This window comes from Xenia sp. Carnegie-2017, unplaced genomic scaffold, assembly GCF_021976095.1.
Source record: "Xenia sp. Carnegie-2017 unplaced genomic scaffold, XeniaSp_v1 HiC_scaffold_16, whole genome shotgun sequence".
In the NCBI taxonomy this organism is placed as follows: Eukaryota; Metazoa; Cnidaria; class Anthozoa; order Malacalcyonacea; family Xeniidae; genus Xenia; species Xenia sp. Carnegie-2017.
Window position 1 is genome coordinate 390,256 of NW_025813469.1, and position 525,827 is coordinate 916,082.

The window sequence follows — 525,827 nt, forward strand, 5'->3', positions numbered from 1 at the left end:
TGGAGGGCGTTAAGTAAAAATATGTTTCAAAACTTGCAACTCTTTGAATAAAATTTTTTTAAAATAATTATTCAAACGCCTATGCTATCCTGCTTATATAAACTGCATCACGTCTGTTTTAAATTACTTGCTTTTGTAAGGAAAACCACGCCAAGTAACTTGTGGCAACGAGACAAAAAGGATACAGTACATATATAGAGATCAGTGCTTTCACGATCTCTTTAATATTAGTTAATGTGTCCGGTCACGATTACCAAAACAAAGAAAAATGTTTAAGTGGAAATCATCCACTTGCAAGAAACTTGTTTTGGTAAAATAGACTTTCAAAAACAAAAAAAAATTAGCAGAAGAGATTTATTTATTCCGCGGTATTGCTTTTCGTTATTGTTGTAAAACCCCGTTGTCTTTTCTTTAAGATGTTCCAAATGTGAATGAGAAAACCTTATTCGCCTGACTTAAAATAGTTACACAACTTCCTCCATGTATAATATCCATTACAAAATTCCAATGTCGACAAATAAAATGGGCATTTCCATTTCAAGAAATTTGATATTTTATAAGGAGAACTTCTAGTGCATTTTTCTCACGATACTTTTCCAGTCCACTTCATTATATTGGATTCAATAGTACGACCGTATATTACTAGCTTAAGTAATCACGGAATGAAATTGTTTTCCATCAAAACTAAGTTTTCTAAAGTAATGAGGTGCAGCAGCTATAAGCCATAGAGGATCAACAACACTTACATTTTTCATGTAACATTTCGAGGTTTGAACAAGTTCGGTGAAAATAACATAAGCTGGTTTGCATTTAAATAAAGATGACGATGGATGAATGTTTGAAAAAATCTTATGTCCAAGACATTTGTAGCTTCCATTTAGCTGTAACTCAGCAGCATTTAGAAAAAACCCTGCAGAAAGACATTGACGAACTTTGCTTGTGTCTTGTCCACACGATTCAAGAGAAATATCAAGTTTTCGACACAATTCTCGTAGTTGACAACGAACATCCAAAACTGTCTTCATTGCTTTAACATTGATGTAGTTACTCGCGCACCAATCTTTATTTCCTAAATAAAATAAAACATTTACGATATAGATTTAATAAACAAACAACAAACAACTTACGTACTCTTACCGCGCACTGATTTGAATGCTCGATATACGTTCAATAAAGTTATAAGATCTCCTTGTGAAGAGCGATACTTTTCTAATACAGCAGAGGCAATATCACGACGATTTCTTGGAGTATAAAATATTGTATCTACTGACAGCAAGGCTGTGATCGTCAACATCTCCTCTCCACAACCAAAATCACGAGACATGAGTAGAGTTTTTGAAAAACGTGGCTCCAAAGGAAAATGGGACATTTTGTGTCCAAGATCGGAAAGCTAAAATAAACATACATCATAAAACTTAAAATTTGTATGCTATTTAAGAAATAAAAGATGTTTACTGTGTTTGCGCCATTGAACAAAACTACACGGAACGCCACTTGAAACAATAAATTGAACCCAAATCTTACACCCAGACAGGCGTGTTTAGTGTTTCGAGATTCTCTCGCGGAATGAGAATTGATTGACTACACACGCGTGTCTGGGTGTAATCTCGCGTGTCTGGGTGGAAGATTTGGCTTCAAAAAATTATTAGGGTTTTCTATTATCAGGTAGCGTTCCATTTATTTTACATCAATGGTTTACACAGGCTTATGCAAACTGAGGAGACCTTTGGTAGAACTCGAGAGCAGATCAGTTGCATATGCTCGAGAGTTCTCACAAACGTCTCCTCAGTTTGCATAAGCCAGTGCAAACCTGAAAAACATCTTTTACTTCTTTTATAAAATAACAAGAATGCGAAACAGACAAACATTTTAATTTTTCCTCTAAAATGTATTCTTGATCGATTCGCAGATTCTTTTGACTTATTGATTGTAATGATTCATTTGATTGGTTGAGCTTGGATGTGTTTTGCACTGGCTAATGCAAACACAGCTCTAAACCAATCAGCGCACGCATTTCATTGTGTTTATTATGTAAATATCCTTCTTATGATAGGAACACATAACTACCTTTCCAGTATCATCATCTAAAGCCTTCAATAGTTTTAACTGTTCAATAGCATTGATAATTGTTTGTTTTAATGGTGCATCCAAGAAATCAAATGATAAAACATCATTTATCCCTAATGCCATAAGTTGCAAAACAACATTGGAAAGGTTACAACGTTGTATTTCTGGTTGTGTTGTTGGTTGAAGGTTATAAAACTGTTCCTCAGTATAAAGTCTATAACACTCTCCAGGACACTGTCTTCCAGCTCTACCAAGACGTTGGCGAGCCTGTGCCATTGATATTGGTTGAACTTTTAACACATCAAAACCTGTGTTTGGGTTGTACTCTAAAAATTGAAAAATAATTCAACAAATGAGAAGAACTTCATTTATTTTACTACATACCTTGATAACAACAAATTTATATAACAATGATTAATTTCACACCTTTTGCTTTGACAAAACCAGTGTCAATTACATATTTTACACCTATAATTGTAAGCGATGTCTCTGCAATATTAGTTGATAAAACTATTTTTCTCATGCCACTCTGTGTTGGTCTTAAAGCATTCAATTGTAACACGGAGGGTAATCCTGCATATAAAGGACAAATTTCCACTGTTGGATCTGAAACAAAAAATAAGTAGAGTTTAAAAATGTTTATAAAATGAACAGTTGTCAGATACTACTCTTACCATTCAAACAATCTTTCAAAAGATTTGCAAGCAATTCAATCTCTTCTTGACCAGTAAGAAAAATTAAAATATCACCTCTGAAATAACACAACGGAAGATGGTTACTTTTATTGTTGTTCATAGGAATATACACGTCAACATACCCCAATGGTTTCTCTTTGTGAAGTTGCACAGCACTAACAAGAGCGGCATGTAGATAATCTGTTTGCATATCAACAGAATATAACGTTTTAATAGGATATTGTCGTCCTTCAATATACAATATTCTAGCATCATCAAAGAATTTCGAAAATGGTTCTGCAGCTAGTGTTGCCGACATGACAATCACCTTTAATGTTTGGTCACGTGACTTTCCTCTACTTCTCTGTGCTGACTTTACTATACCAAACAACACATCAGTATGTATTGTCCTTTCATGAGCCTCATCAAGTATAATTATTGCATAACGTTTCAGTAAAGGATCTTGTATTGCTTCTCTTAGAAGCATGCCATCAGTCATGTATTTTATCCTTGTATTACCGGAGGTCATATCCTCAAACCTTACAGTGTATCCTACTCTATCCCCCAATTCCACTTTCATTTCGTATGCTACACGTTCAGCTAGACTTATAGCAGCAACTCGACGTGGTTGTGTACAAGCAATGATGCCAAACCTCATGAAACCACTACGATATAAAAATTGAGGAAGTTGTGTTGATTTTCCCGATGCTGTTTCGCCAATAATAATACATGTATCATTTATTCTGATTTCCTTCAACAGAGCTTTTCTTGCAGAAAAAATTGGCAGCCTTCTTCACTTTGCACAAAATCACATTCTTGTTCGCCCACTGATACAGTAACTCCGTTACCTCCGTTCTTATGAGACATTATCTCAAAAAAAATTCAACAGAATTTAGTAAAGAAATGTTTCAGAAACATGCTTCGTCCTTAGCCATGTTGTGAGAATCGCCATCCGAATTATCTGATTTTCCATTACGTTATGTAATATAAAATATAAACATCAACAAGATGGACGGGTAATTACCATGTATAATTACTAAGATATAAGGTATGTATATATATATTTAATAATACAAACGTATGTGTTATATTAATACATAAGATATCACAATAATACACAAAGATATCATTACAAAGGTAGTAAAGGAACAACACCTACAAGCTTGGCTAAGTATATTGAAAGTACTTGAAATGTTAGTGTGTCGACTTCTTTGTCTTTGTTTTAAATTATTTGAACAAAAAAGACAAGGAAAATGTTAAAATATAGAGAGGAAAAGTCATAATCCTTGGACAACCGTTTATCATTTCAACAACATAGGCTGTTGATTCATATTCAATAACACTGCAGTTAAATATGTCGTGCTTTAGGCTGCGGTTCTTCACATTGGATTCATTCAGCATAACGACGCTTTCGTTAAACCAAATTCGCATTTTTATATTAGTCACGTAATCTTCGACTGCCTTATCAGAAATGCTAAAGTTTTTTGCCCCCATCGTAGAGTAATTTTGAGATGGAAGATCCCTGACGTCATTACTGGTCTTGTTGTAAGAAATTTCCGTATAGACACGCTTGACATAATCTGGGCCAAGTTGAAGGAGGCTTCCGTTGATGGGACAAAGATGACCTTCGGTAGTCAAAACACGATATTTCTCTTGTTGAATTCTTAGTGCTCGTCGTCTTGGTATAAAAATGTTAGATCCTCCATTGTATGGTCGATAATAATCCCTGTAAATTGGAGAACGAGAAACAGAATAAAAGAGAAAACCTGTCGTTGCCACTAATGCAAAACGTTTATAAAAAGGTGTTCGAGATGATCGTGTTTCACGAAAGGACACACTGGAACGATAGTTTGTTTGCCGTCTTCTGGTAACACTTTGTTTTGGAGGTGATTTTTTTCGTCTATACGAACTACGAGTTTTGGACGAACCGCGAGTTCTAAACGAACGACGAGTTTTAGACGAACCACGAGTTCTAGACGAACCACGAGTTCTAGACGAACCACGAGTTCTTGACGAACCACGAGTTCTAAACGATCTTCGTGCTTTAGCTTCTGTTTCGTTTACATAATGAAGAAAATACAGAAGCACCAGGATTAATAAAAGGAGTTTATATGAAGAAGCCATTTTATTTCTCAACGTAACACTTGTGCTATCTCAACTTTAAATGACGTTTGTTTGGATAATGAAAGTTTACACCAAGCACATATTAAAAATTTATTACGTAATATAGACGTCCCTTACGAAAGGAAATACGTTTTCTTCACTTTCAATTGTTTACACATTTCCGCTAAAAACTTTGCGGTTGACACAAACATTAGGTGCAGCATCACAACATCGCGATGCATTGCATCACTTGATTTCAAAAGCGTAATCGTTAATTAACATTGCTGATGATGAAAAAAACTGTGTAGTCGTGTTGACGATATTAGAAATAGTCATAAGACTAAATCAAAAATGCAACAGTAAACGACAAGTAATTATTTATGAAGATACAACAGCTGCCAAAAACACGCTTTAAATATATACATGGATTTACAATCAACGCTTCTTAAATCCAAACACTGACTTCATTCACCCAACCTAATGAAAACAGATTTAAAAACATTTGATTTTGAAGATATCAAAAACAATGAAACTAGATCGCATTATTTAGAACCCAAGCTCACCGTTCAAATGACGTGTCTGTTTAGGCCTCGTAAAAAGATCAGTTATCACTTCACTCGATTGATAACGTGGAGTAGGGAGGGTATTAGGATCAATGATTGATAGAGGTGGTGGTGCAGAGATATGCACAGTTGAACGTGATCCTGGAGAAATTCCATTAAAAAGACAATGCTCAAATGTAAAAGGTCTATTTTGTTGGTAATGTCGACAAAATTGCGCAACAAATTCTGACAACTGAGATTGTTCATCATCGTCTGTAATGGAAACTCTAAGTTTTCTTCTAGTGTGCTCCTCTTGTCGAATATGGGGACACATTTTTTTCTCATCATCATTACTAACCTAAAAACAGCATATCATCTTTGTAAAACAAATGTTGCTAAGATAAATCACAAAATTAAACTCCAACCTCTTCATCTTTGCTGTTGCTGTATCGTCGAGATTGTCGTCCAATGGGAATTTTTGTGTAACGAAAGACGCACAAGCCAGCAAAAGCACACTAAATTTTAGAAAAAACTTCCATTGGAGAAAAATGAGATTAAAAAAACCCAGGGAGGAAAGAACAAACAATGAGTTTGCGGTGAGCAGAATTAATAAAAAAAAAATGTAACTTACTTCAACTTGTTGATAATTTAACACACGTAATTCACCCAAACTCTCACAGTGCTTTCCCAAAGTTTTATCTAATTTATACAACCGATCAGCTATAACACGAAGTTGTTGCTCACGAAAACTACACCGCTGACCACTGTACTCCAGTTCCTCGATCTTGGCATGAAGCCAATTGAGATGATCAGCGAAGTAATTTCTATCAATGTCGCGTAGGCTGTCTTTGATTTCTTGTGCTTCCTTCGTGATGAAATGCTGTTGTTGAACCCTTTCTATCTCCTGGAGACGTTCCTCGTATAACTGTAAAGTTTTTTTGAAATTTTTCAAAGCATTTTTTTGCCATTTTGCACGACTTTTCTCTTCCAATTTCTTGGCTCGCTCACTACAACTTGGCGAAGGCTAACAAATATGTAGAAATATTTATTGAAAAAATTCTAGGAAAAAATGCGAAGTATATCAATCTTTACCTTAGGACTTGCAGCATCGTTTACTTGCAAAATAATGGCATCAACGATCTCATCTTTCTTCATGGCAAAAAGAACATCGAGCAACTTCTTTAACGTGGCGTCGCTACCATGTTGTCGAGACCACTTCAACAGCATTTGATAAGCTTTTTCTCTTTCATCCTCATTACAATGTTCTTCTTCAATGTTTGTCAAAATGCTCTCATTATTGAATAAAACACGACCAATCGGCCTCCAAATATCACACAAGTACGAGCTAATATTCCACATCACACCTACTTTCTTTGATAATATCACATTTTCACAGTTCACATAGTTCGCCAATGGCGAGTTATCATTGGAGACTTCATCATCGTCACTACAAACATCATTGCAACATTCGCCAGACAAATTTACTCTCATCATAATCCTTTAAAGATCAAAACAAAAATTTATAATCATAAATGTGTGAAAGCGTCTCACAGGGAACAATGCATCTTATCGAAAGATTAAAGCATGATTAAACACTTACACGACAAGAGATCTCTTTATTCAGCTATCTTTTTCGTCAACAAGACATTAGTGAAGTTTCAACGATCGTGAAAGTTCGTTGACAGCAGCTCACGAATGAAAAGTCAAATATCAAGAGAATCTGATAAAAGTGAAAGTTATTGTAATCATATTAATTGCTAAATTGAACAATTGACTCGCGCGTTGCAGCGCCATTTCTATCTGGTAGTGATAAAGTTGATGTAAATATGTAATAAAATAATACATAAGCTATACACTACGATTATCTCTCATAAAAAATGCAATAATCTCTTGAAATAATGAGAAAATTGCGCATACTGGAAGCATTAAAACGATGCAGCCATTTATAAAATTGAACAAATAAATTTCAACACATTTTGTGTGGATCTACAATGTAAGTACAGTATATACTTGTCATTTTGAATAAATATTACCTATAAGCTTCACAAACCTTAAGTTCCACATGTTGGAAAGTGTATTGCAAAGGCATATACATTAGTACAATAATCCTTCTCAAAGAGGAAGTCTAATCGACAAAGATTACGAAATGTACATAACTTCCAAATATAACAAAACGTCAGCAACGTCACATGACCTAAACACGACGTCACGTGTCAATGAAATTCGCAAAGCACAGCAAATTCCGCTTTCTCTGCTTATAGCAATAAAAAAATTCTTTGGTCATTTTTATTCTACAAACTTATCTTATAATCTTTTATAGCTAAGACTTCTAGATGTACCGCATTCTGTTTTAATTATTTTTTAGAAGGCAAAAGAAAATATTTTGGAAAGTTACAAAGGGCAAATTATGTGGTCATATAAATGATATTATTTACCTGATCATCGGCATCATCCATTGCTGTAATATTCCATCTTGATACAAGCAAAAACTAAGAAAAACTTTAATGGTGAAATAACGTTTCCTATACGTTATTTCTATTAGTGATAACATTCTTGTTCAAAATTTTACGAAAACATTTAGTATGTATACATTTAGTTCTCTTCTAGGAAGATGCGTAGCCTCTCTTGTCAGCTTTTTAAATTTTGTTAATGAAAAAAGGATGTTTTAAAAGCTTATGATTAAAAACTGACAAATCTTCAATTGTCTTCAGAAAAAGTTGTCTTCATAAAAATCAGCTGATAAGAAAAGACGACCAACTAGAAAACACCTTCAGTTCATGAAAATATTTCCGATTTAAAGAATATCGTAACAAAATTTTGTTCTTTTAAAGAAATCGAATAACAAAACATAACTTAAAAAAACTTCACTATTTTGTAAAATTAGCGATGTCATTTTTCCAAGCAATGGCGTCCTTTTCTGAGTTCGTTTTTAAAACATACGTTCGTTCTTCTGTTATAATTTCAACCTTCAATTTATCAAGTTTACTTATAACTACTTCAGCTTCCGTAAATAAATCTTTCCTTTCAATTTACCGCCAGCTTTTTCAAAATAACACAAATATCCATATTCGTCAAGTTCAAAATGGCGGACATCCCACTTCGGTTGGCGATGCTCACCACCACTTAACTTTTGTAAAGTTCCTTGGCGTTTTAACGAAGTTGATTTGCAATTTTCTTCAACAGCATTTCCTTTTGGTAGTGTTTGCTGTTTTTCCAATAGGGGTTTACTTGTTTTCTGTAATGAACAAAAAAACAGAAGGAAAAAGTTACCATATGCAAGAGGGAGCCTACAATCACATACAGAACTCCATTTCAGTAAGGTATTACTTCATGTAGGCTATATTATTTTGCGCATGCAGTTAAGTTTCAAAATCATACAACACAAAAAAACACAAGATAGTTTCTGAAATAAAGTGGAGATGAACGACAAGTAAGAGGAGTGTGTCCTCCTTTCCTCTAACGCACTCAAATATATTTTTCTCCACTGACGAGCACACTTTGTTGTATAAGGTCAATGAGCGCCAAATGACGTTTCTTTTAAAATTATTTTTTCTCCAGCTAACCTTCTTATTTTTTATCTCATCAATCAATTGTTTGTGTTGCTCAAGATTCTACACAAAATATAAGATACAGAGATATTCAGACTTCAGAATTGAGAATACTCCATCTTTGTTGAGATTTTGATACCTTAAGGCCATCTTTTCCAGAAATATCATGACTACAGAACAAAATATACATACTTTAACATAGACAAAAGTGTTCAAAGTGGCAAGATTAAATATTATAGAACCAAAAAATTGCTAATTGCCACTCTATTGTTTAAAATGTCAAATCTTTGTGTATTAATGACAAAGATTTGTCGATTCAAACACTTACTCTTTCCTTTTGTTCTTCTCTTCAACAACAGAAGAAAATTTCGTAAGAAATTTATGCAAGTCAGAGAAAACGTCTTCAGAATTTTTCCCAGAAGGTTCGCCAAAAAATGTCTAGAAAATAACGAGAAAAAATGTTTATGAATCCATAGATAGAAAGAAAACCAAACTACACGTCGTCAACTTACCAACAATGACGAATAGCTTTCTTTCATTTTATCACATCTGTCGTTTAAATCTCTGAGTGTGAATTCGTAATCACTAACAAATTTCTACGACATCGTGAAGGGAAAGGCTTGTGTTATTAGCCATGAAATTATTCAAGCTGTTTACGTCATACAGAGAAGACAAAGGATACATTTACATCGTTGTGGATCACACAGGGAAGACAAAGGATACATTTACATCATACAGGGAAGACAAAGTATACATTTACATCGTTGTGGATCATACAGGGAAGACAAAAGATACATTTACATCGTTGTGGATCATACAGGGAAGACAAAGGATACATTTACATGGTTGTGGATCATACAGGGAAGACAAAGGATACATTTACATCGTTTTGGATCATACAGGGAAGACAAAGGATACATTTACATCGTTGTGGATCATACAGGGAAGACAAAGGATACATTTACATCGTTGTGGATCATACAGGGAAGACAAAGGATAAATTTACATCGTTGTGGATCATACAGGGAAGACAAAGGATACATTTACCTCGTTGTGGATCATACAGGGAAGACAAAGGATACATTTACGTCGTTGTGGATCATACAGGGAAGACAAAGGATACATTTACATCGTTTTGGATCATACAGGGAAGACAAAGGATACATTCACATCGTTGTGGATCATACAGGGAAGACAAAGGATACATTTACATCGTTGTGGATCATACAGGGAAGACAAAGGATACATTTACATCGTTGTGGATCATACAGGGAAGACAAAGGATACATTTACATCGTTGTACATCATACAGGGAAGACAAAGGATACATTTACATCGTTTTGGATCATACAGGGAAGACAAAGGATACATTTACGTCGTTGTGGATCATACAGGGAAGACAAAGGATACATTTACATCGTTGTGGATCATACAGGGAAGACAAAGGATACATTTACATCGTTGTGGATCATACAGGGAAGACAAAGGATACATTTACATCGTTGTGGATCATACAGGGAAGACAAAGGATACATTTACATCGTTGTGGATCATACAGGGAAGACAAAGGATACATTTACATCGTTGTGGATCATACAGGGAAGACAAAGGATACATTTACGTCGTTGTGGATCATACAGGGAAGACAAAGGATACATTTACATCATACAGGGAAGACAAAGGATACATTTACGTCGTTGTGGAAATTTTCATCCGTCGCGTCAAAATTCTTCCGTTTTGAATGAAGATCACTATTTAACTTCGTGATCTTTGCCAAACTTTTACACAAAACTTCATTAAAGCAAAAAAAGTTATTAAGAAATCAATAAGAGATAAAATGACAGTTGAAATACATTATTTGATAATTTACCTTCAACCTCGGCTGTAAGTCCTTTTACTGAAGCTAAAACCAAAATAGTAAACAGACAATAAAACTGATCTATATACATGTATGTGGATACACATTAATCACTAAAAGTCTACAAGTAAAAGAAGTTAAGAAACACTAGCTGTACTATAATATAAGGACAATATAACGCATTTTGTTGTCTTTCTGACAATTGTAGGATGACAGTTAAAACAAATGTATTTTATCAAGCTTTACCTTCAATGGCGTCCTTTATACTTGACAAATCTTCAGATAAAGACAAAGCGTCCTCCTTTTTATCACTCAATACATCAACAAGCAGATGCAACAGAGTGTAACTTTTATCAGAGCCTCGTGTGTCCGATAACTGTGAAAGAAGAGAAAAATATAACTATCTTATTTTGAAAAAAAAGGACAGCTCAGCTGATTACTATATTTTCTAATGATTCAAGCGATTTAAGATTAAACGACATGTAGTTTTATAAACCTTTGGAAGAGAGGATATTTGAAAGCCATGTGCAGCACCCTGCCAGTTCCACCATTAAGAAAGTTTCCAATGGCAAGAATATATTCCATGACTATTTGTAAACTTTTGCTACGAATGATGTCATCACAACATTTCAAAACTGATGATACCATCTGTATAAAGGAGACATTACACAACTTAAGATGTTCTGTATGAACATAAATAAGCACGTGAACTTCATTTAAGATAAATGAAATACTCACAGGAGAATAAATAAACACGTGAACTTCATTTAAGATAAATGAAATACTCACACGAGAATAAATAATCACGTGAACTTCATTTAAGATAAATGAAATACTCACAGGAGAATAAATAAACACGTGAACTTCATTTAAGATAAATGAAATACTCACAGGAGAATAAATAATCACGTGAACTTCATTTAAGATAAATGAAATACTCACAGGAGAATAAATAAACACGTGAACTTCATTTAAGATAAATGAAATACTCACGGGCGAAAGTTCTTCATATTGAAGAGGAAATTCCAGAATAAACAGAAGGAGATCAAGGCGTGCATTTAGATCAGAAATTTCACACAGCTAAAAATAAAATATTCATTCTGAACACTAATAATTTTGTATGAAATCATTTTTCATTTTACCTTCATCATAAAATGATCAGTTTTTGGAAGGTCTTCTTTTGCACCTTTGTAATTTTTATACATCTCCATTTCCTCAGTACTAGGTTGAAACCTTAGGTAAAAAAACATGAAATTAAGCAGTCAGTCGAATGCTACAACTAGCTTTGATAAGAATTGAAACTACTTTACAATACCTTTTCAAGGAAATAATAATTTCTAGAGGCAAACCGCCGTCATTTTCATCAAGGAATTTCAATCGTCTATCAATATCTTTAGGGTTTAATCGAACACCAGTTAAGAAGATTTCTAAAGAAAAAACAACCAGGCCATGTTGATTGGTTAGAGACACAGCCAATGATGTACGTTGTTTTTTCCAATTCGTTACCAGGTTTCTTACCTAAATTCTGCGCACGTTTATTATTCAAAAGACTTTTCTTTTTCACTGCTTGCGCTATGGCAATAAAAAGTTGACAACATAATTAAAAAGCATTAAATTTGAAAAAACAATAAAGGACTAATCCAACCATTTTTAAAAAAAATATCAACATTACTAGTCGGCTTCTTATTGGTTGTATTAATCATAGAAGATAAATGCAACCAATGACGATAGTTCTAGAGGATATTTCAACTTCCCAGCTCAATATTTACATACATATTTCTGTAGAATTGGGTTTTTCTTCCACTTGAAATCGATGTTCGATCATCTTAAAATCAAGTTCGTTCATTCTATCTTCGGCTTTCTTCCACATTGATGATAAAAGCTGCATAAAAAAGAAAAGAAACAAGTTCGAGAGAATTGAAAGATGAGTTTCATAACGTGTGATATTTCCGTATTTATTGAGAGCAATAAAATTTTATTAAAGATATTTTCTAACCAGATTATTGGGAACTTTCGTCCAAAAGAATGGTCGAACCTTGGTACTTGGTTTTACAACAGGTTTGGGTGGGAGGGCTGATTTTGAGCCCATACCAAATGGTGGTGGTGGGGGAGGAGGTGCTACCCCTCCAGGTAAAGGTGGGGGAGGAGGAACAATTGAAGAACTGGACAAAGATGGAGTGGTGATGGGGGATGGCAATGAATGAACTGAAGTTCTTGAAGCAGAACCTTCGGATGAATTGGGTGTCGAATTGTATGACGAATGTTGCGAATTATTTTCCTGAGAAGAATCAAGAGACGATGTTGTGGATTCAGTTTTAACTCCAGCTGTTAGATGTTGATTGTCTGAAACAAAAGGAAAATAAAAGTTAATGAGAGATTCAGCTGTTGATTTCAAATTTATCTTAATTACCATTGCCATTTTTTGATTCAGGAATGTGATTTGAGTTAGAAATATTACGTGGACTAATTCCTTTAACATCCCCAAAAGTCTCTGTACATACACCATCATCCCCCATCTTTGTTGGCAACAATGACTCGTTGCTATTACCGCCACTGTCGTCAGCTGGAACGCCATTAACTTCACGAATTGAATTTAATGGATGTCTTCTGGATATTGTGAGAGGACGAGGGCTCGTAGGAGGACTTGAGAAATTGTACATAGCTGCCATGGACTTCCTGTATAAAGTAACGTGTGCAGTTTATTATAGTGGTAAGTAAAATCTTTGAACTAAGGATTATCCTTACTTACATAGTCCAAGCTAATAAGCCGGTCTTTATTTGAGTATTCAATTTTTGCACAATCTCGTTAACTTTTTTCATCTATACATCAAATTATTTTTTTAATTATTTTTTTTCTTTTTCTTTGAAGTAAACAAGTGATGTAAGTATTTACAAGCAAACCTGAGAAGTGGCGTGAACTGGTGCATCTAAAACATTCATAATGGACATTAATTGTTCTAATTCCTATCAAAACAAAAAAAATTGCATCATTTAAAGTCACATCATTCGAAAATTTAGTTCCAAAATACAGTTTTCGCGTGATTAACCTGTTGTAGACTCTCGACAATTTGTTTGAGAAATTCCTCTTGTTCCAAGGCAGAGTTGAGAATATCTGAAGAAAGGAAATGGAAATGAACCCAACTGTTCGTGAGGTGAGTCTTAAAACGCTCAAGCTGTCGGTGGTTCTAATATTTTCTGTCATGATTCTAATATTCTCTATCATCGTTCTAATATTTTCTGTCATTGTTCTAAAAATTTTTGCCATTGTTCTAATGTTTTTGTTGCTGTGGTGCTAGATAATACTCTCTACTTTATAACACAACAAAAACGTTCAGTTTAGTATAAAATGGCAAAAAACAAACCTTGTTTTTGTACTGTAGGAGATGAAAGAGGAGACATGTCGGCTACATAAGGACTGGAAGGCTGTAGAGCATGTGATAGTGCCTACATAAAAACAATAAAACTTCATATAAGCAACGTTAATAAATTTATGTACTTTCATAGAGAAGCACTTACTTCAAACCATTCATCACGTTCTTTTTTTATGGCGTTTACATCTTTCGTGTTGTTTGGATTCATAATACGAAAACTTTTATTAAAGAAAAAACAACAAACATTAGGGTATAAATGCAGATGTTTCGATGTTACTTTTGGTTTTTCAAAGCAAAGACTTGTTTTGACTTAACATCAGTCATCTTCGCTGCAAAATCCATTGTTTTTGCGCAAAAACTTTGTTATACTGAGAAATGACAATAGTTAAAGTGACACAATAATTTTTTCAATAAACAACGTACCTATACTCCTTCTTTTGTGTCGATACAATAAATACATTATGTTCATATTTCTTTATAAAGGAATGCCCGGGACCAAGTTTGACAATATTTAACGCAGTCTGAAACATCAAAAAAGTAAATACAAAGTTTGTACAGTACGTGCTACATACAAAACTCGTAAAAACATCAAACTGCGAAAGGTCATACCGAATTTTCTTCACCGATTTTGTAATAAGCCAACTCTCCTTCTTTTATCCTTATGAACCTCCTATAACATCATTTATAAATGATGAAGACACTCCCTCCTTCCCTGGAGGTATAATAGTTTGATATTAAAGTTCAAATACTTTGCCCAAGTAAGAAACGCTGCATTATGTCCGCGCTTTTCGATTTGTCCTTCTTTTATAACTTTATTTGGTGACAATGTTGAAAATCTTGATCGTGATAAGGAGCCCAGTCCACCTATAGAAAATTACAAATGTCAGCAAATCAAAAATTCATCGTCTTCTTTAAGTCCAATTTCAAAAACCCACCAGACAGAAGTGCGCTTTTATTCTCGACAACAATACCGTCTAATAGAGCACAAATCTGTAAATATCCGAGAAAATGTCAGCACTAACAAATGAAGCATAAAGAAAAAGTAAATTGAACCTTATTTTTCTCTTCGGCGGAATCAGCGTCGTACTCCATTTCGCCCTCGTCACAATAGATGAAAAACCTCAAATCATCCTGGAAAGTTTTAAAAAGAGTAATCCACAAACATATTCTTGTAGAAGTAGGAACTTTGTGAACAGAAATTCCCCAAAATATTTTAAAACAGACGTTTTTAACATTGGTAAATATTCAAAGTATTTGTTAACAAAGTACCGTACCAGGAACCGAACTTGTGTCTCAGGATCAGAAATAAAACAACGTTGTGTTATTATGTGCAATTTTACTGGTACAATAGCTTTTTTATAAGATAGTAGTTGAAAATTTCCTCAATAATAATGTTTAATGATTGAATATCCAAAAAAACTCAGTTCCTTCAAAGTTCTTTCTTGACCAACAAGTTTATAAGTTTTATCAAACTAAAGAACAAAATTTTTTTTTGGGGGGGGGAGGGCGAGGTGGTTGGGTGGGGAACGCCCTCAAATTCTTAGTAGCCCAATAAAAACTATTGAAATTACTGTAGAATAGAACAGCCCCCAAAAAAGTGTCATCCCATGTAAGAATCAAATAATAACACAGTTTATGCTCATCAAAAAAGAAAAATACGAGGTCAGTAGAGTTGGCGAATGCAATTAAAACGCTTTTACCTCACTGTCGTAGTCACGAATTTCATTAAAAGCTATCTTCTTGCCGAATTTTCCTTTTTGAATCGTTGATATAGTTTGTTCATTAAAGTCAAACTGCAAGATGTGACGTTCTGTCCGCGATTTATCTTTGGTATACTTGTACACACCAAAGTTGAATGTAGTTTTTACCACCTGTGTAACATTACTCCCAGTTAAACCTGTCGACTCGGCGAATGACATTGCTTCGTCTACACTCAACCGGCCGCTCTAAAAACACGGGAAAACAGAGAGTTTTCACTGCAAGATTTCAATATGACAATAGTTTAATGTTCTTTCCTACAAAGTTTTAAACATTAACAACTAAATGATGTCAGTTTTTCCCTTTATGATTTTTGATATTTATGACATTTTAATCCAAACACAAAAAGGAACAAAGTTTAAATTGATTTGTTGCTAACCATTCCACAATATATTTTGGAAATTTTGAAATAGACCCACAAAATATTATTATTGTTTAAGTTATCAAAAAAATTTTTAGTATTGAATACGTAACTAGTTTAACAAAGGGTAATTCCCTTTCAAAAAAAGAACGCCTCTTTTGGCCAAGACAAATCATTTCTGCACATTTCATCATGCAATTTTCCAAGAATAAATATATTGAGTTAAAGATAACCACAACATCCGCCTTTTGTAGCTTTATTTAATACCAACAGCATGATTAACTAAATTCGTATTTGTGTACGGCAAGGTGTTTCAAAAACATAGGGGAAATTTGTCATTTCGATCGATATGATTGTTTTCGTATTCAGTTCCGCTTTCAGTAATTTACGAATTTAGCAATTTACATTATTCGCACTAAGATGGCGCGAGATAATATATTAATCTTCGTGAGTTAACTCACATTCAGACTAACTTTGTGTTAAACTGTGGTCTTACTAAGTCCGTATTAAAGATAAAAAAACCATGGTCTTTATTACAATTTTGGTCAATATTTTTCTTGTACTTTGTACAAATTTTGATGAAGGAATGGGCGACATTAGCACGTTGTCGGAAGTTAATGTGGCTTGTGTATCAAAATGGCAAAACATCAAACTCATCTTGTTTATGGACGTCAAAAATACGGCCAATTATAGTAAGTTATGGAGTGATGATGAAAAGAAACTCAAAGCTTTGACCGTACAAAGACTTTCGCAAACAGTTGTATATCCCACGAACTTGTCGAAAACATTTACATGTGATGGAAATTTAACTATCAACAAATCTAATTTAATTAATATATCTTACGATGCAGTGATACCATACATTGGAATAAAGCTTACAACTATCAGGTTCATCGCAGTATCGAGAGTTGAACGACACTTGGAATTCTACTTAGAAGCCAACACAGCATTGACTATGAAGAACATCAACTACGAACTTCATTATTGCGAGGAATACATGTTCGTTGACTCTGAATATATTTGTCCTAATTATAGAAACGTAAAGTTTGACTGCGTAGATTTAACCTGCAAAGCTTCAACTCTTGACGAAGATATTATCGCTGAATATACAAACTATCAGTTCTACATTAACACTACGAATAATGCAGATGAAAGTCGAACTATTAGCCACGTGTTTCATTTGTATACCAAAGGCAGCGCAGATAGAATAAAATCAGAAGGGCCTGGTCATTTCAATGTTATCATTATGGGAAAGAAACCCTCGCGACTGGAGGTTATAACCTTAGATATGGTAAGACTAACGCATGCAATTAAAACACGACAGTCTCGTAGGTAACAAAATGATCCTGAAAATTTTTTCATGTTTTATTGCAGGGAGTTACATTGAAATGGAGAAATGAAAAAAATTCTGAATATGTTGACAACAAAATACGTGTCTTTTGTAAAAATGGCTTTAACATTACTAAGTATACTAAAAAAGAATGGCAAACCACAATAAGAAACAAAAATTGGTTTACACCCAACACGTTCTGCAGCTTTTGCTTCTCATATCAAGCAACTCATGGCGCTCTTTGGTCTGATGAAATATGTAACAGTACTATATTTCCAGAAAAAAATCCCCAAAATCCTCCAGAAATCATGTGTAATGCCAAAACATGTGAAAGCAATACATTTCTGAACAAAACACGTGATATCACAGTCATTTGCAAATTTCCCGAAAAGAAAACACAAAATGGTGTGCTGAAGACCTTAATGATAAATTACTGGGATGAAGCAGGCAATGGCAAGCAACTTAATACAACGAACTTGACTTCATGCAAAATAAAACTGTCCAATCTGAGTCCACACCATATCTATAGTGCACGTATGGCCGTGTGTAATACAAAAGGATGCAGTCCATTTAGTGATAGTGTTGTTATTTCCGAAGCTAAGTTTGGACAAAGAGGATCATCAAAATGGTTAATTTGGGGAGTTCCTGTTATTATCTTATCATTTATCGTTTTAGTTGGAACTGTTGTCATTCTGAGGTGTAAAGAAAAATCAAAGCCTAACCTATCTTTGCCTGATATTCAAGAACCAAATGTTTATGAAAATATAGGTGCAAGCATTGATGTAGATATGAAAATTATTGATTATAATGAGCTAGAGAAAGATGAAAAGTTTAAAGACACAACTAGCTAGATATGAACTAAATATGACACAAAACTCTTTTCTATTATTCATATGGAAATACATGCATATATTTATTGTAAAAACAACTTTTAAATTTAATTATGTTTTCTGTTTTAATAATTTCTTCCATTAAAAACAAATCAGCGTATTTGAAAATAATTCACAATTGAAAATTTATATCAAACAAATGATATTATGAAATAAATTTTTATTCTCAAATGCAAAGATGGCCAACGAGAGAAATCACAAAACAATACCAGTCATACATAGTACAAAAATAAAAGAAACTGATCATTTTATTACCTTGACAAGATTACCAATTAAAATTCTTTGTTGTTCTGCTTCCTATAAAGAAATTTAACATCATTTTTAATAATTTTGAAGTGTGTGTTTCAATCATGTTTTAATAGTTCTATTGCTGCATAAACAAATAGAAGTAGAATAAGTGTTAAGGAAGAATTTCTAGTTATTCACCTCAGAATTAAATAACTATACAAAACATAGGCATAGGAACAAATTTAAATCGAGGGAAGGGTCTGAGGTTGACAAGTAGTTATAGCCAATGAGAATGTGTTGGTTTTTTCATTTAAATTTCATTTTGACTTTGTTTCACTTTAAATCATTTTAATCAGTTTTTTTCTTCCACTTCAATATTTTTTGTTCAAATTGATAAATTATGGTTTTTAAAATGAAAAAAAAACAGTTGGCAGTTCTCAGCCACCATACCCCTGCTTCCTACACCCACAATTATTCATTTTATTGCAATAATGATACACCCACGATTATTCATTTTATTGCAATGATACACCCACGATTATTCATTTTATTGCAATAATGAGGCCAAACTTAATGTATCACTTAAAATAGATAAGAAATTGACTTGATCTAATGATGGTAAAGAAAATAGTAAAATTATAGAACTTGGTGGTTCTTCATGTCATGTGATGTTTCTCTACGTAAGTGATTCCATTAAAGTCTTAATTCCATAGACATTAAACTACACAATGGTTAACATTTTTCATCGTATATTGGAATTTAAAATATTTAGGAGAATATAAACAAAACAAATAATCAATAAATAAATTTCATTTGACGTATCAACGTTGATATACCTCGTGTTGTGTATTGCTTACAGTATTTGATTCTTCATTCTCAACACTTTTCCAACGTCTGCTTAACCTGCCAGGAACGCGACGAAATGAATTACCAAAATTACTAACACTTCCCATAATACCTGTTCTTCTCGACATTTTCTTGAAGTGATGTTACAAAACAACCGATAACTTAGACATTCTCTCTCAAAAGTGAAAAGTCAATAAAAGCAGAACGCACGGAACAATTAAACCACTCAACATTGTACAAAGCGCAAGAGCCCATATTGAAAATGAAAACCGTTTCCTCGTCGTCTGCTCGAAGAACAAACAGCAAAAAATTTGATAGTAATAAACAGGAAAGGTTCACCACGTTCAAGAGTATTGTATTATTTACTTGTATTGGCTTTCACTCTTCAGCAAACAATCACAGAGAAACACTTTACCGGAAGTATTGAACCATACCTTGGAATCACACCAGAACAGGCGCCACTGGACGCCACCGAACTAGAGCTTAAAAAACACTTGTCAATTTCACACGAAGGATCCTAATTTTGTACATTACAAAACTAAATCTATATAACTTCAAATTTACAATAAAACTTGATCCTTTTTCTCTAAATTAGATAGTTCTAGGAAATCGAATCAGACGGCATTCTTATTGTTACAATACATCTGTTTAAAACCTAAAGAATTTCACTTTCAAGTAGATATACATTCATTAACTCCAACAAACTATAAGAACGAATTTGATTGTGAGAAAATAGTAAAAATTAGTACTTAAGTCAGAGCTCAAGTCGAGGTAACATTCACCTCGGCCCAGTCTGCAAAAGCGTGTTTAAAATTGTACGAAACCAAAAAAGTGGATGTAGAAAGTCACTTGACTATTTATGTTTTGCTACATATTTCATGGTTGATCTGCGACGTTGAATTTGCGCCAAAAAACTAGATGGCTCAAAGTTATCTTCGTTGACTTTATAACTTTCGTCCAAGAATTCGTTGTCAAAACCTCGTCTCGGATTCTCCATTTGCTTGTCGTCTTTTCTTTGAAAATGTGCAGCTACTACGGCAGCATTCTCAGCAATTAAAGCACTTAAATCTGTTTTGAAATCCACCATTTTTGCATGTGGATCCTGACGAGTAATTCGTCGTATATGTTGGATAGTTTTATCATTCGGTTCTAATCTTTCGTTTTCATTTACACTAATGCTACGTTTTGAATGGAAGCTGGGGTGTCGGGAGCCCTTGATTATCTCACTGTTACTCCTTTTTATCTTCATATTTGGCATGATGTACTGGGGACTCTCGTAATATCCCTCCATATCCCCAAGGTTACCAGGTTCATAGGGTACAACAGCTTCATAATGACCGCTATCATTGTCATCATATTGAACATGAGCCAATGATGCAGATGATGTCCTATCCAACGATGATGACATACTTGCATAGAATCCAGAATCCATGGGCGCCCATGAAATTTTACGAGTTCTGTCTAAAGATGGCGAGAATGAGGTTGAAAGGATGTCAGCATTTGAATATACGATCAACAGAAAATAAATGGAATCAATATGTAGCAGGAAACGTTATAATTTACCTCTCATTAGTTGTTCCATTGGTGGTGGTGGAGGAAAACTCATTTCACTAGGGTTAGGACTGGGGGGTGCACGTGGTAAAATTGGAGGGGCAGGAGGTGGAGGAGGACAGTCAACTGATTGTGAGTCTAACGATGAGTAAGACGAGTAAAATGACTGGTTCGTTGAAGAATCTAGCGACGTTAACGAAATACGAGACGTTGGAAAATTTTTTTTAAAATAGTTTCCACGTTGAGTAGTGACGACGCTATTTCGCCTTTCCGGGGGCGCAGGTTTACTGTTCACCACTGCGGATGACAAGCTCATACTACGTGTAAGCGTACCCTTCTCTGGAGAACCATCGCAAGATGTAGGAGAACTGGAACGAGAGGAAGTTTCCGAAGATAAACTGAATGAACTCTTACGATGCCGACCTGTGGGACTGTTAGGAGGAGTACCCTTGATAAAAGATGAAATTTTTGAAATGACAAAAAGAGGTAAAATACCATTGTTTTGCTTTTGGTATTATTATTATCGAAATTATATAAACCTGTTCATCATAAAAGCCACGTTCAGAAATTTTGAATTCTTCAATCATATGCTCTCCTGCTTGAGAAAGTTCGTATGGTTTTTCACATTGGCGAGCAGCTTCTTGTAACAAAACCGATAAATTCTGTGCATCATCAATAAGGGAGACTTCTTGCTCCTTTTGAAAAATAAACCAATCATGAATTGCTTTCAATAATAAACGTCGGTAGTCTGCACCAAAATCTTACCACGATCGGTTGAAACAAATTCAAAACTGCAATAACGCGAGCGTTCCTCAATCAAAACTTTCCTTAAAGCTCGTTTCTGATGTTCTTCAAACACACCAAACTGTGCATTGCGCATCTAAGGAAAACAAAACATCTGTATAATAACGACGTCATAATATTTAGAAGCTATGACATCATCATATCTGAAAGCTATGACATCATCATATCTGAAAGCTATGACATCATCATATCTGAAAGCTATGACATCATAAACTGCAATCACAACAAAACATTTCATGGCATCCAACCCTCATAAGTGCCTCCAGTTCTTGTTTATGACCAAACTTTCCTAAAATTAACGACAGGAATTTAAATGTAAAGAAGTAATTTCACGAATCATCTTGTTGACAAAAACATTTCTCCTTTCTCCTTTTTCAATAGAATACCTTTTTTATTGACTTTCTTCTGCATACGAACGGTCTCCAGTGTGACCTTTTTCAAATCTTGCTTTGCTTTTTTGTATTCTGTAACACGAGAATGATTAAAACATGAAAATACTTTACAGACAGCAAAGTTAAGTTAAAAAACAACTCTCACCTTTCGAGTTTTCCTTATCAAAAATGTTAACTGACTTTTTCCATTCGTCAATCTTCTCTTGAAGAGGTATGAGAAAATTATCTCCAAATAGCCTGGTTAAAAACGAAAATTAACTTAAAGCAACGGAAGCACAATATTCCAATCCTCATTGAAAGTACGCACCATTGAGTTCTATAATAACTTATAAGGTCTTATAGAGCTCAATGGTACGCACCCGGAAAGAACTTTCAATTTCTGCATGATATTACGATGCTTGTAAACCATTTTGGTCAAAGTCCCTCCAACATCTTTGGCAGCCCCTAGAACATATGAGTAAACATTTTTTAACAATCCAAACCCCACATGATAACGATAAGTTAATAGTTTCTTTCACAAATACAATTTACATCCGACGTTGAAATTTCACACGAAATATGACGCACTAATGACGTCAAAAATTCTGTCCTAGACTTAAAACTTATTTGTACATTCAAGACTAGATTTCGTTCATTCAGATCGAAAACTACTTGAAAAATCGCAAAACCTATTGCGAGAGAAAAATACAATTTCAAGCTGGCAATTTCATAAAACAACAACAAAAATATTTATGAGTGATACGATATTCTACAAGTGGGGTCTGTACTTTCAATTCATCCTTTTGAAATACTACACCTCTTCCAACTCTGCTTTTGTAAATATCATACTGTTTAATTTCTATTGCTTACTTCTGTTTACGTAATTCATGCGTTGTAAATATATATTTGTATGTATGGTTTTAAATATCATTCTGTCTGAGGATGACTTTGAAATAAAGTCGAAAGTTTACAGTTCACTTCTCGTCTTGTTTTGATGCATATTTTGCAATCTGAAGATCTCTTGCTTTTTCGGAGTTTGCTTTATACTATATTTACGAGTGAAGTTCAATAATCAGCAGGACAACAAACCATCCATAATGAAATTAAAGATAAGGACATAAGGCGTGGAAAAGATAGGAAATATCTACATATTATGTCAGTTTGAACACAACCAATGACCTTGTATGACTGAAGATTTTGTAACACCGCATGACGTAAGATAATTTTGGAAATGTCAACTTTTCACAAACTAACCCACATTATTGTTTTAGCTTGTAGACAAAAGAAAAACACCATTAAAACATGGATAGTCATCGCTTTCAAACGGGAAAAATTCACAAACGATTTAAAATCGCGGTAACGTGCTACGAATGAGTTTTATTTTGAATTTACAGAAGAAAATTTTGGCACGAAAATGAAAAATGAATATTTTTATCAAACATGTGGCAATATTAGCTACTTGAAAAAATAAATGTGCAGCAGTTTTCTGTCAAACTTCTCCAGACAACGCTCTCTTCAATATTTGATCAGGAAATGCTAATTTAATTGAAACAGGACAAAATGCGATAAGATAAAACAAATTTATATTTTATTTCAGAATCAGCAACGGACACCGCGTCAGTCAAAATAAATTATAGCTGCTCAATTTTTTAACACAAAAACCTTCAAAACGCCAACACTATTTGGTTTTGAATTTTACCGTTTAAAACCTTACCGTTGGAGTTGCCTCTAAGGTATTTGGAAATGTAAAGATAACCACAAAATAAGCTACGGTAATTTATTTTGAAGTACCTTAGATACACCACACACGGGGAGGATAAAAAAAACATATTATAGATGAAATATATATGTACCAAGCACAATGTAGGACGTCAATCAAACGTTGTTACGTAAATTGAAGGGACAATTATTCTGTTATACCAAGTGAAATGTTTTCCTAAGAAATTAACCAGGCACAGTAAATATATGAATAAGATCCTCCTTGACACCACCACACATACTAGGTACCATGCACTGCGTACCATACACTATAGTTCGCCCTACACACACGTTTTCCTTCTATATACTGTGTAATGTGTATTATGCACGGATTAGCTGACGATGACACATTACAAGACCAATATGTAGAGATAACACATCATATGGCTTAAAATCGTCTGGCTTATAAAAACTATACACATACAACGTTATCGCGGCAATCTAAGATAGAATAAATAATTTACTACGTTTCCATTTATAAATTATTTAGTGATATAAAAATCTTTCACAGCAATAGAATGCCCTCCTTTTGTTGAATACTATAGAGGTATTTCACTCTTATGGCTAAATAGACGAACTATAGCGTCGCAGCAAGTCACAACGTCATACAACCATACATAGCTCTAAATTCTTTCTAAAATTAACCGTTGTATTGAAATGCTTACAACATTAATTAAAATTCAACAAGTCCGTGTCATAAACCGCAACATCCCAAAGATAAAATGTGAATAGGCAGTCGATATTAATAGTAGAGTAGAAACATTGGTATGACAGTACATTTCATCATAAATTAGAAAATTGACAAAGCATTGTTTGAATTAAAGTGTCACATTTATCGTCATAACGTTTTATAGTGCTAATGGACTCAAAGGATTTCATCAAACACACGAGCTGGGTCAACAATGTTTTTAATAAATATATTATTGAAAATACAGATTTTCCTACTGAACTTAAATGTTGACAGACATGTGAATGTACATGATACAAATCAAAGATTGGGTTAACGACCAAACTTTATCGCGAAACACACATGGTAATGTGTCTTAACTATAGCCAATATTTGCTGTATCGTTCCACGTGGATTCACCAATATCACAATATTATAATGACGATGATCTTAAAATGTAAATATCGCCTGTTATATCAATTTCATTTATCAAACCAGTATTGTTTGGTAATCCGAAGTATCGCGTTCACGTATTATTCATTTACACAGCAATTTAACATAATTGATTGGTAATGTTAATGATAAATGAATAATATTCAGTAATAAAATTGAATTTTACGGTTGATAAATTCAATGCCTTTTCAAAAATAAACGGTTTTTATGTTTCGCGGTCGTCAGTAGAGTGAAAAAATGCTACAACATTTCAGAGTTTCCTAGGTTGAACTAAAAGTTATATGTTTTTAAATAAACTCGTGCGAATCAATTTCATCTGATAGACGCAAATTAAAAATATTTACTTAAAACATATAAAATACACAGAACACAGCAAGTGTTTTGTCATTCAAAAACGACATCATCGGAAATATACTCTTACCAAAAAAATACCACTATTTCCTATTGAGACCTAACACGATTCCCATCCTACCTTTAGAAAACGTTGCCGCATCAGCTATTTTCGTCATAGAATCAAGAAATGCCTCGAAAGTAACTACTGCCGAACTACAATTCAAAAAAATAATTTAAAAATACAACAAGATTGAACACATTAGCGACCAGAGATGAATGACAACAAAATGTTTTCATGGAACTACCTACCGTAGAGCAACATGAAATTTCGAGCCTTTGCATACAAAATCTTCCCAAAGCGGCGAAGTGCCCTAAAAATCATACAAAAAATCCGTTATACACCAAACAACAAGCACGCGGTGCCATAACAAAAGCTGTTCCAAAATGAAATAACATACGAAACCTTAAGATCGTCAATGATCGACTGAATTAAGCTTGAATCTTCCGCCATCTCAACTTCTATCATTGCTCAATGATGCTCACATAGACACATGTCATGTAAACAAAGATTTTCGAAACAATATCATCGATATCACGCAAGAAAAATGAAAATACACGAAACCTACTCCCGCCGTAAATAATGAGAAACCTCTTCCCTTTGTTGTACATACGTACACTTCAAAGGTCAAAATTTATAGGTGCTTCCACATTATTGAATCACAAAATTCACATTGTTTCATCCAATACCAAATGCTTTGATTCTAATTGACAGGAAATCAAGCGAATAGGTTGGGGTCCATTGTCGGGATTAAATTCCATGAACATATTTACGTTTAAGCTATAAGTTAATAGTTCGAATGGTTTATATTGCTGTTTTTCATCAAACGTAAAAATACTTGCTTTGTCGATAATAATGATTATAGAGGATAAGACTTGGGCAAGATCCTTTATTTTAGTCTAGATATTTCTATACTCATTCACTCATAAAAATAAATATCTTAATGTTCGGAAATATACGTGGCACATCGAGAGAACTTGAGCGTTGTCTACTCTACACCATAGTAAATAAGTATTTCATAAAACTCATATTTGCTCAAATCATCCTTTACTTTTATAAACCTACAATGAAGAGACGTAAACCACACTATAAGAACTGTGCTCAATGTCTGAAGTTATTAACAAATCATTGGAATCATTGTTAACTGTTTCAGAAGATTTCCAATGAACCACCCACAACGAATCAAATATAAGTATCACAACATGCATTAATGTAATAGGTAAACTCATAACACCAGCATTGCCAACGTTTGATGGTAAAAAACTAATCACTGATAAGGTGATAGCCAAAGTCTTTGTACTTGCTAAGATAACTATTGCTTTCCTCACAGGAACACTGACTTGTATCAGACGTGCACCAATATAGTTTATCACAAGAATAAGTATATGCAGTGCCAGACCCCACAACACAACAATAAACAGATTTAAAAAAGTAACTGTTTTAAATGATCCAGAAAGTTTTGCCTGACTTATCTTCATCCAAGGTATAAAAACCAGAAATACAATACTTATTAACTTTAGAATCTTTGTGTTATCTTGTACAAATGTGTTTACTCTCTTGATCTGTGCCATTATTTTTCCAACCTTTCACAAACAAATATCAATGGCAATCAATGTTTGAAATTCACAATGTACATTATAAAAATAAAACAAGATTGTAAACTCACAATAAGTGGGACTAGAACTGTACAAAGGAGCTTAACAAGCAATGAAACTTCATCAATTTTAACATTTTTTACAGAAACCAGCCATGTTGCCATTAAAGGAACTGTCACAACTCCTAAAGTATTTGTGGTCACTGTAAGTAGCAATGCAACAGTCACATCACCTCCGGCTAAAGATGTCTGAAAAAATAGACAAGTCATAATCAGTATGTAATTTCTGACATTAAAATCAACAACTAACTTTTCTCACACACCAAAACTACTCCAGTAGCAATTGCAGAAGGAGATATGTAATAAAACTTTAAACCAAGAAGGAATTCATGCGGACCAACAATACTTTCCCTAGATGTGTGGTTAGCAGTATTCTCTGTGCCAACACTTTCTCCAAACGGTAAAAGTTGGGAAAGTTTAGTTCCAATTAATGTTGATATAAGCAAAATACTTGTAATACCAAATAAAAAGCTTTCCATTGCTTTATTGCACTTTTTAATGCATCCGTTTTCAATTTCAAGCCAGAATGAAGAAATACAACAATAACACAAATATATGATGATCCTTTAAAACTGCCAACCCAATTTCCAGGCTCAGGTAAAATGAATCCAACAGCAACAAAGACAACAATGGTTATCGTCATAAATTGTTTGTATAAAAATGGCAGAAGTTTTTCACGTAGGAACAATTTGTACTGTCCTGTCTTCACATTTTTATCTAACTCCTCGTTCTCATTCGACGACATGCTTTACTTATTTAAAAAGCTTACTAGAGAGCCTAAAAATAAAATTAATTTCGTAATTTGTCCATTCGTTTGTTTTCGTGGGTTTTCAACCTTCAAAGGTCACGAGTTCACGCACGAAAGGTCACATGGTCAAGTGTTCATGTGAACCAGTGCACACGCTGTCACACGCGAGTTTTGTTTGTATGCGTGAATCCCACGCGTCATTGTCACAATTTTCAAACTAATAATGATCATTTTGTGTTAGCAACAATTTGAAACAGCTGTTATTCAAAAACCTTTAACGATGACCGAATTTCTTAAAAGCTCTGATCTTAAGGAAGTGCTTTTAGCAATTTTGTCCACTGTTGGTGCGCTATTTATTGTTGTATTGCTGATTTTATTTGGTAAGAATTTGAAACATAATTTGACCGTTATTCAACAAATCTGAACAATTCATAAATTACGTTACTAGGTCGATGTAATTTTTATTTTTGTAAAAGGGGATTGAAACCATAACAATGACTATTTAATAAACCATTTCAAAATTATTTCCTAACATAAATTCAACTGCACTTTTTGAATCAATGCCACAATTGACAGCAAAATCTTCATCAACTTCAGGTTGGTTCATGGTTTGGAAATTATTCTTGGTACGTTTTTCCTTTATTCGTGAGTTGGTGTATGGCAATGATGAACCAGCTGAGAAGAAAGATATGACACAAATTTATTCAAAATCAAATCACCCGTTACGAAGAAGTTCAAGACTTCGAGAAAGGCAGAATAAAAATCAACATGGTCAAATATAACTAAATATTGAGGGGATTACTGGGGGGTAGCCACAAAATGTGATCAGTGTACAAAAAATGTTGGTATTAGTATAAAAAATTGTTTGCATTCATGTAAATATTCACTTGATAATTTATTTTCACATTTATTTATGAAAAAATCATATTACATCGTCAAGACAATTTTATATTTTAAAAAATTTAATAAAACTCTAACAGAGACTATACCTGAGTAATGGTGAAGAAAAAGCATAACTTTTGCTATTTCGATGTCAAATGTTGTATACCATTTGGATATTTAACTTTAAATCTTTCAACAACATCGGACTCCATCAAACGAACTCCGTCTAGTTGATTGCCAAGTGTTAACCTTGATACACAAAAATTTATTTAGACTTCATAGAATGCAAACAAATAATATTTTAAATTATACATAGGATATAAAAACTTGAAACTCAAACATTCACCAATTTGGTTGCACATTATGAGGTCGACCAAACAGCTCTAAAGAAACAAAATACCAAGAAATCTAATTGACACATTTCTTTATTATCAGTTACAAAATATGTTCGACATCATTCTTACCAACTTTTCTTGTGCCAGGAGAAAGTCTTTCAATAAGACCATAAATTTCATCCGGCTTATGGCTAGTAGACCGTACCTTTAGATAAAAGATTGATAACTATCATTCCATGATACATATAAAATCTGTGGTTCAATGAATTTTCCATGTATTTACAATTTGATAGAATAAATGAAATGTACACTATACATCATATTTATTATCTACGTACAAATAACAACTTACTTCAGCAACAAGAACATCACAATCTAGACCTTTGTTCATCTTGTTGCATTTCCCTTTAACCCCTATCTACCAAAATACTCAAGATTTAACTTGATTGATAACAATAGAAGACTAATGAATACCCAGTGTAACTAACAATGACGCACTAACCAAGCAATGTTCTTTGCCATGATTTAGCCAATGTCCCGTACGTCCAGTCCTAATGAGACGTTGAAGTTGATTGGTTTTCACCCAGATAAGTTCATCACAACGCTCATATCCCCACAATTTTAAACATTCTCGACCAAGTTCCATTGCCCTACAAAGCATTGGTCAAGATGAAACCCCAATCTTTACAGATTTTCTCAATGTTCAAGCTCAAATATTTTACCTTCCAGTTACCCAGAGAAAAATATAACCTTCATCTTGTAATTTTGGAACAGAAAGTTTTCTCATTTCATCATCAGACATTGTCCCATAAGGCAACTAAATACAAATTATTATAATTCATTATCAAGAAATGATCAATGTAATCCACATTTCTTTATGAAAAACCACAAACCTCCATATGAATATCCCAGGGGGGGTCAGCCATAACAACACTGAATTTACCAATTACAGCAAAGTCTAAATATCTTAAATCACATTGAATCCACTACATAAAAAGAAATTATTTAAAATTAATTAAACATAGTCGAACCACTTATGCACACAATTGGGAGGCATTGGGCAATATTCATATATTCATTATATGCAGATTGTGATCCCAAGCTTGCAGAAGGTTTAAAGAAGACAGTTTATAACATCTTACATAAAGACAGAAAACAATAGTGATGTCCAGTATAAAAACATCTACCTGTGGTGGTATAAGTGTTATATTGCCACTTGCAGAAATGGTTGTTTCATTTTGCTACAAGTATAAAATTAATGAAAAAATAAAATTTCCTTCCTGCACTTTACTTTAAAGCTTCACACATGAACAACCTTATCTTTTTCATCAGTTTTTCTGTCCTTGTCTTTTAAAACTCCTGTATAATCCACTTCATAATGCACATACTAAATTGATGGGAAACAAGTAACTTTTAAACTAGATGTTGAAATTTTTGAAAGCTGACTACTTCATTTACCTTACAAGTATCCATATGAAACACTACATTTACCTTACAAGTATCCATATGAAAACACTACATTTACCTTACAAGTATCCATATGAAAATACTTCATTTACCTTACAAGTATCCATGTGAAAATACTTCATTTACCTTACAAGTATCCATATGAAAATACTTCATTTACCTTACAAGTATCCATATGAAAACAGGTGTTAAGAAATGAACAGTCACCCAAGGACTCTAGAAAATGAAACACTTTTTACTTTAAATTGTAAGGGGGAGGAAAAAGGATTAAAGCAAGTGCTACCATCTGTATGTTTTTGTATAATTTTCCTAAAATGAACCTGAAAAAGGAGAAATTTTGAGTATTTATGATGGAAAGTCATTATTTTTATGTGAAGATGAATTTTTATTTTTCAACCTTTTTACAAACACCATTTCTATTTTTTTTACAGTCATCTCGAGTGCCATGTTCACAAAATTCCTGAACATTTGCTCCCCCCTGACTCTTGAATTTTTCAACTGTTAACTGCTCCTGATTATAATTTAAGAAAAAAATCTATTTTTTACACAGTTAGAAACTCAACCAAATAGTAACCAATACTTACCTTAGCTGATTTTATATTTAACAAATCTAGTACATCTTCCCCAAGCTTTTTTGTCTATGCAAAGTAAATTAATTCTTTTTGTTATGTAGCATGATTATAACAAAAGTTTTCACCAGTAAGAACAATGCAAAGTGCAAACCTCTGTTTCAATAGATGTCATTGTCGATAACATAGATTGTATGTCATCATTGTCAAGTTTTTTCTTTTTAGATTTTTGTGAAACATCTTGTGATCTCGAACCTTCCCTTGAAGATCCTCTGCATAAAATAAAATTTAATGATGAACATCTTTGTAGAAAATGAAGTAAAATAAAATGACATTAATGGCAAACCTTTCTTGTTTCCTTTTTTTTAAGACTGGTCCCATTGAAGAAGAGTTTGCTAAAGTAAAGCAGCAGATCATTAATTAATAGCATTTACAAAAAGTGCTAAAAGATAAGAAAATACCAGATACAGCTTTTATTTCTTGAACAACTGCTTTCAACTGAAATCATAAAGAATTTAACATAAATAACACCACTGTCTATCAGACTGAAAACTTTGTATTGCACAGTAAAGATCTGTTCAGTCTCTTGACTGTTCACAAGTGCAACTTCTAATATTGTCAAACCTTGGATAAGTCAACTTCTGTGATAAGAATGCATGTCTTTCCTTCAGACGATTGGCTGGATTTAATCCTAAACCATTTTACATAGCTCATATTTAAAGTGTTTTGATAACCACCAATATTACAAATATATATTTGACATACTGGATGTAATTTTGTATGGCCAACTTTTCAATAAGATCAGTAACATCATCATGTGTTATTGAAGATGGTGAAGCATTTGATGACTTAAAAATAATAACTCTAACTTTGTTATACAGGTATAAATAAATGTGCATTTGTGCAAATATAAAGTCTTTGCATGGACTCACCTCACACCATTTGGATGCAAGATGTAAAGAACTGACTGGTATTGATAGATTTTTATCTGACAAATATTCTAAAATCCATTTCTCAAGTACAGAATTGCTTTTTTTCAGATTACTCGGTTCAGTTTTAGCTTCAACAACAATTTCATTTTTCAATACAATAGTCTGTTTTCCATCCAAAGTTGAAGTGACTGGTTTCTCATTTGTCTTTGACACACCATCTTAAAGATATTTAAAGTTTTTAAAACTCATCACTTTGCACTTAAAGCCCAGTGGCCATTTTATGTCGTACCATTGGAAGCTGCTGTAAGAATTCCATGTCTCTCTTTCTTTCGTCTTTGAATTCTCTCTCTTAAACTATCTTGTCTCTTTTTATGTGCTTGTAGCTCTGACCACGTATCTCCTTCAGACATAATCTTTTGAAACTATGTACTAGCTCAATTCAAAACAGAAAAGACATGTTTTCGTAAGTGAATTTGCTTTTTCTTAAAAATTGTTAAGCCAAAAATTGCCGCCATCGTGTTTTACTGCTACTCTTTTCCATCCTCGAAAATACGCTATCTATTATTAACAATATAAAACCTGTGTCCTCCGCCAACTTCATGATTAAATTATAACTACTTTAATAAATGCAGACAGTACATTTTCATTATACTTTACAAAAATAATTCATGAACTTGTATAAATATAAATAGTCAGTTAATATCAAATCAACTTTTCAAACAGAAGACGTCATACTGTATCATACAAAGATGAAAGCACAGTGACGAACTCTCACCCCCCTTCACATAATAACAGGAAAATATAATCAGGGGGGAAAGAAAACTATTGTCAAGGATTTATGTTATTGACAACGCACATTTGCACAAGTCTTGATAAAATCATTTTTGATATTGACAGCTGTTCATGAATGTTGTTGTTTTCGTTTTCCTACCTCTTCATTGCAAAAAAATATGGAAGAATTAATCAAGGAGTTTTTAAATGCTATATCTACAAAAGAGAAGAGCGCTGTAAAAGAATCCAAACTCATTTGTTTCTGTGAGGAAAATGTAACTACCTTCTCGTTTCAAAATATAAATCAACTTTTAAGGCAGGAGTTTATTCTTTGCTTGATAAACGAGTTGAGCAGTGAGGAAGGGAAAGCTTTTGATGGTTATACAGCACGATGCTTACAAGCCCTACGAATCTTAAGTAGGGACAAATCCAACTTAGACGAAATGGTAACGGAGAATTCTTGTCAAACTTTCCTTCAACTTGCTGGCCTTTATTCTGGAAATTGTCCAATGAAATTAGAAGGAGTTATAGCTAGATCAGAAGAAGTCATTGAAGCTTTGAAATGTGTTTGTAATTTAGTGTATCAAAGTATGCAGTTTAAGGATTATGTTGTTAAATACAACTGTACTTCTTCATTGTGTAAACGCTTAGCTTGGTTTGATCAATCAGATCTTCCAAGAGATGTGAAATTTTTTGATCTAAGATTATTGTTTGTTGTGACTGCTCTTGAGGCAAATCAACGAATGGAAGCATTACGATGTAATGCTGTTGAGCTGTTGACTAAAGCTTTAAATCAAGTTATTCCTGGTCATGATGACAGACAAGAATTTCTTACTAAAGAACAAGAAATGATAGAGACTGATTCAGATTCATCTTTATCATCCAGGTAGTTAAATTATTTTTTTTGAATCTCAGAATCGTTGATATGGATAAGTCTCATTTTCTTTTGACTGTAGGCCTTGTTTGCCTGAGATTTCACTCAGTAAAGAAGACATAGAGATATTTGGAGAAATGCTTAAAGTTCTCTTCAATATTACCATCAACATCAGCCAAGAAAATCCAGAAAATAACCTAAAAATACTGAGTGCTCAATTGATTTTCATACTTTGCCATCTGCTTATCAAATGCAAGCAACTTGATGATGAACCAAAGAATCTTCAAAATCATATTATAAATATGTTGATCAATCTTCCTTATGATTCCTATCGTTTTTTGCATTGGAGAATTGATAAACTCGTTGCAGAAGAATTAATGAATGCTTTTAATTCCAAGGAAAATACAAAAAAATACCCCGTAATCTTTGAGGTAGACGGAAATTACTTATGCCGTTTTTTTCATTGAAATTATTAATTTTAAATTATTCATCTCATCTTTTTTTCAGTGCTATAATGTGGAGGCAATTTGTGTATTACTACAGATTCTTGACCAAAGGTTGATTGAAAACAAAAATCTAAAAGAATATGTAACTCCTCTTCTCTCTGTTATGACAACTGTTTCCAAGCACAACAGAATCATTCGTAAATATTTACGTCAACAAGTGTTACCATCATTAGGTCATGTTGGTAAAGAGAAACCTGAAGATATTGAAAACATCCGAGGAAGACTAGCTAGGCTTCTTACCTCTGCTATTCCCGAAATAAAGGTTTCTAAATTGTTCACCTTCTATTGACAAAAAACATAGTCAAAAACTTTTTATCACAATTCAGAAATCAACTCAAACCCTTCATTGTTCTAGGAATCTGTTGGCGAATTTTTGTTTGTATTATGCAAAGAAAACGTTGCACGTCTCACAAAGTACGTGGGCTATGGAAATGCTGCAGGTTTCCTGGCAGATCATGGTCTAATGGCTGGAAATGATGACGATAACATGGGAAACTATTCCAATGATGATGAGGACTCCGACACGGAAGAGTATATGAAAGTAAAAGATAAAATTGACCCAATGACAGGTAGTTTCTTGTTAATACTTCATTAAAAGCAAAATATGTTTGTTGTAAAACCTGAATGCTTGCTTTCCCATTATTAGGGGCGCAAACAGACGTCGAAGTTGACAATCCATTGAATAAAATGAGCGAAGAAGAAAAAGAAGCAGAGGCAGAGGAACTAGCAAAATTGTTGAGCAAGTTAAACAAAAATGGTTTAGTGAAATCTGCTGCCATTGGTCCTGATGGAAAACCAGTTGAATTAAACATTGAAGAAGACTGAGAGCAAAGATTCCTAGACGTTCTCTTTTATACATTGGTGTAGTTTTTAGTTGTGTCTTTACAATATTTAAAGATTAGTGTTGGTTTTGTGAGACGATGAGAGATCTTTTTAGCCTGACGTCATTAAATTTGACTTCAACGTCCAATGATTGATCGTCATAAACAAAAAAAAAAGCAACTCTAACCATTTTGGTAAATTTATCATTTAAGTACCTACTTCTTTGATATAACATTGTCATTGTTAACTACATCTGTCTATTTAATTAATACATTATCGACTAAAAATTATTGAAAATTTGTTCATGTAGTTTGCATGGTTCAAATTTTGGTCATCCACATTATTGAATCAACTGAACAATTTACTATAGAACTGAACGATTTTGGAATTGTGGTTCAAAATAACACAATTCAATGTTAGTGATATGAGCAAACCTCGTTAGATATACTCCTATATTTACCTAAATACATCAACATTAACGTTGGAGTAGTTCCATTCATTTTACTTATGGACATCAGTTATTTCTAGTTAGACGTTTTATCGAACTATACAAGCCCAATGCTTTCTCTGTGACATTTGTCGCATTTTTTATCATATTATTCATCGCATTCTCCTCTGGATAATGTTGTGCTGCTATTTTAATACTCTCCACAAACGCGTTGATTACTTCACAAAGAGTATTAGTCAGAGAAGAGATTACTCGACCATCGTCAACTTGCAAACATAGAGACACACCATCGCCAATAAACACCAACTTGTGTGCACTGAGAACAATAAACTTGCTGTGTGCAACAAAATCTTTTGGTTTATGATGATCGCGAACGCTATCACCAAAACCCCTTATCGCTTCTTTCAAAACGATCAATTCACAGTTCATTTTTTCAACTGAGGACTCGAGAGTTTGTAAACGATTCTCGTCTGAAATTCTCGAGTGTGTGAAACTCGGATCTGACATCGTTCCCGTAAGCGATAATCGTTTGTTGTCAAAGTTGGTGGGAGTTACAGGAGAACTATTTTGTCGGGATGGTTTAGGAGGAATTGAAGCGTTGTTTTCAAATATTCTATCACCAATTTTATCATCATCTTTCAAGGTTATCGAACATAATCTACGCACAGTTTTCGGACTAAGTCTTTTGCTTCCTTTTCTCGTAAAACCGTGCGTGGAAGGTTTGACAGTGTCAATTTGATTAAGCAAATTATTGGTAAGTTCTGACACCTGCTGCGATAGGGCTTCCGTGCTTGCATCGTTTGAAGTACTAGGATTTTGACAAGATACAGAAGAAGCAACTAAAGTATTTGAACCACTGTCCGATCTATTTTTGTCTCTTTTTGGCTTCGATTGAACAGGCGTTGGAATTTTGATGGACTGTAAAACAAGTTGTGTTTCTATTCCATCTCCAACATGCTCTGAGCTGGTTTTATTCATCGCAACCTTTAACACATTTTCATTGTGAGTGCTACTAGAAAAAGCGCCTGCACCATTAAGGGAATGCGTGGTGTTTGAGTTCTTGACCTCTGTTTTTGAGCTTGTGTCTTTAGTTGCAACAATGAATGTTGCATCAGGGTGTACAATACTCATCTCGGGACTGTTGGATACAGTTTTTTGCTTGACAATATTTTGTATCATTTCTTTCTTGACAATACCATCTGATGTTTTCTCCGTAAACAATCTAGATGCTACATTGGAAACAATTGCCCCAAGGTAATAAGCACCACTGGGTATACATCGTGCAAGGTTTACTATAGTATTCAAATTATCATCAGACGTCTCCTGATACGCTGATCTCCAATTACTTTCATCCAATTGCTGTATAGCATTTTTGATAGAATAATATGACTCTAATAATGGCGTCAGGCTTCCTTCGATCTTCTTTGATGTTTCTTCGTCACCTAGATTTTGAGAATTCTTCAAAGAATTTAATCCAAACTCCGTCAATAGTCTTAAAGCGACTTTCACTTTGCCAGAAATATCACGGATACCATTCATGTTCAAAGCATAAACTTCAGGACGTCTCCAGTCATCTGTAACAAAACTCAAAAGTTTCGTAACTGCAACATCCACAGCTTGTTGCAATTTATGAAGTTTTTGAAGAGCTGAACCATGTGATATTTGTAGCTCGCGTACTTTTGCCATGTTAATTTTTCCAAGAACAGACTCTTTCATTTGACCTTGATTATTCTAAATTAATTACACAAAAAAATCGTTAAAATTCTTCTTAAAATGACAATATTGTTGCATATTGTTTAGGACTGTGCAAACTACGGTTTTTCAGTCTCGGCCTCTTGTCAAATCTGAACTCCGGTTTCAAACTCCGGCTCTGGTTATTTTATAATTCGAATCACTGGTTGTGGTTGGTTAATTTTGCAAGTCCCTGTTCAACAGTTTAAGGTATATTATTAGTAAAATTTTCATATGTAAAGTTCAATTTCCACACTCCGACCTTGAATCATAAATTAGCATGTGTGAACGCAATCTAGCGTCATGTTGTGCCATGCACAAAATGTTTTATTTTCATGCAAGTTTTTCAATTTTAGACGATAGTTATCGTTCGTTGATACAAAAATGTTGTGATCAGACACGTTTACTAAAGTGAGAGTTTTTTGCAGCACAAACAACAGCTGCAGGAGTTTTGCCGGAGATGAACAAACTCCGGCTCCAGCAGTCAAAAATAGCCGTTGCTGCGCCCTAACTCTGGCACTCCGGTGCACAGTACTAATATTGTTTACCTTCGATATTTCACTGTTATCGCCCATTCCATAAATTTCCTGATAATCAATATAATCGTCACTATCATAGTTCTTGTTTGACTTTAGGCTTCCTGATTTTTTCTCGCCAGTAGAACTGTTGTACGATTCTGTTTTCTCGTGTATCTCTCTATAAATTCCATTTTTGTCGTCTGTAGGATTATTGTTGCCATCCGCCAACCGTTGCGCCGAACGCCTGTCGGGGAATGAATCAACTTCATCGTGAGCCGCCGGTAGTACATCGTAAATATCTTGAGTTGGATTGAAAGTAGGACTGGACATGTTAACATAATCTTGACTGCTAACTGAAATAGTTCGTTTTGTGTTCTCTAACTGCTGACGTTTTTCAGGAAATGTATAATCCTCTCCATATGTGGATGGTAGTACATCGTAAAGATCTTTAGTTGAATTGAAGGAAGAACTTGACATGTTAACATAATCTTGACTGCTGACGGAAACAGTTCGGTTTGTGTCATCATTGTACGTTTCATGATTAGGTAATTTATCATACAGCATGTCGTTGCCAGGCAACCGATCATATAAATCGTTGCCAGGCAACCGATCATATAACTCGTTGCCAGGCAACCGATCATATAACTCGTGGGCAGGCAACCGATCATATAACTCGTGGCTGTTTAATGAGCTGTACGGACTATCTGACTGGTTGGAGTATCTTGAACTTGATGGAGAATTATATGAAGTATTTGTTGATTTGGGTGGTAGATTGGGTTGCTGACCATCATCTGACTCAAGGGAATTACGAGACTGTACATCATACATTTCATCAGAACCACTTCCGTGGGACATTTCACTGGACAATCGAAACTCGTCACTAGACCTCTCAGAGCTATAGCGCAAAGACGGTGCAGCATAAGTTTCATTTGTCGCCAATCCATCGGATGTGTTACTATTTCGCTCAGCATTAACAGCCTGAGGACTGGGTAAGAGTAATCCATGTCTTTGAGAGTCGGATTTAGGTGTCGCATAATCTTCAGGTTCAGATTGGGAATAAGATTTAGGTATATCATAGTCAACGTCACCATACGACTCTTTCCACGCATTTCCATGAGCATCATAAGGTCCCATTGCATCATCGTCAATGGATATTAATTGTAGTCTATTACCAGGAGCTACACCCTGTTTGTCCCCAAGTGAACACAACCACCACCCCAACATTCCTTCGAAATCAGTTTCAATAACATGCACGATATCTCCTTTCTTGAAAGACAATTCGTCGTCTGCCTCCGAATCATTGTTGTACAAAGCTTTAGCGCGAACTACCTAACATAAAAAGAAATTTCAAATTTTAAATAAAACTTTACAGAGTTCACCAATGTAATGTAGAATCAAAGCATAAATGTTTATGTTTACTTTGAAGAAATAAGTTTGTAAAAACTGAACACGTTCGTTTAACGTGGTTTGTAATTAATATTAATTTAACAAATAGAAATTTCTAGGCTGAGGTTTCTTTATAATCTCGTTAAAAATATCCCTGACTGACTTCATGGGTCAACTCACACAAACATCTAGTTAAGTACTTAAACTCAAGTGTTGTTTTGTTCGTTTGTCTGGAGATACTGATCTCGATGTCTTTAGAGCATCAAATAAATCACGCCATAAAAAGATATATGTTTTTCGTTTGCATAAAGAAAAGATACAACCAAAGAGTTTCCTTTGAAAGATCTTTAACTAGTGAAAGATCTTTAACTAGTTCATCATTTTAGTATGAATTAAATAGAAAACTTAAAACGCATAGAATAACAACACAGGCTATTTCCATCTGCTGTCTTTTTTAAAGATAACAGTCTGAAGTTGTTATTGCTTTCGTGTTTATTAAGAAAAAGTTAAATATAACCCAGTCATTCAAAATTACCTGTCGTATGAATACATTGAGAACAAATTAAACTCAACACAATATAAGAGAAATACTTATGACTGTAGTGGCATGCAAATATGTTATAAATATCGAGGTATTTATTTATGAAGGAATGTTAACCGCAAAGTTAAGATAAACTACAAAAGCACAAGTTTAAGGCAATATAAAAAAGTGTTAAGTTTTATAGATATTGCCAAATGATATTGAACAAACAAACCTTACCATACGTCCGATCATTTTACAGTGCATATTAAAGAGGACAGTATATTTGCTTCAAAAAACTGTCTTTATTTACAATCACGAAGACGCAAGCACATCATCAAATGAGCAGAGAGTATACACCCTTGACTTTATATAGCGTGATTTCCTCAGCGTGATTTCCTTAGCTTGCGTGCGTGAGGAGTGAATTACATGGACTGTAGCCAACTCGATAAATACTCGAAATTTGATTTGTATTTTCGTTGCGGATAAGAGTGTTAATAGTTTACATTTTTCTAATACGATATAGCGTGATTGAAATGAATCCAACATTTATCTATGAGCAATGTATTGGCAAAACATAAGTGCATATTTCAAATTATTCCAAGGGAGATATTTCCTAAAATGTTGACTTAACATGGTCAAAGGTTACGTGACGTCATATAGAAATTGTAATAAGGTTTTATAGCACAGTAACTTTATGTTGTCTGCTTGGATTGAATGTTTGGTCCCACGTTAAAATTGGATTAAACAGATGATTAGTACACAGGAGTTTTATTGAGCGAATATTTTCTTACAGTTTGACAACATGCCATGTAGAGCAACAGCTGTTGTCCTCGATAAACCAATTAAATCTTAACTGCAATAACAGCATTCAAAGAAAAACACTGTGGTCCGAAGAATGAAGACGTTACAACATTAACGAACATGTCCCACGATACATTAATACACAAAGAAAGCGTTAAGACCATTGTTATATTGATGTGTTCTGAGGAAAAAATTAGTCAAGATGATTAAGTGGAATAACCACCTTCGTTGAAAATATTAAAATCACATTTCCTTATTGATAATAATGACACATCAAACATCAAATCCAGGTTTTCGCTCTTAATTAAGACCGTGAGAAACAGCTAATACGCATGCGTCATCAAAGAAAGATGTTAGCGCATGCGCTGTGACGTCCACGTATTTATTGAAAATTATGAATGTTTGTGAAAAACGGTTATGAATTAACTAACACTGTGTTTTTTTTTATCTGCACCAATACAAATAAAGACCTTACACATCAATCTTATCTACTGACACTATTATGATTTCATATCGTGTTTCACAATAAATGTCGTTTCATACCAGAGTAGGGTTACAAAAAAACATAACGGACTTTTTTTATCTAATTGTACGTGACACCCACGCCATGTTTGTTCAGTGGAGACGATATTTTAGTGAAATGAAGTCCACATGTTGGAGATTTCCTCTAGTTTGAGCAAACAATTTTATAACAATCATGACGATAATGAACGTGGGCGCAGAAGAAACAAACATGTAAATTTTTCGCACAATCGTTAACACAATGGGCGCAACATCAATATAAGACAGCCCACATAGGTAGGAAATGACTAAAAGAAGTGACTGGACATCCGATTGCTTCATAACTTTGGTATTCATGCTTATGCTGGTACACCCTACTCCTAATGACACTGTCTACCAGGCTTCTGTTAACTCCTCAATAAAGAAGCGGTAAAAAGATTAATGTATACATAAGAAGTCCTTGTTAAAATCTTCTTGCCAAACCATTTATCACCTTGGCAGTTACATCTTTATATTTACCTAGCATGAATCCTTAGTCGTTAATGGCAACATGACCAAGTGTAATTTAAATCTTAAGCACATGATAATAAAGTTCTTTTTATCAAAATCACACATTAAGGACACGATGCGCAGAAAGCATCATACATCAGTCATATATTCGTTTTCTGATTGATATTATTAAAAGATTGACTTCATCAAAGTTTTAAGAAGGATTACGTTGTTACAACCAACAATTACGTACAATTTACCATTGTTAGCATTAAATTTTAACAATGATGACAACAACTAATAGACACAGGTAGCTTAATTCAATGAACGGTTTGCTTATAAGATTTTTGAAATTCCGTTGCATCCGCAAAGAAGGTCGAAATTTGTCTCTGAAATACAACATGTGAACTGATAATGTTCAAATAAAAAATTAAAAATGTAAGTTTATTTTAACTGGTTTGATAACACAACAGCAAAACACCTCACTTTAGACATTTTACTATTTGTTTTATAAAACATGCTGTATGAAAACGACTTACGGTAGTTAAACATAAACTATTGAATTATGCATGTCTTGACAAGACGGGGACAGTCCTTCGTTGCTACCTTTACAAACAAAGCCCTAGCTTAAATACAAACATTTTGATGAAATAACTAAAAATATAATAAGCATTTTCAACAGGAGCTTTAGTTGGAAAAATGATGATTAACGTTTAATATGAAAAACATTTCATCAACGCCGAAGCAGAAATTATCAGAACATATTTAGCTACTTCTAATATCAACAATGATAATATAATCCCCAAAATGCAGTAGTTATCACCTATAATGATATTCCTTATACAAACAGAAACCGCTTCTTTGAATAAAGACGAAATGAGACTTAATCTAAAAGAAACTTTCATAAGTTTTTGTTCAATAGTCGTCATGAAATATTAAATAAATGTTATAGTCAATATATAGGATGTATCGAGGTTCATTTTAATAAAAAAACTCGACCGGTTAATAAAAGATATTTCTATTCATTAATGAACGCAAGAATTAAATAAATATAATAGCAAAAAATGGCACATCGTTTACTTCCGAAATACAGATGTATGCGACGCATATATATATTTCCTAAATATTTATTTATAAAGGCAAAACGGAAAGGTTGGGTATGATGACTACTGTGTTCGTACAAAATCTAAAACTATATTAATAAACTTACCGAACTCATTCTGAATAAGAACCTTTCCTGCGGCTTTTGATTGCTGTTTAACCAAAAGTAATTCCCACTCAATATATTTGTTGACCAACAGCAACAGGCAATAACTTGCAGTTAATGTTACATTTGATAATAATCCTCCACAAAGATACACGATTCAACCCAGATAGGCAAGGCGATAAAGCTTCGTATAAATGCTAACAAGAAACCGTTCCGTTGGTCCAAAACACACCTTAAAAAGAATATATTTTAAACACTTTTAAGCAAAGCAACAACAGTCATCGTTTGGTTAATGTCACAGTCATATTATATTACCTGACCATATACGTTGGACTAAAGCATGTGTCGCTCAAAGTAGCTCTTATTTGAACTTTATACTTGTGATATCTCCGCCCTCAACCCGCCTTGAATGCAATGAATGTTTTAAGGACAAGCTTTGTCTTCGTTTAAATAAACACAAAAAATATTAGACCATTGAGTTTGTGATAGTTATGCTGGCTGACGCGATCGTCAAGCTTTGTCTTCTTCTGAATGAATACATTAAAGGCAAAGGATAAAATTGTACTTAATGACGTAGTAAGGTCTTATCCTGTTCCGATAATAAGCAGCCCACGCTTTAGACCAAAATTATAAGTTAATAACCACATTTATCACATGCAATCCAACGAATGTTTATTTTCAAAGCACATTGGCTTTAAAGCATAATATACTGCTGAAACTCGATTAATTTAATTTCCTTGCAAGAAATGAACTGGACACATGGAATTGTAAATTTTTTGTAGATATATATCATAATTTGTGTGGCGAATTTTTAAGTGACTGCACGGAAGAGCTTTGTCGATATTTCAATATCTGGTTGGTTTTCGCGTCATACTCTTTAATAGAGCCCTTGTTAAAAGAAAAAGAGTCACGCGAAAACTGCCAAACGATTTCTTTTTAGACAAGGAATAGTTTGGCATTAGGGAAAGAAAACGTTTTATTATGCAATGTTTGAAATCTAAAGCGTACATGTTGTGATTTGTACGCTGAAAAAAACCCTGTAAAACATAGAATTTATAGAAACGTCCCATTTTTCTCAAACGGAGTCATAACGAAAAAGAACCCACAAAAATTAGTTGGAAATCTTTGATGTAGAATGTAACGAAAGCTGTAAGCAGATGATAGAAAAGCTGGATGACGTCAAAGAAAAAATATACTCAAGTTGAAAAACTTACATGAGATATGAATTCAAAGAACTATATACTTCAAATTTACAAACAGACGGTTCAGAAAACAAACATTTTCTTCCATTTAATACGAGCAACAAATTAACTATGAAAGGTTTCATTAAGACGAAATGACCAATTTGTTCAAAAGACAGCGATGCATTCATATACTAGGCTAGAGGCATTAAAATCTTTGATGCTACCAATGTCAGGTGGTGAACAGGTAAATAACTAGATGTGTTGAAACATGAGTCATTCTTACAGAAATATATTGGATATGATTGGTTGGAGTAAGGCGAGTTTAATTCATATTATTTGTCATAATTCCGTCGTATTTTATATAAAAAAAAAGGATTAATATGCGTCCCGACAGTGTAAGGCGTTAAGCAGATAATAGAAAATGTATTTTTTAAAGTCAGTCGTCATTCAAAGACTGTTTTACGACATACTTAATGTTTTCACGTATTTTCGAATATTTTTTTTTAAAAAAGAAAAATACTTTAATAAAAATTCCTCAGTAATTGTAGATGTGTTTTTATAAATGGGAAAGCAATACGGAAGATTCAGGAGCGAATTTTTCAATAAATCTTCCGTATTGCCCATCCTAGAATAACGATTAACTGACGTGGGCAACATCTCAAGTCCTTCTTATTGTTAAATTAATAATTAAAAAGATTTGCACCGTAACTTCATGCGAAAAATAAACATGTATAAACGAACAAAAAAAATAATTCCTTTATATTTTCCTCATCATCAATTTCATTTTGGATAAATTAAATAAAAATTTCACGGTGAAAAGTTTATAGTTTATCAAAGTCAACAAATAGCAGCATGGGTTGCCCAGTCAATATTTTTAAGGGGGCGGTCTGTACATCTTCAATATTGAAAGCCTAAAGAGTTCACCTTTTCACCCCACTTTCCAGGGAGTGTTGCTGAACTATCCTTGTTCACTTAACAGTCTGAGGACTACCGCCCATTGACCATTTTCACTTAATATGCTAATGATTAGCAATAGTTCCCGTATCAACAATTCTACTTTGTTCAATAGTTGTAAAACTTTGTGTTTGACAAATGCTTTCAACGTTAATGATCCTAACAATGACTGAGTTAAATACCATAAATTGCTTTTTACAGTTTGCAAAGAACAATGCAAAAATAAGTTATGTGCAGATAAATCTTTGGGGTCGAATTAAAGCTAAGTATACCTTCCACAGGCTACACACAATAATAGATTGATCATATGTAGACAGATGTAAGCATACCTTTGCTGAAATCAGGGTTATAAAGTAGCCATGATTCTTATCCATGAGATAAAAAATAATATTAAAGCTTGGCCAGCACCCCAAAACAAAGCAATGACATTGGTCATACCAAGTTGAGCTTTGTCATATACCAATGAAATTAATGCACCTAAAAGATGTAGAAATAGAAATACAACAACTCTTTAAATAAAAAAAAACAAACACAACAAACACTATAGCTAAAAGTTTATTCTATAGTATAAAACATATGGATTTTAAATTTTTTGTTCATATGTTTTCAATATGTAATACAAAATGTGTTGACTTCACAATTTATTAATTGATTTCTACTAAATAGCTAGTCCCAGTCCTTTTCTAAGTGACACATAACAAGAACAAATAAGCAATGAACACTAATGTACACTCTCAAGGGAAATAGTGAATTTTGTTTTACAAGACTCTCAATGTTTGCATGGGACTTGAGGGAAAACAAAACTCACAATTTCACAAAGGAGTGTATATTAAAGCATTTTGTTTCATTCAAGATTCATTCATTGCAAAATTCTATAAGGGTGACCACAAGATTTTTGGTCAAACACTGAATGTTTTCTGATTCCTTTTTTCTATTAATAGTTGTCACTTCACAAGCTCGAAAAATATTTTCTTTAGTTTTTGGCTCCATAACTATTTTATTTGTTCTGATATTGAAATGAGTGAGCAACAATTTTTCACTTTGATTTTACATCATGTGACATGAACCAATAACATTTTACATTTAACAGCACCTGTATAACATGTAATTTTTATCTTGGGAGAAATTATTTTTCCAGTAAGGTTTACATGATTGTACCTCAGTCATAAATATCATTTTTAACACCCTTTCCAAACAGATTTGATGATATCCATTCAAATGTACTATTTCAATGCCTTATATAAATCATATTATATGTTCTGTCTATGTTATACTTTTTCATCTTGAGCCTGTGGACTGTTACAGCAACTGAAAAGCTATGTCCGTATAACATTCAAAATTAATGCGTGACTTACTAGTAATAACGCCACCAGATACAGGATATAAGAAGCCAACAATAAAAATGACTATCGAAAATAATCTTCCGTATTTATGTCGACGAAGACTGCAAAACGACAGCAAGGCGACAATACAATGGATTAATACCGAAGTTGCTAGATTATACAGGAAAATTTTATACCACATTCCTACATAATACAACAAAATTGTACTTAATCAACTTGTCTGAATATTTCCTTTCACCAACATAAAATGAAATAGCTTATCCATCGATACAATGAAGTGCCATTGTGTACTGGCAAACTGCAAGCATAAAAATAGCCTACTTTTACATCATTACATCTGACTATAACGTACCGGCAAACGTTTTTTCGTATTGAAGAACCATTTTATTGAATCCATCACTCAAAAAAATACAAATATCATCAAATACTACAAAAGTTTCCACATATTTTTTCTCGACTCTTATGTTTTACTCTAATGAAGTATAGGCCGCTCCACTCAGCCCACAGTAGAGCTCCCCCCCTGATTACTGGGGTAGATTTGGCCAGGAACAGACCTCAAATTTTTCAATATTTCAGGGGGAAGAAGAGTTAAGTATCTACAATTTAGTTAGTTCTTCTAATGAAATAGTTCATTTATCGACCCAAGTTTAAATGTCTGGGATAAAAACCAGGGGGTTGGGTCCTATATATTTCAACCATGACTAAAAACATGTTGAATGTGTCTTACCTGAGATACTATAAGAGGTTATTCGCGATTCTTTCAAATACCCCACAAGAATTTGCTTTTTGTTCCTGCAACAATGTTATTTTCTCCAGCTTTAAGCTAAGATTTCATAACTTTTGCCAAAGTGAGTTTCATACTTCAAATAACACATGTGGAAAATATGACTAAGTTGGAGTAAAAGCTAAAACAGTTCAAAATACGGAAGGAATTAAAAGTGTAATTTAATTGTCAAATATTACCCATAAATAAAGTCAATAGAATAAGAACTACACTATACTCATTCGCACAAATAGTTACATCGCATGTTGAAATTAAACTTAAAATAACTTTCATATATGACGAAAAATCCACACTTGTTATGAATAACAAATGTGCAGCATATTCCATGCATCCATATCCTAAAATGCAGTTAAAACTCTTCCATACTCTATATACATTTGATGAAGAAGAAAAAGCAAAATGATGTCTTAACCAACAATTTCATTTGCTGATTCTGGGTAAGAGATGTCGCCAAATTTCTGAACCCAAAATGTGAAACGATCTGAACAAAAACAAAACAGTGAAAAGTTATACAAGAGACACGAAATGCTTAAATCGATTATAAGAGACTCTTACCAAGACAATGATTAATCCATTTTGGACAAAGCTGGTAATATATAAAGATGAAAAAGATGGGAATACCAGCAGCAATGAAAAGAAGACAAAAGAACGATTGTAACGGGTTTTGAGAAAATGGTGCGGCAATCAAGTATATGGCAGCAAGTACGATGACTATCGGGAAAAATATGAACACCTACAAAAAGAATATGTTTTGTACTAAAATGAAGCACAAAAGTACTTTTCAATCCAAAATGCAAATATACTTTAAAAGGTCTGTAAACATCAGCTTTGGTAAATCTCATTGTCAAAAGACCAGAAATGGTGGCACCATAAAACACCCAGGATGCAAATGTAAAGTAGTCAATCAAAACACTGAAACTACTTGACTCAGGAATCAACATCACCCATGCGATGAAACTCTAAATAAATTAGAATCAAACACAAGTTTACAATGTTTTAGAAACACCATATCATGGTGGTTTTAAGCTTCCAAAACAATAAGAAGTTGTTTAATTTTACTTGAGCAAGAAGAGCAGGAATCGGAGTTAATCGAGTGTTATGAATCATTGCCATAAATTTTGGAAGTTCTCCATTTTTCGATGCAGCATAAAAGATACTAAATGGATTGTTAAAATAAGTTACACAAAAAAGTTAAAACAAAATGATTACATCATATTAATAGTACACATACCGGCCACTAGATAAAGCAGAACCATTAGCTGCACCAAATGTTGAACAAGCAACAAACATAGGTATTATCCATGCCATCACACCAAACATCTTATCAGCAAATAACTAAATGGAAGACTGCTATTTGAAAAAAATATGTCGCATATCAAGGATTGAAAGTATGTCTTCCTTACCACTGCTACAGCTCCCCCCTTAATGATCTCATTTTTCGACAAAACAGTTAAATATGCAATGTTTGTTAACAAATAAACAACGGTTACAAGAGGAATACCAATCATGATAGCTCTAGGAATGTTTCTAAAGATAATAATAACAAAATAAGATTATAATAAAGAAAATGGTTTGAACCTGGGAGTATCGTTACATGTTTGTAAATGTAGATCGTCCAGGTTGGTATAGTCCTGAGAAGGACTGTTTTTGTTGTTGTTGACTGAGGTTGTGGAAAATGTCAGTCAACAACAAAAACAGTCCTTCTCAGGACTATATCAACCTGGACGATCTACATTTACAAACATGTAAAATAAGATTAACAAGGCAAATCAATGAATTTAAACATAAGACCCATACTTGTTTGGATTGTGCACTTCCTCTGAAATGTAATTGAGATTATTCCATCCATCGTAAGCCCAAAGACCATTGTAAAATGCTATACCAATTGATCCAATTTCACTGACAGTTGCAGTGCCCTCAAATGAGTTGGCAGCATTTAGTTCGGTGTTGTAGCCTGAATAATAGATTTTGGATGAAATTACACTGTGCATTAAAAAACCAAAAGAGAAAGATATGGTAATGGCATTTACCTTGACCAAGTCTGACAAAACCTGTCAAAATAATTATACCCAAAGCAAGAAGTTTGGCCGCCATAAAGAAAACTTGCACTCGAGCTGCCAGTTTTACACTGAAGCAATTCACCAAAGTGATAATGGCTAAAAAATAATTAATGTGTTAAAATATATGAATTACATGGTGGTATAGATTTTGGGTTACAGAGTATATTTTACAAGTCTAAATAGCAAATGAGCATCAACTATTACAGATATTTTATGTAATCTCTTTATAATTCAAGCTACTTAGAACTGAGTGAATAAAAATAACCACATTAAATACTGTAAGACTTAAATTAAGGTTTTGAGTTTTCTAATTATGAAATTACTCGGACATGTCAAGACATGATGGGATACTGATGATGGAATATCACATTTCATAGCTGTTTTATTTCATTAAATGATAAAATCACATGCTAGCTTTAACTAGATTTTTACAATATAGCCAACTCAGTTTTGTGCTAAAAACAGTCTCAATTAAAAAGAGGAAACGTTTTAAGTGGTACAGTTCATTGTACAAGGATACAAGGTGTTTGCTTTGATCAATGTGCAACAGAAAACTTAAAAAAACAAACAATACAATAACAAAGTTAAGAGACAATTTACTTGTCAGACCATAAAACAATGTACATATAATAGAGTCATTGTTATGAGAATGTTAAGCCTAACAAGTAAAGAGTTATTTATTGCTGTAAATAGGAAAACTTTCAAGTCATTCATAACATTGTAAAATATTGATCAATTAAATTTGCAAGATACTGTAATAAATCTTTAGCAGAAGACAAGAAGTTTAAACGAAAGTACACTGTTATCATTTTAATGATTACTGAGTAGAACTAGTAGTAATAAAGCCAGGTGGAATTTTCAATATGAATAAAATTAATTCTTTGTTTACGATATCATTTTTATCATGGAGGAATGAATCAACGCCACGTTAGTAATAAATAATTTGGCTATATTTTTTGATTACCTAACCATACAAGAGAAAATATTAAGTTTCACCAACATAAAATTAAATGTTTCCATTCGCAGTAACTACTTTCTCCACATAACTTATTCTTGCGAAATATAATGTATAAAGTAAAATGAAAAACACATGACTCACCACGCGCCTAAACTACGTTGAATAAATAATGTGACTTAGTAATATTACAATCATATTGCGCAAAACTAAATTCTTCTCCCTAAATGTGTAGGGTTTAGTCAGAAGTTAAGAACAAATGTGTTTGTCGATTCACTCACCTATTGCCAACGCAGCAAGAAGCTTTATAATGTGTTGAATGTCAGAGCGATCAGTACATTCGGGAAAAAATGGGGTTACAATATATTCGCCAAATATTAGACAAATTATGGCAAGTTGTGAGGGTTTTATAACAAGACAAGCTGTCCAGGCGTACAAAAAAGAAGGAAGAGCACCGAATGCCTCGCGAATGTATGTGTATTCGCCTCCAGAAGTTGGGATCATTGTTCCCAACTCGGCGTAAGACATCGCCCCACAAACAGCCAGTACACCACAAATCGCCCAAACAATAAGCGCCATCCCTGAAGATCCCGATGCCGCTAATACCCCTTTTGGTGAAGCAAAGATACCACTACCTATCATAGTACCAACAATGATAGCTATTCCTCCAACTAAACCAACATCACGTCGTAAAGTAACGCCACCTTCCTGTTGACTATGACCATTTACTAACAACTCATCTTTGGATTTCTCCGGCGAGCTTGGAGGCCTTTCTTCGCTTTGAATTAATGCAGACATTTTCTTCAACTTCCTGTATTAGTTAACTTCTCTTTTGATCAAACAGCACGACACAGTGTAGTAGAGCAAAAAGACCTGTAGTACTAAAGTACACGTGTTGCTCAATCTATGTACGAAGCGCTTGATTCACATGAACTTGTTCTGTTGTCTCAACCAATCACAAGCCGCGTAAGAAATTATAGAACGTGTTCATGTGCCTTGTTTACCCGTAATACTTTTTTATGAAAATTGACAAATTTTGCAATAGAATCGCGTTAGTTTTAACGTTCTAAACACACATATTTGTGAGATCTAATCGAAGACAAAATTAAAGGGGCAAAAACAAAGTGTTTCGTGTCAGTTCTGAGCTCCGCTTCAACGCACGTGGTAAAAGCATGTAAATAAAAAAATCGTCTGCAATATTACATCAGCCAAAGAGCTTGGAGCTCGGTGAATTTATTCCAAAGTTCAACAACGTGTCAATTAAACTTTAATACTATTAAACTCAAGGCAATTACACCGACTTTGTTTTTTTTATTTCTAAATTTCTCCAGACTTTTCCGCTTTCGGTAAACTTTGATCAAAGTAAAGTCAAATAGAACCGCTCTGTGTTTTAATTGAACTTTGTAAGTCCTCCCAATGTCAGGTCAACCAACAACTTGCCTCGTGAAATATCACGAGAAGATCTCAAGACATGAGCAAAAAAAATTTTGCCGATTGATAAGCACGTATAAAGAATCATAATGGCGATTCTTTTGAAAGAACATTACAATAAATTAAGCTTTTAATCATTTTCACGTCAATATGCTTCACAAAAAGGCGATTCTTTTGAAAGAACATTACAATAAATTAAGCTTTTAATCATTTTCACGTCAATATGGTTCACAAAAAGGCGATTCTTTTAAAAGAACATTACAATAAATGAAGCTTTTAATCATTTTCACGTCAATATGGTTCACAAAAAGTACACAATAACCCAAATTATTCTTATTTCTAGACAGCCCGTTTTAGATGAATAATGAAGAGAAACCAGAAATGCATTTGGAAAAACATTATTTTGGCAATTTGGTGAGAAGGAACTTTAGATTTGGTGAGAAATTACGGTCATTCAAAGGAAAAGAATGGTGAACAAAAATAAACAAATAGTATAAAAATTAGTTGTTTGAACGAAAAAAGATTACCATCGGTGAAAATAGCAACAGTTTAACCAGCAATATCGTCTTCTGATAGTGGATACGACACATCAGCAAATTTTTGCACAAAATACGTGAACTTTTCTAAAGAAATGGAAAGCAGGAATAGCCGGCATGATAGCAAACGTTGTCAATTCAAGGAGAGAAACTTAAGTAAAGATGTTGTTACCTACCTAGACCGTTATTGAGAAAAGCTGGACTTCTGTTTTTATGGATAAATAAGAAATACACCGGTATACCGAACAAAATAAACAATAAACAAAAGAAAGCGGGTAGTGGATCCTTTGAAAACGGTGCAGCAACAAGATAAACAGCTGATAACAATACAATTATTGGAAACAACACGAAAACCTAAAAACAAAAATAACGATATCAACTGAAGAACATTTAAAGTCCCCCATTTTGTCGTGTTGCCTAACAAGTCTACAAACACGACTTGTGTGCCCCCCCCCCCTGTCGCCCTATTTCATGACCACTATTTTGCTACACTAACCAAAGCACGTTCTTGACAATCTTACCATTAATAGTAAATTACTAACATCGTTTCATTTAAACGAATACCTTGAAAGGCCTGCTTCTATCTTTCTGACTGATGAACTTCATGTAAAGAAGACCAGCTATTGTTGCACCATAAAAGACCCATGCAGCAAATGTGAAATAACCAATTAATGTACGAAAACTACTTGACTCCGGAATCAACATGGCCCACGAGATTAAACTCTAAAATACACGAGGCGATTATTAATGGATGTATTTTATAATGAGCAAATGACAAAAATGTTCAAATGACAAAAATGACCTGTAAAATAAGGCCAGGAATAGGTACTCCACGCGTATTGTGAATCATAGCAAGGAATTTAGGTAAATGACCATGTTTAGCTGCAGCATATAACAATCTACCACTTGCCAAAGCACCACCATTAGCAGCACCAAATGTTGAACATGCAACAAAAACAGGAATAATCCAATACATTACACCAAACATCCTACGAGCAAACACCTATAGAACGTTGACCACAATAATGTAGAAAGATAACGTAACAAGTAAGAAAGCGTTTATTATGAAAGATTAACGTTACCACTCCAACCGCAGAAGATTCCAACACTTCTTCCTTGGTCAACACAGTAAAATATGAAATATTTGTCATTAAATATATACCAGTCACCAATGGAATGCCAATTGCAATGGCTAACGGTAGATTTCTAATGCAAAAGCACAGGCAGAACTGTTAATGATAACGAATGGTTTCCATCATAATAAAATGAACGACTGGACAAGCAGGACTGACCTGTTTGGTTTTTTTATTTCTTCTGTAATATAATTGAGATTGTTCCTAGATATGAAAATAGTCAGTTTCCCCAAAAATGTCTTATCGTTGTGAAAACAAAACATGAGTTGATTGATAAATCTACATCACAAAAACTTACCATCCATCGTAGGCCCATAAACCGTTGTAGAATGCTTCGCCAATCATTCCAGCCGACATTACGGTACCATCAAACGAGCGACTAGTACTTACTTCATAATTAAAACCTGCAACAACATAAGACCAAACGGGGGGTATAAAAGAGGAAAATTCTTCAGAAAAAACTCCATAGAGAGCATGTAAGTTTTCTTGTTTAATCCACTAAAGTGTCAGTGATTACCCCACGTAGCTTCATATAAACAGTTGCATATTTTGTGAACCCCCCTACCTCCATTTATTAAAGTGTTCATAAGATGTAAAATAGAGCTTACCTTGTGCAAGTCGTACTAAACCAGTTATGATTATCATAACTAAAGCTAACAATTTGGCAGCAGTAAAAAACACCATAACTCTCGTTGCTAACTTTACACTCACACAATTCACGATCGTAATGACGGCTACAAAAAAAATAAACATTTATATTGAATATATGTCAGATCGTGACCGAATCATTTTAATACAATCACCAAGCGCACGAATATACAAGTAGGATTTTGAAAAATTGAAAGTTTTCGTTGCCACCGAAGGAAACATTTCATTTTATTATAAGTGATGTTTTTCGAGGTGACGCCCGGATGTATTTTACTTTGAGTGTAAACAAATGTTGCATTGCTAACTCTGAAATTTTGCTCAACTTTCATTTTTTCTCCTGTGACAAGCTCACCACTAAAGAAACAAGAAGAAAAATGGAATTTGGGGACAACTTTATTGCTAAGAAAAGATCGAAAAATCAATCATTCAAATGAAGAATTATTTGAAGAATAAAGGATCTTCACGATGCACGAGTGATTGATAATCTGTCACTGGCTGAAGTGGCAATGCTAGGTTTTTTCCATTTATCAAATAACGAGGAAAAATTCAAAGAAAATTAAATTTTGCCAATCTTCGGTGCATGTGATCAAGCGTTGAAACTAATGTAATTTTCTCTTTAGATATGTTCATTGTCTCAAAGAGTGATATTTTTCGGAAATTGTTTTTATAGAAGTACAAGTGATTTTAATTAATTTCTCCCATTACCGGCAGCGGTTTTATATTACAAAACAGATGAAATTAAACACCCGATCTCACGAGTATCGAGCATAAATCAAAATGAAAGAATGTGTTATGCAGTGCGGTGTTTGAAATTAAATGTAGATATGATCTTCGCACTTTGTTGGACAATTTAAGCAATTGTCTTTTTAACATAAATCAAAATGTTGCAAAGTAGCAAAAATTCACCAAATTTAAACCAATAACGCTTATTAGAACATCCTACGTAAAGAAATTTTGAAGCATTGTTCCAAGAAAACGTAGAATACGCAGCAGGAATTCAATGAAATTTTTTATTTGTTTGCTTAAGTTGTAAATAATACTCACCAATAGCGAACGCAGCAAGTAACTTTACGATAACTTGAATTTCAGGTTTTTCCGAGCAATCGGGAAAGAAAGGAGTTATTACGTACTCGCCAAACACAAGACAAATAATTGCAATTTGTGATGGTTTAATAACGATACATGCAGTCCATATATACATGAAGGAAGGCAGGCCTCCAAAAGCTTCCAGTAAATAAGTACTTTCACCACCTGATGTAGGTATCATGGTACCAAGTTCTGCATAGGACAATGCACCACACATGGCTAAAACACCACATACGCCCCAAACAACCAAAGCCATACCGACTGAACCGCTAAACATTAAAACATATTTTGGAGATGCAAAAATACCACTTCCTATCATCGTTCCAACTATAACAGCAACACCTCCGATTAATCCAACATCTCTTTTCATTTGGATTGTAGAGTCGTCAGTATGCGAAGCATCAGTCGCCATAAGCCGATCTGTTCTCCTTTCTTTGCCTTTGTCTGCCATTTCCAATATGTTCACAAGACGTTCGTGAACATTACAGCCCTCTGGGTTCGGTCTTTTAAATTTATACGTTTATACACGTGTTTTGAAATTTAATAAATTATTTGCATTATTAGCCCATGGGTGATACTTACATTTTATCTGCGCCAATCATAAGACGTTAAGAATAATTGCTAACACATGCCATTACCTGTTTGTAATGTCGCCTGTGTTCATACAGGAAAATTGAATAAAATTATAAAATAACAGATAAAGTTGTTTTTGTCAGGGGTAGAAATGTAATGTTTGATCGAGTTCACACACATAAAGTAACCCATATATTAACAAAAGCCGTGAAATTTGATAACTAAATACAATCATTGTATCCATGGAATGGATAGTTTACTTGCAATTTGTTACTCTTCATTCAATTTATCCTTCACGTTCAACGCTGTTTACTTACGTCAGAAAAACACGTGAAAATTGTTGAAGAAATACATTGAATTTACTGTAAAAAATTTACAACTTAATTTGAATTGTCTGATGATATCTTCAAAGTAAAGACAAATGTTTCGCTTCATAACGTTGTTTTGCAGAGCTCTTTACTCTCTTGGGTTTTGATATTTAAAATTAAAATTTCTTGTGGAATTAATTATAAAATAGGATTATCAACGGACATACGGTCTCTCAAAAATTTTATGTATTTGCATATGAATAGCACGCGTAACGAGATAGTGCAGCAGCTGTAGGTTGTTTGGTGTTTAAATCACACCTTTCTTAACCTATTGGTTAATAATTTATTTGTATTTTAACTAAAAGCACATTTTCTTTAGATTCTTAGCAATCTAATTGAAACAACGACAGTTTTCATAAACTAAAATAAAAGGTAGATAACATCAAAATTAAAATGATAAGACAGCGAAAACGTATTAAACGCAAAAGATCAGGAAAGATTGTCATTAGACACATGAGGATTTAGAGATTAGAAATATGAGTATGGAAGTATTTAGCTTTCCTTTGATGACGCAACACGAAGAATTGGTGTCAAGTTTAATTACGTGTTAACAAATAGTTAACACGTTTTAAAGCAAACCAGCTCTCTTCGCATACTTTGTCATTCATTATTCATGCTGAAATGGTTGTCGCGTCACTTGCGAAATGATGATTTGTGTTCTGCTGAAGAACATCAGTAAATCACGATTTTACTGACAGTATTTTTTCAGCTTACATTGAAAAGCATAAGTTATACACGAGCTGCACACGAGCATTGGCAACAACTCATATGATCACTCAACTCCAAGGTCAATTAAAATGAAATTTACGTTTGATTCCAGTAATTTCGAGGTACCAAAACATTAAAATGGCGGGGAGTTGGAGATATTATATTGACTAAAAACTTCAAGAAGGTTTGCAATAGCCGAATCTTAGACAGTATCTAGTCATGTATCATTATTACAGAGAATTTTCAAGACAAGTATATTGTATAGCCTATTTACAGCACACATTTTTTTGTATTTACGAATTCATTGAATGGTATAGGATTATTAAAGTAATAGAGAGGACTTAACGAAGGATCATTGTCCACGTTATATAAAACAGCTTATATTGAGAGCATAACTCAGAAATACGTTATCTTGATAGATGAAAAAACTGTTATATTTGACAGCAACTTTTGCGCTAACGGTTGTCAATAAAGCTTGGCTTCCGCATAAACCGAAAACGTTGATGGTATTAATAGTTCTAGTAATACACTTTAAGTCAAAAGTTTGATTAATCATTGTATGTATTTAGCAGTTGCTATATCACTCGCGTCGATCGCCGATTTCCCAGTGATGACGTAATACATGACGTAACACATGACGTCATCACTCGAACGCAACAATCATCGCCATGAAATGAAGTGAATAAATAAAAAACTACTTACTCTTTGTGGCAACAAGAGAGATTAATAAAACAACAATGATTACCGCAAGTAAAATAATAATAAGCATTTTTCTTGAGCTCTTCTGATATTTCTCCCCCTAAACGCAAGGAAATAATCATCTGAATACGGAAGAAAAAACTAATGTAGATCTTAATATGTATTTGCTATGATGTTCACACCTTTTTCAGCTGCTCAAGACCCTCTTCTACTTTAACTGACGCTTGTTCAACATTGTAATCTATTCTGTCCAATATAGTTCCCTGAAAGAGCAAACGAAACGATAAAGACGACACAAAAAACGACACATTCGTCATACGTTCCATAAAAATACATAAATTCATGCAACCTGTTCCACAATAAGAGAGGATAAGTCCTGAAATATTTGATTTAGATCTGCTATCGACGATACAATATGCTGAATTTCTTTTTCGCGCTGTTGAATGAGCGCCGTGTTGTCGTCTACCAATTTCACTTGTTGTGCGGAAAAACCCTAATGATTGTGAATGGAGGCAAAAAAATACACAATATTTTGGGAATTTCTGGTTGCAACAAGTTTTCAAAGAAGTTAGTAAAGATGTTGTAAAAATTTCTCCTACTTACAATAAACGATTACTTACTGTATCATACAGTTCACTGTTGTCATCTTCTAAAAGTGAAGAACCAACAGATCCAATATTTCTGTTGAAGTATTGACTTTCTCTTTCCTCACGATTTTTCATCTCTGAATTTTAACCAGAAGAATAGTCTTTAAAACCAACAGTAAAACCTGATTATAGGATAAACAAACGTACTTTTTAAATAAGTTGATTGACTCTTTCTAAAATTCCCAGAGAGTTCCTGTAGACTTGCTGCTAATGATGAGACAACGTTTTTGACAAGTCGTTTTTCTTCTGGATTACCAGACTTTGATTTTGCAATTATTTTGTGAATGGCAGCCTGACTTTGATGAAACATCTACGAAAATCAACAATTTGTGCAGCTCGTTTTGCTGACTTCAGAGTGCATCTCGCCTAAATATTTTTTTTTCAACGAATTTGATGAAATGTAGACGTAGCATAAAATTTGTGAAAGAATTTTATGAAGTCAATTTTTTTTTGTCTAAGCATTGCAAAACACAGTTCATACAGCTCTGAGGTAAATTACTGAAAATTGTTGCAATACTTTATCACAATATCCTAGTGCTAATGCAACCATACACCATGGATCCTGTTGGGCTTGCCTTCCAACTTGGTGTAAGAAGAAAAATAAAAGATGGATAGGATAGTAATTTTGCTATAAAGTTAACGTCACATTTTAGGTACCATACTCCAGATAAGACTTCATTTTAAGCCAAAATTGCTACAATTTTATGCCATTTATGGAATGTTTCACAGTGCTGAGCATCAAGATTTTGTGTCCAATTCAAACAACACTTCAATATTATTATTCCAAGTTTACGTTTCATCAAATTCATTAAAAAAATTGACAGCAAGGAGCACTTTAACGTAAATGGTTTGAACCCGGGAGTATCGTTACATGTTTGTAAATGTCGATCATCCAGGTTAGTATAGTCCTGAGAAGGACTGTTTTTGTTGTTGTTGACTGACATTTCGACAACCTTAGCGGTAGTCATCTTCAGAGTCAAATGAGGAGTAGTGAGCACTTTAACATTGTATATCTAATATAAACAAAATAATTATCATATTGTACAAAAGCTTTGATAAAAATGCCTCCTAAACCTGTGTTATTTCTTTGGTGGTTATTTCAATAGTTTGTTCTTCATCTGCTGAGTCATCCAAAGAAGGTCTGTTTAAATGTTTGTCATGCATAGTAGATAGTTGCTTCACTATATAAAAAGATTGAAAAGGTTAAATGCCATTCTCGATACAATAATAATCATCAACTATAGAAATTACTTTACTTTTTTGTTTGATCTTGGTGACTTCATATTGAATCTCCTCAACATTATCAACCCTAAAAAACAAGAGTCGTAAATTACACACATAAACTAAAATACTGCAATGAACTAAATCCTACGACAAACATACCTTTCAGGAGGGAGTGAATACAAATATGAACTAATATACTACATTGATCACATACCATTCAGGAGGGAGTGAACTTATAGCAGAAGTACCAGAAAATTCAACATCAGATGTTGCAACCAGTGCCACAGTATCATCATCCTTAAGGGAAAAGAAACACGGAACTTTCACAAATTGCTATGTTTCATAATTTCTTAGTATCAAACACAAGAATGTCAAAATAACATTCAGCACGAAAGCAAGTATTATATAAGTAAAATTTTGTTATAAAGTTTTCGTCGGGAAATTTTATCATTATTCAAATGAAAAGGGTGAAACAGCACTTAGGAGAATTTTGATAAAAATCATCACGACCAGTAACCTATGAACGTCACAAAGAATCTCTGACACACATCAATACTCACAGTCACAGCAAAGTCGTTCTGTCTCGCATAATTGTTGAAACGTTGTATTTCATTTCTAATACGAATGAAGTATTCTGTATGAGAGTTAGTTGCCATGAATTCATTGGAAGCGAGGATGAGATGATGTGGAAATATAAAAACATTAAATTTCAATTGCTGTCATTTTTTTCAAGAGGACTGCCATTCGAATTGAGCTATTTCCGCCGCCATATTGTCATGTAATTAGTGACCAGGCCTGCGCGAGCTGTGTGACCATCGTCATTGACATATGTAAAAGGACAAACAATAAGTTCAGTAAACACAATATCAAACACAATATCAGTAATTATTTTGGTAAATTTTCTGAAATAACTAAGAATAAAGTACGGGGTAAAAATAGAGCAAACACCGATAAAGGACTGTCTGACACTGGCAGATAGATCTACTATCACACCTGGAAATAAGTGCGTGCGAACCACTGGTGCTAACGCTGATAAAATAAAATACTGAATTGATATACAGGGCCACACATACGTTGTTTAAATTTCTCCGAAGTATGTTTTTATACAGCACTTATATAATGTATTGATGAAAAGATAATGTATATAAAACACACACTCCCTGACAGACGAATAGATATCAAGGTGCCTACATGTCGAAAGAAGTTTTTTGAAAGCTGATCGTGTAAAACGATCATGTTAAAAATGTGATATGAGTTATGGCGATAAAAGCCAATAGAAATGCTGTGTCATCACGCGATGAATATATAATTAGATACATAATTAAAATCATTTTTATATACGACACTCACACTGACAAAAAGCAAGTAGTCTAATCATGCTATTCAACGGCAAAATGTGGGCCTTGCTTGGCTTTATATTACATTCAATCGGTTTATATAGCGCAGCACCAACAGAACCACAAAATAAAATTGAAAGGACTGGACCTGATCAAGTTCATTTGTCATATGGAAAGAACGCTGAAGAAATGATTGTCGTGTGGTCCACAGAAAATATTCCCAAGTATTCTTCGTCTTCATACGTAACATATGGTCGTAAAGCTGGTTCGTTGGATATGTTGGTTAAAACAACCGAAGCTGTATTAAAGGATGGTAATCCGCGTGGTTTAGGCCTAATACACAGAGCCGTAATGAAAGTAAGAAATTGTGGCGAATTGAAATATATTATTGATAAATAATTAATAATATATTTCATCTCGACTTTTTCCTTTTTTCTCATCAAGTGCCTCAAACAAACCTTACCGCAATGTATATATATGTCTTTGAATAAAAAAAAACAATCATACAATAAAAGAAGAATAGGAGAAGATGAAACCACGAGGATATCTTCTTCTATTGAAGTTGAACTGCTCTTTAATAAACCTTGAGATTTCTCATGCTACCGTAAATCTTGATCTCATGAACAGTCAAAACACACTAACTATCAATTTGTCTCTCGCCTCGCTAAGCAAAGATCGTTGAAAATTTTTAATTATGACACGAGGGTGTCTGAGCTTGAATAAATCAAACCAGCATGGCCGCGAGAGTACCATTTCTACAATCTACACATTTAGAGATATCCATTTAGAAATGTGGCTATTCTTCAACACATGTGCAAGCTAAGCCACAACTCTTCGGTAATTTGACATTGGACCTCGTGAACGGCACGTGATTTCATGCTGTTAAGTGCGTGCTTTATCAATGCAGTCAAGGTCATGACTGCATGCTCTAAACATGGACGATCTGCTCTAATTGAAAAATAGGAATACAAGCTCAAATTAAATAAGGTGATGCGTGTGTACATTCAGAGTTTTTTAAATAAATTTCAACGTTGTTTTTCAGAATCTCAGTCCAGGTACAAACTATTACTACCAGGTTCACAGCGGAGGTGAATCTAGTCCACAATACCAGTTTGTTTCCATGACAGATGGCGAGGTAATTCCTCTTCTTAATGAGCACGTGCGCTTGAAATGATTTCACATACAGCGTATCATTTAGTAAATAATCGTCTTTTATAATGTAAATGCTGTAACTGGAGAATGGCAATTACATTTACGTCATTAGGAATCTTCCGTCAAACTTCTGGTATTTGGTGATATGGGTCGACATGGAGGTGCACCCAGTCTTAAAAGCTTGATAAAAGAAACTAAAACTGGGGCGTACAGCGCAGCTCTTCATGTTGGCGACTTTGCCTACGATCTTGATACAGATGGCGGAGAGGTAACATGATGACGTCATTTTTTGTAATTATTCACATGAACGATAGAAAAATGAATAAATTAAAGAATATTCTGGCATGGACAGTAATGGTCGTTTTACTTGATTAGAATGGAGATGAGTTCATGAGAAGAGTTGTACCCATAGCATCAACTATACCTTACATGACGTGTCCAGGGAATCATGGTAAGACATTGAACTAAAATACATCTGGAACGCTACCTGTAATAGAAAAGCCTAATAAATTCTTGAAGCCAAATTTTACACCCAGACACGTGTGTGTAGTCAATCAATTTTCAGAATTTTGAAACACTACACACGCGTGTCTGGGTGTAAGATCTGGCTTCAATTATTTGCTGCAGGTAGCGTTCCATGTATTTTAGTTCAATGTGGTAAGATCATCTCAAACTTTACGTTACATGACGTTTCTGAGGTATCATGGTAAGATCATCTCAAACTTTACGTTACATGACGTTTAAGAGGTATCATGGTATGATCATCTAAAACTTCATTTCTTGTTGTTTCATTCATCCTTAATTATATAAAAGAAAAAAATCATGACTGAACTAACGTGTTTGCAATCGCCTGTATGATTTGCTTTCATTGACTATTCACTTCTTTTCTTTCAGAGATTGCACACAACTTCAGTCATTATAGATATCGTTTCTCTATGCCTAACACAAACTGGCCAACACCTCTGGATGAGATGTGGTATAGTTTCAACTTAGGCAAAGCGCATTTTGTCAGGTGTGGGAGTACTTTAGTGACTTTGAAATTCTATGATTTTTTACATGATTCAATTGCAAAGCCTCATTGAATCTCTGCTTACTTAACTTTTAATCAACAGCTACTCGACTGAGGCATATTTCACCAACAATCAGTCCTACGTAAGTACACAAATGAAATGGCTCATAAATGATCTCCAAGAAGCGAACAAGATTGAGAACAGAAAAAAACGACCATGGATTATTGTGTTTGGTCACAGACCGATGTATTGTTCCAATATTGATACAGATGATTGCACCAGAAAGCATCCAATTTTAAGAGGAAGGTAAACATGACAGACACAAATGTATTGTGTTTAAACATATGTATGTAAGTGAGATTTAGATGCAATATTATTTGACGGAGGAAAATCAGCGAATACTTCAAATAGGAAAACTAACATGGACAACGAGTAATCTAACTGTTTCGGAAGAATTAAACGCTTATCATGAATAAAATAAACTCCTACATAGCGCAGTGACTGTAGGAGATAATTAGTATGACTCCACAAATGATACTAATGTTTGAGCAATCCAACGGCATCATCTGTCTTTTCTCAATAGTCTAGAACCAGTGTTTATGGAATATGGAGTGGATTTGATTATAGAAGCGCACGAGCATTCATACGAGAGATCATGGCCTGTGTATAAAAATGTAGTATACCAAAAAAACTACAATAATCCAAAAGCTCCAGTTCATATTGTATCAGGAATGGCGGGTTGTAACGAATTTTATGGCATATGTGTTAACCCGATGCTGGGACCACGAGGTAAGAAAGCATTAGTTACAGCAAACTTGCTTCACCATACTCCGCTATAGTTCACTCACTGACGCCATCAGCAATCGTACGTCAAAATAAATTATTCCCGCTGAAATATTTACGTTTCAAAATACTCGTGATTGGTTAAATTTTATTCTTTGGAAATTTACAACCAATAATATTGTTTTGGAGTGGTTTTGAATTTATAATTGAGCAGTAATAATATATATTTTAACTAATGCTGGATTCGCCAAGGCTGTAGTTGTAAACAAAGAAAATATTCTACTCATTTGTTTGACCATTTTTCATCCCATCTATCCAGGTCGGTGGTCAGCTTTTCGATCGTGGTTCCCCGGAACGTACTCGTATGCTCGACTCAATATTGCAAATGTCACTCACCTCTCGTGGACCCAAGTATACAGTTTAACAGGGGATGTTGAAGATCAAGTATGGATAGCACAAGATAAACATGGACCTTTTAATCCTGTCTTTGCGTAACAAGTACTCCTTGAGGCTTGAACTTTGTACAAAGGAAGAAACACAATGGATGTAGCGTTTTTAAATTGTTGTAATTTCAGGGAAATATTATTTTTAAGGTATTTTTAAAACATTTAATTATTTAATCAGCACAAAGCTTTTAAAACAAAATCACAACAGAAACATACAAAACGTTCAGAAAATAAAATATTCAGTTGAAGATGGATGTTTTATTCGTTTTATGCTTCGTTTTTTATGGATGCGCACAGAAAATAGCGCACGTTTTAGGAAGTCACATAAAAGATTATTATGCAAGATATGTGCATTACATCATTGAAAGTAGTGCGTGCTCAATAACACGTAATGTTCAATGGTGGGTTCAGATTACTGTGATGTTTATCCTAAGGGAGGGAGGGGAGGGTGTCAGCTGTTAACAAACATAAAAATAAATAGGGAAAACATAGAACGGAAATTATCTTAAGAAAATTAGTTTTGGTATTCCATGTCACAAAACCAAATACGATACATGGTTTACGATTATATTTATCTGTTGAATGAATGTCAGCGGTCATTGGTGGCCAATAAAAAGAACGACATGGAACACTAAACAAAAAATTTGGGCAATTAAATAATGACATCATGAGGGGATTCTTTTGAGCTGGAATGTTCTTCTTAAACAAATATTCCAGGTAAGAGGCATTATTCATTACAACATGTTTGGCTTTCGTGGGTGACCTGTCATATAAATATAAAGTCAGAATCTCACAATAATGAAAAGTCTTTTCAACTGCAATGTATAAAGGCTGATCTCTGAAGACGTTGTCAGTCGTATACAATTGCAAATCTAAGAGAATTTCAAATACATATTTGTTTACAGATCATCCGGTATCAAGGTAAGATTCATATGACTACAGTGGTAAAAATAACAGAATTAAGGGTTATATGTTAAATGTTATTTAAAGGATGTGTCCATTCAATATTATAAAGTGACTACAGCAACGTCAGTAACATGATACTGCTGCTTGATAAGAGAATATTCAGATTCAAGCAATCAATGTAGCGAAATACTGAGATACGCATAAATTGTTTTTGTCGTCTGTTCAAAAGTTTCTATAAAATTAAGTTTGTACATATTACTTATTTTAATAAAATTATTGTGTGATGGTTTTGTCAACATGAGAGCGAAAGTCTTGCAAATCTTACTGTATTTTTGAACAATATCAATACAACACGGAAATAAAAAATTGAATTTCCTTTTTAAAATTCCATAATTGTTCTTACTCATCGGCATTTGTTCAACTGTAATGACGCATTTCGAGTAATTTTACGAAATCAAATAACATTAACTGGATAATATAACATGCTTATATTAACATAGGAATAAAGGCAGAGCACCTGGGTGAAATATTTGGTTTTATTTTAACATTTAAGAATCCAAATGCCAGCAGGAGCGTTCCATTAATGGAGTTACGGAGTGTATGAAAATAGGAGAGGCAAATTTGAATTGAGTTCGAACGTTTTCAAAGACATTGCATTGGTACATCATTTCTTCTTTCGTAAATGGCGGAGGGTGGAGTTGTGAAAAACGACCAGGTATGCATGGAAAAAGTTCTCAACAAGATTGCTGAAGATATCGGAGTTGATTGGAAGATATTAGCAAGGAATTTGGAAGTCGAAGAAACTCACATAGAAAATATTGATAGTCAATATTCACAATTGTACGAGAAAGCATATCAAGTGCTTCTAAGATGGCATAAAAAACAGGGTTATTCCGGAGGAAAGGAAAAACTCATTGAAGCTTTACGGAAGAGTGGGAGAAACGATTTGGCAGTCAATATAGAAAGTTAGTTTTTTTTCCTTATTTCAGCGGAATTTTTTTCTTCCTGTTTATAATTACAGTGGGGGTTGAAGGGAGATAACCATGATCCTTTCATCCAAAGTAATGTTTTGAAATTCAACAACTTTGCTTTTATACAAGAACATTGTTTTACAAAGGATTAATCTTTTTTAATGCATTTCCATAATTCCATAAACAAAATTGTTACTGTTAGGAAAGTGTTATCGTTATCGCAATATTGTAATAATTTAATAAGTAGTCATCACGAAGGGATTATCGTGCTGGGAGGAAGACAAAATCATACAATGAGAACAGAAGGAAGTGCAAAAAAACGATAGAATTTAAATTCTTCCCACGCACGTCGGCTGGAAAAACGCGATGTAATCTTTTCTCGCTTTAAGCGCGCTGTCACGGAAAGAAACTGTCCTGAGAAATATAATTTTCCTTTAGGAATTCCGCAATCAAAGATTCCTTCAACAATTGAAATATTTCACTAAATATTTGTGATATTTGACTAATTCATATTCTCACTATTGTAAAGTTATGTTTTATTTTTACAGTACACCCAAGTACACCATCAATTGTATTTCCACCGATTGGTGGTGGTGATATATATGAAACAGCATTACAAGAGATGAGCAGAGCACTAAATGATACGTACAAGGACTGTGTGGGCAGCATTAAGAAAGATACACAACATGATCACCTGGTCTACGTACTCAAAGTCTTGCACAACATACAAGATATGAACAAGACATTGATGTTAATAGTAAATCCTAGACAAGCAAATTACGTCTATTCATATGAAGAATGCCGCACAAGGGAAGACAACATTGATCAGTTGATAAACCTGATCATTGATTCATTGTCTGGAAAGGTACGTATGGTCACTTCGAAGAAAAATATACCTTCTCATCAATCCATAAAATTTACTTATAGAAAAAGACTTGCATGAATTTGAAAGATAAATATAAGGAGAAATAATTAAGAAAACAATAAATTTTTTGTAGGAAAGAAGTCTGAACATACGATCGAGATCCGAAGTTGTTTCAAGATGTACATCTCTTATAATCATCGATCGCGATCGAAGTTTTACAATTCCACTAGACAAGAGATTCTTGCTTAGATATGAAAAGGCCATGGAAAAATTGAACAGAACTCTTACAAGTATATTCGAAGACAGCAAACGCAATATTACTGCGAACACAGGAAACGATTTACTCATTTTCTTATTCAGAGTAACAAAACATCTCAGGGACATGAATACAATATTAATGTTGACGGCTAACCCTCACCGTGGACAAGAGAACGAATTGTATAAAGAACGATGCAAGAGAGAGCAAAGTATCGAAGAGATGATTAATTTGATTATTGAAAGCTTGTCTTCCACGGTATGTATTGACTACGGTAGGTTAATTCTTTAAAACATTGCTTGACAGAGTATTGAATGAATAAAAAAAGCCATTGTAGATGGAATTTTATAACTTGGTGCGTCTATATTATTCTTTTTTGTCGGTTGTTGGTAAAGTCAGTATTTAGCCCAAAACACTACTGGTTGCATGACAGCAGTAAATGAACGTGATATAGAAAAAAAATTTAAAATAAACTTTCAATAAAAATAATCATTTTATATTATTGCTTAGCACGCCACAAGATACATTTCATATCTTTATTTTACAGCCTAGAAAGGAAGAAGCTCCAAGTTCCTCCACGATGTAAAATTGTCATCAATATATAGAGATGATTAATTTTACTACCAGTTAAAATGTAGGACGAATGAATAGCTATATAACTATGAATGTATATACACAAATATATAGACACTGTATTTACTTTAATATAGCAACATATGTAACATATTGTAAACAATGAACTATTTAAATCTGACTTATATTCATAGAATGTATTTATACAAATTCAACTTCTATATAATTATTTTACAAGAAGCTGAATAAATCTTACATAATTCAATATCTTCTATTTGTGTTCAATCCTTTTTAACACCAAAATCTTGCACTCTTCTTTATAAAACATTCTATGATTTCTATTCATTTCTACTTAACACCAAAATCTTGCATTCTTCATTATAAAACGCTGTATGATTTCTATTCATTCCTTTTTAACACCAAAATCTTGCATTCTTCATTATAAAACGTGCGTTGTTTCTTGATAAACAATGTTTGTCTTATATTTTGCCATTTTTCGCGCTGTTTATTGGAAAAAGGCGCTGGTTGAAGACTTGAAGTGAGCGACAAAAATCGATGAGTTACAACCCAATCGTTATGGCTCATTAATATTGTAAATAGCATGCATAAAAATCCTTTTCTAGATTTCTCCTTGTTTGCATAATTTCCAAATGTTTTACATACAATCCTGCAATTATAATGAACATCCTAGCAACAATGTTATAAACTGTTATGAAAAAATGTTTAAGCTAAACATTCCATTTGATTATTGATGATCAAGTAATATACTGTATTGTATTTTCTGGAGCATCAACCATAGCAAGTCACCATAGTATGGCACAAGTTTATAAACTCCTTAAACAATATTCAATAAGTGAAATATAAAAATGACGTTGTAAGGGGGTTCCCTTGTGAAGATTTTTTATTTTGTTAGGCTTAAATATTCACTGAACGCTTTCCTCGGGAACCATATGACGCTTAAAAATAATTAATTTGAAGAATATATACTAAATAATTATAGCGATATTCAATATTTTCCGCTTAAAACTCGACTTTCACATGGGCAATGAAATATGCGGAAATTTGGACACACATGAACAGTAGCCTTCCGGCAAACTATTTAGCAATTGTTTAAATCAAAACAGACCTTAGAGCGATAACGAGAAGAATGGCCCTAATGACAAAGCATCTGAAATAATCACAACTCTGAACAGTTCACGACATTGACATAAAATCAACATTTTAACTGCAATGTATAAAGGCTGATCTCTGAAGACGTTGTCAGTCGTATACAATTGCAAATCTAAGAGAATTTCAAATACATATTTGTTTACAGATCATCCAGTATCAAGGTAAGATTCATATGACTACAGTTGTAAAAATAACAGAATTAAAGGTTATATGTTAAATGTTATTTAAAGGATGTGTCCATTCAATATTATAAAGTGACTACAGCAACGTCAGTAACATGATACTGCTGCTTGATAAGAGAATATTGAGATTCAAGCAATTATTGTAGCGAAATACTGAGAAACGCATAAATTGTTTTTGTCGTCTGTTCAAAAGTTTCTATAAAATGAAGTTTGTAAATATTACTTATTTTAATAAAATTATTGTGTAATGGTTTTGTCAACATGAGAGCGAAAGTCTTGCAAGTCTTACTGTATTTTTGAACTGTATCAATACAACACGGAAATAAGAAATTTAATTTCCTTTTTAAAATTCCATAAATGGTCTTACTCATCGGCATTTGTTAAACTGTAATGACGTATTCCGAGTAATTTTGCGAAATCGAATAACATTAACTGGATAATATAACATATTTATAATAACATAGGAATAAAGGCAGAGCCCCTTGGTGAAATATTTGGTTTTATTTTAACATTTAAGAATCCAAATGCCAGCAGGAGCGTTCCATTAATGGAGTTACAGAGTGTATGAAAATAGGAGAGGCAAATTTGAATCGAGTTCGAACGTTTTCAAAGACATTGCGTTGGTACATCATTTCTTCTTTCGTAAATGGCGGAGGGTGGAGTTGTTAAAAACGACCAGGTATGCATGGAAGTTCTCAACAACACTGCTGAATATATCGGAAATGATTGGAAGAAATTAGCAAGAATGTTGGGCGTCGAAGAAACTGCCATAGTAAATATTGATAGTGAATACCCACAATTGTACGAGAAAGCATATCAAGTGCTTCAAAGATGGCATAAAAAACAGGGTTATTCTGGAGGAAAGGAAAAACTCATTGAAGCTTTACGGGAGATTGGGAGAAACGATTTGGCAGTCAAGATAGAAAGTTAGTTTTTTTTTCTTATTTCAGCGGAATTTTTTTCTTCCTGTTTATAATTGCAGTGGGGGTTAAGGGAGATAACCATGATCATTTCATCAAAAGTAATGTTTTAAAATTCAACAACTTTGCTGTTATACAAGAACATTGTTTTATAAAGGATTAAACTTTTCATGCATTTCCATTATTCCATAAACAAAATTGTTACTGTTAGGAAAGTGTTATCGTTATCGCGATACTGTAATAATTTAATACGTAGTCATCACGAAGGGATTATCGTGCTGGGAGGAAGACAAACCATACAATCAGAACAGAAGGAACTGTAAAAAACGATAGAATTTAAATTCTTCCCACGCACATCATCTGGAAAAACGCGATGTAATCTTTTCTCGTTTTAAGCGCACTGTCACGGAAAGAAACTGTCCTGAAAAATATAATTTTCCTTTAGGAATTCCGCAATCAAAGATTCCTTTAACAATTGAAATATTTAACTAAATATTGGTGATATTTGACTAATTCATATTCTCGCTATTGTAAAGTTATGTTTTATTTTTACAGTACACCCAACTACACCATCAACTGTATTTCCACCAATTGGTGGTGGTGATAGTTATGAAACAGCATTACAAGAGATGAGCAGAGCACTAAATGATACGTACAAGGACTGTATGGGCAGCATTAAGAAAGATACACAACATGATCACCTGGTCTACGTACTCAAAGTCTTGCATAACATACAAGATATGAACAAGACATTGATGTCAACAGTAAATCCTAGACAAGCAAATTACGTCTATTCATATGAAGAATGCCGCACAAGGGAAGTCAACATTGATCAGTTGATAAACCTTATCATTAATTCATTGTTTGGAAAGGTACGTATGGTCACGTCGAAGAAAAATATACCTTCTTATCAATCTACAAATTTTACTTATAGAAAAAGACTTGCATGAATTTTACAGATAATATTAAGGAGAAATAATTAAGAAAACAATAAATTTTTTGTAGGAAAGAAGCCTGAACATGCGATCGAGATGCGATATTCCTTTAAGATGTAAACCTGTCATAATCAGTTATGAAAAGGCCATGGAAAAATTGGGCCGAACTCTTGCAAGTATATTCGAAGACAGCAAACGCAATATTACTGCGAACACAGGAAATGATTTACTCATTTTCTTGTTCAAAGTAACGAAACATCTCAGAGATATGAATAAAATATTAATGTCGACTGCTAACCCTCACCGTGGACAAGAGAACGAATTGTATGAGGAACGATGCAAGAGAGAGCAAAGTATCGAAGAGATGATTAATTTGATTATTGAAAGCTTGTCTTTTACGGTATGTATTGACTACGGTAGGTTAATTCTTTAAAACATTGCTTGACAGAGTATTGAATGAATACAAAAAAGCCATTGTAGATGGAATTTCATAACTTGGTACCTCTATATTATTCTTTTTTGTCGGTTGTTGGTAAACTCAATATTTAGCCCAAAACACAACTGGTTGCATGACAGCAGTAAATGAACGTTATATAAAAAAATTTTTAAATAGACTTTCAATAAAAATAATCATTTTATATTATTGCTAAGCACGCCACAAGATACATTTAATATCTTTATTTTACAGCCTGGAAATGAAGAAGCTCCAAGTTCCTCCACGTTGTAAAATTGTCATCAAAAGATAGAGATGATTAATTTTACTACCAGTTAAAATGTAGGACGAATGAATAGCTATATAACTATGAATGTATATACACAAATATATAGACACTGTATTTACTTTAATATAGCAACATATGTAACATATTGTAAACAATGAACTATTTAAATCTGACTTGTATTCATAGAATGTATTTATACAAATTCAACTTCTATATAATTATTTTACAAGAAGCTGAATAAATCGTACATAATTCAATATCTTCTATTTGTGTTCGATCCTTTTTAACACCAAAATCTTGCACTCTTATTTATAAAACATTCTATGATTTCTGTTCATTTCTATTCAACACCAAAATTTTTCATTTTTCTTTATAAAACGCTGTATGATTTGTATTCATTCCTTTTTTAACACCAAAATTTTGCATTATTCATTATAAAACGTGCGTTGTTCGTTGATAAACAATGTTTACCTTATATTTTGCCATTTTTCGCGCTGTTTATTGGAAAAAGGCGCTGGTTGAAGACTTGAAGTGAGCGACAAAAATCGATGAATTACAAGCCAATCGTTATGGCTCATTAATATTGTAAATAGCATGCATAAAAATTCTTTTCTAGATTTCTCCTTATTTGGATAATTTCCAAATGTTTTATATACAATCCTGCAATTATAATGAAAAACCTAGCAACAATGTTATAAACTGTTATGGAAAAATGTTTAAGCTAAACATTCCATTTGATTATTGATAATCAAGTAATATACTGTATTGTATTTTCTGGAGCATCAACCATAGCAAGTCACCATAGTATGACACAAGTTTATAAACTCCTTAAACAATATTCAATAAGTGAAATATAAAAATGACGTTGTAAGGGGGTTCCCTTGTGAAGATTTTTTATTTTGTTAGGCTTAAATATTCACTGAACGCTTTCCTCGGGAACCATATGACGCTTAAAAATAATTAATTTGAAGAATATATACTAAATAATTATAGCGATATTCAATATTTTCCGCTTAAATCTCGACTTTCACATGGGCAATGAAATATGCGGAATTTTGGACACACATGAACAGTAGTCTTCCGGCAAACTATTTAGCAATTGTTTAAATCAAAACAGACCTTAGAGCGATAACGAGAAGAATGGCGCTAATGACAAAGCATCTGAAATAATCACAACTCTGAAAGGTTCACGACATTGACATAAAATCAACTTTTCAACTGCAATGTATAAAGGCTGATCTCAGACGACGTGTAAAAGCTGATCTCAGACGGCCCTAACAGTCTCATAAAATTGCAAAGTTTATCTCAATTATCTACGTGCACAGATTATCGGTCAGGTAAAGGACATAACACTACAGTGGCGAAAAAACTAAAGGTTATATGTTAATTGTAATTGAAAGGTTATGACCATTGTTATCAAATAACCATACCGCAAAACATACACAAAATTGAGAGACAAACGAATTCATGTCACGAAATACTGAGAATAGCGGAAGTAAAATTTGTGTCGACGTAAAGTTTTACCACTAAAAAAGATTTCAGATTATTTAAAAAATCTTGTTTAAACTGTTGGAGTGCGGCACATCAGTTCCTCTTTCGTAAATGGCAGAGGGCGGAGAAAGTAATATTCAGCGTGAATGTATGGAGAAAATTATAAACAAGATTGCTATAGACATTTCAGATGATTGGATGAAACTCGCTAGAGAGTTAAAAGTTAAAAATACTGTTATAAACAACATTGATAACGAATGGCGAAGTCTGTATGAGAAAGCATATCAAATGCTTCAAAAATGGTACAGTAAAGAAGGTTATTACTGTGGAATGGAAAAACTTATCGAGGCTTTACGGAATATTGGAAAAAACGATATAGCAGATGAGATAGAACGTAAGTTTGTTTTCCTAGGTCAGAAAAATTCTTTTTTTATTCATGAGATAATTAAGGTGGGAGTTTTAAGGTGATTAACATGATCATTTTATGTGCTGTAATGCTTTGGATTTTACTGTGTGTATTTGTCCATAAATGAAAATTGTTTGAGAAAGGATTGTCTAGCTAAATGTACAAATAATCGTTAAAACATCCCACAATCATCTTTCTTAGCGGAAAAGTGTTTCTTGCTTACAGTAATGGTATGTAAACTTTTCGTCATAGATATTTTGTATAATTAAATTTATATATGATGAATATAGGAACGAGTATCAATTTATAGATTACATACATTAAATAATAAAGATAACTTTGTAAAATTTAACATCAGAAATATAATTATATACATGCAACTATAATATAAAAATTTAGCAAATAAGAATTTTATGCGAATATATTTATAGCTCAACAGGTAACCTTATTCAAAAGTATTCTAAAACTCTGACACAAGCTACTATCATCTTAAGAAAATAACAAAAAAAACAAACAAAACACAGCAATGTACAAACAGTGCATGTGTATGAAAAGGGTCTTATCAAATATTGCTGTAAATTTAGTAGCAGAACATATGTGCTAACACAGTCGGTAATTGAACGTATTCTAATTAAATAATGTGTTCGAAGACATGAGACATATAACGCACATTGAAAATAGCAACAGATTTGCGGGTAAATAAATATTCTGCAGATCTAAGGCCGTAATATTTACGTCAGCATACACGGAATAAAATCTGCAATAAGTTCTTGCTTTAAGTGCGTAGTATCCTCCCTGTGTCGACTTACGAGTTACTTTATGACGTAAAAGAGTTACGTCATGAGCTAGGGAAATACCCAAAATAAAGGTTTCTAAGTAAATTTTTTATTCTCTCCAATGGCAATCTCTAGACATGCATCCAGGCACATCAGCTCCAACTCATGAAGGGTTTTTACAAGCGATGATAAAGGCGCATACTGCCATCTATGACGCTTGTATAGGCTGCATAGATATCAATATAGGAACCAACCAGCTTGTCGCCATACGCAAAATAGCGGATGAAATGGAAAATATGAACACGATTTTGATGTTGTTGGTAAACCCTTCGCACGGAAACTTTGCCAGTTTATACAATATATGCTGTGTACACGAAAAACAGATCGAGCAACTGATCAAATTGGTTCTTTCTAAATTGACAGGCACGGTATGAATATCTTATATTTGTTCACATAATATTTTATTGTTGATTTATACGACTATTTTCGTGTTAATTTAACAATGCTGAATTATTCATGATGAGCAATCAATATTAAGAGCGCTGTTTGACAACCCCATTCATGCAGTCAATAGAACTTTTACAGACATACAAAGGAAGAAAATTTTTAGAAATGTGTGTTTTATAATTTTGAAGAAAAAGCCAAGAGGATCTTCGGATACAACATTGCCCAGAACAAATGGGGAAACTCCAGAACCAAAAGTACCTTCATGTGGTCATCATAGCACGTTTCCAGGTGTTGTTAAGAGAATTGCACTTCTATCATTCAACGAGAGAGCCATGGAATATGTAAATAGAACTTTAACAGATATTTACAACTGCATCATAAAGATAATGAAAGATAACAACCACGGTTTATTTTCGTTTCTTTTTGATGTAACAACGCAGCTTAAAAAAATGAACATTGTTTTGATGATCACAGGAAGTCCTCAAAGACAAACAGACGACAAGATACATGAACAATGTCTCAGACGCGAACAAAACATCAAAGAACTGCTCGACTGGATTGTTAACAGAATGCATGAATCGTAACGTCTACTTTTACAGAGATATACTCTTACAATTCTTACTGTTTAATGTTAAAAATTTTGTATTGTCACAACTTAACTGGAGAAAGGATGAACGATTCTTCTTAAATTACAAGTTTAAACATTTTAATGATTCGAGGGAATGAGGGAAGAAGGAATCAAATATTTTTAAGGCTTGCGTATGCAATTTAGATTTGTACTTGTGATTTAAATATACTACGCAGTCTACGCTCTATAATGGGCATTTTTTAACTTTGTGTAAATTTTGGTATTTGTTATTGATATATATGCGTACATGTATAGATAGAAAATACATATATAGTATGCTGAAAATATCGAAATAAACAATAGACAATTCACTATAAGTTTAAAGATTGGTAATCCAGGCATTATAAAGTTTAAACAATTCACTATGTATACATTTATATATGAAAGTAATTTGTATTTTCACAAATTATAGCTTTTTTCACTAAATGTTGAAATAGCGAAGTGCGATTGAAAAGTTGCAATTTATTAGTAAATGTATCATAACGACAAAATTACGCAGGTGCATATGGTGTTTTTGTATTGAGGAATATAGATCGTTTTTCTTTATTAAATTATCAAAGAATATGTAAAATTCAACATTGACAGTCATTTTTATATATTTCCTTAGATTTTACTGGATGTTATTTGAATGAAATAGAAACCGATTTCTCAGAATCACGAATTTCATACTCACATTATCAAACGCATCAGACATAATTTAAACGCATCAGACAAATTTTGTCTGTTAGTCTGTAATTCATCCCACTCGGAGATTTATGCAGTGTGTCATTAACAGTAATTAGAAGAGTATTCAATCAAATTTGCATGCCTTTTAAGAGGCTTCCAAAGTTGTCAGCATGTAATTTTCACTTTAGATACGATACCGCAAAATTAAAGAAGAAAATAATTGTCGCGCATATTTAATAAGCACTAGATGTCCCTCCAAGCCTCCCCCTCCCCACTAAATAACGGCAACAATAAAACATGACAATGATTGAGAAATTCAACAAAGTAAGAAGTTTATATTTATTTGGCTGTTTAGATTATCTCAAAGATATTATGCATCACATACAGTAATGTTTTACTACATGTTAAACTCATCAAAAAATCGTTTATTCTTGATTGTCCAATTGAGGTTGATTAAGAAACGATAACGAAACGAGGTTTCGTAATCATGACACTAGTTCCATTTGTTAGAGACGATTCTTCACGAAATGAAACAATAGTTTCATGTTATTTGATTTAAGCAAACAATATACATAAAAGATTGCATTGAAAACCACTGAATTTCAACACCTCCCACTTAATTCTTCATGTCAGTGTTTAGTATATGAACACGATCTATAACTGAATGTCACTCAAAAGGAGTCTATGTCTGAGAAAAAAGCTGCTGTATACACATACTATAATGGGTGACATTTCTTAAATTTTTGACAACAGATATAGAAACGGTTTCATTTATGTGGCCAGTAGTCAAGATGAGCTTATATCAATGTGGAATTTTCGGTAAAGATGATAGATGTAAATGAAATAAGCAATTGACGGGCAATGCATATACACCAAGCGGGTATTAAGACGATTTAATGATTTCAAAAAGGAAACCGAGGATTATAGCTGGAAAGAACTCGTGATGGGTTTTTTCCTAAAGAGGAATAACAAAATAAATAAATGATGGTGCAAGAACATCGCAAAAGGGGCACGCTTCATATCGTTCAAAAAAAGAGAAGAGGAAAAAAACATTAGGCTTTTTCGGCTTCTTAGGTTTTTATCTTATGAGCACGTGGTAGGTAAGGCAAGACAAGGAGGCAAGGCAGTAATCACAGCTGCAGACAAAAGGATTAGCAGGAACGAAAAATAATTTAAACATCAAATATCTATAACACCACGGGTGACGACGATTATCACAACAACACTCACAACAATCTAATATTTTCATCGAAAGGATAAGTCGTAGGAAGCACAGCTGAATGAAAAGCGAAGAGTTTGCTTGGACGATATTCGTCCGATGAATGAAAACAGCACTTGAAGGAACACGTGTGCGTTAAGCGGTCTAAGTAATGACCACGAGCGGTACTCAGACACACATCAAACGACTTAAAGATCGCATGCCGACAATCGCCTTCGCTGATGATCGTTGGTCGAGAGCAACATAAATTATTCATCTAAAATAATTAACGCCTATTGTTTACATGCTTTATTGTTATGGAAATGTAATATTGGCATTAGCTACGGCATACGTCAACGGGACACGAGTGATTCCAATAATCACAGGTTTTAACACCAGCAAGCTGAAGAAGGTTCACACTATTTCACAGCAGGTTTTTTCAAAACGTCCAGGTCACAAGCATATCTAGCTTCAATATCAACCTATTGCTCCCATCAAAACAGCGAGATTCCTTGCACATCAAACGCTGACAAACAAAGAGAAATTATTAAGGAATCATCAACGCGGAACCTCCAAGAGGCACGCTACATCTTGCACAGACCATCGAAATCTTGACATGACATGTTCTTTGTCGTGTCAAGGAAATAGAAAATTGTATTTGGAAATTCTTGAACAAGTAGATAGGACCAGGACGTTAAGAGAGAATCTTTAATCATAAACATTGACGAAAGGCTGCACAGTAATTAAAAGAAGAACAAGCCAGAACAGCACACAAGAATAAACTGATTTTGAAAACACTAAGGGAATCAAAGCCACGATTTTTTTGAAGTATACATAAGAAGACAAAAGACAAACAGAAACAATTTGCATTGACAACTACTTGACGTGAACATTGTTATCCTAACTTGAGGCGTTCATTTGAATACCAAAGAAAACGTAAGTATATGTGTATAGTAGAATGTAGCAATGTAATCTTCTTCAATGATGATACCTTTGAAAGGATTGTCCACTTTTTATTTCTATCTTAAGCCGTGTTTATACTAACCATCTTAAATCTTCATGAAGAACATCGACGATGGACAGAATTTATAAAGCATATTTGGTTCTTTAAGTTGATGTCTTTATACAATCAATACATGTGTGCTGACATTAATTCTTTAAAAAGCAAATAGGAATACAGGAGTTTGGGAGGGAGTGCTGTTCATAGCCACATCACATACGTTTTTAACTATTTTGTTAAACATGAGAAGTAATACTCAACTCTGTAATCTTTAGAATCTTATTGTCTGAATAGAATGTTTACTTGAGGAGTCCTATCTACGAAGCACTAAATAATACACGAAGTTATAGCAAATGCGTCTATTACCCGTGAGCACACTCAACATAAAAACAGTTAAAGTGATTTACGAAGTTGTCAGTAAAACAATTTGATTCAATCATTTGCAGAGATGGCGCTTGGCCTGTATGCTTAAGGTTAAGAATAAGATAATGTTTTACATAATTATGGAAGCAGTATGCTTCGTAACACACAAAAGATAAAAATGGCATTCCCTTAAGGATGTGCACGAAAACTTTCAACAAACTCAGCCCCAATAAAAAAAAATTGAAAAAACAACCATATAAAATTTCCCTAAGTCATCTGCGTCTTCAAAGCGTGGCTAACAAAGCATACGAAAGCATTTGAATAAAGGCCTTTCTTTCAACTTTTAATTGTCGCAGACGAATATAAATGTGGAAAACACTGTCGATTAAACGATGTAATGCACTTGAATAAGAGAAGACAGGTCCGCCACAAACATTCAAGATGATAAATAACGACAAAAAAGTTCATTTTCTTTTTGTCAACGTTCTAGGAGATCAAATTAATAGTATAGCCGTAAGAAGCTGTGATCCATCGAAGCAGAACTGACATAGTGTCGCCATAATTCCAGGGGGTTGTAATTTACACATCAAGAAAGAAGGAACAAGGAAGCTTCGCGAGCTACATCCAACTGCTGTAACATCATCACAGCCACGTAGTAGAAAATTTCAAGATGGGAAAACAAGAAGAAGGCCATATAAAACGACCAATGAACGCATTTATGGTGTGGTCAAGAGGCAAGAGAAAACAGATTGCTCAGGTAAACCCTAAGATGCACAATTCGGACATCAGTAAGAAACTAGGAGAAGAATGGAAGACATTAACCTCGGAAGAAAAAGAGCCGTTCATAGCTGAGGCAAAGAGACTGCAAGCGTTGCATATACAGCAACATCCCGATTATAAATATAAACCAAAACGTCGTAAGCCGAGGACGTTAAAGAAAGATGTCTCGCCAGGTATTGGCATGTACAATCCGTACACATCACCAGCATTAATGAACATTCCCGATAAGTATCAAAATGCTGCATTACCAAGCAATATGCCGCAAGGTGCTATTGCATCGTTACAACCAAGCTATCCTACAGCAGAAACACTTGCCATGTACACTAAAATATCTAGCAATCCTTACCACCATGACTACCAAACACCTGCATACCCGTTTATGTATCCCACACAGTCTAACGTTTCCAATCCAAACAGCAACAATAATGGCAGTATAAATCCTGCTAGAGCTATGTACTCTGGGGGAATGACACAGTATTACCAAGGAAATGGGTTAACTGTACAAAATGGAAATCCCTACATGGCATCTAACATGGTGAGCCACATGGGAAATCGTATAGTGTCTTCACCGGTAGAAGATGGTCGAGTTAGTATGGTTAACTCGCCACCAGTAGCTTCGTCACCACACAACTCAGATAGAGCAAGTCCTGCCATTTCCCATCCAAAATCAATTACTGATTCAATGCCAGGACAACGTGTATGGCAGCCACATAATCAAAGTAAAGATATATCTGCTCTACGTACAGGTCTAGTTCTTAACAACTATTGTTAAATTATAGTGGCAGACTACATTAAATGCTTTAAAGTGCAATTTGATGAATGACTTTCGGTCTACTATAGATTTGTAAATAGAGTTTTTAAAATGTCTTTAAAACATCAAATGAAGTGATGCTCTCTACCTTTGATTTATGTTAGTTTTCTATAAAAATATATCCGTTATGACACGTCGTCGCAACGTGGTCAAACTACTCTCAACTTGGCTTTTCAATCAGTACATTATATTTGAAATTAGATCATTTTATGTGCTAAACTCCAAGAGCAAAACAGTAAATCAAAACTTTCTGGATGATCTAAAATCGATCCAAGACGCGAAACCCTTGAGCTAATAAGGATTTCAACGTCGTTACTATATATATATACGTATATATATATATAAAGCAAATAAATAAATGGGTCAAAAACAAAATTAAGGTTCGCCAGCAAATCCTTTCCATTCAGCGGCTTATTTTAGGATTAAGATAATTTTTCAATTAAGCGACAAGCTTAAGTATTTATTTCCGTATTTAGCCGCTCTTTGTTTGACCATGTGGCCATGCAGTGTCGAGATTAATCCTATAGGGACCTTACAGGATTTCTTAACCAAAGATCACGAAAACAAAACTACGGGAATGGAAGTTGATAAAATTCAATGGCTAAGCATGAAGACAAACAACAGTTCAATAATAGTAAAGCATCTAGATTTCGGTTATCAACGGTATATTCAAAACATATTTCACGTCCATTGTTATGTAAAGTTCGTAATTTAGTTAAAAGCATTGAAGGAGGAGGCAACATTCTTGAAAGAAAATAAAAGCAATTTGATTGTAAGGTCAACTATGCAACGATTTTCTCTACTCTTGTTAAAAACACAACCCTTTAAATCAGGAACAAAACTAAATATATTATAGTGTATATTCAAAACTAAACAAGAGCTAGACGAAAATTCCAGACGTCTTATCTACTGTTTCTTATCATGAAGAATGAATACATAGCTTGACCACCTTACGTTCGCTATAAATTCTCAAACGCAAACGTTTATATCGTGTGCAATGAAAAATGAAGACGTAATCATTTATTCACATGATGAATATCTTTAGGTAACACGTACACAATATATCTCTCACAGCAAGTAACAAAGTAATACGTCGAACAATCTTTGAGATGAAATAATTTTTAGCGATGATCTCAACACGTATGTGTATAAATAACGCAATATGAATATGAATATGTTATCATGATAAAGTCAACTTCCTCTTGGTTCAATCTATGTACATGCTTGAATAGTAAATATTACAAAGTTCAAGTTCAAATGAGAAGGCAGGCATAAGAACAAAAATTACTTAGAAAAGTGCTGAGCTTTTCAAATGTAAGCAGTAAGAACCGGATCTAATATTGGTCGATTATCTATATTGACGACGTCGGTATAATATACACAGGCCTATATACGCTAAATGAGCAAGGCCAGTCAGCACAAATTGGCGGCAAAAATCATCCTAAACCGCTAGGAAAAAGCATTAGCAAATTCAATTACGCTAAAATTATGTTTTTTACGCAACTTTAAATTAAAAGTGTATTCGACAAAAGCCTATTTTCATAATGCATATATCTTCATCATAGGCATTATGAAAATAGGAAGTTTCTATGCCATGTAAACCGATTTGCGTAACAAAAGCACAAGCTTATGAGTTTCATGCAAACAGCCATTATTTGTATATAACAGGGTTTCCGTCGTACTCTCAAAATCAATTCCTACTCAAATAATCTCTATTGTGAAAGCGTTTAACATTTGTTTGAGAAGTGATTGCGAAAACAAAGAAAAAATATTGTAATGCAGAAGAGACTATGTGTAGAGTGTTGTCTACATAGGAGTTTACATAATCATTGTTTTAATAGTAAGTTCAAATGCTGTTCGCAAGCTAATAAAATGTAAATATGCATTACTTAATGATGAAACAATGCAGAAAACATGTCAGGAAAATGTTCTGCTGAAATACAAAGGAATAAACACGATAAGAGTTGGCCATGGCAAAGAAGAATAAAAAGATTTCCAATTCAATATACTCCTCGATGTGGTCTAAGTATAAAACCATCCACTAAAGTGATACAAAATAAAGGAATATGAAGACTGGAAACATCACATTTTATGACTCTGGGTTGGGTATAAACCATCCACCAAAGTGATTGAAAATGAAGGAATATGAAGACTGGAAACATCACATTTTATGACTCTGGGTATAAACCATCCACTAAAGTGATACAAAATAAAGGAATATGAAGATTGGAAACATCACATTTTATGACTCTGGGTATAAACCATCCACTAAAGTGATTGAAAATGAAGAATTATGAAGATTGGGAACGTCATATATCATCGCCATGCCTAAAATAGAACGTAAGAGATACACCACCCAATGAAGTAAATATCAAAAGAATGAAGAACAAAAAAATACAACCCATGGATTTGAAAGTTACCAATATCGTGTCTCTGCAGGAAAACAACCGAAACAAACAAACAAGGTACCTCCCTTACGGTATACATAAAGAAGTTTTGTGTCAACGGTTGCACATTGGTTGGCAACCATAACGGCAGGTGATCATACATTCAACAACAGCCCACACATTTTTTTATTAAACGTGTTAAAAATAGCGTTAAAAACATGCGAATGCGACGACTTTTTGAATGTAAATAAGCAATTAGTGCAGCATTAAATACTTAAATTCTACGCGCATGCGGAAAAGACTAATACACAGACAGCGGTGTTGTTAGATGAAGTATTTCATTGAAATTCCACTAACCTTACATCATGGTCTCACAAGATCCAAGTGTTGATAAACTTTCGCGATCAAATCTTGTTTTTTTTCTTTACATTTACATTTTACTCCTTGCAATTTAAGCCATCTTACTAATGTAGGAACATTTACTTTGGATAACTACATAAAAAAAGAAACAAAATTTTAGCCATAACTTGAGTAGCTATTTGCTAAAACATATTTATTTATTTATTGTTGATTGTAAATCAAGCTATTACAGATTGCACAATACATTGAGGACGATTACAAATTAATATAAATTTATGATTCACAAAAAAGTTAACATTCATTACTAAAATTAATTCGGTTCAAAAACCATTTCTACAATATATTTACATATGAATAGCTGTTATTTCAATTCTCCTTACCTTATTCTCAGCCACGATCTTACGCACATCCAAATCTTCATTCATATTTTTCTTCTTTACCTAGGTGAAGCACGCAAACAGCATTATACATTAATCACATCTTTGTAAAAATTAGACAATAATACACCTACTTTAGCAGTTTTAACTTTACGTAACGGGGTTAGGGAGACGTCTTCAGACTTTTCATGTACTGTATTGGACGATACCAGAGGATTAAGTCTCATACTATCAAGGTCATTGGAATATAGAGGATCAAATTCTTTGGCATCTCTTGATTCATCGTTCACCATCTTTGCAGTAGGTCTGATGGCATTGATAGCAAAAATATCTTTCCCTTTATGTGAACTAGTATTGGTAAAACAAGGCACGATCGGTTTTGCCTTGGTTAAACAATTGTTGCCTTTGTTGCAGGCTTCCTTCCTTGAAATTATTCTTGACTTGCATTTTTGTCGGTTAAACACAGGTATAAATGGCTTTCTAACCTCTGTGTTGTTCGAGCTATGAACGTAGTTTGTGTTTACAGGGTGAAGTGAATTTGTCCACACACTAGATGCAGTCTGATTAATTTCTTCTGTTTTCTTGACGGTCGTGATTAGTCGAGCTTTCTGTTGAGATGAAACGATTACTTCTGCTTTGGTCCAACCTTCATAAGTGAACAAAATATAATCAAATTGGGGATATGACCTACCATGCTTAAAAATATCCATGTGTATACCTGATGATGAAGTACGTTTTTTAAAAATATCCATATGTGTACCTGATGTTGAAGTACGTTTTTTGCTATGGACAAGTGGTTTGTTAGCTATGTCCACTTTATGGACCTTTGTCAAATTGGTTTGTCGTGATACAGAAGCGTTATGTAGGATCATAGAGGGATAAAGAGAGGCGCATGTGAAGGATAAAGGAGATCCACACAGACTTGGCATTCTTGTCATTATGTCTTCAAGGAATGATTGATATATACATTTTTGTTCACATCTCGATGAAGCCTGAGGTAGCATATGTCTTACGCACCATTGTGGATATCTTGTATTATTTTGTATTAAAGAAATCATAATTCAAACTTATATATTTTATTTAAAAACACACAGAGACATGTTTTTCTAAGTTAACTCACAGCTAAAAATATATGATTGTCTTTATTCTCTACTCTTACATTATTTTATGATGTGTCCACGTACACAATTTTAACGTGGTCTTTGTCCTGTGAAGTACCTGTTTTCTATGGTCATTAGCTTGTGAAGAACCTGTTTGTAATGTTTTCTATCCACTGAAGTACCTGCTGATCATGCTCTATCCTGTGAATAACCGTTTTCAATGGTCTTTAGCAAATGAAATATTTGTTTGCAATGTTTTCTATCCATTGAAGTACCTGTTTGTCTAAGTTTATCCAGTGAAGTAGCTACTAAAGCTATCTAACTTGTTAAGCCTGTTTTCATTACATTTATCAAAATAGATACGAGAATATTTTCTCAAAAAATAGATACGAGAATATTTTCTCACTCGTAGGAAAACGTATATTATAAAATATCGCATTACTTTCGTTTGTTGCTGGTAATCTTATTCCATACTATAGAAGTAGAAAACAGCGTTTTTGTCACAATAAATAATAAAGCAACGACGAATTAGAAATTGTAAAACTTAGATATACTTATATTACCCACCACAACCTTCCAGTATTGTTTCAAATCAATCTCCCCGAATTGATGATGTGAGATACTGGTAATGTAAGCAGTTTTCAAACTGGAAATCAGAAAAAACCCTCAAAAATTTTTGATAATTTAGACTCACAAGAGAATATTAAGATTGAACAATGATTGATCAAAAGTTTGACTAATAAAACACGACTTTTCAACAAAACATTAATAAAATATGAATGAAAGAAAATTAACATGTAGAAAATCATGTTCAGCTAATGGAATGTGACTAATAGAAAATATTATTTGTAAAAAAATATGATCAATGAAATGATCAAATGAGAAAATTTTTGATTTGTAGAAGATTGTGATTAATATAATGTGATTTAAAGAATATTATGATAAAAGACAATTATAATGATCAAATCATTCATCGAAAATAGACCCAAAAGAAATGTTTATAAGTGTGCTTTTCCCCCCATATGAATTAAAATGTCATATCCTAAACGTTAGGACTTATCAGCTAGATGCATCACTTATCATTGAAATAAATGATGACTAAATGTCATGATAACTAAACGTCATGATGACTAAATGTCATGATGACTAAACGTCATGATGACTAAATGTCATGATGACTAAATGTCATGATAACTAAATGTCATGATAACTAAATGTCATGATGACTAAATGTCATGATGATTAAATGTCATGATAACTAAATGTCATGATGACTAAATGTCATGATGACTAAATGTCATGATAACTAAATGTCATGATGACTAAATGTCATGATAACTAAATGTCATGATAACTAAATGTCATGATAACTAAATGTCATGATAACTAAATGTCATGATAACTAAATGTCATGATGACTAAATGTCATGATGACTAAATGTCATGATAACTAAATGTCATGATGACTAAATGTCATGATGACTAAATGTCATGATAACTAAATGTCATGATGACTAAATGTCATGATAACTAAATGTCATGATGACTAAATGTCATGATGACTAAACGTCATGATGACTAAACGTCATGATGACTAAACGTCATGATGACTAAACGTCATGATGACTAAACGTCATGATAACTAAACGTCATGATGACTAAATGTCATGATGACTAAATGTCATGATGACTAAATGTCATGATGACTAAATGTCATGATGACTAAATGTCATGATAACTAAACGTCATGATGACTAAACGTCATGATGACTAAACGTCATGATGACTAAACGTCATGATGACTAAATGTCATGATGACTAAATGTCATGATGACTAAATGTCATGATGACTAAATGTCATGATGACTAAATGTCATGATGACTAAACGTCATGATGACTAAACGTCATGATGACTAAACGTCATGATGACTAAACGTCATGATGACTAAACGTCATGATGACTAAATGTCATGATGACTAAATGTCATGATGACTAAACGTCATGATGACTAAACGTCATGATGACTAAACGTCATGATGACTAAATGTCATGATGACTAAATGTCATGATGACTAAATGTCATGATGACTAAATGTCATGATGACTAAATGTCATGATGACTAAACGTCATGATAATATATATCATAACACGACTGTAGTTATACATCGTAAAGGAGCATGACTTAAGGGATGAAATCTTTTCCTCTATAGCTTACAAGTTGTAAGAACATGAAAGCATTCATCATCTTTTATTTACCTTGGTAACACGAAGCATCGATTATTTTCAAGAGAGTAACCTTGAATGACGTAGTTCTTACATTGATTAAATAATTGAAGCATATTGGGAGAAACGCCAAAATCATTCACCTGCAATTTTATAAGAATTGAGACATCACATGGATAAGATGTACGTACGTGCACAGGGGAACTTTCTGATGAGGAAATAGATAAGCATGCACAAATATATTTTTCATTGATAAAAGTACCTTCGTCACAGGAAGTTTTAAAAGATGTGCTTTTAGTGCTAACGTTATCTTGTCTGTCAAACTTATATCAGCTTCTGAAAGAAAAATCATGTCTCGTATTTAGTAATAATAAAGATCAAAATTTATTTGTTTCTTACAGAAGTTAAACAGCAAAGTTTCTTTCATAAATCCAATCCATGCATATGAAAGTTATATAAATGACATGCAATAGCTTTCTAGAAGGCTACGATCAATATAATTAAAATACATGCATATGAAAGTTATATAAATGACATGCAATAGCTTTCTATAAGGCTACGATCCAATATAATTAAAAAGAAACGCAAATGAAACTTATAAAATGTCTTCAACATAAATAACCTTTAGACAACGACTTGCTATGAAAAGAAATACGTACAAATGATATGTATGTTATTATAAAATGAAAAGACGATAAGATTTTATATCGTCACATTTACATCCTTTCCAGCTCCACTTACAGTGCATTATACTTTAAAGGGAATTTTCAAAAAAACAATGTAAAGATCTCGCGTCAGTCTTTAAAGTTGAAATGTATTCTAGTAAAAACAGATGTTTTAACAAAATGTAAACAATATATATGTATAAGGTGTGCGTAGAGCTATATTGGGGAGCATTGTTCTCCTCTTCAAGACATACGCACATAATAACAAAGCGTTAATTAAAAACGTTGAATGAAGTGCAACGTGAAAGATCATCTACTTCAAAAATCACCAAAATAATTAATAAAATCAATTTTTCCATAAAAAGAACGTTAAAACAAAAAAAGATCTACACCTACATAAAATGCACACAAAGAACAAGGATAGAAGATTATTACATAAATAGCACTGCATGCACAACATGATCTCTTCAAAATATTTCGTATTATGCTTCATAATTAATTTTTACTGCAAAAGTGGTAATTATAATGGAGAATTTTTTATAAAACTACTCTACAGTTATAATGAGCAATTTTTCAATAAATAGCATCTTCTGCATGAAAGCAATAATCATTAATTATTACGTAAGTTAATAAATGAAAAACAGAGAAAAAGAGAATCCTATATTGTTGTTGACATAGCTATATTAGTGTAGATATTGCACAGATGAACACGTTGCAGACGAAAGAAGACATTCAACAGAAAATATGGGCATGGAATTTCTTCAAAATGACGAGAAGATTGTGTTGACAAGTATCCTCCTAACTCTGACAATTCTTGGTGTTATTACCAATGTATTCGTCGTGTATGCTATAACATCATTTTCAAGACACAAAGATATACCGTCCAACTTGTTCATTCTTAATCAAGCGTTCGCACATTTAGGCAACGTTCTATCAACGATATGTTATGTAATTCATATGTTTTACTGGATTTGGGGTGTAGTTTATACAATTTTTACTTTCACCTTATTTTCATCGCTGGGTAGTTTATGCCTAATGACCGTCAACCGTCTTGTCTCCGTTGTATGGCCATTGAGATACCCGAGCAAAATAACAGCCCATCGAGCTAATGTAATGGTTGCATTTGTATGGTCTGTGGCTTTAACATTTACGCTGTTACATTTACTGGGTTATGCTGTGTACTCAGATCCGAACTTTTTCAACTATGGTCGTTATTATCTTATGCTATTAATAGTCGTTTTCATCGGGTCGAATTTCTACATGTTTTACTTGAGTAGAAAACAGTCGAAGCACATTTCAAACGTGTTACGAGCCGTTCAAACAGGACTGCAACAGAGTATAAGAGACGATCTGAAATGCATCAAAACTGTGGGAATGGTTGGAATTACTTTTGTCATGGGATGGTTTCCTCTTATTATACTATTTTTTCTTTATGGCGATAAGAAAGAAGAAAAAGACTTTCAGAGGTTTTCAGCATTTCTCTTGCCTTTGACAATCGTAAATGTTATTTCAGATCCATTCATATATTATGTGCGGAGTTCGGAATTCCGTAAATTTTATAAAGCGTGGAAAAGAAAACAAGGACTTGGTAGATTACATTCTACAGTTAAAATTGAGAATGCACACTCGCTTGAAGCCTTTTATGTGAAGTAACAAGACAAAATTTGACTGATTGATCTTTTATTGCAAAAAACAACAACATAGTCTTCATTTTTTGATAATAATCAGCCATATACGTAACATGCCTATCTAATTTTAGCTTGGACGTATAAAGATTACTTCTGTTTTTGCGCATTTCCGCTGTAAATGACATACGTGCAATATGTTTCCGTGTATTGACTTCATTATAGAGCCTGCTGTGATCTCTTATCTAATATATTAAATAAGCCACTTGACTCCACGCTTTTAATAAAAAAAATTATTAAATTACTTACCAATGGCGAACATTTTGTCTTGAACTACGAGAAAATCTCTTCCTTTTAAAAAGTGCGAATCAATTTTATTCCAAAGAGGAGCAAGACGATGAGTCAAAACAAACTGGAAGCAGTATAAAAAAAGACTTTTCGTCATAGGCATCACCAGTTCTGGCTAAAAAAAAACCCAGCGAAGATATGCTATCTAAGCCTATCTTGAACCAGTATTGTCTACTTGCATAATTACATTCATCAAATACATACATGCAGGGAAAATTTTTCAAAGATATGCTGCAGTTTTCCAGACTTGAATATTCCGCTCTAAAAATAACAAGTAAATTTCAAACTTATAATAAGAGAAGATAAAAAAACAACCAAGAAAATATTGCCTTTCACCTCGGCAATGACAATAGCTTTATGCGATGAAAATTCTTCGTCGCAGTCAGGAGCTATAAGCAATTCTGATTCTGTAAAAATGATCTCACTACATAGAAGTGATAAAAATATTTTCAAACAACATGCTTATTCAAAATATGTGGACATTCAACTCACCGAAAAACTTGGCGAAGACAAATATCGCCATTACCGAAGTCATCTTGGACAAGTAAAACCGCTCGCAACTGGTCAAAATTCTTGGGAAATTTCGCAAAAAATAGCCCCGTTTCCAAGCTCATTTCACAAGTATTTTACAAAAAACACGAATGTGTGAAATACAAAACACAAAAACTGTTAAATATCGTTGTTTTAGTTCTTTGAAAAAGTGTTTTCCTTTCTTTTGAACGTAATATTTTAAAGTCTATGTTATTTCCCGCCAAAAATAATTTCGTTACCAGGCTCTAGCTCACGTCAAACTCCAAAGTCCAAACTCCAAAGTATCAGTTATCTGAAGATTTTTTTGGCAATCCTTCTGCATTCAAAAGACAACATTCTTGATTTTTAACTATTCTTGGTCCATCTCCAACCTATATTGTAAATGAGGCAAAACTAGCAGTAAGAACACTTAGCTTCAGTAAGAACTGACACGAAAGATTACCTGAGTATGAATAATGTACTTGATTCCACCAGGAGTTAAAGGCAGTGCAATTTTTTCTTTGATGCCCTAAAAAGAAACATTAAATATTAACACGAAAAATACTTAACTATGATTTAATAATAAAAAACGATATATTACGTGAAACGTGTCACTATCCGGGCTAAGATTAACATAAAGTCCTCGAAGAAAACTAAATGAAAATATCAAAAACATTATCAAATTTCGCTGCATTTGTCATGAATTAAATTGACACAAAATACCTTTCCCCTTGTTCCTGCGTTGGAGGAAAAAAAGTTTTAATCAAGCTTAAGCATTCAGGAACGTCTTTTTCACGAAGAAAAAGAACGGCACTTGGGCCAGCATCAAAACTATAAGCAACCTACATGATAACAGAATATACCATAAGATGGTAAAAAATAGAAAGTTAATACTTTAACTTGTAGCTACCTTTGTTCCACATAGTTCATTGTACTTGGAGATAAGTTGTATAATACTGTGAGAAATGCTGTTCATATAAGGAGGTATTATGGGTGGAAATGTATCCAAGCAAATAGCATGAAATTGATTGCTATCCTAAAGGAAGAATCACGAATAATATTTGTTAGGATAGTTATGGATAAGTGAATAGCTTAAAACTTTTTCAAAAATCAACCTTCATTGTAAGATCAGCAAACTTTTCAAAATCTTTATTCAAAATGGCTTGCTTCATTTCATACATTCTTTGAGGTACAACATGCTCTGCTCTTAGCTACAAATAACACATAATTAAGTTGAAACTACATCTTAAACATGATAATTATCATCTACAGACTAAAACCTTTAAAAGTTCACTTGTCTCAACACTTCTTCGCATGCCTGAAGTGCTACTGGTTTCCTTTTTCTCTTCACTCACCTATATAAACAACACAATGAAATAAAAATGTTTGTGATGTAGATAAAGACCAGCAGAAACAATAACCATGACCAGCTGACAATTTGAAGAAAGTTTTCTTAACTTATAACACACTCATTCTACCGATCGGGTCAGCAGTTTCAATTCATACTTTTGAAATACTACACCTCTTCCAACTCTTCCTTTGTAAATATGACACTATTTAATTTCTATTGCTTACTTCTGTTTACTTATTTCATGCGTTGTAAATATATATGTGTATGTATGGCTTTAAATATCATTCTGTCTGAGGATGACTTTGAAATAAAGTCGAAAATTTACAGTTTACTTCTCGTCTTGTCTTGATTCATATTTTGCAATTTCAAGATGTCTTGCTTCTTCGGAATTTGTTTTACATTATAGTAGAAACAATGTCATTGAAGCAATTGCATTAAATATAAGGTAAAATAAAACTCACAACAAGAACAAGAATGTGCATTTCTGTCCAATGATTTTCTGGAGCAACCTTAAAATAGATGATATAAGTCAACATACAGCTACTGCAACATTGAAGTGTCTTATTGACAACCACTAATTACCTGAACAGCAATGCTATCTGTTCCATCTGACTTTTCACCTTTCTCCCAAGCAACAAATCCGCCATAGATACTGCGGCATGCACTTCCAGAACCTTGTCTATATAATTATAATATTTGTAACTGTAAGATCAACATTTTCTTTTCATGTATGATATAAGAGTAGTTCTAAAGTCATCAAAGAAAAGTACCACATAGGATGTAATGAAGGATAGATATGTACCACATAGGATAATAAAGGATAGATATGTACCACATAGGATGTAATAAAGGATAGATATGTACCACATAGGATGTAATAAAGGATAGATATGTACCACATAGGATAATAAAGGATAGATATGTACCACATAGGACAATAAAAGATATATATGTACCACAAATAAAGGATAGATGTGTACCACATTGGATACTAAAGGATAAATATGTACCACATAGGATGATAAAGGATAGATGTACCTTGCAATGACAGAAACATCACACTCTATCTTGAACAACTTTGTTAGCGCAAATGCTAGAAAAATATCATCATGATGAATCACGGTTCCCTTTTTAAATATATTTTTGTGTGTTTGTGCTTTACCAAGACAAGCAAAGCCAGCAGCTGATGAAGCAAGTCCAGCAGCAGTTGGAAAATTATTGACCGAGCATATGTGCACTTTTGAGTTCATCAATTCTGTCTTTCCAGTTTTCTTGTATTCTTCACGAACTGGAACAAGAATTTTACTAATTAAAAGTAATAAATATAAAGGTATTTTCTGAATATAACCTTGCCTATTTTCAATACATTCTGCAGCCTCGGATAATCTTTGATGAAATTTTCTCTGAAAGTAGAAAAGAAAATCAAAGTAAACTAAGCAATTTAACACTTTGCAATGTGTTTCATTAAAGTTTTCAATGAACCTTCCATTCAGCCAAATCCTATCTGTGGAAAATTTTGAGCTTATTGCCACACTTGTTGTTACACAGAGCTAAAAAGGATAAAATTATCCTTAAGAATTTGAGGTTAGATATTAGTGATGAATATGGTAGATAAGTACGGTGACTTTGAAAATGGGTAATTCACCTCTTCTTGAGATAACGTTGCACTAAGGGATGAATTGACAGGAAGAATAAGTTCTTCATCTCGCTTTCCCCCTGTCAAACACACATACATTCTCGCTTATAATAACTGTCATTACATAAGACATAATTTAATCTTCTCAAGCATATTGTTTTGAATTCTTGCACATATACATGTACGCTTACTTACAGTATTTAATGACAGCTAAATTTACAGGAGCCGTACAAGTAATGACTTCCATCTTATCCATATAAATTGTCCTAATTTATTTACTTCTAATCGTGACAGGTTGTACCACTGCACCATTGTCATTTCAATCCTAGGTATAATTCAACCTACTTATAACAAATTGGCTCATTTTAGCTCTAAAGCATCAACGACACGAGTTGGAAACTGCAGGCATACCTATGACATGTAATGTTTCATTTGCTGAGAGAAAAGTGGAAATTCCGCCATTGTAAAAGAAAATATGATATTGTCCATATTGTCCTTTAAATATGATTTCACCACGTGACCAGCAACTTTCGATTTTCATAATCTACGTTCATGAATCCTTTTATCTCTTGTTTGCATTTGAAATGTACGTGTTTTCCTGGCCCGATTTTATATTTGCATCTTCAATTTATCATCAAACAAAATATATTTTATTTTTTAGTTAGTTGCAATGAATCCCAACGAAAATAAACAGAGGTTTGTGCAGTCTAAATTCTTACGCATTAGGTCGTGTTTAATATATTTACGTTTATTGTGATTTAGCCCCATTCAGCCTCGATATTATAAAATAGCAACAATTGCCTTACTTTCATTGTCTTGCCCCCTTGTGGCGATAATAAACGTTGAGAAGACAATGTTTTGTTTGTTAAACACTAGTAACTTGACTTATGAAGAGTTGAAAATGATAGCTGAATACTTGCAGAAGAATACAAAGTATCGACCAGCCATTGGTGTAATATGTGGTACGGGTCTTGGTGATTTGATAAATGCTCTACAAGATCCAAACACATTTCCATATGAAACAATACCTAAGTTCCCTGTGAGCACAGGTTAGTTGTTTATTTCATGAAGCACAATTTCCTTACCAATATACATTCATTTCTTAACAAGCGCAATGAAACATCTTTTTATTTTATGATGTTTTTAGTTAAAGGTCATTCAGGAAATTTGGTGTTTGGTCTGCTTAGTGGACAACAGGTTGTTTGTATGCAGGGAAGATTTCATTACTACGAAGGTTATTCATTAAATATGGTAATAAAATAAATCACCACAATTGTCTACTTCAACAACCTTGATACATTTCATGCAAACATTGTCATATATCTGTAAGGTGACTACTCCAATTCGTGTTATGCATTTGCTTGGAGTTAAAACCTTGATTGTAACTAATGCTGCTGGTGGTATTAATTCATCCTTCAAAGTTGGTGATGTTATGATTCTCAAAGATCACATCAGCCTTTTGTCTTTGGCTGGAGAAAATCCACTCAGAGGATCAAATGAAGAAAGGTTGTTTAGATGAGTCATTTAAAATCAGTTTGAGTCATAAATTTCCTTGAAGTTCCATGATTTCAAATTTTTTTTAAGATTTGGTGAACGATTTCCGTCAATGAATAACTGTTACAACAAAGAGCTACGTCAGCTTGCCAAGAATACTTCAAATGAATTAAACTTTTCAAGCTTTGTCCAAGAAGGTGTTTATGCATGTGTTGGAGGACCATCATTTGAAACAACTGCAGAACTAAACTATCTACATAGAGTAAGATTAGAAACCTATAGCTTTTTTTCATATTCAAAAGTACATTTTCACTAACTACACCATATAAATATCAAATATTTCATGTTTGTAGATTGGAGCAGATGCAGTGGGAATGAGTACAGTACATGAAGTGATTGCTGCCATTCATTGTGGTATGAAATGTTTAGGAATATCTTTGATAACCAATGCTGCAATTATGTCCTATGATGATGACAATGTTGTCTGCCACAATGAAGTGTTAGAAGTTGGCAAAAAACGCTCAAAGGATATTGAAACATTGGTGACACATTTTGTACAAAAGTTGAAGTGAATATATGCAAGATGAAAGGAAAAAAGTTGTCGCCCAAGAGGAAACAGTAATTTCAACTTTACAGTTGATATACTATAATTTGATTCTTGTTTGATATAAACTTTGTTTTTAATTATTTACCAATCAAAAATAGCTTCATTCCAAATAAAGAATAATTTATATTAGTTACCTGTATAATTTACATTCATCAAAGATATTTCAATCCAATCTTTGGTGGTGTTTAAGTATCTCTTTAATAACGGGCAATCATTCTTATGATAATACTAATCCAAAGATGAATTGTTTAACATCTGCTCTCTTTCTTCTTCATCATACAACTGATTGTGTTCATCTTCATTATCATCAACTGAAACATTATAAAATCCATCACTGAAATTCACTACAGTAAAGCAATCAAAGACAAAACTTACATTTTGATGCTTTCAAGTAGACATGAAATGAAATACCAAGAAGACAAATGACAAGTCCTCCAAATTTCACTCCATTCATTTCATCTCCAACTAACTCCGTAGCTAGTACTATAGTACATAGTTCCTAAAAAACAACAAATACAAGATCAAATCAAATGAATATGAGACAGTTTCTCAGTATTAAACAACCTTAAATATTCCAGCTATTGCCAAAGTTATACCAGACGTATTTGCCAATAATAAATATTCAGACATTGTAAGCATGAAGGCCAAAAAAGAACCAAACAGTACAAAACAAGCCGTCTCAAACATTACATGAGTTGATGGAGCACGAAATGTTTGTAAGGACACGGCCAGTTGTAGACCTATGAAGTTAATACATTTAATCCATAAAAAATGAACTTTGATTATTATTAAGATGAAAAATAAAGATTTTACCTTCAATTCCAATGGCTAAGGGAAGAGTTGATAAAGTCATCAAAGGTTGGAGATGATAAACAGTATCAAATGGATTAGATAGACCTAGAAATCAAACTTAGTTATGAACAACAAGACAAAGCTTGAAAATCCTTTCAAGTCATAAAATTACCACATACCAAGACTTTCTTTTTGTAGCAACAGTTGCGTAGTTGCCCACCGAATCCCGCTCATTGAACTTGCTGTCATTACCTGAGAAATCATTAATGATGACTGTTAAATGTCAATTTTTTTATGTTGCAATCAATTTAATAAACAGAATTCCATACCAAGAGAAAACCTTTAAAATTGAATTGTGTTGATTCGTATGTAAACATGAATAGGCCTCCAGAAATCAGAAAAACAATAGCAAGTAATTGACAATGCTGAAAATATTCAAGAAACACAGTTAAATTTAATCCACACAATGTATTCACATGAACACCAGAGATACTTACAAATTTTTCTAACCCAAATAGAATGGAGAAAATTAATATGAATATAATTGCTGTAGTTTTGCACATTGTGTACCTGAGGAAGTAATCATTTAATGACATTTTGTTGCAACAATGTACTTGAATATAATAAATTATCTCATGTTATCAACACCTACATACAAGGAAACAGTTATGAACATCAAACTCCAGTTAGAAAAACCAATGTCTAATGCTGTAGCTATTGCTGCAAGAAATGGAAAAATGAATTAACATTGTTATGTAGGTACATATTAAGGCAACTTTTCACATCAATTTTCACATTCCTTAAAAAAAACAAGCTAAGTTATGTATGTATCCAATTTATATCTTAAAAATAATTTCTTTCATTATTTTTCATTCAAAATACCAACATTGAAGTATTTTCATCTTTCACACCTGTAGGAGTAACTCTTACAAGATAGACAGACCATTTTAACATAATACGTTTCTTGTTAGTTCGTATTTCCCAAATTTTTCTTATTAATGCGACAACCACGAACACAACACTGTAATGAACCATAGACAGCGTCAGAGGAAAATGAAGTTTCTATATCAAATAAGAAATTGAAAAAAATCAACCATGTAGCTTTTTGCACAGAGACAAAAAGTCACCATTATGAAATATATATAATTAAACTTTTCATTCATCATAAAAGTTGGTTGCAAACCTTCATAATCCATTTGTTGTAAAACGTTAAACTCATTGAAAATATATACATGAATACAATACATGATAATATTTTCAACGCTTTTCCAATTAAATTTCCTGTCTTCATAATTTCCATTCATATACATCTTTGCGAAAGAAATGAATAGCCCCAAGGATTCATGTCGCTTTCAAAAAGAGAAATTTGACCAAAATAATATCATAAATTGCAACGTATGAAGATATTTCACAAGAATCGAAAATACCATAAGACCAAAATATGAGCCTTTGATACTATGTACAGCGTATGTTTTGCAATTTGCACGACGTTGTGTAATTTGAACGAAATGTTTCCACAATTTGTTCTCATTACACATTCTGAGCACTGATAATGACCCATTGGAAATGAGTTTTTGTGGGGTGTGTTTTGATAAAGAAAATGTGATTCGTCGATTCCACCAAGTACCTCTGGTAATCCCATACATTTAAAGAGATCAGTGCTCCTGACTTCACAGTCTTTTTCAGACTGATCTGTCACCTTCTTCGAAGAAAAAACAAAATAGGGACAAAGTTGACTGCTAAATTACGGAACTCGTTAAGAAAAATTAATTTTCAATAGCACAAACACTTCAAACATTCAGAACGGTCATCGACTAAAGTTTCAATATGTCCTCATCTCTTTGTTGAAGGTTTAATATGAAATGATACAGTTCTCTACAAAATATCAATGAAAGACCTACATAATAATAATAATGGCCGTATTTATGCCTAAGACGGATTATACGTCTGGACGACTTAAGACGAATCTTTTTAATTCGTCTCTTAAATCGTCAAAGGATAAAGACGGCCATAAGACAAATTAACCGTCTAGACGACTTTTGCGTTTAATTCGTCTTGACAGACGAACTAAAGTTGTTAACTCCTCTCGATCAATTGATTTTGTCGTTTAGTTTTGAGTTAAGTCGACCCGTCTTTATGCTGGACGGTTTAAAGCTTAGACGTATAAATCGTCCAGACGTGTTATCCGTCTTAAGCATAAAAACGGCCATTGAGTTTGTCGATAGGGTGAACCAGACAATAACAACTAAGTTTAATGACTAACGACTCTCTGTTAAGATTTTTTATTTGTATAGGGTGATGTCCGTTTTTATTATACTTCAAACCAATGATAAACATATACCGACTTCGAAATTCATCGGCTCTACATGAGTGAATAGAAGTTTCTTCAACAATTATTGTTTATTTGTCATATCTAACAATGGAAACTGATATCTTATGACAGGATACTTTCTCTGCCTAATTACAAACGGTTTTCGCTGAAAATGGGAACAGGCGAAATATTGAATTGTCAATCTTAAAAATATATTTTCATAGGGGAAGTTTGAATTTTTGGCAAATTTTATAAATGAAACTGATATTGATTCAACATGCAAGATTTTTATAACACACATAAAACATTCCACTCATAGACAAGACAAATATTCTATATGTGAAAGATCACACAATCCTGACGAAACAAAATGCGTCCATTTTTGTTCAAAAGACGCGAAGTATTTACATAAAACCAACATTTCCTGCATGGTGAATCAAGACAAAGAAATATTACCTATTGAATATTAATATGTACCCGTAAGTGTATAAGATACGCAAAACGAGGTGTATAAAAATAGACAGTACAAACGGCAGAACCCCGCTCCTAGGATGACTTTCAAATCGAAGAGTTGTGCTCACCGCGTATTAGTGAAGGATTAAAGATGGGACAGTGCTGCTCGACACGACGCTACAGGTACAATAATATCTCAAAAGGACAGTTGTTACGATTGCTAATGTCGTTTGCTTCATAGTATGTTATTATGAAACCTAATGGATTGTAACAATTGTTGCCAGTAGTTCAAAGTTTATTTTATTGAAATTATATTTAAACATAGACTGCGTTATTTACTAAAACTTGACCGCCAAGCCCACCATATGAGAACGATATGCTGAACAAATTATCCTAAAAGTTGAGAGTTTTTAACATTTCTTAACAGGTAGTCGTGACGTCAGTTTATCAACTGTTTATAAGAAATTTCTTAACGTTTGATGAATATATTGAATTGTTGTTTCTCGGGTGGTTTTGTCAAATAAAAGCAAACAAAAGTGGTTTCATATGAGGATATTTGCATTTTCTTTTTGTTCAAATCATTCATTCATATCATTATTTAACACAAAATTGACAATGAGTCTCTAAGAACAGAATTAATCACAGTTTTTTTGCAACTCATTTATGACGACGCGACTTTGAGGGTTATAGCCGAGTCCTTGATAAAGAGACGACAAAGTCTCGATGCTTTAGCTAACATATATTTCAATAGGCGAGCAAATAGACCACAGCAGGGCAACAAAAAATACCGCTTGATTAACTGTGATATAAGGTCAAAAATGGTTATTTTATTTGAATCTCGTGATAGCAAGCACAATTGTTGCTGCAGTAACGGAAGTGGCATTGCTATTGAACGGAAAGAATAGAAAAAATAAACAAAAATTAGGAAACATCAAAGTATTTGAAAGCCAATATAGCAGATAATTTGTGCAGGCAGCAAAACTTAATTAAATATGTAGACTAAAAGTAGTAGCTACTTGGCATAATTTCTCTCGATTTTTCTCTAGAATGCTGCGGATCTTTCGACGTAACAAAGATAACCAAGGTAAGGCAGGTACAAGCCATAAACGTGGAGAACCAGACGGCAGCGAGGAAGCTGCAGCTATCAAGAAAACCAAGAAATCTGAAATTACAAAACACGATGTGGAAGCAGGCGTGACATATCACGATGATTATGATGATGATGAAGATGATGATGAATCGGATGTTGACGTCTATCCTGCCAAACAAAATGAAGAAGTGTATCCTTCAGGTATTTTACATATTTATTACCTTTTTATTAAACCTTAACTGATTACATTTGTAAAGAAGAAAATCGTTCACATTTCGTAACAGGAGAAGAAGATAACAAAAGAAATTCATACAAAGAATCTACTTTACACGAACATTTACGACAAGGTATACTTCGAGGTGACGTGAACACGTTAATACCAAAACTTGCAAAGATGGTGAAGATTGTAGTTGTCACACTCCAAGAAGGTAATACAGATCAGATTTGAAAGGAAAAAGTAACACAATATAACAGTGTTCAATCGTCGTGAATGTTTTTTCTTATTCAAATTCATTACTTGTTATATTTCAGATATGTCAGAAGAGAAGTTTATCTTAGAGGAAAGAATATTTCCTGACTTGAAAAGATTTTGTCGTGAATATAACCACGACGTTCATATAGTGGAGATTGACATTGAAGCTGAGCAGTTTTCGTATATGGATTGGAAAGAAGAAATTGAAACAGCTCACAAAGAATCTTCAGGAATTGGCTTTATTGTACGTAGTCCGTTCGTTATTTCCTGTAAAAACATTCTTGACAACATGTTGCGTTCTTGAAAAGTTCTTAAAAAGATTTCCTTCAACTTTTTTCGATATAAGGTTCTAGTTGGTCAGAACTTTGGCGAAAAATTTCTTCCTGAGAAGATCGATGTCAAAGACTATGAATTGCTCATGGAGATCATACCGAACAATCACGACGCAATACGAAGTCTCTACGAGTTAGATGCTAATCAAATACCGTGTTACGTTCTCAGAAATACATGCTTTGAGCAGCCAAACGAAAGAATTTCTGAAGCTTCACAATTTGTGTTGGACATGATAGAAGAAAAACAATTCAAACTGAAGTGTGAGCAACGTTATATTTTCAATGGTGAGTTTGTGTTATTACCATAACTCTTGTTAGTCAAAGGATGTATGGCAATGAAATTTATTTGTTATAACTTTGTTTCTGTCGTTTCATACAGCGTTATTACAAGCTGCGTCTCTTGGTGCCGAACTGTCTAACCAAGGCTCAAGAGCATTGTGGGTAGAGAAGAAAGTTTCCCAACAAAATGAAAGTTTTGAAGAGCAAAGCAACGACGATAAAGCAGAGTTACAACTGGTCCGCCAAAAGTATCGCCATCAAAATGGCAGTGTTGTAACTTATGACGAGTTTGCTAAACATGACATACTGAAACGAAATCACTTTCACCAAACTGTTCTCGACACCATCAAGGCAATGCTTGATAAGAATAACGAATTGTCACCCTGTTCTAACACCAACGATATTCATTACAAAGAAGTTGCACAACATTTATTAAAATGTCAAGAGAACATTAAAAATATTGACGAAGGATCTCACAGAACCATTCACATCCAAACACGTATCAATAAATATATTAAAGGGAACACAACAACTCCTTTGATTCTGCATGGATCACCCGGATGTGGAAAAAGTACAATGGTGTCTATGACGGCAAAGCTCTTGAGTGACAGCCCAGAACAAGACACAATACTCGTTACCAGGTTCCTCGGTTCTACACGTTTTTCGAGCCAGCTGAGACTTTTGTTAAGAAGTTTGTGCTTTCAATTGTCAAGAGTATTCGGTTATGAAGACAAAATTCCTGAGGTAAAATGAGAACGTCGAAATTGATGTACAAACTTGAAACTTGGTTAAATTATAAAAACGTTTCTCTTACTTTTGTAGAGTTTCCAAGCGATTGTAAAATGTTCAACAGTCAGCTTCACAACGCTACGCGAGGAAAACAAATCGTCATTATTCTTGATGGTCTTGACGAGTTACCAAAATCAAACCTAAAATGGCTACCGCATGAATTACCTGACAATGTAAAAATAATTCTAACAGCATTGACAAACGGTGGTTATTACAACGGCCTAAAGGTAACGTTATTATAGAGAATATACATCTGCTATAGGTTTATTACATAACATGCATTTAGCACTAACCAACTTTGCATCGTTCTTCAAATACAGGCCACATTTGAAGAAGCATCAGATCACTTCGTTGACGTGTCAGAGATGGAAAAAAGTGAAGCTAAATCATTGCTTTCATCAGGATTTCATAACATTGGCACAGAACCTGCAAAAGAATTGGAAATTCGGTTACTGAAAGCTGCAGAAAAATATCCCAACCCCCTCTACGTTCACCTTTTGTTGCATTACATTCGCCTGAAGAGGACGCTGACCGATTTTCCTGGAAGCAACGTAGACTCACACCTCCCAACGTCATTAAAACACGTGATTGAACTATACTTTAACACCGTGGAGAAGAAATATGGCAAGCCGACCATTCAAAGGATTATGGGATATTTATCAGCCGCTCGCTTTGGACTTAGCGAGCGCGAGTTAGATGAAATACTTACACGCGATCACATCTCTGGGAAGGCGCCAGGATTTAATGTGAGGCCCTTTCAGCTAGCAAGAATTCTTCATGATCTATCTCCAATATTGACGAAAGTTTATTTTGATGGAATGTTGATTCTGACCTGGCGTCATCTTATAATTCGTTACTTACTCTTTGATCGATATCTCTCCAGTCATGAACACAGTCTTAAGTTCGCCCATCGAAGTCTTGCCCAACATTATGCTGGGAAGCGTACAAAGGGTTCTTCCGAAGATCCACTCATCGTTAATCGTCGACTTCACGATCTGCCTCATTATCTATGCAAACTAGGCGACATTGAAGAGCTTAAAAACCAAGCTTTATGCAATTTTGTTTTCATCCAAGCGCAGCTGACTGCTACTAGTATTGATTATGTACTGAATGTTTTACTGGAAAACATTGTCCTATGGATCAAGATTTGAAGATGATCGTAGATGCGTTAAGAATGTCTTCTGATGCTTTGCAAATTGATCCCCATCAACTTTCAGCTCAACTAATAGGAAGATTGACAGATCTTGCTTCGTCAGACCATATTACCCGTCTCCTAAATGACGCTCGAAAATTTTCACAAGGTCTGGTACCTAATACAGGATGTCTAAATCCTCCTGGAACGAAACTTCTGCATACCTCCACAGAGTTGTACGGACCAACCGATCTAACCACGGATTCAACATTGGGTTTGTCGACATCGAGAAATACCGTTGCATTATGGGACGTCAGAAGTGGTGAGATCATCAGAACAATGTCAATTTCTCGCACTGTAAAACGGCTTCTTTTCTGTAGAAATAATCGTTTGTTCATTTTGGATACCGGTGAAAATCTTGATGTCTATGAAACGAGCACGTTCAAAAACGTGTGGAATTTTGAAAGTCCTTCACCTGCAACGTCCTTTGCAATTGCTGGTGACACCAAAGATATACTTGTTGCAGTATTTGGCCACGTGATAAGAATGTGGAACCTACGTACTGGTCACGTGATCAATGAGATCGAAAATGAAGTCTACATTAATAGGATTGCTGGCTGGAAAAAATACATTGCATATGCCAGTACAAATGACAAGTTTGTGAAAGTTTATGAAATATTTACTGATTTGTTGGTTCATCACATTGATATGTATGAGAAAGCGTCACCTGATAAAGTGGCTGAAGTTTTTCTAGCTCCGTTAGGCGATGGTCTTGTTCTAGCTACATCACATCAATCACATGACCTTCGTGTTTTCCGTTTGTCAAATGGTGAATGGCTTCGTAACATTGGAGGTGACATTGTAAATCCTCGATTATCCTCAGACGGTCATTTCGTGCTTTCTACAAACAGTCGCAACGATATTAGTGTATGGAGTCTTGAGACAGGCGTGAAGCTAACGAATGTCTTCCGGCATCCTCCGACAAGTATCATTACCGATATAATTGCTAACGATCTAACCGTCCTCGTGACATTGTCGGACAACGAGATATTACGAGTATGGGATCTGGAAAAGGAAGAGACAATTCAGCAAGGTTTGCTTCAGGAGAACAAAGACAACTGTATAAGAAATATAACGTTTGTTAAAAGTCGCGGTGAACAAAGACAGGCAGTAAGTCGATCGAAAGTTTCAGGAGATATTGTCGTATGGAATGTTTCTAATTGTACCCAGGTGAGAACATTGAAAGGAACACAAGCCGATGACGTTCTTGTTGTCGATGAAACAAGAGCAGTTCTCAGAAGTATGGGTAAACTTGCATTGATTGATTTAGAAGAAGGACGATTGATTAAAAAACTTCGCGTCTCATTTCCAAACATGAACAGTCGAAATCGGTTAGAAAGACGAGCGAGTTCTCTTTATAAACGAAGAAATCTTTCTCTTCGTCTCCTACAACGATCAGGCGTGAACATAAAACCTCGCTGTGGACAGTTCAGTGATGTTGCAATCGTTGGTCAAGAATACGTTTTGATGCTTTCCAGTAAGCGAGATGTCGTAAATTTGATCTCTTTAGACCACGGAGGATTGGTTGCTCAGCTGAAGAGTGGCCACAAGGAATGCATTGAGACTGTTATTGTGAGTAAGAATGGCAAAACTCTCGTCTGTTCTTACAAGAATAGCGCAGCAGCAGTGTGGGACCTGGACACGAAACGTTTGATTGGTTGGCTTCGTGTAGAGAATTGTTTTCCTAAACTGTGTCAAGCAACTATTACACAAGATGGACGATATCTTGTGGATGAAGTGAAGATAAATGATTGTACACATTTAGTTGTTTGGGACGTCAATATTTCTGAAGTACAATGTAAAATTCCCATCAAAGGAGCTAAAATTCATGCCGTTACTGCATCCTCGATCAGTGGTATCATTATTTGTTCATTCAAAAAGGAATATCGCAATACAGTTATGAGCTATCTTTTGCGATCAGGAGCACCTCTTTTCCCGTTGCCTTGTGGCATACGACATCAGATAAACGGCATTCAGATGAGCGCCGACGGACGACGAGCAATGACGTTTGCTTCCGGAGATCGCACAATAAGATTGTGGGATACTTCACGAGGAATACAGATAGGATCATTTACCGCTGACCATGCTGTGTCGGACTGCGCCTTGTCCGAAGATGGCAACAACATCGTATTGGCCATCAGTCAAGCTTCTTCAATAACAAGTCTTACTTTCATGGGTCATAAACAAGATAAAGAAGTCAGTATTGATTTGAAAAATCCTTATTACAATCCTAAGAACTACGGTGCAGTATTTGAATTCCTACATATTCTTGATTGGGATGATGATACAGATAACATGGACAATACTCTAGCTGAGAAAAAATGAACCACATTTTAAATGAAGTTCATCCATAAAATATAAATATTTCTTCCCCAAAGGAAGACGATATACGTATTTAATCATACAAATGTTTCATAAGAATGTTTAGACAGTGACAAATTACGGAATTTCAAGTATAATTTTTGACAATTAAAATTTATAAATATATTAATTGAAGATAATGAGTATGAAATCATCAAATTAATAAATTTGTTTTAACTTCCTTTGACGAGTAGGATCGGAATGGGTGTGACTGAGGTTTTGGTGTTATAAGCCACAGAGAAATTTAAAAAGTTAAAAACCATATATTATGACCTGCATTTGTGGTGTTTTAAATGTTTATTTTCAAGAAGCAAAGTTTTGAAATTTTGACGAAAAAGAAAGACGGAATGGATGTAGATCTGAGCTAAACAACAAAGACCATCCCACTTATTGGGAATACAACGTCCTTTAGCCACGAAGGAATTTTTCTTCACTACGTTTGAAGCCATCCATTTAGTTTCACTTTAAAGTTTTATAGCAACCATAACGCAAAACAAAGAGACGATTTCTTGAAATTATTTCCACGGTGTTATTGCATTGATATATTATATGTATATATATTTCACATTGAGTATTTTACATGTAGTAATTGATTTTTAATTAGTATAAATATCTTTGTCTTTGAGATATATTAGAAATAAATATCCTCTTCTTAGGGTTAGGTCATCTCCCACATACGGTCTTAGAGAACCGCGCAAGCAATCACGTATTTGCTATCATCCCACATTAAAAGTTATTCCACCGAACACTTTTGACAATAGTGGATTACGCAACTATATACAAAACGAATGTTGAGTACTTATCCATAAATCTTTCTCTGCTTTACTTGTCAAAAAGTCAAACGTCATTTCATTAAAGCAGAAAGACTTCTCACGCGAGATAATCCCTTCTCTCGTTTCGTTTTTAACGTTGATTTCATTAAACTACTCCTTCTCTCAAGCTTTTCATCTTGAAATAATAATTCAAAAATTCTATTCACATTCCAACGGTACTTCGCCGACGTTAGTAAAAACTTACAACCGTTCTCGTGAGCCCGTTGTATTTGTGAGCGCAAAATCTGAACAACGCTGAGACTGTTAATGTCCAAGGTTTCATTCGTTCCGCTGGGTAATCTTGAACAGTTTAAAGTACATTCGCCAGCATCTAAACGCATTTGAATGTTTCTAAGAGCAACAATATTTGCTAAGTCTGCTTTATTGCATACAATGACAACAGGAAGCTTGCTAATATCTTTCAAATCTTTTAGTCGTCTTAGAGCAGCTTCGACGCGCTCAAAACTTTGTTCGTCATGTAAAGAATATACAAAAACGTATCCATTTGCTTTCTTCATAGTCAAACGCTCCATAACAGGAAATTCAAAACTACCCGAAGTATCAACGATTTCAAGATGACACAGAGTATCACCGACGTAAAATTTTCCAGCATGATGATCCTCTACTGTAGGTGAATGATTTTCATCGAAAGGTTTGCCTAAAAATCTAGAAATAAGCGATGTCTTGCCAGTTTTTGAACCGCCAATAACTGCAATAGTTTTCACTAACGTATCCTTTCCCTCTTGTCTGGGATTTTTCATTTTCTCAAAACTTCTCTGGTATCCACTAGCCATATATATGTCAACTGACTACCGTCTTGGTTGTGTTAGCCATGAGCTAAAGGATGTTGAATCACGAGATTTATATATATATATATAACCATAATTTGTTTCCATGACAACTTTAGTAGCCACTTGACAAACACACGCCAGTAAAGTGTGGAAATTTTGATGAAATAAGCATTTGTTTAAACAACTTGCACGCAATAATTAGCGGAACTCAACACGTGAGTCAACAATAGCACTTCAAGCTACAGTAGTCTCATACAATCCATTATTACATCACAAGTTAGGCTCGAGAAAGGGGATTAAAATGATGTCATTTTAGAGGACCTCCATCAGACTTTTTCCTTTTAACCAATTAATAAGATGTTATTTCTTTGAAATGTATAATTTCATAAACTAACCAAACCGTCTTTTTAATGCGACACGTCCATAAAGCAATATAACCTCTCGGTTACAGTAAAAATATATATTCATTGCTTAGAGTTACAAAGACGAACTGTGAAATATGCCGTATTGTCAAGGTCATATGTAAATTGTTTTTCATAGAAGGAGAAGGAGAACTGAGATTCATTGAAGAAATACATTAATCCAAATGATGTCGTATTCGTCTAAAAATAGTGCGCTGACAGTCGTGTGATATTTTATTAGTATAAAACTATAATGCTACGATGGCCAGAGATTTTCCTTCTCACTGATACTGCAGCTTAAGATACATTCTTATTAAAACACATTCTTATTAAAACACAACCTAATCCCCTCTCAGTCATATATTGATTTCCTTCCATGGATATACTTCACAAGGAAATGTGGGCGATAATAACTAAGGAAATTTAATTGTTTCTAAGACCAAAGAATTTATTACAAAGACTAGAAAATGCCTAGACATCAAAAGCTACAGAGCTAGATTCTTCGGTCATTAGGTAAAATACTTTAAAGCAATTAACATTTCGGAATTTTCCAACTGAGATGAACTTTCAAAAGAAAATAACAATTTTGTCAAACACCGTTTAATAGTCAACCACGACAAAACTTAAGTGAAAAATTATTTATGTTTCGATCTTCTAAGCAATCCACTTGGAAATTCATGAAAAGGTGCAAAATAATACGTTTAAAAAGGAAAAAAATTGTAATGCACTCACTGATCAATAAATATATGTACAGTACAAAGAGGAACTATTAAAAACTCAAATGATTTATGTTCACACATGAATTTAACACATCGTTCTTGTAAAGTCAGAAGAACATTTTTCCTCGCACCAAGCGTCGTAAAACTGATGCCAAAACAGCAACAGTGACCATGAAGAAGCCAAGATACACACAACATCAAAGGAAGATGAAAAATGTGCGTATTTGATACATTGTCTTTTAGTTGCATCTGCCAGTATTTTCTCATCTAAACTAAGCAGATAAAGATCTTGTGCGGACCATATGTTTGGCTGCTCGTTGTGACCGATTACTTGGACATACAATATGATACCATAAACTTGAACGTCTCCTTCGATTCACCATTTTATCTTTGCTTTTATTGTCAAGATCCTCTTCTTCAATGTTCACAAGTTCAAAAAATACTTTATTGATGTTCCAGCGCACCTTTGCAGATGTAAACATCAATTTACATTTCCAATCGTCGACTATTTTCACCTGTGAACGTAGATCATTGAGGAATGGCAAAGCAACATTGTTAGAAGAATCTTTTAGGATTCCTTCTAAATTGTTAATGTCAGTAAGGTCTGTTTTATTACATACGATCAACATAGGAACGTTTGAATGACTTTTGTATTTTAGTATTTCTTGACGATGCCATTTAATTTTCTCAAATGATTTTGGATCGTCAAATGAATAAACCAAGATAAACGCTTGAGCCTTGGATATTGCCAACTGCCTCATAACTGGAAAATCGTACGATCCGGTCGTGTCGAGAATCTTCAATTGGCGGCATTTGTGTGTTCCACGGATTACTTCCTCTTCATAATAATCCTCGACTGTCGGTTTATGTTGTTTACTGAAGCTTTGCCCGATGAAACGTCGTATAAGCGAAGTTTTGCCAACATTTTTATCGCCGAATACGGCAATTGTTAAGGGTTTCGCGAAGCCGTAAGTAGTTGCCATATAAGAGATTGTTCTGTAAAGTTGTTCAGTACTCTGAAGACACTCCAAAACATCTCCCCTATTTTATGCATGTGCAGTAGTTGAAGTCGATTTACCCACGCATATTCATATGACAAACTGCGTTTCCCATTTTCCCGCCTTGCAACATCTGCTCGTCGAGATCTATGACGTCTGAACAATATAATCATTCATTATCATTCTTCACTTCATAGGCGATGATATAGTTCAGTTGAACAGAAACTGTTTCAACAGAAACTATTGTCTTCTCTTCCGATCCCACAATACGGATACTTTTCGAAAATTTTTCCTGCGAGATACAATCCACGCATCGTGAATACGTTTTAAGGCTACTACATCTAATTTACAACAGGTGAATAGTTTATGAATATGAATATTATTGAAAAATTTTTTTAAAAAAACAGCGGAGGCAAGTAAACTTGCTTTCAAAGACGGAAGATGACATCTTGCAATCAATCGACTATAATTTTTTATAAAAACGTCAACGGAAAAAAAGAGGAATTTTGGCAGAAAGAGAATTTTACGTAACTAATCAATAATTTATAAAGAAAGATATTGAAAAACGATAAAGATGGTCTATTTTTGGATTTACACTTAACGTGGGATGGCGCACAAATTGAAGTTATACACAAATTGTACAATATTTGGCACATTAAGAAGATATCTTTACGACGAGGAAGTTTCGCTAAGAAAATTAAATTAATGGAATGAATAACATGCAAAGAAAATATAAAAACAAAATTTTACGTGTATCAAGCACGCGCGACGTGGGCAAGAAATGTGATAAAAATAGCTACAGGAAGATCAACAAAATGAAAGATATAAGATATTTTCATTAGATTTTTACTGCATACGTTTAAGTTTATATCGTTTATGTTAAGATAAAAACGGTCATGACTTCATTTAAACTACAAATTGAAAGAATTTACGTGTCTTGTGAAAGCGATCGTGAGCTTGCCTCAAAATTTTTTAATTTCATTACATCATATAGTTTAATAAGGAGAATACAGCCAAAGATTAGATGCAACGTGTGTAGGTGTTGGAAAGGCTAAAATTTCTTCCCATGTAAGAAACACATGTGTTAACAAGTGGAATAAATGCAATGTTTAAAAGAGGTTCACTTTACCTGACTTAACATTACTTATGTTGTTGCAGATCAACTGTTTCATTTATTGGGAAATATCATCTTACTTTGAAATATTCAAAAATACCATCTTACTTTGAAATATTCAAAAATACCATCTTACTTTGAAATATTCAAAAATACCATCTTACTTTGAAATATTCAAAAATACCATCTTACTTTGAAATATTCAAAAATATCATCTTACTTTGAAATATTCAAAAATATCATCTTACTTTGAAATATTCAAAAATATCATCTTACTTTGAAATATTCAAAAATATCATCTTACTTTGAAATATTCAAAAATATCATCTTACTTTGAAATATTCAAAAATATCATCTTACTTTGAAATATTCAAAAATATCATCTTACTTTGAAATATTCAAAAATATCATCTTACTTTGAAATATTCAAAAATATCATCTTACTTTGAAATATTCAAAAATATCATCTTACTTTGAAATATTCAAAATATCATCTTACTTTGAAATACTCAAAAATATCATCTTACTTTGAAATATTCAAAAATATCATCTTACTTTGAAATATTCAAAAATATCATCTTACTTTGAAATATTCAAAAATATCATCTTACTATGAAATACTCAAAAATATCATCTTACTTTGAAATATTCAAAAATATCATCTTACTTTGAAATATTCAAAAATATCATCTTACTTTGAAATATTCAAAAATATCATCTTACTTTGAAATATTCAAAAATATCATCTTACTTTGAAATACTCAAAAATATCATCTTACTTTGAAATATTCAAAAATACCATCTTACTTTGAAATATTCAAAAATACCATCTTACTTTGAAATACTCAAAAATATCATCTTACTTTGAAATATTCAAAAATACCATCTTACTTTGAAATATTCAAAATACCATCTTACTTTGAAATACTCAAAATACCATCTTACTTTGAAATATTCAAAATACCATCTTACTTTGAAATATTCAAAATACCATCTTACTTTGAAATATTCAAAATACCATCTTACTTTGAAATATTCAAAATACCATCTTACTTTGAAATATTCAAAATATCATCTTACTTTGAAATATTCAAAATACCATCTTACTTTGAAATATTCAAAATACCATCTTACTTTGAAATATTCAAAATATCATCTTACTTTGAAATATTCAAAATATCATCTTACTTTGAAATATTCAAAATACCATCTTACTTTGAAATATTCAAAAATACCATCTTACTTTGAAATACTCAAAAATACCATCTTACTTTGAAATATTCAAAAATACCATCTTACTTTGAAATATTCAAAAATACCATCTTACTTTGAAATATTCAAAAATACCATCTTACTTTGAAATACTCAAAAATACCATCTTACTTTGAAATATTCAAAAATACCATCTTACTTTGAAATATTCAAAAATACCATCTTACTTTGAAATACTCAAAAATATCATCTTACTTTGAAATATTCAAAAATACCATCTTACTTTGAAATATTCAAAAATACCATCTTACTTTGAAATACTCAAAAATACCATCTTACTTTGAAATATTCAAAAATACCATCTTACTTTGAAATATTCAAAAATACCATCTTACTTTGAAATATTCAAAAATACCATCTTACTTTGAAATATTCAAAAATATCATCTTACTTTGAAATATTCAAAAATATCATCTTACTTTGAAATACTCAAAAATACCATCTTACTTTGAAATATTCAAAATACCATCTTACTTTGAAATATTCAAAATACCATCTTACTTTGAAATACTCAAAATACCATCTTACTTTGAAATATTCAAAATACCATCTTACTTTGAAATATTCAAAATACCATCTTACTTTGAAATACTCAAAATACCATCTTACTTTGAAATATTCAAAATACCATCTTACTTTGAAATATTCAAAATACCATCTTACTTTGAAATACTCAAAATATCATCTTACTTTGAAATATTCAAAATACCATCTTACTTTGAAATATTCAAAATACCATCTTACTTTGAAATACTCAAAATACCATCTTACTTTGAAATATTCAAAATACCATCTTACTTTGAAATATTCAAAATACCATCTTACTTTGAAATATTCAAAAATACCATCTTACTTTGAAATATTCAAAAATATCATCTTACTTTGAAATATTCAAAAATATCATCTTACTTTGAAATACTCAAAAATACCATCTTACTTTGAAATATTCAAAAATACCATCTTACTTTGAAATATTCAAAATACCATCTTACTTTGAAATACTCAAAATACCATCTTACTTTGAAATATTCAAAATACCATCTTACTTTGAAATATTCAAAATACCATCTTACTTTGAAATATTCAAAATACCATCTTACTTTGAAATATTCAAAATACCATCTTACTTTGAAATATTCAAAATATCATCTTACTTTGAAATATTCAAAATACCATCTTACTTTGAAATATTCAAAATACCATCTTACTTTGAAATACTCAAAATACCATCTTACTTTGAAATATTCAAAATACCATCTTACTTTGAAATATTCAAAAATACCATCTTACTTTGAAATATTCAAAAATACCATCTTACTTTGAGATATTCAAAAATATCATCTTACTTTGAAATATTCAAAAATACCATCTTACTTTGAAATATTCAAAAATACCATCTTACTTTGAAATATTCAAAATACCATCTTACTTTGAAATATTCAAAATACCATCTTACTTTGAAATATTCAAAAATACCATCTTACTTTGAAATATTCAAAAATATCATCTTACTTTGAAATATTCAAAAATACCATCTTACTTTGAAATATTCAAAAATACCATCTTACTTTGAAATATTCAAAAATACCATCTTACTTTGAAATATTCAAAAATACCATCTTACTTTGAAATATTCAAAAATACCATCTTACTTTGAAATACTCAAAAATACCATCTTACTTTGAGATATTCAAAAATACCATCTTACTTTGAGAAATATCATTTAGCTTTAACAAAATGAGAAACATCATCTTACTGTGACAAATTGAGAAGTACCATCTTACTTTAAGGAATCCATCTTTCCGACGGTAAACACATGTGTCAAAAATTCGAAATCAAAGTACAAAATTCGGACAATCAAATGGTAGAACATAGTATTGTACTTGTAGAATAGTGTAAATAAAATACAAAGAAGATGCTCTTAGGGCATCTTATTTTAGAAATCCAGAACGCCTAATTATAAAGTCAGAAGATGTAAGAGTGAATAAAAACATTTTCTGTCAAATCAAAGGAAAGCTTAGATATGGCATGCAGTATATATGCAGATGCAAAGTTATAGAGAAAAATAAAAACATTTCTAACGTTGTTGCGGAGTGTTGATAGTAGCTGAGTTTGATACGCATTTGTCAAAACAAGCTTGAGAAGACAAAGAACATTCCAAACTATTTGATTGAAAACTTCCTCAGCGCATTTACAAGCAATAATTTTAGAGCCTGCTCCTGTTACAAATTAATTGAGAATTAATCTGAGCATGCGTAGTTAACTCCACCAACTCTTCAAGCTCATGGTCATGGCAATTAACTCGCTAAGTCATTTAGCATGGAGTAATTAGCTCGCTCAGTCACTAATTTTCAGATAAATCATCTGCGCATGCGCAGTCTGCTTGAGCATGCGTAATCGACACTACCAGCTGCCCAAGCTCATGGTCATGGCAACGACTAACTGCATCTATTAGCACTGATTTTGAAGTAAATAGCATGCTTAATAACAATTTTAAGAGAAATCTCCTGCGCATGCGCTCGAGCGGATTTCAAGTAGGATAGCGTGGAGGGGCCGAAATCTCCTACCGAAACGTTAACATGCGGCGTTCTAGTGCTTTACGCTTAAGAAGGTATGGGGAAGCCTGCACCGAAAACGGGGTTTTTAGCTTTCGAATTTAATCTTTTTTTTTGTTTACAAGAGTTCTTCTCATAAAATAAACCAAGCAATGTTTCAATTAACTTCATCTGACTCTGTGCCTTTTTCTGACACTTATAATTCAAGACAACCTTAAACATGTTCTATACAATTTTTATTGGTTTATATCTTTCTGATTTAACTCTCTCATTTACTGTTTCTCATGTATCACGAGTAAACCATCCATGGGCTTCATGACAGACAGGATTATCTGGTTCCCTTAGTTAACATGCGACGCTCTAGTGCTCAACTACCTCGGGGCATCGGGAGGCATGGACCGAAAACAAGATTTTTTGTTTTCAAAATTTTCTTTTCTTTACAAGAATTCTTCTCATAAAACAAACTAAAACATAAAAGGATGGGTTCAAACAACTTCTGTCTTTTTGACTTATAATTTAAACCAACTCTAAACATGTTTACAAGTTTTTACTTGTTACCTTTTACAATGTAACTTTCTTATAACTCCCTCGTGATGAACGACAGCCTCCTTATACAATATAACTCTCTCGTCATGAACAAAAGCATCCATGGGTTTCATGGAAAAAGCATTATCTACTTTTTATAAATAGTTTTTACAAATTTTATAAGCCAAGCCATTTGTATCGTCTAAATTGAACACTTATGTCATAAAATTTTAATTCATTTTGGATAGTAACTTTCTTTTTACCTTACAATATTTTCATGATTCAATCTAAAAAGTAACTTCACTTCTCGAGTAAGTTTATGATTAAACAGTACACTTTTCGCATTCAAAGGACTTTTTTTGATCGCGTCGAGACATCCGTCCAATTTATTACGTAAATGCATGTAGTATGCATTTCGTTGTAAGAAACCACCCTACCAAAGAATATCCAGATCTGATTTTAGTTGCATCGAGCGAAGAAAATTGCAAGTCATAGAATTTTTTAACTGTTATTTTTATGATATTTATTAAAGTTATAGTGTGAAATTCCATTTTTACGTATATAAAAAGCCAGGATGTGACAAGCCAGTTTTAGGGAGATTTCATCCATCAATAATAATAATAGTGCTTAGTGATTAAAAGACAGCGAAACCAACATGTAGTAAAATTAACAGTTCAAAAATTTGTATGGCTTGCTTTTTAGAGCTTTATGCAGCTGGAATCCGTTCTGGATATTCTTAAGTCACGCCGTAAAGGCCGTAAATATCCTTAGAAAAAATATTCAAGCTTTCCTTCGATCGTTACGCTTTTTTCTAACACAAAATGGTTAATATTTACTGTTATGCCTTCTGCCTTTATAAATAATCGTTCTGAATAACTAGAATCAGATTAACAAGTGCCCCAAAAATCAAAAGCATCTCCTAACCATTTTATTGCCACTATTCTATATAAACAATACCATAAAGTAAATGGTTTGAACCGGGAGTATCGTTCCATGTTTGTAGATGTAGATCGTCCAGGTTGGTATAGTCCTGAGAAGGACTGTTTTTGTTGTTGTTGAAAACATTTCGACCATATGATTGTCCGAATTTTGTAATTTGATCTCATATTTTGACACGTGTGTCTACCTTCGGTAAGGTGGGTTGGGATTAGAGCAGAGAGAGTATGAAGCATTTTTATTGTACTTTTTATATTTAATATTAATAATTGATTTAAAAAAGTTATCAAGAATGTTATGAAGAAAATATTTCAGACCATGAAAAGGTTTTTGATGAAATATTATTGATTTTGTTACGACTCGATTTACAAAACATTAAACACTCTTACAAATGACTTTTTCATAAATTCCCTACTGCTACAGAACTTTACTAATATCATTTAACATGTACTTAGGCTTATATCTTACACAGCAACTCAAAATTGCTTGTACTACTTAAACTTTGTTACAAGTGAAAAATAGTTCAACCAAAACCCCTTTTCAAAACAAATATACTTCCAACACTGGCTTCACATCATTTACATGTAAAACCACTTTCCAAAAACACTGCAGATTCCTCCGTCCCATTCTCGTCTATATGACAGACGTTAACCGATATTTAGTATCACTATTTTCGTTCGATGCTTCTGGGGAATTTGAAGTCGAATCAACTTTCCTGCCAGGATGTATTTTATCCAAATTGTCCTTGCTGCTACGGAAAGTTTGGTCATTATAAGTCCTTCGTTTCTCAAAAATACGTTCAGACTCCCTTGATAAGTTGTTTTGATCTCCTTGTGATCTTGTTCTACTATCAAGCAGTCGTCCTCCATTTATTCCACGAGAATCGTTTAAAGAGTGTATGTTCCCTGTGTCAGTGACGTTCTTGGTGCGGCGTGCCACGTGGTCTGACTCTGTCACCGTAGTTTTTCTTGTAAAAATATTTTCTGGTGATGGGTGAGAAGATGGTATATCAGCAGCTGATTTAGAACGTAAAGAGTTAGGATAGCTAACACCTCGTTCATGACTAACACGTTCATATGATCTATATTTAGAATAATCTTGCTCATCTTCAGTTGACTGGCTACGGTAACCGATAGCAAAATCTGAATTTCGATGGAAAGTGTTGTAATCATAATATCCAGGATTGTAGAGCGAAGAATCTGATCTTCCTAGATTTCTGGAATGCGAAAGAGAAATTGAACGATCGGTAAACGGGAAAACTGAAGCATTAGATCTCGAATAGTATCTGTCCTTCTTTTCCACATCATACTCTCCTCGATAAGAATCACTTGGTCTTTTATTCGAGTGGTAATTCGATCGAGAATTTACTGGTGGTTCATAAGTTCGAGCAACAATGACTTGGGAATCATCGTCGACATTTCTAGCGCTCATAGAATCATACGTTTTGCTACCATTTTGAGGGTAGGAAGGCAATGATTGGGAAAGTGGCGAAGGTTTATCATATTGAGAGGATATATGTACAACAGATGCAGTGGTTTTGTTTGTTTGACGAGATGATGAAGAGGGGACTCCATCAACGGAAGATCTGTGTTTACGAGGTGGGGGAACGGGGTCATGCAGTTCATTAGTTTGACTAACTGGAGATTTAATGTGAGATATTGATGTTCCATCAGATGATAAAGATTTCCTGTTTTTTCGAGGGGGAGCAATAGGATTTATATCGTTTGGATTTGAAATGGAGTTATTGGATGCAGACGCCTCTTCAGTTGAGGATAGCTCATTCAGTTCAAAAGACTTACCGCGGTAGGGAGGTGGGTTCTTTCGTTGACCTTGAGGCTTGTAAGGTGGTGGCGAAGTGAGATGTGACAACGATTGAGGTGGACGGTAAGGTGGAAGTTCCCTCTTGTTTTTCTCATTGTGCACTTTAGAGACAGGTTTCTCATTATTTTTGTCATAACTAGTCTTGTGATCATTGCTATTCGACAAAACATTATGAGTTTGATTGACAATATTAGAAGATTGTCCGTAGACAAATTCTTTTTGCATGTTATAGCTTGCATGAGTGGGGCTTTGTTTATCAAAGCTCCGCTCTTCGCCATTAGACTTGAGATTATGTGCGGAAAAGCTCCTTGGTAGATGATCTGCCTGATTGCTAGAAGTTCCACGAGAGTCTATAACACGTTCGGGTTGTTCATACCTTGATTCTTTATAACCATAGGTATTTGAAAGCGAAGTCAACGCAGAACCTTCTGATTTACGCTTGAACTTCAATATACTGCCTTCACTATAAGCTCGAGGTATTGAAAAACCCTCCGATTCTCGGCTGATTGAAAGTCTGGAGGTTTGGCTACCATTTGAAACCATCCCTTCCACCTTTTCATACGTATTTATTTCAGAAGTGTTTTCCCCTTCATCCTGAGGTAGGATTAACCCACTTTTATCTCGAGGAGCGACTTTCTTGACATCTTTCTTCCTTGGTGGTCTAGTAGGATCATTGTCAGTACTCACTAACTTCGTTCTTCCATCAAGTTCATCTTCTTCATAAGAAGTATCATTGTGCGGAGACATCAAGGTCGCTTCACCTTCAGACAAGTTACGCGCGCCCACATTTGATGGAGACGTTGACGTCATATCAATCTCATCATTAACAGAATCATTTTCAGATAAATCATTTTCGAGAATCTCGTTCCCAATGTAAAAGCTGCCAGGGAACGATTTTTGTCGCTCATTTACATCATTCACAAGACTGCCATCCTCTGACTCGAGCATGTCATAATCATTTGGTTTTATTTCAGGATAAAAGTTCTTGGGGAATAAACTTCCATGATTCCGTGGTTCAATTTTATCAAAGTCTTTTTCCACCCCATCCACACTTGATTCCAGTCTACAATATGCAATACAAACTGTTATAATAATTTACACAACAGATGCATAAGGCGACGATACTCCATGTTACATCTAATGAATTGAATGATTAAGTCATGTGTTGTATATGTTGTATTGTAAAGATAGATAAAAGAGCATATTTACTGACCTTTGTTCTTTCCTACTGTCCCAATGTTCAATAAGAGGACGATTTGTTTTTGTCTTCTTTGGTTTCTTGGAAAACAGTATTGAAGTCTACACACGTGACGATAGTTTTTTAATGAAAATTATTTCGTGTTTATCGAAGGTTTAATGATTCGTTAATTATCAAACTGATCACCACTTCCTAGCAGCTACTATCGTGTCTTCAATGACACTCAAAACTCAAATTAAAAATTTGTGACAGCCATCTGATGTTTTATCAATACTTCTCATTCATAGAGAATTTAAAAAGCAATCATATAATCTCGAGCACATGCATTATATTCTTCGTAAACATTAATGGTTTCATCCATTATGTAATAATGCATATTGAAGCAACACAAACAATATGTCCATCTCTCAGATATGGGACGACTTTTACAGATCACGTGAATACATGATTGATGACGTAAATTTTAAGAGCCCCATCCATCCCCTCCCTTCACTACATTCTTAGCTTTCAATATAAAGCGAAGGATTGGGTTCTAGAGTACATACCGATTTTGATTTCGATCTGGACCTCTCTTTCGGAGAACCATTGTTGCTGAATGATGAATCTATAATATAGAAAAATGTCAATTAAAAATACAACAAAATAACTTTAAGCCCTTTTCTTATAATGAAAGCCAAAATTTATCAACTTTCTTTCTTTTACTTAAAATATTCTACTTTTAATAATCCACAACAAAAAATATTTTATGTACAAAGTTCTAATTATATCGTCAAAACACTTTATGTGTATTAAGGTGTTTGTGTGATTGAAAATCTTCAATGAAAATCTTTCTTTAATGAACATGCATCTCCAGGTGCTGATCATCTTCATTCAAACTATCATCGTCACTGCTATCCTCATCAATTCCATCCACCATATTGCAAGAGTCATCGGCTGAATCATCACTGAAACTCCGTGGAAGCTTAGTGGTAACCTCGCCACCGAAAGGTGAATGGTCACGATGTCTCCTTGCCAGCATATGACGTAATCTGTGTCGTCTTTTCTTACCTCTAGATTCAACTAATATCACAGGTAATCTGTTCGTCTTCTCTTCGAAAGCGACCAACGCGGAATGTGTACGATTTGTTAGAATGCAGATGATTTAGTCAGATAAACGTACGTCTTTCATCATCGCGTTTTCTTATCGTTGAATCAAAGCGAATGCATGTCTTCATTTAAAGTCGTAATCATTGAATAATTTTTTAGTTATGACTAATTTGCTACATATCTTTACTGTCATCATTTCTCTTAAAAATTTCGTACATATTTTTACCAACTAGCAGTAACTGCTACAATCATCAAAGTTACCAACAATAAAAACAACAAGAACAACAACAGCAGCAAGAACAACAACAACAACAATCACAAGAACACCAACAAAAACAACAACAACAATTACAATTACGATGTTCACTGCAGCAACAATAGCAACAATAGCAACAACAACTACAACAACAAGAGCAACAACAACAATTACAATTACGATGATCACTGCAGCAAAAATAGCAACAAGAGCAACAACAGCAACAACAACTACAACAACAAGAGCAACAACAACAACTACAATTACGATGATCACTGCAGCAACAATAGCAACAACAACAGCAACAACAACTGCAACAACAAGAGCAACAACAACTACAATTACGACCACACCAGCAACAACAACAAGAGCAACAACAACCACAACATCAAAAATGACCAAGTCAAGAAAGAGCTACAAATAAATTATACAATGTTTGTTGAATTTTCCAAACTTTGCAAAACACCAAATCAAAAATTTTATAGCAATATATAAAACAAAGACAACACAAGATTTTAATTTCAATCCAAAATGAAATCAATTTATACATACCATGCACTTGTTCTGTGGAGTCTGCAAGTTCCACTGAATAAACAAAACAAAAGTAAATATTTGAAAACATTATGAAACTGAAGAGATTTTTAAAATGATACAGAAACAATTCATAACATACATTTTATCTGTTCAGATGTATTCTTTCCAAGGACATCCTTTGCTTTGCTACCACTATGATCCCTAATGTGTTCATTAGCATCTGCAACAAAAATTCAAAAATCTTAAAGATATTGTGGTAATTTTTTATGACACACAACAAAGTAGTCAAACAGACAAATCTATTTTTAATGAGGAAATATTTTGTGATTCATTTTTGAGCAGTATTCAAAGTCCACACATGTAAAGATCAATCAACAATTACGCATCCATCAATCATTTCACATTAAAAATAAAGAGTTTACTCTCTATAACTTACGGAATTCTTTAAGCAATATGTCGACAACATTGTTTTTCTGATGCATTTTAGCCAAATGAAGTGGAGTATAACCCTAAAGATCATATAAGAATAAAAAGCGAATTCTTGCTACATTCAACAGAAAAAACAATAAAAAGATAAAATTAAAGAAAAATATGAATATGGCACTTGATACTTACACCCTTTTCAATTTCCAATAAAAACATTCAAATGTAGAAAACATAAAATAAAAATAAGCACACATCAGCTGAAATCGAAACATTTCAAAAATTGATAAAAATGACAGCTCTGAATCTACTTACATTCTAAATCATAATCCAAGCAAGGCAGTGTGAAAAATAAAAATACAAATATTAAGAGTAAATTAAAATACTCTGTTGATTATGTACATTTCATTTTTATAAAGACTTACCGATTGAGAGTTCACATCAGCCCCTTTGTCAACCAAAATCCTTACTAGATCTTCATTGCCATTTTTTGCAGCCCAATGCAATGCAGTCTGATGAAGAAAATGTTGAAATATCATAAGTCACACTACAATAAATATATAATCTGTTGGTGTCATAAGGATGTAATATTGAAAAACTTACATACTGATTCGACCAAATGAGGACATAAAAAAAGAGAAAACAATTCAATGAATAATATCAATTACTTATCAACAGAAAACAAATCTTTAAGTGTAAAAAATTTTACTGTTTTAAAATTTAAAGAAAGAGCAGTATTCAACTAATTGATTTGCCATTCTACAACAAAAATAGAAGCTCATATTATAGAATAAGAAGTTTTATGTACTTACGCCCATTACAAAATCCTATAAAAAATCAAACATAAGTCAAATTTTATCATCGAAATCATTATGAGCATTCTTAAAAAAAATATTTCCATTGCTCTTACTTTAAACTTCACTATATCTGGCTCTTCAAAATGTAGACATTTTATCTTGGAATTGTTTCCTCTAATTGCGGACATCATCCATGTTTTTTCACGTGGTGTCAACTACAAAAACACAATCAGTAATTCAATACTATCCTTTTGTTCATGATGATAAAATGCCTTCAACTGCTTACCATATTAGATGTACTATATGTATCATGTTCTACATAAAAATGTGATGAAAAAATAGAATAAGTTTGGAAAAATTTGAAAGACGGGAAAGCAGTATATAAAACTTGCAAAGTAATGATGGTAAAATAAAAACAATTGCCTTTATGAATGTGAGAAATTTTGGCTAAACCTTAATTAGGATTGGGCAAGAAAATTGCATTTAAAAATGGACATTGAAGGGCAGTTGACATTCTATATTAAGTAAATTATATCCGAGAAGAAAAGCATTAAATTTCAAACTTACCATTGTATTCATCATTATTATAAAACACCTAAACATAAACATTAAATAAATAAGACACATTATCGACGGAATCATCAAACATTAAACATAAACAACACAAAAATATTACAATGTTTCCACTAGCATCGCTTTTTTCATCAAAATCAGATATCTTCGAAAGAGAACTTTGCCTTGAATCTTGAAATGATTCAGACTACAAAGAAACAGACAAAAAAGTCTGATCAAACTAGGATAACTTGGTTTACAATTGTCCCTCCTAATATGTTGCACCTACTTCAGAGGTAATAATAATGATGAATATGATGAATAATAAAAAGAGATCTTGATTGCCAATAACATCTGATGCTTATTTAACTTACTGTTGAATCCGATCCATTGTCAGTTGCACCAACATTTTCATCATTTAGGTTATCACTGTGATTTCTTTTAGTTGAAAAATCATTTGCCTCAGACCTGACCATTGTTCTAGTTCGTGCAGGTCGACCTTTATTTTCACCAGAATAATTTCTAAGTGAATCCTCTGAAAAATTGATATTATATTGAGCTGTATGTAGTATATTTGTGCAAAATATCTCATTGTGGCATAACAACTATTTTAAATTAACCTGCAGTGGAGAATCTAAAATTTCTCATAGATGCTGGCAATGAAACTCCTTTGTCTCTCCTGTGATGAAAAGACTGACGAGCATTTCGTCGCATTACAACTGGAGTGTGACCATTTTTATTCTTCTTCAAAACAAAGTACTTTTCACCCTTAAAAATAAAACCATATTACATTTCAAACTTTTTACAATATAAATACAACTGTTGAAATTACCATACATCAATATTTTTCTCAGTTTGTACAATTGTAAACAGCACAAACGTGGGACACGCATTTTAAGATGCCATTGTGGAAGTATGAATAATTAACAACAAAAAAATAACACAAATTAGGAAGAGTTGTACCATAAATAATTGAGCAATGTTATTGCAGAGCAAATTCATTACATCTATTTCATTCTCGTGTGTCATTAAAGTTAAGGCGAATTGTACACAATAATTGTTTTGTATGTTTAGATTTCTTCGATCAAAACCGTAAAAAACCCACATTCCCAGTGCCAATGTATAGAACAAACCACATCTGTAGACTCTACATCAAAAAATGTTCATACTATCATTGAAATGTTTATTGCTTCATCATTCATCAAAAAAAGTGCATTACTGAAAGTGAAAGATAGATGAACACATGAAATTTAAATTTTGATGTATGTTATAGGTAGTACATGAAAAACAGAAGTCAAACCTCCAGCGTATGCAAGGTAGCCAATGAATCCACTATGTCTGTAAATCGATTCTTTGAAGTCCCTGGTTGAAATAAAAACAGTTGGACTTTCCGTTATGAAAGCGGAACTCGTAGAGTATCGCAGATATTAGTGTACCTTGCTCGTTTAATTTGTCCAACTGATCACGGAAGTGGTCGAAAAGGTCGTTTAGCTTTACTCGACCATCGTTCTTGACAAAATACTCGCGCACTGTCGAAGCTAATTCCTCAATATCACTGGCCATTTACGGTAAAGAAACTTGAAATATCAATATTTTGTCTGCTCAATTATTGCCATTGGTAAAGTGTTTAGCTATTGGGCTGGTCAGACAGCAGACGTGAAGGTATAACAAAACAGTCGTTTTTTAAGTCGATATGAAAACATTCTTTATCCCCTTGTTTACCGCTATCAGGAAAGCAAGTCGCAGAAATATTATAAGTTGAGCCCGCGATCCTCTTAACCATACCTTATGTATGACGTATGCTATATGGTGATTGAGTGTGAAGGTATTTCGTGTGTTCCTTTATAACAACAAAGCTCAGATAAAGTAACTACCACTTCTTCACCATTACTTTATTTTACATGAAAATACTTTCGCCACGTTCAGCGGGAGACCGGAAACGGGACTGAAAGGCAACTTATCGCGATACGAAGCCCTTACAGATAATAATTGATTTGTAATTCAAAGTTAAAACATTTTCCTGGGATGAAGTTCTTGCAACATTGATATTTAACACAATATTTAAGGCAAATTTCACTGATAGAATTGTAACTTACACGTATATCATAGCACCGAGCGATATTTGCATGCAAACATTATCCATACTGCGCATGTCGACTCAACGTAGGGAAAAACCCTTACCCGTAAGGCATGCCTCACATGGTCACCCTTACAACGAATAATTTCTTCACATTCAGGGGACCTGTTGGAGGAGGGAATAAGGTTAAAGAACACCTCAAATCTTGATAAACGACAGTGGATATATTTTCTTTGGGAGGAACAATTTGTCAGAAAGAAATAATTTTACAACAGTCCTTTTACCTGAGAGACGTTCCAAGTGCTCTCCTAGCGTTCATATGAACAAATTGAATGGGAAAACCTTTGAAAGTGTGACCATCGGGAACGTTTTTTCGAATTGCATGTTGGAATTCCTCATTGCCGACGGATAAACCAGTTTTATGTTCCATTTCATAATATGACAAAGCCGGAGTTAGTAAATAACTTAATTCATCATCCCAAATCGTTGTAAGTCCTACATCCTAATGAGAGAAAGAGCATTTATTAATTACATATAAAAAATGCACTCATCATTACTGTTCTAAGGAAACGTGAACGGCAATGAAATTTATAAAGTAAATGGTTTGAACCCGGGAGTATCGTTATATGTTTGTAAATGACGATCGTCCAGGTTAATAAAGTCCTGAGAAGGACTGTTTTTGTTGTTGTTGACTGACGTTTCGACAACCTTAGCGGTAGTCATCTTCAGAGTCTTCATCATTTACAAACATATAATGAAATTTATGTGAATTTTAGTACACAGACACAAATCTCGTACCTGTCTTAAATCTTCCACAAGCTTCCTTAAACTATATTCCATTACGTTACTGGCAGTTACAGCGTCGATATTAGATGCACACAGAGGAGGGAAGATCGCAGATGTTGGCTAGTTTCAAACGAAAACGTTTCGATTATTTCGGCATCAAAAATACCACCATTTAAAGTGAAAAAGAGATCAATTCTAAAAGTTTTACCAAACCGAGATCTCCACAAACAGATTTTATTGCTTCCTCGCTCATCGCCTTCCACAGAGATTTATTTTGTAAATTAAATTGACAAACGTCGACACGATCCGAAGGCTTTATGAACAAAAAAATGAATATAAGCACCATTCTAAAAACATTTCTATGTTCTCATCGTCACATGAAAAGGGAGAAGAAAGTTTACCTGAGAATTTGCATAAAATTTACAATGATTAAAAATACAACCGACAGTTTGGTAAGAATGTTTAGCTTTAGGATGTTGTTTGTCCATAGGGGGATCATCAGGATCAACAAAATAGTGAACAAATCTGACAAAATAATGAAAAAAAAGAGAAAATATCATATTACGCAAGCTCACAAAGTTAATGAAATTTACAGTAACGTTGACAAACCTATGTGCAGTTAGACTTTCCCAGAAGACAACCTCTCCATTTGGACTGATTGTTGTAACCCAACTATGCGCAACCCTCCGTTTTTGTTCCTATGGTAACATAAGCATCAAGGCCAAATCCAAGAAGAAGATTACACAACAAGATAGCGTGGTCTTCACAATCCTAAAGGAAACGTAATGTTCAGAGAATACAGTGCAACAAGTACAAGAGATTACTAAAAACAACAATTTTCACCCCTTTGTTTCTGCACAAAAATGAATATAAACTCGACCATATTTCCGTTCGGCCTCCACCAACATTAACAGTTTTCTCGTACGCAATCAAACTAACGAATCGCGCCGCTTCACGAGCCGTGTCGATCAAACGTCCTGCTCTGATTGGCCGTACGAATGAACACGTAGGTCGACTAGTACCAGTCTCATCTTGCGCGAAAATTTTTACCAACCGTTCAGAATGTGATGAACGAATTTGTAAATATTCTCTCCACCATTGTTTCGCGTATATTAAGAATAACCTCTCGCGTTCACATATTTTACTGTGTTCTAAATCTTCTTGTGTTCGTACAACATCCTTTTGTAAAATCTAAAATGTGTAATTAAATGCGTCTTGAATGTCTCAAAAAGTTCATTTGAAACAAAATCATACCACATTATCCACATATGCACCTTAAATAGATGGACAGACACGTTCTTTAGGTAGAGAAAGTTTCAATAAAAACCAAGAAGTGCAGAGGTAGATGCAGGGCAGGTAAAATACACTACTCAAAATATATTTCTATTTTAAAAAATACATGATTGGAAGTATGTTAGTCTTAAAAATTCTTTGGAAATTTCTAACCAACAAGTTGTACATTCGTTTCTATCATTTATTTTGATCTATCCATGATCCGTGACTGAAGAAGTGATAGAAGAAAAATGGTAATCAATTACGAAGATGATCATGTACAACAACAAACCTGACTTAATCTTGGAACAATTTCTAACTTCATTTCCAATACACCAATGGGTACTTTACATTCACTCCCTACTCCATTTATTTCAATGGAATTTCTTAATGAGCCAGTCTCAGCAGCTAGAATAGTCCTCCATTTCAATGCATGCAAGCCCAGCAAAGATTGTTCCCCACCAATGCTTGTTTTAATAAGCACAATGTGAATTTGATCAGGTATAGTAAGCAAGGTTACGGCATCAGCAATTTTATTTTGGTCTTTTTGAAGTTCAAGTAGAAAACCTAGTTTGGAAATTATATTATAATTGTCATTGTGGTTAAACATTTTAATAAAATGTTGAAATCCAATGGAATTTATTGATAATGAATACCTTCTTGTATATCTGGTTCACATGAGCAATTTACTGGTTGTGAGCGAAAACGTTGTCCTTTGAAATATACATGTAATGTAAAAGTGGACATATTTTGACCAGGTAGAGCTTCAGGTTCCTGAAGGTGCTCCAAGAACGCCTTACCACCTAATACTTGTAGATAAAGGTATCTTTTGGTAGGATCTAAACCAACTGAAAAATTTTTTGTTTGTTTCTAAAGAGTGAATTGCTTTCTTGTTTGAATAATTAATTATTGATAAAAAAAAACTAACGAATGTTAAGAAACGACGAAACGAAACCTTTTTGTTTTGAAGAATTTTCAATATTTGATGTACTTGGTTGCATTGTCGTTTGTTTTTCTTCATTTCCAACTTTCCTGCCAACTCCATCAAATTTCAACGTCTTCATAACGTCATTTATAACACCGCGTTCACGTAATAGATTCATTATGTTATTTTCGTCTATATTCAAATTATCCTTTCTTGCTTCATACTCTCGACTTAAAGAGTCATCTAAACATGCCTTTATCCTTGAGTGAATGTCGCTTTGATTCAGATGATTATGAATTAACTGTTTCAGTTCATTTATTTTCTCCGATGGAAGGTTTGCCATGTAGTAATTTAGAAACAAACGTCGTAAATTCTTCAATATTTACAAGACATTTTCAAAATCAGCGCCATTACCTTATTTCTTCTCTTTGTGCTTCCTTTTCGACTGCGAGTTTTTCAAACATAATTTTCATATCGAAGAGACATTCGAAGATGACAAGAATGTGGTCCTGCGGACTTTCGGATGTTTTGGGGAGAACGTTTACCTTCCCATTCTTTTTTTAAAGGAAAATATGTTAAACTCAAAGGTAGACATTTAGTCATGTTCAATAATTTCTCAAATGAATGCTTGTTTTTGAGTCTAACGAAAATAACACTTAAGATTTCCGGTCTCAGAAGATGTGATGACCATTGAAGAAAAACAAACGAAATTTGGAGGTATTTGAAGGCTGGAATGCTTCCTACAAAGTTTAAATCTACAATTTCTTCGGCTTTATACTGTGCCTTGTGTCAAAACGTATTTAATGATCCTGTTATATCGACGCGTTGTGGGCATACCTTTTGTCGAGCATGTATCACAGGGAACAGAGGAAATTCTGCTTGTCCAATTGATAACATACCATTTCATCACTCGGATCTTGTTGGAAATATTGCTTTAAAAGGACAAATTGACGATTTAGAGATATATTGTCAACATGGTCTGACCAGAATTGATTCAGAGGATGACTTCTTGATCGATGAGGAAGGCTGCCCTGAGACCATCAAACTTGGTGAGAGAGATGCACACGAAGAAATATGTCCATATGCCCTCGTACCATGTCCAAATAGTGCAAATCACTGTGGAAAGTTTAGAAGACGTGATCTTGCAGAACATTTGGAAAACTGTCCTCGTTATCCTTGCAAGTACAGAAGTGAAGGTGAGAGCTTTTCTCAACTTTAGCCCTTCATTCCTTTGCATGCGCCCTGCTTTGCCCGCCTCCTCTCCTTTCTTTCCCCTCTTCCACCTGTTCTCAGGGGGGTAACAAAGTCTATGTTTTTGAGGGAGTTTGGGCATAAAATTTGCTTATTGGACGAGGCATGGTTGCATTTTTGGTGTAGTTAGTTACAATGTATTGAAATAATGTTAAAAATTGTTGATAGGGGAACAATTTTTCCCAAAAAAACTATGATTGGGAAATCTGGGCACTCCCCACCCCCACCCTACCCCCCAACAAATGTGACCCCTGCTTTCCCTCTCTCTCTTCAGTTTCCTTCTTGCTCTTTTCCCTCGCTGGATGCTTCTTATATATCATGATAGTTGTCTTCAATGAATCGTGTTAAGGTTGTGAATTTAGTGGTACAAAAATGGAAGTAGAGGAGCATTTAAGGACATCCTGTTTTAAACTCCAGGTTTGTAATATATTGTTGATGGTACTGAAAAAGCACCATGTGTAATAAAATTGAAACACTTTAGGAAGGATCTCAATCAAACAAAAACAGATTCTCAACAGGCATTGAAAATGTAGTTGTACAGTTGGTACAGCGTGTCTCGTGGTTAGAGGAAAATCAAGTGTCAATGGCCGAGCAACTTCAACGCTGTACAGAGTAAGAAGGAAGAAAATTTAGTTTGAACTCATGCAATGCACGACCCACTTATTTATAATCTCAAGAGTCTCTTTATAGTGCCATATCCTCTCTGGAGACAACCGTTGATAAACTATCGCATCAATTGGAACGTGCTATTGGTTATCAAAAGACAAATCATGTTCGTCACGCGGCGTCTACGTCATCCATTGCTGAGTCAGCATCATTGCATGTGGACATACCAGAAAAAAATCGCTCTCCTGTCTCGCCAAGAATCCGAACCACGTCACAACTTTTCAATCTTCAACCTTTACAGGCAGCTTTGACTAGTAATGAAAACTGGAGAATGCCATTTATGTTTAAATGTTTAGGAACACTACGGTTCGTTGTCTGTGTTTTTCACTTATTTACCCATAAGGTTCGTCATTCACATAATCTCATCATTTTATCTGAATAATTAGAGGTCATCAGGAACCAATATTTGCAATGACATCTCGTAGTGGCAAGCTGTACAGTGCAGGAAAGGACATGTTAATTAAAGTGTGGGATAACGAAGATTTGACAAGGGGATGCTTAGCTACATTGAGGGGTCATACTGACGAAGTGAGCTCTTTATATTTATTATCAGCAATTGAAAGTGATTTTCTCAATTCTTCATATTCATTTATCAGATTTATGCCATTAGTTCAACTCGTGCAACATTGTTTACAACTGGTGCAGACAAATCTCTTTGTTCCTGGAACATGAACTCATTATCTGAACAAAAACGTGTTTTAGTGAGTCTCATTGACACACAATATATATACATCTTTGGGCACACGTTGTTGATTTCTTTCAATAAATATGATTTGTAGGATGCTCATGATGACATCATACGTGCCCTGGTGTGCACTGGGAAATATTTGTTCACGTCATCACAGTCCTGCATCAAGGTATCTAAAGTCAGGTTCTCATATATAGTCGTCCGAGTCATTTCAGTCGTGTCAAAATTTCACAGACGACCCGTGCGACTGTATGAGAACATTTCAGAGGCGACCAGGATGACCTCAAATGACTCACACGACTAAAATGACCAGGGTCGCTTGATAGAACTTTGCTCTATACGGACGACCGAAATGACCGTTGAGAAATGCAAGCGACCTTTTTATGGCGAAATACGATTTTAAGACGCAAATAACTAGCCAAAAGACTTTGTCTTTGATAAGCAACAGCCGCCATTTTTAAATGTTTCGCGTAAAAATGAATTAAACAGTCTCTCGGCAGCGCTTGTACGAATATATGAGAAATACAATAGCTTGAGTCGTTCCAGTCCTTTTGAAAAACAACAAAACAACTCGGAACAATTCGGAACGACTCGGATGACTCAAGCAACTTAATGAGAAGCAGGCTTATGGAAATTGCTTTACAAAGTACGCGTACGTAATGTTGTAAAATATGACCTTTCGCCATTACAAGGTTTGGGAGTCGAAAACATTAGATTTCATTCATACGATGGACGCTGGTTTAAATCTCTGGGTCAGAGCATTAGCTGTCAATCATTCCAAGGTAGTGTATGGTCTTTGTGATATTTCTTATTGGAGCGAGAAATTGGCGGCGTTCTTTATCAATGTCTATATCTTTGTTGTGTTTTTTTCAGGATAAAATTTTCAGTGGTTCTCATAATGCAATACATGTATGGGATGCAACAGGATCTTTTCATCTCGACAGAGAAATTTCTCACACCTACGGTTCAGTTTATTCTCTCGCTGTTACAAAAAAGTATCTCATCGTTGGTTTGTATTTCACTTTATCTTATCTTAATCCGTTTTTACGCTTTAATGCAAACTTTATTTTATTCGTATTTTTCAGGAACCTACAATCGTAATACACATATTTTTGATATACCATCATATGATCACGTGAAGTCGTTGACAGGTCATATTGGAGCTGTTACCGCGGTAACGGCATCACCTGGTGGACGCTACCTCTTCACTGCCTCTAGTGACTCCACTGCAATGGTAGGTTGGTGAGTAGCGAAACAATCAAATGCTCTAAGTCTAATTTTTTGTTTTCGTTACTAGATCTGGGATCTTGAAAACATGCTTCCTATACAGGTGTTGACTCGTCATGAAGCTGGTGTCAATTGTCTTGCGGTCAGTGGTAATCTGGTTTTTACTGGTTCTGAAGATAAGGACATAAAGGTTGAAAACAATTATTCTACCATTCATACATGCCCAGATTATATAGAAACAAGTTGAAACATTGCTGTTATCGCTAGAGTAATTTTTGCTTCTTCTTTTTTCAGGTTTACAAATACTTCAAGCTGTTTACATCGACGCCAGATTAACGTACTGTGTATATGGTATACCTGTGTTATAGCTACTGTGTATGTGGTATACCTGTGTTATAGCTACTGTGTATGTGGTATACCTGTGTTATAGCTACTGTGTATATGGTATACCTGTGTTATAGCTACTGTGTATGTGGTATACCTGTGTTATAGGTACTGTGTATGTGGTATACCTGTGTTATAGCTACTGTGTATGTGGTATACCTGTGTTATAGCTACTGTGTATGTGCTATACCTGTGTTATAGCTACTGTGTATGTGCTATACCTGTGTTATAGCTACTGTGTATGTGGTATACCTGTGTTATAGGTACTGTGTATGTGGTATATCTGTGTTATAGCTACTGTGTATGTGGTATACCTGTGTTATAGCTACTGTGTATGTGGTATACCTGTGTACCTGTGTTATAGCTACTGTGTATGTGGTATACCTGTGTTATAGCTACTGTGTATCTTTGCATGGTTTCAATGACTCCATGATTATTAAGAGCTGATAGTTTTAGCCATTTCAAATGATTGTGTATTTTTGTATTTATTATTTTCGATATTTTTATGAACAACATGTAAATAAGTATTTGTAAATACAGTCAATTTAATGTACATATATGGATGCATCTCTATTGAACAATTGCTTTTTTTTATTTAATTTGTGTTTTTCATCGTATCCATGTTAGGACGATGACTTTCTTTCATTTTTTCCTCTCAGTCTTGGAAATCTTCCACATTTTTTGGATGGTTCCCTTCTGTTACAAGATTATTAGCAATAAAAGCCATCGTACGCCAGTCTTCAAACGAGAAAGAATTGCTAGCAATGACACGAGGAATATTATCTTCTACTCTATCGATCAAATGACCAGCACTGATTTTGTTTTCAACTAAACCTCATTTATTTTTTCTTCCTCGAGCTCAGTTCCTTTCAACGGTATCAATGGAAATGCTTTGACAACGGGAACTTTGTGATCCAGACAAAACTAAATCGTCTCTTTGAACGAGTTCAGCGTTTGATTCGGTAGGCCAAACATTACGGATACTTCGTAAAATAAATTATGAGAATTTATTTAATCGATGACTCGTTTTATTCGTTATAATGGATTAACCCTTTGCACAGCTTTTGCCTCTTCATTGTGAACTGTCTGTAATCCAAATTGCAACTGAACAAAACCTGTTTCATTACTCTGTTCACACAAGTCCAAATAAGGTTCTTTCGCCATTTCAAACCGGGACTGTAAAGAAAGTTTTCCAGGATATTTATTGCGCACAAAACGCTTCAAAACATCAAAGTAAAATGGCCCAGAATTTAAAGTCGGATCAAGAATAGCGATTTCCATCACATTTCTTTCGCAAAAATAATCAATTTCTTTTGCAACTCGTTCGGGCAATAAGTTTTACCTTTTCAAATGATCTCCACTCTCACGATGTTGGCAAAATGAATAAGAAAGTGGACAACAACCTCGTTGCGTCTCCCAGCGCATAAATGCCTGAGGCTTTATCAAACCAATGAGATATGGAGACACTAGTTTCCTTAAATCCACAATTACTCTTCCACGCTGGCCCTTCTCTGTAGTGCACGCCTTTGATTGGCTCATCACATCGTGACGTTATTAACTTCAACATTGCCTCTTCAGCATAACCTCGTAGAAACACATCGGCAAATGGATACTCGTTCTCAATACCCGGTAATGAATAGGATATATGTGGATCACCAAGGATGATACGACCAGGAAAGCCCATGCCTTTCAGGGATCTTGGGATATTTTGCACTGAAGTTTCGTTCCAAATAAATGCTCCATTTCCAATGTCAGTTAGAGACCATCCTCGTCCAAATGATCGCAAAGTAGTTTCGATATTCTTTATAACACGAGTTTCTTCAGTATACTCTAATGATTTTACGTTAATGCCCCATTTAATTAGATTTGCTAGGATAGACGCATGGCCCGGCGATAGAGGAGGATCCTTTGATCGTATCCAGTCCAAAGATAAAAGGATTAACTTTCGAGCAAGCATAATGAGAATTTTTCAGGATATCTATAGAAAAATAAGTTTGCGTTTTATGTACTTTCTTGCAATCAAACTGCACGAATTGAGAGGTTAATAAAAGAAGAATGTACAATATAGGATAATAGGATACTTCAATAACTTACCTCAGACTATTTAATGCCTTTAGCCTAATTTTAGCATTGCTTTCTCCAGTAGTGTATTGTCGTACTAAAGTTGATCATTGATAAACATTGCTTCCTAAAAAGTACTTTCACTTCAGTTGCACTCACATGTGAAGTTACGAGTTTTGTACGTTAAGTACGGTGTGCTAATATTAGTTCACGTGATTAATATTTTATTTGTTTCAATGTGTCACTCCAAATAAATGCTGTTGTGCACGAAATATTCATCCGCATCACTGGCGTGCCTAGTTAGTGGTTGTGGCTAAAATTTTTTGTTTGTTTACAAGACTCATGAAAAATAAGAATATCAACTGGATACAGGTATGTATAGACACGGATCATGAACAGATATTAATGTCTAATAATTATATGTTTAAAAGTTCATAAGACAGTCATCAATAATTTATACATTATAATGCCTATAGTGATGAGTATTGAGAAATTAATTGAAGTCACCTCCTACATAAACACACGCACATCTACGTTATTTATCCAGTATAAAGCATTTGCGTTCGACTTTATTTGAGTAAACTACAAACAATGGCATCCATGATAACCTTCAGTAATCCCAACCACTGTCTACAAGTATTCTCGATGTTTTCGGAAATGAGAGATCTAGACGAGTTTTGTGATGTTAAAATCGAGACGAGTATTGATGAGATTTCAGCGCATAAAATCGTTCTCTCCGCTTGCAGTCCATATTTCAGAGACGTGCTTCAACATATTGATACCGAGGAAGAAAACTGCGTCGTTCCAGACGAATACAATTCACAGATCGTGGAGGCGATCGTCAACTATTTTTATGTCGGACGTCTCGAATTTGATTCCAATTTACTACCAGATATGCTTGCGTGTGCCCATTTCTTTCAGGTAAGATGTCATTTGCTTGAAAACTGCTATTACAACCGTTTTATTGACCTTGTCCAGAAAATCCAATCCTTATAATTTTATTTTAGGCACTTTGTGGCACATTAGTATAATGGCTAGTTTACGAAATGTAATTCATTAAGTTTGCAAATGAGCACATCTGCCTGAGAAACGAGAGCTTATGCAACAATACTACACTAAAGCATTTAATGTTTTTATACAGACGCAAGAAATTCTAGAAAGACTTCAGCATCATGTCGTTCGACAACTGACAGTTGAAAATTGTCTGGAGTATTTTTCCAAAACAGTTGAATATGGAATGAATGACTTACGAACGAAAATAGTTCGCTACATTAACTGGCATTTTATTGATGTTGCATCACAGAAAGAATGGCTGGAGTTATCAAGTTCAACAGTCAACACTATAATATCAAGCAATGTGTTGAACATCGAAAGGAAGAAGATCTTTACGAAGCCATTTGGGCATGGTATAACCATGATAAGCTGAAGTAAGAATAAGATCATCGTATGTAAATACAGCTTCACTAGAACGTATGAAAATGAAGTTATGAATGACCTTTAAGAAATGTAGACAGACCACAAAACTGCATAGAAATTACCCAAGCAAAATGTTTCCCTAATGGTTCATCTTTTACCCTTAAAATATTTGCTTTAGCCTGGACGTAACAACAAATGTAAAATTTTTTTACAGACGTCAACCCGATTGTGAGAAATTATTTAGAAATGTGCGATTCTTTAATCTTCAACCAATATTTATCAAAAATCGCGCTGTTCCAGAACTTTCCAAAGGTATCGAAGTTTGCAAAGATGAAATAAAGCAAGCAATTATTTATCAAAGTTCAAATAAGAAAACACGACAATTGCTTGACACAATGTTGAATCATAGATACCCAAGCAAGGTAAGAAACTGTGTTCGATTTTTTCTATGAATTTTTATGGACTCCACTGCGAATTAAATTACTGCCGGGGCCAAACAAAACAAAGTGTCAAAGACGAAGGTGTCACCATGATATGTGATGACGATGCATATCATACGCGAACTAAATTATTTTCATCTCTTTTCATGTTTTAAACCAGATCATTTACATGTTCAACAACACAGCAGGTAAAGCAGAAAAGTATGATCCAATTGCAGAGGAATGGGTAGAAGAAATGCGGTTCATAAATGAACGAGAAGTGTCGACAAATGAAGATAAAAAAGTAGCAATCGTTGTGAACAACGAACTTTATCTTGTGTCTTCATTAAAAATGGAAAAATTCAACATTTTTGATTTGTCATGGGAGAATGTTGGCAAAGGTATTTTGTTCAAAACTGTTATTTCTCAGTAACTTTACCAGTTGAGTTTATACCACCAATATTCTTTTGGACAATCAAAGTTTAGTTATAAGTGTACCTGCAATGAAGTTTTTTTTTTAAGGCGTTGATATAAAAGAGTCCGCGATTTGTGCTGATCAGGATTCAATTTTCATCGTCGGTGGCAGAGAGCAGGCAACGTCAGTAAAATCTTTCAATACACTATCATTGACATGGACTCAACTACCCGACATGCCTGAGGGTAGAAGATTGGCAGGTTGGTGTGGGTATTAACATCCACAAGGCATAATATGTCTGTTCATTAAATGCAGGCGCTCTGGAACCTCTTCAAAATTGTTGATGCTCCATAAGAAAAGTTAAAATAATGATGAAGCTGCTTGCTTTTAGTTATTTTTATGAGGCTTTCTTTTAAAACGTCATCATGTCCATGTGAAGATCTGTTTATCAATTTAAAAATTTACCACACCTAAAACCTGGCATTCAAGACATTGTAAACGTGCAAGCAAGACGATAAATTTGAGGATGTCTTTCCAATAAATGACCTCTACTAATTTTGGAGTGTGGGTAAGTGGGTATCCCTTATAGGAAGGACATCCAGAAAACATCGCTTACCCAAGCTCTTGCTTAAACAAGATCTTGTACCACTTATTCAGGAAGTTGTTATTCACCAAATATATATGATTAGTTCATAATTCATATCTCACTGAAGGTGCTGTAGCTATAGGCGATCGTCTTTACGTTGTCGGCGGTTTTATTGGCAACCAACCACTTGCAACATGTCTTCGTTTTTCTGCACGTTCAAAAAAGTGGAAATTCATTGTCAAAATGAACAAAACAAGATTTGGTCTTTCTACGTTGGTTATTGGAAACAAAATTTTTGCAATCGGAGGGCGCAATCACTCGAGCTCGTTTAAAAACATCGAAACGTTTGATCTCGACAACGATAAAGAAGAATGGATGATGTTCGAGCATGATATGATGAAGACAAGAAATGAGTTTGGAGCTGTGTTTATCAACGATCAACTATGGTGTATTGGTGGACGCGGTGAAAATACCATGGAACGTTTTGACTTTACCAAAAATTCTTGGGAATTTATTGGTAAGCTTGGAAATGTTCGATGTGGGATGTCTTGTATTGTCTACACGTTGTTTTAAATGATGAATAATGACAAAAAAAACACAAACACATTAAGTATGTAGTTGATCAATTGAGTGTTAACTACTAGCGTACATGTTTTTTGAATTCACGATAACTTAATGCTTTCGTCGACTTAAACTTAACTTTTTAAAAATACACCAAACCACTTTTAAACACAACAGTCGGTCGATCACCTGTCTATGTGTACATAAAAACACAGATGTATCAATCGATGACAACGCATGATCCTGTAAATGCATGCAATGTTTTGTAATATTAAATAGACCGTGGAAAACATGAGGAAGATGTGACACATGACATCTTCAACAAGTTTGGAACATTGAATGTAGAAATACGCGATCAAAGAAAGATTAACTACATTTTCAATGTAAGTTTTGAAAGTTCTAATCAAAATTTGTGCAGATGGCAATTAAATGGAATTATTGAAATGACGTCCAAACAAAATATTGGCAAGATTGCTTATACACCTGTTCAAATAATTGAATGTACAAAAAAATTAAAACACGACCAAATCACTCTAAGTTGCACTGAAAATTATCAATATTCTAACTCCATTTCCTTCAATGCAACTGGAGATCTACTCCTTTTTTCAAACGTCTTTGAAAGCAAAATTTACTTGCAGGTCTCCACAAACTTTAAATGCGTAATATTGACAAGTAATTATTCCTAGGTAGTCGGAGCCAATATTATAAATTATTCAATCTATGAAGTGCAGTTCCTTAAAATGAAAATATTAAATGACAATGACTTTTCTAGATTAGAAGTAGTTTTGCGATAATTACTGCACAAGAAGTACAACACACACATATTTAAATTCTCCATACACAACACCGTACGAAACTCAAACACATCAACACTCCTTTCTTGTGCAACCTGAGTATGTTTATGTGAATACTATTTTACACATAGTAGAATAAAATGTTCGGTGCTGTGCTCAGGTCTGTGCTGTGTGGATATTTGTTAAGCCTAGCACATTTTCAGTTTTCTGTTGTAAAAATCTTTAAAACGCTACGATTTATACGCGACAGCATGTTCAACTATATTGTTATGCAAATGTCGTCACAAACTAACACAAACGCCAGGTGTTTCTGTTATGATGTAAAGGGCCATTTGAAAACTTAGAGTTACTCTCGCAAACAGATTTCTGTACGGTTCAACCTTTCAAGAATCGTTATAGAAAGTATAATAGACGAAAGTTGATGAAAGTTGATGATGGAAGATCAGCAAATGCTTTAGAAACGTATATTTTAAATATTTCAGTAGAAATTAACGACTAGTTCTAGTCCTTCGCAGACGTACTTTGCGCAAAGAGACGACAGTAGCGCGCGTCGCGTTCAAAACAACTTTGCGTGAATGACATTTGGAAGAAACGAAGACTATATAATGGACGAAACAAACGATGCATTATCAAAAAATTCAGGCGAAGCAGCAGACTCAAAAATGCGCGTGCTATTTGTTTTGTTTGCGGAGGAATTGGCGCGAACTGGTCATTGTATTGCAAAGAAAATTACCAAGAGAAAAAGCCATATTTTCCATTTTTAAAGACGATCGAGAAGGCGGAAGCGGCCCATCCGATAAGGTCAAATGGTCGCATAGACGCCTGTACTCTTTGTTTTTCGTTTTTGATCCAACAATGGCATTCTTACGAGAAAAGTAATACACCAATATCCAAACGAACGTACTGGCTCAAGAGAGCGGGAATTGTCAACAATAAGACGTCTTTTTTTAATGTAGGAAAATTTACGGTCGAAGAAATCCCACCGATTTCGATAGAAAAAAATGAAGAAAGTGACAATGATATTACAAACGTCGAGAATAGTTGGTCGTATTTGAGTGGTTTAAATGAGACGAAATATGCAATAAATAGTGCAGACACCTTGTCTTCTGAGAAGGAGACCGTGCAGAAAATTACAACGTATTCTTTTGATGAATTATTTTGTGCAGCATGTCGAAAAACAGGACGAAGTAATTCTTTCAAAATAGTCAACACAAAACCTCAACTTAAAACTGAGACACCATTTTATCCTATCCTTGCTCAACAATGTTCAAACGTGGATTTTATGGGAAAAGTGGAAATTTGTCAAAGTTGTGAGGTTCACCTGCATAAACAATGGTTTATATTTCAGGAACAGGGCATTTCCCTGGGCAAGCGTCATTACACACTTCCATTAACTTATAGTCATGTAAATGATGAAGGTAAAACTAGGATTTGTTTCGTATGCGGTAAAGTTTACCCATGTCATACGGGTATCGATATACAAATCACAAATGGAAGACAAGGCCAACCACATTTCCCCTCTTTACAGAAATCCAAATCTCTTGCATTCCCTGCTGTCATATCCAAAGAAGGTAGAAGTAATGTTTGCAAATTATGTCATGAAGCATTGATGATTCAATGGAATCATTTTGAAGATGATAAAGAGACATTGGATAAGCAAGATTACAAGCTACACAAGGAGAATCGATGGATTTGCAAGGATTCTTTGTCTGTTGAGCAGATGAATTCAAACTCTTTAAAAGATGGGGATGATCTTTCCAAGAAATATGTCCATGATCAAACTTGTCATGATAAAAAATTGACATTTTCGATGATAAACAGAAGCCTATCTGTCCATAATAAACAGATGGAAAGCAAGTTCTCAGAAGAGGTAACAGAAGAACACAATGAAACTAATGATAAAATGAATCACAGGCATAAAGATAATTTTGAAATATGTTTTATATGCGGCGAGAAAGTTGATAATATAAACTTGGAGTACCTGTATCTGTTTCCACGACGATACGCCCATGGCATCAAACCATTCTTTCCTTCCTTAGCCTATCGTGTTGCAGCGCACCATGCAAAACTACCATCAACATTGGGCACTGTGATTACATGCCAGTATTGCCATGGCAACATGATCTGTCAATGGTATGATGCAGAGAGACTTGAGCAAAATGGTATTTCAAATCCTTGGATTAGACAATATATTTATAATCAATTCACATGTTACCTGTGCAAGAAGACATTTCCCCGTCAGAGAATCTCTGATATATCCTTGGAAGATTTCCCGTTTCTTGGCAAAGTCAAGCGACCACAAAGAGGCTTTCGTATCAACAAAAACAAGAATTATGTTGTTTGCAAACATTGCAAAGAAATTGTTTGCATCCAAAAAGAAAACTTTGACAAGTGTAATGTGAAGGAACATGACCAAGAATATGAGCTTCCAATGATTCAAGACTTTTCAAAAAAGGTATGATTTTTAATTATTTAAAATAAACTGGGTGTTGTTGGAAAAGTTATGAAAAGTTTTTGCCCTTTTCTTTGACATGAAAGGAATGTTTACCTACCTTTTTGTGGACATTGAATTTGAGTTCCATCCTTCTCAGCATGTTTTATTGGGGGGAAAAAAGTAGTGCATGCATGCACTAAAATGTCTAAAGTAAAACGACATGCGTTTGTTTAATGCTATAATTTAAGTAAAGATTTAAAAATTTAACACCCAAAAGTTGGGCAATCATTTTTTCATCACTGACATTGGGTTCCAGGCCTTTTTGTATCACGTGGTACACACCAAACTAAAAAAATATTTAAAAATGTGCAACGCATTCAAGGTACAAAATTAATTTATTGTATCTTCAAAACTTTCAACATGAACATAAGGATGATCATAAAAGTACCCTTAACATGTTTAGAACTTATAAAATAGGCGAAACCCGCAAGTTTCAGGCTTTCTACGAAAATTTCATAACATACTATCATTATTCAGTTTTTTACAAATGTATTGTTTCCCTGTCAGTAATAAACGCATAATTTTTACATAGTATGACTTAAGAAACATGGTGATTTAGCATTTAAAAATTTACTGTTAACAATGAGTCATTTGATTTGCGTGTAAAAAAATTTAAACTTAAAGATGACGATAGTTCAGAAAGTAAGCGATAATTTCCAAATATGCATATTTTGATTTACGACCGTAGCCTAGCGACTATAATCATGTTTGTGTTACATAAAAATATGTAATTAAACACATAGGATCAACCTGTTAAAACCATGGTTTTGTCATCGTTTTGCGCTACAAAAACCTGCTACCTTCCAAGCACACACAAGTTTCTTTCGCAAATTTGTCGAGAAATTTTTTGATATTTTTCTGTGTACATATGTTACATACTGTAAAGAATTATCTGGATTGCCCGTTTTGGTCTTGTCGTTTATTTTAATGCTGTACATTTCTAAATTCTTATTTTATAAAGAAGTAAACGGCGTTAAGAAATCAGTATCTTTCAATATGTTAAATTTGTCTAGTTTTTTAATTAAAACATTCTTTTAAAATTTCACTCAATTTTACGACGGGACGTTCATGCATACATATTTGATAAACCATTTTTTTCATGATTCAATAAACACTGTTTTAAGTTGAGAATGTGATCTAAAATGGCAAGTTCATTACTCTCCAAGCAGCATTTGACAATCCTAAGCTTATTAAGATGACAATATATCATGGACGAGTGACTTTATCTTTATGGGAATTCTTTGACGCAGGTGTTTGCAGAATAAAGTTAACATTTACTTATCCCTCAAGTAGAAGATGAACCATGCGGTTCGTTCTCTAACAACACAAAGCAGACTATTGTTCGCGATTTGCCGATGTTTAAGAAAACAAAAACTATTGTAATTTCTTGTACGTACATTAGTCGAGTGTAGGATTTCAGAATTTTTTACCCGTGAGTCCATGATCAGTCTTGTTATTTGTCGAAGAGCTAGGAAACTGATAAATTATTAATTGTTTGTTGACATCTTTCGGTAGTATTTATCATTTATCTGAGTTTTTTGATTCTTTTGTTCTTTTAAAAATTCATGGCAACAGTTTTAGTACGTATAAGAGAAAGGCTAAAACTGACGTGAGATAATATGGCGCCTTGACATTTTGGTATGTACATGTAATGTTAGTTTAACATTATTCATTACTCAGAGATTTACTGTCACGAATAAATTAACTGGTGGTTTCGCTTTGAATGTATTGACAAATGGTTATTAATGGCAATCATAGAAGTTAGACAATAGCCCAGAGGGTGTAGCAGCAGTACTCGACGCATGCCACCTCCAGATGGCTATATTAATGATATGTTAATAAATTCAACGGTGTTGTTCTTACGTATTTTAACAAAGCTCATAATTTCCATGGACATACATATATAACGCGATCGGGCATGTGTATTGCATGTATCACAGGGTTAATAACACGACTTTGGAGATTCTTAGCTATGCCCTCTATTCACGATAAGCCAATTCATCTACATTATAGCAGGTACTGTATAAAGCACTTATTATACGCGTTTGTTTAAAAGTTTCGAATTTAAAGACGTTATGGTCTTTATAATGTAGTTGTTCGTGTACACATAATCCGACTATTCTTTGTTGAATTAACAAACTCATCAGTTGATATAATGAAAGTAAGTAGCGATTTGTTGCTCCCTCAATAGATAGCTAAAGGTATGACATTGATAACATTTTAAATATATGTAATATTTTATGCATATATTCCGTAGATACAGTTTATATGTATTCACTTTAGAGTATAATTAGTTTGCTATGCTATAGAGCATCGTGTTTTACTGTCCTGGCTAAGCTTCATCACATATATCAAGGTAATCCTTTAAGGCAAACTTTTCGAAAACGTCAATTGGTTTCTTTTTCAAATACAATAAAATGACATTATTTCAATTTCTCTGCGTTCATGCGTAGAAGTCGCTAAGTGACAGATGCAAAATTTGTTTTAAAGAGCGTTATTGATATTTTGAGTTCAGTTTTATAGACTTCATTTCAAAGTATTTTGTTATTTATAGGAGAAACGTTATTCTTGCTTGATTTTAACATTAAAATATGTGCTATTTCGTCGTTCGAAGTCTCGGCGGTTGTTCGTTTGTTCACATATTCTACCTGCAATAAATTGTTCATAATACAATAAGACCGATGAAATTTTCTTTTTGACAAAATCTTTCTTCTTTAGTTTTTTGATATAAAAATTCCGTGTACGAAGACTATCGCTTCACAAAAAAGTTACAATTCTAGCGTTTTTAAAAGACGAAAGTTCGGTTTCTTTTGTCTGTTCCTTCTGACTATTAACATTATGATAATTTTGTCTATTAAACTGATTGTTTTCTTAAAGCACATGGCATATCATTTATATTGCAATTTACCGTGGCATAATAACACACACCATTGCTCTGCATACACGTGTGTCTAATCAAAGCACAACAACAAAATCACCATTTTACATTGTTTTCATTATATGTTGATGTAGCTCCTTGTGTACAACGAACTCTTTATTCATTTCATCTTCAGGATTTGCGAAAGTTTTTTTAATGAAATTATGTTTTTTTCGGATTGAGTGAAAGAAGCCGAATGACTCATTAAAGTTATTTTTCCTATATACATAAATATTTTTTGCCCATGTTATAGAAAGAATGAGTAAACGTGATTCGCGTTCATTTTCGTTGTATTAAATATTTATACGACAAAACAAACAGCAGGTTTTTGAGAGTGCAATAATTACTTTGCTTCTTTTCAAACAAACGATCACAGTGCGCAATACTATGCGCTGGAGGATTGGAACCCATAGTATATTTGTGTGACACATTCTGCACGACCGGTAACTCACATATGCTTTTCATTGCAGCTTTTGAAAAGAAAATCGCCAGAGGTTCGAGGAGAGAATAAAAATGCTGCTGTAGTAATTGTTGACAGTAAGCAAAACGACGACGACGTGGAGGCCTGGAAAAGAAAAGAAATAACTGTGACGTCATCTTCAGAAGGTAAAAATGTCCGATGCAAGCGAACATTCAGTTTGATTGATGTTTGGACAGGTTTTAAATGGCAGGTGAACGCCCGCGCGCGTTCAAATCAAACTTAAATCTACATTAAGAGGCTTTTTGGCGATATGATGAAATTTTACTTCACAGTAATTATATCCTGTTTAGTCAAAACGACCGTCTTGTACAATGCGTCATGGCTTATATCAGAGAATAAATGTGTGAATGTCACGTTTTTTTTCCATCACAGGTTTACACGTAAATGTCACGCAAGGTTTAAGTACTTCTATGAGTTCACCTCTTTCTACAAGTGAGAATTCCAGTTTTGCTGCTGCACTACGAAAACTTGCTGAGCAAGCTATGTCACCTGGTTCCCAGTCTCCTGTTAGTGTATTACCTCCTCCAAGCAACCATACTATTTCGCCTATGAAGAGCAATGGTGAGTTATTAGGTCAGTGTTACTGTGGAAAGCATCCTCACCTTGATTGTTAGTCATTTTATTATTTATAGGGCATGAAAGTCCGAAATTGAATGGAATGACCACAGTTTGTAAAAAGAATTAATGGATACTAATTATCAAAGCAATAAAGGTGAGTGGTGGATCGTATAGGATAACAGGAGATTCACGAGGGTGTTAGTTTAATCCACAGTGTGTCGCCTAGAAACACGAGCTCATCCTCCTCCTGAGTTGCCAACTCTACCAGGTCATCAAGTCGTGCCTGGGGTATTTTCCTTAGGACTTCGAGGTAATTCGAAGTTATTTTTGATATTTTCTTGTTTGGAAACTTTTTAATGTTCTCTGTTTATGTTACGATGTGTAGGTTATGAAGGTAAAGCTTGCCAAATGGACGATTTAAATGCTGTTGGACGTGAAGTCCCCCCCCGGATGAGAGGTGTTCACCCCCCACATGCAACTTCTTCCCATCAGTTTTACATGCCATTTTTACAACGACCAACTATTCCTGAGTATCTTCCGCCATTTTCATATTATCCCCACCCGACGGTGAGATGTTACGCTTTCCACAACATAGATTTATGTCTATTTTCATCGCCTCACCACCATTACAAATTGCTTATCGCACAGCTTTCTTAAACAATTCTGTTTTCTTAGATGATGGAATCACCGGGATTTTTCCCTCCGGGTTTTGACCATGAGGCCTGGCGCAAACGACGAGCCCTTGAGCATATGCGTCAGCAGCATGAGAGACATACACAGTTGTTTTCGCCTCATGAAAGACCGCTGTACATAATGGATCAAGATCATCTCAAGTCACTCTCTGTTCAGGCCACCATGAATCAACGAACGTTTCCCGGAGATTTACATTTGAGGGGAGAGAAAACTCTCGGAAAGGTTAGATTTATTACCCGAGAAACGGCGAAGAAAATTATTTTTTCAAACCGTCAGTTGTCTTGCAATTTACTTTGAAAAGCAATATTTAATTTAGTAAGAGTAACGGTGTCTAACCCAAAGTTTTTTCAAAGGAAATGGCAAAAACACCAACAGAAATTTTACCTTCAAAAAGTCCATCTCATTCTGAGCAACATCCAGTGTCTTCATCTTTCTTACATTTGCCTGGAAGCAGTGGACGTCAGTTATCATGAGCACCACTCATAGTCCAGTTTCCCATCCTTCGTCTATAAGATCACCATCTATAGATAGTGTACTTCCCAATGATCGTGGGGATAGTAACAAAGATGGAAAACAAAGGGTTTGTATTTAAAATGTGGATCTTAAGAATTGGGAGAAAAGGAAAATTTATTCATTATAATTGTCCATCGCTAGGATCATCAGGTATTGTGGACAAGACGCATGTTTGAACAAAAACGACGTTTGCGAAAAGAAGAAATCGAATGGCAACACAGACAGCAACAGGTGAAACAGCAAAAACGTGAAGTTCAACAGGAACTTTTTCAGTTTCGTCAGAAACTTCTTCAACAGAAAGAATTAGAAAAGGACGATGCACTTTCTAAGGTAAACATTGTGTTTTATTTTAATACATTTGTGATGATGCCTCGTTCAAAGTTTTCTCAGCTGAAATCTTTCATTTTTTTCCCCTCAAGCATAAAGAAAAAGACACAAAAGAAAATCAAAAGAACGAACAAAGTGAAACATTACGAATGTCTCCAAAAGTAGAATGACATTGCCTCCATTTAGTTATCCATCGATGTACAGTGAAGCTCCTCAAGTTCCATATATGTCAACAATGTTCAGTCCTTCACGACTACCACATCATGAGATGTTTTACCCCCCGGGATTTATGCCGCACAGCCAACTTACTCCACGCATGGACCCCCGGATGTACAAGGATTATTTGCAACAATCAACTCGCGCAATTAATGATGAAAATGCTGTTAATGAGTGGTTAGAAAAACAGAAATACTACGGTAAGTTGATAGCAAATAACTGTCTTTCACCTTTATTTATTTAGGTGCACATTTAGATTTGTGTTAACATCACTGATTTTTCTTAATTTCCATTCCACTTTTCAGGTAATTTTATGGTGAAGGAAAGGGTCAGTCGATAAACGGCGAATGTCACGAACCAAAGGTATGGCTTTTTTCTTTGATACTTCATCGAAATCCTTACTTTTGATCATTAACTTTTGATTATCTCATAGAAGTTAAAGTTCATGAAAGAGATCGGACTGATGAACATCAACGAAGAGGAAGAACGCTTTCCCACAATGCATTTCGGTGGTAAACGAAAGAGTCCGGAGAATATCGAAGAAGACGAAAGCAATAAAGAGAATCGCGTCGAAAATGGCGAAGTAGTTGCTGAGGATGGCGACGATAAAGACGACAAGAGGACGTACTGTGAGGTACGTATAACTAATGGTACAGTCTAAGTCGTTATGGAAGGTTAAAGGTCAATCTGTTTGTTTGTAGAAAGTCGACTTTCTGTTCAACTTGGGTTTAGTGACACATCGTAAACGGCAAGGTAAACATTTTAACTTTTATCACTTACAGTCGTTGTAAACAGCCAGTCTGAATAAATCATGTATTCTCGCATGGTATGTAACAAGTAAAAAAGCAATATTTGCGCCCACTGTAAATATTGATTTTATTCAATTATGGTGTAGACCTAGAAGATGATTTTGAGAAGAACAGATGGGAGAGACGACATCAACGGTTACGTAGAAAAACAAAGAAATCCAAGAAATCCAAGAAGGAGGTTGGATTTGGTATTTTTAGACAGTATTTTGAAAATACTCATCTTAATTTGTTGCAAACATTCAACTTGAAATTTGTTAACCAACCCCCATTTGTGGATAAACTGACTGAACATCAATCAGACAAAGCACCACAAGATCTCATTGCCAACTGGCTTTCGGTCGTCTTAAAGGAAAATTTTTAAATTATAGAAGAAAGAGGAGAAAACGCGAAGTAGAACTCCGCTAGATCTTGATGTTAGTGGACCTATGACTCGTCAGAAACAACAAATGTTGCAAGAATATGGTTTGTTGTTACCGCTAAAAGACGCCATGGAAAAAGAATCCTCGTCGTCTTCTGATAGTGCAACAACCAATGAAAGAGAAAGTGTGAAAGGAAAGGATAGTCCGGGAGGCGGGAAAAAATTTAAGAAAGTCGAGGTTCTTCACAAGGATGAAGTATATCACAATACATACGAAGTCAGTACACCTCCACCAAAATCCCTACAGTCAACTGCTCGTTTATCGAGTCCACAACTGACTCTACAGTCTCTTACAAATACTGACAATCCATACCATCAATCTTCATCATCGGCATTCCACCCTCCTCAGTTTTATCAGTCAGGACTGTTATCGACGCAACAAGATTCTTCTGGAAAGATATCTGAAAATGGAAGAGGATCACCATCTTGTAAAGACAGAGGCTATACAGGAGCTGTCTCTGAATACCATGCAACAAATACGGAAAGTCGACCAAGTTGGGTAGGTTAACTATTTACGTACTAATGGTAAATCGACGTTTTCAATAACACTTATCTTACATTTTGCATTTTGCTTCAAGTTGCTGACGCAAGAAATGTTTAAGTGGCCTGGAACTAGGACTATCGTTAAATCCTACTTGGCTTATAATCAAGGTTCGTCAATTTGAAAAAAATAACCGTGTGCGTAATTGAGTGGAGCGCTGTGTAATGTTGTGCCTTTCATTGAGCTTTTGTTGTTACAGAACGAGAATATGAACTGAACAGTGTTAAGGAAAGGGAGGAGAAATTACGAAACGAACATTGCAGTTTAATCCAAGAATACGAAAGGTTAAACACTGCACATTTGGTGAGCGTTCATTCAAAACGTTTCAATATTTCTCTTTCCTGCTTCATACCCATTTTAAGATAGGGATGAGGGGTGTATTGGCCATAGTCGTTGTCTAAAATAAAGTCTCCTACCAAAAATTCTCGCCAACACCAAAAGGCAATCGTGCATTTCCTGCGTCTGTTGAAAAGAAAACGATTGTTTCATTGCTGAATTGATTTGGTTTCATTCAATTTTTTCAGGAGCTGATGTCGTCAAAACAGATGCTGGACACAGATCGAAAAAATCTAAATGAAAGATTTCAACGACTCAGAAGTTTTATGATTTCCGTTCAAAATACATGATTCTATTTATTGTTCATATATTTGTAAAATAACACACGAGATAACTTTGATATCATGCAAAGTTTTCTATTCTAGTGCATTTTAGATAAGAGCTTTTTATTTCAATCAGGAAGACTTACGCGCGAATAACTGCGCGCTAAAAAGTAGAGAACACGATGTGTAAAATAAGAGAAAATACAGTTATATTAAAAGTAGACGTAGGTAGTACAGTTATATAGTCATGTGATGCATCAAGAAATATTATCCAATCAGAACGAAGCAACTGCATCACATGCACTACTATTCGTTATTGTTGATGATTTTGGTGTTGTTATACCAACCTGGACGATCTACATTTACCAACATGATTTTGGTGTTGTAGTAGATGTGTTCATTAAAAATTAGTAACAGTAGAGAGGAAAGACTTGTTTTATTTCTAAGGTTATAATGGTTAATATTATTACATGTAAATATTATTTATAAGAGCTTGAGAGAAAATATTGCAGGATTCATATTTATGAGAAAAAGATAAATTAAAACAAACTTAAGGTATCGAAAAATTGAAAACCGTGTCAATTTATTGAATGAAATTTAAAGAAATATTACACGTGTAATAAGTATACTCACATCTGGCGAATCTTTCATCTTCATCTTCATCTACAAAGAAAGGCAAGATTGCAGAGGTTGATGACGAGATTCAAAAAGGTTTTTCTTTGGTTGTTCATTGCTGGTGACCCTATACGGCAATATAAAGGCAAGAATGGTCAGGAAATATGACTATCTTGGTAAAATAGTTGGAATGTTATTAAACAAAAAGAATGATAGCACAACGCTAAAACCAACAACTACAAACAATAACGACCTTATCTAACAACATTTGAGGAGTGGAAGGTTAATTTCTCAAATGTTGTTAGATAAGGTCGTTATTGTTTGTAGTTGTTGGTTATAGCGCTGTGCTATCATTCTTTTTGTTTATCTTGGTAAACTTTAAACGTTATTCATCCATGAGTTGCCATACTTGTTGAGAAACCTCTCGTCGCAGAACTAGATTTTTCTGTTTTAGTTATGTAGCACGGACATAAAACAAGAATACAACTTTACTAGTGAGAACGTGGACCCTAAAGAACATCCACAAGATTCGCTGTTTTTCTCTATAAGTAGTTAAAGTGAAAAAGACAACAGGGTTATAATGCACATTTTCATTGCTTTCGTTGAATAGGGATTCTTCCATGGTTTCGTCATTGCATTCCTTTTTACTCAAAGTGAATATCTATTTATTACCAACACAATTATTCATGAATTGATTCACGACTAAAAATGCGATATTTAATAGAAGCAAATAAGCTGTCCCTTTTTACAAAACATAAGAAATGCGCCCCAAGGCATTTCCAACGCAATTAAATATTTTCAGTTACTATGAGCATGAAAGTTGGATTGCTGAAGAAAAATCATTCAATTCAATGATATCGCTTGTTAAGATCACAAGCTAGACTTTCTCAATTCATTTGTGAATGAATTGAACATGAACAAATTCGACCACCGTTATGTTTCACGATACTTATCATCTTGTGTTAAAGATTGTATTCTATTTCTATGGTCTAATCAGGCAAAAGATCATCTCCAAGCTCCTCATCTCCAAATTCGTCTTCTGTGGCTACTTGATTACGTCTTGCCGCCGTCTTCGGTCGTGGAGGCGCATCACCGAGAGGATCGACGTATGATGCGTCTACATGAAGTATAGAGGAGACAAAAATCTGCTATCAACAAAACATAATATAGAATATTATATCTTGTTATATAAAAACAAACCGATATTTTTGGGGGATGCAACAGCAAAAGGTTCGGGTTCAGATGTGTCAGAAAATGTCGATGGAGCTTTCATTCTTTGATTGTTAGCAGCAGAAAGATTCTTTCTATTTTTTTCCTGACCACTATTCACACGATTTGTGTCTACAAAAACAACAACGAGAAACTTTTACACATCGAAGGCAGAAACAGCCAACAAATAATTGATACTTTACCGCTGCCAGCACTATTTTGACGAGATGAGATACTATGTCTTTTGTTCACTTTACCACCACTAAGAACACGCTAAAAATATTGATTTATAAATTATGTGATGATGATGATGGAGACGTATATTCTATATGGACAGGATGTTTCCAAGTCACGTTAAACCTTTTCTTTTAATTCTTTAGCCTTTTCAGCTCTCGCCAATTTCTGAGCGTACTCCTGAACATCGTTAAGGTCCAGATCGGTACAGATTCTTACTAAGAACTTTAAGCCTTTGTGGAAACACATAGTTGGTGAATATTTGTACACAAACAGACATAATAAAACTCCTTGAAATACTTGTGACAGCAACTTACATTCGATATTTTCGGGGAATTTTCGGTGTATTGATTTATACGTCTCTAAAGCTTGCTGATAATTACCTATCGTTGATTATTGTAAATATAATTTATGTTAATAATAATGTTCATTGAAATAAATAATGATGACGACAATCTCACCGCTTCTTCGATGACAACTAGCAATCATTAGCTGCCATTTTACCTTCGTTGGTCTGAAAGAAAGACGACAAAAAGAAATTTCCTTTTTGTTTCACGGAAAAAAGTAAAAATCTATGACCATCCATAATGAATGTATACAACAGGATGTAATATATGATGAACGTATACAAAAGGATATAATATATGATGAACGTATACAACAGGATACAATATGTGATGAACGTATACAACAGGATACAATATATGATGAACGTATACAACAGGATACAATATATGATGAACGTATACAACAGGATACAATATGTGATGAACAAATACAACATGCTTACTCAATGATTGACGCTCGCTCAAAATACTGAATGGCTTTTTCACAAAATTGCGAGTCGATATAGTAAGCACCAAGCCAAGAGATGATATCAATACTGGAAGGAAAGTAACGAAAGGCCTCGTAATGATATTGAAATGCCTGTGATTTATCCCCTTGTTCATCGTATATCTCGCCAAGTTTAGCCAACGCAGACGGATCAGTTGGTACCAAAGATACCAACTGGATATACCTGAAATATACGTCATTTTAATATGATGTCAATGTTTTCACGTTGATCATGTTGGTGTTGATGAAGAAAAATAATTAATAAAATACCGTTACCATTCAGTTGCTTGGTCAACATATTCAAGTATTTCATATCTACATTATTTCCATATGTTAACGAACGATCATTTGAAAAAAACAAGTTGAAAATCAAAAACAAAAGGTGCTACAAATTTTGCGAAGGATACAAGTTTGCTATTTGCCAAATAACTTGAGCATTATTTCGTAAAATTGCATGCAACTTTAAAAAACAATCCAAGGCGTCTTCATAGTTCTCCATTTTTTTATAAACTAAGCCTGTAGAGAGCAAATCAACAACTCAAACTAAACCAGTGAACATTAAACAGGATTTAAGAAGAAACTCATTCAGTTCAAAATGAACAACCAACCAATATTATAAAGAGCATCAGTACACGATGCTTCCACATTCAACGCTTCCTGGTAATATTCCTTCGCTTTCATCAAATTTCCTTGACGATAGTAACAGTTCCCTCTGTTCACCAAACCTAGAATCAGAATCCATGATTCGCGTACAGTTCCCCGTGATAACGAGGAGATAATGAATTAAACGCAGTCTTATTGACCTAATGGGTTGTATCTGTCGACGGTGATGGCCATGTCAGCGTATTTTTCAGCTTGTGAAAGTTCTCCTTGCTAAAGACATAAAATTAGAAACTGTAATGTTTAATGTACTATACGTAATGATAACGAGTCTTACCAGGAAATACATGAACGACAAATTTGTTGCGGCAGTTGATTGCATTTTGGAATCTTTTTTCTCAAATCCTTTCAACGTTTCAACAGCCTTGAAAATTGAACTTTCATAAATGAATCATAGCATTACACTAAAAGACAAGCAAAAGCAGCTTTTTTTGTTACTTTATTGAAATCTTTTTCCTTCAAAAAGGTAATAGCTTTAGTAATCTCCAGTTCATTCGCCAGCTCTAGATACGGTGAGGCTTTCACACAATCTATACACCTTAGAAAAAATATACATATCTACTAGTTCATCACAAAATCTTTGAACAGAAAACTCTAACACGTGGCCACTTATACAACTAACCAATCAAAACCTGCACAAAAGGTCACATGACTACTTATACAACTAACCAATCAAAACCTGCAGCAAACGTCACATGACTACTTATACAACTAACCAATTAAAACCTGCAGCAAACGTCACATGACTACTTATACAACTAACCAATTAAAACCTGCAGCAAACGTCACATGACTACTTATACAACTTACCAATTAAAACCTGCAGCAAACGTCACATGACTACTTATACAACTAACCAATTAAAACCTGCAGCAAACGTCACATGACTACTTATACAACTTACCAATCAAAACCTGCAGCAAACGTTACATGACTACTTATAAAACTTACCAATCAAAACCTGCAGCAAATGTCGATTCAATTGCAGGCGCAATAAGCTTAGCACAAGACGCAATAAACTTTTCAGCATTTGATTTCCTGGAAATAAAATGGTACCGTGATCATTGATACATTTTCACATACACAAATTGTTTTTTCTACACAAACTGTTCATACCTTTCTCTTTCCCATTGTCTTAGTTTATCATTTCTAATAATCTCCAACACAAGAGCATGTTGAGGGTCGTCCTTGCAAACAGTACACAAAAAAACTTTCATTAAAAACTACAAACTTTTACACAAAGTCAGAAGAGAAATGGTTAATACAAATCCTCACCCCATTAGTGGAGTATTTCTCCTCGTCGTCAATGTTAAGCTCTATGTGAAGCATCTTTTGAAATGTCTTTTTCATTTTCTCTCGATCACCCAGAGCATGGTAACATAATACTAAGTTCATGGCTAAGAAAAAAACAAAACTCATCAGAAATTGTAACATATATCTAAGCCAGTTAATAACAACATAACACTAAGTTCGTGGCTTCAAGGAAATGCTGTGGATATCCTCCATTCGACAAAATCATTCCCATGATACCTGAACTTAAAGATGGACTTTCACTCATAACTTGCTCAAATGACGTCACAGCGTCATTGTACTGACTTAGTTCAACAAACGCCACACCAATATTTTGCATAATCTTAATCCTAAAACGAACGACAATTTATGTAAAACAAGAGGAAAATTTTCAACTACGATTGATTAAATAAACATAACCTCATCTCCTTATGAGTGATGGGAACTTGATCCAACGCCATTCTATAATGTTTAATAGCCTGAGGTAGTTTCCCCTGTTCATAATGTATATTTCCCATATTGACGCGAAGACGGCCAGCATTACTGAACATTTTATTCTTCACAATTACTTGATACGTATTGAGAGCTTCGGAGTACATTTGATTTTTATGGTACATGTCGGCCAAATTGAAAAGAACCTGCGATGAACAATATACATTTTTTTAAAAAAAGTTACACAATGGCTTCCTGTAGGCACAGCAAAAAATACTGGAGATCCGAAAGCCTTTCAGCAGCTAATCTGCAACCGCAGTAATACAACTAGAGATCCAAGGATAGCAGCTATACAACTAGGGATCTAAGGATAGCAGCTATACATCTAGGGATCCAAGGACAGCAACTATACAACTAGGGATCCAAGGATAGCAGCTATACAACTAGGGATCCAAGGACAGCAACTATACAACTAGGGATCCAAGGATAGCAGCTATACAACTAGGGATCCAAGGACAGCAACTATACAACTAGGGATCCAAGGATAGCAGCTATACATCTAGGGATCCAAGGACAGCAACTATACAATTAAGGATCCAAGGATGGCAGCTATACATCTAGGGATCCAAGGATAGCAGCTATACAACTAAGGATCCAAGGATGGCAGCTATACATCTAGGGATCCAAGGATAATGCAAAGTTCAAGATAAACACTGCCTTTCGACTCGTAATTTGAATCAATCATAAAATGTTTCATACGTATATTTCATTTCCTCAAAGAACTCCCATTTCATTTTAATTCATGTATCATGAGGTGAACGTCCATTGATTTCGATGTAAATAAAAACATTTTTAACAAAACCTAGCAAGAGTTTTAGTCGAAATAACCACTTTTTGTTTTGTTTTCTACGATTTACATCAAGCAATTTTATTTTGTCCAAGATGTAATGTCTATGGTTGTGTATAGGCTACTTTACTTTTAAGTCCAAGGTGTAATGTCTATGGTTGTGTATAGGCTACTTTACTTTTAAGTCCAAGGTGTAATGTCTATGGTTGTGTATAGGATATTTTACTTTTAAGTATTGTAAGGAGCAGGCCAAGCCTGTAACGATCATTAAGGTAAAGAATTTAACAATGCATTTGTTAAAACTAACTGAAGAAGACAAACAACATGACAATAAGACTAAAAATCTGCGCAATCTCCACTTGACCAACCGTTCAACTTCATAGTTCTTGCACTAACCAACTAGTTTTGATTTAGGGCTAACTTGCCCAGGTATTTGCAAAATATCAAGACTCCAAAAATCTGAACTATCTCCATCTACAAACATGTAACAATACTCCCGTGTTCAAACCATTAACTAAACATTACTTACTGAATATGTAAGATCAAGATTTATTTGATCATTTACAGATGTTTGTTCACGTTGACGACACAATGCACGCTCTTTACGTCCTGCATCTTTCGCTTTCTCTAAAGCCTAACATTGAAATATGAGAACACGTATCAATGATAATCTTAAAGATAGATGACGTCATGAAACCCTTACTAGTTCCAGTTCCCCACAGCCACACGAAATACAACTTTCTTCAATCAATTCATTTACTTTCCTTTCCATTTGCTTGACCTTTTCTTCTGGACTGTTTATTTAACAAATTATTGTAGTTTGTGATCATTTATAGGAGATAATTCCATATAACAATTCAAAACAATTTATTCCCTATGCATGGCTATGACATACGTATCTCTACCTGTCTTCGGCCTTCTTTTCTAGAGGAGGTGCAGGACCCTTAACGCCTTGATTGAATGGATCAAATGCATTTCCAGCAGCAGCTAGAATAAAAAAATTATAAAAATACATGAAGCTGTATTGAACATAGAAAAAATAATGAAAATTTCATATAGCATTTGATCATGTTACACTAAAGTGTGTCTCAAAAAAATGGACTGCACAGATTTATGCATGCATATCAAATAACTATGCTGCATAAATTAAACAGTCTTTGATGTAATCCAAGTTAGCTTCAGATATTGACAAGCCACTATCTACAATATGACTGGATTCAATTGGATAAGGTCTATCATTGCATTAAACAACTTTGATATGCTTACATAAATCTGTGTTTTTACAATGTTTTGAGACATGCCATGTAACATTATAAACCAAGAACATAGTGAAGTCAGTCAGCTTACATCGATTTCCTGCGGATGAATAACCAGCTCCACGGACAGCAGTCATTGGTCGAGCTTGATTTGCATCCTAAATCAAATGGTTTCAATGTTTTTATGCCATCAAACACTTTTCTACCATCAAAACATTTCATAGACATTGAAACTTTATTTGAAATATATATATATAAAAGTAGAGAAAAAAATTAAAATGTACGTATTGACTGACATACTATGGCAAATCCTGTTGCCGGACGACCACTTGATGAACCAAGAAATCCTCGCTTCTGATAAATAAAAATTATCCAAGCTATTTTCTGTGTATTATGCAATATGCAATCATTAAAGAGCTTACTCCAGATGAAGTTCCCATACGAAATCCTGCGACACCAGTTTTCTATAAAAGGACGACTCTCAATGCCAACTGAATAGAATAATGTTCGATGAACAATTTTGTCTTAGGGAATAAATACTTACAACTCCAGGTCTTTGTCCGTGGCTTGTTTTGACCGCCTGCTGAAATTCTTCATCTTCTTCGAGATTCTTTTATCAATGCAAAGAAATTCTTTTCATTGAGTGAATGGACATTGAATACATGACGTCAATATTAAATCAGTATTTTGCTATACCTTAAAGTCAAAAGCAGGATTTTCATCATTGAAATCATATATATCCCCTTCATCGTCTCCGACAAGATGGACAGACGAAAGCATTTCTTTTAACGGGTTTTAATATAAGTAAAATAAAATTATATTTCTATTTGACATATCGATGTTCTTGTTGCCATATCAGCCATAACAATATACCACAATGCATTGCGAGATTCATGTAAAGAAAATGTCGACAAAGTGAACTTGTGTAATTTGCTATAAAGCATAAATATTTATAGTTGCTCGTAGCCTGCTATTATGTAAACGATAAATTACCAGCTTCCTTGAGTATTTTTCTCAAACAATTCTTTTCACATACGACGAATTAAAAAAAGTCGACGAACAATCACGTGAGAAAAAACTCGTATGCATAAAAATATACTTACATAAAGTGTTGAATTTCAAAATTAAAGTTTTGCGTAATTGTTGTTAGTAGTGTCAAAAGAAAAGACTAAGAATGGGAAATGGCATGGATAAGGTAATAAAGACTCTCTCGAATGTATAAACCACCATATATATTGAATTCAAGCGATTGTCTTATGTTTCTGACCATATTAAGGTCTTACCTGGTTTATACATTGGAAATTATAAAGGTACTAACATTTCAAAGGTATATATTTATACATTTGAATTTGATAGTGTACTATCACTTTTTAGCTAGCTTTGTTATCCTGCATTCTTTGTCATCGTATAACCAAGTACCAAAATGATATTTTAATGTACTTTGTACTTCTTTTCACTAGACTCACAAGACAAAACTCAACTAGAACAAAACAATATCACCCATATAGTGTCTGCCCATGAAAGTGCTAAAGAGACTTTAAAGGTTCACACTATTTTATATAAGCTATAGGTTTTGACTGTAGAAATTCATTATAACAAAGATCTTTTTTAGGGTTATGAATATCATTGTATTTCAGTTGCAGATTTCCCTGGTCAGGATTTGTGAGTGATGGCAGTTCTAATGATCAATGATGTTGTACGATGATTGAAATTTTCACACCATGAGCATTGTTTCTTTTTCAGAACACCATATTTTGAAGCAAGCACATTGTTCATCCATAAAGCAAGGTGCTGATTTCTACATAGTGTGTTCACTTTGGTTTAGAGCATTTTTTCGAATTAAAACATTGCATTTCCTTTTAGATGTGAAGGAGGAAATGTACTAGTACACTGGTAGGATAAACTTTTCATCATAAAAGCTATAAATCCTGTTGATAAATTCCTAATCTTGATTATGTTTTCCATTCAGTTGGGCAGGAATATCACGCTCTACAACACTAACTATAGCTTATATAATGGCAGTCACAAATATGAACTGGACAGAAATACTGAAAGGAATAAAGTGTAAAAGGGCAATTGTTGAACCCAATCCAGGTTTCAAAAGACAGTTAAATGAGTTTGGAAAGTCAAGTGAACTGATTGCAGTAAGTGTTGTATGATTGTAATTTTGATCTTGAAATTTAGACAACCAAGGATGCTCAACTGCACACTACTAATTAATGTATCTGTCTTACACTCAGCTGAAGAGAAAGTTAAAACATGATTTCAAAGTTGGTTCTTTTGATGATGAAAATTACTTACAGCAAGTGATCCAGACTACTGCAGAACAAGAGCCAAATCGATATCAAATGTATGATGAAGCAATCACAGTTGCAGCTAAGTATTGTGACAGTTCTTCAGATAGCTAACAAGACCATGGTGTACATGAAATGATAACTAGGGAAGTTAGTAGTTAAATAAAATTGAACAACACTAATGTATCCAATCGTAGCGACATAAAATTTTAAAGAGAGAAAGTTAAACCATGTTGATAGTTTTTCATTGTTTTGGCTAGTACACCATACTTAAAACTCATAAGACATGTAATGTAATTTTACTTAAATTTCCATATTTTACAATCATGTACTTTCAGCAAGAAAATGTAGAATAAATTAATCATTTGTCCTCAGTGTGAAAGATTTTTCATTTACTTAATAAAGTGTGTATCAATAATGAATTTATGTGTGGTATTATTGGCTAATAGTGCTGGCCTGTGCTAATAGTACATCATTAAGTGTTGGAACATTTCTCACAAAATGCCATGTTTAAAATATCAATTGCTTTCTGTTCATCAATTTTGTCTGTTTTTGAACGATAGATTAAGAATGAAAATTTCACCAATTACAGCACTAGGTAAGAGATTTGTAAGCATTTAGATGAATATACTTCAGCAGAGAATGGTACAACATGAATGTGGGATAGAATACCACAATGGTTGAACTACAATATTGATGCTGCCATCAGGATGTTCTACTTTACAGTTCCAGCCCAACAACCATATTTTTCTCCTGGCCTTCTTCTGTCACCACCAAATGTTGTATATCCTGAGGTTTTTCTTCATTACATTTTCCCACTACATCCTTAACAACCTCATTTAGGACACAACCTGGTTCACTCTTTACTTCTTGATCATCAAATTGTTCATCAAGACCATCAATTTCCTCAACATTTTCAGTTTTCAATCCAGCATCTTCTTCTACCACTTGTTCAGCATCTATATCTTCCTGGAACCTTGTCTCGCTTGTCTCTACGGACGACAACTTTGCTCTAAGCTGCTCTTCAGCCGACTTATCTTCCAAAGGTGACTGACCAATTTGTTCAAGAGATTCATGGCTTGTCGCATGTTTTATGTATCTCTCATCATCGCTATATCGTCGGCCTTCATAGGGAACCTCTTCATCACGGCCTGCGAAGTACCGTACATCACGATCGTTGTCCGATTGAAGACGTTCAATAGCCTCCAAAACTTTTTCACTATCTTTACATTCCGGGCGACAAAAGTAATCTTGTCAAGTAAAATAGAACATATTAGCGATATTTTAATGTCACGATAGTTACAATATTGACTATCGTAAAATGCCGTATTGTAAAACGGCTTTCCTCTTCACAGTAATAATCATTTAACTTATCATTTGCTGGTATGTTACAGTGACGTCAAAATACATCGTTAATTGAAACTAGTGTGTGTTTTATATCGTAGAATTAGACTAAATCCCCTTAATACGTTTAAAAATGTTAACGCAAGGGATGACGACTGGTTTCTTATTTAGAAAAAACTGACAATTTAAAGAATGCAATGAAGATTGTCATTCCTAAATAGAAAATACGCGAAGGCATCTTTCCTACCTGTAACCATAACAGCACGCGTTAAGGTCCGCGATAACGCAAGTTTAACGTTGACGATCTCGTCCGTTTGGTACGAAAGAAGATACGGTAGAAAGTCGATGGCAAATTTCTCAGCTGTGATGAAATCTTCTTCGAGCAGCACCTCGCATAATTGACAGTATCTAAGAAACATTAAACGAATATGTGTCCATGGTTATCTTGCTAAACATGAATTGACTTCTGAAAGTTATGTAAAACAACATCTTTCCTCTGTGGAAAATAACTTACGATAATCTTCTAAACCAATGCTCACTTGATGCATAATGTTCAACAATTTCATCTATAAATTTCTTTCTAAATTCAGAACTATTCTCCGGGTTTAATTTGAGTAATAATATACCGACCTAAAGTGGAGAGAAAGATGTGTAAAGTTTGGGTGGAAAAAACCAACGAGCTTTTGCCTATGTATCTTGCAAGCTATAAGAGCAACAATCCAGTCCCTTGAATAAACTTTGATTGAGAACATCGAATAATAACAATACTTACTAATTTATAAGAGATCAATCTCACTTCAGCTACGCGATCAGCACCAAGTGACAAGGCGATAGGACAAATAAATTCGCTCACTTCAGCTCCTTGATAGACATCAACCAACATGATTAACTGTCTAAATATATGAAGAAATTTAAAGTGAATATTCGAGACGACACCCTCAATAGAGAGGCAGCATGGCAAGTATTTCCATATACATACTCTGCTAATTCGTAGCGAAATCTCCAGTTACGTGCGTTATCAGTGCTAAGAAAATCCGTGTAGTTTTTTAAATAATTAGCTCTTAAGTCGGGAGCAAGAAGCTGCAACGAAAAAAGCCATTAAAATCAAAGCATTTCCTACATGTGGTATCTTTTCAGATAACATTGTTGAGAAAGTGGAGAATAAGGAACATTTCCAATAGATAAAAAAATTGATTTCCAAACAATCTTTGTCTCGAAAAGCAGAATTGCCATAGTGAAAGGCCAGAAAAAGTTCCAAACAATTCTTTTCCGAACTTATGGATTATTTCTTTGACATTTACCATGGCAATTGTGCTTTAGAAGGCAGCATTTAAATTTGCCATCACGACAAATCATCCGTTCACTAATGCCATGTATACAACACTAATATCTCACAACAACTTTAACCTTTACAAATCTTGCAAGATTCTTCAAAACGCCAATCCGCACCTAAAGGAAACACACCACGCACGCATAAAAGCAAATTATTATATCATAAATAAAACTCAAGAAATGAAGAAGAAAACCTCATCCAAATCCTTAAGGAAATTGTCGAAAATGGGAACGAGATCCATCCGAGTGATGTGTGCACCCAAGATTTCTGAAAGTTCGTGAATGGAGAATGCCAAAGTGCGACGAACTTTCCACTAAAAGAAACAATTTAAAACGCATGGTATACCTTATAGAAAACCCACAAATGTGACAACATGCGAACTTCTTATTTAATATCCTTAATTGTCTGGAGTTATGAATAAAATGACTGATGTCAATTTCATAAAAAAATTCTCAAATTTTCCCAGTTCGTTTTAATAATATGTAACAATACAAAGAAATAAAAGGATCGCAACACACAGTAGTCATAAAAAAGTGGCGTATCACACCTGCATATCTGAGGAAAGATGTTCGTATGTGTCTTTTAAACATTTCCAATTTCTTGCACCCAAAGTTAGTGTAACCGCAGGAAAACTGAATGCACAATGCTTAGCAAGATCTGTATCAATGGCTTGAGCTTTAGATGGTTCAGTCATTGATATAAAATGGTCAAGTAATGGTTGAGGAATCACTTTCTGTAAAAACAACCATAATAAAGCAGATGCATTTAATTCATCATAATGTAAACAATAAAATACGACAACAATTATATCATTGCATGAATACAAACCTGTTCATGATAAGGAGATTGTGGTGGACTAGATAATTGACTTCTATCTTCATCAAAACAAATGTTTGATGAGTAAGGTTGTAGGTAGTCATCATTTAATCTCAAACTTGAAACAGCAGGTAATGGCTGCATTTGTTCTGGTGAATCTTCAACATTTTCAATACACACGAGATCCTTTGCATTATCGTCAGTATCCACATCTAATAAACCAAGATTGTTTACCGCAGGAAGATCATCTGATGTCTGATTTGGTTTATCCAAAGAGAAGTCATTATTAACATCAACCTCCATCTTCAAATCATCACTACTCATATCATCGCTCTCTGATTTCAAGTCACCACTTGTCATATCACCATTTCTATCCTCAAATATATTATCATCATCATCATCTTCATCTTCATCACTATCAAAAATTGAAGGTATTGGCGTTCGCCAGTAGTTGAATGAGTTGTAAGTGTCTAGTATTGCATCGGTTGGTTTCATGTCAATACAAGTTTCTGTGTCAACTGGCGAATCAAATGTTTGATTTTCATTAAGATCTCCATCGAGATGTGCTTCGGGAGGTGACATATATCCAGAGTCTGTTGTTTTTACTTCAATACCATTACTTTCTGTCAGTAAACTAAGATCATTTGCATTCCTGTTGGAAAAGAAATCTGTTGATTGAAAACAATGATCAACTATTTTTAAATCAGACATTGTTGTACTACGTTTACAATACACTGGAAACATTTTTAACAGAAATTTTGTTTGAAACAAAAAAAGGAAAATAATATTGTAGTTATTGCATAAAGATACAGGATCACTATAGGTAACAAAAATGTATCCTCACCAGCCGATCAAAATAGAAAGATCTTGTCTTATAAGTGAGTTTAACATACTTTTTCTCATCACCAATCGTTTCTTCTGATGAGCTCTCTCCCTCAGACTTATCTGGAATAACAAACTTGCAAAGTTTTCCATGCTGATCAACATAAAAACCAGAGTTGCGAGGATCTGCAAATGTTGATATAAAAGGACCAAGGCTTTGGTAAGCAGCCATTTGAACCTGAATAAAAAATAACTGTCGAAATCTCTCTCTATATATATGTATATATACAAACATATAAATTTATACAGTATAATGTTTGAAGATTTGTTCCCCAGGTATGTTTATTGTTACAAAATGTTTCTCCATAGTTTTTACAAATAATTTTATATACATATTGTATATTTATACATAAAAATTCAAACACAATACCCAACGTGACTTGTCTCCCAGCAAATTGATAAACAATGGCGCAAGTCTATTTTTTCTGACTTCCCTTGAAGCAACCGTAGATACATTCATAAAGCATTCAGCACATGCCTAAATATCAAAACAAAGCGATCAAATGTGTCATTGTGATATGAAAAGTTGGGTTGATTCTCCAATCTAACTGCCTTCCCTACATTCAATTAACATTTCTCTATTCTATTTTACAACTTAGAAAGCTTTCAAAGACCCCCCAAAAAAAACAAATCAACAACCTTCCTCACACCCCACACTCCATCTTGACATAGTTTTATGAAAACTGGAAGCTAAAAAGGAAAAGAAAGTTACATGACATGATAGTACTAAATATAATATCATTATATTATAATTTAAACATAATCAACATACCAAACGTTTTTCAGTAAGTTCATTTCCAACGACCTCACATATTTCACCAAAATTACCTGCACAAACCTGCAAGTGAAAAAATAAAGGAGTGCAACCTTGGGATAAATGTAAGTTAAACTTCCTCCAGTTTTTCAAGAGAAAAGATTGTTTTGTTTACATATGTATATCACCTAAGGCAGACATACTTTTCGAACATGAAACAGTGGATCAGAACAGAGATTATCAAATTGACCAAGAAAATATCTCTCTGTGATTTCTCTGCCAACCATAGGGGCCATTTTGCTCATTAACTAAAAAATTCAAATATCTTGTTAAAGTATTGGGATACATGAGACGTTTGTGGAGCGTGATGATACCTACAGTACCTAACAGGTGTAGTTTTTGAGTCATATTGGGTTACATGGAATAATGGTTGGATAATGGTTGGATAAGAAGGTACTTATAGCAACAACTTCAGTCTTAGGTCATATTGGGTAACATGGGATAATGGTGGGATAATGGTTGGATAAGAATGTACTTATAGCAACAACTTCAGTCTTAGGTCATATTGGGTAACATGGGATAATGGTGGGATAAGAGGATACTTACAGTAACAGCTTCAGTTCTGAAGTCATCTGTGCTATCTATGCTGCATAACTGGATTAGTACAGGACATATCTGCTGCTCAATTTCAACTAGAAAAACCAAGAATAAGAAAACTATTTATAACTCCAATAAATCAATTACAAACCATTTAATTATGAAGTACCTCGTTCAATAACATCCTGTTCCAAAAGCAACAACAGAGCAGCTTGACTTGTTTTGCGTACCTAAAAAATAAAAATCAAACTTTGACAACTGTGAAGATATGCATAAAGGCAAGGATCTGTAACTTTACAAAACCTGGTTATTAGGATCTGTAAGATATCTCACAACAACAGGTAAAATATATTGTGAAATGGCAAAATGTAAGCCTCTATGTTCCACGCATAAAACTGCAACATGAGGTATTTGTTCCATTACTTCAATACGAACTGCAGCCTCTAAAAAATTTAAGCACATTTATATTAACACTGATTCATCTTTTGAATAGCACTTATCATCACTAATTCAGTCTGCTTCCATGTTGAACAACAAACACTTCAGTAGCACTTAAAATAATTATTATAACAAGGCTGCTTATAATTGCTATAAAATGAAACTTTTCAAAGTGAATTAAAAGATAAACACATGAAATACTGCACATAAAAAACTACATAGCGTATTTTATAGTAAATTTTGTCAACATTTATTGATTTATCTGACAGTTTGAAAGTAAAACAACTCAATCACAGACCTATGTCATCAGAGAGACGAACCATAGCCTGTAAGACAGTATAGCATTCTTCATCGGACTTAACAGATCGCAAACACTCTAGGACGCATCTAGAAGCCATGCGTCTATATAAAAATAACAAAATTAAAGAAAACAGTTAGGAACACCTTCACGATGATAAAAATAACTCCTTTCTTACTACGTGCTTGAGAAATTATTAATTCCGTGCGATCATGTGAAAATTCAACACATTCTTAGACGTTTTTTATATGTATAATAAAGTAGATGACAGAATCGAGGTACACGTCTGAACTAATTCTCATTGACCTGTTGAAAATAATTTCGCTATTCATGTAGCGATCCATTTTTGTCAATGGAGAGATGAGCTCTTCTGGGATTTCTTTGTCCAGCATTGAATTATCGTCAGTTTCGTCCTCCAATCCGTCTATGAAAACGAAGGTTCGTTGTGAGTGATGATATAGCTAGTCGCTGGAAAAGTATATTAAAATGCCATCGGAATAAACGCAAACACATCTTTTTGACTCAAAAAATTTTATTTCAAGAACAGTTACTATGACAAGCTTAAGATGAACTCGTTACTTTTTATCAAGATGAGCTAAAGAATGCGTAAATATTACTTCTTCATAATAATTACATCGCACTCTGACTGGATTATTTCAACCTCGCGGTGTGATTTTAGGCTTACTAATGAAAATCGTATGTTTGATGAAATTAAAACAATGCCGAATGTAGCTTACCGTCTTCTTGCTCTTCCTCAGCGTTGTCGTCGTCGTCGACCAAAAATTTAATATCTAAAGAAAAAAAGAGAGAGCCATGCACCATCTCAATATAGGAATGTTTAATATAATATTGAGCACTCACCCGCCATCTTGGTAGTTTGGTTTTTACGACCGGCAGTGATGTGAACACAGGAACACGTGATTTCCGGTGTACAATAAGACATCACCATAATAGATTGTATATTAATCCTAGCACGGTTTTTACTATGCACATGGCAAACATGTGACTTGGACGAGTTTGAGCTCGCGCCTTCGGGATACTACTCCGGCGCTCTACCTGTTGAGCTACCAAGCCCACAGGGATTGGAGACGAGTCAAATCTCTTTTAAACTGAGTATGGACGAGAGATTCTCGCCACTATAGCAGTTTACTGGATGGCACCATGTTTCGACATTATTCCAAAGCCATCATCAGAGCCACCACCATCCCTTTGGAATAATAGATTGTGTGGTACTCTTTTAAAAACTTTTGGATTCCAAATTGCACAGCTTACATTATTTCATCATTGAATTCAAAAGAGTCAAATGCCAAACGACAACTTTTAAAATGACAAAAAGAACACGTTATTCAGCTCTCGAAAAATATATTCATAAATTGATAATCTAAATTGCACAAAAATAGTTAAAATACACAAAAAACAATTTTATAAATAAGTACACAATTTCCTACATTTTTGTCTAGAAGAAACATAAACAAAACAATGTAAGTAGGTAGTAAAATCTACCCTTTTACCATAACATCACCAAATTTCTGGCAAATTCTATCTATACGTACATAAAACAGTCATTTCCTACATTTGTTTACAATGAGGTATCTCTAGCTGCATCTTCCAACAATTCTTCATCTACGGGACTTTTTATTACGTCATCATCAACGGCTGTCGTATCAGTTTCGGTCGCATTATCTTTACCAGCAGATACATTATCGTTACGGTCCTTCAATTTATCTCCCTCGATTTCACTATCTTCATTTTCACCAGCGCTCTCACACAGCTCATTTTGCAAGTCGGACTTTGAAATATTCGTAACAGACGATTCCAGATCTTTGCCACCTTCAGGCATTGTTTCATTTCCAGTACCGTCAGTTGTATCTTTCCCAGCAACATCTGCTATATTCTTCGACTCTTCAGCGACTTCTTTTCCGGAATCATTGGAGTTTTCTTGTGCATCCTCAGAGAGTTTCTGGTCCAGTTCTTCTAAACAAGATTTTATACTTGTCTCCTCTGACGATTTGTTTTGTGATTCAACAGAAATTTGATCAGACTGGCCATCATCCTCTACCATAGGTTTTTCATCTTCACCTTTATGTGATGTTTCTTCAGGTACATCGGACTGTATTTTCTCCTCTTTTCTTGTTTCTTTCGACTCTTTCTCTTCCTCCGCGTCAATCTTCGGTATTTCAGTTGATTCTTCTTTCTTTTCAACTTCTTTCTTAGAATCAGATATCTTAGATGTTTCTCTGAAAAAGTACATTTCTCATTGAGTCGAGCACTTAAAACAAAGAAGGAAACAAGAGAAATAAAAAAGAGAATTGTTTTAGCTTACTCCACAATCTTCTCTTCGTGTTTTTCTATCTCCAAACTTTCTTGTTTTTTAGCACCGTCTTTTTGCGAATTAGGACGGTTCCTGGAAATACTCGGTGGCCGCCTTGGTAAAGCTGGTTTTTTCGTAACTGATGGCTTTCCTTTTATGGGAGGTTTCATTCGACCTGTCGTATCCGAGCTATCTGAACAATACAAAAAACTTATCTGTCAATACCATATTACGTTTATCTCGTACACTAAATAAATACTGTTTGTTTAATACCTTCTTTAGTCTTTGGTTGAGGTAGTGGTTTTCCATTCACCTTTGCTCCAGCAGACGAATCCGACTTGACCGTAACTAAATGTTTTGGTTTTGTTGAAGGTCGCGCCGGTACATTAGGCCGCTGACCAGCACCGACCGTTGCTCTTCTTTGCCCCTCTTCCGGTGACGTCTGTTTGACGAATATAATAAAAAATACAATAATGTATATGATTAATTTATGAAAGTAAATATAGTAAAAAATTGGCAATTAATCCATGATAATTTTACCTTTCCTTTGCCAATACTATTGGCACGTTTTTCCTTCATTTCAGCTATAAGATCAACTCCTCCCATTGGTAATCCAACTCCATACCTTGGTGGTCCCTTTGGTTGAACATTTGCTTTCTCAACCATATCCTCGGTTGATTTATCTTCTTTTTCATCGAGTTTAGATTCATCGCCGTCATTTTTGTCGTGAGCAGTGGATACTTCAGTTTTTGCTTCGATTTCGGCCTCTTTTTTACCTTCACCATGCTTTTCAGATTCTGATTGTTCGTCCACTTTCGTGTGCTTCTCAGTCCCAGCAGGTTTTGATGGCTTCTGTGGTCTTTGTGGTGGTTTTTTGACTGGTTTCTTCTCGGGAGGAGAACCTACGTATACAAACGGTAAGGTCTAAGACGATTTGCTGCAACGCCATTCGAGCATAAATAAATTGAAAAAGTTTCTCACGACTTGGTTCGGTCAAATCCTCCACACTTTTTCGAATCTCTTTCTTCGACTCTTTACGTGAAGTTTTGGGTTTGTTTTCATCTTTCTTTTTCTTGAATATAGAGCTTTTCAACAACATTTAACAAATATAACAATATGATTACCATATTATTCAACAAATGGAACAGTTTACTTTTTAAAAATTGAAAAATATCATAACATGTTGTGACACACGGTTACCTCAACGAAAATGTAGATTTCTAAAAACAAAATGATTTATGCTTAGACGGTTAAGAGTTAAAGCGTGGATTTTGAGGTATCTATGCGAAAAGAATATAATATGTGTCCTACCTTTTTATCTTGGTCTTTGTTTACATCTTCAATCTCCTCCTGTAAATTTATATAACTCGCAAATCAATATCGCTGTTGGTAAGACAGCCAGGGTTATCACCGGCAAACCAATCATATAATTAATTCATGAAATAAAATTCCCAAGGATAATGCAAAGTTTCAAACAGTTTTTGTCTTTTTACTTTTAATATAAGTCAACCTTAAACAAATACAAACCTTTGTAGTCTCCATCTTCTTCTTTTCTTTCGGTGATTTTAAAGTTGAACTTTTTGGCGGCATGGGTTCAGGTACTGTTTTCTTGCTCGGCAAACTTTTAATGAACAAAGTAAATTATATGTTTAAACTTGTTTGACAAATTAAACTCTTTCTTTCAGTAAAAAATAAGCTAAATGAAGTGATACTGACACAGCTGAGACTGGTCTGATCGCGGGCTCTTTAAAGAACGTGTCTACCCCTTCGTCAACGTTAGCAGATACAATTTCAGGACCTACAACCGAGTTATTTTGAGCAGCAGACGCTCTTGTCGGAGGCCTTCGACCTCTTGCCGGTCGTGCTCGGTTCTTTGTCACGTGAACGAGTTCTTGGGTATTTTCATTGGCAGGAATCAATATATCTATAAAGTATATCAGTAGATTAATATATAAGAAATATAGATTAAGGATTATAGGTTAAGAATTATACATTAAGAATTATAGATTAAGGATTATAGATTAAGGATGAATAGCTATGAATTTTTAATAGGCTATAATAATGAACAATTCAAACCACTAACCAATATCACCAACAGGAAACACGTCATCCTCTTTTTGACTTGCGTCATCAGTATGATCCTTTGCAATGTGGGACAATTCATCCGAGGTCACATGTCTACGATTAATGGTCGGCCGACGTCGAGAATGAACGGAACCAGCCGACATGTCATTGTTATCTTCAGGAACGCGTAAACCTATTCGATTGTTAACTGTACTTAATCTGTTCTTGGCTTTCTGTGCAGCCTAGAAATAAAGAATATTTCAAGTTCCCCCTTCATACATCTATACCTCCAATAATACATACAAAAAATTCTACCTCACTGACATGATCATCTTCGTTCACAGTCAATTTTTCCTTCGATACTTGATCCTGTTGCTCAAGCAACAAATTCTTCGCAAAACAAAAACAATAGGTAAATGTGGTTTAAACATCTAGTAGCCAATTTCTTTTAAGTGATATCTTACCAATTTAACTTGCTGTTCCTCAAGTTGTTGGATAGCGTGATCCATAAGTGTATCTACCATTACTATAGACATACTAAGGCTTTTTTCGCTAAAAAATGATGTGTAAGAGTGCCAGTTTATGGTAAAACAAACAATGTCTTTGATGTGAAAAAGACTTGCAAAACAGGCTCACCTCACTTCATTTAGTATAATCGGTGCAAGTTGCTGCAAAAACACAGAGTCAACAAATGCTTTGTTGATATTTGCCTTTCCTTCGATTGATGATTTTAGGTTTTCTTTAACATCCTAAACAATATTATTTACAATGAAGAAAAATGTCTATGTATGTATGTGTATATAGTCCAGGTTGAACCGAGAAGTTATAGAGAACATTGACAATACAATATGAATCAATGTACTTCCAATTCTATAAAGATGATGATGTCGATATATTTATTCCCCATTTTGATTATATTGTTGCAAGAGTAGCGTAAAGTTTTGTGTAGAAGATATAAAACAAACCAGGAAGGAAGCAAAATTGATAATTCAAGATGAAAGATATCCACATGCTCATGTTTTCCACGCGCATATATAACGTGCATACATATCAACAAAGTCTCCCCCCCCCCCAGTTATCGACGTTTCTAAATCCCTGCAGGAAACAAGCACTATGAACTGTAAAGGTCAAAATATTTCGTCTCACATTACAGAAAACACATTATTCACTAGTTTACAGTGGACAAATGGCAAACGACATGAAATCCTCACCGTCTGTTTGGTTACAAGAGGACAACTCTCCTCGGCACAATTCAATATTTTCTCAACATTTTCTTTCAATTGTTTCTGTATCGCATTATGAATGTCCGACGACAAAGATGCAACTCGTTCCTTTAAGTCACTAGAGCTTCCTGACATGTGAAGTTTCAGGAGCAACTAGGAACAACATTGGATAACAATCTTTAGGATATTTAAAGGAGCAATTGGGAACAACATTGGATAACAATCTTTAGGATACTTAAAGGAGCAATTGGGAACAACGTTGGATAACAATCTTTAGGATACTTAAAGGAGCAATTGGGAACAACGTTGGATAACAATCTTTAGGTTATTTAAAGGAGCAGTTGGGAACAACGTTGGATAACAATCTTTAGGATATTTAAAGGAGCAACTAGGAACAACATTGGATAACAATCTTTAGGATACTTAAACGACCAACTGGGAACAAGGTTGGATAACAATCTTTAGGTTATTTAAAGGAGCAATTGGGAACAACATTGGATAGACATATGTAGATTATTTAAAACAGAGTAAAAAAAACACCACAGCAAAGCAAGGCAAGTCAAAGCACAGAGTATATTATACCTGCTTGAGTTTATCGGCATCATTGATGAGCCTGCGAGCATTACGGGTTTCTAATTTAACTGTTTCATTAGCAGCAGAAGCACCTAACGCTTTCAGTGTATCTTGCAGTTGAACAATCAATTTATCGATCATCTGGTAATAGTATTGATAATATCGATTAATAAAGCAACAACCCTAACACATAAACCAACATATGAAATGCACAATATGACGTCATTCAACCTGTTGCTGGGTTGACGTCATCATCAATCCTTGTTGCAATCTGTAAGCTTGCTCTGTAACAGCGTGACTTGGGGAATAGTTTCGAGAGAGACATTTCTCAATCTGAACAAAGAGATATTGAAAATAACTATCGCTGGATATACGTAATACTATAAGTTTTACAACAATTGTGAAATTACAAGGTCTTACTTGTTTTAGAGCTTTTTCCGTGGCTGGTTTGAGACAAAGTGATACATCATTCACCGGTGTTGGCATGAATTGTAACGTGAGGTTACTGCAGTAGAGAAAAATATAATAAAATGTTAGATAAAATACTAAAAGGGAAAGTTTGTACGCTATTTATAAGAAAATGTTTAACAAAATACTAAAAGGGAAAGTCTGTACGCTATTTATAATAAAATGTTTAACAAAATACTAAAAGGGAAAGTCTGTACGCTATTTATAATAAAATGTTTAACAAAATACTAAAAGGGAAAGTCTGTACGCTATTTATAATAAAATGTTTAACAAAATACTAAAAGGAAAGTCTGTACGCTATTTATAATAAAATGTTTAACAAAATACTAAAAGGAAAGTCTGTACGCTATTTATAATAAAATGTTTAACAAAATACTAAAAGGGAAAGTCTGTACGCTATTTATAATAAAATGTTTAACAAAATACTAAAAGGGAAAGTCTGTACGCTATTTACGTAAAATAAATGTTTGATAAAATACTAAAAGGGAAAGTCTGTAGGCTATTTACGTAAAATAAATGTTTGATAAAATACTAAAAGGGAAAGTCTGTACGCTATTTACGTAAAATAAATGTTTGATAAAATACTAAAAGGGAAAGTCTGTACGCTATTTACGTAAAATAAATGTTTGATAAAATACTAAAAGGGAAAGTCTGTACGCTATTTACGTAAAATAAATGTTTGATAAAATACTAAAAGGGAAAGTCTGTACGCTATTTACGTAAAATAAATGTTTGATAAAATACTACAAAGGGAAAAATCTGTAGGCTATTTACGTAAAATAAATGTCTGATAAAATATTACAAAGGAAAACGTCTGTAGGCTATTTACTTCTCTAATGCCATAGCGATGTCACGAAAACCATTTTGTGTGATGCCATTTCGATCCAGGTGAATAGTTCTACATTCACGGTGATATAAATTAATAAATGACAGTAATAATATAACATGCAATTTAAATTCATGACCACAAGCATAAAAACAGTGACTCGTAAAGCTGGCCAGAAATGTTACAGGGCAACATCGTTGAAATCGTATAATATGTAGCTTTACCTTAATTTGCTGTTAATTTGTAAAGCCTTTGCCAGAACTCTGGCGCCTTCATCACCCATCATATTGCCACTAACATAAAGTAATATATATTCAAAACGATTTGTAAAAATCATACAAACTAAACTTTCTACAAAACTTACGTAATGTCAAGTTCAATCAAATATTCATTAGTTCCCAGGCTATTAAATAGGTACGCAATATCATGCTTCAACTTAGACTCGCTCAGGCTTAGAAACTCGATGGCCTACAAACATTCATGTTGAAAGAACATTGGAATAAACACGAGCAAGAAATAAAAGTAATCTTCGGTGATGTATAAGCAACTCACAGAATTTTCTACAAGATATGTCAAAGCTTCCATGACTTGACTCCTGTGAAACCAAGACCGAAAAAATACGTAAATTTCACTTATTGTAGAGCACGTCAAACCATCAGAACCGTCAAAAATTGCTTTGGGGGATAGTAAGAGACGGTTGTGGATATTACACGTACATTTACGTACACACACCTCGATTTATGGCAATTCATTCCTAGATAAAGCCTTTTCAAACGCTTGTTTTCACTTAAACTCTCACAAAGTGGTAAGAGATCTGCATCAAAACCTACGACACATTAACGCCATTGAATAAAGAAGACAAGAGTACACATTGCAAATCGTGAAGAGAAAACAAATCATACCATTATCAGTGAGATCCAAGGAATACAAATTTTTAATTTCCCTTAATGGACCTTTCATTTCTCGTAAACCCGCTGTCTTCAACTGTAACAAAAACAAGATTAAATTAACGTAAAAAATTCCTGGTTTCAGGAGTTTCAGTGAACTTGTAGAAAAAAAAAAGATTGTAACCAAATGTTGATAGATTGAAAATTTTGCAATGCAAAGTTTTCAGCTATTACTAAATTCTTTACAAAATTAATTTCATTCGTTATTTTTGCAGTGAACGAGAACAAAAATAAAGTCATAACAGCAAGACACCACGATTTCATAGCTTTGTACCTCGTTTTTACTAATATCAACTGTAACGTCTGTGACAACGCTATTTTCCATCAAGCCGAGAAACATCGCCCTAAAGGTTGAAGAAATAGCTTCGTTTATTTCATTCTACAGTAACGGTAATACTTCAAAATATTGACGAACTTCACGGCCTCAGCAGGTAAACTGCATTTAGATAACTTGACTTCTTTCAACGCAGCTGTTGCACTAAAAAACTTCATTGTAGAAACAAAGAGTAAAAATGATTTATGACGAATTCAAATAGTTTGCGTCAAACGAAAGAAATATAACTACTTGCTGAAAACTGGAAGATAAGTTGCCATCTTTGCTCCGTCGATTAGTAAAATGATTTCCAGAAAAGTTAAGATGAGTCAGATTTTGACAGCAACCTCTAATGAGAGCGCCGAAGATCTAAAACAGACACGTAAAGTGTATTTCCGGTCATGGATATATTATGTGGTAATGTGATAATTAAGTACAGACTTTCTTACACTTTCAATATAACATTCCGTTGAACTCAGATCAAGATGCGTTAGATCGTTGCACTGAGCAAGAAACTCGCATAAAACCTGCAAGAATATTCATTAAAAAAATACGACGTGAAAGTCTTCGCTTTTCTTGCAACAAAATGACAAATATACTAAAAAAAATCCTTTACCGTAACACCTTCCGCCTTGATTTGATTATTTGATAGATTAAGGCTACACAGACGAGAATTGGATTAAATATTTTATGCAAATACATTTCTGAGAAAATATTACATGTAAAAGCCAACCTTGTTAACGAAGTCGACATGAATTTATTGCTTTTAAGCATTTGTCCAACTGATATTATACCTGGATGAAGTTAAAAGGTGATAAAAAATGCAAAAGAACACAGAAGAACACAAAACATTCCCTACCTTTGTTTGTGAGGCCAGTATCATGGAGATTCAGACTGTCTAACCCGTGGGACAACTTTGAAATACCACCAACCAAGTGTGTGATGCCTATTTATAAAATAAACACAATGAAACACGTGTGCTGCTCTATAGCTGTGTTTGCATTAGCCTGTGTAAACCAATCTCAGCTCAACCAATCAAATCAATCAATCAATCAAGGTTGCACTGATCAGCTCTCAAGTTTTCCCAAAGGTCTGCTCGGTTTGCATAAGCCTGTGCAAACACAGTAAACATTTTTATTTTTTAATTGTAAATTATCGTTATCTTTTATAATGACATTTACGATAAGAATAAACAGACTTTGCATTTATACCTCGATCTTCTACTGAAGGATTGGAAGAAAGATCAATTCTTTCAAGAGCAGATTTTGGATTGGATGTTAAAGCAGTTGTAAGTTTTTGACAAAATTCACTAAATCAGAGTTGAAAAAATAATTCCTTTCAACAACATTAAGTAAAATCAGTGAAGAAATTATAAATCAATGCTGTCACTTTTGTAACACATGCATACCGTCCGAGACCAATGCTATCCAATCTCAGTTCCACAAGTGTTGTTGAGCGCTTAACCACCTTCGCTATAGCCTCCAATATTTCTGTTGACTTAAATAGAGGCATTCTTTATTAGACTGGTTTGTAAAATTGTTGAACAAATACAATGAGTGAATACACACCAGTTTGCATGAGACACAAACAAATTTTGTAAACCATGCATTGTATTCCAAAGTAGCAATGATTGGTATCAAATCTCTAAAGAGAAATACAAAATTATAACAAAAAATATCCAGTTCATGCATAATTATCTAGAAACAAAAAGGCAGTTACCTCTGCTCCCAATGATCAAAATCTTGAACATTAAATTCTTTTGTGTCATTGGATAGATAAATCGTGTCAACATCCTTGAAGCACAAAACATGTTTATCACCAAAAAGGAAAATTAGAATCATAAAAATAGGTACACAACGTGTACACAGCCCTGTCACCAAACACTGTAGGAAAACTTACCCAAGCAACCTCTTCAATAAAAGGCACGGCCAAGTGATCACAAATACATGCATATGAACGTGAAAAACCACCTAAAATTAAATGGGATGGTTTGTTTTGTGACATGGGAAAAAGCAAGACAGCAAAGAAGAGAAATCCTTCTGTTTACCACAGGGTCCTGTTTCTGCTAAGCTTTCTGAACTTGTTATTTTCTCAACCATATTATTGACACTTTCTAGTTTATCACTTGGCTCAATTTCTTTCTTGATTGTATCCCTTAAGAAACAGGAGAACATGCTTCATAAGTCATGCTTGTCTGAACAGTTACTAACAACAAAATATACATTTAAAGAAAGACAGTAATACCCGAGGTTTGCTCCGGGAAAATTTAACTTCAAGTTGGCAACTATGTGACCAATGGTGATATGTGTAGATTGTGGTTTAACAAGGCAAAACTTGATTGATTTTTCTCCATATTTGATCACAATCTTCCATAAAAGAGAAGTTGTAAATTACATATTGCATTATCAACATAAGCATATATGAATTTATAAAATCAGTATTATTGAAAGGTTTGACTTGCCTGGTCAGGTTTTTTGCTTTCAATTCCATTAATATCAAGAATATGCACACTGTGATCGACCTTAAATAAAAAAAGGATTGATAAAAATATTGATCAACTTGAAAATAAATACCTCTCGATCAATATTAATGGTGATGTATCACTTCAATAAATACTTAATGACATTTAATCAACTGACCACATAAACCTCACTGCATATGCAAACTGTACCTTGTATGGAGATTTATTCGCATGTAGAATATAAAATCTAAAACTTGACAGAACCTGCAGAAAATTTAAATGTAAGTATCTACATAATACTTGAATTCTATAATATACAAAACACTTAGACTGTTTTTTATGACATTCTTCATTCAGCAAATACAAAGTGCAAATTATCAAAGCTTCAAGAATAAATATTAGTTTAATTTGCAAGTCAGTTATCGCTAGGTTAATTGCGCACAAATATTCACAATTTGATTGAGTCAATCAATCGAAGCGTCAATAATTTATGTATAAAATATTTTTGCAAAAAATTGTTGTATATGAGATTTACGTAGCGATGTTTTGACTATTATAAGCTTGCCAACATATTTATACAAAATATTTATTTTAGTAATGATTGTAAGGTGTTACAGTTTAATCGGATGAGTGTTTTCGTACATTCCGTAACATACTAAAATGGTGAATGTAAATATAGTCCGTTGCCATTGCTGTGTTGCATATTTTGTTTAATGAAATAGTTCAATGATGACTTAAGAGTGTATATATTTACACGACTCTAACATTATAATGGAGTATGAACTAAAACGGCGATTTGTATTCTCAAGCAAATGGACAAACGAGAATATGTATGACATTTACTTACCAGGAGTCTCAAATCGATTTTGTCAGATCTCAACTCGAGTTTAATTTCTTGTACCAATTGTATTTCGTTTGTTTTCCCGATTGCAGACTGGATTAAACCTTCAACAACAAAAATCCGATAGATTATTTTGCTCGAGATGTACGTCTATTGTGAATGTCAACAATTTGATAATTGTAGAAACTTGCGACAAAAGAGCAATGGCAAAACACATCTTTCATTGGGGTCCTGCAAACCTTTATCAATTTTCGGCGTCTCTTTCTTTGTGCAAGCCATTATTATCTTAATTAAAGAGTAGAAAGAAAACAGAAAAACGAGCGTTACAACAATTTCATAATGGCAGTACCTTTTGCTTGTGATAACACTTCAACTTCCGCCGTCAAACGGGCTTTCTTTAACTCTCTCGCAGGAAGTGTAGATATTTGGAGGCCATATATGGAACGAACACAGCATGCTGTTAAGAAAATATGGAGATAAGATACTTTGAGATGCACACTCAAAGAACGTATGAGTATTTGTGAGATATTGAAAATGCTTACATCGCTTTGCTTATGATCAATTCTTGTTATGGTGTAGTTAAAATTCCTCAAGAGCAAGACTAAAGTACTGGCCTTTTCAACATTTCTATAAACAGGAGGAATGCATTGTTTGATAATGAAAACACCATGTTCTTATTTCTAACTGTATTTAACTGTGCATCCCTTCTCAGTTGAGTCAATTGTCACTTAAGACTTATGCAATAGTATTTCTTGCATAAAACAGACATTTGCTTCATCAATCAGCCCAGAATGATTAATTAATGTTGGTTAAACATAATTCCGGTACTTCGCGAATAATTAAACAATCGGAAAGCGTCGTGAATGATAAAGTCACAATCATGGCCATAATGTTATTTGTTTCAATATTTTTGATCCAATCATCCAATGTTATACGTACATGCAATAATTAAAGTGAGCAAGTAAAAACACACTTTTAAAGAAAGAATGAATTTTATTAATTATACAAATTTTTTCCTACAATTTACCTTCTAAAGTAAGCTTTCTATTGGATACAACTATACCATCCCTATCTGCATACACATAATCATTTGGTCTAAATGTAACACCTCCAAAGCTGACTGGAACATCCCTTGTGCCGACATTTTTCTTCTCAGTTTTACGTGGGATTGAGCCAAGAGCTTTGATTCCAACATCAATCCTTTCCAATTCAACAACATCTCGAACACAACCATAGATGATAATACCACTCCAGTTATTTTTGAAAGCAGTTGCTGCAACATTATCTCCCAGTAATGCTCTTCTTTTGGAGCCACCTCCATCAACAACCAAAACCTTAATGGAAAAATTCCTAGTTTTAAAAAACTAAAACAAACCTAGAAAGCTGATAAATTACTAAACTCAGGATCTTTACACCTAAAATACTTACCCTACCCTCACCTGACTCGCTCAACGCTAACTTGACGAAGGAATTATCTTCGTGGCATTTTACTGTAGAAATTTTTCCTCCAAACACCGACTTTTTACCAAAATCTTGGAATATGGGCTCCACATATTGCAGCAAATCACCATACGCGTCGCAAAGGTCAGCCGTTTGCATAGCTAGATTGCAAAGTACACGATTTATACACGGTAATTTGGGAAAAAAATTGAAATGCATAAGAAGTCTAAAGTTCATGTTAAAAATGCGTATACTTCATCTCATCAAAATATAAAGTCAAAGGTTAGTTGAGTGCGCACGGAATGATGGGAAACAATCATCTGTAACACTTGTATTTAATTTGATATAACCTGTCAATTTATATAAACCCTGTATAATATAGATATATTTTACAAAAAAATACACAATCTTTCATAATCTACATAGCATTTTCAAAGGAACATTTTACGACTTGAATGTGGCGCAGGAGTTGAAAAATGATTGGGTACAACTATGATTTCTTACAATGTACGATTAATAATCTGAATTCGACCTTCCACCTGCAAAAAGAAAAAGGAAAAAGTAAAAAGGAGAAATAGAAAAGCTCCATTTCGCGTAAACACTTACCTTAGGTGAAATAGTCGAGTGGCGTTTCTCAATTGCAAAACGTTCCTTTTGAAAATCATGTAACTCCCGCGCATCGAGACTTTAAAAAATACACGAATGACAAGATGTTGAGCGAAAAGTCATCATTGGATAATGATAAATGATTTCATTCAATTTATAATACCATGTAATAGACTGTCTGTGACCAGAACGGCACATTTGTAATCCTTTAACAATATTACAAGATACGAAATGATTTCGAACGATTGTGGGCAATATAGGTCCTTCTTCCTCTTTGACAAGTAAAGGGCAATCTTTAAAGACTTCATATCCATCTCTTCCATGACTCAAATATGCCTTCGTACACAGTTTGTATTTCTGTACCATTGTGAATAAAAAAAGAAATGAGTATCTTACTATTTATCGTAACAGTAAGAATAAACGACGTTTTGGGCGTAAAATCACTTACTCTCTCATGTTCTAAGTTTTGTCCGCCAATTTTTACGCTGCTTTCAATTATCCTTTCACCAGACTCCATATCAGGATCAAAGGCAAATGTCATACCAGACACCTACAGAAGAGTTAACGTTTGAACGTATCTACGTGAAGTATTATGGCATACGAACGTTACACTAAATTTAAAATCACCTGTGGAAAACGTCCTTCAAGTTTTGGCCATTGGCTGACTCCGTTGTTGAGAGCTTTTAAAAGTTGTTTTCCTACATTAATGATTCAACATTAAACGAGCAACTCACACACACACAATCGATACAAACACAAGCATACAGGATATAATGGAGATTTTGTTTTAGTACCTGTAATTTCAAGGGTAACAATAGCATCTGGCATGGGAAGAATACTTGCCAAGTGCTAAGTGAGAAAAAAACAACCATCAAATGAGAGTAGCCAATAACGTAGCAAACATCGGTTACCCTTTTTGCATGGAAATTATTCTCACAGCATATTAACTATTAATTACGACTGTTAAAGAGTATTTTAGCAAAACACAAGACATTAGACACTCCGTATAAAGTCAACATTATGATGACATGTAATGCTTTTCGAAATTATACGAAGTATCTACTGTCTTGTGTTTTTGCTAAAATACTAACTGTTGCATTTGAATTTATTTCTTTCGAAGGCGTCCGTTGTTTTTGATAAAAATTACTGTTGTCGAAAGACTTTCATAATCATACATACTTTCATAATCATACATACTTTCATTTTAAATTCTCCAGGTGGGTGAATTGTATCTGAACGAAGAGTACCGGAGTTAACAATACTGACGTCAGCTTGAGTGACGTTACGTGTGATGTCAGCCACTAAGTTTCCTTCACAAAAACAAAAATAAAAATTTAACACACACACACATATATATATATACGACGAAACTATGACTATGTCCCATCGATACCTAAATTTGTTTCACGAGTACGTATACTTTGAAATCGACCATCAAGTTCCACTTCAATACTACCCAAAACGCTTTCCATTTTCTCAGCCAAAACATCTACACATTATCAGATTATTTCAGTAAAAAAGCTATCGTATGCACCGAAGATACAGGAATATCACAAATTTTTTACAATAAACCTAAATATTTATTGACAATAGCTTTAATTTCTGGATTTTCTGGAACATCTTGAGTTATATCATGTCTTTTATATTGAATATCGTATGAGCCGTCGGTAGAGGAAAATGACACTTCTATCTCACTGAAATTTCTAAAGTCAGTGCCACTTTTAAATATTTTTGTTCCATTAATCTATAAAATAAGAGAAGTACAGTAAGTGAATGTGCTGATTTGTAATTTAGAGGGCAAGTATGTACTTTGTACTTTGGCAGGGCCATAGCAAGAACGTTAGAACGAGAGGGGTTGGGGAAGAGGGGGGGGAGTGTTATTCATAAATTAAGTTGTGCCTGACTGTTTTCTTCAGAGAGCTAATCATTTTTCAAAGAAACCATTCCGGCATATCTGAATATTTGAATAAACACATCCCACCGTAGATAACGTTTTAACTACGGTCCTGTACTTTGGTGTACTGTTATGTGCTGTAGAGGGCTCCTATTCCATTACTACTGCCGCAGAGCTAATAATATACACTTTGAATTTTTGCTAGGTACATAGCAGTACTTTGTAGTACTTTGCAGTATAGTTATCTTACCTCTTTCACACCATAAAAATGATCATGGCCACCCAAAATCAAATCAATTTCTGAGACATTTTCAGCCAACTTTATATCATTTGGTTGCCTCATGTGTGTCAGCGCAATGATAAAATCACATCCCTGTTTGAAAATAAACATGTCTGATTAATATCAGAAATGCTACACATTCACCCATTGCTATAAAGTGTGTACCTTTTGCCTGAGTTCAGAACATAATTGGTTTCCAACATCAATAAAGTTATGATACTCAATATCATCTAATGATAAAGTTGCCAAGGTCGCCAGCCACTCGCTCTCCACAAGACCTATTATACCAATCTAAAGAATAATATCTAAATGGTTATAGTCAGTATGATTAAAACAAGCATTGTGGCAGTCAAACCTTTCTTCCATTATGTTCATGTATTAAGCATTTTTTTCCATCTGCCAGAGGTTGCTTGGTGTGTTTGTCAAATACATTACTAAGTAGCCATGGATAATTGCTTTCATTAGCAAAGTCCACAAGCTCATCCACTCCAAAATCTGATAAATATATAATTCGAAATCCATGGTCTCAACAGCAGTTCAATGTGGTAGAATTACAAATGACAAAAACAACTTTACATACCAAAGTCATGGTTACCATAGACTGCAGCGGTAATACCCAAGCAATTTAAGACCGGCAACATTTGTTCACCTTTTGTTATACTGCTCACTTAAAATAATTATGAACTAGTATAAATGATATAAGCTGATATGGGGTGGAATGGACTATGTATGGCTGATACAGTATAGTGTTGGAAAGGAAAATAGTCAAGGTTTATGTACGTAGTGCGAGATAAACAAAAAGAGCTGCAATTTCTAATAAGTTATACAATTCTAAGGCCTGTTTCAAACGTCAAACTTTACATGCACCGAACGCATTAAAGACAATGAAAATGAGATAAATTTCCTCATTTAAATGCGTTCGGTTCATGTAAAGTTCGACGTTTAACTGGGCCTAAGTTATGAATAAAAATGGACTAACTCATTGAAGGATTCAAAGCATCGCCACTAAAAAGTATAATAGGATTTTGAGATTTGAACGTGGCTATTTTTGAAGCAAATCTGGCAGCACCACCAACCGGCTCCTTCTCTCTAGGCTCAATATTGTAAACATCATTGAAGTGCAAAATAAGTAATTTATTTGCATTTGACGGGTCAGCGTTTTTGTGCACAGTTTTCACATTAACATCGGTATTTGTTTTATTTTTGGATACATTCAGCTTATTTTCAACCATTTCAGTGGTATCATCAACAGCAATCACATTCTCTACTGTATTTTGCTGCAATGTTGGCTGATCTTCCGGGAAAGGAAGCGATATCCATATGTAATCACTTGCTGTTTTAAGTCCCGGGTTTTGACATCTTCGCGCTTCCTGTCGTCTCCTTTTCCGGTCAGCCCTTGTCGTCGTATTTTTTACGTCGTTTCCATCGCTAATTCCATTTCTTTCAGATTTTTGCAAGCTTTTAGAAGCTGAACATCCCATTTTTTTCAAATTTCACTCCGCAACCAAAAAAGCGCATCAGCATTGTTTACGTTTTGCAACATGGCTAATTGACACAATTAACCCACCGGGCAAAAAGCCCCGCGTATGGAATGGTAACAATAAACATTTTGCTGTGTAACAATGATGGTAACAATTAGTTATTAGTCATGTTGACTCCAAGGTCATTTATTCAAAATAAACTTTTTATTTTTTAATAAAGGTGTAGCTTTTTTCTTTACCATTTTCATCCAGTATACTGTTTATGTACATCAACATTGCATAGAACTATATTTACAATCTCTCTATAAATACATTTTACCAATAAAACTGTACATTATCAAAATCTATTTTAGCCAGCATGAAGTAAAAATTTTACCAAATAAATTTATTTTTCCATTTACCAATAGATAGAAATGCTTAAATTCATTATTTACAAATTACATTGACTTTCCAACTTCACAATTCACATATAATTGAAAGACAATCAAATATTGGACTTTCCACCTGACGTAGTGGTTATTGGAATGGCTTTCATTTCTGTCCTCATACATAAAAACTCTGCTAAGACAGATGTAATTGCTAGACAGACAATGTTGACTATCCACCAAGTCCATTTACCAGGAATATGATGAAGATATAAGGTACAAAATATGAAATGAATCAATAGTGTTGTGCCAGCAAAGTCTAAACACTGAATGAAAACCGATATTAGTCATCTTATATGGTGCATATCAATATGAGTAAATTTTTAACAAACCTGCTTTGCACGACCAACAATGTACCAAAGACCAAAAGCACTGTCAAAAATAAAATTTTACTAATATACTTTATATACATCATTCAGTACTGTTTCAATAGCCATAAAAGTTGCCAGCAGTTGTTTGAAAGTATAATTCAACTCTTCGCTAATCGATGTATTGAATTGATAAACTAAATCATGTTTTAAACGAGATATCTTACAAAGAATAGTGGATTATATTATTTTAACACAGGTGATAAAATATGAAATCCTTGCTTACCTCCACAGAGAATTGAGGATAAATGCAATAGAACCAAGTCTTCCTGAAGTAGAAGAATAATCGACAGCCTGAAAATTTAGAACATAAACGTAAGAAATCGCCTTTGTGACATTACATAACCGTATATTGACATGGGGTGTCCGTGAAATACCTTGTCAGAAAATATCTGATACAAAGAATGAACGGATCCCATCCAGAAATCAAAAATCAATATCCATACTCCAAGACCAACATAATAAGTACACTGTGAGGCAATAATTTGACTGATAATCAAAACTGGATCCCACAAATTTGTACGAAACTGAGCAGCCATCTTGATAAGATCCGATTCGCACAATGTGTCGACATGCGCAAAAGAAATATACTAAATTCCCGTTATTTATATCTCAAAACGTGCGACATGTGAGTGGATGTGAGCCAATCAGATTAAGCAAAAAGAACCAATCAAAAGTTCACACTTCGCCCTCAAAGATCTTATGCAGTAAATTGGGATTGTTATCAAACAGTAAGGAATAGACATTAGTCTGTTTCTCGCTTACTTCTATTTTTAATATTTTCTATTGCCTGATAACATATAAATACATAAATTATATAAACTATTTACAAAATTAATCTATATTTCCGCGGATATTTTCCATTAGTTCATTAAATAAAGCCTCAGAAGGCAATAACTGTAGATATTGCACGCGTAATCTTTTGACTTTAACAATTACATGACTATAATCCAAGGGAATGTGTTATTTTGAAAACATATTTATTTTTCGCACTGTTTCCGTCATTACTTGATGCTCGATCTGAAAATACATACATTATATCACCAGATTAAAATGAAATATGAAAACTTATAAATTTACTTTATATACCTCAGCTGACGCCTCGTCAAATTCTAGATGACCAGCACCTACTAACGAATGGTTGTCTAACCAGCCGACAAATTTTACGCAAACACCATTGAAAATTAATGGACATTTTATTCGCACCTGGCAAAATACGGGACGCAATGAATACAAAGCAAGTGAATATAAGATCTATGAATTAAACTATCTCTATTAAAAAGTTTTGTCTATTTTTAATTTTAGCAATGTGAGGAGTTTACATAGTATATTGCCACTTTAAAGGAGAGGAAACAATTGCCGGAAATACGTCATGGTGGTTAACCATGACGGAAGCGGCAATATGATTCCCACTTGAGACACACGAGGGCGGAACCAATTGGTTTTCGTCGCGTTGTGAAAGCCAGTGGGAGATGTTTACCTATGATTTTTTTACGATATTTTGTATAAAAATGGCAACACATTATTTTCAACGAAGAACAAGCAACATTGACTTATTTCGCCATTGTTTATAATGTTATGTTACATGAAGTAAAGGTCTTGCCTGTAAACAACAACACATTTCATTCAATTTAAAGCGACATACTTTTCCAGTGTCATTCTGAAAATCTACAAATTCTGACGATGTGCTGCCATCGCTGAGATAGGAAGGTGGAAAGCTTAAAAGAAGATGTACGCCATTGGGAACGACAGCCTAAATAATTATTTAAAAACGAATAATAAAATAATATCTTATTAAAATTTATCATTTTTATTTTGTGATAAAGTACAAATGCAAGATAAGTACTTAAACAAAAGATGGGACATTTTTACAATATTGTCTTTCTCCTGGAATCGACATAAATTCTTTAAAAAACGCACTCAAATACTCCACGCTTAAAAGAAGAAATATATAAGAAAATCATGATACTATACCAGTCCACCACAATTATCTACAGAAATCAGTTCTTTTCATCCGGAAAAGTTTATATTTCAGGTCGTGTGTTAATTACAATTTAATACAAATATTTTTTATCACTTATTCATGCATATTGCATACAACAGTTAGTTATCATTAAAAGAAACTTGCTCGTAAAAATAATGCTCACCAATTGAATTTTTCCTTCCATACATTCAGTGCGAAAACGAGCGCATCTTTCATTCACATTGCATTCCTTATTATCAATGTATCTCACCTAGCAAGACAGAAGGCACAGTTAAGTAATTGAAAATATTATAGGAAAAGATTTGTTAAAAACCTTGAGTGGACAATATAAAAGGATTGAGGATCGTCTCGGGACTTCATTAACTAACAAAGCAAGACTTGAGTAATCGTTGATCATAGAGAGCAAACTTGTTATGGTGATTTTGATATAGTCGTTTGAAATTAACAAAATCCCACTTTACAACAAAATGTATATGAACATGGAACAACAACAGATATTAAAGAAGGCATGGAGTTCATCTACAAATTAGTTACATAATCTGTTGTTGTTTTATGTCAACATATATATATATATGTGCACAATTGTACACAGTCTCACAACACTTCAATGTTCATTTATCAACAGGAGATTTATCTATAGTAAAAACATATGCACCAAAAACGGTATAAAACGCGGGGAATCGCAATGATGATTACGAAGAATTAACTTGCATAATTTACGAAAGCCCGGAACAAATTATAACATGTGGTTGTTCTTCTCACTGCTGAATAAACGCATTCATAAAAGAATTTCGTCTCACCTCACAGTCTTCGTGCAACTGTCTTATTACAGAATCCGTTTGAAATTTATTTCTCTGATCGTCAACAACACGGGGCATTCCGTCTACACATATAACATTGCACAATTCGTAAATCTTAGTTTATTTCATTCAAGTGGTTTGTTCTGACAGTCTGGAGCATCTCTCAAACACTTTAAACTCACGATAAACTGGCATTCAGAATACTTCATGTACAATCATGACACAGCAGTTTCTTCTGCACACTAACGCACCCCAATTTTTCCTCAAATAAATCTTTTGTATGATGTGCGGTTTTGAAGAATTACGGATGAATGAGATTACTCATCATATACGTCTAGAAGAAATAAATGAGTGTATTGTTGAATTCAACCGCACGCAACAACAACCTTGTGGTCAACCACAAGTCATCTTTCTCGCTGTGACGGAAACGGTGGTTATTTAAAGAAACCCACACCATTGCATTCTTGTTGCGTGGTCTTAAACCAAAAAGTACTTCATCAGTGATGGCAGCTTTAATGAAAGGATTTCGATCATTTCAGCGTGTAGACAACCTGTGTTTTACTTCGCAACAGGTGGAATGAGAATTAATGTAAAGGATCTGAAATTTTATTAAAATATTGTGATAGTGAACTGACATACTCAAAAATAAATGAAATACGTGAGCTTCGAATATTTATATGTACTTCGTAGCCAAATGGTGAATGTTAACGTACAGAAGAAATTTATAGTTCGACAATGTTTGTGATATCGGGAAAGCGATGACGTAATAGACAGAGCGACCAATAGGAGCACAATTTTAAAGGCTCTGAGTTTGAATTTATAGGAAAGAATTGACGGGAAAAACTTCATTGATGTGTGCAGTTTCCTTGTGTCATGTAAAAACGCGGATTATGCAGCAGGTTCATTTTGTCAATACAGATACCTGCTGTACGGTAAAGCGTCTTTTCACATGTGATATGGCGTCCCAAATTAATAATAACTGTTTTGTTTAGGATGCATGCAGAATTTCATGCAAAGCTTTGATAAAATAATATAAAAATGACCAAATCAAAGAAAGAGGATTCAGAATCATATCTCATTCAGAAATTGCTATAGAAGTTGAGGTCAACTTCAATAAACTGAACAGTTGAAACTTTAAGCCGATTTTAAGTATGAATGATGCAACAAAGTAAAAACTATCATACAAATAACAATTATTTATTCAAACATACATTAAAAGAATTTTCTTTATAGAATATGTAAGTCTTCGTTCATCTCATTCTCTACGTCCATTTTATAAATAAAATACATATGTTACAGAACAAACCTTTATAAGAACGTCAATTGCAAGTCAATAGAGAATGAAGAGAGGGTCACACAATAATTGTACATTGTTAAACCTGTGAATTACTATGGAAATTAATCAATGGAAAACAGACATTTTATGTACGCCAAATATATAGTCAATAAAGAACGACTGTTTCCTAAGAGACAAAACTCAAACAAAATTTTGTCTGGGACTTTAGACTTTTATCGTGCAGGAGACAAGGTATTAATTTATCTTCAACCAAAAGAGACGAACACCAGGATGACCGTATCATAAATTAAGAATTCTTATGTAGATAATATTTGTCAGGTATTTTTACGTTGTCCTTTTATAATGGAGTCTGTCTCATCTTTGCTGGATGTCTAAATACTGTAGTCAAACTAGATAGTCCGGGCATTTCATGAAGCTAAGGTCGAAGGATTACTTTAATAATGTTTTCAAATGTTTGTCATCAAAACACTTTTTAAAAAAAAATACAGACATTATCCATATGCACACGAGTGCCACTGCCAAATTTGAGAAACTTAAGAAAAGTTTTGTAATTGCTGACAGATTCAATACGACATAAAGTGAGCAAGCTTAAAGCAAACGTGGCTAATGTATTGATAAACTTTAAATACAAGACAAATAAAGACAGTGAAGTCAATTGTCGAACTATAAAGACAAAAACTAGACAACCACTTTATAATTTAATACCTTAGGATTTAAAAAATGAGCTTCTTTGACTATCAAAAAGTTTCATTTTTGATATACGCTGTGTTAGGCTTGCAAATTTCATGTAGACAGCTACTGCTTGATTTTGCAACACCTTCCGACACCGTCGACACAACTTCCAAATTCCGCTGTTGTTGTCTCAAAATCTTCCGGAGAAAATCGTCTTCGATCTACGTCATAAGAAGAGAAAAAAACACGACAGAGCATGAATGAAAAATTACAATGTTTATGCAGTAGTGAAATAATGTTGAGGAAATTAATCAGGTTGATCATAATAATAGCGAGTGACTTGGAAGGCAGGAAATGGATTCATGTTAAAGAAAAAAATTGACCAACATAAAATTGAAAGTATAGCCATTAAGTAAGAAATTATAATTTATTTAAAGTAAGGTTTCGTCTTTACACAAGACATCGTCAGACCAATAATCAAAATGATCAAATAGTCTGAAGATGTCTTGTGTAAAGACGAAAGGTCATTTAATACTATAATTTCTTACTAAATGGCTATACTTAGAATTTTATGCTGGGCAATTGTTTTTTTTAACAGGTAAGTCATACCTGCGCGGAAGCTTCGTCAAATAGCAAACGACCAAAACCTCGTAGTTTGTCCACCTCAAGCCAGCCGTAGAATTTAACACATACACCATTAAATATAAAGGGGGACATAAGGAACACCTAAGGATACACAAGAACAACCAGTCATAGATTATCACACATACCGTTAAAGATAAAGGGGACATTAGGAACATCTGAGGATACGTAAGACCGCTGGTTGAAACAAGTGAAGATAGAAGGACAATCTTTTGAAAAGATCCCTTTGCCATCTTAGAGGTATACACACAGTCATAGTTTTGCATGGTAAAATAATCAGAAAAAGGCCCTGGTTTGGATGTATTTAAAATAAAAATAAAGAGCAAACCTTTCCAGGTTCTCGTAAAAAATCTACGAAATTTGACTGAGAGCACGAAGAATCCGAAACTTTTGGAAAAGAAAGTGTGAGATTAATACCATTCTCGGTAAATCCCTAAAAGGGTTATATAAAGCATTAAATTATGTTCAACATTCAAAGATCTATTATAATTTATTTCACCACCCAACCCATGTCATCAACATTTCATGTACGGAAGGAACCGGAACACACGGTGAAAACTGATGACATACAGCATGCAGAGAGTTCACACGAGACTAGTCAGCTATATTTACAACTACGTCGGCTGATATTAATGTAAACAACACAACAACAACATGCTGGGTCACACGACTTCGCTAGTTAAGACCCCACAAGCACGATACTTTGAAGTAATTTATCGTTTTATCCAAACTCCAAACAAAAATAAGTAAAGATTGCATGAATACGTACTATCTTACAAGTACCCTGATAACATTCTGTGAAAAATCTTATTCTTCTTTCTTCAATGGAACAATTCAAATAAGATGCATATTTTATCTGGAAAAAAAATAAAGCACTTTTTCATTTGACTATAAGTTCTCTATCGCTTTTTTCCAAATGTTTATATAGTAAAGTCTTTTGTTGACGAAATTGACCCTTTTTTAAAGCTATCCCAAAAACTGTCAATTGCACCAAAAAATCAATGTTTAACAACTTATGCTTGTGCTAAATGTGCACTCACTGTTTCAATATGATGATTTACATATTAAATAAGCAACAGAAAATTTTACAATGCACTACAATTTAAATGAACAAACAACAAACGTAAGTGGTTGTGGAAAACAATACAATTAAGTATTATATAATATTGACGATGATTTATGTAAAAATTCTCACTAACTTCGTGATGTTCAATCACTATAAGCAACGTACCTCAGACTGTCTTTGAAGTTGTTGAAAAACAGGATTTGTTCTGAACTTGGCAAGCTGATTCTCCACAACTCGAGGCATAGTAAATATCGCGTTTGTAACACACCTCAAAAAGCTGCTTTGCGGTTGCTTCCCACCGAAGACATTCACACTAACGAATGTTTTATCGTTTTACAATGAGGTCAAAGGTGGCGATAACGCACGCGATAGTACCCAGCATTACGTAAGCAAATTTTGGTTTTTACCACACGTGTCATGACACAGGACAGGAAAACACGTGCAAACATGTGTCGCTTACGACGAAAAAACAACAAACTACTAATTCAATTAATCAAAAACGAAAAAAAAAGTTTACTCGAAAAAAAGCAGGAGCGTTCTATTACTACAGGAAAAACGTCATTTTTTTCTACACAGGTCATGTTACGTAGATATGAACCGGCGATGATTACTGAACGACATTAGTAACCATGAAAACACGAAAATATTGTTGATTTTTTAAGGGACCGCCATGTTTGTCGCAAAAGAAATCTTTGCGATTACCAGGAGTGATGAGATAACATCCGCGATATGATAAACGATACCGAGGGGCTGTTTACATGAGCCATACAGAAAGGGCCAGCCCTCCCTGTAGGGCTGTATTTTGCCTCTATTTTACATGCAAATTCTAGCCCTATACGAATAGCTCGGTTTGAACTGCGAATTTCGGCACTAAAATACAAAATAGCTGAAAACACACCAATATAGTTGTCGCCTTTTGATTTTTTAGGTAGGGCTGGCCCTCCTCTTATGTAAACGAAGAGCGATTTTAGATAGAATTTTAATAATATGCGAGATCTCGCTTAGTAGTGCCAGCCCTCCCTGTAGGGCTCATGTAAACAGCCCCTGAAACAGCTCTCGACAAAAGTTTTTTCCCCTGATAATCGATTGCGGCAGTGTCGAATAAAAATATGACGAAATTTATTTAATCGATCCTTTTAGCAAGATATTTACAAGTTTGACATTGTGTTTCCCAGGGAACTATCGCTCAATCACATTTAAGTTAAGACCTTTACATCTTTTGAATATCTTATAAACTGCACGACTCCAAAATTCTTAAATTACACGAGCAAAAACAAGCAATGGGTTATAAACCTCTTCATTGTTTTTTTTATACAAATACTCAGACGTCTCAAAATATAACAAGAAAAATATGTAACGACCATTACGTCACAGTGAAACTTTATAACCGGATGTAAGAATCAGGCATCACAAGAATCAGGTTACCAAATACCTGAGAACTTGGAGGCAAGAACGATAACATTCTCCACAAGTCTTTCGCGAGCAGCCATCGCCAGTGGATATGACAAGACTTAAATGTCACCTGTTGAACTTTATTTACGTGAGAATGATTCAATCCAAGGAAGACAGAAGCAGAGATAACTCACGAAACAAGCTACCATTTCTTCCAGACACGTTCACTTTCGTTTTGATAACACTACGTAATGCCAGCAAATGTGCGTGACACAGCTGACATTTCTGAAACCTGACGAAAACAGAAAAGGTTATGGGCATTCCGTTAAAGTGACAAAAAGCCAGTAAACATATTGATTGCTAAATGCCATGAACATCGTAAACAGCTAAGATTCCAAGAAAAGAGAAAAGTTTGAAAAAAAAACACTGCCTTTTGAGTAAACATCCATTGTAACAAGATATGTATCATTAGGTAAACATCGATTGACTTCATGGTATATAAAAAACATATTTAATAAACCCATGACAAGCTACACAGTCTAATGCATTTATACTCAAAACATAACAACGATTTAAAAAACTTTAACTCGCCTTTCCTCTCGGACAACATCAACACCAACAGAGACGGGGGGAGCAGCCATGTTACTCTTTATAACGGGGGAAAAATTTCTCAGAACAAGTTTGATGATTGACGCACCGGTCTGAACGTAGCTAAAATGTTAAATATTAACTTGATATGACCAAGTGTGTTTTTTTTTGATATACGTAAGGTAGTTGATCTTTGTAATATGATATACTGACGTTTCATATCTGCTCAAAAGCAATTCATTCACACTTGGAAGGACAACAGAACAGATATCGAGCGTCCAAAGAGTTCTGAAACGTCATAAATTACGATATGATGTGAAAATGTAGAAATACAACATTAAAATATCTCCCACTTACTGCTTAAGACAGAGTACACCGAGAAAGTCCACCAAAGTTGATTGATCGTTCATATTTATAGCAATTTGCACAGCTCCCTGCATAGAAATAAAACATGATTTATGGAGCATTTATAAAGTACAATAATTGATTGATTTGGATTTCAGTTGATATAGTTTCGTATTACTTGTACCTTTATATCCCCATCATTCCATAGTCGCCACACCATGTTCACATTTCGATGACGATTCGTTAACACGGCGGTAAAAGAAATATGTCCTTAAAACCAAATTGAAAGATTTCGTTGATAATAAATATAAGATGTTTAAATAATTGTTTATCACTGTTTGTCAGTTGTTTAATTGATAAATTATCAATCAATGGAATGAAAAATTTAGTTGTTACAAACCCTTCCTTATGCTATCTAATCTCTCCTCCTCGCTAATCTTTATGGATGGTGCAAAATGCGAATCTTGATAATTCGTTTGCGTAGGTGAATCGTTGCCCTAAAATGGTACAAAAAATCATTAAAATCTTCTTAAAAACATGAATGCAGGCGAATATAAGAGCGTCATTTCTAACGTAGCATCGTTTCTTATCGTGTTTTGTCAATTTCCACATAAGTAAGGATGCATTTCACTGGATTATATCATTTTTTATTGAAATGCAAATTACTGGTAAAAACTCGTGCATGTCCAGTCCAGCTGGTTTATCGCGGTCAGATGGTATCAACGTCTTTGGTTTGCTAGAAGACGGAATGTGATCGGGTTTTTCTTTCACATAAACCTGAAATAACGTAGAGTATAAAAAAAAACTTCATCTGTGGTGATTCAAAATTAACACTAGAAGTGAACATTGCACCTCTTTTTCATTTTCATTTCCCTTGACGACAGGGGTCACCTCTGTCTCCTGACTTTTATGTATCACAGATTTTTCTGATGGCTTTTCTGGCAACTTTTCCGGGGTAACTTTCTGCAAACTTTCCATTTTATCATTATTTTCTGGTTTATTAGAAGCAGTAGGTTGAAGAGGTTCCTTGAAGGTCGACTTGGAATCTTAAAATAAAGATGAACGTCACCAAACTAACACACAGTTTCATGACATCAGGATTTTTAAGGAAAACGACGTTTCTATACACAGATGTTTAACAATTCACAAAGACAAAATAAATAATCAATACATTCCATAAAGTGAAAACTGACCATTTTCATTGTCATTTGCCAGCGAAAGATGTCTTGATCGAATCGGTGATCGCTCTAAAAAGAAAAGAAAGAACTTTAATCGTACAATGTTACAGAGATCTACGTCATAAAATGTTCCAGAGATCTACGTCATAAAATGTTTCGATCTATGTCATAAAATGTTGAGATCTACGTCATAAAATGTTCCAGATATACGTCATAAAAGAGATCTACGTCATAAAATGTTCCATCATAAAATGTTCCAGAGATCTACGTCATAAAATGTTCCAGAGATCTACGTCATAAAATGTTCCAGAGATCTACGTCATAAAATGTTCCAGAGATCTACGTCATAAAATGTTCCAGAGATCTACGTCATAAAATGTTTCAGAGAGATCTACGTCATAAAATGTTTCAGAGAGCTACGTCATACAATGTTCCAGAGATCTACGTCATACAATGTTCCAGAGATCTACGTCATAAAATGTTTCAGAGAGAGCTACACCATGCAATACACCAGACAATGCATCAATTAGACAACCTTACCAAGAACAGATTTTGGCGTAAAAACATCTCCGTAATCAGAGGGTGGTGTACTCCTTGCTGGCGTACTTGATTTTTATCAACAGGTTGTTCCAGTTTACTTTTGCTACATAAAACAATGACATCATTTTAGCACGAGACAGACATGCGTACAACATACGTATATGTGACGTAAATATTAATACCGTGCTTTGCTTGAGCTTGTTGCAGGTCGTTTTGAATCAAACACCTTTCTCTGAGGACTAACTTTCTTTTCTTCGTTTGCTTTGATTTGATTAGGAGGGTTCAAAATCTAACAATTCGCACATTCATACACTGCAGTCTGCAGAAGTGATTATAATTTTATAATATTTCTTTAGTTTCCTACCTTAGCTTCATGTGGTTCATGATTCTTTGTTGAAAGTTGTTCAAAATTCTCAATCATTTCTTCGATGTTCTTAAACAAACAACACGCTTGATAAATGAAGTATTTCAATTTAAATTTCATTCAGTTGATTTTTATTATAAACTTTACACTTTACCTGAAAGTCAACCTCCCATATTGAAGCTATAGTCTGACAAAATGATGCTGCAACCTAGAGAACAAAATCATATAAAAAACAACATAAAATAAACGCCTTCCAAACGCATAATTTTTTATTTACAACATAGACAAAATGATGTAAAAACATACAAGTTTTCCAGAAGCAAAAACCATGTCAGAAATCTTTCCCCAACCAACTGTACAACTATCAAAACATCTCACAGGTTCCCAGCCATATAGCTATAAGAGATTTCATCAAAAGAAAAAAAAAATACTAATGTATCCTTGCAAATAATTTGAGAATTTTTCAAACAACTTACCTTTAAAGAATCAATTGAACCACTAAAGAGACAATGTCCATCACAATGAAACAAAACGGATCTGGTGTAGAAACAAATATATTCATAAAAGTTAATACATATAACATTGAAATAGTAGTGTGAATATTAAAGTTGTTTTAATGTTGAAAACAAAATGTGTTTTACCTCACTGGGTTTGACTCAAGTTCTGTAGTGGAAACCAAACAAATTTTTTCCAAGTCCCAAAATTTTACTGTTCTGAAACATCAAATAATCTGGAGTTAAAAAAATTCCATAGGGCATTGACTTGTACAAAAATAATATGTGCAGAAAGAAATGTGAGACAAATACAAAATCAACGATGAACACGAGTGGAAATGAAGGAAAAAATTGGATAACTTTCTAAGAAACTCTATGAAATGTTATTTAAACATACGACACCATAATTTATCTCTAAACAAATAAATGTTTCATATTAACCTATCATTACTGCCAGTTGCCATTAAAAATTCCTTTGGATGAAACTCGACAGTATTAACAGGTCCAGCATGACTCACTTCAGACAGCAGTTTACCTGATGCCAGGTCCCATAACTACACAACAGTACACACAGTCTGTTATGTTGAAACAACAAAATATTTAAACAATTTTTATGTAACTACCTTGCATCGACTGTCATTGCTAGCAGAGACAATCCATCGCCCATCAGGACTGAATCTCACTTGATTGACAACATCTGTGTGTCCCTAAAATAAATGTCGCATGATCAGAAGGTAATCCTTCAACATCCATAAATCACCATAAATATATACATCATTTACCTTAAATGTCATTATACAACCTTTACGTCGGATATCCCACAGCTTCAAAAGAACCCAAATCAAAATTCTCAATATTTAACAAAACAATGATACATAAACAATATCATCCTCCATAATATAAACACCTTGACATTCGTATCCATTGACCCTGAAGAAATATACTCGCCATAAGGGTGAAAATCTGTACACTTGATGCTAGACTTGTGCCCTGTGAGTGTCCTTGTAACTAAAGATAATAGTTCCATGTCAAACAAGTAAATACAACATGAAAAAAAAGCAAAGAGAGGTATACTTTTAGCAGCTTCAACATCCCATATTTTCATAGTTCCCGACTGTGAGCCAGCAACAACACTATCTTCACCATCATTGAATTGTACACATTCAACTGGGCTTGTGTGACCAGTGAGACTCTGCATTTCAAAGATATGAAAAGTAATTATGCAAAGGAAAAACCAAAATGATTTTCCATTGGTAGACAATATATACCAGAATAACATTGGGCTTTCCAACCATCCACATATTAACTTTCTTATCTTCACCTCCTGTAACCATAAGTGTACCAGTACCTCTACCAAGGGCAAGACAGTTGACATTGTGACCATGTGCAACAAATTCATCTACATTATAAAACATAGCAATAACTAAAGACTGATCACATTAAGCCACCTGCATTTGAGTTACATTAAACTGATAACCAGATATTGATTTATTTATGTGTATATCAACAAATACATTAAATAAGTAAAGTTTACAGCTCAGCAATTTTCATGCTTCAGACTTAAATTGAAATACGAAACGTAAGCAGTATAAAGCAGGACTTTACCACACAACAGATTGCTAAATCAAACAATGCACCACCAAGGCTGCCTGATGCTTAAATATGTCAACAAAATAATTATATTGTAGACGCAAAATTATGTCACTAAGCTTAACAGTCGTTGATGAAACCCCGCTGACGTTTTCAAATTAAACATAGATCTGGCAGATAAAACAATGAAGTACAAAAACACTTTATGTCCCCATCTTAGGGACAGAAAATCACGGAAGTTGTCAATACACTTACGTTGCTTCCAACACTTCTTGCCAAAGGCACGCGTGGTAACGGACGTCATTTTTTAACACGTTTAGACTTAGGATTTCCTTGCTTTTCGTTGGAGATACATTTTTGAAAACAATAAGTATAGTTCGACTGGCTAATGCATCAATTTTGAAAGGTCTTCACTTTGTTTTCTTGTCAATTTAATGGTTTATATACCACTTTTGACCACTTCTTCGCAACGCAAAACGACACCATATTTAAATTAATTAACAAAAATCTGAGCCCGTGGTACTCATTCATTGCGGTTATTCGTATTCGTGTTCTTCATTTCATTATTTCCAAGTACAAGTGTACGTCAAAATGTCAACAAAAGTTAAATGAATTCAAATAATCAATGAAACAAGCAAGCTATTAATTTTTGCGACCAAAACTGAAATGTTTTATGATGTTTTCACCGTGCAGTAAACATTTGAAACACATTGCGTTCAAAGTATCTTCGATGCATTTATGCTTTCGGATTCGGAGTGTTTCAACCTATGTGCAAGGGCAAAGTCCTTCAAAAATGTACGAGAATACTTTTATTTTATCGACCACCAAGGACAGGTATGTACTAACATTAAAGTAAGATAATCACTATTTGCAATTAAACGTAGCGCATTAACTAAAAATGAGCAAACACAATTTACTACATTAATATTATATTGGCATTTTGCACATTGACACACTGCAGCTGTTGTGTAAACATTGTTAAACTTCGGTTGACTTGGCATGAAGAAAGATCTTCTTCTTTATGTATCGCATCTTCTTAAAAATGGTAATCATGTCAACTTATGAAATATTATGGTACATCTGCTTACATCCTATACCATCCTGAGGAGACGATTATTTTTTCTGTCATAATTTTTTACTACAAATTTTTTTTACCATCGTTTTTTAGTTATTTCTACATGATGCTAGAATAAAGAACTTTACATCCTGCTTTAAAGGTACATTAAATGTGCAGAAAGAAGATCAGAAATTGAAGTCTTCTGCTTGAACTAATATTATGCATGATTTTTACCAGAAAATAGGTTTTTGACATTTTTCTTCAAACGTATGAAAGCAAATGAGACAGAAAGATACACAGATTTTCCTTACATATCACCTTGTGGAAAGGAGATGAACTACATCCAGTGCGATGATAGACCAGTTGTTTTTACTTCCATAGTTGAAGATAATGGCAATTCTGGTGAACTACTAACTATAAATAATACTCAAAATATCACTGCTTTCTTTGATCCTACAAAGATATGCATGTTCCCTAAGACGGGCAGAATATACCATCCAGCTGATGAAAAATATGGTGGAGTGGGACTAATTAAATCGAGTCTTGCAATCCAACTCAGTCAATATTTTGAATTTGCAAATAATGAAGATAATCCACCGACACATTTCAACTGGAATGGTAAACTACATTCTCTTGATTACTCTTGGATTATGAATTGTTAAAAACAGTTTTTTCATGGTACCATTATAAACACAAATATGTTTTGCTTTATTCTATATATCATTTATTTATGTATATAAGTATGTATAGTATTAATGCTATAAAAAATGGATTAAAGTATCACACTCTTAATAACAAGACCTAGAATCCTTTTTACAATGCTTTTAAACATAATATATTACAAAGATATGGAATGATTAAAAAAAAACCAATGTAGAATGGTATCTCGAAATATCTAATGTTAAATTTAAGTTTCATCATGTTTACTAAAAATTTTAACTGATCCTTTTTCAACCCATGACAATCCTGATAGTTGAGCATTTCTTGACATTGTAGACGATTTTTTTTCCTAAGAATTAATCAAGGTAATATATTTGACAGATTCATAGCAGTTTTCACAAGTAAAGTATTACCATACCACAAAATTAATCATTGAATTTTTTACGTTTCCGTGTTTACTGAAATCCCATTCAGTAAATCTAAATAAAATAAATTGATTGGTAGGTTTTAAAGCCATCGAAACCACAATGGATAAAATTTGTTACCTTATTGAATGAGGATCATCGTCAATATTTTCACTGAGTTGTTCAGAACATAAGCGTATATTTTCGGAAACTTTTTTTCTATATGATTCATTATCATTGTTGTATCTGGAAAACACAAGAATTTAGTTAACGTTTAAAAAACAATATTCATATTATATTATAAAATAATCGAAAGAAAATACTCACAGTTCAGCTGCCTCTTCATTCACTGCATCAGAGATTTCAATTCGATAAAATAACCTTCTGACAAATAACAAAACTTGCCACAAATGATTTACAGTTCTTCTAAACAGTATTGAATGAATTTTGATAACTGTTTGAAAAGAATAAGGATAGTTCAATAAATATGTTATCAGCTAACCTCCAAGAAGGAAAGGCTTGCTTTACATCCACCTCGCCACTTTCAATGTTGATCAAAGGATGATAAACAGGAGGAACAAACTTCACCAACTGTGAAAGTTACAAAAAAAAGATGAGAATTAAGGTAAGGAGGACAGGTAAAAATGATGGTGGTACAGAGGAATTGATAAAGATGATTTTGGTACAGAGGGATTGATAAGAATGATAATGGTACAGAGGGATTGATAAGAATGATGTTGGTACAGAGGGATTGATAAGAATGATGTTGGTACAGAGGGATTGATAAGAATGATGTTGGTACAGAGGGATTGATAAGGATGGTGGTACAGAGTGGTTGATTATTGATAAGGATGATGGTGGTATAGAGGGATTGATAAGGATGGTGGTACAGAGGGATTGATAAGGATGATGGTAACAATGAGGGATTGATAAGGGCATTGGCACAGAGGGAATGATAATGATGATTATAATAAGGAGGATCATCCACAGTACAGTATAATTCAACTTACAGGACATTCACCATCAGGAAATGTTTCAGGTATAGTCATTATAAATTTAAAAACACCATCTTCGTAAATGCCATGGTGGATAAATAGTACACCATACCAAACTAACAATTAAAATTTAAATGGATAATGAGCACTGTACTTGACCATGGCAAATGTATAAAAAGAGTTCTCACAACATACTTAATGGTGTCTTCGCCGCAGGAAGTACATACAAACCAGGAATCAGCTGATTTTGTAAAAGGTTACTGTAAATTGATATTATGGTGATTATCAAACTAACATGTAAATGAAATGTAATATGTTAAACAGTACTGACTATTCAGCAAGGAGAGTGTATTCCATGAAATAAGGTCCATATGATTTCAACACTTCTGACGATGTCACATTGGCTTTCTGTTTTGCCACAGATCTATTCATGTACTCATCAAGATCTGGAGTGGGAATACTTGGCAACCTTTTTCGTTCCACTTCTTCCTTTTCACCATCTTGGGTATTTGTTGGCTTTCCTGGTTGTGGCTGGTTATTATCTGACAGAAATAGCTATATGAAAAGCAAGCATCAATGCTTCATATATTATCAAAACCATTTGAAATCTTAAGTTTTAAAGTATTGTCAGACAAAATATCATAAGATTGTCGTAGACTAGACTCTTAGTAATATAAACCAGAGTAATACTTTTGTTCATTTTTGAAAAACACTTGTGGCATAAGATTTAAGGAAATAGTTTAATTGCAGTTGCAGGGCAGGGAGAAAAGAACTGTTTTTAATTCCTTTACATAATCTTACCTTTCGCTTTATTTGATATTTCATGTCCTTCAGCATGGTTTTTCAGTAGTCATGATTCCATAATACGTACAAACAAATTAATAAGAAATAAAATGAAAATATTTTACAGCTTGTTTACCTAGGATACTGATTATCAAAATTTTTAATCGTTCGCCAAATTACCGCAAAATGATCGTCAAATATGTCGGAAATTTTCCGTTTCGACTGCATTCCGCCAATCACCTCACCAGTGTGCTGTTTACAAACACATTTCTTACTAAAATATTTCTCATTTTCAAACTAAACACCTGACTTTGACAGCAAAAAAATACAAAGACCATGAAAATTGCTTATTAATAATTGTTTCAAAACAAGAGTCTCAAGACTATGAAATACATTTTTAGAGATACTTGAAATAAAGACGTGTCATATAACAGCCATCTGTCGTCATTCTAATGGTAAACTATGGGGGGCAGGCAGGGGGTCATCGCTACATTTTCTCATAAATAACATATCACTAAATTTCATCAACTTTGATGACAACCTAAAAGATAACAATCTAAAACGGCTATTTCCGACAGGTTAAGAGCATCTACAATTTGAACTTTATATCAAAAACTTTCACAACAACATGAATGAGAAATCTGCAATTTGCAGTCACTAAAGCAAACTCTTTTTAACGAAACTAACATGCCATTAGTAGAAAATTCACTGATGTATCTAATAATAAAAACAATGAAATCAACATCTATTATTACTAGAGCAAATGAAGCAGCTGTTTTAAAATATAAACATCTTAAAGAACAAACAATTACTAGACTTAAATGCATTTTAAAGAAACTATCTAACTCAACTACATGTCCGTTTGCGATAAGATACACTTACCAATGAAAAGCCAAGAAAAGCAACACGTGTCGCAAAGAACGTTTGCTATATTGAGAGAAGACAGAGAAGAAAAGACAGCAAGCAGAGTTAAGCACCAATTGCCAAATATATCATTGGGACTTCATACAAAAGACTACGAAAATGGATTGCAATGGATCAGGAGATACAAACATTCAAAATGAAAAAATCCGCACTGAAAAAACCAAGGTAAACCCATTTAGCAATAAAAATAAATTACGTTGAAACCGTTGATAGACAACTGTGGTCCTTTTCATGCTAAAGTACGTGAAATGTATTGTGAACAAGATCTTGATGTCGCGTGAGAAATTTCAAAACAGATTAAACGGTGCTACTTACTTTCTTAAAATCAATTATTTTATTTGAAGAATAAACATTATCACAAAATGTATCATATGGAAGAAATTATCGTGATATTTGTATCACATAAACTTTTCATACGATATAAAAAAAGTGGTCAAAAATCCACTGAAAAGACATTAAATTTTAAAAACAGATTTTTCAGTCTTCTTCCTTGTCCACGACATACATTACTTGAATTTTCCTAAGACTTCGTATGAAAATTATAGAACTCTTTAGTGGAATTTTTTGTTCGTTAAAGCCATCTATTGAAAAAGAAGCAGAAACAAAACAAAACTGGGAAGGAAAAAGTTCACAATTCGCAACAAAACGACGCGTGGCTATTTGCGATGCAACTGATGAAGCAAAAGAAAGCCGTTGTCACATGCGAGTTATTATGAAAAAGTTTTAACCTAACTAACGTCATACCGTCCATAAAGAAGTCATAGTGATATTAATAATTCAAATATACAAACGTCAAACGAAAAACGTTTTAGTTGGAAAAATGAATGAAATCATTAAATCTATCTAAACTTTAAGTTTAAATTAAATAATAAATCCTACTTCAATAACATTGGGTGTCCATAGAAACTTCTGCTACATCAAAGATATTTACGATTTTAACACATACGTTGATTCATTCAAGAAAACACTACAGCGCTAAAAGCTTTTTTATCTATTCAAACCTTTGACATTCTTTGTACTGTATACAACGTATAATATGTGCCTTTCATAGCCATCAGTTGTTCGTGCTTTCCTCTTTCCAGTATCCTACCACGCCGTATAACAACGATATAATCTGCACTTTGAATAGTAGAAAGACGATGAGCAATAATGAGGGTAGTACGACCTACTCTAGCGTTATCCAAAGCTTCTTGCACAATCTAAAAAAAATGAGAACACTATCACTATAAGAAACAGGGAAATGGATCACTTCGTGAAAATTTATCATGTTTAATAAAATTCATTCTTTAATTGTTGACTTTCTTATGCATGATGAACAGATTAAAAAACGATATTTGAAGGAATGTTGTAACTATATCGTTAGCAGGTGGCAACTTAGAACACATTTCCTTGTAATAACGAAATAGCATAAATATTTAAATTCAATATTTCACCTTTTCACTTTCGCTGTCCAATGCAGAAGTTGCCTCATCTAGTAAAAGTATTTTTGGATCGCGAATTAACGCTCTTGCGATAGCAATTCTCTGCTTTTGACCTCCTGAAATCTGCGTTCCTTTTTCACCAACCATTGTGTCGTAGCCCTAAAAAATCATCTTCTTTTTTATTATCCACAGATTATTCATTTGATGAATGTCACCCTGAAATAAAAAAATATCCTTGGGCGGCAGCTGCCCTCCCTCCCCAAGAAATTTTGAAGATTGAAAAGTTGGGCAAATTTTAAATTTATTCGGGCGAAAATATGGCGGAACCTTCAATGTGAGTTGGGGAAAATATTTACTGCCCCCTCCCCCCCTCAAAAATCATAGCTCCTGTACGACTAAGACAATATGTACTGTGAAAGCGAACACAAATATTATACGAAAGATACAAGCTTTTTGTACATATTATTAATAAAAGTTAGTTTTGTAAAGAAAGTTTTAGATCAGTAAAATACACTTTAATCTATTTGTTAAATTTCCATATAGCATTTGAATACCTGTGGTAGACTGCGTATAAAGTCATGAATATTTGAGGATTTTGCCGCTGCCTCGATTTCAAAATCACTGACGTCGCGAGTGAGATCACCATAAGCAATATTTTCCCTAATCGTGACGTCAAATAAGACAGGTTCCTGGGATACAAAACCAATTTGCCGTCGTAACCATTTTATGTTTAAATCTTTAACGTCGTGACCATCGAGTGTCTGAAGAAAATACTTCATAAAAAAAAGTACGTGGTGATTTCATGCTGTATTGTTACCGTCAGTCATTTCTTACCACACTACCATCTTGTATGTCGTAAAACCGCTGGACCAATGATACAGCGGTACTCTTTCCACATCCACTGCTACCAACCAATGCAACAGTTTGACCTCGTTTGACATGAAGGTTGAAATTACGTAAAACCTTTACTTTTCTTCTCGTTGGATACCTGAACTGGACATATTCAAGCTTGATGTCGCCCTTGCATTTCTCCTGTAAAGATATAAATTCTCCTGTAAGGGATATTCCTCTGTGAGGAACATTTCTCCTGTAAAGAGATAAATTCTCCTGTAAGGGATATTCCTCCTGTGAGGAACATTTCTCCTGTAAAGTGATAAATTCTCCTGTAAGGTATATTTCTCGTGTGACATGCATTTCTTTTGAAGAAGATACGTATTTTCTGTAAGGGATTTATCCTTTAAAGCAAAGTTCTTTCCAAAGAAAACATAGTTCTCCATTAACAGACATACAAGAGTCTTATCAATGAAACCGTTTAAAATTTGTTATCTCTTTAGTAGAGATGCAATATCAGTAAATATCCTAGAGATTACGAAAGATATTCCTTATAGATGTGTTCATACAGATGATTTATAAACAATTTATAATATAGCTTAAATCTCATTGGTTCTTACTGGTTTCAAGCCTTCCTCCGATTGGTTATCGATGAAGGGGCTCAACTTTAAGAAATTAAATATATTTCGAGCAGCACGTTTTGCTTTCACATAATCAGGTGTCATGGAGCTGTTCTGACCAACTATCACACCCACACCCAGATATGTAAACACCGTTCTGCAACACAAGAATTAAATGAAGTACAGCAGATAGATAAGAAATAATGCAGCAAAATGCAAAATACGAATCTTACGTCATCATTTCTTTCAAAGTGACCTTATGATGAACGATAAGAAAAGCGCCATAACGAAAAGTGGCAGCAAATGTCAGAGAAACAATACATAGAGAAGAACCTGTAGCCAAACCGGCAAAATGAGCGCTCTTTCTTCCTTTTCTATATTAACAATAAATTCATCCAAATAAACTCGAACATTGTACAGGACGATGGTAACTCAACTAAATATAATGAGTTTGAGATATTTTCTAACCGGAAAGGCTCGATCATTGCTTCTCGATAACGCTCAAAGAAAACCTCTTCTTTTCCTAATAAAGCTACAGTTTGCACGTTTGAGAAAGTCTCCTCTACAACCTATACAAATGAAAACTTGAATTCTAAAATCAAAACACGAATACTAAAATTTTCCACAATCCATAAGTTACAAGCAAAAGTTTAACCATTACCTGTCCAGCGTCTTCCTCAAGATTTCGTCGACCAACCGAGCCGATAGCAGCATTATACGAGACGCCACACAAGAATATAAGTGGAGCCATAACTGTCATCACTAAACTCAATCTCCAACTGTTAATGAATGCAACCAAAACACCACTTATGACGGACACCATCGTTGAAACAACAAAACCTAGCTGCGTGCCAGTTGCCTGAAATTTGAAGACTAAACCTTAAAAATAAATGCCTGAGAAACGCTGTGCTTTCAATCTCACTTAATAACGATGTTAACAGTTGTGAAATAACAAAAAACATCTGCAATTTGGCCATATATATTAATAACTTAAAGGTAAATGCAGCCATTTCACGTGACGCTTATTTTCTTTCTCAACGTAGTATTGAGGATTACTCATGAACAATTGCACAGTAAATAGAATAACTTATTGAGCGAAAGTCAAACTGCAAATAAATCACTTCTCCAATCACAGATCGACTAATTTTTTTACCACGTACCCCTTGTACAGCAGATACTTCATCAGATAGTTTGCGACAAAGAGCACCAGTACTATTCTCAATTTTATCGAAGAACGATATTTCCTAAACAAGAAAGTCGAGAGCAAATACTGCAAACAGTGGGTATAATGTGTACACGAGAGGATAGGAAAGGATACCTGCCTGAGAATGGCAAGAAAATACGATTTTCTGAGACGTTGCGTCATTGTCTCTCCAGATTTAGCAAACATCCAATACTGAAAGAAAATTCCATGATGCAATGGTTTTTTATGTGAAAAATCAAACTGCAATAAATGAATAAAACATCTTTTATCTATAAGAGTATGTCTTACTTGCAAAAATACACCGAAACCAGAAACACAACCTAACGTACTGAATACCAAAGCCCATTTACGTGAATCTTCAGTCATGTCATCATGTTGTGATGGAATATTTGGATCATACGTCAATGTCTAAATATTATCAAAGAAGTCACCATCATATACAGGAACAAACGATCATTTTCGCATATATGAATTTAGTACGGAGGGGACGACGGATTTTGCAGTTTTCTCCATGCTAGGGATAACACCTCCCTAGATTTCTAAGAGACTTGAATACATTATAAATAATTATAAATAATTACAACCTCAAATATTCCTCCCATACAGATACCATATAAAGTGGGACTAGTTCCATACAAGGCGCTGCCAAGGCAACCAAAAATGATGAAACATAACTCGGGCATGTTGTATGCAAAGATTTGAAAAAATGATAAAGGTTTATCATTTGATTCATCCGCTTCTTCTGTCTATAAGACAAAAGAAAGCGGAACTAAAACCTGAAATTTTTCTCGAGATTAAAATTAAAGCATAATAATGCAATGTAGTTAACTTTCTTACCACAAGTGATTTTGTCAGACCTAAAACACTACCACTTGAAGTGAATGATCCAAGTTTAAAAGCGCCATCCGCTAAAAATGAAATAAACAGAGTTGAATGAGAACGTTTGTCAATACATGTCATGATAAAGCCATGGAAAGTTAACAGTCTGGCAAATTTTTGTGTTTGGCCAGCGAAGACAATGTGGACCTGCTCAACATGATGTTCATTATGATATTTTCAACACAAAAATTCGACAAAAACTGTTTGCAACCTTCCTCAAGTTGAAACGATCGAAGTTCGTCTTCGTTTTCATCTTCGCTCCCATCACAACCAAAAACATCGTTGTCTTCCGCGTTCTGTTGTGCAGAAAATTATAAACACAGTTAATTTATGGGAATAATAAATGATGTTCAATATTTGCTATGAATCACTACACTAAAATTGTATATTTTCCCGCAATGTTAGATCGTGGAATCTCACCTGCAACATAACTAATGTTTTATATATCCCATTATTAATGGCGATCAGTTCGTCATGTGTTCCAATCTCAGCCACGTGACCATCTTTCATAGTAACTATGACGTCAGCATTCTTGATGGTTGACAAGCGATGAGCTATGATGATAGTAGTGCGACCATCGCCAGCCTTCAGTAAAATAATGGTAAATAGTCAATTACCCATAAACAACCAATATCCACAACTACTCCGTATTTACCATGTCCACCCAACAACCAATCTCCATTACTACTCTTTATTTTCCTATGTCTACCCAACAAATAATATCCACTAGTAATCCATTTTCCCATAACCACCCAACAACCAATATCCACTAGTATTCCATATTTACCCTGTCCACCCAACAACCAATATCCACTAGTACTCCATATTTTCGCATCTCCACCCAACAACCAATATCCACCAGTACTCCATATTTACCCTGTCCAGTGCTTCCTGTACGACAGCTTCACTCTCCGAGTCCAAGGCAGATGTGGCTTCATCCAACAATAATATTTTAGGATTTCTCACTAAAGCTCTTGCTATGGCTATACGTTGCTTTTGACCACCACTCATTTTTGCTCCACGTTCACCACATTGTGTTTGATAACCCTTGGGAGAAATGACAATTGTAATGAATGAAAGATCGAGTTCTGTTAAAAGAATGATAATAAAATGCCAATTTACATCAGGAAATTGTGAAATGAAACTATGAGCATTAGCTGCTCTTGCAGCTTTCTCAATTTCCTCTGGCGAGATTCCATCATGGCCACCAAGAGCAATGTTTTCTGCAATTGTTGTTGAGAATAAAACAGGCTCTTGATTTACGACACCAATATGTCGACGAAGATGACTGACATTGTAGTCTCTCAATTCTTCGCCATCCAATAATATCTACAACAAAAAAATTTAAAGCGACCAACTTTAGCATGAACGTATCCTACTGACAACAATAACATTCTTTAAGTTAACTCTTACAGCACCATCTTGAGGATCATAGAACCGCGAAATAAGTTTAACCACAGTACTTTTACCACAACCACTTTCACCAACTAGAGCAACGCGTTTACCACGTGACACTTTGAGATTGAAATCTTTTAAAACCTGCGAGAAAGTCGTGATTATAAATATTGCACTCAGCAGTAATAATACATCAAGCAACATACCTGCACAGTAGGTCGATTTGAGTAGACAAAGTTGATGTTACGAAACTCTATATCTCCTTTCACATTTGGCCTCAATCCTTTTTCGGAGAAGGCATCGATTTTTGATCTCTGCACAACACAATAAATTGTATTATTAAACAATCAAAATTTTCAAAAATATTTCGACCACAAATAAGTGCGCATAAATGACATCGACATGAAATTTCGTTTATTATTTCAATACCCAACTGTTCTCCCAACGAGCCTGCGAACAGTCCCAGTTGCAAAGAGCAAGATAACCGTTCTTCTAATTTTTAAGCCTGTTCTCAGGCAAGACCTACCTTATCAATAATATTAAACAATTTGAAAGCGGCAACACGTGCACTCGCCAAAGCCTCGATACATGGAGCTGCTTGTCCCAATGTTCCTGAACCAATCATAACCATAAAAAATGTCTGCAAGAAAACGTAAATAACCTCTTAGATAACGTAATAAATAAATCTTACTTTGAATGGTTGCTACATGAAGTATACAAAATCCAGTTCATTGAATGTTTTATAGTAGCAAAAGTAAAAGTACGATCGTTACATACACTGGACACCTCTCCAGGTTCAGCTTCTTTATCTTGAACTAGTTTTATACCGTACCTACATGACGTAACATGGTCATTAAGTTTGAATGGTATGAGCCCGGGAGTATCGTTACATGTTTGTTGATATAGCTCGTCCATGTTAGTGGAGTTCTGAGAAGGACTGTTGTTAGTATCGACGGACGTTTCGACATTCTTAGCCATAAGCATAGTCAATACCAACACCAAAATTCTTCATAGGACTGCACTAACCTGGGCGATCGACATCCACAAACATGTAGCAACAAGCCAAATATTGTCAACATCATTTGCTCTTTTATATTAAAAAGATCTTGCCAAGAAATCTTAAGAAATAGAGCGATTGATCATCTATTATTTGTCAAAGCCAGTTTGACCATTTGAATACAGCTATCCGCGAGAGAGAAAATTATCACAGATATTCACAATGTACGATAACATAAACAAGTTCATATAAGACACTACAATAACGAAAATCTTACCACAATGCGATAGCATACATTGCCAAGGAGACAACTTGAAAAAATCCCATACCAATGCCTATACCGAGTCCTTTATTGATACCAAACTTCCTCGACTCACTCAAATGAACATCATATCTTAAAAAAACAAAAGTCAGTTTTCAAATACTTTTTATAAGTTTTATTGCAGTTTATTCCACATGTTAAACACGGTGAATTACTTTCTTGTTTGTTCCGTTTCTCCCCCGAATGATGCGACAGTTCTTATAGAAGATAAACTTTCTTCGGCAACATTTCCAGCTCTACCGTAAGCCGCAAGTTCTTTGCTGCAAATCCTCCAACGGCCTAAAAGAGTATAAATTATATTGGAATGAGGAAATCTCGGCTCTTTTTAAGTATTTCAAATAGTTTACCTTCGCGAATAAACCAACGCTCAAGGCAAGCAAAGGCAAAGCAGCCAACATAACAAGCGTCATTTTCCATAAGAAAAAAAATCCCAAAAAATAACCGGAAACAAAAGCTGTTATACTGTAGATAAGTCGACCAAATCTCGAACCCAGACCGTCAACAACTTTATTCATATCTCTGAAAGGAAAAAACAAATGTTTTCTCAAGTGGAAGTACACCACTTCAACGTTTATAAAACACGTCAGTAATGCACAAATAAAATCAAAGTATAAGGAAAGCAACGTACTGCGAAAGATGAATTCCTAGTTCTCCACTCGATTTAACATCAAAATATGCCATTTCCTGATGTATGATATTTCGAAACATAGCCAATCTCATTTTGTGGACCTGCCTCTCAGCTGAAACGCCCCATAAACCAAGACCACCCCAAGCAAATGTAAGGTTCATGACCGCAAATCCAATGTACCATAGAGCAGCTTCCGTCATGCTTTTTTCTAGATCCACGGGACTGCTGCAGTTGGAGCGAAAACAGTGAATGAATTGGACAAAATCATCCGTGACACTTTTCATGACAAGAAATTGCAAAGGTCCAAGAGCACCGTAACTCAAACATCCAAGAGTTCCAATGACAAGCAACCAAACATCAAGTTTGTCAGCAAAACGAAACTATAACATACAGGATACTATACAACATGTGGTGTATGATAACCATGGGTATGTCATGGATAGAAATGAATAACGTTGTGACGATCATGTATATCATGGATTAATTATGGATAGAAAAGATTCACGTTGTAATAACTATGGATATCATGGGTAAAAAATATTCATGTTGTGAATGATAGCCATGGATACCATGGATAGAAAAGAATTGACTTATTGATAAACAGGGATATCATGGATAAAAAATATTCATGTTGCGTACGATAACCATGGATATCATGGATAGAAAACGATCCACGTTGTGACAACCATGGACATCATGGATTGAAAGATTCACGCTGTGACAACCATGGATATCAAGGATTGAAAGATTCACGTTGTGACAATCATGGATTGAAAGATTCACGCTGTGACAGCCATGGATATCAAGGATAGAACGATTCACGTTGTGTATGATAACTATGGATATCATGGATAGAAAATTTTTGAAAAGTGTAACGAGGAGACATAATAGTATAACTAAATACTATTTATATAAACAAGCGTCTTTTCAGAGAGAACCAACAGATAACGTCTTTTCCTATTGTGATAACATGAATATTTATAATTATTTCGAATAAAAAAAATGATCAACAACAAAAGAAAATGACATACCAATTGTTTGAAGGAGGCCATTTGCCTGGCTTGTCGCTCTCTGTTGAGAGAGATGAATTTTTAACAACTATCATCTTGCTAAATATTTTTCGTAATTTTTATCTAAATCTAGCAATATTCTACAAATGTTAAAATCAACTTACTTCGGTTTATATATAACTTCATCCTCATTGTCATCGTCACGTTGAACACGTTGCAATAACGGTGTTTTTCGCTTACCATTACTACGTATTTACAGAGACAAAGACCTTGTGGTGGGAAATTTCACAGCCGGCAGCTAAAGGTTAATGACAGGAACTTCACAGTTTATGCAAACGGTTATGTACAAAATTTGATAATCATGTCTCGATAAAAACAGACAATCATTTACAATGAAAAATCTCAACAAAAACAATTCTAAAATTACACTATACCAGTCAGATATCATCAACATTATTTATACATATATTGAAATACAACAATTCAAGGCAGTTCGAACACGCGCGCATATAACAGCAAGCCAACACAGCAGGATTGAACAAAGACTAATTGAATTATTACAAAGTAAGTTAACCTAGCTCTCAACATTGCTGGTAAGTTACAATAATATTTTGTTGAAGTCACTAGGATAAGTACCTGTACGATTTTATATCACCAAGCAGTTTTTCATTCTTACCCTGTCTTGTCTTGTATGAAACTTTTTGCTTAAAGATACAAGGAATACAAAGATGATAACTTGAATTCAAATAAAAATTCAACAAAGACAATTACACGGGTTGGAAAAGAAGGTTTCAATAAAAATCTTTATCGAACAAACTTCCAAAAATCTTTACCAAATTTATTGAACGGTTTGATAGAATATAAGATATCGGAACCAAAACCGATCATTCCTTGTAAACATCGGTTGAGGTTCAATGAACATGTCTCCTCGATATTCAAATATTATGCAGAATTCAGGTCGTTACTTCATGCAGGAAAGTCAGTGTGTGCTTCTTCATTTCCATGTACTTATCATGTGTGATGAATACATATATATGACATTATGCACATATAGACATTAGTAATAACTATTTTATTAAATATATATTTAAGTCTCAGAGATTCTATTGTTCGTGGATCTTTCTTTATCTGTTTGTAGGATTTTTGTAGATCAAGGCGTACGTTACAACATTAAAACATTACAAACATGTTTTAGGACACTATGAAATAAATTGTGTTTTAACACTTTCCTATACTCTGATAAACTTTTTTCTCGCAATTTTATTTTTTAAAAGAATCAATGGTTCTCCTCCAAACAAGCCGACATGATCCATCCACTTAAAAACCTTAAGCCAAAGGCGTTTCATTTATACAGTGGTTTACTTTACGTCATCATACAAACTTTTCAAAGCTTCTAGCGCTTCAACGGTCACTGTCAAACAACCAACAAGATCTGCTCCGTCAGCAAAACTATAAACTAGAAAATACCACGTAAACATGAGTCATCGTACAGCAGACTAGAGCTCATTCATTGGCGCTTAAAGAAAGCTTACGTTCAATGTTCTGTTCAATAATATCAGCATTATCTTCGAAAATCTGAAATGTACATACAATATATACTCAGGAAAAAATCCTTACAAGACTATAACCTTTCAAAATGGAAGTAGTACACTCCTACCTTTAGTAGATCGACGACAGCAAACGCAACATCAATACAATCACCATCATCATTAAGTCCAGGATCACTAACAACACTAAATATCAATCTAAAATATGGAGCAATACACACATGTACAATTGTAACACTTGTTACTACAAGGTGTACGTAGCAGTCCTTGGTTACTGGATGGTAATAAACTTTATGTAAGCGGAAAAAGTGTTTTCTATGTAGAAGCATGTACAGTATAAAGTTGTTTCTTACAAAATAATACTCTATAATAATATAAAATAAAACTGGCTTAATGAGATAAATCAGAGGCCTGGGGACTCAAAGTTATCAAGAACAAGAAGAAACGAGACGAACAGCACACCTTCCTTGCCCAGGATTTTCAGTGGATAAGGTATGAATTAGCAATTGTCGTTTCTGATTATTCGTTTCACGGTCGACTGGAAAAACTACAAAAAGACAGCAACAGACAAACTGAAGATTTTTTTCCATAGAAAATTGCAGATTTGTAAAGTTTTTCATAGATACAATATCATCCATTGAAGAGATACAATGTGTTACTAGGAGGTAAAAACAACGACTTTGATTCACTTAAACAAGCCTTAGTCCTGTTTAAAGTACGAAGACGCTGAAATAATAATGTAGTTATGTAAAAACACATACAAGTAAAGCTAATATAGCTGCTACCATATGAATCTTTCTAAACAAAACTGTCCATTTATTATTTAAGATATTACTCTACATCAGCGAACTATCAAAGACCAAACATCAAGACCATCAATCCACCTTTTCGACGGTAGACACACATGTCAAAAATACGAGAACAAATAAATTGGACAGCTGTCTCTATGCGATCAAAGGAATTCCTTTGAATTCGAAAAGTGTGCTATTTAATCGCAAAATTACTGGAGAAGACAAGTTACTTTCTAGATTGAATTATGAAAATATTTAAGGTCAAAAGAAATTTACTATCCAAACTGAATTAAAATTTTATGACATAAAGGTTCAATTTAGACGATACACATGGCTTGGCTTATTAAATGTTATCTTTGTAAAAACTATTATTGAAAAAGAAGATAATCCCTTTTTTCCATGAAGCTCATGGGTGCTGTCGTTCATCACGAGAGAGTTATGTAAAAAAGATAACAACTAAGTATAAACATGTTAGAGTTGGTTTAAATTATTTTTATCATAGTTTAAATTAGAGTTGGGTTGAATTTAAAAAGACAGAAGTTGTTTGAGCCTTTGCAGTATCGTTGGATGTTCTATCGAGACAAATTTTGAAAACAAAAAATCCCGTTTTCGGTCCATGTCTCCCGATATCCCGAGACAGTTGGGCACTAGAGCGTCGCATGTTAAATAATGGAACCAGATAATCCTTGTTCGCCATGAAGCCCATGGATGGTTTGCTCGTGATACATGAGAAACAGTAAATGAGAGAGTTAAATCAGAAGATATAAACTAATAAAAATTGTATAAAACGTGATGTTTAAGGTTGTCTTGAATTATAAGTGTCAGAAAAAGGCACAGAGTCAGATGAAGTTAATTGAAACATTGCTTGATTTATTTTAAGAGAAGAACTCTTGTAAAGAAAAAAAAGATTAAATTCGAAAGCAAAAAACCCCGTTTTCGGTCCATGCTTCCCGATACTTTCTTAAGCGCAAGGCACTATAACGCCGCATGTTAACGTTTTGGTAGGAGATTTCGAAAATAAGATTTACAAATGCCCCAAGAGCATCTTCTTTCTATTTTATTGTCACTATTCTACAAATACAATACTATGTCCGACCATTTGATTGTCCGAAATTTGTAATTTGATCTCGTATTTTTGAGACATGTGTTTACCGTCGGAAAGATGGATTGTTCAACAATTCTCACCCTGTCAAGCACACAAATACACACATCTTACCTTTCTTGAAGTTATAGTGTATGGGTTGATATGGAGGGGGCTTGGGAGAGATACAGGTGTTTCCAGTTCACCGAGATCATAGTTGAGAAATTTATAGGCAACAAAGAGTTGAGTAATGGAAGCATCATTAATAATTGACGTATCAGGATACAGCGTCAGACTGTTCACCATTATCGTGATTTGTTCGGGACGCTGTGGAAATAATTGAATAAAAATATCAGTATTTGAATCGTAAGTATATCCCAGGAGAGCAATCATTAATTCGTAAATAAATACACCTGCATTATTTTACCACTACGAGCAGATATTGATGACATTACAAGACCATCACTGTCACTGGTATGGTCTTCACTACCCGATAATAAATGTTCAGGAAAGTCTCGGGTTACAACTTCAATCGCATCTTCGCTGTCTTTATCATTTACCGAAAACGAAAAAGAAAAATTTTGAAAACGATGATGGAAATCTGGGCAAAACGACGGAGAACATATAGGATAGGGCAAACAGCATAGGATAGGAGAGATATAAAAAAGGGGCAACAACATAGGATAGAAGGGACCTAGAATAGAAGTAAACCAAGGATGTTTGCAATGCAACTATCAGTTCACACCTGTACTTTCGTCGTCAAAATTTGTGTCTTCACTTAATACAGGCTTTTCAGTGACTGCAGCACTCGTCGTTGCCAGCTTAACAAGTACAAAACACATGTGATTTACCAACACAATTTACATCATCTTAATGAAGAACATGTAAAATCATACGTCTTCCTTCTCTTGAACATCATCCACTATTGGTAATTTGTGAATTCCTTCAGAAGCCAAGATCAACTCATCAACGGTCATATCCTTGTGAATTTCAATCTCTTTTTTATCAAGAAGTTTACTCTCACTGCAAAGGAATAAAATGAAAGATCATTCTTTAAAACTGTCGAGAGAAGTATAAAGACAGTAATCCTTACACATATGAACAAGACATTAAAGATCAGAGAACAAACTGTGTGAAAGGTAGGTAGCATACAGGGATATAGAGACAGTAATCCTTACACACCCCGTGGTATCTTTATTGAAAGATTTTGCTAACTTTGACGTTGACTGTTCTTTCTTCTCAGACCTCGGCCGCGCCTTTGGTGGTTTCATGACAACATTTTCGCGAGATTGCTTCGGCGTTGATGCAACTAAAGGAACGATGGGCTTGTTCTCGGTCTGATCAATCACCTCCCCCTGACTTTCGGTCTGATCAATCACCTCCCCCTGACTTTCGGTCTGATCAATCACCTCCCCCTGACTTTCTATTTCATCGTCATTATTAGACATGTACTGAAATGAGAAATACAGAGAAATAAAATCAATCGCAATCAAAAGTTTGCTTCTATAGATTTCAACAAAATAAAATACATTTAGTGCGTTATTCTTCAATTTACAACTTGCAGGAAGATAAGTATTTCTCCATTCTATAGAGACATCGACAATTCCATTCTTTTCGCCATTTTCCTGACAATAGGCATGGCAAAATATATAAAGATGAGAATGAAAGATTTTAAAAGTTGAAAAGTAAAATTCTTTACCGTCGTAAGCTATAACACACGCCTACCTTCACAAGATCAAACGATCCTTTGATAGTTTGATCATGAGCCAGCGATATGAGTGGTATCTTTGCCAAACCGAGGTAAGCGGTCGCTTCAGGGTCTACATCGTCGAATACATAAACTTCCAAAGACTAGATAGCGAATAAAACGGATAAAACGAATAAAACAGCAATATTTATATTCATCAATCATAACAATGGGATCAAAACAAGAGGCTTGGTAGCTCAACAGGTAGAGCGGCGGACTAGTACCCGAAGGTACGAGATCAAATCTCGTCCAAGACACATGTTTTTCATGTGCATATTAAAAACCGTGTTAGGATTAATATATTATGTATATACTCTGATGATGGCTTTGGACAAAACAAGAGAGTAAAGTCAGTGTCACCTGCGATGTAAGATATGTATGTAAATCCTCAGTCATAGGAACAGGCCATGTACGTCTATCGTTCCATTGTGGTGAGTTGGAATTCGAAATAATCGCGGTATCATGATCAGCAAAATCATATAATCTGTACACGACATAAGGAGATGGTTGAACATCTGTCAAAGATAAAAATGGTTTAAAATGCAATAAATTTAAAAATAAATATCAATATACATCTGCCATACCATCACGTCGTGGTTTGAGATTGGAGCAACTGTTAATCGTTATGATAAGTTCGTTGATGTCAGACGGTAGTTCGTCCCCAGTCTTTTCTAATGCTTTGTAGCCTTGCGCATTCAAATAACCAAGCGCTTTACTCCGCTCCTATTTGTATTAATATATATTTAATGATCGAATACGTTCACAAAATATATTATCTTATCAATAAAATTTTCTCATGAGTCTATTTACGGTATTTGAAACGTTTCATCTCCGCTTGACTGAGAAAAAGAAATCTCGTCGTACTTTAAACAAACGTATGGCTTGTTCCATGGGGACGCGAAGTCGGACCCAGTACTCCATAGTAGCACATTCAACTCCTCCATTGGATGATTTTGTACCTACAACACACATCAAAATAAAGGCAATCTAAACACTTCATTGACATAAAATTTTCACGTTGACTAACCCAGCAATTTAGCAGTCCCGTGAAGACGTCCATGAGATCTTTCAAGAAGCTCTCTTAGCTTTAGGTTGCACACAGCTATTGTTTCGTATGAAGAACCAACAGCACGATGAAGTTCTACAATCGTAGATTCCTGAAAAGTGTCATAAAAAAAACAACGAAATTACAACATAAGTCATCTTCCTCAGAACAAACCATATGCCATTAAGACTTGGGTTTTAATGAAAATTTACCTTTTGCAGGTAATGAAGAAAGAAATCGTCGATTTTTACGACATACAAAGATGTAAAATTGAAATCCATTCTAAAACGATGAAATATATGACCACTCGATCAACTATTCTCATGGTCACATAAGAATTCCCTCACGTGGGTAAGAAGTCTCACGTGGGTAAAAAGTCACGTGGATAAGAAGTCTCACGTGGGTAAAAAGTCACATGGGTAAGAAGTGTCACGTGGGTAAAAAGTCACATGGGTAAGAAGTGTCACGTGGGTAAAAAGTCCCATGGGTAAGAAGTCTCACGTGGGTAAAAAGTCCCATGGATAAGAAGTCTCACGTGGGTAAAAGTCACATGGGTAAGAAGTCTCACGTGGGTAAAAAATCACATGGGTAAGAAGTCTCACGTGGGTAAAAAGTCACATGGGTAAGAAGTCTCACATGGGTAAAAGTCACATGGATAAGAAGTCTCACGTGGGTAAAAGTCACATGGGTAAGAAGTGTCACGTGGGTAAAAAGTCACATGGGTAAGAAGTCTCACGTGGGTAAAAGTCACATGGGTAAGAAGTGTCACGTGGGTAAAAGTCACATGGATAAGAAGTGTCACGTGGGTAAAAGTCACATGGGTAAGAAGTCTCACGTGGGTAAAAGTCCCATGGATAAGAAGTCTCACGTGGGTAAAAGTCACATGGGTAAGAAGTCTCACGTGGGTAAAAAATTACATGGGTAAGAAGTCTCACGTGGGTAAAAGTCACATGGGTAAGAAGTCACATGGGTAAAAGTCACATGGATAAGAAGTCTCACGTGGGTAAAAGTCACATGGGTAAGAAGTGTCACGTGGGTAAAAAGTCACATGGGTAAGAAGTCTCACGTGGGTAAAAGTCCCATGGGTAAGAAGTCTCACGTGGGTAAAAGTCACATGGATAAGAAGTCTCACGTGGGTAAAAAGTCACATGGGTAAGACGTCTCACGTGGGTAAAAAGTCACATGGATAAGAAGTCTCACGTGGGTAAAAAGTCACATGGATAAGAAGTCTCACGTGGGTAAAAAGTCACATGGGTAAGAAGTCTCACGTGGGTAAAAAGTCACATGTGTAAGAAGTCTCATGAGTCCACAGTTGTCATAAAAAACAGTTTATCACGAGCTATAAAATACCTTTTTCCTTTCATAACTGGGGTCGCTTGAATTTCATGTTCAAAGAATTCATAAGTGATAAAACAGCTAGGTTCCAATCCCTCAAGCAATGACGAAACTTCGTCTGACAGACATACCTTTAAACATGTTTAATAACGTTAAATAACCTTCCATAAAAAGCTAAACAACAACAACAACAGCAAGAAGCTCTCACTGTTCCAATGTGAATCTCGAAAAGATTTTCTCCTCTTTCTAAATTCTCAACATTTGTTTCATTGTCAAACTCGGGTACCTAAATAAAAACGCAAGGTTATAATACCATGAATAAATAACGAGATTATTTTTATCGAGATCACATCACAGACCTCTCCAGTGCTCACAACATTGTATTGTTTCGTGCCATAGGCAATATCATGTATTTGACATTCAAGTTTCTATAATAGAAAGACCTTTGAGAAGACACTCTTCGCTCCCAAATAAAAATGATAAAATATAACACATTTGTGTTAAACAATATGTTTTTTATAGAAATTGAAAATTCCAAAAAACACCTTGATTCGATCAGCTCTTATATCTAGTAATTGTGCGTATTCTTGAAGGCGTTGGTCGTACTCTTTCTTGTCTTCCACCATTTTATTTGTAACTTTATCAACCTACATGAAACACAACAAAACATAACATAACTATAAGATTTTGAAAAAGTTAACGCAACAAAACATAACATAACTATAAGATTTTGAAAAAGTTAACACAACAAAACATAACATAACTATAAGATTTTGAAAAAGTTAACACAACAAAACATAACATAACTATAAGATTTTGCAAAAGTTAACGCAACAAAACATAACATAACTATAAGATTTTGAAAAAGTTAACACAACAAAACATAACATAACTATAAGATTTTGAAAAAGTCAACACAACAAAACATAACATAACTATACGATTTTGCAAAAGTTAACACAACAAAACATAACATAACTATAAGATTTTGAAAAAGTTAACACAACAAAACATAACATAACTATAAGATTTTGCAAAAGTCAACACAATAAAAACAAAAAAACAACTGACGTCACTTGTATAAAAATGAACAAACGGTAGGTACAATTTAACATCATTATCATTACATCAAAAGTACGTTTTTGCAATTCAAAATATTTCAAAATACCTCAGTTTTATAGTCTTTATTAATTTTATGCTGCAAAACTAGCATATTTCTTGTTTTTTCTAACTCATTGATTGTGTCAGCATGCGATATTTGAAGTTCTTGTATCCGTTTCTGGGCGTCTGAAAGACAACGTCAACCAATCAAATGTTCTGCTGCTACGTCGTCATATATAAACACAACGTCAACCAATCAAATGTTCTGCTGCTACGTCGTCATATACAAACACAACGTCAACCAATCAAATGTTCTGCTGCTACGTCGTCATATACAAACACAACGTCAACCAATCAAATGTTCTGCTGCTACGTCGTCATATACAAACACAACGTCAACCAATCAAATGTTCTGCTGCTACGTCGTCATATACAAACACAACGTCAACCAATCAAATGTTCTGCTGCTACGTCGTCATATATAAACCAATAAATAAAGCATTCAGAAAAATGACTTACTTTTATCCACTTCACTGTCAACTTTTTCCAAGAAATCTAAATCTTGACTTCCACTCTCCTTTCTTCTCTGGAAACAAACAAAATTTAACATACACTATAAACGAAGGTTTGGAATGTACTATTCTATCCTTGAAAGACCCCCAAAGTACAGGCTGCTAAGGATTTTTATTAGTCTAAAAAAGACATGCTTGGGGTGTACTATTTCATTCCTAAAAGACCGCAAAGACAAGCTGGTTTGTAACCTTTATTAAAGTAAGCGCTTCCTCCAGTTCTTGTACATCAACGGCGCTTTCCTGGATGTAATTATCAAGAATTATCATTACAATTCAGTTACTGTGGGTAAAAAACTCCTTCACAACAATTCAAATTGCCTGTGTGTAGGTGAATATTGATTTGCCATACTATCTACATGCACAAAATAGTTAGAAGACATTTAACATCCAACCACCTTCGTGAAAAATTTCAATTTTTCTGACACGTCGTCATATTTTTCTTTTAACGAAAAATAGTTCACTTTAATATCACGCATTTCCTGGTGAAGATCCTCTTTTGAGTCTAAAAAAGACATATTCAGGGAATCATTTTCATCGCATATGACTCGCATTCAAAGAGAAAACTGCACACAAACAGTATATAACGTTTTGATCAAATAATTACGTAAAGATAGAGAAGACTGTCAAACGAACATATTTTGCAGAACAAATATTTACACCTAAAGCATGTAGCTACATCTTCATTTATACAACTCATACAACTGTGCGGTTAAACGAAAAAATCCCTATTTTCCATTTTATTTATGTAACGAAAACTTTAAGGACCGAATTGGAAGTATTTCAAAAAAGAAACAAGAAACAATGTGTGCAGTTTGTACAACAAAGCAATCAACACACTAACAGAACTGTGCAAGTTTACAACTCGCTTTGTCATATTCATGATTGAGTTAGTTCATTTTTGCTCCTCTTTTTTAAAACAAAATGAACCAAAACCAAAATTGAGGTAAAATCTCTGAAACGTACCGCACAGCCGTAATAACTAAAAATAAAACATAATCCATTCTACAGTACCTCTCTCCTTCATCAGTTGATCTAAAATATCGTTCTTTTCCTCCAGTTCAGATTTTACAGAAGCTTCTAGGGTCGCAATTTCCACCTGTATAAAAATGAAGAAATTTTCAACACTTTTACCGACAAAAGACAAAAATTTATAATTTATTATGAGTCATGAGGGTTAAGGAAAACAACGAAGTTTTCGAAAAATTCAAGTTTACTTTTAGTTGTCTTTCAAGCGCTACGTGTTGTCTTTCTCTTTCAGAATCAAAGGCGCTACAAGATGAACAAGTTGATAGTTGATTTGAAACATAATTTTAAAAAATCTCTTCAATTTCACCTCTTCATGAGATTTTCATTCGCCTGTTTTAAAATTTCCCGTTCCGCATTGAGATCATCAATAAGTTGCTGTTGCTAAAAAAATTAAATCCATCACTTTAACGACCACCAATATATCCCAAACCATACACATGATATACTCTTCTATCCCTCACTCTAACGACCACCAATATATCGCAAACCATACACATGATATACTCTTCTATCCCTCTTTCTAACGACCACCAATATATCCCAAAACATACACATGATATACTCTTCTATCCCTCACTTTAACGACCACCAATATATCCCAAACCATACACATGATATACTCTTCTATCCCTCACTCTAACGACCACCAATACATCCAAACCATACACATGATATACTCTCCTATCCCTCACTCTACCTCAACTAAAGTTTTCGATGTCACATCGTGGTTCTTTAATTCGTTTTGATACATCAAACTTTTGCCTTGCTCCTGAAAAGACACGAAATACAGCCATGCGACAGTATTGAAAGCTGATGAATTGATGAATACAAAATACACAACTACGTATTTAAAAGTATTTAACACTGACAAGTTAATCAATAGCTGTTATGTACAACACATAGCTACGTATGTTAAAGTATTTAATACTGACGATTTAATCAATGTTCATCACAACAAACCTCCTTTAATTTTTCATTCATGGATTCCATATTTTCCAAGACTTTTGCATGGCTCTCTTTCATCTTATTCAAATTCTACAAAAATATAAATGTGGATACTAAGTTTCCTTTTCCCAATTGTTCCCCCAAGATGTAACGTTTTTCCACCTCGCTAAGATTTTTAAATTTTGTCTCCATAGAGAGAAGCTTGCTCCCTTTATCTTTTACTTCCCTTTGAAGTTTAATCATATCGACATTCTCCTGAATACTTTCTCTGACAAGAAACATTAAATAAAGTGTATGGTTTGAACCCAAGTGTATGGATTACATGTTTGTAGACTGTAGACCGTCCAGTTTAGTGCAGTTCTAAAAAGAACTGTTGGTGTTTTTGACTGACATTTTGACATCTTTCGCGATATTCAGCGAGAGTCAAAGCAAATGATGACAACAATCCTAAGGTTGTCAAAACGTCAGTCAATATCAATACCAACAGTCCATCACAGGCCTTGAGAAACCAGGACGATCTACATCTAAAAACATGTTAAGAGATAATCAAGTGAGAATAAGTGTCAGAACAAGTTCTAAACATAACGTATAGCATAAATACAAATTATAACATATCATTTCATGGAATCATATAAACTCTCAATTTACCTTTGAGCACCGGATAATTGTTCCCGTATCTTCGTCATCACCAACTCGTGGTCGACGTCTTTTTGTCGCAGCTAAGAAGTACATAAAAAAACCCACATGAATAATCTACTACAAAAACGGACATATTTCAATAAAATATACAGACAAGTTATTATTTATGCGTTAATCAGCAACTTGATATTTATTTTAACCTCATCTTTTAGTTCCTTTCTTTCTTTCTCCAACATTCTAATATTATCTTGTAACGAATGAAGAACTTGCTCACTAAAATCAAAATTTCAATTCTTCATGTGAACAACCATGAATAACAATTCTAAATTTCCACAAAGATTCATTTCAAAACCTATTTCAAATTTTAACAAATGTTCTAATGATAACAATATTGTTTATTTACAGTTCTTCCTTTTCAATTCTCTTTTCTTCCAGAAGACTATGTCCATATCTAAACTTGTGCATCAATAACACATTATAAAAATAGTAATCTCATACACTCTTTCTGGCATTAAAAACGTTGCAACGAAGAAGTTAGATATCAACAATCCTACGTACGTACCTTGGTTGTGCAAGGATTGGTGAAGGGATGTGTCTAGGTGATCTGATTTTTTAAAAATCATGTAAAGCACATCAATAAGTTGAAGATTAAATTATCTCTGTAAAAATGAACATTATCAACATACCTAGTGAAGTCACCTTGTACACGTAAATTTTGTTTGATCCTTTGTTGTTGACTAGACTTTGATCTGCTGTGAATTCCCTAAAAATCATATATAAAAACTACACAAGGTACTCATGTTACCACAGAAGAAAAATTTACCATTAACTCACTGAATTTACTTTAGCTTTTACATGTCCATAGGGGGATGACTGTTTGTGATCTCCCAATGATTGTTGTTTTGCTAATGTTAACTAAAGTACAAAATATTTATCTATAATGAGAAAATTAAAAATTAGACATTAAAGTTAACCAGCTAATCTTGATGTAAACCTTATATTTTAGCTGGGAATTTTGCTTTTGGAGCGCTCTCATTTCCTCTTCCATTTCTGCCATCTTCTCCTCCGTTTGAAAATTCTGATTACCTGTAGATCAGTAGCTTCATATGATATAACATTGCTTTCAATGACCAACTTTTGAATAATTTTGTAACAGTTTCTGTAGTTCTGTTTTGTTGTGAAGCTTGTTACACATAATACATCTTTATTTTAATACATTAAAATATATCTTAAGTCATTTTCCAAATTTTCCATTTATCTAAATAAACTCATAAGTTATATGTACCTCCTTCTGCCTTCTTTTTGTCTGCAGCAAGACGCAAAAGTTTGGTGGCCATACTGGAAGACCGAAATAAATAAATACATTTTATAATGCCACAAAAATCAATATTAGATTTGATTGCTCCTTTTATAGAAAAATATGTAAATACCGTTTAATTTTTTCTTCCTGGTTTCTTGCATATTTCTTAAGTTCCTTGAAATAAACAATAATGTTTCAAGACTAAATAATTGAAGAAACTCAATATATAAAACAGATCTTACAATATTCTGCTCTCTTAATTTGATAAACTTGTCCTCCAATTCAGAATGGTCTAGTTTTGTCAGTGCCTGTCTTTCATGAAGATGGCTTGGAGGACGGTCTATAAATGTATTTTAAAGGGGCACGATTAAAACAAAACGAAAAAGTTGGTTAGCTATCGCAAAATCTGCAACTCGTCAAATCTTATCTTTTCTTCATAACACCCAAGTATTCTTTCTAAACAATTTCAAAACATTTAACAAAGTCAAAGAACGTCATATTCATACCTTCCTCCATTTTTTCAAAGCTTTGTTGAGTTTATAGTTTTTAATACAGCCATAATAACGTAAAACTTCTCGTTAATAACATCGCCAAATCCTTATTCAACTCACAACTACTACAATGTCTATCGTCAAATTTCAACATGACAAATTGTACTTCTTTCTTCTTCGACAAAAACCAAATGAAGAACACAATTCATCGCAATATTCCACTTGCAGACATTATCCATGAGTATATCGGGTTTTCTCTGTATTTTATTTAAGTAGATATATTTATAGCTTACGAGAAAAAATGAATTAGACAAACAAAATAATGTATAAATGGTTATGTATTCTGTTTTTGTTTTTCTCCCGCTTGATATGACGCATCTGCGAACTGGTAAAGACCGCTGACTCAAATAAGCTTCGAAGCGTGGACTTTTATAAGCAAAATTATAAATCCTTGACAAAATTGACGAATATTCGGCGAAGTGCAGAGTATCCTGACCAGAGTAACATGTCTTGGAAGTTTGCGAAGTTACTCTGTATAATTTCGCAAATCTTTTCTGTATTTTGCACAGACTCCTGCCTAAAGGATCTTAAATTAATGTGGAGTGCAAGTGTCAGTGACTCTCCAATCGTTTCTTCTCCCTTGCTTGCAAAAACTCACAAAATTTCACATAAAGACTTAATTGCCACAACATTGGATGGTACTGTAAATGTTGTTGACTCAACAAGCGGAAAAGAACGTCAAGAATGGCCGATGTTTTTCCCCGAGGAATCTTTTTACTCTGGTCCATTGCTATATGACATAGATGAAGATGGTTCGTTGGATATTTTGCTTGCAGCAGAGTATGGTAAGATTCTGTTTATATCTCAAAATGGAACAAGTTTACAAGAATATAACATACATTTGCCAAGACTTTTGGTGAGGAAAAAATGGTTCAGTATTGGTGCAGGCGATGCAGTTACCACAAACGCATATTTCAGTCCGGAGAAAAATTCGTTTTTCCACAGTTCTAATGATAATTTCACATCAGATGATATTGATGAAAAATCATTTATTGGTCTAGATTTACATATATTATCGACACCAATCATTAGCGACTTTAATGGAAATGGCTTTAATAATGACCTCATTATACCTGTCAATTATTATATTGATGATGAAGTAAAGTATAACAAGAAGTATTTGAAAATTTTGAATCTAACTCAATCTGAGATAGATTGCTGTCTCGCAAATGGCGTGATTGTTGTTGACCTAAGAACAAGAAATGTAATTTTCAAAAAGATCTTTGAATTAACAAGAAAGTCAAGTGCTTTTCCTGCCTACATTCTGTCATCACCGGTTGCAATGGACTTAGATGGAAACCAAAGCAATTGTGAAGTCATTGTGGGTAGTATGACTGGAAAGTTGCACATATGGAATAAATACGGAAACTATCCAAGATTTTCGGATCTCGCTGACTCTATAACATCTGATGTTGCTATCGGTGACATGGATAATGATGGTTTCATGGAGATCATTGTGATTGATGGTAGTGCAAATGTGATGTGTTACAGTTATGATAAATTATTATGGGATGCAACAGTGTCCGGCACTGGAACTGTTGGTCCTCAACTTTATGATATTGATTACAATGGTCAACTTGAGGTTGTAATTGCATCAAGCGATGGTTACCTATGGGTATTAAATGGTCAAACAGGTAAAGTTTTACCAAAATGGCCTATCAAGTTGTGTGATAAGTTCTATTCAAATATTCTTTTCACATCAGAAAATAACAAAGCATACTTAATGTTAACTGGTGGAGAGAATCTTCATATCCTTGGCACAGATATCAACTGCATGAATGTTGTTCCTATTGATGAAGTTTCTTACACTCAAGTTATTTATGACAGAGAAAATTTGGCATATTTCTTGTCTACTGCTGATGGGGTTATTTTATCCTTTGTTCAATTTAATGCAACAAATAAAAAACTTGGTGAAGATAGACAAATAGCTTTTACTGAAGTCACTAGACAACAGCAAGCAATACAAACTTCAAACTTTGTTGTAGAGTTTGAAATTTTTCCTTCAAGTGAAAACAATGATACGTACATGGTATTGATTAGTTATGCTTGTGAAATAGGAAAAAGGATTCATACTGTAAAGTATAAAAGTGTTGGTTTATATTCTGTAACATTGCCATCACCTAAGATCCCAATACGTACATACGTAACAGTTGAATTATGCAATAGATTTATGCAATGCACTAAAGATATAGCATTCCTAAATTTTCACAGCAATGCAAAGAAAATGCTAATTATGTATTGGCTTCTACCATTTCTGGTCATGGTAACATTGTTGCTTGTTATTCATGGCTTTCCTGAAGGTGATTTGTTACCAACTTGGCAACGACCAAATAAAAATTTCAAAAATTGACAAATTTTGGTCTGGACACATTTATGCTTCATTCTTTAAAAGAATCCATCTTAACTTATTTGACAATATTTTGTAAGCAAGATTTGATATCTGAATAGAGAAAATTATAACCAGATTCAATAGTTCTGCTTGGAAGAACTTTCTGTCCTTCTAGTAACATTTTGCCCCTCTCCTCACCAAAGACTGTGTTGACGACAAAGGCAGGCAAAGGAAAGAATGCCGGCCGCCAGATTGAACGTGCAAATGCAGATGTGAATTCAGAATTAGTGACAGGATTTGGAGCTGTTGCATTTAAGACTCCGTGAACATTGTGATTCTCCAACGCATGAAGGATAATACCTGTCATATCTGAGATATGAATCCATGACATGAACTGTTTTCCATTTCCAACAATACCTGAAATACAAAACAACATTGTCATAAAAAGTAAATTGAACATCAGAATGATTATCATATCATGAATATATATAACAGATATACCTCCCACTCCAAGCCAAAATGGCCACATCATAGATTTTATTGTGCCGCCATCACGTCCAAGAACTAATCCTATTCTTAACATGACATGACGTGATGGATGATCAGAAGGTAAAATGGCCGACTCTTCCCAATCACAACAAAGTTTTGTAATATAACTGTGCTCTGGTTTAGATGGCTCATTTTCTGTATATTCGAGTGTTTCACTTGGAGGATAGTAACCTTGGAAAAATTGTTACAAATTTACGTTCAAATAATCTGTGAATCATAATAAATGATTCAATGATATCAATTTCATCATCTCACCAATTGCCGAGGAAGAAATCCATACTTCTGGAGGTTTTGCTGCTTTCTTTATCAAATCAGTTAATATCTTATTTGTACCAATTCGACTTTCAAACAAATCAGTCTTAAAACTTTCATTCCACCTTTATCAGAAACCATTTCAGATTTAAATTAAGTTACATTTTCATTGCAAGAAATATCAATGACAGATTTTTTAATACCTTCGTAATGGATTAGCAATATTTTCTCCAGCAAGATTAATGACAGCAAAGCATTCTGGAAGTTTACCACTCCTTTTCAAATCACTCTAAACAACAATTCTTTTTTTCAAACTTATCCATTGCAACAAATCCATACACTTACAGATGAATATACATAAATATACATATTGAATGTTAGCAGGACCTTACAAGAAATTGAAGTAAACAAAAAACTTCTCTACTTCAACTGACAACCAAATCTTACCCAGGTAATTTTTGAATATCCAGGAGTTCTTGACAAAAGTATGACCTCATAGCCTTGTTGCTTAAGCCTCTTACATAAAGCGCGACCAATAAATCCACTTCCACCTCCTGGGGATGATTTGGAGACAGATAGCAAGAATATAAATATTTACAAAATCTACAAACTTGATCGAACACACGTATTTCTTATAAAAAAATTAATGGTTTCAAACAAAGACATCGCATGCATCTTTCTATGATAATATTTACGTTCAAGGATTTGTAATTTAGAACAATTAAAGTCTCCTTCAAAATTAGTATGGTCACCTTAATTACATATAAACGTCAAACGTCCTAACCTTTGTGAAAATTTAAATGGTGGCTAATGCAAACGACTAAGCATTAGAACAAACTTATCAAAACGAGAAAGATGACAAAAGACTACAAGTGAACAAAATAATACAAACTAACCGACTATAATTGATCTACCGGCCATTATTGTTTATTTATATGATTACATCACGACCATCACGACACGACATGCGTAGATCATCGCCTTTGTCACCTGTTGTTTTAAAATTTTTCATTTTTTTTTCACACATTCACTCTTTTAGGCATGTAACTTTTTCAACGCGATTAAACTAATTATTTAAACACATTTTTTGATTACTACAATCACCTAACACCGACACATGAAAGATTTCACACATAGTTAAGAAAATCGAACACGATAAGTTTTTGGCTGTTAGCCTGATTTTATTCTCAATGCCAGGTGCTTTTTCCTATTGACTTTATCATGCGTATACAAGCACTAATACACCACAAGTAACACGAAATAACCTAAATTGACTTTTTTCATTGTAATCTAGACAAGTAAGTATTAGGTGACATAATTTATCCTCGTCAAAATCAAGTTAGGAGTGAAAGGTAATGTGGACGTCTTGAAATCATTGAAATTAAGTAGGAATAAGAAAACTAAAATAAAAAAAAAATTTAGAAGATACAGTGAAACAAGACAATCTATCTGCATGGAAAAGAACCGGCAAATTTTATCTTGTTTCAACTAGTCGCTGGCAAAATAGAATTAAATTTGAACGTAATCTTAGTAATCTATTTGATATCTTTCATTTCCTCAGCTTCAATCGACTAGAAAAGATGGAAAGCAAAATATTCATAGTTTTCTTCTTTCTCACACAATTACCAAAAAGTAAGTGTGACAAAAATCGTTGTTTATAGAAGTGAAATTTACCAGCAAATATCCAGAAACTTTTGTAATGCCATGTTTTCTTTTTTAACAGAAGGACTTCTGAAGGAAATCGACGAGATCCCAACACGCGTGGAAAAACACAACGAATCGGAAGATACGAAGAAATGGTCTCACTCATGGAGTCTTCCCTCCAAAAACAAATGGTCGTTGAACACAGAGGAGCTTTCTGGTGGTTTGAGTGGTAAAGAAGGGATAAGTGGTCATGGACGAGTATCTGGTGGGTTCAGTGGTAGCGAAAGAATGAGTGGTAATGGGGGACCTTCTGGTGGGTTCAGTGATAGCGAAAGAATGAATGGTAATGGTGGACTTTCTGGTGAGTTAAGTGGTAGCAAAGGGATAAGTGGTAATGGACGAGTATCTAGTGGGTTCAGTGGTGGCGAAAGAATGAGTGGTAATCGGAGACTTTCTGGTGGGTTCAGTGATAGCGAAAGAATGAGTGGTAATGGTGGACTTTCTGGTGAGTTAAGTGGTAGCAAAGGGATAAGTGGTAATGGACGAGTATCTAGTGGGTTCAGTGGTGGCGAAAGAATGAGTGGTAATCGGAGACTTTCTGGTGGGTTCAGTGATAGCGAAAGAATGAGTGGTAATGGTGGACTTTCTGGTGAGTTAAGTGGTAGCAAAGGGATAAGTGGTAATGGACGAGTATCTAGTGGGTTCAGTGGTGGCGAAAGAATGAGTGGTAATCGGAGACTTTCTGGTGGGTTCAGTGATAGCGAAAGAATGAGTGGTAATGGTGGACTTTCTGGTGAGTTAAGTGGTAGCAAAGGGATAAGTGGTAATGGACGAGTATCTAGTGGGTTCAGTGGTGGCGAAAGAATGAGTGGTAATCGGAGACTTTCTGGTGGGTTCAGTGATAGCGAAAGAATGAGTGACAATGGTGGGCTCTCTGGTGAGTTAAGTGGTAGCGAAGGGATAAGTGGTAATGGACGAGTATCTGGTGAGTTCAGTGGCATCGGGAAGTTATCAGAAAGCCGTGAAAGTGGACTTCTCAGTGGCAAAAAGTATTCTCTAAAATTTGAAATAGGTTGGTCTCGATGTCTTTATCCAGAACAGGGCGAAATATCTCCAGGCACCAAACTCGTTCTTCAATCAGAAGCTTGTGGCATGAAAAAATCTAAATTTACACTTTCAAAAGAAGGCAATTTAAAACATGTGAAAAGTGGATACTGCGTCCAACCAGAAGGAGGTGCATTGAATGATGAAACACCAATTATTCTTGGAGAAAAATGTGATAAAAAATGGGCAATGACCATAACATCTGGCAGATCACTTCAATTGACCAACAGTGGGAAATGTATACGTCCAATAAGTGGAAGCATTCATCCATTATCAATGGAAAAACTGGTGTTTAGTGATACTTGTGATGAGCCAGAAAACATGTTTGCCATTACAAGTAAGGATTAAATAACTAAATCATATACAAGTTCTTGACGTTTAAAGCTTAAGTTTTAGTTATAGAATAACTACATCATATACAAGTACTTGACGTTTAAAGCTTACGTTTTAGTTATAGATCATTAAAAAAAACTGTCGTTTTCACGCTATACTTTAAGTGATAAGAAGTGAGATATCAACAAAGCAATAAAAACACTTCGTAATTTTGCTTGATTGCACACAAACAATAGCATAGTTTATTTCAGTCTACGTTTTAAAAATAAATTTGTCTAACGTTTTGATCAAAAAAAGAATAAGTCAATAAATAACATTCACAGGAATGTGAAACTAATATTTAATTCTGAAAGAGCATAAAAAGCAACTTCGGCTATTATTCCAAATCGCAAGGTACATAGTCATACACTAATTAATCTATCTTTCTAGACATAGTCGTCGATGACTCGAGTGACGAAATAGATGAAGACACTGGTCCCACTGATCATGGAAAATCAGGAGAAATGTCATGGGGATGGAAAAGTAGAAGAAAAAACAACGGTGGAAGTTCAGGCTCGTCATGGTCTCCTACAGGAGCATTTGGGGATAATTTAGGAAACTCGGAAGGTGGTAAGTGGTCAAACTCATGGAAAGATCCCACAAGTCTTCACCAGAATGACGATTCCCAGAACTGGGACTCAGCTGAAGAAACAAGTTTTACTGGTTTAGCTGGAGGAATAAGTTCCACCGGTGCAACTGGTGAAGCAAATAATACTGGTTCAACTGGAAGAAATGGTTCAACTGGAGGAACTGGTTCAACTGGAAGAAATGGTTCAACTGGAGGAACTGGTTCAACTGGAGGAACTGGTTCATACCACAGAAGGAAACACGACAGTCACAGCCCACAGAAAATTATCAATGCAAAGAAAACCCACACCAAAGACAAAAAACATTAAGAAAACAAACCAAAAAGTTATGCATTAAGCAGAAAATGTAGTGTAAAATTTAAATTCTTATTAATTTAACACATTGCAGCCTATACGAATGAAATACATACGAATCTTTACTTGTTCTCATCCTTTTAATGTAGTATATGTATCTTTGTCTCAAAAAAAAAAAACCGGGACACACAGATTTGTGCATGCATATCAAACATGTTTGCTGCATAAATTAAACAATTTTTTTCACACATTCACTCTTTTAGGCATGATGTAACTTTTTCAACGCGATTAAACTAATTATTTAAACACATTTTTTGATTACTACAATCACCTAACACCGACACATGAAAGATTTCACACATAGTTAAGAAAATCGAACACGATAAGTTTTTGGCTGTTAGCCTGATTTTATTCTCAATGCCAGGTGCTTTTTCCTATTGACTTTATCATGCGTATACAAGCACTAATACACCACAAGTAACACGAAATAACCTAAATTGACTTTTTTCATTGTAATCTAGACAAGTAAGTATTAGGTGACATAATTTATCCTCGTCAAAATCAAGTTAGGAGTGAAAGGTAATGTGGACGTCTTGAAATCATTGAAATTAAGTAGGAATAAGAAAACTAAAATACAAAAAAAATTTAGAAGATACAGTGAAACAAGACAATCTATCTGCATGGAAAAGAACCGGCAAATGTTATCTTGTTTCAACTAGTCGCTGGCAAAATAGAATTAAATTTGAACGTAATCTTAGTAATCTATTTGATATCTTTCATTTCCTCAGCTTCAATCGACTAGAAAAGATGGAAAGCAAAATATTCATAGTTTTCTTCTTTCTCACACAATTACCAAAAAGTAAGTGTGACAAAAATCGTTGTTTATAGAAGCGAATTTTACCAGCAAATATCCAGAAACTTTTGTAATGCCATGTTTTCTTTTTTAACAGAAGGACTTCTGAAGGAAATCAACGAAATCCCAACATTCGTGGAAAAACACAACGAATCGGAAAATACGAAGAAATGGTCGCACACGTGGAGTGTTCCCTCCAAAAACAAATGGTCGTTGCACACAGAGGAGCTTTCTGGTGGCTTGAGTGGTAAAGAAGGGATAAGTGGTCATGGACGAGTATCTGGTGGGTTCAGTGGTAGCGAAAGATTGAGTGGTGATGGTGGACTTTCTGGTGGGTTCAGTGGTAGCGAAAGAATGAGTGGTAATGGGGACTTTCTGGTGGGTTCAGTGATAGCGAAAGAATGAGGGGTAATGGGGGACCTTCTGGTGGGTTCAGTGATAGCGAAAGAATGAGTGGTAATCGCAGACTTTCTGGTGGGTTCAGTGATAGCGAAAGAATGAGTGACAATGGTGGACTTTCTAGTGAGTTAAGTGGTAGCGAAGGGATAAGTGGTAATGGACGAGTATCTGGTGGGTTCAGTGGCATCGGGAAGTTATCAGAAAGCCGTGAAAGTGGACTTCTCAGTGGCAAAAAGTATTCTCTAAAATTTGAAATAGGTTGGTCTCGATGTCTTTATCCAGAACAGGGCGAAATATCTCCAGGCACCAAACTCGTTCTTCAATCAGAAGCTTGTGGCATGAAAAAATCTAAATTTACACTTTCAAAAGAAGGCAATTTAAAACATGTGAAAAGTGGATACTGCGTCCAACCAGAAGGAGGTGCATTGAATGATGAAACACCAATTATTCTTGGAGAAAAATGCGATAAAAAATGGGCAATGACCATAACATCTGGCAGATCACTTCAATTGACCAATAGTGGGAAATGTATACGTCCAATAAGTGGAAGCATTCATCCATTATCAATGGAAAAACTGGTGTTTAGTGATACTTGTGATGAGCCAGAAAACATGTTTGACATTACAAGTAAGGATTAAATAACTAAATCATATACAAGTTCTTGACGTTTAAAGCTTAAGTTTTAGTTATAGAATAACTACATCATATACAAGTACTTGACGTTTAAAGCTTACGTTTTAGTTATAGATCATTAAAAAAAACTGTCGTTTTCACGCTATACTTTAAGTGATAAGAAGTGAGATATCAACAAAGCAATAAAAACACTTCGTAATTTTGCTTGATTGCACACAAACAATAGCATAGTTTATTTCAGTCTACGTTTTAAAAATAAATTTGTCTAACGTTTTGATCAAAAAAAGAATAAGTCAATAAATAACATTCACAGGAATGTGAAACTAATATTTAATTCTGAAAGAGCATAAAAAGCAACTTCGGCTATTATTCCAAATCGCAAGGTACATAGTCATACACTAATTAATCTATCTTTCTAGACATAGTCGTCGATGACTCGAGTGACGAAATAGATGAAGACACTGGTCCCACTGATCATGGAAAATCAGGAGAAATGTCATGGGGATGGAAAAGTAGAAGAAAAAACAACGGTGGAAGTTCAGGCTCGTCATGGTCTCCTACAGGAGCATTTGGGGATAATTTAGGAAACTCGGAAGGTGGTAAGTGGTCAAACTCATGGAAAGATCCCACAAGTCTTCACCAGAATGACGATTCCCAGAACTGGGACTCAGCTGAAGAAACAAGTTTTACTGGTTTAGCTGGAGGAATAAGTTCCACTGGTGCAACTGGTGAAGCAAATAATACTGGTTCAACTGGAAGAAATGGTTCAACTGGAGGAACTGGTTCAACTGGAAGAAATGGTTCAACTGGAGGAACTGGTTCAACTGGAGGAACTGGTTCAACTGGAGGAACTGGTTCAACTGGAGGAACTGGTTCAACTGGATGGACTGGTTCAACTGGAGGAACTGGTTCAACTGGAGGAACTGGTCCAACTGGAGGAACTGGTTCAACTGGAGGAACTGGTTCAACTGGAGGGACTGGTTCAACTGGAGGAACTGGTTCAACTGGAGGAACTGGTTCAACTGGAGGAACTGGTTCAACTGGAGGAACTGGTTCAACTGGAGGAACTGGTTCAACTGGAGGGACTGGTTCAACTGGAGGAACTGGTTCAACTGGAGGAACTGGTTCAACTGGAGGGACTGGTTCAACTGGAGGAACTGGTTCAACTGGAGGAACTGGTTCAACTGGAGGGACTGGTTCAACTGGAGGAACTGGTTCAACTGGAGGAACTGGTTCAACTGGAGGAACTGGTTCAACTGGAGGGACTGGTTCAACTGGAGGAACTGGTTCAACTGGAGGAACTGGTTCAACTGGAGTAACTGGTTCAACTGGAGGAACAAGTCCTACTGGTTATGTAAGTAAAGAAAGTGAAAACGAAGGAAATTCTGGTTTGTTATGGAAGTGGTCTTCTCCTGGTACTTCTGGGGATAACTCAGGAAACTCAGAGGATGATAAGTGGTCATCCGCGTGGAAGACTCCCACGCGTTTTCATCAGAATAATGGCGTATACCACAGAAGGAAACACGACAGTCACAGCCCACAGAAAATTATCAATGCAAAGAAAACCCACACCAAAGACAAAAAACATTAAGAAAACAAACCAAAAAGTTATGCATTAAGCAGAAAATGTAGTGTAAAATTTAAATTCTTATTAATTTAACACATTGCAGCCTATACGAATGAAATACATACGAATCTTTACTTGTTCTCATCCTTTTAATGTAGTATATATATCTTTGTCTCAAAAAAAAAAAACCGGGACACACAGATTTGTGCATGCATATCAAACATGTTTGCTGCATAAATTAAACAATATTTTAATGAAACGCTATTGGTTACAATGCAATATTCACCAGACCATCATCTCCTAATTTTTTTGATCACAGATCAACATTAAGTTTTGTTCATCAAAAATAAACTAATTCAGCTAAATGGGTTAAACTCGTAGCCGGGCTACATAACAATAGTTCACCTGTAAATTTAAAAAACATCGTAAAGCTGTTTCATACCTTAAAGGTATTTCATTAATCTTTATGTGACTTCTCCCCAGTCTCTTCGTATGACACACCATATTCGTTGACTCGTTTGACGTCAACAGGATATAACCTTTTTAAAATAAAAGATACTTAGAAATGTTGGAAATAATCTTTATTCGAAGTATATATCACCAAAATTACCATCTTTGATATAAATATATGATAAAGACAACGTCATCTCTAAAACAAGCCAATCGATGAGCTGTTGGCATAGTGATGATGAAGACAAACACGTCATCAATAAAAGTATTAAAAGCTTTGTACATGAGAGCTCGCCATGGTAGATGCGCGACTGATTTAAGCTGAAAAAAACATTTAAGAGAGGTATAATCCATGATTTTATAATAAAATCAAATTATAAGTGGCTACTATGTTAAACGTCGTCATAATTACTGCTGGCATACGGACAACAAGAAATATTTTTAATTTTTAACAAACTGATGAAACATACGGGAGATTGGACTTTTTCAGCCAATTATAATTAACTTTGCATGTGATATTTGACTCGTACTTATTCCCCGTACATCAAATATTTAAATAAAAATTATTCATTGTATACACAGGGTCCCAGATAAAAATTTTGTATTTATACGCAATACCTTGTAATTGACAAACAGCTGAGGAAGCATAAATAAGAAACCAAATACATAAACACCTGAAAAATGAAAACCGCATCACGTGACACATACGTCATAAAAAAATATTGCAAAGATTACGTTTGAATGTATTGATCGTATTGTAAACATCAACACTTTCATTTGCAAGTCGAAGTGCAATCATAAATCACACGCAAAACACGAAATTTGCGCATAAGTTTAGTTCAGCGTAAGAAATAACGTGCATTTTAAAATGCGTTTGCAAATGGACGTCTTTTAACAGAAAAGCAACAGAAGGAGTGGTATGAAGCACTGACTTATATTATATCTGAACGTACAACGTACCGTTCACCAGTGATCTTATGAACCAGGAATACCAACTCTTGTGAGGTTGATATATCAACGAATAAAGGGCACCAATCACAACCAAAGGATATAGAGCATAAGATAAATACTTCATTGCCTTGAAGATAGATAAACATTAAGCATAAGAATAAGAGTATTTCTCGTTACAGGAATGAATAAAGATGGCGGACGGAATGACGTACTTACCTCAGAATCAAACTCCTCGGTTTCCTTTTCTTGCAATGACTTTTCACCAAACTTTACATAAATAAATAAATGAAATAACATTTCATTCATCGAGTCGCTGTGTTTTAAACGTTCATTCAACATGTTTGTACGTAAACCATTACAATAAAAATACAAAATAAAATAAACCTTTATCCTTGGTATTCGTCCACCATTCCATACAAACGTTATTTTTAAAGCTTTCGTCACTTTCCATATCTTACAACAAGAACATAACATTTAAACATACAAGCGGTGACATTTTGAATGATGATAAATAGCCATGAAACTTTATACCTCGATTAGTACGGCAATACCAGATGGTATTAGAATCAATAAACTTGTTTTTTCGTCCATAAGATACAAAAACACAACTGCACTGCTGACGCATCTCCAAAGTACTAAAAAACGAGAGTTCTTCTACATAAAGCTACTTAAGTCCATTATTCTTAAAACAATGACAAAAACTACCAGCTCTAGTTGAAAGGCCGACCATTGTAGTTCGTTTTTGCCAGTATAAGATATCATTTTTAAATGCAAGAAAATCAAACAAAAGCTGCAAAAAGGAATAAAAACTAGTCAATGTTTTGCACAATTTATAAAAAATCCATAGCACACACTTACATGAAAAACTGAAATGGCAAAAGTGAGAGCAAGTAAATAAAGATTTGTATCAGTAAATATCCCTTTTACTTCATCTAAATCTTTATCAGAAAATCCTAAAAAAATTGAAAAATATTTTGAGAGATTCACTTGATTTTTTTTTTTAAAACAAAAAGGAAAACCTCGAGAATCATACATGAAATAAGAAACCAAAGAACTTGCCTAAATTTTTCATTGAATCCATTGATGCTGCTACAAGCTTCCATACTCGTAATCTCCCTATTCCTATAGGCGAATATTTTATTTCTAATTCCATTTTTAAAGATGTTGTATTCATGGACTAAGAAAGGAAAAAAAATGACAATTAATAACCAAAGTATTTCATTTATATTTTAACAGAGCAAAGCTTACACACTTTCAAATTTCTTTCCAACATTTCCAATTCATCAATATAGAGAATTGGGGAATACTGACCTTCTTGTGAAACTCTAAATACAAAATATTGTTAATATATAAAAATAATATGGTGAATAAATAATCCAGAAATATATCATTGGTACTTAAGCAGAGGATGTATTTCACCAGGAATAGCTGATCGATGAAAGGAGATAGGATCGGTTAGGATATGGAAAGTCAATCGAGGACGCCAATGGGTAGTAGGTCTTTCTGAAAAGTTTTCTGTGTTTTCCTGATGAGAAAGAATGTTTAAAAACTGTTGGATACACTAGATAAACCTGTAAGCAAAGGAAAAATTTAACATCACCTTGTTGTTGTGTTTTGACATTAGATTAAATGTTTTACTTTGTTCAACCATGAACTTTGTAAGAGGAGCTACAGAATACGATAAGATATCACTCCAAGGTTCCAAATGACGATGATGTAAAATAATATGCACAAACATGCTGCCATTATTACTGGTTACAACAGGGATGTTCACATTTAAGGTTCTACAACAAAATATGGATTATTTAGCATGAAATGTGAGATTTATAATATGATTCTTTACAAAACAAAAAAATGCTTCTTACAATGAGAGATATTCTTGAATTTTAAATTTATCTGCTTTCCAAAGCGGCTTCAAGCCTGAATTTGATGATCTTTCATTTGTTGAAGTGAATATAGAAACCTGTAGGAAAATATATAGTCTTAACCTTAAAGTTGGTGAAATCAAATGTAAAATGAATAAATACATCAGAAAATTAGTTCAGTTGATTGGGAACGCAACATAAAAACAAGAGTATGTAGAAAGAAGATTTCAGTCCATACCGTTAGTTTTTCATTCAATAAATCTTTGTAAAATGGCACAATGCACTTCGCTTTTTTTCCAATACATTTTGGTGGCTTAAAAATCAACCAAATTAAATACACCGAATGCAGTATGTATGCTGCAAATATTGCCAATATGACAGTTGTAAAATTCACGTATTTCATTTCAGATATTTGTACTCGTGCACATTTTGAAAATTTTATTCTTTCTTTTGTTTATTTCTTTCTTCTTTGCTTTAGAAATTATTACTGACACCCGCTGGCTGGGCAAAGCATAATATCGCGGGAGCAGAATAAGAATAAATTTGAAGAAGAGATGGTTCTGATTTGATTGGGGAATTTTACGATTGATGATTGGTCAATGGTTTATCCGACTTTAAAAACTGGCGAAATGTTTTCTAAAAGATCTCTAGTGCATACAGGAAAGGTTGCAATTGTCACAGCTTCAACGGACGGGTATTTATTACGAAAGTTTGCGACACGACCTGCGTATTTTGCTTTCTTCTTCCGTTTAATTTCATTTCTCTTTGTAAACAAGTTCCACTAACCCACAATAAATTTTTCAATGTGTAGGATTGGTTTAGCTATCGCCCGTCGCCTTGGTGAAGACGGTGCGCAAGTGGTCATTAGTAGCCGTCAGCAAAACAACGTTGACTCGGCTTGTAAAAAACTTCGAGATGAAGGAATTGACGTATTTGGTACTGTCTGTCATGTCAGCAAACCAGAAGATCGCAAAAACCTTGTTAAAAAAGTATTTCGTAATTTTATAAATTAACCAATGCAATGGTTATATTCTGCATTAACAATATGACTTTTTTCCAGACCATGGAGAGGTTTGGACGCATAGATGTTTTTGTATCCAATGCAGCTGTCAATCCATTTATTGGCCGTACGTTGGACGTAAGTTTTCATTAATCATTTAATGCTTTCGTGTTATTCAATAAGTGAAGTTTGAATAATTTCTTTTACAGATTTCAGAGGAAGCATTTGACAAAGTAACATGAAATCTTTTTCACTTATACTATGACTGATTTTAAATATTTTAACTTGTGCTGTTTTGTTTGTGAAGATTTTTGAGACAAATGTGAAATCATCATTTCTACTTGTGAAAGAAATTGTACCATACATGCAGTCACAAAAGTATGTTTACTTCATTGTTACAATACACATCATTAATCATTTCATGTAAAAATTACAATAATGTTCTTAGAAGCAAGGGATCAATTGTTTTTGTATCATCAATTGCTGGTTTTACACCCATCAATGTAAGTTGATGATTTTACACCTTTATATGCAAGTTATTTTTACACCTTTAAAAGTAAGTTGATGGTTTTACACCTTTATATGCAAGTTATTTTTACACCTTTAAAAGTAAGTTGATGGTTTTACACCTTTATACGCAAGTTATTTTTACACCTTTAAATGTAAGTTGATGGTTTTACACCTTGATATGTAAGTTATTTTTACACCCATCAATGTAAGTTGATGGTTTTACACCTTTATATGTAAGTTATTTTTACACTTTTAAATGTAAGTTGATGGTTTTACACCTTGATATGTAAGTTATTTTTACACCCATCAATGTAAGTTGATGGTTTTACACATTGATATGTAAGTTATTTTTACACTTTTAAATGTAAGTTGATGGTTTTACACCTTTATATGTAAGTTATTTTTACACTTTTAAATGTAAGTTGATGGTTTTACACCTTGATATGTAAGTTATTTTTACACCCATCAATGTAAGTTGATGGTTTTACACATTGATATGTAAGTTATTTTTACACTTTTAAATGTAAGTTGATGGTTTTACACCTTTATATGCAAGTTATTTTTACACCTTTCAATGTAAGTTGATGGTTTTACACATTGATATGTAAGTCATTTTTACACCTTTAAATGTAAGTTGATGGTTTTACACCTTGATATGTAAGTTATTTTTACACTTTTAAATGTAAGTTGATGGTTTTACACATTGATATGTAAGTCATTTTTACACCTTTAAATGTAAGTTGATGGTTTTACACATTGATATGTAAGTTATTTTTACACCTTTAAATGTAAGTTGATGGTTTTACACCTTGATATGTAAGTTATTTTTACACCTTTCAATGTAAGTTGATGGTTTTCCACATTGATATGTAAGTCATTTTTACACCTTTCAATGTAAGTTGATGGTTTTACACCTTGATATGTAAATTGGTTTACATCTTTGTGTAATTTGCTGCATACTGCTTTTTATATGAAATCTTTGCAATTAATTTTTACTTCACTTTTAGGATTTGGGAGCATATTCCGTAAGCAAAACTGCACTCATAGCACTCACCAATGTTTTAGCAAAAGAACTTGGGCCTGATGGCATTCGTGTGAACTGTATTGCACCAGGAGTAATTAAAACAAAATTTAGTCAAAAAGTAAGAGAATAAATTCAACCGGAGTAAATAATCTTTCATTTATCTATTACACTCAGATATTTTATAATTTCGCAGTTTTGGGATAATGACGATCTTTCAAAAGAAATGAAGAAACACATTCCTTTAAAAAGGTGAGTTTTATAAAAGTTTACAATTTATATTATTGCATTTATCACAAATATGTATCCGCACTTCTAGATTTGGCACTCCAGAGGAATGTGCTGGTTTGGTTTCATTTCTTTCATCAAGTGATGCATCATATATCACAGGAGAATCCATAACTATAAGTGGTGGGGTTTTTTGCCGACTTTAAATGACCGTTTCTTTTGAAAACTCAACAGCAAGTTTACAATTTTTTATATCACTTAAATCATCCAACCATTACTCTCTTTCTTCCTCGCAACCGAACTTCATCCAGTTTTGTTATGATTTCTTGTGCTTTTTCATTGCTGTCAGCAGCCTTTGAGTAGCTTTTTAAAACATTCTGAAAGAAATACTCCGTATTTGGATGGCTACTAAGTAAAGCTCTTTCGAGAACATAAAGATCAACACCTTTATCTTCCACTAATGATGAAATATAACTAAGACCAAAATCAATCAAAACAAGATCAGTTCCATCCTTCAAAAGAAGGTTCGATGTTGTTAAATCACCATGAATGACATCAATTGAATGCATTTGCCCTAATAACGTTCCTAGTTTCTCTGCCAACACGCTTAACTGTGATTCTTGGCTGTTAGCTAACATGTCATTGATAACATCCTTAACCAAAATGCCATTTTCAATATTTTCCATGTAAATTTTGTGCGAAATATAATCAACGAAATAAACGATGGGTGTTAAAATGCCAGCTTTTCTGCATCGAGCTATTGAACGGACCTCTTGAGAAGTACGACGACGTGTAAGCTTTTCATCCAATATCGGGTGTCTATATGCTTTCTTAAACCTTTCCTTCACTATTACTGGCTTTGAAACCAGTGTAGAAGAGAAGACTTTAGCTTCTGCTCCTTGTTGAGAAAACACATGTGTGTTCTCCATCTTGGCAGGAAAATGGAAATGTTGTGTTTCCATAAGTATTCAGTAAACTTTTTTCACATTATAAGCAATAACAATTTTATTCTTTTCAGTTTAATTTTTTAATTTTTGTGTATTTTGTTATGCGATTATAATCAATTTTTTATTGAAAAATGAAAAAAGTCAATTTTAATCAGAAAATTTCGTGTCATTTTACTCGTTTCATGTGAAGTTTGTCAACCGTTTCGACAAATTCCTTTCAAAATTTTTTTATGTGGAAGCACCATTATAAATTTTATTACCAATATTGGTAGGAAAGTGGTTTACGAAGGAAAGAAAATACAAATTTTGGTATGGTATTAAAGATTCTTTACGGTTTTACAAAAGATATGCTGTTATTGGTACATTTATATGTCGTTTATTATCGTCAAGATATGACTTTCGGTTTAAAACTTGATTCATCATACATTCTTGCATGATATATTGCAGTTTCACCATAAACTATACGAACTTTATTGACATGAATTTTTTACCTCTTATATTTTAGAATAAGAAGCAATGGCTTTAATGCAACAAATAACCCAATATTCTAAAGCAATGATTCCGTTTTTGCGACCAATGTGGCCTTATGGCATTTCTTTTTCCATGACAGGATACCTTGTTTGGAAGCTTCCAATAACAGGTAAGAAACATCTCCATGGTCGTGTTTTCATTACTAAAACAATGTTGAATCGTCGGCATTATAATCCTAATTGATAATTTCATCATAAGATTGCTGACAGCCATCGCTTTACTACATAACATTCTAACCTTGAATATTTTCCTTCTTTAGAGGAGACAAAGGCCAATTCAAGTATGTTTTTAAAAAGTTAAAATCTAACTAGTATGGTAAAGGACTTCTACTGATGGTGCTCACTATATATTTTTAGAGTATTATAATCCTGGTCAACATGAGCACTGAATCAAATTCATTGTAAAGATTTGATGTTTTTGTGCAATTCAAGTTCAAGAAAAGAAAAACATTGTTACAGGACTCAAATGAATATAATTTTATTGCTAACTATTTCTTTTGCATTTGGAATCAAAATATAATCTACAACAAAACCTAATTAGAATGTAGTTGTTGTTTTTGAATAATCCCGAAGCAGTCTTTATTCTTTGTGTTGTGTTAAACCCAGAGTTCAATGTTTAAACCTTCCTATAAAACCATGATAATTTTGTGGAAACTTGAAACTACACAGGAAATTGTCTAGCTTACATTACCCGTTGAGATTACCCATCAACAAAAATTTAATACTCTCAATTTTGTTGATCTAAGGGAATGTGGTCACGTCAGGAATATTCTTCCGTTTTGTCATTTTGATTTTTTTCTCAAACTGAATTTATTAAGACAATGAAAACAATTATAACAAATAAAAATATGAATAAATAGTTACTGTTTTAATATGCACATGAAAAACATGTGACTTGGGCGAGATTTGAACGAGATTTGGCGAGATTTGATTATATTATTACTATTATTTTATTTACTTTGGACGAGATTTGATTATATGTATTCTCTGATGATGGCTTTGGAATAAATAGTTACTGTGTTGCCCTGAAAAAGTTTTGTGATTTTGAGTGGTCACCGTTGGAAAGGAGTTTCAAAATTTTACTGAAATAAACGATCCAGACTTGTAAGATAATATTGTTACTGCGTTGAAATCATGAAAACTTCCTATTTTTTTTTCACGTGGAGAAAACTACTAAATGATGAGTATAGTCTTAGTTCTTGCAAGACTTGTCTTGTAACGTGATTTGTGTAGAGATCTGATGAAGAATTTTTGTTTCATTTCCATTGATTTATGAAAGAGGAAAAGAAATCTGATACAAAAATACAAATCGAAAAACAACTTATCCTTCTCGAGACTTGATGAACAGAGTTGTAAAACTAATATGAATTAATATCAGTTTACTTAACAATCGATTAAAAATGAAATTAATATTGCTGAGACTGCTTTGGTCTTTTTACAAAATGTGTGCATTTTAATTGTACGATTTGCAAATGCTAAATTACAGTGAAACAAACATCACACGAAATGCTCACTCTCAATGAATCCCACAGTTTTTGTTTGAAATAGTCAAAGAATGATTGACTTTTGCGTTCTAACCTTGACCTCTCTCCCAAGTTCGTTTTTTTTTTGCGACATGATGATAAATTACTCGAACGACAAAATGGCATGTGAAAATATACTCTTGGCAAAGAATTCATAAAACTTTGACAATCATTGCAAAAGCGCCGTTCCTTCGGGGGGAATTCTTGTGGAATCTTCTATTTATCGAGACAATATGTTTACGGAAAATGGTAAACTAATTAAGTTAATATTGTCAATCAAAGTGAAGCTTGCCCTGCGGTTCACTTTGAGGAAAGCCGTGTGGTATTAGACCGTCTTCGTAAATCTGTTTTGCAAAAATCAACACAGTTTTTGACGAAGTTCTGGGTTTGATCATGTCCAAAAGCAAGATTTTTCTTATTATAACTATCTCTGTACAGCCCATGATTTTAAAGACCAAATCATAGATCTATACGTATATGACGCGAATTATTTTTAAACGGCGTTATTTTTTTCAACATGCAGACTACAACATTGAAATACAGCAATGATTTTGATTTAAAAAAATACATATTAAAAGATTAATTTGTTTGTGTTGAGCAAGTGTAAAGCAAATGTTGTTTACAATCATATAAACATGGTATCCACGTCGACCATATCAGATCCATTATATTGAACTTAGGCATAAAAGGTCATTGGTATGGTACCACACCACTTGCAATAACCAATCACCAGTCAATGAATAACAACTGATGGTGTCAAGTTACCTCAGTTTAACAGGTTGAACTGAGGGCTCGGTATGTATAGTATTAACTAAACGATAAATGAACAAACCACACATAGCAGTGTGAAAAAGGACACGTTCGGAGTCGGAGGTCTTTGGAGTTTTCCTGAAGTCGCTGACAACATCTTTAAAAGATGGCATTCTACCATATTTTTCTTTCTAGTTTGTTGGTTATAATAACGACGCTGAAGGTCAGTATAATTAAAAGAACACAAGTTTATGGTATGGATCGCGCTCAACAAGAACTTTAACATCACAGATAAAGAGGTCGCTCGTAAACCAACGTAACTAACATGTTTTTACAAACATGTGCGCGCAAACGAGTAGACACTTGTATAAAATATATATTCCTGAAGATTAGACAAAGCTTAAAACAATCTGATTCTTAAAACTTTGACAAAAGTGCGAAATACCCAAAGAGCATATGCGTGATTGCTACTAAGGCGCGCAATTTTACCAAAAATAGCACGATGAAATAATACGGGTCAAAGCAGTTACGCGCTACAAATATATATTTCCAAACAGAGATGAAGTGAGATTATTTTTTTACTTAAGTAAAAATTAAGATGCGAATTATCTGTAGTTTTGAAATTATATAGGGTATTGGATTTTTTGTTCCTTTTCATGAACGTTTAGCATTCCATGAATGTAAAGCTTGATTTTGATAAGAAGAATTTCTTTACAAAAATATTTGAACAAATCTTTCAACGCATCGACGCAAAATGTTTGGGATTAAACTTATATTTTAACTGCTATAGAATACAAACAAAATTCTTTTACTGAAAAACATGATTCAATACCATATAGAACAAGTAACCGGGTGATTATTTTCGAAAAACTCACAATAGCTAAATAAAAAAAAGAAACATAACAACCCGTCTATTGATTTTTCACCGTTGGTATATTTAAAATAAAAGATTTCTTCAGGCGATACTCGTGGTCTTATATGAGAAGAATGTATTCTGATCATATGGTTATCAGACACAAATTTTTTCATTAAATTTTGACTCCTAAACAACCCACATGCTTCAGTAAAAGAAAGCGAATTAATAAAACGTGATTGTCTGCAAAAAAATGCATCAATTTAACCATTTGTCTGTGTCTGTGTTTTTGTTGATTTCTTTAACATCCTGAAAGAAAAGACTTACTTTAATCATCCTCAAAATTTGCTGATGAAGACGCCTAATTTCTGCGCATAATTATTTATTGTGTAATATTGTTTGTTTTACGAGACGTAAGCAGACATTCCAATGTGTTTATCGATGCAATATATCTTACTTGTATTGAACAAGTTTGAAATCTAAATTAAAATGTATGACTCCATTTCAATTACTTTTTTGTCGCTATTTTCATCCGGAAGGATGTCTGAATCAATAAAAAAGAAACTTAAGAGGGAAGGATGAGAATTTTATGTAGATTTTTTTAACTGCAATTGTAACATCATATTACTATGTATGACGTTGAGTTGCGTATGATATAATTGGTTAAAAATTCATCGGCTTAAATGGTTAAAAACACGACTCTAACCAACGTACGTTTTAACTATGATTTCGACATATGCATAAAACTTTTATTTTTTAAATAAATTTCTAATTTAAAAATGCATGCCTTCGGAAAATGTACATTTGACTGTTTCTTATGTAAGATGGAAGATGATTACAGCGAAGTCCAAGGTTCACGGAAGGATATTTTGACTTTACTTCAATTGACTTTTAATGTGAATAGTAACCGTAGACGAATAGAACATTCCAACAAATGCCCTAAGGCTGTAGCCAAAATAAAACTGTGTTTTTTATGAGAAAAATCTTCCATTTATGTGCGTAAAAAGATCCATGCGATCCATAGATAGTGTGTTGCCTGGTAAAAGATAAAAAAAATGAAGTTCCATTTCTATTAACGTGTATCTCAACATGAATGTCTTTGTCACTCAAATATTAATATAGCTCATAAAGGATGCCGGATGCCGTTTCTGCCCTACGGAAGATTGCATAGGCTGCAAAATCAATGTATAGAAATTTATTGTCTTATAGATGAAAAGAGGATGTTTTTCATTTTTATGGTCATATAGTCCGTGCGCTTCTTTTTCTAATCGATCATCGCCAAGATGTAAAAGCTAAGGGTGTCATAATGATTTAACTAATTTGATAATTATAAAAATAAATAAAAAAAACTTTTGATTTCAGACGGACAAAATTGAATATTAAAATATTTGTTGCTTTGTAAGTGCAGTTATTTGCTTGTTTATTTTCACGTAAAAACGTTATTGTCCTTTTTAACTGCTAATAGTTTTGAGACTCTTAAAAGAATAAAAATCACAAGCCTTTTTATAGAATGTTCACAGCCGAGGATTTTTTTACGCGGAAATTGACTTCTATAAAGAAAAAGGAAACGACTGGACGACAAAATGCATTAAACTTTGTGTGACCACATCGCCATCAGGATTTCCTAAATGTAATCTCAAAAGCACAACTGGTGTTACTAAAGTTGATCTAAAACCTAAACACAGCATTTCTCCATTATATCGCCAATATGTTTTTCCATTTTCTGACTGGGAGGTAAGACATGACACTGAGTGTATTTTAATTAAAGATTGCTTTGTTTTATCAAACTTTCTTACTGATCTTCTAGCACAACAGTGAATTAAGTGTAATTGTATGGAAATTACCGAAAGGCAAATCATGTGACACATCGAGTTCAACAAATACTACCAAATATGGACAGTTTACCCACATCATACCACGGTTAGACAGGACGAGAGTTATTTTGAACTTTGATCCTGGAAATTGGAAAGTCGAGATAAGAACAACATTGTACTGCCATAAACCTGGTTGTCTTCCTCCTTGCATTTCTCAACAAAATGATACAACTGGACATTATACATGTAAAGATGGAAACAAGAAATGTACACCTCGATGGTATGGAAGAAATTGTCAAAAAACTTGTGTCAAATCTGATGACCCTCCTGGTAACTACCAATGTTTAAAAACTGGTAAAAGAATTTGCTTACCTAACTGGTTTGGTGAAAATTGCACAAGATTTTGCGATCCAAATTCTTTAACGTACCATTGTGATGGCAATGGTACGAAAACATGTTTCAAACATTGGTTTGGTGAAAATTGCACCAGATTTTGCAAGAGTGATGAATTAAGTAATTATGTATGCGATGACATAGGTTATCCCATATGCTTTTATCACTGGTATGGAAAAGATTGCTCTAGGTTTTGCAACAACAGTGCCTTACAATATAAATGCACGGATAATGGTGACATGGAGTGCTCAAGAAACTGGTATGGAAATAATTGTACCAAGTTCTGCAACAACAGTGCTTTACAATATAAGTGTAGTATAAATGGTGACATGGAATGCTCAAGAAACTGGTATGGAAATAATTGTACCAAGTTCTGCAACAACAGTGCTTTACAATATAAATGTAGTATAAATGGTGAAAAGGAATGCTCAAGAAACTGGTATGGAAATAATTGTACCAAGTTCTGCAACAACAGTGCCTTACAATATAAGTGTAGTATAAATGGTGAAAAGGAATGCTCAAGAAACTGGTATGGAAATAATTGTACCAAGTTCTGCAACAACAGTGCCTTACAATATAAATGTAGTATAAATGGCGAAAAGAATGCCTAAAAAATTGGCACGGCTCGTCATGTTTAGACTTTTGTGAAAACGACAACCCAAGATATAAATGCGATCGCTCTGGGAAGAAAATATGTATGAAACATTGGTATGGTAAAATTGTTCAGTTTTTTGCATTAGCGAGAAAGGAAGATTCACGTGCGGTGAAAATGGTGAAAAGATTTGCAATAAAAATAAGGAAGGAAAGGAATGTAATGTAACACGATCATGCAGGAATATCTCGGTGAGCGGACTTTTTTATTGTGAGCCGACAGACGATATGAACGACAAAGATATTCGATGTCCAAATGGTTTATTGGACACACAATGTTTGCAAAATTGCTTTGACATCGAGCAGCACGCACAGGAATATAAGCAGAAATGCTTGGAAAGTAAAGGAAAAGCATTACTCTGTTCCGACACAACAATTTTAGAGGATCAATGCGAAATTATGCAACCAGCAAATTTAGGTGAATCTAAATATTTTTTAAACATAAATACGTTGTTCTGTTGACAAATGGAGTGAAACAGTCATTTATGGCAAAAGAAATTGCTTTCAATGGAAAGAGGCTGTTTGAGTTTTTTTCGTCGTCTTTTCAATGTTGCATTTTTTTGTTTAGGGCACAAAAACTCCAAAAAAGACAAGTCGAATGTGAAGCTTTACGGTGGTTTATTTGGTTCGTTTTTACTCGTGATTATAATAACGACGATTGTGGTAATTTATGTCAGGTAAGGATCGTGTCTTGAAGAAAAATCAGGAAACAAAAATGATATTTTCATGATGCGATTTTTAGAAGGAACATAAGACATCCATGTTGTACTTACCATTGCAGTTTGAAGAAAAAAAATGGCAACAGCACATCTCCAATTTATGAAAATCCAAAAGAAATCGCCAAACATGTGTTCGAGCGAAGCTACAATCGAGCTGAACTAACTTTAAATATTGACGAATTGATAAAGTAAGAGAAAATATCAGTAATTGGGAACTGCTCAAAACTGGTAGTAGACAATGATTCCGCTTTCTCCTTTCTAAACACCAATCATACACTGCAAATGTCATTGTTGAAAAATAAAATACCATTGATCTTGACAAATCAACTATACACTTTACACTTCACAGGCGACGTCAGTCTAGTTATGATGAAATTGGGTATGTGAACGAAGGAATGATGGTTGAGAATCCTCTGTACCAATCAAAACGAAATATGCGAGCAGTTTCATCCAACCATGTTATTCCTGTGGCACACGTGATCACCACAAGTGATAGCCCAGTGTGAAGAAATAAAATGACATGACGAGATATAGTGAGAGTCAGATGGTTCGAAAATTTTACGTAAACAGGTTCTGTCAGGAGTATACGAATGAAACAAATGCAATAAATCAACTTGCTGTGTGCTTTCTTGCTCTTTGTTCATTTCAGTATGTTTACAGTTTCAGTGTGTTGTTATTCTGAACTTATTCATACCATTTCTTGTTAAAAGCACGTCGATGAACTTGATTTTTTATCTCCATGTACTTCATATACGTAAGTGTAAAATATAAACACAATAATTGTATAAGATACTTTCCAATGTAAATAGACCATTATTTTTGACAAGTGATTGCTAATACACAATTTGATTAGACATTTTACGACTTTGCCAGGAATAGTTTTGATGCAAGGCTGATTCTTCATGTCAATAAAACGAAGATATTTGATTTTAGTGAAATAATTTTCTTTAATCTGTTCACGCTTCACCATTTATTTTATTAAACCCTCTTATCGCATTAGAAACCTCCGACAAGACTTGCCATTACGTGTCTTTAGTCGTTCAAGCTAACCAAGGTCAAGATAACAAAAACTCTTCTTGATTCCAGCAATTGATAATTGAAAATGAAGCAGGGTTAAAGCTCGCATCGGAAATTACTGACACTCATTCTCCATATAGTTTTCATTCTCGTAAGTTCCAAAGAAGATTTAGTCCAAGATTTAACGTTGGTACATTTGTGAACGATCATGGGTCATAAGGTATCATGTTGCATTCAGCTTATAAGTAAAAATATCATTGAGAGAGAAAATATTGGATAAACGTATCTTTATAATTTTAAAAGAACCATAGATATTTTTAAGGAATGAGCATAGCGCGAGAATAAACGATGCAACAACAGATAATTCATTATTCCCCCCGTATTTTTATTAAATCAATTTATAAACAATTAACATTCAAAGTATGCCGAAATCTGATTCAACCAATTTAATAAACAATAGAGAATAATTATATCGCGCAAATACATTAGGTTGGCACTGTCTGAGCTAAGATCGTCAATTGACATCAACTATCACCACACCATATATTTGAACTTAGAAAAGTTTCGTATTTCGCTTTCAAGGGAAAAAAGACATACATTATCTCCTATTGAGAAATAAGTTATGTTATAGCGAGATTTGTGTTGGTTTGCATCGATATTGTTGAAAAACTGTCCTATTGTCTATCACATTGTGTCATTGATGGTTGATTTTCTCAACACGCACTTAAAAGCAAACCAAATGAACATGTCGTTCGTTGTGTCGTGAATACTGCCATGGACATGATGATGAAAGAATGTCAAACGCAACAGCTGTCAAGAATATTTTGGCCTTTCTCTTCATAGTAAAAGTAATCCTGGTAAGTAACCTCCTTTCTATGGATGTCATAAGAACTTCTACTTAAGACTGCTTGCGTGAGAATAAATGTAGAAATATTTTTGTTCTTTTAACTCAAGTTTCGTTCGAGTAAAAACGGATTCCTTCAAAATAACATGTAAAAATGTAAAAATAGATTCCTTCAAAATAACATGCAAAAATAGATTTCTTTGACACGAGTACACAGTACTCGTTGACCTCTCAGATGATTCTAATTTCTATCAAAATGTACAGCTACGGCAAGTTTTTACGAAGAATTTTTTATATTCTTCAAACAACAATGCACTGTCGGCACATTACAAAATATTCTCTTGAATGGATTTAGTCAAATTAGGCTTAGAGACTTAACCATTTATTAAATCTTGAGATTCGCAGGCAATAAAAACAACAATACAGAGTTGTCCACAGTCCGCCTCTTCTTGATGGACGTTCTCTTCTTTCTCATAAACTAATTTAATACCTTGCCATTTCTAGTTTTCTACCAAAAGAAAAACTCATACAATCTATCTGTCTCAACAACACAACAAACTGCCCACGTTTTGAACCATGTATTTCGAGGGAAATATAGAAATCTTTGTACGATACAGTTAAAAACACATCGTTCACTGGCAAAATAGCAGATTTGCTCATCTGTGCACAACTTTAAATGCATTTGCTACATAATGTTTTCCATAAAAAAACCCATTGAAAACATTTGGCTTCAAAATAAATAATCTTTTGTCTTCAGTTTAAACAACTCACATCAAAGACATACTTTGCTTTCAGGGTGCTCATAGCCAAGGAAATTTTTACGTAGAATTAGAATTCTATAAAGAAAAAGGAAACGACTGGACGACAAAATGCATTAAACTTTGTGTGACCACATCGCCATCAGGATTTCCTAAATGTAATCTCAAAAGCACGACTGGTGTTACAAAAGTTGATCTAACACATAAACGCATTTCTCCATTATATCGCCGATATCTTTTTCCATTTTCTGACTGGGAGGTAAGACATGACACTGAGTGTATTTTAATGAAAGATTGCTTTGTTTTATCAAACTTTCTTACTGATCTTCTAGGACAACAGTGAATTAAGTGTAATTGTATGGAAATTACCGAAAGGCAAATCATGTGACACGTCGAGTTCAACAAATACTACCAAATATGGACAGTCTACCGTCATTATACCACGGTTAGAAAGATTGAAATTTTTATACTTCGTTACAAAGAATTGGAAAGTCGGTATAGGATCATGTTTGCTCTGCAATAAACGTGGTTGTCTTCTTCCTTGCATTCCTCAACAAAATGATACAACAGGACATTATACATGTGAAGATGGAAACAAGAAATGTACACCTCGATGGTATGGAAGAAATTGTCAAAACACTTGTGTCAAATCTGATGACCCTCCTGGTAAGTACCAATGTTCAAAAACAGGTAAAAGAATTTGTTTACCTAACTGGTTTGGTGAAAATTGCAATACGTTCTGTGATTCAACTTTGCCAAAGACATATACTTGTGATATGAGGGGAAAGAAACACTGTATTGCTAACTTTTATGGTGTCAACTGTTCAATTTATTGCAATGACACTGCATCAACCTATCATTGTGATAAAAATGGTAGAAAAGTTTGCAAGATCAATTGGTTTGGTTTGAATTGTTCAAGATTTTGTAATACCAGCAAAACAAACTATCTATGCTCTTCAAATGGAAGTAAAATTTGTCCCAATAACTGGTTTGGTAATTTGTGTGATGTCTTTTGTAACATTACAGCCTATAATTATAAATGTTTATTTGACGGACGTAGAAAATGTCGTAAAAACTGGTTTGGAAGTCATTGCAAAACATTTTGTGATACAAATGCTTCAAACTATCAATGCAGTGAAAACGGCAGTAAGACCTGTTTTCCAAACTGGTTTAACGACAATTGTAACAAGTTTTGTGACCTGAAGGCGACCCGTTATAACTGTACACAAAATGGAGAAAAAATCTGCTCGGTAAACTGGTTTGGAAATAATTGTGACAAATTTTGCAACAACAGCTTATCTCATGATTACGCATGCAACAAGACGGGAGACAAAGTATGTTCTCCAGGCAATAAATGTTCAAATCATTGTGAAAAAATAACATCAACGAACGACCTTTATTGGTGCAAAAGGACAAAACGTTCAAATCACTGTCCTTACAAATGGCACCAGAGAGGTTGCTCAAAACAATGTTTTCAAGGCCAAGAAGATAAAATGGAACAAATCTTGAATGATTGTAAAACAAATCCAGGTGAAAAACAGTTATGTTCACAGCACTCTATGGATATGGATCCCAATTGTGAGTCAATGACGGAAGGTAAGAAAAGGCTGTACAGCATATCTATCGATATCAATATTATAACAACATTATATTTTATCAGACCCTACACAGTGGAAGCCAAGACATAAAATATCAAATGTAGTTGGAATCATGAAGGGAGGAATAATTGTTGGTGTGATTCTTACAGTCATTGTGATTTTTGTAATCACGTACAGGTAAACTTGATGACAATTTTTTCACGGACGTCACTAGTTTTTATGATAAATTTTTGTGTGTGTGTTTATAGAATGTCTTGTGTTATTAAATGTCAAGTCAACAGAATTCAAGTAAAGAGAATCGAAGACAAGCAGTTATCGTTTACTATAGCATTTACATCAAGAAAAGTGAATCCAGTTGACATAATTTACACATCGCAAAAATTTTGAAGTTGAAAAGCATAATAAGATTGCATACTCGATGTAAAAATGTCATACCGTTTTACAAAAAATATACATAACATTGACATATCAAAAAGTAAAATACTGATAAACAGATATACACTAAAATATTACATTGATAATCTTTTGGTAATGTTGTAATTATGATTAAAGAACAATTTGATAAAAAATTGCTATGAGGAAACTACTAAGGCCCTGACTCTTCGCAGGGGGCCCCGTGTGATTTTATAAGCGTCGGGGATCATTACTGCCGAAAAAATAAAGATTTAGAGCTTTTAAAAATCTAGGGCTTTCTCAATTCTCAAGGTTTAGGCCACAGCTTGTGTGGAGGAGGTGAACGAGATATCTTGCTCAGTTGCTCGCATACGCGAAATAGTCTCGCAGCGTGTTTCCATAAAGCAAATAAAATTCTTTTTGCTTTTCATTTCAACTAGCAAAGTTGGATGTGGTAAAACAATGAGTTCTTGATGTTGGAGTCTTGGAATATACGTCTCTATGCATTATTTTAGCCTGGTCTTTGCTTGCCTCGTTGCTTTGCGATAGTTTTATTAGTAAACATTATATCAAGCTGAATGGGGCTTCAATTTCACAATTGTTTATATTAGTATGGTGTTACCACTTAATGGTCACCACCATTCACCACTTTGGTTGGTTTCGTGGTCAATGCGTGTAGTAGACAGTGGTACTCGCCAGCAAACAAAGACTGATTTGCAAGTAAAATTTCGATGTTTTAATGAAAATCTTACATGTCATAAATGAAAGCTGGCTTTCAAGTTATTCATGCATACCCGGCTAATTATAAACAGTCTCTGCACTTCGTTTTACAAAAGAACATTCAATATGACGTTAATATTGGTGATCGTGCGAAACAGTGTGGGCAAAGGCCTTCTTCTCGTACAAAACTAACGATGGATGAAGAAGGCAGTCAGTCTCCGTGTTTTGATTACTCTTTGCCAATTATTGGCTATGAAATAGTTGAGAAACGCCAACGATTTACCGTAAGTTTCCTTTTAAATTAAGGGATAAATACAAAACAATGTCTGCTTGTCATCATAGTATAATTTACGTGTGTCGATTACACAATTTCTTCATAATATCATGCATATTTAGCACCATTGCAAAATAAGATAAGTGAAATTTAACATTGTTGATTAATGATAAAAATTAATGAGTAGAAAACTTGCTGAAGAGTACCAATGTTGATGGTGCTGTTCATGGTGTTTACAAAGCTACTGCAAATCTATAATTTAGGTGTACAAAATACATGTTAAGAAGCAAACGCAAAGTTGGTTTGTCTTTCGAAGGTATTCTGACTTTGAACAGTTGCATAAACAGGTAAAATGTGATACCGTATACTTTAACTATTTCATTTCATTGTTATAGATGGAAGGTTATAAGGTGTTGTTAACTACAATGTGTGTTTTTTTGTTCGCAGTTAATGTCAATATTTCCTACAGTCAAGCTTAATCTTCCTCCAAAAAGACTCTTTGGGGATAACTTTGATGCAGGTAATGTATTTTATTTTCTTTGATCTTTTCTTCACTAACCACATCTGACTAACAATCCTTTTTTTTTATAAGAGTTCATAGCAAAACGAGCACAAGGATTACAAAATTTCATTCATGAAATTCTTCAACATTTCAACATAAAAATCAGGTGAGGACAGTATGCTTGTCATCAACAGGTGTAAAGTTCCCTGAAGTTTAGTGAACTTGGTAGACTTTCTTATGTATTTGTGTCTGGTTCACACATTTTGTGGTCTGGCTTGGTACCCAAACAACCTTCATGATATTTGGGTTAAGTTGAAATGAGCTTTTCATATCCTTCTAGCCGTGAAATCTGTGAATTCTTCTGTTTGCATGATCCTCCTGGACCGTTTGATAGCATTGAAGAAAGCAGGGTATTTATGATTATGCAAGTCAATGTAATATTCTTTTGACGTTCAATTTTCATAAATTTCCAATGTTTATAGGCGTATGTACAGTTTCTTGAAGAACAATTAGAAAACACTAAGTCAGTTGTGATTCAACTCAATAGCCAATTAGAACAGACGAAATGTCAGTTAAACGAGGCGCGTTCGCATATACGACGTTTGAAATTTCAACTGCGTAAAAGACAGTTACCAGATCCTCCTAGACACTCAACCCCATTGGTTGATTGTAGCAAAACGCATGACGTCATCGACTCTCGTTTGTCGTGTTTATTGGACAGTACACAAAAAACAAGAAAAACTGTCAGTTTTGCAAAGACAAAATCTGCGAGCGAAGGGAACCTTCTCGTACTCAAACGAAAAGAAAATAGTCCAAAGAGTCAATTTCGACATAGCATTACTTTTGGAGAGGATTGTTACAACAGATATTTAAAGGTCGATTTCCACTCGAGTGTTACAAGAAATACTAAAGGGAGAAAAGGAAATGTAGGAAAAGAAAAGCGATATAAAAAACACAAAACTGTCTATAATCGTGAAAAACAACATCACGATAAAAGCTCTTTTCAATCAATCCACAAAAACGTTACGATAAATAAACGTGATGGTGACAACATTAGGGAGAGTTGTACTGAATAAGAATAATTGCATGAATATGTAAGTTAACAACTATCTCTTTACAATGATATGATGTTTCCATTTGCAGAGGCATGCTCCGTTGTTATAAGTATGATCCTAAAAAGGATAAGCACAAAATGGTGAATTGGAAGCACCGGTTTGTCATTATAAAGTATCCAGCCAAACTTTTTTCGACAGAAATTTCCTCCAAGATTATACGCGTGTCAACTTTAAACAATAACTGAAGCCCATTGTAAAACAACAACAGTCTGTATCGTCGTTTCCTCAATATTTACAAATAAGCTTTAATGAAGCTATTTTTGAAGTCATTAAGCTGGACAGGATGATATCAACACCTTAGTCGGTAATTGTACATAATTACATCGTTATATACATGCTCATTGTTGGCAAAAATCCTTACGCTTTTCAAAATATCTGAAATTGTTTTATATTTCTGATATCACCCAATCAAAGCTTTTGTTTTCCTTTACATGAATAACTGGTTTCACAACCCTCTCTTCTTTTTTTCGAAATCTGAATAAACCAAAAACGAGAACGTTAAATTATTTTCTGAGGTAATTAGTGCAGCTTTAATAGCTAAGACGCTGATGTCATGAATAAAAAAAAAACACCACCTATCTTCTGTTTGTCTCCTTCAAATCTAACCCTTCGTAACTGAACATACCTTAGAAAGAATATAATCACGACCACTAATGAAATCAAAAGCAAACTGCTAGACGAGCCAACAACAAGCAATTTTGAAATGCGTTTGTCAGATGAACGTTTAAAGTTGTTGCCACCTAATAAAGATAGATCTGAATTAAATGTTTTACTATTCTGAACAACCTATATTGCCTTCATCTAAGATATTTTATCCTACTACACTTGAAAGTGTATTTTTTATACCTTCCGTCATTGACTCACAATTGGGATCCATATCCATAGAGTGCTGTGAACATAACTGTTTTTCACCTGGATTTGTTTTACAACCATTCAAGATTTGTTCCATTTTATCTTCTTGGCCTTGAAAACATTGTTTTGAGCAACCTCTCTGGTGCCATTTGTAAGGACAGTGATTTGAACGTTTTGTCCTTTTGCACCAATAAAGGTCGTTCGTTGATGTTATTTTTTCACAATGATTTGAACATTTATTGCCTGGAGAACATACTTTATCTCCCGTCTTGTTGCATGCGTAATCATGAAATAAACTGTTGTTGCAAAATTTGTCACAATTATTTCCAAACCAGTTTACCGAGCAGATTTTTTCTCCATCGTGTGTACAGTTATAACGGGTCGCCTTCAGGTCACAAAACTTGTTACAATTGTCGTTAAACCAGTTTGGAAAACAGGTCTTACTGCCGTTTTCACTGCATTGATAGTTTGAAGCATTTGTATCACAAAATGTTTTGCAATGACTTCCAAACCAGTTTTTACGACATTTTCTACGTCCGTCAAATAAACATTTATAATTATAGGCTGTAATGTTACAAAAGACATCACACAAATTACCAAACCAGTTATTGGGACAAATTTTACTTCCATTTGAAGAGCATAGATAGTTTGTTTTGCTGGTATTACAAAATCTTGAACAATTCAAACCAAACCAATTGATCTTGCAAACTTTTCTACCATTTTTATCACAATGATAGGTTGATGCAGTGTCATTGCAATAAATTGAACAGTTGACACCATAAAAGTTAGCAATACAGTGTTTCTTTCCCTTCACATCACAAGTATATGTCTTTGACAAAGTTGAATCACAGAACGTATTGCAATTTTCACCAAACCAGTTAGGTAAACAAATTCTTTTACCTGTTTTTGAACATTGGTAGTTACCAGGAGGGTCATCAGATTTGACACAAGTTTTTTGACAATTTCTTCCATACCATCGAGGTGTACATTTCTTGTTTCCATCTTCACATGTATAATGTCCTGTTGTATCATTTTGTTGAGGAATGCAAGGAAGAAGACAACCACGTTTATTGCAGAGCAAACATGATCCTATACCGACTTTCCAATTCTTTGTAACGAAGTATAAAAATTTCAATCTTTCTAACCGTGGTATAATGACGGTAGACTGTCCATATTTGGTAGTATTTGTTGAACTCGACGTGTCACATGATTTGCCTTTCGGTAATTTCCATACAATTACACTTAATTCACTGTTGTCCTAGAAGATCAGTAAGAAAGTTTGATAAAACAAAGCAATCTTTCATTAAAATACACTCAGTGTCATGTCTTACCTCCCAGTCAGAAAATGGAAAAAGATATCGGCGATATAATGGAGAAATGCGTTTATGTGTTAGATCAACTTTTGTAACACCAGTTGTGCTTTTGAGATTACATTTAGGAAATCCTGATGGCGATGTGGTCACACAAAGTTTAATGCATTTTGTCGTCCAGTCGTTTCCTTTTTCTTCATAGAATTCTAATTCTACGTAAAAATTTCCTCGGCTATGACCACCCTGCACGGAAAACACTATTTAACTTTTTCTAGGTGATCTATTGTGTGATTGTTTGATTATACGTGACGTAAACATTTCTAAGGTTGTTTTACGCTTCAATTATCCCATTTAAAAACAAATTGTGAAATGAAAACTACGAGTTTATCACACAGCTATGCATGTATAAGTTTTAGCTGTGGTGTGTTGCGTATGTTGATCATTTTCAAAAGTAATTTCAAAAGTTCAAACCATAAAGCAATGAATATTTATACGCCTATATATGATGCCTGTTTGAAAAAAACTTATGTAAACGAGCAATTAAACGAGAATGAATTAGGAAAACATTGTTGGTCGCAAAAACAAACAAATTATAATTCAATCATTCAACGCACTGTCTTTTGATTAAGAAACTATGAAGGACTTGTAAATAAAAAGCAAGTTAAATCAAAACACTCGCCGATCAGATATGTTTTCTGCACCATAATAAGTGACGTGGCAGTTTTTCTAAAAGACGACTATTTGCGTGTTACTTCGATGATGATGAAATCTTAGGCATTTTAGCCAAATGCAAGTCACAGTTCGTGACAAGTTGAGCAAAATCTTAATTGGTTTTCAGTATGTGCTCGTATTGGCGAAATATAATTTACATTGGAAATAAAAATCCGAATGTAACACGTAATTCTTGCGATAACCGAAATTCCGCCGTTTAAGTAATGAAAGCATACAATTTAGCATGACCTCGGGCAGAATCTTGAAGATATGGCCAAAGACTAGACAAAATAATTTAATTCTCATTTTAACATCTCAAATACCATAGATATAACGCACAGCGCTCACTGTTTGTTCTACACTGTTAATTCAATTAACACTTGTATCAAAAAAACATGGTTTTGATCACCATGGTCCAGAGTGACTATTACCGCATTCGAACGCGGTAGTAGTCACTCTGGACCCTGGTGATCAAAAACACCGCAAAAATATCAACTTTTATCCGACAGGGCATGAGCATTCACTCAATAATCATACTAAGTAAATTTAGGGAAGCCAAACAAGATTTTTGTCTAGATCATCTGATCTGTTCATCTTTCATACCATAATTGGCCAACGCTCACTCTGAATTTCCATGAGAGTAGTTTTAAAAAAAGGTTGGTACTTCATTATAACTTCAATGTCAAAAACCTCAGCGGGTAAAAATATTTAAACTACGCATTTGAAAGCGTCTTAAAAATAGATCTCATTCATAATGCTTGACGTCTTAACATGAAATCATAAAGGCAGATTAGACACAAATCGCAATTACAACTTAAATTCTTAGGCTTTTATATATAAATAGATTATCCCAAAAGCTAAAGTTATATAAGGCACACACAAACAGTGCGGTTTATTTAAATAAATGCTGAATGAGACCTATAAAAGGAATACACTTAGACAAAATATCTTAAAAACTCATACTAAACAGCGTGATGTACATTCATGATTGCACATTGACTAATGACATTTCTTGATAAAAAATTCTTCAGTGAATTCAAGCTGAAAATGTCTGACGCATTTCCAGAATAATTTTTTTTTGTAACGAAACATACCTTTGTCAAGAAAAGAATCAGAAAGGCAGATTTTGCCACTGTCAATAAGCAGGGATTTCGGCACAGCCAAGTCATTCTCGGTTATGAAGGAGTTTTTAGCACTTGTATGTAACAACGCCTGAGGTGAATTTCTTTAGAAAAATGAAATCACGTGTACTATAGGTAAATATATCATGTTTCATGATGCTATCTTCACCTTACGAACCTTCATCATTATCGTGAATGATTTTTCAGAAATAAATCACTGTATTGTCAACATATGATTGATAATGTTTTTATAATGTATGAACAATCTGGCGTTTAGACGACACTTCAACAAATTTTGCCAGCTCTCCAATAAATCAATATGAAAATCTGTTGTGTCTGTGGTTTGTTTGTTTTTTAAGGTGTTTCTTACCGTAACATTTGGTAAGATTTCTTCCACTAATTAAAAATACGTCTCACAAAAGTTCCACGAAAGCGACGAAGAAAAGAGAGTCGATAAAATCCAACGCTGACAAAAACAAAACAAATGTTTTTGTGCACGGTAAGGATTTTTCACAACGTTTATTTCTTTCCTTCCTCAACAAAATCTCCAACACAAGTCCACAACTACCATATTATACCGACGTTAGTTTCTAGGCTTTGTTATAATATTGCTTTGACAATCACATAGATCAGCTGTTTAAAATAAGTTAAACATGACTGACACGAAACTCGTACGTGGCATGTTTCTCCATACATTCTCAAATCTCAAGGTAAGAGAAATGAATAAATAACCAGTAAATATTTGGAGCTTTTGAATAAATAGCTCCAAATACTCGCCAACTGAATAAACAGCCAGTTTTTTCAAAAGGCAGTGTTCTATAACACTAACTACTGTTCTCCTTATTAACATTCAAATACAATTAAACTCGAGTATACGAAGTATGTTGTCTGTGTGGTCAGAAAGGAATGCAAATTATCTGGTTGCAAATCACAAATCATTAGACGAAAAGATATGATGACATGAAATGTCATCTTAAATGTTGTGTGTCACAGCAGGCAAACGGCGCTGTTTCATAATAGAATTTTGATAAAAAAAAATCTCGCGAGATCGCAATGTCGGCACACCGCTGTTTGCAAGTTTTATAAGTAAGGTTGCTCATATGGATTTCGTTTGATGTAAAAATTGCTCCTGAAAAGAGGACTGTACAGAAACATGAGCTGTATAGCAATTGGCAAATCAAAAAGCCACGTCACACAAACGTGTAAATTTAACATCGATTTCGATGTCGTGTGTCACACAAACGTGTAAATTTAACATCGATTTCGATGTCGTGTGTCACACAAACGCGTAAATTTAACATTGATTTCGATGTCGTGTGTCACACAAACGCGTAAATTTAACATCGATTTCGATGTCGTGTGTCACACAAACGCGTAAATCATCAAGCATTGAAATCAATGCTGTATCATTGCAAACTGACGTTTAACGTCACAAATCTTTTATTAAAGTAAATGATTTGAGCCCGGGAGTATCGTTACATGTTTGTAAATGTAGATCGTCCAGGTTGGTATAGTCCTGAGAAGGACTGTTTTTGTTGTTGTTGACTGACGTTTCGACAACCTTAGCGGTAGTCATCTTCAGAGTCAAAAAAAGAGTCTCCCATTTTTTTTTTTGACTCTGAAGATGACTACCGCTAAGGTTGTCGAAACGTCAGTCAACAACAACAAAAACATTACTTCTCAGGACTATACCAACCTGGACGATCTACATTTACAAACATGTAAATCTTTTATTGGTAAATATAGTAGCTGCAAATAATTACACTCGTCCATGACTCTATGTAGCTTGCTTATTGTAATTTTCACGCGAGCTCCATTAAAGAAATTTGCTCGATTTTGTTATTGCCAAATTTGTTTGACTCGGCAGCTCGTTTTCTCACTCCTTGGACAATTGGTTGCATTTCATCACGTGAGTCACTCAACACTGGAGCTTGGAAACTAAGTTCTTTCGGTAACATACGATCAATATGTTTATTATACTCGTCACGTCCTCGAGATTCCCATCGGTTTTGAATTTTTTTCAACAACTCCGTTTGATAAACTTGATCTGTAAGGAATTTCATGCGCAAGCTTTCATCTCCATTTGCTTCCTCGTCGACAAATGTTGCATAATAATAATGCGGTGGTATAAAAGCTAGAAAGCAAAGTGTTTGGTTGACTTCTGGTTGCTCAGGTTCATAAAGAAGACAACTTTTCTCTGCACGAATCACAACAACATTCATTTTATATGCTATGGCAAATGCCATAAGAACATAATGAGTTTCTTTTATGCACATCTTTAATGCTTGTTGCTTCTTTATCTCTGAAACGTAATCCTCAAACAAAGGGCAATCGTTATCCTTATTAATCAAGTCTTTAAACAGAACATGTTTTTTTAACAGTTCCGAGTGCACGCAGTCGCGAATTTCATCTTTGGAGGAATTCAAGGCCTCTTGAACCAATGGCGAGTGACCCTTGTGTAAACTGTTAGCTAATACTGACCACAGGTCATCGTGGTCACTGCGTTTTATGCTCATTCCCAACTCTTGTAATATCTCTTTCAGTAAAAACTGACAACGGTAATGCTTAGGATCTTCTGGTATTATGATAGGAAAATCCATGATATTATCGGTTTTGTCTTCAGGCAATCTATTTTGGAATACTTTAAAAGCCTCTTCTAGATGGTTGTTGATCACATCACCTTCTACATTGATGGTCTTCAGCATTTGCATGCAAAAAAAGTAATCATAGAAACCAGGCTTTGATTCAAGAGGGTGTTTATGCTTCCATTTATTAGATAAGTAAGTCTTAAAGGTGAACCTAAAAACAAGAAGTTACAAATCATTAAATATGAACACCAAGTCACTTTAAAATAGATTTACAGTGTGACATACCTGAATTTAATGATCCAGTGAATGGCAACAAGATTGAAAACACACAAGGTTAATGTGAAAATGACGTTAAGAACCATTATGCTATAGACATATGGTGCGGCAGGAAATGAGCAAGAACTATGATCAAAAGGTGGTGGCATAATACCTTGAAGATGACATGGAAATACTGTTTTCCATTGGAAGTACACAAGAGAAGATATGAGTCCAATGCTAAGTATAGCAGTAAAAGCACTACTAGAAACTGACTTGATTATATACAAGTAAGCAATATAGTATTTGAATTGAAGCATATATTGTAGCCAGTCGACAAGATAGACCATTGATGATTTTTTCCCCAAAACATAAGTATAATCGCCATCACCATTAGAAGTGGAAGGCCATTCATTTTGAACGTTAGTTTTTCCTAATGATTTCTTAGAACTTTCTTCAGCTGCCAATCTTGGATTAACTTCCTTTTCTAACTTTTGAAATGTATCAAAGGCTGATTCAAGGAATGCTTTTAGCGAAGGAAGATTAAACCAAGATATATGAAGGACAAATAAAATCAACCATTGGGCTAATATGATGTACGGATAAATAATTAAAATGTGACCATCAACTAGTGTTATACATTTAGCATTCAAGTAAAAATTTGTGGCGTAGTTCAAAGATGTTTGATTTGTGTCAGTTGGAAGACAAGTGAGGCCTGGCGTGCCTGAAATGGTCACTCCAGCAAGCGCAAACAAGACAACTATGAGAAAACCATTTAATATATAATCAACCCAAACTTCCCACCATGGTTTAAAAGCATTTACAGCAGGATTTCCTCTCTCCAGACGAATGGCGTCGGCTAATGATATCATTTTGGATCAGCGCAGTTCTGTCAAATAATCTTGTCCCGACTATTTGTTTGTGCCTGTAAACGAGTGTAAATAAAGTTAAACTGGGCATAGCTATTACAGAGAATAAAGTGCATTTTACCCTACATACTTTTTTTGTTAAAATATATCGTCTTGCACGCCTTTGTCAAACCTTTAATTACCAAAGGCTCAACCCAAAGTAAATTGAAGCAATCGAAACTGGGTTGTCAACAATCTTTTCTGCTTACCCCCCTAACCGTATACAACATTATAATATTTAAATAACCAAAAATGTAGATAGCAGGGGGGAAAGGTATATAGCTCATCATAAGACTCACAACAACATCACAAGACCTATACACAAAACGTCGTACAAATTACGACATTCGTTGTTAAGAGGTATAAAACGCTGGAAAATGACATCTTTCGTTTTTTTCTCGCTGATTTTTTTTCAATATATTGGAATAAGCTGGTTGGTTGTATCTGTTGAAGCAAATAAAGATGTAATATCGTCTTTGCCTGGCCTTCCCTACATACCTGTATTTCAACAATATTCTGGTTATCTAAGCGCTTCTGGAGGAAGAAAATTTCATTATTGGTATTACGTTAGACTTCGTATTATTTGAACGAAGATTTTCATATTTTCTAGTTATGTTACGTTAGACTTCGTATTATTTGAACGAAGATTTTCATATTTTCTAGTTATGTTACGTTAGACTTCGTATTATTTGAACGAAGATTTTCATATTTTCTAGTTATGTTACGTTAGACTTCGTATTATTTGAACGAAAATTTTTAAATTTTCTAGTTATGTTACGTTAGACTTCGTATTATTTGAACGAAGATTTTCATATTTTCTAGTTATGTTACGTTAGACTTCGTATTATTTGAACGAAGATTTTCATATTTTCTAGTTATGTTACGTTAGACTTCGTATTATTTGAACGAAGATTTTCATATTTTCTAGTTATGTTACGTTAGACTTCGTATTATTTGAACGAAGATTTTCATATTTTCTAGTTATGTTCAAAAATACATTTTTTACTCTTTAAGGTTTGTTGAATCTCAAGGTAATCCACAAACAGATCCAGTCGTTTTGTGGCTAAATGGTGGACCAGGTTGTAGTTCAATGGTTGGCCTTTTATCTGAACATGGCCCTTTTTTGGTAATTATTACTTACCTTATTGGAAAGAAGGGCTTAATGTACTCAAATTACAATTATTTTGCTAAAAAGTTGTGTCACTTTAGGTCAATAGAGAAAACTTGCATGTTTTTTACCTTTACTTTGTATGATTTTGATAATTTATTGGTATCATTACAGGTCAATCCCGATGGCAAGACATTACGTTATAATCCGCATAGCTGGAATAAGGTCTGTTATATAACACTTAGTTTACTATATAATCGCACCTCCACATTAAGAACCAAATCAAGCTAACAGCCCATAGTTTCTTTCTCATCAATTTCAGACAACATTAACTTCAAACCAATAAAGTTGCAACAAAATGTTTTATACAAAACAGGTGGCCAACATGTTGTATTTGGAATCACCGGCAGGAGTTGGTTTCTCTTATTTAGATAGCGAAGACTATGCTACCAACGACACTGCTGTAAGATCTTCAATAACTCTTTTCCTTTCCCAAATCATTTCAGACTCAAAGTTTGATAATGTGTGTACATTTTAGGTGGCTGCAGACAACTATGCTGCATTGGAGGACTTTTTTAACAAGTATCCACATTTTGCAGATAATCCATTTTACATCACGGGAGAAGGATACGCAGGAGTTTATGTGGCTACATTATCAAGTCACATTTTAGGGGCTGTTAATAAAACCATTAATCTTAAGGTTTGAATACCTTTTGTGCTTCTTTTAGACTGATTATTTCTCTCTGTATATTTTACTTCTACAATTACTGAGTGCCATAACAATGATACATTTAACTCACTTGAATGTTAAAAGAAACAGATTCTGAAAAAATAGTCATCTTGTAATGCAATATTTGAACAAAAATAAGAGATGTAAAATCATGTGTTCATTTTTTGCTTTATTTTTCAAAGCCTGTGTCATACACAATGAAACATTATATTTCACATACAGAATATAATTATGCATATTTATATAAATATACATATAGAGATGAGGTAATAAATATATATTTAAAGGCACGGATAAACATATTACACAAAGTTTGCTTGAGGTGGATGATATTGTGTGTCATATTTTACATTTGTTGTTTTAATTCAAATATCAAATTTCAAGATGAGTATTTTCTTTGGATTTTGTTTCTTAATACGTTTCTTAAAATTGTCTGCTGGATGTAGTTTTTTCACTTGGTAGTATTTCTCCATTTTAGGGATTTGCTATTGGCAATGGATTTTTAAGTGTAAAAGATAATGCTGAATCACTTTTTTACTATGCTTACTATCATGGACTACTTGGAAATGAGTATGTATGAACTTTTTCGTCAGCTAAACTTTGCAACTTCAACATCCAAGATTGTGATTTTAAATTATACTCATTGAAACATGCTAGACTGGACACAAAATATATAATATATTAATCCTAACACAGTTTTTAATATGCACATGAAAAACATGTGACTTGGACTCATGTGCATATTAACGTGTTAGGATTAATATATTATATATATTCTCTGATGATGGCTTTGGAATAAGGACACAAGATAATTCAGCAACTTTTTCTTTTGTATGGAATTTCCATTTTTTCTTAATAAAGGCAATAGTCAGTTTTATCATTGAACAAATTAGTTGTTCAATGCATGTAAATATAAATTGTTAAAAAAACTTACTGTGGTTCCCTCTTTATATTTAAATTGTATGTAATGATAAAATTATAATAATTGTAAATCAAACTAAGTTTTACAAGTCATGAAGTGAGCCAACTTGTTATATGTAAAAACATTATTCAGCTAAGCATTCTTTCATTATAGCGACTGGAAAAACCTTCAAACCTACTGCTGTCCACGAGGAGCATGCACTTTTTATGAGTCGAAAAGTGCATCATGTCAACAAATGGTATGATCTTCATCTTAAATACAAATTATTTCATAAAACCTATCTTCTAATATCCTCCATTCATCTTTATGCCACATGTTTTAGGTTGAGCTTGTGAAGAGTACTATAATGAATATTGGCTTGAATACATTTGCAATATATCAAAACTGTAGTATTACACAGTCCAATGGTATTGACCATTTCTTTGCCATGGAGAATGCAGTCTATGTGAGTGTATTAGCTATATTTTATTTATATATTTCTCTTCACACTTCTTTGGCGAAAAATTGCTCTTGACCATTAATTTGCTACGATGTGTTTGTTTAGAAAGAGCAAAGACTTTTGCAAAGAACATTTGATATGCCAACATCATGCATAGATTCAACAGATTTACGTGTTTACCTTAACACACCAGCTGTTAGACAGGCTCTTAACATACACGATGGAATTCGAGAATGGACTCTTTGCAGGTGGATATGATCAACACAAAACGAGATAGAAAATCTGTGTTGTTGGCAAACATAAAATATTGTACAGTTTAAAATTTACAAAATACAAAATCGTTCACGAAGTATACAATTTCTTTTGAAATACCAATTATTAAATAACCACGTCTATTTTTTCTTAAAATGTACACCAGTCCTTTTGTGAGCGGACCTGAATACAAAATCAATATTAATGTTAGTCTTTGCTTTCATTTTACTTTACATTTACCAATAACCATTTTACTTCATTTAGTAAAAGTGTGAACGATCTTTATCGGAGTTATTACAGCGACATGACGGCTTTGATTAAAAAAATACTTCAGGTAATCATATGACAATGTACTCGTGAATGCCGTGTTTTCTTGTCAGATGAAAATCGTGTTGATTAGAAACTAGTTTTGTTTAAATTAGAAAACCCGTGGACTCATTTATAATGGCGATACTGATCTTACGATGAATTTTTGGGTGCTCAAAATTTCGTCGAAAGACTTGGTTTGAAAGTAAGTTATGTTAATGTTGAATTACGTTTACGATTGAAAATCATTTTGAACTCAAAGTTTTAAATGATTTTCTGGATCAACAATTTTATTGTCATTCCGTTTTGTTTCATCCATCATGTCTTCCTTCTTATACATGCCCGAGGCACAAATAATATGACGATTTAGGTTTTTTATAAATCCATGCATTTTTTCTACATTTTTTTGTTCAGTGTTTTTGAAAATGATTGTGCTAATTCCGGGGCCGGATTAAGATGTGTGGAGGCTCTTGGCAGCTGCCCATTCTTGCCTTTTGGTTGATCCGGCCTTGGCTTACTCACCATTTGTAGAAATCGTTGGAAACCACAGAATACATGGATATGCACAATGCTCAAATCCACTATAGGGAGCAAACGCTAGTCGCACACTCTTGAAATTTATGTTTAAAGCTTATCTTATTACGTTCGTGATTAGTAAAATGTCAACGACGAAATTGCGTTTTTCTGACTAATTACAAGCTTCCTTACAAGCCTTGTGCGATGTGCCCCTCAGAATGACATTAGGTTGGTTGTGTCATCCATTCAAAGTTTTCCGCAGATTTTATTCGACTTTCCACGAAGGTTTCTTCAACATAATTGAAGGCAATTTATTGCAATTTCTGATAAATTAGGAAAACTAAGATGTCTGATTATCGTCAGTAATCAAAATAAATATACTTTACCATGTTGCGCAGTGAAGTATTTTTTATTTATTTTACCGCGCCCAAATCATTGTTCTGAGTATCAAGTGTATAACTAAATGAGTTTTTAGTTTTGTATTGCTTCACTGTAGAAATGCTAATTATGTCATTGGCCATTTTTATTGTAATCATCTATTCTTTCATGTCGTTTTAGCCCGTGTTGGGTCGTCGGTTTTGGAAAATAAAAGGACAAGTCTCAGGATTTGTAAAAGACTTCGAAGGTCTTAAATTTGTTACAATAAAGGTATATACAAACCGAGAACCAACTATTTTGTGACCCTGTGGCGTACCTGTTTTTTTCTAATTAGTGATTATTTTACTTCAGGGAGCAGGCCATTTTGCACCGAAAGACAAGCCTGCAGAAGCATTTAAAATGTTTTCATATTTCTTGGAAAATAAAAATCTTTATTGAGACCTGGCTATTATTGTGTGTTGTATAATGCCTAAATAATTACTATCGATGAACATCCTCGAATTATTAGTCGTAATTAATTTTTATTTTAGTGGGGGGTTAAATTTTAATCAAAAGTGCAATTATCGTATTTGTAAAGCTACCAAAAACTTTGTTTGTGAAAATAAAAGATTGCACCATTGTACCATGTTTTGTGTGATTTTGTTCTACACCCAAATATGAAGGACCTACGAACGGTGGGAGATTGGCACTAATAAACAAAGATGGCCTCTGTTCGAGGGTTGGATAACTCAAATCCCGAAATTCATCAAAAGGCAAATGAGCGGGAATTACTTCCTGAGGAAGAAGATGATGAAGTTGTCGATAAAATTGATCAAAGAGAGGTGTTCGGTATCCTTTAATCCTTGCAGAATTTATCCTTAGAGATTGAATATGAAGAAGGTGAAAGTTAGTGCAAGTGATTGTACAGTTTGTATTCATTTCACCATTATCCTTAATATTTACAAAAGACCTTGTTCGTACTATTAATGACCCTGAACATCCACTGACATTGGAAGAACTTAATGTTGTTGAGGAAGCGCTTGTTAAAGTTGATGATGATAATAACATGATTTATATCAACTTTACTCCCACCATTCCACATTGCAGTATGGCAACCTTGATTGGACTTGCCATTCGAGTGAAATTATTGAGATCTTTACCTGAGAGGTTTAAAGTAGATGTTGCAATTACCCCGGGAAGTCATGCCTCCGAACATGCTGGTTTGTTTTAAAATATAACAATATGCTTATTATAAAGCTAATTGAAATGTTTGATTTTTCTGTTTTTCTTTTAGTAAACAAGCAACTGGCTGACAAAGAGAGAGTTGCTGCTGCCTTAGAGAATTCTCACTTATTGAAGGTGGTTAATCAATGTTTGTCATCCTGATTCACAATGTAAAGATGATGCAACTATAATTGAAGATCTTCTTGTGAACTTTTGTAACAGATATGTTAATATTAAATTCCATGTATGAAACTCTTGTAAATTTAAATAAATTTATCATGTATGTGTATTCATCCATTGTAAAGTAAAATAAAATATAGGACAATGGCATTGTTCCACTTGCAATAACATCAAATTGATCAAATATTGTTGATGTATTATTATATAATTAGTTACATAATTTCTATTATGGCGATCATAAAACCGCTGACAATAGTAAAGCACGTGGACTTTGCTCGCTTATTCTCATTGATTGAAATCACAAATGGATTGAAATATTCCCATCGTATTGTATTTTGTAAACAAATTTCCTGAACTTGATAAGGTAAACGAGATATATGAGAATTGTTAAAAAGGTCGAAGATGCCAAAACGTAGTTTGAACACTGAAAGAAGACCTTTCGTGGGTTTCAATGTAAGTATTTTTCATTCCTCTTGAGAATATGTGATGCTAAACTGATTGGCAGGACAGGTTGTTGGTACCAGGGTATGTGATCACGATGGCAAAGAAGAAAGATTTTCCGGAGTTTTTTTTACTCGTAGAAAGAGACTGATTTGTTTCCTGAGACGGCAAATGATATCAGGGAAACGAACGACAGCTCTGATGAGGATGAAAGTGAATACGAAGGCTTGGAGTCAGAAGACGAGAAATCTGACGAACGCGAAGAACTAAAGGCACTCGAAAATGTATAAAGATCTTTAGATTGTAGCCATTTATACGAGACAAAAGTCTTTGATGAGCATTTTTAGGGTATGGGGATGATGATTCTTATGAAGATGAAAGCAGCTCAGATGAAGAGAATACTCATTTGTTTGGTTCAGGCTCAAATGAACGTCAGGTTGATGGAGATGACAGTATGAATGAAGATAAACATGAAAAGAACGTTGGCAGTGAAAATGATAGAATAGATGAGCGTAAAGTGAAGGAGACTACCTTAGAAACTGAGGATTCTGATGAAGAGGTGAGAATTGAAAGTAGATCTTAGGAAAGTCTTTTTCATTTTACTCACAATTATTGAATGTTGTGAAGGAAGTGCGAAATACCATTGGTAATGTTCCCATTGAATGGTACAATGAATATCCACATATTGGTTATAATCATCATGGAGAAAAAATATTAAAACCTGCTACTGGTGATGAGGTAAGCTACTAAATTTCCCAAAAATATTCTGTCACCATGAACAGATTATTATCCTGCACTGTAGTAAACATATCTATTGATTAAAACTGTGTAGCTTGATGAGTTTCTTTCCAAAATGGATGATCCAAATTACTGGTTAGTATTAATGTGATATGTACTCTGTTGTATATTGTGTTGCATTGAAATGCACAATCTTTCTTTTATAGGAGAACTGTCAAAGATAAGCAAACAATGAAAGAAATTGTCTTAACTGACCAAGAACTGCAAATCATTGACAGCATTCAGAATAAACATTATCCGGCAAATGCCGATGATCCATATCAGGTCAGTAACATATATAATTTTTTTTAATGATTTTGTTGAAATCCACTTTTTAATTGAACACAACATGTTTTATTTACATTTTTTTTAGCCTTATATTGATCATTTTTCTTCCATCAAAATGGAACATCCTATTTCTAATATGCCAGAGCCGAAAAGCAGGTTTATTCCTTCAAAGTGGGAACATAAAAAAGTAAACATTTGTGACTTGCAAATTATGTTATGCTGTTGGAGTTACAATAACTAAAATGTTCATTGCAGATTATCAAGATTGTTAGAGCAATTCGTAATGGTTGGATAAAACCTAAGAAATCGGTGACTGATAAACCTAGGTATTACATGATATGGGACCAAGAAGATTTACAGGTTAAAAACTTTTTGTCAGAGAGAAACTACAGTATTTGTATGTTCTAAAAATCTTCCTAACAATGGTTTGTTTGTTTTAGAAAAAAGTATCTCGATACCATACACATATACCTGCTCCAAAAATGAAACTACCTGGTTATAAAAATCTTAACTGTGATCCATTTTATCTTGATTACTAACAAATATTTTATAATCAAACTCAATTTCATCTTAGGTCATGAAGAATCCTACAATCCACCTCCTGAATATTTGCCCACGGAAGAAGAGGTGTGTGGTAGCCTAAACTTGATAAATATGTGTTTATTGCTGCATTGCACTGTTTACTACAAACTCATTATGAAAGGACATCCACAGAGATTCTCCTTTTTGTTAGATAAAAGCTTGGGAAGAGATGGATCCAGAAGACAGGCAAACTAATTTTCTTCCCAAAAAGTATGTTTTCACCCCATGTTATGAGGCTCATGACATGTTAAATTAGCCCACCACAAAACTTTTGTCTTCCTTTAAGATATCCTTCCTTGAGTTTTTTTTTCTTGCCTCAAGATACTCTAGCTTGCGTCTGGTTCCTGGTTATAAGAATTTTATTCAAGAAAGATTTGAAAGATGTCTTGATTTATACTTGTGTCCTAGACAAAGAAAAATGAGGGTAAACTACATAGGTAGGCCACACCAAAAATGCAGTAAATGTAAATATTTTTCTATTGTTTTTGTACTTAGCTCAATGTGAATCCAGACGATCTTATTCCTAAACTGCCAAAACCAAAAAACCTTCAACCTTTCCCAACAACGCAAGCTTTGGTAAGATGAGTATTCTCTTCTCTGATCTATTCAAACTGCCATTGAATATTGTTCATGCATCTGTCTTCTTTCTGTTTAGTTATATCTTGGACATGAGGGGATTGTTAGATGTATATCTGTGGATCCAAGTGGACAGTGGCTAATAACGGGTATTATATATGGCATATGACGTATTCTATCCATTTCGGTCTGCGATGAACATGTTTTTCCAGGTGGCGATGACAAAACTGTGCGATACTGGGAAGTTTCAACGGGTCGTTGTCTTTCAACCATTCAGTTTGAGAATAAAGTCCAGAGTGTTGCATGGAATCCAAATCCATCATTATCACTTATAGGTGTTGTAGTGTAAGTACCTGCACGTAGTATTGTATACATGGCTTATTTTCCTGACTTCTTATTGGTCAACGTGTAGTCGATATTTTTACATATGATCGTCATCCTGTTTGGACAAAAAAGAACTTCGCCGTACATTCAACATTCAGCAACGTGTTTATTCTAGCGCTGATACGGTGATGTTGGTGAGCACATTTCTTGGTGATAAATTGATATATTCCGCCACTGAGCAACTAATTTCATCCTTTGAACAGCCCAGTGAAGGTACCCTGATGTTGGAAACATTAAAATGAACAAGATATCAAACGAAAATAGCATTTGTTTTAAATAGAAAAGGCTCAACATGTTTCATGGGAGCAGGTTAAAGAAGATGAACGAAGATATAAAGATGGAATAAGACTTGTGCTAAAACATAAGAAGGTTTTGAAGAGAAATATTTTTTGGAAGTCATTTCGTCAATGACTATGATATTTTATAACTCAAAGGATGACATCTTTTGTGTAGGCCATACAACAAGTTGCATGGCACAAAAAAGGAGATTATTTTTCTGTCGTCATGCCCGAAGGTACAAATTAAAAACTGCGCCTACAAGTATCATGTTCTATTAAATTTTTTGTAATCTTCTTGTTTTGTCTAAAAAATATCAGGTGGAAATCAGTCTGTAATAATACATCAATTAAGTAAACGTCGTAGTCAGGTAACATCATACATTGATGTCTTTTTGCGTTTCGAAGCAAGCACCATTCGATAATTTTCTGTGTTACAGCAACCCTTTCGAAAATCGAAAGGTTTAATCCAGTGTGTTCGATTTCATCCTCTGAAGCCATTTCTGTTTGTTGCTGTAAGTTTTAACGATAGTACCATGTTTTGTTTCTTCCTATCTTTATAATTCATGTGTTGTAATTCATTTTATGTTAGACTCAACGTTACATACGCATATACGATCTTGTCAAGCAACAACTTTTGAATAAACTGCAGTCGACGGCCAAATGGATTTCCTGCATGGCAATACATCCTCAAGGTTTGTCGTCGTTTACGATGATAGGAATAACGATGTTCTCCTTTTAAAAGGCTTTGAATGCTTGTGTTTTTAGGTGATAATTTGATTGTTGGTAGTTACGATCGTAGATTATGTTGGTTCGATATTGATCTTTCAACATATCCTTACAAGACGTTAAGGTGATATGTACTTTGATTTGCATCTTCCCTTCTTCATCTTTGTGACGAAGTTTATGTGCATGTGTAGGCATCACCAAAAGGCCTTACGTCAAGTAATTTATCATCAACGTTATCCATTGTTTGCATCGTGCAGTGATGATGGCACTGTCATTGTTTGTCATGGAATGGTTTACAGGTTACTACGCTGGATTTACGTACTTAATCTGAAGCTAGTCTGATGACGAATGTATTCATTAATATATCACTGTATTTCGTTTGTTTTAGTGATCTTATGCAGAATCCTTTGATAGTTCCTGTAAAGTTACTCAGAGGACATAAACAAGCTGATAATTTAGGTACGATGGCGGGTTATTCTTGTTGACGCAACTAAAATACTTTGTTTTTCATGAATGCTTTTATGTGAAAAAGTTGTTTTTGCCTATAGGTATTTTGGATTGTGTATTTCATCCTTCACAACCTTGGATTTTTACATGCGGAGCGGATTCAACCGTAAGGCTGTATATTTGATTTCTTAAATATATATATATACATATATTTATATGCATGTATAACGGTGAGTTGATTTAGAACTAAGTTTATAAAATCGAGAACATTCATCGCATCGCAGACTATTATTGATAATTCTTCAATATCCAATTGAAGGGCAAGCTTAAGACATTATGTTTGCTAAGCTCAGTAAATCGTATTGGTCGAATCCACTATTTGTGTATTTCGTCAAACTTTTGGACTTTTTTATGTAATGAGCTGGTTGCTGTTTGTGCTACTAAGAGTACACTTTACCTAACCTTGTATTCTATGGGATGTTTTTTACATTATAAAATTTGATGTGGCTGTAAAAAAGAATGGAGTTTTCTTTAGTTTATGTGGAATTGCTATCAAGAATAGCTTGGAATGCACTTTAAATAAATGAAAGTGTTATTTGTTTTAAATGCGAACCTATATAACGACTCTCCTTTATCATTTCTTATGACATAAATTGATGAAAGATAATCGTAGAAACGGATTCATATGCATTTAATAACCCAATATTTTCAAAATATTATTTGTGGCTGTTTCATATTGCATTCTCTGTTCTTCTTCTTTGTTATCCTGTGTGGTTACTGAATAACGTCAAAAATTATCACTAAACTTTAATTGGAAGTAAAAAAAACACAACAATATTAAAACACTCGTAAAAAATACCTTTGATGTTCGTTTCTAGCGAATACCTGGAGTCTGACAATCGTTTAGCCATCAAAGCTGGCTTCTCCAATATACTTTTCGCCTAAAACGATAAAAGTAACGATGTGGTTTTTGCATCGTTTTCATTCAATACCATTAGAATACACAAAAGTAATACAGTACTTTTTGATTGTTGATGATCAATGCCCAAAGAGCGGATGTCGCTAGACACCTAGCAAAGACATTTTCTTTTTCAACATTCTTGAGAAGAATTTCTACCAGATCATCTAGTAAAGACATATGTTTTAAATGTCAAGGTGGTTCATTTTGACCATGAGTTACGGACTAGTTAACTCTAGATATGAGTTGAAAACATTTAACATTTTATAAGCTGTTTGCCATGAAATTTTCCCAAGCAGAGCATGCGTGATGTTGAAAATAAGAACATATTTGAGGTTTTATTATCTCTGTATAAATGGTCGTGTGGTAACTTATCTTTATTCGTAAACTTTAGAAACTAGGTGCATTTTCTGAATCTAAGACTCCTGTACGATTATAAATATAAGAAACATACTGTTTGAAAGAAGCAGCGATTTACAGGGTATGTGAAAACACAAATTTCTCAGCAATGAAAGAGCATTTCCACTAATCTTGCTGTTGTTGTTACCACAATACTCGAGCAAAAGAGGAATGACATTCTTAATCTTTGTGACCATTTGTTGACCGTCACGAAAGAACGTGATGTTAGTAAGTAATTGTAACCATAATACGATCAGAGACTTCTGGCCACTTTTTGACTTCTGATGACTCAGGCAGCTGAGACGAGGAAATTCTACCAGGAAATTACTCTATAGGTATTGTTTTGAGAAAATTAAATTTTACGGTATAGACAACTAACACATATGACATATATGTGGAGTTTTGCAAACCTTAAGCATTATACCACGGCATTCTGACGTCATGGCTAGATTCTTCAATAACGAGAACGTCAGAAAGCATGACGTATGCGTGTCATGCAATGAAGAGCTATTCAAAATCTTTCCATGAAATTTGACAGCCAGTTTGATGATGCAATGAACAAATGTGTTGTTCGATGATGTGCTCATTAAGGACGATGTGTTTGACATGTTTATCGAAACTGAAGTCAAATCATAAAATTCTAGTGCTTATCATCATCATCAAACAAAAATAACAAGAAAAATGCAATTACAGCCTCCCCGGTACTCCCTAATCACCACCTTATCTGGGCTCACCATGAGGACATCGTGCCGAAAGTGTACATAACAATTCCAGGACAGCAAGTAAGATAGTTTTGACTACCATGCACCAAGACCAAAGATTTTGTAGAACAATTAGAAGGCCAGCATTGACTGCTTTAAGCTGAATGAAAAAAAATGATGAAGTAGCCAAGGAGATGCACGAACAAATATTGATTTTAGTTGTTTGATAGTTTAAACGCTGTGATGAGAGTTACCTTTGTTTCAGGTGATCTGAAAACGAGATTTCTCATCAGCTCCAAAACTTGAACAAGTTCATGATGAAGATCTATTTCCTACAGTCAGAACAGTTACGGAATTTTTAATACGTATGTTGTCGGCTCAAATCGTAAAGACATCGGGTACCTTTTTTCGCTTTATTTCGGACTTGCCAACGGTCAAATTTTCCATGTTGAGTTGGCAAAGTATGCGCTTCATATCGTTCAATGACTTTTCAATGAACCCAGCTAAATGAAGAATAATGTATATACATATATACAGCATGAGTAAATCAATGCATTTCCACGAAAACAGTCAAACAAACATGCCTTTTATTACAGTTTCTTTTGCTTTAAAACTGACACACAACAAATGCCTTAAGGATTCCGACACAAGTTTCCTTTTAGTAAAAAAAGCTTCTTTGTTTGGCACTTTGCTGTTTTCATATAATTTGTGAAGAATGACAGCAAGGTCAGTTCCATTTCCTTCGAATTCATCACCAGTTTGAAGATCGTTATCATTGGTTCTTAATGATTCTCTTTCGAGCAAACTTGTAAGTTTATGTGTAATCTTACTCTTTGATAAAATACGCTTTCCTTCGCGTAGAAACAAGTAAGATAGTAAACGGAGAAACTGTTCACCAACTACTATTGTGTCACATAACATAACGTCATTAAAAGCAACTAGAAGAGAAAGAAAAGCTGCATCAAACATTGGGTAAGTTTTCTGTGAAATTGAACAAGATACAAGTGGAAGTTCTTACTAAATATATTACTACAAACATCGTTAGACCAAAAGATCGTAGTTATAAGAAAAAAATTAACTGCTTATAGAACTCTGTCTCATGCTACATGCATAACAATAACCTGTGAATGATTTCCAATATTTCAACATCATCTCTTCGAAATTTGTCTCCAAAATAGTAAAATCTTTAAATGTTTTCAACAAGGTCATTAATAGGACCACTATACTTCCCCACATTTTATGACAACACTTTCTAACATCATCATCTATAACGCATGGCATTGGAGTTCTTTGAAAATAAATTATATATATTGCATAAATGATGCATAATTATCATACCTAAATCTGAACAGCAAATATCAAAGAGCACTAGCAATTTCTCAACAACATTTTTCTGCTGTAAAGTACGTGTAATTGTATGATTATTTCCCGTACAGATGTTCAACAATGTGCATATTTTACGATGCATATCGAATGTGTCCATTAGCGATAACCTCAAGTGATGTTGTTGTGAAGAAACAAAACATAAACGAGAAAACTTTACGTTGTCAGCCCTGAGATCATATAGCAATGAAGTAGCGTAACTGCTATCTAAATGGCTGAAAATAATGGAAATAAAAAGAATTTGTCAAATGCTGTTGATGCATAACATAAGAAATATAGAAGAATGTTTTAAAACATTACATTGTGAAAAGTGATCAGTGGTATGAAATTAACCATTAGGTACCATAAAAAATCATTCCTTTAAAAGAAACTCACAGTATACTACATGTTACCACAATTGTACCTCACAATCAATTCAAACAGATCTGTATACTACATGTTACCACAATTGTACCTCACAATCAATCCAAACAGATCTGTACACTACACGTTACCACAATTGTACCTCACAATCAATCCAAACAGATCTGTATGCTACATATTACCACAATTGTACCTCACAATCAATCCAAACAGATCTGTATACTACATGTTACCACAATTGTACCTCACAATCAATCCAAACAGATCTGTATACTACATGTTACCACAATTGTACCTCACAATCAATCCAAACAGATCTGTATACTACATGTTACCACAATTGTACCTCACAATCAATCCAAACAGATCTGTATACTACATGTTACCACAATTGTACCTCACAATCAATCCAAACAGATCTGTATACTACATGTTACCACAATTGTACCTCACAATCAATCCAAACAGATCTGTATACTACATGTTACCACAATTGTACCTCACAATCAATCCAAGCAGATCTTCTTCTTGCAGTTTACGTAACACAATTTCAGACGAGAGTTGTACCAAGTTGGTTAACATGCCAATCAAGGTAGCCACAAAACGTGGAGTGACACATGCTTGAGTCTCTAAATACTCGGATGTGACTGGTGATGAACGATTTCCATTGCTATAAAGAAACGAAACAATAATCATTCATTGTTATTCATAAGAACGATTACATTCCTCTGTCAGTCAGGTGTACCCAATAATCACTGGTGGCTTTTCATTTTCTGTGATTGACTGCATGGCTGAAGATGAACGAGATGAAGCCATGATTGACCTCGTCGCTCGATCTTTTCGACGTGTGCCGAAGTAATCGTTTACCGGAATCATCCGTAGAGTATGATGACGTCACAGTCAAACTTTCAGTCAACGTTTCTCTACTGCTAGGATGGCTGTTAGTAGTAAGGGATTGATACAGTATTCCATATTTGGATCGAGTACTTTCACTACTTCGATTAGTCAAGGTCTCGTTAAATAAAGCAACACCTGGCAGACGTGGTGTGTTCTTTATAACCAAATTATGTAAGATTGAATGAAGACTGGAATAAAAATTGTGATGATCAAGCAACACGTGAAGAGCCTGAATGCCACTGAGTGTTTCCTAGAAAAGAAAGAAGATTTTTAGAAATTGTGATGAGCAAGCGACACGTGAAAAGCGTGAAGACTACTGACTGTTTCCTGGAAAAGAAAGAAGATTCCTTTTCGTCATTTAACATTGCATTTTCGTTTCAATTATTTCTAAAGCGATAATTACCGAGTCAGTCTCTACGACGAGGCCACTATCTGTTCCATGTTTACTTTTTAACGATGCAATCAAAGCTGAAAACATAGCTAAAGCCTAAATAAAACAAAAACGCCATGTGCAAGAGCCATTGAAGTACACACTTAAGTATAAGTCCTACTTTACTCCTAAACAACAACAATGCAACGACTTCATGAGAAATTAACCTGATCACGAACCAAACAACACTCTTTCCCATCCATGGCAATGATAAGAGCAACATTCCATAGGCCACCAGCAACTTCCTGTTTTATACAGAGAGGCGATGCTGTTTGTTGCAATATATGAGTCGCAATTGAGAGACCACACCAGCGAACTTCAGTAAGATGATCCGTCAACATAGTCGATAACCATGGAAAATCTGACTCCTTCTTCTCTGCTGAAATGTTCTCAAAAACGATGTCCAATCCTGGTGATAAAGAAATTTTGCAGGTGAAAGAGACGAACAGAATAATGTAAAAGGAGGGAAACGAAACAGGTCAAGAACATCCTAAGATTTGACGTAGCTTCTCAAAAAGCCTTTCTATTTCAAATATCCTTGTAATAGAATAATCCTGCAAGGGTAAGGATATGCAACACTTTTGTATTTAAGTTAAGTAACATAGTGCAAGGATCCATTTATTTACGGCTCTACTCCATGGATGTCAACAGAAGACAATAATTACCTTATATATTTACTTACCTCAATCTTCAACATTTGCTTTACTTCATGTATGAGATGAGTGAGACAAAGACCAGCAGACATACTGACTCCACGACCCATGAATGACCTCGTTGCACCTAGACGACCCGCATTGAAGGCAACCAATACCTACGATGAAATTCAAATAGTACACACATCGGTAACCAAAACTTCTTTGTGATAGTGGAGACTGAAATAACGACATTTTCTGATACACTTTTCAACGTAAAAATATCACGAACAACCAACCTGGAGTAAGCTAGTAATAAGATTAGCACAAAGTTCTTTAGGATCAACAAGTTTAGAAACGATGCTGAAACCTGGTATGGCTGTTATCTCTACCAAACATTCCAATGTTGTCTCCAACACAGGTAAATCGTAATACTGCGGGCTGTCACTCAGGCTGAGGTTTAGGGTTAGACTGCTTACGAAGTCACCTGCGTAAATGGTCTTTCCAGACCACAGCCACGGTTTGCTTACAGTGCGCAATTTTTGAGCAAATATTCTCACAAATTCAAGGAAATCTTTTCGAAGCCTCCTGCAGAAAAAAAACCCCCAATAACAATAAATACAACATGTTTGTAAATGTAGATCGTCCAGGTTGGTATAGTCCTGAGAAGGACTGTTTTTGTTGTTGTTGACTGACGTTTCGACAACCTTAGCGGTAGTCATCTTCAGAGTCAAAAGGTCCTTCTCAGGACTATACCAACCTGGACGATACTCCGGGTTCAAACCATTTACAATAAATACAACTTTAAACACACTAAATAAGTTAAGTTATTTCAGTAAATAATATTCAGCACACCTCTTTGATTCACTTGCAGTATTGTCAGTTTCAGGTTCCTCCAGGACATAAATAAGAGACGTCATAGCACTGTCTGGTGTCATGATCACATCAGCTAGCCATCCAAGAAATTCTTCATCAGGCGTTATCGATCTTCTCAGTATGTTTGTAAACAACTTAAACACATCATTCAGTAGGCGATCATCATCAGAACACTTGGGAAACACAGTAACATATCTGAAAAAAAAAAGCACGACGAAACTGTCATCAGCCACAAACCTTTCAAATAACCTGACAAAAGAGCAGGCTACGCACGCACCTTTGAAATGCCATTCTCCAGTCACAAGCGTAGAACATTTCTCGCGCCATTACCAAAGATGTTGTTGCTACGTCATGACTAGTCAATGATAAATTACTTTCTCCAATGAAATGCAACGAGAGTGACATGACTGCAAGTCTGACGGCGTTATGTGAAGAAGCTTCTATGATTGATTTCAACGACTTCGTCATGGAGATTTGAACTGAGCAACATGCAAAAAATTTCAAATCCAAAGATGACCATTTCTGTTCGTCAGTATCGCAACTTGTCCATGGAAGATCTTCTTTATCATTACGCCAGGCAATATTCCAGGTCATTCTTAGCATCGACATTAGAGGATCAGCTCTGAGGAGATCATCCTGTGGAGGTTGATCGCGTTCATGCGGATTAATTAACTTGTAGATTGGAGGGTTGAACGGGAAGGTGTATCTGAGATAAAAGAAACAGGAAAAAGACGGCTTTTGTCAACAAAGTTGAAATGAACAGGTTTTTTAAAGTCATGCAACTTTCAATCACCACCTTTTCAAAATTTCAGCTGGCAAAGCAAACGATATATCCCCAGTGTTTTCTTCTCGTTCTTCCAACATAGGTGAGCGAGCAATCTCATCGAACAGCAGCAGAGACAACAAACACGATACTTCATATCTTACAGTACTACCTGCAGACGCAATCAATGCATGACGAGATAATAAACGGTATAAGGATGCATCTTGTGCCAATTTGTGCCGACATCGAACATTGTACTCCGTAAGAAGACGAATAATTTTCAAGCAAGGGAAAACAATTTCCAATTTAGGATTTACGAATGAACTTAAGTGAACCTTTCCGTCTCGATACAAAGAATCACGCAAGAGTTTAATAAGATAATCTTCTGCCTTTTCATCCAGTAAAACCTTATGCCAAGTAGGATCTAAATGGCAAGATGGAATGCCATGATTCATCTAAATGGATTTTGACTCCGACTTATCCGCCATGTAATAATGACGACTAAATCTAAATGATAGATGGCAAGAAAACAATAAAAGAATGGATTTTCACAGTGATACAGAATAATTTTCACGTTGATATCGCTCTACCTTGAAGCAAGACGGCAAGTTGCTCAGCAGACGACCTACGTAAAGATAACTCGTTTGTTTCCATGATAAGAATATTAAACAACTTCAAAATGCGTTCATCATCAAACTGATCGTGCTTGCATGAGCGATGTAATTTTGAGAAAGAAAAGGTGTCGATCATAAATAGTTCACAGCTATTTTCAAGAGTGCCACTTGGGTAAACCATTTCACATTTCATATGAAGATCCTCCTCGACAAGATTTTCAATTAAATATCCGTAACCTTTTGCTCGAAAGCCTTTATCTTTCATGAACATGCAACGTAACCAGCCTCTTAAGCGTTCCAACTGTGAAAACGGTACAATTTCACCATCGGCAGTAAGAGAACAAGATGATTGTCCCGGGGAGAAAGTAGACCAAGTAAAGATACACCAAGTCGAGATTTTTTTGTCATGTGCATTTGAATGTAAGGTAGTAATGTTATAATATCATTTATGAGTTTTCGCCACGTCGTCGTGTCCATATTCAGACGGCTGTGCAAAAGAGTTTCCAAAATATTCATGGCTAAGCTCGCAACCTAGAAATGATGAAATATTTGTGAATACATAGTAAGGAGCACACAGCAAAACAAGTCCTCAATTTTAAAGCAACAAAATGTTTTGTATTTTGAGTAAAAAAGCAACAGGGAAAAAATACATTCTTTTTTTTTTGCAAAGACAATAAAAACTAGTACATATCTAAAGAAATGAGTGATGAATCTTACCTCTTTATTTGCATCACACAGACCGAAAGCGGCCAGGACATAAATGACGTCACGATCTATCATAAAATGAGCTTTCATATAACGCTTGGACATTGGATTGGTCACATGACTATCTTTTAATGCTCGTCCCAGTACTTCGCAGCAGCATTTATAGGTCAGTAGTCGGATGACATCATCCGTACAGGAAAGCAGATAAAGTAGAATATCTTTGGATTTTAATGTTATATCCTTAGAAGCGACAGAAGCATGTTGATTAACGTTGCTTATTAACGTTATGGCGTTCTGTACAAGTTCTTCATGACGTAGATACGGTAGAGCTGATAAACACGAAGTTAACTTTATGATTAACGAGTCTTGATTGCTTTTATCCTTGGAAAGAACAAACAAAAAGAGCTACGTTAAAAACCTTTAAGCTTAATTGAAAAAAATATTCAGATTAATAACATCTGGAAAAGATGCATATTGAATTTATTTTGATTTAATACATACAACACTATTCTATAAATATCAATACTTTTGAAAAAACAAACAAGATTTCCTGGCTATATAAATCTTACTAACGTTTCAACAAACCTTTACGTACGTACGAACACAAAATGCTCACCTTACTGTTTTTAAAATTTTGAAGGAAATCAACGGAAGCAATAATGGAGTCTCGCACATTCAATGCTCTATGATACTCTGTCATAAAACTCATCTTTCTTGCTAGAATTGACGAACGCTGTAAACTGCATCTTATCTCGGGAAAGAATGTGAACAGGATCTCGTTTGATAAAGCCATTTTAATGCTTCATAAATATCTTCATCATTATCATCATCATCACTAGCAAGAGTAAGATCTTGAAGGAGAAAATATCCACAGTATCTCATTAACCAAAGAGCGAGAAACAACAAAATATTCATGTGTCGTGGAGCATTGTGTTCTTGAACATTGTCACATGTTTGAAAACCACATTTAGTCACGTGATACCGTATCGCCCGACAAACCAAAGTGAAGATTTCATCACGCAGTGATTTCTAAAATGTGATAAAACTTTTCAAATCATGCTCCGTTTTTAGTACAAATGTAAGAAAGTTGGATGAAAGAGCGTATAATAATATGCATACAAAGGTCATGGGATGTAAGGGAGTATCTAAGGGACGCAAGGGAGTATATAAGGGATGCAAGGGAGTATATAAGGGATGCAAGGGAGTATACAAGGGATGCAAGGGAGTATATAAGGGATTCAAGGGAGTATATAAGGGAGGCAAGGGAGTATACAAGGGATGCAAAGGAGTGCTTATATCACCGTTTTTTGATTCATCCACCAGAGACGTTGAGGGTAACATATGTCTAATAAATCCAAAGCATGCTGCAGAGCTTCAAACACTGGCAACAAATCTGCAACATCTTGCAACAACGAACAACAAGCCTGCAACACTTGCAAACAAAATTCATCAATTGGCAGTTGACAAGATTCAAAAGCCTCTCTCATGAAACCATCATCAAGAAGGTCACTTCCACGATTCCTTCATAGAGAGATGTCAAGTGAGAGTAAAGTTAAATAAACAATACTTCAGGTCCCCTTTGTACATGTTGGTGGGGTCAAAAATCAATTTTTAAGAGTTTAAATTTCACCTCAATATACCACCTCTACTAGGTGACTCTCCAATAAGATCTGACATTTCACTGGTTGGTGAATAACTAGATGAAACAGATGTGGATCTTATCCAATATTTCCAGCAATCTAAACATAGAAAGCATATTTAAATAAATACATATGCATTAAATTCGTAGAACATTGTATATGAATGTTGATGGAGTCTGCAAACGAGGTAGACCGAGAAAGAGATGGATGGATGCTGTGAACAGTGATATGAAGGCGATGGGTATAACGAGAGATATGGCGAGAGATAGAGACGTTTGGCGTAGAAAAGTTCATGGACCGGTCAACCCCCCTGGCGGGGATTAATACTGGCTGGTATACAAATGTTGTTTGTTTGTTGTTTGTGACATATGGTAACATTTAAAATCCACCACCAATTTATCAATTGTAATAAACATACTAGGATCAAGGCTGTACCACAAAGGATCCGTTGCCATAAAATAACGATGTTGTACATGAAGACATAACGATGACAAACATAAAATAGCAGAGCTAGCAAGATCACATTCTCCTTTGAAGTGCACCAGACTAAATAATGTCTTTAAAACCAAAAGAAACACATAAAATTAATTATAGTTTCCTTCACTAACCTACCATTTCATAAAGTGATTCACCTTAACAATATTAGGTTGTTGTAGAAAAATCTCAGCTGGAAAATCTTTAAAAAGTACATCGTTGAGAAATTCACAAGATTTCCTGGCTAACTCTGGATTATTGCTCTCAAGTCGTGAGTTTGTTGTACCCAACACATGCATGTCGCTGTCAACAATTGAGATCCATGGAAAATGCCATTGATTTGGTTTGACATCTTCGTCTTCTAGGGTATAATCATTGAGGAATTTATGGTGGAAATGATTATATTTAAGAGCAATGGAAGTAGTAACCTGAGCAGCCATTATGAAGTGGATTTTTCTTTTTAATATTGTCCAAATGTATTGTCTTATCATTTTCAACTTCTGTGAGCTGAGCTACTTCATTCTGTGTTACAATATTCCGATTAATTATTTGCTTTTCATAATGAAGATGCTCCATATGATTGTCAATTGTCTCTGGAAGACTCAGTAAGTTGGAAACAACACAATCAATATGCTGATATAATGATGGATCAATATCTCGCCTTAGATGGGATAAAAAATCCACGGCACCTAGATTAATAAGAGTCTCCAAACCTGAACTGTGCTGTTAAGAATAAAAAATTGAAAGAAATGAAAATTTCATAATACATACTAATACAGCGTGATAAATTTTACTTATAACCTTCGAAAGCTTATCAAGTAATTGAAGAGCATCCTTTGGCATGAACAAGTTTCAAAGTTGAACCATTCAAGTAGCTTTACAAACAGTTCCTTTTTATGGACTATGTCCGAAACGGAAATCAAATCATGTTCAAGCTTGAACTTGATGCTTTGTAAAGCTCGTAGTCGAATCTCTTCAACAGAATGACCTGTAGAAAAATTTTAGTGCTATGAACATGACACAGAAGCCTCAACATCACTATGCTTGTACGTAGAAGTCGTAACTTTTTACATTTGGATATTTTATCAATTTTACCTAGCTTTCTTATTAATGGTTGAATGTCACTTTCACTATTGCAGGAATTCAATGGTGAACTGCTCATTATTTTTTTTCAATAAATATACCATGAATAGTACAAAATTCAACTACATGTTTATGTTTTGCACCTTTCTCTTTCGCGCCATTGTTTGAGATAAAACTTGTGGTAATATTGAACATAACTGGAAAATATCCTTGTATGTGGCATAATATCCCTATTGTATCCTAATATCCACATTCGTACCGTTTTTCTTCGACGCCATTTTGGTAATTTTAACTTACTTTTTACAACGCAAAATGCTCAGTACAAGAGCTATTTCGCCTTGTGTCTCTCGTTTGATTACCGCAACAGTTGTGAATGTATCACAAACCATCAAAATCCAACAACGCCGCTTCCTAGTAATGAGAAAATTCAAGTTTCAACCTCAGGATATAATGCACTTTTTCAGTCAGTGAACGGATTTGCACCGGCTTCCACAAACAAAATGTTTGGTATGTGCTTTTGTCTCAGTTTTATTCATGTTTTTTCGCCAGTTGATTCTTTATCTTTAAATGATGCTGTTTTGGTTTAGAAGTGAATTAATTGATATAACATGTTTAGGAAAAACTCAAATGAGATATAGCCATACTGATGTCGAAGTGCCAGATTTCTCATCCTACCGTCGAACAACATCTAATGAAAAAAGCCAACCACTAGATGCACACATGGGTCGCCGGCTTTCACCTATGTTGTTATGGCTGGTATGGGAATCACAGGATTGCACACAGGAAAGAACGCAGTCATAAACTTCCTACAAACAATGTCTGCAAGTGCTGATGTATTGGCATTAGCTAAGATTGAGGTGGACCTTAACACAATTCCAGAAGGAAAGAATGCTGCTCTCAAGTGGCGTGGTCGTCCTTTGTTTGTACGCCATAGGACAGCAGCCGAGATTGAAGATAGCAAAAACACAAATCTCTCCGAGTTAAGAGATCCTGAACATGACGATGACAGGGTTCAAAGACCAGAATGGTTGGTGTTGCTTGGTGTCTGTACTCATCTTGGTTGTGTACCCATTTCAAATGCTGGTGACTATGGTGGATACTATTGTCCTTGTCATGGTTCACACTATGATGCTTCTGGTCGCATACGAAAGGGTCCTGCTCCGCTCAACTTAGAGATTCCAGAGTATACGTTTACTGATGAAACTACTCTTGTTGTTGGTTAAGATTCAGCTTATGACACAAAAGACAACTAAATGGAACCTTAAAATAATTGCTGTATTTTATGTGCACAGTATCATATTTCTTTTTCTCTTTTACTTCCCTGATACTTGTTGAAAATGGATATTTATACAATGTATATGTGATAAATAAATCTTGTATTGCTCATTTTTCGATTTCACCAATTATTGTAAAGATTTTTTACACTTATAAACAATGCTAAATGACAGCGCTCAAATCAACGTTTGAATATACTTGTTTAATGAACACGAAGTTGAACACAACATTTGCTTTTAAAACTGAAGTTGAACTAAATTTCTGTCAGGATATCACACAACACACTCTTCGAAACTCTTTACAAGCAAAAATATCAACATTTCACTTATCTACAATGAAAAGCTTTGAATGAACACAAAATATTCTAATCGACAGTCACATCGTCAAAATTATTTTACACCAAAGTAAAATATTTTATCTCTATTTCTAACCATTTTCGTCTCTATGATGAAGCTAAACCTACAAATTAAAATAGATATCACAACGTTGTGAATACTCTTCTCTTCACAACGTTTTGTCGTGAACTTTAAACTGAGCAATCAGTTCGTCTTTCTCCTTCAGTTCAAGTTCCAAAGCGTGAATGCGGTTACGTAAAAAGGCATTTTCTTTCTGTTCAATCTCCAACTTTACCATCAATTCAGCAAAACACTACACAATACATAATTCAAAATTAAATGCAGACCAAAGTGATATAATGTTTTCCCCAGCCCACTGTTGAAACTGAAAGGCATTTCTGAGAAAGTACACCAACAAAATAGACACACCTTGTTTTTCTCGTTGAGAATATCCATTTCTAAGATATCGTCAGCAGACGGTCTACTTTCAGGATCTTTGGCCATCATTTGAAGAATTAAATCATTCTAGGTAAAAATGTTAGCGACTTACAAAAGTTTGTTGAAAGTACCTTAAAACGAAAAGTTGCTCTAAAAAGAAAGCATTCACAAATCATTTGATGTTATCAAGATCTTATTTAAGACCTTCCGTGACGTCACCAACCTCTTCAGACCATAAATTTTTAAGCTCCTGTGGCACATGTGACTTTCTCAGATCTTTAATATTTGTATGCCTTTCCATTTCCGTCTTGAAAGGTTGAAAGAATTCGAAGAGAACTATACCTAGACTGTATATATCGACTTTAGAGCTATAGTCTCTGTTGTGAAGTTGCTCAGGGGATGCATAAGTACAAGTACCTACACCTTTTGTCTGGCTTGATGAGGATGGTGGTGTATCTATAAAGAAAATAACTCATTATCAAAATAAAACGAAACTGATGAAAAAGAATCTTCAATCAATTGTATTTATCTGAAAGGCAAACTGGTATAAATTTTCATATCTTCCTTTACACGTATCTGAAAACATCTTTATCAAAACAATGTTTCATTCCCACACACACCTCCAGGGAACAATGGAGAAATCGGTTCTATAAATGATGTTAGTTCTGTTGTCGCGAAGGAATGTTCACCAAACATGTCGGGTCTCGCAAGACCAAAGTCACCAATTTTCACACAATAATCGTAGGAATCATCGTAGCGTTTGGTACGATTCAAGAAAATGTTGTTTGGCTAAAAAACACAAAGACTGATGGATAAAGAACATACATCTTATGATGAAACTTAACGTTTACAAGAACAATCGCTACCTTTATATCTCGATGTATTAAGCCTTGAGAATGAATGTATTTTACACCAGTGACAATTTGTTTGAATATTTTCATGTTTTCCTTTTTATTCACAAGTCCACCTTCAATTAAAAACCAATCATATTTAGATGCATTCGATTTCTTTCGCCCAATACTTCATCCGTATAAAGAGAAAGAAAAATCACCATTTGGCTACATTTCTCACATTTGTTCTTACCTTCATTATTTGACAGTTGACTGTTTCTCTCTTGCAGCCAGTGTCTTAACGTAATGTCACAGAGTTCCATCTGAATAAGTAATACGATCCCAAAACACTAAAGAGAGAGAAATCATGTAGAAAGCATGACATAAGCACGTGAAATGCACGTGTCTATAACCTTCTCCGAGACAGATTCATCAGTGTATGAGTAGTTGTCAGAGTCGTTCGTCTGGTTTTCCTCGGTGAAAAATGATGATGAGAATTTTTGTAGGACTTTGAGTTACGAAAACGTCCAAAATTAGCGTCAGATGCTGATTTATGGATGCGAGAATTGTTTATGGGAACTAAACTGTTCCCATTACTCCGAGATTCGCCTAAAATACATGAAAATAAAAGCTCACCACAACAAACATGTAGAAGATATTTGTACTTTATTAGCTTACTCACGGGGGTGGGTGGTGGACTAAACGTATGTTGACTTGTGTTTGACTTTTCATCATCTATACTTGTGTCGGAGGTCTGGAACACAATATGACTGCTTTCACTTTGATCCTCGGTCTTTAGTCTGTACAAAGGTTATTTTAAAGGTTACTCGTTCATTCGTATAAAAAAAAACGTTCAAAAATGTATAAAGGAAGCTTTTAAAGCACAGCACTTTATACAGTTTTTATATTGCCTTAAAAACGCAATTACCATGACGAACAACGTACAATCATAGAGTAAATGGTTTGAGCCCGGGAGTATCGTTACATGTTTGTAAATGTAGATCGTCCAAAATGACTACCATCATTTTGACTCTGAAGATGACTACCGCTAAGGTTGTCGAAACGTCAGTCAACAACAACAAAAACAGTCCTTCTCAGGACTATACTAACCTGGACGATCTACATCTACAAACATGTAACAATCATAGAGTTTCCAAGAGTTGTAAAAACCGATAGAAAACCAAGTGTTCGAGGAAAGAACTGTTTTAGAACTTTTGCCCTTGTCTTGTTTTCTCTTGTATTGAGAACTCTATGATTTATGGCCATTTGAACTTTTCAAGGCAATCCTCACCACGACAAAGTCTCTGTTGTTTTTATTGCAAAAGGTGTGAACAGTTTATTCTCATAATTTCATACGTACTTTCTAAAATCCGATTCAAACTCAAGATCAACTAATCGATCGGGATGCGTTGATATTCCTAGGGAGATTAGCACAAGTATGAACTACAAAATTGGACATAAAAGCTCGTCTTTTGAACAATCATTGATTACTTGGAATGCTTGAAGCCACCAAAGAATTCTCGTTGTTGACGAATTCAAGCCACGCGGACTGGTAACCAACGACATTAGAATGACGTAGACGTGCAAGAACTTTAACTTCACGTAACACCTAGAATAAATTATGAAACAGAATGTGCATATATACCCAACTTTACTGTATACAAAATGAATGTAGTGTAGAGGCTTCTTTAGAGCAACTATCAAGTAAACATTGCATAAATTGTATCACACATTGTAGTACTTTATACCTTAAGACAATTTGCAAGATCTTTTTCACTTAAATGAACTTTCTTTACAGCATACTCACGACGATCCAAGCGATTTTTAACCTTAAACGAATGGATATCCATTTAAATACTACAACACATTCAAACAAATGTCACACCAGGCAAAAATTAGCAACTTCTATGGTATTGCCAAAGCATTTGTGTAATTTGCACATTTTTACCTTGTAAACGCTTCCAAATCCACCTTTGCCTAGTTTTATAATTTCTTCAAATTCTTCCTTGTATCGAGTTGCATTGTAATCAAGTATCTTTGAACTATTGGAGGAAAGAAAGTTTGTCTTAATCACAAACATACCAAAAAAATTTATCATTGAAATGGAAATTACAAAACTTCACCTTGAAGCTGATGATTTACACAATATTTTACAGTCAGTGACTTTCTTAACGCATGTTTCCTACAACAGAAAATTTGAGAGTTGTAAGGAATTTTTGATGATGGGAACAGATGTCAGTCCTGAAATTTACACTTGACATAACAAGGAGTTAACATAACTCACCTTTTTATCACTGGTTGTCAAAAGAACATTATGAAATGCACTGATGTATTTTTCACGAATGGCAGAGAAATCTTCATGAAGAGCAAATAACGGAATAATCTAAAAGATATTAAATAATTAAACAAAGAAAGCTACAAATTCATAAACCAAGCTTACAAAGCTGTTCTTATCTTACTTTCATATTGGCTAGTTGCTCGCATATTTCTAAAAATACAAAAAATATGATTTTCAAAAACCACACAAATTCAATCAAAACTTCTTGGATAGCCTGCTTGCTGATTATGTGAATAGGAAATAATATTCCTGTCATTGAGATATTTATCATTTCTTTAATTACAAGCTGCAAACAAGCTATTTTATGAACTAAGGAGTGGTATTTTACAGCCTTTGGGGAGGAAGTAGGGGTGGATAAAGGGAGTCATCATTCATCATGCATGTCATGCTACATTTTGTAAAATTTATTGCTTATACTACTGCATTTCTGTGTACAGTATATATATATATGTATATGTGATGTCATTACTGTTGAAGGTTTCTAAGCACTTTTCCTCTTCATCAATGTAAAGTGAACACAGTTGTTTTATAAGAGCAATGACAAGAAAATGGTTTGGAATACGCTTTTCAAGAGATTGGATCACATCTGCACGGACACCAGAGTCTGCAAAAAATATATTCATCAAAAATTTAAAAACTCTAGATGATTAACGAGAACTCAAATAGTTGTGCTTGAGTCACATGCATGTATAAAGTACCAATCACGCCAAATTTAACAACATAAAATAATTGTGGTATTTTCCTTCCTACCGTCAAAATCTATATGAGTATGAAATTTTGGCTTTTCGAAAGAGGACTGAGTCCAAATGGATGAGCGTTCTTGCTCCATCAATCATGATAAGATTCGCCTCATATCTTATCATTTAATACTCAAACACTATTCACTTTTTAGATTCTATGCTCAATAAATATTTACTACATCTTGGACACACATCACCAACTTAAAACAATCCGTTTAATCTTCCGTCATAATTTAATTTTAGCATCAAATTTATAGTCTCCTCTCCAGTCTCCTCAGTCTCCCTCGCAATTTTCTGACTCGAAATAGCTCTACTTCGTTATGGAGGTGTAAGCGTTGGTGTGTTGTCAGTGGTAAGCATGCAATTCAATCTTTTTGCATCTTACATATTTTAATGGCTTGCTAGTAAAGATAAGACCCGTAGTAGGTGCAATTGTTTTAAAAAAACGTTATTTGTGTATCTTATTATCATTGCTGTTGTTATTTTATATTAACGCTTTTAAAAGTATCATGGAGTCTCAGATTTGTAAACATTGTAAGGTAGATGGCTGATGCATAGCTTCCACTTCCTTTCTCAACTTAAAATCATCTCCTTATGCAAGCACAGTTGTGAATATTGAAACATGTGAAATTTAACAAACACCATATTGATAAATTGTACACGATTTTGTGTCTCACAGAATCCTTTCCACCATGCATCTGTATTCTCTGACTCTTCAACGAGCTTCTGCAATCACACGTGCTATACATGGAAATTTTTCTGGCACAAAATCGCAGGAGATTGTTGTGACACGTGGAGGGTCGATTGAGCTGCTTCGTCCTGACCCAAACACTGGTAAAGTGATACCTGTGTTGGCTGTGGAAGTATTTTGTGTGGTCAGAGATATAGCCCCATTTCGTTTGACTGGTGGAAGTAAAGGTTAGAATTGCTGTATAAATTATATTACCAGAATGATCTATTCAGTTTAAAGCACTTTTTATGGTCAAAGAACTTGTTGAGGATGAACTGACTTGACTGGAAAGTTTGTTCTGCACACCCAAGATCTTGGCTGCATGATTTTGTGATTTACAAACTTACCAGTCTGGTAGAGTGATTCTCACTTTCTCGATGGCTCTTGTGTTGATTAACTTTGTGTAGCTGTGGTTCCTTCAACATTTCCAAAACATTTTTTTAAATATTTTTAGACTATATTGTTGTTGGATCTGATTCTGGCAGAATTGTTGTCTTAGAGTATATTCCGTACAAAAATGTATTTGAAAGGGTAGGTAATGGTCATTCAACAGTTTTTATTGCAGTTCTTTAATGCAAAGTATGATTATGAAACAGGTTCATATGGAGACCTTTGGAAAAAGTGGTTGTAGAAGAATTGTCCCTGGTCAATATCTTGCTGTTGATCCTAAGGGGCGAGCTATTATGATTGGTAAAATTATATTACTTATGAAACTACATATAAAATGATCACATGTTGATTAAGTTAGATAAGATTTTCATTTGAAAGATCCAAAGCATTATCTCAAAACTATACTTTGCAACATTATCCTCTGTAGCATTACTAGCATGTATGTTTTTCTGTACTTCATCAATCATTATATCAACATTAAAGCATTTTTACATTGTTTTTCTCATCTTTCATTCATCATTTTTAATTGTGAAGGTGCTGTTGAAAAACAAAAACTTGTATACATTATGAATCGCGATGCTGCTGCCAGACTTACTATATCATCACCACTTGAAGCACATAAATCTCATACTTTGGTGTTTGACATCACTGGAATTGATGTTGGCTTTGAAAATCCAATGTTTGCTTGTCTTGAATTGGATTATGAGGTCAGTTGGAAAATATCACATTTTTATTGCAAAGGTTTTAGCAGAAAGATATGGCAAATATGTTTTTGTCAAACAGAGCTTTTTATTGATCTTATGTAATCCTTGTAGTTTTTTTGAAATGCATAAAGTATTGTTTTTTGGCTCTCCCTTAGGAAGCAGACCAAGATCCGTCTGGTGAAGCAGCTCAAACAACTCAACAGACTGTAACATTTTATGAACTTGATCTAGGTTTGAACCATGTCGTGAGGAAATACAGTGAACCACTTGAAGAGAGAGGAAATCTTCTCATTTCAGGTTAGGAATAAACAGTCATTGTCTTCTTTGCAAGCTGACTGCTGTTTTATTTTTGTCATTATCAAAACTTTGCTAGTTACATTTTACATGATAAAATTTTTTGCATGTAGTTCCCGGAGGTAGTGATGGACCAAGTGGTGTTCTAGTTTGCTCTGAGAATTATTTAACATATAAAAACTTTGGTGATCAACAAGATTTACGAATGCCCATACCTCGACGAAAGGTTGTTCTCTTTATTTTGGATTTAGGTTGAAACGTTGAATTCATTCAAAATTTCTATAGTACAGGCTTGTGTGAGATGACAAAGTAGTTTTTTTTTATGTTGAACTCTACAAATTTAGTTTGTTTATCCAACAGAATGATGTTGATGATCCAGAGAGAGGAATGATCTTTGTATGTGCTGCTACACACAAAACAAAGGTATGTATGCCATTAAAATCACTTAAAATTCTTTCACCTTGTTTGACATTGTTTGTGTGAATTTTTTCATTTAGTCCATGTTTTTCTTTCTGTTGCAAACCGACCAAGGAGATATATTTAAATGTACCCTTGAAACAGATGAGGAGATGGTGATGGTTACTGAAATACGACTTAAATATTTTGATACCACCCCAGTGGCATCGTCAATGTGTGTGTTGAAAACTGGCTTTCTGTTTGTTGCATCTGAATTTGGAAATCAGTATGTAATGATACATATAAAATCTTATTGTTTGTAATCATTAGAAAATAATTAATGTAGAGTCACATGATACATATAAAATATTATTATTTGTAATCATTACAAAATAATTAATGTAGTCACATGATACATATAAAATATTATTATTTGTAATCATTACAAAATAATTAATGTAGAGTCACAGGTGAAAATTAATTTTGGTTTAGACAAGAGTTTATGTTTAAGTGAAAGCAGTTGAGGTTTTGGTTTGTGGATTGTATGTTTTCAGCAACCTTGTGTCTGGACATAATTTTCTGTTTTCATTTTAGTTATTTTTATCAAATTGCTCATTTGGGTGATGATGATGATGAACCAGAGTTTTCAAGCAACATGGAACTTGAAGAAGGAACAACATTCTTTTTTCAACCAAGAACTTTGAAAAATCTTGTCCTTGTTGATGAGTTAGACAGCTTGGCACCTATTATGTCCTGTCAGATTGCAGATCTTGCCAATGAGGACACACCACAGTTGTACGCGGCGTGTGGTCGTGGTTCGCGATCTTCACTACGTGTATTGAGGCATGGTTTGGAGGTATACATAAATGACTTCTATGTATGAGTAATAAAATATATTAAGCATTTGTGTTTTTGACTGCATTGTCATCATATGCATCAATATCATGTATGTCTGTATAGTGCTCAACTTAAGCCCTGATGCACTTGGAGGATAACACACATACAGAAATGTACATAATATTTGTGCAGAAAAACACAACAGTAGAAAGCAGTCTTAACTGTTCTCTGTAACAAAACCTAAGCTTATTTATATATATATATATGTACATTACATACCTATAAATAGTTCTTCATTGTACGTAGGTATCTGAAATGGCTGTGTCGGAGTTACCTGGTAATCCTAATGCCGTTTGGACTGTAAAATTGAACAAGTCTGGTATGCAAGGAAATTAAAACTTTTGTTTAATATGAATGTGTAGTAACTTTGAAGTTCTTTTTCAGAGGATTATGATTCTTATATCATTGTGTCATTTGTGAATGCTACCTTGGTTTTGTCCATTGGTGAGACAGTTGAAGAAGTTACTGATAGTGGCTTTCTTGGTACAACTCCTACTTTATCTTGTTCGTTGCTTGGTGAAGACGCTTTACTTCAGGTTAAAGTAGCAGTAGCACAATACTTGTTGCATAGTCTTTACACTATAAAATTGTTGTTTTATTTAACTGCATCTTGTTGTTGAGGAATATAAAATGGGAGGCATATCCCTTCTCTTCGTGAGTCTAGAGAACTTTAAAAATAATCATTATAACAAGGGATCAGTATTAAGTATTGTGAAGTAGGAGAATTGTCATCCTTTCTGGATCGTGTATCTAGAGAAGAACCATCAACGATGATGACAAAAGATCAATTCTGACTACCGTGAAGCGTGAAACGTGTTTTCTCTCCCAATGTGTATATAAGAGTAGTGTATTTTACGTTTGTAGGTCTATCCTGATGGTATTAGACATATTCGTTCGGACAAACGTGTCAACGAGTGGAAATCTCCTGGCAAGAAAACCATCGTGAAATGTGCTGTGAACGCGAGACAAGTAAGACGTCATTTGGTTAATTTTGGTCAGCAAAAACTTGGTTTATTCCGTACTATAGTGGATTGCTTGGTACATCCAGCACTAGAGTGGATTGCTTGGTACATCCAGTACTAGAGTGGTTGCTTGGTACATCCAGTACTAGAGTGGTTGCTTGGTACATCCAGTACTAGAGTGGATGCTTGGTACATCCGGTACTAGAGTGGATTGCTTGGTACATCCAGTACTAGAGTGGATTGCTTGGTACATCCAGTACTAGAGTGGATTGAAGAACAACAGCTGTTGGTTGTAATGATGAATGAAATATATCAGGACATCTAAATATGAGATAGCAATGATTTGATATATTTGTCTGAACAACTGAGAGACTGAAATGTTTACATACAATGTTTGTTTGATGCACTCTTACAAAAAATCCCAATTCACTCATTTTAACTGCGAGAAATCTTTGGCGTAGAACAAAAATTACTGTCTGTTCAATTGCATTCTTCTTTTATTTTAGGTTGTGATAGCGTTGAGTGGAGGAGAACTTGTCTACTTCGAAATGGATCAGGTAATATTTAAAACACAAAATCCCTATCGTCTATTTTGTGATAAACAGAATATTGTTTTGTTTGTATCTAATTGTTGTTTTCCATCATACAGTCCGGTCAATTGAACGAATACACTGAACGTAAGCAAATGTCAGCAGATGTGAGTTGTATGGCTCTTGGTAGCGTTCCTGTTGGTGAACAGCGATGTCGATTTCTTGCTGTTGGCTTAAATGACGACACTGTCAGAATTATTTCCCTAGATCCACAGGTAACCACTTGAGTACATGGATTGGCGTGTGTACGTATATGTATAATTTACATATATGCTTATTTGTGTATGTTAGGATTGTTTACAACCATTAAGTATGCAGGCTTTACCAGACTCAGCGGAGTCGTTGTGTATAGTTGAAATGGGTGGAAAGGAAGGTAATGAAGAGACTAGAGAAGGTGGAGGTTTATCTGGATTATTTCTTAACATCGGACTAGAGGTTAGACATCGGGTTTTTTTGTCAGTTCGTGATGGCAATGTTTTGTAATCATTACTTTTCTATTTTAGAATGGTGTATTGTTGCGAACTGTTTTGGATACAGTCACGGGTGATTTATCTGACACCAGAACTCGGTAAAGTTATCTTTTATTGATCGTTTATATGTTCACGTGACATAAAACCATGCACTTGCTCTAATACTCACGTGACATAATGATTGAATGAATGAAAATCTTTATTTTGACACGCTGGCCTTGTCAACTGGGGTTGATTTCCACAAGAGGCGTGCTTTTGTTCAAAAACAATTACAAAATTTACTAAGAACCATTTACATAAAAACCATGCACGTGCTCTAATACTCACGTGACATAAAAACCATGCACGTGCTCTAATACTCACGTGACAAAAACCAAGCACGCCTTCGAACCCAATCACCATTGTTTTGAATCGTCGTTATCTTTGACAAAATAAAGCGATGTTATAAAGAGCTGCGTGAATATGTTGTGGGATACAACGAACATTTTGCTTTTCATCATTCAAACAGATGCTTATGACCTGCCGACGACATAACTTTAAATGGATCATTTATGATGACAAACTTAGGACACCTAATGAATGTTTGATGATATCAAACCGCAATCCGACTCTGAATCTAATGATCCATAATCGTGTCGATTAAACATGGCAAATTGTAATTTTGTGGGAGTGACTTGCTGTATGTGTTTTTGTGTTTGTAGGTATCTTGGATCTCGACCTGTCAAACTTTTCCGCGTTAAAATGCATGGATCCGATGCAGTAAGTATGGAATTGGTTCTTGATTAGAATTAAGGCACTTATGAGGGCAAATCTTGTCAGATTTCGCCAAATGTCCATGAAGAAGTAGCTATTAGTGATTGGAGAGTATTTTCTTATTAACAGGTTCTGGCGATGTCAAGTCGTTCTTGGCTTAGTTACTCCTACCAATCACGGTTTCATCTCACGCCTTTATCGTATGAAAGTCTTGAGTATGCTTCTAGCTTTTCATCTGAACAATGTCCAGAAGGAATCGTTGCCATCTCGGCCAATACTTTGAGGTATAATGAAGACATGAATACATTTTTCATTATTGCTAAAAAATGATTGGCATCGGGCGTGAAGAATAGAGAATTGTTCTTTGATGTAAATAACTAGGGGGCAAATACCGAAATCAGTTTACCCAAATGCAATATCTTTCTTTTGTTGCAGGATTTTAGCGCTTGAGAAACTCGGTGCAGTTTTTAATCAGATTTCTCATCCATTGAAATACACACCGCGAAAGTTTGTCATTGATTCTGAGAGTAACAGTCTGATCATTATTGAGACTGATCACAACTCCTTCACGGATAAAGGAAAAGCAGACCGTAAACAGTTGATGGCAGAGGTATATACCATTGAACTAAAATACATGGAACGCTACCTGTATTAGAAAACCCTAATAATTTTTTGAAGCCGTGATTTCAAACCAGACACGCGGGATCTTACCCCAGACACGCGTGTGTAGTCAATCAATTATTACTCCGCGAGAGAATCTCGAAACACTACACACGAGTGTCTGAGGTAAAATCATGCGTGTCTGATGTAAGATTTAGCTTCAACTATATGCTTCAGGTAGCCTTCCGTGTATTTTAGTTCAATGGTATATACCTTCGTTGGTTATGGTGTATGTGTGTGTTTTTATCAAAACTAAATCGCTTTTGATTGGATAGGAAATGGTGGAGTCCGTAGCTGATGAAGATAAGGCAGCAGTTGCTCAGGTTGCTGCAGAATTTTTACAGGAAGATTTACCTGAACAGCAGTTTGGAGCCACTAAAGCCGGTCCAGGAATGTGGGCTTCCGTGATCAGAGTATTTGATCCAATCAAGGTGATTCTTTCTAAAATATTTACTTCAATTTATGTTTTCATTTCGTTGCATAATGATGACAAACTTAGGACACCTATGAAAACATCTTGATGATTTCAAACCACAATCCGACTCTGAATTGCACGAAACTTTTCTTGTAATGCAACAAATTCAATTTGTAAACTACAACAGTATTGAAATTGTTTCCACTTTTTATGAACAGGGGGAGACATTGGATCTAGTTGAATTAAAGCAAAACGAAGCAGCATTTAGGTATATGACATTCAAAGCGGAGTTGTTTTTTTAACTGAACAGAGTCACTTTATTAAATTCACCAAAACATTATTTCAAGCTTCTTTCTGTTACGTACATCTATCAACATGTTTCTTGTAAACATTTCTCTCAAAGTGTGTGCGTCTGTCGTTTTGCGTCGAAAGGCCCAGACGAGACGTACATCTTGGTGGGAACTGCAACTGATATGACACTCAAACCCAGGAGTTGCTCCGGTGGCGCAATACATACATACAAACTAGTTACAATGATGAATTACGGTGGACAGAAATTGGAATTAGTGCACACGGTAGGATGACGAATGAAAAATGATTTCTTGCTTTTATTTCATTGACTAATATTTGCATTTCTTTAGAAAATAAACGATCCATGCTTTTTATTTTATTTCAGACAGAAATGGATGATATACCTTCGGCAATAGCATCCTTTCAGGTATCGTATGCTGTGAAACGAAATATTTTAAAGTATGAATTGAATGTCAAATTGCTTGTATTGATTTTAGGGTCGTGTAGCTGTTGGTGTTGGACGATTTTTGAGAATATACGACTTAGGGAAGAAGAAACTTCTTCGAAAATGCGAAAACAAGGTAAGCATATTTATATGGATACGTATGTTGACCGGTGGTTTAGCATGCTCAAGACGTTTTTCACTTATATGTATATTGTTTAGAAACTTCCTAATTTGATTGTTGGACTTCATTCTGTTGGTCAAAGAATTGTCGTGATGGACGTTCAAGAATCTTTTCTCTTCGTGCGATATAAAGCACATGAGAATCAACTTGTTATTTTCGCCGATGATATCAATATACGGTAAACATCATGTGATCCTTTGAACATTTTATTTAAATGTCAGCTTATTATTTAAAGTTTTCGACTCGATATTTTTGCTCTTCAAGATGGATGACGTGTCAATGTCTTCTTGATTTTAACACGATGGCTGGAGCGGATAAATTTGGAAATATTTTCGTGGTTAGTTTTACACGCGTGCGTTAATGATCGACACATCTTTTCTTCGAACTTGTATTTACATGTGTCCTTATTTTAAAGGTTCGTCTTCCAACGTCGACCTCAGATGAAATAGACGAAGATCCAACCGGCAACAAGGCATTCTGGGATAGAGGCCTATTACATGGAGCTCCTCAGAAGGTGGGTATCTAACAAAAAAAATGTTGATCATATTTTATGAACTTATGATGTAGTTTATGACTCGCGTTGGTTGGAAGTAGCCTAACATTTAAAAAGATATGCTTAGTGTTGTGAAAATCGCCTTTTCAACATTCGTTATAAAAAGTTTTTAAACTTAACAACAGCGGATGTACAACTTATTTCAATTTTTTTAAATTTCAGGCAGACACTATATGTAATTTCTTCATCGGTGAAACAGTGTTATCTCTTCAGAAAGCAACGCTCATTCCTGGAGGATCCGAATCCTTGGTGTATACGACAATTTCTGGTCGTGTCGGAATGCTCGTTCCATTCACTTCTCGCGAGGTTTGATGATGTAGAGTTTTATTGTAAGAAAATTAATCTGTTTATTTTAGTTTAAAACTCATATTATGAATTTTTCTATTGATTTTAGGATATAGACTTCTTCCAACACTTGGAAATGCATTTACGTTCTGAGAATGCACCGCTGTGTGGTCGTGATCATCTTAGTTATAGATCTTACTTCTTGCCTGTCAAGGTAAGCAACATCTCGAGGGTTGTGTAATGAGATAACAAATTTTTTTGACGGAGCAATGTCACTCTAGTTACCACCAATATGAGGTTGGGTGCTCATTCGTTTATCTTATTTCATAATTTTTCATTAGAATGTTATTGATGGTGATCTTTGTGAGCAGTTTAACTCCCTCGATTCCAGTAAAAGACGTAATATTGCTGAAGAATTAGATCGAACGCCTGCCGAGGTAAGTGAAAGCACTGTATTTTTTTTCATGTTCAGGTTGTAATCTTTTGTGTTGGTGTTGAATTAATTTTATTTTGTATATGACTATTTACTAGGTATCAAAAAAACTAGAAGACATCAGAACGAGATACGCTTTCTAAATCTATTTTAAAACCTATCTCTTATATTCTATCCGTAAGCTTATTGATGTCCGTGTTTAAAGCTCGTGATTACTGTTTAAGCGAATGTAAATAACGTGTGAAGTCTTTAACTTTTGAACTTTCGCATAAAAGCTTAAGTGTTGTTAAATAGATACTATCTGATGATATCAACAAAATGTGTCAAATATTTGTTTTACAAGATATGTTTTGATTTTTGAAATTTGCAAGATGACAAGCTTGTATAATAATTACCGTGCATTTACAATAAGGATGCTTTTCATTTTGGGAGATTAACGTTGGTTAAATTGAATGAATTGAACCAATGATTTGAACCGTTAAGTGTTGTTGAACCTTACTGTTGGTGTTGACCATTGAAGATTACCATTATACATGTAGAAACGATCACACGTCAACATCTACAAACATAATTACCATGAATTTCATGCAAAAGTCGTTTCATTTTTTTTTGCTAATCGATGACAAGCATAAGGGCTGTTAACATGCGCTCGGGTAGCCGGGATTCAGCGAAGCGTTAAATCATTTTGGCAAATGGAAAGATTAAATATTTCACAACAAGAAACTTATTCGAGCAATTTCTCTATGCTCTGACTTTGAAAATTTACAAAACCTTTAAAAATGAAAACAAATAATTTAGTCTGATTTGAAAATTACAACTAAAATGACTCATGACGCTTTAGAAAAGGTTGTAAGTTTTGCGCTTAAAGTTTTTACTCCTTTCAATGACTCAAAATCATTTCACGTTTCGCTGAATCTCGGTTACTCGGGCTCATGTGAACAGCCCCTAAGACTGATATAACGAAGACAGCGTCAAATCCTGTTTTTGTAAATCAGGATCGATCTTTTCTAGAGTTGGAGTTTTTGCTCTTGCGTTTCAGTACTCAAGCAGTCCGCAGGACGATCATCATGCGTTTACATCGTAAACATTTTTACCTTTAGTATTCAAGCATGCATCGGATAAAGTTTTTCGTTTCGGCATTTTTAGCACATAACACATGTTTGCAATAAATCGTGAATGGAATAAATAGAACACAACAAAAGTGGGTTTATATGTTTAAGAATTTTGTTGCTGCTGGTACATTTGACTGATGAAAATCTATTGACTATTCGTGAAATGTTAAGGCAAAGCAGTAAAATATTAAGTCAACATTGATTGTCACAAGATTATAGGATAACATTTCATGGCTAGGTCATGGATTCGTTGGACAGATACTTCTTATGGTTTATGGTAATTGTTTGTGTCAAGCTTCTTGTGCTATAAAATATTTATTCTATTTTCCATGCCCCCCCTTGGTAATGTGGCTAACCTCTGTTGCAAACCTCTCGACTAATGTAACTTTTGTTGCTTTTCTCATTCAAAAGCAACCACTTGACGCCTACCAAATTTGCGGAAAGCCTAATTTAACTACGTTTGACGGCAATTTTAATTGTAGAAAGGACAAATTTATGAAAGAACGGCTAACTTTTGTTCGTCATTTTTGGATATTCATTCGTAACTCACCATAGTTGTCAATAATATTGATTCCTAGAACTCGCTAACAACAAATTATTTCGTTTATTTATGAAAAAATGTCTGCAGAGCAGTAGATAAAATATACGTTGCAACACAATTAGTTCTCTTTCTTCAGAAGCAATATGTAGCTTGCAACCATATAATTATCTTAATTTTGTGAATTAACACTTTTCATAAGTGTTATTTTTAATTTATGTGCATGCTGATAATATTCAGTTGATGGATTAATGTTTAATTGCCCTTTTACTTAAAAATGACGCCGCACTAATGCCTTAAGTAACATCAACTTTAATTTTGTTAGACTTACTCTTGTTAAAATAGACCGAACTATGAGTGTTAGCAAAACTGCCGACAACCATGAGAAGAATCACATTAAGAAACATCAGCTTTTCATTCCATGATTTCCCTTTGACAACTAATTTTCACCGACTTGTATCTTACACCCACTGTTCTGAACGTTGTAACCTTCGAAAAAGTATTGAAATTACTAAGGTCAGCGCAGTGAGTTAGCCAAAGGGTTAGGGTTTGAATCGTGTTCATTTTGCATCAAAAAAGTAACAATTTCAATAACTATTGAGGACTATCAAGCATTGTGTATACTGTCGTTGCTCCACAACATTCCGATCAGCTGCTTGTAGCTTTAAAGCGTTCAAACTAGGCGTAACCCAACATGCGCATAAAATATTAAATGTTTTCTGTGGTTTAACGTAATTCGACCCAGCGACGACGCTATTTCCCATGTGCATATATGCATGAATAAGATATCACTATGGACAAATGTTTATATCTATTGAGATTTAGATAAAGAATTGTTTGTGACACGAGTGTTTGTAAGTGTCACACGTTCTGGAAGAGGAGAGACAAAGTGGAGTAAATGATCAAACAGCACTTCATCTTATCTTGTAAAGACGATTGTTTGGAATACGTATCGTTCGTCTAGGTAGGTTAAATTCTCGCATTTATCATGATTCATGACGAAGTTGCAAACTTTTATTATCGTGCGTTTTTCATTATTTTTTTACAGTTATAATTACACATATATATTGTTTGTGACGTGTATCCATCATCCAGAATCTTAAGAATAAACATGTGAATCTAAATCCGTGATCATTTAGTCAGATACTTGATTTTTTGTGTTCAGTTTATCATCATGTCGCAAGTTGACAATACATTAGAGTGAAAACTTCACATAAAGCTTTTTTCTTGTGTTGTTGTGCATTAAAATCTAGATTAAGCATTGTATTTGAACAGCACGCTTTTTCCTTGTGGTTGATTTAGATTGTCATTTCTTATCTGACTAGCCTGCTGTAAAATATAACAATTGCTCGTGTTTGTATCCCACCCAGCATTCAACGAACATTATTAAATTAAAACAATGAAACGCGTACAGTGATTGGTCTAGAGCCGTGTTTGCATCAGCCTGTACAAAACACAATTGAGCTCAACCAATCAAATCAATCAGACAAAAAGAATTTGCAAATCAATCATGACTACATTCTAGTAGGAAAATTATAATGTTTGTCTTTTCGCATTATTTTATTTTATCAAGAAATAGAAGATGTTTTTCGTGCTCGCACTGGCTTATGCAAACCTCGGAGACGTTTGCGAGAACTCTCGAGCATGTGCAACCCTTGCACTAATCTGCTCTCGAGTTCTTCCAAAGGTCTCCTCGGTTTGCATAAGCCTGTGCAATCACAGTAAACATCTTTTATTTCTTAAATCAGGTAACAATAAATAAACATATTGAAGTATTTGTAAGTAATTCTACTAAGACTATTTGCTAATCGTGAGCAGGGCGGTCACCAGCTGTCTCTACAACGTTCATTAGTGGGGGGTGGTTATCCATTGATGTAGCATCAATGATGAATGTGGGTTTTAAACAATGTCCTAGCTATTTTAAATCTATTGCAGGTCAAGCCCACCGAATGGAGTTGCACGAAACAAGCAAAGACGAAGACAGTAAACCTTTGGAAAAATCTTGTACACATAGCAATGCAAGCAGTGAAATATTTGAACGAGAAAAATGGAGCAAAAAAGTAGAGTTCTTCTTATCGGCTATTGGTTACGCTGTTGGTCTTGGCAATATATGGCGTTTTCCATATCTGGCTTTCAAACATGGAGGGGGAGCATTTCTTATTCCATATATTTTGATGTTGATCATTTGTGGTATGCCACTATTCTTTATGGAGCTTGCCCTGGGGCAATACGTCAGTCTTGGACCCATTAGTTCTTGGGCTGCCATCCTACCGATTGCAAAAGGTTTGTATTTTATTGGAATATGTTGTCAACTATGTTGGTAAGAAAACACTTTGAGTGTGAAGTCTTCATATACTATTGATCGTGCTCTTTTGACTTCTCTGCTTTCTGACCAATTTGCGAAAAATACAGAAACGATTGCTTGTCAACATTTTAAAGTGACTATACATAATATAAATCCTAACACGGTTTTTAATATGCACATGAGAAACATGTTATTTGGACGAGATTTGAACTCGCACCTTCGGGATACTAGTCCGCCACTCTACCTGTTGAGATACAGTTAGTAATTACCACTGGTAAACTGTTTTTTGTGACAATTCTGGAACGATGTCTTCCATTGAATTTGCACGTGTTGTCCGTTGATGTTTTTCATGTTTAGCACTGGACGTGTGGTTTTATGGCGTAAGAACTCCCAAATTATTCATATCTTTTAAGATAATTAATGGCATTTTTGAGATAAGTTGCTTTACGGTCATTGATGGCCGTATGCCGTATAATATAGACTACATATCGTGCTAAAACAGACCAGCTTGAGTTTTTGAACATGCACAATCGAAATCCATCCATTCTGAAAGTATTTCTAAGGAGTGAGGTCGTTGTTATCATTAAAATTTTCATTTAGTTTACTTATACAGCAGGATAATTGCAACAGCTTGCACCTATTACAGGGACCCCCCTAAAGATGAATTCTACATTATACATAATATCATTACGAGATAAATTTCAGAGTTAATTTACGTAATTGAATCTCTCCTGAAAAAAATCGTCCAATTTCATACAGAGTGAGTCGCTTTCATGTAATTTTGCCTCGAGCCGCCAAAACCCTTGACTTGAGAGAAGACTTAATATCATTGATATTTTGATTTAAAAATACGTTTGTTTAAACGTTTTAAAATAATTTGAAGCACTCAATACCTAGCAGCTGCAGATATTAAAAATCTTTGGGCAACAGAGACCCGTTGACCCCATAGCTTAAAATTGATCGTAAATAATACCAATCAGCATGACTTCTTAACTTATGCTTTTCTTTTTTCGTCTAGGAATTGGTTATTCTATGATGCTTGTCTCGTTTCTATGCACAATTTACTACAACGTCATCATAGCTTGGTGTCTGTATTATCTTTCCCAGTCCCTGCGCAAAGAAGTTCCATGGAAAAATTGTCATAACTGGTGGAACACAGAAAAATGCTTAGACACTGGAAAAGTGGAGTATGATCAATATAATGTACGAAAAATTTCTCTGGATAAAACAATCTATATTATATCTTACAAAAAAAGGAAAAAAGGAAGAAGGGGTAGTGGGACATTCATGATTAATGGAAGACTGGCTTTTGTTTATTGAAGAATTGAAGAACTTTTTTTCTTTTTGTAGCTTCAAATAGTAAAGCCTAACGTAACATCATTGAATATTAGTTTAACCCTTCACAATTCTTCTGATTGTATAAATGGTACAATCAACCATGCTTTGAATGAGACGACGTCTATTATCCTGAACTGCTCTGTCACAAAGAAATTGTTCAACTCACCAAGCAGTGAATTTTGGAATAATAATGTTCTACGATTAACAGATAGCATCGAAGAAGTTGGTCAACTTCGGTGGCAACTAGTCATATGCTTGATTATTGCATGGATCATGGTCTACTTCTGTCTTTGGAAGGGGATCAAGTCATCGGGAAAAGTAGTGTATTTCACAGCAACCTTCCCATATCTTGTACTTATCATCTTATTTTTCCGTGGGGTCACTTTATCTGGAGCGTCTAAGGGCATTCTTTACTACATAAAACCAGATTTTACCAAGCTCGGCAAAGCTGATGTATGGGTCGCGGCAGCAACACAGATATTTTATTCGCTTGGTATCGGATTTGGATCTTTAGTAACCTATGGAAGCTTCAACCAGTACAATAATGACTGCGTCAGGTAAGGCATGTTGATGATACTTGAATTAATAAATTACTGAAAAATAATCCTCAGTTTTTTGTCGTGTTTTATTGTTGTTATTGCAACTGTGTCAGTTGCACCACTTGTTTTGACCATTACATTTAATATTAAGTAAATGTTTGAACCCGGGAGTATCGTTACATGTTTGTAAATGCAGATCGTCCAGGTTGGTATACACTTAATATTCCTTTGTTGGAGCGTTATTTGTCTACGTTAACGATTTTCACGCAACGCTGTAGTAATCGGTTTCTCATAGAATCGGGGGCTACTTAGTCGTGTACATACGCGTTGTTTCTTGACTCTGGTCCTTAGAAAGCTACATTGAAATTATCAAACATTATTAATGAGGAAAACAGGTTTTACTTTCAGAAGATTATCTGCTTTTCCAACTTCTTTTACATTTTTTTTGTCTTTAGAGATGCTGTTATCGTGTCGATCGTTAATTGTGGCACCAGCATCTTCGCAGGCTTTGTAATATTTAGTGTGTTGGGTCACATGGCACATATCCTTGGCAAAAATGTGTCAGATGTTGCGAAGTCTGGACCTGGACTGGCGTTTGTTGTGTATCCCGAAGCAATAGCACAGATGCCAGTATCACCTTTATGGTCAATACTCTTTTTCTTTATGTTGTTGACCCTCGGCTTGGACACACAATTTGCAATGATGGAAGCTGTAGTGACTGGTCTAGTTGATGAATATGGTAAGAAACTGCGTCGGAGAAAGGAGTTGGTCATTCTTGTTCTTTGTGCAATTGCTTTCTTATTTGGTCTAACAAACATCACCGAGGTTTGACCATTTCTGCGTTACATCAATTTTGCTACGTTCATATGTAATGTAGAGAATTTAATAAGTTTCAGTGTGCATTGATTTTCTTTTTTAGGGTGGTATGTATGTTTTTAATCTGTTCAACTATCAGTCTGGAGGAATCTCTTTACTTTTCCTAGCCTTCTTTGAAGTAATTACAGTATCTTGGGGCTATGGTGCCGATCGTTTCGTTGGTAATATCGAGAAGATGGTTGGTAGAAAAATACTACCATGGTGGGCATTTGCATGGAAGTACTTGTCCCCTGCAGTCATATTAGGTATGTTTATTCATATAATTTTATCTCAGCTAAATTTCTTTATTTTTGTGTTTCTAGAATGTAATATTTTGTATGTTTTCTTTTTTTAGGAGTATTCATATTCAGTTTCTATTCTTGGAAAGGTGTTCAATACGGGACATATCAATATCCATCAATAGCAGAGTTCTTTGGCTGGTTACTGGCCCTTGCGTCCATGCTTTGGATTCCTGGATTTGCGATTTATGTACTTGTAAAGGCTTCTGGCTCAAATATTCGCGAGAAAATACGTTCAGCCTTCACCCCAGATGAACGAATTGCTGATGAAATTGAAATTCGTGAAGGGTATACCAACAAGGAAGATGCTGCAATTATAATGTGAATTACTATTTCAGACTGAGCTGCCGAGATAAAACTTCTGATCTGTCGGGGCAAATTTCCCCCCGAGAGTTCTGTCACGTTATGATTTAAGCATTTGCAACTGCATGGAATATGTACAACATGTCTTGAAAGTCGAAATAACTATGATTGTCTTAATTTTACTGTTATAAATGATCATCAAAGTTTTGTTTATGATCATGAAAATGAAAAGCTCAAGACTGTGGTTCAGATGATATGTTATTTAGCAATAAACCTTTAATAATCATATAACTTTGAGAATTGTGGTGTTTCTGGTAGACTCTTTTTAAATTTGAAATAAACATGCTAAGAAATTTTGTCAATAAGACATCAAAAATATCTTTTTTTGCTATGTTGATAAGAAAAGCGATACATAATATTTACATCATGATTTCATATTGACATGGCTTTATGCACGAGTAATTGATTTAAGAATCGCTAGGCGAAATGATATTACCATGCTCAAGAATTGCATATTGGTCTATTAATCAAATATCATCCACATGAAAGCAATGAACAATTCATAAATTTTCAAAAGGTAACTTAACTAGTTACTTGATGATCCTCTTCATCATGAAAAATTTGTTGATATACAAATGTAGCAACTTGAACAAAACTTATCAAAAACTTTTTGCATTTGGAAGACAACGACCATCTTAATATTTCCGGGGGGTTATACTTCAACATTGAAGTACTGAGCATGTGCAAAAAATTAAAATATCTTTTCTAATCTTTCTTCCAGTGGATCGGGAATCCAACCCAATAACCATACAATCCTCGCTGCAGGTCCCAGGCATGGCCACCCTTTTTTGTTGTTCTTTAGAGAGATTCTCTAAAGATGAGGGAAACCGGCGTATCGCCGGAGGAAAACCCTCAGAGATCAAACAAGCTACGAAAGCCTGTCGATGGATACACATTACTTGGGATCACCTCATCTGTTTTTACCAGTTATCTTTACAAAAAAGGATACTTACACATAATTTTAAGGCCTTAATTATGCTTACAGAATTTAATTAGACTGCCTTTATCTTTACAAGGTTGTTTAAAAGAGGTGATTTATAGGTAATATGCATCTTTCATAAAAACCGAAACCAGCTCCATTTTTTACGTCTTTTTTAGACGTACGCCATTTTTTACGCCATTTTTACACCGCTTTCAGCTGCAGCATTTTTTCCTATGCGCATCCTTAACTAAACCCTGTTGATCAGTGGCATGAAAATAACCGATTTGGACATAAACCTATGAACTGCTTCAAAATCTCATAAAACATACCTTTGAACGATGAGACACCTGTAAAGCAACGTTAGTACCCGAGCCGAAAGGGAACCTAATGAATAGGGAACCGCCTCCCTGGGCCCTCATACATTACCAAACGGCGTGCCAGCCAATCCTTCTTGTGTCCAACACTCGATCACCTAGGTACCAATTTGGCACCGTTTACTATTATTCCTACCTGGAACTACACTAAATGTATCGAATTAGGTCGCCTCTCTATCAAATCATCTTCCATGCATAAAATAGATGAAGACGTTCGACTTGATTTCGAGACGAGCAAACCCGATTCATCATGAATAAAATTATCTTCCGGCTCTGACTTATGTTACTTCAAGTTAAATAACAGCGAGTGATTTAACTTGGACATGCCACTGCCATATAACATTGATTTTGCTAGCTATTTAGCAAAAACAATGCCGGGTTTCATGCACCTATTCTGTTCTGCTGTTTATTAGACCAATAAGACATTGTTTGTTGCATATTCCTCTTGACGATGCAAATCACTCATTTTTTTCCACAAAAATTTGTTTTAAATATATTCACTTGTACGTAGCTATTTTTTCTTTTTCCCATGTTTGAGAGACATTTTAAGTTTTGCATGGTTCAAAATTTAAACAATTCAAAGGTTAAAAGTGTTGATTCTGATGAAGCATCATCAAGCAAGAATATTTCTGACTTTTATAATTTTAAATAAATTTATTTTGCGCTAAGCGGTTTGCATGCCAGATTGCACCATGTTTCAGATCGAAATTTTCTTTTTTAAAGTGCTATCTATGATTCGGATTTCGAATTTTTTAGCGCGCTTTAATTCGCGCATTTAGATTTTTAATGTTTATTTATAGAATCGTGAATACTAGAATTGAATACACCTTTTTATGAACTAATACACACGACCAAAACTCAAAGAAACCCATGCTTATTTCTTTGAACTGAGGATCGTGTATCCTGGTGATCAAATGTTGTACACCGTTTTTGCTGTTTTAAGAACCTCTTGGCTACAATGATAAACTTACATTGCACGATATCGGCAATATAAGATGTATCATTATTTGCAGGAGCCGGAAACTGCAAGATCTACGTCATGCACAAAACTGTAAAAAAAAACACCAACAGGAATTAAAAGAACTACTAACTTTGTTATGTAACTCAGCCAATGTTCAGTCATCTTCCTGTTAGTACTGATCACCAGGATTTTAACTAAAACACCACAAACCTAAAACGTCGTATTCAGTCTTCATTCGTAGATTAAGGTAATCCTCCTCAAATGATAAATCCCCAGGATTTATACCATAAAGTCCACGACAATGACAATGTTTATCCACAAAAAACGATGATAGAAATCCATAATATTAACCATAATGTAATCCACGACAGCCGTGAGTTAATCTACGATGACAATGATTGTGATCAATGACAACTTTGATTTAATCCACCACAAATATGATGTAGTATATGAATATAATGCACCACCGTTGTTTTCTTTCTTCACTACAAAACAAATGAAAAGTTTTAAGATAACAAAATGTGACATAAAAGCCGTTATTAATGATGCACCGAAAGCTTATAATCAAACTCCAATAATCTTAAAAACTTTTGTGAAAACTTACAAACTCTGTAGTTTTACATAATTCAGTGTGGGAAATCTCTTGGAAGACAAAATGTTACAAACAAATAACATTACACGCTTGTAGATGTAGATCGTCCAGGTAGTATAATTTTGAGAGGGAATGTTAACGTTGTTATCGACTGACGTTTAGGCAACCTTAGTTTCAGTCATCTTCAGATGACTACAGCTAAGGTTGTTGAAACGTCAGAGTCAACATTAATATCAACAACAACAGTCCTTCTTAAGATTATTCTAACCTGGACGATCTGCATTTACAAACGTATAACGATGGTCTTGGGTTCAAACCATTCATTTTCCACTTTATGACAAATAACAGTCCAATTTCGTATTTTAACCATCATTTACTTTTTGGCTAATCGTAAAAAGTTGCTTTTTGTATGGCAATCTCCCATTTACGTTATTATTGCCTGTTCGCAGTGAAGTCAAAAAGCAACTGTAAAGATGGATTATTAAGTTCAGAAACTCATGAATTACCTTTAGATTGGTCGTCATAAGGTACCAACTGCATCATCAAAACTTCCAGCAGTGTTGTTGTTTAAGATGGTTTTTTTTGAAAGGATAAAACATACTCCGATGATCAAAGATATCTTCCAAACTCAAGATATGAAGTGGAATGTTTGTTTATGAAGTGGAAATTTCTCAAAATTAAGATATTTTAACATTTAAACCTTTTTTCACTGGAACAAATATTCAGCACCTTAGTTAGCAAATTCAAATGTCGAATACTCCTCACCTATATTTAATTTTCCACATAGTGTTGGGATCTATACCATTGATTGTTTTAATGTTCCCATCATACAATGCGTTACACCAGTCTTGTCTTGATTTATCATTGGACTAACCACCATAATTTATGAAATTAAGTGTGTGTTTTTAGCTCATGTTCGTGTAACACAATATCAAATTGTTTTGAAGTCAAACAGCAAAGTTTTTTTTAACTCCAAGCCAATGTTTGATTGTTTTCTGTTAGTGCTGATCACATGGACATTAGACCATTGCTTTTGAAACGTCATCGTCAGTCTTCATTCGTAGATTAACGTAAATTAACCCAAGATTAGTTTGACAAGATCCACGACAACCACGATATAATCCACGAAAGCCATGATAAGATCCGCGAAAGCCACAATGTAGTCCACAAAAGCCACGATATAATCCACGAAAGCCATGATAAAATCCACGAAAGCCACGATAAAATCCACGACGACCAGAATGTACTTGATAACAACCATGTTGTAATTGATATAAAAAACCACCATTGTATCGGTCTTTCGCTACACAACAATTAGATTCAAAAGATTCAAAATAACACGAAGGTCTTTCAAACTAACAAAAATAGCGTTATATTCGATAAAAAAGCCTCTTGACAAAGTCCATGGCTTTTTCAAATTCTTATCCCAAATATAGTAGCTAAAGACTCTAATTCAACAACTCAAATTGTATTTGGGAGATTCTTAAAAGTTAAACGTTGCGCAATCTTTATTCACGAATTCCCAACTCATCATGTAACAAGTATTGCAGAAATTGCAGATAGTGATCAAGTACAAAAGATATTTACAAAAAAACGTGAATACCTGCAGATTCGTCGTCATAGGCAACCTACTGCCTCTCCTAAACGTTCAGCAGTGGTGAAGGTGGTTTGTTTTATGAGAGAAATTCCTGAAATGAAAAATTTTTAATGCATTATTACATCCATGCACCCGAAACAACCAGTTGTTTGCTAACTAAACAGATTTCTTCGTGTCAATAACCACTTACCAAAATACATGTGATGTGCATAGCAGCGTAGTCATTCTGATAGATGATTTGTTTCCATAAAGAATTTGAAGTTTACCATAACTGTTAGAAAACTTTCACACAATGTCATCATTCGTACTTTCATCATTCAGGATATTTCAGCATAAGAAACCACAATTGAACAAAGCCAAATAACTTGCGTTATCATATGCATGCTTTTTCTCTGAAATTCAGTGGCACAAATCTAAGTCAATTTTAGTGATAAGACCGTGCATCAAATAATTTTAATCTTACCTGACATCCATTCTTTGCTTTGCACCGACTGCAGCATCTCTAGAGATTTACTTGTGCACACTTGGTCAAAAGTCACATGCAAGTAAAAACAACGGCAAAGACAACTTTTCAAAGCTAGGCTATTCATGCATGTTTGTCTAAATTACGTTGGACAATAACATATTGAGTTTAAGGTAAGTTATAAAAGACAATTAAATCATGCTAATCATGTTAGAAAATGCATCCCACAAATAGAAAGCAATAAGTACTAAAGGTTACATCTGCCACAAGAAGTCTTCAAACGTCATGCATGAGGTAAAGTGTCGTGCAACGTGTTTACAAATATTGTTATAGAGCTCGTGAAATCTATATCTTCTATCACTTTATCTTATTTTTTCGCTAGATTGCTGTCATCTGTCTTGAATTACTTCCTCTTAGTTTTCTTCACAAGATTGGTATGTCATTTTTGTCTGACACTTTCTATTGCTAGTGCCAATTCGTTCGAATTGCCTTGAACCGTTTATTGAAAGAAGATTGTTGCATCTTTGTTTTTGATTTCCTTGTTTGATTCTATTTTTTTGATATTTTTCATCCGATCTAACACCTCAATGCATTCATGACGCTCACACAAAAGAAGCGCTGAAAAAACAGTGAATGCTGCTGACCTCTTAAGTATCGTTCATCAACCCTTACAACGGAGCCATGCCCTTCAGAGAATCAATGAGGTTCTTCAACAACGGAAGACGCTGTGCCGGCAAGAGTTGATGAAACACCTCAACAACGGAAGACGCTGCGCGCGCTGGCCAGATTCGATGAAGCACCTCAACAACGGAAGCGCTGGCCAGATTCGATGAAGCGCCTCAACAACGGAAGACGCGCGCGCTGGCCAGATTCGATGAAGCACCTCAACAACGGAAGACGCTGCGCGCGCTGGCCAGATTCGATGAAGCACCTCAACAACGGAAGCCCTGCGCGCGCTGGCCAGATTCGATGAAGCACCTCAACAACGGAAGACCCTGCGCGCGCTGGCCAGATTCGATGAAGCACCTCAACAACGGAAGACCTGCGCGCGCTGGCCAGATTCGATGAAGCACCTCAACAACGGAAGACCCTGCGCGCGCTGGCCAGATTCGATGAAGCACCTCAACAACGGAAGACGCTGCGCGCGCTGGCCAGATTCGATGAAGCACCTCAACAACGGAAGACCCTGCGCGCGCTGGCCAGATTCGATGAAGCACCTCAACAACGGAAGACCTGCGCGCGCTGCCAGATTCGATGAAGCACCTCAACGGAAGACGCGCGCGCTGGCCAGATTCGATGAAGCACCTCAACAACGGAAGACCCTGCGCGCGCTGGCCAGATTCGATGAAGCACCTCAACAACGGAAGACTGCGCGCGCTGGCCAGATTCGATGAAGCATCAACGGAAGAGCGCGCGCTGATTCGATGAAGCACCTCAACAACGGAAGACGCTGCGCTGCAAGAGTGGATGAAGTACCTCAACAACGGAAAACGCTGCGCTGTAAGAGTGGATGAAGTACCTCAACAAAGGAAGACGCTGCGCTTGAAAGAAAAGATGAAGTACCTCAACAACGGAAGACACTGCACTTACAAATATAGATGAAGCATCTCAGCTATAGAACACATTGCACTTGAGTTGATGAACGTCCCAAACAACAAAAGTTCTGATCTTGTGCATTCCTAAATAGCACGCTCCCTAACTCTGACTCTTTCAAAACTCTCGTGTTTTTGAATTCTCTTGTTCTTCTCCAATAGTGAACTTGCGGTTATTGAAGTGATCTCTTTGACATAATGTTAACTCTTGGATGGCTTTCTTTACTGTTCTTATCTTTATGAAAAAAAAAACGTTCAAGTATTAACACAAGATGTCGTTGTGTTAATACTTGAACGTTTTTTCATAAAGATATTTACAACAATATTTATTACTTACTAGGAAATAGTGGGCAAATGAAGACTTCAAGTGGCTGACGTAAGGAAATATATAATATTTACTTTTGTTTCGTGAATAGATTTCTTCCAATGAATTGTTTCTTTTGATATCTTACAAATTTCAGAAGAAAGTCGTATAGACTTCTTTGTTTGTTTTTGAACGTCGATTTCATATCAATCGTTCACAACAATAATTTTAACTCATTGACTAATAATCCTTACCCTAAACTCAGCAGGAGTTAGTTTTTTTAAACTATACATTTACATTTGTTTCATGAGTAGATTTCTTGCAGTGAATGATTCTTTAGATATTTTATAGATTTCAAAACTAGGAAGTCTTATAGACTTCTTTATATACATGCCATTGAATGTCGATTTCATACAGACTGTTCACCATTTGTCATTGACTTGCATATTTAATCAAAATTGTAGGCGGATATAAACTTCAAGCTGCAAGTGTATGGACAAGTACAACATTTGTTTCACAAATAGATTTGTTTCAGTAAAAGTCTCTTTTGATATCTTATACATTTTAAAAATAAAAGTCTTATAGACTTTGTTATAAATACAACATCCACACAACATTTATTTTCGTTTCATGAGTAGCTTTTTAGTTCCAACGAATGTTTCTTTTGTTATTATAAAGATTTCAAAAGAAGAAGTCTTATAGGCTTCTTTATGAATGAACGACAGATCGTTACAATATTTTTGACTTATAGTCCAATCATTCTTATCCAAAACTTATGAAGAGAGGATAATTTTTGAATGTGTGCACAAGAAACTCCCTGAAAATACTCTCAGTCTGATTGCTTTTTTTCTCGTTTGAGTATCCTAACAATTCAAATAAACGTTATGAGATTCTGAGTTTTTACCCATTTGACTTTGTACAATCTTTATAACAAAAATTCATCAAAAGCGTTTTCATTGTGCGTAAGAACATGAAATAAACAGCTCTAAAACAAATAAGGCAATCAGTGAAAGTTTGATTCTGAGTTTCCTACCTTTTTTCTCCTTAGTTCACTTTCAATTGTTTTCATAACTATTTGTTTCGTTTCTTTCACATTTCCACTTTAGGATACGAGTTTGGTTGCTGTGCTCTTGATTGCTCATTGTAAAATTTCAGCAGAATATTAGCTTCCATTCCTATATTGAATGTAAACAAGTCTGTTGGCAAAATGCTTTAAAAACAGTCAATAACTTTTCATCGAGAACTGTGCTAAAATCCGACACTTTTCAAGGCCTACACATTTAAATACATTTATTCTAATGTTATGGAGATAATTTTTCTCTGTATCCCATTCCACATTTAAATAATTTTAGGTATTTTTGGTCAAAAACTGTTTTTTTTTATAATCAAACTGGTTAGTTTTGCATAATTCGTACCCAGTTTTTCTTCATTTCACGCGGAACAAAAAAGGCGGCAATTTAATTGAAAGTCCAACGTCCAACATCTTTTCAAATATCTTCAAAAATTTTGTTCAAAAATACACTTCTTACCGACAAAAATCAACCACAAGGGTTAAAAAAGACCCTTCTTATTTCTATTTTGCCATATTGTACATTTTCACCTTGTATTTGTTCATATTTTTGTGTTGAAACGAGAAAGATGTCCGTCGCACAAGTTCTTCGCTGAAAATATATCGATTGACAAATACATGCTAAAAGTAAGGCTATTCAACAAAATTTCGTTTCGAAACACTCCACACACTAGCAAAAGGCGACAGACTAAAAGTAAAATTGAAAGAAAGACACTGAAACATAGAAAACTTGTCGTTCATGTTTTTGCGTTGAAGCGAGAAAGATGTCCGTCGCACAAGAAATTCGCTGAAAATATTTCTATTCAAAATACATGCTAAAAGTAAGTCTATTCAACAAAATTTCGTTTCGAAACACTCCATACACTAGCAAAAGGCGACACACTAAAGTGAAATCGAAAGAAAGACACTGAAACATCGAAAACTTGTCGTTTTTCTACTGACAAGGTCCTCGTGCAAAGCAAACAGACCGAGGAAGACATGAACGCGGCACGCCAAATTGCATAAAAATAACCTACGAATGGATTTACAAGTCAAACAATACATAACTATACATCAAACAAGGCTTTTGTCATCGAATTTATCCACATTTGAAGTACTTCTTTAAATAATTTATAAAAATTCCGCTAACCCACCTTTCGTTTCCTTTTCGAGTCGCGGGGCATCTAGCTGTGAGTGAACTGTGAAAAGTGATTGACGTGATCACTTGGTGCCCTGATTTCATTGGTTAATTTCAATGAGATTCTGCATTGTTAATTCGAGCTCTGATTGGCTAAAATGTGAAATAGGTTGTATACTAACTGAGTGGATGGTACTCTGTGCTTTTTTCCATATTTTTTTTTGAAAAGTAGATAATTAAAAAAAGTTTTCTGTTTAATGAAAAGAAAATAAACTAGATAAAGATTGAACATAGACAACTGTTTTTTATTGGGGCTATAAGAAATCCTATGTATTTGCTTTGAATACGTTGAAACAGTAGCTACATGTGGCTACAAATGATGTAGGTGGAGATATCCCATACGAATAGAACTTTTTTATTTTAACTCTTAAAGAATAACAACGCATATATGACTCATAAAATCACCTAAGTATTATGAAGCATGTTCTTATGTAATTTCTATCTCATATCCCTGATTCATAGATAGTAGCTACTTAGATACCATAAGATCGTTCATTGGTAATGGAACACAAAGCTATCTTGTTCATTGCTCAAAATACAAATTACAACAAATTGAAAAAATAACATCTCGTTTTCTTCATATTCAAGATAAAAAACAAGTGTTTATAAGCAGAGTAGGTAATATTTCATCTTTATTCTTAAAAGACATCTTCAAACTAAATATATGAATTAAACCCACCGTAGCAGCATTTGTTTTAGAATGTAAACAATAAATTTACTATTGTCTCTCACGAGTAGATTTCTTAGGATAAATGTTTCTTTTTGACATTTTATAGATTTCAAAAGTTCACAACAATTGTTTTGACATATTTATTTAATTAAAATAGTTGGCAATGATAACTTCAAACTGCCAGTATGGGCAAGTACAACATGCAAACAATAAATTTATTTTTGTTTCGTGAGTAGATTTCTCGCGATGCATGTTTCTTTTTATAATTAATAGATTTAAAATGAAGGAAGTCTTACGAAGACAACGATTATATCATAAAAAAATGACAAGTTAAACTTTTCCATGCAAAATTCTAAGAGACGACAACATTTTTAAATATGTGTGCACAAGTAAATCCCCATAAAGACACACAGTCTGATTGTTGTTTTTTTTTCATTTGAATATCTTTTAAATCCAAATTAAACGTTATGAGTTTTAGTGTTTTTACCCATTTGACGTTGCACAATATATCGGAAAAGAAGTTATCAAAAGCGTATTAATTTGTGTAAGAACATGAAATAAACAGCTGTAAAACAAATCAATCAATCATTGAAAGTTTTTTCGACATTTCATTTTGTGTTTCCTACCTTTTTCTCATTAGTTATTGTTTTATGTTCGATTCAAATTTTCACTTTAGTATACAAGTTCGGTTGTTGTGCTCCTTACGATTGCTCATTGTCAAATTTCAAGAGATTATTAGCTTCATTTCCTATAGAATATGAACAAGTTTATTAGAAAATGCTCTAAAAATATCCAATAGCTTTTCAATGATAACTTTTCTATCATCCGAACTTATTCAGTCAAAGAGTAGCGGTCTACACTCGTCAATTCACTTAATCCTTAGTCAAGAGGCAACGCCATTCCATTCAATTATTTTAAGTATATTCGGACAAAACTGTTTTTTCATGGTAAAGTTGGATAGTTTTGCTTAATTTGTGCCCAGTTTTTTTCCATTCCACGCAGAACAAAAAAGGCGCCAAGTCTACATATCAACATGAACCAACATTTTCATATTTTTCGAATATCGTCAAAGTTTCTCTTCAAAATTACGCTTTTTACCACAAATATCAACCACAAAGGAAAGCAAAGACCCTGCTTATTTCTATTTTGCTATATTGTACATTTTCACCTAGTATTTGTTCAAATTTTTGTGTTGAAACGAGAAAGATGTCCGTCGCACAAGTTCTTCGCTGATAATATTTCGATTGACAAATACATGCTAAAAGTAAGGCTATTCAACAAAATTTCGTTTCGAAACACTCCATATACTAGAAAAAGGCGACAGACTAAATTAAAATCGAAAGAAAGACACTGAAACATCAAAAACTTGTCGTTTTTATACTGATAAGGTCCTCGACTCCTCGTGCAAAGCAAACAGACCGAGGAAGACATGCACCAAAAAATTGCATAAAAATAACCTACGAATGGATTTACAAGTCAAACAATACATAACCATACATCAAACAAGGCTTTTGCCATCGAATTTATCCACATTTGAAGTACTTCTTTAAATAATTTATAAAAATTTCAAACCCACCTTTCGTTTCATTTTCAAGTCGTGGGGCATCTAGCTGTGAGTGAATTGTGAAAAGTGATTGACGTGATCACTTGGTGCCCTGATTTCATTGGTTGATTTTGATGAGATTCTGGCATTGTTAATTCAAGTTCTGATTGGCTAAAATATGAAATAGGTTGTATCCTAGCTGAGTGTGATGGTAATTTTTTCCACATTTTTCATTAAGAAGTAGATAGTTAAAAAGAAAAAGTCAGTTTTAATCATAAGAAAATAAACTTGTTGAAGATTAAACAAAGACAGTTGCTTTCTATTGGGCGTATAAAAATTCCTATGCATTCCCTTGAGTTAACATGATGAAACAATGGCTATAGAGTTATCTCATATAAATTAAAAGTAATATCCTTTTTATTACATCTTTCATGGAAATCAAAACATTTAAAAAATACGAGTTTCTTCTCTTCTCTCAAATAAACTAACCACTTGTTTTAGGCGAGATTTTATTCATTCTACTTCCCACCCAAAGACGCTCACCTTCAGACTGACAACAATCATAAGAGTCAATGTATATACAATAGCTTTTCATTCTTTTTATGATGCTAACGAGCCACAACAACATACTGAAACGTAGACGATTTTATCGAGGATTTTCACGACCGTCTTGGTGTTGTTTGTTCGTTGGAAATCGCACCCTTACAATATTACATCGCTGTTATCAAACCCTAACGAGCCTTTTGACAACTGCTAAGGGGATTTTTGGTTGTAATGTGACCACTGTGTATCGTTATCATTTATCATTATTGTCATGATTAATCGTACAGTGAAAGGTCTTCTCTAATCTTGTATGCACCATACATATACAAGGTATAAAAAAAACTAATAAAAATTGGCCAATTGTCAGAATTTCAATGCTTCATTGGCCCATCGGTGGATTTTTGTGCAGATTGTGTTGTTAGAAGTTACGTTTAATTCCCAGGAGGAGAAAGGCTTTTGTGATTGTAAGTTAGACGTAAGTATGCACAGTGCAATTACCATAATGATCGGTCGGTCTAGTTCGGTGCTCTCACAATCAAATTTCCTAGTTCCTGAGAAAATGCTTAAAAATTCCTCAAATTGCCATTAAATTCCTTAAATTTGTAAAAATTACTACAAGGCGTGATCACATAGGCTCAAAAAGTGTTTTTTCGAAATTTTTCCTCCTTTTTTTTGTTTTCAAGTTTGTCAACGTTGTATTTATAAAAAACATTAAATATTATTAAGTGTATGTCAATTTGACGTATAAAAATATCCTTTAAAATATCCTAAAACCCTTACAAAATCCTATTTTTAAGGATAATTCCTTAAAAGTGAGAGCACTGGTATAGTTACCAGTTTTTGGTGGTACCAATGGCGGTCAAATTCAATATGTCGGTTTTACTGTAAAAAATTTAGTTGTCCCATTTTACTGATGTGTGGTCCTCCTTCAGATTGCCAGTTCAATTAAATACAATTAACAATTGTGTAAGCGATACAAACCTTTCGTATGAAGTTTTTTTGTATAGCAGTCAGATTTGAATTCTTCGAATAATTATGAACGGTACAGAAAATAAAATATCATACAAAAACAAGAAAATTTTAGCACCCATGGTACGGATAGGAGGCTTGCCAATGCGGTTGCTTGCTTTGAAATATGGTGCTGATCTCGTGTACTGTGAGGTAATTGTGATAATATACATTTCAAATATAAATTATTAAATTTGCAACAATGTAGACGACCATGACATCATCAAACATGTTTATTTGCTCCAGGAAATTATTGACCATAGATTTCTTCGATGTACAAGAGTTGAGAATGGTGTGTACGTATTATCCTTTATCCTGGTTAAATAATTCAATAGTTTTGTACTACATTCATTTTCTTACTCTGATTGAAATGTTATTTAGCTCTTCTGCAGACCATTGATTATGTTCATGCAGATGGCAATGTTGTGTTTCGTACTTGCAACAGGGAGAAAGACAAACTGGTTTTTCAAATGGTTAGTATATTTTGACCATTTTTTTGACAAGACATTTGTATGCATTTTCTATACTACTGGTGGGTTGCCTTATTGTTACCATACTGGTTTTGGCTTGGGTTTAGGTAGGGTTAGGGGTAAAATTGGCAATTATAATTGGTGCAAGACTGTAGTTAGTGTTTGTAAATGGCCAGGTGCTCTATCCCTGCTCCATTTGTGAATAACACATATTATTTACAGGGCACTTCTGATCCTAAAAGAGCTTTGCTGGCAGCTAAGATGGTGTAAGATGGATTGACTTTAGTATTACATCTAAATGATCATAATTGTGGTAAATATATGGGTCTTTTTCTTTTTATAGAGAGCAGGATGTTTCTGCAATCGATGTTAACATGGGGTGTCCAAAAGATTATTCTATCAAAGGTGGTATGGGAGCTGCTCTTCTTAAAGATCCAGAAAAAGTTCGACAGATTCTCACAGCTCTTGTCGAGGGAATCTCGATTCCTGTGACATGCAAAATAAGAATTTTACCAACAGTGAGTAGACAGTTTTGTGTTCCAAATGATGTAATTGGTACTATCTACTTCTATGTACCATGATGGATATTTTTTATTAGATTGAAGAAACCCTTCATCTGGTGAGAGTGATTGAAAGCACCAAGGTTTCTGCAATTGCAGTTCATGGCAGGTAAATTTTTTGTAATTTTTTAAAAAAAACTGAAGTACCATATCGGAAATCTCTTTTATTGTAAGAAAAGTTGAGGAATAGGGAAACCGAACAAAAGCTTCTGTATCAAATTACTTCTATTTTATTTTATTTTTAGAGAGCAACATGAAAGACCCAGGCATCCTGTTCATAAAGATATCATACATAGAGTGGCCAAAGAATTAAATATATCAGTGATATCAAATGGTGGATCAGCAGATATTATAAACTATGAAGACATGGATCGCTTTCAAGAAGAAACTGGCACTGACTCTGTAATGGTTGCCAGAGCTGCTCAATGGAATCCATCAGTGTTTAGGTGTGTTTTAGATCCACATTTAACTCAGCTTATTGTCAGTTATTGTAGTAAACAGAAACAACCATGCAATTGTCATATTTTATAGAAAAGAAGGACCTTTACCTATTGATACAGTCATTAAAGATTTTATCAAATTTGTGAGTATGTACATATTTTCGTGGTCTGCTTTGTATAATTATTAGATATTTCAGAAAAGAGATAAAATACAATGTTAATTTCGGTTGTGTGTTTTTATCGCAGGCTGTAGAATATGATAATTCATTTTCAAACACTAAGTATTGCTTAGCACAAATGATGCATGAAGTACTGGAGTCTAGCAAGGGGATAGCATTGAAACATAGCAGAACAATGAAAGAGTTGTGGTATGAAGAAAGCATTTTAAAACTAATTCTATAAATCTTGGTGTTTTTATGTATTTTTTCTTGTGTTCAATTGCCTTGATATAGTGACATTTGGAATCTTGGTGGTTTTTTAAAGCAATGTGAAGACAAAAGACAAAAATCTGCAGAAAACCTGGAAAAGGTCTGAAAGATAAAAGAAAATGAATTCTGAACATGTAAGCAACGATTGTGAGTGTATATTTGATAGGTTGGTTTTTTATATGGCAAGCGAAAACGAGAGGATGATGTTAATGAGATGCAAGTTACTTACAAAAGGTTTTACTACACTTCATTTTTGTATTTTTCTCTTATGTTGTAATCTAAGCAATGGTATATTACTAATTCTGAAAAGTATAATATGTGCTGTTTTTTAGAAAGCATTATGGCAATATGACACCAAAATGCATTCTTTATGCATATACCAAGTATGTCTTAGACATCTCATTAAATGTTTGTGATTCAGTGGAACTACATGAAAATGTTTAAACACTTTTGTTTTTCATTTATGTACACAGAAAGCAAGGGATGAAGCAACCATATTATGAATCGGTAAGAATTCTTACTTATTATGTGATTTTATTTGAAAATTAAAGGTATTGCATATTTTCTATATGTTTATTTGATGACACTCAGGAATTTCATGTTTCCTACATGGTTATTTGGTGACACTTAGGGATTGTATGTTTTCTACATGTTCATTTGGTGACACTCAGGGATTGCATATTTCCTACATGGTTATTTGGTGACACTCAGGGATTCTTTGTGAAACTCCCTCATCCTCTTTATCTAACATTATACTGATAACACATAAATTGGGTGGAATCAAGACTAAATAACATGATGTAATTGTTTCCAGATTGCTAACGAAGAACGTGTGTACAAGAGTGTGGTCTGTGTGAATAATGAAAAGTACACGTCAACAATTGGGTATGGTAATGACTATGATCTAGCCTTGGCTTGACATCCTTCCTTACCCCCTTACATACTCTTGTGGTAATGACTATGATCTAGCCTTGCCTTGATGTTCTTCCTTATCCCTTATATAATATATTCTCATGGTAATGATATCTTGGATTGATAAGACAACATCCCTTCAGTAATTTATTTTTCACTGGTGTTAGTGTCGGTTGGAACATGACTGTGCTTGAACTTCTCTGCTTATTATTAAGTCATTGTAAGTTGCGTTGAAACTATGTTTCGTTTATTTTAGAGATAAAAATAGAAGATCCGCTGAACAGTTGGCCGCCTTGGTTTGTTTAAAGTATTTGGGTGTAGACGATATGAGAGTTCGTTGCTGACGTCAGAATTCGAGATGTTGAGTGTTTTCAAAAAGTCGTATCTTGTATGTAAAAATTCCATTCCATGGTTTCGTGACTCCGTTCAGGACATCCCATGTTCTAAACGCCTACAGTAAGACGTTTATCTATCACAGGCAAACATTGCAAGAAATTTGTTTGCAGTGTGAATTACTGAAGCTGTAAACGTTGTCGTTAACAAAGACTCGTTGAACAAACACTCGTCTGCTTTTGAACTAATGTAATTAACTCAGCAAATTATATTGGCGATATAAATTGTAAAATAAACATTCCCAAATAATGACTTTAATTTATCATTCGACTATTATTGATATAGAAACCCTAATGAAACGTCAGTGTTGAAAAGTTATAGTCGTAAGTCTTTTCTTGCATTTTTTCACCTTTTCAATTTCTTGTTGGTCATATTCTTCTCTCTCGTCGATCGCGAGTAGTGCCAGCATTTAACTGTGCTATCCCACTGATCAAAAAGAAGGAACGCATTGTGATACTATCATTTGCTTTCACACACACTGCGATACGTCGTTTATAGTAAAAAGCATGCATTGTAAGCAAGACCCATGCACTTTAAGGTTCGGCTTAAACAATCAATGAAAGCGTGAATACTTTAGGTGTGTGGCCATACAGTTGCGGTATACTTACAGAAGAGCTAATGATGTAAGGTTTTGTAGGATGCCAAGATACATCACGAACTATGTTGTTCTAGAACGTCATTGTTAAGTGAAAATCTTAAATTCAAACTTAAGTGAGAGTATGGAAGCTCTTAAGTAAGAACGCAGTAGCTAAAAGGATACATGTCCCGATATGATTTGCTCTATATCGCCTGTGTGAAGATCATAAACTACACAAACGCAAAGTGAAAAACTTAGAAGAACCATCGACAATATGTCACACTGATATACTTTCTTATATACATACTATAGATGCAGCCGTTGGCGCTTCCTGTGTAAATGTAGCGCTAAAATGAGAGTAAGAAATATCCGAATGAACACAATAGTTTGTAAAAGAAGAAGAGATACAAACGTTTACCTGTCCGGTAGTTTCCAGAGGTGAAAAATGCGCACGGCTGAGACATCTCAATAACGAGTGACCACGATAAGTCATGACGGAAACATCTCCCTCAATTTTGTAATTTTTCTTAACTAATAGAAAAGAATAAAAAAAATCACACCCTCTCTTTTGCTTATTACATTCAGCAACTTACGTACATTTTCTAGGCATATCTTCCCATCTGTAATCCCAATTTTGGTGTTTTTCAACCATTCGTCTGCAAGCCTATATGCATTGTAAAATGCACAACGCGTAAGCTTTGCCATAAAAATGCCATTTTATCAATAATCGTCACGCATATCGTGCAACCTACTTTCACACTTTCTTCGTTGGAAAATTTTCTCATATCCCAGAGTTTAATAGTTTGATCTTTACTGCTGGTAAGAAGATAACGTCCGTCTCCCTTTATCGACAAAATGAGTGACTTGTATGAACGCAGGAAAGTTCATTGAGAAATAAAGAAATCATCATGCACAAGTACATGAGTTGTCCTAGCTCAAGTTTTTACAGGAGGAGGATGTTTAAGGCTACCATCAAGATCATTTAATGCTAGTTTCCACGAGTTTATACTGACCTTGGTGTCAACACAAGCAATACCACATGCATGACCGGCAAACATTCCCACTGCTCTAGGATGACTTTCATTTAAAGCACGCCTATCCCACGCCTGAAAACATTAAGATTTCAATATATTAGAACGACCACATACACAATAGTCAATGTTTCACGTATCACCTTGCACAAACCATCGTCAGAGACAGAGAACAGCAATTGAGATGTGTTGTCACAAAAACAAACGGAATTTACGTCATCATCATGACCGATGATCTGAAAGAATCGTTACATTTCAAGATGAAAATCACAAATGCAATTTCCCTCACAAAATGATGATAAGTGCATACTCTCAAAGTTCTCTTTGCTTTACTTCTGTCATAGATGTACAGACAGCCATCATTAGATCTAGATGTGAAATAAGAAAAGAGATAAGATGAAAACACTCAAACCACTTTCATCAATTTTCAAATCACTTACCCAGTCAAGATCTCGTTATCATCTTGAGAAAATTTGATCGAGAACGCGCAAAAACTGTGAGTGCTAGGCCTAATAACGAAAAACAAAGGTAAAGATTATAGAAAATATCTTCATGAGTGTTATGGACGCCGTTGCCCAACCTCATATCTAATGCTATTTGAGATTTCCCAGCCTCGCCAGCGATATCGCAGAGGTATACTATAAAATGCCAAGATACAATTGACACCAGGTGCCGTAACTCAAAAACAATATGGCAACGATATATTTCTTGATTAATGCACTTACGATTTGATGACCAACTTGAATAGATTAGATGCCTCTGGTCGTGACTGCGGGTGAACGCAAATAATTTCCATTTACGTTGCATAGATGAAATTTCACAATATTAAGAATCAAGGATGCCCTCTTACGTACCTATATGCGGTATCGATTATACTCCAGCCAACATTTAAAGCTACGACATCCTGAAACTCTTTCAAATATACACCTGTTGTGTCATATAATTTTATGTGACAATCTATGGAAACAAATGAAAATGCACATTTCAATGTGTATAGTAGCACACTAGCGATCTCATTTCCAACCTTCTTTCATAAAAAAATCCCACCTTGACTTGCACTCATGAAAACAGAGCCATCCTGAGAAAAGTTTCCACAAAATACTTTGGCACCGTGTCTAACAATTTGCTTTACTGAATTGGGTAAATATCTGGGAAATAGGAAAAACACATAATCACTTTTTTTTTAACATGGTTGGCATTTTCCTCAAACAAACAATCATTCATAGTTTCTATCAACCTTGAAAATAAGTTTGCCTTTTCAGGTTCTGTAAGCCCTGGAGAAGGATGTCCCTTTCTGTTTATACCAGTTTCACGCTGGGAGAAAATTTAAACAAAATAGACAATGTACTATAAATGCATTTCAATAAAAATGGAGAAGGCAAGAAAATGGTGGGGAAAGAGAATGGTGGGGAAAGAGAATGGTGGGGAAAGAAAGTGGTGGGGAAAGAATGGTGGAAAGAAATGGTGGGGAAAGGAAAGAAAGGAAGGAAAAGAAAGGAATGGTGGAAGGAATGGAATAAGAAAGGAAATGGAAGGAAAGAATGGAATGGAGGAAAGAATAAAAAAATGGAAGGAAAGAATAGGCAAAAAAACAGAAATGGTGTCATGGAAAGGAAGGGGGAAGGGATATTGTGATCTTATATATACGATTTAGGGCACATGATCTTATATATACGATTTAGGTACACATGATCTTATATATACAAGATTTAGGTACACATGATCTTATATATACAAGATTTAGGTACACATGATCTTACATATACAAGATTTAGGTACACATGATCTTATATATACAAGATTTAGGTACACATGATCTTATATATACAAGATTTAGGTAAACATGATCTTATATATACAAGATTTAGGTACACATGATCTTATATATACAAGATTTAGGTACACATGATCTTATATATACAAGATTTAGGTACATGATCTTATATATACAAGATTTAGGAACATGATCTTATATATGATTTAGGTAAACATGATCTTATATATACAAGATTTAGGTAAACATGACCTTATATATACAAGATTTAGGTACACATGATCTTATATATACAAGATTTAGGTACACATGATCTTATATATACAAGATTTAGGTACACATGATCTTATATATACAAGATTTAGGTACACATGATCTTATATATACATGATTTAGGTATACATGATCAGCATGATGTATCTAGGTTTTTAAAATGAATACTTCATGTTTTCTTCACTACTTACTCTTTTGACTTCCTGACAAACGTTAAAATATTTCTTATCAATTTTCTTCTGAAATTTGGAACTAGAAATTTGGGTATTTTCTCCCTGTTAGCAGAAAGGAAATGAGGAAATGAAGCAAAATTTAATGATGCATACAATCATCATCTCATCATCATTAAACATTATAACATTTCAATTTATTTACTGTATGCGAATCAGAGAGAGCAACAGGTATTTCCAGTCTTGTGTAAGGAGTTCAGCAAAAAATCTCAAAATTTAGGCAATCACAAAACCCTTGTCATACATAAGCCTAGTTCCCAATCTCCCACATTTTATACATCTCGGAATCACAAGACCCTTGTCATACATATGTTATATAAAACAAGTGCCTAGTTCCCAATCTCCCACATTTTATATGTCTCGGCAATCACAAACAAGACCCTTGTCATACATATGTTATATAAAACAAGTGCCTAGTTCCCAATCTCCCACATTTTATATGTCTTGTAAAAATAAATTGAAAGTCATAAAACTTATCAAAAATCTTACTTCAACTTTAGATGAGTCAAGGTCTAGTGGTTCTGAAATAAATTAAACTGCAATTACATGTTCCCATGGCAGGAACAGTATTAAAGACTGTCTTCACTAATTGGGATGGAGAAATAGACAGCAGAAAGCACATACATAGAAATCACAAACTGACGTCTCTCATTCACATATCAACTATCCCAAGATCATCAAAAAATATTGCAAACACAATCATTAATCATAACTTAAATACCGTTTTCCTCAGTATTTTCTTCACCCGACGACGAATCATAGTTATATCCGCCGCCCAAAATAAGGTATAATGGATCAGAATGCGTGCCTAGCCTAAATCATAATAAGAAATATTCCGCATCAAATCACTTGCTTTCAACAAGACGCCACATGGAAATGTCCCAAATAGAATAGTGACAAACCTTGGTGCAAGACGATGAAAAATCTCATGTACTTCTAACAATTGTAACTCATCTTCTTCTTCGTATTCTTCCATTTAATTTGCCAATCTAAGACATTTAGGACATAGACCGAAAAGATCCTGCTACTTTCCACACGGTAAAAATGATAAAAACATTGTAATATTATAAATATTGTATTAAATTTCAAAACGACTGTTGTCTGCGGATTGAATTGAATCCAATAAATAAATCCAGTGGATTAATGCTGAATGATGCTTTTCTCCCCGATTAAAATCTACATACAGCCGGTTAGCACTATTTTCCCTTTACTTTGTACACAATCGTCGATCTTTAATTTATTAACGATTGTGTAAAGTAAATGGAAAATAGTGCTAACATACAGCCATCCACTGATCTTATAATGATAATTGTTAGGCACGATGTAGCTTGAGAGTGAAGTTGAGTCAACTGGGTTTTTATAAACTAAAAACTTTATTTTGAAATCCAAACGTAATAATATTTCATACAATAAACATCTTGAACTTGACTTAAAAACTTTAAAAGCATAACTATCAGTAATAAATTAAAAATTTGAATCTTTCATCCTCCTCTATGACATCTGTCTTTCTTCTGTTTCATCAAAGTAGTTCAAATGAACAGTAACGTTCTTTAATGTGCTTCACTTCAACTTTTCCAATGCAATCTTATTCAAGAGTTCGTATCTCTGGGCGGCAGGAAAAAAGACGTTCTTAAAAAAGACATTCATTTTCGCGCACCATACATTAAATGGTTCTTGAGAGTAACCATCTTCCTTAACCACATCTCTTGCTTCCTCACCATCACCTTGAACTTCAGTCAGACTAATGGTGATGTCTAAAATTTTAACAAGAAATAATCAAACAAGCTGGTATGTTAAACAGATGTTACTTTCAAAGTTAATGGAAAGACAATCCACCCTAATTACCTTGTGGCACCAATTCAACAGGTGTGGTTTCATCCTGCTGCGTCTGCTCGAAATGATCATCAATAGAAGGTTTTTTTAATTCTCCGGAAGAGGATGCTACATCGTAGAGAATGAATAAAAAATTTCTATGAAAAAATTCCTCGCCACTCGTCTGTGTAGCTTTTCAAATAAACTCAAATCAATAATTTTCACTGGCTTCACACTGTATGAACACTGCACAAAAATGTTACTTAAACAAGTCATACCAGTAATACTGAGTAAAGGTATATCCACATCTTTCGTAGGAGTGTCCAAAGCAATGGTTACAGAATTCGAATGCTGTTCTTTTCCATCAGCTTTAAGTGTTTCCTCTCTCGTATTTAACAAGGAATGAGTTGAAGAAAGGCGGCTTTCTACAAGAAACATTTACAAGCGTTAGTAACTTAATCCAACCATTACCTTTATGGTTTTAAGTCAATTCTTAAACAGCTAGTGCAGAAGCTTTGTTCCACGTTCAGATGACTGTTTTAGCTTAACTTCCGTAAGTTTTTTTCTTTGAAGTGCTTTGTTTAAAAAATTTCATTCGAGAGATAATAGAATAATCTTTATAAACTTCGTCATTTCATTATTGTCGTGAAAAATCACCGCGAAAAACTCAAGGAAGAATATGCTTACACACTGGTACACAGTTATTTAGTAAAAAACAAAGCTTTGAGCATTCCTATACGTTGAAAGAATTTACCAATGACTGGGGAGTCAAAGCAACCAGCTGATGTACTTGCAAGTCGACTTTTAGCAGTACTACAAGGCTCGGTTAAGATAACTTCATTGGATGAACGAACTGGATTCTCTTTCAACATCATCTCTGTGACATGCAACTCAGCGCATTGAACCAAAGTCTCGAAAACTTCATAGAATGACATTTCTATGTCAAGATTGATGAAATCATCTTGCAAAACTCCAGGATCATCATATGAACAAATATTGATAAAGTCCTTTGCACTCAAATCGTCGCCAATAATATTGTATTCTTTCAACATGAGAAGCAGGGTTCTCATGTTAACACATAATCCATTGGGTTTACTTCTTTTAAATTGAGACGACCAGTACTGGTATATGCAATAAGTCTTATCCAAATACTGATTCAACTCAATCGTAACACTTGGCTTGGAATATACAACGCCACCAATGCAAAATGAATGTGGCAAAATAAACGCTGTTATCAACTTTGATAAACACCATGGTAAAAGTCTATGGTTGTGATCAGCATTTTCAGCAAACAAGTGACTAGCAATAAAGACCAGAGCAGTCAAGAAGTCACGAATAAGAATATACTCCCAAGGATAATATGCATCTTTGCCATCGCTTGCAACGAGTCTAAGAATTTCTGGAACAGATGATCCAACGTGATGTATATGACTGTCTTTGATGAATCTACAGAACTGCATTCGAGACATGGCTGATGTATTGTCTAAGGACTTTTCAATTCCTAAAGCGCTATAATAACTGTAAATCTTTTTTAACTGACTGATGTGTTGTAACATTATGTTGTTTACTTCATGTAATTCCAATTGTCGTTCATCTACATTAATATTTCGATTCTCAAATAAAACTCTGATGTTAAGTTCCAATTTATTTGACCAATCAATACTGAGTTCAGAGAAAGCAGGGGTTGAAGGCCGCTGAACAGGTAACCCAGCAAAAGAAATGTCTGGTGTGGTCATTCTTAATGGATTGATATCAGGATATTCCAGCATACGATCGTTTTCGAATGTTCCTAAAAGGATAACACTTTTTATAGCATTGAACTGGTGGTAGTAATGCTTGGCAACAAAATATTGTCATCACATATACCTTCAAATATCATTCCATTTTTGAAAACAAACATTCCTGTGCCATGCTTCATGTTATTCAACCAGTCACCTTCGTACTTTGCACCACTTGCATAATGAAAAATACCATGACCATGACGTTTACCGTTGACAAAATTACCAACATAACGATTCCTTACTGGATACTGTGATCCCTTAATTCGCCTCTGGAACCATGTATGTTCGCCAAATCCTTGTTGCACACCATTTAACCATTGACCAGAATACTCTTCATTGCTTGTGAACCACTTCATTGTTCCTTCACCATGTCGTATATTATTTTTCCAATTGCCATAGTAGACATTGCCACTGGCATACTTACGCGTACCCTTACCTTGTCGTTGATTTTCAGACCATTCTCCTTCATAATAAGAGGTACCATGTTGGTTATATTTCAACAAACCCTGACCATGTCGTTTGCCTTCCTTCCACATACCAGTGTATGTACATGGTGGCAGGGTACATTTATAAATACCATGACCATGACGTAATCCATTGGTGACCTCTCCTTGATATACACTGTCATCAGGCCAGATATACACACCAGTACCATTCAATTGATTGTGAACAAAATCCCCTTCGTAAATTGTCCTGTCTTGCCAAACAAACTTTCCTTTACCATGCATTAAGCCACGCTCAAAATCACCTTTGTATATGTTCCCACCTTGAAAGCATGCGGTGCCGTAACCATGAAAGAATCTTTGTTCATCCCGCTCACCGTCGTAAAGTTCAACAAGCACGTCGGTAAGCAAAGGTTCGCTTCTCATGGCATCGTAAGGTTTTTCGTAATTTGAAGCCATTTCAGGTTCTTGAATAGCTTCAGTTGCATTCTCATTAGATTGAGAATCGCCAATTTCATCTTTATCATCGCCATTTGCGTTAGATTCCGTAAATGAACTATCCAAAAACTGAGGCATGTTTTAAATAGAAATCTCTTCGGCCATTTTATAACAACAATCGTTTCCATAACGACAAGTTTCCAATTTTTCATTCAACTTTGCTAACGACAGGATCTGAAATGACCAATCAGAGGTAGTTTTTAGTTGTAAGTTTCCACCAATAGGAACACGATGTTTCCACATGCTTTCAACAGTCAACATACTTCAAAATATTTATACATATGGAAGCATAATACAATATTCTTAAATATTTGCCCGTAATACATAGTATTTATATCAACGAAAGGAGAAATTAAAAGACTTTTTTTGAAAATCAGGAAAGTTAATGAATTTTTAAGTCGATAAATCTAATAATAAATACAGTAGGAAATAAATGAAATGTATTTTTAAAACATGAAGCCTTCAAAACAATGGTTTGTTTGGGATGGACTTGGCATCACTTGCGCTATGTTTACGTACTTTCTCATTGGCTTTGCTGAATTCGTTGTAGTTGGTGTTATACTGCTGCCCGAATTGACAACAACGGCTTGGGGATTATTTCATTCAATTTTATTTTCGATTCTTGCTCTTTTAGCTGCGAGTGCTCACATGCGATCCATGACGACCGACCCGGTAAGTTTGTGTGTTTAAACCGTTCACATTTCACTTTGTAAACATTTTTTCAATCATAAAACAAGTTAAAGATTTACATGAAATAGCAAATACTGATAGCCACAACCACATATTCATATTTTGACCGACGCGTTTATAAACACATACTTACACAATGATTCGCATGCTGTAACTAACTAGCTTTCTTTATGGTGTAAATGATTTTTAGGGAAGCATACCTTTAGGTAATTGTACAAAGGAAAATATTAGAAAATTGGACATAAAAGAAGGAGAGGTTTTATACAGATGTACAAGATGTGAGTGTATTAAGACTGATAGAGCTCATCATTGTAGCACCTGTCAACGTTGCATCAGGTAAATATATAAAAACGTTTAAGGAGAGATTATGGGTAGAGGTGAAGTATAACTCTCTCCATACCTCTACCCCCACATATTTTGCTTTATATCACTAACTATTTATTGGATGAAAAAAAATTTTGAAAATCCTTCCAATGGTCATTATTTCTAGTTTTAAAAACATTTTTTTTATTTTCTTTAAAGGAAAATGGACCACCACTGTCCATGGTAAGGCTGGAGTTTTTTAGGAGATACATGAAAAAATTCCATTCATGATTGGTTATTATTTTTATCGTTACTTATCATAAGATTTCAAAGAGTAAATTTGCCTGTAAAAGTTGGACATTCATTTATTGAAATGAACTATTGATCTCGTCTTTGATAGGATCAATAACTGTGTTGGAGAAAACAATCAAAAGTTTTTTGTCTTATTCACGGTAACATTGTTAACTTACATTTGATTGAATCACTTATAAGTATGCTTTAAATCAATTATTACTAAGAATCAATACTATTTCTAGTTTTACATTATGGTCATCTCAGTCTATGCGCTGTTCCTTTCTGTTAGACAGTTTTTTCTCTGCCAAAACACAGATTGGGAAGGTAATGTCATGTGCATCCACAGCTTTGTTCTTATCTCTTAAAACCTTACGAATGTTGATTTGTAGGTTGCATCTATCTCAAAACACCAGCTGGCATGGTGTGCATTATATTCCTTGTATTTGAAGGAATTTTGTTTGGTTTATTCACACTTGCGATGTTTTGCACTCAAGTGTGTTCAATTTGTAAAGATGAAACGGTAAAGTTCTAAGATTTCATTTTACTTTACTCATTTCAAATACAGCGAACTTTAATACTTAACTGGTTTTTGCTAATGATGCTACTTTGTTCAAATGTTCACACATTTGATAGGGAATTGAAAATTTGAAGAAAGAGAAGGTCGATAAAGAGGAAGATAAGTCTTTGTGAGTATTTACTAGTTAATTCAGAACCATATGATTTATCCACAATTTTTTCAATCAATTTCCACCTGTCTCAACACCAGATGTTCAAACAAGCAAATCTTTTTGAAACATTTTATAGATATGACAACCTTAGGGATGTATTTGGTGGACACTTTTCATTGAAGTGGTTTTCACCATTCACTCATCCAAAGATTAGCAGACGAAAGACTGTATTCAGTTATTATGAAGTTTAAAAACTTGACCCAGTGGCAATGACCTACCACAAGAGTACAACACTTATAATTTTCATCTGGACGTGTAAATTATTCATCGATTACATTGATTTCATCAATGATAACTCACCTTATAATGTACAATCAACTGTAGTTGTGTATATTCCATCACTAATGTACATTTCTCGGGTTTTAAAAACATGTTCAACATCAATTATTTAATAATGAATTTATTTCATCAACATAATTCAAGTAAACAGTTCATTTTTTCTTAAAAAGCAACAAGCATGTTTGGTAAATTTATCTACCAATGAACTAGAAAGCAACTAACAAAAAAAAAGGTAAAATCAGAAGTGTCCTGACCCACCACCACGACGTGCTTGACCCCTATTATATGGAGCATTCCTAGGATGTCCCCTCGGAGGTCCCCCGCGATTTATAGAACCCCGTCCTCTTCTATTAAATGGGCTCCCTCGTCTTGATCCATCAAATTCCATCTCCTGGCCATGGTGCCTAGGATCACCATCATGATAAAACTCATGTTGATCCCCAGGAGGTCCATGATTGTCATATGGCCCATACCTGGGAAAATAGTTTTTTAGCAACATATTACATCAAGTAAAGGTTATCAAGTGGAAATATTTATACCTGCCAGGACCCTCCATTCCTTTATGTCCGACCTCTTCAGGTCTTCTTTCCATATCAAGTTTTTGACCACCTGTCATTGATGGTTCGCAAGAATCTTTAAAACCAGGATGCTCTCTTGGAGCTTGCACTTGACCATGCTGCCATTCTCTTGGTGGGCTTCTTCTACCATAACCTGGAGGTGGTCCACCTCTATCAGGCACCATACGAGAGTCACGTGACCTCGGGTCATCATACATGTCACGTGATCGTTCCCATTCTCTGAAATCTTGTCCAGGTGCTGGTCTTTCATCCCTGGGATCTCTTCCAATAGGAGGTCTTTCCCACTGATCTCTACCAGGGGTCCTCTCTCCCATGGATCTCTAGCTTCTCTGAAATTTTCCCTTGGCAATAAGGGGACGCCATAATCGTCACGCATGCGCGATCTGGCAAATTCTTCTCTTCTAAAGTCATCATCAACAGGTGCTGTGAACCTACCATAATCTTCTCGTGCTATGGGTCTACCACGACCAAATTCATCTGCAGCACCACGATCTAATTTGTGACAACAAAATGACTCAAAGTAGTAGATGCAAGTAAAATGTCTCAATTAATTAATTAATTAACTAATGTTGTAATGTTCCTTATTCTGAAGAAGGCTCGAAGCACCGAGTCGAAAGCTCAATAAAAATCATTTTTAAAATCCGGAGAAACTTTTATTTTACAATCAGGAACAGTCATCTCCATAACATAAAAATATTTCTACTTACGTGGGAAGTCTTCTCTAGGCGGATATCGATCATAGTAGTCCCGCTCTACAAGCCTACTACGTTCAGCTAGTCTGTCGCGATCCGCTAAAACAGAAAGTCTCTCCCTCTCGGCTAGTGCCAGTCTCTCCCTTTCAATTAAACCCAGTCTATCACGATCAATCATTCCTAATCTTTCGCGGTCTGGAAATGGCAGTCTATCTCGCTCTAGATATCCAAGTCGATCACGATCAGCAAGTGATAAAGCATCGCGATCTGCCAGAGCCAATCTTTCTATATCTAGCCGTCTTCCTCGATCCAGTCTTTCTAAAGATTCTCTATTGATGAAATCTCTAGCTGCCAAGCGCTCTCTCTCGCGAGCAATAGACTGCAAAATATAATGTATACATATTTTATTAAAAATAAATGAATTCATCTAACCTCATACACCTCTCGTAAGCCTCTCGTCTTACCTCGCACACATCTCGTCTTACATCTGACACTTTTCCGCTTACCTCGCAAACCTCTCGTCTTACCTCGTACACCTATCGGCTTACCTCGTACATATCACGTGATAAAGTTTCTGAAGTATCTTGTGTTTTTTTCCGATCATAATCTTCCTGCGTTAAATATTCCTCCTTTGAAAGATATTCTTTATCTTTTGCAGGCAATCTCTCGTATTCTTCACGAGTCAGTAAAGACCGTGCCCTTGAGAGAGCTCGTCATAATCTTTTACAGAGGTTGTAACGTTGCCATCGCTACCTGCCAAGGTTGGTTGCGAAGGAAAATCGGTTTCATCGGTATTTCTGTTACCTGAGGACTGTGGCTGCTCACTATTCTCCAATAACAACAATTTTCTAGTGCTGGCCGGTAATTGAGCATACTCTTCGCGAGACAATACGTCCTTAGCTCTTTTTGAAAGTTGTTCATACTCATCAAGAGTAGCAACAGAACCGACAACCAACTTTGTCGTTAAAGATTGTTCGTCAGTGCCGGGAACAAGCAAATTGTCACCTCGTCGTCCATCATCGTTTGTTCCACTCTTTCTATCAGTGTACGCTTGAGAGGCACCACTAACAAATGGTGATCCACTTCTATCCAGTGAATGGTGATCCACTTCTCTCCAACTGTCTTGTTTTGGTTCCTGACTGGCGGTAAAGTCGTGTGATTTTTTTGCTTTATTTTCTTCCGTTTCTACCACGCTGGTGCCATCTGTGTGTGAAGTCCCAACGCCCATGGCTTGTTGAATCATTTCGTCAATTAATGGAGATTTGTGTTTCATGAACATCGCCAGATGCTTTGGACCTCGAAGATGTAAATTCTTTGCAGACAAAGTGGCAAACTGCACATCACAGAGCTGACAGAAATACTTAGCTTGTTCACCTGTGTTCACTACGTATTCTGCACCAACAACATTCTTTGGAAGACCGCTGCTCTTATGCGCCTCATCACTTTGTTCAGGGGTGAACTTAGATGACTTCTTTAAGATGGATTTAAGTGGCCTTGAGCCAGAATCATCCATGTCGTCCGACATTTCTTGATCGTCACTGTACCTCTCTCCTAGTCGATGAAGCTGATCATCGTCTCCAACACCCAAGGATTTAGAGAGAGTTGTTTTAGCTCCAGAACCTAGGGCACTGACTTGACTAAGAAGATTCTTCAGGGCTTGTTCTGTGGACGTTGATGTTTGTGACGAAGACTTTAGCGGCTCGTTCGGTCGAATGTACGTCAAAGCAGATGAGTTAAAAGGTACTTGAGAGTCTTTTGTGCTGGAAATTGTTGGAACTCTTGATCCTGAAGCAGATCCTGTGGGGTAGGGCACACCTACAGAAGGCAGCAACCCTATCGGTGGTCGTGGACCAGTCAGTGGAGGTACAGGGGGCATCAATGGCCCACCACCAATGGGGAAACTAGGTGGAATAACACGTCCAAGATTTTCCACACGCGCAAGATTAGCAAGTAGATCTCTTTGCAATTCATCCATTTCTTTGTTTTCATCATTATCGACGTCTCTACTGCGATTGCGGTCATGTGATTTCTTTCTACGTTTTTCATCACGTTCATCTGAATCTCTTCTTTTATCATCGCGACTCCGACCACCCAAGTCCCTTCTCCTGTCAACATCTTCTTTATTTCTGCTATCTTTACGGTTGATACCGTCATCAGATCTACGCTTATCTTTGTGATCGTCAGAACGACTTTTTTCAACACTTCTTGTACGATCTTTAGTTCCAATTTTTAATCCTAAATCTATTTCTTCATAGTCACCAGCATCTTCAAAGATCTTACCACTATCTCTGTTGTTATGCCGTTTCTTATCACTTTCTTCACTATAGGTTGATTCGTCTTTTTTTTTTGCATTATCCTTAGAGGATTCTTTGTGAATCTTTTCATCCCTTCTTTCGCTTTTCTTGTATTCTTTCTTGTCACCTTTCTCTCGTGAATCAATGTCTACCTTTCTATCATCCTTACCGCTTTCATTTTCCTCCCGACCAGTTTGAGACAGTCCATTTGGCAAGAGCTTTGTCTTTTGCTTCTAAACTCTTCGCCTTAGTCTCGGCCATTGCCGTATCTTTTTTCTTTTTCTCTTCAGTCAGTTCAACGTCGGCATTCGAAGAACTTTTCTCGTATCGTTTACGTTTTTCAGGGCTTGGTGTTCGTCTGGATCGCTTGCCATGTCGCTCACGAGATAAACTTCTCGATCGCTTTCTTGAACTGCTCTGCTTTTTGTTGCTACTTCTACGTTCACGACTATCACTTCTACTTCGACTGCTCCTTCGCCTAAACATTAAAGACACATGACTTCATTATCTGATTTCACTAACACAGTTAAAAGACAACACAATAAAGATCATCAGTAAACTTTTACAACGCTCTCAAAAACTTAAACTTACCTCTCAATACTGCGGTCACGACTGTAACCACTCTTTTTCTTTGACTGATATTTTTCACGTGACCGATAATCGACTGTTTCACCGACCTCCTTTATGTTTTCATCTAATTTCAACGATTGCTCATTCGTATTCTCACTAGAGGTCACAGAATCAACACCAAGACTGGCCAAACCACTCATGCCTTGCGAACCAAATATTTTCTGCATTAATTCCAATCCACCTTGTGTCTCTGCAAGATAACGGATGTCAGGAAACTGACGCTTAAGAAGTTCTAGCAGCAATGTTCTTTCCATATCTTTGTTTACATCTTTCTCAGATTCCTCGACAATCTCTGTCGCACGTTCGTCATCAAACACATCTTTTCTTTCATGATCAGTAGGAGTTTTTGATTTCTTCTCAAGATAATCTTCCTCCTTCTCCTGCTTACGAACTGTGTCTTCCTCCCTATCCTTAAGATGAGCAAAAGCTCCACCAAAGAAACCTTTCAAACCTGATCTTTCACCACTATAGTCCCCTCTTTGATGACCGTAATCAATAACAAGGGAACTTTCATTGTCATTCTCAATGATGCCACGTTGTTTGTTTATAACTTTTCTTAAATCCTCGTTATTTTCATCATCTTTACTCGAGCCTTTCTTTATGATCACTCGTTCAGTATCGGAATCACTAGTGTATTTTTCATCCTCATAATCCTTACGGCGGCGTTCAGACTTATTTCCACGCTTCTCTCGTCTTACTCAACGAGTCCTCGCGAGAGTGTCGGTCACGTGAGCCGTAATCCTTTGATCTTTCTCTCGAGTCCTCCTTGGAATAACGGCTATCTTTGGCGTACTTCTCAAACTTCTCTTTGAGACTCTTGCCATCAGGTGCAACCCACTTGTATTTATCTTCATATGCAAGCGGACCTCGTCCACGTTTTTTACTGCTGTCGCTTGTGGCAACTTTGGGATCCCACTTAGACGCTTTGAAGATTTCAGCTTTTTTCTTCCCGTATTCCTCTTCTCGTTTCTTCGCCCATCTTCCGCGTTCTTCTTCGTCTTCTTTCAACTTCCTTTCTAATTCTTTCTTTTCTTTCTTGTCCAATGTTACCTTACAATGAGAGAACAATAATCAATTGACAATCTCCCCATCCCTATGGGTAAAGAAAGGTTTTACAATATCTAAACGGGCGAATACTAGTCATCATATCTTACTCAAGACACAGACTGTCTACTTTACCATACACAATGATGCAATCCAGGTTTTGCGTTGTCAAACATATAAAAACCTGCTAATATAATCCCTAACCTTAGGCATCCCCATTGCCATGGCATCCTCTTCATCTGCATTAATGTCGACGACAACCGAACGCGAGTTCAAATCCTCTTTGGTTTCACTAGAAATGTTTACTTTGATCTTATCAAAGTTCTTAAGCGGAGGAGAGATGGTTCGCTTAATCTTGTCTCTGAGATCTTGCATGCTTTCTTTCTCCGAGTCTGGCTGTTGTTCCAATGGTAACAACCGCTGGCGAGCTGCAACGTTGTTTGCATGTTTCTTGCTTTTAAAATGAACCTTGTGATTATTCTCGCTGGTGAACGTCATACAGCAGAGATCACATTTGTACGTCATTTGACCGTGACCTTCCATGCGCACCTGATGCTCTTTGCTTGTCACGTGTTCAGTGTAAGCAACCTGAAATCCCAAATAAAACAACGTGTAAAGTAGCTATCTATAACAGCTTCAAAATTGAATTTCTTTAAAATCGTCCAAAAAAGAGACAACTTATGTCTTTGACGAAACCATTTGGACATAAAAAAGACGTAGCTAAGAGAAGAAAAACGTATGAACTTACCTCTGATCTACAGTCCATATCACATATACCACAATAGTAAGCAGAAACGCTTTGGGAGATTGGTACGATCTTATTCAAAACAGCCAAACACTTTTCGCTCGTGTTTACTTCACTGGTGTCTAAATCAACCAATGAACTTTTGCTTTGTTCCGCTCGCTTTTCCGCAGTTTTAACGTGTCGTTGTCCTTTCACGTGATCGTCGTAATGCAACACATTTACACAGTCAAGATCACACACCTCACAATAATAAGGTGAATAATACTTAATGCTTACAAACGGATCTTCTTGCTCGACTTCAGTGCATGGCTTTCCATAGACTGGATTTCTTGACTCAGTCCTTTGCAACAAAGGCAAATGATTCTGCTTCTTACAATGGACTGTCAATCTAGTGTCAAACACTTGCTGACAAGTGGTACAAGTGCGACTCTTCTTCACTTCAAATTCCTTGCCGCACTCGTACGACTTTTTGTGTTTTGTAGATTTGCTATGTGTGTCGTAGCCTTGTTCGTTTTTGAAACGCTTGCAACAAAACCTACAAGCAAAGTAAGATGAAGCCTTCAGATTTGCAGTTTGTTGATTAGTTGAGGAAACACCCTCTACACGAATTGGAGCGCTGTTTTCATCACCAGCTACATTCCCTTGTTTCTTGTTTATGCTGAATGATATTCTACTTTTTCTCGTCATAAGTCAAACGCAGTTTTCTAAAGAGTAGTTTTGAAAAAAGAGTTTCTACTTAAATGTTACTTAAGTTGGTAAACACAATCTAAAATTAGCACCTTTCTATCTTTTTTGAGAAAATGAATACTCAATCATCAATGGACGTTTGATTTCGCTGTTAAGCCGTTGAAATTTCAGCAAACCACAAGCATCCTATAAAAGTTTTTAGGTTTAGAAAATAAAAAAAACCTCAACATATATCTGACAAAACAATAAACTAAGTTCGAAGACGATAAGTAAGATCATTGTTATCCGATTTTATTCCATCCTTGCATACTCTACAAAACAGATAAAAAAATCATTAAATATTGATGGAGATATTGATTAAAATAAAACTGAAATAATTTCATGACTTACCGTTTGATTTAAGTCTTGATATAACTTGATAAAAACAAATACCAACTTCCAACCACCAAACATGTATTTCATTCAAAACGCAAATTTAATTTTCAAAATGAAACTTTGGCATTTCTTTGTGCTTTGAGTTTCTGCAGTCCCATTTTTGAATATGGTATGACTTTTAGCTTAAAACTTTTCAAAAGCGACACAAGCATCAAAGACATGTTAGTAAAGACTGTTCATAAAGACATTTTAAGAACAGCCATTCAAGGAAACTTTAGCCATACATGCAAGCATTTTGTGTTTGGTTAAAAGTAGTTGACACATGGCATTCTTTTAGTTTCTCTTCCAATAGAAGTGAAAGCATTAATAATAATTTTGACTGTAAGAGTCATGAGGAAACTGTCATAACAGTAAATTATCCACACATGTCTTTAAGTTCACAATTATTACATCCCAAACACCTCTCATAGTTAATAACTATCCATAAAATGCAATTTTTTGACAACAATTGAAGCATCACATATTACCAAATAGCATGCATGCATGATGCATACAGTAACATTTCACAATATACCAGTACATCGTACGGTTTGTATGCATCCCATTTGCCATATCATGGCGATTTTTCATGTTTTTAAAAAATGATATCGTAAGAAATTGGATATACTGTAGAGTATTGAATACACAGCAATATATAGTGAGGTTTTGTTGCTTGATATTACAAAAGACACCAAAAAAATCATGTTGAAATAAAAACAACAAGTTGGTACACTACACTAATCTAGAGTGAGTCTTTAGAAGTTTGACACTATATCTTGCTCCATATTTTGTTTGTTTTTTGTTTGTATAATCAAGTTATTTATCAGGGGCTTTGGATGCTAAAGTATGTCAATGAAGTGGGGATAGGGAACAACTAGTTGCAATCATATTAACCAAATTTTTCTTGCTAATTTTTCAGATGCAGAAAACATAATAGCAATAGACGACTCTTGGTCAACTATGAAAACTAATGACCAAAAGCAACAAAAAATATTATTTGTCCAACAGTATTTTGAAATTAATCAACCTATTTCAACCAACGACTTACAACTTACAAGAATTCGACAAACTATACCATGACTTGAAATAATTGTAAGGGGGGGGGGGGAGTGGAGATTACACACTTCCCCAGTCCCCTGACGCTACGCAATGTACTGATTGTTATATTATTCACAATGAAATATGCCTAAGGTACGTTTCATTTAAATTTAATTTCTCGTAAGGAGTAAATCGCCATTTTTTGCAAATATAATAACTTTAACAACCAAAGAGAAAGACATTTTACAAACACGCATTCAAGAGGATAATGACAAGCTATAAAATTTAGGCAACTTAAACAGCACAGAAAATGCATATATATACAGAATTGTTTAATGAAATTTTTCAAATAAATCTTTTTAGGATATAACTGTCGATCACAAACCTTTATTCTGCCTTTTTCTCCTGAAAAATACCGATATTTTTGACTAAAACTACTTCGAGTATGACTAACACAGCGTGTTCGATGATTGAGTTGGAAGACTGGAGGTGACGTGCAGTACTGACCGGAAGTACCACTTGAGAATCCTCTTTCCGGTTTTAATAGTGAGTGGAGATTTATAAAGAAAACGTTTATTAGAGAGACATTTCACCATATTTTACTACTCTTTGTTAGTAAAATTAATTTTAACGTTGTTATAAGGACAATTTATATTTATTGACAGCGCGATATTCCTCTTACAACGTTACCAACGCATTCAGTTTGTCATCTTTTTGGCAAGCTCCTGGCTGCTTTTGCAAAATATGGACAAAAAGTTTCACAAAAGCTTTTCTTTCGCGATTGATCGTGGTGGAACTTTCACAGATGTGTTTGCAGTGACACCCAGTGGTAAAGTAGTTATGAAATTGCTTTCTGAAGACCCTGCAAACTATCTCGATGCACCTCGCGAAGCAATAAGACGTATTTTGGAAAAGGTTTGTAGACAGTATACCAATAATCTTTTTACCACTGCCAGACCATACAGTTTGCGAGCCGTGTACGATTTAATGAGTAAAAAAATGCAAAACTAAATGCCAAAATGGCCTGCTAGATTATCTTTTTAGTAGAATCAAAATGATATGTTCTTGCTATTTGCAAACCCTCTAAAGTTGATGTATGATTGTGGTGGTGATTTTGATTTCCTAAAATCAGGAAACTGGTACTCCCATGCCTCCTAATGAACCTATCAATCCTTCGTACATCAAGTGGATTCGCATGGGCACTACAGTTGCAACCAATGCTTTGTTGGAAAGAAAAGGAGAGCGCGTGGCATTGGTGATAAACAAAGGATTCAAAGATCTTCTATTCATTGGTAACCAATCAAGACCAAAAATATTTGATCTGGTATGTTTACAAAGACTTGCGTGAGAATATTTTTTCTATACTTTTTTATATCATTGTTTCTATGTTTTTTCATTGTATGTACGTATAAGAAAATTGAAATGCCAGACATTTTATATGAAGAAGTGATAGAGGTAAAAGAGAGGGTGGTTTTAACTCAAGAAAACTGTAGAATTTCTTATCCGCATCATGGAAATGTGTCTGGAAAATCTGATGTTACTGTAAGAATTGTCTTTTGATGTGTTTATCTATAAAAATTATTGTCTTGCAAATTTAAATTTTTTTATTTATAATTTGTAATTTTTAGCTTCAAATTTGGGAAAAATTGGATTATGAAAGCATAAAGGAAGATTTAAAGGTAAATTGAGAAGAAATCACTGATTCTATTGATATGATTTAGTTTTTAGCATTGAAATTCATGTACTTTTCCTGATTTTAGAAAGTATATGAGAAAGGAATAAGATGTTTGGCAATCATCCTGATGCATTCATACATGTACAATATAATAAAAACATCTAAAATGACTTCATTTTACAAACCACCTCTATTTTAATATTATTAATAATTTATTTGTATTATTTTCAGCTATGAGCATCATGAACAAGAAATTGGCAAATTAGCCACAGAAATTGGATTCACTCAGGTGTCACTGTCTTCTGTTGTCATGCCAATGATAAAAATGGTTCCTAGGGGATTGACAGGTATGCTCATGTACATGAATGAACAAAATTAAGAGTTGCCAACAGTAGAATTCCATATTGTTTGATGATAATGCTCATAGCTATCATCTTTCAGCTTGTGCTGATGCTTATTTGACTCCTGTATCAAAAGATATGTCAATGGATTCGTTTCTGGCTTTCAGAATAACCTACAGGTTTGCCATTGTACTGGTACAAAATTTTTCTCTCTCTCTCTTTTCTTTTTCTGATTCTTTTCTTTGATTACCTTCTCCAAACTTTAGGATGTACGAGTTCTGTTCATGCAATCTGACGGAGGCCTTACTCCCGTTCAAAAGTAGGCAAGCAAAAATATTTTACGATTTTAGTCGCGTCGGGATTGACGTAAGTCATTTAAATCCCCGTTTGTGTTGCAATATTTCTGCAACATTTGCAAAATTTTTGAGGGCCATTGAGGACTGAGAACAACATTGAGACCTTACGAAAACAGTAAATTTTAAGCGCGGGTTTAAAAAATCACAAATACATATTTGTATATGCTCAACAATTGTAAAGGTAAATTATCTCCAAAATTATTCATGGAAACAACGTGTTCTCATTCAAGGACGTTTTCTTCATCATTGAGTGAATTGGACATGCGAAAATATGGTTTACTTTCGCTCATTTGCTGTTTTGTTTTCATACTAGGTTCACTGGTTCTCGAGCGATATTATCAGGACCTGCTGGAGGAGTTGTATGTAAAGTTGTTTGATTACAAAACAACAACATGGTGCAATGCTATAGAAGAATTTGAAAATAATTTGCTTATCTTTCAGGTTGGCTACGCAATGACAACATATAACAAGACAACTGGTCAACCTGTAATAGGATTTGACATGGGAGGTATGTTGACTTTAGGCTCAACGTGTAATCTTTGGCCTTTGCCAACAGAATCTTTTCTCATTGTGAACTTCATTGTATTCACTCACTTATCTTATAGGTACCTCGACTGACGTCTCCCGTTACGCTGGCCATCTTGAGCATGTTTTTGAGACGACAACTGCCGGGATTACGATTCAGGCTCCTCAGGTAAAATTGAATGTTATTAAGCTGGCCTAGATCAATGGCCTAGATTCAATTCCCATCGCTCACATTGATCTTGTAGTGTAGTTCACAATCGTCTTTATTATCCACCAACAGCTCGATGTGAACACTGTAGCTGCTGGCGGTGGTTCACGATTGTTGTTTCGTTCGGGAATTTTCGTCGTCGGTCCAGAATCTGTTGGAGCTCATCCTGGACCAGTGTGTTACAGGAAAGGTGCGCTTTTTGATGAAGGAATATGTTTGCTTGAATATGAAACACGTATGTTCAATGAGAAAGATAAACTTGTTTAATGTGATTTTAACTTAGGAGGAAATTTGGCCGTAACTGACGCTAATCTTGTCTTGGGAAGGTTGCTTCCGGAGTACGTCTCAGATTTTTTAAGAGAAATTACTCGCATTTATTTATAAAAGTTGCATGTTTTTTGCTATCATCTGTTCAGTTTTCAGTTACGCTGAATGGTCTGTTTCATCCTCGTCGTTCTTAGATATTTTCCATGTATTTTCGGAGCCAATGAAGACCAGCCTTTAGATATGACAGCCTCGTATGAGTATTTCCAAAAATTAACACAAGAGGTTAGTTCTTGACAATAATCTTGCCTTTTTCTGTTCTTATTTTAAATTCTTAATGGTTTTAGATCAACGAATCCCTTGCAGCTGATAAAAAGGACGCGATGCTTGTGGAAGAAGTAGCCATGGGTTTCATAAGAGTTGCAAACGAGAACATGTGTCGACCAATCAGAGCGTTGACTCAGGCAAAAGGTTATGATACGTCACGTCATGTACTAGCGTGCTTTGGGGGAGCTGGTGGTCAGCACGCATGCGCTGTAGCAAGATCCCTTGGAATGTCGACCGTTTTATTCACAAGTATGTGATGGAAATTTGTTATGATTATCAAAGCCAAATGACTTCTGTAAACTTATTGCAGTAATATGTCATTGTACAAGAAAATGAAAGATTGTCTCATCTTCATGTTTTATATGTAGATACGCTGGTATTCTTTCTGCGTACGGAATTGCTTTAGCTGACGTCGTTCATGAAGCCCAGGAGACATGTTCGAAGATCTATGCTAATGGTGATTAACTCATAATTAACGTTGACTTAATTAATAAGTTAAATCTAAGATTTCAATTACTAATCTAGTGGTAATTAATTCATTATTAACAAGCGAAAAGGTAAATAATAATTTCGAACATTTGAACGCTGAATATGTGAATTTAGGCTCGTTATTTTTGCAGTTCGGTTTTTTTTAAACAGTTGGTTACTTTGCACAGATTTTTTAAATCATGAATTGTATTTCATGTTAGTTTTGTTGTTTTGTTTTTCCAAACAAACATAGATTCGTTCGACTATTTGGACGCTCGCATCGAAGTATTGAAAAAGAGATGCCAAGACGAGTTAAGAGATCAGGGTTTTTCTAGGTACAAAATAGTGATTATTATGGTGAATCACTTTCATATCTACGTAAATTTTTTTTGTTTTTTTTTTGCTTTTATAGAGAAGATATCTTTACAGAAGTGTTTCTAAATATGCGTTATGAAGGGACAGATTGTTCATTAATGTGTACAGCTGAAAAACACGATGTACGTTTTATGTTTACTAGCACTAATTATTTAATATTGTGTGAAAAAAGTCAACAGACGTCCCTTAATAATAGACGTCTAAAGGTTGTGCACATGGAGACTTTGAAAAAGCATTTCTTACAAGGTATTATACACGTTCTCCTTAGAAATATGCATGGATACTATTTTTCTGCATAACCTTGTTCTGTTTGAATCTATTTCACAGATATTCTACAGAATTTGGCTTCACAATCCCAGACCGCACCATCATTGTGGACGATGTACGCGTGCGCGGAATTGGACGTTCGTCTATTGAACAGAATTTCGAGTCTAGTTTCTCCTCAGAAGAACCCTCGTGGGATAATGTAAGTACAAAGTTGCAATCTTTATGTTTTCATTTATATAATTATTCAGTAATAAATAATGCTTCACTGCGACATGTTTTGTATAGAACTCTATATAATGACCAAAATGGTTTAGCTATCTTTAATCATGTATAGATGACGAAATGTTATTTTGAAAATGGCTTTGTCGATACTAGAGTTTATTTGTCTGTGAAACTAAACTATGGTCATGAAATCAACGGCCCTGCAATAATTATTGATAAAGCTTGGTAAGTTAAATATTTACAGCTTTTCAATTCTTGTTGTTTTGTGTATAACTATCGATTCTTTGCAGTACTATCCTGATTGAACCCTTCTGTGTTGCATCGATTACTAAATCGGGAGACATTAAAATTCAGGTTTGAAAATTCAGGAATGTAACCTATTATTTATGGAAAGGACATAGACAAGATTGTCCTGTTTGTACATTGTAGATTGGCCAAGATACATCGTTACGTCAAATAACTACGGATCTTGATGCAATTCAATTGTCAATCTTTTCACATCGTTTTATGAGTATTGCAGAGCAAATGGGAAGGTAGTTTTTGACTAGAAACTATGACAGAAGTAAAGAGTTCTTTCTTGATGTTAGTTTAAAAGGATATTTTCTACTCCCAAGGGTTCTACAACGAACCGCTATATCTACGAATATCAAAGAACGTCTTGATTTTTCTTGTGCCATGTTTGGGCCAGATGGGGGACTGGTTGCGAATGCACCACATATTCCAGTGCACCTTGGAGCCATGCAAGAAACTGTCCAATATCAGGTAATGAAATCTTTGCAAAGAAATCTATTGATGATTTGCATCGTCTTTACCTTCCCTTTCTGTTTCAGATACAGCAGCTTGGAGAAAATATGACTAAAGGTGATGTTATTCTTTGCAACCATCCTTCTTGTGGTGGAAGTCATTTGCCTGATCTAACTGTGATTACACCGGTAAGTAATTCATTAACTAATTTAACTGTAATTATTTACTTTAATTAACTGTAATTATTTGTTGATACATTATCTCCCTAGCTTATTATCAACGAGAAAATGTAATATAACAACCATTATCATCAGTTGTCAGTGCGTTCTTCTTATATTCTCTTCGTCTAACTTTATTTCTTTGTTGTTTTTTCCGTCATCTCCTTGATCTTGTTCATTATCTTCATCTTCTTTTATTTTTATGTTCAAGGTATTTTATCCCGGGCAAGAAAAGCCCGTATTTTTTGTAGCTAACAGGGGTCACCATGCCGATATTGGGGGATTAACACCCGGTATGTAGCGCAGCTTACACTCCAATATGTGTATGACAAATATTGTAAATTTACCATTTACTCTAAAGGTTCTATGCCACCGCATTCTAAAAGTCTTTCTGAAGAAGGAGCCACTTTCAAATCATTCAAGTTAGTTCACGATGGAAGATTTGATGAAAAAGGTGTTTATAACTACTATCTTTGGAAAATAAAGTAAATCAATATATGACTTCAACATATTTGTTTTTTTTCATCAGGTGTCACCGAGAAACTTATGCAACCTAAGATCTATCCCGGTAGCAGTGGAACGCGCAATCTTCGAGACAATTTATCCGATCTTAAAGCACAAGTGGCTGCTAATAACAAAGGAATTGCTCTCATAACTGAACTCATAGAGGAATACAGTCTGGATGTTGTACAAGCCTACATGAGCCACATACAGGCAAACGCTGAACTTGCTGTTCGCAACATGCTGAGGGAAATTCGATCCAAGACTAAAGAACAAACTGGCCGAACATTGTTGTCAGCGGTTGATCACATGGATGATGGAACGCCAATATGTTTATCTGTTTGTATTGCAGATGATGGAAGTGCTGTGTTTGATTTTACTGGGACTGGACCCGAGGTTTATGGCAATACCAATGTCCCACGTGCTATCGTTCTCTCGGCAATTATATATTGCTTACGTTGTATGGTCGGCTATGATGTACCATTGAATCAGGTAGTACAATTGGGAGTAAGTTTAGGTGATTTTAAGGTACACTTAGGAACAATAAAAAGAACAATATTGAAATCTGGGGGGTATTGATTGATTAGTTTTAATTAACTTCATTTTAGGGCTGTCTAAAACCCATTCAGTTGATTATTCCGTCGGGCACAATCTTGTCGCCTTCGGAAAAAGCCGCGGTGGTTGGCGGGAATGTGCTTACGTCACAACGAATAGTTGACGTCATCTTTCTAGCGTTTGAAACTTGCGCTGCCTCGCAGGTAGGTGAAACGATAAACAAAAGATGAAGAGATTTATTGTTTGTTTTTTCATCACTTTTCCTTTCTTTTAGGGCTGTATGAATAATACGACGTTTGGAGACGAATCCTGTGGATATTACGAGACCGTGGCCGGTGGTGCAGGAGCAGTAAGTATTGCTGGCTCACAAAACATGAACTATTGTTGTCATATCTGCTACAAATATTTGCCTTTCTGGATTTAAGGGATCTCATTGGAACGGTAGAAGTGGCGTTCATACACACATGACCAACACTCGAATCACAGACCCCGAGATTATTGAGAAAAGGTTCAAATTTATCAAAGATTTTATCAATTACTTGTTCACTTTATGCACAACGCTATCTAATGTTGTTTTTGTTTGTTTCTTATATTTAGATATCCAGTTGTATTAAAGAGTTTCCATTTGAGTCAAGGTTCTGGTGGTCATGGTCTTTATAAGGGTGGGGATGGCGTCGTTCGTGAATTGATCTTTAGAAGACCGCTGACATTATCAATACTTAGCGAGAGGAGAGCTTTTTGTCCCTATGGCTTAAAAGGTATGTTATAGAATGGCCATTTTCTGTCATGCGCTGTTCATAGAAAAGTGAAATTTTGATGTAACGTTAAGGTGGCTCTTCCGGTTCACGAGGTCGAAATCTCCTTTTATGTAAAGATGGTAGAAAAATAAATTTGGGAGGAAAAGCATCAGTAAAAGTGGAAGCTGGGGTAACTCTGTTTATCAACGAGAAAATTTTGAATTTATCTATGTATCATTGCCATGACAACTTAAAGTTAGTGATACTCCTGTCATTTCATTTAATTAGGACTGTTTTCATTTGGAGACGCCCGGTGGTGGTGGGTATGGTAACGAGTTGGACGATAATGATGACGTCAATGTACGACGTAAGCGCCTGGAAGAAAAAGAAGAAAAATCATTCATTGAAAAAGGAAGTGTTCACGCTTATAGACTATTGCAAGAATCAGCTTAGGGAATGTATCTTTAATTTTAATTTTATTTTAAACTTTTAAAATTTTAGCTTTGCATAGGTAATAAATTTCTTTTTTCGATCGTAAATTCTAATAATGGACTCCGTCGATTTCGACGTATGAAGGTTCCACAAAGTGGAACATCCTGGTTACTATTATAGTGAAGGCAGCTGACCAGACTACAATCACTCGTACCCTTCACGCAACCACAACGCTGATATCAGCGTGACACAGTGTGACAAGGCTGCAACATTGCAGATGCAGGTACAGTCCATCCGAGGACATAGTTTCCTCTACCAAATTTCCCTCACATGGCTTTGGTCAACCCGGGCTAGGTTTACAGACACATTGCCAAATGTGCCACGAGCCGGGATTGAATCCGCGCCGTCTGGCTTACAGCTCACGCCATTAACCATTCAGCCACTCGCCCCTTTTTAAATTCTAATAATAAGCTCATCTATGTTTGAGGTGTAGAGGGAAATCTTTCATTTTTTTTACCTTTTGTGTTTATCGTCATATTTGAATTCCTTATCTCGTCTGTCAATACGTGAAACTAAAATGAATTTTACCTTGGTAACTGATTTTACTGTGCAGAAATATTGAAGTGTGTGCGTTTTAATGTATTACTTTTTTGCTGAATTCATCTTATCAAGAGACATGTCTTAAATTTGTATTTCCAAGCAGGATTTATGTAGAAAAACATTGCATAGTTCAAAAATTTAAAATCACTTTAAAATGCAATAAAGCTCCAAAGGGACCAACGAAGTAAACTTGAGTTCACGTTTTATTGTCTCCGAAAAACTAAACTCCTTTTTTGCCTTTTATCTGCTTACATTATATACTTGAAATTTAATTCTGTTACAGTGCATCACTCGGACGCACATACATCGCTGTCATAGCCATAATGACCTGTATCAACGACAGCTAGCGTCATCAATTATTTATTTCCGTGTTCGGTTTTTTGAAGCAGTTTGAACGCGAGAACTGAACCATGTAAATGTTGACCAGAAGTCACAGGTGACTGTTTCAATTTGGACACAAATTGAACGTTTGCCCGTAAGAGATATGTATATACGTCTTAGATGTTAAGGTGCTAGTTGATGATCACGTTTGCTGTTTGTGCGCAACATCAAATATCAAAGTAGGTTTCCGTCAAAAATGGACAACGAAGCAGAAACATTGATCTCTTTTTCAGGTTAGTTTGTACATGTTGATGAATGTAACTAAAATTTTAATAATCGTATTGTTCGACACGTTAGCTAATAAATACAAGAGGTTTACAAAAGGTTGCTCTTTTTCACCTCCATCCTTCTATCGTTTAATGTCTTGTATTTAATATTGGGCCTCGAGTGAGCGCAAAGCTACGACTCCAAAGAACAATCCTTTTGTGAAGAATTGTTCTTATGTCAATAATGACTTATAGGTTTTGAGGATGTAGGGTAAGCTGTTTTATTGACGAAATGTTCGAAGTGAACGGAAAAAAGGATTTTTGATAAGGAGATGTTTTCTTTGACAATCTAGCATAATATTGGCAAATGTTGATTGGCTAGAGATGACTGAAGATTCTACCGATGGATTGTGGTCAGGTGAGATCGAGAAGCGCTTTCAAGAAGCGCTTGCCATCTACCCTCCTTGTGGGAGGCAAAAGATTATGCTCTCTGCCAAGGATAAAATGTACGGACGCAACGAGCTTATTTCCCGTTATATATACATGAAAACGGGAAAGGTACGCTCAAGAAAACAGGTTGCCAGCCATATACAGGTGTTGGCCCGCAAAAAGATTCGTACAAGCAGTGGTCACAGGCATTTGGGTGGACTCTTGGGTAGATTCACCTCAGAGAATGGCACACCAAAATTGCAAAATGCCAAACAAAATCACGATGAGCGAAATCAATTGTCTCCAGCATCAAGACTTCAGGCAGATACATTTTTACAGCAACGCCATCTGGATACAGCAATTGTTTTCTGCAATACAAAAACGTCTAGTGACAAGATCTTACCTACTGCTAATGAAATATTTGGCGCACCGAAGCTCATTACAGACAACTCCGAGCAACAAATCCCAATGAAACGAGTCAAATCATCAAGTGAAAAAGTTAACTGTGTCGATAAAATTCCCTTGAATGACGCTCGAATTAAATATTCTGACTCATTTACGTGGGATGTTTCTGGTCTCATGGAAACGGATGCCAGTCAACAATATGTTTTCAATCTTGGCGAAGATTGGCAGAATGAAACCAAGAATTATGAGACAGTAAGGTCAAGCAAGGCACAGCTGGAACGCGTTGACAGAACTTTGTTAAAGGGTGTAAAAATTTATCCACAGCTGGACATTTTAGATTCATCTAACGATGCACCGACTTTAGAAGATTATCTTTCTGTTGATGGAGACCAAACTTGTCCGTCTTCAGAGTTTCAGGGAATTTCCTAATTATGTCTTGTGATCGAGTTTTTAAGCCATCTTGATGGACAAGTCGCGGAGACATAAATCTTGTAGATATTTGATTCCAGTGGCGTAGACCAAAGGGGAAGAGAAGAACGTTGAATCCGGGTGGAAAGTTCGGGAAATGTTACGATTTTGTGAAATTTTTAACCAAACCTGCAGAATGGAAAAATTGTATCTTTTAAAAAGACCCATGCAGTGGCGTTGCCAGCTCGATAAGCGACAGAGATTTTATTCATATATGCATGCTTTTGCATATTAAGTTCCTTTGAAATCAAATGTTTCTCAGAGATTAAAACATGCATGTATGAATACTGTCCTCTTCTCTCGCTCCTTAATTAATCAGACACGCCTCATTTCTCAAAAGCCTGAGTACTTGATAGAAGTGCTGTCATAGAAATCATCTTATCTAATTGTTGTATGCCTTAGTTACAATTAAGGCTTTATTTGGAAATAGTAAAGTTTACAGAAAAAGTGTGCGTTTTATTAGTGGTGTATGGTACTTACTGATATTGTGCATGCACTTCGTGTTTGTTACACGAAGTAGAGTCATACAAGTTGTTGCAACTGGAGGCTCATTTCTCTACAGTCAACATCAAATTTACATCATTTAATTTTAAAAATATAGAAACATTTTAGCTTTTAAATCGTTTTCAATCTGGAATATTATTCGTTTTTCTTGTTCATTTTAACCAGTTTTGTGAAAACTAGATTTATTTTACTTTGAAAATTTGTTGCTATTTTTGAAACAGTTCTTAGCTATGGGCGACGAGGTGCTCACTTCCATAGGTCGTCGTGATAGTACTTCGCCTACTGGTCTCGGAGAGTTCAACTGGTCAAAGTCTTTGGATGAGTCGAGTCCTGACGGAGTTTTGGATCCAACTCTCGACGTTTTAGACGTTGGACGAGATCAAGGAGATGACGAAGCTGTTGATGATCCAGTTCGTGTTCTTTATATTACAACCATTTCATTGTTATCGCTGTCTATTTATTTATATATAGTACAATATAAATGTCCTCAGGAGCTGGAGGCAATCAAAGCCAGAGTAAAGGAAATGGAAGAAGAAGCTGAAAAATTGAAGGACATGCAGAAAGAGATTGAAGGCTCGTTAAATTTAAGTATGAGTCCCACGAGTACAGGTACAGTTGTCAAAATTTACAATTCGACGATTTATCTTTTTAAAGAAATTATTTAAAATTCAACAACAAATTATGTTGCAGCCTTGCCCTCGCTTGAAGAGAAACAAGAAGTTGATGCAAGATCAGTTTATGTCGGAAATGTATGTTTTAAACAAACCACTAGCATAATCATTCATAAACTTTTCAATCATGATGTATAAATTGTTAAATTACTTGCAATGTTCCATTATTTGTTGTTACAGGTGGATTATTCAGCTACGGCAGAAGAGCTGGAGCAACATTTTCATGGCTGTGGTTCTGTTAACAGAGTGACAATTCTATGCGATAAATATACTGGCCATCCAAAAGGGTTAGTTTGAATTATATATTTTATCGTTACATGTTTTACTTTAACATAAAATTCATTGCAGATTTGCCTATGTTGAATTTGCTGATAAGGAAAGTGTGAGCAACTCTGTTGCTTTATCTGATTCCTTGTTTAAAGGTCGACAGATTAAGGTGTTGTACACTGTCATCTGCTAGCTTGAAAAGTAGAATAATTATGATAATTATTTTTAATCATTCAAAAAGGTTATGCCAAAGAGGACCAACCAACCTGGAGTGAGCACAACAGACCGAGGTTTCCCAAGGGGTAGAGGAGGACGTGGTAGATCAAGAGGTTTTCATTCCCCTGGTTATTTTCCTGGTTATCGACCTCGCATCAGAGGCAGAGGAATGTATAGGTGATGCATTGGAATTAGAATTGTATTTTCAACCTTTATATTTTAAACTTAAATTATTTTGTTTTAAATGTATTATTTTGTTTTAAATAAATTATTTAGACCTAGACGAGCAAGATGGTATCCTTATTAATGCAAAAGTGGAGTTTTTCATATGGATGGTTGAGTTATTTAATTACACATGATTTGTTATTTTCACCATATTCATCCTTATGTTTTTTTTTGTGTTTATTTAATACCAAATGTTTTTTATTTTTAGCAAATTATGACAGTATAACAGTCATCAGGTGATTCTCCACAGTTCTTCATTTTATAATTTAATTTCTTTTCAGTTTTCTGACAGCAGAAAGGTTTTTATCCTATCTTCGCTTTTTGATAAATTTGAAAGGGTGCACTGCTGATGAAAAAAAATAATGCAAGAGAAACAAAAAAAGAAAAGAAAAGATGAAAAAAAAAACATGCAAAATAGAAAAAAAAAATGAAAAGATTTGTGAGCATGGATTGTTTGAAAGTACATTAAAATCATGTTGACAAAAATGTACAATGAAATGTTTTTATAAAAGTCTCAGTTACAGGAAGCCTTTGCTGAATCTTAACAAAACGAACAAGGAAAGGAATTCTTTTACCTAGTTGAAAGAAAGTTCAAATAATGGTTAAACTTATTATTTCAAACTAGATTTATATTCATTTTGAGGTATTTTCCACTTTATTACATTCAGCATCAACACAAAATTTAAGATAACATGAAACAAACACCATGGATAATGATACACATAGATACAAATGGATACTCATGTAATATGTAATATCTTATTGTTATTTGTGGATTTTTATCTTATTAAATAAATTATCAAATCAGATCACTTGACTGTTTTTTGCATGAGGAGTGAAAGAAGCAAAGTGAACATTGCACATTTTCCCACTAATGACTAATTAATCTTGTTTCATCATTTCTTCAACCACTGTCTCAAATTTCCTATTCAAACAATTTTTTAAGGCAATGTTATTTTAAGGCTTTGGCAAAGTAAAAAATGATGCACTGAAATGATTGCAAACCTCGATGTTATGTTTTCACCAGGGGTGTAAAATGGATTGCAAAACATGTTGGTATATGCCACATGAAGTCGTTGGAACATCTAGAAACAAAGAATAAGTTTGTGGATTTGATTGTTGAATTTCCATTTTTCCCCGAAATTTCTTACACTTCGTATTTCATTGTCTCTGAGTTGACTGTTAGCTGATTCCACAACAACGACAAATTTGATCTTCGTATTTGTTACATAGCCATAACTTATGAAGTGAAGATGAAAATACTTCTGTCTTGAACATAGTATATCAATCAATCCAAGGTTGCATAGTACAAAACAACAATAAAGGATACACTTTATAATCTTCGGTAGGATAAAGAAGACCAAGGTAGAGTTCTCTTGGATCATTTGAGCTCTTTGTCAATGATGTCACTGTTAACAAAAACTTTTCTATTTGGTATTGCATCGTTGTCTGCGAATGTAATGACACGGACAAATAAATGTTTGTGTTTGTAGATGTGGATCATCAAAGTAAGTGGCGCCGTGAGAAGGACTGTTGACAATTGACAATGGTGTGGACTAACGTTGAGTCAGAACTCAGAAGGTTGCCATAACGTCAGACATCAACACCAACAGTCATTCTCAGAAGTAAAGACTGCAAAACCTGGACGATCGACATCTGCAAACATGTAATGTCCCAAATTTAAGCCATTCACTTTAACGACGCATAGATTCATACCTTTTTCCTCGACAACATCAAGAGAAGTATGGACAGTGTAGTGAAATTTGAGCTCATCTTCGGGTGACATTGTTCGCAAAAACAGTGGATGATTCTAAACAAACTGCAATGTTAGATACGGACAGTTCAACCTTTATCAATCAAGAAGTAGTCACAAAAATCTATAAAATAACACCATACTTCTTTCGCAATAACAGCAACACATACTGCCATTTTCTTTCACACTTATACTATTATTGTGTTTCCACCATCGCACTTCGGTATTCCCATTGAAATGATACATGAAGAAACAGGTACGCAAAGCGTACATGTGGATATATATAACCTCCATTCACGCCCAACGTGAAATGAGCACATGACGATAAAATGAAATGACTTGATAACCAAAAAAATAAATATTATGTAAATTTGAAGATCCAAATATAAAGCATCGCCCGCAATGCTTGCATTAGCATGACATCTTTAGTTATTTGGTTTGACTACCGACAGTGAAACAAATGTGGGATATTGTATTCCTTTAGTCATAGTATTAGAAAGATGGATCTTTAATAAGTTGGCTTTCCATTCATATGCAATGTACATTATGAAAGTTCTTTGTTTATTTGCACTTCCAGTTCAAACATAGAAACCAAGCCGGTCGGTTGTTCGGTATTTTCTACTTTATCGTGGTGCAACCTAGTGGCTACCCACAAAAACCAGGGTCCACGAAGCAGGGGTTGGTAGGCTCAGAGAACTCCATTAACACTTTTGGACAATGCTAAAATATCATGAATACCGACCCTGCTCCAGCCAATAAGATTGCAGGAAATGACTGATTAGACATTTTAAGTAGACAACAAGTTTTGCTAATTGAACAAACATGCTTCGGCATACTTTATGCCATCTTCTGTACGAAGTGAATAGAAAGTTTACATAGATATGAAATAATATATATAGTGTTATGTGATGAAACAGAGGTATACATTAGGTATGCATAATTATTTACAGGTGAATAAGGTGGAAGTTATAGATTGTAATTATACTAAGTTTTCCCACAAAACTACAAACTTTGTAGATGATGCTTCTTAATAAACAGTGCAACGAGTAACAACGTCAAACAGTTCGAAAATAATTAACTACAACGAACGTAAATCGGTACCGCATAAAATAACAATTCGATCCAGAAGCAACCTATCTCCATGAATGAACAAGTAGTAATATAGGATAAGTTAATTCCAGATACTTAATGAATGTTTCAAATGTTTGGTTCTCATGTCAATGCCCTCTTAACTCAACTGAAGCACACTTCATATCAAATGTCCAAGATCTTACTTTAATTACAATTTGCGTTAAATCTTGTGCTAAAGTATTCCAAAATAGGTGGCAGAAGTCTATTTTAGAATACATCGACTATTTGCAACACTTCGTTCCTAAATTAGAGAGCGAGGGAACTCTCTAATTAGGTTAGAATAGTGCAAATACTCATTTATGTGGATATTTTTGTGTTAGTGGGTTTCGATGGGATTTTGCTCTAGACATTGATGATTTTGACATAATCAAAATCTTCAACTGATCATCTGCAAACACCGATAGAGGAATTAAAATTAAAATTTTATCTTTCTAAAAATGCTTTCTTTAAAACAATAGCACTTAAAGGATAGTCTAGAAACAAGTAAAAATTATTGGTTACACTTACCATAACTCCATAAGAAACGTTGGTTGACCATGGAAGGCTACATCGTTCTAAAAGAAACTCAAGAAAAAAATGTTAAATTTGATGAATGATAGAAACACTTACAGCCCTGACTTCCACATCTTGTATCTTCTCGTCCTCCGTATCTGAAAAATACTGAATAACAAGTGAGTGGTATGTCAAAACAAACAAACGGGCAACAAACAAGCAAAAAGACAAACAAAACAAACAAATACACACCGCAGGTTTGATCTGCAACGGTTGCCATGTAAGAAGAACTGTAAGAATAATAGTAAAATACCATCATGACAAACTCTTGAAGCTCATGTATTTCGTTAAATCAGTGCTTGCAGAAGATCTGTTGAAATTTCCGTCGAAACTTGCAATTTACGATGATTAGCCGACGACAGCTGTAAACTGCAAACATTTGCAGCGACGGCTTACGTCGATGTTAACATTAAATTACTGTCAAATATTTCAATTAACTTTATCAAAAAATGTTTGTATCCACTATGTTTATCCATGAAGACACTGTTAAAACATCCCTCAATGTTATAGCAGCATCAATCATAAATAAATTAAATAGCGACTAAATGTTTAACATCGACAGAGTTTTTGATGGATACGGTAATCACTTCAAGTTCAAATAGACTGAATATAGAATAAAGATTTTGCAATACTCTGCCAGCGTATTGCAATTTCTTTGCAACTTTAAAAATTAATTGTAAATTAAATTTCAGATAATTGTTACACATGCAAGATCCGAAGATTTGAATGTTCATAAGAAGCAACCGTCTACAAACTTATTCCCTGTTATTGCTAATATCGATAGCTGGACATACAAGTAGACTTTAAAATGCAAAATGAAAGCATTATTTCATAGACTCATAGGTATAATTCCCAGCTGTTCAGTCCGAAAGAATTGATCTCGAGGGTGAGGAAGGACGTTTTGTGTTGAAGGACAATCTAATTCTTCCATTTGCAGCATCTTTCACTGACGATAACTTTATAATCTAAAAATATAAAATAATGGAGTTATCATCGTATTAACGACTTTATATGTCCGTCATGCATTAACAGTCTGTATTTCCTACAAATATTTCTTCATACTTCAACACGGCATTTTGATCAAATGATTTAGTATGTATGTTAAACGTCATAGTTCTTATTTTAAAGTTGTCGGGATATGACTAACTTCACAGCCATCTTTCCTCTTTATCTTCTGCAATTCTCAACCGTTCATTGAGTTATTAATTTTATAAATTCAGTGTTTGGTTTGAAACTGAATTTCTGAACAGATGGTTATGTTTAAAAGCATGAACATCCAAAGTATAATTTTGATGTGTATAAAACAGTTTTCATGCAATACCAAAGTTACATAAGAAGATGCTGTTGTTTGTCTGGCCCGTCTTGCAAACACTCACGGTAATACCAAAGTAAAATACTAGAGTCCATGTTCCGACAGCAAAATCGTCCGAACGATGTATCAATGTATCTTTATCCATCTTTTTTTGGGAAGACACAGAACGTCTCTTCGCCTCAATCAACCAAATGAAAAATCATGGAATAGTTGCCTCTATAGCCGATGTCTAAGTCTTCAAATACACTGAGCCTGTATCATTTACCCTAACGTCGCTACCGAGAGCTTTCTCACATTTCATCAACCCAGCAAAATTTTGACTTCTACAGTTAGACATCGTCACTCGAAAAATATCAATTAGAAAACAACATGCATGTTGTTCAAAAATATTTATACCCATTCACCTACATGATCAAAAATTATGATTGGCTTGAAGTGCAATGAAAAACAATACACTACAAAATTGATAAATCTATCGAGTGAGAGGTATTGTTTCATTTAACCAAATTTGAAAACAAGTTCAACTATGGTGATGTTGTGCAACATCGTAACTATTCCCTGACAGTGAGTGAACAATGTAATGCTCGCCATGCTGCATGATTCTTTAGAAAGTGACATTTTCAAAAGAATTAGCCAATTATAGCAAGATATATGGTTATCCTCCCCCACAGTTAACGTCTGATTAAATACATGATGACCATTGACTTGTTTTATTCATTTCAATGAAAATGACCAACGAAGACAAACTACGTATGTCTTTAAAATAGTTGTTAGATGCGCATGCGCAGCATTGTAAAATCTATTTCAATTTTCGAACTGTGGGATTATATTTTTACTTTGGCAAAAATGATCGCGATAAAAATTGCTCGAGATATAAATCGTAAAATTTGTTTTAACTTTGGATATACTCCACTCGTCGTCAGAAGCAGGTACATCTGATTTTGTGGCAAATGAAATGAAGTTGACTTTTTGTCAATATCCACTAATCCACATGCTCTTCAAAAAACCAACAAAAATATCTCTCTTTAGAGATATTTAAATTATATTTTATTATATTATTATTATTTTTACTGAGATAGTATGATCAATATAAACAAATGTCTTCCTACAGCTCCACATGGTGGTCACATGTAGAAATGGGTCCACCAGATGCCATTCTAGGAATCACTGAAGCGTACAAGAAGGACTCCAACCCTAAGAAAGTTAATCTTGGTGCAGGAGCTTACCGAGATGACCAAGGAAAACCATATGTGTTGCCAGTTGTAAGAAAGGTATTTAGAATAACAATGGAGTCATTTTTACGTAAACAAATGTTTGATCTCATGTACTGGTACTATTTCTAAGGCAGAAGCCATTATTGCATCAGAGAATCTTGATAAAGAGTACGCAACTATTGCTGGTATACCAGCATTTGCAAAGGCTTCAGCACTTCTTGCATTTGGTAAAGATATGAATGGTTTAGTAAGTGTATCTGACAATTATGACAAACTCCATGTTATTTGTAAATTTGTAACCTGTTGCTGTGCAACTTTTTCTAGAATGCAACTGTTCAAACTATTTCTGGTACTGGAGCTTTGAGGCTGGGAGCAGAATTTCTGGTGCTGACTTTCGGTTGCATACTTTTTAATTTTACTTGCACCATTTAATTGTTATGCATTAACAGGCAAAATTTTGGCAAGGGAATAAAATAATACACATGCCTAATCCCACATGGGGAAATCATATTCCCATATTAAGGTTTGTATGAATCTCTGCTTGTAGTGTATACTTGTATTGACATTAAAACTAGATGTGGTTTGTTCATTGTTTTTGTTCTCTTCATTATGACATTTTTTCAGAGATTCTGGTTTTGAGATGAAATACTATCGTTACTATGATGCTGAAACTTGTGGTTTTGACTTCAATGGCTGTTTGAAGGATCTAAATGTAAATAACCGATTGAATTTCTTTACAAATTATCTTAAAATTGGAAAGTTTACTTCAGCAATTGTTTTTAGCATAATTGTTTGAATCATTTTTATTTAGGATATGCCTGAAAAATCAATTGTATTACTGCATGTTTGTGCTCACAATCCAACTGGTGTTGACCCAAAGGTAATTTTTCATCATTAATTGTTTTTTCATTCTTCTATTTGATTCTGCATTGATCTTTTTTTGTTTCATTTCTCTTAGATTGAGCAATGGAAAGAATTATGTGAAATTTTTAAAGTATGTGTTTCAATCTATGTCGGTGTATTGAGATATATGGAAAACTTATTCATGTGCAATTCATTTACTTTTAATGGAAACTAAAGAAAAGAAAGTTGTATCCTTTCTTTGACATGGCATATCAAGGCTTTGCGCGATATTGATCGAGATGCGGCTGCGATGCGATATTTTGTCGATCAAGGATTACCACTGATAGTGACACAATCATATGCCAAAAATATGGGACTATATGGTGGGTATGGTTCAAACAATGTTTTCTATAGAAAATTATATGAAATAAGATGATGATTAGTCTACATGGTAATTATGCTATGTTGTAGTAATATGAAAAACATATAAGAAGTTGGTCAATACGAGCAAACAAGATCGATTGCATTGTTTAAGTTAATGGTGAAAGATTTTTCATTTTTCCATTTATAGGCGAGCGCATTGGAGCTTTAAACATACTCTGTCAGTCTGAGGATGAAGCTAAGGCTGTGGAATCTCAGCTTAAAATTCTCATACGCCCCATGTATTCAAATCCTCCAATACATGGTGCAAGGATTGCTCATAAAATTATGAGTAACGAGGAACTTCGATCACAGTGGCTCGTGGAGCTAAAGGGAATGGCTGATAGAATTATTTCAATGAGGAAACAACTGCGTGAAAACCTAGAGAAACTTGGTAAGATAGGTGTTTAGTGTGTGATATTTGCTTCATTCAAACCTTTTAATTAGGAGCTGTTTACTTGCAGGGTCTAAGCATGATTGGTCCCATATCACGGATCAAATAGGAATGTTTTGTTTCACTGGACTTCAGCCTGCTCAGGTATAAAATCACAATCATTCATATTTCATGTCAAATTCATATTATTGTTTGTAGCTTAGTGAACTTGTTGTTAACTGTTGCATTTTATTATACAGGTTGAAAGGCTTACAAATGAATTTTCAATTTACCTCACGAAAGATGGACGAATGTCGGTTGCTGGTGTGAGCTCCACAAATGTAGAATATCTAGCGGAAGCTGTACATGAAGTCACCAGATAGACACGTTTGCTCTCCGATGAAAAAATAGAGTATAAAATATAAAGTATAGTAAAAGTATTGGAATGAACTATTGAAATCTCAATAAGAATAATCGGTATATATAATGATAGTGTACTATTTCTTAGTGTGGTATGTTATATAATGGTACTATACTGTATGGTATATGACCACAATATGGTATGTGACCTAAGTCAACATAAATTTCTATTATAGCTCAGAGTGATAATTGACCAATCAAAAATAGTTTCATATAAAAATAAAACAAATATATTTTTCAAAATGGCCGTCGAACAAGGAGTTAACCATATAAATGTTTCCGCAAAGAGACGCAAAAACGAGCTACGTCCTTACAATAAAATCCCTGTATGGGTTTGTGAGTATCATCAGGAAGTTCTACCGTATATTTATAGGGCGATAGGTTCCAAACATTTGCCATATTCAGGAATAACTCTACTACATTTCGACTCTCACCCTGATCTTATGGTTCCATTTGATATGAAAGCGGATAGTGTTTACGAGAAAGACTTTCTTTTTGATGTGATAAGCATTGCAGATTGGATTATACCTGCTGTTTATGTTGGACATATTGGGAAAGTGATTTGGATAAAGCCACCTTGGGCAACACAAATAGCAGACAAAACATTGTGTTTTAAAGTAGGCAGACATAGAACGGAGCGAACAATAAGGTAGTTAAAGTATACGTTTTTCATTGTCTTTTTGTTATTTATTTGACTGGAATTTATTTTCAATCGTAGAGTTTCATGCAATGAGAAGTATTTCTGCGAAGATGGATTGTTTTCTCCACAAAATGAATTAGAAAATTCACAGGAATTGACTTTACTCGTAAAAACAATGCCTGTACGTGTTTTAGATATTACAAATTTGAATGCATCCTCATCTGATGTATCTTTAAAGATCACATGTGGTAAAACAGAACACAAATGTGACACAAGTTCAAATAAAGAAGAAATACTTAAAAGAAACATTGATATGTTTATAAATGACATCCTGTCAAGCTTGGAAGTGCCCTATATATTGGATATTGACATGGATTTCTTTTCAACATTAAATCCATTCAGATCCATGTTTACCCAGGTTAGGAAATATTAAATCCATTGAGATCCATGTTCACCCAGGTTAGGAAATATTAAATCCATTGAGATCCATGTTTACCCAGGTTAGGAAACATTAAATCCATTGAGATCCATGTGTACCTAGGTTAGGAAACATTAAATCCATTGAGATCCATGTTTACCTAGGTTAGGAAACATTAAATCCATTGAGATCCAGTTTTAAGCAGGTTAGCAAACATTAAATCCATTCAGATCCATTTTTCCACAGGTTTGAAAACATGAAATCCATTCAGATGCATGTTTGCCTAAGTTAGGATCTCATATACACTACCTAACCCAAGTTACTAAAAGTAAAACATTTTTTAAAAGGATTGGTGTTGGTGTTTTTGGTTAGCAACAGCCATAACTGCTATCAATATTTATATCAAATTTTAAATTATCACTCACTATTTCTGTTATCGCATGTGCAAAAGCAATCCTGCTTTTTTCACACGTAGACTCTGCTCACACCAGAAAAAACGTTTGTTTTTAGAATGAATTTCAAACGCTCGGAACTTTTTATAAATTCCCAGACGTCAAGTCAGGTGAGGTTAGTAAAATTCCGTGATTTTAAATTAAAATACAATGTTCATGTAGACGTGACTAATCTCTATTACCTACGTATGTCCATGCTATTATGACGTTTTATAAAAGCTGTATCTTTCAATTATTATTAACGACATTAATGTGATTAATGAATTTCAAACGTTCGAATTTTTATAAATTTCCTAGACGTCAATTCAGACGGTGTTAGTAAATTACGTGATTTTAATTTAAACGCAATCTTAATGAAGATGTGTAGACGTGACTAATCTCTATTACCTACGTTTGTCCATGCTATTATGACGTCTTATAAAAGTTGTGCGTTTCAATTATTATTAACGAGATTAATGAGATTCCAATGTCTACGTGTGTCATTTATGGAGTTGAAGAGGTCATATTTTATGAATTATATTGGAGATAAATCTGATTGCTAAATCAATGCTTTTATGTACGTTTTTCGTCCGCTTTGGCAATGAATCCAAACCTTTCTGACGTGGAAGCGATAGTGACACGTCACATACATATATTCAATGACGTGTTTTTTTCACAGCTGCTGAAAGCCAGTCGTGCGTACATTGGTATCCGTTTGTTATAAATATAGCATGTTCTTGCAAAGTTCATGTGTTTTATTCGTCGTTTAACTTGTACTAGTAAGCTACAATACAGTAATGGCTTGGGACAACGGCGCTTGGTGGCCTCTCTACGTTCCTCAGTGGTACAGTCCTAAGGTTTCTCGCCATTTGTTTGATCCTTACAGTTTTACACATATTTTACACGGCGTTGTTTTGTATTACTTGTGGTTTCTACTCGGTTTCGGCCCGGAGTTTGGTGCCGTCGTCATGTTTGTGTTTGAATTTACTTGGGAGGTTGTTGAAAATAGCGATGCCGTTGTGGAACGTTATCGCAGCACAAGTGGAACATCATCAGAATATAAAGGAGACAGTTTTCAGAACATTATTGGCGATCTCATAGCATGCGAAATTGGCTATTTTATTTCATTTGTTTGTCATGTAATTCTTGGAAAGTTTTGGCTCAGCATTGTCGTGTTTGTTGTCATCGAGATTAGTCTTCTGTTTTACATGAGAGACAGTTTAACTGTAACTCTGTTCACGTTAATTTCGCCCAACGAAACCATCAGCAAGTGGCAAGCGCAAGGAGTTGAAATTGCTCGAAAGGCCGAAAAAAACAGCACTTGAAATAAATAAGTGTGCAAGATAAAACAATTTATATAGACCTGCATTCACCGGAATTAGTGTTGAACATAAACTTAATTCTCTGTCTTCGAATTTACGTATATTGTAGCACAATTGTAGTATGATATTCGTGACATCTTAAAACAATAAAGAATTTTTCACTTCTTTTGTCTTGCTTTTTAATTACTATTGAGATTCGTGTATTGCTTCTTCAAAACTTATCTGCAAAACATGAACATTTTTCTAGCGCGAGCAAGCAATTTATGTTATTTTATATTTAACAAGGACATGATGGAAGCTTCGCGTTTACACAAGGAAAATGTGGACAGACTCGCGAGATCTTTAAAACAGCTGGAGTCACTCGTGTCTTCATCATGTAAAAACGATGATGTCGATGACAACTTCATTGCATTTATTAAAGAATGGAGAAAATCACGAGAGGATATTATCGATTATGATATGGTAAGACTGTATCCTGGAATTATACTTATCTACAATTTTGACTTACAACTCCGTAGGTATATTAAAGAATCTTGGTAAATATTATGTAAAGACAGGTTCTCATGTCGTCGTCTCAGTCCTTTGAGTCTTCTCGAATCATTTTAGAATTTAAGTCGCCTGGACGATAGAGCTCTGTTCTAGCTATGAGCTTGCGTTATAAACACGATTTTGACAGCAATTTTGAGAACCAAGCTTAAATAGAAAGTTTTGTTGAAAATAATTATCCCGTTCAGGTTCACTCGGCGGGCATGACTGTAAACCTTCCTGTTCACGTTACTGAAAAAGAAGACATTCTTAAAATCATCAAAGACATGGAAATCTTGCTGTGTTCAATACCTAACCCTACCATAATCACAGTGGCAAGGTACGAAATAAAAATGTACCCGATGCTTGCTTTCTACAATCTTTCTTAAAGCGTGTCACATCATTCCTACGCATGTAACCTATATAACAATAACAAAGAAAAGATATAAAAAAAAATTAATGTTGGCTTTACCTAAATCATTTCGTCTAATTCCCACTTTACAAACGATGTACCTTATTAGGAGGCTCTTGCTTATACAACTATTATTTATAGAAAGGTTACAAGATCCAATGTGCACAAGAAAGTCTTAATTGTTTTAAAGCATGCTACTATCCTTCTGCAGATCCTCTGATGATGATTACACTCCTCCAGAATCAGTGGAGTTTATTCAACAATCGCTGATTAAATGTTTAGGGAGTTGTTTCAAAGAAAATATCGAGTTTCACTACGAATATTTGAAAGAGTAAAGTGTTTTCTGTTGGTGTGCAATGAACGTATATCGCTCAAAACTGTTTTGAAATGTAAATCATCTAAATGAATATTGTCGGCGTAATCTTTGTTGGTCAATGAGTATGACATGGTTCTGATCTGACTATATTGGTTATATTGGTTGTCTATAAACAACAATGAGCGAGTCTTTATGATATTATGAGACGTGAACATGGAAAACTGAAAGTGAAATGGACTGGTGTATGTATTTATCATCAGAAGGCTCTATAAAGAGAAATGAAATTCTTCTTTATTCAGAAAATGCTTAATTGTGTGTGTATACAGGAGTGGAGTGTGATGTAGGAGTGTCTTCATATATACATGACGCGTCGTATTATGTTCTTTTGAAATCCGTTATTATCTGCGGAGATATGAATACAAGCCTCTCCAACTGTCGTTCTACTTACGGCCCTGAAGGTGGAATGTGCTAGATAGCTAAGCATATAACTCGAATCTACATATTAGAGAAAAAAATCGTGGGCGCGCTGCACTTAATGAATACTATGAGTACTCTTAAGCACCCTCGCTCAAGAGGAGAACTCCCCCTTTTCACTTTGTTGCTATGGACTTAGTTGTATATTGCTACTTGTCTCTATACTGTCGAATTTCCCGTTTTGTTTATTGAAATCTCTGTATTTCCCTTATGTATCCGACCTACGCATTAGTTATATAAGGATGATGGTGCGATTGAAATGACCATTCATTTGAATAAAAACGCCCAAAGCTTCGCCTATTTTGGATCGTAAAGGACAGTTTCATACTTATGTTATTGTCAAGTGTAAGTTATATAAATGGTGCTGCTTCCTTCGAAATTGATTGAACAAATCGATCGTTATGGAGAACACAGTGTATTTCAATGTATGGAAATTGCTTATAAGAATGTATTCAGAGAGGTAAGTAAAGTAACGATTTGGCGGAACAGATAAAAGCTGTAAGAATGTCATTGAAAAATGTTTCAATAGAAATTTCATAAAAAAATTAAAAAATCAGCGCATCATCGATAACTACGTTTTGAAATAATTCATGACGTCTAACATCGATACACATAATTGAGGAACATTCTCTTTGTTGAAAACAATATATGTAGAACTTCTTTGGACTACAATGTTATAAATGTATTATTTAAAACACTCGCACCAAAAGTTACGCGAAATGTCTATTACTTTTGCCGTAATTCTTTGTGTTTTTTTTTCGAGAGCATTTTTACTTTTCTTTCTTTTCTCATTTATATTTGCATAACATCATGCTGTTTCGTTTGTAAACTGCATAAAGAACGTTATTTTATGAATGTACTGTGACATGAATAATAATGAGTGATTTGCTCTTATTTCGAAATATACTTTCCCTCTTATTTTTTAACCAGAGAATTATCGTGGAGTCTGTTAAAAGACACAATTTATCTGCTGACCAAGAACTCCGATGAAATTTCACCCTCATTCAAAAGGGATTTATCTACGACGAGTTTAGAAGAGATCATGGAAGACATCTGGAACTTGAAACTTTTTAATGAATTAATTAACCTTGAAGCATCCGTCAGTGAAGCAAGATCTCGCCGGTAGGTAACCAAGTTTTGTAACTATGTTTCAAAGTTGTCTAGTTTTAGTAAAGTGTAGAATTTGTTAACCAGCAGTAAAAATATTCTATTTCTCAACTATCTATCTCTGCAGCTTCTTTAATGAAGGAAGTATGATCTAAACTGTATTTTGCGTTAGAAATAACGGTAATTTTTGCTTAATCCTTTTGTATTTTAATAATTTTATCATTTATGATGATCAACCACCAAATAAATAATTTGATAAGTAGAATTATTTGTTCAATTTTCATAACATTAAATTCTTAATGACGTTCAAGAGACACATGTTTCCGATTTCTACCATCTTGCATTCTACTACTTTCTTTCTTGCCAAAGCAAATGATAACTGTCTGACGGCCTGACCTTGATGATTTTAGCGTGTCATATATTCTTGATAATTTACTCTTTCAAATATCAATTAAAATCATCAAACAAGCTGATGATTTTCCGGCAACAACAATGCTTGACGACGTAACTCCACGCTAAGATCGGGTTTTTTTTGAGGATGTAAGCGTTAACGTCGAGCCTTAACTTATCCAGATAATCAGTGAACTAATCAACAGATCAATGGTAACAGATAAATGAATTGCAGCATAAGCTGAGCAAGTCCAAAATGAAGTACCTCCCTGACCCGGGGGGACTTGTTCATTGGACCACAGCACCTGAAGGTCGAGTCAAGGCTTGTCTACTTGTTTGACTCGACTGCGACTGTTCGTGGACAACTATTTTGCAATAATAGATTACGTGTTAGGTTGTAGACATGGCTGAATTATTAACACCAGAATCTTCCTGCGGACTAACTCAATGTGAAATTTCTGTGAAAGAAAGGTAGTCAAATGTAGCATGGATGTTAATTTTACGTAAATTTAAATGTCGAGTCTTTCGAAGTTTTTTTCTTCGTCAGATACCTGTCGTAAGTGATTAGATATTTTGTGATTGTTTGAAAACATCCAAAAACCGTGCTTGTCACACATTTTCAACTGATATACATGAGAAGTTAATCTTGTCTTTTATGACCACGCTATTGACTACACTGGCGTGCTTTTAGCGCTCGACTCATAATGGTTTTCTTATTTTTCCGCCTTACAGATTCTCTCTGTTATTGCTCGAGCCAGGAGAAATATATTTTGAAGATTTCAGCGTTTTCTATTTCCTGTTGGACTCACAGAAGATGAAGCTATAAAGAGGTGCTTAGTTGAATTGTACTGCCGTTAATCTTTTAAAATTAGTACAATATTTGCACGAAATACATTTATTTCTACAAACATTGAAACAAGTTCGTATTTTTAAAATGGTCACTTAGGAAACAAAGAGGTCGTTTGAAGTTATGTTCACATTCGATCCTGTTTGATCCCCTTGATACAACTTATCCAATTATGAAGGTAAAAGGATGAAATTCATTGGTAATTGATGACCATTTACTCACCTACCTTGCTGTTTCTTTCTTTCTGTTGTGTAGTTTCCATTTAAAGATATTACATCAATGAATCCATGGACCGGACCATTATTATCTCGGTATTAAGATCATAACTGTTCATTATAATATTAATCATAGTTTTATGGTTACGCACATGTTAATTGGCAAAGTTTTTTCACTTAGGATTGATTCCAAAGGCAATGTTCTTGCAGTTGAAACAAGTTTAGTGGTAAAAATGAAAGAAGGAAATGTCATAGCACCTTATGTTTTTTTAAGGGTGAGTTTGTTGTATGCTGGTTTTATCTCAGTTTTCTATCAAATGTTATTTTTAAATTGCGTTTTATCTTTAGGAGAGGAATCAATATCTATTTTCTTTCAATTTTGTGGCTTTAAGTAATGTCATTAGCCAAGTACAACAGGTTGGAATCTTTTTTGTGCATTCTAAGCATTGTTATTGTTATCAAAGTGTAACAATTATCCACTTTTTTATCATTTATTTAGTTACATAGAGCGGCATCATTGCCATTTTCAGAGCATTCAACAATGGTTAGAATTGCAGTTGATTTATTTATCTTTTGTCTTATTGTGTAAATTATTCAAAAGATATAATCTTACATGATCTTTTCATTAAATAATATGTTCGTGATTACCAGATTGAAACAATAGTGAAGGCAAGGCAAAAACAAATTGGCTTTAACCCAACTTGGTTAGTTAAAACTGTGATGAATCACATCGATTTCATATGAACTTTTATGACTCCTGTTTTTAATTTGTACATTATACAGGCTTGAAGATTTGTTTGAGAAAATCATCTTGGAAACAACTGGTTTGTTATGTATAAAGTCATTCTTATTGTAATCTTATTGACATGTCCACCTTATCTATTAAACTCTTCCATTTAGCTGAACGAATTACTCCTCTTGTTTGTCATCCCGGAAAAATATTATTGACTTCTGCAAGAATATATTTTCAACCATTTAATAATGTAGAGCCGGTAACTAAATCAGATTTTTACTGTATTTTTGAATATTTTCTATGCACTCTCATGACCTCCATTGTTTTTAATATCTTGCAACTCTTAAATAATTTATTCATATGGTGGTAGTTCTAGGAATTCCTTGATGTATCAAATTTATATTTTTTCATAGTTTCCTGTAATGAAATGCAAGCTATGCTCGGTCAGAAGAGTTGTGAAAAGAAGATACTTACTCAGACATGTTGTAAGTGTCTCAGAGACATTAGTTCTCAGAATCAGAATCAGCTTAATAATAGCTTTCTCGAAAAGAACTGGAAACGATAGGAATGACGTCACTACTCTATATATTTTTTATCACAACTTGTAAGAATTTTTTGTTTCCTTCACGTGTAAGTTATGTAATTTTTTTAGGGTGTGGAAATATTTTCCGAAGAACAATCACATTTGCTTTTGGTGTTTCCATCACAAGATAAACGTAACGAATTTTACGATTTTCTTCTGCAGCAACCTGGTAGGAAACATTTGATGGATGTTGTAATGTTGTCAATGTTTGCATGTTTTCATGTTGTCAATGTTTGTATGTTGTAATGTTGTCAATGTTTGTAATGTTGTCAATGTTTGCATGTTGTCATGTTGTCAATGTTTGTATGTAGTAATGTTGTCAATGTTTGTATGTTGTAATGTTGTCAATGTTTGTAATGTTGTCAATGTTTGTATATTGTAATGTTGTCAATGTTTGTATGTTGTAATGTTGTCAATGTTTGTAATGTTGTCAATGTTTGTATATTGTAATGTTGTCAATGTTTGTATGTTGTAATGTTGTCAATGTTTGTAATGTTGTCAATGTTTGTATGTTGTAATGTTGTCAATGTTTGTATGTTGTAATGTTGTCAATGTTTGTATGTTGTAATGTTGTCAATGTTTGTATGTTTGTATGTTGTCAATGTTTGTATGTTGTAATGCAAGGATATTTTTCATCAGACTTAGAACTTCAAGACACCGGACAGGAAAACATGACGTTAAAATGGCAAAATGGTGTGATCTCTAACTTCGACTATCTCATGTATTTGAATAGGTATGTCAGTAAATTTAGTTGCCCTGTTGAGCTGTTACGCTTTTTCTTCTCTTTCGGAATACGAGTGCTTAAGTAAATGTACATTCAATGCAAAAATCTACGTTTCTCAACAATTTACACTCTCCTTTTAAAGTTTTGTATAACGGCACGTAGTTAACTACATATGTCACTATATTTCTTTGTCAATAAAAATTCTTCATATCTATATGTATCCTCATATGTAGTTTGATTATATCAATATTTATCCATATGTATCCTCCTATGTAGTTTGATTATATCAATATTTATCCACATGTATCCTCCTATGTAGTTTGGCCGATCGTAGTTTTAACGACCTCACTCAGTATCCAGTTTTCCCATGGGTAATCGCTGATTACAAGAGTAAAGTACTTGGTATGAACTGTCACCTTGGCAACGTATGACGATATTTATAACGAACTTTGTCTTTAAAAGATCCCACATACTGCAAGAATCTCCTTTATAGCTAATCGTATTAATCTGTTTTAATCCCACGTAAAGTCATCTTTCCTCTAAAGATCCCACATACTGCAAGAATCTCCTTTATAGCTAATCTTATTAACCTGTATTAATCCCACGTAAAGTCATCTTTCCTCTAAAGATCCCATATACTGCAAGAATCTCCTTTATATCTAATCGTATTAATCTGTTTTAATCCCACGTAAAGTCATCTTTCCTCTAAAGATCCCACATGTACTGTAACAATCTCCTATCTTTTAAAGATTTGAATAATCCAAAAACGTTTCGTGATTTTACTAAACCAATTGGCGCGCTCAATGAAAGTCGTTTAAAACAACTAAAGGTGAGCTTTTAATCAACCCCCGTAGCTATCATGACAAAAGACCAGAAAGTAGCCATCTATGTATGAAGTTCTTTTATCAAATCTCATCGTAGGAGTAGAAAGTATCTATCTATGTAGTTCTTTTATCCTTATGAACGACAAATTCAACCTACGTCTTTATCCGTGGTATCTTCAAAACTTTTTAGTTTCATAAAATATCTCTGCTATTTTTATTGCCATATTCTGCAAGTTCTATAAAGTGATTACTATTTATTGGTGATGTGCTCAGTAAGATGTTGAAATAGATTTGAAACATACCTTCAGGATTTTTGTTATAGGACCGCTGTAAAGATATGCCGGAGCCCAAGTTCTTATACGGCAGTCATTATTCTACGCCTGGTTATGTATTGTATTATTTAACACGAGTTGGTTAGTACTTCATGAAGGCACAAATATTTATGAAAAACATTACCGTCAAGATTTGACCATAGTAAACTCATATATTTTTTAGCACCAGAATATTTATTGTGTTTACAAGGAGGAAAGTTTGATCAACCTGACAGATTGTTTAATAGGTTTGATTATAAATAAATTTTAACTTAAAAAAATTTAAATCAATATTGCCTGCATACTTTCTTCTAGAAACCGTAACAATTTTTAGCTATAGGGAGATTTTAATATAACTCATTATGCCTTCTTTACAGTGTTGCATCAACTTGGAAAAATGTTCTTGCTGGCCATGCTGATGTGAAAGAGGTTGGTTGGCCCAATATATTTACTTTGTGGCTATTTGTCAACGCAATTATAACAGTCAGAAACTTATTTTGATTGTCATATAAAATTTATGCCATTTGTAGTCATTTTTCTTTGACATTATACAGATAAAATTGAAATACTATGGATTGTTCATGCTTCTAAACTCTCACTGATACACTAAGGTGCATATTCATTAACTAGACCATCAAATGTTTGTTTGTATTTAAACCAGTTGATTCCGGAGTTTTATCAATCTTCTGGCGAGTTCCTTGTCAACAGACTAAATCTTCCCCTTGGTATGAAACAAGACAAAACAAAAGTCCACGATGTTGAACTTCCTCCTTGGGCGAGCGGTAAATACTGTGATGTTTCAGTATCTGCTAAACCGGAAATGACCTAAAATTCGTCATATTGAAATCGTCATTCAGGTCCAAAGGATTTTATCAGAAAATGTCGCGAGGCTCTGGAATGTCGTCATGTATCAGATAATATCCACGACTGGATTGATTTGATATTTGGTTACAAACAGAAAGGAAAAGAGGCATGGAAAGCCAACAATGGTAAGCTTCATATGATATCATGCATCTAGAAGTTTATTATTATTATCATTATTATATTTAATATCTACGTAACACGTGATCGTTGTCGTCATGTCGTCATCTCATGCGATCTCTTCATGTCTGTATTTTTTTATTTAAGTTTTTTATTACCTTACCTACGAGGGAGCTGTTGACTTAGACAGGTAACGGAGAATTTATTAAGTTCCTATAACATTTGATTAGTTTACATACTTGTCAGTAATTTTTGTTCATCATTTTCGTCCTTCCTTTTATTCCTCAGTATTGACGATCCTAACGAGAGAGCTTCGTTAGAATCGCAAATCCTAGAGTTTGGTCAAACACCGAAACAACTCTTCACCAGTCCCCATCCCCGACGCAACGTAAGTTCTCAAGGCATACTCTGGTATAAAGTGTAAACGTGGAAATATAGATCGTGTGAACTTGTTTTCTTATGTTTTAAGGGTTCCAGAGTACCGGCCTCCATTCCTCCAAAGGCTGATGTTTTAAATGGTTTAAGCAACTTGGATTTGCGGAACTATGAACCGTTTTTAATGGACGATATTGACCTGGAAGGTATACGACAGTGTTGTTATTCTTAGTTCACCAGAAGTTCGCGCGACTGAGACTTACCATTATTTCTATTATCCTCATATTTCACGTGGTGTTCACGTGAGTGAGACTTATTTTTATACATGTCTTAGTTCACGTGAAGTTCATGCGAGTGAGACTTGTCATTATCTTGGAGGTATTTAGTGCTCGTTCTTCCTCTCCTAAAGCATGAAAAATGTTTGTTTAGATACTGGGAACGAGTCAAACTTGGTTTTAGAAGAACCTCTCCATTCACCTCACTGGGCCGTGTCAAAATTACTTGAGCAAGATTCTTCTCATCGTTTGCATAAAGAGTAAAATTTATAATTTTATTCTCTGCTTTAAGTGATATGTACAATACGCATTTATGAAAAATAAAAGTTGGGAAAAAACGCTAAATGCACAGAGAAGAATAAAATAATTTGCAATTTTAATACCAATCCTAAATGTTCCATAATCATTTTAAAACAGATAATTTTAAAATTCCTAAATAATAACTGAATGATTAAAATCATGAAAGGTAGTTTCAAGAATGCCGTTTTGTTCAAAATATAATTTCTAATCTGTGAATTTAGAACTCTTAATTCTCGTTTGGAGATGAAATTAAATCATTTTGTACTGAGTAGACACAAAAGGTTTGTAGTTAAACAAACTTTCTAAATAAACAAACTTTTTAAATGAACCATTTTAGATTCAATGTTATTAATGAAGTAAACTAGCGAAATTGACGAATAAACGGCGGATTTTGAAAACAGAAGAATATTCTTCAGGCAATCTTAACTATTTCCATTCATAAAGTGATTTTTTTTACCTTTTAAAGTTGTGTAACATCAGTTCGTCTCTCGCTTGATGGAAAAGTGTATTTTCTGTATCACAAGGTATTTTTTCAAAATGAACTTTCATACCAGTTCCAAATGATTATGCAATAATTGATGTTATGAATTTCCCGTTTTCAAGATACCCAATTAAAAATGTTCAGTTTACACGACAAACAACAAGTTCGAAGCATAAATTTGTCGTCAATGGTAAGACTTTAACTAACTAAACTCGTTGCTTGACAGCAATAATCCTGGTTTTCACTAATGTTGATATTCTTCAGGCTCTGTCGTCGTGTGCCATCATGCCAGACTCGAAAACTATCGTCGTAGGATCATGGGATAACAACATGTAGGTTATGACTTTGATTTGTCAATTTACATGTCTGTATACAGGTGTGAAATCACCCAATGTCCATCATATACTTGTTAATCCATCATTGTTTACATTTAACATATTCTCTCTATATATTTTCAGCTACATATATTCCGTTGAATACGGAAGAATTACAGACACTGTTCGTGGTCATGATGATGCTAGTATGTTTCACTTGAATATTACTTGTATCCTTCTTTGCCACCTTGTATCCTTCTTTGCCACCATGTATCCTTCTTTGCCACCTTGTATCCTTCTTTGCCACTTTGTATCCTTCTTTGCCACCTTGTATCCTTTTTGCCACCTTGTATCCTTCTTTGCCACCTTGTATCCTTCTTTGCCACCTTGTATCCTTCTTTGCCACCTTGTATCCTTCTTTGCCACCTTGTATCCTTCTTTGCCACCTTCTATCCTTCTTTGCACATTGTATCCTTCTTTGCCACCTTGTATCCTCATGCTATCTTATTTTATTTGTCAGTTTCCTGTGTATGCTGGAATGATGGTATTCTTGTCACAGCTTCGTGGGATTCAACTGTCAAAGTAGGTTTGATTAAATCTCTGCTTCATTGTTAGACATAAAAATATACTAATACATAGGGTTCGCTCAGAGAATTAAGAATGTCGCCCCCCCTGAAATCAATGGATGTTTTTACTAAATCAGGGCGAGAGTTTCTCACTACAGCTTGTGATTTTCACTCACTTGAAGCCTATAACTCTATTTTGTGTTAAAATCAGTTTAGTTTTTCTAACTGTATTTTATTTAGGTTTGGAGATTCGTTCCTGAGTTCGGTGTAAGAAAAGCTTCCTCACCAGTACTTTTGGTATGCGCTGTTTTTATGTATAATTGATTTGAATTTGTGGACAAAATTACTGTCTTTCTCACAAATCTCGATTGTTCATTTTATCTAATAAATATTTGTTCATTTTAGACTGAACTTGACCACGATACGGAGGTTTGTATCATCATAAATATGTATTTGAATTTCATTTTTACTTTAGCCAAGTAAATAAACTTATTAATCATTTAATAACTTCTCTCCTCCCTTGATGATAACTTCTTTCTTCCCTTGACGATAACTTCTTTCTTCCCTTGATGATAACTTCTTTCTTCCCTTGATGATAACTTCTTTCTTCCCTTGATGATAACTTCTTTCTTCCCTTGATGATAACTTCTCTCCTCCCTTGATGATAACTTCTTTCTTCCTCCGTTTTTCATAATAAGTACTTAATTCAACAGGTGAATTCTGTCGATCTTCATCCAACTAATACTTTGGTAGTCACGGGAACAACAGATGGTTTGTATAGCATTACACATATAGATCACTTATAATTGTCGTCTTACTATGAAATCATCAACAAATTTAGGTCACGTGTTACTGTGGAATGTTGATAAACGAATCATTGTCAACGAACATAAAGTACATGGAAGCTCAGTGCATACAGTTGCATTTAGTCCAGGTTTATAGAATATCAATTGGCAATTAAGTATTTTGTCTGCTGCTGTATTGAATTTTTTTCATTGCTTCGAAGATGGTCAGAGAATCCTTTCCTGTGGTGCGGATCAATGTGTTCGAGTTCTTGATGTGCAGACTGGAACTGAGTTATACCTGAAAGATCTACATGATGAAATTAGGTATTAAACTGTAGTGTATAATGTTGTCCTGCATGTGCATGGACTAAAATAAAGGAAGCTTCCTCGTTTGAAACATTAAGGTTTGCTGTGAGAATGCTGTTAAGAATGATGTTAATGGTAGTTATTGTTCATTTATGAAATAAAAGATGTTTACTGTGTTTGCACCGACTTATGCAAACCGAGGAGACCTTTTGGGAGAACTCGAGAGCAGATTAGTGCAAGCCCGAGACCGAAGATCGAGGGTTGCACATGCTTGAGAGTTCTCACAAACGTCTCCGAGGTTTGCATAAGCCAGTGCAAACACGAAAAACATCTTTTATTTCTTTATAAAATAACAATAATGCGAAAAAGACAAACATAATTTTCCTCTAAAAACATGCAAACAAGGCTCTAGACCAATCACCGCACGCGTTTTATTGTTTGTATTTTGTGAATAGATGTGCTGTTTGGGATGGTCAGTTGGTGATGGCGGGTGGAAGCTCTGGTCAACTACATATCTTGAATTTATTAAGTGACGAAGAAGTACAAAGAATTGATGGACATCAAGGTAAAATTGGGCGAGAATTGTCTATTTTGTAAGTTTTAGTTTCTCACGAAATAACGAAATGATCATTTCTATAGGTCCAATCCGTTGCGTGGATGTCTCGCGAGATGGTATGACGATTGCAACTGGTGGTGAAGACCATCAGGTAATATTGTGGAAGATTGCTGATTAAGTTCTGTCGAAGAGTCCACGATTTAATTGTTCATCTTTGATCAACATTTTCCAAATGAACATTCTCTCTGCATACGTTCATTTTATTTACAAGTACTTTGTATATAGTGTCGTTTTTACGTCCAAAATACTCAAATAAGCACCTTCAATCCTATGAATGTACACCGTTCTTGATGATGTACTGCCACAGCGGAATGCTGTAGTGAAGTGACCAAAGCTATAGTTGAAATGTGTTAAAATTGGAATATAGTTTAAATAGGATTATTTCAACTTCACATGAAGATTTGTATTAAATATTAATTTGAATGATAATTGTAAATAATATATTTAGAATGAAAAATTAAAAATATTTATTATCTGAATTATCGGAGATTTTATTTAAAAAATATGTATTGATCTTTTTTCAAAGTGTCTATGGTCGTGCTTTTTTATTAGTGCATGATGTTTTCTTTTGAACAATTAGTATTACTTGTGTTTTTGAAAGACAATCAATCCATGGAACCATGACGTTAAAATCATTTAATGTTTTCGTGTCATTTTTAAAGGTTTCTTTCTGCTTTCTATTCCATCACTGCTAACGAAACTTTAGTGCACAATTGGAGTCTTGAGGTTCGAGACATTACTTATCAAGAAATTTTTCCCGCATGGTCATTTAAAACCTTGGAAAACTTTGAATTGTTTAAGGTTGTTTTAGCAAGACGTTGCATTCTGTTATTGGAGGAAAACTCGTGTCCAGTCTTCGTACACGTTGCATAATTCAGTAAGTTGCGTATGGAATTGAATAGAGAAGTTAACACATTGAGGAACAAAGTTGTTTCAGCATGGCGTCTTATCGTGTTGAAAGAAGTTATTTTATTTTCTTTATAGTTCATGTAACTCAGTTAATTTTTTTGGAATGCGCCGCGATTCCAACTATTTCAAGAAATACCAACGTTTTACACCAAAAGAGCGTTTCTAGAGAGAATGAACAAGGTAGTTATATTGTAATCTATGAATAGACATTGCTGTATGCCATATGTGTTTTGGAATATTAAGTTTGTTCTCGTCATCTCGAATCATACATGTATGAAATTGAAATTGATTTTATTAAAAATAATTTTATTTTGCAAAGAAGGGCATTTAATTTTAAAAATCTTCAGTTAACAATGTATAATTTGTTTACTTGTCGAAGTAAATAGATACTATATATTTTCGCTAGATTATTAATGAACAACTATTGTTTGCTATTGCAAGGATAAAATCAACAATGGTTTTTTAGGCAGTTATGATACTATATACCATTTAATCAAGTACACAACATTGATTCTGTGTCACATGTTATTGTTGCCATTGTTTTTTCAGGAAACATTTCTGTTTCAGAAAAGAATTGAATTTCTAAAAAAAATTATGTTTCATTAGGCAAGGTTAGAATGATGCCAAAGATAAAAGATAGGGCAGGGCTGTCTTACAAATTAAAAATGATGAAAGATGTCGTGAAGATATACAAGATTTTTGTTCAGCTGCCAATCAGGATAAGGGAAACTACGAGTTGTTGTTGTGTTTACAAAACCAAATCAAGGTAAAATGATTAAATAATCAATATTGTTTCAGCTCATCTTGAACTGCACATTGTACGCTCTTTAAAATTTGTCATGGTGAAAGCCATATTTGGTTACCAATGTTACCCCATTTGATGAAAATTTTCCCGTGAGATCTCAGAGTTAAAAGTTGGCATACCAGCTGTATGGCATTAAAAGTTCTAAACAATTGACAATGTTTTGGGAAAGTAGATAGAGATATTTAGTACTTTGATGTTGTTGAAAAGACAACATAATAGTAATGTGGAAACATCCCAGATTTCTTTACTGCAGTTTTGGACAGCTTGCATTGGTCAATTTGGGACGGCTTGCAAACCACCAGTGTGCAAATTAACTGTGTGCAATGTGCAATTTGCACATCGTTTTAGCTAAAATGAAAACAATTACACATCACTTTTTCAAACGATGTGCAAAAATCAGTGGTTTTAACGAAAAACACTGTCGTAAATCATATGAATTTGTTCACGTTTAAAAATATTAATTTAGCAATTAGCGCTATATAATAATTAACGTAATATCACTTTGATTATGCCTATAAAGAAACACTTTTATCAAAAAAATTGCACATCGTTTTTTCTGAACTAATTCGCACACTGAAAGCACTATTCAATGTCTTGATATGTTTTTTTTGTTCTTTCTTTTAGGAGGATGAATTGTCTGATGAGTGTCATCAGGTAGGAAATATAAATGAAGAAAATCTGTTTAAAATTTCCTTTTTGTGAAGGACATATGTTCATTTCATGCAGGCATTGTGGGAATACAAAAATCAACTTATCAATAATCCTATATTTGAAGCACCAGCTGAGGCACTATGTCAAGATGTTTGGAAAAATGTAAGTGCCATTTTCATCTACATATGATGGGTTGCTTTAGATCTTTGATGATTCCTTAGTGTGGCACGTGTCATTTAAGGCATTTATGATATGCAAGTAGAAAATATATAGCATGTATTTCTTGTTATTGATTGCAGATTGATGAATGCAAAAATGTTCAACCCAAAACTGGTGAATTAGTGCCATGTTTGGTAGAAAATAAGGATCAAATCCAAAACAAACGTTGTAAACATGTTATCAATAAACTGGCACAGATATTATTCACTGACTATCGATTGTTGAAGCATTTTTATCAAGAGTGTGATGAAGATGTAAAGAAATTTAAATGTGGTAGAATTGATGAAAAAGATGAAGGTGTAAGTATAACCTTTGTTAATGTATGTGACCAGTTCTATATACAATGCTGTTACGAATCTTAGAAAACATAATTCACATGGCGAATGGCTAAAAATCGTCAAGTCCTAAAGAGTTCCGGCCAATTGCAAATGCAATTGCGCTTTTAAAGGCAATATCTAGATTTGTCACCATGACAAAGTATTATTTTTTCACACACTTCTGCAAGCACGATTGTGAATCTGTGTGGCGAATGGTTTATATTATGCAAAGCCCATTTTGTTGTTGCATTTACACAGCTTGAAAAGAGTCTCACTCGCCCATGCGGATGGATCACTATATAAACTTATGTAACTGAGTTTTTAAGACTGTTTAGTTTAGGCTACTCTAAGTAGCAATGTAACCGTACCTAAGTAGCAATGTAATCGTACCTGTATTAGTTGTTTAGATGAGAATAAATGTGAAGTTTGTGGTTGTAGCAGCTCCCAGTTGTGTGTGAGAACTCTCTGTTATTTTGTTTTTTCTTTTTTTAAAATTTAACCCTAGTATTGTAATTATATGTGTACATGTGTAAGAACCATGGAATTTTTTAATGGAACTTAATGATAAGTTTGGTTTATTTTTCATTTTTAGGAAGTTCACACACAAGGATCAACACTTGAGTGTTTGGAAGAAAATGAAGAAAATCTCACGAAGAGTTGTCGTCATAAAGTATTCCGAGTTGCCGAGCTGCAAAGCGATGATTATCATATGAACAGAGCATTGTACTATGCTTGCCGCGGTGATCGTGAACATTTCTGCTCAGATGTTGAGGCTGGTGAAGGAAGAATATACGAGTGCTTGAAGAAGAATAAGTTTTCTAAAGAAATGTCGCATGAGGTGATGAAAATTCCTCAAAAAAAATAACAAATTTTATTTTACTTCAACTTTAATTAAAGTCTACGATTTTATTGCTAAGGCAGATTTTTTGCCTGATGTAATTACGCACTATTGTTAGTTATTTATTCATTTTTAGTGTCAAGAGAAATTGACCACAAAGCAAAAAATAGAATCGAAAGACCACAAGGTAGATATAATTTGATGAACGTACTCTGATTTCATTTGAATGTATTAAGATGAATCCAGGGGGATTAATAAGTACATATGTGAATAATTAGTTGATAAATGTGTTAATGGTTCTATAATACTTGATGTACGTATGCTTGGATGTTTTTCTTTCATCTTTGTTCCATGGTTAGAGAACCTGTCTATATTTAGTAATGTTTATTGTGATGCTTCAAAGACCATGTGCTGTTTTTATGATTTTTCTTGTTATTGTAAACATTTTTAGCCATCATGTTAATTTTTTATGATGTATCATATGACGTATAGGCAAATTTCCCGTTCATGCAAAGTTGTGAGAGTGCAATGCGCGAGAATGAATGCGAAGCAAAAGGTGAAACGCCGGCTGAACTTGCCAAAGTCCTGTTATGTTTGGAAAAGGCTATTTTGAATGGTAAAGGAGCTTTATGGAAAGCTTGAAACTGATGTGAGACTATATTATCGTTGAAATTTGTGTATGTGTTTGTTTGTTTGCTTGTTTAGGAGCTGAAGTTGACGGTACATGTCGACAACATATGAAAGACATTCAACAACAATTAATGCAAGATTATTCAATAAATCCAGATATTGTAGCCAATTGTGAAACGGAAATTAAAACGTTTTGTCGTAAGGTAGAAAAAGGTGGAAAGACTTTAGATTGTTTGATGGAGAAAGCCATGGAAAAGGAAGGAAAGGATAATAACATTGAATTTAGCGACAAATGCTACAATGCGGTTTGTAAACGTTAAAAATTATTTTACAGGAACGATCAACGATATATCCTAGAAAACGTATTTCAATGGCGTGCAAGCGTCTAGTTTTTGTATCAAGATCTTGAACAGTTTGGGGAAACGAGTCAAAGCTAATATTCAACATGCTTATTTTATTTCTCTTGTTGTATAGATTAGCAATCTTTTAAAAGAGACCGGCGCTGGAGGAGATTTTAAAGTTGATGCAACGTTACAAAAAGCGTGCAAGGAACCTGCACGCAAGTTATGTCCTGAGGCCAAGAATGATATGGGGTAATGTTTTGGTTAATTTATCCTACAAGAAGTGAAGTGGGCAGAAATTTCTTGTATATTTTCCTTTACTCTTTGCATGCATACATTACGTGAGAAATTGATCGTTGATAAAATTATTACAGCGTGTTATCGTGTCTTATGGAAAATTTTGAAAGTAAAGATCTTGCAGGTGCTTGTCATGAACAGTTGTTGCATTTACAGTTCTTCATGGCCAGGGATTTCCAGTAAGTAACGTATCTAGAGTTGGTGTGTACTATATTGTCCTTGGAATAACTACATTGTCCTTTTGTGTACTATATTGTCCTTGATGTATACCTTATTTTCCTACGTTATTCATCATTTGTGGTACATTTTCATTGTTATTAACAACAGCACTGATCTCTGGTATAAACTTTATGTACTATATTGTCCTTGATGTGTACCTTATTGTTCTACGTTATTCATCATTTGTGGTACATTTTCATTGTTATTGACAACAGCAATGATCTCTGGTATAAACTTTATGTACTATATTGTCCTTGATGTGTACCTTATTGTTCTACGTTATTCTTCATTTGTGATACGTCATCATTGTCATTGACAACAGCACTGATCTCTAGTTTAAACCACAATATGCTTGAAATATGCTACATTATATTTGAAATGTACTTTTTTATCTTCGAATTATTTTTCACTTAACTGCAATTTCATTCATCCTCGGTAGATTGGACGAGTCTGCTTATCAAGCATGTCATAGTGATGCTGATAAACTTTGTAAAAATCCTCACTTTGGCAACGAAGACAAAGAAATTGCTCCTCAGGCGATGACGTTATCGTGTCTTTATCGTCATATGTTACCGAACATGAACCCCGATCCTACGCAAAAGGTTTGTCCCAGCCCCGTCCTTTAACAAAGCGTGTTTTCTGAAAAGTTTTATCTCTCATACACAACCAGCGATATTTATACTAATACGTCCATACAAATCGTGCAGGTCTTAGCTACAAGATCCATATATATACTTACACGTCCATACAAATCGTACAGGTCTTAGCTACAAGATCCATATATATACTTATACGTCCATACAAATCGTGCAGGTCTTAGCTACAAGATCCATATATATACTTATACGTCCATACAAATCGTGCAGGTCTTAGCTACAAGATCCATGTATATACTTATACCTCCATACAAATCGTGCAGGTCTTAGCTACAAGATCCATATATATACTTATACCTCCATACAAATCGTGCAGGTCTTAGCTACAAGATCCATATATATACTTATACGTCCATACAAATAGTGCAGGTCTTAGCTGCAAGATCCATATATATACTTATACGTCCATACAAATCGTGCAGGTCTTAGCTACAAGATCCATGTATATACTTATACCTCCATACAAATCGTGCAGGTCTTAGCTACAAGATCCATATATATACTTATACCTCCATACAAATCGTGCAGGTCTTAGCTACAAGATCCATATATATACTTATACGTCCATACAAATAGTGCAGGTCTTAGCTGCAAGATCCATATATATACTTATACGTCCATACAAATCGTGAAGGTCTTAGCTACAAGATCCATATATATACTTATACGTCCATACAAATCGTGCAGGTCTTAGCTACAAGATCCATATATATACTTATACGTCCATACAAATTGTGCAGGTCTTAGCTACAAGATCCATATATATACTTATACGTCCATACAAATCGTGCAGGTTAGTTCGGAGTGCGTTGCTGTAGTGATGAAAACGATGCATCAACGTGCTGCGGATGTTCGCCTCATGCCTCAAGTACAGCTAAGATGCATCACAGATCTGGCAAAATATTGCTCAGAAAACGTCGAAGAAAGTGATGTAAGTTAGTCGTCTATAAACAGCAACTTTATCCAATTTGTGCAAGTGTTGTTTTTGACATAATTTCATGTATTTTATACTACCAGAAAAGGAAAGTAACTAAAATATTTGTTGGACAATTTAAGCAATTGTCTCATGAACCTGAAAAATTTCATGAAAATATTTCAGGTTCATGAGACAATTGCTTAAATTGTCCAACAAAGTGCGAAGATCATATCTACATTTAATTTCAAACACCGCACTGCATAAAAAACATTCTTTCGTAAAATATTTCCCTAATACATTGCATTCATGAAATTTCTCCTTGGAAAGCAACTAACTATTTGTGGATCCATCTCGTTTGGTTTAATTTATAAATTTTGATTGTGAAGGAACTCAAATGTCTACAAGACAACATGGAAAAACTGAGCGACACGTGCAAAGAAAGTATGGAAACTCTAACAGAAGAAGAAAGTGAGGTTTGTATCACATTCCTTTTAAAGATTCACTTTTTCTTTGATTTATGATTTGACCGGGTAAGTTTATGTTTAATGTAACATGCGTTGCGTTGCTTGTAATGGTGAATATGCTGCTTCATTCTGTCTGCAAGCAATCTCGATTTCATATGAAAGAAGCGTAACATTCAAACTGTTGAAATGACTATTAAGTCAGTGCTGTGGCACATAATGCTCCTAAATTATCCTCTTAAGTGGCACATAATGCTCCTGAATTATCCTCTTAAGTGGCACATAATACTCCTGAATTATCCTCTTAAGTGGCACATAATGCTCCTGAATTATCCTCTTAAGTGGCACATAATGCTCCTGAATTATCCTCTTAAGTGGCACATAATACTCCTGAATTATCCTCTTTAGTGGCACATAATACTCCTGAATCATCCTCTTAAGTGGCACATAATACTCCTGAATCATCCTCTTAAGTGGCACATAATACTCCTGAATTATCTTCTTAAGTGGCACATAATACTCCTGAATTATCCTCTTTAGTGGCACATAATACTCCTGAATTATCCTCTTAAGTGGCACATAATCCTCCTGAATTATCCTCTTAAGTGGCATATAATACTCCTGAATTATCCTCTTTAGTGGCACATAATACTCCTGAATTATCCTCTTAAGTGGCACATAATACTCCTAAATTATCCTCTTAAGTGGCACATAATACTCCTGAATTATCCTCTTAAGTGGTACATAATACTCCTGAATTATCCTCTTAAGTGGCACATAATACTCCTGAATTATCCTCTTAAGTGGTACATACTCCTGAATTATCCTCTTAAGTGGCACATAATACTCCTGAATTTTCCTCTTAAGTGGCACATAATACTCCTGAATTATCCTCTTAAGTGGCACATAATACTCCTGAATTATCCTCTTAAGTGGCACATAATACTCCTAAATTATCCTCTTAAGTGGCACATAATACTCCTGAATTTTCCTCTTAAGTGGCACATAATACTCCTGAATTATCCTCTTAAGTGGCACATAATGCTCCTGAATTATCCTCTTAAGTGGCACATAATACTCTAAATTATCCTCTTAAGTGGCACATAATACTCCTGAATTATCCTCTTAAGTGGTACATAATACTCCTGAATTATCCTCTTAAGTGGCACATAATACTCCTGAATTATCCTCTAAAGTGGCACATAATACTCCTGAATTATCCTCTTAAGTGGCACATAATACTCCTGAATTATCCTCTTAAGTGGCACATAATACTCCTGAATTATCCTCTTAAGTATCTAGTAATCCATACTTACCTTGCGGATTGCATCATTATTTTAAGAAAATAACGATAAGTTTCAATAGACCTTTTCTGGTTCTTGTAGTTAAATCATGCGTATCATTTTATAGTCATAATAATACTTTTTAGGACATAGATCTCGACAAATCACTCGTGAAACATTGCTCTGAAATGGTGAAATTCTTTTGCTCTGTAAGTAAATTAAAAAATCGTTCAACCACAAGATATCGCTATTCCTATACATCACGCACGCACTCCACTTACTAGATTTGTTGTCTTCACTTGGTTCCAGTACTTTTATGACGTTAAAACTTCGCAATGTGTTGTAGGATCTGCTCAAACGTAACGATGCTGACGGAATACTTCCCTGTCTTTACAATAATAAATACGATCACGAGATGGATGATAAATGTCGTGCTGAACTGGAACACAAGCAATTGGTAGAGATTTACCAGAATAACAATGAAATATTAAACCAATTTCATTTAAATACGACCTCAATTCTGTTTCTTTGTGATTTAGATTGAGATGAAAGACTATCGTTTTTCATCCAAGTTCAAAAAAGCATGTAGACAAGATGTCCAGGATAATTGTAACACTGCGAAATCCAAGTATATATCCATATTTTCCATTCGTTAGGATGTTTTTAGCTCATCTTCGATATTAAATGTTTGTTGTAATTGTGCTTTTAGAGCCGACGTTATCAAGTGTCTGAGCCTTAAAGTTCGCAGTGCTGTTGTTGATGGAGAAAAGCACACAATATCAGGGGAATGTCGTAAACAGTTGAATGTTGAAAAACTACGTCAAGTACGTTTAACATTTAGCTTTGTTTCCAATTTAAAGATTTGCTTCAACTAATTATTTCATTTAGTTGCTAATTTAGAGATTTTTTCAATTTGATTGCCAATTGATTCAAATAATTTTTTAACGTAACTGCTAATTTAGAGATTTTTTCGACTTAATTGCTGATAATTTGAAGTCAATATTTCAATTAATTACCAACTTAGGGATTTTTCAACCCCTCTTCATGAACAAAATTGATATAGGTGCGTTTCCCGGGTGGTTGTGGACCTAAGTGTTTATGTTTGCTAAGCACGAACATTAAATGTGAAAGTGAATATGATATTAAATTGATTTAATTATAATTAACTACTATGGTGCTTCCACTTTTTTTAGGCTGAAGACATAAAGTTTGATCCTGAATTATATGGCGCATGCGCTGATGACGTAAAAAAGCTTTGCATTCACAAACATGAAAATGGTCCAGCGGCGGTATGATAAAACTCGTGACTATTTCTCTATTATTGCTTTAACTTTGTTTTAAAGTGTGTCGACATAAACAGCTCGGTCGTTTTTTTCTTTTTTGCTTGAATTTGTTAAACTTACTTTTAAGATTACAAAATTATCTCTGATTCTTAGTAAAAAGCATTTACTCAAGATTGCAAAATGTCACTTAAATCATTTAAGTTTGATCATATAAATATAAATCTCTGAATAATGTATTAGTCATCCTGAGAAATGTAAGTTGAAAATGTAATTCTCCGTCTATTTGTCTGTAAAGGTTTTAGAATGTTTGAAAGAGTTTCAAGATCAGTTATCTGACGATTGTTCCAGACGAATTTTTGAACGAGAGGTATGCACCACTGGTTATAAATTTTGAGCATTTTTAGACATCGTGAAACGCACCTTATGATTACGGGACTGTTTTTCTGATCCATATTATTTTGTTCATATCAATTCACGACTTCAGTTCTTATTAAAGACTTTATGTTATCGTCTGTATAAAGTGTGAGATGGATAGATATGTACATAGATGGATGTTTATGTACGTATGTCCAACGATTGTTGGATGTTTAATAAAGATGTTAAAATATAGAATAGAAAATTTTTACTGTAATGTACTAATTACGCAGTTCTGCTTTATTAATTAACTGATATAATATTTTATTATATCTTGATTATTCTGATTAAAGTCACGATTGTCATTTACAAATCTTAAATATATAGAAAAAAGAAGTCTCTAATCCTAAACTTGATGTAAGACTGTTCAAAGTGTGCAAGCCATTGATCAAGGCAAGTGTACAGTTAATATTAGCGAGGTTCATTCCTGGACACGCTGTGATCGTAATGTGGCTTTTTCGTGATAATTTCTATATAGAAATTCTGCAAGGATGTTTCACCAAATAAAATCCTTCACTGTCTTGAAGAACACAAACGTGATATGGGTGACTACGAGGAGTAAGTCAAGGATATAATCATATTCTTTATTGTCAAATCTTTCAAACTTTTTTTTTTCTTAAAAGATGTCGCGAAATGGTATTTACTCGTCAGAAAAATGCTCTTAAAGGTATTTAAATTCTTCGTTATTACCCTAGGTTTTTGTGCAATTTTTGTAATGGTTATAAGCAGTTGTATTGTTATGATGTCATTAGAAGTTGTATTTTTATGATGTCATTAGAAGTTTTACTGTTATGATGTCTTTAGAAGTTGTACTGTTATGATGTCTTTAGAAGTTGATGTCATTAGTTGTACTCTTAACATGTCATTAGGAGTCGTATTGTTATGATGTCATTAGGAGTCGTATTGTTATGATGTCATTAGGAGTCGTATTGTTATGATGTCATTAGGAGTCGTATTGTTATGATATCATTAGGAGTTGTATTGTTATGATGTCGTTCGGAGTTACATTGTTGTGAGGACTTGATGTAGTGATCTTTAGAAGTGTCATTTTTATGATAAAAGTATCATTTTCATTGATATTCATTGAAGTTTTCCTGTAATGAAATAGCGAATATTAAATTTTGTTTTGTAGATATTGAACTGATGCCTGGTTTGGCTAAAGCATGTCACAAAGATATCAAAGATTTCTGTCATGAAGTTACTCATAATGATCAAATCATACCTTGCTTGAAGAAGAACATTAAGGTATTTTTTTACTCATAATCATCAACAAATACTCTTCTTGAAGAGTACTAATACCTTAATATCCAATAATGATATTTTTATGTTCTTGTGTAGAAACTATCTAGCAACTGTGAAGAATTTGTAGTAAATTTAGAGAAGGAAGCTGCCTTAGATTATCGTCTGAATCCATCTTTAGCCAAAGCTTGTGCAGATGAGGTTTGTATTGGAGAAGAGAATTTAGTAGTTTAAAAAACGTTTTTCAATTTTTCTCGTGATGTCATATACCTTCGTGAGTCTCGCGCGTGTTTCACGCACATTTCATCTGCAGATTGAAGCACATTGTTCTGATATTAACCCCGGACATGGAGAAATAATGGAATGTTTAAGAAACAATTACCAAGACATTAAAAACACAAAATGTCGAGCGGTACGTTTTAAGGACTTTGTTAATGTGTATTTTTAAACGATACAAAGATATGTAAACAAACGCAGGTGACTGTTTGATGTCTGTGTGTTTTTTGTGTGATGCAGGAGATAAAAGAAGCGCTTATTGAAGAACGCACTGATATCATGGCCGACCCTCTTCTTCATGAAACTTGCTTTAGAGCGGCAACAAGATTTTGTCATGAGATCAGTCATGGTCGAGGAAGAAGTGTGTTTGCTTAATTGTTTACGTAAATTTATGTTATATAAAATCATCATCATCATCATCATATCTTTTCGCTTGCGCGTGTTGTAGCAATCAGTCGAAATCAGGGACGGCACGTGAAGCCTTGCTACTTGTCCCCCACCAAATTTCCCTCACATGGCTTTGGTCAACCCGGGCTAGGTTTACAGACACATTTGCCAAATGTGCCACGAGCCGGGATTGAACCCGCGCCGTCTGGCTTGCAGCTCACGCAATTAACCATTCAGCCACCCGCCCCACACGTTATTATAAAATAACAAAAATGGATGCGATTTCTCTGTGAATCTTGTTTTTCTCTCACTTTATGGTCGATTTCATTTTTTATTTAGTTTTACAATGTCTTTTGGATGCTTTGGAAAAAGGACAAATAAACAAAGGAGAATGCAAAACAATGCTAAAGTCACGGAAAGAAATGTGGTCTGGCTTTCAGGTAAATCTTTTGTTTATGTACATTTCTAGGAAATGTCACAAAAAGGTCTCAATTTTTTAGAGGTATACTATACTGTGGTTTACATGTTTGTAGATGTAGATCGTCCGGGTTAGTGAAGTCGTGAGAACTTCTGTAGATGTTAATGTTCTCTTACGTTTCGACAACCTTAGCGGTAGTCATCTTCAGAGTCAAGATTCAGGACTTTACTAACCTGGACGATCTACGTTCGCAAACATGTAACGATACTCCCGGAATTAAACCATTCACTTTATTGTGGTTTATGCTACTCGTGTTGTATTTTATGTATGCATGACGTAGCTATGATGTCATGCATCATTTTTAGAGATTTTGCTCACGTACAACATCAGTTGATGTTCATTTATTTTGTCTATAGCTCCCGCCACCTGAATCTTTCATTGAACTTGCTGCAGTCATAAATACTTCTCCACAAAGAAATTATTTCTTCATCGTGTTTTCTTGTGTTTTGGCCATCATTTTTGTCGGCGGTCTTGTTTCTGGACGTTTAACCAAACGTGTTGCGCGCGAAGTGAAAAATCGATAAGTCTTAAAGGCTTCTGTGATATACGAACATCAAATGAACGAGGTATAATGACGACTTGTAGAAACTAATAAAAGTAAGGCGATGTAGTTGTATTCGGTGTTTGATTGTATCTAGGTGTTAAGCTCATTCTCGGGACATTGTCAAATAATCGGAAGCATTTAATCATAAGCGTCTTTATGTTTTATCAACATATATATATGTATTTAACTGTCGCTTGCTAATATATAGTAGCAGGAAAAAGCGGATGATTATTTTTCAAGCACAACGTGAATGGTGTTTTAGTTAAGTGTCAGTTTGCTGTTTCCAAAAATTCTGGACTGATTTCTTCATTAAAACAACTTGTCGATCAAACGATTTTAAACCTTTACTAGATCTTCTTTTTAAGTTTTGACTTTAAACACTCCTGAAAATCTTAATTTGTTTTTATCAGATCCTAAATTTTAATGGGACACGAAAAAAGAAAATAAACGAAAAACAAGAGCGACTTTCTACTAAATATTTTTGTTGTCGTTTTTGTTGTGTTTCTTAATGACAAAGTGCCACTGGAAAAATACCAAGATCTCAATCATCATTGTTATTCAAGACACATACCATTTAATCTTCTTGCTTATATTAACATAATAGTTGTAGTTTCGTGGGACTGAAATACATGGTGTACTTTCTCTCTAGTTTTTGTGTTTTCTTTTCACTTAGTTTTTGTAGACTTTTTCGTAATAGTCGATCGTATACTTCAAGTTTATTCCAAAACCATCATCAGAGAATCATCGTAGTTTGAATCCTAGTATTCATGTGTTATGTATACTTCAAGTTTTTAGAGCTTTCAGAGCAAATGTTTCAAAAGTTGTTTCCACGTAGCACAAATGTTTTTGTAAATTTATGTCTTAGAATAAGGAATTCAGTCAAATGGAATTTTCAACAGCTCAAAGCATAAAGACTAGTATTAAATAGTTGATCGTTGAATCGTTTAGTCGACTAATGAGAAAAAAACACTTAATGGTAGATCTCTACCAAAAAGCTTGACAATACTTCTTCCTTGAACTTAGGTTTGTAATTTCTATTAACGCTATGTTAAAATTACATTAAAAGCAAATTAAGTTAGATCTCATGTATTTCAAATTTTAAAACTGAATGTTCTTGAGCGTCCTTTTGTTCTCTAAACACCGCACTCCGCCAATTATCCAAGAGAAAGATCTCTATAAACACTGTCTAGTGTTGGACTTTGTTTATATAGAGGAAGAATTTCTTTTTGTTAAAGCAACCATAGGATTGCAGGAATGTCGTCTTGAGCTATATGTAACAGAGGAAGAAAAACCTTCGCTTGACGTTTTTCGCTGCGCTTTTACTCTGAAAATCTTGAAGAAAAACTTTATAAAACCTCGTCGTAGCTCCATGTTAAATAAAGCGTAAATGAAGGGATTTAGGGCCGAATTTACTGACGTCAACAAGTAAATGAATGTGACGTCAACAAACTCAAATGCGATTTTATTGCGCACGCTCCATCTATAAAACTCCTTTTGTGACCAAAAAGTGACCAAAAGTATAATGAAGAATGGAAGCCAGCATATGATGAATGCGCCAACAACGATTGCAAGTGTTTTTCCAGCTTTGAATTCACGCAGAAAATGAACGGTCGTTAGAGAATTACGTCTTGATGTTGCAACAACTGCTTTGGCTTGTCTGTAAGCAATACTGAAGACAATACCTGAAATAATAACCAATCAAGTTTCTTTATTTGGGGGACGTTGTGAGATTTGCAATACTTCAAGTAAGTACGTGTGAAGAGGTTATTCAAACATTATATCTGATGTATCATGTTTAATTAGCAATGACTTAAAACATGTTTACGGTCACAGACTCTTACCATAGGACACAAGAATAATAAGAAGAGGTAAAAAGAATCCAATAGCTGCTGCCACAGTGTAATACACACGGTCACCTTTCTGACAAGAGAATTTCATAAATATATGCTTTTTGCCAGGATGTGTCCAATTCAAAACTGCTAATAAGGCTACCAAAATAGAACCGCACCACACCAACGCTATCAAGAGACACGCTTTTGTCTTTGTTATCATCTCACGGTAGTGGAATGGACACGAGATTGCAATTGCGCGGTCGATGCTGATGAGGACTAGATTCCAAATGGATGCGCAGTTGCATACGATGTCTGCGATTATCCATGATGTACACAACTCGATCCCATGACACCATTTCTTGTTGTGCGTCATCTGGTCTATCTGTAAAAGGTAGACGAACTAAGATTTCTGTATACGCTAGTTGTATGTTAAGACACGTCAATATCTATCAATTAAAGCCTCGTCATTAGAAAAAATATTTGTGACTTATATAATATTTCAAAGCTTGCCTTCAAAGGTAGTGTAATAAGTCCAACCAAAACATCAGATACTGCTAGAGAGATAACGAAATAATTGGTCACCGTTCGTAACTTTTCGTATGTCACAACCGTACCAATGACGAGAAAATTTCCAAACAATGTGAACACCATTACAGCACTGAGAAACACGGAATGGGCTATCATTTCGCCTTCTGTTTCTTTATCACAAAGCTCAGTGTTTGTTGGTGCTGTGACATTACTGCTGACATTCGACATTTTCTTTTCTTTTTTTCTTGATAATGTCTCGAAGTGTTTATAGTTTATTCGTCTGTCGGCCACATCTAGCTATATCCGCAAAGAAAGCAACAAATGAAAAATTGAAACTCTTTTTCACACCATCTCTCAAGTTACTTTGTCATCAATAATTAAGATCAGTTTTACGTAAATTAGTTAATGTTTTGTGGTGAAACTGTTGAAGCCGATAAGTTTGATGAACCATTGTTACTTGACAGCTTAGCTTTCATCCATAAAATTTTACAGCAAATCCTTTATTTATTTATGTTATTGCCGTGAGATTTTTTTACATTTTTTAAATAATTATTTTGCCTTCAGCGTACATCAGTGTATGTCGACAGATGGGAATTTTGGGGCTCGTCCTTTTCATTACTCCTGCTGTAAATTTTGTGAGTTTTATGCAGTTCTTTGTACATTGAAATAACTTTCATAGCCTATATATTGATACTAAAAGAATGATAACTTTAACACCCTCTGTGTCATTTTGTGCGAGTCAAGCCGCAATATTCATTTAAAGAATAACATGACACTGACAGCAACACGTAAAATTGGAACAACTATAAATTCGTTCCCAGTCTTCTATGTATCACATCGCTTCTTAATTGCGCTAAACGTAAAATTGGAAATAATTTTTGTGGTTTTTTTTAAAAAATTGCAAGAAAAGACCATCCGTACGTCTATTGTTCGTTGTCAGTATGTATTGAAAAATAAAAGTTTTCTTGTATTGTTCGTAAGTTTGCTCAATTCTGTTCATTATTTTTCAATCACAGCCATTTTCTCATTTCAACACGTTCAGTCGTTTTTGAGAAAATTTAACGTTTGATTTTGATTGCAATGTAATCGTTTCATCCAACAAGTTCAACCTCTCTTAAATATTTTAAAGCTTTTATTACAGTTGACACTTTTCGGTCGTTAGGAATAATCCAGGTAGAATTTATGCATGTTGAAGTGATGAAATTGTAACAGCTGCTCAAAGATTTTGAAATGCAGCAAACGCTTTTTACGATTTTCTTTTGTGGACATGTAGTTCACTCATTTCGCCAAGAAAACCGCTTTAACATCGTCTTTCATGTTACTTATATTAGCTTAGCGATAAAAAGCAAACACTAGCAATAGATAATTCATTTTATTCATTATTCGTATTCAAACAGATATCTAACATTTAATTGTTGAACTGATGTATAAACAGACTTATGAAAAATTGGCTCTGTTCAAGTGTTGATTTTTTCATTTAGAAATAAAGAAAAAGAAAACAAGAGCTTCTCAACTTAATCCTCTCTACCAAGGTCGTGAATAACTGCACAAAATATTTGTCCATTTCCTGATTTGCCTTCCTCGTTTAGTTCAAAACTAATGCTACTATCTAGATACATCCACACACACTATCTCGAATACAATTGAAAATTATTTTTAAATTCTGAGCATAATTCTAATTTTGCTGTTCATTTGTAATTTAGTCAATACATTTAGCTAGCTTAAGAAAGGAAAATGAAGTAATGCCTTAAATAAAGTACCTGCAAGAAGTTAAACAATTTTTTTAAGTTGTCTTCGGTATAAATCAAAGAAAGTAATCGGTTTTTTATTGATATTTGCTACTTCTAATAACGTTGATATAATGACAACAAAAAATCGCTTTTCTTTAAACGACATTAAAGGCTTACTTAGTACCATAAAATTTCCATGCTTCTTTGGTTTATGAGTTTTCTACTCCGAACGTCGATGAACTTATACAAACACTTGCAAAATAATTTATACTGGGATTAAATTTCACGCTGCGGTATCTTTAAAAAGTTGCTACGATCGACAGATTATCTTTGCATTAACATTCATGAAATTTCGCAAGACTTTTTAATAGAAATAAAAAACGCTGAAATAAAAGTAAGATGAAAGTCCCTTCCTTACCTTAGATCATGAGTTCAACTCCTATTTCTACATCGTATTCTATACAGCCTGGTTTTCATTGCATTCATAGAGCATAGTTTGATTTACCTGATAGGAAATATGCAATGAGCTAATCAGAATTGAAAGCAAATGTGTCTTAATGAGATAGCTCAACGTAAATCAATCAATCGAGCTTGAATATTTTATAGTTTATGAATATGTATTCCATGTTGTGATAAAATAAACCTTTTGAGAAACATGAAAAATAATTCAATAGAAAAATGCATGAGTAAAAGCAAATTTTGATTCTTTTGTTGATGTTGCTAGCTTTTGTGAAACAGTAATTAATTTGTACGAATCGTGTACGGACGGACGATTAAAGCAAACGAAATATTTTTTAAAGAAGCATCGTAACACAGAGATATCTATAAATGGAATAATTATAAAGCAACACTGTTACCATAGTAATGATGGATAATAGGCGAGGAAGTTCTACACCTGGAAAATGGCACGCCTCAAATATTCAATAAAGCAACATGATTCGCTGATTTTCCTCATCCAGTTCATTTCAACCAATAAAACACATTCAAATTAAAATACGCAGAGTTAAAATAAATTTACGAAGTACTTTATCAATTAAAATTATGTTGTTGTATGCAATTCATTTTCGCCGACACATTTAAAAAATTACATCCAATGAGAAATCGAAAAATTCTTTCTATTTTCTGTCACCTTTTCGTTCCAGATTAATCAACCTTACATGAAGTACAACATAGAAAGTTGATAAATGAAATTTTGCTGCTTACCCACCTTGATTCTTTGTAACAAGTATTAAAGATGGCAAAAAGACCAAAAGAGCGCGCTATTTTGTTTTAAGCAAGACAAAAACTTTATACGGTAGCCGAATACGACATGATGGTTCGTTTAGAAGACGTGCCGTTAAAACCAATCGCAAAATGGAAGCGAAATAAGCGGAACTACGAAACCGTTGATGATAAAGATTCAAGTAACGAAGAGGATAATTTCTATTTATCAGATGGTTATGTCTCACTTGACTCGGATGACGAAGAAATTCGAAGAAGAGAGTATCGTTATAGACGTCAACGATGGCATAGTTGCAAGTCCTGGTGTTTGAGGTTTGTATAACTTTAAATTATTCATTGTATGTGTACCATTGTTTGAGCTATTAGCTGTGTACTAAAGTACGCAGTTATCGAGACTGCTGCAGTTTATTAGACACCTTAGACGCTGACTTAAACCCTAAAATCCTCAGCAGAAACGAGCCAGCACTTCACATTTAAGCGTTTCAGGTGTCCGCTAAACTGCAGTCTAGCCCCCACTTACCTCACCTCATTTATATAGATGTTTTTCAAAACTCTGTGGAAATGGTGAATTTAAGGCGAGAACAGTTCATATTGGAAAATCGGTGATGTTTTTTTTTGATCCCATGTGTATTACTGACTTCAAACCATAACTTAACAATATTCAAAAATGTTTGCATTCCTACAGACTCAGCGGCAAGAGTTCCCTGCAAATGTTATTCGAAATCAAAAGTACAGCATCATCACTTTTATACCTTTGGTAGGATTGCAAATTGTTAATGAAAATGTTAACATTTATTGAGAGTGTAAAACAGGAGTTCGGCATCTTTGTTTAGCTTGGAGAGTGCATGGGAAATAAATTAAAAGTTGGCTTTAAAAGCAATTGGCAATGAATAGTTTAAGTATTCTTTATTAATGCTAAACCACCTTATTTATTTTTAGCTTTTATGAATGCTTTATGTTTGTGAGAATGTATTATGCTTCTTAAAATTACCATTACAGGAAAATGTATATGGTTTTTCTATTTTCAAGGTGCTATACAATCAATTCAAGTTCTTTCTCAATCTCTACTTCCTGCTTGTTGCCAGTTCACAATTCATTCCAGATCTGAGAATTGGAAAGTTATACACATATTGGGGACCTTTGGTACGTTTAATTGATATTTATTCCAAAGCCATCATCAGAGAATAAGGATTAATATATTGATTAATATATATATAAGGATTAATATGTTGAATTGATATCATTGAATGATAAAAATGTTTAAATTACTGAATGTACTGTAGTCTTTGTTGAATAGAAACTGCTTTCTACTATAAGTCACAAGCTTACCTTTCTTGGTCCGATGATTTGATGATATGTTTGATAAATCACTCATTTTCATCGTGTACGCTTTAGATGTTTGTCTTGTTTGTGACGATGTGTCGGGAAGCATTCGATGATTTCATAAGATTTTTGAGAGATAAAGAAGTCAACTCTCAGATGTATAAAAAACTTACCAAAAAAGGTAAAATGAGAAATCAAAGCAATGAAGAGGTAGATCCATTTGCTTATTACAATCTATGTGTTTCTCAGGTATTTTAGAAGTACACAGCTCACGTATACAAGTCTCGGACATTATAATTGTTGAAAAGGTACTCTTGTGTTTGTATATGTTTAACGTTATAGCATCTACTAAAGTAGTTGAAAGTTTTTTTTTCATCACTGGCGTTATATTTTTTTTAGAATCAAAGAATACCAGCGGATATGATATTTCTACGAACGACTGAAAAGAATGGTTAGTTGACAGTTTATGGTGACGAAAAATGGTGAAATGTTGGTGATGGAGATGATGAATCTTTGTGTTTTAGGGTCGTGTTTTATAAGAACAGATCAACTTGACGGTGAAACTGATTGGAAATTACGTATTGCTCTTCCAGCATGCCAAAGTCTTCATTCCGATTATGTAAGAGTTAAATTTAAGCTAGCGATATTTGTTTTGTTTTACATAAGTTCTGGTTATTCTACATCACCAGAGATATCTTTGGTATTTTTAAGGATCTCTTCAGCATAAACGCGTTTATACATGTTGAAAAACCACAGAAAGATATCCACTCGTTTGTTGGCACTATGGTTCGGGTAAAATATGACTTTTGCTGCTGTCTTACGAGACTTTTTATCTGTTCAAAGCTTTTTTACGGAGTAAGTATTCAATGCTTTATAGAAAGTTGAAAGCGAAGGTGAAGATCCAGTGAATATTGAAAATACGTTGTGGGCGAACACTGTTGTTGCTACAGGTATAGTTCTCTTAACGTTGGCTATCTTAAAGATGAAGAATTTCGTTATTAGGGCCGTCACTGAAGCGTTAATTGAAAAGGTGTGTATCAATGTACTCAGTTGCGGTTGACTGGTTTCTTTTGAAAGACAGTTCGAAAAACGTCTTTCAATGTAAATAACTCTGACACAGCTCAATATATGAATGATTAAACACAGCTGTAGTTAACGTTGTACTGAGTTAAGACTCTGTTTCGAAAGAAAATTCATGTTGATATGACGAAAATCAATGTTCATATTAAGTTTAATCTCTAAGACTATAACTTTAATCAACAGGGAATTTTTTTGCATGGATGAAAAGAAATTGTTTTTTATTCTGAGCACAGCACCTCTGAAAATCTTTCCTGTTTCAGGAACCGCTGTTGGTATCGTTGTTTATACTGGTCGCGAAACCAGAAGTTCCATGAATACAACGTCTCCTAGCAGTAAGGTGAGATGTCACTTTACGCAAACTATACATTTAAAAAAAACTTGAGCGGCGAGAATTCACAGCAGTTACACATCAGGGATCGATTGCACGAAGCAGGAATGACGTCAACCATGATATCGGGATTTTTTCAAAATTTTATCATACGAAAAAGGTTGTTTTCTTTGAACTGACGTTCTGTTTTTTTAAATTGTTCAGATGAAATTATAGAATTTATCCATTTAGGAGGTTTCTTTTCGAAAAAAATGCTTTCTAGTGGACAGCTCTTCTCATGGGTTTTCTACAACCGACTCCGGATATTAAAACTTTCCAGGGAGTGTCCGATCATCCTTGTTATAAGTTTTAGAAAAATGTTATGAATGAAAAAAACAGAGCTGAAATTCCATAAGCAAAAAATCCCGTTTTCTATTTATTGCGTGAAAGATAATAGAAATGGATGAAACATGTTTGGGGCTAGGGTCAGGCCTTAAATTATACGAGAAGTTAAAAACTTTGCCATATTCTTGGATATTATAGTTTATTCAATGAGAAGCAAAACGAAAGATAAAATTCAAAAGCGAAAAAACCCCATTTTCGGTCCATGCTTCCCGATACCTTCTTAAGCGCAAGGCACTAGAACGCCGCATGTTAACGTTTCGGTAGGAGATTTCGGCCCTCCAGGCTATCCTACTTGGGAGATGCAACAGCAAGCTTTCGTCCATCAGACCCCGAGATCACCTGCGATAGGCTTTGCTCGGGGTACGCAGGGAGAGTGCGGTCGCCACCGAAGTGTGGGCCCCTAAGCCACTGCATACTACGTCGCACCCAGCTTCCACTGCTAGTTGACATCTACTATATGAAGAAAATTTATCTGAAAATTTCATGCTGAGCGAGCTCTGAAATTGGTGTTTGTATATGCGTTTAGCAAATTTTCAATCATATATTTTGGCGCTCTTTGTCTTCTTAAGCTTGTTTTGACAAATGCATATCAAACTCATCTACACTTTGTTACGACCCTCGTAATATTCGCGCCAGCGTTAGAAATAATAGTTTTATTCAATACGTTTTTATTTGCCATGACGCCAAAGGATGCCTTCCTCATGATACACGAAGTCAAACTGAAATCGAAGTTAATGAGACGTTAAATTAATATACCCATTAAAAATATATATAAGGTTAATTTAAATCATAAGGGAGTGCTTGTTTGAAACTTTGCACTATCCTTTGATCCCTAGTTTTGGTCGTAATGATTTGAACATGGCTCTTTTTCAAGGTTGGCTTGCTGGATATTGAAGTGAACAACTTGACGAAGGTTCTTTTCATTGCCACGATGATTTTGTCTATTGTATTGATTTCCGTCAAGGTGAGCCATCACGAAATCCTCACTATATAATTAAACGTCATGTAATAAAATATTTATTTGATAATAATTTGTGCTGTTGTTTTACCTTATTTAATGTAATACACGTTTATTGCTCACTTCATTTTTTCAATGCTAATTGCAGGGGGGGGGGTGTGCTGAGAACTCTTTGTGTGCCCCTGGCATTATCAATCCCTTATACAACGAAGAAAATTTTTTCAAAAATCTAATATAATACACAACAGTTCTTAAAAGCCACTTGTATAGAAGAGTTATTTACTAGCTATATTGTTATATTTACCTTTCAAAGTACGCAAACTGTGTTTGGTTTGATTTTAATCTTCGATTCGGGCCCCTAAAGAAATGCTCATTCGTTCTTATTCCTAAATTGTTCACTTTGTACGAAATAAAATAACAGTCGAAGGACTGGCATTATTCATACATATCGCGTTAGATTTTTTTCAAACGTTAATAGTGATTGACTGTAAAGAGGTCTGTAAAGCAAATATAAATTAAAATTACTGTATTTTAAAGGATTTGCTATGTAAAAACGTTTTGATGTATCTTACTTGTTTGTATTGCAGGGGTTTGACGGTCCTTGGTATCGCTATTTCTTTCGATTTGTTCTCTTGTTTTCTTATATCATTCCGTTGAGGTGGGTTTTGATATCAACTTTTATGAGAATAATTATAGACTATGTTTGCCAGTTATATACCAGTGGGAATGTTATCGCTACATAACCCTTTCTGTAGCTGTATAGTAGATCTGTAACATTTACCCACATAAAAAGGTTGAAAGCTGAGTATGGAGTTAAAAGAAACATTTTATGACAACTTCTAAGTGTTGAAACATCAACAAACAAGCGTTATCAACATTAAGTTTTTTTCAAACAATCAAAAACGGAAAGTTGTTGTACGTTGGGGGCGAGCGTCCTTCTATATAGATTTCGTGGATGAGTAATAAGTCGTCACCAAGGTTTGCTATGATTTGTACTTCTTTAATGGGAAGATATTTTAGTTAAAAAGCAGTTGATATGTCCTTTTGGGTTTTTTGCTTCGCTTATTGCAAATGTTGTGTAATTTAAATAATGAGGAATATTTTCAAAATGTTTGTTGAGATATGTAAACGTCGTTGTGTTGTGATGAAAAAATTTCATTTCTTTGTATTTTGTTGTACAGTTTACGTGTCAGCCTTGATCTGGGAAAAGTCGTTTACTCGTGGATGATAACACGTGATCAAGAGATGCCTGGCACGGTCGTGCGTTCTAGTACCATACCAGAAGAACTGGGTAGAGTTGCGTATCTATTAACGGATAAAACTGGAACGCTCACTCAAAATGAAATGGTAAGTGACAGGTTTTTTGTTTATGGAATAGTTTGCATTAAGTTATTGTGCTGTGTCAGGATATGGTTGTAGTGATGGTGGTTGTGGGTGGGAGAGAGTGATCTGTTCACAAACATCAGTGAAAATTATAGTGCGTGGTCAGGATGGGTTTTAGTGGGGGTGAGAGTGACCTGTTCACAAATGTCAGTGGAAATTATAGTGCAGGGTCAGGATAAGTTTTGGTGGGGGAGAGTGACCTGTTCATAAACATCAGTGGAAATTATTGTGTGAGGTCATGATGTGTTTTATTGGGGGAGAGAGTGAACTGTTCCCAACAGCAGTGGAAATATTGTGCAGGGTCAGGATGTGGTTAGATCTGGGTGGGGGGGTGCTGACTTGTCTACAAACATCAATGAAAATATAATTGCATATGAAACATTACAATGCAAACTCATTGATTAATAAATTTAAACTTGTAGCTTTGTATTGGTTGTGGGGAAAAACTTTTTCGTTTTTAGTCATTCATTTTGTCATTCTTTTTGGGTTGAAAATGTTGTCTTTGAAAAAGATCATTGTCAAATGATTGTGATAAATATTTCTTTTAAAGAGCCATTTGAAAAAAAACTGTCTTTTCTATTTTTAACAAGCAACTTTCTCATAAAAGATTATTCAATAATTTTAGTCTTTTGTATGGTTAAACCTTCACAAATCATGAAATATTTGTGAAATATGAATAGTACTTGTTTGTAAACGTGGTTTATTCCTCATTTGATTCTGAAGATGACTACCGCTAAGGTTGTTGAAACCTCAGTCAACAACAACAAAAACAATTCTTCTCAGGACTATACCAACCTGGACGATCTACATTTACAAACATGTAACGATACTCCCGGGTTCAAACCATTTACTTTATTATGAATAGTACTCATACATTTAAACAAATACATTTCTGTGCTGCAATAGCTTGTCCTTGTTCATAGTGAAGCTTTCCTTTTTGCTTTACAAATATCCAATTGTAAAGTGAAAGATATGTACAAAGTTCAACAAAAATCTCCTCATTTTACAAATTTTTATTCAAATCAAAGTTACAAATGCAATATGGTTGACAATGAATTTTCGCAAAGATTGTGCAAGTTACATTCAGATAACATCACATTTAAAATTGAATGCTCATACCACAGAACTGAATATGTCATAAAAAAATAGCTATCACTAATAATTCTAAAAAGTACAAAGCAGATTGGAAAGTTTGTAAACTACACGGCAAGTCACCAACTATTCAAAATTTTCATGGATGTAAGCCTTGTTTTCTCAAAATTGTGCCCTAGACGACTTGGGTACATAGAACAAATTTTCCAGTCTGGACTATAAACAAGTGATTATTAAGTTATGATTGGATTAAATTATTTAGATTAACTCTTTAACTAAATCTATGTGCTATATAAAAAAGATGTCTGAAAAATACCTTAAAGTCCATTTGACCAAAAAGACTTTTGCTAATTAAACAATACTGTTCACATCACAATTTGGATGCTGCTTGTGTTGGTGGGTGTTAGATCAGTGCTAGTGGTTTGGTCTGTTGTTGTTGTTGTTGCAGGTTCTGGTGGATTTTGTGTATAGGCTGGTGGTTCTCCATTTTCATTTTCTGGTAGTGGTCCATTTTCATTTTCTGGTGGCTCAGTGGTTGTTGCATTGATAGGAATGGTTTGACTACTTAGTGATGCTTCGTTTATTCCATTTTCTTCATTGGAATATGCTGGAGGTGGACCTAGTAAATCACAGCCTTCTCCATTTTCTGAGTTATGGGTGTTTGGAGCTTGGGCTGGGATAGGAGAATATGGTGGTGGCATTCCACGAGTTGTATTTTGGTATTCACGTTGAAGTTCATCTTCTGATACTATTGGAACTGTTGCTACGCATTGTACACGCCTACGGATGATGAAATAACGTTGCCGACGACTGGAGTAGCAATATGTCATGAGCAGTATTTTTATAATAACAAAAATAATGGCAGCGACAACAATGCCAGCAGTTCCAGCTGTACCTATGCCACTATCCTCCTTATTATAATCTTGATATCCAGAATCTTCATTTTCTATATAAAATAACAAGATTTCAGAAAAAGCCAAATTAGGATATTTAAGAAAAGATAAAATTCATGCTATGTTCATGTTCAGAATCAAGTGAATGTTATAACTTACCATAAACTGGAGCTTTTGTCTCAGCTAAATAAAGAAAAATTAAGTTTCATTGAATATTTTCATAGGAAATTAAAAATTGCAAACATAAATAAAAAATTGTGGCTATCACCTGCTTACAAAAGTTGGGTAGTCAAAGAGAACACAGGATTTGTTATAATAGACAACAATGGTGCATATTTTAATACAAAATGACAACGACCAAGGGTGAGGTCATTACGTCATGTTTATATATTGCGTTAGTATTAAAATTGAAGAAACGATTCGTCTTTTCAATACGTAATGTACCTAGAGACTATTACTTATTTTTATTTACTTTGATTGAACTTTGACTAGTTTTTATTGAAGTAAAACGCCATAACTTTACTCACTTTTGACATATTCTATGTTTCGGGCGGCTGTTGGGCAAGTTTGACATCGATTATTTTCACAGCATTGACCGTAAGGGCATTCATATTTGTATGTACATGATTTTGTTCTTGGTGAAGAAGTTGTGAAAATATAACTCAAACATTTCCACGAACTCTGACATGTACCATCTTTACAACATTTGCTCTGCGTACAGTCGTAGTTAGTATAACATGTTTCTTTCAACTCACAATAAGACTTGTCTTGGCATTCGTTGTTCAAGCAACACTCAGAATATCCACAATCCCAATTTCCATCACAATATGGGTATGAGCTTTTTCTTTGCAAATCGCGCATAGTTTTCTGCATTTCACATATCGCGTCGCCATCACTTTCAACGCAAACATTGTCTTTACAACAGGCAGAAAGACAATCCTTGTATGAGTTGCAACTCGACGAAAAAGCCTTCGAGATAAATACAATAGAAATTAAAAGCTTTAGCCACAATTCTTTGCTCATACTTGTTTGTATCATTCAATAAGCAAACACTTTCGTCTAAATTTAATTTGAACGACGACCTTCTTCCTCGTTCCTCGTCCAGTTGGCAATAATATTTACAGTCCAATGAACATTTTATGATGTCATTCATTTATTTATGTAAATGAATGAAATTTGGTTTCCCATAAAGAAAAGAACAAGCCATATTTACTTTGGTTCGTTAATAGGTTTTCAAGCGATTACATCTTGGCACTGTTTCTTTTGGTACAGATTCGATGGATGAAGTAAGCGTCTTACTATCCTTTATTTAGAGTTTTAAACTCATTCTGTGTTCCCATAACAACATATGGTATAAATTTCTGTTTTCTACCACCCCACCCACCCCCCCCCACTCATTTCTAAATTTCTAACGACATCATAAAACATGAATGCTGATTCTTACATTATTTCATCAAAGGTTGTGAGTTATCTTCAAACAGCCACCGCAACAACGACGACTTCCACAGCGACCATAAAAAAATCAGGACAGTCTAAAGTAAGTATTGCCATGCATTTTTGGTTTAACAACATCAAACAATCTGAAGACTGCTATTGGATGTTCTTGTCGTAAAATATTGTTTACTTTGGTTGCTGATTTCATTAGCGGATGTAGGATTTCAATCAGGGAGGGGGGTGGCTTATATAATAACATTTTCATTTACAAGCTATTATTCCAGTTCACAAACTGGAAAGTTTGTGAACTACGCCCCCTAGATCAAATTGTATATAAATTTTTGCGCGCCCGACTTTCGTTTTTGTGTGTTTTTGTGCCCCCGAAATGCGAGTTTTGTGCTGTATTTTTTGTTTGAAATATCTTATTTTTTGAAAGTTTGTGCGCGTACGCGCGCTCTTAGCCAAAAATTACGCAATCGAGATCTCAGGTGCGCCACGCAATACAAGCTTTCTAATCGAAGCTCAGAAAGAGGTGCGCACTTCCTGCACTCCTTCTTTGGATCTATCCCTGGATTTTTCGTCAAAATAGATTACTTGATATTATTATATTGTGTGATTCCAGTCTATTTGTATGTCATTTCCGTCTGCAATGGAAGAGATTTTTGTTATTGATGTTCGTTTGAGGTTGGATTTAACACGAACGTGTTAATTATATTTTCTATGTTGTTTTCGTATGTGTTTGTTTTTGTTAGGTTCGTCGGACGGTCGTTACTCGAGTTTATGAAGCCGTCAAAGCTTTGGCGTTGTGTCATAATGTCACTCCAGTGCGCAAAGGAGAAGGGAATGGGGAGAGTTCACCAAACCACGTGAAAGAGAACGAGACAACAGTTGATAATGATGATGACAGTGGTACAATTGATGATTTCACGTATCAAGCATCTAGTCCAGATGAGGTCGGTTTAATTTTTCCTTTCATGGCGATCATAATAAAAAATAGTTTATTTGTTTTCATTTACTGTTGTTAGGTTGCCCTTGTCTCTTGGACAGAAACTGTTGGCTTGAGTTTAATACGGCGTGACTTAAATTCACTTACACTTCGATCACCTCACGGTGAAATTATGCAATATGATATTTTACAAATTTTTCCTTTCACTTCGGAATCAAAGCGAATGGGGATAATTGTTAAGGTTTCCACACTTAATAATTCTTCATTTTTGCAAATTTTAATTTTTCTTTGATTCCGCATCTACAGTTTTTTCTTCGTGCATTTTTTCGTTGCACTAATTTTTTTGTGTAGGACCATCAGACGGGCGAAATTACGTTTTATCTTAAAGGTGCAGATATTGTGATGGCGAACATTGTGCAGTACAACGATTGGCTTGAAGAGGAGGTTCGACGCTGTTGAACATGTAAGTACAACGAAGAACCGACTTAAGTGTTTTTTTTTATCAAACGTGTAGTGTGGAAACATGGCTAGAGAGGGTCTCAGAACTTTGGTTGTGTCTAAGAAAGTTCTCTCTGACGAACAGTATCATGATTTTGAGGTAAAAAATGAAGTAAAAAAAGACTTACGCACACGCACACGCCTGTACGTAATGTCATGAAAATGTTCTAAACATTTCAGTACCGCTACGGACAAGCTAAAGTCAGTTTGACTGAACGAGCAGCAAAGGTTGGTTCATGTTGATCAATCATTGAATTCACAAGAGCAACGCCATGAAAAGTACCAGCTAAAAAGATTAATGTCCTTTAGTCATAGCTTATGTTTGAAAGTTCATAAAACTATACTGTGATCAAGATGTCTTGCATTGGCAAGCTTGATATGATATTTACAATCAATGGTTTTCACGTTTTCGTTAAGAATTACGTTTTATTTTTCCTTATTTCATAGCTCAGTGCTGTTCAAAGTAGTTTAGAGAACGATATGGAATTACTTTGTCTTACTGGTGTTGAGGATAAGTTACAGGTATGGAGGCAGTGATTTTATATTCAGTTAACTTCGTCTATTTTAGTGTTGTTTTCTTTAATTTACAGATTGATGTTCGACCAACACTTGAGCTTCTAAGAAATGCAGGAGTAAAAGTTTGTAGTATTTTCATGGCTTTATGTTTACAATGTTTTGTGATATATTGCCTTTTTTTGAATATATATATTTCATGTTGTTTGGTCTGAACTTATGAATGATACTCACAAGTAATTACATAAATATGTTTAAGATTTGGATGCTGACTGGAGATAAACTTGAAACTGCTACATGCATTGCGCAGAGCTCTCGACTGGTTTCAAAATCTCAGACTATCCATACTTTTAAACAGGTATATGCTCATTTTGTGTTGATATTTTTTCACTGCCATTTAGTTGTTTATAAACTTTCACGATCGTTAAAATTTTGAATTATAAAAATCACATGCGTCATGTCAACTGCTCACAAGGTTAAAGATCGTAGCGAAGCGCATTTGGAACTCAACTCATTTCGACGTAAACATGACTGCGCTTTGGTGATCAAGGGTGATTCATTAGAGGTAGCTATGACAATTGGAGTTATGTTATTGAGAAATGGGTTGGTGATTTCTTTGTCGTGTTGTTCATTTGAAAAAAGTGAATCGTTATAAGCTTGCCAATTTCGTGTCGGCTAGTGAATATAGAAAATGTTGTTTTTGAAAATCTGATATTCGTAAAGTCGCTGGGTATTGTTTGTTTTAGACATGCTTGAGACATTATGAACTAGAATTTATGGAATTGGCTTGTCGTTGTCCCGCTGTGGTTTGTTGTCGTTGTTCACCTCAACAAAAAGCAGATATTGTTACACTTCTTCAAACTTACACCAAGAAACGAACATGCGCAATAGGTAGGTGCTGCGTGAACATGCGCAGTAGTTAGGTGCTGCATGAACATGCGCAGTAGTTAGTTGCTGCATGAACATTTGAAGTAGTTAGGTGCTGCATGAACATTTGAAGTAGTTAGGTGCTGCATGAACATGCGCAGAAGTTAGTTGCTGCATGAACATGCGCAGAAGTTATTTGCTGCATGAGCATGCGCAGAAGTTAGTTGCTGCATGAACTTGCGCAATATATAGATATTGTAACAAGCCATTCGTAAAAGACATTGTATGAAAATCTGCCGTGTGTTGGAAGTTCGAACGTCTTTGTTTAGGTGATGGTGGTAATGACGTCAGTATGATCAAGCTGCAAACGTTGGAGTGGGTATTGAGGGAAAGGTAGGACGTTTAATCGTGTTTTTCTCTAAGTAAAATATTCACTGATTAGATTATCAACAAATAATTTTATTAAAGTAAATGGTTTGAACCCGGGAGTATCGTTTCATGTTTATAAATGTAGATCGTCCAGGTTGGTATAGTCCTGAGAAGGACTGTTTTAGAAGGACAACCTTAGCGGTAGTCATCTTCAGAGTCAGAGTTAGGTGTGATGTTTTTAGTTGTAGTGTTTGGGTGTCAATTGTACACACAATACAATGACGTAAGAACCAGATAACAAATACGGCTAACCTGACGTTTACTCCTCATTTGACTCTGAAGATGACTACCGCTAAGGTTGTCGAAACGTCAGTCAACAACAACAAAAACAGTCCTTCTCAGGACTATACCAACCTGGACGATCTACATTTACAAACATATAAATAATTATTTATTAATATTTATTTTTTGATTGGATTATTCATTGATTGGATTATTCATTGATTGGATTTTCCTCTTTTTCTGGATTCATTCAGGAAGGTCGCCAGGCTTCTCTTGCTGCTGATTTCCATTACTCAGTTTAAATATCTTGGCAGGTTGCTGGTATGGCATGGTCGAAATAGGTAGAGTTGTGATTAATATGTGCTAATCACGGTGTTTATTTGTGTTTTATAAAAATTACCATTGTCTATATCATATTCTATTTTAATTCAGTTACAAAAGGTCGGCAGCCCTGAGTCAATTTGTTATCCATAGAGGTCTTATTATATCTATTATGCAGGTAATACCTATGCGATTTTATATGTCTGAAGCATACTTTAAGTATTTAGCTTTGCAAACATGGCCATATTTTTTATGTCGTTAGGCTGTATTTTCGAGCGTCTTTTATTTTGCATCGATCGCTCTCTATCAAGGTTACCTTATGGTTGGGTAAGTAATTGTTATTCTTATTTATAAATACCTTCGGTGAAGAAACATTGAACAATGTTTGTTTTAAAGTTACTCAACTCTGTACACGATGTTTCCTGTCTTCTCATTGGTTCTCGATGAAGATGTCCCGGATGAAATAGCCCTTAGATTTCCCGAGCTTTACAAAGATTTGTCGAAGGTGCGATGATGATTTCTGACTTGAAACATTTCCAATTGTTTACGAAAACCTCTATCGTACTTCAAAAACGATAAAGGAGAATCGTGTTTAATCTCTTCTTTCTAGGGTCGTTCTTTGTCCTACAAGACGTTTTTTATTTGGATATGGATCAGTATATATCAAGGTGGTATTATAATGTTTGGTGGTATATTGTTATTCGAAGACGATTTCATTCATGTTGTTGCCATAACCTTCACATCTCTTATCCTCACCGAACTTTTAATGGTTGCTCTCACTATACGAACATGGCATTGGTTGATGGTGGCGGCTGAAGTGTTTAGTCTTTCCGTCTATATAGCGACTTTGGCTCTATTTAAAAAGTACTTTGGTAAGTTTTCGAAGCTCTACGTACGCAAAATATTTTTCACGTGAGTTTAGTGCTTTCTTTCTTCATCAATTGTGCTTTCTTTCTTCATCAATTGTGCTATCAACAGATGTTATTACTCAGTTTAGTTTAATCCTGAGAAGAGCTGTTGGTGTTGGTATAGCTTGGGCATGAGTAAACATTAGTAAACATCAACACCAACAGACCTTCTCTTTACCTCGATAACCTGATCCATCATAATCTTCAAAAATGTAAAGATACTCCTGCGTTCAAACCATTTACCTCTGTATTTTCTATCGTTAGATGAGCGATTTTTGGTCTCGTTGAACTTTGTCTGGAAGGTGTCTGTAATAACTTTGGTCAGCTGTCTGCCGTTGTACATCCTGAAGTTTTTACGCCGAAAATACGCGCCGCCTAGCTATTCCAAACTTTCTTGATGTGTGTGAAGAGCACATTGTTTGTTTTTCTAATATGTGAAATAAAGTGCTGGAAATAAAACCAGCCGAGTTAGAAACTGCGGCAAGGTCAGTTTTGAATGTTTCTTCGCATCTGGGGGTGAGATAAGCAATTATCATATCCAATGTAAAGTGTAAACATTTTTCACATTTATTTATTGTCAACTCTCTCTTGCAAAGAGTCATGATGTATTTACTATTAGTTGTAGCATATCATTTGAAATCATAGTACAATTTGTTTAGTTGAATGTCAAATCAGTAGGCAATATGATATCCATCGTATTTTGTCTATACAAGTGTTTGTGTGTGTGTTGTTTTTTTGTTTTCCTTTGGTTAGTTCCTGATCTATATACAATCAAGGTTTTTCATTGGTTCGAAGTACCTTTGCTGGACTGATTGTCAGAGCGATGACATACCGTCGTTCTTCAATTTTCTTGAATTTTTGCGCAGAATTCATTTTTGCGCGCTTGTTGCTGATTGGAGCAACTACATTGCAAACGAGATGACGCAATGATGGATGACGCCGAATAGACCTGGCTACTAAGCCATGTTGATTGTTGAAATCTTCGCAATGCAGAGGAAGTGAGAGGAAGAACCAGAAGCAAAAGCAATCCGTACATTTTTCTTGCAATCCTTTAGCTTTTTTGTTCTTTATTCACAATGAGTGGTGGTACTCCATATATAGGAAGTACTATCAGTCTTGTTTCCAAAGCAGAGATAAGGTACGAAGGTATTTTGTGGTCTATCGACACGAAAGATTCTACTGTTACCTTGGCGAATGGTTGGTTTGTTGTCATTAGTTTGCTTGTTTTGACTTATAACCATGTCATTTATGTAGGCGAAATGTCATTTTGGTATGTTTTATACATTTTTCGTAGTACGCTCTTACGGTACTGAAGATAGAGCGGTTGAGAAACGAGTTGGTCCACGAAGTGAAGTCTATGAATACATTGTATTTCGTGGCAGTGATATTAAAGATTTGCATGTATCAAAAGCTCCAAAACCTATAAACACTGTCAATCAAGACCCATGTATCCTCCAGGTGACGTTGTATTTTCTTGAATTTAATATTCAATCTTGCTTTTTATGTTCATATTTTTTTCAAATGTTCAATTAAATGAAAATTGGTGAACATTTGTAGCAAGGTGCTGTTGGCTCTGGGCTTGCTCCTACTCATTATACCAATGCAACCCCTTATGTACCACCGGGGTATGGCAACTTTTCACATCCCTATGGGTACAGTAATCCTGCTGGTTATTCACCAGTGCCCCAACCAGGTATTAACCCTGGACGTACTGTCTCACCCATGACAGTGCCACTTGTACAAAGCCGTACCCCATCTCCACCTGTGAGTGTTGCACCAATTGGGTCAGTTATTCCTACAAAAACTCATGAGAGTGAAACACAGACACCTTTACCACCAAGTCAAAAGTCCACTCAAACTAACAAGCCTAGAAGAAGATCTGGTTCACGTAAAAACTCTTTGGAAAACAACCAAATTGCGCCCAGTAAAGAAACTGAAAAAAGGAATAGCCAAGAAATCTCAAAAAATCCAAACTCTAATGATGATCAAGCAAAACGTAATTTGTTGAGTTGATTCTATTTGATCAACAAAATGTGTTATGAAGATCAAGCTTGACTTTTACTTTTCTAGGTGCTTCTAACAACCAAAAAGTTGTCCCTCAACAAAAAACAGGCAATAACAAAAAGGGAAAACCAACTAAATTCACTGGCGAATTTGACTTTGAAAGCTCCAATGCCAGATTTGATAAGGAAAAGGTTGAATCTGAACTGAAATCAGAACTTGAAAAAATGAAAACTTCTTATCAAGACGAGGAGGTAGGACATCGACACAATTAAGATTTCTCTGAGCTTTTCCTGTGTATTTTAATATTTCATATATCATTTTAATGTCTTAGGTTATAATAGAGAATGAAGTTGAGGTTGAAAGTCCAGTCGGCGATGGTATCTATTATGACAAATCAAAGTCATTCTTTGATTTTATTTCAAGTGATCCTTTGCCAGCAGATTCAACCAGGAGGTACTTAATGTCATATTTTGAACATGATTTTTTCATTATTGACATTTTTTCGTATTGACCAGATCAAGTTCGTGGCAGCAAGAAAAAAAATTAAATGTGGAAACATTTGGTGTAAGTGGATCATATAGCCGTGGGAACAGACGTGGTCGTGGTTGGAGAGGGAGAGGTCGAGGTAGAGGCCGCGGCAGGGGTAGAGGTAGTTACCATGGAAATTACAATAGGGAAGGTGAAAATTGGGGAGAACAAAATAAAATGGGAAATCGAGGTACAAGAAGAGGTTTTTTCCGTGGAAATAGAGGATTTCGTGGAACTTGGAAGAACAATCAAACTACTAACATGATGGTGTGTTAACAATGCTAATTTTTGTTTAATACAACAGAAGATTTACTAATTCTATGATGTGAATTAATTCCTAGAATGGTGACAGAACTAAAGAAGTTGTAACATCAAGCTGATGATGAATAGTTAACCAAATTGCTTGTTGAATTTTTGTGTCTCTTGGTTTGCGTGCTGCAAGTTTGATGCGAATTATATTATCCTAAAGTGATTAGTTGATGTGAAGAAGACACGGAAGAAGTGTTGTGTGCAGGCCAAGTAACATAATTATAGTATATTTTAATTGTTGTTAAAAAGTTTAACATTTGTAAATAGTGTATGAAATGTGCATTTAATTATTGCTTACGGGATGGTTGTATAAATGTAATTGAAGTGTTATTGTATTGCACTTGTTAATTAAACTATATGTTTTTTCATCCTCGATGCAGTTTCAATGAAATTTTTTACACTTGTGTGTTAATGCAATTTGCAAATAAAATCGAATTCTACCATAGCTTTCTGTTTCAATGTTTTTCATTTTGTTTTTTTTCTATGAACTTCATGTAGGAATAAATTATTTCATAATCAAATATTCTCACTATTATTTACTTTAACAATATTGCTCTGTCATAATATACATATCTTTTATAAACCTCCAGATATGAAAATATTTCAAATTTTTCATTGAGTACCATATGGGTTATAAGCAGACGTCATGTGCTGTATTTGTTTATAAGGATCAAAGGCCTGGTTACTTTGTTGGTAAGAGATCATTCCTGATAAACCTGTTTGACCTGTTGTAGGTTGATTTCCAATGTACGCTTGGCTTATTTGGGTTTGTGATTGTGGCATTGGTACAGAAGGTCTGTTGTAACCTCTGATGGCACCTTGTTGCATTGGGTGAGTTACATGCATGTTAGACATGTAATTTTGTTGTTGTCCTTGTATCATTGTCGAGTTGGGAATAGCCATGTTGTGAGACATCATGTTCACATTTCCTGGGTAAGCTGTGGTTTGACTTTTGCCCATTGATGAAGTCATACTTGAGTTTATTCCTTTTAATAGAGCATTGCATTGAACTCTTTGAAAATACAAAATTATTAATTTATTAAACTTACCAAAAGCTATATCATCATTTGAAATTGGGGCTGCTACTTGTGAGTTGATTGTGATTGGCAATCCTGAATTACCCTGATCCATAGGTGAACCAATAGTTCCCTTTTTATCCATCAAATTGCCAGGCATGATCCCTGAAGGTCCTCCCATTGCAGTTGAAGATGTAGCTACCTGTTGGAATTCAATTGTTAAAAAGTCAGTTCTAGAAATGAATGTTGATCAATTCTTCCATTGCTAGGTTATATTAAAGACATACAGGAGGCAATATTCCTTGAATGCTTTGACCTAAGTCAACGAAGCTGGCCAGATGCATTAAGTTCTTGTGCAACAATTGTTGATACCTATAATGTACAAAACAATATTTTGTATTTGGTAAAATAAAAACTTGGCAAAAAAAAATTATTTTTATGTACTTACTGAACACACTCTGCTGCCTTTCCCTTGTTTTGGTAGTCGACAATTGCCTAAGAACAGTGGGCAAATTTTTTTAATGAGAAGCAAATTAGAACACCTAATTCATTAATTAGAATCATTGCATACCTGAATTAGCTGCGCATTTTCATCAAGAATCTGTGGAAGTATATAATCATAATTGAAATCTTCAACAAAATTACAACTTCATGGAGAAGAATCACACGCGGTGCAGGTTTGATTAATCGCATTGACTAATTACACACATTTGAACTTTTTACGTCATAAAAAATAACAGCATACTACAAACAAAGTTTAGACCTTTTGGACAATTTGTGGATTCACCGTAGCTTTATTGTTTGCCCAAGACATCACTGATTAAGTTCTGCATCGAAAGCTCGCTGAAAGTAGACGAAACAATTTGATGACATTTTTTATTTTAATCGGTTTCATCTTGTTCCATTGATCAATTTCCATTGTTCTTGTAAAAGTTGAGCCCACGGCCACCACGGCATTTTGTGATTACAGCTAAATGAGTTTACTTCATGTGTTCAGGTACCAGAAAAACATTCAGTGACGCTAAAATCTCCGTTGTTTTTCGTCCTCTTGCAATCAAACGAAATTTATTTTGTTTTCAACATGTCTCAGACCCATCGATATTCTGCAAACACTACACGATCTCCTGTTTCTCAAAGTAAAGTAAAAATTGGGCCTGGTTCTGTCGTATGTAAAGAGGCTGAAATACGTGGTGAAGTAATTATTGGGTCAAAAACAGTGATACATCCAAAGGCTCGTATTTTGGCTCTTTGCGGACCAATAAAAATAGGAGATGGAAATCTTATAGAAGAGCAATCTTGCATTATAAATCAAGACGAAAACGACGAAGGTGATCCAACAGTTATGGAGATAGGAAACAGTAATGTTTTCGAAGTTGGAAGTTATTGTGAGGCGGTTAAAGTTGGCAACAATAATATCCTTGAATGTAAATCAAAGGTTGGCAAACACGTTATATTGAGCGATGGATGTGTAATTGGTGCAAGCTGTCAACTAACTACAAATGAGACACTAGCCAGCAATACTGTCGTCTTTGGCAAGGATTGTGAACGACGCCTGCAGTCAGAGCGTCCACTTGCACAAACGTTGCAGTTGGATTTTCTTGCCAAAGTTCTTCCCAATTATCATCATCTTCAAAAAAGTTCTAGGAGTTAGATTTGAATAATTTATTGTAACTTTTAAAACTTATAGAATATTATCTAAAAATAAACACCACTCTCAAGGAATACTAGTTTCTCCATTAAATGTGGACCAAAACGTTCCAAACCAAAGCAACTTTTCTTTAATTTCTTCCACCCCTCCCCCACATCGTATATGGTTTCTATGCCAATTACGACGGTTTAGCGCTTAGCAACCATTGGTGACATACTCGAAGAACTTTTGGTTATATTCACTTTACGGGCGTTCAGCCAAAACTAAGTAAAAAATTATGTTAGAGACTTCGCTGCAAACAGCAAAAAAAGACTTGGTGACGTGGGAACACGAAGATCTTGCACAAGTAGGCTATATACGATGTCAAATTCGATGTTGAAAACAAAGTATGAAAACAAAACAGCAGATTCCACATTTGCTCATTTTCTAGGTTAAAATAAAGGTACTTCGTGGTCATCTTGACAGCGTAAACTCTTGTCAGTATTTTGAAAATGATACTCGTGTTTTGTCCTCGTCAAATGATCAAACAGTTCGTATCTGGGTAAGAAAGTATTGTAATAAGATCTCTAAACATCGGTGATAGTTTATTATCCACATTTTTTTACATCAAAGGATTCTGAATCAGGCAAACAACTGTGTGTATTTGATGGACATACATCATACGTCAGTAATTGTCATATAGACCACTGGAATAAAACGTAAAAAAAATTTGACTTTAATTTATTTATCTGAGATGGTATGTGAATATGTAAAATAAGGTTGATTTTTATAGTATTGTGTCAGGTGGATGGGACAAACGTATGCTTGTGCGTGATATTACCACTGGACAAATACTGGTGAGGGTTTATTTGTAAAAACTCAGTCTGCCTGTCAGTGATATATTTCTCTTCATCATTCTTAGTGGGAGACAAGCGGAGAAGGAGCGATTACTAGCTGTAGTTTCTCAAATGATGGAAAGTTTATAGTCAGTGGCGGAGATATGGATTTTTCTGTCTGCATTTGGAATGCAAAAGATGGGATACTGATTAAGAAATTGAAATGTTTGTAGTGAAATAACCGTTTATTATACTTTTGAAATGAAGCTAGGCTTTTGTATGTTTTGTTGTAGATAATACCAGCACAATAACAAGTTGTAAGTTTTCACCAAGACAGCATCGAATCACTGTTACATCTATGGATCAAACCACAAGAATAATAGATATGTCAATTTTTAAAGAATACACAGCTACACTGACATTAAGGTATTTTGTGTATGTTTTCATAGAAAAAATCATTATTTGTGAGCAAACATTCAACCTTATCATCCGTAGGGGTCACAGTAATGTAATATCAGATGCATCATTTTCTAATGATGAGCGAATACTGGCAACAGCTTCATGGGATAAAAATATTCAATTGTGGGATGTTTCATCTGGGAGCTACAGGTTTTCACAGCTATATTATGTAAAATATGTGAAATTATGTAAAATTATGTAAAATATGTGAAATAGGTTCATTATTGAATAGCTAGATGTAACATTGTATGAACATTTTCATTTAGAAAAACTGGACCTGTAGCATTAAAGAAAAGTCACGAGGGCTCTGTCAGCTCTTGCTGCTTTAGCTCTAATGGTAATTTTTTTCAAGGTACATTGAACATATTGAGTGTTTGATTTCAAGTTTATTTAATTGTTGTAGATCAAATGCTGGTGTCTTCGTCATTTGACCAAAAACTTGTTGTTTGGGATGTACCAAGTTCTGTTGAAAAATTCTCACTTAAGGCAAGTATTTAATGGTCATATTGTATTCCTACTTAACATAAAAAATACATGTTTGAAAATGATGATCATTCAGGTTAATAAAGTCCTGAGAAGGACTGTTTTTGTTGTTGTTGACTAACGTTTCGACAACCTTAGCAGTAGTCATCTTCAGAGTCAAAAACATGTAACGATACTCTCGGATTCAAACCATTTACTTTATTACGATCATAAACATACATTAATTACTTTATTAAAATGTAGGGTCATAATGGTTGGGTCAATGATGCATCATTCAGCAAAGATGAGAAATGGGTTTTATCGTGTTCACGGGTATGTGTTATTGAAATCAATGACATTCAATACAACAAAAATATACAGTGGTTTGATTGTCACATTATTCTATACAAGGATAAAACCATTCGACTTTGGAATATTGAAAATCTCAATCATCTACCAGTGATACTTGAACACAAGAAAAACATGGGACTTAGAATAATTGAGGTTTGCATCAGTATAAAATTTATTTACTCTTGCTTAATTCATTAAAACGTAAGCTGAGTCTTTTTTCAACTTCTTTAGTGTCACAGCTGTGAAAAACAATTCTCCATCACTCAAGTGGACAATGAAGAGAAGAGGAAGCTTTGTGTATTTTGCAGATTAGAAAGCAGAACTTTACCATAAGAATTTGGGTTTTGAGATCGAACTAGGAGCAGCAATTTCTGTCCACATTTGTGTCCCCCTTCGCCAGCAAAAATTAAATTTTCTATTTTGGTGGATGGCAGAAAAAATGTTGGATTTTTTGGGCACAGGATTCCCCAACAATCTTTGACACGTCCTGGTAAATGATTAAGAAAAGGGAAGATTGTAAGGTATCTCGACATTCATTTTCATCCACAACATTTTAACTCACACAATATGTGTTCACCTGTTTTGAAGCTTGACTTAAAACCTTTAAATCTAAAAAAAATATATGAAATATTTACTTTGATTCAAATAGAAAATCAGGCTAGCTTGATAATGATCTCATCACTAACTTGAATATTTTTGTAACAAAGCAATTGCTTTCTTCTCTCCAAGACCTGGGATTGTTTGAAGTGTTGCCAACAATGATTGATTCATTGGTTTTTGTGTTTTCTTGATCAAAAATGAATTACTCCGAGGATTCATGATTATGTTCACCTAAATATCACGATATATTGCACTTACAACTGCAAACTTGCCATATATTAATCATAATTATAAGATTTCACCAGTTGTATAAGCATTTTAGCAGCGCCTTCCTCACTGTGAACTGGATATAGATTTAGACCAATAGTTACTACTGTGAATTGTTGTAACTGTTCACAATATTGTGCTGTCATTGGCGTTTTCTCATACATTACAATTCCTCTGACAACTTGAATCCTTGCTAATTTTACAATTCTTTGCTTGTAGCCAGTCTCACAGATCAGCTCGCACTCACGCAAAATAGAACACCCAAGTCTGCGGAAAGACGGAAATCCAAATATCCCATTTTCTCAAAATCAACGTTGACACTGCCTATGTATGATATGAAAGAAGGAACAGATAACTCAGCATTCAAAAGGATGGCAAACTAAAAACCTGAAACTATACATATTTTATCGAATTTAGAATTTAATTTATGTAGTACCTCTTAAAGTTTTTGCCAGTAAGGAGCCTTGATATTTTTCGTTTACCAATACATGGCCAGGTAAAACTTGAGAAGACCTTGCATTAATTTGAGATGAAGTTAATTTCCCCGATTGTTTTTGTTTCTTTAAATCGCCCGCCATAGTACAACCACAACTGACAGTGACGGCTGTGACGAACTGTTGTCGGAATGTGTCGGAAAAATGGAAATTTGCGTTTAGTTTCACCAAAGTACACTAAAGTATTCAATTTTGAAGGGTTTGTGAACTTATTCAATTCTCTCAAAGATTCAAATTTAGCTCACAAAAATTTCAGCTTGTATTAATGGAGTTATTCATTTGTTCAATCTCTACATATAGGTTTGTCATTTTGGTGTATCCAATCATGAGCAATGCCAAAACAAGACAAATATGGATGTCTCTATATTATTGTGTAGTGTGTTGTCTTTTTTATTTTTATGTTACATTGACTTTGCCTTCTCGTCGTTTGAGGATGTTTCCAGTAGTGTAGGTTTGTGGAAAAGCAATGGAATATTAGCTGCATTTGGTGATTTCAATGCTGATAAAAATGCAGATTTATTTTTCATCTCTAATGGCCAAGGTGCGAAAATAACAAATGTAACTTGATTTTTTTACGTGAATATAAATGTTATAAAAATTGTAAATGTGAAACGTACAGAGTAAAGATAGGTTGGATTGCCCCAATCATCCCAGTCCCCAGGATATGAAGGTTCTAGGCCAAGAATAGTACCACTTCATTGGATGCATTTGTCTGTTTTTCAAACTGTTTATTACTTAAGGGCTTTCATGGTGATGCTGTAGTTTTGCAGATGGCAGTATAATACATGTCAATCAGTGAGCATTAGGAGTTAGGAACAAAAAGGACAATGAATATATTTGCATTTAGTTGAAAGTAAAGTGGTTGTATGCCTTTGGGATTCATCAAACGATCGTTTTGAACCAAACAGAGAAGCAACAATTATTCTTAGGTGACATTTACATTGCTTTATGACAGTTAGATCTTATGATCACTTCATGAAAATTTTGATTTTTTTGAACTAGTGGCGTCTCTATAACAAATGTTATTCCTGGAGATTTTAATGGTGACGGTCATTTGGATGCCTTAGTATCATACATCAACGAAAGTTCCACTTACGTTAAATTATACAAGGGAAAACAAATTGGATTTTGTAAGAAAATAGATGAAAATTGCATCATCATTGCTCCTGTAAATGTTTTTCTTACCATTTTTTAAATATCAGCTGACAAATAGTTTTCTACTGTTTTACAGATGATCCAGTTTATATTCCAGATGCTTTAAGAGATCAGCCAGCCATAGTGGAGTGAGTTTTTGGTCATATGCATGGCATTGTGTTGTGTTAATTACTAATATGCATCTTCATTGTTAAAAGTTTTGATGGTGATTTAAGACCTGACCTTTTGGCAAATAAAGTCATTGATGGAAAACGCTATTGGTGGCAATATAATGCAAAGAAAAAGTATATCCTTCAGTTTTTATCCATTGTAAACATATGTCGAGATGATATGATTGGAATTTTTCAAAGTCATTGCAATAACTACTTTAATATGATATTTTACAGCTCATTTATTAGTCGGCGGTTTCCATCAAAAGAAAATAAAACATTGCTGCAGTTAAGCATACCTCAGTCTAGTGCATTCTTGGATCTAAATGGAGACTACACGCCAGGCATGTTTCTCATATTTGTGTTATTTTTCTTTATAAAGTGAGCACTTCATGTTAAACATCTTACTAAAGCTTAGACAAGATTTTACCCTACGTACAACCTTGCTTGGATGCTGTAAGAACAAATAATTTTTAATCTGTTCTCTAATCGTAGATATGCTCATCACTACCAACAACTCAACAACAGGTCAAATACAATATGAAGTCTGGTTGAACAAGGTTATTTATGATCTGGGCAATATTTTTTGATTTCAACCTGAAGTTGATAAAAATTATGTGTGTATTGTATACTAGGAAGGTACAATGAAATTTGATGGTCAAAAAAGCTATTCACAGCCAGATGATGTGTCAGTTGTGGGCCAGTCAACATTTGCCGATATTGGTAAAATTTTTATGTGACCTGCTTCTATTAATATTAAGCTCTCAGAATCTGTGCTTTTTTTTTCTACTGTCTTTGTTCTTTATCCTTCAGATTCAGATGGACGTACTGAGCACATTTTACCAGTTTGTGTTAGTAATGATTGCAGCAAAGTGAAATCAAGGGTGTATTCAAGATTTACAAAGAAGGTTGATCTGCATCTTATTTGTGTGCTTATGAATATTATAAGATATAATGGAAAATCAACTTTTTCGTATTCCTTCTATTTTAGTGGATAACTATTTTACCTAGTGATGAAAATCAGAATTACAAGTGGAAGTTTTCAATAAAACGTACGATGGAACATGTCCCATTGATGACCCTTCGAATTGGTAGGATTTATTTTTAATTTCTTAGCAAGAGTTGAAACTTGTAGAAAAACAACGAGATACATGTGTATTTCAGAAGAGAAAAATTGCTTTAAACGTCAAGAAAGTGTTGGCATTTGTCAATTTTGTTTCACCCATTTAATTTTTTTGTTCATTAGGAGATTATAACATCGATGGCTATCCTGATGCAGCCATGGTTATGGAGATAAACGAAGATAATGACAAGTACAGTATACTGCCAAAACAAAAACTTCTAAAAAAATCACGTTGTTATACTTTCAATGGTGTTTAACAAAACTTGATTGCAGTGGTTACAAGAGGAAGGTTATTCTGTTGGATAACGTGAAGTGTAAAGGAAATGGCTGTTACAATGGTAGGTTCAACATGGTGATACGGCGAAGTGTGAGTAAAACTCTTTATTTTTTTTACAGCAACAATGTCTTATGATTGTAAAATCTCCTGCTTTGACCTTGACGAAAAACGTGCGTTATTATTATAATTTTTGTGTAATAATTTTGGAAGAAAATCGAAAGGACAGTGAAGCAACAATACTAAAACAGGTTTACAACTAGCAAAAACTGTTTTTTTCAGCTTCTTGTCTTCGACTTAATTTCTTTTTTTTAAGACATTATTTTTTTTCATTTTAATGAACCACCACATTGCTCGTATCATTGTATTTTTATTCCTACATTGATAATGACAATTTTTTACGATTTTTTACAGGCCTTATCGACTATCAAGAATCCCATTTTTGTCACATTTTTTGATCTTTATGATAACGTAAATATTTTATAATTGATTTCTTGAAAAGTTTACATTCGACCAATACTTTTTGCTTCATTGATGAGCGAAATTTTTCATCGCGAGAATTATTATTGGTGATAGAACTTTTCATTGATGATGGAATTAATTGTTAATAGATATTATTGGCGATAGATAGTATGATAGTTATTATTGATAGTATGATAGACCTTATTAATGAAGGATAGTACATGCAAAACATCTAAAGATAGTATTGATGACGGATAAAATTGATGATAGATATCATCGATGACGGATAAAATTGATGATAGATATCATCAATGACGGATAAAATTGATGATAGATATCATCGATGACGGATAAAATTGACGATAGATATCATTGATGACGGATAAAATTGATGATTGATATCATCGATGACGGATAAAATTGACGATAGATATCATTGATGACGGATGAAGTTATTTTTCCTGTGTTTAGGGAATGTTAGATGTTTTTGTCGTCAGCTCCAATGACACGGGAAGCTATCAAACCCACGGCATAAAAAATAGTGTATATTCAGACACTTGTTTCTTGAAAGTAATGGGTAAGTCTTGCTTATATTATCGGGATACAAAACTATTCAAGGCTAGCGTTCTGTTGCTCTGGTCTTAAATGTATAGTTTGAAAACAAAAGTTCACTAATCCAACCACAAAAAAAATTGTCAGATCATATTTTTGTCTTTTTTAAGCCCTGCGTAAAATAGTTTGTGTTTTGCTTTCGTTATAATGCATCATCGTTGTCATCCATATTTAATTTTTTAATGTATATTTTGCAATAGTTGTTGGGGGTTCTTGTTATTCAAATTGTCCTAGTGGTGTTAAGGTATAGTAAGATGTTTTGTTTTCTTATATTTTATGTTTGTACAATCCAGATTTGAGTGTACGCACATATGTCGAATTTGTAAATAATTATATATGCCCAAAAATAATAAGTTTTCTGTTCAGCCATACGGTGTGAATCAAGCTGGTCCCTTTGTGAAATATGTGACAACTGGCCTCCATGGCGACACAAAACAAGCAAGTGGTTAGTTCATAGATATAATATAGCATCATTTTAGACATCTTTTTTATTGAATGGACAAAATACGTATAACTATGCATTATCGTCTTTATTACAGCTACTCAGCTTTCTCAAGCTGCGTATTTTGCTCTTCAACTGCCTTACACAATCTTTGGTTTGGGAAGAACTCCTAATTTTGTCGAAGAACTAACTGTTGGGCTACCTCAAAGTTCCTCGAAGGTAGGTTATAACGTTTAGCGTAATGCCTGTTACTTTTTTGCTATCAAGAGTTAAAAAGTTATTCTTGATGTAAAATATAATCATTAAATGCTTTCTTCAATGAAATATTTTTCTTTACTCTATCAGCGTCGTGTACGTACATGGCCCTCGATTATCCCTAATTCACAGGTTATCATTATCCCTCATCCTCCTAACGATCCCAATGGGTACGTTACACTTTTCTTTTGTATTGAATAAACGTTGCCATGTATTTTTAAGATAATTTTTTTATTAAATAGCTCCGAATCAATATTTTTGTTTTATTGTTTCGTATGAACTCCTGTATCCTTCTCTGTTTCAGTTGGATCTCTTTGTTGCTTATTACACCAAGTAAACTGGTTCTCATGACTGGTGGAGCCTTATTGGCTACTTGTGTATTTATTGGAGCATTGATTGGTATTTTACACTGGCAGGAAAAGGTATGTAGGCATTTTATGTTGTTGATATTGCATTGCCTTTACAATCGTTAATGAATTATTATTGGTGTAGAATGGTCACGTGATATATGCTTTTCTTTGTTAATTGGTGTAGAATGGTCACGTGATATATGCTTTTCTTTGTTAATTGGTGTAGAATGGTCACGTGATATATGCTTTTCTTTGTAGAAAGAAGATCGTCGCGAGAAACAAGAAGCCGCTCATAAATTTCATTTCGATGCCATGTGAATATGCTCTGTTTTATTTTAACTCAGGTCCGATCTCGTTTGCAGTGAGGAAACTCTCAGGAAATGAACCAAACTGAGATTAAATCGTGCATTGCTTCAAATTGTAAATCCCAAATTATTTATCCCATAGTGTAGCTTAACTTCACTTTTCCAGAAGTGTGAGCTTGTATTATATTTATTTCTAATTTTCTTAACCATGTGGGTATTCTGTATAATCCACTCAAAACAAAATAAAACACAAAATAAAACGTACACTTACGTCACTAATGTTTCTCCTGAACCAAGATGTAAGATTTTGTATTACTTGAAGTATTTCCTAACCTACAGAAACAAAACAGACATTGACAATCAAATGTCGACATTGAATAAAGTTCGTCTTACTTTTACAAAATCTTTAAAATTAATGCGCTTCATCGTTACTGGTGAGTATTTATAAACGTAGCTTATTTTCTATCATTCAAGGCATGTGAAAGAAGGTATGAATGATGAACATTCCACCCAATTTGTCGTTTATCAATAGTTGCATCGTGGTTGCATAACTGAATTACATGGATTTACATCTAAACGTTATGTAGTCACAAGTTATTATGTCTACAGTATTGTGAGGATATTATTTTGGTAAAATTCAGGCATACAAAATGTTCGTGTTTGTCACAACGACAGTAAAGACAATGGAAGTAATATAGATAAAGATGGCCAGTACGTATTCATGTATAATTATATAAATATTAAATATATTGATGTCCCTGTAATTAGAGTTGCATGTATACATTAATTATCTAGTTCTTCTTGCTTTCTTTCAACAACCTAGTGGACAGTCTCAATCTGAAAATGATGAAAGTACATCAAACCAGAATTCATCAGAAACATATTCAGACGAAGGACTGGATGATTCCATGATTCATGATCGAATTTTGTCTGCTTCATTGCAATTTGTACCAAAGTATGGTTGGACTGAAGAAGCTATTGCCGAAGGAGCAAGGATAGAAGGACTATCTGCAATGGCTACAGGATTATTTCCTAGACAAGGAGGGGACCTTGTCTTACATTTTATCAATAAATGCAATATAGACCTTGGGCATTATTTAGCAGAGAATAGCCGGACTGAAGAGGAAAACAGAAAGATATTGTATGTGATTTATTTATGTTGATATTTGATTCACAAACATGTTTTCTAATTTATATTTTTACCATACATGTAGTGATCAGAGTGAGTTTATAAGAAAAGCAATTGAAGTAAGACTTAGAATGATGATTCCTTATGTTGACTCATGGCCACAGGTAAAGAAGTTACAAACTTACAAATTTATATTATGCTCATAATACTGAATGATCTTGAAATTTATATATTGTAGGCAATGGGTTTATTGGCTTATCCATCCAATGCTGTTGATGCCATTCAAAGTGTAGCAAACATGACAGATGATATATGGTACCATTCCAATGATACTTCTACTGACGTATGTAGAATATTACGAATGTTGGCATATTCATAGAAAATACAAGTGTTTTATGTTTGAAGTACTTTTCTTAGTTGAACTGGTATACAAAACGAGCATCCCTAGCCACCATTTATGGGGCAACAGGTATGTATACATAATATTTATGTGCTATTTAAGACACTGATTTAGCATTTATTTTGAATATTGCTCATTACATGTTTATGATTTTTGGAGTATATTAATTAATAATGGTGTTCATTATTATGAAATTATTATGGAAAATTTTAGAGTTGTACATGTTGCAAGATAAATCAGATGAATTTGAGAACACTTGGAGCTTTCTTGATCGCCGATTTGCAAATATACGAAACACTGGTAATTTTTTGCAAAGTGTAAGTGTGTTATATCTACATATTTGTTTTGTTTAAGTGAAGCAATGCAGGTTATATGTATTTTTGTATTTTAGTTGAGCCAAGCAAGAGAAGATACTTTTACCCTATCCTGTGCCGCCTTTAATCTGGTTAGGAAGGAATATAAAGCACCTTCAATTTTTTTTCATATTGTGAAAACATTTTCTCTTTCATTCAGGCAAGAAATATCTCTGGATTTAATCGGTGGAATAGATAAAATGGCTTTGTCTGCAATCGGATTCCTCAGTATTTTTTGGCAGAAATTGAAAAAGGAATCAATATTTGGATATATTTACATGTAATTTATGAATATGGAGATGGTTACAACTGATTTCCTTTAGTTGATCTTTCCAAACTAAAACCTTTCATACAGAGCTGAAGCAGTGTGCAAATTAACGGTGTGCAATGTGCAATTTGCACATCGTTTTAGCTAAAATGAAAACAATTGCACATCACTTTTTCAAACGATGTGCAAAAATCAGCAGGTTTAACGAAAAACACTGTCGTAAATCATATGAATTTGTTCAAGTTTAAAAATATTAATTTAGCAATTAATGCTATATAATAATTAACGTAATATCGATTTGATTATGCCTCTAAAGAAGCACTTTTGTCAAAAAAATTGCACATCGTTTGTTCTGAACTAATTCGCACACTGCCTGTAGGTGAAACTTTACTTGGAGGGGTGGGGTGGGGTATATGTTCATATATTCAGTTGTGCATGAGTGATTTCTTTTGGCAACCAAATCACTTTCGAAAGTTAGTCCGGCACAACTGAGTATATGAACAGACACCCTCCCAATTAACATTCTAGCTATGGCCCTGCTTTCCCATGTGGTTAAGTGTAAGTTACTTGGCATACCTTATAAAAAAATACATATCAAATACTTGAAATGTTATTGCATATTTTTTACGTCAAGAGAATTGTCATTTAGTTTAATTAAATACAACTAATCATGGTATATATATTGTTAACTAATGTAGTATTGCATTAATGTAGAAAATAATTCTTTAAGAATTTCAAATTCTATGATGAACATTTCTAGCCTGCCAGAACTTTCATCACCATGACATTGGATCTCTTACACAGGTTGTTTTGGGTCAAAATGGTTCTTTTCAAGGTACCTCTTCATCATACCTGGTAATGGAAGCTGACCAATGTTTTCCAAACTAAAATGTTGGCGTATCACAAACCGACAAAGATGTTGCAAGCTACACACATGCTCAAATCTAGAAACAGGTTTTGTCAGTCGAACTGGGAAAGCAGAACCATTCACAGAACGGCCTTTAGTGTAGCAAAAAACTCGATTTTTTGATGTTTCCACACAATGGTCAATCAGTTCCACAACGGATGCATAACTTCCTGTGCTGATAAATGGTGCAGCATAGAAGCTAAACATTCCTTTGCAGAATTCAATGCGAGTATGGAGTGTTTTCTGGGCTGACCTAAAACTAAGGCTTAAAAGATAGTGATTGTCATTACTGTCTCGAACAAGAAATGCACCATCTGGTTTTCCATGAAGCTTCACCTCGGCTTCTTTACTGCTCAAGGGGCCCCAATACCAACCACATTTACAAAGGTCATTTAGTCCCTTGAGAAATTGATAGTTAAGAGTGAACTTTGATGGAAGTGACCGAGCTCTATAATTTCTAGAATTCTTTGAGGTCTTCTTAAGATTATCAGTTGAGGGTAAAGGCTCTACTGAATCCTCTGAAGATGAATCTTCACTGGAGACATCAGCAGGAAAAGGTAGACTTCCTGTAGAATGAAGCGCTTGAGTACGAGATCTACTTGGAAGAGTCATCGCCTTTGATTGTTTCATACGGTTATGTTTTTCACTAGCCAAACCACCGTTAAAATGCATGGCATGATCATTACGAACGCCCTCGTTACTGGCAGAGTCATTACTCCAATAAGATTCCTCGTTATTCGTGATTCCTTGCGAATTTCTTTCAGAGTGCCCCTGTGTCAAATCGTTTCGTCTCTCATAATTAACAACATCATCAAATCGGCTGTTTGAATTCTGATTTGTGCCAGCACTTAAATTTAAAGGGACTTCATAAGTATGTTGATCACAAAAATCGTCTTCTTCGTCAACAGTTTCACGGCCATTGTTCTTTGTGGTACTTCGTGAGTACATGTTACCTTCGCCTTCACTTGTATGCCGAGTGCCTTTACGTGAAAACCTATTTTTAAATCGTTTCAACACCGTTTGTCGCTGATTTGCGTTCTTTTTACGGTTGAGATCATTGCTGAATTCGCCACTACTTGGTTCGATATCTTGGGAAGTTTCAACTCGTCTGATGCTCCTAATACCATTTCGTTTTCTTCCCGTGTTTTTGACTTATCATTGCTGTTGATATCGTCGTTATTTTGCATTTTACAGTCTTCGTCTAAAAAAGGAACTCGACAATTTTCGCTTTCATCATTCCTAGCTTTGTTTCTTATACGATATTCTACCTCGGAAGTATGACTCCTACCTCAGTAATGTTATGTAAATACAACGTAGAGAGATGTAAAAGCAAAAAGCAAGAATTTATTATGCAAAATGTGTATTTGATATATTTCTACTATTTACAACAATAAGCAAATACTTTTCTTAAATTTTCTTTTAAAGTAAAACAAGAGTGGAATGCATAGAAGCTTGGTATTTGGGAACCAAAAATTTCGAAAAATAGCAATATGTTCGTATGACGTGTTCGCTCGATTGTGGTGATTTATCTCAACTCCCAGATGGTGCGAAATTTGGACGAATTTGCAGAAAGGTATCTGTAAACAATGATATGACAGTTAGAAAAACCCCAACTAAATCCGAAATGAAATGAAGGCCAATCATAAAACCAAAATGCAAAACTTATATAAGTGATTTTCAAGCACTTGCCATCTTCGCCTTTATTTTCGGTGAGGCGTCCGTCACATTGAGATGAATCTCTAACGATGGACAACGATCCTAAGTGAAAAACAGAGAATATACCTTTCGTTGGAAATAATATGGTTTAAAGTGTTAAGATTTGGCGACATAAAAACTGAGGCAAATTCTATACATATGACACCTTATTTCTCCATAGTCAACACAACATCTTCGATTTGGGCAGGATATTTCACCCATACACTAACCTTCCAGTGGTAGAAAGCCGTTACTACTTTTTTTTCGAGATTTCTTTACTCCAGAAGTTTCAGCGTCACGCTCTTGAGTCTTTTCTTTATTGCCATTACGTTTGCGTTTCATAAATGTTTTCCTACGATGCAGAAGTGGACAATTTCTCCTGTTTTGACATTCTCCTGTAGCAGCAAACTCTTCACAATGTAGCACGTGTTTCTTTTTACACTTTAAACAAGAGATAAAAGTACTCACATTAAAATTTCTCAACAAATAAACAGCAGTCTATCGCATGAACACACCTTTAATCCCAAACGACAAAAACCTTTCAGAAAATCTTCACAAACAAGAGCTTGAGAACCAACGTTTACATGCAAATATGGACAGTCGTCTCTGTTGCATTTTCCTTTTATAAAATATTGACAAATAGGCATCTAAAAGACAGGTAAAAAAAAGCGATTGTCATGCTCAACAATATCATCCTTCGTAACTCGTAACTCACTAAATCCACTAACTTTATCCTTGTCAATTTTATGTGAAAACAGACAGCTTCCATCAGTTTTCTGACATTTCCCTTGAAGAAATCTTAAAAAAGAATTATAAATAAGTCATTTTATGTCAACATTTTGAAAGAACTCGTAAGTATACAACCTTGTGCAAACAGCAATTTTACTAGGATCGTGTATGTAAGGACAGATCCCTTGCGAGTGTTTTGTACATTTACCTGGTTGACATAAATAAAACATGGATTATTTTTACAAGATTCACTCGTTCTTAAATTTCTCAAAAAGTAGCATACCGTATTTGTTATAAAACATGCAATATTCCTTTCCTCTTTTAACCTTGCCCATTCCAGCTTGGATATTTTGCAGCGTTCTTCTCAAAATCTTACTGCAAGAGAAAAATGCAAAATATGCAAAAAAAAACAACACTTGTGAAACAGTAAATGTGTTCATGTTCAGTAAATACGTACTTGGCAGTTCGCGTTTTGTTTGAGTCTAAAGAACTTCGTCGTTTGAAAATGTTAGAGACTATCTTCTGGGACTTTATAGAAGCGTTACCAAAACTTGGACGACGATAAATATGTAGAGAGGATTTTTGTGGTCCATAAACCGTCTTTGGTTTTATAGACGAGTTAGACATTTTAAGGCTCTTCCCATGTGAGCTGATAAGATAAATGCTTTCACCAATTTTCACCTTTCTCGCGAGTTTTCCTCTCCCTTGGTAAATAATCAAGCATACATTTTTTATTTCAATATTTACCATTAGTTAGACAAAATTTGCTTACATACCACTCGTATTTAGCAAAGATTTTGATGACTTTCCTTCGTAAAGATTTTTCTTTTGACTAGCTGAGGCAATGTATCTCTTTCGCCTTACATAAACGGCATACATATTCTTGAACATAAATTATAAATTGACAGCATACTCATCTAACAAAAAGTAATCACCTTTCAATAAATCCATCATTTTTGGGTTTTTTCAAAACGCACGTTTTTGAATGGATTGCCGCATCATCGCCGCTTCGTCGTCTCTTTAAGGAAAATCTTGAACGATAAACGAACTTTGGTTTTGGTGCGATTAAATTGTCAGAACGTTTCACGATTTTACTCCATTGGAGACAGGAACGCTTAGGAAAATTATTTCTTGTATAAGTCGAACGACCAATCGCTTGCGTTGAGTTCTTCATGAGAAGCTTTCGCCTGTATCCTGGTTTGTTTATGGACCGATTGCTACGAGACAGTTTTGATTTAGAACCACCAACAAGCTTCAGTTGGTTCTTTCTCCAATTTAATTGTGTTGTATCACGAGTTTCGCTAGTTTTGACTGGCAAATTCTTTTTTTTAATTGTCGAATGTGAAACATTACTCTCACTGCGCGTTTTAGTTCTTCGACTCCATTTCAGTTTCGAACCTTTTTGAACAACAACTGGCTTGTTCAAAGTATCAATAGAGTTTGAAAAATTTAATCGTCTGGAGGAAGTTGTATCGTTGTTCTTCATGGAATGATTTGGCTCTGTGATAAATTTTGATTGTTTCTTGCGCTTGTTTTCACTCAATTCTTTCAACATCGAATTCTTGGTTTCAGATGTGGGAATAACTTCATTGGAATGAGTAGAAGAAATTGACTTATCACTGGTTTCTGCTTGACTTCGTGAATTTGACAACAATGGATAGTTTCGATTATCTAATTTTGTGTTTGGACTTACAGAAACACTTTGAATTTGGTTATTATTCAGTCCAGATCTACGCCATGAAACGCTGTGTTTAGGATTTGATTTTACCTTAGCAAAAAGTTCACTTTTACAAGGTGTTGGTTTTTTAAAAGTTAATGAGTTGATACTTGTGGTGCTAGATGATGGGCTCTCTTGTTTCGCCACTTTTCTATGGCTTGATAACAACATTTTGTCTGCCTCTTTTGACATTTTGTAATTTTTTATAGCATTTTGTGTCCAAGTAATACTGTTTTTTAGATTGCCAAACGTTTTTCTATGGCTATTATTCAGGCCCACAGCCTGTACAGGTGATGATAATGAAGTTGGTTGGAGTATTTTCATGTGTGCATTTCCTAGTGTGGATTTTCTTCTCACACAACTTTTTGGTGGGTCATTTGTACTGTTTAAAATGTTGGGCTTGTTTAAATCATATCTTACCATTGTTGTTCTGTTTGGGGGCAGTAAAGAAAGTGAAGCAGATTCTTTCAAAGTGGAATTTTTTTCAGTTGATGGAGTTGATAAATATTTTTTGGGATGAAAAGAGTTTCTCGATGATGCTTGTTTATCAAACTTTAAATCTGACCTGGTCAATGGGTATTTTGTGTTTTTGGAGAATACAGTTGAACAATTTCGATTGTGATTAAGTCCTTTCCTGCTAAAGTTCATTTGATCAAGAACATTGGCGCTTTTCCATTGAAAGAATCTTCTGTCTTTCTTGATATTTATAGGACCAGGAGCCTTAGAGAATTGCGATATTTTCTGCTTATTACTCTTGTGGGAATCAATCAAATCTAAATAATTTAAACGCAATGGATATGAAATGGCATCATCTACCTTTTTTTCACTTTGTAGGGTAGTAATTCGGGTTAGCAAAGCAGAAAATATTGTTTATTAAAGATATCATGCCAAAGATGCCTGCCAAAATATGTCGAAATTACATGCATTTTAAACGGAAAACTCTTAATGAAAAAACAAATTAAGAATATGTATACATCGTATAAATCATTTATATTCCAAGCAAGCAGTCAGAGAAAGCTCTTACTTGACAAAAATGTAATTTGTTTGCGAAGTTCATCCTCCTTATTATTGTCAGCCATTATTTTCGTTGTTCTATGACGTCACGCCAGTAAATAACATCCGCTGTGATGTGATCAGCTGTGATCAGCTGTTGACGGGTTGGTAGCAATGAACAAAGGATAGTAAAATATTCCTCCTGTTTTTCTCACAATGAACTTTCATGACGGAAAATAAAACTCCTTGGCTCGGTTAGTTATCTTAAGGCAAGGTGGAAAAAAATTTGATCATTTAATTTAAATTTATTTCGTCTACAAGCGACGTATATCCGTTTAATTTCCCAACTAACTACCTGACGGATTGAATTTCGGTGTACCACGGCATGCTTTTTGCAAAATGGCGAACGTTTGTGTGCCGTGATCGTCCAATAACAGCGAAAAAAACTCCATTGCACTGTGCTTGAAGCTATTGTTTTCAACCTTAAAAGTATTTCACATTTCAAGATAGAAGTTTTCTTGCGAAAATTTCATTCTGCAGGTATATGAAAATAGCTTTTTTGTTGTTTTGTTATCGTCATGATGCTGGGGGCAACACTGCAACAGTGAGAACTTGAGAAATTTGATTCCATTAAAGTAAATTAAAGCAAATTTCTTCGTTATGTAGCTTTATGAGATAAACAAGAACCTTTGTAAATCATATAATCAAAGTTATTTCCGTGAAAATGTCTTACAATGGTGGAAAAGAGAAAAACAGCATTAATGTGCAGGCCACTGCAGATGACATGTCAACCATTACCAAAAATGATGCGCTAAAAATGGATGGCCTCTCATTGAAAGATGTCGATTCATCAATTAAAGACACCGGTCTTGATTTGGATGAAGGAGAGTTAGGTAGGATTTTATCAATTAATTATCTTCTACTTCAAGAACAGTTGTCAACAATGTCAGCTGTTGTTGAATTTAATGAATCAACATCAAATTCCTGCTTTCTATTTAATTTCTATGTTATATTGTTTGGAACTTACCTCTTCCTCAGACTATGATGAAGAGGATGGTGAAATTCCCGAGGATAAACTAGCACCTGCCATTAAGGAATCTTCGTCTAATGTTGAGATGAATGCTCTTAGCGATAAGTTGGAGAAAGTCATGGAAGATGGTGAAATGGCAGATAGTGATGTTGAAGAAGGAGAAATCCAAGATGAAGGAGAAGAAGGAGAGATTTTATCTGATGACGAGGTGGCATGGATTCCAAACTTAAAATTAATATCATTTATTATAAAAAGCAGACAAAGTGTCTAATGCCATTTATCATTAATGAACTAATAAGTATTTTGTCTTTTTATATTAGGCACAAGGGAAAAAATATGGTAAAAGAGCAGAGGTATTGTTATTCATTTCATGAGTCACTTTCTGTTGTTTTTTTTATTAGAAGAAAAAACATTCATCTACTCCAGAAATATTGAATTCTCTCATTGCAGGTTGGAGAATTAGAGGAGGGCGAAGTGTATGAACCTGGACAGCAAGGTGTTATATTCCTTTCAATTTCATCTAATGTAAATGTTGTATTGCCTAAATGAACAGAATACCCTTCTCGATCTTTCATTATTTCCATTTATGTTGATTGAAACAAGGCCTAAAAATCTGTACAGAAAAGAGGATATTTTGTAAAAACATACATTTCATATGTTTAGATTTTACTCAGAGAAAGTTGTGTCGATACTACAGTTTTTCTGGTATTTTGATTATTGACATTTTATTGACATTGATGTTTATTAATGTACCATTCAGAGGCTTGTTTAATTTGTGGAAAACAATTGATTAGGATTGAATAAAATTTTTAGGTCATTGCTCTTGGGGTATGGGCTGTAAATTTCTCCATCCTGGTTTCAATGATAAAGGTTGCTAATGTTCCTCATTCCATTTATGAGATTTAAATAAATAGGGCATTGTATTTTCACTGTCTAGGCTCATATGTGATGTTACCTAATCCTGGATTGTATCCAACACCCGTTAAACCTCAGACAACATCAAGTGAGAAACAAACTGATAAAGCATTATCACCTACACAAGTTTACCCAGAAGAGCCTCTTGAAACAACCAAGGTACATGTAAATATTTGCTTCAGAACACTAAGTGCATTGACAGGCATAAGCATTCCATGAAAAGTTCTTTCTTAATATGTAGTATTTCACTCTAGAGATGTGGGGTTCCAGAAATTTTATTTCAATTTCAAAGAAATTTTGCTTATTGGGATGAGTTTCAAAAATTCATACACTCATGCATCAGATTTAATTGTTTATATATTCTGGAGGGTGCTCTATAATTATTTTGTTAGTTTTAAAGAATGATAATTGCATTTATATTGCTTCTTTGAAGACAACTGAATCCCAATTCACATTATAAAAGTCAACATTTTTTATTTTTACTCTTCAAAAGTTACATGAGATCACTAATGTTTAAGTTCATAGCAATTGTGAATGACTCTGTGTTAACTCTTCCTCTCTGTGGAATGCTCAAAATCATATAACACGTAAAATTTTATGGCAGAGTGCATATGTTCACGTCAGGTAATTTAAACATGGTGGCTAGCATAAATGTAATTTATGATGATTTTTTATTATTACACCAGCACCATCATTTTTATATCTTTGTAAAAACTTAAAAGTTTTTGAACAACTCAGTTATTTATTTCAGTATTAAATACGAGAAGGGAACTAGATAGTTCTTATTTGGCCTTATAGATCTTGAGTGGTTTGCTTAAGATTCATGCAACAGTTAATGGGAGTTAAATTGTGAAAGAAATTTAAAATGTATAAAACGTGATGTTTAAGGTTGTCTTAAATTATAAGTGTCAGAAAAAGGCACAGTGTCAGAAGAAGTTAATTGAAACATTGCTTGGTTTATTTTATGAGAAAACAAAAAGATAAAATTCGAAAGCAAAAAACCGCGTTTTCGGTACTGGTACATACAGTTGGTCTTTGGCATGACGATGAACTTGGAGAGTTGGTGAAGTTGACTGCGCATGCTCAGATGATTTCTTTGATAATTTGCGACTAAGTGAGCTAATTGCCACAACTGTAGTGCAAGTACATATAGTTAGCCGTTGCCATGACTATGGACAATTAATCAAGTGGACTGCGCATGCTCCAGCGCATGCGCAGATGATTTCTTTAATAATTTATATCAAAGTGAACTATTTACTCCAAAATTGGTGCAAATAGATCCTTACTCCAGTTGGTTGTTGCTATGATCATGAACATAATTGGCCAATCTGACTAGCTTGCTTGAGTGGTCTGCGCATGCTCAGATGATATCTTTAATAATTTGTCACTAAGTGAGCTATTTGTTGTGAAATTAGTACAAGCAGATTCAGATAGTTAATGCCATTGAATTTTGTTTTCCGACATTTCATTCTTTTTGAAATATTTACGCCTGCAATAATTTGGTCAGAAGTTTTGATAGATAAAACCAAAACAATCGGATTTTTGGCCTACACAACTCTAAGGACTGTGTAGCTTCATGTTTTTTTTTTCATTATTTCTTTTTCTTTCAGGCCAGTGCAAAAAGCGAACGTCTTGCAACGGAACGACTTCTTCGTACTACTAAAGAAACGCCATGGGAGAAGGGACTTCGTTTAGCCAAAGAGGTTGTACAATTAGAACAATTAGTACCTGTATTAGCAATACATTTAGAACAATTAGAACAATTAGTACCTGTATTAGCAATACATTTAGAACAATTTGAACAATTAGTACCTGTATTAGCAATACATTTAGAACAATTTGTACAATTAGTACCTGTATTAGCAATACATTTAGAACAATTAGAACAATTAGTCCTGTATTAGCAATACATTTAGAACAATTTGAACAATTAGTACTTGTACTAGCAGTACAAATAGAACCATTAGAACAATAGGTAATGTGCAAGTAGTACAATTTTAACTTAACAGAATTAAATTGTAACTCATATATTTTACTACGTCAAGTTATACTTATCAGAAGTGATCACATTTAACAAAAAAATCAATTTTATTCCAAAGCCATCATCAGAGTATATACATAATATATTAATCCTAAGGATTAATAAAAAAATCAATGTTCACAATATTTTATTGTCAGTCAACTGCAACAAGTCCCAGCAACGTTTTTCACGATTTTTGGGAGTGCAGCACAACCTTGCTTCATATTTATTAGTTTATTAAGGACAGTGTAGTGGATGTTGTATGTTGTTGTAAAAGTTGCCCGCTTGAATGTATTTTGTTGTTGCTTCCCACTTTCGATTTTTTCTTGTATTTCATGTTGTTCGTTGAATTGTTACAGCGCAAAAAGATGGCGCAAGAGAAGCGTGGATCGGATGCCGAATTTGAGCAAAAGAAAATGACGTTAGGTATAACTGTGGATATACGTGAACAAGATGGGAACAAAGAAAACATGCGCAGGGACGTACGGGATCTAAGAAATAAGTTAATAAGGAAGGAGAGAGGTTTGTCGCAAGATGATCAAATCAGACGTGGCAGAGAGGTTGACACGCGTTCAAGACCTTCAGATGAATACCGATCAACTAAGGTTGACGAGCTGTTTCAAACTATCATTGAGTCATTGATTTTATGATCATTCTCATTGAACTCGTGACTTATCATTGTTTGTTTATTTGATGATTTATAGGAGAAAGACAGAAGAAAGCGTCGTGATCAATCGACGTCACCTGATAGGTACAGAATATTGTAGTTAAATGAAGACTTGGTTATTGCGAAATTTTTTCATGCTTAACTCTTTTCTTGCTCAACTCTTGCAGGAAAGAGGAGGATAGACGGCGTCGCGAGGAGAAAGACTTGGAGAAGGAGAAACAACAACGTGATGTAGACAGAGAAAAAGAACGCGAAAGGGAACGAGAAAAGCTTCGCTTGAAAGAAAAAGAGGATGATGAAAGGAAGGAAAAAGAAAAGGAAAGTCAACGTGAGAAAGATCGTGAGAAAGATAGAGAGAGAGAAAGAACGACGACGGCAGTTGGCTGCTGCAGCTGCTGAGGTTTGTTGTGTAAGATGGTACAGCAATGGTTGTCTGTGTACATCAAGAGGATCTTAAGGAATGTTGAGGAGAAAGTTATTAGTGGTAATGAAGAGCAACATCTAGTTTACAAATAGCCTTACATGCATATCATCTTCTAGGTAACCAAGACAACGACGAAATTTGGACAATCAGGGGACACTTGGGTAGATCCATGGAGACGAGCGCCTTCGCCAAAGGCCCGTAAACGATCTTCGTCGAGCTCGTCTCAGTCCTCCTCGTCTTCATCGCAATCCAGTTCTCCATCTAGGTCACCTTCTCCTTCGAAGTCAAAGATTTCCGAACCATCAAAACATTCTAGAACTGCGTCCGAAGAATCAGAGAGTAGCTCGTCCGATGAAGATGAAGATGATAAGAAAGCTGTTTCTTCTAAAGAACCATCACAACTTTCTACCACAGATAAAGAAACTTTGCAACACGGAAAACGAGATGAGGAAAAGTCTTCAAATGATAAAACGACTGAGTAAGTTTTAAGTGTTGGGATTGGGGTATTGTACTTGTATTTCATATTTGCATGAAGCGTGATTTTTATTGATTCGCAGTTGTTTGAGAGGCGACTCTTAACTTCGTATATTTTTGTATAATTACACAGACGGGATCAGAAAGAAATTGACTCGAAGTCAAAGTCACTCATAGAAGCTGTAGATATATCACCACCTCGTGACACATCACGGGAGAAGTCACGTGACACGATACGTCACAAAACAAAAGGGGATGAATCGGTTGTGAGTAGAACCGATGGCAAGTCGAAGATATCTAGATTAAGTGAAGTAAGTGAGTTGTATACTCATTTGAAAACTTATGACTACTTTTATCAGTTAATGATGCTGCTAATTATCTTGATTATGTATTGCTTTGTAGGAAAAAGCTGAAAAACCATCGCAGCAGGAACCAGTGTAAGTAAAGTAACTCGCTACACTCTTCATATTTTGCTATCGTTTGTTATAAGATATTATAGTTACACCGGTCTTGCACGTAAGGATTCGTCGTCATTGCACACCCCGACTGCGTAACCTACCCGGTCCCCACCCAAAATAAGATATTATAGTTACAACGTACACACGTCTGTGTGGATTATAGTTACAACGTTCACACGTCTGTGTGGATTTCTGTTTTCCCTACAAAGATGCATCACAGTCTGAAATTAGAGTCACTTATTAATATAATCTTCTTTTATTGGCAGGCATAAAATATTTTATCCTTAACTGTTTTAACGATACACTAACAGATTGAAACCGAGCAACAGCGAATCAAAGATAATGTCGGTACGCGATGCCAGTCCTATCAGCTCAGCAAGTAGTGGAAGCAGCAGTGACGATGATGATGATGATGAAAGCGGAAGTGAAGAAAGCGGAAGCGATTCTGAAGGAGATGATAATGAGAAACAGGAGAAGAAGACGAAGAAAGTTGAGAAGATGGATGTGGATAAAAAAGTAGATGCTGTTAAGAAAGTAATAAACTGTGAAGTTTTTGATTTTTGTATTGTATGTATTTTTACATTGCTGTTTATTTAGGAGGAAAGTTTCAAGAAAACGGAAATGTCACGTAGAGAAAGCAAGATTGAGGATATTTCCGATGACGAAAATATGAAAATGAATGATGACGATGATGGTGAAGATGATGATGATGAAAGTGGAAGCTCTAGTGAAGAAAGTTCTAGTGCAGAATCCGATGAAAGCGACGAAGACGAGGAGAATAGTAGCGAGAGTGAATCAGAATCAGCAAGCGAAGAAGAGGAAGCTAAAGAGAACGTGAGGAAAGATTCACGAAAGAAAGAGGAGTCGTCACAACTGAAATCACGGCCTGTTGAAAAACATCGTGGCGAGAAACATGTCGGACAAACGTCACGACATAATAATCACCATGAAGAAAGTAGATCAAGTAAAGCAGCCTCGTCTCCAAAGTATGAGCATTTTTTAAGTTTATTTTTATTTGCCAATGTTATGTTAGTCGGCAACTTCACCTTGTTTTTGTGTTTTTAGTCTTCTGATCAAAGAAAATCGTCAGATCAAAGGCGTTCTTCATCTGATCAGAGGAAACAAAATGATGCCCACCAACAATCTGATACACGCAGGCTTGCTGATTCTCGAAAAGACCCGGATGCTCGGAAGCAGTCGGAGTCACGTAAAACCTCAGATTCTCGGAAGCCGACAACAGACCCTCGCAAAGAGTCGAGATACAGTCGTCAAACCTCGCCAGTGCATTCAAAAAGCAATAGTATATCATCATCGAAAGATCATCATAGCCACACAAACAGCTCCTTGCGCGGTAGTTCTCAATATTCTAGTTCTCGTAGTAACCATTCTAGTTCTAAGCACGATTTTAACAAAACACGTGATAAATCACGCGATCATACACGTGATAAATCTCACGACAAAGCACATGAACATTCACGTAAAGAGACTTCTGATCCGCGCAAGCGCTCGCGTGAAGATAGTGAGTCTGGCGGTAGAAATTCAAAAAATAACGCGCAACACGATGTTGCCAGTAAAACTGGTACCAAGTCCCCCACGACGTCTTCCAGCAGACGTGAGGAGCTACTGCGGGAACTACGGGCGGTAGAAAGTGCTATTGAACGCAAGCGAGCTAAAATTGAATAATCTTTTGTTCAACTGCACCTTGTCTAAAACATCTTGCTGTAGTTTAATGAAGGGCTAAGAAAGTCAGTGTTTTGTATAAGTCAGAATGTCTCTTTTATCAATAACAATTTAAGCATTAACCTAATTAATATTTCTGCTCATTAAACTCTAGCATTTAAGACATTTTGGTTGAAGAATTGCGGTTTGGAAAGGTCACTCAATAAATTATCGTCATTGTTGACTGGTTTAAGATTGTGATTTAAGATTGTGGTTTAAGATTGTGATTTAAGATTGTGGCTTAAGATTGTGATTTATGTAATGCATAATAGATTCCTTTCATCATCATTAGTTGATGATGAGTTCCGCGTTCGACAACTCTGCCTTTACGTAAAACCAATATAGCGTCAGCATTTTGAATTGTAGACAAACGATGAGCTATGATTATAGTTGTACGACCAATGCTTGCTTTTTCCAACGCTTCTTGAACAATCTGTTTGAAAATGAATGAACAGAATAGATGAAATCTCATAAAATGCCCTGAACACATGACAATATAGGCAATAAAACATTCAAAGCGTTGATACGAGAAGAATACTTTGGTATATGTGTTTATTTGCTTCGCACGTAACTAAAACCTTTTAACTGTGTATAGAAAGTTTCATTAAAACTTTTGCTTTTGGAATAAATCTCCATTAGAAGATTTTCCCTAATTTTTTTATTCACCTTTTCACTTTCGCTGTCCAATGCAGAAGTTGCTTCATCTAGTAAAAGTATTTTTGGATCGCGAATTAACGCTCTTGCGATAGCTATTCTCTGTTTTTGACCTCCAGAAAGCAAGGTGCCTTTGTCACCAACCATTGTCTCATAGCCCTATCATAGGTAAAGATACATCTAATAAAATCGCAAATTTCTGGCTAAACTCCGATTTTTGTATAGGTATGAGCTTACTTTAGGTAAGGATGAAATGAAATCGTGAATATTTGCAGATTTAGCGGCTATTTCAATATCTTTGTCAGCAAATATCTTTGTCGTATCACCATAAGCAATGTTATCTCGTATGGAAAGATCAAATAACACAGGTTCTTGAGATACAAGCCCAATCTGACTACGAAGCCATTTCAAGTTTAATTCTCTTACATCTTCGCCGTCGATCATCTGAAATATTAACACGAACAATTGAATGGTCTGTCTTTAAAGATCCACAGAAAAAGATGTGAAAAACCATACTATTACGTCATTTAGTCTCGTCTCGTGCTGTAAATTTAGAGCCTGGGGAAGAGGCGGGAAAATAGAAAATGTTTGACAACACGGACGAAGAAGATAAGAGTGAACAGCGCTGACAGCGCTATATTTTGATAGAAAATGCAAGAAAAAGAGTCAAAAAATTATGGTAAAGACGTTTAAGCATTGTAAAAATTTAGATCTGTTGAATCTTTTTGTAGGAATTTGTCACTGTTGAATCTTATGCATTTTAAAAGTACTTTATTCAAAAAACATTTTTCCGCCGAGCGCAGCAGTCGACAATTTCAGAAAATGTAGGATAAAGCATGCACCAACTTGGCACTGGCCTCGACAAACAAACAGATTTTAAAAACTCATAATAATCTGACTGTTTTTTTGGAATATTTTTCATCCTAGTTTCAAAAGTATTTAATATTTATATCAATGTTATGCCATTTTAAAAGCAATAATATCAAGATGGCAGCCATTCCACTCACCAGAAATCCTGAGTTAATATCATACATACGTTCAATCAAGGCAATAGTGGTACTCTTGCCACAACCACTTGTACCAACCACTGCTACAGTTTGACCAGGTTTGATAGTCATGGTTAGGCTTCTTAAAACCTTCATATTTCGTCTAGTTGGGTAACGAAACTGAACATCTTTAAATTCAATTTCACCATTACAGGAATTCTTGAGATAATTTTGAAAGAGTGGGTTATTTCGTTGACATTATAGACATTTTTAAAACGAGAAAAAACATAATCTTACTGGTATTTTGCCTGCATTTGAATAGCAGTCAATATGTGGTGTATTACCAATAAGGTAGAACACTTTGTCTGCTGCTACTTTTGCACTATAATAGTCTGGAGTAATCGAAGCAACTTGACCAATCATGATGGCCACCACTAGAATTGTTACAATTGACCTGGTTTTAAGAGAAAATATGTTTCATTAGGTTTAGTAAGTAGAGCAAATTTGTCCCATAAATATGATAGGAAAGATAGTTAAATCTCTAAAATTATAATTGTGCACGTGCAACTGATGAACTAGGGTCATCATTTGTACTTTGGAGACACCCATCATTTGAGAATAGATCACGCAAGTTAACCTTTCCAGATAGGATAAGACGAGACACAACAATTCCTAAGGAAAATCTGTTAGCAGCTATGAAAGATAGAGAATACTGGAAAGATGTGGTGAGTTCAATCTCGGCTGAGGCCGCAAGATGATGACAATAATACACTAGTTAGATTTAAAGCAAAATTTTATCATCAAGACTCTTACTTCATCATTTCTGCGACAGTTATATCACCTTTCACGATGAGATATCCACCATAACGAAAAACAACTGCCAGTGATAATGAAACTGTACCCATCATTGAGCCTGTTGCTAAACCTGAGAACTGACTTGTCCATTTCGCCTTCCTGTAAGTGTTTATCATAACTGTGGTATAAATGCTAGGAGAATATTTATTCTAATATTGCTGTGTTTTAATTCTTCAAACTTTGATAAGATATTTAAAGTTTTTTTACGACACGACTATCTTTCAACATTACCTTAGTGGTATAGAAAGTGTTGCTTTATATTTCTGAATAAATTTTCTTTCTTGTCCCAATGACACAACTGTCAGGATATTTGAGAATGTTTCCTCTGCCACCTTAATAATATGAAAAAAGAAACCCATCATTTAGTTGTTTTCAGTGTTCATTTATAACAGTCCCATTTTCTTACCTGACCAGAGGAAGCAATACTCTCGTCACTTTGTGCAGTATGTCTTAGGGCATTTGATAATTTGTGTGTCAGCAAGCCAGCAAAAAAAAGTAGTGGCATAAAGCCCAACATAATCAAAGTCAACTGCCAAGAGCCAGTGAAAGCAACGATAAGTCCACCAATCACTGATACCACCGCACCCAACAAGAGACCAAGTTGTGGACCAGTTGCCTGTTGAAATATATGTAGTAATATATATATATTTTCCACATCAAGTGTCAGTTGTGATGCTCAAGCCTTTCGTACCCCTTTGATAACGGAGACGTCAACTGCTAATGACGTGCAAATTGCTCCGGTACCATGTGATGTGACGTCAAAATATGATGTTTCCTTTAAAAATACGCGCTTTAGTATTTGTTGTTGTGAAATTGTTAAGAAATTTGGCACTTTCTTGCCTGCCTCATGTAGGCTGAGAACGAGAGCTCTCTTAGCCTTTGGGTTAAAGGTTCTCCAGCTTTGGACAAAAACCAATCCTAAGAAAATACAGTGGAAGACAATCAATCAATCAATGTTGCTTTGCTAAAAAACCTGTTGCCATAAACTTAATGATAACATCAAAATTGATATCGACGTACCCTTAGAAGACCACCTAAACCTGAACTAAAGGCAATGAACAAGTAGAAAAACAATAAATCTCGCGCCTCGTCGTCCATTGCATCTCTTTCCTTTGGCTTTCTTGTGTCGTGTCCAAATGCCTATATCAAAGAATCACAGATTTCCATAAGCTTCCTTTCATTGAATTCAGGCCAATGCCCTAAGCAATAATGTTTGTTCTACCTCGTATATTTTTCCAAATGCAATGCCATAAAAGACGGGATACGCTCCCCAAAGACCAGCACCAATGCAGCCAACAAATAAAGACTTCCACTCTGGAGCATTCATTTTCAAAATAGTCCAAAAGGACACTGCTGGAATATCGTCATGTTCAGTCTGTAGCTATAAGATCAAAGAAAACGTGACATCATGACGCAAAGTAAGAGTAAAGATTGATGCTTCTGGTTATGAAAATACTTAGCGCGGTTGTCGTAATATTGGAGAAAAGATGAATGTTCTTATGTGTTAAGTATACTACTCTCCACCCACTTACTTGAGAGTGTCTAGACTTGTCTTCACTTTGAGATACAGTGCTCAATGATTTCAATTGAAAAGCCTGCTCTAAAACATTTAGTTTTTTAACAGATGCCATTAGTTTTTTAACAGATGGTCTTGGTATTACTGATTAACATCAGCGAGACTTCATGATGAAAACACAAATTAAAAGCTATTCTGTTACTTAGCTAACTCCAAAGAAAATTTAGCCTTGAATACCTTCTTTAACGACAGCATCCATGTCGTCATCATCTTTGTTCTGAAAATTATCGTCTTCCTGATACTGATCCTGTTGTGTATTTTAAAAGTTAGCAGAAATTGATATTTCAATTTCGCTTATAAACCATTCCATTATGGAAGATGTTTAATGTTTAGTTTGAGAGAACAACTAACCTGTAGTTTTACTAATGAGCTGTACAGTCCATTAAACGACATTAATTCATCATGAGTACCCGTTTCAATAACTTTTCCTTCTCTTATTGCTACGATCATGTCTGCTTTCTTTATGGTGGACAACCGATGTGCTATCACGATTGTTGTTCTTCCTTTTCCTGCCTGTTAACAAAAATGAAGATGGTTCTACACATTCAAACCAAAGCGAAAAATATCCACTAGTACTCCGTATTTATCCTGTACACCCAACAACCAATATCCACTAGTATTCCATATTTTTCCATCTCCACCCAACAACCAATATCCACCAGTACTCGATATTTACCCTGTCTAGTGCTTCCTGTACGACAGCTTCACTCTCAGAGTCCAAGGCAGATGTGGCTTCATCTAACAATAATATTTTAGGATTTCTCACTAAGGCTCTTGCTATGGCTATACGTTGCTTTTGACCACCACTCATTTTTGCTCCACGTTCCCCACATTGTGTTTGATAACCCTTAGGAGAAATGACAATTGTAATGAATGACTCTTGTTGGGAATTTGACTGTATATATATATTGACAGTGTAAGTCTTTAAACTGGTTTTTTAAACGCCTTTATCAAAGAATCACAAGATGATAAAAAAAAGAAAGCTTCTAAGTATGTAAAGTTGATCAATTATAAAACAGTGACAAAAAACAGTGTTTTTGATTGGACAGCAGCAGATACCTGTGGAAATTTTTTAATGAAATCGTGAGCGTTGGCCAATTTTGCTGCTTCTTCTATTTCAAGTTGAGAAACGTTCTCAAAACCGTAGGCAATGTTCTCTGCAATTGTACCTGAGAAAAGCACTGGCTCCTGGTTCACAATTCCCACGAAACCTCGAAGATGGGATACATTTATATCTTTGATATTATAACCATCGATGAACACTGCTCCTTGCACTGGATCATAGAATCTTTCGATCAATTTCACTACAGTACTTTTGCCGCAACCACTTTCGCCAACTAGAGCGACCGTTTTTCCACTTGGAATTTTTAAACTGAAGTTCTGCAAAATCTAAATTGTATTTTGAAGTGTGGTGAACGTAGCTGTGAAGTTGAATAATTTAATGTGGCTTTGAACAGCTGAAAGTACGTCCTAAATTATAGCGTGTATCTATTTCATCGTATGAAGAGACAGTGATCATCGATCATGCACGAACAATAAAATGTATCATTACCCGTAAAGATTTTCTTGTGGGATAGACAAAATCTACATTAAGAAATTCTACAACTCCTTTATTGATGACTGGTGTCAAACCATTATTTGTAGATGCGTCGATGTTTGATTGCTGAAAGTGGAAAATATTGATTGATCATTCAATACAATAGGATGACGGGTTTTTCGTGCATGGACAAGCGTATGCTTACTCTGTCAATGATGTTTAGTATTGTGTACCCTGCAGCTTTGGCTGCAGCAATAGCTTTGCTGCTTGTTGCCGTTTGTCCAAGGACTGCAGCCGTAGTTGTAATGGCGAAGAATGCCTGTAATTTTAAAGTTTGAGTTCTTAAATGAAAACTGTTGCTACACTAAGAAAAAGATTAACAGAATGCTTCTCCGTGGACAAAATGTAAAGGAGAAGACGTAAAGAGTTATCTCACTGTTAGACCGTCTCCTGGTGAAGCGTCTCCGTTCTTTACAAGATGTATCAGATACCTTAACGAATACAATACAATCATACTTGAAATTAATATCTGTAGAGCAAGAACAAGTGCGATAATTGATTGAGCAACTGCCTTTAACCTTTAAAATGGAGGCTTAGTCATCCAAATGCAACATACAAACTTGAAAGGCGAAAAATGTACAGTGTGATTCTTACCAGATAGCTATACCGTAATTTGAATACAACGCAAGCATAAACGTGCCAATGAAAATTCCAGATGCACGTCCCTTTTTTATGGCTAATTTACACGCTTCTCCTAGATGCTCGTTGTATCTAAGAATAAAGATGGATGAAACCAGTTTCATATTATCGAATTATGTTTATATGGATTTGACTGACGCCTGTCATATATTCCTCATGTGTTATTAGAAAAGAAATATATCTTTGAAAACTGCCTTACAATTCTGACTGTTTGTGTTCACCACCGAATGCGGCTACAGTCCTGATGGAGGAGATACTTTGTTCTGCTACGTGCCCAGCTTTTCCGTATGATACAAGTTCTTCACGAGTATACTTTTCTGTGGCCTTCAACACAACAAAAATGAACGAAAGTACTTAATAAATAAATGGTTACATGTTTGTAAATGTAGATCGTCCAGGTTGGTATAGTCCTGAGAAGGACTGCTTTTGTTGTTGTTGTTGAGAGAGAGACTGGTTATAAAGAATATTTATATTTATATTTATGTTGTTGACTGGTTATAAAGAATATTTATATTTATGTTGTTGAATGGTTATAAAGAATATTTGTTAGTGAAAGGTATTTCAGAGATGGAACGTAGATAACATGCATGGTCCTAATGCCATGTTCAAACCTTTGCCATAAATGTGCCGAGTACGATCATTACAGGAAACAAAGACGCCAAGATCAAAGAGATTTGCCAACAGTATATGAATCCAATTACATGACCAGCAATCAGTGATACAAGACAGGACACCATGTTGCCCAGTTTATAACCAATGCCATCAGCAACTTTATCAATTTGGCTAGAAAAATGATAACACGATCACGCGCAAAATCAAAACTATGTCTTACGATGTATTCAACGAATGAGATTTATACGCATTCAACCACTATTGTCACTCATTTTCGGATCTACTAGCCTCATCTTGGAAATATTACGAAAAGCAAGCACTCACTCTGATAGAATAAAGTTGAGTTCACCACTGGAATTTTCATCAAACCAACCAACTTCTTGGTAAATAGCATTTCGAAAAAGAGCTGCACGCATTTTATATGCTTGTCGTTGAGCTGCCAGACCAAAAAGACCTAGACCCATCCAGGCAAAACTAAAGTTAGCGAAAGCTATAGCAATGTACCATAACGCGATAGTTGTTAATGATTCTTCAAGGTCTGGTTCAGTTGAGTTACTGATGTTCATTTTCCACAGAGTGTACTCGACAAAATCGTCCGTTGATTTGCCAAAAATAATGAATTGTGCAGGGGATACAAATCCATAGATGAAGCAACCAATCGTTGCAAGAATTAGTAACACTTTATCTGTTTTATCGATGAACCTAAACTGAAAGAGATAAAAAAGGCTATCGTCCAATTCTTAGGATAAATACACGAATTAAAGAGTAAGTGAAAAATAAGCCATCTATGATCGTTACGTACCAATGATTTAAAAGATACTTCATGTGGTGTTTCTCTATGATAAAAGAATACAAAGAATCTTTCAATTGGTGAATGTCTATCTCATCTTGATCTCATCTCTTTGGTCCTACTATTTCTTTGTATATAAGGGAGCCTGGAAACTAGGTTTTATGGAAACGAATGATATAGTAGCCTTATGACTATTTGTCACGCACGAGAATGAGATTAGTCTGGTGAAGTGCGGGGAGGGGGGGGGGGAGGAGGAGGTCAGATTTATAGGTGATATAGGTCAATGTCTCGCCATGTCACAATGTCCTTGCTATTGTCATATACAATCATATTGTCACAAAGTAATTTTTTCATGAAATGACTTGTGCTCTATTGTGTTTTGTAAATCAAATGCTTTCTTACAATTCAAACATGTCGGTTTCAAGTCCGACGCATTTCATTTTACGTAGTGTTCAATCATATTTGTTTTAATTGATTTTGTTCAGCTATTTGTACTTCGTGCACTTTACCGTATACTTCGTTCTTTTTTACCTGTTTTCACGATAAACTTTAAATTAATTACCTCGATTCAGTGGAGCTGGACGGCTGAAATCCAATCTTTATCGGTGAACTGTCACTATTTGACGACAGAAGGAGCGTGTTTTCGTCAGCCTTCATCATTGTTACAATTCCTACTACTCAAAATCATAAAATTGTAGCGCTGTAAATACCTAAAACAAGTCGGTTACCATTATTGTTCAATGACAAACCACAAAAAGTTTTAGTCCATCATACTTAGAGCGATCGTGTGTGAAAATTATGCTAATATTGTCCTATTCACAGGAAATGTATACGTGTGCAAAACATTTACTGGTTCTTCTTTAAGTGGACGGTTGAATGCTCTAATGTCTCACGGCTCAAGTTTCTATAAAAAAATTAATACAAGCAAGTGGGATATACATCTGTAAAATCTGACGATTTCATCTGCTTTTCTTGAACAACATATGGCATTTATGTGTGTATTATTCTCCATCATGATGATTATACAACTATTTTTAATTATCGGTATTAATCCATAGTTTACAATTGTATAAAGTTTAGGAAATTATATTGAGTTGCTCACAGCATAAACTAGAACAATATCACAGACAGTGTGAGATGAGAATACAAAGCTGTCTCTTTAAAAACCTAAAGCAACATCTATAGTATAAGAATTGGTTTGGTTTCTTAGAAAGAAAACATTTCTTTTCTCAATTTGGGAACATTTCTTGCAAAGCTTTTATGGCTTCTTTATGTCCACCGTCTGCAGCAACTTTCAACATATTCTTTATTTCACTAAAGATGTGTAGAAATTTTATCAAAACTGATACACTTATAGTTATATGAAAACCGACCTTTACCAAAATATACTTACTTCTCTTGAAGATCGGTCTTGTACCCTTGAAAATGTGCTGCTACCAAGTTATACGCACCTCCTGGATGACCGTTGTTTGCTGCTTGTCTAGAGAAGTTTAATCAACGATGCTTAAAAAGTCCTCTATTGTCGCACACTTTAATTTAAACTAGTTAGTGAGACACTCATTATAGTCACTTACTATTCTAAAACACTCCGTAGGAATAAAGCTGTTACCTGAACCAATACATTGCTTTTTCGTGGTCTTGCGTCGTTCCATCTCCTGTCGCATCGAGACCGTATATAAAAGTACACAAATATTCTCATTGGAGAGCTTGGTGTTTTAAAGAAAATTCTGCACTCCCTTATAATAATATACATTTGCTAATAGCAAGTCTTTGAATCTATCAATGTGGACTACTTTAAAAGAGTTGTAGGGTTGACTTCTTAATATCATTCAATGGTTTTTGGAATGTAAAATGGAAATAATGCATTTTCTTCAAATTCAATCATTGTAAAAATTAAATGAACTCTATGTTTTTCGTTTAGATGTAGAAGCGTTGGTCGATGTTTTGTTGTATTTTTTTTGGAAAACAAATGATGCATCATCAATAACGGTAAGAAATGTACATACTCTATCCTATGTTGTACCTAGTCATACCTCTGAGATATCTATGCGCTATATGATGTTGAGCAGTCCCACTACCAATTCTTGCGTACGCATGCGCAACGTGAAAGTGAAGATGATCAATATAGTAGTACATATACACGAAGAACAATATTACCGATAAGACAACGGTCACCTAAAGATATATGAAATGGAGGTTCTTATCAGATCCCAAAATCTTTCTTTGCAATTAAGATCCCTAGGAATTCATATTCGGCAAAGCTCCATGCAATGATTTCTATGTAGATAAATTGTTGTGCCTTCGTTTTATCGTATTCTGATTGTGTTTTGACACAAGAGGTTTTTAAGCGATGAGTAGATTTTCGCAGTAGACAGTTGAAGGTCATGATATCTTCATACAAGGAATTTCTATTGCTCTAAATGTTCCATAAATGTCAGTGCACCAAAAGCTCTTCGACAACTCACCTCTATTGCGATAACCCACCATGGATCAGGTTTTTTCTTTCTGGCCAGGTAGACTTTAGGTCCATATGGTAACGTAGGATCATATTCATGTCCACCTTTCGACCATGGTGCTTTGTAACGTCGTCTTGGTACTTCTTCTTTCTCGCTGTCCGACATGTTTTTTCCCTCGTAACATACGGAAAGCAGTCGTTTAAAATATTTGCAAGGACGTCAGAGTTTGTTTTGCAGCAGGTTGCTATGAAAGCTACCAATTGAACGTTCGCGTTAGTGGGGCAGGTGTCGTCAGTCAACGTTGCCATGGTAATTGGAACTGTTATCGTCTGAGTACCCGCTATCGTTAAAAATCGAGTAAATTATTAAAGTTTGTGATTGTAATCCAAAAAAGCCAGAAGTAGTTTATCAGAGAACTTTATCAAATGATAGTATGACTCGCAAGCGAGTATTCTGTCTACATCACGCAAGGACATTGCAGTTAGTTGCTATCCCACGTTGTACCTTAAAATCATCAAGTTTCACATCATACATTATTAGCAACAAAGAAATAAAGGTCAAATGCGTGTGTCAGATAAAAAATTACAACGCTGAAACGAAGAACGCTCAGAATGAATCAAATGTTGGATCAATGTGAAATTTACAGTTTGCATTATAATGCTGTTACAAAGAAATTATCTTTATTCAAGGCGTTACAAAGATTAAGGAAATTCAAGATGACATCTTCCACGTGTCATAAAGGTACTGTCAACGAGTCAAATCCTTCAATGCCACATTTCATTCCTGCCAGTTTACAACCAAACTCCAATGCATCTTTAAGACACATTCCTTGATTCATACAATATATAACTCCTGCTACAAATGTATCTCCAGCACCTAATGTATCAACAACTTTCACTGGAGGATATGCAGTTGATGAATACAGCTCTCCATCACAAATGTATCCCACAGCACCTTGTTCACCCCATGGACATATAAGTATTGTGCCAGACTTTACTTCCTTTGACAAATTGTTCACACATTCTTGTGGAGAGCTATAACCTAAAAATTGGGCATAATCTTTGCCAATGAAGACAACATTGGCTATAGTAAGAAGCATTTTCAATTCATCACGCTTCTTCTCCAGCTCAACAGAAATTTTGATTTCAATGTTGTGCGTTCTATTGAAGTCCCTGATTTTCTTAATCATTTTCTTGATTTCGAGTTCATTTCGCCTTCCTTCAAAGTGAATCCAGGTGTATAAAGTCAAATCAAGTTCATCAAAATGTGAAAATGATAATTCTGGTAAATTATTTCTGCTGTGAATGATGGTTCTTGATCCTGTCTCATGATTAACAACGACACATGAAGTGGGAAAACCACAGTTTTCATGCAAAGGACAGTTGTCAGTTGAAATTCCTCTCCTTTCCAGTTCCCCTCTCACAAATCTCCCTGCCATGTCTGTGTTAAAGGAGCATAATACGTCACAGTTGACCTTCAAAGTCTGTCGTAAAATCACAGCAGTATTCGCTGCGTTTCCTCCTTTCTGCCATTTCTGTGATAGTGCTCGCATGTCTTCATCTTCTTTAGGATAGCTATCGACTGTATTCACGATGTCTAAGCAAGCCAGACCCACTATTAATACTTTTCGTTTTTCCTCGCGTATAATATCTTCCATCTTCGACAAAGAAACTAATCTTTATATTTAATACTTTTCTATAAATCGATTTTACCAACGCTTACATTTCAAAAGTAAAGTTTTCATTTTTGAACTCGGTAATCGTCGGAAATAGCCGTACCTAGCCGTAAACTAATTATATTCTATGGTAATTATAAAACAAGCGAAAGCCAAGTACACTGTTTTTAAATCTTGTGAGATAAAATTTCTTTATGAACTGGAAATGTGCTCATACTGGATTGGTTTTATTGTTTTTTTTGTAAAAAAGTATGGTCTGAAATGTCATACCTAAAATGGCGAAGAAAAAATGTCCTAAATGTGAACAGACCGTGAGTATTTTGCTTTGTCGATAAATTCATTCAGAAATGGACAAGAACAAACAAAAATTAATTAAAATTTACAAAACATTTTACCACTCGATCATAAAACTGTTGATCAACGTAAAAGATGTGAAAGTTGTTCTAAACTTTCAATACAAAAGCACTGTTACGCTTGATATAATTGAAATATGGTTTAAAAGTTTCTAATCACCGTTTACTTTATTGGGGTATTTTTTTTTGATTGATTGTAAAATAATCAGCTTCCAGTAGCTTGCAAATCATGTCCGTGTGGTCATATTTTTATGGCAAAGAAAAACTCAACAGCCAAAGATTCAGAAGGTATGCACCTAACTATACACGAGTTTGATTTTTCTAATTCATTAAAATTCATCCCAATTTTATAATCTTCAACAATACTAGGCAAAAAAAGAAAAATACAATCAAATAGAGTAAGATTACGGCCAGAAAGAACAAAACGAGAAATACCTGACTATGAGTATGATGATGACATTGCTTGTGCTATGGATGTTAACTTATTCCCGAAGAAGATTAAAATGATAGATGAAAATGGTTATGGTGATTATAATGATGTTTTCATTCAAGAGAAAGCTGAAATGGAACAATTACATAACATGGATGTATGTCTTTAATAATGAACATTATAAATTGATTTTTTGTTGTGATGAAAATTACTTTTATTAGTTGCAAAGATCACAAGTCAAACGGAGGAGAGGTCGACCTAAAGGCTCAAAAAATAAGCCCAAAGATGACAATGCTGTTGAATTATGGGAAGAGAATGAAGATGTAAGTTGTGTCAGTTATTATATTTTGTAAGCAGTCATTTTTCTTTTCTTTTTCTTTCTAACAACTATCTTTGACAAGATAAATTATGACTATCACAGCAAGATTTGATAGGTTTCTTCTTTTATAAACTGAATTGGTCTTTAAATAGTGCAAGGAATTGAAATTAGAAAAAAGCAATTCAAGAAAGAAAGACTTGAATGAATTGCCACCAATACCTGAAGAGAAAATAATTGCTTTCAACCTTATCCTTGAAGACATAAATGAAAGGCTTATTTCACAGAATAAAATAAAGTGTGTGTCAGGGTTATGACAATGACAATGGTTTTCAAGACAATCTACAATTGTTGTATAGTTTGCTCAATTAATGAGCTGGTTTGGATATCAGCTGGTTAAATGAAGTGTGCTCATCTGCAGTCTTATGATTGTAAAAAGATAAACGCAAGACCTTCGGCTTTGATTAGTTAAATGTATTGGTCAGGCAAGTTGAAATTTTATTAGTTACCATTTGATGTGATAAACGTTTTGTCAAACAATATATACTAGTCTGGAGAGAGTTTACAATGAAATATTTATTTTCTTACCCAGATTTTTTTTTGTCAATTTATTACACATTTCTACATGCATACATGTATTGTGCATCATCACATTTAAGTGTGCCTAATTTATGTCAGGTTTAGTTTTGCTTTGTATTAATAAAGTTTTCTAAATACACCAATCCCACTTCCAACATGTAAAGATACTTTAAGCAATATTTGAAATCTTCGCTATGACCCATTTTAAGTTTGACATGAATAAAATATAAACTTTAACTACTAACAATACAAAATTTTTGTCATTTTTGATACTTTTTTTGAAATTTTTTGTTAAAAGTTATGAATTTATCCAGAAGAGTTTGTAGCTGATCCTTAGGAGGAAGGATAGTCATTCTAGAAAAAGAAATAATTAATTATTAAAGTCCTTAAACTTTTATGGTGTGAGTGATTTCAAAAATCCTTAGGTAATACCTAAAATGATAAGTTCCTTTCCTTTGACCAAAACCACTTCCTGGTACCACACATATACCTGTTTCATTTAACAGTTCCATGCAGTACATAAAATCAGGTTCTTGTTTAAGTGACTAGAAAAGCGTATGAAGTATTCTGAAATACATACGTATGTCCATAAAGAAATAGTTTCTCAGAAAAAGTACCTTTGCTTTCTCTATTGCTAGAGTTGGAATGGTAATTTGTGGAAATGCATACATGGCTCCCATGACTTCATTACATTTTATTCCATCAATTTTATCAAATGCCTCTGCCACCATTTTGGCACGTTCTTTCAATGAAGTTAAAACTGCATTTCTTTCCTAAAAATTTCAAAAATAAACTTCAAAATGAAGATTACATTCATCAAGGTTATTGTCGAGTGATTAATATACCTTATTAAATAAAGGATATGAATCTTCTCCTTCCTTTGGGGGATTCACAACAAAATCCATAACACTCTGCAATTAAAGTAAACAGTTTGAACCTGGGAGTATTGTTACATGTTTGTAAATGTAGATCGTCCAGGTTGGTATAGTCCTGAGAAGGATTGTTTTTGTTGTTGTTGACTGACTGTTCGACAACCTTTGTGGTAGTCATCTTCAGAGTCAAAACGACTCTGAAGACGACTTCTTTTGACTCTGAAGATGACTACCGCTAAGGTTGTCGAAATGTCAGTCAACAACAGCCAAAACAGTACTTCTCAGGACTATACCAACCTGGACAATCCACATTAACAAACATGTAACTCTGCAATTAATATAATTATGGAGTCTTACATAAACATAATTGCAAACATATATTGGTCTATGCCCTACACTAGTTGCGGCATATTGATCTCATTCAAAGCAATACATGTATATCTGCCATATAGCTGTAGAACAAAGCCTTGATCTCACTCAAAGTAAAAGAAGCATACCTGTCCTATTGTTGTAGAACACAGCTTTGCAGATAGCATCTTTCTTATTTGATATTTTACATCTGAGTCAAGACCTATAACTTCCATGTAACCGCCACGAATACCACACCTTCAAGTTCAAAATAAAGAATATCAAATTAGCTCACTCATCTCTTATTGCTCTTGCAGTTTAAAATACTTAAAAACTCACTCTCCAACATATCCCTTTGAACAGGAGTGAAAAGATGCCAACTGAAAGTCCTTATATTCTTCTCCTAAGTCACGCACCACTTTCTTAAATGAGTGAAATTTGGATCCCTTGGCATACACATTCTCTTGATACACTTCATCAGCAAATAGAAATAATCCTTCTTCCATGCAAAACTGGATGACTGCTTTGATATTGTCATAACTCAAAACTTGTCCTTGAACCAGAAAAGCAGTTCTATTTTAGTGAACAATAATGAAATTGCGATCTTTTCTTTACCATGTATTTTTGCAGGATATTCAAACCTGTTGGATTGCCCGGATTAATAACACAAAAAAGCCTTGGACTACAGTGATTTCTTGCTTCATTTAACGCACGTCTCAGCTCTTCAACATCCAATGCCCAATTATTTTTTTCATCCAAATAATAATTGATCTTATCATACAAAAGAAACTTTAATTGGTTTCATGTTGGATTGCATGAAAACAGGACTCCTTTCTTACTTGATAAGCTCCAACTTCCGAGATTGTGGCTGAATAAAGAGGATATTGTGGAATGGGAATCATGACACCAGTTTTTTCTTCTGCACCCACGCTTACAATGCATTTCATCATATTCTACCAGAAACATACATATATACACATCTACATCTCATTATTTTTGCTATTAGAGTATAATTTACTCTTTACACATCTTACCTTAATACCTTCACTTGCTCCACCTGACATAAAGATATCTGATGGATCACATGTATAGCCATCTCTTCTTTCAATAAAGTTGGCAACATCGTTTTTGATCAAATCTATTCCACTTGAATCAGTATACGCTCCTAAATATACATGATAATTACAAAATTGCTTCATCCAGCATATTTAAATGCTTAAACTACACATACCAACACTGCCACCACGACATGAACCAAGAATCTTTCTCACTCTTTCTTTAACATCCACTGGATATTCATTACAGTTTAATAAAGATGGATCCAAGCATAGCGATACTACCTATCAATGAATAAATTACCACAAGTTTATTTGTCCGCTCATTGATTCATTTTACTTTTACTTTACAGCTTTCACTTGCCTGTCTAATAAAAGTAATAGGTTTTTGACCCATTGCCTGACAATCTCCAATATTGGCAAAGATCACCTTTGTAAAATCCTTTTTTGCACCCTGTTTTTGAATCAAGTTGTGAATTCCATAATTAACAATTATTCACTTCAGTTTTTACATGATATGATAAATTATAATGCCAAAGTTTTGGTTCATCAGCCAAAACCGAAGGCTAATTACAGATATTAGCCAATCAGAAATCTTGAATTGTGTCAAAAAAATTAGATTGTCGAAATATATATCGTACATATATTTATGCGAGGTTAGGCTTTTAAAAAGCTCAAAAGTAAAAATTCTATTCAATAATTCAATATATGGTTTAAAAGATTTAGAGTGAATAGCTTTGTATAAACATGATATAAATGTAATGTATCCTGAGACTGATCAATGCTCATTTGACATGAGGGGTGCATATTTTTCAAGGTTGATGCAGCATTGTCCTAGGTAAAGTTGTAAGGGCCTTGGGCTGTTGTGGATTTTTAGGCTCAAAGATGAGTGAACATTGCATAATGCATGTTATTACACTTTTATAAACAGAATTTTATAGACACTATTGCTAATGCATTTAATATATACAACTAGTTTTTTTAGAATAGATATGTTTCGACATCTCATGATGCCATCTTCAGTATAAGTAAAATAATAAATAATACAAGGTTTATATAAAAGTAATATGATAGATAAATTACAACAATAATAAGGAGATAAGATAAATTAATGGAAGCATCCGAGCCTGTTATAAACTAAATATTGTGTTGAATTTAAAAACTTGAAAATTGAAATCAGGGTTAGTTTTGTTGAGGTGGAAAATTAACAAAACTTAAAATCAAAGAAGCACTCCACATTAACAAAACCAACCCTGACCTCAATGTTCAAGTTTTTAAATTCAACACAATATTTTTTTATAACAGGCTCGGATGCTTCCCATTAATTTATCTTATCTCATTATTGTTGCAATTTATCTATCATATTACTTTTATATAAACCTTGTATCATTTATTATTTCACTCATACTGAAGATGGCATCATGAGATGTCGAAACATGTCTATTTTAAAAACTCTGTATATATTAAATGCATGTTTAGTAATTTATTTCAATTGTAATTTTTTAATGAAAACATGGTAATACTCAATTGCAAGTGGTGTTGGTATAAAAATATGTCATTGCCTTTAAAATGAGAAATTATACCTTTACTTAGTCTTACTGTACAATTTATAGTCTATAATACTGTTACATTAATCATCCACAGTACATAATACCATTTAAGAATTTTACTTAGGGGTGCTAGAAAATTTTGGAGGGTGCACACCTCCCTACACCCAAGAACAAAATCTGTCCCTGCATGTATCTGTTCACAATTGACTTTTGCTCAATGAGCGGTATTTTTGGTGAATCAATTAAAATTTAATGTTTAATGTTCTTACTAACATGTAACTTGCTGACATGCGAGTGATAGTGGCATAGCCAGCCCACAATTTTGGTCGTGCTATGCTAATTTTTCTGTGTTAACTCACTGTAAAAACAACAGATTTCTAAAGAAATGAATAATGCGAATGATTTAAATTTACATAGCACCACCAAAACTTGCTGGATGGTTAAGCTACTGGCTAGTGATGCTACCTTAGCTAGTTCTTCTTCCAGTTTCTTTGCTTCCTGAAATATTGGCCCACGAACAGCGTATTCAATATTTTTAACATTTGCATTTAATGTTTCCAAAGATAGAGGCTTCCTGTGTCCACCATTGACATTATTGTGATTCATTTTGATTTTTCCTAAGGAAAATATTTGTAGTGTTTTCTGTGCTTGCGAGAAACAAAATTCGAGTAGTTTTTGTACATTTCTCAAAAAGGGTGTATACATATTGCATACACTCAAATAAACCGCCAAAACAGCACATCATAATGAAGACATTAGACTACTACGTTTTCCCTTCGCTGCGTCTTTTTCTTACCTACTGTTTTTCAATTGGAAAGCTGATCTAAATTTAAGAAACAAACTGAATAGATATGAATCGACAAAAAAATAGATACAATTAAATTTTGTTACTATTTCAAGTTTTCAAGGTAGGAACCTACTTATGCCTCTTTAACTTAACAAAAAAAATATAGGCATGAAACAGCAAATTCCACGGTAGTTTCGAAGTACAATTAAGAAATAATCATATAATAATGAATGTTCAATCGTAAAATATAGGTGAAGATCACCCAATTTCCATTTATACAACCAAGCAAAATCTCGCAAGACTTTGCCTTGCGGTTAATCACGCGCCTTTATCCTCGATTCTCTAAATCATTCATTCAAGGTTGCATATTTTGAAATTCATTAAGAAATACATTGCATCTGTCGAATTGTTACTCATTGAGTACAATAAATGTACAGTAAATGAATGAAACATAATATATTTCACCTTGTTTTGAATCTTCAAGCGATTTATCAATTTTATTCCACAAAGACTTCTCAGCGTGCTGCGGACGACAGTACAAAGATTTATATTTTTTACGCGTGACGAATTATTAAGTGTAGGACCTGCCAACACCTGCCAAATGAAAATGGATTTTCTAATATTATATATTATATATTTTAGGAAATGAAAATTGCAAAAATCTATAAATTTTCGTCGAAATTTATCAGTTTCAATCAAAGTTTCATCAATTGCCTAATCACTCTGATGCTGATTTTTTTACATATAATTTACAAATTACTCCTATAATCACGTTTCCGTCATTTTGTTCTCAGCCATTTCGTCCTGCTCTTATGATCCTATCTATTTAACGAGTATTAAGTTATTATCTTGAAAGTATTATCTGCATGTGAGATTTTTTCATTCTCAGAAGCACGCTTTCAACTCATTTCAAATCTTTTTTACCTGTTACGCAAACACTTATATGAGACGACAAAGTGCAAATCGTTGTATATTTTTCTTTCAAAACGCTAATCTTTACGTCGAAGTTGTGAGCATAGACTTGATGTATAGAGTGCTCTCTTATGCAAAACATTATTTTTGTGACGCCTTCAGTTTATGCATAGCCCTTTCAACATCGTGGCGACGGACAACCCTGTTGACTTGTTTTTCATTCATGAAATTTTTATTCCCATTGGTTTGTTTGGTGTAAATATCATAAGTATCTAAAATCATATTTTCACTTTGCCAACCTAATTTGCACATCAAATGATAATGTAGCCTCTTCAGAAGAGCACCTGGCTGCTCGCAGTATTCTCGACTCCCATAAATCTTTTCATCTTAAAAATAGGATAACTCTGCTTTTGTATTAGAGATCTAAATTTTGATAAGAGTACAGCACATTGTTATCAAACAACCCATCTTGCACGTTTATTACAAGTCAGACGCTATATTAATATAGCTTTACAGACTTTGAAAATTATTAATGATATCATTACGAGGGCGGAAGTTGGGGCTTCATAAATAGCTTTGATTGGAATAGATTTGTTTGTATATATAAATATAGATATTGTGTGCAATCAGTCTTATAATAGATAAACTCCGATGAACGTAAGGTGTTAGGCAAACTTTGCCTTTTTCATCAAAAACGAACGAGTATGTTCCACTGCTGTACCTCTCTTCTTATTTTTGCTTCGTTTCTCATCAAGCGAGCAGATGGCTATTCTAACGTTTCAGTTGCTGTCATCTTTAACGGAACTTGTTCACTTCATGTCGACTGCAAGACATATTTGTCTTTTTCTCACAAGATATCTCTTGAGCCACAAAAAACCTTAGAAACTGTCGAGAATGTGAAGTTTGTTTACAAAAACCTCAATAGCTCCTCTTGTGACTTGAGAAAAGTTTTGTCAATCGTAGAGAATGTATTTGGATTTGACGTTGTAATGTTGCAAGATTTGAATTGTCGTTGTCAACAGATGCTTTCATTTTATTTAAATAATATGAAAATAAAAACAGTAGCGAGCTCTGAATGTCCAACCACTGCTATACAATCGTTCCGTGTCCCTATAGTTGAGTACTTTCCATTCATTGTGAAACATTTCGTTCACAAATGCATGAAGTACTCACTACCTTGTTACGGTCAAAGTTTGAACGAAGACAATAAAATGGTGTGTATTCTTATGTATGGAAAGAATTTTGCAGCCCTTTTTTGAAGGAAACTTGTGCAGTAACGGTTATCGTACTGAGAAACATGGTGCTCTTGAAGTCAGCATAATTACAAAACATTTTTTGCAAATATGATTTCAATTGTAAAACTGTACTTCGTTTACTCTGCACATTTATGCCGTTTATACGTTTTACCTACGTGTCAATTCCTTTATTAACTTTGCTTTGTTCTAAAATAATTATTCAGGTGATAAACCACGCCGATAAATACTGCTGTTCTGGCTGGACCGTCGACATCCTTATTCGTCTCTCACTCCAATTATCATGTACCTTTATTCTGTATTTCCAAGCCGAAGGTATATATGGTGTGTATGATAATGTCACTGGATCGTGGAACGGTGTGGTCCAAGATCTTATTACTGGTAAAGGTGATATAGCAGTTGATTTAGCTTTGGTATCAAATCGTTGTATGGTAGTAGACTGTTCTTTGGGTTATCTTTTTGATGGTTTCAATGCGATTGTGAAGTTAGGAATGTCCGCACAAGAAATGGAAAACACCGAAAATGGTAAATAACTTTTGCTAAAGTTTAGTTAAAAGAATGAATCATGGAAGTTTATCTTTGATTATTTCGTTTTATTAAAGATCGCTTTCGTTCGCTGTTGAAGAATTTTCAGATATTTGTAAGTCCGTTGCACATCGATCTTCTCATCACTGTTGTCATTATTTTCAACGTTTTCCTCGTTTTCATATGGGCTGCGGACAAAATATGTTTGTCATTCAGAAACAGAAATGTTGGCAGAAAAAAGGAAACTTTTTCATTGCTCGGTAAGAAAAACTGGTGAATTTAATATATATATTTAAAAACAAAAACTTTTATCCCAACCGTTTCTTGTGCTTCTGAAGTAACCATTCATGTTTTCATTCATTTTCAGAGTCGTTCAGCTACGTTTGGGCAACAGCTTTTGGACGTGACGTTGGAGATAGCAAGAAACCAATAACATTAAGCGCTCGTTATTTAGCTAGTTGGCTTGCCTTTCTTTCACTGGTGTTTGTCAATGTTTATGTTGCACGATTAATGGCTGAGATTGTCAAACAAAAAGAAAGCAAGCCATTTACGAGTTTACAAGATCCACGGGTATGTGGTCCTATGGATGTAATAACTTGCATCAGCTTAGAAAGAATGCCACGAAAGCTTGAAACATCTATAATTATAATCATTAACAATGTAAACCTTTTCAGTTGCTCTAAAGTTGTTTTACCGTTGTTATCGTGCCTTATCCTTCTTGCCCTGTAGATTGTAAAACGCGGTTTGAAGTTAGGTGTGGTTAGAGGCTCTGCTATGGAAGCATATTTTCATAAGACCCATAATGTGGTGTTGAAAAAGATTTTTGAAGAGAATATGAAGAACAACGTTCTTCCATCGCTTAAAGAAGGCATTGAACAAGTTAAGAATGGGTATTGATGTATTATTTACAAAGCTTTGGATAGGATCTTCTATGTTCTTCAATTCTCACAACTACAAAAAATGGCAATCAAATAATTTTTTTTTTGACATAATTGATGCATTTTTTTTAGAACCATTCATGGCTTTATAGCGGATACGCTGTCCTTAGAGACAAACATAAACCGAGATCCAAATTGTTCTTTATCGTTGATGGGAAGAGATTTCTTCACCGTTCCCGTAGGATTCCTATTTCGAAAGAATTGGCCATGGGCGGAAAAATTCAAACTGATGCAACTCCGGATGAACGAAGACAAACGATTTGAAGATGAATGGAAAATGAAACGCCGTCAAAGTTCTTGTCAAACTCGACGCTCTGATATGCATACACGCTTGAGTGTTGCTGATATGAGCGGTGTATTTTTAATCTTGATTTTTACATTTGCCTATTGTTGCTTTTGTTTATTTTTCGAGAACACTTATCAATTGCTAAAACATTATTATGTCAATTTCAAGAAAAGTTGGAAAATACCACAACGGGCAAGACAAGTAAAACATAATGCTACCAATGTTGATTGAAAACTTAATTTGTCATTTGGAAATTCTTTATTTAAGCTACTAGTGCATATTTGCCTTGAATATTTTATTAAATACATGAAAACTTCATGCAGATCTTTTTGACAAAAAAATACTTTCAGTCATGACCTCTTTCTGAGAGATGATAAACATTGAAAAATGCAGCATGAAGGAGTGAAGGTTTTAAATCAAGAAAACTTCATTGAGGCAAAATTTATTAACTAGAATTCTTAATGTAGAATGTGTTGAAAAATTTCAACGATAATATTGTCAAATATTTCAAGAAAATGGGCAAAGTCAAGCAAAATAAAAAGAAAAACCGCCACAAGCCGACTGGCATGATGAGTGTTCAAGAAGCTGAGGCTAAAGAAGATGAACAAGTTAGAAGTATGGAAATGAAGACATTGCCTATATTGGAAAAGGTTTATAATTTTTATATAAATAACATGGTGAATTGCTAAAAATGTTACTTGTGCTAGTAAGCAGTGACACTGGTGAAGAAAAACAGAAATGTTATATTTATCGTCCGTTCCATTACTTCATATTGTATCGTTACTTCTTTTCAGTTAAATTCTCCCCAAGAACGCGCTCATGCTTGTGTTGGCTTAGCTAATCTTGTATTGGAGTCTAAATCTGTACAGCCATTGATGGAAAATGAAATTGTTCGAAGAGTAGCACCATTAATCCTTGATGGAGATACGGAAATTCAGGAATCAGCTGCAGGTGTTTTGAGGTACCATAATAAAGGGTTTTCAAAAAATTTTACCATTTTCATGACTAAAATGAACAAAATACAACAATAAATTGTAATACACTTATTTACAATCTTTGGTTTCTTATTTATGTATGGGACATCGAAATCAACAAAGATGAATTCAACAAGTTTTACCTATATCTCATTTTTTTACAGAAATCTTACTCTTTCCAATGTCCCAAATATTTGCAAACAAATGATTGAACAAGATGTTATGACACCTGTGTGCCATTATGTTAAACAGGTTGGTTTTATAGTGATTTTTATTTTGTAAAATGTAACTTAACTTGCTTGCATATATATAAGTAAATATTAGACCAAGATTTTTGTTTTTTATTGACGTATATTTTTAGTTGTCGGAACAAATTCAAGCATCAAGCAAGATAAGTAGGAAGATTGTGAAAAGACAGTCTTCAGTTCATGAACAAATTATGCATTTACTATTAAATTTAAGGTAATGCTCATACACTTCATTGAGTCAAAGTTGCTCATCTTAACTTCCACTTGTGTGTTTTTCTATTCAGTGAAAATTCAAGTGAGATTATAAAAAAGATCAATGATGAAAGTTTGATTCCTGTTCTTATCAACTTCTTAAATGCTGAACTTTTTGAATTTGAAAATGTCCTCATTACTGGTAAGATTATATCACAAAATATTGATGTTTTTGGAAAAAATGTTTATTTATTGGCAGCTGATCATGCACATCATATAATGACATTTCTAGGTCAATGCTTATACACACTCACTGAAAACAACCCTACCGCTGCTGCCATGATTGTTGAATCAAATTCATGTCTAAAGATAATAGAAAAGAATTTGCTATGTAGTGATGCGAAAGAAGAGTTATTGTTATTCAAAGTCAATATGGCTGGTCATTATATATTATTGAATCTATCTGACCTTTCAGGTCTATGCTGTTTAAGCTAACCAATTTTCTACTTTTTTTTTAAGGTATTCTTTTCAATATTGCATCAAGTATGCCAACACATACATTATTTGAGATGTTCCAGGCAATTGGAAGTATTTTTGCCAAAGTATTAAGTTATGATGTCACTCCATATACTCAACTTTTGCTGATGAAAAAAAATGACTCGCACAAATATGAAATGATGGACACCATCTCAAGTGACGAGAAGTTGGAAGTGACTGTTCAGACAGAGAATCCTTCATCAAATGATGATACAAAGGATGGTATAAAGGATGGTATAAAGGTTAATTATAAGACTTCAGTATTGTATAGAAAAGTCATAAAGGACCAAGTCATTTTATGTTGCACAATTTAATATCAACGATGGGCTATTGTGCTCATTTTTTCAGATTCAAGATCTTCACTATGTTTTGGAAGCTCAGCAAGTTGCTTTGGAAATTTTGACGAATATGTGCTGTTGTGGGGGTAATGAATTTCTCCGGATGGATTTAGTTATTTGTGTAGGGTGTAGAAAAATGAATGAAGTGTTTTGAATAAAGAACAAAAGTTCAACCTTGCTATCTATAAAATATAAATATTTGCTGACATAAGCAGATATTATAGACATAGGAAAATGGAAAAGATGAAGTTAAAGTGTGTTGAAATTTGATTGCCCTGTTAAGAGATTTGACAAATCTGTCAACTTTCACCTTGGTGTTTGCAACTGATAGAGGTTTAAGACCAAAGGTTTTGTTATTGCTTGATATGGGTTGAGTTCTGTCTAATTTTGTAGACGACCCTGACGAGGAAGAACAATGGGAAACCTTGGACAATGATGAACATGATTACAACGGCGAAGATGGTTATATTAATGGATCTTTTGACAATGAAATGAATCAAAACATTGTATGTATCTTCTGTTTTTGTTTAAATTTTGCTTTTAAGATTTGATGATTAATGTTTTCATTTGTTTCTATGTAGAGTCCATCATGTCTATCTGGAGAAATAGTCTCATCAATATTGTCCAATGAATTACCAAAGCTGGTACGTAAATATTAGCTTTATTATTGATAGTTCACCGCAATGTAAAAAATACTTATACACAAGTTACCTTCTTTCTTTATTCTACCATTATTTTTTAAGCTGAAACTCGTTGATCTCATAGTTCATCCGTTACGTGGATAATTTGTTCTCTGTTCTTTCCATCTATCTCTGTTAAACACAACGTACTGAAACTCTGTTTTGTCTATCTATCTCTGCTTAACACAAGGTACTGAAACTCTGTTTTGCATTTCGAAGGTTTTGGAGCGTTGCACCTTCGATCATCTCAATGAGGAAATTATTGCCAGTTCGAATATACCTGAGGCAGCTGCTTGCCGTAAGATGTAAGAAATGAAGATAATAATGGAACTGTGAGTTATGTTGAGTGAATCTCCTTACAGATTTGTGGTTACGTTTTTTGCTTTGTTTTCCTTTATAAAAGAATGAAGAGGATACAAACACGAGCATTGGTTTGTCTTAACAATTTATTATCGAATATTGACGTGAACCAACTTGGTGACAATGAAGCTATCGTTGTCCTTTGGAACAAAATAATCAAGATTACGGTCAAAAATGATGGTACGTACGTCTACATAAGCAATGATCGTGAAAATGATTCTTTAAGATGATTTCTATTCCTTGAATTCATCTAAAGATATTTTAAAAGACAATGAAGGTCTTTTCTCAATGCAGTGACTTTTAATTAACACGAAGCATTAAAGCATTTATCGTTCGACTCTCCTAGATTCTTCTCGTTTCACTCGAACAGATGATGAATTTGTTGAGGCTGCATCAGGCGCTCTTCGCTCAACGCTTGAAAAATTGGTTGAGGCTAATGCTCAGGAGGTAGTTAGCACAAGTTACATGAAACTTTATATTTTGTGGTCTAAAATACGTGTTGCCGTAACGAACGAGAAAACAGTGATACCGTAAATGATCTAATTCAAGAGAATAAGAGTGAAAGTCCTCATTAGATCAAGGATACATTTACGAAAGGGTTATGCACATCTCCTAGCCCTGCTAGATGGGGTCGGGAGAGGGTTGTACACATCTCCTAGCCCTGCTAGATGGGGTCAGGAGAGGGTTGTGCACATCTCCTAGCCCTGCTAGATGGGGTCAGGAGAGGGTTGTGCACATCTCCTAGCCCTGCTAGATGGGGTCAGGAGATGGTTGTGCACATCTCCTAGCCCTGCTAGATGGGGTCGGGAGAGGGTTGTGCACATCTCCTAGCCCTGCTAGATGGGGTCGGGAGAGGGTTGTACACATCTCCTAGCACTGCTAGATGGGGTCAGGAGAGGGTTGTGCACATCTCCTAGCCCTTCTAGATGGGGTCAGGAGAGGGTTGTGCACATCTCCTAGCCCTTCTAGATGGGGTCAGGAGAGGGTTGTGCACATCTCCTAGCCCTGCTAGTTGGGGTCAGAAGAGGGTTGTGCACATCTCCTAGCCCTGTTAGTTGGGGTCAGGAGAGGGTTGTGCACATCTCCTAGCCCTGCTAGTTGGGGTCAGGAGATGGTTGTGCACTGCAACATGTAGCCGCCGAAAGCTAGTCCTAACAAGAGCACCACGCAAATTCATCTCTTGTTCAGACAAGGGGCGTTTATTAGATCATTTACGGTAATGGAGAATATTTATCTCACAAGTTGTATTGTGATATGGTGAGCGTTTTACTTTCTGTATATTATAATTTTCTTTCCATGTATATTAGTGCGTAACGATAGAGCAAGTGGAACTAATATGTTCAATAAGTCTTGTGGTGTCCTTTGAAGCAGCCAAAGTTAATCTCATGAATGTTTTGGGAAATATGGGGAAAATATTAATTCAGATCGACACACCCGATGCTCATAAAACTCTTCAGGTAAAAATTGCACATAGTCTTCGATGAGTTTCTTTTGTCGTTACGTTATATATGATTAACCTTCTGTCTCCTAGAGTATTGGAATAGTTTTACGAGATGTCCTTACCAGTAATGAAAGCCTCTTGGTGATTGCCGAGGCACTTGACGCAATATTCGAAGTGTTTGCGGACAGCTCTCTCGCAGATGATATTGCCACAAACATTAAATTGCTATCGACATTGGAGAAAATTGTTCCAGCTCTTAAATCCAGGGTGTGATTCCATTCCATGTTTTGTTGATTTTGTTGTTCATTCTAGTTTCTACTTTTTCACCGTACCTCACCCTACTCCCATTGTCTTTGAGGTGGTAAAACATCTTCACAGTCGGTTTTTATTTGTTTCATTTTTAGGTGAAGAAAGAACGATCTCATCTTGGCGATCGCTTGTCCATTATTAACACGGCCAGAACTAATCTGGTTCGCTTCCTTCAGTATAAGAAACAGATAAGTTCAAAATAAATTGATTTTGATGAAACAAAATATATTTTATATTACATTTGCGATATGATGCGTGCGTGAGAATAATCTGTTAATCCAATTTTCTTTTATGCATATGCCTCTCATAAAAATCACAAAACGTAATTTTTTTATTCAAAGATTACATTTTGATTGATGATCTCACTCAACAATTTGCACAGGTCAAAGGATTCTCTGTCTTTCTTTATAATTGGTTACAATTCGTCTGACCTTTTGCGTTTTTTACACGATAATCTTGGTGTTGTATTACTAAGTTAAGGAAGTGAGATGTTTTCATGTTTTTTGTAGCCTGCTCACAGTGAGCAGGCCGGTTATTTGAATTCCTTTGCAGTCATGAAATATCTACGTAATATTTGCTTAATATCCTGTATATTCTTTCAAATTTTTTTGCTACATGTTTCTTTTGTGGTTGTCGTTTGTGCCAACGCAAAACATAACATGAATTTCGAACATTCGTATCCGAGGCTGTATTTCTCAATGCAAGATGTACCTAAACTACGAGCGCAAGCCACTTCAAGTCACTCGAAGATTTACAAAAACTTGGCACAGCATTTAAGCACATTATTTGTTGGGACGAGTCTATTACCACCAGTTGATGAAGGGGAATTTAACTCGAGGTGGAACGAATTTTATGGAAATATATTGGGAAAACTTGCATTATATTGCACTCTGACCCCGGATGATGACAATGCATTGAGGGTAGCGACGCTTTTTATGGATAGATTAACATCCTATAACTCGTGGCTGGTGACCAGTAAACCGCGTGACGAAGTACCATTGTCACACTCGTTGCTAGGATACGTTATCTCGTTTGATTTTCTTCACCATTCCTTCACGCAGAGGCAACGTGAACGCTATGCGGAAAAAATATTGAAAATTGGAACTCAACTTTACGAGGCTTCATTAAAAGCATGGTGGGGGAAAGCATTCATTCACAATCATGTTGCTACAAACTATTTGTCCCTTCTTGCCGCGGCCGTTGTCGTCAAGCCTTATCATCCATCTGCTTATTACTCGTGGCAGGAAAGATCCGTGAGAGCACTCAACTCGACAATGGAAATTTTAAAGCTTGTCGTCGACGGTTCTTTTCAAGAGGGCGTTTCTTACGGATCTTATACAATGAGATCACTCACTCAATTCGCTCTAATCTCTCAACGTCATTTTAATTTTAACTTGACCTCAAATTACTGGTTCAAAAGCACTTAGATTTTCTATTGTACACCATTATTCCGGGATTTGAGTTCACCGTTGGTTTCGCAGACTCGAATCTTAACTGGGCGTATGGTCCCGGAAGTCAACTATATTTTCTCGACAGTTATGTTCTTAAAGATGGACGAGCCATGTGGTTGGCAAATACGATCAAACATCACTCAAAAGATGATCTTTCCATAACAGGAAAATCTTTACTCACGACCGAATATCTTTTCTACAATGACACGCAGAGACCGAAACCCGTGAACAAAGTTCGTATGCACGTGTTCAGTGATTGGGGTGTGGTAACATTTGGTGGCGGACACACTTTACCTCGGTCATTTCTTGCGTTTAAATGTAGTCACGTGCATGGTCGTGCAGTCAATATGTTGAGACGTGCACTTAAAGAAAAAGTTGGCTTTACGCCTGGGCACGAACAACCTGATCAAGGCTCGTTTGTTTTCATCACCAAAGATCAAGCTGTTGTCACAGAAAGTCGTTACGCTCCCAAGTACACCTTCCTACAAAACACCTTGATGTTTGGCCCTTCAAAAGACGGTTGTACCCCGCCTTACGTCGGCCAACTTGGCGAATGTTTCTTATGGCTGAATCATAAAAGCGATCCTAGAACGTGGTTGGTGCGTGGAGAAATCGTGGGTTATTCACATAGTAATGATATTATATTTATGAATGGTGACATGACGTCAGCCTATGACAAAGACCTTGGATTGTCTGCTGTTTATCGTTCTTTGATATTATTAAGATCAAATGTTCTGCTGATTATTGATATTGTACATTTCCATTCCAATGCTAAAGTTTCCCACGTGAGTACATTTTTTCATAACTCGCATGAAATGTTCACGGTAGAGAAGGATAAAAGACCCTGTCGTGTGAAAATCGGTCAATACAACTTATGCTGGGAACATTTGAATGGGAAAACTGAAGATATCACGATTCGAAATAAATTCTCAGTTAAAAAAATGAGATACGAAACGAATTTTGTGAACATAACATGGAGACGTAGCGCTTCTTTCACCAGCACTGTCTATCTATTTCACGGTCCTGAATATAATCTTTATGATTTTAAAATGTCCAAAATCGCTCATGATGGACTGAGTGTAGGTCTGACATTGAATTCACATAAATATCATGTTGTTCTCCCCACTAAATTCAACGATCCACTTTTGCGCGTGAAACTCTTGAATTCATATGCTTTTGGAAAAGTCTATCACAAGCATAGAGATGATGTATCCGTTTCTCATTTGGGTTTGAACGGGAATGCATTGAATAATGACGATATTAAATCACTTGGCGATCCTGAATTAACGTCGTTACTATGCGCAAACCCTCTTCATGAATTTGGAGTTGAGAACATTGCAATAATCTGCGTTCTGTTATTGTTTCTATGTTTGAATTTTAAATTTCATTTTCAGTTTTTGAAAAGGCTCTTTGTGTTCAGCGTTTTCCTCTTCATCATGATCCTAACTCATTTGTTCTTCAGCAATTCACCAACAATACATGGTTTCAATCCTTTTCCATGCACTCAACAAGCTCACCATCGTAATTTTAAAGGAAATGTGCAAAAGAACGCTATATTGATAACTGGACTGCCATTGAGTGGTGTTGAACTAGCTCGTGAAATATTTACGACAAATGTTGATTTTATTACCATTGGAGTATCTTCGAAAGGTCAACAGGAGGACGGCGAAGTTGTTTTTGATCATCAAATGTACGAAAAACTTCGGCAAAATAATTTTGAGCTTCCGGAAGCTGCAAGGATTACAAAGGAGTATATTACTCTTGCGAATCCTTTGAAGGTTGATATGAAAAATGGTATATTTGTTCAAAAATCTCACAATGCCATCGTAGCTTTATGTCTGGAGGAAATAAGATTACTGCTGAGAACTTTACCTTTGCAGAAAGTTAAACCGTTAACTCCGTTGGTGTATGTTGTTAGAGACCCTAAAAGCTGGATAGTAAACATGCTCAGACGTCCAGTCGAGATGAATCTGTTTATGAAAGATTTTGAAATGTTAATGTCCAATAAAACATTCGCTCTTCCATATGAACTGCATCGTTTGGGTGGATTCTCAATTTCCTCTATGAAAAATTCAATTGTAATGGCTCATATATGGTCAGCAGTCACTGAGCTCATTTTAAAACTTGCTTCGAGCCTCCCTCGTGAAATATTCAAAATTGTGCGGTTTGATGACATCGTTTTGTTGCCCAAAGCAACCGCCGGTGACGTGTACAATTTCCTTGGTATGCCATTCCGACCAGCGGTGGAGCACAGAATAGTACAGGTGACAAAGAGCGGGTTATATCATTTTAAAAAATATGGCACTATTGAACCCACGCTTCTATCCTGGTCGTCAGTATTAAGCTCCGAAGAAGTGAAGGAAATTGAACGGATATGTGGAAAAACCACAAAAATTATTTATGATAGAAATTTTCCTGGTCGTTGACGCAGTTATACAATATAGAGAGAGATATTTAATTATTGAATGACTAATTGTTTTTGAAAGCAACAAAAACTGGTGGAGCTGCACGCACTTTTTTAATTTTTACATCTCGAATGATCTCGACTCATTGCCGACAGAGCGTTTTCCCAAGTTGAACATACTTTGTTGAAGTATCTCACTCGACTTAACTTGGTCGTTTTTATATTCATTGTAAGAGCACTATAGAATGTTATTGTTGTCCAGAACATACAAGAAGGTTAAAAGCAGGAAAATTTTTGTGAGGGACACACACAAAATATACGTTTTTAATTTACCTCCCTTGATGAACTCGAAACAATTAAACACACTTTTTTTAATAAACTAACAAGTATTTAATTTACTCTCTTTGTATTCTCACGAGTATTTCATAAACCTCCTTATTGGATTCGCAAGTAGATTTAATGTACTTTAATTTATAATATTTCATATATAGTATTTATTGCAGCTGGATTTTTATTAAATAATTGTTGCAGACGATTTTATTGATTATTCCACAAAATGTTGAAGCTTTTAAAGAGCGGTAGACTTTAGCTTGTTTTGTCATACGTTATCATATCTTTGGCTGTTTAAACATGACTTCTTTTTCACAGTTTAATGTTATAATTTGTCTTTTTGTGCTTTTCCCGTTCGTCTTTACTTATGGTTTCTCTCATTCAACTCTGAATGTGTAAGTAAACTTTTTACGTGACAACCTTTGAAAAAAAGTGGATTTCATCTTCAGTTTTTAAACTGTTTTTTTGCCTAAGGTTTTTTTGTTGTTTGAAGATCTCAAGTGTTTGTAAGAATTATCAATGCAAGCATATTCCAGTGTATATTGTTTAAGAATATCCATTTGTAACCTGTGTTTTAAAGTGGAGAGTTGTTTGTTTGTTTTTTTGTAGTAGCATAGATCCAATGTATTTTTCTATATGTTGATATGAAAACTACGTATTGAATGATTAAGAAATTAAAAAAGCTTCTTGCAGTTTTTATATTGTTATTTTTGTTAGTTCCAATGTTGAAGAATACATTTAAAATCAAGCGGAGATCTTGGACGAAATTTTAACTGGCTATGACAAGCGATTTATTCCGGCCATACCTGGTATAAAAGACCTGTTTCTGCAACGATGTTGAATCAATGAGTGATTTATATCGTGATTTATTTTACAGATCATCCATTAATAGTTGAACTGCAGATCGTAATATCCGATGTCTTCAATTTGGATGTCCTCATCATTGATCCGCCACCCTTACCCCTTCCACCCCCCCTTCCTCCCCTTCTTCCCTCCTCACCCCTTCCTTTTCCACCTCTTCCCTCACCTTCCTTTTTCACCCTCCACCTCTTTCTCGACCTCACCCCTTCTCACCATTCCTCCACCCCTTCCTTCCATTTTCCACCTTACCTTTCTCCATATCCCCCTCCACCCTCCACCACCCTCCATCCCTGTCCACCTTACTTTCGCTCTCACGTCCCTCCAGTTTTTAAATATTATAAGAACAGATTCAGGAGCTGATAGAGAACGAAAATGGATGTGTGCCCCTGGACATAATGTTTTGTTGTGGGAAAACCTGTGAATCATCTTTGCGGAAAATAAACAATTGCTTCTCCTCGTTAAATTGTTTCTCCTCGTTAAATTGTTTCTCCTTGTTAAATTGTTTCTCCTTGTTAAATTGTTTCTCCTTGTTAAATTGTTTCTCCTTGTTAAATTGTTTCTCCTTGTTAAATTGTTTCTCCTTGTTAAATTGTTTCTCCTTGTTAAATTGTTTCTCCTTGTTAAATTGTTTCTCCTTGTTAAATTGTTTCTCCTTGTTAAATTGTTTCTCCTTGTTAAATTGTTTCTCCTTGTAAATTGTTTCTCCTTGTTAAATTGTTTCTCCTTGTTTCTCCTTGTTAAATCTCCTTGTTAAATTCTCCTTGTTAAATTGTTTCTCCTTGTTAAATTGTTTCTCCTTGTTAAATTGTTTCTCCTTGTTAAATTGTTTCTCCTTGTAAAATTGTTTCTCCTTGTTAAATTGTTTCTCCTTGTTAAATTGTTTCTCCTTGTTAAATTGTTTCTCCTTGTAAAATTGTTTCTCCTTGTTAAATTGTTTCTCCTTGTTAAATTGTTTCTCCTTGTTAAATTGTTTCTCCTTGTTAAATTGTTTCTCCTTGTAAAATTGTTTCTCCTTGTAAATTGTTTCTCCTTGTTAAATTGTTTCTCCTTGTTAAATTGTTTCTCCTTGTTAAATTGTTTCTCCTTGTAAAATTGTTTCTCCTTGTTAAATTGTTTCTCCTTGTTAAATTGTTTCTCCTTGTAAAATTGTTTTATCCTTGTTAAATTGTTTCTCCTTGTTAAATTGTTTCTCCTTGTTAAATTGTTTCTCCTTGTTAAATTGTTTCTCCTTTAAATTGTTTCTCCTTGTTAAATTGTTTCTCCTTGTTAAATTGTTTCTCCTTGTTAAATTGTTTCTCCTTGTTAAATTGTTTCTCCTTGTAAATTGTTTCTCCTTGTTAAATTGTTTCTCCTTGTTAAATTGTTTCTCCTTGTTAAATTGTTTCTCCTTGTAAAATTGTTTCTCCTTGTTAAATTGTTTCTCCTTGTTAAATTGTTTCTCCTTGTTAAATTGTTTCTCCTTGTTAAATTGTTTCTCCTTGTAAATTGTTTCTCCTTGTTAAATTGTTTCTCCTTGTTAAATTGTTTCTCCTTGTTAAATTGTTTCTCCTTGTAAATTGTTTCTCCTTGTTAAATTGTTTCTCCTTGTTAAATTGTTTCTCCTTGTTAAATTGTTTCTCCTTGTTAAATTGTTTCTCCTTGTTAAATTGTTTCTCCTTGTAAAATTGTTTCTCCTTGTTAAATTGTTTCTCCTTGTTAAATTGTTTCTCCTTGTTAAATTGTTTCTCCTTGTTAAATTGTTTCTCCTTGTTAAATTGTTTCTCCTTGTTAAATTGTTTCTCCTTGTTAAATTGTTTCTCCTTGTTAAATTGTTTCTCCTTGTTAAATTGTTTCTCCTTGTAAAATTGTTTCTCCTTGTTAAATTGTTTCTCCTTGTTAAATTGTTTCTCCTTGTTAAATTGTTTCTCCTTGTTAAATTGTTTCTCCTTGTAAAATTGTTTCTCCTTGTTAAATTGTTTCTCCTTGTTAAATTGTTTCTCCTTGTTAAATTGTTTCTCCTTGTAAAATTGTTTCTCCTTGTTAAATTGTTTCTTCTTGTTAAATTGTTTCTCCTTGTTAAATTGTTTCTCCTTGTTAAATTGTTTCATACGTTTTCTAACGGTACACTGACTTTCAGCTTAGTCAGTTAATTTTAATGTCTATATTGTTGTATTTCAGGAATTGGAAATGATATTGTACATTAGACTGAAATGGCACGATTATCGCTTGCGTTGGAATTCAACCAAAATGCGACGAATCAAGACTCGTGAACATTTACTAGATAAGATATGGATTCCAGATATTCGAATGGGCCACGTAAAAGATATGAAATCATTTCATCGTTTTGGTGGAGTCAACATGAATCTCTATCGTGATGGAAAAGTGTACTATAGTCAACTGTGAGTCGTTCTGTTATGATGATTGTTTGTTCTAATTTTTTATATAATATTTGTATATTTCATTTAAGGGCCTTGGTGAAAGTACACTGCCCGATGGATTTTCGTAAATTCCCTATAGACACTCAAAGTTGTGATTTGAACTTTTTATCGTGTAAGTAAGATGAAATCATTCTCGGGCATGAAACTCAACGTAGCTTTTGATTTATGATGTACAAATCTTATGAGCTAACTATGATAGAAAACATTCTTTGTGTTTTTAATCACCATAACTTTCATTCTCAGCCTCAACATCATCTTATGGGCTAACTATGATATAGAACGCATTCTTTGTATTTTTCATTACCATAACTTTCATTCTCAGCTTCAACATCATCTTATGGGCTAACTATGATAGAGAACAGAACCTCAACACCTTATTGTCAACATTATCGTTGATTTGGATACATTTACGAAAGGGTTGTGCACATCTCCTAGCCCTGCTAGATGGGGTCAGGAGAGGGCTGTGCACATCTCCTAGCCCTTCTAGATGGGGTCAGGAGAGGGTTGTGCACATCTCCTAGCCCTGCTAGATGGGTTCGGGAGAGGGTTGTGCACATCTCCTAGCCCTTCTAGACGGGGTCAGGAGAGGGTTGTACACATCTCCTAGCCCTGCTAGTTGGGGTCAGGAGATGGTTGTGCACATCTCCTAGCCCTGCTAGATGGGGTCAGGAGAGGGTTGTGCACATCTCCTAGCCCTGTTAGATGGGGTCAGGAGAGAGTTGTGCACATCTCCTAGCCCTTCTAGATGGGGTCAGGAGAGGGTTGTACACATCTCCTAGCTCTGCTAGTTGGGGTCAGGAGATGGTTGTGCACATCTCCTAGCCCTTCTAGATGGGTTCAGGAGAGGGTTGTGCACATCTCCTAGCCCTGCTAGTTGGGGTCAGGAGATGGTTGTGCACTGCAACATGTAGCCGCCGAAAGCTAGTCCTAACAAGAGCACCACGCAAATTCATCTCTTGTTCAGACAAGGGGCGTTTATTAGATCATTTACGGTAATGGAGAATATTTATCTCACAAGTTGTATTGTGATATGGTGAGCGTTTTACTTTCTGTATATTATAATTTTCTTTCCATGTATATTAGTGCGTAACGATAGAGCAAGTGGAACTAATATGTTCAATAAGTCTTGTGGTGTCCTTTGAAGCAGCCAAAGTTAATCTCATGAATGTTTTGGGAAATATGGGGAAAATATTGATTCAGATCGACACACCCGATGCTCATAAAACTCTTCAGGTAAAAATTGCACATAGTCTTCGATGAGTTTCTTTTGTCGTTACGTTATATATGATTAACCTTCTGTCTCCTAGAGTATTGGAATAGTTTTACGAGATGTCCTTACCAGTAATGAAAGCCTCTTGGTGATTGCCGAGGCACTTGACGCAATATTCGAAGTGTTTGCGGACAGCTCTCTCGCAGATGATATTGCCACAAACATTAAATTGCTATCGACATTGGAGAAAATTGTTCCAGCTCTTAAATCCAGGGTGTGATTCCATTCCATGTTTTGTTGATTTTGTTGTTCATTCTAGTTTCTACTTTTTCACCGTACCTCACCCTACTCCCATTGTCTTTGAGGCGGTAAAACATCTTCACAGTCGGTTTTTTATTTGTTTCATTTTTAGGTGAAGAAAGAACGATCTCATCTTGGCGATCGCTTGTCCATTATTAACACGGCCAGAACTAATCTGGTTCGCTTCCTTCAGTATAAGAAACAGATAAGTTCAAAATAAATTGATTTTGATGAAACAAAATATATTTTATATTACATTTGCGAGAAGATGCGTGCATGAGAATAATCTGTTAATCCAATTTTCTTTTATGCATATGCCTCTCATAAAAATCACAAAACGTCATTTTTTTATTCAAAGATTACATTTTGATTGATGATCTCACTCAACAATTTGCACAGGTCAAAGGATTCTCTGTCTTTCTTTATAATTGGTTACAATTCGTCTGACCTTTTGCGTTTTTTACACGATAATCTTGGTGTTGTATTACTAAGTTAAGGAAGTGAGATGTTTTCATGTTTTTTGTAGCCTGCTCACAGTGAGCAGGCCGGTTATTTGAATTCCTTTGCAGTCATGAAATATCTACGTAATATTTGTTTAATATCCTGTATATTCTTTCAAATTTTTTTGCTACATGTTTCTTTTGTGGTTGTCGTTTGTTCCAACGGAAAACATAACATGAATTTCGAACATTCGTATCCGAGGCTGTATTTCTCAATGCAAGATGTACCTAAACTACGAGCGCAAGCCACTTCAAGTCACTCGAAGATTTACAAAAACTTGGCACAGCATTTAAGCACATTATTTGTTGGGACGAGTCTATTACCACCAGTTGATGAAAGGGAATTTAACTCGAGGTGGAACGAATTTTATGGAAATATATTGGGAAAACTTGCATTATATTGCACTCTGACCCCGGATGATGACAATGCATTAAGGGTAGCGACGCTTTTTATGGATAGATTAACATCCTATAACTCGTGGCTGGTGACCAGTAAACCGCGTGACGAAGTACCATTGTCACACTCGTTGCTAGGATACGTTATCTCGTTTGATTTTCTTCACCATTCCTTCACGCAGAGGCAACGTGAACGCTATGCGGAAAAAATATTGAAAATTGGAACTCAACTTTACGAGGCTTCATTAAAAGCATGGTGGGGGAAAGCATTCATTCACAATCATGTTGCTACAAACTATTTGTCCCTTCTTGCCGCGGCCGTTGTCGTCAAGCCTTATCATCCATCTGCTTATTACTCGTGGCAGGAAAGATCCGTGAGAGCACTCAACTCGACAATGGAAATTTTAAAGCTTGTCGTCGACGGTTCTTTTCAAGAGGGCGTTTCTTACGGATCTTATACAATGAGATCACTCACTCAATTCGCTCTAATCTCTCAACGTCATTTTAATTTTAACTTGACCTCAAATTACTGGTTCAAAAAGCACTTAGATTTTCTATTGTACACCATTATTCCGGGATTTGAGTTCACCGTTGGTTTCGCAGACTCGAATCTTAACTGGGCGTATGGTCCCGGAAGTCAACTATATTTTCTCGACAGTTATGTTCTTAAAGATGGACGAGCCATGTGGTTGGCAAATACGATCAAACATCACTCAAAAGATGATCTTTCCATAACAGGAAAATCTTTACTCACGACCGAATATCTTTTCTACAATGACACGCAGAGACCGAAACCCGTGAACAAAGTTCGTATGCACGTGTTCAGTGATTGGGGTGTGGTAACATTTGGTGGCGGACACACTTTACCTCGGTCATTTCTTGCGTTTAAATGTAGTCACGTGCACGGTCGTGCAGTCAATATGTTGAGACGTGCACTTAAAGAAAAAGTTGGCTTTACACCTGGGCACGAACAACCTGATCAAGGCTCGTTTGTTTTCATCACCAAAGATCAAGCTGTTGTCACAGAAAGTCGTTACGCTCCCAAGTACACCTTCCTACAAAACACCTTGATGTTTGGCCCTTCAAAAGACGGTTGTACCCCGCCTTACGTCGGCCAACTTGGCGAATGTTTCTTATGGCTGAATCATAAAAGCGATCCTAGAACGTGGTTGGTGCGTGGAGAAATCTTGGGCTATTCACATAGTAATGATATCATATTTATGAATGGTGACATGACGTCAGCCTATGACAAAGACCTTGGATTGTCTGCTGTTTATCGTTCTTTGATATTATTAAGATCAAATGTTCTGCTGATTATTGATATTGTACATTTCCATTCCAATGCTAAAGTTTCCCACGTGAGTACATTTTTTCATAACTCACATGAAATGTTCACGGTAGAGAAGGATAAAAGACCCTGTCGTGTGAAAATCGGTCAATACAACTTATGCTGGGAACATTTGAATGGGAAAACTGACGATATCACGATTCGAAATAAATTCTCAGTTAAAAAAATGAGATACGAAACGAATTTTGTGAACATAACATGGAGACGTAGCGCTTCTTTCACCAGCACTGTCTATCTATTTCACGGTCCTGAATATAATCTTTATGATTTTAAAATGTCCAAAATCGCTCATGATGGACTGAGTGTAGGTTTGACATTGAATTCACATAAATATCATGTTGTTCTCCCCACTAAATTCAACGATCCACTTTTGCGCGTGAAACTCTTGGATTCGTATAGTTTTGGAAAAGTCTATCACAGGCATAGAGATGATGTATCTATTTCTCATTTGGGTTTGAACGGGAATGCATTGAATAATGACGATATTAAATCACTTGAAGACCCTGAATTAACGTCGTTATTATGCGCAAACCCTCTTCATGAATTTGGAGTTGAGAACATTGCGATAATCTGCGTTCTGTTATTGTTTCTATGTTTGAATTTTAAATTTCATTTTCAGTTTTTGAAAAGGCTCTTTGTGTTCAGCGTTTTCCTCTTCATCATGATCCTAACTCATTTGTTCTTCAGCAATTCACCAACAATACATGGTTTCAATCCTTTTCCATGCACTCAACAAGCTCACCATCGTAATTTTAAAAGAAATGTGCAAAAGAACGCTATATTGATAACTGGACTGCCATTGAGTGGTGTTGAACTAGCTCGTGAAATATTTACGACAAATGTTGATTTTATTACCATTGGAGTATCTTCGAAAGGTCAACAGGAGGACGGCGAAGCTGTTATTGATCATCAAATGTACGAAAAACTTCGGCAAAATAATTTTGAGCTTCCGGAAGCTGCAAGGATTACAAAGGAGTATATTACTCTTGCGAATCCTTTGAAGGTTGATATGAAAAATGGTATATTTGTTCAAAAATCTCACAATGCCATCGTAGCTTTATGTCTGGAGGAAATAAGATTACTGCTGAGAACTTTACCTTTGCAGAAAGTTAAACCGTTAACTCCGTTGGTGTATGTTGTTAGAGACCCTAAAAGCTGGATAGTAAACATGCTCAGACGTCCAGTCGAGATGAATCTGTTTATGAAAGATTTTGAAATGTTAATGTCCAATAAAACATTCGCTCTTCCATATGAGCTGCATCGTTTGGGTGGATTCTCAATTTCCTCTATGAAAAATTCAATTGTAATGGCTCATATATGGTCAGCAGTCACTGAGCTCATTTTAAAACTTGCTTCGAGCCTCCCTCGTGAAATATTCAAAATTGTGCGGTTTGATGACATCGTTTTGTTGCCCAAAGCAACCGCCGGTGACGTGTACAATTTCCTTGGTATGCCATTCCGACCAGCGGTGGAGCACAGGATAGTACAGGTGACAAAGAGCGGGTTATATCATTTTAAAAAATATGGCACTATTGAACCCACGCTTCTATCCTGGTCGTCAGTATTAAGCTCCGAAGAAGTGAAGGAAATTGAACGGATATGTGGAAAAACCACAAAAATTATTTATGATAGAAATTTTCCTGGTCGTTGACGCAGTTATACAATATAGAGAGAGATATTTAATTATTGAATGACTAATTGTTTTTGAAAGCAACAAAAACTGGTGGAGCTGCACGCACTTTTTTAATTTTTACATCTCGAATGATCTCGACTCATTGCCGACAGAGCGTTTTCCCAACTTGAACATACTTTGTAGAAGTATCTCACTTGACTTAACTTGGTTGTTTTTACATTCATTGTAAGAGCACTATAGAATGTTATTGTTGTCCAGAACATACAAGAAGGTTAAAAGCAGGAAAATTTTTGTGAGGGACACACACAAAAATATACGTTTTTAATTTACCTCCCTTGATGAACTCGAAACAATTAAACACACTTTTTTTAATAAACTAACAAGTATTTAATTTACTCTCTTTGTATTCTCACGAGTATTTCATAAACCTCCTTATTGGATTCGCAAGTAGATTTAATGTACTTTAATTTATAATATTTCATATATAGTATTTATTGCAGCTGGATTTTTATTAAATAATTGTTGCAGACGATTTTATTCATTATTCCACAAAATGTTGAAGCTTTTAAAGAGCGGTAGACTGTAGCTTGTTTTGTCATACGTTATCATATCTTTGGCTGTTTAAACATGACTTCTTTTTCACAGTTTAATGTTATAATTTGTCTTTTTGTGCTTTTCCCGTTCGTTTTACATATGGTTTCTCTCATTCAACTCTGAATGTGTAAGTAAACATTTTACGTGACAACCTTTGAAAAAATGTTGATTTCATCTTCAGTTTTTAAAGTGTTTTTTGCCTAAGGTTTTTTTGTTGGTTGAAGATCTCAAGTGTTTGTAAGAATTATCAATGCAAGCATATTCCAGTGTATATTGTTTAAGAATATCCATTTGTAACCTGTGTTTTAAAGTGGAGAGTTGTTTGTTTGTTTTTTTGTAGTAGCATAGATCCAATGTATTTTTCTATATGTTGAGATGAAAACTACATATTGAATGATTAAGAAATTAAAAAAGCTTCTTGCAGTTTTTATATTGTTATTTTTGTTAGTTCCAATGTTGAAGAATACATTCAAAATCAAGCGGAGATCTTGGACGAAATTTTAACTGGCTATGACAAGCGATTTATTCCGGCCATACCTGGTATAAAAGACCTGTTTCTGCAACGATGTTGAATCAATGAGTGATTTATATCGTGATTATATTTTACAGATCATCCATTAATTGAACTGCAGATTTAATCCGATCTGTTATCATTTTATCATTCCATTCTACCCCTCTCCACTCCACCCCTCTCCACTTTCCCTCACCTCCACTTTCCTTCCCCCTCACCTCATTTCCACTTCAACTCCACTCTGATCTCCTCCTCCACCTCACTTATTTTCATTTGATGATTATTTTGATTTGATGATTCCGATTGATTGCATGCGATTGATTTTCGATGACCTTTCATATGATTTTTGATTTTGATCGATTGATTTTTTCGATCTGATTTTTATCGATCTCGATTGATCGATTTATTTTCGATTCGATTTATCTGATTTTCCCCTCTCCACCCCACATCCCCTCCCCACTTACTTCCCCCCATTCCTCTTATCTTTACCCCTATCCACCATCTTTCTCCATATCACCCCTCCCACTATACACCCTCTCTAACTCACCCTCCATCCCCTGTCCACCTTACTCGCTCTCTACCTCGCCATCCTCTCCAGTTTTTTAAATATACGTATAAGAACGAGATTCAGGAACTGATAGAGAACGAAAATGGATGTGTGCCCCTGGACATAATGTTTTGTTGTGGGAAAACCTGTGAATCATCTTTGCGGAAAATAAACAATTGCTTCTCCTCGTTAAATTGTTTCTCCTTGTAAAATTGTTTCTCCTTGTAAAATTGTTTCTCCTTGTAAAATTGTTTCTCCTTGTTAAATTGCTTCTCCTTGTTAAATTGTTTCATACGTTTTCAAACGGTACACTGACTTTCAGCTTAGTCAGTTAATTTCAATGTCTATATTGTTGTATTTCAGGAATTGGAAATGATATTGTACATCAGACTGAAATGGCACGATTATCGCTTGCGTTGGAATTCAACCAAAATGCGACGAATCAAGACTCGTGAACATTTACTAGATAAGATATGGATTCCAGATATTCGAATGGGCCACATAAAAGATATGAAATCATTTCATCGTTTTGGTGGAGTCAACATGAATCTCTATCGTGATGGAAAAGTGTACTATAGTCAACTGTAAGCCGTTCTGTTATGATGATTGTTTGTTTTAATTTTTTATATAATATTTGTATATTTCATTTAAGGGCCTTGGTGAAAGTACACTGCCCGATGGATTTTCGTAAATTCCCTATAGACACTCAAAGTTGTGATTTGAACTTTTTATCGTGTAAGTAAGATGAAATCATTCTCGGGCATGAAACTCAACGTAGCTTTTGATTTACGATGTACAAATCTTATGAGCTAACTATGACAGAGAACACATTCTTTGTATTTTTAATTACCATAACTTTCATTCTCAGCTTCAACATCATCTTATGGGCTAACTATGATAGAGAACAGAACCTCAACACCTTATTGTCAACACTATCGTTGATTTGCATCTGCAAGAACTTGTCATCCAATCCATCTTAGTTAGACAAAAATCATATCAATGTATTGCGTGTATTTTGTGTAGATGCTTATGCGACAACCTTGCTTCAATTTTCTCTAAAGAAACAGAAAACTGAAGTAAGATTCATTGCGCTTCCACAATTTAAATTCGTTGGAACAACGATGCATCAAGATCAACCAAAAGGGAAAGGTGACAACACATCCTTCTCTTTAGCATGGCCAAATGAAGAGATCTTGTTACTTTTTTTGTTTTCAGGAATTCCTAAGCATTTGATGCTTAATAATCTTAAAAAGTGTTTGTCTTCTTCTTTATCGTTTGTTAGGTATTATACAAGAAGTGACCATTGTCGTGCAATTTGAACGTCGTCCGGGTTATTATATTATTCAAATATACATCCCGTCTGTATTTCTTGTCTTGTTATCATGGCTTTCGTTTTTCATGGATTCCGAGGACATCGCTAATCGTTTAACACTTGAGGTCACCATGATTCTCTCGATTGTCTTCTTGTTAACAAGTAGCAATAGCTCCTTGCCACATCTTTCATATGTTAAAGCGTCAGACATCTTCATGATAACTTCTTTTTGTTTCATTTTTATGGCTTTACTTCAAAGTATGTTCTGTTATCAGTTGTACACAAAGAAAGGGAGAAAATGTGTTGGAGGGAAAAACTCGGTATAAATGTTGTATAAAAATATAGAGAATAATGCAAAATTCAGTAAAAGACAAAATCATTCTTTGATTTTAAATAATATCTTTTACCGTTAATCTGTTTAAGACATGTATTTGTGTAAGGCTTTGAAACTTTAAACCTAATTACAGACTTATCTTATAGGTTAAAAAGGGCAATGTCTATTGCGTTTTTCCTGGTTTGAAGTTCCTAAACAAGGAGAATCATTCAGATGCATTTGAAGAGGATGATCATACAAGATGTACTGAACAGTCAATTGATGATACATTTGAATCAGATAATATTCCTATCGAAATGAAACACAATTCAATATTTTGGTTTGATAAGATATCCATTATTTTATTCCCTTTATCATACACAGTTTTCAACATTGTATACTGGCTCTATTATCTATAAAAAATTGAAAGATTTAGCAGAACACCTATTTCAATAAGTTAAGCCAAAAATAAATATAATCAATACTTATTCATCGTCCAATTCACCGCCCTGAACTTTTACACTTTCACTAAACTCCATATTTATTTCCTTCATTAAGTCGGGCTGACTCATGATATGTAAACATGTCCTAGCCATTGATTTAGCTGCAATCATAGTGTACTGATGAGCCTCCTTTGTGCCAGCCTCTGCCTGAAATTCAGGTGTGTGTGTGACACTATTGCTTACAAAATATCGTGGGTGTATTGCAGGCTTGTATTGAGATACATTTCCCATATCAGTTGAGCCACCAGGTTTAGTTATTTGTTCATACCATGGCATGTAGGGTGCACCTAGTTCTTGGGCATTTTCTTGAAAGGTAGTTGCCAAAATAGAGTTTGTCACTAGGTTCTTGTATGGTTCGCCGTCCCAATTGATTTCAACTTTACATCCTGTAAAACATAGATTCCAAAGAACAGGTGTTGATTTGTAAATGCTGAAAGTTGTCAGTTTTATTACTCACCAGTTGATCTGGCTGCTGCTTCAAAGATTGAATGAACTTTCTTCTTAAGTATCTTCAATTCTGGTATTGTTGGTGCTCTCACTCCACAGTGAAGACTGGCTCTAGCAGGAATTACATTGAACGCTGTTCCACCTTCTGTAATAATAGCATGGATGCGCCATGTAGGTTTCATCTGTTGACGCATCATACTAATCCCATTATATGCCATAACAGCCGCATCAAGTGCATTAACACCTTCCCATGGTCCTCCAGATGCATGAGCTTGATGACCTTTATAGGTTACTTTCACACCAATACAAGCAATGTATGTAGGAAAAGCTGCATTGTATGAATGTGGATGTACCATCATTATGAAATCAACTTCTTCAAAACACTTATTCTTGATCATTTTTATCTTTCCTCCACCACCTTCCTCAGCTGGAGTTCCATAGACAACAACACGCCCCAAACTTGATGATGACTTTAGTGCAGCCTGCACACCTACATTAAAATAAAACAAGTCTGCTATTTGTTGTTCTATTGCTATATTAATGCAAGGAAATTGTGAATACCTAAAGCAGCAGCTATACCAGCTTCAGCAATAAGGTTATGCCCACAAGCATGACCAATGTTTGGTAATGCATCATATTCACAGATAATACCGGCTGTTAATGTATCACCATCGTCTTCTTTATTGATTTTTGGCGAGTACGCCGCCCTAAACGCTGTTGGCAAAGTGAACTGTGGATTGACATCAAAGTTGTAGTCCTTCAAAGTTTCAGTGAGTAAGTTGTGCGCGAAAAATTCTTCATATTTCAGTTCAGGATTCTCCCAAATTTTTAGACTGAGTTGGTGAAGTTCAGATGAAAGATTATCAATTCGAGTATCTGATATTTTTACAAGATCTTGAAATTTTAAATCAGCCATAGCGTTCAACCTGCTCAGCCTCGGCTGCTCCTAAAGCTAGAACGCAAGCATTCCATGAAATTTAAATAACATCACTTGACAGGTGCCTTATTCTTATTCATCTATCCCTTCGCGTCTTCGATTTCATCTGAAGGAATGTTAAGTTCAAGTTCAACTATTCAACACAGTTTCATATAAATAAAATTTTATTTATAAATCATATGATGTAATATTACTAAAATAATAAATTTCTTTTTGAGAGGAATTGGAGCTTGTCCCAAATGGAAGGTATCGTGCTCAAAACTCAAAATGGCGGCGCAATTCAGTAGTGTTCTTCGATTGACTGATTTAGACGATTTTATAACTCCATCTCAAGAGTGTGTGAAGCCAGTTAAAATTGAAAAAAAGGCAGGAGGCGTTGCCAAGATTCAAGTTGAAGATGATGGAAGTTATTATCAAACAAATTACACCGGAAGCAAAACAAAACTCGAGAAAGCAAAAATAACATTGAACGACTGTCTCGCTTGCAGTGGATGTATAACCTCAGCAGAAAGTGTGCTTATCACGCAACAAAGCCACGAAGAATTGTACAGAATCATTGATGAAAATGCCAAACTCTCAGATTCAGAAAAGAAATTGATCGTTGTTAGTGTATCGCCACAATCTAGAGCATCAATTGCAGCGAAATTTAATCTCAGCGTCAAAGACACTGCCATGAAATTGAACAGATTTTTTAAAGATCTCGGGGTACATTATGTGTTGGACACGACATTTGCGCGCAACTTCAGTTTGATTGAAACTCAAAAAGAATTTGTATTGAAATATCGCGACAGTCAACATTCGTCAACAATTATACCTCTGTTGACGTCAGCCTGTCCTGGTTGGATATGTTATGCTGAGAAAACACATGGAAATTTTATACTTCCTTACATAAGCAGCGTCAAGTCTCCCAACAAGTTACTGGTAGTCTTGTCAAGCAATATCTTGGTGACATAAAAGGAAAGTCACCTGATCAAATATATCACGTGACAGTCATGCCCTGTTTTGACAAGAAATTAGAAGCCTCCAGGGAAGACTTCTACAATGATATTTATCAAACACGTGATGTTGATTGTGTCATTACATCCTTGGAACTTGAAAAAATGTTTGAAGAGAAAGTGTTGGATTTCCCTTCTTTAGTTTCACTACAATGTGATGATGTATTTGGTGAATGTGGTGATGAAATTCGAAACCATGCTGGCGGTGGTTCTGGTGGTTATTTGGAGCATGTGTTTAGCCATGCTGCCCTTGAACTATTTGGAATAAAAGTTGAAAGTCTCACTTATAAAACTCTAAGAAACAAAGATTTTCAAGAGGTGATTCTAGAGCAAGATGGAAAAGTTCTCCTCAAGTTTGCTCTTGCTTATGGTTTTCGCAACATTCAAAACCTTGTCCAGAAGCTAAAACGAAAGAAGTGCCCTTATCATTTTGTTGAAGTTATGGCATGTCCATCTGGATGTGTTAATGGTGGTGCTCAAATACGACCAGACGAAAATGAAATGCCTAAAGATTTGATAGAAAGAGTTTCACAATTGTACTGTTCGGTTAAAAACTTCAAACCTGAGCAAGATGAGAGGGTGATGGCAATTTATGAAAATTGGCTTGGCGGGAAAAATTCAGAGAATTGCAAACATATTCTTCACACAAGTTATCATGCAATTGAGAAGAATGTCACTGCTTTAGGAATTAAATGGTAGGAAGGGGGTTGTGCCAGAAAATTTATTAAGCTTGTGAGAGAAAATAAAATCTTTATGCAACCAATTTATCAAAATTATATTCATTTTGTATTCTTTTCCATTCATGCTACAAAAAACAAGTATTTGGTTTTATTGTAGTACAATCCTGTTACTTATTATTATGGTTGTGTTATTTTGGTACTATTCTATAATATTATCATTGTGATAGTATTCTGGTAATGCTAATTATTCAATACCTATTACTAACCATCAGAATTGAATAAATATATAATTTGATTAAAATAATAACTTATGAAAGTTATGGATTTTTATAATTGTTAGGTGATGCACACCTTTCAATTGACTATATTTATTATATTAAAATAATTATGAGGATTTATCCTAGGCATCATCTTGTTTATTAAACCTGGTTAAATTCAGCAACTACAGCTTCCATCAACTCTGGTTTGGCCATAACATCTATGCTAGTCATAGCCATTGACTTACCCGCTATCCGTGTATAAGATTGAGCTTCTGGACTACCTGCAGCTTTATTGAACTCTCGTGTATGTATAGCTGCAGAGGTATTTATAGTAAATGCAGGATGAATTGATGGCGTCACAAGAGAAACATTTGCCATGTCTGTTGAACCAAGGAGTGTGGCTTCGGCAATCCCGTTAGGAAGAAATTTTATCCCAAAAGATTCTGCATGTTGTTGATAAAGATTTGATAAAATTTTATTATGCTTCATAGCACAATAAAATTCCTCTTTTTTGCCAAAATTATAAGATTGGATCTTCACTGAACATCCTGGAAAAATATGATTATGTTTAATTATCATTTATTAGGAAACATTACTGAACTAGAACTTTGACAGTAAATAATTCAAAGATTAAATATGATGTACCAGTGGCTTGTGCAGCTCCTTCCCAGCATCCTTTTGCTTTCAATAACAAATCATCAAGTTCATTGTTATTGGGAGCTCGAAAGTAATATTTAAGCACACATTTCTCTGGAATAATGTTTGGCTTTACTCCACCATGTTTAAAGACTCCATGTACACGCCATGTTGGTTTCATTTGTTGACGCATCATGCTCAATGATGTGTAACATGCAACACCTGCATCTAAAGCATTTATTCCTTCCCATGGAAATGCAGCTGCATGTGCTGAATGACCAGTATATGTGATGTCAAGATGATGACAGCCAAGAACCAAAGGCGCCGCTGAATTAAAGGCTGTTGGATGAACCATCATACAGAAGTCAATGTCAGCAAAGCATCCTTCGTTGATCATAAATATTTTTCCTCCACCACCTTCCTCAGCAGGAGTTCCCAGCACAACAAGTCCACCCAAAGTGTTGCTTGTTGCATTGATTGCTGCTTTTATACCTAAAGTAAAACAACAATGATAACTATTATATAAAGAAAAATTTTAACCTTATATAAAGAAAAATCATTGTGACAAAAAGTGATTCATAGTAACAAGTGATTTAGAATAACAAAAAGTGATTCAGAATGACAGAATCAGTGACTGCAGCAGTATTGCGTATTTTACGCGTGATAGTCCGCTGTCAGCATTTATGCTCCAACAAATTTACAAAAATCGTGAAATTACCCACCCAAGGCTGCTGCTACACCAGCTTCAGCAATCAGATTATGTCCACATGCATGATTAATTTCGGGTAAAGCATCATATTCACAAATCACACCAACGCGAGGTCCTTTTACATCGCAATTGTACTCTGCCCTGAATGCTGTTCCTAAATCTCCAATATCAGGTTGTACTTTAAATCCCTTTTCTTTCAGAAAATCCGTGAGATATTTATGGGCAAATTTTTCTTCGTAACACGTTTCAGGATGATTCCATATTTCCTGTGAGAGCTTATGAAGTTCTCCTGATGCATTTTCGATACTTTCACAGGCGATTTTTTGCAGTTTGCTTGTGTCAACCATTGTGACAATCATGAGTTGATTATTGTTATGCACAGTTTGTGATTATTTCATCACGTATCCGCACACATTGTTAAGCCTAAAGTATCGAGGGCTCATACGATTGCAAAACAATGTGGTAATCGAACACTTATCACATGGCAATGTGCTAATACTCCAAAAATAGATTCTTTATGCCTAAAAGTCCAAGTATTTAAGTCTTGAAAACTGTTCTGGTAAACAGAAACCTTCTTAACTGTTGTGCATTTTGTATTTATGGCCGTTCGCGCTCAATTCGAGAACAACAACGAAGTTGGTGTGTTTTCGAAATTGACTAATTCGTACTGTCTCGTTGGTATTGGTGCTTCACAGAGTTTCTACAGGTAGTTTCTAAGGTCGTTTTTTTTCACTTTGATTAATCGATAGCCGTTGCCATTTCAAAAATATAGACTATGTTTAATTAATTTAACGTTAGTGTCTTCGAGGGAGAGTTATCTGACGTCATACCAGTGGTCAGAACGTCAGTTGCTGGTTGCAGAATTATTGGACGATTGACTGTTGGTCGGTATTGATGTTCAATTTTTTTTAAATAAGGTTTTCGTGACTTTTGGGATATCAGCATAATCAAATATTTGTTCATTTGTAGGTAATCGTCATGGATTACTTGTTCCTAACACAACAACAGATCAGGTTTCTAAATCAATATCACCTTACGTTTGAAATGTTATAACTGCCATTTTGACCTTTGTGAACATGCTGTTTATACTCTTATACATGTAGGAACTTCAACATATTCGAAATTCCCTGCCAGATAGTGTAAAGATACAAAGAGTTGAGGAAAGACTTTCAGCTCTTGGTAATGTCATTGCATGCAATGATTATGTTGCTCTTGTACATCCAGATCTAGATAGGGTACGTCCCTTCAATAACATCATTTTTTAAGTAAATCATTTAATAACTTTATTGATTCAAACAAAATTACATTCTCATCATAGGAAACTGAGGAGATTCTGGCAGATAATTTAAAAGTTGAAGTATTTCGTCAGACTGTTGCAGGAAATGTGTTAACTGGTAGTTATTGTGCTATAACAAATCAAGGTGGTCTGGTGCGTCCTCTTAAGCAGATTGATTTATCGAAATTTCTTCTTCATTCATGAAGATCTTTCATTTTAGGTTCATCCGCACACATCTATAGAAGACCAAGATGAGCTTTCATCTCTATTGCAAGTACCCCTTGTGGTGAGTTATTTATACAAAGATTGCCATGATTTTTCGTTGATTAGAAAGATGATAAGTTCATTTTTCCAACATCACGTTAGGCTGGTACTGTAAATCGAGGCAGTGAAGTAATTGGTGCTGGGATGGTGGTAAATGATTGGTGTGCTTTCTGTGGTCTGGATACAACAAGTACCGAACTTTCTGTTATAGAAAGTGTTTTTAAAATTGGTGATGCACAACCCTCAAATATTGGGACTACAATGAGAGATTCTTTGATTGAAAGGTAATCCACAACAATAAATAAAGGAATTCAAACAACTTTTGTTTTATTTGCTAATAATTCAAATGTTTGTCTTTTGTATTAAACTTAAATCTGACTGCCGTTCACATCAATAAGTGAAATTTAATCTCATTTTTTTGTTTTAATTTAGCATGAACTGACAAATTGTTACTGATGCAAATAAATAGACAGAGCTAGTAGGTATGACAATGCTGAGCTGTGTAATTATATAAGGACACAAACTTAATTTCTTACAATGTAAAATAAAACTTAACAATTTATATGTGGTAGCCTTATACGAATGTACTATATTCATATTTGGTTCTAAGTTCTTTTCGTCCTATTACTTGTGTTTACCACAAACCCATTTCAAACCTGTATCATTCTCAATGTTTTCTATATGAGTTATTGATCTCCAAGAGCATTGACAGGCATAAGCTCGACTACCTGACAATAACAAAACATCAGAAAAGTTTTATGAGAAACTATTGGCATTGTTAGTATTGTGTGTGAATTTTTTATACCTCGTTTCTGTATTAAATTCACTTTTAATTTTTCAAAGTCTGGAATATTATTTCGAAAGAATAAATAATCACAAGAAGAATGCCATTTATAATCATCGAATGAGAACACTTGAAAATCGCATGCTGTACACCGCAGTTGATCACATGACCTGTAAATTTCATATCATGTTACAAAGATACAATGATTTTATCTTTAACATCAAGTTTACAATATGCAAGTTTACAATGAATATTTTTGATACCTTTTAACTGTAGCACTAGAGAGGCCTCTACTGAGTTGGGTACCTCCAAGATAAACAGTATAGCATTTTCTTAGTTTTCTTATTGGTTGATAGGAATCTTCTTTTTCTTTGTAATTAATAGACGAATGGGGCTGTGTACAAGAAAATCAAATTTATGTTATTTATTTACCATTTTCGCTCATGCATTATCGGATGGCTATTTACTAAGTAGTGAACGACCTTATACACTGGTCCATTATCTGTGAAAATATCTTCAATCATTGCATCAAGCTCATCTTTTTTATTCAGATTTCTTGTGCTAAAGGCAATGTTTTTAAGAAACTGATTGTACAGAGGGTAACAGAAGTACAAAAAATTGTCATTGATTGACGTAAATACCGATTTTTAGTTGAATTTTTACCGCCATTTGTGGGAGAATCTTTACAAAACTTGAATTCAACTTCATCTAAAAGGTCATCAATATCATCAGCCATGCTTAGGAAAATTTTCACTCAAATACATAAAATAAAATTTAAAAAAGGCACTGTTGCCGTTGTCAAGTGTCAACATTGATCTATTTATAATTATAAATGCAAATTTATGCGAAAGTATGACGCAATGGGACCAGTGAATGGGTGATAATGATGGGCAATGGGACCATTCTGACTTTGAAGATGACTACCGCTAAGGTTGTCGAAACGTCAGTCAACAACAACAAAAACAGTCCTTCTCAGGACTATACCAACCTGGACGATCTACATCTACAAACGTGGAATGGGTGATGGAGGATATGGGATGGACCGATAGACCATGGGGATGAGCGATGGATCACCCATGGGCCAATGGCACTATTACTGTTCACCAGACGAGAACACTGGCTCCACAGCCAGCAATACTTGCAAATTCCATGCGAATTCCTATTTTATTGAGAAATACTTTCAACAAAGATAATTTTGAGACTTTAAAAAAATTTTCTATAGATAAAAGTGATCTATAGGTTTATGTTTCTATCTGGCAAGCCGCCCAGTTTTGCGAGAGGTCAGGTCAGAGCTATTGCTATTGTTTTATGAAAGAGAAAGGAAAAGTCACAAGATGGTTTCAACGTGCAGTCCGTATTTTCAACTTGGCCCCAACAGTTTGCGTGTCTCGGTAAACTTACACGCCACAAATAGAAAACGTTTATCAGAACGTTTAAAAGGCAAAACTAGCAATGGAGCAATGGTATTCTTGCAAGGTGGTGAAGGGCGATGTCGTTATAACACTGATACAGAAATTGTTTTTCGACAGGTTGAACGTAATTTCTTTGCTCTTTTTCACGTGAAAAATCTCCCTAAAATTTCTTGAATCTTACCTACAGGAATCATTTTTTCACTGGACATTTGGTGTGTTGGAAGATGGTTTCTTTGGGGCTATTGATGTTGATAATGGATCTTCTACGTTATTTATGCCGCGATATCCTAAAGAATATGCTAAATGGAAAGGAGAGTAAGTCTGAAAAGTAAAGTCAAAGCTTTCCTGGAGCTTTAGGCCAACTTTTAACTAGTGACATAAACACAAATGAGAAGGAAAGCAATGCATATATTCTCCCGACGTTCAAGGAATGACAAGTTGATGTGCTTATGTTTATGATTGTTTCAGATGTTCCATTGTATACTTCTGTATTTTCTTTTATCTTTGCTTGAAAGTTAACAAATGCTTATGTTGCATATGAAAACCAGGCTTTCCCTTGTTTGCAAATGTTTGAATCTAACTACTAGATACCCTATTGGTGTTTTGTGTTGTACATATTTATTGCAGAATAACAAGCTTATCGGATGTTCAGTAAACTGTTTTTTATACAAAATAGTTTCTTGCAATGGCAAACCTGTTGAATGTTTATATAAATAATTCTTGCTTCACATTACCTGCCTTATTTTCATAATCTAAAGTTTGGCAATGTCTTGCATTCTTCATTAAATTTTGATTTTTTCAGAATTCATTCACCTGAATACTTCAAGAAACGCTATGAAGTTGATGAGGTTTTTTACACCAATGAGGTATTTATGTATGAAATAAGTAATTTTTTAGAATATAAATGCAATCTATTGATTTTCTTATTATTTTTAGATTGCTAAGATATTGAAAAACAAAAATCCATCTGTGCTGTTAACTCTTGTATGATATTGAAATGTTCTTTTGTTCAACATATCAATTTAATTTTAATGAATTCACACATATTTTTGGTATTTTAGTATGGACAGAACACAGACAGTCAAGAATATGTTAGAGAAGCTGCTTTTGATGGTATTGGCAGGTTTGTGATAAGTCCAGCTCGGCAAAACATTAAATCCAGAAATTGATGGTTACATGTTTTCTTTTTTAGTTTCAAGGTTGACAATAAAACTCTTTTCCCTGAGATTGTGGAATGGTTAGTTGAGAAAATCAACATATATTAGATGTGAAAATGAATTTTGACCTAGGAATATTGTACCTTAGTCGAGTCTTCAAAACCAAACAAGAAATTGAGGTTGTTCGCTATGCAAACAGAATCAGTAGTGAGGCTCATAAAATGGTAAACAGTCATTTTATTATAATGAAGTAAAATACAAGTAGAAATAACTTTTCTTGTTTTTTTTCATGATGTAGTTGATGAAGGAAATCAAACCAGGAATGATGGAATTTCAATTGGAAAGGTGCAACTTTACTTTGTTAATTTGTTTATCATAGCTCAAACTTTCATTATTTAAAATACATGTTTGTTCAATATTCACCAGTATGTTTCTCAACTATTGTTATTTGAATGGAGGATGTCGTCATTCAGCTTATACATGTATAAGTGCAAGGTAGGTGCATATGCTTACTTCTTTGCTATTTTCACTTTACGTGATGTATTATTCCTAAATTTTCAGTGGTCCAAATTCATCCATATTACATTATGGCCATGCTGGAGCTCCAAACAACCGTGTTTTAGTTGATGGTGACATGTGGTAAATGTTTGCTTTTTTCCACTTACAAAATTTTTTGAAATATTTGGAACCCCAAATCCTCATGGTAGAATTTAAATATTTGATTCAGTTTCCTTATTCCTTTGGAATCAAGAGATTAGATTGAAAATCTCATGAACAGCACTCTAGGCCAGGATTGATAGTGGACGATCTTTAATCTTTAAACAAAGATTTTAAAACTTTAAGCATGGATAGGTAATTTGAAATCAGATGGAATTCCCTTTGCATTTAGGAAATGATGTATGGTTCCATGAAAATTATTATATTTAAGAAATAAAAGATGTTTACTGTGTTTGCAAAGGCTTTTGCAAACCGTGGAGACCTTTGGAAGAACTCAAGAGCAGATCATGAAAAACATCTTTTACTTCTTTTATAAAATAACAATAATGCGAAAAAGACAAACATTATAATTTTTCCTCTAAAATGTATTCATGATCGATTTGCAAATTCTCTTTGACTGATTGATTGTTTTGATGGATTTGATTGGTTGAGCTCAGATGTTTTTGCACAGGCTAATGCTAGACCAATCAGCGCACAAGTTTTATTGTTTTTATTTTATAATCTTTATTGAAACATTATTCAAAATTTCAGTTTGTTTGATATGGGTGGTGAATACTACTGCTATGCTGCTGATATCACATGCTCATTTCCTGTTAATGGGAAATTCACTGAAAAACAAAAAAATATTTATGAAGCTGTCCTCAGGGCTAACAGAGCTGTAATGGCACAAGTTAAACCAGGTATATATAAATGTTAGATCCATAGATGTGTTAACACTTTAATTCATTGATTGATGTTTTGCAAGGTGTGCTGTGGCCGGATATGCATCGTCTGGCTGACAGAGTACAATTGGAGGGATTAAAGGATTGTGGGATACTTAAAGGTGATATTGAGGAGATGGTCAAGGTACATTTGGGGGCTGTCTTCTTTCCACATGGCCTCGGACATTTCTTTGGATTAGATGTCCATGAAGTTGGAGGATACCCAGAGGTACAATGTCCATATCACATGAAGAGTCAACATATATCATTATGAACATTATATTTTTATATAATTTGTATGCGTTTTAAATAATTTGTATGTGTTTAAGGGTATTGAGCGAATTATGAAACCAGGACTTCAATCACTACGAACAGCTCGGATTCTTGAAGAGAATATGTTGATAACCATCGAACCAGGAATATATTTTATTGACTATGTATGTAAGGCCTTTGTATATCATGTGGTTAAACTCTGAATCAATCTTCCTAATTTGACGTTGTTTTTTAAAAGCTTTTGGATGAAGCATTGAATGATCCAGAAAGATCAGTGTTTATCAATGAGGATGTTCTACAAGAGTACAGAGGATTTGGAGGGGTGAATACAAATAAGGTTTTTAGGATTGACCACATTTCACCTTAAATAATATATGTTGTTTAGGTTCGCATCGAGGATAACATTGTTGTCACAGCAGATGGGATGGAGTTGTTAACTCATGTCCCTCGAACAGTTCAGGAAATTGAGGAGCATATGGCAGGAGGAGTGACATGTGCCTGAAAGTGACCTGGTAACGAGGTATTCATTGAAATCACGTGTATCGTACTGCTGTGAATAAATACGATGATTTTATTTTTTCTTTTAAACAAGAAATTGATTAATTTAATGAAATTTGATTGATAGTGTTGGATTTTAATCCTGTAGAATTTTATACAGCTTGACAATCAACCTCAAGCAACCCAACGTTACAACGAAAAATAAATTCTTTATTTACACATCGATTCTTAGGGAACAAACCTTTTTTACATATCTATACACTGTTAATTATTCTGCCAAGATCGATGTATTTTAAAATCCCTTGGTTACAGACGAGAAACTTTTCCTTGGAAGTTCATTTGCTTGTGTGTGCACGAAAAATTGTTAGTTCCTTGAAAAAAGAACTTAACGCTGAAAAAAATTTTGTACAAACGATCATATACATATGTGAGTTGATACGAAAAACTTCTCGCGGACAAATTACTCGTCTGTCTGCCTTGAGCTTTTCATCAATGTTAACTTTCTGAATTTCAACTAAACAACACAAGTGTGTAAAATTTTTAAATATTCGCATTTCTTCTTGCCTAAACCGTCGATACGATTTGTTTTGCGATTTTCTCAATAACTCCTCGACATATCGGACACTGCTCCAATTTTGAAGCACAACCAAAGCAAATCGTTCTGTGAAAATAAAAGAGAATACTTAAGGACTGAGTGTACAAGATTTTCCTTCAATCACACAAGAATGAATTGTTACCTGTGTTGACACGGTAAAAGAACTGCGTTTGCTATGTTTTCATAACATATTGTGCATGAATCCACGTGAAATTGCTCGTTTTTAAGTTTGGCCAAAAGTAAATGCCTTTAGTATTAAATATACAAGAGAAATTTATTAAGTTTAGCCTTGCTTTAATAAAGCACTATTTATCAAATGATCGTCCATCGAGAAGCACATGCGATGACTAAAATGAAAAAATTACAATTTGAAGACGAGATTCTTTTAAACCACACGCAAACCTGGGAAGAATTATCTTTTCCTTGTCTGTAAGTGTGGAATGATCGTTGAAATTATTGAACGATATCTTCGGTGGGTACCTAAAGGGAAGGACGAGAAGGACAGTGAGTTATAATCCTGAATCTTCTTTGGCTGAACACCACAAAATGAAGACTTACTGGAATTTCTTAGCTCCAAAATTAAATTTACAATGTTGAAATGACATAAAACTAGCAGCGGCAAAAAATGCTCCTCTGCATGTCAAAAAGAGCAGAATTGGTGAAATCACTCATGATTGTCTAGTCCTTTTCATCAACAAACACAACGAACCTATCTTGAGCTGGAAAGTATCTCTCAAGTCCTTTACCATTTAGATAAAATATCACTTTATTCTCATCAATATTTAGAAGAAATCCAAGAACATCATCTGAAAGAAAAGCATTTGCTTGTGCTTCCAAACACTGATAAAGGAATATACACCCTTGCAAGGCATGTCAACACCAAAAAATAGTAAGTCACTTTATGCATATGATTACTTGCTTTCCATTTGGCACAGGAAACAGGAGAGCTATCAGCTTCAAACCAAATTAATTGCCGGCAACCATCAAAGGCTATTGAATAAGGATCATCTCCAATACCAAATCCTTCCTAGGAAAACAATACCATGCATTATGTCATGTTCTTACGTAGGTATGAACCACAAAATTTTAGTTCACTAACATGGCTTAAAAATTTGCTCTCTTTTGTGGCCCAACCAATCTGCATGACTCCTGAAGTTAACAGAGTCACTTCATAAAACCATGTTCCTGCAAATTTGATCACAAGTTAATGCTTAAGGACAAGATAATGTTATTTTCATCATGCTTTTGGAGTACAATTTACCCGAGGTAACTGAGCATGTGGATCTAACACTCTCAAAAGAAGATGCATCACTTCTTGCTTCAAGACCGTTTGGTGATATTTTCAAACAAGCACTAACATCATTTGCATTCAACATGGCATTTATTCCATCAAGATTTGAACTCTCGTAGCTGTATGGCCTAGTCTAAAGTAGGCCAAATAATTTATATGCCAAGAGGAATTTCGACATTTGATTGTGGCAAACAAATGTTGAAGACAGCCATTGCAACCTACCTTTAGTGGAACTATACAAACATATTAAAAAAGAGTTAAGAAAGAATTTATATAATGATACATTGGTTAAAATTGTAATAGATCTTACAACAGTTATCCAAGCACCACTGAGCACAGAATCCAGCTTGGTGTTCAACAACATTGTCACTATTCAGCCATGATTTTTCAATTTTTGCAAGATATTTTGGTGTGTTTGTAGTCTTTATCTTTTCCTTATTTTCATCTGAATGAGAAAAAGTTTACTTAGAGGATTGAAGAGTGTAGCGATTAAAGAGCATGATTTGCACAAACTTGTTTTTGCAAACTTTTCCAAAGTTATTATTGAAAACAGCACAACAGAAGGATGTTCGTCTGTAGTCTGAAAAGAAAAAGTCATCATCATTTGCAGGGTAAAAATAAAATGTTCATTTTAAAACATGTCACTGCTACCAGTTGCAATTGTAAAAAATGCAAAACATCTTCTTTCATTAACCAGACACTTTGTGGACCTGTAAATAAAGTCTTAAATGCAACATGAGGAGACATTTTGACTTTGTTTTGACGTTGTATGTAAGTGAATTTATGCTGTTGAGTCACTTGAGCGTACCTGCTAACTTATCAGCTAAACTTCCAAGGACAAGTGAAATATTTCTTCGTCTGGAGCTAGTCATAAGGATTAGACTTTTTTCAGAATCTGGTCTTCCCTTTGATGATAAATCCAAAACTGACAACAGTTTTTCCAAGGTTGCCTAGAAGAAATTCAATGTATTATTTGACTAAATTCAATGACAAATTAGCAGAACATACAATCAAATATCTACAGAAATCATTACCACAGAAACTAACGAGCACTCTTCTAAGAGAATTGATATGACAATTGGTCCAAGATCATTCTCTATACAAATTACTTCAATGCATGCCAACACAACTTCAAGCCAGCCACTTTCTAGAGTTGAATATGGAGAAAATATAGACTACCACTTGTTTATCAATAATACTTTGTTATTCACAACCTGTTTCTGCGATTTCATGAAGTTCTTTCAAACAAGCAGGGGGCTCGTCCAAACTAAAAGTAACAGAGAAACATTACACGAAATATAATTAATGTTAGCAACATTAATTATACTTGTCAAGCCAAAGTAAAGTCCATCTTCATAGTAAAGTTTAATTTCTAGAAAAATTTACAACAGGAAAAGCTTGAGCAATGATTCCATGAACAAACCTCTCCGTTAACATTCTCACGACATTGAGGACTTCCAGAACTAAACTTTGAATTGGCGATGTGCTTACATTAGCCGCATGCTTTGATGAGGAAGATATATCTTCCTCCAAAAATTTTATTGCATTTGTATCGCGCGATTCTGATATTTCATTATTTCTTCGACTTATACGGCAACCCATAAGTCAAAGTAATGAAGTACCATTTTTTGGAAACAGGTTCCAATCTAGATGTGTGATGTGTCAAGTACTTGCGATAGATAAATGTACTTAGGAAGTTGTAACATCACTTCTATACTTCAGTTAAACAAATCACAAAAATTATGTATTACGTACACAGGTAAACGTATTATAATTTATAATTTCTATTAAGTTTATGTTCAATGGATGAGAGATGAAAACGACGGTCACCACGGGAAACGCGCGAAATACTCGAGACAAATATAATACATCTGTATTTTAACACCGTCTTTTTATAAAACTGATTCCTGGTCATCCGCGATATTATAATGGAGTCAAAATCGTCGTCACTGTTTTTAGGCTTAGATTTGAGCACCCAGCAACTAAAAGTTATTGCAATTGATGACAACCTGAGTATTGTTTTCGAGGAAAGTGTAATCTTTGATAAAGACCTGCCACAATTCCATACTCAAGATGGTGTTTGCAGACATAAGGATATGCTATGTGTGACTGTGCCAACACTTCTTTGGGTCACTGCTTTCGATCTTTTGTTAAAACGAATGAAAGAAAAAGGATTTGAGTTTGATAGAGTCGTTAGTTTATCTGGTACAGGACAGCAGCATGGTAGTGTATATTGGAAGTCTGAAAGTGAAAAACTCTTAAAGAATTTGGATCCTGAAAAAAGTTTGTCTGACCAGCTAAAGGTATTTTAATTTGAGAATATTTTACTTTAGATGCAATGGCTTGTTCAAGACAATGCTGAATGTGTTCAAAATGTACTCACTCAATAATGCATACATATTCAACTATATCTGTTCTCAGTGATTAAACTTTTTAAACTAAGGAATTCTTTTTATGAAAGGACTGCTTTGTCGTTGATGACTCTCCAATCTGGATGGATTCTAGTACAACTGAACAATGTAAAACATTAGAGGAGTCTGTTGGTGGTGCGCAAGCACTTGCCAACATTACTGGTTCAAAAGCTTATGAAAGATTCACAGGCAATCAAATTGCTAAAATATTTCAACATAATCCAAAAGCATATGACAAATGTGAGCGCATTTCCTTGGTAAGTAGTTTCTTGGCATCCCTGTGCTATGGTGGTTATGCACCTATTGATTATAGTGATGGGTCTGGAATGAATCTCATGAATATCTTCACCAAAACATGGGAGTTAGTTTGCCTCAATGTAAGTAGAGCCTTTTTTGTGTACTTGTCATTTGAAATTTAACATATTATACCTCAGATGCCCACATAGAAACATATGTGGCATGTCTCAAATCAGCTAATTGTCGTATACGTTCATTTAGGCTTGTGCTCCAGACCTTAAAGAAAAGCTTGGTGAGTTAGTTTCATCATCAAAACATATAGGAAAGATCTCGAGATATCTTTCACAGAGATATGGCTTTCCTAAATCATGTGATATTGTTGCATTTACTGGCGATAATCCTGCTTCTCTTGCCGGGGTTTGCTTGAAGAAGACAGACTTATGTATTAGTCTTGGAACCAGTGACACTCTCATGTTGTGGCTTGATAACCCCAAACCAACAACTAAGGGACATGTTTTTGTTAATCCCATTGATGGTATGGCTGTTGAATTCTCTTGTTGTTATTTCATGTGCTTTTACTTATATTTAGCAATGTTATTCATTTTAGAAAGTGCCTACATGGCTTTATTATGTTTTAAAAATGGTTCCTTGGTTCGTGAGACTATCCGCAACAGATGTTGTGAAAGTTCCTGGGAGGAGTTTGAGGAAAGTTTGAGAAACAGTCCACCTGGAAATAATGGCAATATTGGGATGTATTTTCATGAAACGGAGATCACACCATTTGCTCAAGGTACATATAGGTTTAACAATGATGATGTTGCTTTGCAGTTCTTTACAAAAGATGAAGAGATAAGAGCTTTGGTTGAGGGGCAATTCTTGGCCAAACGTGTTCATGCTGAAGCACTCGGCTTTCATATCAGTGAGTTGTTTTAAATAGATCCATTATTCTGTTGAAAGGACTTTGTTGAAGCTCTTTGAAAGTACTTCATCAAGTATTTTTCCTTTTGTAGCTGAAGAAACCAGAATTCTTGCAACTGGAGGAGCATCCAAGAACAAAGCTATACTTCAGGTCTTATCAGACATATTTCATGCCCCAGTGTTCATCATACACGGAACTACTAATTCAGCATGCTTGGGTTCTGCTTATCTGGCCTTATATGGAGTTTGTGGTCAAAGTAAAGTTGGTTTTCATGACTTATTCTATAAATCAGATAAATATGAAATGGCTGTGTTACCAAATGTTAAAACCAGAGATATTTATGATAAAATGGTTAAGCGATATAAATTACTTGAGGAAAAAGTTTCAAATTGAAAATGTTCAAATCTGTACATGGTTGCAGAATACGTAATTATTGCTGATAATGTGAAATTATGACTTATTGGCCATGCGCAAAGGTACTGGTAATGAAAATTAATCTGAAAGTAATAGCATGGATCTTAAGGCTGATTTCCATTCACTGCAAATTGTCGCGCGATCACTTTCATTTCAATTGTAAGCTCTCAAACGGAACAGTTTCACACTGCAGCATATAATTCAAAAGAAAGTGATTGCAAAATTGAGCGCGACAATTCCACTGAATGGCAGTCAGCTTACAGCCAATGATCTTCGCCATCTTAGTTAGCGATGACACATGCGCAATACCCTTGCGTCTAGTTACCATGAAATCGATTGTCAATCAAAGGTTCTATTTTTGTGCTACATAAAGGCTGATTTCCATTCAGTGCAAATTGTCGCGCGATTGATTTTTGCGATCACTTTCTTTTGAATTGTGTACAGCAGTGTGAAGCTGTTCTGGTCGAGAGCTTACAATTGAACAGAAAGTGATCGGAAATAGTCGATCGCGCGCGACAATTTGCACTGAATGGAAATCAGCCTTTAGCCTGTCTTTGTCTCACTTTTCATGAAAGAGTAAGTACACGACGGTAAGAAAGCACAAAGTATATTAGTGCATGCAAATAACAAAGGTTTTTCATTTTGAAAATTAAGGCTTTGCACGTGGATCTGACTGGGTCTAATATCACATTGAAAAGAATGAAATTCACAGCATGATACACACTGGCACTGAAATGTGTCAATGAAATACTTGGGTCAATACTTCACTAAAATGTGTGAGGTTTTGACTTTTTGTCAGTGCACTGGACTGGACATCAAATTTAAGAATTTATGTGGCCTAATTTTTTTACCTACATCTCACTCAACATTGTTCATTTGGAAATATTGTCGTAAAACTTGATGCAACCGTACAGTCAGGCAAATGAAAATTTGTCTAATGAAATTTTCTAATCCTTGTGAGGTTTTTATTCAGCAATATTAGTTTAAAAACGATGAGCTCAGACAAACATGGTAGTTGAAGCACCTGGCGTACGGTCGAGAGTTTTGGATGAGGACTCCAATGGGAAACACGAATGATTCCAAGCGTGCTGACGCGGATAAAATCTCTTTCGAGGACGAGGTTACAATACAAACACAGTCCACTAAAAACGCCGAATCTACTGAAGGTATGTTCAAAAGAAATATCGATGAATCACATATACAGTTTGGAAGCTCGTTGGTTCACGTGGTATAGTAGTGGGAAAACTGTTCATGATGTTGCTGAAGATGTGTAAAAACAACTACTAGCGTCTTTCCTTTAAGACGAAGAATCTGATTTCGAAAGTGAAGAGGAAGCAATCTCCACAAGTGCACTCTGCAAAATTTGTGTATGCAGATGGGGTATTGTAAGAAGAGAATGGAATGTACTCTAAGGAATGTACTCTAAGGAATGTTATTGATGAGGGATAGTACAAGGACCAATAGAGAAAAATGCGGCTTCTCTGTGAGATTGTAGAAAGATTAGTTCACGTTCATTCACGAGAATAATCAAAATGACTGTGATGATGGAGATGAGTGTCTTTATTATTTGATGCCTTTTCGTTTCGGCTACGCTGCGAAAAATTCAAGAGTTCGGAATGAATTCGAGGTGTTGGAAATGCTTGGAAAAGGAGGATTTGCTTCAGTTGTCAAGGTAACTTTTTATTAGATACATCGTTTAAATAGAATGTAATTTGGTCATGTGAAGGAAATTTTGTACGTGATTTGAAAATGCTATATATACGCTTAGGTACGTAATAAATTGGACGGCTGTCTCTATGCGATCGAAATAGTTTCTTTGAATCTGAAAATTGTGCTGTTTAATCCCAAAATTACTCGAGAAGAGAAGTTACTTTCTAGTTTGAATCATGAAAATATTGTAAGGTAAAAAGAAATTTACTATCGAAACTGAATCAAAATTTTATAGCATAAAGGTTGAAAGCGAGGCTCAATTTAGACGATACAAATTGCTTGGCTTATTAAATGTTATCTTTGTAGAAAGTATTATACAAAAGTAGATAATCCCTTTTTTCCATGAAGCCCATTAATAGTTTCGTTCATGATGAGAGAGTTATAGTGTATAAGGAGGCTCTCGTTCATCACGAGAGAGTTATGAGAAAGTTACATTCTAAAACATAACAAGTAAAAAACGTATAAACATTCTTAGAGATGGTTCAAATTATATTAGTCAAAAGGCAGAAATTATTTTAACTTTTGCAGTATCCTTGGATGTTCTAGTTTCTTTTATGAAAAGAATTCTTATAAAGAAAAATGACAAATTTTAAGAACAAAAAATCCCGTTTTCGCTCCATGCCTCTCGATATCCCGAGATAGTTGAGCACTAGAGCGTCGCATGTTAAATTAAGGGAACCATATAATCTTTGTTCACCATGAAGCCCATGGATGGTTTGCTCGTGATACATGAGAAACAGTAAATGAGAGAGTTCAATCAGAAAGATATAAACCAATAAAAATTGTATAAAACATGATGTTTAAGGTTGCCTTAAATCATAAGTGTCAGAAAAAGGCACAGTGTCAGAAGAAGTTAATTGAAACATTGCTTGGTTTATCTTATGAGAAAACAAAAGGATAAAATTCAAAAGCAAAAAAACCCGTTTTCGGTCCATGCTTCCCGATATCTTCTTAAGCGTAAGGCACTAGAACGCGGCATGTTAACGTTTCGGTAGGAGATTTCGGCCCCTCTACGCTATCCTACTTGGGAGATGAAATAGCAAGCTTCCGCCCATCAGACCTGAGATCACCTGCGATAGGCTTTGCTCGGGGTACGCAGGGAGAGTGCGGTCGCCACCGAAGTGTGGGCCCCTAAGCCACTGCATACTACATCGCACCCAGCTTCCACTGCTAGTTGACATCTACTATATGAAGTTTTATATTTATATATATAAATCTCGTAGTTTGTTTCTTCGATAATTTGCGACTAACTGAGATAATTGCCGCAAATGTATTGCAAGTACATATAGCACTGGTCAACAGCAAATTTGGTGTCTCAGTTTTGTAAACTGATTTTGGACAATTTTGATGTGCTGAGTCCAAAAATAACACTATTTTTGCTGGGTCAGGTCGAGATTTTAAGCTATCGTTAATTTTCTATTTTTTAACTTTTAAATACCTGAGAAAGGTACAACAGAAGTATTAACCATTTACCTTTTAAAGTTCTATTATCTGAACAAATTTAAATTTTTTAGCACTAGCAATACAAAGAAGAAAGCATTTGAATAAGCAATTTTTGATTGAATTTCAATTAGGGAGTTTAGGTTTTGCGATTATTATGGGATATTTAAAGATAAAATTAGGCTTTATTTAGCCCATACTGGAATTCAATGGTAAAACTTGTTAAAACACACCAACATATTAATGTTAAGTAAAAAATAATAAAAAGTAGAAATAATAAAAATAAGCCAGATGTTTTTTGCTATGTTTGTGGTGAATACACACTTGCACCAAATCGCAATACTGTCACCACCTTTATCAAGCGCGTTTACTATGCATATTTTGGCATGAAGCTCAGCGATCAAGACAAAAGTTGGGCACCTCACATGGTTTGCAAAAGATGCACAGAGCATCTCCGTCAATGGAGGAAAGGCACGCAAAAGTCCATGAACTTTGGCATCCCCATGATTTGGCGACAGCCTTAAATCATGCAACCGATTGCTACTTTTGTGCTATCAATGTCATGGGAATTAACAGAAAAAATCGCACAACACTGGAGTATCCCAATCTGCCGTCAGCTATGCGCCCTACTCCTTATAGTGAAGAAATTCCCGTACTTGTATTTGAAGATACAAGTATTGAAGAAAGCAGTAGCCAGGATGAAACTCAAAGCATTGCCACTACCGATGATGCATCCTTTCCCGATGACAATGATGAGCAGCCAAAATTGTTTTCCAAAACGAACTAAGCGATCTTGTTCGCGATTTAAATTTGCCAAGACTCTGCCGAACTTCTTGCATCTCGTTTAAAGGACAAGAACATGCTAAATGGTAAAGTTAAGGTAAGTTTCTTCCGTACCAGGCACCAGGAGTTTTTAAGATATTTTGCTCAAGAAAAAGAATTAGTCTATCGCAATGACATAGTAGAGCTACTGAAACATCTCGGCGTACCTGAATACAAATCAGAGGACTGGCGACTTTTTATCGACAGCAGCAAAAGGTCTTTGAAATGTGTGTTGTTACACAATGGAAATCAATTTGCATCTGTGCCATTGGCACATTCGACAACATTAAAAGAACAGCATGAAGCAATTAAGTACGTCCTAGAAAAAATTTCTTATGACCAACATAAATGGCTGATTTGCATTGACTTAAAAATGGCCAACTTCTTGCTTGGTCAACAGTCTGGATTTACCAAATGCCCATACTTTTTATGCCTCTGGGATAGTAGGGGTCGTACTCATCATTACGTGAAAAAAGAATGGCCAGTACGTGAAGAGCTTGCTAGTTGTAGAGCAAAAAATGTGATAAACAAGCCTCTAGTTGACAAGGGACGTATTTTATTTCCTCCACTGCACATAAAGTTCGGTTTGATAAGGCAATTCACTAAAGCTTTGGATAAAGATGGACGGTGTTTTCAGTTTCGTTGTAAAACCTTCCCCAATTTGTCAACTGAAAAATTAAAAGCTGGTATTGATCCCGAAAATCTTGGCTCTTTAAGCGATGAGCAAGGAGAGCGCTTTCACCATGACTTAAGAGAAAAGTGGGACATGGTGATGATGGCGGACTACTGTTGGAATTTAAAAAGAGATGGGCAAGCACCAAAACATTCGCGACAATCAAAAAAAACGAAAATTTAGACCGTAATAATGCAAACACTAAGTTTTCATATTTAGTTACATGTACTGTACATGAAGTGTACATGATTCTTTCTTGGAATACTGCAATTTTATCATAAAAACTGACATTTTGTTTTGAAACATCTTGAAAAGATGTAAATCTTGAAAACATTGTTTTAAAAAAATAACTAAAGTCGCATAATTTTAAATTCAAATTTGCAAAAAAATTTGACCTCCGAGAGCAAAATGAATGTTATTTCTAGATTTAGCATAGCAAAAATATAGTAAATCAGTCAAAAAATATCAGACACCTTTTAAAAAGTTTCTTTTTGTTGACCAGTGTAGTTAGTCGTTGCCATGATTATAAACAATCAATCGAATGGACTGGCGTAGTCGAGCGCATGCGCAGAGGATTTTTCCTATTAAATTGTTGCTGAGCATGCTGTTTACTTCAAAATCAGTGTTAGAAGATGCAGTTGGTTTTTGCCATAACCATGAACTTGGGAATCTGGTCAAGTCGACTGCGCATGCGCAGATGATTTGTCTGAAAATTTTGACTGAGCGCGTTAATTACTCCATATTCTTTACTTGTAGTTGGTCTTTGGCATGAACTTGAAGAGTTGGTGAAGTTGACTACGAATGCTCAGATATATTCTCGATTAGTTTGTGACGGAGCAAGCTCTGAAATTTGTACTTGTATATGCGCTTAGCAAATTTTCAAACCTATATTTTTGGCACGCTCTTTGTACTCTTAAGCTTTTGTAGACAAATGCATATCAAACTCATCAACACTTTGTTACGCCCCTCGTAATATCCGTGACAAGGTTAGAAATGTTTTTTGTTTTTCTCCAAATTTTTGTATCTGAATGTTTTGTGCATAAGCAATGCTCTAATATTTATGACAGATGTTACAATTCGTGGATTGAAGTAGAAGAAATACTTGAAAATGAAACTTTCAACAGTGAAACAAAATCAAGCACGACAGAGGAGAAACAACGACGCCAGGTTGAAGATAGCTTGATGAAATTGAAAGTAGTTGAAGCACCTAGCGTACACTCGAGCGTTTTGGATAAGGACTCTTTCACCAATGGAAACACCAATAAGATAAATATGAAATGGCTTTGTTACCAGATGTTAAAGCCAGAGATATTTATTATAAAATGGATGAGCGATGTCAGTTACTTGAGCAAAAAGATTCAAACTGAAAAATTCCCTATCTTTAGATGGTTGAAAAAAAATTTTTGCTAAAATTATGAAAATCTGGTATATTGGCCATGCGCTTAGGTACTGGAAATGAAGATTAATACCATGGATCTTAGCGATGACACCTGCGCAATACGCATGCGTGAAATGTGCTTAGTACACAGCCACCATCTTTGTCATGAAGTCGATAGTCAATGAAATAGTTTTGTTTTGTGTGCAGCACTTATTGCCTTAGCGTGTCTTTGTCTCACGAATGTTATACTTTTCATGAAAGAGTAATTACACGACGGTAAGAAAGGACAAAGTGTATTTGTGCATGCAAATAACAAAGGTTTTTCATTTTGAAAATTAAGGCTTTGCACGTGGATCTGACTGGGTCTAATATCATATTGAAAAGAATGAAATTCACAGCATGATACTTACTGACACTGAAATGTGTACATGAAATATTTGGGTCAATACTTCACATGGTCTTATCATACTTAAATGCATACTTTCGTTTCTGAGATTCAAAAAAATGTGTGTGGTTTTTATTTCTTATCCGTGGACTGGACATCAAATTTAAGAATTTATGTGGCCTGTATTTCTTTGCCATCTTCTCACTCAACATTGTTCATTTGGAAAGGCAGATAGACAAATGAAAATTTGTCTCATGGAATTTTCTCATCCTTGTGGGGTTTTTATGTAGCATTATTGGTTTATAACAGATGAGCTCAGACAAGCGAGATGAGAAATGGGATGATAGAGACTTGAGTAGACCAAATAGCACAAATCGCAATGACAGCAAATCCATTCGATGTCGGATATTTGTGGGGAATCTTAACACAGAAGATCTTTCTCGTGAGGAGTTTGAGAATATATTTGCAAAACATGGTCGTGTTATAGGATGCTCAGTGCATAATGGTTTTGGCTTTGTTCAATATGAAAAAGAAAGTAGTGCAGACGAAGCAGTGACGAAAGAACATGGAACTACAATTAAAGGGAAAAAAGTTGGTATGTAATTGTAGAAATTGATTTGAAAAAAATAATACTGATTTTATTAATTGACTTAGCCATATATTTTTCTTTAGATGTGAATTTAGCTGGGGACAGACGAAAAGCAGAGAAGCGAAGGCCATCCTCACATATGTCTAGAGACAGAGGTCCACGGTAAGGCAATTATTTTGTCGTTTTGTTTGCTATTGGTATTTTATTACAGCAAATGCACTTGTTTTGCCATTTGTAAGCTCTGTTTCTAAGCTTACTAATTTTCACACAAGTGCTACATAAAATTGATGGAATTATTAGCAGTCCAGCCTTAACTTTAATGGGTGGTCTGTCAGTCATCTTTCAAACATGTTGTGGTAATATTTACTGTAGGATAGTGTTTGAGTAAATTTAGTCTAAGAAACATTAAATATACAACAGCAGCCTTGTTATGTTTAGACTGGCATCGACATTGTTGTGATAATTTTTTGACAGAGTTATTGTAGAATGGAGAGTACGCTTCATAAGTATTGCTGCTTATTGTTTTTTGTTAATAAACATAACTTAACATTTTTTACATTGCATGAACTTGTATTGTCCATGTCAATGTATTTTAATATATATCATGAATTTATTTCTGTGTGTTTTTAATTATTTTAAAAAATGCCAGGGATCATTCATTGTCACCAAGAAGAAGGTCTAGTAATGATCCGTTATCAATACCTGGCTATAGAGAAGCAAGGGATCGATATCGCGATGAAAACCCAGATTCTTCTGGACATCGCCATTATGATGAAATTCCTCCTAAGAAGTCTAGACCAGAATATGAATTTTCTCCAATGTCTCACAAACCCTACCCTCCTCCTGCTGTTGGTAAACCTGTAGAAGCCCCAATCGACTGTGAGATAATTATAATCCACAAACAACAAATGTATGTTGATTGAATAAGTATTGTGTTAATTTTTAGGTTTCATAGTTATCTTTTGATTGTGTTTTTAAGGGTAATAAAACGTTTATTTTTGTTTTGTTTACAGGGCTTATGCCGAGTCAGTTGAAAAGAAATTAAAATCTCATGGTTTAGTTGTGGAGTGCACTTACCGAGACAATTCCTTTGCTTGATGAGTTGGAAGATGCAGCAAAGCGTGGTGTATTGTTTGGGATTATTATTAGTAGCCAACATGAAGTACATCGTTCAGTAACAGTGCACATCTTGCATGGAAAACAACAAGGTAATCATTATATATTTTTGTATTTATGCAGGTGTTGTCGTTAGTAATATGAAGCAACTGGCTTTCTGAAGTCTTATTTCAATGAATTCAAGTTCATATTATCAATTTTCTTATCTATGTGGCGTTAACAATTTGCATAAATATTGCTCACCATCTTGTGGCTGTGCAGCATTATTCTTGCAGCAAACTTTTCAGTTTTTTCTTTTTGATGCATTTTTTTCTTCCATTTGCATCTGGACTTTTTCAACAACTTTTTTCATTTTTCAAATCAACATTTTGTTTTTTGTTGTGGAATGACATTTTTGGAAGAAAGTGGTGACGTAAAGAAGTATAAATGTTGGATCAACAATTTGTATTTTTTTTTGAGAAATCCAGGAAGATTTTTGGCTTTTTTGGTTCGAGCACTGATCAAACTTTTTCATCAATTTTATTAACGTACTCTGATCATTGCTTTATTCATATTTGAAGTAAGTTTCATGAGGAACAACCCAATATTTGTTGGTAAGGAGTTAATGTGTTAAATTGATCAAAAAATGTCCAGCACTAAAGGATGTTTAATTTGCAAACATGGCAGTTTTCAGTGTAAAAGCATTATTACTATCAAATTTTTCTTCAATCTTCTTCAGAACACAGAAATATGCCTTTAGAGGATGCAATTCTTCTTGTGAGCCGTAATTTTGATACATATATGCAGGCACTTCGAGATCGAGAACTTCGGCCACCTGTGGTTGACCCTTTAACACCAAAGAAGGGTTTCTCAGGTGGAGTCAGCTCAGTTGTACCATCACCATATACTCGAGCTGTTAGCACATTGCTGAACATTGCTGCAGATGGTCGACCTCTAACTATAGATGAGTACACTTTAGTTATTGATGAGTTTACAAAAATTCGTAATGATTTGCTTAAAAAAGAAGGACGAACACCTCCATCTTCTACTGGTGAGTGAAATTTAAAATTAAAATATCGATTGAATGTTGTCGACTGAGATGAAATGTTTATTTTTTTTAGGAGCTACTTTCAGTTCTGATCCTCAGTCAATTGCTTTACAACAAGCTGAACTTCAAGCAAAGATTTTGAGCATTCTCAATCCAGGTAGCAAGCTGAAAGTAGAGAGCAAAGAAGTAACTAACGAAACTACTGCCAGCTCAAGCCCTCGCTTCCAGTACTTACTCCTTCAAACAGTGCATCGAATGCTTTTCAGGCACCTACTACGGGCCTGAACAAATATCCATCAAGTAATGTCATTGGAAAAGTGCTGTCAAATTTGCGCAGTACATCTTCGGATCAAAGTTCGACAGCTTTTAATAGCGTGCCTGGTGTGCTAGCCACTAAATCATCTCCTGCAAACCAACCTTATTCTGCAGTTAATGCAACCACTTCTGATGGACTTCCACCGTATGGAGGTTATGGTCATACAGCTCCTCAAGCTTGGTCTCGCTATCAGAATCCATCTCAAAGTATACCAATGACACAACAAGCTAGTACTCAATCATATCCTCATTATCTTCCACCCAGTCGTGGTGGTTATCATCCCAGTTATCCCTCTGGGTATTTACCCCCTTCAAGATATTGATGTGAATACCCCCTTCTTGTTTGTGAATTATCTTTTATCTATTTAAAAAATTGTAAACTGATGTTTTATATGTAAAAGTTTAAATGAAGAGAATGTATATTTAGTAACCAGTGGAAATACATCTACTCTTACAAATTTCTCATTAAATGAAGTAGTAGTGTTATTATATAACTTTTTTTAGCAGTGATATTTTATGTGCAAGTGTTAGATTCCAGTCTTTTGAATGCATCATCTAATCTACTACAATTTTCTTTGACCTCTTGTAATATCTGTTCCTGAAAAAATGAAATGTTGAGGAGACTTGAATTATGAGAAAAGAGGGGCATTTGTAAATGAAGCTAGAAATCAAGAGTATTATTTTACCCTCTCATAATATTCCTTAGTTAAAGGCCCGGCTGCTGAGTCAGGATATTGATCATCCGTATTAGGATAAGTACCAATTATACCAGTACTACAGAGACGTTTTGGTTGTGGTTCTTCCTCTTCTAGTTTTTCAAATATTGCTGTACGCATCGCATCTCGAATATCTTCCGTTTTCTGCAATGTAGATAATTAATGCAATATATTGTGTATTGCTTACATTGATCTTTTTTCATCTAATTTGTCGTGTTCTACCTGTTTTCTTGCTTTGGGATTAGGATCATCATAAGCCCATCTCACATTTAACACTTCCTGACCCTCCAGTCTTTGATCTGACATAGCAATCTAATGTAACAGATACTACTTATTTGTTATTTTTTCATGAAGTTTGTCATGAAAACCTTTAGAAGAAATGTTGTTGGCACAAACCTTTGCAAATTCACAGTTAATTCTGTTCTTGTATCTTACAAATGCTATCTGACGCCTAGTGATGACACGTATATCCTGTTGACAAAAGATTACACAATGATCACTTAGGGATTAACAACGCATAACAATCAAGAGGTTCAACCGCAATTCATGATTAGAAAAAAGCTTTCTACCTCAATTTCACCCCATTCTCCAAATTCTTTCCATAAGACATTCTCTAGTTCTTTGTGACTTCCCAAACGACCAACATACAGTGTTCGACAATCATTTTCAAATGATCCCACTCCACCCATATTGTCACTGTGTAACCTATGCGTTCCTTCCAAACACATCATGTATCATGTTGATTCTGTTGATAAATGGTTCAAACTTTAAACAGAATTCAGCTATCGTGTCAAAACAACATATATTGACATGTACTCAAAGCTTAAATGTCATGAACTCTACAACCATGTGCATAAAATTAACGTAACTATTACATATTCCATACCTTTTTGCATCTTTGTCAGTTGGTACAAGGTGGTAGTAGCCACATTCCGAACCATGTTGACAACATCCTCGAGCAAAAAAGATGCAAAAATATGTTTTCTTTCTGTTTGGGTCAAGAAGATTTGCCTTAGTGAAACCAGCATCCTTGCTGATGATGCATCTTGTCTCTGCTGGACCTAAAACAATGACATTATGATCCTTTCATATCCCTTCATTCCATCATTTGAATGTTTAAATGTTATCATACCATCATCCTTCATTCCCTTCCAATGATCACCAATCCATTTGTCATACCATATGTTGTACTCATTGGCTCCCTCTGGTCTCCAGTGTAAATTTTTTGCTTCCTCTGGATTGACTTGTCGTCTTGCTTTGCGCTTTACATATTCTTGATTTTTTTGTTCCAGCTCTTCTGATGTTTTGCGAAATATAGAAAGACACGATTTATTATCTTTGTCTTCATCATTGGGTGTTTGAGCTCCATTAATGGGCCATAAGTCCCAACCATCTGGTTTCTCCCATTGTGTTGTGTTGTTTAATAGGTTTTGATAATACCAGTACCCTGAATTGTAGTCATAAAGTTTACGCCAGCAGCTTCGTTCTTCGTACGTTCCAGACGTTTGATACCAAGTATTGTACAAACTGCTTTGTGATGCAAGGTTTTCGTTGCCATTTCCAGTATTATTAAAGTAATGATTAGCATTTAGGCTATACGACTGATCTGTCATCATATAAGTCAACTTGTTTCGACGGGCTAATCTTTCGTTTCGACGGCTAAAGTTTAGTAGTTGTACGAAAATTTTGACTAAACTTTTAGTAATTATGATAACAAGTATGGCGAATACTTCATGTCATTATTTTTTAGTGATTCGTATGAACGTACACAAGAAAATAAAATTTCCTTTATTTGTGTTGCGTGAACTAGACTGAAAGATGTCTAAAAAAGAAATTTATAAAATAAATACGTTCCATGCTGTAAAAAACAGCTTTTTATAAATCTTTAAATTCTTCTTTTAGATCAAATTAATGTCCGAGTCTTTCCGGTGGTTCAACGAAGATGATCTTTTCTTTGTAACTGGATTAAACTGTACGTGCTTTTCCGTTTGGAACCTTCAACGAACTGCTCGTATCCGAACTGTGAATGCAATAAATAAGAGGAAGTAACTCAAGACAAATGTCTGAGGAAAGTGAAAGGTCGTTGCTGCTTTCATGTGGTGAAATTAATGATGAAAACAGAGATACTATTCAAATACCATACGCTGTAAATAATTCAAAAATGAGACAGCGACTAAGCACATCTACAACATCGCCTTCCATAAACTCGATGGGTGAGCCTGAACTTCCTATTGCCCGAGCTGTGTTTGTAGTTACAAATGCTGCCTTAGGTGCTGGTATGTTAGCATTTCCAGAAGCTTATGGAAAAACTGGTGGAGTTCCACATGCCTTAGCAGTTCAAACTGTAAGTTGTGTTGATTTTTATATATAAATTGTAATTATTGGGTTTTTTTGGAACTAGAATACTACTCACTTAAACAATCAGTCATCGCGGTACTTCATGTAGGCCACTCCTATAATTTTTGATGTAGAGTTTCTATTTTAAATTTTGTGATACATTGATATGATGGATATTTAAAAATTATTATGATACAGCTTATATGTTGCCAGTTGCTGTATTTTGTTGATTTGACAAATAGTTTGATAGTGTCCATATTGAAATAAATTATTCATTCAATGTTTCTTAGCTGAAATATAAAACCAGAAGTGTTGTTATTTTATCTTTCCACTATATCATATGGAATATGGAATATTTCTAATAGGTTTTAATCGTTCTCATTCTTGGAGCATTCTTTATACTTGGATATTGTGGTCAAGTGAGGCTAACAGCAAATTACCAGGATACAGTCATGCGTTCTGTGGTCCAGCTGCTCAGATTATTTGTCAGGCTGTTGTAGTACTTTACATGTTTGGTAGTGATGTCATATCTTATTATCATTGGAGACCAGCTAACAAAAGGTATAAAATGATTAGTCAAAAAATTTCAACACATTTTAACTGCTTGTATGTGTTTACTGATCATCTTGGACTGTGGAGAATTTTTATTTTTGGAAGGACTGAATTGATCTATATTGATCACTCCCATGGTCCCACCTCTTTTAACCCTTCTAACACAGGTACAGTGTGGCCATACATATATTCAATTTTTTTACAAGATATGGTCTGATAAACTTAAACTCTCCCACCTTATTTATGTAGTTGTAAAGTTCAGATAAGGGGGGTGTTTAGGCTCAACCAGCAAAATCTAGTAAAAAAAGTCACATATATGGTTACAACACCATATGCACTCACTGCATACGTATTTGTAATGTTTGTAAGTTAAGGTGGTAAATATTATTTGTGGGCTATGATGGTCCCTTACATTGATGATCATTGATTTTGCCAGTTATCTGACCCTTCCTGAAATGTATCAGTATGTTGTTATAAACTAACACATGTAATACCTTCCTACACAATCTTAGCCATACTTAGCCATACATAGGACACCGTAGACATACTTAGCCATACATAGGACACCTTAACCATACGTAGACATACATAGGACACCTTAGACATACTTAGCCATACATAAGACACCTTAACCATACTTAGCCATACATAGGACACCTTAACCATACTTAGCCATACATGGGACACCTTAACCATACTTAGCCATACATGGGACACCTTAACCATACTTAGCCATACATGGGACACCTTAACCATACTTAGCCATACATAGGACACCTTAGACATGCTTAGCCATCGTGGGACACCTTAACCATACTTAGCCATACATAGGACACCTTAGACATACTTAGCCATACATAGGACACCTTAGCCATACTTAGCCATACATGGGACACCTTAACTATTAGCCATACATGGGACACCTTAACCATACTTAGCCATACATAGGACACCTTAACTATTAACCATACATAGGACACCTTAACCATACTTAGCCATACATAGTACACCTTAACCATACTTAGCCATACATAGGACACCTTAACCATGCTTAGCCATACAGTACACCTTAACCATGCCAGCCATCATGGGACACCTTAACCATGCTTAGCCATCGTGGGACACCTTAACCATGCTTAGCCATCGTGGGACACCTTAACCATGCATACATGGGCCATAGACATTAGGGACACCTTAACCATGCCAGCATACATGGGACACCTTAACCATGCTTAGCCATACATGGGACACCTTAACCATGTAGCCATCGTGGGACACCTTAACCATGGCCATACATGGGACACCTTAACCATGCCAGCCATACATATACACCTTAACCATGCCAGCCATACAGGACACGTGACATGTAGCCATACATGGGACACCTTAACCATGCCAGCCATACATGGTACACCTTAACCATGCCAACCATACATGGGACACCTTAACCATTAGCCATACATGTACACCTTAACCATAGCCATACATGGGACACCTTAACCATAGACATACACCTTAACCATGCTTAGCCATCGTGGGACACCTTAACCATAGCCATTAGACACCTTAACCATAGCCATCGTGACACCTTAACCATGTAGCCATACATAGATACCATGCATAGGACACCTTAACTATACTTAGCCATACATAGGACACCTTAGCCATACATGGGACACCTTAACTATGTAGCCATACAGGACACCTTAGACATGCTTAGCCTACATTGGACACCTTAACCATGCCAGGCATACATAGGACACCTTAGACATACTTAGCCATGTGGGACACCTTAACCATACTTAGCCATACATAGGACACCTTAGCCATGCTTAGCCATACATGGGACACCTTAGACATGCCAGCCAACGTGGGACACCTTAACCATAGCCATCGTGGGACACCTTAACCAGGCATACATGGGACACCTTAGACATGCTTAGCCATCACATAGGAGACCTTAACCATGCTTAGCCATACATAGGACACCTTAGACATGCTTAGCCATTGGGACACCTTAACCATGCTTAGCCATCATGGGACACCTTAACCATACTTAGCCATACATGGGACACCTTAGACATACTTAGCCATACATGGGACACCTTAGACACTTAGCCATCATGGGACACCTTATACTTAGCCATACATAGTACACCTTAACCATGCTTAGCCATACATAGGACACCTTAGACATGCTTAGCCATACATGGGACACCTTAGACATGCTTAGCCATACATAGTACACCTTAACTATACTTAGCCATCATGGGACACCTTAGACATACTTAGCCATACATAGGACACCTTAACCATACTTAGCCCTACATAGGACACCTTAACCATACTTAGCCATACATAGGACACCTTAGACATATTTAGTCATCTTTAGACAACCTAAGTATGTGTAACATGGGCTAAATATGTCTAAGGTGTCCTATGTATGGCTAAATATGTCTATGCTAAATATGTCTATGTCATGTATACACTATGTATGTAATATGTCTAAAGGTGTCTATGTATGTAAATATCTAAGGTGTCCTATGTATGGCAAATGTCTGGGTGTCCCATGTATGTCTAGTATGTCATGGTGCTATGTATGGCTAAATGCAATGTGTCATACAAATAGGTGTCACATATGGCACTAAGGTGTCCTAGTATGGCTAGTACATCTATGTAAGGCTGACATAAGGTAACCAGTCAAGTGGCATGGGATAAGCATAAAGTACCATATATAGGTATGGCAGGTGTCTACACTATGGTTAAGTATGGTTAACCATGCATAGGTTGGGTATGACTATGCTGTAAATGATATGTTGCATGGTTAAGGTGTCCACATAGCCTAGGTATACTATGTGGCTAAGGCCATATTAGGAAACCATTGCCTATGCACATTAACATGTAATGGCTGGCATGGCTTAACCATTTGGCTAAGTGTCCTGCATATGTGGTATGGCTAAGTACCATATTTAAGGGTGTCTGTGGCTTAGAACACTATATGTAGAGATGGCTGCCTACGTATGGGACATGTAACTAACATACTTAAGCTAGGGTCGCATGGGGCATGGTTGGTGACACTATAACATGTAACTGTATGCCAGTATGATGTGGCAGGTATGGATCATGTTAAGTATGTCTGGTGACATCGTGATGTCTTGGTGTCATATTAAATGTCATGTCTATATGGCTAAATGTCTGGGTGTCCAGGCTAAATTGCTAAGGTGTCCTACGTATGGCTAAGTACTAAGGTGTCCATACAAGTATACTAAGTATGGGGTGTCCAGTATGGCTAAGGTACTACGTATGGATGTCCTACTTGGAAGTATGGTTAGGTGTCCTATGTATGACTAAGTGTCTAAGTGTATGTGTATGGCTAAGTATGTCTAAGATTTAGTAGGAAGGTATTACATGTGTTAGTTTATAACAACATATTGATACACTTTAGGAAGGGTCTCATAAAGTAACTATCCTAATTTTCAACAATCTTTTCCTATCTGTTTAATATCTAGTTATTGATCACCACGGATGGTATTTCAAAAGGGATTTTATAATTGTCGTCATTTCATGCACATGTGTCTTGCCATTGTGTATTCCAAAGAAATTGAAAGTAATAAGCTACTCAAGGTATGCAGCATCTCTTCCTATTCATTAAAGAAAAAGTTTTTACCTTATAGTTACTTAGTTAGGCCTTTCTTAAAAGTGTATGATTTTAAAAGTGTATATTTTTGTCCAACTTATATTTTAGCATGTTTGGTGGACTCGGGGCATTTATTGTAAGTGTAATAGTTATGGTCCAATTTTATTCAGGAAAATACGCCGATAAAAGGTAAATAATTGAACGTTTCTCAAATGTTGCCAAGATATTTATATATGGTTTGATTTCAATGTAGTGCTCAAAAACCGTTTAACGTGGTGAATGCGTTCGCAGCTGTTCCAGTTATTTGCTTTGGATTTCAGGTTGAGATGATATTCTGAAGTATGAAGTAGTTACAAATCACACTTGTTCAATCACCTTAGGAGACGTTTGTGTAGTACTTGATGTAAACTTTTTTAGAATAGTTTTCCATTACGCACACTCTTAAAATAATCCATGGCATCTATATGTGTCACCAATTAGCCATTATATTTTCCAGTGTCACGTGACGTCCGTAGCGGTGCTCGCAGAGCTATACAATCCCACATTCAAACGTTTTGCCATCGTGACTATATTATCAACTTTAATATGTTCGGTTATTTACTCCATCACTGGAGTTTATGGTTTTCTAACATTTGGCAGCCATGTTAAAAGTGACGTTTTGTTGAATTATAATCATGATGATGGTTTAGCAACAGCAGCTCGGGCAATTGTTGTCGTTGTTGTATTCAGTACATATGCTATTTGCCATTTTGTTGGAAGGTAAATATCACTGTTTGACATTTTGATGTAACTGCGCATGCACAAACTATAATTCATAGTTCAATGGATTTTCATTGAAATGTTATTTTATGGAAAACTTGATGTAGATCGGCGTTTCTTGGTCTCTGGATCAAACTGCGTCGATTGTCACTTGGTCAGGTCCAGTCTTTGCAAAATAAACGAAGAGTTATCGTATCAATTATATGGTTCTTTTCAAGTCTAGCTCTCGCTATAGTTGTTCCCACTATTGGTAAAGCTATTGCGGTTGTCGGAGGCTTCGCTGCCCATTTCATCTTTACATTTCCTGGTAAGGAAAATAATGTAGGTTTTTGGAGTTGGTTGTTAAGCTAGTAAGTAGATTATTGTTATTCGCGTGTACGCTTTGCGAGCCTATGTTTATCATCTCACAACGTAGAAAATTTCATCTATTGAACAGTAATGGATCTGTGGACATTATCTATAGTCTTGCCTAGTGTCATTAAAACATAAAGTTTAAAAATGTTTTTCAATAAAAGATTATTTTTCATTTGTGAAAGTTGACCTCCAACATCTCGTTTAGTGTGTATGTATATGTAAATTGATTGGTTGGGCTACTCTTCGTTCTTTTTAATCATTCTAATTTCACATTAGTATAATTTACATTGTGGATTAGTACGTTTATTATTTCACACAATAATATGTCATATTATATGTACGAATCTACAATGTTAATTATATTTAACTACCATAAATCAAGAAAATGTTTTACCAGCTAAACTTCTGAGATTATATTATAAAAACATAATGTTCTAATCACATTTACAATAATCAATGTTCTTTGCTGTCTTAAATTGAATATTTTAATCATAGGTTTATGTTTGATTCAAATCGCGTTGAAAGAATATGAATCACAGAGGAAAAGGACGGCAGGTTTGATCATTGGCGTATGTTATGTCGTAATAGGAACCTTTTTATTTGCGCAAACTGTAACTCAAGCACTTATGGATGATATTGAACATAAATCATAGCTTTTCATCTAATATTTCATCACGAGAAGCGATTGGTTAGTGGACTTCCAAGCAATTGTTTTCCAAGTGTGATTTATAACTCGAGTGGTGTTCAGCGTTTCCTAAAGTTTTTTTTACAAGAGAACTTTCCTCGGGTAATGTCGGACTGTGCAAGTTGTTTTTTCACATTGCGTCCTTGTTGATCTGGTTGTCTATAAAATTAAATTAGAAAATTGTTTTTGACATTGAATCTAATTATAAATTATATGAATTATCATGTGTAAGCAAGTTGAGACATGAGTCAAGTTTGTTTACTTTCTGGCGAATTTGGCAACTTAAAATTTGCCTTACTTTTGCCAAGCTTCGTATGTTGTTCTTTGATTTGTTGTTTGGTCTTGGGTAATTTTCCATCATGAATAGTATGATGTGAAACGACTTGAAAAAATGTTCATAGTGAGATACGAGATCTTATCATAAACAACCTGTAATCTAAAAATAAATCTATAGTTGTCGAGTGATAAGTTAATTAAAGGTTCCGTTATTTTAGTCAAAGATCTTCTGTACTGCACGCTCAAGCCATACGGAATGTACGCATTTATAACATGACATGCCTAGGGCGCTTTCTCAAGCCTTAATATCCTTTATGGGTGTATTTGAAGACATTCACGTGAAATTGAAACAAATATTGTGACAATTGCGACATTATAATTGTCTCGCAATGTTCTATCGTCTTTCAGAAATTGGTAGCCCACCGAGCACGTTGTTTACTGTTGTTGAGTTTCTCTTTTTTTTCTTAAAGAATTGTCAGTATGTCTATTAACAGAGAAAGTTCGTCCTTTTACAAGAGAGGCAACATTCAAAAAACGTATTCCTCTTTCGGTTTTGTGGAAAGTGAAGATTTACTCTCTGACAATTCACACGAGACGATACATCTCAACAAAAGTATATGCGATGAAGTCTTTGATGTGAAAGATTATTATGGTTTTCCATGGTACAGAGCTGTTTTTATTATAGCTAATGGCGCGATTGGGGCAGGCCTGTTAAATTTCCCTGAAGCGTTCAAGAAATGTGGTAGTATAGTGCAGGCTCTCCTTTTACAAGGGGTATGTTTTGGCATGTTTTCACTATCACCTTCAAATTGTTGTTTAAACTGACTTTCGTGTTGTTAGTTTTTTCTTTTTCCATTTATTTTTTGCATAATAGTTGTACAGTTAGCTTGATAGCTCTTTTAAAATCTTCTGTAATCTTATTTACTATTATGTTATGCATGTACAAACGACTTTAGGTTTTTTGTTTTTGCATGCGTCTCTTATGCATTGAGTCCATCTCTGGAAATTCATAAAAATGGTGGCTGTCTTCTGACTTCAAATTGTTCTTTTCATATTGTTCTGGACGTTATTTTTCTAATACAAACTGTGTGTAAAGTTCATGAAATAACCATGCAATGTTCATGTGTCATTCTCTAGATTCTTGCTGTCTTCATCTACGGAGCATTTCCCATTTTAGCGTTTTGTTGTAATATAGGGAAAACGAACACGTATGAAACTACTGTCCTAGTGTTTTGCGGCTCTTATGTGCAAACAATAGTTCAACTTTTGGTTCCGATTACTACGTTTGGGGCGAACGTCACTTATCTGATTGTCATTGGTGATCAACTCACTAAAGGTCTTTCAAATTCTAATTTTGTATTCTAGTCTCGTATGTCTTTCGAGTAGTCACACAAATGTTTAGATTTAAATCCATATACATCCCCTAAATCTCGTGTTTTTATCTGTTGTTTTCGAATTCTAATTTTGTATTCTAGTCTCGTATGTCTTTCGAGTAGTCACACAAATGTTTAAATTTAAATCCATATACATCCCCTAAATCTCGTGTTTTTATCTGTTGTTTTCGAATTCTAATTTTGTATTCTAGTCTCGTGTATGTCTTTCGAGTAGTCATATAAATGTTTAAATTTAAATCCATGTACATCCCCTAAGTCTCGTGTTTTTATGTGTTGTTGTAACTTGAATTCATCACTATGATCTGATTTTGTGTTTCTATCCAAACTGTTCTTGGGATGAAAATTTAACTCTCGTTTTTGTCCTTGTCATAAGTGTACTGATGAAGAGAGCTGAATAGTTTTAATCATTTTCTCTATTAGTTGTCTTCTGATTTAATTTTATACTCCAGTCTTGTGGATACAGGAATTATGTAATATTTTGATTAAGGTTACTGTGTCAATTTGACTCAATTCCTTTTCTTTTATTAGTGTTGGATTTTCCTGGCTTGTTTACTAATCGGACATTTATCATTATTGCTGTTGCTATAATTTGTATATTGCCTCTTTGTATTCCTAAGAGACTGAGGATCATCAGTTATACAAGGTTGGAATCTTGACAAATGCTTTGCGAAGAATGTTGGTCATTGAATTTTTGCAATGTATTTTTGTATACACTGTCACTTTTTTAAAAAGATTTATAGCAAAAAAAATCTGTTAATCGTGCCTTTACTTCGCGAGGAATAAAATTGTTTCATATTTTTTTTATACATAGTCTGTTTGGTGGATCTGGAGCTTTGCTCATTGCTCTTGTTATTGTACAACGTTATTCTGTGGGAAAGTACACTTTTAAAAGGTGAACACATGCGTATTCTGCTATCGTCGTAAATAATATATTGCTTAATCTTATGTTAACCTAGACAAATGAATCTATCATGAAAAAAGCAATTACCATAGCTTGACGTGTTTTTATATGCGTTAAATTTTCCTTTAGTGCTCAAACTCCACAGAAATGGACGGATTCTTTGGAGGCGATTCCTGTGTTCTGTTTTGCTTTTCAGGTAAGTCTTCTCACAGCCTCATCTTTCTCAATGATCGAAGAATCAATATATATGATTCGTGTAATATGTGATCATTTCTTTTAGTGTCATCTACCTTCAATTGCCGTCTTTTCCGAGCTTCGTCGTCCAACCGTCGTTAGATGTTCGTTTGTTACCCTTCTCGCCATGATATTGTGCTTTGTCATTTATTCGTTGGCTGGTGCGTTCGGCTATCTAACCTTTGGTCAAAATGTTGACAGCGATATACTTGTCAATTACGATTCTGACGACAAATTGGTGACGGTTGCGCGAGTCGTTATTGTTGTTGTGCTTTTAACAACGTTCAGTATTTCTCATTTTGTCGGAAGGTAGATAATTTCTTTTTGACGAACTTGTGATAATTTCTTTTTGACGAATTTGATTCATAGATCTGCAGTGATTGGACTGTGGGTGAAAGTACGACGCTTACGATCAGTTGATATCGAAAAAAGACGAGAAAGACGGCGAATCATTGCTTGCTTGTTGTGGTTCGCTTTGGCAATTGCCTTGGCATTAGTTATTCCCAGTATAAGGGAAGGAATCGCTTTTGTTGGCAGCATTAATGCTCATTTTATTTTTACTTTTCCAGGTATGAATTATTTTTATAACTCATTGGCGGGAAGATCGCTATTTCCCCCGTTACAGACCGAGTGGTCGTCCTTTTAATGTCTTCTCTTCGTGTTTTTTTTCCCTCCAGGATTATGTTTGGTTCATGTTGTCATAAATTACAAGACGTCTATTTCATCAAGCAAAATGAAATCCTTTGCGGTTCTTCTTATTGGCATCTTCTATGTCGTTCTAGGTGTCGTCGTGTTCTCCCAAAGCATGTGTATAGCAATACAAAATCATGTAAATTTACAAAAATAGACAAATGATATGGCTGTAACTTTATTGTACATTTGTATCGTGGATGACCAATGATTTTTTGCACCTAGAGATATGTTTCCCTGAAATTTCACTCACCAAATCCAGTTACAACAGCAAGGAAAATATTCTTTATGGTCTTTTAGTCTTTGAAAAATATCTGTTTTTTGGGTAACTTGGGGCGAAAACGAGCAAATCTATAACCATTTTGGACTGGTTTCCGTATCAATAAAATGACCATCGCGTGTCTCTTGTAATATAAGAAGCTGAATTTTGGTCAAAGTTTGATTTTTTTGACCTAATTGATATCACAATTCTTGTAAATTTTTTTACTTTGAATGATTTATTAAAAAAATATATAGAATGTTGAGATTAGTGTGCAACATTTACTTTAGCTTGAACTGTGGTTACTTAAGTATTCTATATAATTTCATTCTTTTATTTTGTTGTATCATAATAAATTGGTCAATACCAGTTATTATTGGTTCTTTTTTTGATTTACTTTTAAAGTTTAAATAAGAATTATAATTGCGATATCTTTGATGGTGTCAGATGTCAACCCATGGGGCAAACAAGGAAGAATGATAATTTAATTTGTGTAATCAAAGTTTCTTGATTGTTTCGTTGTTTAGTAATGGTTATGATTTGAAAGACGAGGTGGGTTAAATCAAATGAACATACAAAAACTTATGCAACCAAAAGTTCAATCGGGCGATGAGGACGAACTTCATTCTAGTATTAAATATGGTGCGTTGCAGTCTTCCTTTGGAGATAAACGAAGACTCCTTATATCGTCCGTGATAACCGACTCCTCAGTCGAATCACAATTTGTACAATCCCATGGACTGCCATTACACAGAGCTGTAATCGTTGTAGCTTGTGCTGCATTAGGTGTAGGCTTGTTGAATTTTCCTTACGCCTATGAAAAGACCGGTGGATTGGTGAACGCTTTGTCACTTCAAACAGTAATTCTATCGTATTGTTTTATCTTTAAAGATAAATTTTAATTAACGATGTCAAATTTTAAATATTATAAATGATGCATTTTTTTTAATAAATTATATCGTCAAATTTATAGTTGTTTATAATAAAGTAAATATGTTAAGATGCCTTTGAGCAGTTTTAAATCGCGACTGTACTTGTTTTTCTTTTGTATTTAGGTGCTTGTTTTTTTCATCATTGGTTCCTTTTTTATTCTTGGTTATTGTGGTTTTCATTATCAAGTAAAAAACTATGAAGATATGGTCAAGGTGCATTGTGGCCCTGTTGTTCAAGTCATTTGTCAAATAAATATTATACTTTACATGTTTGGATGCAATGTGACACACATGATCTTGATTGGTGATCAGCTTACAAAAGGTTTGACTGATTGACGGCATATTGTTTGTCACATACCAGACTGGACAAGTTTGTCTCCTCATAGGATTTCACTTTTTGCAATGCGGGTGCTTATTTTTTTTGCATTTTACTTACTTTTCAGTTTGTTCTACATGGATTGTGTGATATGACTTGGTGGATTAACTATAAATAATTAATTCATTGCAGTGATGTACTAGCTCAGTATTATTGTCATGAAATGCATGGCATTCCACTTTAAAGAAGGACAATGTATTTTAACTTTGAAGTCTCATTTGTTGAACTCAATAGGATATTCCTTTTCAATTTCAATTCTTTTTCTT

The 525,827-nt window shown here is 34.6% G+C and overlaps 110 protein-coding genes and 6 long non-coding RNA genes across 153 annotated transcripts in view; 62 read left to right on the forward strand and 54 right to left on the reverse strand.

Moving 5' to 3' along the window:
• Positions 1-340: 340 nt before the first annotated feature.
• LOC124436833 (ATP-dependent RNA helicase DHX33-like) lies at positions 341-3,667 on the reverse strand. The gene is made up of 6 exons (XM_046986806.1): positions 2,885-3,667; positions 2,742-2,818; positions 2,494-2,673; positions 2,068-2,393; positions 1,138-1,390; positions 341-1,069 (listed from the first exon to the last, which is right to left on the reverse strand). Exons 1-6 carry the CDS (start codon positions 3,397-3,399, stop codon positions 648-650), a joined length of 1,773 nt encoding a protein of 590 aa, XP_046842762.1. The 5' UTR covers positions 3,400-3,667; the 3' UTR covers positions 341-647.
• Positions 3,668-3,752: 85 nt separating this feature from the next.
• On the reverse strand, positions 3,753-4,917 carry LOC124436836. The gene has a single exon (XM_046986811.1). It carries the CDS (start codon positions 4,863-4,865, stop codon positions 3,969-3,971), a length of 897 nt encoding a protein of 298 aa, XP_046842767.1. The 5' UTR covers positions 4,866-4,917; the 3' UTR covers positions 3,753-3,968.
• On the reverse strand, positions 4,848-7,539 carry LOC124436834. 2 transcript variants are annotated; one of them, XM_046986808.1, is made up of 7 exons: positions 7,437-7,539; positions 6,987-7,106; positions 6,479-6,884; positions 6,018-6,410; positions 5,812-5,901; positions 5,408-5,744; positions 4,848-5,321 (listed from the first exon to the last, which is right to left on the reverse strand). In XM_046986808.1, exons 3-7 carry the CDS (start codon positions 6,878-6,880, stop codon positions 5,290-5,292), a joined length of 1,254 nt encoding a protein of 417 aa, XP_046842764.1. In that variant the 5' UTR covers positions 6,881-6,884; positions 6,987-7,106; positions 7,437-7,539; the 3' UTR covers positions 4,848-5,289. The 2 variants fall into 2 exon arrangements, with proteins under 2 accessions (XP_046842764.1, XP_046842765.1); XM_046986809.1 differs by lacking the exons at positions 6,987-7,106; positions 7,437-7,539 and having other exon boundaries at positions 6,479-6,654; positions 6,755-6,844.
• Positions 7,540-7,886: 347 nt separating this feature from the next.
• Positions 7,887-19,832, reverse strand: LOC124435796 (formin-F-like). The gene is given in 31 exon segments (XM_046985751.1): positions 7,887-8,390; positions 8,393-8,621; positions 8,950-8,997; positions 9,074-9,104; positions 9,263-9,372; positions 9,447-9,530; positions 10,622-10,725; positions 10,805-10,837; positions 11,039-11,168; positions 11,289-11,332; positions 11,335-11,440; positions 11,786-11,872; positions 11,935-12,025; positions 12,108-12,219; positions 12,311-12,364; positions 12,566-12,674; positions 12,789-13,135; positions 13,203-13,468; positions 13,542-13,612; positions 13,694-13,756; positions 13,840-13,904; positions 14,155-14,236; positions 14,309-14,381; positions 14,587-14,684; positions 14,773-14,833; positions 14,913-15,027; positions 15,099-15,153; positions 15,217-15,294; positions 15,864-16,109; positions 18,758-18,799; positions 19,567-19,832. Coding segments are annotated over 31 exon segments (3,309 nt in total). The 5' UTR covers positions 19,705-19,832; the 3' UTR covers positions 7,887-8,253.
• Positions 16,672-18,553, forward strand: LOC124435800. The gene is made up of 2 exons (XM_046985757.1): positions 16,672-17,573; positions 17,657-18,553. The coding sequence occupies exons 1-2, from the start codon at positions 16,806-16,808 to the stop codon at positions 18,461-18,463; spliced, it is 1,575 nt and encodes a 524-aa protein (XP_046841713.1). The 5' UTR covers positions 16,672-16,805; the 3' UTR covers positions 18,464-18,553.
• On the forward strand, positions 19,267-20,167 carry LOC124435816. Its single transcript, XR_006945161.1, has 2 exons — positions 19,267-19,410; positions 19,715-20,167. It is a non-coding gene; the product is annotated as an uncharacterized LOC124435816 (long non-coding RNA).
• A 961-nt stretch (positions 20,168-21,128) lies between these two features.
• Positions 21,129-22,732, reverse strand: LOC124437073 (protein MTSS 1-like). Its single transcript, XM_046987095.1, has 7 exons — positions 22,683-22,732; positions 22,469-22,560; positions 22,318-22,395; positions 22,180-22,220; positions 21,882-22,007; positions 21,667-21,822; positions 21,129-21,575 (listed from the first exon to the last, which is right to left on the reverse strand). The coding sequence occupies exons 1-7, from the start codon at positions 22,730-22,732 to the stop codon at positions 21,129-21,131; spliced, it is 990 nt and encodes a 329-aa protein (XP_046843051.1).
• LOC124435805 (probable sodium/metabolite cotransporter BASS4, chloroplastic) lies at positions 22,469-28,076 on the reverse strand. Its single transcript, XM_046985766.1, is given in 8 exon segments — positions 22,469-22,560; positions 22,683-22,767; positions 25,653-25,726; positions 25,823-25,884; positions 25,977-27,154; positions 27,238-27,414; positions 27,489-27,694; positions 27,697-28,076. Coding segments are annotated over 4 exon segments (1,179 nt in total). The 5' UTR covers positions 27,971-28,076; the 3' UTR covers positions 22,469-22,560; positions 22,683-22,767; positions 25,653-25,726; positions 25,823-25,884; positions 25,977-26,632.
• Positions 22,984-23,805, forward strand: LOC124435817. Its single transcript, XR_006945162.1, has 2 exons — positions 22,984-23,516; positions 23,574-23,805. It is a non-coding gene; the product is annotated as an uncharacterized LOC124435817 (long non-coding RNA).
• A 103-nt stretch (positions 28,077-28,179) lies between the features above and the next one.
• LOC124435815 lies at positions 28,180-29,267 on the forward strand. Its single transcript, XR_006945160.1, has 2 exons — positions 28,180-28,353; positions 28,571-29,267. It is a non-coding gene; the product is annotated as an uncharacterized LOC124435815 (long non-coding RNA).
• LOC124435799 (N6-adenosine-methyltransferase catalytic subunit-like) lies at positions 28,410-32,791 on the reverse strand. 2 transcript variants are annotated; one of them, XR_006945159.1, is made up of 21 exons: positions 32,448-32,791; positions 32,159-32,376; positions 31,992-32,074; positions 31,851-31,917; positions 31,688-31,724; positions 31,573-31,621; positions 31,381-31,498; positions 31,242-31,295; positions 31,055-31,168; positions 30,941-30,977; positions 30,818-30,873; positions 30,506-30,577; positions 30,378-30,431; positions 30,084-30,176; positions 29,913-30,007; positions 29,693-29,840; positions 29,543-29,604; positions 29,320-29,395; positions 29,202-29,238; positions 28,963-29,104; positions 28,410-28,648 (listed from the first exon to the last, which is right to left on the reverse strand). XR_006945159.1 is itself a non-coding variant. In XM_046985756.1 (21 exons), exons 1-20 carry the CDS (start codon positions 32,566-32,568, stop codon positions 28,996-28,998), a joined length of 1,704 nt encoding a protein of 567 aa, XP_046841712.1. In that variant the 5' UTR covers positions 32,569-32,788; the 3' UTR covers positions 28,410-28,648; positions 28,963-28,995. The 2 variants fall into 2 exon arrangements, 1 of the variants encoding a protein (XP_046841712.1); XM_046985756.1 differs by having other exon boundaries at positions 29,543-29,608; positions 32,448-32,788.
• Positions 32,792-32,922: 131 nt separating this feature from the next.
• On the forward strand, positions 32,923-35,418 carry LOC124435798 (synembryn-A-like). Its single transcript, XM_046985755.1, has 5 exons — positions 32,923-33,815; positions 33,886-34,234; positions 34,311-34,571; positions 34,665-34,878; positions 34,956-35,418. The coding sequence occupies exons 1-5, from the start codon at positions 33,109-33,111 to the stop codon at positions 35,132-35,134; spliced, it is 1,710 nt and encodes a 569-aa protein (XP_046841711.1). The 5' UTR covers positions 32,923-33,108; the 3' UTR covers positions 35,135-35,418.
• On the reverse strand, positions 35,321-43,273 carry LOC124435797 (enhancer of filamentation 1-like). Of its 2 annotated transcripts, XM_046985754.1 has the most exons (4): positions 43,051-43,273; positions 42,739-42,967; positions 37,859-39,157; positions 35,321-37,310 (listed from the first exon to the last, which is right to left on the reverse strand). In XM_046985754.1, exons 2-4 carry the CDS (start codon positions 42,745-42,747, stop codon positions 35,646-35,648), a joined length of 2,973 nt encoding a protein of 990 aa, XP_046841710.1. In that variant the 5' UTR covers positions 42,748-42,967; positions 43,051-43,273; the 3' UTR covers positions 35,321-35,645. The 2 variants fall into 2 exon arrangements, with proteins under 2 accessions (XP_046841710.1, XP_046841709.1); XM_046985753.1 differs by lacking the exons at positions 42,739-42,967; positions 43,051-43,273 and adding an exon at positions 39,975-40,122.
• Positions 43,274-47,137: 3,864 nt separating this feature from the next.
• LOC124437074 (large neutral amino acids transporter small subunit 2-like) lies at positions 47,138-55,361 on the reverse strand. Its single transcript, XM_046987096.1, has 18 exons — positions 54,808-55,361; positions 53,724-53,849; positions 53,414-53,519; positions 53,275-53,319; positions 53,065-53,188; positions 52,785-52,985; positions 52,547-52,705; positions 52,159-52,336; positions 51,999-52,069; positions 50,297-50,828; positions 49,031-49,156; positions 48,798-48,954; positions 48,404-48,527; positions 48,232-48,335; positions 48,060-48,156; positions 47,804-47,959; positions 47,556-47,733; positions 47,138-47,481 (listed from the first exon to the last, which is right to left on the reverse strand). The coding sequence occupies exons 1-18, from the start codon at positions 55,298-55,300 to the stop codon at positions 47,408-47,410; spliced, it is 3,051 nt and encodes a 1,016-aa protein (XP_046843052.1). The 5' UTR covers positions 55,301-55,361; the 3' UTR covers positions 47,138-47,407.
• Positions 55,362-56,700: 1,339 nt separating this feature from the next.
• Positions 56,701-59,870, reverse strand: LOC124435811 (syntaxin-16-like). Its single transcript, XM_046985772.1, has 9 exons — positions 59,629-59,870; positions 59,283-59,365; positions 59,101-59,153; positions 58,919-59,025; positions 57,992-58,154; positions 57,818-57,921; positions 57,547-57,690; positions 57,380-57,460; positions 56,701-57,297 (listed from the first exon to the last, which is right to left on the reverse strand). Exons 1-9 carry the CDS (start codon positions 59,722-59,724, stop codon positions 57,193-57,195), a joined length of 936 nt encoding a protein of 311 aa, XP_046841728.1. The 5' UTR covers positions 59,725-59,870; the 3' UTR covers positions 56,701-57,192.
• Positions 59,871-60,400: 530 nt separating this feature from the next.
• LOC124435803 (acid phosphatase type 7-like) lies at positions 60,401-64,050 on the forward strand. The gene is made up of 8 exons (XM_046985763.1): positions 60,401-60,762; positions 61,448-61,540; positions 61,670-61,825; positions 61,933-62,008; positions 62,452-62,569; positions 62,670-62,873; positions 63,151-63,356; positions 63,670-64,050. The coding sequence occupies exons 1-8, from the start codon at positions 60,445-60,447 to the stop codon at positions 63,843-63,845; spliced, it is 1,347 nt and encodes a 448-aa protein (XP_046841719.1). The 5' UTR covers positions 60,401-60,444; the 3' UTR covers positions 63,846-64,050.
• Positions 64,051-64,296: 246 nt separating this feature from the next.
• On the reverse strand, positions 64,297-89,422 carry LOC124435801 (uncharacterized protein C18orf63-like). 5 transcript variants are annotated; one of them, XM_046985761.1, is made up of 11 exons: positions 89,287-89,422; positions 88,912-89,211; positions 86,575-86,648; positions 86,346-86,455; positions 84,654-84,732; positions 84,477-84,559; positions 83,705-84,015; positions 83,121-83,632; positions 82,990-83,049; positions 82,607-82,741; positions 64,297-64,427 (listed from the first exon to the last, which is right to left on the reverse strand). In XM_046985761.1, the coding sequence occupies exons 2-10, from the start codon at positions 89,051-89,053 to the stop codon at positions 82,613-82,615; spliced, it is 1,500 nt and encodes a 499-aa protein (XP_046841717.1). In that variant the 5' UTR covers positions 89,054-89,211; positions 89,287-89,422; the 3' UTR covers positions 64,297-64,427; positions 82,607-82,612. The 5 variants fall into 5 exon arrangements, with proteins under 5 accessions (XP_046841717.1, XP_046841716.1, XP_046841715.1 ...); XM_046985760.1 differs by lacking the exon at positions 64,297-64,427 and adding an exon at positions 69,735-70,060; XM_046985759.1 differs by lacking the exon at positions 64,297-64,427 and having other exon boundaries at positions 82,571-82,741; positions 88,912-89,065; positions 89,155-89,211.
• LOC124435807 lies at positions 64,502-67,632 on the forward strand. 2 transcript variants are annotated; one of them, XM_046985768.1, is made up of 5 exons: positions 64,502-64,717; positions 65,256-65,667; positions 66,222-66,538; positions 66,672-67,052; positions 67,342-67,632. In XM_046985768.1, the coding sequence occupies exons 2-5, from the start codon at positions 65,385-65,387 to the stop codon at positions 67,378-67,380; spliced, it is 1,020 nt and encodes a 339-aa protein (XP_046841724.1). In that variant the 5' UTR covers positions 64,502-64,717; positions 65,256-65,384; the 3' UTR covers positions 67,381-67,632. The 2 variants fall into 2 exon arrangements, with proteins under 2 accessions (XP_046841724.1, XP_046841725.1); XM_046985769.1 differs by having other exon boundaries at positions 64,527-64,717; positions 65,203-65,667.
• LOC124435809 lies at positions 68,601-71,553 on the forward strand. Its single transcript, XM_046985771.1, has 5 exons — positions 68,601-68,698; positions 69,237-69,645; positions 70,195-70,511; positions 70,645-70,974; positions 71,263-71,553. Exons 2-5 carry the CDS (start codon positions 69,366-69,368, stop codon positions 71,299-71,301), a joined length of 966 nt encoding a protein of 321 aa, XP_046841727.1. The 5' UTR covers positions 68,601-68,698; positions 69,237-69,365; the 3' UTR covers positions 71,302-71,553.
• LOC124435808 lies at positions 72,401-75,620 on the forward strand. Its single transcript, XM_046985770.1, has 3 exons — positions 72,401-73,181; positions 74,105-74,397; positions 74,605-75,620. The coding sequence occupies exons 1-3, from the start codon at positions 72,899-72,901 to the stop codon at positions 74,998-75,000; spliced, it is 972 nt and encodes a 323-aa protein (XP_046841726.1). The 5' UTR covers positions 72,401-72,898; the 3' UTR covers positions 75,001-75,620.
• Positions 77,609-80,026, forward strand: LOC124435813 (transcription factor Sox-14-like). Its single transcript, XM_046985774.1, has 2 exons — positions 77,609-77,844; positions 78,762-80,026. The coding sequence occupies exon 2, from the start codon at positions 78,942-78,944 to the stop codon at positions 79,821-79,823; it is 882 nt and encodes a 293-aa protein (XP_046841730.1). The 5' UTR covers positions 77,609-77,844; positions 78,762-78,941; the 3' UTR covers positions 79,824-80,026.
• LOC124435812 (cannabinoid receptor 2-like) lies at positions 86,445-88,872 on the forward strand. The gene has a single exon (XM_046985773.1). The coding sequence runs from the start codon at positions 87,722-87,724 to the stop codon at positions 88,628-88,630; it is 909 nt and encodes a 302-aa protein (XP_046841729.1). The 5' UTR covers positions 86,445-87,721; the 3' UTR covers positions 88,631-88,872.
• A 129-nt stretch (positions 89,423-89,551) lies between the features above and the next one.
• On the reverse strand, positions 89,552-92,945 carry LOC124435804 (diphosphomevalonate decarboxylase-like). The gene is made up of 16 exons (XM_046985765.1): positions 92,859-92,945; positions 92,643-92,772; positions 92,457-92,527; positions 92,294-92,361; positions 92,165-92,214; positions 91,974-92,099; positions 91,850-91,904; positions 91,394-91,490; positions 91,273-91,320; positions 90,741-90,815; positions 90,576-90,671; positions 90,371-90,496; positions 90,184-90,302; positions 90,062-90,113; positions 89,924-89,989; positions 89,552-89,852 (listed from the first exon to the last, which is right to left on the reverse strand). Exons 2-16 carry the CDS (start codon positions 92,701-92,703, stop codon positions 89,766-89,768), a joined length of 1,197 nt encoding a protein of 398 aa, XP_046841721.1. The 5' UTR covers positions 92,704-92,772; positions 92,859-92,945; the 3' UTR covers positions 89,552-89,765.
• Positions 92,878-94,720, forward strand: LOC124435814 (purine nucleoside phosphorylase-like). Its single transcript, XM_046985776.1, has 7 exons — positions 92,878-93,033; positions 93,109-93,143; positions 93,324-93,496; positions 93,595-93,698; positions 93,778-93,953; positions 94,032-94,203; positions 94,295-94,720. Exons 2-7 carry the CDS (start codon positions 93,118-93,120, stop codon positions 94,511-94,513), a joined length of 870 nt encoding a protein of 289 aa, XP_046841732.1. The 5' UTR covers positions 92,878-93,033; positions 93,109-93,117; the 3' UTR covers positions 94,514-94,720.
• LOC124435806 (solute carrier family 35 member C2-like) lies at positions 94,564-96,774 on the reverse strand. The gene is made up of 10 exons (XM_046985767.1): positions 96,524-96,774; positions 96,252-96,402; positions 95,997-96,060; positions 95,838-95,910; positions 95,670-95,765; positions 95,520-95,592; positions 95,362-95,445; positions 95,113-95,288; positions 94,924-95,047; positions 94,564-94,859 (listed from the first exon to the last, which is right to left on the reverse strand). Exons 1-10 carry the CDS (start codon positions 96,638-96,640, stop codon positions 94,777-94,779), a joined length of 1,041 nt encoding a protein of 346 aa, XP_046841723.1. The 5' UTR covers positions 96,641-96,774; the 3' UTR covers positions 94,564-94,776.
• Positions 96,775-98,119: 1,345 nt separating this feature from the next.
• LOC124437079 (NACHT and WD repeat domain-containing protein 2-like) lies at positions 98,120-104,806 on the forward strand. Its single transcript, XM_046987103.1, is given in 10 exon segments — positions 98,120-98,287; positions 99,151-99,395; positions 99,479-99,544; positions 99,547-99,622; positions 99,726-99,910; positions 100,013-100,283; positions 100,378-101,021; positions 101,102-101,293; positions 101,387-102,194; positions 102,197-104,806. Coding segments are annotated over 9 exon segments (4,713 nt in total). The 5' UTR covers positions 98,120-98,287; positions 99,151-99,311; the 3' UTR covers positions 104,584-104,806.
• A 322-nt stretch (positions 104,807-105,128) lies between these two features.
• LOC124437075 lies at positions 105,129-108,490 on the reverse strand. Its single transcript, XM_046987097.1, has 2 exons — positions 107,621-108,490; positions 105,129-106,240 (listed from the first exon to the last, which is right to left on the reverse strand). Exons 1-2 carry the CDS (start codon positions 108,323-108,325, stop codon positions 105,464-105,466), a joined length of 1,482 nt encoding a protein of 493 aa, XP_046843053.1. The 5' UTR covers positions 108,326-108,490; the 3' UTR covers positions 105,129-105,463.
• A 6,573-nt stretch (positions 108,491-115,063) lies between these two features.
• LOC124437076 (ankyrin repeat domain-containing protein 12-like) lies at positions 115,064-123,260 on the reverse strand. The gene is made up of 19 exons (XM_046987099.1): positions 122,846-123,260; positions 122,710-122,771; positions 122,030-122,177; positions 121,784-121,944; positions 121,534-121,617; positions 121,425-121,452; positions 121,144-121,172; positions 120,971-121,072; positions 120,873-120,887; positions 120,664-120,666; positions 120,486-120,572; positions 120,376-120,378; positions 120,253-120,255; positions 120,074-120,146; positions 119,777-119,857; positions 119,656-119,688; positions 118,307-118,365; positions 117,777-117,862; positions 115,064-117,626 (listed from the first exon to the last, which is right to left on the reverse strand). Exons 1-19 carry the CDS (start codon positions 122,970-122,972, stop codon positions 115,376-115,378), a joined length of 3,435 nt encoding a protein of 1,144 aa, XP_046843055.1. The 5' UTR covers positions 122,973-123,260; the 3' UTR covers positions 115,064-115,375.
• A 26-nt stretch (positions 123,261-123,286) lies between these two features.
• On the reverse strand, positions 123,287-127,044 carry LOC124437077 (centrosomal protein of 76 kDa-like). Its single transcript, XM_046987100.1, is given in 11 exon segments — positions 123,287-123,651; positions 123,771-123,988; positions 124,285-124,392; positions 124,481-124,585; positions 124,674-124,797; positions 124,882-124,953; positions 124,955-125,043; positions 125,116-125,463; positions 125,837-126,111; positions 126,201-126,392; positions 126,500-127,044. Coding segments are annotated over 11 exon segments (1,983 nt in total). The 5' UTR covers positions 126,813-127,044; the 3' UTR covers positions 123,287-123,512.
• LOC124437078 (E3 ubiquitin-protein ligase TRAF7-like) lies at positions 126,953-131,284 on the forward strand. 2 transcript variants are annotated; one of them, XM_046987102.1, is made up of 13 exons: positions 126,953-127,665; positions 128,070-128,137; positions 128,202-128,332; positions 128,411-128,692; positions 128,773-128,914; positions 128,983-129,087; positions 129,166-129,243; positions 129,767-129,856; positions 129,948-130,083; positions 130,160-130,308; positions 130,372-130,491; positions 130,596-130,652; positions 130,684-131,284. In XM_046987102.1, the coding sequence occupies exons 1-12, from the start codon at positions 127,203-127,205 to the stop codon at positions 130,635-130,637; spliced, it is 1,806 nt and encodes a 601-aa protein (XP_046843058.1). In that variant the 5' UTR covers positions 126,953-127,202; the 3' UTR covers positions 130,638-130,652; positions 130,684-131,284. The 2 variants fall into 2 exon arrangements, with proteins under 2 accessions (XP_046843058.1, XP_046843057.1); XM_046987101.1 differs by having other exon boundaries at positions 126,953-127,056; positions 127,131-127,665; positions 130,596-131,284.
• Positions 131,285-133,229: 1,945 nt separating this feature from the next.
• Positions 133,230-136,680, forward strand: LOC124437080 (kelch-like protein 2). The gene is made up of 7 exons (XM_046987104.1): positions 133,230-133,667; positions 133,888-134,167; positions 134,249-134,252; positions 134,377-134,584; positions 134,763-134,982; positions 135,104-135,256; positions 135,710-136,680. Exons 1-7 carry the CDS (start codon positions 133,338-133,340, stop codon positions 136,153-136,155), a joined length of 1,641 nt encoding a protein of 546 aa, XP_046843060.1. The 5' UTR covers positions 133,230-133,337; the 3' UTR covers positions 136,156-136,680.
• Positions 136,681-137,358: 678 nt separating this feature from the next.
• On the forward strand, positions 137,359-148,076 carry LOC124437084. Its single transcript, XM_046987107.1, has 18 exons — positions 137,359-137,418; positions 137,482-139,392; positions 142,819-142,954; positions 143,202-143,390; positions 143,462-143,512; positions 143,602-143,697; positions 143,773-143,954; positions 144,063-144,351; positions 144,491-144,660; positions 144,735-145,081; positions 145,448-145,499; positions 145,570-145,770; positions 145,838-145,889; positions 146,032-146,123; positions 146,314-146,862; positions 146,942-147,014; positions 147,104-147,207; positions 147,429-148,076. Exons 1-18 carry the CDS (start codon positions 137,359-137,361, stop codon positions 147,528-147,530), a joined length of 4,656 nt encoding a protein of 1,551 aa, XP_046843063.1. The 3' UTR covers positions 147,531-148,076.
• A 683-nt stretch (positions 148,077-148,759) lies between these two features.
• Positions 148,760-155,783, reverse strand: LOC124436407 (intraflagellar transport protein 88 homolog). Its single transcript, XM_046986320.1, has 26 exons — positions 155,577-155,783; positions 155,425-155,490; positions 155,303-155,344; positions 155,181-155,234; positions 154,972-155,038; positions 154,530-154,611; positions 154,328-154,418; positions 154,154-154,258; positions 152,766-152,983; positions 152,586-152,695; positions 152,331-152,452; positions 152,172-152,242; positions 152,007-152,093; positions 151,494-151,593; positions 151,333-151,419; positions 151,199-151,268; positions 151,004-151,120; positions 150,803-150,911; positions 150,672-150,710; positions 150,352-150,579; positions 150,023-150,075; positions 149,879-149,944; positions 149,688-149,794; positions 149,531-149,600; positions 149,319-149,459; positions 148,760-149,235 (listed from the first exon to the last, which is right to left on the reverse strand). Exons 1-26 carry the CDS (start codon positions 155,658-155,660, stop codon positions 149,108-149,110), a joined length of 2,514 nt encoding a protein of 837 aa, XP_046842276.1. The 5' UTR covers positions 155,661-155,783; the 3' UTR covers positions 148,760-149,107.
• Positions 155,784-155,786: 3 nt separating this feature from the next.
• Positions 155,787-157,596, forward strand: LOC124436408 (dual specificity protein phosphatase 22-B-like). Of its 8 annotated transcripts, none has more exons than XM_046986321.1 (9): positions 155,787-155,965; positions 156,031-156,075; positions 156,157-156,190; positions 156,341-156,423; positions 156,493-156,542; positions 156,624-156,668; positions 156,744-156,773; positions 156,850-157,024; positions 157,121-157,596. In XM_046986321.1, exons 2-9 carry the CDS (start codon positions 156,055-156,057, stop codon positions 157,286-157,288), a joined length of 606 nt encoding a protein of 201 aa, XP_046842277.1. In that variant the 5' UTR covers positions 155,787-155,965; positions 156,031-156,054; the 3' UTR covers positions 157,289-157,596. The 8 variants fall into 8 exon arrangements, with proteins under 8 accessions (XP_046842277.1, XP_046842283.1, XP_046842280.1 ...); XM_046986324.1 differs by having other exon boundaries at positions 155,846-155,947; XM_046986326.1 differs by having other exon boundaries at positions 155,884-155,947; positions 156,034-156,075.
• LOC124436405 (serine/threonine-protein phosphatase 4 regulatory subunit 1-like) lies at positions 157,445-164,685 on the reverse strand. 2 transcript variants are annotated; one of them, XM_046986318.1, is made up of 21 exons: positions 164,498-164,602; positions 164,374-164,427; positions 163,943-164,060; positions 163,637-163,740; positions 163,204-163,343; positions 163,070-163,130; positions 162,910-162,995; positions 162,507-162,611; positions 162,322-162,387; positions 162,189-162,239; positions 161,920-162,027; positions 161,561-161,727; positions 160,680-161,319; positions 160,399-160,584; positions 160,045-160,164; positions 159,926-159,967; positions 159,498-159,598; positions 159,291-159,411; positions 159,033-159,148; positions 158,766-158,926; positions 157,445-158,424 (listed from the first exon to the last, which is right to left on the reverse strand). In XM_046986318.1, the coding sequence occupies exons 1-21, from the start codon at positions 164,583-164,585 to the stop codon at positions 157,895-157,897; spliced, it is 3,165 nt and encodes a 1,054-aa protein (XP_046842274.1). In that variant the 5' UTR covers positions 164,586-164,602; the 3' UTR covers positions 157,445-157,894. The 2 variants fall into 2 exon arrangements, with proteins under 2 accessions (XP_046842274.1, XP_046842275.1); XM_046986319.1 differs by having other exon boundaries at positions 158,154-158,424; positions 159,058-159,148; positions 164,498-164,685.
• A 296-nt stretch (positions 164,686-164,981) lies between these two features.
• Positions 164,982-176,105, reverse strand: LOC124436865 (F-actin-uncapping protein LRRC16A-like). The gene is made up of 42 exons (XM_046986841.1): positions 176,013-176,105; positions 175,903-175,948; positions 175,670-175,767; positions 175,033-175,086; positions 174,823-174,882; positions 174,606-174,727; positions 174,409-174,515; positions 174,261-174,331; positions 174,081-174,154; positions 173,930-174,005; positions 173,770-173,858; positions 173,573-173,670; positions 173,221-173,307; positions 173,095-173,155; positions 172,978-173,020; positions 172,811-172,888; positions 172,614-172,730; positions 172,464-172,534; positions 172,323-172,392; positions 172,004-172,085; positions 171,834-171,927; positions 171,654-171,696; positions 171,466-171,569; positions 171,326-171,394; positions 171,105-171,173; positions 170,228-170,312; positions 170,039-170,140; positions 169,817-169,948; positions 169,223-169,387; positions 168,648-168,760; positions 168,476-168,563; positions 168,327-168,401; positions 168,031-168,253; positions 167,664-167,871; positions 167,475-167,568; positions 167,259-167,297; positions 167,148-167,167; positions 166,929-167,032; positions 166,488-166,849; positions 166,221-166,389; positions 165,960-166,140; positions 164,982-165,873 (listed from the first exon to the last, which is right to left on the reverse strand). Exons 2-42 carry the CDS (start codon positions 175,940-175,942, stop codon positions 165,216-165,218), a joined length of 4,695 nt encoding a protein of 1,564 aa, XP_046842797.1. The 5' UTR covers positions 175,943-175,948; positions 176,013-176,105; the 3' UTR covers positions 164,982-165,215.
• A 531-nt stretch (positions 176,106-176,636) lies between these two features.
• LOC124436871 (putative 4-hydroxy-4-methyl-2-oxoglutarate aldolase) lies at positions 176,637-177,352 on the reverse strand. Its single transcript, XM_046986850.1, has 2 exons — positions 177,092-177,352; positions 176,637-176,997 (listed from the first exon to the last, which is right to left on the reverse strand). The coding sequence occupies exons 1-2, from the start codon at positions 177,338-177,340 to the stop codon at positions 176,680-176,682; spliced, it is 567 nt and encodes a 188-aa protein (XP_046842806.1). The 5' UTR covers positions 177,341-177,352; the 3' UTR covers positions 176,637-176,679.
• Positions 177,353-177,386: 34 nt separating this feature from the next.
• LOC124436868 (mannosylglucosyl-3-phosphoglycerate phosphatase-like) lies at positions 177,387-181,423 on the reverse strand. 2 transcript variants are annotated; one of them, XM_046986845.1, is made up of 15 exons: positions 180,960-181,174; positions 180,863-180,888; positions 180,464-180,550; positions 180,239-180,378; positions 180,049-180,174; positions 179,854-179,976; positions 179,282-179,453; positions 179,103-179,198; positions 178,907-179,019; positions 178,504-178,558; positions 178,337-178,407; positions 178,158-178,259; positions 177,873-178,066; positions 177,710-177,788; positions 177,387-177,642 (listed from the first exon to the last, which is right to left on the reverse strand). In XM_046986845.1, the coding sequence occupies exons 1-15, from the start codon at positions 181,025-181,027 to the stop codon at positions 177,604-177,606; spliced, it is 1,491 nt and encodes a 496-aa protein (XP_046842801.1). In that variant the 5' UTR covers positions 181,028-181,174; the 3' UTR covers positions 177,387-177,603. The 2 variants fall into 2 exon arrangements, with proteins under 2 accessions (XP_046842801.1, XP_046842800.1); XM_046986844.1 differs by having other exon boundaries at positions 180,863-181,423.
• A 99-nt stretch (positions 181,424-181,522) lies between these two features.
• On the reverse strand, positions 181,523-182,736 carry LOC124436873 (protein SYS1 homolog). Its single transcript, XM_046986854.1, has 4 exons — positions 182,535-182,736; positions 182,384-182,451; positions 182,122-182,161; positions 181,523-182,055 (listed from the first exon to the last, which is right to left on the reverse strand). Exons 1-4 carry the CDS (start codon positions 182,694-182,696, stop codon positions 181,849-181,851), a joined length of 477 nt encoding a protein of 158 aa, XP_046842810.1. The 5' UTR covers positions 182,697-182,736; the 3' UTR covers positions 181,523-181,848.
• A 133-nt stretch (positions 182,737-182,869) lies between these two features.
• Positions 182,870-189,133, reverse strand: LOC124436872 (core-binding factor subunit beta-like). Of its 4 annotated transcripts, XM_046986852.1 has the most exons (8): positions 187,520-187,656; positions 186,944-187,131; positions 185,124-185,275; positions 184,942-185,024; positions 184,305-184,391; positions 183,803-183,910; positions 183,247-183,363; positions 182,870-183,177 (listed from the first exon to the last, which is right to left on the reverse strand). In XM_046986852.1, the coding sequence occupies exons 3-8, from the start codon at positions 185,134-185,136 to the stop codon at positions 183,121-183,123; spliced, it is 465 nt and encodes a 154-aa protein (XP_046842808.1). In that variant the 5' UTR covers positions 185,137-185,275; positions 186,944-187,131; positions 187,520-187,656; the 3' UTR covers positions 182,870-183,120. The 4 variants fall into 4 exon arrangements, 3 of the variants coding, with proteins under 3 accessions (XP_046842808.1, XP_046842807.1, XP_046842809.1); XR_006945519.1 differs by lacking the exons at positions 182,870-183,177; positions 183,247-183,363; positions 183,803-183,910; positions 184,305-184,391 and adding exons at positions 185,394-185,539; positions 187,881-187,985; positions 188,322-188,408; positions 188,784-189,133 and having other exon boundaries at positions 184,995-185,275; positions 187,520-187,636; XM_046986851.1 differs by lacking the exons at positions 182,870-183,177; positions 183,247-183,363; positions 183,803-183,910; positions 184,305-184,391 and adding exons at positions 187,881-187,985; positions 188,322-188,408; positions 188,784-189,133 and having other exon boundaries at positions 184,995-185,275; positions 187,520-187,636.
• Positions 189,134-189,720: 587 nt separating this feature from the next.
• On the reverse strand, positions 189,721-195,604 carry LOC124436874 (katanin p80 WD40 repeat-containing subunit B1-like). Its single transcript, XM_046986855.1, is given in 24 exon segments — positions 189,721-190,302; positions 190,602-190,721; positions 190,812-190,886; positions 190,956-191,032; positions 191,128-191,213; positions 191,344-191,440; positions 191,610-191,720; positions 191,796-191,884; positions 191,887-191,989; positions 192,137-192,190; positions 192,662-192,764; positions 192,844-192,950; positions 193,026-193,094; positions 193,180-193,233; positions 193,332-193,421; positions 193,502-193,562; positions 193,667-193,738; positions 193,961-194,073; positions 194,143-194,226; positions 194,302-194,343; positions 194,427-194,527; positions 194,594-194,711; positions 194,788-194,918; positions 195,365-195,604. Coding segments are annotated over 24 exon segments (2,139 nt in total). The 5' UTR covers positions 195,414-195,604; the 3' UTR covers positions 189,721-190,169.
• Positions 195,605-195,666: 62 nt separating this feature from the next.
• LOC124436870 (UPF0598 protein CG30010-like) lies at positions 195,667-196,958 on the forward strand. The gene is made up of 3 exons (XM_046986849.1): positions 195,667-195,943; positions 196,278-196,326; positions 196,404-196,958. Exons 1-3 carry the CDS (start codon positions 195,848-195,850, stop codon positions 196,826-196,828), a joined length of 570 nt encoding a protein of 189 aa, XP_046842805.1. The 5' UTR covers positions 195,667-195,847; the 3' UTR covers positions 196,829-196,958.
• On the reverse strand, positions 196,939-199,284 carry LOC124436869 (protein AKTIP homolog). 2 transcript variants are annotated; one of them, XM_046986848.1, is made up of 9 exons: positions 199,027-199,284; positions 198,557-198,780; positions 198,421-198,485; positions 198,241-198,341; positions 197,733-197,821; positions 197,558-197,653; positions 197,372-197,476; positions 197,245-197,305; positions 196,939-197,175 (listed from the first exon to the last, which is right to left on the reverse strand). In XM_046986848.1, the coding sequence occupies exons 1-9, from the start codon at positions 199,060-199,062 to the stop codon at positions 197,074-197,076; spliced, it is 879 nt and encodes a 292-aa protein (XP_046842804.1). In that variant the 5' UTR covers positions 199,063-199,284; the 3' UTR covers positions 196,939-197,073. The 2 variants fall into 2 exon arrangements, with proteins under 2 accessions (XP_046842804.1, XP_046842802.1); XM_046986846.1 differs by having other exon boundaries at positions 197,558-197,656; positions 199,027-199,282.
• A 535-nt stretch (positions 199,285-199,819) lies between these two features.
• LOC124436876 lies at positions 199,820-200,819 on the forward strand. Its single transcript, XR_006945520.1, has 2 exons — positions 199,820-200,097; positions 200,510-200,819. It is a non-coding gene; the product is annotated as an uncharacterized LOC124436876 (long non-coding RNA).
• Positions 200,248-209,525, reverse strand: LOC124436867 (ATP-dependent translocase ABCB1-like). Its single transcript, XM_046986843.1, has 27 exons — positions 209,404-209,525; positions 209,261-209,300; positions 208,230-208,609; positions 207,949-208,120; positions 207,757-207,880; positions 207,557-207,673; positions 207,060-207,114; positions 206,809-206,922; positions 206,489-206,596; positions 206,301-206,426; positions 206,010-206,216; positions 205,764-205,934; positions 205,308-205,472; positions 205,099-205,183; positions 204,846-204,916; positions 204,593-204,754; positions 204,297-204,416; positions 204,123-204,200; positions 203,965-204,048; positions 203,466-203,663; positions 203,273-203,373; positions 203,038-203,178; positions 202,805-202,961; positions 202,188-202,385; positions 201,908-202,114; positions 201,366-201,512; positions 200,248-201,131 (listed from the first exon to the last, which is right to left on the reverse strand). The coding sequence occupies exons 4-27, from the start codon at positions 208,016-208,018 to the stop codon at positions 200,928-200,930; spliced, it is 3,210 nt and encodes a 1,069-aa protein (XP_046842799.1). The 5' UTR covers positions 208,019-208,120; positions 208,230-208,609; positions 209,261-209,300; positions 209,404-209,525; the 3' UTR covers positions 200,248-200,927.
• Positions 209,526-210,290: 765 nt separating this feature from the next.
• On the reverse strand, positions 210,291-223,233 carry LOC124436866 (protein fantom-like). The gene is given in 42 exon segments (XM_046986842.1): positions 210,291-210,695; positions 210,772-210,814; positions 210,897-210,984; positions 211,249-211,333; positions 212,794-212,841; positions 212,844-212,985; positions 213,072-213,205; positions 213,404-213,479; positions 213,555-213,681; positions 213,841-214,109; positions 214,188-214,283; positions 214,384-214,509; positions 214,766-214,920; positions 214,990-215,128; positions 215,270-215,364; positions 215,433-215,562; positions 215,663-215,732; positions 216,801-216,916; positions 216,994-217,071; positions 217,145-217,213; positions 217,331-217,432; positions 217,954-218,072; positions 218,406-218,472; positions 218,648-218,698; positions 218,854-218,960; positions 219,470-219,554; positions 219,673-219,727; positions 219,792-219,865; positions 220,182-220,253; positions 220,445-220,519; positions 220,592-220,697; positions 221,078-221,148; positions 221,269-221,341; positions 221,472-221,519; positions 221,631-221,672; positions 221,755-221,831; positions 221,903-221,983; positions 222,063-222,154; positions 222,354-222,406; positions 222,499-222,542; positions 222,611-222,708; positions 222,875-223,233. Coding segments are annotated over 42 exon segments (3,786 nt in total). The 5' UTR covers positions 222,885-223,233; the 3' UTR covers positions 210,291-210,597.
• Positions 223,234-223,323: 90 nt separating this feature from the next.
• Positions 223,324-225,273, forward strand: LOC124436451 (protein DEFECTIVE IN EXINE FORMATION 1-like). Its single transcript, XM_046986383.1, has one exon. It carries the CDS (start codon positions 223,365-223,367, stop codon positions 225,267-225,269), a length of 1,905 nt encoding a protein of 634 aa, XP_046842339.1. The 5' UTR covers positions 223,324-223,364; the 3' UTR covers positions 225,270-225,273.
• LOC124436452 (epimerase family protein SDR39U1-like) lies at positions 225,274-227,006 on the reverse strand. The gene is made up of 6 exons (XM_046986384.1): positions 226,946-227,006; positions 226,497-226,603; positions 226,253-226,338; positions 226,053-226,174; positions 225,750-225,968; positions 225,274-225,665 (listed from the first exon to the last, which is right to left on the reverse strand). The coding sequence occupies exons 1-6, from the start codon at positions 226,968-226,970 to the stop codon at positions 225,325-225,327; spliced, it is 900 nt and encodes a 299-aa protein (XP_046842340.1). The 5' UTR covers positions 226,971-227,006; the 3' UTR covers positions 225,274-225,324.
• A 202-nt stretch (positions 227,007-227,208) lies between these two features.
• Positions 227,209-230,175, forward strand: LOC124436448 (uncharacterized transmembrane protein DDB_G0289901-like). Of its 2 annotated transcripts, XM_046986380.1 has the most exons (5): positions 227,209-227,401; positions 227,611-227,681; positions 227,773-229,134; positions 229,560-229,886; positions 229,923-230,175. In XM_046986380.1, exons 2-5 carry the CDS (start codon positions 227,630-227,632, stop codon positions 230,063-230,065), a joined length of 1,884 nt encoding a protein of 627 aa, XP_046842336.1. In that variant the 5' UTR covers positions 227,209-227,401; positions 227,611-227,629; the 3' UTR covers positions 230,066-230,175. The 2 variants fall into 2 exon arrangements, with proteins under 2 accessions (XP_046842336.1, XP_046842335.1); XM_046986379.1 differs by having other exon boundaries at positions 227,210-227,401; positions 229,560-230,175.
• A 240-nt stretch (positions 230,176-230,415) lies between these two features.
• Positions 230,416-233,636, forward strand: LOC124436449 (uncharacterized transmembrane protein DDB_G0289901-like). Its single transcript, XM_046986381.1, has 4 exons — positions 230,416-230,629; positions 230,839-230,909; positions 231,001-231,929; positions 232,355-233,636. The coding sequence occupies exons 3-4, from the start codon at positions 231,305-231,307 to the stop codon at positions 233,524-233,526; spliced, it is 1,797 nt and encodes a 598-aa protein (XP_046842337.1). The 5' UTR covers positions 230,416-230,629; positions 230,839-230,909; positions 231,001-231,304; the 3' UTR covers positions 233,527-233,636.
• A 100-nt stretch (positions 233,637-233,736) lies between these two features.
• Positions 233,737-237,231, reverse strand: LOC124436450 (cleft lip and palate transmembrane protein 1-like protein). Its single transcript, XM_046986382.1, has 15 exons — positions 237,007-237,231; positions 236,769-236,866; positions 236,504-236,687; positions 236,301-236,428; positions 236,156-236,228; positions 235,963-236,080; positions 235,762-235,856; positions 235,609-235,693; positions 235,435-235,538; positions 235,288-235,356; positions 235,120-235,170; positions 234,913-235,030; positions 234,571-234,626; positions 234,113-234,273; positions 233,737-234,041 (listed from the first exon to the last, which is right to left on the reverse strand). Exons 1-15 carry the CDS (start codon positions 237,169-237,171, stop codon positions 233,960-233,962), a joined length of 1,587 nt encoding a protein of 528 aa, XP_046842338.1. The 5' UTR covers positions 237,172-237,231; the 3' UTR covers positions 233,737-233,959.
• Positions 237,232-237,299: 68 nt separating this feature from the next.
• On the forward strand, positions 237,300-240,263 carry LOC124436881 (dehydrogenase/reductase SDR family member 4-like). Its single transcript, XM_046986859.1, has 9 exons — positions 237,300-237,462; positions 237,580-237,757; positions 237,829-237,906; positions 237,978-238,001; positions 238,076-238,146; positions 238,217-238,271; positions 239,286-239,420; positions 239,496-239,551; positions 239,619-240,263. The coding sequence occupies exons 1-9, from the start codon at positions 237,368-237,370 to the stop codon at positions 239,731-239,733; spliced, it is 807 nt and encodes a 268-aa protein (XP_046842815.1). The 5' UTR covers positions 237,300-237,367; the 3' UTR covers positions 239,734-240,263.
• LOC124436882 (EKC/KEOPS complex subunit TP53RK-like) lies at positions 239,422-240,463 on the reverse strand. Its single transcript, XM_046986860.1, has one exon. It carries the CDS (start codon positions 240,454-240,456, stop codon positions 239,791-239,793), a length of 666 nt encoding a protein of 221 aa, XP_046842816.1. The 5' UTR covers positions 240,457-240,463; the 3' UTR covers positions 239,422-239,790.
• A 241-nt stretch (positions 240,464-240,704) lies between these two features.
• Positions 240,705-241,541, forward strand: LOC124436883. The gene is made up of 4 exons (XR_006945523.1): positions 240,705-240,783; positions 240,980-241,114; positions 241,265-241,285; positions 241,362-241,541. It is a non-coding gene; the product is annotated as an uncharacterized LOC124436883 (long non-coding RNA).
• Positions 241,542-243,314: 1,773 nt separating this feature from the next.
• Positions 243,315-252,507, forward strand: LOC124437087. Its single transcript, XM_046987108.1, has 11 exons — positions 243,315-243,500; positions 245,640-245,864; positions 245,938-246,942; positions 247,136-247,406; positions 247,557-247,665; positions 247,770-247,895; positions 248,057-248,207; positions 250,364-250,585; positions 250,659-251,922; positions 251,987-252,101; positions 252,173-252,507. Exons 1-11 carry the CDS (start codon positions 243,444-243,446, stop codon positions 252,309-252,311), a joined length of 3,684 nt encoding a protein of 1,227 aa, XP_046843064.1. The 5' UTR covers positions 243,315-243,443; the 3' UTR covers positions 252,312-252,507.
• Positions 246,945-248,645, forward strand: LOC124436627. The gene is made up of 4 exons (XM_046986592.1): positions 246,945-247,407; positions 247,555-247,665; positions 247,770-247,895; positions 248,057-248,645. Exons 1-4 carry the CDS (start codon positions 247,217-247,219, stop codon positions 248,211-248,213), a joined length of 585 nt encoding a protein of 194 aa, XP_046842548.1. The 5' UTR covers positions 246,945-247,216; the 3' UTR covers positions 248,214-248,645.
• Positions 252,508-253,024: 517 nt separating the features above from the next.
• Positions 253,025-254,955, forward strand: LOC124436880. The gene is made up of 6 exons (XM_046986858.1): positions 253,025-253,321; positions 253,575-253,658; positions 253,759-253,831; positions 253,904-253,979; positions 254,154-254,223; positions 254,296-254,955. The coding sequence occupies exons 1-6, from the start codon at positions 253,079-253,081 to the stop codon at positions 254,887-254,889; spliced, it is 1,140 nt and encodes a 379-aa protein (XP_046842814.1). The 5' UTR covers positions 253,025-253,078; the 3' UTR covers positions 254,890-254,955.
• LOC124436879 (protein draper-like) lies at positions 254,779-260,013 on the reverse strand. Its single transcript, XM_046986857.1, has 5 exons — positions 258,896-260,013; positions 257,112-257,333; positions 255,775-257,038; positions 255,554-255,668; positions 254,779-255,402 (listed from the first exon to the last, which is right to left on the reverse strand). The coding sequence occupies exons 1-5, from the start codon at positions 258,968-258,970 to the stop codon at positions 255,315-255,317; spliced, it is 1,764 nt and encodes a 587-aa protein (XP_046842813.1). The 5' UTR covers positions 258,971-260,013; the 3' UTR covers positions 254,779-255,314.
• A 527-nt stretch (positions 260,014-260,540) lies between these two features.
• LOC124437317 lies at positions 260,541-262,843 on the reverse strand. Its single transcript, XM_046987301.1, has 3 exons — positions 262,765-262,843; positions 261,796-262,690; positions 260,541-261,721 (listed from the first exon to the last, which is right to left on the reverse strand). The coding sequence occupies exons 2-3, from the start codon at positions 262,635-262,637 to the stop codon at positions 260,725-260,727; spliced, it is 1,839 nt and encodes a 612-aa protein (XP_046843257.1). The 5' UTR covers positions 262,638-262,690; positions 262,765-262,843; the 3' UTR covers positions 260,541-260,724.
• A 109-nt stretch (positions 262,844-262,952) lies between these two features.
• Positions 262,953-267,946, forward strand: LOC124436910 (lysosomal protective protein-like). Its single transcript, XM_046986884.1, has 13 exons — positions 262,953-263,232; positions 263,688-263,799; positions 263,956-264,006; positions 264,158-264,244; positions 264,320-264,481; positions 264,990-265,081; positions 265,587-265,671; positions 265,756-265,878; positions 265,978-266,120; positions 266,389-266,458; positions 266,547-266,635; positions 267,505-267,594; positions 267,676-267,946. Exons 1-11 carry the CDS (start codon positions 263,051-263,053, stop codon positions 266,631-266,633), a joined length of 1,194 nt encoding a protein of 397 aa, XP_046842840.1. The 5' UTR covers positions 262,953-263,050; the 3' UTR covers positions 266,634-266,635; positions 267,505-267,594; positions 267,676-267,946.
• A 79-nt stretch (positions 267,947-268,025) lies between these two features.
• Positions 268,026-268,891, forward strand: LOC124437630 (cytosolic iron-sulfur assembly component 2B-like). The gene is made up of 3 exons (XM_046987601.1): positions 268,026-268,152; positions 268,272-268,523; positions 268,598-268,891. Exons 1-3 carry the CDS (start codon positions 268,026-268,028, stop codon positions 268,687-268,689), a joined length of 471 nt encoding a protein of 156 aa, XP_046843557.1. The 3' UTR covers positions 268,690-268,891.
• A 106-nt stretch (positions 268,892-268,997) lies between these two features.
• Positions 268,998-273,674, forward strand: LOC124437628 (ribosome biogenesis protein bop1-like). 2 transcript variants are annotated; one of them, XM_046987598.1, is made up of 25 exons: positions 268,998-269,160; positions 269,289-269,432; positions 269,495-269,707; positions 269,776-269,886; positions 269,981-270,021; positions 270,093-270,210; positions 270,299-270,400; positions 270,469-270,573; positions 270,654-270,708; positions 270,788-270,840; positions 270,947-271,005; positions 271,117-271,219; positions 271,291-271,371; positions 271,451-271,520; positions 271,584-271,716; positions 271,871-271,968; positions 272,036-272,124; positions 272,209-272,269; positions 272,352-272,401; positions 272,471-272,545; positions 272,623-272,725; positions 272,799-272,883; positions 272,951-273,058; positions 273,148-273,218; positions 273,308-273,674. In XM_046987598.1, the coding sequence occupies exons 1-25, from the start codon at positions 269,110-269,112 to the stop codon at positions 273,388-273,390; spliced, it is 2,262 nt and encodes a 753-aa protein (XP_046843554.1). In that variant the 5' UTR covers positions 268,998-269,109; the 3' UTR covers positions 273,391-273,674. The 2 variants fall into 2 exon arrangements, with proteins under 2 accessions (XP_046843554.1, XP_046843555.1); XM_046987599.1 differs by lacking the exon at positions 268,998-269,160 and having other exon boundaries at positions 269,496-269,707.
• A 206-nt stretch (positions 273,675-273,880) lies between these two features.
• Positions 273,881-285,479, reverse strand: LOC124437088 (rotatin-like). The gene is given in 34 exon segments (XM_046987109.1): positions 273,881-273,983; positions 274,066-274,147; positions 274,228-274,331; positions 274,619-274,892; positions 274,974-275,182; positions 275,298-275,424; positions 275,519-275,596; positions 275,667-275,767; positions 275,849-276,202; positions 276,386-276,529; positions 276,603-276,862; positions 277,510-277,680; positions 277,756-277,903; positions 277,998-278,157; positions 278,311-278,394; positions 278,505-278,582; positions 278,675-278,746; positions 279,020-279,148; positions 279,269-279,557; positions 279,825-280,040; positions 280,123-280,551; positions 280,642-281,032; positions 281,199-281,565; positions 281,568-281,753; positions 281,940-282,308; positions 282,690-282,956; positions 283,229-283,448; positions 283,558-283,666; positions 283,986-284,124; positions 284,200-284,399; positions 284,470-284,764; positions 284,843-284,886; positions 284,889-285,029; positions 285,137-285,479. Coding segments are annotated over 34 exon segments (6,390 nt in total). The 5' UTR covers positions 285,204-285,479; the 3' UTR covers positions 273,881-273,897.
• Positions 285,427-286,510, forward strand: LOC124437629 (cytochrome b-c1 complex subunit Rieske, mitochondrial-like). Its single transcript, XM_046987600.1, is given in 3 exon segments — positions 285,427-285,631; positions 285,741-285,851; positions 285,854-286,510. Coding segments are annotated over 3 exon segments (612 nt in total). The 5' UTR covers positions 285,427-285,624; the 3' UTR covers positions 286,348-286,510.
• Positions 286,511-286,580: 70 nt separating this feature from the next.
• On the reverse strand, positions 286,581-291,287 carry LOC124437089 (eukaryotic translation initiation factor 2-alpha kinase 1-like). Its single transcript, XM_046987110.1, has 17 exons — positions 291,091-291,287; positions 290,810-290,944; positions 290,462-290,490; positions 290,287-290,385; positions 290,126-290,184; positions 289,951-290,044; positions 289,751-289,831; positions 289,494-289,611; positions 289,363-289,420; positions 288,681-288,802; positions 288,418-288,611; positions 288,256-288,352; positions 288,039-288,139; positions 287,793-287,961; positions 287,396-287,628; positions 287,164-287,259; positions 286,581-287,047 (listed from the first exon to the last, which is right to left on the reverse strand). Exons 1-17 carry the CDS (start codon positions 291,167-291,169, stop codon positions 286,904-286,906), a joined length of 1,908 nt encoding a protein of 635 aa, XP_046843066.1. The 5' UTR covers positions 291,170-291,287; the 3' UTR covers positions 286,581-286,903.
• A 79-nt stretch (positions 291,288-291,366) lies between these two features.
• Positions 291,367-300,868, forward strand: LOC124437627 (splicing factor 3B subunit 3-like). Its single transcript, XM_046987597.1, has 32 exons — positions 291,367-291,432; positions 291,760-291,998; positions 292,265-292,341; positions 292,407-292,500; positions 292,735-292,907; positions 293,060-293,201; positions 293,312-293,424; positions 293,559-293,621; positions 293,696-293,880; positions 294,189-294,450; positions 294,738-294,810; positions 294,876-295,027; positions 295,356-295,460; positions 295,960-296,010; positions 296,103-296,258; positions 296,335-296,478; positions 296,547-296,611; positions 297,215-297,272; positions 297,396-297,550; positions 297,702-297,876; positions 298,202-298,357; positions 298,560-298,609; positions 298,745-298,916; positions 299,018-299,059; positions 299,130-299,213; positions 299,297-299,436; positions 299,523-299,595; positions 299,674-299,772; positions 299,974-300,117; positions 300,206-300,310; positions 300,438-300,533; positions 300,628-300,868. The coding sequence occupies exons 2-32, from the start codon at positions 291,773-291,775 to the stop codon at positions 300,670-300,672; spliced, it is 3,675 nt and encodes a 1,224-aa protein (XP_046843553.1). The 5' UTR covers positions 291,367-291,432; positions 291,760-291,772; the 3' UTR covers positions 300,673-300,868.
• A 2,083-nt stretch (positions 300,869-302,951) lies between these two features.
• Positions 302,952-308,180, forward strand: LOC124436952 (sodium- and chloride-dependent GABA transporter 1-like). Its single transcript, XM_046986942.1, has 7 exons — positions 302,952-303,143; positions 304,115-304,462; positions 305,503-305,687; positions 305,835-306,379; positions 306,817-307,186; positions 307,281-307,482; positions 307,572-308,180. Exons 2-7 carry the CDS (start codon positions 304,129-304,131, stop codon positions 307,838-307,840), a joined length of 1,905 nt encoding a protein of 634 aa, XP_046842898.1. The 5' UTR covers positions 302,952-303,143; positions 304,115-304,128; the 3' UTR covers positions 307,841-308,180.
• Positions 308,181-320,508: 12,328 nt separating this feature from the next.
• LOC124436898 (tRNA-dihydrouridine(20) synthase [NAD(P)+]-like) lies at positions 320,509-324,154 on the forward strand. The gene is made up of 15 exons (XM_046986870.1): positions 320,509-320,846; positions 320,940-320,985; positions 321,075-321,166; positions 321,386-321,429; positions 321,507-321,681; positions 321,762-321,832; positions 321,969-322,169; positions 322,255-322,306; positions 322,410-322,531; positions 322,616-322,691; positions 322,758-322,825; positions 322,924-322,974; positions 323,065-323,098; positions 323,406-323,476; positions 323,760-324,154. The coding sequence occupies exons 1-15, from the start codon at positions 320,721-320,723 to the stop codon at positions 323,845-323,847; spliced, it is 1,317 nt and encodes a 438-aa protein (XP_046842826.1). The 5' UTR covers positions 320,509-320,720; the 3' UTR covers positions 323,848-324,154.
• LOC124436897 (DDB1- and CUL4-associated factor 11-like) lies at positions 324,071-328,909 on the reverse strand. Of its 2 annotated transcripts, XM_046986868.1 has the most exons (20): positions 328,684-328,909; positions 328,503-328,594; positions 328,271-328,302; positions 327,743-327,826; positions 326,742-326,818; positions 326,552-326,652; positions 326,359-326,461; positions 326,230-326,273; positions 326,085-326,142; positions 325,945-326,013; positions 325,815-325,872; positions 325,648-325,740; positions 325,487-325,579; positions 325,226-325,315; positions 325,071-325,137; positions 324,892-325,004; positions 324,781-324,820; positions 324,657-324,703; positions 324,505-324,564; positions 324,071-324,322 (listed from the first exon to the last, which is right to left on the reverse strand). In XM_046986868.1, the coding sequence occupies exons 1-20, from the start codon at positions 328,755-328,757 to the stop codon at positions 324,242-324,244; spliced, it is 1,476 nt and encodes a 491-aa protein (XP_046842824.1). In that variant the 5' UTR covers positions 328,758-328,909; the 3' UTR covers positions 324,071-324,241. The 2 variants fall into 2 exon arrangements, with proteins under 2 accessions (XP_046842824.1, XP_046842825.1); XM_046986869.1 differs by lacking the exon at positions 328,271-328,302.
• Positions 328,910-329,135: 226 nt separating this feature from the next.
• Positions 329,136-343,211, reverse strand: LOC124436375 (radial spoke head 10 homolog B-like). Its single transcript, XM_046986291.1, has 6 exons — positions 343,117-343,211; positions 331,460-332,489; positions 330,348-331,382; positions 329,872-330,018; positions 329,627-329,722; positions 329,136-329,535 (listed from the first exon to the last, which is right to left on the reverse strand). The coding sequence occupies exons 2-6, from the start codon at positions 332,391-332,393 to the stop codon at positions 329,342-329,344; spliced, it is 2,406 nt and encodes an 801-aa protein (XP_046842247.1). The 5' UTR covers positions 332,394-332,489; positions 343,117-343,211; the 3' UTR covers positions 329,136-329,341.
• Positions 332,620-334,747, forward strand: LOC124436378 (palmitoyltransferase ZDHHC3-A-like). Its single transcript, XM_046986292.1, has 8 exons — positions 332,620-332,987; positions 333,196-333,341; positions 333,528-333,551; positions 333,709-333,760; positions 333,845-333,926; positions 333,992-334,122; positions 334,236-334,288; positions 334,407-334,747. Exons 1-8 carry the CDS (start codon positions 332,769-332,771, stop codon positions 334,519-334,521), a joined length of 822 nt encoding a protein of 273 aa, XP_046842248.1. The 5' UTR covers positions 332,620-332,768; the 3' UTR covers positions 334,522-334,747.
• Positions 334,848-335,501, reverse strand: LOC124437090 (basic salivary proline-rich protein 3-like). The gene is made up of 2 exons (XM_046987111.1): positions 335,149-335,501; positions 334,848-335,082 (listed from the first exon to the last, which is right to left on the reverse strand). Exons 1-2 carry the CDS (start codon positions 335,499-335,501, stop codon positions 334,848-334,850), a joined length of 588 nt encoding a protein of 195 aa, XP_046843067.1.
• Positions 343,212-343,289: 78 nt separating the features above from the next.
• LOC124436803 (5-oxoprolinase-like) lies at positions 343,290-351,022 on the forward strand. Its single transcript, XM_046986775.1, is given in 35 exon segments — positions 343,290-343,646; positions 343,864-344,055; positions 344,145-344,273; positions 344,360-344,410; positions 344,492-344,547; positions 344,638-344,753; positions 344,848-344,871; positions 344,874-344,926; positions 345,014-345,066; positions 345,417-345,462; positions 345,545-345,611; positions 345,709-345,797; positions 345,909-346,026; positions 346,120-346,174; positions 346,298-346,385; positions 346,448-346,663; positions 346,767-346,884; positions 347,149-347,230; positions 347,308-347,392; positions 347,467-347,516; positions 347,598-347,736; positions 347,872-347,984; positions 348,050-348,113; positions 348,189-348,292; positions 348,374-348,521; positions 348,590-348,691; positions 348,933-349,014; positions 349,083-349,175; positions 349,251-349,714; positions 349,831-349,980; positions 350,052-350,126; positions 350,203-350,285; positions 350,375-350,535; positions 350,607-350,704; positions 350,803-351,022. Coding segments are annotated over 35 exon segments (3,900 nt in total). The 5' UTR covers positions 343,290-343,475; the 3' UTR covers positions 350,968-351,022.
• Positions 351,023-353,973: 2,951 nt separating this feature from the next.
• LOC124436774 (polyadenylate-binding protein 2-like) lies at positions 353,974-355,682 on the forward strand. Of its 4 annotated transcripts, XR_006945478.1 has the most exons (9): positions 353,974-354,349; positions 354,431-354,548; positions 354,630-354,688; positions 354,791-354,897; positions 354,959-355,046; positions 355,119-355,270; positions 355,370-355,428; positions 355,527-355,554; positions 355,656-355,682. XR_006945478.1 is itself a non-coding variant. In XM_046986737.1 (8 exons), the coding sequence occupies exons 1-7, from the start codon at positions 354,170-354,172 to the stop codon at positions 355,398-355,400; spliced, it is 735 nt and encodes a 244-aa protein (XP_046842693.1). In that variant the 5' UTR covers positions 353,974-354,169; the 3' UTR covers positions 355,401-355,428; positions 355,527-355,682. The 4 variants fall into 4 exon arrangements, 3 of the variants coding, with proteins under 3 accessions (XP_046842693.1, XP_046842694.1, XP_046842691.1); XM_046986737.1 differs by having other exon boundaries at positions 355,527-355,682; XM_046986738.1 differs by lacking the exon at positions 355,527-355,554 and having other exon boundaries at positions 355,600-355,682.
• A 272-nt stretch (positions 355,683-355,954) lies between these two features.
• Positions 355,955-357,289, reverse strand: LOC124436775 (trafficking protein particle complex subunit 2-like protein). 2 transcript variants are annotated; one of them, XM_046986739.1, is made up of 6 exons: positions 357,215-357,289; positions 357,035-357,128; positions 356,649-356,727; positions 356,470-356,557; positions 356,324-356,403; positions 355,955-356,243 (listed from the first exon to the last, which is right to left on the reverse strand). In XM_046986739.1, the coding sequence occupies exons 1-6, from the start codon at positions 357,245-357,247 to the stop codon at positions 356,201-356,203; spliced, it is 417 nt and encodes a 138-aa protein (XP_046842695.1). In that variant the 5' UTR covers positions 357,248-357,289; the 3' UTR covers positions 355,955-356,200. The 2 variants fall into 2 exon arrangements, with proteins under 2 accessions (XP_046842695.1, XP_046842696.1); XM_046986740.1 differs by having other exon boundaries at positions 357,035-357,137; positions 357,215-357,269.
• Positions 357,290-360,859: 3,570 nt separating this feature from the next.
• On the forward strand, positions 360,860-363,590 carry LOC124436797 (aspartate aminotransferase, mitochondrial-like). Its single transcript, XM_046986771.1, is given in 13 exon segments — positions 360,860-360,995; positions 361,178-361,337; positions 361,411-361,527; positions 361,605-361,664; positions 361,730-361,803; positions 361,905-361,992; positions 362,092-362,160; positions 362,239-362,274; positions 362,361-362,407; positions 362,409-362,506; positions 362,695-362,937; positions 363,008-363,081; positions 363,177-363,590. Coding segments are annotated over 13 exon segments (1,272 nt in total). The 5' UTR covers positions 360,860-360,912; the 3' UTR covers positions 363,300-363,590.
• LOC124437093 (UPF0489 protein C5orf22 homolog) lies at positions 363,579-368,411 on the forward strand. Its single transcript, XM_046987114.1, has 8 exons — positions 363,579-363,985; positions 364,055-364,403; positions 364,905-364,961; positions 365,505-365,532; positions 365,606-366,051; positions 366,334-366,609; positions 366,882-367,012; positions 367,296-368,411. Exons 1-8 carry the CDS (start codon positions 363,579-363,581, stop codon positions 367,417-367,419), a joined length of 1,818 nt encoding a protein of 605 aa, XP_046843070.1. The 3' UTR covers positions 367,420-368,411.
• On the forward strand, positions 368,321-379,086 carry LOC124437094 (protein FAN-like). The gene is given in 39 exon segments (XM_046987115.1): positions 368,321-368,334; positions 368,805-368,996; positions 370,104-370,162; positions 370,165-370,201; positions 370,318-370,396; positions 370,474-370,529; positions 370,615-370,708; positions 370,782-370,850; positions 370,933-370,977; positions 371,085-371,137; positions 371,217-371,257; positions 371,334-371,425; positions 371,580-371,651; positions 371,819-371,918; positions 372,389-372,482; positions 372,793-372,875; positions 373,223-373,302; positions 373,620-373,710; positions 373,793-373,856; positions 373,986-374,037; positions 374,270-374,390; positions 374,466-374,597; positions 374,737-374,779; positions 374,878-374,977; positions 375,059-375,170; positions 375,394-375,499; positions 376,006-376,034; positions 376,037-376,063; positions 376,143-376,210; positions 376,285-376,352; positions 376,479-376,540; positions 376,855-376,916; positions 377,141-377,197; positions 377,306-377,329; positions 377,614-377,671; positions 377,742-377,834; positions 377,907-378,009; positions 378,447-378,556; positions 378,631-379,086. Coding segments are annotated over 39 exon segments (2,937 nt in total). The 3' UTR covers positions 378,726-379,086.
• A 233-nt stretch (positions 379,087-379,319) lies between these two features.
• On the forward strand, positions 379,320-392,418 carry LOC124436796 (Golgi apparatus protein 1-like). 4 transcript variants are annotated; one of them, XM_046986767.1, is made up of 31 exons: positions 379,320-379,333; positions 379,409-379,484; positions 379,592-379,696; positions 380,123-380,282; positions 380,946-380,975; positions 381,048-381,134; positions 381,272-381,490; positions 382,101-382,346; positions 382,483-382,533; positions 382,839-382,962; positions 383,052-383,281; positions 383,451-383,569; positions 383,692-383,793; positions 384,273-384,435; positions 385,283-385,420; positions 385,792-385,878; positions 387,296-387,358; positions 387,496-387,606; positions 387,689-387,777; positions 387,859-387,973; positions 388,343-388,438; positions 388,728-388,799; positions 389,174-389,239; positions 389,325-389,404; positions 389,470-389,513; positions 389,979-390,091; positions 390,185-390,286; positions 390,399-390,497; positions 390,602-390,722; positions 391,088-391,188; positions 391,583-392,111. In XM_046986767.1, exons 8-31 carry the CDS (start codon positions 382,218-382,220, stop codon positions 391,748-391,750), a joined length of 2,583 nt encoding a protein of 860 aa, XP_046842723.1. In that variant the 5' UTR covers positions 379,320-379,333; positions 379,409-379,484; positions 379,592-379,696; positions 380,123-380,282; positions 380,946-380,975; positions 381,048-381,134; positions 381,272-381,490; positions 382,101-382,217; the 3' UTR covers positions 391,751-392,111. The 4 variants fall into 4 exon arrangements, with proteins under 4 accessions (XP_046842723.1, XP_046842722.1, XP_046842721.1 ...); XM_046986766.1 differs by lacking the exons at positions 379,320-379,333; positions 379,409-379,484 and adding an exon at positions 392,181-392,418 and having other exon boundaries at positions 379,494-379,696; positions 391,583-391,792; XM_046986765.1 differs by lacking the exons at positions 379,320-379,333; positions 379,409-379,484 and having other exon boundaries at positions 379,494-379,696.
• A 361-nt stretch (positions 392,419-392,779) lies between these two features.
• Positions 392,780-394,400, reverse strand: LOC124437095 (tyramine/octopamine receptor-like). The gene is made up of 3 exons (XM_046987116.1): positions 394,095-394,400; positions 393,612-393,984; positions 392,780-393,452 (listed from the first exon to the last, which is right to left on the reverse strand). Exons 1-3 carry the CDS (start codon positions 394,356-394,358, stop codon positions 392,974-392,976), a joined length of 1,116 nt encoding a protein of 371 aa, XP_046843072.1. The 5' UTR covers positions 394,359-394,400; the 3' UTR covers positions 392,780-392,973.
• On the forward strand, positions 393,914-411,372 carry LOC124436795 (probable phospholipid-transporting ATPase IIA). The gene is given in 36 exon segments (XM_046986764.1): positions 393,914-393,993; positions 395,612-397,393; positions 397,620-397,683; positions 397,767-397,838; positions 398,111-398,224; positions 398,477-398,585; positions 398,654-398,712; positions 398,804-398,855; positions 398,929-399,023; positions 399,116-399,196; positions 399,282-399,354; positions 399,745-399,821; positions 401,071-401,160; positions 401,742-401,812; positions 402,336-402,501; positions 405,752-405,808; positions 405,982-406,059; positions 406,709-406,909; positions 406,982-407,143; positions 407,254-407,346; positions 407,417-407,500; positions 407,581-407,628; positions 407,848-407,922; positions 407,991-408,038; positions 408,173-408,271; positions 408,389-408,478; positions 408,660-408,804; positions 409,110-409,133; positions 409,136-409,173; positions 409,686-409,717; positions 409,719-409,772; positions 409,864-409,930; positions 410,015-410,079; positions 410,149-410,257; positions 410,363-410,624; positions 410,925-411,372. Coding segments are annotated over 35 exon segments (3,312 nt in total). The 5' UTR covers positions 393,914-393,993; positions 395,612-397,169; the 3' UTR covers positions 411,059-411,372.
• LOC124436799 lies at positions 400,823-401,794 on the reverse strand. 2 transcript variants are annotated; one of them, XR_006945491.1, is made up of 2 exons: positions 401,727-401,794; positions 400,823-401,182 (listed from the first exon to the last, which is right to left on the reverse strand). It is a non-coding gene; the product is annotated as an uncharacterized LOC124436799 (long non-coding RNA). The 2 variants fall into 2 exon arrangements; XR_006945492.1 differs by lacking the exon at positions 401,727-401,794 and adding an exon at positions 401,459-401,554.
• LOC124436798 lies at positions 403,533-405,833 on the reverse strand. The gene is made up of 3 exons (XM_046986772.1): positions 405,050-405,833; positions 404,682-404,705; positions 403,533-404,575 (listed from the first exon to the last, which is right to left on the reverse strand). Exons 1-3 carry the CDS (start codon positions 405,558-405,560, stop codon positions 403,995-403,997), a joined length of 1,116 nt encoding a protein of 371 aa, XP_046842728.1. The 5' UTR covers positions 405,561-405,833; the 3' UTR covers positions 403,533-403,994.
• Positions 411,373-411,614: 242 nt separating the features above from the next.
• LOC124436214 (protein LSM14 homolog B-like) lies at positions 411,615-413,869 on the forward strand. The gene is made up of 7 exons (XM_046986157.1): positions 411,615-411,857; positions 411,955-412,118; positions 412,218-412,656; positions 412,731-412,915; positions 412,996-413,117; positions 413,180-413,459; positions 413,534-413,869. Exons 1-7 carry the CDS (start codon positions 411,737-411,739, stop codon positions 413,570-413,572), a joined length of 1,350 nt encoding a protein of 449 aa, XP_046842113.1. The 5' UTR covers positions 411,615-411,736; the 3' UTR covers positions 413,573-413,869.
• LOC124436218 (calcium-responsive transactivator-like) lies at positions 413,829-415,452 on the reverse strand. Its single transcript, XM_046986162.1, has 6 exons — positions 415,281-415,452; positions 415,089-415,118; positions 414,966-415,012; positions 414,805-414,889; positions 414,551-414,719; positions 413,829-414,487 (listed from the first exon to the last, which is right to left on the reverse strand). The coding sequence occupies exons 1-6, from the start codon at positions 415,329-415,331 to the stop codon at positions 414,114-414,116; spliced, it is 756 nt and encodes a 251-aa protein (XP_046842118.1). The 5' UTR covers positions 415,332-415,452; the 3' UTR covers positions 413,829-414,113.
• A 47-nt stretch (positions 415,453-415,499) lies between these two features.
• Positions 415,500-416,239, forward strand: LOC124436219 (dynactin subunit 6-like). The gene has a single exon (XM_046986163.1). It carries the CDS (start codon positions 415,599-415,601, stop codon positions 416,166-416,168), a length of 570 nt encoding a protein of 189 aa, XP_046842119.1. The 5' UTR covers positions 415,500-415,598; the 3' UTR covers positions 416,169-416,239.
• A 77-nt stretch (positions 416,240-416,316) lies between these two features.
• On the forward strand, positions 416,317-419,626 carry LOC124436215 (WD repeat-containing protein 88-like). The gene is made up of 13 exons (XM_046986158.1): positions 416,317-416,511; positions 416,596-416,706; positions 416,778-416,863; positions 416,938-417,001; positions 417,067-417,205; positions 417,274-417,406; positions 417,476-417,589; positions 417,706-417,776; positions 417,843-417,925; positions 418,166-418,234; positions 418,313-418,405; positions 418,484-418,773; positions 419,339-419,626. The coding sequence occupies exons 1-12, from the start codon at positions 416,443-416,445 to the stop codon at positions 418,583-418,585; spliced, it is 1,134 nt and encodes a 377-aa protein (XP_046842114.1). The 5' UTR covers positions 416,317-416,442; the 3' UTR covers positions 418,586-418,773; positions 419,339-419,626.
• LOC124436220 (Fanconi anemia core complex-associated protein 24-like) lies at positions 418,401-419,883 on the reverse strand. The gene is given in 6 exon segments (XM_046986164.1): positions 418,401-418,739; positions 418,830-418,861; positions 418,939-419,083; positions 419,155-419,372; positions 419,375-419,443; positions 419,556-419,883. Coding segments are annotated over 6 exon segments (678 nt in total). The 5' UTR covers positions 419,698-419,883; the 3' UTR covers positions 418,401-418,667.
• Positions 419,884-419,930: 47 nt separating this feature from the next.
• Positions 419,931-425,019, forward strand: LOC124436213 (T-cell immunomodulatory protein-like). Its single transcript, XM_046986156.1, has 20 exons — positions 419,931-420,154; positions 420,461-420,542; positions 420,616-420,743; positions 420,845-420,896; positions 420,966-421,052; positions 421,155-421,261; positions 421,413-421,477; positions 421,553-421,640; positions 421,731-421,825; positions 421,909-422,008; positions 422,164-422,230; positions 422,314-422,407; positions 422,729-422,785; positions 423,248-423,353; positions 423,589-423,632; positions 423,755-423,833; positions 423,928-424,049; positions 424,176-424,255; positions 424,390-424,507; positions 424,694-425,019. Exons 1-20 carry the CDS (start codon positions 419,965-419,967, stop codon positions 424,751-424,753), a joined length of 1,821 nt encoding a protein of 606 aa, XP_046842112.1. The 5' UTR covers positions 419,931-419,964; the 3' UTR covers positions 424,754-425,019.
• Positions 425,020-425,059: 40 nt separating this feature from the next.
• Positions 425,060-426,935, forward strand: LOC124436217 (ubiquinone biosynthesis protein COQ9-B, mitochondrial-like). Its single transcript, XM_046986161.1, has 9 exons — positions 425,060-425,174; positions 425,382-425,451; positions 425,564-425,881; positions 425,955-426,033; positions 426,108-426,212; positions 426,287-426,338; positions 426,483-426,586; positions 426,661-426,714; positions 426,783-426,935. Exons 1-9 carry the CDS (start codon positions 425,105-425,107, stop codon positions 426,819-426,821), a joined length of 891 nt encoding a protein of 296 aa, XP_046842117.1. The 5' UTR covers positions 425,060-425,104; the 3' UTR covers positions 426,822-426,935.
• A 554-nt stretch (positions 426,936-427,489) lies between these two features.
• LOC124436216 (suppressor of cytokine signaling 4-like) lies at positions 427,490-429,057 on the reverse strand. The gene has a single exon (XM_046986160.1). The coding sequence runs from the start codon at positions 428,743-428,745 to the stop codon at positions 427,687-427,689; it is 1,059 nt and encodes a 352-aa protein (XP_046842116.1). The 5' UTR covers positions 428,746-429,057; the 3' UTR covers positions 427,490-427,686.
• An 83-nt stretch (positions 429,058-429,140) lies between these two features.
• LOC124436211 lies at positions 429,141-433,024 on the reverse strand. Its single transcript, XM_046986155.1, has 11 exons — positions 432,963-433,024; positions 431,157-432,711; positions 430,998-431,080; positions 430,679-430,925; positions 430,505-430,596; positions 430,357-430,429; positions 430,221-430,290; positions 430,008-430,139; positions 429,723-429,933; positions 429,487-429,555; positions 429,141-429,374 (listed from the first exon to the last, which is right to left on the reverse strand). The coding sequence occupies exons 1-11, from the start codon at positions 433,015-433,017 to the stop codon at positions 429,328-429,330; spliced, it is 2,634 nt and encodes an 877-aa protein (XP_046842111.1). The 5' UTR covers positions 433,018-433,024; the 3' UTR covers positions 429,141-429,327.
• A 250-nt stretch (positions 433,025-433,274) lies between these two features.
• LOC124437096 (zinc finger CCCH domain-containing protein 18-like) lies at positions 433,275-441,267 on the forward strand. The gene is made up of 18 exons (XM_046987117.1): positions 433,275-433,471; positions 433,598-433,824; positions 433,970-434,169; positions 434,282-434,314; positions 434,412-434,457; positions 434,625-434,666; positions 434,775-434,831; positions 434,899-435,035; positions 436,487-436,579; positions 437,256-437,501; positions 437,601-437,647; positions 437,731-437,959; positions 438,104-438,465; positions 438,595-438,772; positions 438,864-438,898; positions 439,231-439,453; positions 439,517-439,942; positions 439,985-441,267. Exons 2-18 carry the CDS (start codon positions 433,656-433,658, stop codon positions 440,600-440,602), a joined length of 3,141 nt encoding a protein of 1,046 aa, XP_046843073.1. The 5' UTR covers positions 433,275-433,471; positions 433,598-433,655; the 3' UTR covers positions 440,603-441,267.
• On the reverse strand, positions 440,627-449,209 carry LOC124437264 (ATP-dependent translocase ABCB1-like). 2 transcript variants are annotated; one of them, XM_046987256.1, is made up of 26 exons: positions 448,910-449,209; positions 448,360-448,393; positions 447,882-448,264; positions 447,557-447,728; positions 447,145-447,269; positions 446,901-447,017; positions 446,683-446,737; positions 446,452-446,565; positions 446,262-446,372; positions 445,769-446,098; positions 445,386-445,556; positions 445,061-445,222; positions 444,887-444,956; positions 444,666-444,733; positions 444,356-444,514; positions 444,154-444,273; positions 443,974-444,051; positions 443,825-443,908; positions 443,540-443,749; positions 443,365-443,465; positions 443,092-443,232; positions 442,576-442,732; positions 442,300-442,497; positions 441,530-441,736; positions 441,305-441,451; positions 440,627-441,071 (listed from the first exon to the last, which is right to left on the reverse strand). In XM_046987256.1, exons 1-26 carry the CDS (start codon positions 449,005-449,007, stop codon positions 440,880-440,882), a joined length of 3,804 nt encoding a protein of 1,267 aa, XP_046843212.1. In that variant the 5' UTR covers positions 449,008-449,209; the 3' UTR covers positions 440,627-440,879. The 2 variants fall into 2 exon arrangements, with proteins under 2 accessions (XP_046843212.1, XP_046843213.1); XM_046987257.1 differs by having other exon boundaries at positions 447,882-448,259; positions 448,910-448,993.
• Positions 449,210-449,291: 82 nt separating this feature from the next.
• Positions 449,292-451,038, reverse strand: LOC124437272 (secretory immunoglobulin A-binding protein EsiB-like). Its single transcript, XM_046987266.1, has 5 exons — positions 450,813-451,038; positions 450,381-450,522; positions 449,957-450,002; positions 449,741-449,827; positions 449,292-449,661 (listed from the first exon to the last, which is right to left on the reverse strand). The coding sequence occupies exons 1-5, from the start codon at positions 450,966-450,968 to the stop codon at positions 449,577-449,579; spliced, it is 516 nt and encodes a 171-aa protein (XP_046843222.1). The 5' UTR covers positions 450,969-451,038; the 3' UTR covers positions 449,292-449,576.
• A 423-nt stretch (positions 451,039-451,461) lies between these two features.
• LOC124437270 (ketohexokinase-like) lies at positions 451,462-452,554 on the reverse strand. Its single transcript, XM_046987263.1, has one exon. It carries the CDS (start codon positions 452,458-452,460, stop codon positions 451,537-451,539), a length of 924 nt encoding a protein of 307 aa, XP_046843219.1. The 5' UTR covers positions 452,461-452,554; the 3' UTR covers positions 451,462-451,536.
• LOC124437271 (UPF0547 protein C16orf87 homolog) lies at positions 452,495-454,170 on the forward strand. Its single transcript, XM_046987265.1, has 5 exons — positions 452,495-452,789; positions 453,041-453,119; positions 453,201-453,418; positions 453,483-453,584; positions 453,733-454,170. The coding sequence occupies exons 1-5, from the start codon at positions 452,754-452,756 to the stop codon at positions 453,892-453,894; spliced, it is 597 nt and encodes a 198-aa protein (XP_046843221.1). The 5' UTR covers positions 452,495-452,753; the 3' UTR covers positions 453,895-454,170.
• Positions 454,139-459,342, reverse strand: LOC124437269 (alanine aminotransferase 2-like). Of its 3 annotated transcripts, none has more exons than XR_006945631.1 (14): positions 459,234-459,342; positions 458,778-458,804; positions 458,447-458,598; positions 456,796-456,885; positions 456,608-456,716; positions 456,411-456,541; positions 456,216-456,329; positions 456,018-456,147; positions 455,716-455,929; positions 455,526-455,634; positions 455,002-455,067; positions 454,777-454,929; positions 454,589-454,703; positions 454,139-454,510 (listed from the first exon to the last, which is right to left on the reverse strand). XR_006945631.1 is itself a non-coding variant. In XM_046987261.1 (14 exons), exons 3-14 carry the CDS (start codon positions 458,585-458,587, stop codon positions 454,417-454,419), a joined length of 1,467 nt encoding a protein of 488 aa, XP_046843217.1. In that variant the 5' UTR covers positions 458,588-458,598; positions 458,778-458,804; positions 459,234-459,340; the 3' UTR covers positions 454,139-454,416. The 3 variants fall into 3 exon arrangements, 2 of the variants coding, with proteins under 2 accessions (XP_046843217.1, XP_046843218.1); XM_046987261.1 differs by having other exon boundaries at positions 454,589-454,701; positions 454,774-454,929; positions 459,234-459,340; XM_046987262.1 differs by lacking the exon at positions 458,778-458,804 and having other exon boundaries at positions 454,589-454,701; positions 454,774-454,929; positions 459,234-459,318.
• A 1,568-nt stretch (positions 459,343-460,910) lies between these two features.
• On the forward strand, positions 460,911-462,921 carry LOC124437097 (glutamate receptor ionotropic, NMDA 1-like). Its single transcript, XM_046987118.1, has 6 exons — positions 460,911-460,991; positions 461,140-461,458; positions 461,536-461,718; positions 461,826-462,028; positions 462,188-462,348; positions 462,469-462,921. The coding sequence occupies exons 1-6, from the start codon at positions 460,911-460,913 to the stop codon at positions 462,911-462,913; spliced, it is 1,392 nt and encodes a 463-aa protein (XP_046843074.1). The 3' UTR covers positions 462,914-462,921.
• A 1-nt stretch (position 462,922) lies between these two features.
• LOC124437267 (HEAT repeat-containing protein 3-like) lies at positions 462,923-468,008 on the forward strand. Its single transcript, XM_046987260.1, has 16 exons — positions 462,923-463,332; positions 463,477-463,643; positions 463,821-463,908; positions 464,018-464,118; positions 464,189-464,298; positions 464,389-464,535; positions 464,616-464,875; positions 464,982-465,057; positions 465,365-465,477; positions 465,553-465,615; positions 465,871-465,956; positions 466,055-466,191; positions 466,358-466,458; positions 467,319-467,468; positions 467,543-467,719; positions 467,857-468,008. Exons 1-16 carry the CDS (start codon positions 463,198-463,200, stop codon positions 467,962-467,964), a joined length of 2,019 nt encoding a protein of 672 aa, XP_046843216.1. The 5' UTR covers positions 462,923-463,197; the 3' UTR covers positions 467,965-468,008.
• Positions 468,009-468,086: 78 nt separating this feature from the next.
• On the forward strand, positions 468,087-472,151 carry LOC124437266 (dermatan-sulfate epimerase-like protein). The gene is given in 2 exon segments (XM_046987259.1): positions 468,087-469,177; positions 469,180-472,151. Coding segments are annotated over 2 exon segments (3,321 nt in total). The 5' UTR covers positions 468,087-468,315; the 3' UTR covers positions 471,639-472,151.
• Positions 472,152-474,969: 2,818 nt separating this feature from the next.
• On the forward strand, positions 474,970-481,143 carry LOC124437265 (dermatan-sulfate epimerase-like protein). Its single transcript, XM_046987258.1, has 5 exons — positions 474,970-475,185; positions 475,254-475,336; positions 476,308-476,457; positions 476,532-476,708; positions 476,847-481,143. Exon 5 carries the CDS (start codon positions 477,306-477,308, stop codon positions 480,627-480,629), a length of 3,324 nt encoding a protein of 1,107 aa, XP_046843214.1. The 5' UTR covers positions 474,970-475,185; positions 475,254-475,336; positions 476,308-476,457; positions 476,532-476,708; positions 476,847-477,305; the 3' UTR covers positions 480,630-481,143.
• A 1,464-nt stretch (positions 481,144-482,607) lies between these two features.
• LOC124436363 (gamma-aminobutyric acid receptor subunit gamma-1-like) lies at positions 482,608-484,376 on the forward strand. The gene is made up of 5 exons (XM_046986280.1): positions 482,608-482,847; positions 482,916-482,998; positions 483,287-483,412; positions 483,546-483,895; positions 484,056-484,376. The coding sequence occupies exons 1-5, from the start codon at positions 482,636-482,638 to the stop codon at positions 484,305-484,307; spliced, it is 1,023 nt and encodes a 340-aa protein (XP_046842236.1). The 5' UTR covers positions 482,608-482,635; the 3' UTR covers positions 484,308-484,376.
• LOC124436361 (xaa-Arg dipeptidase-like) lies at positions 484,224-485,952 on the reverse strand. The gene is made up of 3 exons (XM_046986278.1): positions 485,400-485,952; positions 484,849-485,328; positions 484,224-484,777 (listed from the first exon to the last, which is right to left on the reverse strand). Exons 1-3 carry the CDS (start codon positions 485,752-485,754, stop codon positions 484,374-484,376), a joined length of 1,239 nt encoding a protein of 412 aa, XP_046842234.1. The 5' UTR covers positions 485,755-485,952; the 3' UTR covers positions 484,224-484,373.
• A 49-nt stretch (positions 485,953-486,001) lies between these two features.
• LOC124436360 (cytosolic Fe-S cluster assembly factor narfl-like) lies at positions 486,002-487,751 on the forward strand. The gene is given in 2 exon segments (XM_046986277.1): positions 486,002-486,682; positions 486,685-487,751. Coding segments are annotated over 2 exon segments (1,425 nt in total). The 5' UTR covers positions 486,002-486,042; the 3' UTR covers positions 487,470-487,751.
• On the reverse strand, positions 487,525-489,442 carry LOC124436362 (xaa-Arg dipeptidase-like). Its single transcript, XM_046986279.1, has 3 exons — positions 489,069-489,442; positions 488,356-488,838; positions 487,525-488,258 (listed from the first exon to the last, which is right to left on the reverse strand). The coding sequence occupies exons 1-3, from the start codon at positions 489,412-489,414 to the stop codon at positions 487,870-487,872; spliced, it is 1,218 nt and encodes a 405-aa protein (XP_046842235.1). The 5' UTR covers positions 489,415-489,442; the 3' UTR covers positions 487,525-487,869.
• Positions 489,443-489,509: 67 nt separating this feature from the next.
• On the forward strand, positions 489,510-491,157 carry LOC124436364 (eukaryotic translation initiation factor 6). Its single transcript, XM_046986281.1, has 8 exons — positions 489,510-489,761; positions 489,854-489,939; positions 490,025-490,068; positions 490,159-490,290; positions 490,374-490,484; positions 490,552-490,617; positions 490,698-490,879; positions 491,028-491,157. Exons 1-8 carry the CDS (start codon positions 489,655-489,657, stop codon positions 491,035-491,037), a joined length of 738 nt encoding a protein of 245 aa, XP_046842237.1. The 5' UTR covers positions 489,510-489,654; the 3' UTR covers positions 491,038-491,157.
• LOC124436365 (cilia- and flagella-associated protein 418-like) lies at positions 490,906-492,183 on the reverse strand. 2 transcript variants are annotated; one of them, XM_046986283.1, is made up of 5 exons: positions 492,021-492,183; positions 491,862-491,940; positions 491,643-491,773; positions 491,401-491,549; positions 490,906-491,323 (listed from the first exon to the last, which is right to left on the reverse strand). In XM_046986283.1, the coding sequence occupies exons 1-5, from the start codon at positions 492,113-492,115 to the stop codon at positions 491,220-491,222; spliced, it is 558 nt and encodes a 185-aa protein (XP_046842239.1). In that variant the 5' UTR covers positions 492,116-492,183; the 3' UTR covers positions 490,906-491,219. The 2 variants fall into 2 exon arrangements, with proteins under 2 accessions (XP_046842239.1, XP_046842238.1); XM_046986282.1 differs by having other exon boundaries at positions 490,906-491,549.
• A 219-nt stretch (positions 492,184-492,402) lies between these two features.
• LOC124437537 (xaa-Pro dipeptidase-like) lies at positions 492,403-496,362 on the forward strand. The gene is made up of 15 exons (XM_046987498.1): positions 492,403-492,908; positions 492,979-493,106; positions 493,594-493,657; positions 493,728-493,775; positions 493,853-493,914; positions 493,984-494,028; positions 494,097-494,172; positions 494,247-494,293; positions 494,375-494,443; positions 494,510-494,587; positions 495,197-495,345; positions 495,411-495,595; positions 495,696-495,803; positions 495,878-495,961; positions 496,025-496,362. Exons 1-15 carry the CDS (start codon positions 492,714-492,716, stop codon positions 496,139-496,141), a joined length of 1,455 nt encoding a protein of 484 aa, XP_046843454.1. The 5' UTR covers positions 492,403-492,713; the 3' UTR covers positions 496,142-496,362.
• Positions 496,188-499,858, reverse strand: LOC124437536 (RING finger and SPRY domain-containing protein 1-like). The gene is made up of 16 exons (XM_046987497.1): positions 499,447-499,858; positions 499,238-499,290; positions 499,058-499,170; positions 498,832-498,973; positions 498,675-498,733; positions 498,537-498,603; positions 498,334-498,468; positions 498,246-498,256; positions 497,994-498,156; positions 497,832-497,917; positions 497,648-497,759; positions 497,442-497,538; positions 497,291-497,365; positions 497,135-497,212; positions 496,875-496,979; positions 496,188-496,798 (listed from the first exon to the last, which is right to left on the reverse strand). Exons 1-16 carry the CDS (start codon positions 499,623-499,625, stop codon positions 496,702-496,704), a joined length of 1,572 nt encoding a protein of 523 aa, XP_046843453.1. The 5' UTR covers positions 499,626-499,858; the 3' UTR covers positions 496,188-496,701.
• Positions 499,859-499,867: 9 nt separating this feature from the next.
• LOC124437535 (xylulose kinase-like) lies at positions 499,868-508,020 on the forward strand. The gene is made up of 8 exons (XM_046987496.1): positions 499,868-500,326; positions 500,485-500,811; positions 500,933-501,206; positions 501,279-501,590; positions 501,682-503,676; positions 503,773-503,906; positions 507,406-507,635; positions 507,717-508,020. Exons 1-5 carry the CDS (start codon positions 499,952-499,954, stop codon positions 501,981-501,983), a joined length of 1,590 nt encoding a protein of 529 aa, XP_046843452.1. The 5' UTR covers positions 499,868-499,951; the 3' UTR covers positions 501,984-503,676; positions 503,773-503,906; positions 507,406-507,635; positions 507,717-508,020.
• An 81-nt stretch (positions 508,021-508,101) lies between these two features.
• On the forward strand, positions 508,102-511,953 carry LOC124437539 (nuclear receptor coactivator 5-like). Its single transcript, XM_046987500.1, is given in 8 exon segments — positions 508,102-508,303; positions 508,722-509,007; positions 509,085-509,163; positions 509,651-509,911; positions 510,015-510,080; positions 510,082-510,209; positions 510,836-511,147; positions 511,218-511,953. Coding segments are annotated over 7 exon segments (1,344 nt in total). The 5' UTR covers positions 508,102-508,303; the 3' UTR covers positions 511,430-511,953.
• On the reverse strand, positions 511,846-514,342 carry LOC124437540 (pre-mRNA-splicing factor CWC2-like). Its single transcript, XM_046987501.1, is given in 8 exon segments — positions 511,846-512,057; positions 512,146-512,319; positions 512,398-512,487; positions 512,572-512,646; positions 512,745-512,886; positions 512,888-512,920; positions 513,062-513,236; positions 513,308-514,342. Coding segments are annotated over 8 exon segments (1,257 nt in total). The 5' UTR covers positions 513,792-514,342; the 3' UTR covers positions 511,846-511,973.
• LOC124437542 (putative sodium-coupled neutral amino acid transporter 7) lies at positions 514,299-520,998 on the forward strand. The gene is made up of 8 exons (XM_046987502.1): positions 514,299-514,519; positions 514,878-515,073; positions 518,574-518,688; positions 518,810-518,890; positions 518,955-519,021; positions 519,198-519,460; positions 519,568-519,767; positions 520,310-520,998. Exons 2-8 carry the CDS (start codon positions 515,034-515,036, stop codon positions 520,465-520,467), a joined length of 924 nt encoding a protein of 307 aa, XP_046843458.1. The 5' UTR covers positions 514,299-514,519; positions 514,878-515,033; the 3' UTR covers positions 520,468-520,998.
• A 75-nt stretch (positions 520,999-521,073) lies between these two features.
• On the forward strand, positions 521,074-524,549 carry LOC124437543 (putative sodium-coupled neutral amino acid transporter 7). The gene is made up of 8 exons (XM_046987503.1): positions 521,074-521,549; positions 521,913-522,111; positions 522,698-522,812; positions 522,981-523,061; positions 523,200-523,266; positions 523,351-523,613; positions 523,674-523,873; positions 523,982-524,549. The coding sequence occupies exons 1-8, from the start codon at positions 521,256-521,258 to the stop codon at positions 524,149-524,151; spliced, it is 1,389 nt and encodes a 462-aa protein (XP_046843459.1). The 5' UTR covers positions 521,074-521,255; the 3' UTR covers positions 524,152-524,549.
• A 116-nt stretch (positions 524,550-524,665) lies between these two features.
• LOC124437538 (putative sodium-coupled neutral amino acid transporter 7) overlaps positions 524,666-525,827 on the forward strand; it is a 2,516-nt gene continuing 1,354 nt past the window's right edge. Inside the window, exons 1-2 of the mRNA XM_046987499.1 lie at positions 524,666-525,113; positions 525,309-525,507. Of these exons, the coding sequence (XP_046843455.1) occupies positions 524,820-525,113; positions 525,309-525,507 (493 nt within the window). The 5' untranslated portion in view covers positions 524,666-524,819. The remainder of the gene's footprint in view (positions 525,114-525,308; positions 525,508-525,827) is intronic.

Excerpts from the sequence above, each read along its gene's own strand:
- LOC124436833 (XM_046986806.1), bottom strand. The coding sequence starts at position 3,399 with ATGAGGTTTGGCATCATTGCTTGTACACAACCACGTCGAGTTGCTGCT. Across the intron at positions 2,674-2,741 it reads TTTGAAAGATTGTTTGAATG|ATCCAACAGTGGAAATTTGT; the intron begins GTAAGAGTAGTA and ends TTTTTGTTTCAG. Across the intron at positions 2,394-2,493 it reads TGGTTTTGTCAAAGCAAAAG|AGTACAACCCAAACACAGGT; the intron begins GTGTGAAATTAA and ends TTCAATTTTTAG.
- LOC124436836 (XM_046986811.1), bottom strand. The coding sequence starts at position 4,865 with ATGGCTTCTTCATATAAACTCCTTTTATTAATCCTGGTGCTTCTGTAT.
- LOC124436834 (XM_046986808.1), bottom strand. The coding sequence starts at position 6,880 with ATGATGAGAGTAAATTTGTCTGGCGAATGTTGCAATGATGTTTGTAGT. Across the intron at positions 5,902-6,017 it reads TAAATTATCAACAAGTTGAA|TGTGCTTTTGCTGGCTTGTG; the intron begins GTAAGTTACATT and ends TCTAAAATTTAG. Across the intron at positions 5,745-5,811 it reads GCAACAGCAAAGATGAAGAG|GTTAGTAATGATGATGAGAA; the intron begins GTTGGAGTTTAA and ends TGCTGTTTTTAG.
- LOC124435800 (XM_046985757.1), top strand. The coding sequence starts at position 16,806 with ATGGTCTTTATTACAATTTTGGTCAATATTTTTCTTGTACTTTGTACA. Across the intron at positions 17,574-17,656 it reads AGGTTATAACCTTAGATATG|GGAGTTACATTGAAATGGAG; the intron begins GTAAGACTAACG and ends GTTTTATTGCAG.
- LOC124437073 (XM_046987095.1), bottom strand. The coding sequence starts at position 22,732 with ATGGTTTACAAGCATCGTAATATCATGCAGAAATTGAAAGTTCTTTCC. Across the intron at positions 22,561-22,682 it reads AAATTGAAAGTTCTTTCCGG|GCTATTTGGAGATAATTTTC; the intron begins GTGCGTACCATT and ends GTTTTTAACCAG. Across the intron at positions 22,396-22,468 it reads TGATAAGGAAAACTCGAAAG|AATACAAAAAAGCAAAGCAA; the intron begins GTGAGAGTTGTT and ends CTCGTGTTACAG.
- LOC124435799 (XM_046985756.1), bottom strand. The coding sequence starts at position 32,568 with ATGTCTGAAGGAGATACGTGGTCAGAGCTACAAGCACATAAAAAGAGA. Across the intron at positions 31,169-31,241 it reads TAAATATAAAATCAGCTAAG|GAGCAGTTAACAGTTGAAAA; the intron begins GTAAGTATTGGT and ends AATTATAATCAG. Across the intron at positions 29,609-29,692 it reads ATGGCAAAGAACATTGCTTG|ATAGGGGTTAAAGGGAAATG; the intron begins GTTAGTGCGTCA and ends GTATTTTGGTAG.
- LOC124435798 (XM_046985755.1), top strand. The coding sequence starts at position 33,109 with ATGGAAGAATTAATCAAGGAGTTTTTAAATGCTATATCTACAAAAGAG. Across the intron at positions 33,816-33,885 it reads GATTCATCTTTATCATCCAG|GCCTTGTTTGCCTGAGATTT; the intron begins GTAGTTAAATTA and ends TTTTGACTGTAG. Across the intron at positions 34,572-34,664 it reads CTGCTATTCCCGAAATAAAG|GAATCTGTTGGCGAATTTTT; the intron begins GTTTCTAAATTG and ends TCATTGTTCTAG.
- LOC124435797 (XM_046985753.1), bottom strand. The coding sequence starts at position 40,001 with ATGCACTGTAAAATGATCGGACGTATG. Across the intron at positions 39,158-39,974 it reads GTAAAATGATCGGACGTATG|GTAGTTCGCGCTAAAGCTTT; the intron begins GTAAGGTTTGTT and ends TTTTTATGTTAG. Across the intron at positions 37,311-37,858 it reads ATAACAGTGAAATATCGAAG|AATAATCAAGGTCAAATGAA; the intron begins GTAAACAATATT and ends TAATTAATTTAG.
- LOC124437074 (XM_046987096.1), bottom strand. The coding sequence starts at position 55,300 with ATGGCAGACAAAGGCAAAGAAAGGAGAACAGATCGGCTTATGGCGACT. Across the intron at positions 52,986-53,064 it reads AATCTTCTGCGGTTGGAGTG|GTGTTTGCTCGTAGGATGTT; the intron begins GTAACGTTAATC and ends AACGTTCTATAG. Across the intron at positions 49,157-50,296 it reads TCTTGCTGCGTTGGCAATAG|CCATTATCACTTTGGTGAAT; the intron begins GTGAGTGAATCG and ends ATTATTTTTTAG.
- LOC124435811 (XM_046985772.1), bottom strand. The coding sequence starts at position 59,724 with ATGGCAACTAACTCTCATACAGAATACTTCATTCGTATTAGAAATGAA. Across the intron at positions 57,922-57,991 it reads TCAATCAACTTATTTAAAAA|AGATGAAAAATCGTGAGGAA; the intron begins GTACGTTTGTTT and ends GTTAAAATTCAG. Across the intron at positions 57,298-57,379 it reads GTCTTGAGCAGCTGAAAAAG|GGGGAGAAATATCAGAAGAG; the intron begins GTGTGAACATCA and ends CCTTGCGTTTAG.
- LOC124435803 (XM_046985763.1), top strand. The coding sequence starts at position 60,445 with ATGCTATTCAACGGCAAAATGTGGGCCTTGCTTGGCTTTATATTACAT. Across the intron at positions 61,826-61,932 it reads TTGATACAGATGGCGGAGAG|AATGGAGATGAGTTCATGAG; the intron begins GTAACATGATGA and ends TTACTTGATTAG. Across the intron at positions 63,357-63,669 it reads CCCGATGCTGGGACCACGAG|GTCGGTGGTCAGCTTTTCGA; the intron begins GTAAGAAAGCAT and ends CCATCTATCCAG.
- LOC124435807 (XM_046985768.1), top strand. The coding sequence starts at position 65,385 with ATGGCGGAGGGTGGAGTTGTGAAAAACGACCAGGTATGCATGGAAAAA. Across the intron at positions 65,668-66,221 it reads TTTGGCAGTCAATATAGAAA|TACACCCAAGTACACCATCA; the intron begins GTTAGTTTTTTT and ends TTATTTTTACAG. Across the intron at positions 67,053-67,341 it reads TTGAAAGCTTGTCTTCCACG|CCTAGAAAGGAAGAAGCTCC; the intron begins GTATGTATTGAC and ends TTTATTTTACAG.
- LOC124435809 (XM_046985771.1), top strand. The coding sequence starts at position 69,366 with ATGGCGGAGGGTGGAGTTGTTAAAAACGACCAGGTATGCATGGAAGTT. Across the intron at positions 69,646-70,194 it reads TTTGGCAGTCAAGATAGAAA|TACACCCAACTACACCATCA; the intron begins GTTAGTTTTTTT and ends TTATTTTTACAG. Across the intron at positions 70,512-70,644 it reads TTAATTCATTGTTTGGAAAG|GAAAGAAGCCTGAACATGCG; the intron begins GTACGTATGGTC and ends AATTTTTTGTAG.
- LOC124435808 (XM_046985770.1), top strand. The coding sequence starts at position 72,899 with ATGGCAGAGGGCGGAGAAAGTAATATTCAGCGTGAATGTATGGAGAAA. Across the intron at positions 73,182-74,104 it reads TATAGCAGATGAGATAGAAC|ACATGCATCCAGGCACATCA; the intron begins GTAAGTTTGTTT and ends GGCAATCTCTAG. Across the intron at positions 74,398-74,604 it reads TTTCTAAATTGACAGGCACG|AAAAAGCCAAGAGGATCTTC; the intron begins GTATGAATATCT and ends ATAATTTTGAAG.
- LOC124435813 (XM_046985774.1), top strand. The coding sequence starts at position 78,942 with ATGGGAAAACAAGAAGAAGGCCATATAAAACGACCAATGAACGCATTT.
- LOC124435812 (XM_046985773.1), top strand. The coding sequence starts at position 87,722 with ATGGGCATGGAATTTCTTCAAAATGACGAGAAGATTGTGTTGACAAGT.
- LOC124435801 (XM_046985761.1), bottom strand. The coding sequence starts at position 89,053 with ATGCCTATGACGAAAAGTCTTTTTTTATACTGCTTCCAGTTTGTTTTG. Across the intron at positions 86,649-88,911 it reads AGACAAAATGTTCGCCATTG|AAGCTGATATAAGTTTGACA; the intron begins GTAAGTAATTTA and ends TTTTTCTTTCAG. Across the intron at positions 86,456-86,574 it reads TAAAACTTCCTGTGACGAAG|GTGAATGATTTTGGCGTTTC; the intron begins GTACTTTTATCA and ends ATAAAATTGCAG.
- LOC124435804 (XM_046985765.1), bottom strand. The coding sequence starts at position 92,703 with ATGGATAAGATGGAAGTCATTACTTGTACGGCTCCTGTAAATTTAGCT. Across the intron at positions 92,362-92,456 it reads CAACGTTATCTCAAGAAGAG|CTCTGTGTAACAACAAGTGT; the intron begins GTGAATTACCCA and ends TATCCTTTTTAG. Across the intron at positions 92,215-92,293 it reads AGGATTTGGCTGAATGGAAG|AGAAAATTTCATCAAAGATT; the intron begins GTTCATTGAAAA and ends TTCTACTTTCAG.
- LOC124435814 (XM_046985776.1), top strand. The coding sequence starts at position 93,118 with ATGAATCCCAACGAAAATAAACAGAG. Across the intron at positions 93,699-93,777 it reads AAGGTTATTCATTAAATATG|GTGACTACTCCAATTCGTGT; the intron begins GTAATAAAATAA and ends TATATCTGTAAG. Across the intron at positions 93,954-94,031 it reads AGAGGATCAAATGAAGAAAG|ATTTGGTGAACGATTTCCGT; the intron begins GTTGTTTAGATG and ends ATTTTTTTTAAG.
- LOC124435806 (XM_046985767.1), bottom strand. The coding sequence starts at position 96,640 with ATGGAAATTATGAAGACAGGAAATTTAATTGGAAAAGCGTTGAAAATA. Across the intron at positions 96,403-96,523 it reads ACAACAAATGGATTATGAAG|AAACTTCATTTTCCTCTGAC; the intron begins GTTTGCAACCAA and ends TATTTGATATAG. Across the intron at positions 95,911-95,996 it reads ATGTTCATAACTGTTTCCTT|GTACACAATGTGCAAAACTA; the intron begins GTATGTAGGTGT and ends TTACTTCCTCAG.
- LOC124437075 (XM_046987097.1), bottom strand. The coding sequence starts at position 108,325 with ATGGCAACTACTTACGGCTTCGCGAAACCCTTAACAATTGCCGTATTC. Across the intron at positions 106,241-107,620 it reads TCCGCACAAGATCTTTATCT|TCAGTTGACATATATATGGC; the intron begins GCTTAGTTTAGA and ends CCAAGACGGTAG.
- LOC124437076 (XM_046987099.1), bottom strand. The coding sequence starts at position 122,972 with ATGGCCAGTGATATTGAGGAATTAGCTTCGACAGTGCGCGAGTATTTT. Across the intron at positions 121,173-121,424 it reads TAATAATGATGAATACAATG|AACATGATACATATAGTACA; the intron begins GTAAGTTTGAAA and ends ATTTTTATGTAG. Across the intron at positions 118,366-119,655 it reads CTCCACAGAACAAGTGCATG|ATTCATCATTCAGCAACAAT; the intron begins GTATGTATAAAT and ends TCTATATTATAG.
- LOC124437078 (XM_046987102.1), top strand. The coding sequence starts at position 127,203 with ATGCTTCCTACAAAGTTTAAATCTACAATTTCTTCGGCTTTATACTGT. Across the intron at positions 128,138-128,201 it reads CATCCTGTTTTAAACTCCAG|GAAGGATCTCAATCAAACAA; the intron begins GTTTGTAATATA and ends GAAACACTTTAG. Across the intron at positions 130,084-130,159 it reads AAAAAAGTATCTCATCGTTG|GAACCTACAATCGTAATACA; the intron begins GTTTGTATTTCA and ends CGTATTTTTCAG.
- LOC124437080 (XM_046987104.1), top strand. The coding sequence starts at position 133,338 with ATGGCATCCATGATAACCTTCAGTAATCCCAACCACTGTCTACAAGTA. Across the intron at positions 134,585-134,762 it reads ATCATAGATACCCAAGCAAG|ATCATTTACATGTTCAACAA; the intron begins GTAAGAAACTGT and ends GTTTTAAACCAG. Across the intron at positions 135,257-135,709 it reads TGAGGGTAGAAGATTGGCAG|GTGCTGTAGCTATAGGCGAT; the intron begins GTTGGTGTGGGT and ends ATCTCACTGAAG.
- LOC124437084 (XM_046987107.1), top strand. The coding sequence starts at position 137,359 with ATGAAAGTTGATGATGGAAGATCAGCAAATGCTTTAGAAACGTATATT. Across the intron at positions 142,955-143,201 it reads TGTGACGTCATCTTCAGAAG|GTTTACACGTAAATGTCACG; the intron begins GTAAAAATGTCC and ends TTTCCATCACAG. Across the intron at positions 145,082-145,447 it reads CATTACGAATGTCTCCAAAA|TTATGGTGAAGGAAAGGGTC; the intron begins GTAGAATGACAT and ends TTTCAGGTAATT.
- LOC124436407 (XM_046986320.1), bottom strand. The coding sequence starts at position 155,660 with ATGCTTTCGTCTGTCCATCTTGTCGGAGACGATGAAGGGGATATATAT. Across the intron at positions 149,460-149,530 it reads TCAAAATAGTGCTGGCAGCG|ACACAAATCGTGTGAATAGT; the intron begins GTAAAGTATCAA and ends TTGTTTTTGTAG. Across the intron at positions 149,236-149,318 it reads TGCATCCCCCAAAAATATCG|ACGCATCATACGTCGATCCT; the intron begins GTTTGTTTTTAT and ends TACTTCATGTAG.
- LOC124436408 (XM_046986321.1), top strand. The coding sequence starts at position 156,055 with ATGGGAAATGGCATGGATAAG. Across the intron at positions 156,774-156,849 it reads GGAAATGTACTAGTACACTG|TTGGGCAGGAATATCACGCT; the intron begins GTAGGATAAACT and ends TTTTCCATTCAG. Across the intron at positions 157,025-157,120 it reads AGTCAAGTGAACTGATTGCA|CTGAAGAGAAAGTTAAAACA; the intron begins GTAAGTGTTGTA and ends TCTTACACTCAG.
- LOC124436405 (XM_046986318.1), bottom strand. The coding sequence starts at position 164,585 with ATGGTGATGTCTTATTGTACACCGGAAATCACGTGTTCCTGTGTTCAC. Across the intron at positions 162,996-163,069 it reads ACAGGATGTTATTGAACGAG|TTGAAATTGAGCAGCAGATA; the intron begins GTACTTCATAAT and ends TGGTTTTTCTAG. Across the intron at positions 161,728-161,919 it reads TGGGAGACAAGTCACGTTGG|GTTCAAATGGCTGCTTACCA; the intron begins GTATTGTGTTTG and ends TTTTTTATTCAG.
- LOC124436865 (XM_046986841.1), bottom strand. The coding sequence starts at position 175,942 with ATGGCTTGCACAAAGAAAGAGACGCCGAAAATTGATAAAG. Across the intron at positions 174,155-174,260 it reads TTATTGAAGAGGTTGCTTGG|GATGTTGACACGATTTATCT; the intron begins GTAAGTTTTCCT and ends TTGTGCTTCAAG. Across the intron at positions 169,949-170,038 it reads TGACGTCAACCCAGCAACAG|ATGATCGATAAATTGATTGT; the intron begins GTTGAATGACGT and ends TACTATTACCAG.
- LOC124436871 (XM_046986850.1), bottom strand. The coding sequence starts at position 177,340 with ATGAACTTTAGACTTCTTATGCATTTCAATTTTTTTCCCAAATTACCG. Across the intron at positions 176,998-177,091 it reads GCGAGTCAGGTGAGGGTAGG|GTTTTGGTTGTTGATGGAGG; the intron begins GTAAGTATTTTA and ends TTTTCCATTAAG.
- LOC124436868 (XM_046986844.1), bottom strand. The coding sequence starts at position 181,364 with ATGGGATGTTCAGCTTCTAAAAGCTTGCAAAAATCTGAAAGAAATGGA. Across the intron at positions 179,199-179,281 it reads TATTGTCAATAAATATTTAG|ATGTTTTGGCTGAGAAAATG; the intron begins GTTTATTGTAAA and ends GATAATGTGTAG. Across the intron at positions 178,559-178,906 it reads CTGGAGAATTTAAAATGAAA|CACTTGGCAAGTATTCTTCC; the intron begins GTATGTATGATT and ends TTTCTCACTTAG.
- LOC124436873 (XM_046986854.1), bottom strand. The coding sequence starts at position 182,696 with ATGGCTGCTCAGTTTCGTACAAATTTGTGGGATCCAGTTTTGATTATC. Across the intron at positions 182,452-182,534 it reads ATCAGATATTTTCTGACAAG|GCTGTCGATTATTCTTCTAC; the intron begins GTATTTCACGGA and ends CTAAATTTTCAG. Across the intron at positions 182,162-182,383 it reads ATCCTCAATTCTCTGTGGAG|TGCTTTTGGTCTTTGGTACA; the intron begins GTAAGCAAGGAT and ends TATTTTTGACAG.
- LOC124436872 (XM_046986851.1), bottom strand. The coding sequence starts at position 188,861 with ATGCCTCGAGTTGTGGAGAATCAGCTTGCCAAGTTCAGAACAAATCCT. Across the intron at positions 188,409-188,783 it reads AACTTCAAAGACAGTCTGAG|ATAAAATATGCATCTTATTT; the intron begins GTACGTTGCTTA and ends TTTTTTTTCCAG. Across the intron at positions 187,637-187,880 it reads TTTTACGAGAACCTGGAAAG|GTGTTCCTTATGTCCCCCTT; the intron begins GTTTGCTCTTTA and ends GTGTATCCTTAG.
- LOC124436870 (XM_046986849.1), top strand. The coding sequence starts at position 195,848 with ATGCTTTCGGATTCGGAGTGTTTCAACCTATGTGCAAGGGCAAAGTCC. Across the intron at positions 195,944-196,277 it reads TTATCGACCACCAAGGACAG|TTATTTCTACATGATGCTAG; the intron begins GTATGTACTAAC and ends ATCGTTTTTTAG. Across the intron at positions 196,327-196,403 it reads CTTTACATCCTGCTTTAAAG|AAAATAGGTTTTTGACATTT; the intron begins GTACATTAAATG and ends GATTTTTACCAG.
- LOC124436869 (XM_046986846.1), bottom strand. The coding sequence starts at position 199,062 with ATGCTGAAGGACATGAAATATCAAATAAAGCGAAAG. Across the intron at positions 197,822-198,240 it reads TTCCTGATGGTGAATGTCCT|TTGGTGAAGTTTGTTCCTCC; the intron begins GTAAGTTGAATT and ends TAACTTTCACAG. Across the intron at positions 197,477-197,557 it reads AATGAAGAGGCAGCTGAACT|ATACAACAATGATAATGAAT; the intron begins GTGAGTATTTTC and ends TGTGTTTTCCAG.
- LOC124436867 (XM_046986843.1), bottom strand. The coding sequence starts at position 208,018 with ATGGAAAATGACGCTTGTTATGTTGGCTGCTTTGCCTTTGCTTGCCTT. Across the intron at positions 205,184-205,307 it reads AAACATTAGTTATGTTGCAG|AACGCGGAAGACAACGATGT; the intron begins GTGAGATTCCAC and ends TCTGCACAACAG. Across the intron at positions 204,201-204,296 it reads GTTTCGGTGTATTTTTGCAA|TATTGGATGTTTGCTAAATC; the intron begins GTAAGACATACT and ends ATTTTCTTTCAG.
- LOC124436451 (XM_046986383.1), top strand. The coding sequence starts at position 223,365 with ATGTCTTGGAAGTTTGCGAAGTTACTCTGTATAATTTCGCAAATCTTT.
- LOC124436452 (XM_046986384.1), bottom strand. The coding sequence starts at position 226,970 with ATGGCCGGTAGATCAATTATAGTCG. Across the intron at positions 226,175-226,252 it reads ATTGCTAATCCATTACGAAG|GTGGAATGAAAGTTTTAAGA; the intron begins GTATTAAAAAAT and ends TTTCTGATAAAG. Across the intron at positions 225,666-225,749 it reads ATTTTGGCTTGGAGTGGGAG|GTATTGTTGGAAATGGAAAA; the intron begins GTATATCTGTTA and ends TTTGTATTTCAG.
- LOC124436448 (XM_046986379.1), top strand. The coding sequence starts at position 227,630 with ATGGAAAGCAAAATATTCATAGTTTTCTTCTTTCTCACACAATTACCA. Across the intron at positions 227,682-227,772 it reads TCTCACACAATTACCAAAAA|AAGGACTTCTGAAGGAAATC; the intron begins GTAAGTGTGACA and ends CTTTTTTAACAG. Across the intron at positions 229,135-229,559 it reads AAACATGTTTGCCATTACAA|ACATAGTCGTCGATGACTCG; the intron begins GTAAGGATTAAA and ends CTATCTTTCTAG.
- LOC124436449 (XM_046986381.1), top strand. The coding sequence starts at position 231,305 with ATGAGGGGTAATGGGGGACCTTCTGGTGGGTTCAGTGATAGCGAAAGA. Across the intron at positions 231,930-232,354 it reads AAACATGTTTGACATTACAA|ACATAGTCGTCGATGACTCG; the intron begins GTAAGGATTAAA and ends CTATCTTTCTAG.
- LOC124436450 (XM_046986382.1), bottom strand. The coding sequence starts at position 237,171 with ATGAAATACGTGAATTTTACAACTGTCATATTGGCAATATTTGCAGCA. Across the intron at positions 235,694-235,761 it reads TTGCCATTTCAGTTTTTCAT|CTTTTGTTTGATTTTCTTGC; the intron begins GTAAGTGTGTGC and ends TCCTTTTTGCAG. Across the intron at positions 235,031-235,119 it reads CCGAGGAGTTTGATTCTGAG|GCAATGAAGTATTTATCTTA; the intron begins GTAAGTACGTCA and ends TCTATCTTCAAG.
- LOC124436881 (XM_046986859.1), top strand. The coding sequence starts at position 237,368 with ATGGTTTATCCGACTTTAAAAACTGGCGAAATGTTTTCTAAAAGATCT. Across the intron at positions 237,907-237,977 it reads TTATTGGCCGTACGTTGGAC|ATTTCAGAGGAAGCATTTGA; the intron begins GTAAGTTTTCAT and ends TTTCTTTTACAG. Across the intron at positions 239,552-239,618 it reads AAACACATTCCTTTAAAAAG|ATTTGGCACTCCAGAGGAAT; the intron begins GTGAGTTTTATA and ends CCGCACTTCTAG.
- LOC124436882 (XM_046986860.1), bottom strand. The coding sequence starts at position 240,456 with ATGGAGAACACACATGTGTTTTCTCAACAAGGAGCAGAAGCTAAAGTC.
- LOC124437087 (XM_046987108.1), top strand. The coding sequence starts at position 243,444 with ATGGCATTCTACCATATTTTTCTTTCTAGTTTGTTGGTTATAATAACG. Across the intron at positions 246,943-247,135 it reads GTATAAATGGCGAAAAGAAT|GAAGGAAAGGAATGTAATGT; the intron begins GCCTAAAAAATT and ends AATAAAAATAAG. Across the intron at positions 252,102-252,172 it reads ATTTTTGTAATCACGTACAG|AATGTCTTGTGTTATTAAAT; the intron begins GTAAACTTGATG and ends GTGTGTTTATAG.
- LOC124436627 (XM_046986592.1), top strand. The coding sequence starts at position 247,217 with ATGAACGACAAAGATATTCGATGTCCAAATGGTTTATTGGACACACAA. Across the intron at positions 247,666-247,769 it reads ATTGTGGTAATTTATGTCAG|TTTGAAGAAAAAAAATGGCA; the intron begins GTAAGGATCGTG and ends TTACCATTGCAG. Across the intron at positions 247,896-248,056 it reads AATATTGACGAATTGATAAA|GCGACGTCAGTCTAGTTATG; the intron begins GTAAGAGAAAAT and ends TACACTTCACAG.
- LOC124436880 (XM_046986858.1), top strand. The coding sequence starts at position 253,079 with ATGAAAGCTGGCTTTCAAGTTATTCATGCATACCCGGCTAATTATAAA. Across the intron at positions 253,659-253,758 it reads TTGAACAGTTGCATAAACAG|TTAATGTCAATATTTCCTAC; the intron begins GTAAAATGTGAT and ends TTTTGTTCGCAG. Across the intron at positions 253,832-253,903 it reads TGGGGATAACTTTGATGCAG|AGTTCATAGCAAAACGAGCA; the intron begins GTAATGTATTTT and ends TTTTTTTATAAG.
- LOC124436879 (XM_046986857.1), bottom strand. The coding sequence starts at position 258,970 with ATGACTTGGCTGTGCCGAAATCCCTGCTTATTGACAGTGGCAAAATCT. Across the intron at positions 257,334-258,895 it reads TGATTCTTTTCTTGACAAAG|GGTGGTCATAGCCGAGGAAA; the intron begins GTATGTTTCGTT and ends TTTTCCGTGCAG. Across the intron at positions 257,039-257,111 it reads TTCCATTTTCTGACTGGGAG|GACAACAGTGAATTAAGTGT; the intron begins GTAAGACATGAC and ends CTGATCTTCTAG.
- LOC124437317 (XM_046987301.1), bottom strand. The coding sequence starts at position 262,637 with ATGATATCATTAGCCGACGCCATTCGTCTGGAGAGAGGAAATCCTGCT. Across the intron at positions 261,722-261,795 it reads CACTGGATCATTAAATTCAG|GTTCACCTTTAAGACTTACT; the intron begins GTATGTCACACT and ends TCTTGTTTTTAG.
- LOC124436910 (XM_046986884.1), top strand. The coding sequence starts at position 263,051 with ATGACATCTTTCGTTTTTTTCTCGCTGATTTTTTTTCAATATATTGGA. Across the intron at positions 263,800-263,955 it reads CTGAACATGGCCCTTTTTTG|GTCAATCCCGATGGCAAGAC; the intron begins GTAATTATTACT and ends GTATCATTACAG. Across the intron at positions 265,879-265,977 it reads CCATGGAGAATGCAGTCTAT|AAAGAGCAAAGACTTTTGCA; the intron begins GTGAGTGTATTA and ends GTGTTTGTTTAG.
- LOC124437630 (XM_046987601.1), top strand. The coding sequence starts at position 268,026 with ATGGCCTCTGTTCGAGGGTTGGATAACTCAAATCCCGAAATTCATCAA. Across the intron at positions 268,153-268,271 it reads TGATCAAAGAGAGGTGTTCG|ACCTTGTTCGTACTATTAAT; the intron begins GTATCCTTTAAT and ends TATTTACAAAAG. Across the intron at positions 268,524-268,597 it reads TCATGCCTCCGAACATGCTG|TAAACAAGCAACTGGCTGAC; the intron begins GTTTGTTTTAAA and ends TTTTTCTTTTAG.
- LOC124437628 (XM_046987598.1), top strand. The coding sequence starts at position 269,110 with ATGCCAAAACGTAGTTTGAACACTGAAAGAAGACCTTTCGTGGGTTTC. Across the intron at positions 271,006-271,116 it reads ACTAATTTTCTTCCCAAAAA|ATACTCTAGCTTGCGTCTGG; the intron begins GTATGTTTTCAC and ends TCTTGCCTCAAG. Across the intron at positions 271,372-271,450 it reads TCCCAACAACGCAAGCTTTG|TTATATCTTGGACATGAGGG; the intron begins GTAAGATGAGTA and ends CTTTCTGTTTAG.
- LOC124437089 (XM_046987110.1), bottom strand. The coding sequence starts at position 291,169 with ATGGAGCAAGAACGCTCATCCATTTGGACTCAGTCCTCTTTCGAAAAG. Across the intron at positions 290,945-291,090 it reads TACTCATATAGATTTTGACG|ACTCTGGTGTCCGTGCAGAT; the intron begins GTAGGAAGGAAA and ends TATTTTTTGCAG. Across the intron at positions 289,832-289,950 it reads GATTTGGAAGCGTTTACAAG|GTTAAAAATCGCTTGGATCG; the intron begins GTAAAAATGTGC and ends CATTCGTTTAAG.
- LOC124437627 (XM_046987597.1), top strand. The coding sequence starts at position 291,773 with ATGCATCTGTATTCTCTGACTCTTCAACGAGCTTCTGCAATCACACGT. Across the intron at positions 297,877-298,201 it reads GTAAACAGTTGATGGCAGAG|GAAATGGTGGAGTCCGTAGC; the intron begins GTATATACCATT and ends TTGATTGGATAG. Across the intron at positions 298,610-298,744 it reads CAAAACGAAGCAGCATTTAG|TGTGTGCGTCTGTCGTTTTG; the intron begins GTATATGACATT and ends TTTCTCTCAAAG.
- LOC124436952 (XM_046986942.1), top strand. The coding sequence starts at position 304,129 with ATGGAGTTGCACGAAACAAGCAAAGACGAAGACAGTAAACCTTTGGAA. Across the intron at positions 305,688-305,834 it reads TGGAGTATGATCAATATAAT|CTTCAAATAGTAAAGCCTAA; the intron begins GTACGAAAAATT and ends TTCTTTTTGTAG. Across the intron at positions 307,483-307,571 it reads GTCCCCTGCAGTCATATTAG|GAGTATTCATATTCAGTTTC; the intron begins GTATGTTTATTC and ends TTCTTTTTTTAG.
- LOC124436898 (XM_046986870.1), top strand. The coding sequence starts at position 320,721 with ATGAACGGTACAGAAAATAAAATATCATACAAAAACAAGAAAATTTTA. Across the intron at positions 320,847-320,939 it reads CTGATCTCGTGTACTGTGAG|GAAATTATTGACCATAGATT; the intron begins GTAATTGTGATA and ends TATTTGCTCCAG. Across the intron at positions 322,826-322,923 it reads ATGCAAGTTACTTACAAAAG|AAAGCATTATGGCAATATGA; the intron begins GTTTTACTACAC and ends GCTGTTTTTTAG.
- LOC124436897 (XM_046986868.1), bottom strand. The coding sequence starts at position 328,757 with ATGGAAGAATACGAAGAAGAAGATGAGTTACAATTGTTAGAAGTACAT. Across the intron at positions 327,827-328,270 it reads TTGACTCATCTAAAGTTGAA|GGAGAAAATACCCAAATTTC; the intron begins GTAAGATTTTTG and ends TTCTGCTAACAG. Across the intron at positions 326,274-326,358 it reads ATAATCGATACCGCATATAG|TCACGACCAGAGGCATCTAA; the intron begins GTACGTAAGAGG and ends GTTCACCCGCAG.
- LOC124436375 (XM_046986291.1), bottom strand. The coding sequence starts at position 332,393 with ATGCCTCAGTTTTTGGATAGTTCATTTACGGAATCTAACGCAAATGGC. Across the intron at positions 331,383-331,459 it reads AAATGGAATGATATTTGAAG|GAACATTCGAAAACGATCGT; the intron begins GTATATGTGATG and ends TTATCCTTTTAG. Across the intron at positions 329,723-329,871 it reads ACCTTTACTCAGTATTACTG|CATCCTCTTCCGGAGAATTA; the intron begins GTATGACTTGTT and ends TCTACGATGTAG.
- LOC124436378 (XM_046986292.1), top strand. The coding sequence starts at position 332,769 with ATGAAGCCTTCAAAACAATGGTTTGTTTGGGATGGACTTGGCATCACT. Across the intron at positions 333,342-333,527 it reads ACCTGTCAACGTTGCATCAG|GAAAATGGACCACCACTGTC; the intron begins GTAAATATATAA and ends TTTTCTTTAAAG. Across the intron at positions 333,552-333,708 it reads ATGGACCACCACTGTCCATG|GATCAATAACTGTGTTGGAG; the intron begins GTAAGGCTGGAG and ends CGTCTTTGATAG.
- LOC124437090 (XM_046987111.1), bottom strand. The coding sequence starts at position 335,501 with ATGGGAGAGAGGACCCCTGGTAGAGATCAGTGGGAAAGACCTCCTATT. Across the intron at positions 335,083-335,148 it reads GGAATGGAGGGTCCTGGCAG|GTATGGGCCATATGACAATC; the intron begins GTATAAATATTT and ends CTATTTTCCCAG.
- LOC124436774 (XM_046986735.1), top strand. The coding sequence starts at position 354,170 with ATGGGCGACGAGGTGCTCACTTCCATAGGTCGTCGTGATAGTACTTCG. Across the intron at positions 354,350-354,430 it reads ACGAAGCTGTTGATGATCCA|GAGCTGGAGGCAATCAAAGC; the intron begins GTTCGTGTTCTT and ends AAATGTCCTCAG. Across the intron at positions 354,689-354,790 it reads GATCAGTTTATGTCGGAAAT|GTGGATTATTCAGCTACGGC; the intron begins GTATGTTTTAAA and ends TTGTTGTTACAG.
- LOC124436775 (XM_046986739.1), bottom strand. The coding sequence starts at position 357,247 with ATGGCAGTATGTGTTGCTGTTATTGCGAAAGAA. Across the intron at positions 356,728-357,034 it reads TGATGTTGTCGAGGAAAAAG|TGACATCATTGACAAAGAGC; the intron begins GTATGAATCTAT and ends TTTTGTTAACAG. Across the intron at positions 356,558-356,648 it reads CCTACCGAAGATTATAAAGT|TTATGGCTATGTAACAAATA; the intron begins GTATCCTTTATT and ends TCACTTCATAAG.
- LOC124437093 (XM_046987114.1), top strand. The coding sequence starts at position 363,579 with ATGGCCGTCGAACAAGGAGTTAACCATATAAATGTTTCCGCAAAGAGA. Across the intron at positions 363,986-364,054 it reads AGAACGGAGCGAACAATAAG|AGTTTCATGCAATGAGAAGT; the intron begins GTAGTTAAAGTA and ends TTTCAATCGTAG. Across the intron at positions 365,533-365,605 it reads AGCCAGTCGTGCGTACATTG|TAAGCTACAATACAGTAATG; the intron begins GTATCCGTTTGT and ends AACTTGTACTAG.
- LOC124436796 (XM_046986767.1), top strand. The coding sequence starts at position 382,218 with ATGAACAGAGCATTGTACTATGCTTGCCGCGGTGATCGTGAACATTTC. Across the intron at positions 384,436-385,282 it reads ACCCCGATCCTACGCAAAAG|GTTAGTTCGGAGTGCGTTGC; the intron begins GTTTGTCCCAGC and ends CAAATCGTGCAG. Across the intron at positions 385,879-387,295 it reads TAACAGAAGAAGAAAGTGAG|GACATAGATCTCGACAAATC; the intron begins GTTTGTATCACA and ends AATACTTTTTAG.
- LOC124437095 (XM_046987116.1), bottom strand. The coding sequence starts at position 394,358 with ATGTCGAATGTCAGCAGTAATGTCACAGCACCAACAAACACTGAGCTT. Across the intron at positions 393,985-394,094 it reads AGGCAAGCTTTGAAATATTA|ATAGACCAGATGACGCACAA; the intron begins TATAAGTCACAA and ends TACCTTTTACAG. Across the intron at positions 393,453-393,611 it reads TATTATTCTTGTGTCCTATG|GTATTGTCTTCAGTATTGCT; the intron begins GTAAGAGTCTGT and ends TTATTATTTCAG.
- LOC124436798 (XM_046986772.1), bottom strand. The coding sequence starts at position 405,560 with ATGATACAAACAAGTATGAGCAAAGAATTGTGGCTAAAGCTTTTAATT. Across the intron at positions 404,706-405,049 it reads AAACATAGAATATGTCAAAA|CTGAGACAAAAGCTCCAGTT; the intron begins GTGAGTAAAGTT and ends TTCTTTATTTAG. Across the intron at positions 404,576-404,681 it reads GACAAAAGCTCCAGTTTATG|AAAATGAAGATTCTGGATAT; the intron begins GTAAGTTATAAC and ends TATTTTATATAG.
- LOC124436214 (XM_046986157.1), top strand. The coding sequence starts at position 411,737 with ATGAGTGGTGGTACTCCATATATAGGAAGTACTATCAGTCTTGTTTCC. Across the intron at positions 411,858-411,954 it reads TACTGTTACCTTGGCGAATG|TACGCTCTTACGGTACTGAA; the intron begins GTTGGTTTGTTG and ends CATTTTTCGTAG. Across the intron at positions 413,118-413,179 it reads CCAGCAGATTCAACCAGGAG|ATCAAGTTCGTGGCAGCAAG; the intron begins GTACTTAATGTC and ends CGTATTGACCAG.
- LOC124436218 (XM_046986162.1), bottom strand. The coding sequence starts at position 415,331 with ATGTCTTGGGCAAACAATAAAGCTACGGTGAATCCACAAATTGTCCAA. Across the intron at positions 415,013-415,088 it reads AAAATGCGCAGCTAATTCAG|GCAATTGTCGACTACCAAAA; the intron begins GTATGCAATGAT and ends CACTGTTCTTAG. Across the intron at positions 414,890-414,965 it reads AAGGCAGCAGAGTGTGTTCA|GTATCAACAATTGTTGCACA; the intron begins GTAAGTACATAA and ends TGTACATTATAG.
- LOC124436219 (XM_046986163.1), top strand. The coding sequence starts at position 415,599 with ATGTCTCAGACCCATCGATATTCTGCAAACACTACACGATCTCCTGTT.
- LOC124436215 (XM_046986158.1), top strand. The coding sequence starts at position 416,443 with ATGTTAGAGACTTCGCTGCAAACAGCAAAAAAAGACTTGGTGACGTGG. Across the intron at positions 416,707-416,777 it reads ATCAAACAGTTCGTATCTGG|GATTCTGAATCAGGCAAACA; the intron begins GTAAGAAAGTAT and ends TTTACATCAAAG. Across the intron at positions 417,777-417,842 it reads TTGCTGCTTTAGCTCTAATG|ATCAAATGCTGGTGTCTTCG; the intron begins GTAATTTTTTTC and ends TAATTGTTGTAG.
- LOC124436213 (XM_046986156.1), top strand. The coding sequence starts at position 419,965 with ATGGATGTCTCTATATTATTGTGTAGTGTGTTGTCTTTTTTATTTTTA. Across the intron at positions 423,834-423,927 it reads CGACACAAAACAAGCAAGTG|CTACTCAGCTTTCTCAAGCT; the intron begins GTTAGTTCATAG and ends TCTTTATTACAG. Across the intron at positions 424,508-424,693 it reads TTTTACACTGGCAGGAAAAG|AAAGAAGATCGTCGCGAGAA; the intron begins GTATGTAGGCAT and ends TTTTCTTTGTAG.
- LOC124436217 (XM_046986161.1), top strand. The coding sequence starts at position 425,105 with ATGTCGACATTGAATAAAGTTCGTCTTACTTTTACAAAATCTTTAAAA. Across the intron at positions 426,587-426,660 it reads CTGGTAATTTTTTGCAAAGT|TTGAGCCAAGCAAGAGAAGA; the intron begins GTAAGTGTGTTA and ends TTTGTATTTTAG. Across the intron at positions 426,715-426,782 it reads CCTGTGCCGCCTTTAATCTG|GCAAGAAATATCTCTGGATT; the intron begins GTTAGGAAGGAA and ends TCTTTCATTCAG.
- LOC124436216 (XM_046986160.1), bottom strand. The coding sequence starts at position 428,745 with ATGTACTCACGAAGTACCACAAAGAACAATGGCCGTGAAACTGTTGAC.
- LOC124436211 (XM_046986155.1), bottom strand. The coding sequence starts at position 433,017 with ATGGCTGACAATAATAAGGAGGATGAACTTCGCAAACAAATTACATTT. Across the intron at positions 430,926-430,997 it reads ATCTTTGCTAAATACGAGTG|GGAGAGGAAAACTCGCGAGA; the intron begins GTATGTAAGCAA and ends TTATTTACCAAG. Across the intron at positions 430,291-430,356 it reads AAAATTGCTGTTTGCACAAG|ATTTCTTCAAGGGAAATGTC; the intron begins GTTGTATACTTA and ends TTCTTTTTTAAG.
- LOC124437096 (XM_046987117.1), top strand. The coding sequence starts at position 433,656 with ATGTCTTACAATGGTGGAAAAGAGAAAAACAGCATTAATGTGCAGGCC. Across the intron at positions 434,170-434,281 it reads AGATTTTATCTGATGACGAG|GCACAAGGGAAAAAATATGG; the intron begins GTGGCATGGATT and ends TTTTTATATTAG. Across the intron at positions 437,648-437,730 it reads CAATCGACGTCACCTGATAG|GAAAGAGGAGGATAGACGGC; the intron begins GTACAGAATATT and ends CAACTCTTGCAG.
- LOC124437264 (XM_046987256.1), bottom strand. The coding sequence starts at position 449,007 with ATGATGAAGGCTGACGAAAACACGCTCCTTCTGTCGTCAAATAGTGAC. Across the intron at positions 448,394-448,909 it reads TCCAGCTCCACTGAATCGAG|AGAAACACCACATGAAGTAT; the intron begins GTAATTAATTTA and ends CTTTTATCATAG. Across the intron at positions 443,233-443,364 it reads ACACTTTCTATACCACTAAG|GAAGGCGAAATGGACAAGTC; the intron begins GTAATGTTGAAA and ends AAACACTTACAG.
- LOC124437272 (XM_046987266.1), bottom strand. The coding sequence starts at position 450,968 with ATGTCGGACAGCGAGAAAGAAGAAGTACCAAGACGACGTTACAAAGCA. Across the intron at positions 449,828-449,956 it reads AAAGCAATGTATTGGTTCAG|ACAAGCAGCAAACAACGGTC; the intron begins GTAACAGCTTTA and ends AAACTTCTCTAG. Across the intron at positions 449,662-449,740 it reads AAGACCGATCTTCAAGAGAA|TGAAATAAAGAATATGTTGA; the intron begins GTAAGTATATTT and ends ACACATCTTTAG.
- LOC124437270 (XM_046987263.1), bottom strand. The coding sequence starts at position 452,460 with ATGGAAGATATTATACGCGAGGAAAAACGAAAAGTATTAATAGTGGGT.
- LOC124437271 (XM_046987265.1), top strand. The coding sequence starts at position 452,754 with ATGGCGAAGAAAAAATGTCCTAAATGTGAACAGACC. Across the intron at positions 453,120-453,200 it reads AACAGCCAAAGATTCAGAAG|GCAAAAAAAGAAAAATACAA; the intron begins GTATGCACCTAA and ends CAACAATACTAG. Across the intron at positions 453,419-453,482 it reads AACAATTACATAACATGGAT|TTGCAAAGATCACAAGTCAA; the intron begins GTATGTCTTTAA and ends TACTTTTATTAG.
- LOC124437269 (XM_046987261.1), bottom strand. The coding sequence starts at position 458,587 with ATGAATCACAATAATGTCAATGGTGGACACAGGAAGCCTCTATCTTTG. Across the intron at positions 456,886-458,446 it reads TGGAAGAAGAACTAGCTAAG|GGTGCAAAAAAGGATTTTAC; the intron begins GTAGCATCACTA and ends ATTCAAAAACAG. Across the intron at positions 454,930-455,001 it reads CATATCCTTTATTTAATAAG|GAAAGAAATGCAGTTTTAAC; the intron begins GTATATTAATCA and ends TGAAATTTTTAG.
- LOC124437097 (XM_046987118.1), top strand. The coding sequence starts at position 460,911 with ATGGAAAGAATTTTGCAGCCCTTTTTTGAAGGAAACTTGTGCAGTAAC. Across the intron at positions 461,719-461,825 it reads GGAAACTTTTTCATTGCTCG|AGTCGTTCAGCTACGTTTGG; the intron begins GTAAGAAAAACT and ends ATTCATTTTCAG. Across the intron at positions 462,349-462,468 it reads ATTGAACAAGTTAAGAATGG|AACCATTCATGGCTTTATAG; the intron begins GTATTGATGTAT and ends CATTTTTTTTAG.
- LOC124437267 (XM_046987260.1), top strand. The coding sequence starts at position 463,198 with ATGGGCAAAGTCAAGCAAAATAAAAAGAAAAACCGCCACAAGCCGACT. Across the intron at positions 464,299-464,388 it reads TGAAAATGTCCTCATTACTG|GTCAATGCTTATACACACTC; the intron begins GTAAGATTATAT and ends TGACATTTCTAG. Across the intron at positions 465,478-465,552 it reads ATGAAATGAATCAAAACATT|AGTCCATCATGTCTATCTGG; the intron begins GTATGTATCTTC and ends GTTTCTATGTAG.
- LOC124437265 (XM_046987258.1), top strand. The coding sequence starts at position 477,306 with ATGAAATATCTACGTAATATTTGTTTAATATCCTGTATATTCTTTCAA.
- LOC124436363 (XM_046986280.1), top strand. The coding sequence starts at position 482,636 with ATGATATTGTACATCAGACTGAAATGGCACGATTATCGCTTGCGTTGG. Across the intron at positions 482,848-482,915 it reads AAAGTGTACTATAGTCAACT|GGCCTTGGTGAAAGTACACT; the intron begins GTAAGCCGTTCT and ends ATTTCATTTAAG. Across the intron at positions 482,999-483,286 it reads TGATTTGAACTTTTTATCGT|ATGCTTATGCGACAACCTTG; the intron begins GTAAGTAAGATG and ends TATTTTGTGTAG.
- LOC124436361 (XM_046986278.1), bottom strand. The coding sequence starts at position 485,754 with ATGGCTGATTTAAAATTTCAAGATCTTGTAAAAATATCAGATACTCGA. Across the intron at positions 485,329-485,399 it reads TGGTATAGCTGCTGCTTTAG|GTGTGCAGGCTGCACTAAAG; the intron begins GTATTCACAATT and ends ATTTTAATGTAG. Across the intron at positions 484,778-484,848 it reads AGCAGCAGCCAGATCAACTG|GATGTAAAGTTGAAATCAAT; the intron begins GTGAGTAATAAA and ends TATGTTTTACAG.
- LOC124436362 (XM_046986279.1), bottom strand. The coding sequence starts at position 489,414 with ATGATTGTCACAATGGTTGACACAAGCAAACTGCAAAAAATCGCCTGT. Across the intron at positions 488,839-489,068 it reads TGGTGTAGCAGCAGCCTTGG|GTATAAAAGCAGCAATCAAT; the intron begins GTGGGTAATTTC and ends GTTTTACTTTAG. Across the intron at positions 488,259-488,355 it reads AGGAGCTGCACAAGCCACTG|GATGTTCAGTGAAGATCCAA; the intron begins GTACATCATATT and ends ATATTTTTCCAG.
- LOC124436364 (XM_046986281.1), top strand. The coding sequence starts at position 489,655 with ATGGCCGTTCGCGCTCAATTCGAGAACAACAACGAAGTTGGTGTGTTT. Across the intron at positions 489,762-489,853 it reads GCTTCACAGAGTTTCTACAG|TGTCTTCGAGGGAGAGTTAT; the intron begins GTAGTTTCTAAG and ends ATTTAACGTTAG. Across the intron at positions 490,618-490,697 it reads TATTGCAAGTACCCCTTGTG|GCTGGTACTGTAAATCGAGG; the intron begins GTGAGTTATTTA and ends ACATCACGTTAG.
- LOC124436365 (XM_046986282.1), bottom strand. The coding sequence starts at position 492,115 with ATGGCTGATGATATTGATGACCTTTTAGATGAAGTTGAATTCAAGTTT. Across the intron at positions 491,941-492,020 it reads AAAAATTCAACTAAAAATCG|CACAAGAAATCTGAATAAAA; the intron begins GTATTTACGTCA and ends CATTGCCTTTAG. Across the intron at positions 491,774-491,861 it reads ATAATGGACCAGTGTATAAG|CCCCATTCGTCTATTAATTA; the intron begins GTCGTTCACTAC and ends TCTTGTACACAG.
- LOC124437537 (XM_046987498.1), top strand. The coding sequence starts at position 492,714 with ATGGTTTCAACGTGCAGTCCGTATTTTCAACTTGGCCCCAACAGTTTG. Across the intron at positions 493,107-493,593 it reads TATGCTAAATGGAAAGGAGA|AATTCATTCACCTGAATACT; the intron begins GTAAGTCTGAAA and ends TGATTTTTTCAG. Across the intron at positions 494,444-494,509 it reads TATACATGTATAAGTGCAAG|TGGTCCAAATTCATCCATAT; the intron begins GTAGGTGCATAT and ends CTAAATTTTCAG.
- LOC124437536 (XM_046987497.1), bottom strand. The coding sequence starts at position 499,625 with ATGGGTTGCCGTATAAGTCGAAGAAATAATGAAATATCAGAATCGCGC. Across the intron at positions 499,171-499,237 it reads TCATGAAATCGCAGAAACAG|AAAGTGGCTGGCTTGAAGTT; the intron begins GTTGTGAATAAC and ends ATTCAACTCTAG. Across the intron at positions 497,539-497,647 it reads CTGTGCCAAATGGAAAGCAA|ATGATGTTCTTGGATTTCTT; the intron begins GTAATCATATGC and ends CTTTTCTTTCAG.
- LOC124437535 (XM_046987496.1), top strand. The coding sequence starts at position 499,952 with ATGGAGTCAAAATCGTCGTCACTGTTTTTAGGCTTAGATTTGAGCACC. Across the intron at positions 501,207-501,278 it reads TTTTGTTAATCCCATTGATG|AAAGTGCCTACATGGCTTTA; the intron begins GTATGGCTGTTG and ends TATTCATTTTAG. Across the intron at positions 501,591-501,681 it reads AGCACTCGGCTTTCATATCA|CTGAAGAAACCAGAATTCTT; the intron begins GTGAGTTGTTTT and ends TTCCTTTTGTAG.
- LOC124437542 (XM_046987502.1), top strand. The coding sequence starts at position 515,034 with ATGTCATATCTTATTATCATTGGAGACCAGCTAACAAAAG. Across the intron at positions 515,074-518,573 it reads TGGAGACCAGCTAACAAAAG|TTATTGATCACCACGGATGG; the intron begins GTATAAAATGAT and ends TTTAATATCTAG. Across the intron at positions 519,461-519,567 it reads ATTTGCCATTTTGTTGGAAG|ATCGGCGTTTCTTGGTCTCT; the intron begins GTAAATATCACT and ends AACTTGATGTAG.
- LOC124437543 (XM_046987503.1), top strand. The coding sequence starts at position 521,256 with ATGTCTATTAACAGAGAAAGTTCGTCCTTTTACAAGAGAGGCAACATT. Across the intron at positions 522,112-522,697 it reads TGGTGATCAACTCACTAAAG|TGTTGGATTTTCCTGGCTTG; the intron begins GTCTTTCAAATT and ends TTCTTTTATTAG. Across the intron at positions 522,813-522,980 it reads AGGATCATCAGTTATACAAG|TCTGTTTGGTGGATCTGGAG; the intron begins GTTGGAATCTTG and ends TTTTATACATAG.